Source organism: Pan paniscus, chromosome 6 (assembly GCF_029289425.2).
Source record: "Pan paniscus chromosome 6, NHGRI_mPanPan1-v2.0_pri, whole genome shotgun sequence".
Taxonomy (NCBI): domain Eukaryota; kingdom Metazoa; phylum Chordata; class Mammalia; order Primates; family Hominidae; genus Pan; species Pan paniscus.
In genome coordinates, this window is record NC_073255.2 from 28,818,241 (window position 1) to 29,351,706 (window position 533,466).

Genomic DNA, 533,466 nt, shown 5'->3' on the forward strand with positions numbered 1-533,466 from the left:
ATACAAAAATTAATTCAAGATGTATTAAAGACTTAAACGTTAGACCTAAAACCATAAAAACCCTAGAAGAAAACCTAGGCATTACCATTCAGGATATAGGCATGGGCAAGGACTTCATGACTAAAACACCAAAAGCAATGGCAACAAAAGCCAAAATTGACAAATGGGATCTAATTAAACGAAAGAGCTTCTGCACAGCAAAAGAAACTACCATCAGAGTGAACAGGCACCCTACAACATGGGAGAAAATTTTCACAAGCTACTCATCTGACAAAGGGCTAATATCCAGAATCTACAATGAAATCAAACAAATTTACAAGAAAAAAACAACCCCATCAAAAAGTGGGTGAAGGACATGAACAGACACTTCTCAAAAGAAGACATTTATGCAGCCAAAAAACACATGAAAAAATGCTCACCATCACTGGCCATCAGAGAAATGCGAATCAAAACCACAATGAGATACCATCTCACACCAGTTAGAATGGCGATCATTAAAAAGTCAGGAAACAACAGGTGCTGGGGAGGATGTGGAGAAATAGGAACACTTTGACACTGTTGATGGGACTGTAAACTAGTTCAACCATTGTGGAAGTCGGTGTGGCGATTCCTCAGGGATCTAGAACTAGAAATACCATTTGACCCAGCCATCCCATTACTGGGTATATACCCAAAGGACTATAAATCATGCTGCTATAAAGACACACACACACGTAAGTTTATTGCGGCATTATTCACAATAGCAAAGACTTGGAACCAACCCAAATGTCCAACAATGATAGACTGGATTAAGAAAATGTGGCACATATACACCATGGAATTCTATGCAGCCATAAAAAATGATGAGTTCATGTCCTTTGTAGGGACATGGATGAAATTGGAAATCATCATTCTCAGCAAACTATCGCAAGAACAAAAAACCAAACACCGCATATTCTCACTCATAGGTGGGAATTGAACAATGAGATCACATGGACACAGGAAGGGGAACATCACACTCCGGGGACTGTTTTGGGGTGGGGGAGGGGGGAGGGATAGCATTAGGAGATATAACTAATGCTAAATGACGAGTTAATGGGTGCAGCACACCAGCATGGCACATGTATACATATGTAACTAACCTGCACATTGTGCAGATATACCCTAAAACTTAAAGTATAGTAATAATAAATTTAAAAAAAGAGGGGAGAAGACCCAAATAAACAAAATGAAAAAGGAAACATACCCTTTTTTCTCATACCTGAAAAATACAGAAGATCATCAGAGACTATTATGAACAATTATATGCCGAGAAACTGGAAAACTTAGAGGAAATAGATGAATTCCTAGAAGCATACAACCTACAAAGATGTAATCAGGAACAAATAGATACTTGAACAAACCAATGTTGAGTAGCAAGATTCAATCAGTAACAAAAAGTCTCCAAACGAAGAAAAGCTCAGGACTGGGTGGATTCACAGTTGAATTCTACTAAACACACAAAGAAGAAAAATACCATTCTCTTAAAACGATTCCAAAAAAGTCTAAGAGGAGGGAATTCTCTCCACCTCATCCTATGAGGCTAGTATCACCCTCATACTAAAGCCAGATAAAGACAAAACACAACAACAAAAACACTTCAGGCCAGTATCTCTGATGAATATTAACACAAAAATCATCAAAAAAGTACCAGCAAACCAAATCCAACAATACATTGAAAAGACAGTATACAATGATCAAGTGAGACTTTCCCCAATAATGCAAAAGATGGTTCAATATATGCAAATCAATAAAGGTGATACGTCATCACATCATCAGGATGAAGAACAAAAACCATGTGATTATCTTCATAGACACAGATAAAACATTTGATAAAATTCAACATCTCTTCATGATAAAAATTCTATAACTGGGGATAGAAGGAACATATCTCAAAACAACAAAGGCCGTATGGGACAAACCTACAGGTAACATAATACTGAATAGGGAAAAGTTGAAAGCCTTTTCTCTAAGAACTGGAAAATGACAAAGGTGCCAACTTTCACCACTTCCATTCAACATAGTACTAGAAGTCCTTGCCAGGGCAATTAGGCAAGAGAAAGGGAAAGAAGCATCCAAGTTGGAAAAGAAGAAGTTAAATTGTCCCTCTTTGCTGATGATATGATCTTATATCTACAAAAACCTGAAGAATCCACCAATAAACTCTTATATTTGATAAATTAATTTGGTCAAGTTGCAGGATACAAAATCTATGTACAAAAATTAGTAGCATTTCTATACACCAATAATGATGTAGCTGAGAAAGAAATCAAGAAGGCAACACCACTTACTATACCTACAAAAAAAAAACAAAACAAAACACACCTAGGAAATTATCCTAGGAAGTGAGAGATATCTACAAGGAAAACTATAAAACAGTGATAAAAGAAATTGATGATGACACAAATAAATGCAAATACATCAGCGTTCATGGTTTTGAAGAATGAATATAATTAAAATGACCATATTGCCCCAGTCTATAGATTCAATGGAATTCCTATGAAAATACCAATGTAATTCTTGGCAGAATTAGAAAAAACAATCCTAAAATTCGTATGGAGCCAAAAGAAAGCCCAAATAGCAAAAGCAGTTCTGAGGAAGAACAACAAAGCTGGAGGCATTACATTACCTGACTTCAAAATGTATTGCAAGCCTATAGTAACCCAAACAGCATGATATTGGTATAAAAATAGACATGTAGACCAGTGGAACAGAATAAGAGAAACTACTAATAATGCCACTTATTTACAGCCAGTTGATTTTCAACAAAGCCAACAAGAACTCACATTGGGAAAAGGATACCCTCTTCAACTAACGGTGCTGGGAAAATTGGATAGCCACATGCAGGAGAATGAATCTGGATACTTGTCTCTCATCATATTTAAATATAAACTCTAAATGGATTAAAGACTTAGACATAAGACCCCAAACTATAAAAATACTGAAACAAAACCTAGGGAAAACTCTTCTAGACCTTGGTCTAGGCAAATAATTTATGACTGAGACCTCAAAAGTATAGGCAACCAAAACAAAAATAGATAAATGGGACTATATTGTATTAAAAAGCTCCTGCACAGCAAAGGAAACAATCAACAAAGTGAAGTGACAGCCTGTTGAATGAGAGAAAATATTTGCAAACTATTCATCTGACAGGATGAAGCTGGCCACATGACTAATATAGAAACTATACAAGGAACTCAAACAACTTAACAGGAAAAGAAAACCTCAAATAATGCCATTGAAAAGTTAGCAAAGGACATGGATAGTCATTTCTCAAAGGAAGACATACAAATGGCCAACAGGTATATGAAAAAATGCTGAAAACCACTAATCATCAGAGAAATGAAAATTTAAACCACAATGAGATATCATCTTACCCCAGTTGGAATTGACTAGTATTAAAAAGACAAAAAATTACAGATGTTGATGAGGATGTGGAGATAAAGGAACTGTTATACCCATTGGTGGGAATGTAGACGAGTGCAGCCACTGTGTACATGGTGGTGGTGGAAAGCCTCACTGAGGTGACATCTCAGTAAAGACTTGACTAAAGTGAAGCAGAAACCATGTGGCTATCTGTGGAAAGAGCATTTCATACAAAGGGAATGGCATGTGCAAAGGCCCTGAGGCAGGAGTGTGCCAGAATGTCAGTGGAACAGCAAGGATGGTGGAACGTCTAGAGTAAAGTGAATGGCAGGCATTGGGGGAAAGAAACAATAGGAGATAAACTCAGAGAGGTACCAGGGCCACCTTATGGAAAGAATTTGGATTGTCTCCTGACTGTATGGAAGGCTGCTGGAGGGTTTAAGCACTGACTGACAAGGTCTGATTTATAGTCATTTGGGGAAGATGGCTGATGAGAAAGCAAGTCAGAGAGAGAGTTAAAAGCTGAAACATGAAACATAAATCTCCATTTTGGAACCTTTTTTTTTTTTTTTTTTTTTTTGGAGTTGGAGTCTCACTCTGTTACCCAGGCTAGAGTGCAGTGGCACGATCCCGGCTCACTGCAACCTCCACCTTCTGGGTTCAAGCAATTCTCCTGCCTCAGCCTCCTGAGTAGCTGGGATTACAGGCATGTGCCACCATACCCAGCTAATTTGGTATATTTAGTAGAGGCAGGGTTTCACCATGTTAGCCAGGCTGATCTCGAACTCTCGACCTCAGGTGATCTGCTCTCTTCTGTCTCCCAAAGTGCTGGGATTACAGCATGAGCCACTGTGCCTGGTTGGAACAATTTAATTGATCATTTGAATCTGGAAAAATTACAAAGCTTCCTGTCTGGAACTGGCCCTTAGGGGAATTTCATTTGCCTTGTGTTGATGGCCTTCTCTCCCCAGCCCTTAATAGACAAAACCTCATGTTACATAAATTGACAGAGAAAAATTGTCTCAATAAAATGATGGATTCTGAACATCTTACTGGACAAATACTGTGTCCCCTTTCAAATGCATGTCATCAGAATCCTTTACAAACGGCCCTTTTACAGGTTGCTGAGGTATAACCATAAGGCACCCCCTTTCCTCCCTGAGTTTTACAAGTTGCCCTCCACTTGCTGGAGTGGCTAAGCCTCCTTCCCTGCTGACCACAAAGTAATTCTTCAGTAGATATTAGGTTGGTACTAATAGGCAAGAGGAACTTTGCACAGCATGCAAACAAACAAACAAAACTTTTGCTGCGTAAATAAACTGGGTGCAGTGGTTGTCCAGCCTCTGGCTGTGGGTTCCTAATCTTTCTGCCTTCCTGCCAGCTATTTTTAGAAAACGGACAAAGTTTGTTTACAATGCTGAGTCCACTGTCTTACATTCCACAGCACCCAGGCCAGGGGTTTCTCTCTGAGTCCACCCAGAACAGAATCCAGCTCAAAGCTGGCTAGGCTTGATTGCAGCTTCAGGGGGCAAACGTTACTTTGGACTGAAGCTCACGACCTTTGCATTGTGTGTCCTGTTAATCAGGGAATCTTGTAAGACCCCATGGAGGGGACTAGAGCGTTGCTATAGTGACAGAGATGGAATTTCCTTGCAGTTCCTGGTGGGTGAATGTTCAGAGCAGTTTTTTATTTGATTTAGAAAGCTGTAGAAATGTGACATTTTAAAACTCTTAAGTGTTGTGGAGTTATATCCATGCCCACTGTGCCAGCACGGTCATCTGGGCAGAGCTGTGTGGGTTTCTAGTTAAAAGCCACAAAGTTCAGCAGTCACCTCAGGTGTGTGACCGATTGCTGTGCCCTGCCAGGTTTCTGAGGCTCAGCACACATCATAGAGTTGAAATACTGCCAAAGTCACTCATTTGTTTTGACAGTGATGAGGGTAGTGGAAGGCTCTGGGCCTCTTTGCTTCCCTAAAAATATAAGCTGCACAACCCTACTCTTGGCTTCTGTATAGCCATCGGGGATGAGAGGATCAAGGATGAGAGAATGTAATACAAACTGATAAAAATAATAACTGCTGGGTGTGGTGGCTCACGCCTGTAATCCCAACACTTTGGGAGGCTGAGGGCAGGCAGATCACATGACGTCAGGAGTTCGAAACTAGCCTGGCCAACATGGTGAAACTCCCATCTCTACTAAAAATACAAAAAAATTATCTGGGTGTGGTGGCGGGCACCTGTAATCCCAGCTGCTCAGGAGGCTGAGGCAGGAGAATTGCTTGAACCCAGGAGGCGGTGGTTGCAGTGAGCTGAGATTATGCCGCTGCACTCCAGCCTCTCAACAGAGTGAGACTCCATCTCAAAATATTACTACTACTACGAATAATAATAACTGGCATTTGCACATCCCTTTAGATTCTTCATACACTGTTTCAGTTGGTCCTCACACTACGAAGTGAGAGGGGAAGATTTATTATTATCATCCAGCTTTTATTGGTGGGGAAGCTGAAGCTCAGGGAAGTTGAGATGTGTTCCAGATCATACAGCAATGAAGTTCTGCCTTGTGGCAGAATAAAGGCTGACACCTGCTAAACTCAGTGCAACTCATCTCTGTTCCCTGGGGTGGCTTTTCTTCTTGACCCCGCTTTACATTTTAGTGAACTGAGGCCCAGAAAGGTTAATTAATTTGCCCAAGTTCACACCACTCAGATTCCAACCAGACTCTGACTTCAGAGTCCATGTTCTTTTTTTTTAAACTTATTTTTAATTTTTTAACATCATTTTAAAATATTTGTTTTTAATGTTAATTGACAAATAATAATTTTGTATATTTATGGGGCATAATATGATTTTTTTAAACTTTCAATTTTATTTTAGGTATGGGGGTACCTGTGCAGATTTGTTACATGGGAATATTGCTGATGCTGAGGTGTGGAGTTTGGAGTGAGTCACCCAGGTCGTGAGCATACTACCTGATAGGTAACTTTTAAACCTACTCCCCTCCCTCCACCCTTCAGAAGTCCAAGTGTCTATAGTTCCCATATTTATGTCCATGTGTGCTCAATGTTTAGCTCCAATTTATAAGTGAGAACATGCAGTATTTGGTTCTTTCCTGCATTAATTTGCTTAGGATTATGGCCTCTAGCTCCATCCATGTTGCTTCAAAAGACATGATTTCATTCTTTTTTATGGCTGTGTAGTAGTATTCTCTGGTGTATATATACCATGTTTTCTTTATCCAGTGTACCATTGATGGGCATCTGGGTTGATTCCTTGTCTTTGCTGTTATGAACAGTGCAACAATGAGCCTAAGAGTGCATGTGTCTTTTTGGTGGAATGATTTATTTTCTTTTGGGTATATGTCCATTAATGGGGTTGCTGGGTTGAATGGTAGCGCTATTTTAAGTTCTTTGAGACATCTCCAGACTGCTTTCCACAGTGGCTGGACTAACCTCATTTATATTGAGTCCATGCTCTTAACGAATGTTTGGGCTTCAGAGTGAAGCAACCCTGCTAAGCAAGGCATAATGAAATGTGCTGGATTTTTTTTTTTTTTTGCCTGTGTTTCTATATAGGCAGATAAATGGAGAATGCTATATCTACAGATCCTAAATCTTATTTGAGAGAATCTTGAGGAATCTGAGAAACACAACCCAGGGCTGTGTGCTCCATTCTACAGGGAATCAGCATGCAGTCAGATTTGGTTGTAAATAACTTATGAGCCCCAAAAAGCAAAATTAGAGTGGTGGAGAAGAACTGATGGGAAATAAATGAGTGTAAAAGTCATGCCATAGGTACAAAACTTTTAACAAAACATTATTTTTACATTTCATTCCCCTCTCCAAAGCAAGACATACTCATTGTGTAAAATATAGAAAACATAGGTATGTAAAAGCAGAGAAACAAAATTCACCTGAAATCCTACCACCCAGAGAAAATCACTGATGATTTGGTGCATATCTTTCCTTACCTGTCTTCTATGCATATATAAAGCTTCAGGTGCTGTTAAGGTCCTTCATACATGTTGCCAAGTCTCTTTCCCTAAAGACTTCAGAGTTTGCATTTCAGTCTTCAGTAAATGAGAGAACCCTTAGCACTTTTTTCTCACCAATGTCAATGGGTAGTATCATACAATGTTGTCAGTTTGGTAAGCAAACAATATCTCTTTAATCAATATTTTTTTGCCACACCTCTTAACATTTTTAGAAGGAAGAAAAATAAAAGCTCTTGGATATGAACTTTTTCTTCTTGACGAGCTTAGCTCCTGCTCCACCCCTTATTTTCCCCTTCCACCTGGGAGCCCCTTGACTGAGGACATTCTCTTTCAGTTTATGGAGGCCAATCTTAAACTTAATCAAGGAATTTGAAAGGCTCCTTGTGTTTCTCATCCATGGCTGCACATTGGAACCACTGGGGAGCTTTAAGACATCTTCCAGGCTCTGGCTGCGTCCTGGACCAATTAAATTAGAATCTCTGGTGGAGGAGATGATTTTCTCAGTATTTCTCAGTATTTTCTAAAGCTCTCCAGCTGATCCGAGGAAAGCTCTGGATCAGCACAGTGTGATTCAAGTCAGCCTGTACTTTCTGTTAAGACTCCTTTTTGCGGGATATGAACTTTTCTGGCTTCCACTGGAAACAAGGTCTCTACATTGACCCCTTCCCACACCCCATAGAACTGAGCATGGATCCCTGAGCTGTTTCTCAGGTACTACAGGATTCTCTCAAACCAGCAGATTAGTGGGTGCAAGAATGCACTTTAAAAAAATAGCCTGTGTATCTGCAGGCAGAGAAATGCAGAGAACCCATTTATCTGCCTGCAGATACACAAGCTATTAAGAAAAGCACACTTACTTCATGTATAGAGTTTCAGCTATTTCTTATCTGTGAGAACTTATGCAATTACACCCCAATTGAGGGATAACAATACATCATAGGGTTGTTGAAATGATTAAGGTGATATATGTCAAGTGCTTTTCACAGCACCTGGTATAATCACCCACCTACTCCAAGCTCTGGTTGCCTGAGGCCTCCCACTTCTCCAGGAGCCGCCTGCCTTTCTCTGGGGTGCTGTGGGGGCTCCCAGGCCAGTGTGGAGGTGTCTGCCTGCATCCATTTTCATTGTGGCATCTGTCTGCCACACTCATGTTCATAAACACTCGTGAAGCTCGGCCTGGGCATCTCTCCCTGGATAATGCTGCTGCACCCTGATGATATTTTTCTTTTGGGCTTCTTGCTATGGATAACAAGCAGAGGTAACAACCCACTTTTCATCAGCATATTCTTTTTTCCAGAACACTATGCAATTACTGAGTGTCAGCTTCATCGTCCAGTTACCATTCAGTCATGCCTCCCGTGGGTCACCTTGAGTGGATGTTGTGTTGGGTGTTTGAACAGTCTCTAAACTTGTATCCATAGTTTGTTGATCTAATCACTTAAATATCCCTGTTCTCCCCAGTCATGGTATTTAAGCTAGAGATTAAGAATGCAGCTTTGGTACCACTGCCAGGACTTGAATTCTGGCTTCACTGCCCCAGAAAAGTGAATTATGTTTTTTGAGCCCTCAGTTACTTCATACAAAATAATCAGAATAGTACTTCTTCCACTGGCATTTTATGGCAGAGCTCAAGTGAGATAAATCTGACCATTTACTTAAGTTGTCACAACTGGGAAATGACTAGGAAAAGCAAAGTAAAGATTTTATATATCTCAAATAAATAAGGTAGCTTATCTTACTAACATGGTAAAGTCTAAGAAATTTTTAAAAATTATATGTATGTTTAGTTAAACTGACTAGGTATATAATGGACAATGCAGCTTTGGCTGGAGTAGGAAGATGGATCATTGAAGATCAAGGGACAGATAATTTTAGAAACTCAGGACAAATCGATTAAGAAAAGCCATCCAAATCAGAAGGATTTGTCAGGATCCTTGCAAAGCAAGACAAGAGTAAATCAGATCAAGTGCATGGTGAGATACGGCTGTATGACAGTTTGCGGAGATATTTTTCTTTTCCCTTCCAGACCCCATTTGAGTAATGATAAAACTGTAAAGTAGTAGGAAATCAAGGTATTACTCTGTATTAGACCATTCTCACATTGCCATAAAGAAATACCTGAGACTGGGTAATTTATAAAGCAAGGAGGTTTAATTGGCTCATGATTCTGCAGGCAGTGCAGGAAGCATGATGCTGGCATCTGCTCGGCTTCTGGGGAGGTCTCAGGAAACTTACAATCATGGCAGGAGATGAAGGGGGCATAGGCACCACATGGCCAGAGCAGAAGCAGGAGAGAGAATGGTGGGGTGGGGAAGATGCCACACACTTTTGAATAAGCAGATCTTGTGAGAATTCACTCACTATCATGAGAACAACACCAAGGGGATGGTGCTAAACCATTCACGAGAAATCCACCCTCATGACCCAATCATCTCCCACCAGGCCCCACCTCCAGTACTGGAGATTACATTTCAACATGAGATTTGAGTGGGTACACACATCCAAACCATATCATATCCCATGGCATCAAACAAGCAAACAAAAGGAGCATGAATCAAAAAGAAATTATAAACCAGTAAAAATGTTTTTCAAAGAATTTAGGTGCCCCCTCCAAAATTAAGTGTTCTCAGAAAAACCGATTTCAGAGAAGGCTAAAGAAGGAAGCACTTTTCCTCCTAGAAAAGAATACAAAGAAGTTCCTACTTTAAGGAAATCGTGTATACAGAAAAGCCATCTTTCAAAGCCTGCAAAATGGGGCAAATATATTTCTGTGTATGTAAAGAAGTTTCCACTTTAAGGAAATCTTGTATACAGAAAAGCCATCTTTCAAAGCCTGCAAAATGGGGCAAATATACTTCTATGTATGTGTGAATAGGTACAGCACAAAATGACCTTGCAAGGGGATCTACAAGGAACCTTTAAACAGGAACTCTTTGATGTATACAAAGATTCCTTGTCCCCTCATCTATGGGGTAGACAATAATGTGGAGTCCAGAAACTGAAAACTACAGTTTAGAAGTGATGACAAATTGAATATTGACCAAAAGAATGTGCTATTTAAAGCTAGAATGGGAGTCCAATGAAAAATGAAGAGAGAAATTATAGAACAAAGTGAGGCCAGCTTATATTTTAATGTAATTTAATATGAAATACTCTAAAGTAGAAGTTGTTAAATTGGAGTTGTTTATGAAATTGTTTACATTGAAAAGAATTGATAGAGTAAGTAGACTATATGAGAGATCTACATGGAGCCATTAATGGCAGTGCTTTGATCTGAATATTGTGTCCCCTCAGAATTAATGTGTTGAGATTCTAACCCCCCAAGGGGATGATATTAGAAGACAGGGACATATGGGAGGTGATTCAGTTATGAGGGCAAAGCCCTCGTGAATGGGATTAGTGCCCTTATACAAGAGGCCCAAGGAGCTTGTTAGCATCTCTGCCATGTGAAGACAGAACAAGAAAGCACCGTCTATGAACCAGAAAGCCGGTCCCACCAGATACTGAATCTTCCAGTGCCTTGATCTTGAACTTCTCAGACTCCAGAACTGTGAGAAATACATTTCTGTGGTTTATAAGCTCCCAGTTTATGATATTTTGTTATAGCATCCTGAACAGACTAAGCCAGGCAGGACTCTGGCCCAGCTGTGAACCTGGTGAATTCTAGGTCTTGTGACGTGTGGCACCAATGAACATCACTCTGGAAAGCCAGGGAGATTTTGTGCAAATCTGATGAGGCAATACATTGGGAAATTAAACATGGTAATGACTCTCTGGTGAACTGATATACGACTCTCCTTTTACCTACCCTCTGTCAACCTCTCCTCATTTCCACTTGGACACTGGGGCAAAGGTTACTTACATTTGTCTGGAAAATATTTTCTGGTTGGTAAATGCAGGTAAATTTGAGTCAGATGGCACCTCTTATCACTCATGGCATTGCCTTACAAGAAAATAAAGTTTTGTAAAGAAACTTTTAGTGTTGCAGACATGACTTAGGGTCCAAGGTGAGGGATGCCTCTGGAGGCAGGATCTGGATGGGCTTGTGTGTGGCAGGTCCCTGAGAGATTCCTCCCTTGGGCCCTGGTCATCTTGCGTGTGTGCTAGGGTCAGTCCTTGGCAATGCTGCGCGGCAGCTGCTCTCATCTGAAGCTGTTCTTGAGTCCGAGGGATGACAACAGACTATTCGGAAGGTACTTTGTCTCAGAGTTCTCTGAAATGATTAGCTATGTCTTACTTTTACCCGCTACTGAAGTGAAGATTGTAGGACACCTTCTCAGGCCCCCACTAGCCCAAATGGAGCAAATGTCCCTGTCTGTGGAATAGCTGTCACTTTTGTGATTGAATTTGGATTTTTCAAGGTCTGGCAAACACCCAAGAACACTTTCCAAGGCTGGCGGAGGTTCCCTCCTGTCTTTATGAACAGCTGTGTCTCAAGAGGTCACTGAGGGAGCACCGGCTCTTCTCACAGCCAGCTCTCTCTTGAAGCTTCTTAGCGTAGATGTGAAAGCTGGCTGCTGTTTGCAAAGTACACAATGGCCTGGTGGAGAGCACTCACTCTGCCATCCTCAACAACAAAAACATCAGTATTTTCAGATTTGCATTTCAATATAATATTCAATTACATCAATATAGGGGCCCCTGGATTAGTTTGCTAGAGCTGCCCCAATAAAATATCTCAAACCCCGGGGGCTTAGACAACAGAAATGTATTTTCTCATAATTCTAGAGGCTGAAAGCCCAAGATCAAGGGGTCAGCAAGTTGAGTTTCTCCTGAGGTGTCTCTCCTTGGCTTGCAGATGGTCAACTTCCTCCTGGGTCCTCACGTGGTCTTTTCTCCTGTGTGCATATCCTTAGTGTCTCTTTTGTGTGTCTGAATTTCCTCCTCTTATAAGGACACCAATCAGATTGGATTAGGGCTCACTCTAATGGCCTCATTTAAATGTAATCTCTTTAAAGGTCCCATCTCCAAATACAGCCACATTCTGAGGTACTGGTGGCTAGAGCTTCCACACGTGAATTTTAGGGGCACACAGTTCAGCACATCGCAGTCACCTGGTTTTGCTTTCACTCAGTGTGAGCAATCAGACCCACGTTTTGGAGTGGAAAAGAAACCAGGCCCATTTTCAGCCAGTCTGAGGAGGAAAGAGGTCCCTGAAGAGGCCTGGGGTTTGACTGCTGGGACCTAGTGGGGCAAGTGGCATGGATTAGCTGAAGTTGCTCAGTGTTGGGAAGATCCTTTTATCCCTGTCTTTTAAAGGGGAGACTGCAATATAAATCAAATGCCCGTTTTTGTGTGTCTTGAAACCGTTTAACACCCTCCTTTGTAGTCTGCCTAGGTCTCAGGTGTAGCTGCACAGCCTCACGTTGCCTGGGGCGCCATCTAACACTGAGCATCCGCCTCTGGCAATTTATTCTTTGTTGGCAGCTGAGCTGTCTGTCAGCAACTCCCAAAGCCCAGAAAAGTACATATATCTTAATTACATTGGAGAACAAACGGAGGGGCATGGACGCTGGGGCAGTGGATCCCAAAGGACATATCTTTGGGGGAAAATGTCTGTGTCTGTTTTGCTGACCTTGAATACTTCTTCTTGGAAAAAGAAAACAGAATAATGGCACGTTTTTCTTTTTTGATTTATTGTCTGGCCCTCATCAGCCCCTGCCTCTCATAGCATTTTGTTTGACAACTGAAAGCCAGGGGGTTGCATTAAAATTCTTGCACTTTCCATATAATCGCTGGCTCTGGTGTGATTTCAGTAAAAGGGGCATGGTGATTGTCCTGGATGTTAGTGTGGTGTCATTAACATTACTTCCAGGGTCTAAGTCTATCGAGTGGCAGGGGAGAGTGATACTTAATTGGATTTTTGCAATCTTAAAGGCGACAATTGCTCTTTTTTTTAGAAGCCATATATTGAGTTCAGAGTTGAACCTGCTCAATTCCAGCATTGCATCTACCTATTAACTTCACAGGCAGTTAAACAGAGGAGCATAAAACCGCATGACTAACTGTGCTTATAGCCGCTGAAAACCAGATAAGGGAATCTTGAAATCCTTTATTCCAGCACACTGTGAGTACTACATAAATTTTCAGTGACAAATAATAATGCAAAATTTCCCTTTGTCCACACTCCTTTCACTGCTCCCCACTCCCTGTGAAAAAGCTCAAATTTATTAATTGGAATGAAATTTGAGAAGGTGATTTTGGAAGGCCTTAATAGAAGGAATTGCTAAAAAGCACTTGAGAGGACAGGCCCCAGGAGAGACACAGAAGAGAGAGTAAGCAGCAATCCTGACCATTCATGGTAGCAATGGGCCAAGATTGCTTGCAGACCAGTGGTTCTGAACCCTGGCTAACCATGAGAACCACTGGGAGGCTTTAACTGACTCTGATGCCTGGGCCCCACCCCAGACCTACCAAATCAGAATCTCTTGGTAACTGGATATTTGCATATGTTAAAAGCTCCCAGGTGATTCTCATGTGCAGCCTGGGTTTGTGAACTTTTGCTACAGGGCGATGACAATGGTCATGCCCAAGGGTTTAGGATATCTGCTAAGTGTACAGGTCTTGGAACTATGATTGTTGGGGATCTTGCCAAGGTGTGCATTCAAGAACCCTTAGAATCCCATTGTATGGGCTCTCACCCAACTGTGTTGGAACTCTGTGCACTGAGGTGCAGCTCATGCCTTACCCCCTTACCTCCTTGATTCCTCAAACTGCACATTTGATTTTCTTTTTTACTGAATCAGTATTAGCAAAAAAGAGTTACAAATTTGGTGGCCAATGGGCTATGAATTTGTGTCATTGATGGGGCTGTATGAAGGTTGACACTTATTCCTGACCCCTAGTTTTCTCATCTGTAAAATGTAAATAATAATAATAGTAATAATAATCTAAATGTACTTCTTGAAGCAGGTTGTGATTAACCTTCCCATTGACATTTTCCTCACTGGTTACTCTGAGCATAAACAAAGACATGGACTACATTCATTTGGAAGTTGGGCATTATTTTAGGAGGCCCTAAAGGGTTCTAACTATGAGCTTTACATGGAAGATCCCATCTGCTGCTTCTGGGGATCCTGTGGTCACACGGGGATTGTCCAGGATGTGTAATGATGCCATTAAAAGCTAAAAGTCCAACCCAGCCATCAGAGACCTGAGAAAGTCAGGGTTGGGAAGAGACTAAAATGATGGCTTTGGAAATAGTATAACAGAGTATTTAGGAGATTTGTGAAGGTGCCCTATTAAAGACACCAGCATATTACCGCCTTGGAATAATAACACCTCACAAATGGTGAATATAAACCACCCTTGGGAGGTGTGGGGAGCACAATTTTCTAAATATGAACTTGATCATCTCGTAAGACAGAGAATATGACACACAGGGTAACTTGGTTTTGATGGAGAAACAGGAAAAAAAAAAAAGGAAATAAGGGAGTGCCTGGTATGTAGCCTTGCTTTAAAAATGGTGCTGGATGAATGAAGAGCTATATTTGGGTTCCCATATTACTGAGTTACTCTTTTCCATAAATTTGAGCTCAAGAAAGAGCAATTAAAAAGACACAATAGGATGTTCACAAAACACCATGAATAACCAGGAAAAAATGTTGGCAGCTTGTGTTATATCATCTTTCCTCACTGAAAACAGATTGGTTGGGTGTGGTTCAAAATAGTTAGCCTTTATGCTATGTGAAGATGTAGGGGCCACTTGAAATGCTTTTTTTTTTCTTTCTCTTCCTCCCTCCCTTCTTCACTTCTCTATACCTACCTACCTACCTACCTACCTACCTACCTACCTACCTACCTACCGTAGTGGTTAAAAAACAAAACATTACGGTACCATACGGTACCATAGTGGTTAAAAAACAAAACAGGAAATGAGCAAACAAAAATTAAAAAGCAGACATGTAGTAATGTGTAGTAAAGATTTTACTGGTGACAGCTGAGCAAAGACCCTTTTTCAAACGGACTTCTGAGACGGACAGGGGCACACAGGAAAGGTGTGGCCTCAGGGGTCTTCCATTAACAACCGACTTCTTGTCATCCAGATTTCTTTCTTTATTTTAAATGAATTAGGTGTTCAGAAATAGAGTCCCAGGGCTGGGCAATTTTCTCCTTGAAGAGTGGCAGCAAAGGAAAGCTGGAAATGCATTAATCATAAATGAGTAAATTAATTACGCATTCCTTCCCCTGTGGGGTCAGCACTGGCACCAGTAGGCCATCAGTTATTTAAGGAATTAGATACCAAAGATGCCCTTTATACAGCCAATTATGTGGAAATAAATTACTCTTTCAGATGACAATATGCTTTTCTCTCAGAACATGTGGAGAAGGCTGTCTTTTTGTCTTGGAATAGTCTGCATGCCGTTTTCCATGGTAATTAAAGCCCTTAAAGCAAAGGTTTCTTCTGGCTCTGGTTCTTTGGATAGAACAATGCTGCATGCCTAGAAAATGTGGGGGGCTGTTTTGCTGAGTGATGTGTTGACAGTTGAGTAGGTTTCAGAGGTGTGACAGAAACTCCCAGCAGCACCGGGGGAGGCCTCGGTGGCAGGCAAGTGATGTACGTCACTCCCTGAGCCCTTTACTCACCCCGAGAGAGTAGCACGGTGGAAAGCCTAAAAAGTGGGTTTCAGAACTCACACAGCCCTGTTGTAAATACCCATGGCTTGAAATGGCCTCTGCTGTGCAGGATAACAGGCAGTTACGTGAGCTGGTGGCAGCCAGGGCTGGAGGAGCTCAAGGAAGTCCCTGCCCTCCCTGGTAGCCCAAGCTGTTCTTTCTTCATCCCCAGTCCCTTCCTTTCTGGTCCTCAGTGTCCCCCATCCTCAACATCCCCACCCTCTAGACCTGACCAGTGTGTGGGTAAGGGAGTGGGTCAGGAGCTCATTGGAGTGTGGTTTTTACTAGTGTGAAAGGAAAATAAAACTTGGGGCCCCAATTCACTCTGCCAAAGGAAAAAATGAAGCTGAAAGCTGAGTCATGCAAGAAGCTACATTTCCTTTTGTTCCTAAGCAGATAGCTACAGGTAAAAAGTTAAATATCTCCACAGGTAGCCACTCTACGTTCACCTTCTCTTATGGAAAGTGCCGATTTGCGGAATGTGAGATAATACATAATTAACTAACCCCTACCTACTCCTTTTCTCTTGCAACATGTGGATTCAGTAATGTGACCTATCTTTCCTTTCCCCTCCAGCCTGCTTTTCCCCTTTAAATATTGAAGCCCTCAAAATCTTCTTTGGGAAAAGGCACAGACCTGTCTCCCAGGTGGATCCTTAACTTTGACAAAATAAACGTCTAAACTGATTGACACCTGTCTATCTGACCTAGAGACAGATGCTCATATGCCTTTTGGTTTACACTAATAAAGAACTGGAAACATCCAACATCCCTCCACAGGGGAGTGACTAAGGGACCACAGAGAGCCTTCTCAGCCAGAACATCACATAGTTGCTGTAAGGAATTGGATAGAGCTCTGGCTCCTGACACAGAGAATCCTCCAGGCATACTGTTAAAGGAAAAAGAAAGCTGTAGAATCAGAAACAAAGCTATAGAATCAGAAAAGAAAGCTGTGGAATCAGAAAGCTATAGAATCATACTACATTGTATGATGTATTTATGTAAGACAGCCACAAACAAAACTGTACGTTTCCATATGTATACAAATATATTGGGTTGTACCACACGAAATGGCCTTTTTAAAGGTCAAAATTGGTCAGTCATTGGCAGATTCATGCAGTTCAACTCAGGGGTTCTCAGCGATGGACTGTGGCATTTGGGCTGGATAACTCTGTTGTGGAGACAGTCCTGTGTGAGCACTAACTGCTAGTGTCACAACTTGGGTTGTGACAACCAAGAATGTCTCCAGATTTTTCCAAATGTCCCCCTGAGGGGCAAAATTCTCCACCCACCTTTGAGAACTTCTTTAACTTGATATATGTAAATGGAAAAAGATGTGAAGAAATGTACAACATGCCGATTTGTTATCAGTCACTTTTGGGGAGGTGCCCGGAAATGGGGCACTGCAGCTTTAGCTTATCTGTGTTGTTTGAATTATTTTACAGTGAGACTGCATTCATGTGTTATCTGTGTAATGAAAAAAAAAAAAAAGAAACTGAGATTGTGTTTAAACTACTAAAAGAGTGTGGGGGAAGGGCAGGGGGCCCTTGGACCTCATAAAAGTATCAAGAGATGGCTGTCCAGCCCCTGCTTCCTCACGTTGCTTACAGTCCTGTGCTTTGGCACTGGAGTTTTGATAAGGCCATCAATGAGCTCTACATGAATGCCTTCCTCTCTTTGGGTTGAGGGAGGGGTGTTTGGGACCTGTGCTGCATTAGAGAGCTAGACAGGCTGAAGGGAAGAGTTTCCAAGGCCCTAGAGGAAGAAGAAGGGAGTGAGAAAAGCACCAAATACATGTGTCCAAGGCCCAACGAGCCAGAGGGTAGACAGGAGGATAACCCAAAACAACTGGGTCAAGAGTGGGTATCAAAATTGAGGTAGGAAGGGAATATGGGGCCAGAAAGGGGAAAATAAGCAGAACCAAAAGAAGGAGACTGTGTGTGTGTGTGTGGTGGGGATGGTGGTGCGTGACTGGTTACTTAGAACAAATGTTTGCTATCTGGGGCAATGGTTCTCAAATGTGGCTGCACATCTGAATTACCTGGGAGAAAATGAAGAGAAATAGATTTCCAGGCCCCACTTCAGACCGACTGAGTCAGAATCAGTAAGTAAAGCACTGAGAAACCTGTAATTTTCTTTCCTCCTTCTTTTTTTTGTTTTGGAGATAGGGTCTTGCTCTGTCACCCAGGCTGGAATGCAGTGGTGCAATCATAGCTCACTGTAACCTTGAGCTCCTGGGCTTGCAACCCTCTGCTTCAGCCTCATGAGTAGCTAGGACTACAAGTGTGTGCTGCCATGCCTGGCTAATTTAAAAAAACTTTTTTGTAGAGACAAGGCCTTTCTATGTTGCCCAGGCTGGTCTTGAACTCCTGGCCTCATGCTGTCCACTTGGCTCGGGCTCCCAAAGTGCTAGGATTACAGGTATGAGCCATTGCATCTGGCCTGGAGTTTCTAATAGAGATTACACTTTGGGAAACACTGCTTTGGGGCTGGTTTGTGGATATTTAGTATGGTTCATACTAAAATTTCCACTATTGTCCCCAGATGAAATCTATAAAGGAGCCTATAGCTCCCCCACCCCTTTTTGAACAGGGTTACATGTTAACTTTACATATGGCATTTGGTTGTTATGTCTCAATAGTTTTTCAAAACCTTGATTCTTTGAAGAGCCCAGGCTGGTTGTCTTATAGATTCTAGATTTGCCTGTTTCCTCATGGAACATTTAACCTCTTGTCCCTGCTATTTCCTGCAAACTGAAAGTTAACTCTAGAGCTTGACTGATAGATTCAGATTAAAAATTTTTGGTAAGAATATGTAATAGATGATATTTTTTTTTATTGTATCATCAGTTTTTCTAAGCTTTTTTTTTTTTTTTTTTTTTAGTTTTGAGGGAAAGTGGGGATGTGTTCAGTGCCTGAGCTAAAAAAATATTTTGTGGTATCAGGCTGATTTTAGTAGAAAATTACCAAGTGGAAGGCCAGTGTCTCTTGTTACATTCTTTCAGGTTTAGAAAGCACGATGGTGGTTGATGAAGCACCACTGGACTGAGCATTTTATTACCTGTGTGTCTATTTATCCCCAGGCTAATTGCGGAAAATGTAACTGGAACCAGGCCACAGAAAGATGGAGACATTTCAAAGTGGGCTGGAAATCAACAGAACATAAAAGTGAATAGGGAAGCTCTCCTCGAGCCCTGTAGTCAGGGAGTGGGAAGAAAGGACCAGAAGAAATTAGGAAAAGTAATTTTTCTTAGCTGTTAAAGAAGACTGCTTGTGGGGATTTGATAATTAAGCAAACCCTCTTCTATTCTGGGTTTTGATCCACTTGAAAGACATAATTGTCACAAGAAGATAAAAGTGAAGTGCCAGCCACATTACCTAGTTTGGCATTCTATAAGAAAGCTGGATTAGAGAAGGTGGTTTGCACTGGAGGTGGGAATGGGACTCTCTACACAATAACCACTGCCCCTAACTGAAATTACTTAACTTCTGCGATTGCTAATTTTATTTGTCAACTTGACTGGGCCATGGGATGCCCAGCTATTTGGTCAAGCATTATTTTAGGAATGTCTGTGAGGGTGTTTTTGGATGCAATTTGATTTGGTAGACTGAGTGAAACAGATTTCTAATGTGAGTGCCCTCACAATCAGTTGAAAGCTGAAATGGAACAAAAAGCTGACATTCCCATGAGTTAGAGGAGATTCCTGCTATCTGACTCTTTTGAGCCGGGGCAATGGACTTTTCCTGCCTTCAGACTCAACCTGGAACATCAGCTCTTCTTGAGTCTCAAGTCTACTGGCTTTCAGACTAAAACTACACCATTGGCTCTCCTGGGTCTCATCTTGCCTCCTGCACACCTCAGCCTTCATAATCATATGAGCCAATTCCTTATAATAACTCCCTCCACCTTTTCTCTTTCTATTGGAGAACTCTAATACATAGCTCCTGAATTAGTAACCCTGTTCATTCTTTTTCTCTGAAGAACGCTTCCTAATACAGGCCCCCACCTGGGGCAGCTGAAGAGTTTTGCCCAGTCTACTTCTGCATAGTAGAAAAAAACTGCAACATGAATAGTGACATTTGTTCCTCTTCCACATATCAGATAAGTCATCCTTGACCTGTAGGGATCAGTGAGTGAGAGGCAACCACAGACAATGGTAAAAGTTCTCTCACCAGCATCTGGAAAAATTGAGCATAGCAGCCAGCATAAGGGCTCAGAGGGAACCTGAAGAAAGGAACTGCATGTATCAATTGGGTGTACTGAGAATCAGAACACACATAGTACAATATCTTAAATATTACCTGAAAAGAGAAACTGACCTGAGCTAACTTTAATAAGAAAAGCTAATTGTAGATAGATTCAGCCTAAACCAAGAAAGGTAAACTTAAAATATACTAATAAACACCAAAAATTATTTTCAGCTGTTTGTCCTGCATGGACCAGTGAAGAACACATGTCCAACTCTGTAGTACAAATGAATAAGCTCTTAAACATTACAGAAACATTAGCAACAAAGAAAATAGCTTTTGATTTCAATAAAGTTGATTCTATATACATGGAAAAAGCCTTTCTTATTGGGCAGATTGAATCTATTAGAAAATTTTGGATTATTGCTAAGTTTTTAAAAATTTGATTTTGTACATTGATAGATAAAATTGTACATCTTTACCATGCATAACATAATGTTTTGAAGTATGTATAGATTGTGGAATGACTATATCTAGCAAATTAACATATGCATTACCTCACATATTATCACTTTTATGATGAGGACATTTTATATCACTCCCTTAGCATTTATTAAGAATACCATATTATTAATATTATTAACTATAGTCACCATGTTGTTCAATAGATTTCTTGAACTTATTCCTCCTGCCCAACTGAAATTTTGTATCCTTTGACCAACATCTCTCCAACTCTCCCCCCAACTAACCAACCCAACCCTGGTAATTATCATTCTATTCTATATTTTATGAGATCAACTTTTTTAGATTCTACACATGATAAGTGAGATTATGTGATATTTGTCTTTCTCTGTCTGGCTTATTTCACTTAACATAATATCCTCCAAGTTTATCCATGTTGTCAAAAATGACAAGATTTCCTCATTTTTAAAAAGCTGAATAGTGTTCCATTGTGTACATATGCCACATTTTCTTTATCCATTCATCCACTGATGGCCACTTAGGTTGATTCCATATCTTGGTTACTGTGAACAGTGCTGCAATAAATATGAAAGTGCAGATATCTCTTTAACATACTGATTTCATTTTCTTCGTATATATACCCAGTTGTAAAATTGCTGAATCATATGATAATTCTATTTTTGAGGAACCTTCATACTGTTTTCCATAATGGTTGTACTAATTTACATTCCCACAGTGTGCGAGAGTTCCCTTTTTCCACATCCTACTAAATGCTTGTTATTTTTTCCTATTTTTGATAGTAGCCATTGTAACAGGTTTGAAGTGATATCTCATTGTGGTTTTATTTGCATTTTCCTGTTGATTAGTGAGGCTGAACATTTTTAAACATACCTCCTGGCCATTTGTATGTCTTCTTTTGAAAAATCCCGTTTAGATTCTTTACCCATTTTTAAATAGGATTATTTGTTTTCTTGCTATTGAGTTTTTTGAGTTCCTTATAAATTGTGTATATTAACTCCTTATCAGATGTATAGTTTGCAATACTTTCTCCCATTCTGTAGGTTGTCTCTTCAATTTATTCATTCTTTCCCTTTTTGTCTGCATAAGGTTTTTAATTTGATGTAGTCCCATTTGTCTATTTTTGCTTTTGTTGCTTGTACTTTTGGGGTCATGTTCACAAAGCCATTGCCCAGACCAATGCTGTGGATCCTTTCCCTTATGTTTTCTTATAGTAATTTTACAATTTTGCATCTTACTTTTGAGTCTTTAATCCATTTTGAGTTGATTTTTGTATATGGTGTGAGACGAGTCTAATTTCATTTCTTCCTTATGTAGATATCCAGTTTTCCCAACACTATTTATTGAAGAGACAATCCTTTCTTTGTTGTGTGTTCTTGGCTCCTTTATAGAAAATCAGTTGGTTGTAAACATGTGGATTTATTTCTAGGCTCTCTATTTTGTTCTGTTGGCTTATGCATCTGTTTTTATGCCAGTACAATGCTGTTTTGTTTACTGTAGCTTTATAGTATATTTTGAAGTCAGGTAGTGGGATGCCAGCAACTTTGTTCTTCTTATTCAAAATTGCTTTGGCTATTTGGGGTCTTCTGTGGTTTCAAGTATGTTTTAGGGTTTTTTTTTTTATTTCTGTGATGAATGTCATTGGTATTGTAATAGGAATTGCTTTGAATCTGTAGATCACTTTAATTAGTAAAGACATTTCAACAATATTAATTCTTTCAATTCATGAACCTGGGATATCTTCCCATTTATTTATGTCTTCCTCAATTTCTTTCATCAGGAGTTTATAGTTTCCAGTGTAGAGATCTTTCCATTTTGGGCTAAATTTATTCCTAAGTAATTAATTTACTTATTTTGGTAACTATTGTAAATGGGATTGTTTTCTTGATTTCTTTTCCAGATCATTCACTGTTAGTATATAGAAACACTACTGATTTTTGTGTTTTGATTTTGTGTCCTGCAACTTTACTGAATTTGTCTATCAGGTCTAACAGTTTTTTGGTGCAGTCTTTATGGTTTTCTAGACATATGATATATAATTTGTTGAGCATTTTTATCATGAAATGATGTTGAATTTTGTCAAATGCTTTTTCTGGAGTAACTGAAATTATCATAGCATTTTTGTCCTTTATTATGTTAATATGATGTATCACATTTATTGATTTGTATATGTTGAGCCATCTTTGCATCTTTGAAATGAATCCCAGTTGATCATGGTGAATGATCTTTTTAATGTACTGTTGAATTCTATTTTTTAATAGTTTGTTGAGGATTTTTTTTGCATCTACGTTCATCAGAAATATAGGCCTGTAGTTTTCTTTCTTTCTTTTTTTTGGAGTATCTTTGTCTGGTTTTCATATCAGAGTGAAGCTGCCCTTGAAAAATGAGTTTGGAAGTATTACTTCCAGTTTAATTTTCTAGAAGAGTTTGAGAAAAATTGTTATTAGTTCTTTAAATGTTTGATAGAATTGAGCAGTGAAGCTTTCAGATCCTGGTCTCTTCTTTGATGGAAAATTTTTTATTACTGACTTGGTCTGTTCAGATTTTCTACCTCTTCATAATTCAGTCTTGGTAGGTTGTATGTATCAAGGAATTTATCCACTTCTAGGTTATCCAATTTGTTGCTGTATAATTACTCATCATAATTTCTTGGCCAGGTGCGGTGGCTCAGGTCTGTAATCCCAGCATTTTGGGAGCCCAAGGTGGGTGGATCATGAGGTCAGGAGATTAAGACCATCCTGGCCAACATGGTGAAACCCCGTCTCTACTAAAAATACAACAATTAGCTGGGTATGGTGGCACACGCCTGAAGTCCCAGCTACTCGGGAGGCTGAGGCAGGAGAATCACTTGAACCAGGGAGTTGGAGGCTGCAGTGAGCCAAGATCGCACCGCTGCACTCCAGCCTGGTGACAGAGCAAGACCCCATCTCAAAAAAAAAAAAAAAAAAGGAAAAGAAAAAAAAAGAAAAAAAAATTCTTATAATCCTTTATGTTTCTGTTGTATCAGTTGTAATATCTCCTTTTTCTGATTTTATTCATTTTAGTCTTCTCTCTCTTTTTTCTTAGTCTAGCTAAAGGTTTATTAATTTTGTTTATCTTTTAGACAACTGACTTTTAGGTTTTTTTCTATTGTTTTTCTCTATTATTTTCTGTTGTTATCTTTATTATTTCCTTTCTTCTACTAACTTTGGGCTTTGTTCTTGTTTTCCTAGTTTCTTGAGGTGAAACATTAGGTAGTTAGTTTGAGATGTGTCTGTCTCTTTTTTTAGATGTAGGTGTTTATTGCTATAAACTTCCTTCTGACAACTGCTTTTGATATATCCCATAAGTTTTGCTATGCTGTGTTTCCATTTTCATTTGTTGGAAGAAAATTTTAAATTTCTCTTTCAATTTCTTGATTGACCCTTTGGTTGTTCAGGAACATGTTGCTTAATTTTCATGTGTTTGTGGATTTTCCAAAGTTCTTCCTGTTACTAATTTCTAGTTTTTTAACCATCGTGGTCAGAAAATATACTTGGTATGATTTTCATCTTTTAAAATTGGTTCGGACTTGTTTTGTGGCCTAACATCAGATCTCTTCTGGAGAATATTTTATTTGTATTTGAGGATGTGAATTCTTCAGCTGTTGGATGGAATGTTCTGCATATGTCTGTTAGGTCCATTTGATCTAGAGTGTAGTTTATGTCTAATGTTTTTGTTACTGATTTTACATCTAGATAATCTTTCCATTACTGAATGTGGGCTATTGAAGTCCCTGGCTATTATTATAGTGCAATCAATCTCTCCCTTCAGATCTATTAATATTTGCTTTATGCATTTGTGTGCTCTGATGTTGGGTGCATATATATTTACAGTTGTTATATCCTCTTGCTGAATTGACACTTTATCATTATATAATAACCTTCTTTGTCTCTTTTTATAGTTTGTGACTAAAAGTCTATTTTGTCTGATATAAATATAGCTACTCTTGCTTCTTTTGATTTCCATTTGTACAGAATATCTTTTTCTGTCCCTTCACCTTCAGTCTGTGTGTATCTATCTTTACAGGTGAAGTGAGTCTGTTGTAGGGAGCATATAGTTGGGTCTTTTTTTTTTGTAATCCATTCAGCCTCTCTATGCCTTTGGTTGGATAATTTAATCTATTTATATTCAAGGTAATTATTAATAGGTAAGGACTTACTACTGCCATTTTGCCAATTGTTTTCTATTTAGTTGTTTATAGATCCTTTATGTTCTTTTCTTTCTTTCTGGCTGTCTTCCTTTGTAGCTAAGTGATTTTCTAGTGATGTTTTGATTCCCTGCTTTTTATTTTTTGTATGTCTATTGTTAAAAGAAAAACTTCAGCCAAATTAAATTTAAAGGAGTTTAATTGAGCAATGAATGATTTGCAAATAAAGCATCCCCCAGAATCACAGCAGATTCAGAGAGACACAGTGCAGCCTCATGGTGGAAGAAGAATTATAGACAAGAAAAGGGAAGTGATGTACAGAAGTCAGAAGTGAGGTACAGAAATAACTAGACTGGTTACAGCTAAGCGTTTGCCTTATTTGAACACAGTTTGAACACTTGATAGTGTATGAGTAGTTGGTGTATGGCTGCTGGGATTGGCCAAGACCCAGCCACTGTTACAGGCACATACTCCCAAGTCAGGTTCTCAATCTTGTCTACCTATTAAGTTAGGCTGCAGTTCGTCCACAAGGATTCAAATATAGAAGCACCGAGTCCTGGCCAGGCACGGTGGCTCATGCCTGTAATCCTAGCACTTTGGGAGGCCAAGGTTGGTAGATCACAATGTCAGGAGTTCGAGACCAGCCTGGCCAACATGGTGAAACCCTGTCTCTACTAAAAGTACAAAAATTAGCTGGGCGTGGTGGCGGGTGCCTGTAATCCCAGCTACTTGGGAGGCTGAGGCAGGAGAATGGTTTGAACCTGGAAGGCAGAGGTTGCAGTGAGCCAAGATCGAGCCATTGCACTCCAGCCTGGGTGACAGGGCGAGACTCCATCTCAAAAAAAAAAAAAAAAAAAAAGTACAGAATCCTTCTCAGGCCATATTTAGTTCCTTTTAACACTACTATAGGTTTTTGCTTTGCAACTATTGGGATGTTTACAAAAAATTATATAGTCATAACAGGCAATTTTAAGCTGATTACAACTTAACTTTGACTGTAAAAACAAAAGAAAATAAAAACCCAACTCTACACTTTTGCTTCATCCCCATATTTTATTTTTTATTTTTATTTTTTTTTTTTGAGACAGGGTCTCACTCTGTCACCCGGTGGGACTGCGGTGGTGTGATTTTGGCTCACTGCAACCTCCGCTTCCTAGGCTCAGGTGATTCTCCCACCTCAGCCTGCCAAGTATCTGGGACTACAGGCATGCACCACCATGCCTGGCTAATTTTTGTAGCTTTTGTAGAGACAGGGTTTTGCCATATTGCCCAGGCTGGTCTCGAAATCCTGGACTCAAGTGATCCACCTGCCTTGGCCTCTCAAAGTGCTGGGAAGCATGAGCCACTGCGCCCCATCCTGTTTTTGAATTTTTGATGTCACAATTCACATCATTTTATATTACATATTCCTTAACAAATTACTGCAGCTATTACTATTTTTAATAGTTTTATCTTTCAACCTTTGTAATCAAGATATAAATAATTTACACACCACCATTATAGTATTAGATAATTCTGAATTTGTGCACTTACTTTTAAAAGTGAATTTTATACTTTTTTGGTATTTTTTTGTGCTATTCATCTGGATCCTTTTCTTTCAGTTTAAAGGACTTCCTTTAACATTTCTTGTAACATAGGTCTGGTGGTGATGAATTTCCTCAGATTTTATTTGTCTGGAAAAGTCTTTATCTCTCTTATTTCTGAGAGACATATTTCCTGGTTACTGTATTCTTGGCTGAATACAGTAGCCTTTTAAAATTGCCCTTTGAATATAATATCCACTCTGTCCTAGCCTGTAAGGTTTATTTTTTCTTTTTCTTTTTTTCATTAAGTTCCAGGATACAAGTGCAGAATGTGTAAGTTTGTTACATAGGTATACATGTGCCATGGTGGTTTGCTGCACCTATGAACCCATCATCTAGGGTTTTGTTTTTTTTTTTATCGTTATTTATTTATTTTTGGAGATTGAGTCTTGCTCTGTCGCCAAGGCTGGAGTGCAATGGTGAGATCTCAGCTCACTACAACCTCCACCTCCCGGGTTCAAGCAATTCTCCTATAGCTGGGACTACAGGCGCATGCAACCACATCCAGCTAATTTTTGTATTTTTAGTAGAGATGGGGTTTCACCATATTGGTCAGGCTGGTCTTGAACTCCTGACCTTAGGTGATCCACCCGCCTTGGCCTCCCAAAGTGCTGGGATTACAGGCATGAGCCACTGTGCCTGGTCCGTCATCTAGGTTTTAAGCCCTGCATGCATTAGCCATTTGTCCTAATGCTCTCCCTCCCCTTGATCCCCACCCCACCACTGGCCCTCTTGTGTGCTGTTCCCCTCCTGTAAGGTTTTGTTGAGAAGTTTGCTGCTAGCTGTATTAGAACTTCTTTATATGTTATCTTATTTTCTCTTGCTGCTTTTAGAATCTTCTTTCTGCCTTTGATCTTTGACAGTTTGATTACAACATGTCTTGATTATGATATGTAGTCATATTTGGATTAAATCTGGCTGGAGAACTTTGACTTTCCTGTACCTGGATATTTAAATCTTTCTCCAGGTTTAAAAATGTTCTGCTACTTTTTCTTTAAAATAGCTTTCTACTTCTTTATGTTTCTCTTTTCTCTCTTAAACTCCAGTGATTTGAAGTTTGCTCTTTTGATGCTGTCCTATAAATCCTGTAAGCTTTCTTTATTCTCTTTTATTCAGTTTTCTTTTTTCTCCTCTGACTATATATTTTCAAATAAGTTATCATTGAGACACAGATTCCTTCTTCTGCCTGATTAATTCTGCTGTTGATGCTTTCTATTGCATTTTTCATTTTGTTTATTGTATCTTTAGCTCTAGGGTTTCTGTTTGATTTTTTAAAAATTACTTTCAACTACTCTAATACATCTTTCATTCTGGTCCCTTATTGTTTTCCTTATTTCATTGATTTTTTTCCTCTGTATTTTCCTGAAGTTTGCTGAGCTTTCTTAAAATAGTTATTTTAAAATCTTTATCATGCAGTTCATACATCTTCATCTTTTTAGGGTTGGTCACTTGCACTTTATTTTGTCCATGGGTATTGTCATGTTTCCTTGATTGCTCTGTATCCTTGTGATTGTACATTAATGTCTGTGCATTTGAAGAAGTGGATACTTATTCCAATCTTCACAGATTAACTTTGTCTGGAAAAGCCCTCCAGCAGGTGCAACACTGGGATGTGCCAGAAGCTGGGGGCATTTGTGGCCAGTGTGTCACTGGGGTATGCCAGAAATCTGGGTTAGCCGCAGCTAGCATGGCACTGTCAGAAGCTGGGGGCTTACCATGCAGGCATGGTGCTGTGGTGCACCAGAAGCCTAATGCAGTTGTAGCTGATATAGTGCTGCCGGAAGACCAGGGCTAACTACAGCAGGCACAGTGCTGGTGTAGGCCAAAAACTTGGAGTGGCTGAGGCCTGTCTGCTGCAGAGGGCTATTTGGAGCATGGGCTGTTGATATCAGCCCAGTAATGGTGCAGGCCAAAGATCAAGTTTGTCACACAAGTCTGAGGTCTGAAACTGTGAAACCCTGCCTGGTCCTGGGGCAGACTGGATTATGGGGCCATGGGGGTCTGTCCAGAACTAGGTTTTGCTGTGGTGGGCTCACAGCCCACCACAGTTTTAAATGTGGTGTGTTTTAAATGACCTCGTATTTGAAAGCAGTTTCTCTATGTCTCTTTGCCTATCCTTATACTACACTTCTACTTAAAATGTAGCTTTAAAAAATATTGTTGCTATGTGACTCATCCTGACTGGACTTTCCCCAATCACCCATTAAAAACCTATGAAAACACATGGTTACTATAATTATTTAATTCAATGAACATCTGTACTCCTATGAAGTGCGAAGCCCCATGTCAGTTTTTAGAGATGCAGATGTCGAACACAGTCCCTTCCCTTAAGTGGCTCATGATTTAATCTGCAATTGCTCTCAAAATTAAGGATGAGAATTGACTACATTCCATTACCCAGAAGGAATTTCTGCTGTTTCCTTTGGTGGGCTGGATTAAGAAACTCTAGCCATACTGTTTCTGGTATGGCTGCTCCTATACAATGCAACATCTCCAGGTATAATTTGAAGGTGACCCCTTAGTTCACTACCACTGCATCTTCCCAGTGAAAGTTCTAGAAACCAGAGTGTCAGGCAATCACCTCTCTCTGAACAAAAATTGTTTCTGGAGATGGCTGGAAAATGTCTCAGAACCAGTCCTTTCAGTTTAACACTACTGATTAGGCACCCTGCTAGGCATTTTTTTTTTTGATAGCCTCAAGGGATAGTCTAGTAGAGAAGACAGAAGTTTAAACAAGTAAATTGAATAGAAGTATGTGCATGGAGAAAAGTAGTAGAGATTAATCCTGTGTGCATGAGAGATTAGCCAGAAAAGTCTTAATGGAGGAAGGAATCACTAAACAGAAGTTTGAAAAATAATCTAGAATTTTATAGATGAGTCATATAGGATAGGGTGGTACAGCTGGCATTTTAAGTATGTGCAAAAACGTACAGTTACAAAACAGAAAGATATGATGTCTAGATGATAAGCATCAACTCTCCTTTTAAGGCTGCAGTTTTCAGATGTAATGTGGCTGGAGATGGAGAAGAATGAAAAGCACTTGTTGAGAACCCTCAGGAGTAAAGATGTTAAAAAGATATAACTCTCCTTACATCACTTTCCTCATTAAAGAGGACTGGTTCAAAGATGGACTCAGTTTCCCTGGGAAATGAATTTTCTTCTTTATGACTAGGGAATGATGGAGGTGGTCCAGTGTTGGGTGAAATTACTTAGTTGACCTAACTACTGAGAACGGAGCTCAAAGCTCTGCACATCAGCTTGCTCTTGGCTTCATATCTGATGGATGATTCTTCCAGTTCTAGAGGGGAAATTATAGAATACACACTTGTACAGTCTGTTCTCCAATATAGGGCCTGGACGGGTCCTCCTGCTTAATGATAAGTAAATAAACAGTTGAAAGAACAGCCTGTACAGCACCAAAGTAGGGAGACAAGACACAGAATAAAACTATAAAATATAAATTAGCTTTGCTATGAGAACCAGAAGAAAATTTTAGAAGATATTTGCTTGATGATTTTTATTAATATACAAAAGGAAATCACCTCTATGAACAGGAAGAAACTTTAGGAAGGGAGTTACTGAAATGAAAACCATAGTAGGCAAATTCAAATCCATATTGAAGTCAGAAAAGAACAAATTATTCCACAGAGAAAATGGAATAAGTAATATATGACAGCAGTTTTGAAATGTTTTAAAAAGCTATGGATCCTCTTCTTTAAAGAAAGCACACATAGACCCTTACCATGTAAAAGTGATGAATGAGATTGTGGTTGAAGTGCAGATGGGGTCCCAGTGCCCCATTGACTACACTTTCTTCCTTCACCCAAACAGTGGGTCCCAAAGGGGTTCTCTGGAGCTTCCACTGAAGTTTCTTTAGAACACTGAGAACCACTGAGGTAGAGGCTAAAATTGAGAGGGCACTCCCAGAATAAACAATAGAAAGTTGAAAATGATGAGAGAAGATAACAGATATGAAAGAGTGATCACAAAGATCTAGCCCAGGAATAATAAATATTGCTGGAGAAGGACACATGATTAATTAAGGTTGAATTAATTTATAATGCAATTTGTATTAGAAGAAAACTCCTTATCAAAACAACCAAGCAAATCTGAATCTAAAGATTGAGAAAGGACTTGTATTCCAGGCAGGATTAAGAGATCCATGATTTTTATCTCCAAGATGGTAGATTGGAGGCATTATTAGCATACCTCTTGCACTTACAAAGACAAAATAGTGTGTAGAGAGTCACACTGTGAACTTTTTCTGAGAAGCAACATGGAGCTGAGCAGGAAAACTGAAAGAAATCACAGACCCTTTGAAAGAAGTGATGGACTGCAGCCTACTTGAGCCAGGTAGAAAACTGTAAGTCCTCAGAGTATGAGAGGGGGAGAAACTGTCTCTGGGATATATACTCCCACTAGGCAACCTGGCAATCCAGGCCACAGGGGAAGATTTTTAACTCTACCCAGTGCTGGAGCTGATTTAATGATCAGTGGGGAGTAAATGAGAAGGAGTGGCATCAGGATGCACTTTCTGTGCACTCTCAGACTCCAGCAGGAATAGGGGGAAGCCACTCATGATCCTGCCTCACGGGACCTCATGGAAGTCAGCCAGATAACTCAGGAAGTGGTCACAGGTTGACAGAAGCTCCAGGAAACAACAGATGCTGGAGAGGATGTGGAGAAATAGGAACGCTTTTACACTGCTGGTGGGAGTGTAAATTAGTTCAACCATTGTGGAAGACGGTGTGGCGATTCCTCAAGGATCTAGAACTAGAAATACCGTTTGACCCAGCAATCCCATTACTGGGTAGATATCCAAAGGATTATAAATGATTTTATTATAAAGACACATGCACATGTATGTTTATTGCATCACTGTTCACAATAGCAAAGACTTGGAACCAATCCAAATGCCCATCAATGATAGACTGGATAAAGCAAATGTGGCACATATATACCATGGAATACTATGCAGCCATAAAAAGGGATGAGTTCATGTCCTTTGCAGAAACGTGGATGAAGCTGGAAACCATCATTCTCAGCAAACTAACACAAGAACAGAAAACCAAACATCACATGTTCTCACTCATAAGTGGGAGTTGAACAATGAGAACACATGGACATGGGGGGTGGGGGGGTGGGGAAGGGAGAGCATTAGGAGAAATACCTAATGTAGATGATGGGTTGATGGGAGCAGCAAACCACCATGGCACGTGTATACCTATGTAACAAACCTGCACGTTCTGCACATGTACCCCAGAACTTAAAGCATAATAATAAAAACAAAGATTCACAGTATAATCTTGAGTGGGGACAAACCCCTTTGGCCAGAACCAAGAGGCAAGTGGGAAGTGTGCTATAGCCATGGGCAGAGAGCTGGATGTCCCTGCTTTGTGGGTGGACAGAGAGAGGCATGGCATGGAAGCCATGGTTTCTGTGTTATGGGGAAGGTTTATGGCCTGGGGCAGTTTTGAGTTCTGAGCACAGACTGTCTGGAACCCAGCTAGCTGCTGATAGCAGAACATCGTGGGTGTGAGAACTGCCTTGCCAAGTGCTTGGGAGCTTGGTGGGGTTTACTGCCACCTGCTACTCCCCACTCCCCATGCAGACTCTTTTGTGTAACAGAGATGGCTGCACTCCTCCCTGAAACATTACCCCAGTGCCCAAAGAACTGCCTTCTATCCCCACTGGGGCTGCTGCTTGTGCCCACACATGGGGAGCCCGAGCACAGACTTGCCTGAAACAGCCACCACCTGCCTTTGCCTCTCTGTCTGCCCTAGTAGCTTAACACAAAGGGCAGGAACTTTTGGGAGCTCTATAGCCCCACCTATTACCTGAGACACTAGAGTACCTCCCCTGGGTAACATAAGGCAGGCACAAGTCCCACCGCTACAAATACAGCTGGTGTTCTTTTGCAAGTGCTACCTCCTGGTTGGAAGTCAACTGACACAGTCCATTACAACATCTGCCAGCAAAATGACACAGCACTCAGGAAGGAGAAAACTTGTGCGTGATCTCAACTATCACTGTTGCCTGCATCACCCTGGCTAACTAGGAGGTCCCGATTGTGTCCATGTGACCAGTTCATCACTATTACAACTAGCAGTTGAGAAAGCCAACATACTAAGGCTATTTATAACCAAGAAAGTCTCACAGAACCTACATCACTCCCTTGCCATCCCCATCAGAGATGGTGCGAGTACATGCTGCTGGGAGACTCGACAGCTTACATCACTGGATTCTTTGTAGACATTCCTCAGCACCAGCTTGGAGTGTGGCAGCCCCACTGGCACCTAGACCCAGAGGAGCAGCAGGCTTCCCAGTAGTCTAGCTCTTAGGGACTGCTACTCCCAGGAGAAGAGGGAGTATACCTCATCAAGGGAGCACCCCGTGGGATGAAAGCATCCTAATGGCAGGCTTTCAGTCTCAGAACTCTCCATTTGTGGGAAGTTTCTTTTAGCAGAGGCACTGGTGCAGTGCTGGGCTCAGTGGGGAACATCTGTAGCTCTACTGCAGCAGTCAGGTAGCCCTGGTGCTAGTGAAGGGTCTTGGAAAAGAGGTCTTCTCCCACTCATCTACCATTGCAGACACAGATGGGGCTTCTCCCATGGGAGCTCGGCATGGGTGCACCTGTAGACAGCCTTTCTGGAACACTTCAGTGTGGCTGCATCCCTACAAGAGGAGTGCCCTCCAGGTTCAGGCTTGTATGATAGGTAGAATCATAATCCCTCTCTATATGGAACATCAGCATTCCTACAGATAAAAAGAGGTGCCTGTCTGATCTGAATAGCTGCAACAGTGGGTCAGGAGTGTGACTTGGAGGTGGATCACCTTCCTACTGGCCAGGCAGGGGAGCAGAGATGGCTCCCACCCTTCTCCCTGAAAAGACCTCAGTGCATTTCCCTGAGAGCTCCCTCAGCCACCTCTGTCAAGGCAGGGACCTCTGCCCACCAATGGGTATTGCATTTGCTCATCTGCTTTAGGCACAACCAGTTTTTAACCCATGGACACCTCCTACTAGCCTAAAACCTGAACTGTTCAACCCAGTGAATAAAATACTGGGGAAAAGAGTAAATAAATAAATAAATAAATAAATAAATAAGTGCACACCACTGGAGAATGAGATAAGCTTCAAGAGACCGCTTCCATTCCAACCCCACAGGAGACAGTGAACCTACATACACACCGAGCACATTGCTACTACAACCAGCATCTGAGAAAGCCATCATACAAAGACTCTTTATAATGAAAGAATTCGTACTGAGTCTTCACCCCTGAAAGCACCCAGAATCCAATTAGGTTATAATAAACTATGAACAGTGAAGTCACATCCTCAAGGGGAAAATAAAAAAATTTTTAAAATCAGTCAAAATAGGCCAGGCGCGGTGGCTCACGCCTGTAATCCCAGAATTTTGGAGGGTTGAGGTGGGCAGATCACGAGGTCAGGAGATCAAGACCATCCTGGCTAACATGGTGAAACCCCATCTCTACTAAAAATACAAAAAATTAGCCAGCCATGGTGACGCGTGCCTGTAGTCCCAGCTACTTGGGAGGCTGAGGCAGGAGAATGGCATGAACCCGGGAGGTGGAGCTTGCAGTGAGATCACGCCACTGCACTCCAGCCTGGGCGACAGAGTGAGACTCCATCTCAAAAAAAAAACAACAAAAAAAATGAATTCAGAAATACTTAGAATAATTAGTCTACCCAAATGAGAAGGAACCAGAGAAATAATTCCAGCAATACGACAAAACAGGGCTCTATAACACCCCCAAAAGATCACATTAGCTCGCTGGCAATGGCTCCAAACCAAGATAAAATATTTGAAATACCTGATAAATAATTCAAAAAGTTGATTATGAAGTTACTCAAGGATATACAAGAGAAAGGTGAAGGCCAACATAAAGAATTTAAGAAAAATTTAGGATATGAATGAAAAATTTTCTAAAGAGATAGACATTTTAAAGAAAAACCAATCAGAACTTCTGGAAATGAAAGACACATTTAAGGAATTAGGAAATGCAGTGGAAAGCTGTAACAATAGACTAACCAAGAAGAAGAAAGAAAGACACATTTAAGGAATTACAAAGTGCAGTGGAAAGTTTAACAATAGACTAGACCAAGTAGAATAAATAATTTTAGAGCACAAAGACAAGGCTTTTGAATTAACCCAGTCAGATGAAAATAAAGAAAAAAGAATTAAATGAACAAAGTCTTCAAGAAATATGGAATTAGGTAAAATGGCTAAACCTAAGAATCATTGGTGTTCCTGAGGGAGAAAAAAAGCAAAAAAATTGGAAAACTTACTTAAGGGAATAATTGAGGAACACTTCCCTGACTTTGTTAGAACTTTAGACATGCAAATACAGGAGGCTCAAAGAACTCCTGGGAGATTTGCTGCAAAAAGGACATAACCAAGGTTCTGTTACATAAAGTTAACATGAAGGAAAGAATTCTAAGAGCAGTGAGGCAGAAGCATCAGGCAAGCTATAAAGGAAAACCTATCAGACTAACAGCGTACTTCTCAGCAGAAACCTTACATGCCAGAAGGGATTGAGTTCCTATCTTTAGTCTCCTTAAACAGAGAAACTCTCAGCCAAGAATTTTGTATCGAAAAAAAAAAACAAACTAAATGTCATAAATGAAGGAGAAACATATTCCTTTTTGACAAGCAAATGCTGAGAGAAGTTGTCACTATAAGACCAGCCCTACAAGAAATACAAAAAGAGTTCTAAATCTTACGACAAAATGTCAGTATCCCCGAGTGTAGAGCCTCTTGACAGCATAAAACTCACAGCACCTATAAAACAATAATACAATAAAGAAAACAAAGTAACTAGGTAACAATCAACATGAGGAGTGGAACAGTATATCACATCTCAATATTAAAAGTTGAATGTCAGTGGTCTAAATGTTCCACTTAAAAGGTGCAGATTGGCAGAATGGATAAAAAAAATCACAAACCAAATGGACATACCTAACACACAAGGATTCTTGTAGACTCAAGGTAAAGGAGTGGGAAAAGATATTCCATGCAAATGAAAACCAAAAGCAGGCAGGAGTGGCTATTGTTATATCAGATAAAACAGTCTTTAATGCAACAACAGTAAAAAAAGAAAAAAGACAAAGAAGGTTATTATATAATGATAAAAGGATCAACCCAATAAGAAGATATTACATTCCTACATATATATTGGTAACTGGAGCTCTCAGATTCGTAAAACAATATCAGACCAAAGGAAAGAGATAAACAGTAACACAATAATAGTGGGGGACTTCAACACTACTGATAGCACTAGACAGATCATCAAGGCAGAAAGTCAACAAAGAAACACTGGACTTAAACTGCATTCTAGAACAAATGAACCTAACAGATATTTACAGAACATTCTACCCAACAATGGCAGAATATACTTTCTTCTCATCAGCACATGGAATATTCTTCAAGACAGACCATATGATACACCACAAAAGAAGTCTCAATAAATTTAAAAAATTTGAAATCATGTCAAGTATCATCTCAGACTACAGTGGAATAAAACTAGAAAACAATTCTAAGAGGAACCCTCAAAACTATATAAATACATTAAAATTAAACAATCTGCTCCTGAATGATTTTGGGGTTTACAATGAAATAAGGATGGAAATTTAAAAAATTCTTCAAAATTAATGATAACAATGACATAAGTTATCAAAACCTCTGGGATACAGCAAAAGCAGTGCTAAAGGGAAAGCTTATAGTGCTAAATGCCTACATCGAAAAGTCTGAAAGATCACAAATTGACATCCTAATGTCATACCTCAAGGCACAAGAGAAACAAGAACAAATGAAACCCAAAGCTAGCAGAAGAAAAGCAATAACAAAAATCAGAGTAGAATGAAATAAAATGAAACAAAAAATACAAAAGATCAATGAAATGAAAAGTTGTTTCTTTGAAAAGATAAAATCGTTAGACCAATAGCTAGATTAACTAAGAAGAGAGAAGATTCAAGTAAGCTCAATTAGAAATGAAAATGGAGACATTACAGTTGACACCCTAGATATCTGAAAGGTCATTTGAGACTACTGTGACTACCTCTATGCACATAAACTAGAAAATCTAGAAGAAATGGATACATTTCTAGAAATATACAACCCTCCTAGCTTGAATCAGGAAGAAATAGAAATCCTGAACAGACCTATAACAAAGAGTGAGATTGAATCAGTAATAAAAAAATTTGCCAACAACAGTGAAAAAAGTCCAGGGCCATATGAGTTCATAGCCAAATTCTACTAGACATTCGAATAATTGGTACCAATCCTACTGAAATTATTCTAAAAGATTGAGAAAGAGGGATCCTTCCTTACTTACTCTATAAAGCCAGTATCACCCTGATACCAAAGCCAGGAAAGAACATAACAAAAAAAAAAAAAAAAAAAAAGAAAACTACAAACTAATATCCCTGGTGAACACAGATGCAAAAATCCTCAACAAAATACTAGCAAACTGAATCCAACAGCACATAAAAAAGATAATTCACCATGATCAAGTGGATTTCATCCAAGGGATGCAGGGATGGTTCAACATATGCAATTCAATAAATATGATTCATCACATAAACAGAACCAAAAACAAAAACCATATGATCACCTCAATAGATGCAGAAAAGGCATTCAATAAAATCCAGTATCACTTTATGATAAAAACCCTCAACAAGCTAGGCATAGAAAGAAAATACCAAAAAATAATAAATGCCGTATATAGCAAACCCACAACCAACATCACACTGAATGGGGAAAAGCTGAAAGCATTCTCCCTAAGAACTGGAATGAGACAAGGACGCCCACTTTCACCACTTCCATTCAATACTGGGAGTCCTAGCCAGAGCAATCAGGCAAGAGAAAGAAATAAAGGGCATCCAAATTGGAGAAGATGAAGTCAAACTATCTCTGCTTGCTGATGATATAATTATATACTTAGAAAACCCTAAATACTCCTCCAAGATACTCCTAGATTTGATAAATGAATTCAGTAAATGTACACCAATCAGTAGCACTACTATACACCAACAACAGCCAAGTTGAGAATCAAATCAAGAACGCAATCCCTTTTACAACAGCTGCAAAAAACAACAACAACAACAAAAAAACAGACAGAGAGACAGACTTGGGAATATACTTAACCAAGGAGGTGAAAGATCTCTACAAGGAAAACTATAAAAACACTGCTGAAAGAAACTATAGATGACACAAACAAATGGATATACATCCCATGCTCATGGAAGTATCAATATCATGAAAATGACCATACTACGTGAAGCAATCTATAGACTCAATGCAATTCCTATCAAAATACCAGTATGATTTTTCACAGAATTAGAAAAAACAATCCTATAATTCATATGGAATAAAAAAGAGCCCAAACAGCCAAAGCAATCCTGAGCAAAAAGATCAAATCTGGAGACATCACGTTACCCAACTTCAAATTATACTACAAGGCTGTAGTAACCAAAACAGTATGGAACTGGTTTAAAAGTAGATACATAGACCAATGGAACGGAATAGAGAACCCAAACCCAGAAATAAAGCCTGATACTTATAACCAACTGATCTTTGACAAAGCATACAAAAATATAAATTGGGGAAAGGATATCCTATTCAAAAAGTGGTGCTGGGAAAACTGAACAGCCACACGTAGAAGTGCGAAACTGGATCCTTATCTCTCATCACATACAAACATCAATTCAACATAGAATAACGACAAATCTAAGACCTGAAACCATAAAAATTCTAGAAGAAAACCTAGGAAAAAAACTCTTCTGGACATTGGCCTAGGCAAAGAATTAATGACTAAGAACCCCAAAGCAAAATGTAACAAAAACAAAAATAAATAAATGGGACCTAATTAAACTAAAAAGCTTCTGCACAGCAAAAGAAATAATAATCAGACAACATGCAGAATGAATAGACAACCTTCAAAATGGTATTAAATATTTGCAAACTATGCATCTGACAAGGGACTAATATCCAGACTCTACAGCAAGAAACAAACAAACAAATGATCTCATCAAAAAGTGGGCAATGACATGCACAGATATTTCTCAAAAGATTATGTACATCTGGCTAACATATGAAAAAATGCTCAGCATCACTAATCATCAGGGAAATGCAAATTAAAAGCACAATGAAATACCACTTACCTTGTCCAGAATGGCCATTATTAAAATGTCAAAAAACAATAGATGTGGATGGTGGATGTGGTGAAAAGGGACCAGCCTACACACTGCTGGTCAGAATGCAAATTAGTACAACCTCTGTGGAAAACAGTATGGAGATGTCTCAAAGAACAAAAAGTAGATCTATCATTCGATCCAGCAGTCCCACTACTGGGTGTCTATTCATGGGAAAAGAAGTCATTATATCAAAAAGGCACCTGCCTGTGTATGTTTATCACAGCACAATTCACAATTGCAAAGACACGGAACCAATCTAAGTGCCTACCAACTGATGAGCAGATAAAGAAAATGTGGCATATATACACCATGGAATACTACTCAGCCGTAAAAAGCAACAAAATAATGTATTGTGCAGCAACTCGGATGGAGCTGGAGACCATTATTCTAAGTGAAGTAACTTAGGAATGGAAAACCAAATAACCTATGTTCTCACTTATAAGTGGGAGCTAAGCTCTGGGTATGCAAAGGCAGACAGAGTGGTATAATGGGTGTGGGAGACTTGGAAGGGAGAGGGCAGGAGGGGAATGACGGATAAAAAATTACATATTGGGTACAGTGTACACTACTCAGATGATGGTGCCCTAAAATCTCAGACTTCACTGCTATACAGTTCATCCTTGTAACCAGAAATCACTTGTACCCCTAAAGCTATTGAAATAAAAAAAAATTGGCTGGGCGCAGTGGCTCACACCTGTAATCCTAGCACTTTGGGAGGCCGAGGTGGGCAGATCAGGAGGTCAGGAGTTCAAGATCAGCCTGGCCAACATGGTGAAACCCCATCTCTACTAAAAATACAAAAATTAGCTGGGCATGGTGGCATGTGCCTGTAAGCCTAGCTACTCAGGAGGCTGAGGCAAGAGAATCGCTTCAACTTGTAAGGCGGAGGTTGCAGTGATCTGAGATTGTGCCACTGCACTCCAGCCTGGGACAGAGTGAGACTCTGTCTCAAAACAAAACAAAACAAATCCACGATTGTATGTATCCTGCTGAAATTTATAAATTTTAAGGGTAAGCAAAAAAAAATTATTGATCATTCATCATGTGCTGAACACTAAACATTATCATCTTTCGCAAAGATGATATAAGACATAAATATACATTTATAAGCAATGAGATGAGGAAGCTGGGGCTCTGAGAAGTTACATAACCTCATCCACACCTCAGCAGCAGTACTAGGTGATAGACTTTGGATTTAAACATGGGCATACAAGAAGATGAACAAATTACCTAAAAAGGAAACAATTCACATTATTAAAACATTTTTGCAATCCAGAATACCACAGAAACTGGAGAAATGACAATTGCAGTGTTTCTGAACACTGTCGTCTCATCACAGTCACTTTTGGGGCTTTATAAACGTCACAGTTGAGTGAGCCCCATCTTAGACTGATCAAACCTGGAAATAGGATCACATTGCCAGTTTTAAGATCTGCTGTTCTACAAAATTTGTCAGAGAAAAAGATTATGGTATAAAAATTCTAAGCCTTCCTAAATTTGTGTGTGAAAGCAATAAATTGACATTCCCATACTTTAAGATTTTTATAAAATGTACCACCTAGGTATTCTTCCTGAAAAATGTATTTGTACCTGTCCTTCTGTTCAATAAGAGCTGAACTCATATTAAATTGTGAGGAGTGTTAAGAGAAAAAAAGTCATACTGTGACACTAAATAAATACACAGAAATAAGTGTGATAGTGTGACCATAGTTGCAATGTGGAGTGTAACAACTTAAAAATCATAAAGAGAATGTTACAGAGAACAACGATGGAATTTAAAACCTCAAATTAAATTAACGAAGACCGGGAAGTTGCAAAGAACACAGAGAAAGTGAAAGGACTTAATTACTTGGCTGTCATTGTAGGAAACAAAGTTGCTTGATTAATGATCTTTATAGCTAGATAAAGGTTTAGGAATGTTTTTGAAAAGTGTAAAATAAATCACTGGTAGAATTTAAATCATGATAAATTGATGTCAGTGCAGAAAACCAAACGTGAAGTTTTTGAGGGCTGAGAAGCGAATGGGATGAAAGGAAGTAAAGACAAGTATGACACCATTTGCAAGGATGTCTACTGTGAAAATTAGCAGAAACCCAGGGCAGGGACTAGAGGAGGATGTGGAGTCAAAAGAGAGTATTCCTTTTGTTGTTAAAAATGGATGCCAATAAGCATATTTGTATGCCATCAGAAAAGATGCAGTAGGAAAGGAGAAACTGAAGATGTGAAAGAGAAATAAGGCAATGGCTTGGAGTGAAGTCTTTGAGCAAGTGAAAAGCAATAGGACCAAAGAAAATGGGTGGAGGGGTCACCCTTAGATGGTAGTATACACAGTTTAGCCATTGTTACAGGATGAAAGGTAGAATGTGTGGCCATAACAATTATTAACTTTGTGCCCTATTGGTCAACTTTTAAAAAAATTTTAATTGTATTGTAGTAATATGTCTTAACTTGAGATCTTCCCTCTTAATATATTTTAAGTATACAATACAATATTGTTAACCATAGCCACAATGTAATTCAGAATATCTCTAGAACATATTCATTTTGCATTACAGAAACTTACACATTGAACAGCAACTCCCCATTTCTCCGTTCCTCCCCTCACTGGCAACCACCATTCTGCTCTCTGCTTCTATGAGTTTGACTATTTTAGATACCTCATATACGTGGAATTATGCCATCTTTGTCCTTCTGTGACTGATTTATTTCATTTTGCATAATGTCCTCCAGGTTCATCCATGTTGTATATGCATACTGCAGGATTTCCTGTTTTATTAAGGCTGAATAATATTCCATTGTATGCCACATTTTCTTTATCCACTGATGGACATTTAGGTTGTTTCAGCTTGTTGGCTATTGTGAATCAATGCTGCAATGAACATGTGAGTACTAATATCTCTTCAAGAGCCTGATTTCAATTCCTTTGGATAAATATCCAATAAATGGAATTACTAGATTATATGATAGCTCTATTTTTATTTTTTTCAGGAAACTCCATACTGTTTTCCTTGAGGGTTGCATCATTTTTCTTTCCCACCAACAGTGTACAAAGATTCTAATTTCTCTACATTCTTGCCAAACTTGTCTGTTTTTTTTTAATAGCAGTCATCCTAACAGGTGTGAGATATCTCAGTGTCATGAGCGATTTCTCTACTTTTTTGCCCCTAAATTTCAGTTCTATAAAATGGAGAAAATGATACCCACCTCATGGTTGTGAGGATTAAATGAGTTCATGCATATAAATTCCTAGGAAAAAATGCTCCGCAAATAGTAGGTAGTCAATAAAAGCAGCTATTATTATTTTCTTTAAAAAAATAAGTGCAGAAGAAAAAGTTTTGGAGAAGGATAGTAGTGAGGTTGCACAAAAAAAGAATGCACTTAATGCTACTGAACTGCACACTTAAAATGGTTAAATGGCACATTTTATGTTATGCATATTTTACTAAAATAAAAAAATGAAGGTTAGTTGATGGTGTTTGGAGTGGCCAGATGAGGGAGATTTGTTCTGTTGCATCTATTTTTTCTATAAAATGATGTCATTAAGGATGAGATGGGTAGGGATTTTGAAGATTTGAGGAAAGAGACTAAATCTGAAGTAATCATGTCAGAGAATATGATTTTACTAGGAAAGTGTAATAGGGTTATCTATGGCAGTACACGGTGCCTCCTTGAAATCTGTGGTTATAAATTGGAAATAAGTTGGGTCAAGAGGAGCTGCTTTGGCACAGGGGTAGACTAAATGGGTTGTTGCATTAACCAGGGTTGGTATTTTTCCTAGGTGAGTTCAATAAAGGGAAAAAGGGGCAAAGCAGCGAGGGTGTTTGCAAGGGAGTTGTCAGGATGCTGAACTGTGGAGTTTGACACCATACAATAAAATAAAATGGTGATAAAATAGTCTCAGGAAGACCTGGTTAGGAAGAAGCACAAATAAAGAAATGAAAAATAGTAAATGAAATAGACATTGAGGGCAATATTATCATTTAACAAGATGGAAATAGCTATACAACATTTAGATAATTGTTCAAGAATTCAACTTTCCTGAGTCCAATGTATTTTAGTGTTTAGCTCAGAAACTAGACTTATGAAAGAATTTTTAAAAACACTTTCTTTTGTAGTTGCCAAGTCTTTGTTGAGCTATTTTGTTTCCCCTTTGCTGTCATTTTAGATTCTGAGACCAATTTACCAGGAGTGTCTCGTTAATCTTCACTCTGTCCTTCAGAGATGGGCTACTTTCCATACAATTCCAGTTTGCAGAAGAGTAGGTTTAGAGGTGACACCTTCCCGTCATGCTTCACCTCAAATGTCAGCACCAGGACAGCTATAATGAAATACTAGAATATGGCTAGAACAGTGGCTCTGGGAATGGGTCTTCTAGGTGTCTGTCAATTGAATGTGGGATGATTTGTTCTTGTTTCTTCCCAGAAATTGAAGTTAAGCTGGATTTGTTTGCAATTTGCAGACATAGCACAATTCAACTTCATTGACTTGGTTATACTGACAAGCAACTGGTAACCATAAGTTTTCCAAAGAAGGTGGCTGCTTACAACGTGGGTAGAAGAAATTCTACCAGAATAAAGACCACATAGAGGACTAAAGAAGTCACTAGAGTCAAGAAACCACTCAGTGTTCAGGGGTCATGTGGCTCATTATCAGCAAATCTATCATGTGTCATAGGAGGGATGAGGAAGAGCTGCAGAAAAATTAGGCCCTGTGGAATCTGACTCATGGACAAGGCTCAGGACAAAAATCACCCTTTTCAGCTATATTTCTATACACATTTTTATAGCTAGCAAGACTCCTTTCTATCCAACCTCACAAAGTATACTTGTACCTATGGCTTCTAAGGTCCTTGGATGAAAAAAAAAAAAAAGAAAATGGAAGGCTGAAGTTGCTTGGCAGACTCAAAACTATTTTTATCGGCTACATAGTCAACCCCAAACCACAGGAGTCAAACAGTGTCCTGGGCCACACCTGCCTCAGACATGAATCTTTTTACACAATCTCATGTCTTTGAGCTATGAAACAACTTATCAGCCCCCTTCCTGTATGTTCCACCCCTTCTCCAACATATCATCATGATCACTCATGTTCACACTAAAGACAGGAGGAGGGGGAAAGGTAAGAGTCTCCATCATGTTGCCACCTTTAATTTGCCTTCTGCTCAGGAGATCACAAATGTGAAGTACCATACGTGTTTAAATAGCATAGATTTCTAGGTGATGACCCTGCTAAGAAGTTACTGATTCTCAGCTCAGCGGATCAGACTACATCTGATTATAAAGTGAGATTGTATTAGCTTATATGGCTCTTAAAAAATGATATGTTCATCAAAGAGAGAGCCAGAAGAGGGAAGACTGGGCTATGATTGGGAGGCAAATCATGAAATGGGTGATACTCCAAGATTTGGAGTCCAAGTGACCTGGATTTGAGTCCCAGCTCTTCCATTTTCTATCTGTGTGCTTTTTAGCAACTATTTAGCCTCTCTGAAATGTGGTTTTTGTATTTGTAAAATGAAGGCTCATGATGCCTGCTTCATAGGATTCTTATGAGAATTAAATGTATGTGAATGTATGTAAAGTACTTAGTACAGTACCTGTCATTTAGACATATGATGAGGGTTCAATATTTAGCATTTTTATCCAGTTATACAGTAAATATTATTTGCCTCTAGGGTTATGTACATTTTCTCCCAAATTAGAGTTGAGTGTACTACACCCACTGCCCCTTAGCTCTTAGCCAGTCAGTACCAGCTGCCCTCTCAGCCCCGAGGTAAAGTGAGCAGCTCAGACAGAACTGAGAGACATTAGCTTTGCCTGAACAGCAGCCTGGAGAAAGTCCAGCCATAAGGCTCCTGCAACTTTAGGGAATAGTAGTAGAAAGAAGGCCAACCTCCATGCTGAGAGTGGGTCAAATTCTAAATGTTTTTATTATAAAATAAATGATCTAGGACCAGGTGTAGTTTTTGAGCACTTGGTACAAGTGGAATAAGTCATTGTTTGGTCCTCAAGAAATTTAAGATCTAGCTGGAAGGGATAAGACCAGCACACAGGAAAAAGAAACTTGATATGTCAGAATGTAAAATGTGCCAAGTAAGTAGTACAGCTGATGGGTGAAGGAGAGTGAGAACCCCGTGATTCAGTGTGGCTCAGGGTTTGGCTGGGCCTTGGATTCAGGACTGGATTCAGATGGAGGAAGAGAGGTGGGGGCATTGTAGGTAGGGACAGAGAGAGGGAATAGGAAAGCCTAAAGGAGTCTGAGTAGCCTGGTTCAATTATAGTAATAGGAGCTAGTGCAAAATATGGATTCAAAGATAGGTTGTGATATGGTTTGGATCTGTGTCCCCACCAAATCTCCTGTTGAATTGTAATCCTCAGTGTTGGAGGTAGGTCCTGGGGGGAGGTGATTGGATCATGGGGGTGGGTTTCTCATGAATGATTTAACACCATCCCCCTTGGTACTGTTGTCGTGATAGTGAGTTTTCATGAGATCTGGTTGTGTAAAAGTGTGCAGCACCTTCCCCCTTTCTCCTTGCTCCTGCTCCTGCCATTTAAGACACCTGCTCCCGCTTTGCCTTCCACCGTGAGTAAAAGCTCCCTGAGGCCTCCCCGGAAGCAGATGCCCCCATGCTTCTTGTAGAGCCTGCAGAACCTTGAGCCAATTAAATCTCTGTTCTTTATAAGTTACCCAGTCTCAGGTATTTCTTTATAGCAATGTGAGAATGTACTAATAGATCGCAATCTGATTTTGAAGAATATTGAAGTACTAGGGTAAGGAGCTTGGAATTTATCCAGTGGCTAAAGGGAAGTCATTGAAGGCTTTTGAAACAGAGGAGTAATTGCAAAAGAGATATTATTGAAAGATATATAAGATAGCTTAGAGGAGGTAAATAACTTAGCAAGTGACTGCAGTTATCTAGGTATGATGTAATGGGGGGTGAAATATGCATGTGTGTGTGTGGCACACACACACACACAGACACACATGCACAGAAGGCATGATTTTAGCAGCCTACAAGTATGGATCTGGAAGAGCTTTCAATATTGTTATTTACAATCAGTGCTAGATTTGGGGACTCATTGGCAAGGTTTAAATCTAGTAATGGGAACAGCAATACTCTATAGATTATTCTTAGAAAGATGGAGCCACAGCTTCTGAATGCTTTCTACAACAGTTAAATGAGACTAGAATAAGATAGATAGAATTACTTAAACAAAGTCGTGTGAGGAAATTACAGTCTCCCTAGTTAGGGACAACATAGAAACAAGGACAAATGAGGATGGGGATGTGGGGTAGATCCACCTGTCCAGATACTAACCGCACGTCAAGGTGATTCATAGTTAGATGTGAAGTAAACAGTAGAAAGGATTATCCACCCAAATTCCATTAAGGAAAATGATCCCTCAAGAATTACTGAAAGAGTATCTAATTTTAAAGTCTGTAAAAGGATTTACGAGATGAAGAGTTTGCTATTTATAGAAATAAATCCTATTAAAAAAACCTTTTTGTATCTTAATAAATCTTTGTAACACACTTAATAAATACACTCTTTGTCGCACACTTGATCTTTATAATTTGAGGAGTCCAGGTTGTTCAGCTCCCGTGTTTTGTTTAAGGAAACACAGTTCAATAGGTATTAAAAAATAACTAAAATATTTTACTTGCATTTCTCATCGAACAGCAAAAGTGTGTGTGATCACTGCTGGTTTCCCAACCCCCTCCAATTTTCTGCCAACACACAGATTAGTAACACTCCCCTTTTTCCTCACTCTTCCCACCCTCTTATTATGTACAATGACTCAGTGGCTCATGAACTTGAGCCCTCTTTCTTGAGATGAGGAGGGGGCCACTGGGTGAGAAGAAGATGATGGTGATGTGGGTAGGGGAGGTGTGAATATTAGTGTTAAATTTTACCCTAATAACCTTGGAGTGTGATCTATAATCACACCATTCAGGATTAAGGTTTCTTTGGTATTCTTTTAGAGTCTGTATTTTGGCCATACTGGGCTACTTTTAGATTTCCCAAAGTATCACACCATCTCTCATCTTTAGGCCTTCATTTTGCCTGTTTTTTTCCCTCTGGTTTGCTGTGTTGTCTACTGGAACACTTTCTTTCTTTACCTTTACCTTTCTTTAGCTGACTCTTTCCCTTTAGATTTTAAATGAAACATCACTTTCCCCTGAATGCCTCCCCTGGTCCCAGCACTGGTTAGACAACCCTTCTATGTACTCTCATGAATCCTCTGACTCACCTTTCAAAGCACTTCTGTCACTGCATTGTAATCACCTGTTTAGGTGTCTGTATTCGGAGTTTCTCCCCTGGCCAAGAGTTGCATTTTAAAAACATGCCCTGAGGCATAGCAGATATTCAGTAAATATTTCTTGAAGATATAAATAAGTTACCTTTATATTCTGTACTGTGGTTGAAATTATGGTGTACATACATTTTTAACTTAATAGTCTAAATATCTGGTCATGTCATTAAAATTTCTGTAATAAGCATAATTTTAAATTGCTGCATTATATTTTATTATATAGATATATCATACTTTAAGCAAGGCGTTGGCAAACTTTTTACAAAGGTTCTGATAGCAAATGTTTTTGGCTTTTGAACCGTATGGTTTCTTTTGGTACTACTGAACTCTGCCTACTTAGTATGAAAACAGCCACAGATAGTATGTAAACAAATAGGCATGCCTATGCGCTAATAAAATAGCCAGTGGGTTGGAATTGATTCATAGGCTGCTGTCTACAGCCTACCCCTGAGTTAAATAATAATTATTCTATTTGTGAATTTTGATTTCCCCATTTTTTATTATTATAAATGATATTCCAATGAATATATTGACTATATTTTTCCCCTTAAGGATAGGATCCCCCAAATATAATTACTGAGCTAAAGGGTATTAGCACTTCAGAGGCTCTCCATAAGTATTTCAAAATTGTTTTCCAATATACATTCCCATCAGTACAATAGGAGTCTATTTTGTAGCATTCTTGTAAGTAATATAATAAGTATTTTTATTTTGAAAGTTAAAAAATATTTCAAACATATAGGAAAATATAGAAAATTACATAAAGAATACCCACGTGCCAAAATACCCACCATCAAAGCAGTGGCCTTTGGTATGTAAAGCTAGCAAAAAGAAATGGCCCAAGTTTTATTTAGGCTCCAAAACTGATTACCTCACCTATTGTATTCGTGCTCACCTGGCACATATACCCAAGAATTTGCCCACTTCATCAAGCCTAATGGCCAACTTCAGGCTCTCTAAGATTTATCACCCTTGTGACTTTTTAAGACAAAAAGATTTTTTACAATATTTAATGTGTTTAGTTTGCAGATGGCCACATACAATTTTTGTTCTGCCGTCACCTCTCTACCTTAAGTGTATTTCTTTTTTCTCATATCCAGTTAATTCAATGTGTATGTGTGTCTACGTGTGTGTTGCATGCCTACTCTGTCAAATTAACTGGTGGAGGATGAGCACAATATAGATAAAATTGGTGTTAGTTGGCAGTCCATTGGTGGGGGTCACTCAGTCTCGCAGTCATTATAGCTTTTTTTTAGTTTCCAAGCTTCTGCAGTCTAGCCATGAGAATAGTTCAATGCCAGCGGGCTCCGGAAGGATAGTTGTGTTTTCTGTTACAGTTTTTTTTCCTTATTGAACCAATGATTATACATGCAGTGTTTTACAATACTTGTTCAAGAAGTCAGGACTCCCTTTTTGTTTCTTTGTTTAAACTCTTAAAAAAATTTATGGTATTCTTTCATTGTGGCCTGAAAAGGTGGCTTGTGTATTTTTTGCTTTTCAGCATTTATAGAGCTCTCCTATAGTACTCAATATTTGATACATTTTAATAAATCTTTTATTTATTCTTGACTATATGGTTTATTCTCTGCTGGGCTGAAAGTTTAATATGTATCTAATGGGTGATTCTAATTAGTCAGATTCCTGCGCATTTTTAACTTTTTATTTGGTTTGTGGAAGATGAGAATAGTGTGTTAAAATTTCTCATTACAATTATATTTGTTTTGTTCCCCCTGCCTGTCCACTAGGGGGGCTGAACTTGCCCTTTTACAATGGCATTAATCTCACCCATGAGGGCAGAGACCTCCTGGCCTAATCACCTGTTTGGCAGTAGTTTCTTAATTTAATTTTTTTATTCAGGTAAAATATACATATAAAATTTACCATATTTACCATTTTTAAGTTCACAGTTCTGTGGCAATAATTACATATATAATCTTCCCCCTACTTCATCCCTCTCTCACTCTACACTTCCTGGCCTTTGGTAACCACTAATCTATTCTCTGTCTTAATTTTCATGAGATCCACTTTTTTTTTTTTTTTAGCTCCCACATATAAGTGAGAACATACAATATTTGTCTTTCTGTGTTTGGCTTATTTCACTTAACATAGTAGCCTCCAGAATGACAGGATGTCATTCTTTTTATGGCTGAATAATTGTCCACTGTGTATATGTACTACATTTTCTTTATTCATTCATCCACTGATGGGCCCTGAGGTCGATTCCATATTTTGGCTATTGTGAATAGTACTGCAATAAATGTGGGAGTGCAGATATCTCTTTCATATATTGATTTCCTTTCTTTGGGATATAACCCAGTAACAGAATTGCTGGGTCATATGTTAGTTCTATTTTTAATTTTTTGAGGAACCTCCATACTGTTTTCCACAGTGGCTATACTAACTTACATTCCCACCAGCAGTGGATGAGGATTCCCCTTTCTGCATATCCTTGGAAGTATCTGTTATTTCCTGCCTTTTTGATACAAACCTCAAACCTTAACTAGGGTGAGATGATATTGCATTGTAGTTTTTATTTGCATTTCTTTGATGGTTAGTGATGTTGAGCATTTTTTCATATACCTGTTGGACATTTGAATGTTTTCTTTTGAGAAGTGTCTGTTTAGATCCTTTGCCCATTTTTAAACTGGATTATTTGTTTCTTTGCTACTGAGTTATCTGAGCTTCTTATATATATTCTGGATATTAAGTTCTTCCTGGGTAGGTCACTTGCAAATATTTTCTCCCATTCTGTAGGTTGTTTCTTTACATTGTTGCTTGTTTCCTTTGCTGTGCAGAGCTTTTCAGCTTGAATTAACCCCATTTGTCTATTTTTGCTTTGGTTCCTGTGCTTTAGAGGCTTTTATAAAGCCTCTAAAGGCTTTACAAAAGGTCTTTGCCCAGACCAATGGAGTATTTCCCCAATGTTTACTTCTAGTAATTTTTATAGTTTCAGGTCTTAGATTTAAGTCTTTAATCCATTTTGAGTTGATTTTTGTGTATGGTTAGAGACAGAGGTCTAGTTTCATTCTTCTACATATAGTTATCCAGTTTTCCTAGGGCCATTTTTTTGTATGTTCTTGTATGTTAGAACTATTGTATGTTCTTGGTGCCTTTGTCAAAGATGAGTTGGCTGTAAATGTGTGGATTTCTAGCTGGGTTTTCTGTTTTATTCCATTTGTCTATGTGTCTGTTTTCATGCCAGTGTCATGCATCTTGGTTATGATAACTTTGTAGAATATTTTGCTTTGTTCTTTTTGCTCAGAATTGCTTTGGTTATTCTGAGTCTTTTGTGGTTCCATATAAATTTTAGAATTTTTTTCTATTTCTATGAAGAATGTTATTGTTCTTTTAATAGGGGTTGCATTAAATCTGTAAATTTCTTTGGGTGGTATTGTCATTTTAACAACATTAATTCTTTCAATCCGTGCATGTGGTATATCTTTCTATTTTGGGGTGTCTTTGATTTCTTTCATCAGAGTTCTGTAGTTTTTCTTGTATAGATATTTTACTTTGGTTAGATTGAGTCCTAGGTATTATATATTTTTTGAATCAATTGTAAGTGAGATTGCTTTCATGATTTCTCTTTCAGTTTTTTTGCTGTTGGTGTGTATAAATGCTACTGATTTTTGTATGTTAATTTTGTATCCTACAACTTTACCAAATTTGTTTATCAGTTCTAACAGATTTTTTTTTTTTTTGGTGGAGTCTATGTTTGTCTAGGTCATGTCATCTGTGAACAAGGCTAATTTGACTTTTTCCTTTCCAATTTGGGTGCCCTTTATTTCTTTCTCTTGCCTAATTGCTCTGGCCAGGACTTCCAGTGTTATGCTGAGTAACAGTGGTGGAAGTGGGTATCCTTGTCTTGTTCCAGCCCTTAGAGGAAAGGCCTTCAATTCTCCCTCATTCAGTATGTTAGCCGTGGGTTTGTCACATATGGTCATTGTTATTTCGAGGTATATTCCTTCAATACCCATTTTTGGGGGGTTTTCATCATAAAGGATGTTGAATTTTATAAAATGCTTTTCAGCATCTATTGAAATTATCTATGGTTTTTGTTCTTGATACTGTTAATGTGATGTATCATGTTTATTGATTTGTGTATGTTGAACTGTGCTGGCATCCCTGGGATGAATCCCACTTGAACATGGTGAATGATCTTTTTAATATGTTGTTGAATTTGGTTTGCTAGTATTTTGTTGAAGATTTTTGAATCTGTTTTAATCAGGGCTGTTGGCCTGTGGTTGTATTTTTTTGCTGAGACCTCATCTGGTTTTGGCATCAGGGTAATGCTGGCCTCATAGAATGAATTTGGAAGTATTTCTTCTTCTTCAGTTTATTTGAAGAGTTTGAGTAGGACTGATACTGTCTTTTAAATGTTTGGTAGAATTCAGCAGTGAAGCCATCAGTCTTGGGCTTTTCTTTGATAGGAGACATTTTATTGTGGCTTTGAGTTTATTACACATTGGTTTATTGAGGTTTTCTATTTCTTCATGGTTCAATCTTGACAGATTGTGTGTGTCTAGGAATTTATCCATTGCTTCTAGGCTTTCCAATTTGTTGGCAAGTAGTTGTTCATAATAGTCTCTAATGATTCTTTGTATTTCTCTTGTATAACAAACCTGTATAGTTTGTTGAGAAGCCTGTTGCCAGACAAATTGGAGCTCCTTTATATGTTGTTTGCTTCTTTTCTCTTGCCTCTTTTAGGACCCTCTCTTTGTCCTTGACATTTGAGAGTTTGCTTATCATATGCCTTGGGGTAGTCTTATTTGAATGGAATATGTTTGGTGTTCTCAGACCTTCTTGTACCTGAATATTTATATTTTCTCAAGTTTTGGAAAGTTTTCTGTCATTATTTCTTTGAATAAGTTTTTTTACCATTTGCTTTTGCTTAATTCTCTCTTGAACAAACATATCTAATCAAATATCCTATAGCACATTCAAGCAAACATATCCAATAAAAACAAACATCCTATAGCATGTTTGGTCTTTTAAGGCAATTTTCTTTTTTTTTATATTATACTTTAAGTTCTAGGGTACATGTGCAGAATGTGCAGTTTTGTTACATAGGTATACATGTGCCATGGTGATTTGCTGCACCCGTCAACCCGTCACCTACATTAGGTATTTCTCCTAATGCTATCCCCCCCACCCCCCATCCCCTGACAGGCTCTGGTCTGTGATATTCCCCTCCCTGTGTGCATGTATTCTTATTGTTCAACACCCACTTATGGGTGAGAACATGCAATGTTTGGTTTTCTGTTCTTGTGTTAGTTTGCTGAGAATGATGGTTTCCAGCTTCATCCATGTCCCTGCAAAGGACATGAACTCCTCCTTTTTTATGGCTGCATAGTATTCCATGGTGTATATGTGCCACATTTGCTTTATCCAGTCTATCATTGGTGGGGATTTGGGTTGGTTCCAAGTCTTTGCTATTGTGAACAGTGCCACAATAAACATACATGTGCATGTGTCTTTATAGTAGAATGATTTATAATCCTTTGGGTATATACCCAGTAATAGGATTGCTGGGTCAAATGGTATTTCTAGTTCTAGATCCTTGAGGAATTGCCACACTGTCTTCCACAATGGTTGAACTAATTTACATTCCCACCAACAGTGTAAAAGTGTTCCTGTTTCTCCACATCTTCTCCAGCATCTGTTATTTTCTGACTTTTTAATGATCACCATTCTAACTGGTGTGAGATGGTATCTCATTATGGTTTTGATTTGCATTTCTCTGATGACCAGTGATGATGAGCTTTTCTTTATGTGTTTGTTGGCCACATAAATGTCTTCTTTTGAGAAGTTTCTGTTCATGTCCTTCACCCACTTTTTGATGGGGTTGTTTTTTTCTTGTAAATTTGTTTAAGTTCTTTGTAGATTCTGGATATTAGCCCTTTGTCAGATGGACAGATTGCAAAAATTTTCTCCCATTCTGTAGGTTGCCTGTTTACTCTGATGATAGTTTCTTTTGCTGTGCGGAAGCTCTTTAGTTTAATTAGATCCCATTTGTCAATTTTGGCTTTTGTTGCCATTGCTTTTGGTGTTTTAGTCATGAAGTCTTTGCCCATGCCAGTGTACTGAATGGTATAGCCTAAGTTTTCTTCTAGGATTTTTATGATTTTAGGTCTTACGTTTAAGTCTTTAATTCTGTATCTTGTAAGCAGTCATTGTTCATTTTCCTTGTTTTTCCTTCTCTGACTGTGTATTTTAAAATAGTAGTCTTCAAGCTCACTTAATTTTTTTCTCTGCTTGGTCCATTCTGCTCTTGAGAACCTCTAAGGAGTTATTTAGTTCAGGAAATGTATTTCTTGGTTTCAACATTTCTGTTTCATTTTTAAATTATTTGAGTCCTTTAAGAAAATATCTCTGATAAATTTCTGAGTTGCTTTTCTGTGTTATCTTGGAGATCACTGAGTTTCCTTAAAACTACTATTTTGAAATTTTAGAGAGATCACAAATCACTGTCTCATTAGAGTCTTCAATGGATTTTTGCTTTGCCCTTTTGGGGAGGTCATGATTTGCTGTTTGCTGTTGTTTCTTGTGGGTATACATCTGTGTCTTTGCATGAAAAGATTAGTTACTTATTTCAGTCTTCTTTGTTTGGCTTGTTTTTGTTTTTATTGGATATGTTTGCTTAGCAAATCTTTACCACTAGTTTGCTGCTTCCTTTTTGGCTCGAGGGTTGACTTAAGCCCAGATTTACCTTAGTGTTAAGCTAATAAATGATTAAAGTGCTACCTTTCACAAATGCAGGAGGTCCCAAAGGCATTATTCTTGTATGGGAATGCTGTCGAAGAGTTCATACTTAAGTGACCTGTGAAATGTACCTCCTACAGTGTGGTGCTGCTGAACAGCCACTTTGATTTGCCATCACCTTTGGCCATGTTACAGAGCAGTTTCTGGTGCTGGAGATGATATTACTGCCTCCCTGTCTTCGTCTTTGCCTATTCTCAGGGATATTTCTTCCTTCAGGCACTCACAATGCTTCTTGTAGGTTAAAGCAAGAACAGGTCTCCAGGGAACCCAAATAATGAGAAAGGAATTGATCACCTCAATCTCATTTTTTTCCACTGTGGAAACTGTGGGTTGGGTGGACACTTTTTATGCACTTGCTGCTGTCTGCTTGGAATTTTTTCACTTCTTTTTGGCCTCAGGATCTGTCTCACCCTCATAGGTGAGTTCTGGGTTGTTGCTGGTGAAAATCTCAGTACTGTATATTTGTTTTAGGTTTTCTGTGGGGTGAGTGAAGCCAGCTTCTACATTGCCATTTTAAAACTGGAAGTGCCTAATCACCTCTTAAAGTTCCCACCTGTTAAAACTGTTACAATGCCACTTAAATTTAAACATTAGTGTTGGAGGGGACAAACATTCAAACATAGCAGGTGGCTATTGTAAGGAGTAAAAAGAAGAAAGAACAAAAAAAGGTGAAGACAGCTTAAGGGACCTCTGGGAGTCTATCAGGTGAACTAATATACATATTATAGGAGTTTCAGAAGGAAATGAGAGAGAAAAAGGGGCATAAAGCTTATTTAAAGAAAAAATGGCTGAAAGTGTTTCAAATCTGTGAGGGAAATGAACATCTAGATTTACAAAGCCCAGAGATCCAAATATGATAAACCCAAAGAAGTCTACGCCAAGACACATTACAATTGAATTGTCCAAAGTCAAAGACAAAGAGAAAATTTTGAAAGTAGCAAGAGAAAGTGACTCATTATATACAAGAAAGCACATATAAGACTAACAGCTGATTTCCCAGCAGAAAGTTTGCAGGCCAGGATAGAGTGGGTGGATATATTCAAATTGCTAAAAGAAAAACACTGTGGAGAAAGAAAATTATACCTGAAAAAACTGTCCTTTAAAACAAAATATAGGAGAGATGTAGAGAATTTTCCCGAAAGCAAAAGCTGAGGTTGTTCATCACCACCAGACCTGCCTTACAAGAAATGCTAAAGGGAGTTCTTTAAGTTGAAATGAAAAGATACTAAAGAGCAACATAAAAGCATATGAAAACCCACTGGTGAAGGTAAATGTGTAGACAAATACAGAATACTGTAATATTGTAATGAAGTGTGTAAATCACTTTTACCACTTGTATGAAAGTTAAAGGACAAAAGTATTAAGAATAACTATAATTATAAAGTTTGTTAATAAATATACAATAAAGATGTAAATTGTGATATCGATAGTATAAAATGTGAGGTAGGAGAGAAATAAAAGTAGAGTTTTTGTGTGCACTTAAAGTTAAGATGTTATCAGATTAAAATAAACTAATATAATTATAGGATGTTTTATGTAAGCCTTATGGAAACCACTAAGAAATACCTTGAATAGATATACACACAAAAAGAGAAAGGAATCAAAACCTGCTCACTTAAAAAAATAATAAGTCACAAAGGAAAACAGGTGAGGAAGAGAAGACAAAAGAATTACAAAGCAGACAGAAAACAATTAATTTAATGGCAATAGTAAGTTCTTACCTAGCAATAATTCCTTGAAATGCAAGTGGATTAAACTTCCAATAAAAAGACATAGAGTGGATGAATGGATTTAAAAACCCACCAAGATCCAACTAGATGCTATCTATAAAACACTTTAGCTTTAAGGACATGCATAGGCTGAAAATGAAGGGATGGGAAAAGATATTCTATGCAAATGGTAATCAAAAGAGGGCAGGGTGGCTTAATGATATCAGACAAAATAAAGCTTAAGTCAAAAACTCTGACAATAGACAAAGAAGATTATTATATAATAATTAAAAAGTGAATTTATGTGGAAGATATAATAATTATAAACATATATATGCACCCAATACCAGAACATCGGAATGTAGACATTGATAGATCAGAAAGGAAAAACAGACAGCAATACAATGATACTAGGAGACTTTAACATTCCACTTTCAATAATGGTTAGAATATTCAGGCAGAAAATCAATAAGGAAATAAGAAATTGAACAACACTATAGATCAAATAGACTTAAGAGGCACGCACAAAACATTCTACACAACAGCACCAGAATATACATTCTTTTCAAGTAACATGAAGCTGTCTCCAGGATAGATCATATGCTATTTACAAAAAAGTTTTAACAAATTTAAGAAGACTGAAATCATACCAAATATCTTTTCCAAATGCAGTGGAATGAAACTAGAAATCAGTAACAGAAGAAAAACTGGAAAATTCACAAATGTGTGAAAATAACACATTCTTAACAGACACTGAATCAAAGAAGAAATCAAAAGAGAAATTAGAACATATCTTGAGACAAACTAAAATGAAAACATATCAAAACTTACGGGATGCAGGAAAAGCAGTACTAAGAGGGAAGTTTATAGCAATAAATGTCCACAGTAAAAAAGAAGAAGGCCATCAAATAAACTACCTAGTTTTATACCCCTAGAAATTAGAAACAGAATAGATTAAGCCCAATGCTAGCAGAAGAAAGAAAATAGTAAAGCTTGGAGCAGATGTAAATTAAATAGAGGGGAGAAAAAAATCAAAATTAAGAGTGGATGTTTTGAAATGAAAATGATTTGATTTTTTTGAAATTTTTTTCTAAGAAAAAAAGAAGACTCAAATAAATAAAATCAGAAATGAAAAAGATCTTACAACTGATGCCAGAGAATTGAAAAGGATCAGAAGGTATTACTATGGACAATTAGATTGCCAACAAATTGGATAACTGAGAAGAAATGGGTGAATTCTTAAAATCATGAAATCTACAAAGGTTGAATCATGAAGAAATAGAAAACTTGAACAGACTACTAACAAACAAGGAGATTGCATCAGTAATCAAAAACCTCCTAATCAAGAAAAACCTAGGACCAGGTGACTTCACTGGTAAATTCCATCCAACATTTAAAAAAGAATTAATACAAATCCTTTTAAAACTCTTCCAAAAAAAATGGAAGAGGGAATATTTGCAAACTTATTTTATAATGCCAGCATTACCTTGAGACCGAAGTCATAAAAAGACACTACATGGAAAGAAAACCACAGTCCAATATCTCTGATGAACATAGATGCAAAATCCTCAACAAAATACTAGCAAACTGCATTCAATAGCTCATTAAAAGAATCATACCCTACTGGGGGCGGTGGCTCACACCTGTAATCCCAGCACTTCGGGAGGCTGGGGCCGGTGGATCACCTGAGATCAGGAGTTCAAGACCAGCCTGGCCAACATGGGGAAACACTGTCTCTACTAAAAATACAAAAGTAAGTTGGGCCTGGTGACACATGCCTGTAATCCCAGCTACTCGGAAGGCTGAGGCAGGAGAATTGCTCGAACCTGGGAGGTGGAGGTTGCAGTGAGCTGAGATCGCGCCACTGCACACCAGCCTGGGCAACAGAGCGAGACTCCGTCTCAAAGAAAAAACAAAGAATCATACCCTATGACCAAGTGATATTTATCCCTAGGATGCAAGCATGATCAAACACATGCAAATCAATAAATGTGATAAACCATACTAACAGAAGAATAAAATCACATATTATGAAGGATGAAAATCACATTTTTATCTCAATAGATGCAGAAAAAGCATTTAACAAAATTCAATATCTTTTCGTGATAAAAAGTCTTATCAAGTTGGAAGGAATTTATCTCAACATAATAAGTGCTATATATGAAAAGACCAAAAACATGATACTTAATGGTAAAAAAACTGAAAGCTTTTCCTCTAAAGTTAGGAACAAGACAAGGATGCCTATTCTTGCCACTTCTATTCAACATAGTACTAGAAGTCCTAGTCAGGGCAATTAGTCAAGAAAAAGAAATAAAAGACATCCAAGTCAGAAAGAGAGAAGTAAAATTATCTTTTCAGATGACATAATCTTATATGTAGTAAACGGTAAAGGCTTCACCAAAAATTGTTAGAACTAATAAGTGAAATCAGGAGAATTACAGGATGCAAGATCAACATATGAAATCAGTTACATTTCTATAAATTAACAGTGATTGTCTTAAAAAATTTAGAAAACAACCCCATTAACAATAAGAATAAAATACTTAAGAATAAACTTAGCCAAGGAGGTAAAAGATTGTACATTGAAAACTATAAAATATTGATGAAAATATTAAAGAAGTCACAAATAAATGAAAAGATGTCCTATGTTCATGGATTAGAATTAACATTATTAAAATGGCCATATTACCCAAAGCCGATCTACAGATTCAGTGTAATCCCTATCAAAATCCCAATGACAATTTTTTAAAAATAAAAAACAATCCAAAAAAATCATATATAGAACCACAAAATCATATATCATATATAGACCTCAAATCACATATAGACCTCAAATAGCCAAAGCAATCTTGAGAAAGAAGAACAAAGCTGGAGACAACATCATTCCTGATTCTAAAATATATTACAAAACTACAGTAATTAAAACAGTGTAATACTAGTATAAATGCAGACGTAAGTTCAATGGAGCAGAATAGAGAGCCCAGAAATAAACCCACATGTATGGCATCAACTTATCTTTGATAAGGGTGCCAAGAATGTGCAAGGGGAAAAGGATAGTTTCTTCAACAAATGGTGTTGGGGAAATGGATATCCACATGTAAAATAATAAATTTGGACCCTTATCTTATACTGTACCCCAAAATAAACTCAAAATGAATTAAATATTTAAATGTAAGACCTGAAACTGTAAAACTCCTAGAAGAAAACATACGGAAAAAGTTTTCTGATGTTGGTCTTGGCAATGATTTTTTAGCTATGACTCCAAAAACACAAACAATGAAAGCAAAAATAGGCAAGTGGGACTATATCAAACCTAAAAGCTTCTGCACAGCAAAGGAAACAACAGACTGGAAAGGCAATCTATGGATGGGAGAAAATATTTGCAAACCACATATCTGATAAGGATTAATATTCAAAATCCATAAGGAACTCCTATAACTTAATGGCAAAAAACCCCAAACAAACCAAAACCCAAAACCAAATAACTAGATTAAAAATTGGACAAAAGAATTAAATAGACATATTTCCACAGAAGACATATAAATGGCTAACAGGTATGTGAAAGGATGCTCACTATTACTAATTATCTGGGACTATAGATCAAAACCACAATCAAATATCACTTTATACCTGTTAGGATAGCTGTTACATAAAAAACACACAAAAAATAACAAGTGTTGGCAACAATGTGGAGACAAGGGAACTCTTGTACGTTTTTGGTGGGAATGTAAATTGGTGCAGCCGCTATAGAAAGTAGTATGGAAGTTCCACAAAAAAATTAAAATAGGACTACCATATGACCAAAAAATTCCATATCTTGGATAAGAATTTGAATTAGCCATTATCAGATTGGTGGTTTCCAAAAGAGAAGCTAATTAATTCTTATCCAAAATAACTAAAATCAGTCTCTCAAAGAGACAACTGCACTCTCATGTTCATTGAAGCATTATTCATAATAATCAAAATATGGAAGTAACCTAAATGTCCATTGAGAGATGAACAGATAAATAAAATGTGGTATATACATACATGAAATACTATTCGGTCTTTAAAATGAACATCCTGTAATATGTGACAAGTGGATGAGCCTGGAAGACCTTATTCTAAGTGAGATAAGCCAGGAACATAAGGACAAATACTGCATTATTCAACTTATATGAAATATCTAAAATATTCAAAACCATCGAAATAGAGAATGGAGTAGTAGGTTGCCAGGAGCTAGGAGAAGGGAGGAATGGGGGATTGCTGTTCAAGGAGTATGCAGTTTCAGTAACAGAAGACAAGTAAGTTCTACAGATCTGCCATACAACATTGTGCTTACAGTTAACAATGTTATATTGTGCACTTAAACATTTATTAACAGGGCAGATCTAAAGTTAAGTGTTCTTACTACAATAAAAAGACTAATGCATTAAAAAGAATTGTTAGTTTATGTTTTTGTATGGATTATGCGTAAAGATGTAATTCTGTGACATCAACAACTGAAAGAGGTGAGGACTGAGCTGTAAAGGAGCAGAGTTTTTGTATGTTATTGAAGTTAAGCTGTATAAATTCAAATTAGAGTATTATAACTTTAGAATGTTAAATGTAATCTCCATGGTAACCACAGAGAAAGTAGCTATAGAATATACACAAAAGGAAATGAGAAAGAAATGTAAATGCTTCACTATAAAAAAAACAAATACATACGAAGAAAGTAATGCAGGAAATGAAGGACAAAAAGAAGCTATAAGGTATGTAGAAAACAAATAGCAAAATGACAGCAGTAAATATATATACAGTGGAATATTATTCTGCCTTAAAAAGGAAAGGAAGGCAAATCTGACATACTACAGCATAAATGAACGTGGAAGACATCATGCTGAGTGAACTAAGCCAGTCACAGTAAGACAAATACTGCATGATTCTACTTACATAAAATATTTAGAGCAATCAAAATTGCAGAGACAGGGAGCTGAGGCAGGAGGATCACTTGAAGGCTGGGAGTTTGAGACCAGCCTGGGCAACATAGCATGACCCATCTCTTAAAAATTAGCTTGGTGTGGTAGTGTGTGCCTGTAGTCCCAGCTACTTGCAAGGCTGAGGTGAGAGGATTGCTTGAACCTAGGAGTTCAAGGCTAATGCGCCATTGTATTCCAGCCTGGGTGATAGAGCAAGACCCTTTCAAAAAAAATTGTAGAGACACAAAGTAGAATGGTGGTTGCCAGGGACTGGGAGGAGGGAGGAATAAGGAGTTATTGTTTAATGGGTACAGAGTTTCAGTTCTGCAAATGAAAAGAGTTCTAGAGATGGACAGTGGTGATGGTTGTGCAATATTATGAATGTATGTAACACTACTGAATTAGAGATGTAAAAATAGTCAAGTCAGTATATTTTATATGTATATTTACCACAAGAAAAAAAAATTGTGAAAAAATTGCAAATCAGAGAATGTTGCTCTTTACTGAAACTCTTCAACAGCTTTCCACTGTTCTTAGGATGTAAGCTTAATTGGCTACCATGACCCCTGGAGCCCTTCAGAATCTGGCTCTGCTTCTTCTGCAACCTTATCTCCTCCTCGCTGACCCTCACTCTCTGGACTTCTTTGCTATTTTTTAACACAACAGGCTCATTTCCACCCCAGGGCATTGGTACTTGCTGTTTCCACTACTGGAATGCTCTGTATGTAGGTTTTCACTTGATTTGCTCATTCTAGTCATTTGGATCTTATTTCAGACTTGATCATCTTGTCAAGTAGGCCCTTTTTCATAGCAGTTACTTGAAATTATCTCAGGCATTTATTTATTTTCCTATTTACATCTGTTTCCCTCTTAAAAGACATAAGCTCTACAAAAGAAACTGGCTTGTCTGCTTATTCACAGTTTCCCTGCCCCTAAAGCATTATTGATATTTAATATTTGTTGAATGAATAAACATTTTCATATAATTGCATTTTTAAGAATGTCTTTCTTTTGGTTTCAAAACTGAATAACAACTGGACTAGGTCTGTCTTTCCATTTAAAATGGGCTCTGAAGCTCTACGAGGTTCTAAACATGGATATGAGCTTCAGGAGGATCTGTGAACCTTTTGTAATTGTTATGCCAGAGTATTGCACAATTGTGTGTTCATTTTTGTTGTAGTTTATAGCTTTCATCATCTACTTGATGGAGCTCATGTCTAAGAGCTTAAAAACCACCAGTTATTTTTCTGTCATTTTCTAGCATTTGTATTTGCAGAAGAGATGGTTTACTTCCTCTGTGGGTAACCAGGTTATCAGATTTGGTGTTTTCCAAAGAAAAGGTAAGAGCGGTCTGCTTTCATTGTCTGCTTGGTGCTAGTACAATCTCCCTCCCAGTTCTATACCTGCAGCCTAGTTGATGTCTCAGTAACTAAAACACTTCCCACTGTCTGGCAGACACTCATCTAGTGCAATGATTTTAAATTGCTTATTTTTTTTTTCAAGAAGCCTATTTCATATATGAAAAATTATGCATAAGCTTGTTATTGCAAATAGGAAAAAGCGGACTCGCCCTGACTGAATTTCGGAGATGTGCTGAGCCCATTCTTTGACCTGTCCTTTCTCCCTGTAGTGGGAGATATTTTTGGGGAATCTCAGGGCACATAGCATGTTTTAAAAACACTGATTCTGGCCCAGCAGGGTGGCTTATGCCTGTAATCCCAGCACTTTGGGAGGCCAAGGCAGGTGGATCACTTGAGTTCAGGAGTTCAAGACCAGCCTGGGCAATATAGCAAAATTCTGTTTCTACAAAAAATGCAAAAATTAGCTGGGCATTTTGGCGTGTGCCTGTAGTCCCAGCTACTTGGGAGGTTCAGGTAGTAGGATGGCTTGAGTACAGGAGGCGGATGTTACAAGTGAGCCTAGATTGCACCACTGCACTCCAGCCTGGGCAACAGAGACAGACTCTGTCGAAAAAAAAAAAAAAAAAAAAAGGAAAAACACTGATTCTGCAGGGATGACATTGGTTCTTCTCTCTTACCACTTGCTCCCCACCCCCAACCTGATCATGATCTTTTCATGCGATACAGGGGAAAAGAGTCTATGCTGCTCCCAGCACCCTACCATCCCTGTTTCTACCTAGACCCTGTCATGTGTAGGGACCCTACCTCTTGGAATGCAAGGGGTTTCTATGCTCCCCTTCCTCTTTCTCTTCTATTTACTTCTGAGTAACGCAGTCTTGGTTTCTAAATGGATATAGGTTAAAAGGTGCCATTGAGGGTGTAAAGGCAAGATCCAAACCCTACCTGCCTCAAAGCATCCTGCAGAGCCTGGGGGTGGTTGTTGTTTTCTGACACTCTGCTTCTCTGGGTCAGGGAAGACAGAGGGAGAAGGAAGGCACAGTCTTTTCTCAGCCTCCCTATGCAGAAAAGAGTTAGCAGAGTAGAACTAAACTGCTGTCCTTGAAAAGGCCTGCTTCAAAGGGTGGCCCTTGGCTGTCATCTGGGAGCTTAGATTCCCACTATGAACTGATAAGAGTGGCTCACTGTGCCCATTTAACTGTTTTTACACACAGTGTGGTTTACGCCGAACACCTCCTTTCCTTCTGAGAGTTTACAGTTTGGGTATGTGCCAGGCAGGGGGTTGCATCTGGGGACATCCCCCAATAAAAGCCTTGGTCATTGAGTCTAACAAGCTTTCCTGGTTGGCTGCATTTCATCCATGTTGTGATGACTTGTTGCTGGGGAAATTAAACATGCCCAGTGTATTTCCACTGGGTGAGAAATCTTGGAAGCGTGTGCCTGCTTTCCCTCTTTCTTCACCCCAGGGGCCTTTTGACTTTGCTGAATGTGCTTGGTACCATTTTGTTGTTATAGATCATACCTCTGACTACAACTATATGCTGAGTCTTTTGAGTCTTCCTAGTGAATTGTCAAATCTAGGGGAGGTTTTAGGACCTCCTGACATATTGCCAATTTCAGACTAGCATGGCTGTTGGTTTCAAAGGGCAGAGTATTTGTAAACCACCAGCCAATTTTCTCAAGCAAGCTCCATAGGCCTTGAAGCTGGTGGGCATGCTCCCAGATTCTGGCAAAAAGTTGCTAACTTGTTTTTTGCCTCTGTGGTTATGTAATTTAGTTTTTAATTTTTATGTTTTTCTGATGTCTCCATATGTATTTTAGCAGAAAGGAAAGATTGTATCAGAGACTCATAGCATTAACACTGTTGAAATCACAATTTTGGGCATCTCACACTTTAAAATTTTGAGAGATGAGAGAATTTGGCTTATTCTGGTTTCTATTTTATTTTTATTTCTCATAGTGGGTTGAATAGTCCAAGTTCTAACCTCCAGTACCTGGGACTGTGATCTTATTTGAAAGCAGTGTCTTTGAAGATAGTATTAAGTTAAGGCTCTTGGGATTAAATCAACCTGGATTTAGGGTGAGCTCTAAATTCAATGACAGAGGGTTATTTAGAGACATAGAAAGGGAAAGTCTGGATGAAAGTAGAGGCAGAGATAGAAGTGATATGTTTACAAGCCAAGGAATACTAAGATTTGCCAGTAGCCACCAAAAGCTAGGAGAGAAGTGTGAAAGAATTCTCCTTCAGAGCATCCAGGGGGATCCACACCTGCCAGCACCTTGATTTTGGACTTCTGACCTCCAGAACTATGACAGAATATATTTCTATTGTTTTAAGCCACCTAGTTTATGGTATTTTGTTATGGCAGCCTTAGGAAACAAATACTATTCTTGATGTTTGGAATAATCCCTGGGAGAGGCGAGTGAGGAGGGAAGCCCTGACTTGCAGGAAAGGAGATCTGAGCCAAGTTTGAGAAGGTGTAAGCCACTTTAGAAAAATGTACAAATGAGCCCCATGTGGTGATTAAACCCCTCAAGATGTAGTTTTCATCTTATTCTAAACTGCTTGATCTTGAATGCCAGATGTTCTGGGTACTCCAGGCCTCTCCTCCATCATTGCATTTTGTTTGGGCTCAGAGACCCTGCAACTCTGGTCTACCTGGGGCATCTGACTTTGATTTCAACTCAGACTCTAAGAACATTAGAGAACTCCAAGAAAGGGCATAGCTGCTTGAGCAGCAGGAAGAGCTTATTCCAACCCCCTATTACGTGGCCCCACCTCCCACTACAGACAGGCTCCTCAGGTATGCATTTTTGACATCCAAGCTCTTAAGGCAGAAGTCCATCTGTTGGAGTGTGATAGCGGCCAGGAGATAGGGAAGACCCTCTTTACCCCATGACTCATGGGCTTTTACTTCTCAGTGAATGCTCTGCAGGCCTGAGGGTCACCCAGTATAGAAAACAATGGGTGCAATGACAGGTGCCTGTTTCAGACCCATTCTAGATGCCTGGCCTTTACGTAGTCTCTAAAAGTGGCCTTCTTAGAGAAGGCATGGAACTGCAGGGTCAGGCCTGCTTGACATCTCCCAGATGCTTGAGAAATGCCTGACTTGGCATGGAGACTTCATTGTTTTATGACTCTGTTTCTTGATGTTGTGGATGTTGGTTAAGAATCAGCAATTAGTTCTTTTCTTAGCTGTCACAAAGGCAAGGTGACCATTAGCAATTGATCAGTGACTCCTTCCTACCCTATTGGAAATCCTCTGACCCTCGAACTCTGAAATTCTTTTGTCCTTCCTCATATTGGCCCAAAGACTTCCCTTGCCTTGTTTTGATGTTTGCTCTACAAGAATATCTGGCTATTCTGGCCCCTGTCTCCATATTCATTTTCCTGAATGGGATTCTTTAAACCTGTGGCAGGGACTTTTTGTTCTCTCCCCAATATCCATTCTCCTTCCATTCTTTACCAGAATTCCTGTAGGGCATTTGTTTTTGGAAGGCAGCCAAATCCTTAGCTGAAACAACTATATTTCCCAGTATTCTTTGCTGGGAAAGGAGTGGCCAATGAAATATAAACAGAAGGCATTGGTTGGAACTTCTGAGGAAGCCTTGCTAACAACACTGGTGCCATTTCAGCCGTGCCTACCACTATTCTTCAGGCTTGGAGCACAGCATTGTACGTGCAGCCATCTTGGGCCATGATGCCATCCTTGAGGATGCAAACCACGCACTAAGGATGATGGCACGGAGAGTTGAAGAAGGCTGGTCCCCAAAGACCCTGGGGCTTCCTTTCCAGTCCTGGATCATCAACCTCTGAATTTCTTTTTCTTCAGTGAAAAATATCTTCTTTATGCACCATTATTTAAGGTTTCTAATATATGCCGCAAACCTTAGTCCTGATTGGCTAACCCTCCTCTTTCTCTAGGTTGGAATATTTTGATTATATTTGTCTTTTCTCCATTTATATTTGCCTAACACAGAGAAATTCATTTAATAATCATACAATAGGTAATTAACATTTCACCAATATTATCAAGTATATGATTGCATCTAATGTATTCCACAATTCTAGTTAATAATTATGTACCAAAATAGGTCACAAATAGCCTGATTGGCTAACCCTCCTCTTTCTCTAGGTTGGAATATTTTGATTATATTTGTCTTTTCTCCATTTATATTTGCCTAACACAGAGAAATTCATTTAATAATCATACAATAGGTAATTAACATTTCACCAATATTATCAAGTATATGATTGCATCTAATGTATTCCACAATTCTAGTTAATAATTATGTACCAAAATAGGTCAAAGTAAAATAAAATAAAATAAACAGCAAGGCACATTGCATGTGTGTGATTCCTAAGATAATTGTATCCCATTATATTTAGTTTTTAAGTTTCTTATTTGAAAATTTAATTTAATGAAGAAGATGTATGATGTTGGAATGCTACCTATGTCACCATCTGGCTCCCCATAGCTGCCTGTCAGTACTACAAGCTCAAAGTGGAGCCATATGGGCCATTTCTAAAATAAGTTTTTGCCTTTTAGACAGAACGGTGGCTCAACTTTGAGGCTCAATTTTTGTGGCTCATAGGATAAAGGATCAATTACCACCTTTAAGCTTTTCTGCACAATTTATATAAATAAAAGATTATTACTGCCAAATGTATCTGGTCTTTATGACTTACAAATGGAAACAGAAAGAATTGGGGACCATAACTTGAAAGATGGCTTCACAGATTCACAGAATAAAAATTATGTATGCTTTTTTTTTTTTTTTGAGATGGAGTTTCACTCTTGCTGCCCAGGCTGGAGTGTAGTGGCGCAATCTTGGCTCATCACAACCTCCACCTCCTGGGTTCAAGTGATTCTCCTGCCTCAGCCTCCCAAGTAGCTGGGATTACAGGCACCCACCACCAGCCACCACGCCCAACTAAGTTTTGCATTTTTAATAGAGACAGGGTTTCACCATGTTGGCCAGGCTGGTCTTGAACTCTCGACCTCAGGTGATCCGCCCTCCTTTGCCTCCTAAAGTCCTAAAGTACTGGGATTACAGGCATGAGCCACAGCGCCCAGCCTTTTTTTTTTTTTCTTTTTGAGATGGAGTCTCACTCTGTCGCCAGATTGGAGTGCAGTGGTGTGATGTCTGCTCACTGCAACTTCTGCATCCCGGGTTCAAGCGGTTCTCCTGCTTCAGCCTCCCGAGTAGCTAGGACTACAGGCGTGCGCCACCACACCCAACTAATTTTTGTATTTTTAGTGGAGACGGGGTTTCACCATGTTGGCCAGGATGGTCTTGATCTCTTGACCTCATGATCCGCCCACCTTGGCTTCCCAAAGTGCTGGGATTACAGGCGTGAGCCACCGCGCCTGGCCTGTGCTTCTTTTTATTAACCTTTGTTTTAAAAGAACTCTTGTGTCAGTTAACTGGAAATTAAAAACTGAAAGTAGGGATTTATTTCTTTTTCATTTTGCGTATCTCCATTCTCTAACTGATTATTCATCTTTAGTGAGACATAGCATCCAAAAGCCGCCATCCGTAATTTATGGTACTTTTTGCAGAGTGATTTCTGTCACATCAGTAGAAATTTGTCAACAGTTGCTTCTCCACAAGAGGAATTTTTAAAAGTTGTTTGTTCATTTGCTGAAGCATTAAAAGATAAATGAAATCTCAAAGAAAATTACACACACAAAAAATACAGGGGAAAAAAATCTTTAATTTCCCTAATTTGGAAAGTTTCTAAAATAAATCACCTCTCACTAATTATAATTCAGTAAAAATTAAACTGCTAATATGCCCCCAAACATAAAGAAAACATGAAGGGAACATGTTTACAATGAATCCGTTTCAAGGTAGTATCAGTTTTAGATTTTCCCCTTGAACAGAGATGGCAGCTGTTACAAAGAGTGCGTTTGTGTGGCTAGTTCCCTGAAGAGCCCATCAACTTACTAAGCACTCACACATTCCCACACTTCTCTTTTTGTTTGGCACAAGAAATCCATGCAGATGGTAAGTGGAAATTAGCTACGAAGGGGAGATAAAAGGTCCATAGTTTGAGATGCAATTCCCCTGAAAATAATGGGCAATCACCCATCATATATTTCTTTGCTTCTCTTGAATGGGACAAACTTCAAAGTGACACGGACAACTTTTCAAGAATGCAGTGCCTCTGAGGCTGACATAAAAGGCTTCTTTTTCAGGAAGCCGTGATGTTTGTGTGTCTCTGCCCTTCCATGACTCCGTGTTCCATCTGTTCAGCCTGGGTGCCTTCAAACCCTCCAGCAGTCACTGTGTTCTGGGTGTTCATCTTGTTGCTGGTGTATCGTCAGATTTAGGGCCTTAACAATTCTCTGTGTCTCCTCCAGCTGGGCAGATTGCATTAGCGGGTGGAGCCCCAGGCATGATCTGTCTGTCTCTGCAGTGCCCCAGTTACACATATTGTGTTCCTCTAGAGTGAGTTTCAGCAAAGACGAGTGTGTCTCTTTTTGTTTGTGTCATGGACAAATGGCTTCTTTCAGGGGGGTATTCTTCAGTAATCTGTTTCCTCAGTCTGTGCCTGAACTCTATAGCCAGGTGCTAAACCTAGCCTTGAAAACTGAGGAATATCTGCTCTTAATCCTGACCTGTGAGGATCACTGGTGGTAGCATAAAGGCCTTGGTGCCCTATGAAGCAACTAAACTTTCCTTTGTATTTCAAAGATGACTCATTTGATACAGTTGTTGGGTTAAGTTTCAAATGACATGTGATGTTTAAAATGCTTTCCTCCCGGGATGAGCATGCTGGTCCCTGAATAGTTTTGCTTTTGTACTCAGAGACTGAAGGAAATTGTTTCTGTTTTGAGCGTGTTCTTTAGTCTCCCCAGTCCAGCCTCTGCACCTAGGTGGGAGTTGGGAGGATTAGGAGAGGGAACTGAAGAAGCCCACAGGAATGGAATGTGTTAGAAATCTCTAGCACGATTTCTGGAGATGCAAAATAGACACATGTGAAATGATTTGGAAGGAAGCAATAAATTCCAAAATGTAAGCATTAAGTGCAGAAAAATCAACTTTCAACCGTAGTGTTTACTGTGGTAGCAGGGAAAAATGTAGAGGAAGTGGAGCTTGAAAAGCAAGAGAAGATGCGGGATGGTATTTCTGGAGTGGAGACTAGCATAAGCAAAGTTCAGAGGCAAGGGAGTGTCAGCATTGGGTTGACATCAGACAGCATTGCCATGGATTGTGGTGGGAGATGGCACAGAGATGTTCCATAACAGGGAGAGGGAGGCCAGATGCCTTTGGGAAGAGGGTACTTCTTTAGGTAGCAAGCGAAATGTCCTAAGAGAGAGAAGAGAAGAAGAGAACAGTACAAAGGGGAAAAGATGGTTATTGCAAGGAGTTCAGGCCATGTGACCTGAGGGTTTCACGGTAAGAGGCAGGGTACACATAGCTGACTGAAGGGGGTAGCATTTTAAGTAAGGCATGACCCAGGCCATCCAAAAGCACCTCGTCAGATTACAGCAAAGGAAGTGCTTTACAGCACTGAGGAGCCCATTGGAGATAATCTTCTCCCACCTCCAACACCCCAGGCATCATAATAAGTGGCATCAAAAATGCCATCAGCTTCCTGAGCCAGCTATTGAATTAATGTTGCATTAGGTTATTTCAACTTATTACTATAAATTTCTATAAGAGTTCACATTCAATATTTCATGTATTCTCAGAAATCTAGGTAGGGAGAAGTTATTACTAAACAATGCTCTGAGGAAATTAAATCACTGTGGTCACTCAACTAATAAATGAGGGGTTAAATCTGGAGCCTGATCTTTGTGACTCTAAACCAGTGACCCAGGAGGCCAGGTAGACAGGATAGTTTTGAGGCAGGAGGCTTTTTCAAGTGTAGGCTCTCTGCAAGTGTATATATTCATTCTGTTTGCTAAATATTTCCATTTCTCCTTCCTGTCAGGCACATGGCATGATTCCACTTCTTGGCTCCCATGTGAGTACTTCTGGCCAATGAGTTGTGAGCAGATGTGTGTCACCCCTAGGTGAAAGTGACTGCCTGCCAGCATGAGAGCCTCCTGAGCTCTCTTGCTTTCTGCCCCAGTGACTGTCAGGCTCCAGATACTGTCTGCCTGATCAGCTTTAGGTCCCAGAGTATGTAGACAAGGAGCAGAACTCCCAATCAACCCATAATGAGCATGTATCATGAGGGAGAAACGAACCTTTGCTGTTCTATGCCACTGGGAGTTTAAATTGCTTAGCGCAGGAGAACATAGCCTGCCCTGGCTGAGATACCAAGTGTGAGGTATTGACAGCCTAGGCAAATAATGGAGGCAGAGGAAATGGGAAGCAAGAGATAAAGACTAAGGAGGAACATGTAGAACTTCATAAATGATGGAATATGATTATGTAGGAGAAGCAGGCTTTGAAGACAATGCCAAAGTTTCCAGTCCAGATACAGGAAGAATGGAGGTGACTTTGGTTTGACAATAATAAACTTAGCATTTCTTTACTTAAAAAAAATGAAAATAGCTCCTGACCAGATTTTAAAAGCAAAATATACTAATCATAAAGATTCAAGAAATACCAAAAATTATAAAGAAAAAATTAAAAATTGACATGATTTAACACACCTCAATAATGATTGTTTGCATTTTGGCTCACATACACAGACATGCTTGTTTATGTATGCTTATAAACATATTTGGAAAAATTATAAACTATTTGACATGTACATGAAATGGATGTACATATGAGGCATTCATTAAAAAAAAATTCCTGACTACCTACCACTAAACAGGCAGTAGATTAGGTGCTGGAGTGTAAATGTTAGTGAATGAGTTACCATTTATTTCCTCAGGGAGCTTATGGACTAGTAAGGAAAATTCTCATCTATAAGGGAGCAATTGGAAATATGGAATTGGAGTTCACTGTGGTGCAGATTTGGGAATTTCAGGCCACAAACAGCAGTTATGGCTCAGGAATGACTGATTTTCCAGAGGGAAAAGAAGACAAGTAAAGAGATGAAGACTTCTTCCAGGAACCTGAGGTACTTCATTGTCTGCAGAGATGCCTCATCCTACACCCCTCAGTCACTCATATCTGGATACATTGGACCTTGTCAACATCAATAATGGACATACCTCTGATATTTGAACTCTGAATCTCACTCTGTGACCACAACTTTGTATCTTTCTAAGTCTTTAATCTTCAACCTCACAGAACTCTTCATACCCTAAAATATAGTATTTTCACCTGGTCTGTCATCCCCTTTTGTGCCTTCATTTTTTTTCCTTACCAAGACTGGTTCCCATGGTGATCCCATGAATGACTTTATCACCAGTAACCACAACTCACATATATTTCCCCTTTCTAACATGCTTGTCCAGCAACTACTTCAATCCATTCTACAGTCCACCTTCACTGTCTCCCTAGACTGAGGAGAAAGCATGAGAGTGTAAATTTAAGGTTTCCAGTTTGAGCCGGGGGCTGAGAACCTCATTGGCTTGCTCATTTAATAAGAACATATTGAGTGTCGACTGTGTCAGGCACTGAGCTAGACACTATGATATGTTGGTGAACAAACCACATAAGAACTCCTGCCTGTGTGGAGTTGATATTCTACAGCAGACAGATATACAATAAACAAACAAGTAAAATATACGGTATATAAGATGGTGAACATGGCATGGGGAAAAGTGGGGTGGGAAAGGGTACAGGGAGGGCTGGAGAATCAATAGAAATTTCAAAGGATGGTTCACTGAGGAGGAGTTGAGTGAAGACTTGAAAAGGGGAATACACTATGCAGGTAATCTGGAGGAAGAGAACAGGCAAGGGGAACATTAAATACAATGGTCTTGAGGCAGGGGAATGCCTGAAATATTTGAAGAGTAGCAACTTTGGAATGGAGTGAGGGAGGTGGCTAAGAGCAGGAGATGAGGTCAGAGAGGTAACGAAAGTCATTTTGTTTTGGACCTTGTCAGCCATTATAAGGAACTGTGGTTCTACTCTGAGATGCAAAGTCATTTGGAGGATTTTGAGCAGAAGTGTGATATGATCCAACTTATTTTTTAAAAGGATTGTTTGGGTTGCTATGTTGAAAATAGTATTGGGAGGAATGGGCAGAGGTTTGAAACAGAGAGACCAATTACAGGGTCATTGCAATAATCCAGGACAATGCTTTTGAGTGGTAAAGCAGGGGTGAATGTAGTGACAATTTTTTTTAACTGTGTATATGTTTTAGAAGTTGAGTCAAGAAGATTTTCTTGCATGGGTGTGTGAAAGAAAGAGAAATCTCAGAAGTCAAAGATTTTGGCCTGAGCAGTAAAAAGGATAGGGTTACTATGAACTGAAATGGGAAAGACTGAGGAGGAGCAGGATTTGGTGGTGACTTCAGTAGTGGGTTTTAGATTTGTAGCGAGAATTTTTTTAACTGTGTATATGTTTTAGAAGTTGAGTCAAGAAGATTTTCTTGCATGGATATGTGAAAGAAAGAGAAACCTCAGAAGTCAAAGATTTTGGCCTGAGCAGTAAGAAGGATAGGGTTACTATGAACTGAAATGGGAAAGACTGAGGGGGAGCAGGATATGGTGGTGACTTCAGTAGTGGGTTTTAGATTTGCAGAGTCTAATGACTTTAGACATTCAAATGGACACCTTGAGAAAGTTCCATCTCTGGAGTTGAGGGAGAGATTCTTGTGAGAAATAGAAGTTTGGGGATTGTCAGAATGCAGATGTAATTTAAAATCGCAAGAGTGGATGTGATCCCTAAGAGAATAAGGGTGGATAGAGAAGAGAACAGATCCAAGGATCAAGCCCACAGGTACTTGAACATTTAGAGATCAGGGACTCAATGGGGACCCCATGAAGAACGATAAAGAGAAATGACCAGTGAAATAGAAGGAAAATCAAAAGAATGTGGGGTCCTGGAAACAAAGCAAAGAAAGTGTTTCAAGGAGGAGAATCACCTGTGTCAAATATTGCTGACAGGTTAAATAAGATGAGGATTGAGACTTAGTCACTAGATTTTGCAACAAGAAGGTGACTGACTGTATGATTGCATTTATATGTAATGATCAGACTAGGCAAATCCATACAGACAGAAAGTAGGTTAGGGCTTGCCAGAGTCTGGGGGAAGGAGGAAATAAGAAGTAACTGCTGATGGGTATGAGGTTTCTTTTTGGGACAATTAAAATGTTCTGGAATTAATGTGATGGTTGTACAATCTTGTGAATATACTAAAACTGCATAATTGCACACTTTAAAATTATGAATTTTATAGTATTATGTCAATGAAAAAGATAATGGGAGAAGAGGAGTTGGACACAATGCATATAGACAGCTTTTCCTGTTTGGCTGCAAATGGGAGTAGAGAAGCAGAATGGTGGATTGAAGTGGATATGAAATCAAATTGGAGGACGTTAAAATAGGTGTCCTTTTGGAATGACTCAGTGGAGAGGGAAAATTTGGTGATACAGTAGAAGAGGGGAATAGCTTCTTTGGCAATGTCCTTAAGTAGGCAACAGTGGGTAGGATTCAGAGAATAAGTGGAGGATTTGGCCTTAGATAGGAGTGGGGGCATTTCCTTTAGGAACACAATGAAACATATAATATGTGGTACAGCTACAGGTAGATGAGTACATGTGGTGGAGAGAGGATGTGGAAGTTCTCTTTAGCTGACTCTAGTGAAACAGGAACAAAGTTAGCTGAGAGTGATGATGGAAAGAAATATTAGAGATTTGAGGAGAGAAGAGAAGGTATAAAATTTTCATCTAGAAGATCGGAAGATTGAATAGACCCAGTAAATGTCATAGAAGTGTTATGCAACTCTAAGGGTCTACTTAAGGTTTGTAGTCACCAATTTAATAGACGAGTCAGCATGATCATGTGGTTTTCTCCAACAAGGCTTGGTTTGCTTGGATGCAGGTATAGAATAAGTAGAAACTCAGATCTAAACAAGTTAGGAGTTTTTCCATGTGAGTTCAAGAAAGCCAAAAGTGAAGTGATTATAACAATGGACTAAGAAAGGTAAGCTAGGAAAGGATGCAAGTGAGAACATGAAGACATGGAGAATAAGATCAATGCCTGAAGGGCCAGTGGGGTTGAAAAATTGTTAGAGGAGAGTTGCCTAGTGAGCAAGAAAGGTAGTGGGTGATGGTCAGAGAGGGAGATTGTTGAAACTGAGGTTATGAAGAGGTTTCTGTTATTGGTAATGACAAGGCTGAGGCAATGACCACGGAAATGGGTTGCTGAGATGGGGGAGAACAAGGTCATTAAAGAGGTTAGACATGAAAGCACTTGGTGTTAGGGCATCATCCACATTGCTAGGGTCTGAAACTGTCCCTCAAAATTCATGCATTGAAACTTAATTACCAATGTGATTAAGAGGTGGGCATTTAGGGGGTGAGTAGGTCATGCGGGCTCTGCCCTCATGGGTAGGGTTTATGCCTTATACAAGAGGCTTCAGAGATCTGCCTCCCACTTCCTTCCGTACTTGCCTATATGAGGACACCTAGACAGCACCATCTATGAGGAATAGGTCCTCGCCAGATACTGAACCTGCTGGTACCTCATCTGGGACTTCCATCCTCCAGAACTGTAAGAAATAAATTTATAAATTTCCCAGTCTGTGGTATTTTGTTGTAGCAGCAAGGATGAACTAAGACACACAAGGATAATAACAATGGAAAAAAGTAACAAGATTGTGTTGGTGAGAGTGACAGTGAGCTGGTAACTACAATCTTAAAACACTAAGAACGAATGACCTGGAAGGTGTAGCTAATTGCAATAAGGAGGGGAAAGTTGGGGATCACCTGTTGATGTGAGTGCAAAAGCTGTTTATTGTTTTTTTTAAGAGCAGAGAAGGGAGGGACGAGCATGATCTTGAAACAGCAAAAAACAAAAAACAAAAAAACAAAAATGACTCTACCCTATCTCCATGCCCAGTGTGGACAGCTGGGGAGCTAGGAAATAGCCACCACTTGAGAGGGCCATGGAGGAAGCAGATCTTGGGCAGAGCATGTTTTAGTAAAATAAGCAGTGAAGGAAATATTCCAAGAAGGGATTTTGATAATGATTGAACATGAATAAAGTGTCAGTGAAGCCATAGTGAAGTGTTTCAGGAGTCAGGGACAAGCAGGAGATGAGGTCAGTGTGAGCTGTTGAGAGCTGTATAAGGCATGAGATTAGTTGGGTGTCCTGGCTGGGCTTGGTGGTACTGGATGCAATCAGGCATAAAGGGCACAACTGACAATCAGCAGTGTGTGCTTGTGGGGGTGGTCTTCTCTGGAGCTCCATGGTTCTGGACAACTCTCTTTCTGCTCATCTGCTTTCTCTTACTAATACAAGTGTCATACCCTTCTTCACTTGGCCAGCTCCTGTGCATTCTTCAGCTACAAGGAACCTTTACCAACTCCCTTCAGTGCTCCCTTAACATCTTGTAAGTAACATCACTGAACATCTTACCACTCTAATTGCTATTACCTATTTGTATATATATCTCCATAAACAGATTTTACATTTCCTGAGGCAGGGTTGGTCTTGCTTGTGTCCTCTGTGCTAAGCACAATGTATAGGATAGAGTACATGAAATATACCTGTTTGTTGCAGCAGCTATGGAAAATAGTATGGGGTTTTAAAAATATTTAAAATAGTACTAACATATGATCTAGCAATTCTACTTCTGGGTATATGTCCAAGAGAATTAAAATCAGATCATGAAGCGATATTTGCACTCCCATGTTCATTGCAGCATTATTCACAGTGGCCAAGATATGAAAACAACCCAAGTGTCCATTCATGCATGAGTGGATAAGCAAAATGCAGTATAGAGGCCAAGGATAAACTTTGCCTTCTCCATCTGAAGGTTCACTCAAAAATCACCTAACAAAAGGCAGATTAATAGGAGAAGGCATACAAATTTATTGACATGCATGAGAGTCTTACAAAATGTAAGACCTGAAAGAAATGGCCAGATGGTTGGTGACAGTGTCCAGGACACTGTTTTCCATGCACTGGAGTCATAATTACATGAGAATGCCACGTGAATGTGTTTGAATCAAAACTGTGAGTAATTTGGTTGGTGCTAAAATTCTGTGTTTGCATGGAATGTAGTTTTGATAGTTACTTCATCTGTCAAATGAGGGGATTGTAAGGTTATTGTATGACCTTGGGCATACCAGGAAATCTGTTTCCTGAATAATTAGGTGAATTCCTCACCTTGAGGCCCCAAGACAATTTAGGGCTCCTGAGCCTGTCAGAAAGTGACATTCTGTACTTACTACAGGTTAGGAATGCTGCACAGGGACTGTGTAGACAAAGTATGAGGTAGCTTTCCTAAGGGTCTTATATTTGCTCTATAAATCAACTCTGATTCTTTAAAATTAAAAAAATTAAATGTTTTTTATTTATATATCTTTTTAAACTTTTACTTTAGGTTCAGGGGTATGTTTGTTATTTAGGTAAACTCATGTCACAGGTGCTTGTACAGATTATTTCATCACCCAGGTACTAAGCCTAGTACCCAATAGTTATTTTTTCTGATCCTCTCCCTTCTCCCAACCTCCACCCTCAAGTAGGCCCCAGTGTCTGTTGTTCTCCTCTTTGTGTCCATGTTTCATCCTTTAGCTCCTACTTGTAAGTCGGAACATGTGCTGTTTGGTTTTCTGTTCCTGCATTAGTTTGCTAAGGATAATACTCCCCAGCTCCATCTATGTTCCTACAAAGGACACAATCTCATTTTTAATGGCTGTATAGTATTCCATAATGTATACCACATTTTCTTTATCCACTGTGCCATTGATGGGCATTTAGGTTGATTCCATGACTTTGCTATTGTGAATAGTTCTACAGTGAGCATATGTGTGCATGTAGAATAATTATAATTTCTATTTGTATTCCTTTGGGTATATATCCAGTAATGGGATTGCTGGGTTGAATGGTAGTCTTTGAGGAATTGCCACACTGCTTTCCCCAATGGTTGAACTAATTTACACTCCCACCGACAGTATATAAGTGTTCCCTTTTCTCTGTAACCTCACCAACAGGTATTTGCAGGCACAGATAAATCTGTGGCTTGGCTAAAAGCTTTGAAAAGTCTAACTAAGATTCCTTATGGAATAAAGTTCCAACAAAACCAACTAAAAAAAAGAGCCTATATGGCAAATAATTATGCTTGTTGATTTTATGCAAATACTCAGGCCAAGTATAATAAGACTAACACTTATTTTTATAAATAAATCTGTCCTATAATTTGTCTTTAGTAAAAATGGGAACTGGAGAGAGAAAAATTATGTTTGAAAATAAACTATAGTATACCTGTTTTTTTGAAAAAGGAAATCTCTTTCCTTATCTGTAGAATACAAAAGAAGGACTCTATGATCTTTATGTTGCTTCTGATTCCTGAACCCCTTCATTGTTTCTTTTGAGGCAGTTACCATAACTTGTGATCATTTTGTTTGCTTATTTTATTTAATTTTTGGATTATAACACTAACTTGAATGTAAGTTCCATGGAAGTAGAGACCATAACTATTTTGTCCACTGATTTATTTGGCTAATGCTTAGCATATATTAGATGCTCAACAATAATTTCATAAGTAGTGATATGGTTATTTGGTCCAAACAAAGAGGAACTATAATTTTTTTGGAGGCAGATAGATTTATGACTCTATTTTATACACATGGTCTTGATATTTTTTGGTACACATGGTACTGCTTAGCAGTGATGTTAACTTGATATTAAAAAAAAACCACCCAGCCCTACATTAGTTAAGATACACTGTAATTCTGTAGTATATTTGTACAAGGTCCATTTTAAGGTTAAGGAAATTGAAGTGTACATATTTTGTATATGAATGAGCCTGGGCCCATTTCACTGAGCACATACAAGTACCTAGCTTCTGCTCCTCCCCTCAGCTACTAGTTAACTAGCATGTTACTTACATGCTGTTTTTATATCTGGTATTTGATATATGTGTGAGCACTTGAGCTTGCACTGTTGTTTGGTCTGTAAAAGGGAAAATGAAACATAAATACATTGACGTTGACCTTGAGATAATCAATTAAGCCCAAACAGGTTTACAAAAGAAGCTTTTAGTTTCTTAAAGATATTAAGATTACACAGAGCACTAAAAGAGCAGAGGCCCAGACCAATTACATCTCATTTTATGAGTCCTGGAGAGGATGTATATTTGATTCTTGTTGTTTTTCCTCACGGAGTCCTTCTTTTTTTCATAAATCAAGACCAATCAGTCATAGGAACATGAAATTCCATTTATATTCTAAAATGACTAATGGCTTGGCTTTTGGTCCTTTAGTTCAAATTGGGATGAAACAGAATAGTAGCTATGTGTAATTCACAAATGGACCCTGTCAGGTCTGGCCATGTGCATGTCCACAGGGGTTGAACCTGAGTGCAGGTGTCTTAATCCATTTTGTGCTTTTATACCAGAACACCTGCGACTGGGTAATCTGTACAGAACAGAAACTTATTTATCACATTTCCTGAGGCTGGGAAGTTCAATATCAAGGTGCTGGCACCCTGTGAGGGCCTTCTTGCTGCATCATCCCGTGGCAGAAGGGCAAAAGATCACATGCGCATGAGAGAGGGAAGGGAACCAAATTTGTCCTTTTGTAAGGAACCCACTCCCAAGATAACAAACTCACTCCCATAATATTGGCATTAACCCAGTCATGAGGGCAGAGGTCTTGTGGCTTAATCACCTCTTAAAGGTCCCATCTCTCAACACTACTGCATTGGGATTAAGTTTTCAACACATGAACTTTGGGGGACACATTCAAACCATAGCACTCAGTCTCCTCCTTATTTTTTAAAGGAGTTAATAATAAGCATGGCTATGACTGGGATGAGACTGAAAGGCCACCCCTGCTTTCCTGAGATCCACCTCCAAACCAGCAGGGTAAGAGTCTCTGATTCAAATAAACTGCTGTGGCTACAGATTGTAGGATATGCTTTTTCCAGGGGAGGAAAAATGTCTCTATTGAGTGATCTGTCTGTTGTCTTGAAATGTATATCCTTCTTTCCAATAACCCCTTATTCTAATGTCAACATTTACGTAATGAATTTCTTAATGTAATTGTGTAGGTTGATTTCAAACCTGGAATATTCCAGATATATCTTTTCATTAAGGAGTAGAAAAACAGGAAATACGTAGTAAGACATGTGGAGTGGAGGGCTGTGTAAGGTTAACATCAGAAAATAATCTTCCAGGAGCAACCCTGTACTTTTTTTGTTGCTGAATATTCAAGGCAGTAGCATTTGCATTTTTGGTTAGCACAGTCAGTAATAACAGCCTTCTATACTGTCACAGTCTAGGAACCTCCAATCCCAGCTCTATTTCTTCTGCTCTTCCTCAGCAGGAAACTTCCTTTAGGATTGGAACATAAAGCCCCTGGCTCACAGGGTAATCAGAGCCATGCCAGTGACAGGTGATGGGAGAAGAGATTTAAAACATTCCTTCCTGGGCGTTAAAACCCAGCACCTACAACCCCTTAGATTCACCTTAGGATCATAACTCTAGATACGCTCTTTCCACTTGTTTGTGAGAGGTAGGCCAAGTTACGTCATCAAATCTGTTGAATGCCCTCTAGATACAAAGCAATATGTGAAGATGAAGATGGGACAAGGAGCCAGCACTGAAAATGATCAGTGTTGCTCAGCAAAACCGACATGTAAGCCTGTTAGCAATGAATGACCAGTGAGGGTTTTCCAGCAGGAGAGTGCCTGATTAGATCCACATTTCAGAAGGGTCATCCTGGAATATAGGTGACCTCAGAAACATGATGATTATGTTAGACCCAAGAACTGATGTTATTTGGATTAACACAGCACCAGAAGCGATGGATGGGTGGAGGAGACTGTTGAGACATTTTGGGGATAAACTGAACATATTGAGTGAATCACTGAAAGTGAAAGTAAAAGAGAGGGGGAGTTGGTTGAGCTTTCTAGCCATGGTGTCATACTCCAAGATGATGAGCACAGACGGTACTGCCCGTTTAGGAAGGGAATTTTGATTTTGATGTGACTACAGGATATCTAGGTAATAAACAGATGGAAATAATAATTCCAGTAAACAGATGGAAATAATAACTTAGAGCATAGCAGAAAGTTGAGGGTGAGATAGAAAGATTTAGGAGTCATCAGTATAAGAGTAGATCAATGAAACATGCAAGTTTGAAACTGTTGTTACTAGAGTGTCTTCCCAAGATGGTGGCTGTGCTGGTACATCTTTTTGCTCCTGCCAACAGCTACCTCTTTCCACAGAGATCTTGAAAAAGAGGAAACAAACCAAAACAACCAACAGCAGAAGCTGGGGGTATGATTATTCACATGTCCATGATGATAACAGAACTAATGGTTCAGCCAACATAATTCCTGGCCTATGTTGAGGACATTGTAAATTACATATTACACCTGAACCTGCTCTGATCAAGGCCACCTCTGTGGAACAATTGTCTTGTGAAAACACTGCTGCTTTCGCAAGGGTCTTTCATTCTTTTCTGTGGCTAGGCCTTTGAGAGCTCAACTGGTGAGAGCTACTTCTCTCCTTCTGTTTTGTCTTTCTTATGTGTACAGATGCGTGCTGAGATTCAAGTGAATGTGCTCATGAACATGTGGATGTTGGGTGTTAAAGCATTTCTACATGCATTGACTTTCTGGAGATGACAGTGGCATCATATTTTAAGCAACCCACAAAGCTGGACATCAGTTGAAAGTGAAAATCATCTCCTAAATACCAGTGACAAACACCTTAATTCTCTCTCCATCTTAGAATTGTAGTGCACGCAGTGTTTTTTTTAAAAAAATAAATAATTGCTTTGGGGTCTATTAAGAGTTGGAGGTCAGCAAACCTGCTTTCTGTGATTCATATGCTTTGAGGTTATCTTAAAGCAGACTTGACACAAGCATCCTGCAAGTCTGACAATACACAGTGCCTGGATACTTGCCATGTAAAGATCCCTCATTGCTATTGCTCCATTTGAGAAAGGTCTTAGATGAGTGATTAGGATATGTGCCATGCATCCATCAAGGTCACAAGCAATGTTTGGGATTTAAATTGCTGCATTAATAGTTCATTGATGCCATTTAGGATACTATCTAAAATTCATGTAGTCCTCTAGCAATACCAAATGAGACATTTTAGATGGCCTTCCAAATGATACTACTCAACAAAACAGCAAATCTATGTATTGTGGAAATTCAAAGACACTTCTAATACAAAAGCTGTCCACAGTGTGCAGGTAAAAGACAGAGAACACAGGAAACAGTGCTGCAGATCAGATTCCGTGGAGCATTCTTGGAGGTTACTGATCTTCTCTGAAGGCTCTGGATGAAACTGACTTTCTTCTATGGAAGTGAGTCTGAGCTGCAAAATTCAGGGTTGTTTCTTCAAGGGACCCAGTCAAGGCTGTCTCAAGGGTGGCCTATTTGAGGCCACATATTGAAGAGAACTTGTGTGACTGCTAGCACCTAGAAACTACAGAGCTCTCTTAAAATGTTAAGGAGGTTGGGAGGCCGAGGTGGGCGGATCACGAGGTCAGGAGATTGAGACCATCCTGGCTAACACAGTGAAACCTCGTCTCTACTAAAAATACAAAAGAAATTAGCCGAGCGTGGTGGTGGGAGCCTGTAGTCCCAGCTACTCAGGAGGCTGAGGCAGGAGAATGGCATGAACCTGGGAGGCGGAGCTTGCAGTGAGCTGAGATTGCACCACTGCACTCCAGCCTGGGTGAGAGAACGAGACTCCATCTCAAAAAAAAAAAAAAAAAAAAAGAAAGAAAAAAAGTGTTAAGGAGGAAACAGGAGACCTGGATCAATCTTTACAGACTAGAGTGTCCAATTTGGAAGGGACATCACAGATCACCTTGTCCTAACCTTTTCATTAACCAGAGAGATTAAGCGACTTGCTTGACACAGTCTAGACAGTGGCAGAGCTGGGCCTGGAAATGTAGATGCTCCTTTGTAAGCCTGAGGCTGTCCTTCTTTTCTGAACTTGATTATGGCAGGAAGGCACAGAGGAACAAGGATGGCATTAAAATCAGGAGACTTGCGTCTAGGTTCTCTAACTCAGTCACTACTGGCAAGACCTTTGATATGATGATGGGCCCTATTTGACTTTCTGAATCGGTACCTCATAGATTCACCAAATGAGGATAAGGAGCTTATTTCAGGGGTGTCATTCTCTGAATCTCCCTCAAATCACTTCTTATCCTTGGCATTATAACAAACTGTTACAAATAGCATTAAATTGTGGCGGTCAAACTGTTTGCTGCCAAGGACCACTGAAATACACACATCAAAGCAGCTTCCTAGAGGGTGGTGTTGGAGCAGGAATGAGGTGATAGGGTCTGTCTGGAGGTAGGGCTGACTGAGTCTTCTGGTGGATGTGGGCTGCCCTCACTGGCAGAACAAAACAGCCAAAAAACTATTCTCATTCAGTCATATACAACTTTTAGTAATTAACCCTAGGAAAAGCTCACAAAGATTTAGGAGAGAAAAATAAGTGTTTTCTTCTTTCACACCAAGTTTATTTGAAATAGTTGGAGACAGGGCATAATTATAAATATCGGCATTTTAACAGACTGATATTTGGTTTAGTTCAGGGTCCTTTGAGGACCCATCAGAATACCTTTGAAAATTAAACCAATTATTTCATGTTTCCCACGACTCTAAATGATCTGCTTTTACTCTTCAAGCTGGTTTCATGTTTAGCTGTCGTTTGTGGCAAGGGCTAAATGATATTTTACCCTCTTACCTTATCTGGCTGATCACTGCTACGCTTGCATGAAAACACCTGTGCCAAATTCAAATGTACTACTTACTAACCTACTTACAAAAGCCCATCAATTATCTTCACAGAAGCAGAATCCTCTAAAAGCCTGGAGTTTTGTGCTCCATTTGTCACAAGACAGCTGTTCAGATTTGTGCTGCTTATGATGGGAACACTCACGATTGTGAGTCACTTGTACCATTCCACAGGGTGAGGGAGGCTGACTGCCAGGACACAAAGACCTTGGGCCGAATTGTACCTGGATTTTTATGAATACATGTTATTAGAACTGATACGTAACTCTACCTATCTTTTAAAAGTCATGTTTCCTTCTGGCCTAACCTTAACAAGTCTTCAATTGCCCTTAGTTTTTTGCTTTAGGTTTTAAGATGTTTTATGGTTATCTTTATTTCAGACTCACTTAGAATTTATAGCAGCAAAGAAGGACAATAACCAATAATCATTATATATCTACCATTTGCTAGTCAGTTGGTATATGCAGGGTATACTTTCCACCGCTCTCTTTTCTTTGCTCTTGGCCACCATTGCTAATCAATCATGGGCACTCTTTTCACTGAACCCCGATAAGGCCTCACGATTCTCAGCACAGCACTCCAGGAAACCACTATCAATTGGTCTGAATTAAGATGAAATCCCTTTTTAACTGTAGTAGTAGATATTTAGTATTTTCTTTATTTCATTTTATCCTTGTAACAAAGATTCAAGCAGGCCATATTGTTTCTTACAGTCATGCATATTAGAGCTAAGTTTATTTAAATAGGTTGCCCAACCACATTCAGTAGTCTAAATCCACATTTACGTTTTTGGACATAAATTCCATGCTGTTTATACTACATTATAAAGATTCCCATCTAAAGACAGGGCTTTGTGTGGCTTCTGGATCAAAACATTATAAAATACAGACTGCCCCTAATTTGGGGGGAGATTTTATTCCAAAAGTTCAGATAAAATAGTAGTAATGATAATCAATGTTTGCACAGCACTTGGTATCTGTTCTCCTTGGGAATTTGGGAATAGGCAAACGTAGAAAAAGTCAACACAACAGAGTCTCTGGCTCCTTAGCTTGTCCATTCATTCATTCCACAAATATTTACTGAGTGTTTAGCACCGTGACAAACATTAGGTAGACAGTAGTGAAGTAAACAGACACGATCCATATGCTCATGGAACTTATCAGCTAGTGGGGCAGACGGGCATTAAACAAATAAACCTAAACAAAAAAGAACAGAGCCTTTTGATAGGAAATAACAAAAAGAAGCTTAAATTTCACTGAATGGTGAAGGCATCTCTTAGGCAAAGGTATGCAAGCTGATCACCAAAGGACCCACAGGAATTAGCAAGGAGAAAAGTTGGGGACTAGCATTTAGGAAGAGGGAATGGCATGTGGGAAGACCCCAAGTTGGCAAAGAGTTTAGCTTGGTTAAGAGAGATTTGATTGTTTCTCTAAGAATCTTCTCTTGCATTTTGTAGTCCTTGGAAAAGGGGAAAGTAATAAATCTATTCAGGACTATTTATAGAGATGTTGGCAAATAGCAGCTAAGATGGTCATGTTTAGAAAACACATATACCTTTATAAAACATAACACTCTTAGTCCTCAGGGATATGGTATTACCTTTTAGTAATATGGTCAGTTGGCCCCAAAGTAGGGAAGACATCTTGAGCGAGACCACATTATACCCCCTTGCCCATGACATAATAAGAAATATATATTTGGTCTCTGTCCCTCATTCCTGACACAGAGCTCCTAAAACTTTTGAAATTTCCTGAGTGATGGATGTGATAAGAGCATCTTACACAAAGCTCCTACATGTTTTGGAGTTTCCTGGGTGATAGGAACATCTTTTGTTCTCGAGATGACTCTGGGTAGGCTCCTGGATAGCTTCAGAATGGGGCTGGTCACCAGAAACACCAAACCATGGTTAGAAGCTTGGAACTTTCAGTCCTACCACCCATCCTTTGGGGGAGGAGAGAGGAACTGGAGATTGAATTAATAACCAGTCATGTTTTTGTGAGGAAGCCTCCAAAAAAATCCCTAAACTATGGGATTCAGAGAGCTTATGGAGAACTAAGGAAATAATTTAAGAAAGCAGTACCACTAATAGAATTTAAAATGGCAGCAGAAGCAATAACAAAAAGCAAAATTGACCTTATAGAAAACTAAATCATGATACAATACCAGCATGATAAACTTAGATGGGTAATCCATCTAACCAAGTTTATGTCCAAGAATATATTTATCCCCTGGATATTTCCAGTTAAGGTATGGTAGTTGGGAAAGTACCAGGTATTTGGAGTAAATGAGAGATAATCTTCTCTAATGACAGAAACATTCAGAGACTTAGAAACAGATGTTCAGAAAGTGAAGGTTGATTCTGTCTGTGTCTATTAGCAAGCTCCACACAATGAATGCCGTGCAAATAATCATGTAGGCAATGTGGACTGTAGTTGAAATTTTTATTTAGATAATTCATGTGCGGTTGAAAGGAATAATATGGAGAAACCTCATGTGCCCTTTACCCAGTTTTCCCCAGTTGTAACAATGTGTAAAACTGTAGTACAATATGGTAACCGGGATATTGACATTGATACAATCCACTGATCTTATTCAGATTTCCTAAATTTTACCTGTGATAATGTTGATTTAAAGGCACTGGAACCAACACTTGAAAACAAGGTCCACTTACTTGTACTGTTTCCGAATCTAACTACCTCCACTAAGTTGATCACCAAACATCCTGTCAATATATCGATCCATGATTGTAAAAGTGCTTAGGGCAGTGGGAACTTAGAGAAGGCACTTCATGAATTTCGGCTTAATCTCAATCTGAAATTCATTTTGGGGAAGCATAATAAATGTGCTTGCTAACAGTGGTCAACAAGGACGCTGTGCCTCAAAATTGTACATATTGTCCAAAACACTGTGAAATCAGTGTTCTATTCAGGATTCAAAACATAACGTGGAGTGGAAACAGAAACAGCATAATTATTTCTTTTGTCAGAGAAGTAACTAGGTGTTTACCATGGCCCAAAGTAGGGTATAAATTCTAATCTAAGAATAATTACCCTCACTTTTCGAGGGTAATTATTGTAATCAAAGGGCACAACAAGAACAGAGCAGTCAGCTGCCTAGTTACATAGTATAAATACGGTAAGTGGCAACTTGAGAAACAATGTGCAGGTATCAGGAGACAAGCTCTTTACAATATTCTGTTATGGTCAGCCAAGAAGAGAAATGGAAATTTAATGTTTGCAAATGGCTTTTATTCAGGTACCCAGTACGACTCGTTCTGAACATTGAAAGAAAGGGAACATTGAAAATAAATTTCCATCACAGGAAATCACAAATATGCTGAGGGATGCATGGATTCTGGATATGAGGGGGCATTGTTAGTAATGAAGCCCTTGGTGCTGGCCGCCATGAGTTGAGTCACGAGTTTTTTTCAAGGTGGATCATCTCTATTTAGTTTGAGGCACTTCTCTTGAATCCTCATATTAAATATGTGCTCTTTTTTAGTTCCGGATCTGTGGTTGGTCAAAATCCTAACTCAATTAAACAGAAAACATTTAAAGAATAGTTTATTTTCTCTCTTTCGAGCAGTGTTTCTCAGCCTGTTAAATGCATGTTCCTCTGTAATTATCCTAAAAACCTCACTTCTTCCTACTTATACTTGATATAGACCACTTTCAACCTTTTCACTTTTCCCCACCAGTCAAGAAGATTCTGTTGTTTGTTTTATAAAAGAGTAGATATTTTTCACCTTTTAGACCTAAAATTATGTTATAATACTGCATATCCTTCTTGAGCCAGTTCCAAAGATGATGATTTAGGGCTGTCGACTGTTGGGTTTCATTGCCGCCTCTGTGAACAGGAGCACTGACAGACTGCTCCAATTAAAACTTAAATAAGATGCTTCCACTTCGCTTGTTTAGCTGAGCTAAAAGGTAATATTTCAACTCACATAATCTCAGTGCTTTTCCCAGGAGTTGCTATCTGACCAATGGGCAGCACCCTGACAGTAAAGTTGAATATAAAATCTCACTGTGGCCATTATCCTGATGTCAAGGAAAACATGACAAACACACAACCTACCACTGTTGTTATTCATCTCCATAAATACTCTCTTTCTGGGTAGCACTAAAACAAAGCAAAAATTGCAATGCCAGCTCAAGTTCTATACAGTCTGTGTGAATAGACTCAAAGACGACTAGAGCTGAAATAGCCTTAGAAATTGTTTAGTTGAGTTTCTTCATGTGAGTGATGAGGAAACCAAGGCAAAAATAAAATTGGAATCCACATTTTCCTGATTGTCAATCCTCTAACAATATTTTCAATATAACAAGGACTTCCATGTATATTTTTATGTTTCATTTTGCTTATTAATAAGCAGTCAAGATTTAAATAGATATATACATTTACAAAACATGTCCATAAAAAGTGCTTTCACAAAAACTATATGAGGTAGATACTGTCATTATCCTCATTTTAAAGATGAGAAGATGAAGCTTAGATGGTTTATATGACTTGTCTAAAATTTAGTTCTCCAGCAAGAGGCAGAATCAAGAAGCAGATGAATTTAACTCTTTTGATTCTAAAAACCGTAGTATCCCCACTGTACTACTGCATTGTTATAGGAAAATCAAGAAGATTGTTTCAGGCATCTTTGAACACAGTGTGTGTTTTCATTTGCAAATCAGCTGCATTTGTGAAAGAAGTAAGCAACTCTTCGACATGACTCTATGCAGTCTTATCTTATATTGTCACAACAAAGCATAAATTTGAAATAGACCCAGTACTGTTCAGTGGTTTAAACCCCCAGCACTGCCACATACTAGCTCTGTGATTTTGGGTAAGTTCTTTAACCTCTCCAAACTCTTTACTCGTTTGAAAAAGTGGGACAAAGATGTCTACTACAGGGAGTCGTTATGAGGATAAATGAGGTAACAAGTTTAAAGGCCTAGCACAGTGCCTGCCACATAGTAAGCTCAACAAGTGGGACTTATTCCTGGTGCCTAGAAAAGGAAGGGAAGGGGGAGAGGGGCAGCTCCTGACCGGCGTTGCTTCTGGAGAGTATAGGCTGCTGGGGTGCTTATGGGTAAACTTTTTCTTCAGGCTGTGAATTCTTAGTCAAATGGTAAAAGAACCCAAAGGCAATCACTATAAGAATATAAATAGAATTTGTAATCATTAAATCGGCAAGAGAAAATTTGATCCATCCACTAAAAAGCAAGCAAATATAGTAAATGAAAAATATGAATAAAGTATAGTAAAGAAAGCACAGTGAATGAGAATCATGAGATGAGGTGAGATGGTAGAAAGAAGTCATAATATCATGGTAATGACAATTCGTTCATATGGATTATACTCACTGTGGTAAGCTGAAAAATGCCTCCCTCCCCACAGATTTTTACACCCTAATCCCTGGATCCTGTCAGTGTTATATGGCAAAACAAACAAACCAAACCAAAACAAAACAAAAAAAGACTTTGCAGATGTGATTAAATTAAGAATCTTGAGATGAGAAGACTATCCTGGATCATTTGGGATAATCATAAGTGTCCTCATAAGAAAGAGGTAGAGGGAGATTTAATAAGACAGAAGGAGAGAAGGTGACGTGACCACAGAGGCAAAGACTGGAGTGCTGTGGCCATAAACCAAGGAATGCCAGCAGCCACTGGGAGCTGAAAGAGGCAAAAAACAGACTCTCCGTGAGAGCTACTGGAGGGAGTGTGGTGCTGCTGGCACCATGATTTTGACTCATGAAAATGATTTTGAACTTCTGCCCTCCAAATTGTGAGATAATAAGTTTTTGTAGTTTTAAGCCACCAAATTTGCGGTAATTTGTTAAAGCAACTGCAGAAAATGGATACACTTACCAATTAGAAGAAATAATCTCCCAGACAAAAATAGAAGATCCAATAGTACATTTTGCATGAGTGACGTAGCAGTAATATACATCTGAATAATATAAATAATGAGACCAAGATTATATATATATGAACTGGATACCCACAAAACAGAGAAAATGCATCCTTTTTGAATTTGGAAAAAACGTTTTCAAATATTGAATATGTATTAGGCCACAGAGAATCATAAATCCAAGGAATTAATATTATGCAGTCTAGGTTGATTATAATGCAAGAAGAATAGAAACCAGCAAAAAAAATCTGACTAGAAATATTTCCTATAACTGGAAACTAACACACTGCCAAATAGCTCTTTGGTTCAAATGAAATTATAAGAAAAATTACAGAATAGTTAGAACTGAATCACAATGAAAATACTACATTTCAACATTTGTAGAATGTGGCTGAAGTGATATTTACAGAGAAATTTATAGTTCTAAATATTTTTATCAGGAAGAAAAACATTAATCTAAGTAATAATTCAATCCAAGAATTTTCTTTTTTTCTTTCTTTTTTGAGAGAGTCTCGTTCTGTTGCCCAGGCTAGAGTGCAGTGGCGTGATCTTGGCTCACTGCAACCTCTGCCTCCTGGGTTCACGCGATTCTCCTGCCTCAACCTCCCAAGTAGCTGGGATTACAGGCACACACCAACACGCCTGGCTTATTTTTTGTGTATTTTTAGTAGAGGTGGGGTTTTACTATGTTAGCCAGACTGGTCTTGAACTCTTGACCTCGTGATCTGCCTGCCTTGGCCTCCCAAAGTTTTGGGATTACAGGCGTGAGCCACCGCGCCCGGCTAAGAATTTTCTTAAAAAGAGCAAAATTCCCAAACCAAGAAAGAAACAATAAAAATAAATAACAATGAACAACAACAACAACAACAACAACAACAATAAAAATTGAGAAGATTAACAAAATCAAAAATTGTTACATTGAACGAATTAATAAGTAAATGGATATGGTACGTTTTATCAAAGAAAATAGAAAGCAGATAAATTTGAAATGCAGAATATATAAGGAGAAATAACTACAGAAAGAACAGAATAGAAAATAGTAACAGAATTAGGGGCAACAAAATCAACAGAGAAGTGTAGATTGTTTAATAAATCATGTTAGGAAACTTGATTTATTATATGGGAAAAATAAAATGGGATCCCAATTTACACAATACATTTGGACTCTGGATTTCTCTAACTTCATGTAAAGGGCAAAGCTATAAAAATAATAAAGGTTATATCATTATGACCTACAGTTGGAGAAGGAATTCTTAACCCCCCATAAGGGTATCTATAAGGTGAAAAATGCATAGATTCAATTATATTAAAAAATAAAAATTTCTGTTCTAAGGTGGAAATCATGAACAATGATAACAAATGACTGATATGCAGAAGATGCTTCCAATGTCTAAAACCAACAAGAAACTAATGTCTGAATAAAAGAATTTTGTAAATTAACAAGTAAAAATAAAATGTTATTATTTTTCAATGGAAAAATGGACAAAGGTTATGAACAACATGCAATTCCTAGATGAACCCCAAATGACTGAAATACTTATGAGGAGATGCGGAAACTCATTAGTATTTAGGAAAATGCAAATGAAACACAATTATGCTAGAAAGCCCAGATATTTGGTCAAATATTATTCTGGATGTTCCTGTGATGGTTTTTTTGTTGTTGTTGTTTGTTTGTTTTGGGTAGGATTAGCATTAAAATCAATGGATTTTGAGTAATATATTTATATTTACTATATATATATTTACACACACATCCTATTGGTCTTTGGTCTGTTCCTTTGCAGTTGCAGTTACAGCAACAGCAGAAAACAAATACACTTACCAATTAGAAAAGAAATAATCCCCCAGACAAAAATATTCAGAGCTCAGAGCTAAGAGATCAGAATATATATATATATATATATATATATATATGTAAAGAGAGAGAGATTTCTTTTTTAGGAATTGGCTCATGCAATTGTGGAGGCCTGGTAAATCCAAAATCTGAACAGCAGGTAGGCAGGCTGGAGACTCAGGGAAGAGTTGCAGTTTGCATCCAAAGGGCATGTGCTGGCAGAATTCACTCTCCCTCAGATATATCCAAAGATATATCTCTTTGGTCTGTTCCTTTGCAAGTCTGTGATTAATACAGACCCCAAACAAGACGTGCCCAGCTGAGCCCAGTCAATCCTCAGAGCCATGAAAATAAAATAATAAATTATTTTAAGCCACCTGGTTGGGGAGAGTTTGTTATGCAGCGATAAATAACTGGTGCACCTTCCACAGTCACTTTATTTAAACATACACTTTATGTAAATGTGCCTAGCAGAGTGTATGCTTTGGAAAAATAATTTTTGTTAAATCATTGAAAATGTTAGTTGGTCAAAATAGTTCTGAAACTTATCTGCTCTGAATTCTGACCCGTATCTACAACGTATTCCGTCTCAGACACAAAGGGACCACCAGCTACATTTATTTTTTAAACCAAGTGTTTTCCACAATGTGATCACATTTAATGCAGCTTTGTTTCAAGAAACCACCAGTTCCACCAACAATTTGTCACTGCCCACTTTATCCCCACCATACCTCTTCCAAACTTCCATCCATCGTTCTTTTGTTGCCAGGAGTTGAGGACTGGCTTCCATTGTTTTAAGTTTCAGTGGATCCCATTCATTATCTCTGATTGCAGGTTATGTACGGTAGTAGTTAGAGCCAGTGAATGCATGCCACCTAGGCTACAGGCATTTAAATGAGCGGATTTTCAGGAGGAGTTGGTAATAACAGTTATGCCTCACAATTTTGGTAGATAACTCGATAACTCCTGTATTAGAAGTGTATTTTGGTTGAGTGAAATCCCTTACATTGACGGGAACAAATGGAAATTTGTTGTTTTTTATCATTTGGTGATAAGCAATTTTCTCAAACAGCTGAAAGGGACAGCTATTTAGAAGGCTAAAAATTCCTTTAGTTTAGGCATGACACACGGTGCCTCACTGAGTTTTCACCCCTCTGTCACGAACTATGCCTGTTGGTACACATGACTTTTATCAGCTAATAGCTGACGAAACCTTGAGGATCAGCTAGCCCAGTCATCATAGCAGGTGCTCTATAAATATTTGTAGATTTGGAAGGCATGCTTCTAACTTTTCATCTTTTGATTCCCTTCATAACTATGAGCTGGGATAAAAGGAGTGGTTTTTGTTTGTTTGTTTTGTTTTGCTTTTTAATAAAAATTTTGAAGAGAGTGAATTCTGGAGACATCTGTGGTATGTAAGAGAAGCTGATGGGAGAGGAAAGGGGATTTCACGAAGTATTCCTGAGGGCTATGCATTCCCTTCAATTAAAAAACAAGCTTAGGTTATTTCGAAATTATTCTTTTTTATAGCATCTTTTCTCTTAACTGCTCTGAGGTGAGTTAAGTTATAGTTTGTAAATGTTACACAAATTTTGTTAGAGTGGTGTGTGAAACGACTGAATTGGCTTTGAGGGGAATTTGTAGGGGCTGTCTTATGAACGAATTTTCAGTTCACTGGTGTTTTGATACCCATAAAAGCTGTTAAAGAAAACTTACGTCCCACTTCTTAGTATTCTAGATAGGTTACTGCATAAAGACATATAGAAAAATTGCCCATCAATGATAGACTGGATAAAGAAAATGTGGTGCGTATACACCATGGAATACTATGCAGCCATAAAAAAGAATAAGATCATGTCCTTTGCAGGGTCATGGATGGAGCTGCAGGCCATTATCCTTTGCTAACTCACACAAGAACAGAAAACCAAATACCATATATTCTCACTTATAAGTGGGAGCTAAACAGTGAGAACACATGGACACAAAGAGGGGAACAATACTTACTGGAGCCTTTCAGAGGATAGAGGGTGGGAGAAGGGAGAGGATCAGGAAAAATAACTGATGGGTACTAGGCTTAATACCCGTGTGATGAAATAACCCGTACAACAAACCCCCCAACACAAGTTTACCTATGTAACAAACCTGAACTTGTACCTTGTACCCCTGAACTTAAAAGTTAAAAAAAAAAACTTATAGAAAAATTATTGTACTATAATTTTTCATTGTTCCTGCAAGAAACTTCCATTCTAGATAGGTATTATTTTGGTATGGAACAACTGCTACTGCTGTCAGTGAGTGACAGGAGCTGTGCTGCTGTTGCTAGTAGGGGGAAAGTTCCTTCTTTCCTCCTTGCAATTGGCACAGTCACAGTTACCTCATGGGAGGTAAGAGCTGAGTTTTACTCTTGTAACATAATGCACTTGTTATGTTTAAGGAGTCACTGTTTTTGCCCCTTGGTGGTTTCCTTATTTGTAGAAAGGATGGATGATGCGGGAACCCTATGCTTGTCGTCAGAGGAGCACATGATGTTGGTGTATTCATCTCTCTTACAGCATAAAAATACCTGCCCTGGCTTTGCACAGGCCTGACATTGCTTCTTGACTGGTTTGCCACATACCCTGACTATTACCTCCTACAGGGAGGAGACAGAAGTTTCTTCAGGGTTATATCTGTGCTTAATATCACACCTGGATAACAATAGGTGCTTGATAATTATTTGATGAATGAAGGCAAGATTTGAGAACATGATGTGATAATGTATAAGAAAACTGCCTTGAAATGTCAGGTATTTTAATTACTATCCTTGTTACACTTCTGTGAATTCTAAATTTTGCTTTTGGATGTTATAACTAAACCTTCCCAGCTTTGCTGGAATAATCAATGTCCTTTAGAACAAGGCTATGTGTAAATTTCACGTTCTGAAAAGTTTGAACTTTTACCAGGCGCCTGAGCTCTGACAATTGAGATCAAAGCATAGGATCTTATTTAACAGGTGATTGGCCCTCAGGACAGAGCCTTATTAATCAGTAAACTTAAAGTCCTGCATTATGCTACATGTTGAAAATACAATAACAAAAAAGATGCATTCTTGACGTCAAAGTGCGTAAGGGCTGATGTTATAGGTTGGCTTATGTCCTCCCAAATTCATATGTTGAAGTCTTTGTCTCTAGTACCTCAGAATGTGACCTTTCAAAATAAGGTCTTTACAGAGGTAGTTAAGATAAAGTTATTAGGGTGAGAGATGGGATCAGGCCTAGATTTTCTGAAAAGGGACGTTTGACCTGAGACTGGAATAGTGAAAAGGAGACACTGTTTGAAGCTCTGCGGGGATAATGTTCCATGCAGAGGAACAGTGGGTGCAAAGGCCCTGTGCAGAGTGAGGTTGGCATGTTGGAGAAACAGAGGGAAGCCCATTGTGGCCAGAGCACATGGACCAGTGAGAAGGGAGCTGTAGGGAGCTGTAAGGTGAAGTTGGAGAGATAGGACAGTCATAGTAAGGCTCTTTCTAATCAGTAAATGTCCAATATCCAATATATTCCTTTTTTTTTTTTTTTTTTTTTTTGAGATGGAGTCTCACTCTGTCACTCAGGCTGTAGTGCAGTGCTGTGATTTTGGCTCACTGCAACCTCCACCTCCTGGCTTCAAGCAATTCTCCTGTCTCAGCCTACTGAGTAGCTGGGACTACAGGCGCACCCCACCATGCCTGGCTATTTTTGTGTTTTTAGTGGAGAGGGGGTTTCACCATATTGGTCTGGCTGGTCTCGAACTTCTGACTTCAGGTGATCCACCCACCTCAGCCTCCCAAACTGCTGGGATTACAGGTGTGAGCCACTGTGCCCGGCAAATGTCCAGTATATTCTGGCATATTTGTGGCACCTGAATGCATTTTATATGTGTGTGAGAAAGTGTTACCTCTCTTGTTTCTTTCTTTTGTTGTTTTTCATAGCTATTTTTCCTTCCTTATTATTATTATTGGGTGATTTAAGCCTACAGCCATGTTGAGGCATGGTGGCTCAGCAGAGCTGTCTGGGAAAAAATGCACGTGATTGCCAACTTTTGCAGAGTTAAGTGATTGGAAAGATAGTCCTCGCCAGCTGATGCACTTGGAGGAAGCCGAGTGTGCCGTGATACCATTCAGTCTGCATCATTGACTCTGCAGTCTCTGCTGCCCTTATAACTTAATGTTCTGGGCAGCCCAGGTTCCCATTTATCAGCAAGCACGATAAATTGCTAATGACTGCTGGCCTATCCCTATTCTTAAGTTATCTGCTAACACAAAGAGACAGATTCATTCAATTTGGAAAATGTTAATAAGATGCCAAAAACGTGTTCAGGGAGATTAAAGAAAAAGCTTTTTCAAATGGCTTGTATCATTGTTTCCAAAATTGAATTCCAACTGTCCCTGTTTGCGCAGGTGAATTAAAAGACTATCAAAACCTTAAATGTTTCTATTAACCTAATTAAACAGTGTCTGAGTAGAGACGTGGTAAAGATGAAAGGTGTTCATGGTTCATGCTCTATCGAATGAACTTCCATGACAAAAGATAATGAACACTTGCTCCCCCGACCTAGAAAATCAGTTCTAACACTTTGATTCCATTATTTGGATAATATTGATTTTCTAGGATTAGGAAGTTCCTTTAAGTATGTTAGGCTCATTTTTTTTTGAACTTTACAGGCATGAATTTTAGTTTTGCAATACCTGGATTCCGGGCATCATTGCCGTTGCTTGGTGTTGTTGCTTTCACCACCTTGCCCGCAAGTTTGTGAGACACGTCACTACTTACTGGGATCCCTCTGTGAAAAGGTACAGAAAACTGGCGGGAGAACTGAAATCAGTGATTTTTGAAATCAGTGAGCAATTCATATTGTTGCTAAAGGAATACTTGGTATAATTGCCAAAATTGAAGTTTGGGAGTTATAAATATTTCAATTATTTGTTTTATGCCTGGACAGTAGTAAGTATTCTGATAGACAAAATCTCTTCTTAGTTATGGATCCAATAAGAAAGATGCTGAAGATACTATGTTGTTTTATGCCCTCTATATGAAGACTATGAGGTCATATCTTTTAGAATTTTATACAAAAAAATGTTCTCCCCTCCTGAGGAACTTATATTATTTCTGTAAAGATTTATACTTGTATTTATTTAATCTTTTTTTAATATTAGGAGATAAGTAACTTGTAAGCCATCTTATTCTCTTTTTGCCTTTGCTGCCAGTACCATATGTAATGTTCAAAAGAGTTGTTTAACAATACCTTATATATTTAGTATATTAATTTTTCTCCTTTTCTACACAATAGTTTTTGGGGGTATATATGATTCCTATTATAAGCTTCTTGACACAGTTTTTGGAAGTAGATCATAAATAAGTAAAGTAAATAAATATGTGTATTGTGTTCAGATCCCTGTCCTCTAGAAGGATTTTTCTACTGGATTTGTATTTGTTTCTAATATGTTTTACTTTAGTAGCAATTTGGTATGTTTGTTTTATTTGCTTTTTCTGAGTTCTCTTATCTGTAGTGTGATTCCTTCTGAATGGTGGGACAAACATTTGTGACTATATTTCCAAACAGGTTATTTGATGAGTTATAAGGACTTCAAAAATATTCTCATTCCTTTTGACTTAGGACTTTAAATTACAGCAAATGATATTAAGGGCATTTTAGTGGGCATTCCAGGCATGATGCAAGGTTTTGGCAGGTGAAGCAACTGGGCCATAATAAAGCACACTTGTCCTGACAGCCATGTAAATAACATTTGGGTTACATGATGTACTATCTTTCTATTACAAATGACATAAAGAATTGCTTTTCCGTACATTGATTTTTTTTAAAATGAGGGTGTCTTGTATTGTCAGATGGGGAATGTAGTTCTGATAGCTCAAGTGTTGTTGAATCAAGTAAAAATCCCTCCCTGTGAAACTACAGGAAGTGAGTTGAAGACTGGAGCCGAATGCGGCAGCTGCCTAAACCACTGATGACTCATTGGCTAAATTGCGATTTAGTAATTTTGATGTTGATAATTGGTAAGATAAGATGACAAACCAACCAGTCAGCTGCCTCAAGGGTTTTAGTGAGTATAGCAGAGAATTCCAATTACTTTCTAAGAGATCAGACTTCTCACTGGATGGCTTTTTCCCCTCTTGTTCTGATAAAGTATGTTCTCTACATGGCAAGACAAGTGATGATTTTGTCACGTCTTCCTGGCTGGAGGTTAAGTTATATAGATTTTTATGGTTTCTCTCTCTGGGTTTTTGTACTTTACTCCTGTAAACCAAAAGCACCTGCTTCTGACACTCCTACCATACTCTTATCCAGGTCTGCTTTGAGGTTTTAGTTTCTCTCTTTCCTCTCTCCCTCTGTATTTGTGCCAACCTCAATGAATGATAAATATTTTAGTAAAGATTTGGAAGGATATGGGGGTTGGGGGTGCAAGGGACTCTTATATGGCATATCATGCAACAAAATCTCTAAATATTCCCTTTACCCATCTCTTTCTTCAGTGTTTCTCTCCCTACAGCAGATGTTCAATTTCTGTCACTTTCCATCTTATCTTCCTGCTTCCTCTCCCACACCTTCTCCACATCTTCCTGTATTCCTCCAGGTAACTCATTCTAAGTCTTCCTCTCCAGATGTTTCTATCGCACTATCTTTTCTTGTGTAAAAGCAGCTTAACACTCACTCCCTGGGCATCTGCAATATGCATCCCTATATGTGCTGAGCCTCCACACCCCCTCAAAAGAGTCTTAGAGAGGTGGTACAATTTCCACCTTCTTCAGAAGGTAAGGAGGGAGGATTGTAAATAATTTGTGATTTTATTTAATTCTTTTCTTCTGAACATCTTTCCTTGACATTTTTTGAACATTATGAAAGGTCCTTAACTTCTCACTCTGTCTCTAAGACAAATCTTCTAAAACCATCTTTCTATAATCAAAGAGTTATATATTATTCACAAAAAGCCCAGAGAAAAATATAACATCCTGTGTTCATTCTTTTCCTTCTTCTCTCTCCCCTCCACCCACCTCTCCCTGACCCCAGTCTTTCAGTGTATGTGTTCATTTGTTGCATTCTCCCCCTCCTCTATTTCATCTTTCTTTCTTTTTAAATGATGGAAATTGCAAGCTTTCCTTTCTTGACAGTTATGATTAAAGGACTGTGCACCTGCTCAGGTAGAATAAATGGGTGAAATGCTGAAGCAAGTATTTATGCTAACTAATTGAGTCTCCTTTCTTGCTTTCAAAAACAAGCCCGCAATTCAGATAAGCTGCTCCTCAAATAAGCATGCTGAAAACCTTTCCATTCAAGCTCTCTGATGTCAAAAGAAGTCCTCAAGTCTCAACTCCGTGAGGTTCAGTGGGGCACAGGTGCTGTTTCTGCAGCGATGAATGAGTGCTTAGTCACAGAAAAGGGGATAAATTGTCTCCTTTCTCTGTAAGAAGGAAGGAAGAAGGAAAGCAGAGGAAAGGGCAAAGACAAGAAGGTTTTAATAATAAAGGGTTTAGACACCCCTTCTCCTTTTCCCTCCCAACTTTTATAAGCTCCAGGGGTTCTAGAATCGAGTTTGACATACTTAAAAACAGAATACCAAATGCTCTTTAAGTTTACGTTCTCATTTTCAAAGCTGTCTCCCACTCCACTGAGGCTTCTCATCTATTTTTTCCCCTCTCTAATGGGAAGAAAGTCTTGCTAGGCATCTAATTAACTAGTAGGTAAACCTCATTGAATAAACAGCCTTTTCTTTAAAAGACAAGCTTTTTGAAAACAGGACACAGATCTTGTCTCTCTCCCTCTGTTCTGCTCACCTCTCCTTTTCTTCCAAATTCCTCTCACCCCTCACCTTTATGGATGGTTCAAAAGGTTCATTGCAATCGGTTAATATATCTCTTAAGCCTATTGATTTTCCTCTCCATTTCCTTTTACTTTCTTGCAGTTATTATTATTTTTAGTAGAAGAAATCGATTGGTTTGCTCTACACAGCTCTCACAGTTTGGATTTTGCTGATAATCCTGGAGGAAGGTTTTACATTGTTTCTACATTTTCTGTAAATTGGTAGTTAGGTCTAGATGTTTGATTCAGATTCAGCACTGAATTCTGGGGCACCAGACTACCTCACAGGTGGTGCTGTGTGCTTCTAGTAAGAGATATGTCATGATGTTCAGTTGTCCCTTTGCTTCAAGGTTTGAAGTCAATAATTATTGCCCAGATTCAATAATTATTTGGTAGTTGCAAATGATGATATTTTAATTCTACCATTTTCCTTTACTGTTAGGTGGAGAACTTCTATGAAGGATTTTTTTTTCTTGTCAAATATTTGGTAAGACAAATATTGTAGATGAGGCAGGATAAGTACTTGTTTCTTTTTCCCTGTTTATAGCTTTTAAAAGTAACAAGTTGGTTTCCTAGCAGCCTCTGAAGGTGACTACCTTAGGTAGGATTCTGGCAAAATCAGACTTGGAAACAGGGATCTGAAGGTGAAGGAAACACCAACAAGGGGAGTGGAGAAGTAAGACCAGGAAGGGAAGGCAGCCCAACCAGAACACGTTACTGAGCCAGCTAGCACAAAGGGTGATAGTGTTAAAGCTGCCTGGGACACTCTAAGGGCGAATGTAGAATGCTTCCATGTTATTCCTTTTGAGGGACCTAGGCTGATGGATGTGCAAAACCCTACCTCTTCTGTCCTGATATGGGCCCTGGAGGCCAGAGAAAGCTCCCGGGCAAAGAAGCACATGTGCTGGCAGAGGGAAGTTGGGCCACTGACCCCTGACATAGTAAGAGGGGATGTGGGTGAGGCACTGACAAAGACTGCTATAGCCCACCCTTTTCCCTGCTAAATGCCCCACAGTAAGTTTACTTTATTCCATCATTGACACTTCAAGGTGGCAGTTAGCGACAATTAAAAAAAATAGACTTGCCACATGAATAGTCATAGGACAATCTACATCCCTCCCCTTTGCCATAGCAGTCCAGAGACTGCAACTATGCTTATCATCTCACTCCTCTTTTGTCCATTCTGCATTCTCTATCACCTTGGCTAGCTTGTCTAGGGTATATGACCAGTGGGATAACCCAGACCTTCATCTCTGAGGGATCAGAACCTCTGGTCGTTTTGCCCTTGTTGGACTGTGGTTGCTGTAGTTGCCTACTTACTGGAATCACTAGCAAGCTTCAAGGGGTAACCCACTGTAGCAAAGGAGGCCATAACTTCCAGCCCCTATTGTGCAGCAGCAATCTCAACTCTTCAGATAATCAGGGTCAATTGCTCAAGCTGACATATTAATCTTGCTTGTTGAACTACTGGAATGGAAGTCCTAAATAACCAAGTGGCTGCTGTATGTTTAGTAGAATCCTATGTCCCCTAGTGGAAGGATCCCACTCCTTGGAACCACAACGTCTAGTCTAGCAGAATCTAAAGTGGCAGCACAAATTTCCCAATGGATCATTTGGAATGGTGGTGAGAGGGGCTGCTCTTACTTCTTCTACTTAGTTTTTAGATCCAATTATTTTGCCTTTCAGCTACCAAGAACCGTAGATATGCTCTTAGTTCAAAATATGTACCACATTTTGAAGGATAGAACTTCTAACCTTAGGTGTCACTTCTAAGCTGGTGCCATAGCTGTATCTGTAAGAGACCATTCCAACATACTATTAGACTTGCTGCTTCTGAGTGATTCAATACATGGTAGGATCCTATGATCATGGACCCATTTTCACACCTCCTTTGCCACAATGTGAGTCCCTTGGTTTGATGTGATGTTAGGTAGTATTGTATGTCAGTAAATTAGATCCTGGATACGTTCTTAGATGATGGTGTTGGCAAGAAAATGAATACCATGAAGGCATATCATCCCAGGAAGGACATACAACTTTCCCTCCAGGATGAGAGGGCTTCAGTGTAATCACCTAGCCCCAGGTTGCTAGTGGGTCTCTTTGAGGGATGATGCCATATGGAGAGCTCAGTTGGTCTTTGTTGCTGACAGGTAGGACATTCAGTGGCAGCATTAGCTAGATCACCCTGGCAAGGAGTACCTGGTCTGTTGGACTCATGCATAGCCTTCGTCCCTGCCTCCATGGCTACTCCGTTTATGAGCTTATTGTATAAGCACTGGGGGACTGAAGTCAGAACCTGGCTGACCTTCACTGGAAAAGCCACTCTGTTCACCTGGTTGTTCAGAGCCTCCTTAATTGTGAGTGCTTGCTGGTAGGCATTGACAGGAGATACAAAGATATACACTTTGTTGGGCTGACTCCCATATGTCTACCCACATGCTTCTTCTTAGAACTCTGTCTTGGATCTTTTTCCCTCCAGGTCCATGACCAATCAGCAATGCCATTTGCCACCGCTAGGAGTTCACATCTATTTTAACCTTATGCCTCTTCACACTAAGTTAAAGACTAGTTGTACTGTTAACATTTTCCCCATCTGTCTTTCAGGGTCACCTGAAAGGCAGGGCTGTAGTGTGAGAGCAACACTAACAATGGAACCATCCCATTTGTGAACCACATCTAGATTTTTTTTCATCTTCCATCAGCTGGTTATGGAGAATCCCCATGTGGCCAAAGGTGCGAGCCCAAAGTATAAACTTCCTTTATCCAGCCTTATATTTGGAACTGCCTCCAGCCCTTGTCCATCATCCCCAGGCATGCTCTCCAGGCCTCTGAGGGTGTAAGTTAGCCAGGTGTTACAGCTCTTTTACATTCCTCCTCCGGCCTTGATGATCTTTGACTCCAGCTACTAGCCTAGGAGCATGAGGGAAGACAGTCTTGAGGAGGGCAAGTATCTTACAAGGTATCTGCCTCAGGTATAGCCTCTGCACATTCTTTTGGCAAGGGGAAACTGCTATCCTCCAGCAAGGGATTGCACACCACCTTTGCAGCCCAGAGGGTTCAGGAGCATCTGTGGCCAAGGTTCTCATTTATGTCCATCCAGATGTACCTATTCCCTATCAGAGTTTCTAGAACGGACCTCCATCTCTATAGGATGATGAAGGTAGCAGCAATATTTGCTACCAACCACTGATTTGCACTACAAAAGGGAATGAGCTCTGGGAAGTTGTCAACATTATTGATGGTGGAGCAGAAAAATTAAAATAATAATAGAGGTCTTTGATGGCACTGCTGAATCAACAGCCCCTGAAGTCTGCCTAAAATCTGGACTACTAGATACATGACTCAATACATTATTCATTGTTTATACCATGTTTGAGTTGTTTTTTTTTTTGTAAATTACAGCCAAAAGCATGCTGTCTATCAAAGTATTCTGTTAAATGGTGTTAATAAATGGTATTACTAACACCATTTAACAGAAGAAGAAACTGGATCCCGAAGGGGTTAAAGGAATCTGCTGAAGGTTGGCATGGATAGTAAATGACTAAAACTGGCACTTAAGACCAAATGTGTCTGACTCTAGAGCCCTAATTACTTAATCACCATGTTCTTTGTAGCAAGGTGTGAATCTCAGAGAAAGATAAAGCCTTCCTGAAAGGAGTTTACTCAGTTTTCCCTTTAATTTATACAAGGGCTTCAAAGGCCCTTGAACATAAACAAAACCACTGGAGAAGGGAGTCTACCTACAAAGCCAAGTTCTTGTCATGTGAAGGAAGCCATCAGTCCCCAGCCTAGAGTCCTGAAATCACCTTTATTGATGGGCCAGGAGGTACCCCGGGGGGTCCTGGGTAAGACTCGCATGGAGAATTCAGACTGGGGCAAAATTGTGGTTCTTTATGCTCTGCCTTCCCCAGGGGTCTGCACTGGGGGCCTGAGAAATGGAGAGAGCTGACTCTGTAGAATAGAGTCCAGCAGGAGCCTCGTAAACCCACACACCAGGCATAGCATGAGGAAGATGGAGGGAGAGTGGCTGAACCTTCTTTTGAGGCAAAGTAATGCCAACTCTCATTATGTGGGACAGGACCTAACATATGGTGCTTCTCACCAATCCTTAGCCATTCTTTTCTCAGCGAAAGGAGAGAGAAGGAGGTTGAAGCCCTCTCCCAAGCACTTCTCAAAGAGAGAGGCAGTGCTGGTGGGCTGAGGTAGAGGTGTGGAGAGAAGGAAAATGTTTTGTCAGGTCAGCAATTTTTCTGTAAAAGGCCAGATAATAAATATTTTAGGCTTTGGGGGTCACTTGCGGTTTCTAGTATGTATTCTTTGTTTTTTCGCTAACTCTTAAAATGTAAGAACTGAAATACCAGGGGGAGGGGCCAAGATGGCTGACTAGAAACAGCTGTGGTCAGAGGCTTCTGCCAAGAGAATGAAAATGGCGATTGAGTCCTGCACCAGCAACTGAGGTATCCAGGTTCTCTCATTGGGACTTACTAGGTGGTTGATGTGACCTATGGAGAGTGAGGAAAAGCAAGGTGGTGCAACAGCCCACCCGGGAGCCACATGGGGCAAGGGGAGCTCCCACCACCAGCCAAAGGAGGCAGTGAGTGATTGTGCTACCCCGCCTAGGAAACCATGCTTTTTCCACCAATCTGTGCAACCCGTAGATCAGGAGATCTCCCTCATGAGCCCACACCACCAGGGTCTTGGGTCCTGAGCACAGAGCTGTGCAGATTCTCTGTGCCACTCAGCTGGAGACAGCCTAAGACTACTGAGTTCCCAGGGGGAGGGGCGGCTGCCATCACCGCAGCTCCGCCATTTTTCCCCTGACAGAGTTGGGGAGGCTGGGCAGTATGGACCAGGGAGGTATTCCCCACAGCACAGCACAGCTGCTGTGGCAGATCGTGGCCAGACTGCCTCTTTAGGCTGGACCCTAACCCATCCCTCCTCACTGGCAGGGCCTCCCTGTGGGAATTTCAGCAACTCCAGCCAGAGGCTTAGGGACAGAACTCTGATCTCCCTGAGACCGAGCCCCTGCGGGGAGGGGTGGCGGCGGCCTCCGCAGATCGGCAGACTTAGTCTTTCCCCCTGCTGGCTCTGAGGAATCCGGGCAGTCTGGCCAAGCGGGATTCCCCTCAGCACAGCACATCGCTTCTGCCAAGGGGCGGATAGAGTGCTTTGTTAAGCAGGTCCTTGATCTCATGCCTCCTAACTGGGTGAGTGAGACACCCCCAACAGAGGTTGCCAGACATCTTATATAGGAGCATTTCCCCTGGCATCAGGTTGGTGCCCCTCTGGGATGGAGCTCCCAGAGGAAGAAGCAGGCAGCCATCTTTGCTGTTCTGCAGCCTCCACTGGTGATACCTCCAGGTGCAGGAGGGACCCAGGCAAATAGGGCCTAGAGTGGACCCTCAGCAAACTGCAGCAGCCCTATGAAAGAGAGCCTGACTGTTAAAAGCAAACAAACAGAAAGCAGCAACAACAGCATCAACAAAAAAGTCCCCACAAAAACCCCATCCAAAGGTCAGCAGCCTCAAAGTTCAAAGCTAGATAAACCTGCAAAGATGAGAAAGAATCAACACAAAAATGCTGAAAACTCAAAAAGCCAGAGTGCCTTGTCTCCTCCAAATGATCACAGCACCTCTCCAGCAAGGGCTCAGAACTTGGCAGAAGCTGAGATAGATGAATTGACAGTAGTAGGCTTCAGAAGGTAGGTGATAACAAACTCCACTGAGCTAAAGGAGCATGTTCTAACTCAATGCAAAGAAGCTAAGAACCATGATAAAACATTACAGGAGCTGTTAACCAAAATAATCAGTTTAGAGAGGAATAGAAATGACCTGATGGAGCTGAAAAACACAACCCGAGAACTTCACAATGCAACCACAAGTTGAGGAAAGAATTTCAGGGTGTGAAGACTATCTTGTCTGGCTGAAATAAGACAGTCAGACAAGATTAGAGAAAAAAGAATGAAAAGGAATGAATAAAACCTCTGAGAAGTATGGGATTATGTAAAAAGAGCAAACCTATGACTGATTGGGGTATCTGAAAGAGACAGGGAGAATGGAACCAAGTTGGAAAACATACCTCAGGATATCATCCAGGAGAACTTCCCCAACCTAGAAAGACAGGCCAACGTTAAATTCCAGAAATCCAGAGAACCCCAGTAAGATACTCCGTGAGAAGATCAGCCCCAAGACACATAATAATCAGATTCTCCAAAGTCAAAATGAAGGAAAAAATGTTAAGGGCAGCCAGAGAGAAAGGCCAGGTCACCTAAAAAGGAAAGCCCATCAGACTAACAGCAGACCTCTCAGCCAAAATTCTATAAGCCAGAAGAGATTTGGGGCCAATATTCAACATTCTTAAAGAAAATAATTTCCAACCCAGAATTTCATATCCGATCAAACTAAGCTTCATAAGTGAAGGAGAAGTAAAATCCTATTGTCTCAGCCCAAAAGCTTCTTTTTTTTATTTTGAGACAGAGTCTTACTCTGTCCCCCAGGCTAGAGTGCAGTGGTGCGATCTTGGCTCACTGCAAGCTCTGCCTTCCAGGTTGATGCCATTCTCCTGCCTCAGCCTCCAGAGTAGCTGGGACCACAGGTGCCTGCCACCATGCCTGGCTAATTTTTTGTATTTTTAGTAGAGATGGGGTTTTCACCATGTTAGCCAGAATGGTCTCTATCTCCTGACCTCGTGATCCACCCGCCTCGGCCTCCCAAAGTGCTGGGATTACAGGCGTGAGCCACCACGCCCGGCCAGCCCAAAAGCTTCTTAGGCTGATAAGCAACTTCAACAAAGTCTCAGGCTACAAAATAAATGTGCAGAAATCACAAGCATTCCTATACATCAACAGTAGACAAGCAGAGAGCCAAATCATGAATGAGTTCCCATTGACAATTGTTACAAAGAGAATAGAATACCTAAGAATACAGCTAACAAGGGAAATGAAGGACCTCTTCAAGGAGAACTACAAACCTCTGTTCAAGGAAATCAGAGCGGACACAAACAAATGGAAAAACATTCCATGTTCATGGATAAGAAGAATCAATATTGTGAAAATGGCCATACTGCCCAAAATAATTTATAGATTCAATGCTATTCCCATTAAACTACCATTGATTCTCTTCACAGAATTAGAGATAACTGCTTTAGAATTCATATGGAACCAAAAAAGAGTTGGTATAGCCAAGACAATCCTAAGTAAAAAGCACAAAGCTGGAGGCATCATGCTACCTGACATCAAACTATACTACAAGGTTACAGTAACCAAAACAGCATGATACTGGTACCAAAACAGACACATAGACCAGTGGAACAGAATAGAGATCTCAGAAATAAGACCACACATCTACAACCATCTGATCTTCAACAAACCTGACAAAAACAAGCGATAGGGAAATGTTTCCCTATTTAATAAATGGTGATGGGAGAACTGGCTAGCCATATGCAGAAAACTGAAACTGGACCTTTTCCTTATACCTTATAGAAAAATTAACTCAGCTGGGTGCGGTGGCTCACACCTGTAATCCCAGCACTTTGGGAGGCCGAGGTGGGTGGATCACGAGGTCAGGAGATTGAGACCATCCTGGCTAACACGGTGAAGCTCCATCTCTACTAAAAATACAAAAAATTAGCCGGGCCTGGTGGCGGGTGCCTGTAGTCCCAGCTACTCGGGAGGCTGAGGCAGGAGAATGGCGTGAACCTGGGAGGCAGAGCTTGCAGTGAGCCGAGATTGCGCCACTGCACTCCAGCCTGGGCGACAGAGCAAGACTCCATCTCAAAAAAAAAAAAAAAAAAAAAAGAAAAAGAAAAATTAACTCAGGTGGATTAAAGACTTAAGTGTAAAACCCAGAATTATAAAAACCCTGGAAGAAAATCTAGGCAATACCATTCAGGACATAGGCATGGGCAAAGATTTCATGATGAAAATGTCAAAAGCAATTGCAACAAAAGCAAAAATTGACAAATGGGACCTAATTCAACGAAAGAGCTTCTGCACAGCAAAAGAAACTATCATCAGAGTGAACAGACAACCTAGAGACTAGGAGAAGATTTTTGCAATCTATCCATCTGAAAAAGGCCTAATATCCAGAATCTATAAGAAACATAAATTTACAAGAATAAAACAAAAAACCCCATTAAAAAGTGGGCAAAGGACAAGAACAGACACTTCTCAAAAGAAGGACATTTATGTGCCCAACAAACATATGAGAAAAAGCTGAACATCACTGATAATTAGAGAAATGCAAATCAAAACTACATTGAGGTACCATCTCACACCAGTCAGAATGGTGATTATTAAAAAGTCAAGAAACAGATGCTGGAGAGGCTGTGGAGAAATAGGAACACTTTTACACTGTTGGTTGCAATGTAAATTAGTACAACCATTGTGGAAAATAGTGTGGTGATTCCTCAAAGACCTAGAACCAGAAATATCATTTGACCCAGCAATCCCATTACTGGGTATATACCCAAAGGAATATAAATCATTCTGTTATAAAGATACAGGCACGTGTATCATTGCAGCACTATTCACAATAGGAAAGACATGGAATCAACCCAAATGCCCATCAATGATAGACTGGATAAAGAAAATGTGGTACATATACACCATGGAACACTATGCAGCCATAAAAAGGAATGAGATCATTTCCTTTGCAGGGACATGGATGGAGCTCAAAGCCATTATCTTCAGCAAACTAACACAGGAACAGAAAACCAAACACCGCATGTTCTCGCTTATAAGTGGGAGCTGAACAATGAGAACACATAGACACAGGGAGGGGAAAAACATACTGGGGCCGTTGGGTGGGAGTTGGGGGAGGGAGAGCATCAGGATAAATAGTTAATGCATGCAGGGCTTAATACCTAGGTGATGGGTTGATAGGTGCAGCAAACCACTATGGCACGCGTTTACCTATGGAACAAACCTGCACGTCCTGCACATGTATTCTGGCATTTTCCTGCCAGCCAGCATTTGTCCTGTCATCTTCCCCTCCCCCACGCCTCATCCCATGTTTTTCTCAGGCCCATTTTCTCACTGTGTAGGCTGTGCCTGCCTCCAGATGTTGAAATTCACTTACTAATTCCTGAAGTATTTCATGCTAGCTTTTGGGACCTGTCCCTTTTAAGTCAGTGCAACTGTCCCATGTATCTCCTGTAAGTGTCCCTGCCATTCAAGGGGTGGTTTCCCCATTGCTTTTATTTTTTTATTTTTTATTTTTGAGACGGAGTCTCACTTTTGTCGCCCTGGCTGGAATGCAGTGGCGCTATGTCAGCTCACTGCAGCCTCCGCCTCCCGCAAGAGATTCTCTTGCCTCAGCTTCCTGAGTAGCTGGGATTACAGGCATCTGCTACCATGCCCAGCTAATTTTTGTACTTTTAGTAGAGATGGGGTTTCACCATGTTGGCCAGGCTGGTCTCAAACTCCTGACCTCAGGTGATCCGCCCACCTCGGCCTCCCAAAGTGCTGGCATTGCAGGCCTGAGCCATTGCGCCCCACTCCATGGCTATTTGCCACCTGCTGCTTGGAGAGACTGGCTATTGATGGTTCCTGATGTTTTTTCGGTGGTGTCCCCAAGCCATCGTTCCCTCAGCTCTCTGTGGTCTCCCCTGCCTTCCTCTGTTGGATCACATTGGCTCCATCACCCGCTCTGATCTGGTAATAATTAAAACGTCTGGCGCATCCCTCATCGCAGCTCAGTGAGCAGTTAGTTTGGAGTACAGCTTCTTTTCCTTTCACATCTGTTTAGCTTGGCCTTTGAGATCTCCTACTTTTCTCCTAAGGCAAGTTTTTCCTCCCTGGAGTTCAATCGTATGTCTTTTATTTTTACTTTTTATCTTCTTTTCTCACAGCCAGTGTTCTGACTGAAAGACTAAAACTTGTTTCTTAAGCTGATCTGATTCTCCCTTGAGTCACCAAGTAAACCTTATTTGTAGATATAGCATGTTCTTGCTGAAGTCTTTTTAATTCCCTTCTAAGACTCTGGGCTTGAAATAAATTCCATGGGGTTTTTTTTTTTTTTTTTTTTTTTTTTCCTGCTTTTCATTCTAAGAAGACTACTTATTTCCTCTGTGGTAAGCAACCCCACCTTTCTTTTGCTAGCCACTCAGTTCCTCTGTGCTTGCCCACTGATAAAAGCTGCTGCTTCTTGTGGTGGAATCTACAATTGAGGGCCCTAAAGTCCATCCTCATGGCGGCTTCACGTGGGTGACTTTTGGAACAGGTGGAGGTGACTGGTTTCTCAGAAGTTCATCCCTCTGCATTTCATATCTAGGTCTTGAGGATCTAAAATATAGGAACATAATTTGGGGCCGCTGGTCTAGTGCCTCATATTGATGCCCAGCACCAAGGGTTGAAAGATTGGATTCATGTGTTAATGTTCCATGGTGCATGGGGAACTTAGATGCTCTTTGCAGTTTATAATCCTTGCCAGCAGTCCTGGCTAAGACACATTTAAAAGAAAGAAAACAGGCCCTCATTGCAAAAATTATTCCCTACACCTGTAGCTAAAAGGCCCACCTATTGAAGCTTCTCCTGTTCTGGGGGTAGCATTCTCTGGCATGAAGAGACTCCCTTTCCAGGGATGCAATATCTGCTTGGCTAAGCTCAAACTACCCAGAGCCACATTGAGCTGCTGTCCTGACACTGGCCCAAGGCCTATATGCACGCCAGCCGGCTGCTGTGGTCCTAGCATGGTGTTTGGTACCTCCAATGCTGGTCCTTGTGTTTGCTTCAAGGTTTCCTTTATACATGGGGTGCTGGAGCTGCCCATTGCAGACTTTCTCCCCTTTGAGTTTTGACCAATTGAGATCAGACAAAAGAGGCCAAATCAGGGACAACCTGCAGCACCAGCGTTAGGCCTATGGTGGCAGATCCCGTCAAGTTCATAACTGATGTGCCATTTCCTGCTTGACAGCGTGCAGATCCAGACCATTCCCGCTTCGCAGCTGACAAGTGAGAAAAAGAAAAGCAGCCCCTGGCATCTGGGAGCTGGCCTGGGTCTACTAGTTAGGCCTGTGTTCTCCCATTGAACATGAACAATGTTGCAGAACATCAAGAACTAAAAATAGAACTACTCTTTGACCCAGCAATCCTGCTACTGAGTATCTACCCAAAGAAAAAGAAATATTTATATCAAAAAGATACCTGCACTGGTATGTTTATTTCAGCACTATTCACAATAACCAAGATATAGAATCAACCTAAGTGTCCATCAGTGGATGACTGGATAAAGAAAACATGGTATATATACACATTGGAATACTATTCAGCCATAGAAAATGAAATCATGTCTTTTGCAGCAATATGAATGGAACTGCAGGCCATTATCTTAAGTGAAGATAATGTGAAGAGACACAGAAAGACACGTACAACATATTCTCACTTATAAGTGGGAGCTAAACAATGTGTACACATGGACATAGAGTGTAAAATAATAGACTGTGGAGATTCAGGAAGTGGGAGATTGTGAGGGGGGTGCATGATGAGCAATTACTTAACTGGTACAATGTACATTATTCTGATGATGGTTATATAAAAGCCCTTGACTTTACAACAGTGCAATTTATGCATATGCATGTAACAAAATTACACTTGTACCCCATACATTTATACACAAAAATCTACACAAAGACAAAACAGGACTATGCCTGAGGCTACACAAAACATGAATATTGTCCAAACCACAAAATATCAAACATCCCTTTTTTGGCTAATGCGAGTGACTGCTATTGTTTACCAAGTATAGCTTTAGCCTTGGTCCAGTCATTCCACCTTCTAGATAAGATTTATTAAGATACCCAGGCCAGATGCGGTGGCTCACGCCTGTAATCCTAGTAGTTTGGGAGGCCGAGGCGGGCAGATCACGAGGTCAAGACTTCAAGACCAGAATGGCCAGCATGGTGAAACCCCATCTCTACTAAAAATACAAAAATTAGCCAGGCATGGTGGTGCATGCCTGTAATCCCAGCTACTCAGGAGGCTGAGGCAGGAGAATTGCTTGAACCCGGGAAGCAGAGGTTACAGTGAGCCGAGATCAGGCCACTGCACTACAGCCTGGGCAACACAGCGAGACTCCATCTCAAAAAAAAAAAAAAAAAAAAAAACCTAAGTGTAGAATTACCCCATCCTCATTTCCTGCAGCATCCAGTTCAGAGGAATATCCCACTACCTTAAACCCTCCCCCAAATAGCTGAACACGGGCCAAAATCCTGTACGTTCTTTCCAGTCTCTGAGATGCACCACAGCCTCACTGTGTGCCTTCTCCTTCACTGAACAAGCAATAAACTCAACTTGTTCAACTGCAGGTGTGTCCATGGTGGCCTTGGGTTGGAGGGCAACTGGCGTTAGGAATAGTTTATAAGAGAGACAAAGACACTTCATTCTTTAGCTTTTAAGTTAAAACAAAATCACCTTTCTTTGGTGTGGGAGAATATGGATTCACTCACCAGTGTGGACAGACAGGGCAGGAGATTTGGTGGTAGATGTGCTCTGAAGAGCAGAGGAATGCAGCAGGAGACTCAGAAGTGGAAGAGAAGGAAGAATTAGGTGCGGTGCTCTGATTTTTCTCCCCTGATTATCCCATCCTTTGGGGGCTGAAAGGGAGCAAGGGCCTGGGCTCAGGGGAACCTCTTCCTTGGCATTTGGGGCATCTGAGAGTGAGTGACCACTGGTGCCCTGCTTCCCACAGGACCCTCCAAGACTGGCAGCTCCATTTGTGCCATGAAACATGGGTGACGGCCAAATAAGTGGAGGGCATTTAGACATGTGAGGGATCCTAGACCCTACCACATCTTAAAGACAGATCCAATCATTTCCTCTGTCTCCTCATGGGCATGGAGATGAGTCAAGGGAAAGAATAAACATGTTTGTTTGGAGAGACATTGGTCAGGAATAGGGTCTCTGGTGGTGCCAAGGGTGACTCAGGGGCCACTTTGAGGATCAACTACAATAGATTACTGAGGTGAAAGCAAAATCTCACCAATGAGGCCAAGAAGAGCCCAGCAGCTAAGGCCGTCTATGTGTGCCGACCAAGGTTGAGAGGGTGTCCACTGGGCTGCAGCAACATAGGTTCATCAAAGCATTTGAGTCAACCCAGGAGGTGCGGAGACAGGAGTGGCAGAGAAGAGCCAGTCTCTGGCAGAAGCAAGTGGATGAATTGACCCCAAAGATCACTGCTAGAGAAGGGGAAAAGACACAGAATTGGCAAAATGACCCCAAAGATCATTGCTGCAGAAGGTGAAAAGACACAGAATTCTGTGCACCCGTATACTGCATTATGTATATTGGGTGCACAGAATTTGAATTCAGTTCTAGAAATTTAATATATACACACATGTGTGTGTCTACATACATACATGTGCATTTGCTTATAAAGTGAAAATTCAGGCCCTCATACTGGAACAGTACAGTGGAGGAATGGCCAAGGCTCCTGCCTTCCACATGGTTTGAAGGGACAGGCCCAGTACTGGATAAACAAGCCGAAGTTGCGCTTGTTTTGGTAGATGAACCCCACAGGTACAGGAATCAGAGGAGGAGCAGAATGTGCTGTCCTGGGGCCTTGCAGTTCTGTGTGTGTGTGTATTGCTGAAATTTCCTTTCCATATATAATCTACAGCAAAACACAGAAGAAATAGGAGAATAGCTTCTCCTTTAAAAACTAGTATTTGTCGCCTGCACACACACAGCTTTTGGGGAGGCCATTGGGCAACCCCTGCCTGAGCTCTCAGCTCTAAGGTCAGGATTGGGTTAAGGGGAAGAAAAGGGGCTGGGTGCGGTGGCTCATGCCTGCAATCCCAGGACTTTGGGAGGCTGAGGTGAGAGGATCACTTGAGGCCAGCCTGGGTAATAAAGTGAGATCCCCGTCTCTACAAAAAATAGAAAAATTAGCCAGGTGTGGTGGCATGTGCCTGAAGTCTCAGCTACTCAGGAGGCTGATGGCACCACTGCACTGAATCCTGGGTGACAGAGTGAGACCCTGTCTCTCTCTCTCTCTCTCTCTCTCTCTCTCTCTCTCTCTCTCTCTCTCTCACACACACACACACACACACACACACACGAAGGAAGGAAAAGCATGATTTGGGTCCCACTTGGGTTGGAGAAGGTCATAGAATCATGGAGAAAGTCTGGAGCTGAGGATAGGATGTAGGCATCCCCCCACTTCCCTTTAAGAAGTCTATTATTTAAAAATGCACAGATATATTCTTCACTTATAAGTGTATTCTTCTCATAAAAATTCAAACACCGTTAAAATTTTTAAGTCCCCGTTTGCCATCAGCTACAGGCTAGTCTCTTGCCTAGTGGTAAGCTCTATTATTCACTTATTATTCATTCATTATTCAAACTTTATTCTATAAATAAAATTTATAGTCCTAGGTATTAACAAACAGTATGTACTTTCTGTGTCATGCCATTATTCTCTGCACATGTACTCACCCCATCCAAACTCCCCAAATTGGGATTTTACTGCACAGATTGTTTAACAACCTGATTTTTTCCTGAAAAATACTTAATGAACATTTTCCTTAGTCCTTAGATCATAAAAATTTTTTTGAATTTTAATCTAAGCAAGACATACATATTAAGATTTAAAGTAGTAATATAAGGCTTAAAATGAAGACCATCTATCCTCCCTGTGTATCTCTTTCTCCTAAACATTTAGCTGTTGCTTTTGGTAATTACTTTTAAGTGGTATGCTTATACTTATATTATTTAATTCACCACTTTTTGATATGTCTAATGAACTTTTATTATAAAAGAGACTTCCTACCCCTATTGCTTCTACTGTTTCTCCTTCCATTCTACAAATAGAAGCATAATTATGGGTTAAATAAATGGAATGAATGTATTTATTCAGTCTTTCTTATATCTGTTATTATGAAAATGTGAGTATTGTTCACTGATGAACCAAGGCGCATGTTATGATCATATTTCCTTCCTTGTACAACATTTTTTCCTTTGCTTAGCTTTCCATCACATTATCCAATGAATACACCTGGTCAAACATATCAGTCATCCCAATCAGTTGTAGATCCATCTCCCCTGGAGGCCTCCCTCTAGACTGGTGCCCTCTTGACTTCCTGTACAGCTTTCCAAGTAGGACTTCCCACTGGCTCCCCGCTATATTAGCTCATCTGTGTCTCAATTCTCCTGTCTTTTTTTTTTTTTTTTCTTGGCTTGCCCGCTCTCTTTGGTGGGGGCTGTCTTTCATTACACTCCTAGTTGCCTAACCAATATTTACTATTCTATTCCTACTGCTTAGTGGAATCCTTATTTTAACATTATGGGTTCAGCAATGCATTCATCTAATAAAGCTATGTTCTGTAGGCATCCTTGTGGGTAGATGTGATCAATGAGATATAAGTGCGTGGGATTTCTGAGACAACTCTTTTTCCTGTGTGCTTTCTTTTTTCTTCCCCTTTCTCCTGCCTGGCACATGGATGCGATGGCTGATCCTCTCATAGCTATATTGATTTTGAGGATGAAAGTACTTACAGTAGAAATCAGAAGGTAGAATGAAATATGTCCCTGATGATTTTTTGGAGTCACAAACTGGCTGGAATTCTTACCTCTAGACTTCTTTTACTAGAGAGACTACAATTGGCTCTTTACACAGTTCCTAAGTGATAAAATTGCTTCTTGAGAAAGAGTGCATGGAGATAATTTTTTTTTTTTGAGACAGAGTTTTGCTCTTGTCACTCAGACTGGAGTGCATTGGCACAATCTTGACTCACTGCAACCTCCGCCTCCCGGGTTCAAGTGATTCTCCTGCCTAAGCCTCCTGAGTAGCCGGGATTACAGGCGCACATCATCATGCCCGGCTCATTTTTTTGTATTTTTAGTAGAGACAGGGTTTCATCATGTTGGCTAGGCTGGTCTCAAACTCCTGACCTCAGGTGATCCACCCGCCTCGGGCACCCAAAGTGCTGGGATTACAGGCATGAGCCACTGCGCCCAGCCGAAGATTTTTCTTTTATAGCTGGTGTTCTGAAATTTCATAGTGATATGTACTAAAGGAGGTATCTTTTTCATTAATTGCACTGGACATTCAATGGGCCCTTTCACACTGGGAATGAACGTTCTTTAGTTCCTTTCTTATTTACTTATTTACTTATCATTTCTTTGTTTTCTTGATTTTCCTTTTTCAGGAGCTATTAATCAGATTTAGTCATGAAATAATCTAACTTTCTTACTTTTTTTCTGATTTTCCCTTTTGTTGTCTTTTGGGTGGGTCTGAGAGATTTCCTCATCTTCTTTTAAATTTTGAAAATTTCAGGGGATTTTTAATTAGTTTGTTTTTCCAGAGCTCTTTCTTGTTCTTGGATTTTCTCCTTTCCTCTCTTTACCCTCCCCTCTCCTCCCTTTCCTCACCTCCTTTCTTTTTCCCTTCCTTCCATACACTGATCTTGTCTTAGGGATTCAATATCTTCTGCTTCTAAAGATACTAACTGTAGTCTGTGTTGTTCTGTAATTTATTTTTAGTTTTCTGCCAATGTCTATAGTATCTCTGTTTCTTTTGAGTTTCTTCTCTTTGTATGTTTGATTCTTGGTCTTTCATGTTAGGCTCTCCTCAAACATCTGAGGATGCTTTGAGATGTTTTCATGTTTACATGCTAAAAAGTTAACTTAAAGCTCTGTGCACGTGTGTGTGTGTGTGTGTGAATTTGTCATTTGGTAGAGCTCATGGAAAATGATTGGCTATTTCTTTGGGAGACTCAACTACTCTGCACTTATGGATAATTTTTGTGCATCATGTTGGGCATCCCAAGATGTGCCATTTTGGAATAAGGATTATTTGGAGTTGAAGGCAATTGGGAAGAAGCAAGCTCAAGAAAAGTTCTCTGCTCTTCTGCTAGCTGCCTAACAGCAGGACATAAATTTGGGAAGATTTCTCCCTGTCTCTTAACCAGGAAGAGCAGAATTCTTAATCACCAGGAGACAACTCTAGACTCTTATCAGCCCAGAGGTGTCAAGCACTAAGAAAAATGTACATAACAAATCTTGCTAAATAATCCTTATCTTCCATTGGCTTCTCCCATATATTTTACCTTTTTCCAAATATTTGCCTTCCTGCCCCTAAAAGCCTCAGCCCATTTTCCTTTGTCTTGTCACTTCTCCTCAAATTTACTCTGCTTTGTTAAGAAGCCATGAAAAACTCAAGTTCTCAACACCCCTTTGAGTTACACATCATCGAGTTCTTCCACATGTATGTATGACGCAAGTGTTAATTAATAAGTTCTGTTTTTCTCTTGTTAATCTGTCTGCTGTCAGTTTAACTTCATAGGCCCAGTCACTGAACCTAAGAGGGTAGAGGAATTTTTTCTCCCCTTATAGTCATTTTTTTTCTGGGACCATTGCATTTTTCCAGAGAAGAATCCACTTATGTCCTCCTGCCCTCTGTTTAGCTGGGTGTTCTTCAAGTTGAGTCGGGTGACAGTGGTTTCCTGGTTCAGTAGAAGTCATCCATTTATCTTCATTTTTCAGTAGATGTCTTTGCCCCACCTAGTGCTCTGGGACCTGGAGCCACTCTGGTTCAATTTTTTCCCCTAGAATAAACCTCCAATGTCCTGCCATGGTAGGGGAAGGGGGGTAGTCTGGCAGATGGCCTGGGGGAAGGAGGCTGGGGTTTAATCTTATGGCAAATTCTAATGCTCCTCACCCCTTTTTGGCCTCCTCGGTGATTACCATCTTGCCACTTCACTGTCAGACATTCCTTAATTTCCTGGAATAAGCCAGCCCCCTTACCCTCTATGGCTCTTACAGTATCCAGTCCATGAGTCCTTCTAAGGCTCTGCAGTGTGAAACAGCTCTGTTCTCACTTTCATCTCTTTCTGATGCCACCTGGTATTTACTTTCCAAATCTCTTCTAATTCTTCAGTCCATATTCCAGCTTCTAAGTTTGGTGAACATCTCCTGTCTGCTCTTCCCTAATTTCCTTGTCTCTTCTCTCACATACTTATTATAATGTGGTTTCAGAGTAAATAGAATAAATTTGTATTTTAAACTATAAGTTAAATGGAAGACCTCTAACTTGCAGTTGAATGGAAGACTTCTAACATTATAAACAAACTGTGGCCAAAATGTGATGTGGCTCTACTCAAGGGTACTCAGTTACTGGCAGAACTGGAATAGAACTCTGAAAGTTTTGAGTTAGCTTCTGAGATGAGATTTATTATAAGTAGGTTCAACCAAGCACCTTTCATTGTTGAGATTAAGGGCCTGAATCCTCCTCTTCACCCTTCTTTTTATTTTATTTTATTTATTTATTTATTGAGGCAGAGTTTCGCTCTTGTTGTCCAGGCTGGAGTGCAATGGCGCAATCTCGGCTCACCGCAACCTCTGCCTCCCAGGTTCCAGTGATTCTCCTGCCTTAGCCTCCCAAATAGCTGGGATTCCAGGCATGCGCCACCACGCCTGGCTATTTTTGTAGTTTTAGTAGAGACAGGGTTTCTCCACATTGGTCAGGCTGGTCTTGAACTCCTAACCTCAGGTGATCTCTGCCTGCCTTGGCCTCCCAAAGTGCTGGGATTACAGGTGTGAGCCACCATGCCTGGCCCATTTTATTTTAAAAACTAAAGTCTGCTTTGGGGTTTCCCAGTTTCACGTAAACTTCGTTAGCCCATATGTTCATGAGAGAATCCCACTAGGACAGTCAGAGACTCATGGCAGCACCAGTAGAAAAGCCTCATCTGTTAAGATTGCTACCAGGGTAGTGTGCTTGAACCTAAGGCAAAAGGCATCCCTACCCGTCAACTCCCCCATCCCCTGCAGAGATAATGCAGCTTGAGACGTCATGGGCTGCAGTTTTAGCAAAAGTGCTTTGGAGGGAGGGAAGAGGAGAGGAAGGGGGCTGGCGTACTCCAGGAAATTAAAGAATGTCTGAACAGTGAAGCGACAAGATGGTAATCACTGCCAGGCTGGCTAATTGAGACTTGGCTTACAAGGCTGACAGCAGAGGAAGAACAGTAGTCTGGTTTCAGAACCAAGATTAACAGGAGAGAAAAAAGATCTAATTGCAAGCTGCATTAACTTTTTGAAGAGGCAGATAACCGCTGAGAGGCAGGGCAACTCTATTCATAGGGACAGGCTCATCGTGGAAAGGAAATAGAAGATTAATCCACTATGGATTCTCTACGCTTGGACTGATTTAATTTCCAAAGACCTCCTTCAAGTCTGCCTTCTCTTTGCTCCCTCTCAGGGTCATTTCTAGACATGGAAAGGTGGCATTTGTGTTTCTCTTCCATGGAATGAACCTTGTGGGACTGAAAAGGGGTGACAACCTGGTGGTGCCAGAGAGATGACTGCGAGTTACTGCCAGATGCAAACCGTGGAGGCTCAGGGCTGTTCCAGGTCTCTTGGGACCTCGGGACAGACATGCACAGGGGCTGTAAAAGAATGATTGCCTCCTAGCTGCACCCCGGCCTGAGCCAGGGTCAGGGTAGCTGGTTTACAAGGAATTTGTCAAAGCTTTGCAGGGACTACATGTTGAAACGTTGGGGTTGTAAACATGGTAGGAAGGCATGGAGACAGCATTTAGGAAAAAAAAATGAGTTACTTGCAAAGAGGTTTTGCAAGGGTGTCCAGGCTTTTAAAGATTAATCTCCAAGTAAAATATATTAGTTACTGAAAGAAAAGAAATCAAGATGACCAAGACTGCTTTGTATGTAGTATGTTCCCAGTATGCAAATAGCAGTTTTCTCACTTGATTAACATATACTCAAAGGTAATCATGGGAGGCCGAGGCGGGTCGATCATGAGGTCAGGAGATCGAGACCATCCTGGCTAACACAGTGAAACCCTGTCTCTACTAAAAATACAAACCCTGTCTCTACTAAAAATACAAAAAATTAGCCAGGCGTGGCGGGAGGCTGAGGCAGGAGAATGGCGTGAACCCAGGAGGTGGAGCTTGCGGTGAGCCGAGATCGTGCCACTGCACACCAGCCTGGGTGACAGAGCAAGACTCCATCTAAAAAAAAAGAAAAAAAAAAAAGGGTGATCTTGTGTCTGGAGACATCAAGACTTCAGAAGTCAGGAATAAAGTTTTCTGTTGATATTTTTTAGGGAGTCCATGACCTAATGGCTCAAGTTCTCATTTATTTTGAGAACCAGAGTAATCCTGACAGGGTAATCCTGGTTTTGTTTCTTGTTTTGTTGATATTGTTGATCTCGGTATAAAGTGCCTTCTGGCCGTGGGGCATGGTTTGCAGTTGCTCATAAAGGAGGCACAGCAAGGTTTCAGTTTTGCTTTCACAGACACACCTAGTCCTTAATCCCCTGCAAAGGTGTTGACTTGATCATATAAGTTTGCTTAGCAATTTTATGATTCATATCATTAATTGGCTGCTTTCTTTTATTTGGCTGGTTTTACTAACCTAGGTATAAAAAGGGATGTTGATTAATGTATAAATACCTTACTGTGATGTGGTTAATAAAACTAGAGTCAAAGGATACTAAGGCTTGGGAGCTAGTTTCTATCTGAAAGCTTTATAAAGCCTTTAGGGTTGAATTTTTATTCATTTTATGTGCTAGAAGTATTTTTATTGCTCTTATTAACTTGTCTACTGAGACCAGGAACCAAGACCTGTCCAATTCTCCTCTCCCAGGTTTCACTGCCAGTAGCTATAACTGTCGGGGCTTCCTATAGCTTCCCACGCTTCTGGCCAGGCAGAATATGGCATTTTTTTTTTACCATCTATAAGGCTAGGATTTCATAAGCTACAAAGCATGTGCCAGGCCAGATTTTTCTGTGGAAAATTTATAGGCATCATTTTCTCATATGATGTACAGTTCCTGTTCCTTAGTCATAGGCTTATCATATCCAATTAAATGAGATTTGTTTTTCCATGTGACATTTATGGCATGACTGTGGTTATAAATTTGATTTTTCCAATTATATTCCAGTAGAAAGCAGGACATACTCTTTTTTTTTTTTCCCCCACATTTCTCCTTTTATTTCATTCTTAGTTAAGTGAAATACTCTGCCAGGAGAAAACTTAAATGACTATCCAATGGGTATTTTGTTTTGTTTTGTTTTTTTAAATAATCTAGTAAATTCAGACACTTTTTCTTTTTACGCAAAGTCACAAATGACATTATATGTCGTTAAGTGTTTTTTATTACTCTTAAGTAATGGTTAACTTAAACTTAAGCCAAAGTTAAGTTTATGATTTTCTGATTTTTTTTACTTATCCTTCCTCTCTTCCCTACTTCCTCCCCTTAAGAACTCTATTCTTATTTTCTCATTTATATTCCAAATGACGCTGTCAGGAATTGAAACCTTTTGTAAGATATGTAAACTTTTTGGGGGCTGATGTTTTTCATTCAAATAGTCCAATATCAATGGATATGAACTCTGCATTTTTTACTTCTAAATCTTATGCATCATTTAAATGTTAACTTTCAAAATATTAATCTTGAATTTTCACATTTTTGTGTAAGTTGGAATTATTATCCAATTAAATGAACATAAATTATACTGCCTACATAGATTGGAAAAATATCTTGGTGGGCTGTGTGTGTTTGTGCACACATGCATTTATATAAAACCAAATATCAACTTACAAAACCAGTTCAGTCTTTTTTAAAAAATTTATTTGCATAGCTTATTGGGGAACAGGTGGTGTTTGGTTATATGAGTAAGTTCCTTAGTGATGATTTGTGAGATTTTGGTGTACCCATCACCCAAGGAGTATACACTGCACCCTATTTGTAGTCTTTTATCCCTCACCCCCTTTCCCCTTGTATCTCCAAAGTCTGCTGTGTCATTCATATGCCTTTGCATCCTCATAGTTTAGCTCCCACATATCAATGAGAACATACAATGTTTGGTTTTCCATTCCTGAGTTACTTCACTTAGAATTTAATAGTCTCCAATCTCATCCAGGTAGGTGCAAATGCCATTAATTCATTCCTTTTATGGCTGAATAGTGTTCCATCATATATATATATATAATAGTATGTATATACTATGATATATAATAGCATATATATACTATTATATATAATAGTATGTATATGCTATTATATATAATAGTATGTATATACTATATATATAATAGTATATATAGTATATATATACTATATACTATATATAATAGTATATTATATATACTATATATTATATACTATATATAATAGTATATATAGTATATATATTATATACTATATATAATAGTATATATAGTATATATTATATATACTATATATATAATAGTATATATATATACTATTATATATAATAGTATATATATATAATGCCTTCTGGCTGTGGGGCATATACATATATATATATATATATATATATATATACACCAGAATTTCTTTATCCACTCATTGATTGATGGGCATTTGTGCTGGTTCCACATTTTTGGAATTGTGAATTGTGCTGCTCTAAACATGCGTGTGCAAGTATCTTTTTCGTATAATGACTTCTTTTCCTCTGGGTAGATACTCAGTAGTGGGATTGCTGGATCAAATGGTGGTTCTACTTTTAGCTCCTTAAGGAATCTCCACACTGTTTTCCATAGTGGCTGTACTAGTTTACATTCCCACCAGCAGTGTAGAAGTCTTCCCTGTTCACTGCATCCATGCCAACATCTACTATTTTTTTATTATGGCCACTTTTGCAGGAGTAAGGTGGTATCACATTGTGGTTTTCATTTGCATTTCCCTGATCGTTAGTGATGTTGAATGTTTTTTCATATGTTTGTTGGCTATTTGTATATCTTCTTTTGAGAATTGTCTATTCATGTCCTTAGCCTACTTTTTGATGGAATTGCTTGTTTTTTTTTTCTTGCTGATTTGTTTGAATTTATTGTAGATTCTGGATATTAGTCCTTTGTCAGATGTATAGATTGTGAAGATTTTCTCCCACTCTGTGGGTTGTCTTTTTACTCTGCTGACTGTTCCTTTTGCCTTGCAAAAGCTCTTTAGTTTAATTATGTTGCAGCTATTTATCTTTGTTTTTATTGCATTTGCTTTTGGGTTCTTTGTCATGAAATCCTTGCCTCAGCCAATGTCTAGAAGGATTTTTCCAATGTTATCTTCTAGAGTTTTTATAGTTTCAGGTCTTAGATTTAAGATCTTAATCCATCTTGAGTTGATTTTTGTATAGGTGAGAGACGAGGATCCAGTTTCATTCTCCTACATGTGGCTAGTCAATTATCCCAGCACTATTTGTTGAAAAGGGTGAAACAGGACATATTCTTATTAAATCTATGTAAATAACATGATCATGGAAAGTAAAAATTTTAGTAAAGGACTTTTCATAATACTTAACCATTATTATTTCTATTTGAGTTGTTTTATAGAGAAGGCCACTCAATTTGTCAGTTTTACAGAATCATTCTTCTTAGATTTTTTCTGATCATTTATTAGCATAATATTATTAAGATCTTTCATAGAATGTTTTATCTGAATTCTGAGAGATTAGTTTGAAGATATCAGTTGGAGAGTGTTTCATTCTAGTTTAATATATGTATAGCCTATTAAATTGCAGTTTAAAGACAGATCAAGAAGAAATAAAAAGGGCTTTCTCATATGTCCATCAACATACATCATTACTCATACCTGAGTTAATTTCATTTGCTCCTAGGTAATTAATTCTTATTTTTGTTAGATTAGTTAGCAGTCTACTTTAAAAAATTTATCTGTTTTTGAACTAAGAGAGTCTTGGAATTACTGACCTGGGTCCCTGGTACAGATTGACAGACATTTGTTTGTGATGACAGTGTCAGCTTACCCTGGCAAACCTGCACCCCTTAGTCTATTGCTTTAATACCCCTAATTAAGAGAACATGAGACTTAGCGAGGGTCTTCTGATATTTTTTCCAGAAGATTCCATGTCCGATCTGCATTTTGTGGAAGGAGCCTATAGGTAAGTTTGAAGAAAAAGCAGAAAATACCTGTCAATAATAATGTTTCTGGAATTGGCTCCTTCTGGTGGGTTCTTGGTCGTGCTGACTTCAAGAATGAAGCTGCAGACCCTTGCGGTGAGTGTTGTAGTTCTTAAAGATGGTGTGTCCGGAGTTTGTTCCTTCAGATGTTCAGATGTGTCCGGAGTTTCTTCCTTCCAGTGGGTTGGTGGTCTTGCTGACTTCAGGAGTGAAGCCACAGACCTTCACAGTGAGTGTCACAGCTCTTAAAGGTGGTGCATCCGGAGTTGTTTGTTCCTCCCGGTGGGTTCGTGGTCTCGCTGACTTCAGGAATGAAGCTGCAGACCCTCGAGGTGGGCAGCTCATAAAGGTAGTGTGGACCCAAACAGTGAGCAGCAGTAAGATTTATTGTGAAGAGTGAAAGAACAAAGCTTCCACAGCGTGGAAGGGGACCCTAGTGGGTTGCTGCTGCTGGCTCAGGTGGCCAGCTTTTATTCCCTTATTTGGCCCTGCCCACATTCTGCTGATTGGTCTGTCTTACAGAGTGCTGATTGGTGCATTTACAAACCTTTAGCTAGACACAGCGCTGATTGGTGTGTTTTTACAGAGTGCTGATTGGTGCATTTACAAACCTTTAGCTAGACACAGAGCACTGATTTGTGCGTTTATAACCCTCTAGCTAGACAGAAAAGTTCTCCAAGTCCCCACCCGACCCAGAAGCCCAGCTGGCTTCACCTCTCAATAAGATTCAATGGCTTGGGTTAGTTTATTACAACAAATAATATCAGAAAGAGGGATGGTGGATTCCTCTGTTGATATATAATACATTATGAAATTTACAAGGAGTTAATCAATAATTACCATAGAGGAAAAATATATTGTGGATGGGGTAGATATTGATATATTTCCAGAGCCTTTTAATATAGTCTTGAGTATTTGTCCCCACCCAAATCTTTTTATTTTGAGACAGAGTTTGGCTGTCACCCAGGCTGGAGTGCAGTGGCTTGATCTCAGCTCTGTGCAACCTCTGCCTCCTGGTTTCAAGCAATTCTCCTGCCTCAGCCTCCTGGGTAGCTGGGCTTATAGGTGCCCGCCACCACACCTGGCTAATTTTTGCATTTTTCATAGAGGTGGGCTTTCCCCATGTTGGCCAGTCTGGTCTCGAACTCCTGATCTCAAGTGATCCGCCTGCCTTGGCCTCCCAAAGTACTGGGATTACAGGCATGAGCTGTCCCTGCGCAAATCTCATGTTGAATTGGAATGCACAATGTTAGAGGTGGAGCCTAGTGGGAACTGTTGGGTTATGGGGGTGGATCCCTCATGGTTTGATGCTGTTCTTGCAATAGTGAGTGTGTACCTGTGAGACCTGGTTGTTTTATGTGTGTGGCACCGCTCGCCCTGGCTCTCTCTTGCTTCCAATCTGTCATGTGAGATGCCTGCTTCTGCTTTGCTTTCTGTCATGAATGAAAGCTCCCTGTAGCCTTTGCAGAAGCTGAGCATATGCTGGTGCCGTACTTCTTGTACAGCCTGCAGAACCATAAGCCAATTAAACCTCTTTTCTTTATAAATTACCCAGTCTTATGTATTTCTTTATAGGAATGCAAGAATGGCCTAACATACCTTTTAATTCAAACAATAATGTGTTATAACTGTTCTTAATTAGCAAGAATATTTAAACCTAGAAACAAAATTTTAATTAAAAAATCCATTTGTTGGAAGTTATGCCAGTCTTACAGGACCATTAGTGTATTCTTTCCAATCTGAGAGATACTAAATTATAAAACATATTCAGATTAATAACATTTTACTTGTATGTCATTAATTTAGGGAGGTTTTGTTTCCCTTCTGATATACTAGCTCTTTTATTCTTGCAGGCTTTGATAAATAGTGTGAAGGTAAGTAAAAATGTGGAGACTTTCAAATATATTCAACTATATCTAGTAATTCTTCTTTTTCAAAATGTGGGAGTGGGGAACAAATCTTTGAAATTATTCAATCTGGAAAATCCTAAAGATCAGTTTAGGTTATAAAGGGTAAATTATTTTGAATGGGGGCCTAAATTGGGCAAGGTGATATCCAAAATATTTTTCAAAGGAAACAAGCTATGAGCTGAAGTCATAGGTGTGTAAAGACAAGAAATGAATGACTTCTGACAAGAAAGAACATAACCACAGAAGCATATAACTAATTATTTGAAATCCTAGCTTCTTCAGAGTGGACTTTTGTTAAAATTGTTTCAAGAATGAATAAAGAAAACACAAAGAGTTAAGAGGCTGCTGAGTAAAGAGAAGGCATAGAATGGTTTGTACTGTTTCTTACTAACAAACTGTTACACAAAGACCAATTTGTCATTTCACAGGAAGAAAACTAAAATCTAGTTTTACTCTTTTTGTATTCTATACATTTAACATTTTCCTTTAAAGGATTCACAAATTTTGTATTGGTTTCTGGGGTCCAAAATTAGTCTCCTCTTTTCTATGTAAACCAGCAAGCAATTTCCATTATTTTATAAATGCATTTGCACTTCTTTGTAAATGCTTGTACCTAGTGTAGTCTTAATCTCTTATATTGGCTTCAACTTTAAACCAAAGTAACTTACTTCCCCCAGCAGGTATGGAGGCATCTGGGAAGCAGGTTGCCGAAAATAGTCTATCAACACAAAGGCTTAAGTAGAGCAGGAGAGCTCCCTTGTGGGCTGCTGTGCCTCATGTGCACACATATTATACATCTACCCATGGTCACCTACCTCCACTTCACCCTTCTTGAGGCAGAAAAAGTAAACAAGTACACTCACATTCCCCAGATAGATCTTCACATCCTTCTCCTGAAGCTGTTAGCTTTTCTCTAATGTATAGAAAGAGGTAAGGGAACGTATACATATATGTATTTGTGTGTGTGTCTGTGTGTTGTGTGTGTGTATATATATGTGTATATATATATGAATAGATGTGCATGTTGAATGTATATATGTGGATGGATGTGTGTATGTACCTAGGTAATATACATAAACTGGGCTGTGTATTTTGCATTCTCTTTATTTCTATGAAGTTTAATATTTAAAAGATTGTTTTTTCTTAATATTAGTCATAACTCTCAGAGTTAACTGAGAGGATTTCAGAAAATTATGTTCCTTAGAAAATTTCTAAGGATTTCAGAAACTGTGTTCAGGCTCACGCAAAACAGGTAAGCACAATTCCTGTTCGTACTATGAGTTTACTAGACAGAAGAAATTTAAATTTTACGTAGATTCATAACTGTTAATCTTTTTAAATAAAGACATTGCTTATCCTAATTTAATTTAGAATTTACAATTTTTATTTTTGATAACCTTAAATATTTTGTGGAATTGATGATTTATTTGACTCATATGATTAGTTTAGGAAATTTAGATAGCTTAAAACAGTTAAGACTTTTCACGGGTAACTAACACCAAGTTTTGTATAAAGTAGAATGTTATGTTAACATTTTTCATGCAGTGATAAAACTGGGAATCGTTTATTTTGTTGAGAGTTTACCTTGATTAGAAATATTATCTGATCTTCATTATACATATATATATTACATATGTATATTACGTGTGTACACATTTACATATACACATATATCCATATATATCTTTAAAACTCTTTAACTTTTGTTTAAAAGTACTAAAGTCCTCTTAGGATAATTTTTCCCCCCTACAACTTGCCTTCCTTTGCTTTTTATCTTGGAACTTAGCAACTGTATTAGGCCATTCTTGCATTGCTATAAAGAAATACCAGAGACTGTATAATTTATAAAGAAAGAGGTTTAATTGGTTCACAGTTCTGCAGGCTGTACAGGAAGCATAGTGCCAACATCTCCCAAGGCCTTGGGCAGCTCTGCCCCGTGGCTTTGCAGGGTTCAGCCCTCATGGCTGTTCTCATGGGTAATTGAGTTCCTGTGGCTTTTTCATGTACAAAGTGCAAGCTACCAGTGGATTTACCATTCTGTGGTCTAGAGGACAGTGGCCCCCTCCTTACAGGTCCACTAGGCAGTGCCTCAGTGGGGACTCTGTGTGGGGGCTTCAACCCCATATTTCCCTGAAGCACTGCCCTAGTAGAGGTTCTCTGTGGGGTCTCCACTCATGCAGTAGGCTTATACCTGGGCACCCAGGTTTTCTCACACAGCCTCTGAAATCTAGGTGGAGGCTGCCAAGCATTTTCACTCTGGCACTCTGCATGCCTGCAGGCTTAACACAACGTGAAAGCCACCAAAGCTTATGACTTGCATCCTTCAAAGTGGCTGCCTGAGCTGTACTTGGGCCCCTTTGAGGACTGATGGAGTTGGAGCAGCCTGGATGCATGGAGCAGTGTCTTGAGGCTGCACAGGGGAGCAGGCTGGACCATGAAACCATTATTTCCTCCTAGGCCTCTGGGCTTGTGATGGGAAGAGCTCTTGTGAAGGTCTCTGAAATGCCTTTGAGGCCTTTTCCCCATTGTCTTGGATATTAGCACTTGGCTCCCTTTTAGTTATGCAAATATCTCTAGTGAGTGATTACTCCACAGCCTGTTTGAATTTCTCTCCTGAAAAAGTGTACTTTTTCTCTTCCACATGGCTAGGCTGCAAAATCTCCAGAGTTTATGCTCTGCTTCCTATTTATATATAAATTACATTTTTAAGTCATTTCTTTGCTCCTGCATCTGAACGTAGGCTGTTAGAAGCAGCCAGGCGACAGCTTGAATGCTTTGCTGCTTAGAAATTTCTCCCACCAGATTCCTTAAAAAACTAAAAGTAGAACTACCATTTGATCCAGCAATCACCCTACTGGGTATCTTAGGAAAATAAGTCATTTTCGAGGAAAAGAAGTCATTTCGAGGAAAAGAAGTCATTTTCGAGGAAAAGAAGTCATTATTCGAAAAAGATACTTGCACATACATGTTTATAGCCCCACAATTCATAATTGCAAAATCATGGAATCAACCCAAATGCCCATCGATCAATGAGTGGATAAAGAAACTGTGATCTCTATCTATTTATAGATAGATAGATATCACAGAGTAGGAGGGGAGTGAGGGATAAATACAAGTGACATTATAACATAAGATTCTCCCCAGGAACTGGAAAAGATTTGCCTTGACTTAAGAGTCCTGTGTGTGGTGCACCTATCTGCCTGTGGTAGTTCAGTTGGCTCTCATGAATAACACCCCAGGTCATCTCAGTGAAACCTCCAAATCATTTGTACATGCTTTTATCTTTTTCAATATATATATATGATGAAATACTACTCAGCCATAAAAAGGGATGAATTAACAGCACTTGCAATGACCTGATTGAGATTGGAGGCTATTACTCTAAGTGAAGTAACTCAGGAATGTAAAACCAAACATCATATGTTCTCACTGATATGTGGGAGCTAAGCTATGATGACACAAAGGCATATGAATGATACAATGGACTTTAGGGACTTAGGGGGAAGAGTAGGAGGGGAGCGAGGGATAAAAGACAACATATATGGTGCAGTGTATACTGCTTGGGTGATGGGTACACCAGGATCTCACAAGTCACCACTAAAGAACTTACTCATGTAACCAAATACCACCTGTACCCCAATAACTTACAGAAAAATAAAATAAAATAAGAAATTTCTTCCACCAGATACTATAAGTCATCACTCTCAAGTTCTAACTTCCACAGATCCCTAGGGCAGGGGCAAAATGCAGCCAAGTGTTTTGCTAAGGCATAATATGTATGACCTTGGTTCCAGTTTCCCAATAATTTCCTCATTTCCATGTGAAACCTCAGCAGCTTGGATTTCATTGTCCATATCACTGTCAGCATTTTGGTACCAACCATTTAACCAGTCTCTAAGAAGCTCCAAATTCCCTCCTCTTACTGTCTTATTCTAAGCCCTCCAAACTCTTCCAATTTCTGCCCATTACTCAGTTCCAAAGCCACTTCCACATTTTCAGGTATGTTTATATTAATACTCCACTCCTCAGTACCAATTTTCTGTATTAGGCCATTTTTACATTGATATAAAGAAATACCTGAGACTGGGTAATTTATGAGAAAAGAGTTTAATTGGCTCGTGGTTCTGCAGGCTGTACAGGAAGCATAGTGCCAGCATCTGCTTCTGGGGAGGCCTCAGGAAGCTTTTGCTCTATGGCAAAAGTTGAAATGGGAGCAGACACATTACATAGCCAGAGCAGAAACAAGAGAGAGTGTGTAGGGGAGGTGCCACACACTTTTAAATGACCAGATCTCTGGTGACCTCAGAGCAAGAGCTCACTTATCACCAAGAGGATGGCGCAAGCCATTCATGAGGAATCTGCCCATAATCCAAACATCTCCCACCAGGCCCCACCTCCAGCACTGGAGATTATAATTCAACATGAGATTTGGGTTGGACGAACATTCAAACTATATCAGCAACCAATTTAAAACTAAACTCTTCCCCTTCCCCCACCCTATTCCCTGAGATATTGCTTCAGTAAGTATCTGAAGCTTTCTCAAAGGGCTAGCAATTTAAAGCAGTAGAAGTCAAATGGTTCTTTATTTTTCTGAAAATTCTGGATTTCTTTGAAATATATGCTTATTAGTCTTTATAAGACAAAACAAAGTGCTATTAAAATTTAGAGAATTTATAATCTAATTTATTACTTTCCACTGGAAGTAGACAAGATATACCAGTACGTTTGCTCTGAAAATATTTCACACTCACACAGTTGAAGAATCTATCAATTCCTGGGCAAGCTGGAGTTTTTAGCTGAATTTCTCCTTATTTTATTGTATGCTGTTTTCTGTGGTGATTGTTCAGATTGTGAATGACACCAAAGGCTCAACTTAAGGTTCATTTTTCTTTATATCTTGACTTGGCTCATTTGAAATCTGTGTAATTATCTGTTTCTTTAAATAGAGGAGAGAAAAGACAGAACGCTTGCATTTTCTTTGGAGGTCACAAAGCAGCAGACAAACCAGCAGTCATCCTACCCTGCCCATTCCAACTCAGGTTCTGGCTCATCCACATGGTTCTTATAAAGATTGTTCAAAGTACACAAAGCTCTTACAGATGTCGCAGATCTCTGTCTTCAAAGCCATACAAATCAGTTTCATTAATTTAAGCTTTTTGTGCATTTTCTCCCTTACATGGGTAGATCTCTGTACTTGGATTATATATCCTATAATGTGCACAAATTATAGATTTTTATGACCAACTACTTTTAAATTTTTGAGAGACAGAGCAGGAGAGAGAGAAAGCAAGAGAGTGACAGTGAGCACTATTAATGAACATAGATATAGAAAGAAGGGCAGTTATTCATAAACAACTTCAAAGGGCTAGTTACCCTCCTTTTGTGGAGCAAGGCAAAGGCCTTTTTATTTATTTATTATTTTACTTTAAGTTCTGGGATGCATGTGCAGAATGTGTAGGTTTGTTACATAGGTATATGTGTGGCATGGTGGTTTGCTGCACCTATCAACCTGTCATCTAGGTTTTAAACCCCACATGCATTAGGTATTTGTCCTAATGTTCTTCCTCCCCTTGCCCCCCACCCACCGACAGACCCCAATATGTAATGTCCTCCTCTCTGTGTCCATGTGTTCTCATTGTTTAACTCCCACTTACAAGTGAGAACATGCAGTGTTTGGTTTTCTGTTCCTGTGTTAGTTTGCTAAGGATGATGGTTTCCAGCTTCATCCATGTCCCTGCAAAGGACATGAACTAATTCCTTTTTTATGGCTGCATAGTATTCCATGGTGTATATGTGCCACATTTTTTTATCCAGTCCATCATTGATGGGCATTTGGGTTGGTTCCAAGTCTTTGCTATTGTAAACAGTGCTGCAATAAACATACATGTACATGTGTCTTTATAGTAGAATGATTTATAATCCTTTGGGTATATACCCAGTAATGGGATTGCTGGGTCAAATGGAATTTCTGGTTCTAGATCCTTAAGGAATCACAACACTGTCTTCCACAATGGTTGAACTAAAGGCAAGAGTCTTTTTATTTACACAAACGATATAAAGAGAACCAGCAGCCTCCATTTCCCAACTGCAACACAAGTTAGCAAAATTCACTGGTTGGTTGCAGCTGGGTAACAGGAAGACCAGGGATACACAACAAGTCAAAGACACACTAGTTATCTGTTTCTTGAGTTACAATCTACTCTCCATTCTAGCGGGACCAACTTTTTTTTTTCTTCTTAATTGACTTTTTTCATAGTGGTGCACAAACAGATAAACCACAGGGAGGTAGCCAGAAGATGTCATAATCCTCAAACAAACAAACACAAAGAGACAACCCAGTTTCTCGTCATCTTCCATTGAACAGATACCAGATTGTCTGTCATCTGCCACCCACGAGAGACCAGATTGTTGGACTATATAACCAAAGCCAGGTTTCCAATGAAAATCATAAAAAATGGTGGCCAATGCAAACTGACTCAGAAACAAAACATTAAAAAAAATAAAAAACAGAAACACAGAAACAGAGTGAGTGAGTCTGAAAGTGGTATTGTAACATAAGATTCTCCCCAGGAACTGGAAAAGATTTGCCTTCACTTAAGAGTCCTGTGTGTGGTGCACCTATCTGCCTGTGGTAGTTCAGTTGGCTCTCATGAATAACACCCCAGGTCATCTCAGTGAAACCTCCAAATCACTTGTACATGCTTTTATCTTTTTATGATGTTTTTAATTTTCCTTGCATTATCCATCATCATACCAATCACTAAAATCCCAAACTAAGTTGCTGTTGTAACAGGGAATCGTATTCAACTCACTCCTTCAGGAACATTCCTCAGAGCAGTGGTTTCCAACTTGGATATGGGGTAAAACATCATTGTAAGACACCTGTCAGCACATATATACACCACATATTGGCTGTGAACTAAGTAAATATGCATGCATGAATTAACCAGCATTTTATGAGTATTTTGTGCTGCTGTGGTAAATAAAATACAAATTAACTTAGAAATATATGGAATTTATAATCCCTTTTTTGGTCATTGTGTATTTTTTTTCCATGAGTTATTGGGGTACAGGTGGTATTTGGTTACATGAGTAAGTTCTTTTGTGGTGATTTGTGAGATTTTGGTGCACCTATCACCCAAGGAGTATACACTGCACCCTATTTGTAGTCTTTTATCCCTCATCCCCTTCCCACCCTTTCCCTTGGAATCGCCAAAGTCCATTGTGTTATTCTTACGGCTTTGCATCCTCATGGCTTAGCTCCCCCTAATGAGTGAGAACATATGATGTTTGGTTTTCCATTCCTGAGTTACTTCACTTAGAATAATAGTCTCCAATCTCATCCAGGTAGCTGCAAATGCCATTAATTCATTCCTTTTTATGGCTGAATAGTATTCCATCATATACACATACACATATATATACACACACACATATACATATATATGTACCCCCACACACACATATATATACACACACACATATATATACACATATACACATACCAAGTTTCTTTATCCACTTGTTGATTGATGGGCATTGGGTTGGTTCCACAATTTTGTAGTTGTGAATTGTGCTGCTATAAACATGTGTGTGCAAGTATCTTTTTTGTATAATGACTTCTTTTCCTCTGGGTAGATACTCATTAGTGGGATTGCTGTATCAAATGGTAGTTCTACTTTTAGCTCCTTAAGGAATCTCCACACTGTTTTCCATAGTGGCTGTACTAGTTTACATTCCCACCAGCAGTGTAGAAATGTTCCCTGATCACCACATTCACACCAACATCTACTGTTTTTTGATTTTTTGATCATGGCCATTCTTGCAGAAGTAAGGTGGTATTGCATTGTGGTTTTGATTTGCATTTCCCTGATCATTAGTGATGTTGAGCATTTTTTCATATGTTTGTTGGCCATTTGTATAGCTTCTTTTGAGAATTGTCTATTCATGTCCTTATCCCACTTTTTGATGGGATTGTTTGGTTTTTTTCTTACTGATTTTTTGAGTTCGTTGTAGATTCTGGATATTAGTCCTTTGTCAAATGTATAGATTGTGAAGATTTTCTCCCACTCTGTGGGTTGTCTTTTTACTCTGCTGACTGTTCCTTTTGCCTTGCAAAAACTCTTTAGTTTAATTAAGTCCCGGCTATTTATCTTTGTTTTTATTGCATTTGCTTTTGGGTTCTTGGTCATGAAATCCTTGCCTAAGCCAATGTCTAGAAGGGTTTTTCTAATGTTATCTTCTAGAATTTTTATAGTTTCAGGTCTTAGATTTAAGATCTTAATCCATCTTGAGTTGATTTTTGTATAAGGTGAGAGACGAGGATCCAGTTTCATTCTCCTACATATGGCTAGCCAATTATCCCAGCACTATTTGTTGAAAAGGGTGTCTTTTCCTCCATTTTACATTTTTGTTTGCTTTGTCAAAGATCAGTTGGCTTTAAGTATTTGGGTTTATTTCTGGGTTCTCTATTCTGTTCCATTGGTCTATGGCCTATTTTTATACCAGTACCATGGTGTTTTGGTGACTATGGCCTTATAGTATAGTTTGAATTCACATAGTGTGATGCCTCCAGATTTTTTTTCCTTAGTCTTGTTCTGGCTATGTGGGCTCTTTTTTGGTTCCATATCAATTTTAGAATTTTTTTTTTTCTAATTTTGTGAAGAATGATGGTGGTATTTTCATGGGGATTGCATTGAATTTGTAGATTGCTTTTGGCAGTATGGTCATTTTCACAATATTGATTTTACCCATCCATGAGCATTGGATGTGTTTCCATTTGTTTATGTCGTCTATGACTTCTTTCAGCAGTGTTTTATAGTTTTCCTTGTAGAGGTCTTTGACTCCTTGATTAGGTATATTCCTAAGTATTTTTTTTTTGCAGCTATTGTAAAAGGGGTTGACTTCTTGATTTGATTCTCCATTTCATCGCTGTTGGTGTATAGAAGAGCTACTGATTTATGTACATTAATCTTGTATCCAGAAACTTTGCTGAATTCTTTTGTCAGTTCTAGGAGCTTTTTGGAGGAGTCTTCAGGGTATAGAAGAGCTACTGATTTATGTACATTAATCTTGTATCCAGAAACTGCTGAATTCTTTTGTCAGTTCTAGGAGCTTTTTGGAGGAGTCTTCAGGGTTTTCAAGGTAAACGATCATGTGGTCAGCAAACAGTGACAGTTTGGCTTCCTCTTTACCAATTTGGATGCCCTTTATTTCCTTCTCTTATCTGATTGCTCTGGCTAGGACTTCCAGCACTGTGTTGAAGAAGAGTGGTGAGAGTGGGCATCCTTGTCTTGTTCCAGTTCTCAGAGGGAATACTTTCAACTTTTCCCACTCCAGTATTATGTTGGCTGTAGGTTTGTCATGGGTGGCATTTATTACATTGAGGTATGTCCCTCGTAGGCCAATGGTCATTGTGTATTTTGATGCTCAGTGGATACTAAAGTTGTGTGACATGCATAAGGAGGCAAATAGTGCTATGAATATTTTTTACATGAAAGTCTTCACACAAGCTTTGAGGGAACTTTACTGGGGGTTGGGGGGGCTGTCATAAATTAATCTCTATTTCTTTCATTGTTACAGTAAAGGTAGGAACAGAAACTTACCTAGCATTTACCAAGAGTGACTACCCTGAGAAGACAGGAGCAGGGGGAGGAGCCTTAATTTTCTTGAAAGAAATTTAATGGAAAGAAAGGTAATTTCCTGGGGAAGAAAGGTGGCTGTGTTCTTCACCTTTGTGGTGAAGATTTGGAAGTGAGTTCCAGTTCCATGTTCCTGGGGCCTGCTCTGTCTTGGGAGGAGCTGTAACATGAAATTATGGTCTCTGAAGCTTTAGTCATCTGGACTGAAACGAGATGGGGTACAAAGACCCTGTTATTAGGTTTGTGTTGAGAATTGCCTTTCTTTAAAAACCTGTGAAAGAGTTTTCTCTCCACTCAGGGAATATAATGGTGGTGGTTTAAAACCCTTAGTTTAAGGAAAAGGAATCAAAACCAAAGAAGAATATGAAAACTTAATCAGGAAATGACAGCTTGAGAAGATGGAATGACATTAATTGTGCTGAATATATAATGAGAACACAGACTCCTAATTTATGAAGATCTATGCTAATGTTTATGTGAGGGAAATTAAAATACCAAGGGGATATTTACAAATAGTAATGCTTCCAAATAGTCTTGTTTTTATAATTCATTTTCATAGCCCTTTTAGAGAATTCTATATTTATGCTTATAATTCACTCTTGGAGCCTAAACATCTTCATATCTATCGCATCATCCTTAGTTACTTTGCAGCTCAGACTTTTTTCCTATCCTTCTCACTAGCTCTCTTCTCAGAGTTAAGTACCCACTTTTGAAGAGTTCCCTGTGATCTTGGCATGTTTGTCCTAAGGAGAACATTTTTCTGACATCTTAGCTAATTCACTGTGTGTATTATTGGGGGAAAATGGTCTTTCCATTTGTAGAGTTTTTGAATTCAGAGAAAGTATATTTGAATTGTAGACAACTGGTTTAAATTAAACTAGGAAATGATATGCACATATTTAAATGTATGCAATATCAGAACTAATGAAGCAGTTGATTGCCATGCAATATTTTTTTTTAACTATTAGAAACTTTAATTTCTCTAACAGTTTTTTGTTGTGCTTGGTTTACTTTGAGTGTGTAAATTATAGGCAGTTTAATTTGGGCCACATGATTTTATAGACCTAATTTATTTCTGCCATGGTTATATTAATAGACTGTTTTCACTTAATATATAATTTAATCTAAATAGAAGCCTATGAGAAAGAAAAAAAGGCCTGTTTTGTTTGATATTTAAAATTTAAACTGAAGAAGTTACCTTCAATTTCTTTTCTGTGAGAGGGAAGGATGGGGGACACAGATGAGGTTGAGGAGGGAGACTGATTTTCTTTTTTTTTTTCTTAACTTTTATTTTTAAATAATTATAGATTTACAAGAAGGTTAGAAGAAATGGATAGTTCCTCATCCATGCTCCTCTAGTGTCAACATTTAATATAATTATTGTATAATATCAATATCAAGAAATTGACATTGGCAGAATCTATAGAGCTTATTCTGATTTCACTAGTTATACAAGTATTCATTTGTGGGTGTGAGTATCTGTGCAATTTTATTACACATGTAGTTCCATGTAACTAGAAAAGATACATTTTCACTTATTTGTTAATTTTATTTTTATATTCTCTATTATTAAAAAAATTTTTTTTTGAGATGGAGTCTTGCTCTGTCACCCAAGCTGGGGTGCAGTGGTGTGATCTCAACTCACTGCAACCTCCACCTCCTGGGTTCAAGTGATTCTCGTGCCTCAGCCTCCCGAGGAGCAGGGATTACAGGCGTGTGCCACCATGCCCTGCTAAATTTTGCATTTTTAGTAGAGACAGTGTTTCACCATGTTGGCCAGGCTGGTCTCAAACTCCTGACCTCAAGTGATCTGCCCACCTTGGCCTCCCAAAGTGCTTGGATTACAGGCATGAGCCACCGCAGCTGGCCTATTTAATATTTTTAAATCAATACATTGTAATTGTACATATTTATGGGGCACAATTTGATGTTTTGATACATATATATTGTATAATGATCAAATCATGGCTGAATAATATTCCATTATATATATATCACATTTTATTTTCCATTCATCCAGTTTTGAACACTTTGGTTGATTCCATATTTTGGCTATTGTAAATAGTGTTGCAATAAACATGGGAGTGAAAATATCTCTTTGACATACTGACTTCATTTCCTTTATATCCAGTAGTGAGATTGCTGAATACTATGAAAGTTCTGTTTTTAATTTTTTGAGGAAATTCTATAGAGTTTCCACAGTGGCTGTACTAGTTTGCAATCCCATCCACTGTGTGTAAGTGTTCCCCTTTCTCCACATCTTTGCCAACACTTGTTTTCTTTTGTCTTTTTAATAATGGCCACTCTAGAGATAGGTAGTATCTCATTGTGGTTTTTATTTGCATTACCCTGATAAATAGTGATGTTGAGCATTTTTTCCATGTACCTCTTGGCCATTTGAATTTCTTCTTTTGGGAAATGTCTATTAACATATTTTGCCAATGTTTAAATTGAGTTTTTTTTGTTGTTGTTGTTTTTGTTTTTTGCTGTTGAGTTATTTCAGTTTCTGTGTTCTTGGTATTAAGCCCTTGTCAGATGTATGGTTTGCAAATCCCATTGTGTAAGTTGTCTCTTAACTCTGCTAATTGTTTCCTTTGCTGTACAAAGTCTTTTTAGTTTGATGTAGTCTCATTTGTCTATTTTTTGGTTTTGTTGTCTGTGCTTTTAAGATCTTACTTTAAAAATCCTTGCCCAGCTCAATGTTATAAAGCATTTCCCTCATGTTTTCTTCTAGTAATTTCATAGTTTTGGGTTTTACATTGAAGCCTTTAATCAATTTTGAGGGTTTTTTTTGTGATGGTGAGAGGTAGGGGTCTAGTCTCATTCTTCTGCATGTGGATACCCAATTTACCATGTACCATTTATTGAAGAGACTATTTTTGTTCCCCAATGTTTGTTCTTGACACCTTTGATGAAAATCAGTTGGCTGTGGGTGCATGAATTTATTTCCGGGCTCTCTATAATATTCCATTGGTCTATGTGTCTGTTTTTATGCTAGTATCATGCTGTTTTGGTTACTATAGCTTTGTAGCATATTTTGAAGTCAGAAAGTGTGATGCCTCCAGCTTTGTTGTTTTGCTCTGGCTATTCAGGGTTGTCTGTGGTTCCATGTGAGTTTTGGAATTGTTCTTTCTATTTCTGTGAATAATGTCATTGGTTTTTTTTGTTTTTGTTTTTTTTTTTTTTTTTAGACAGAGTCTCTGTCGCCCAGGCTGGAGTGCAGTAGCATGATCTCATCTCACTGCAAGTTCCACCTCCTGGGTTCACGCCATTCTCCTGCCTCAGCCTCCCAAGTAGTTTGGTCTATAGGCGCCCACCACCAGGCCTGGCTAAACTTTTTTGTATTTTTAGTAGAGACGGGGTTTCACTGTATTAGCCAGGATGATCTCGATCTCCTAACCTTGTGATCTGCCACCTCAGCCTCACAATGTGCTGGGATTACAGGCGTGAGCCACCATGCCCAGCCGTCATTGGTATTTTGATACAGATTGCATTAAATCTGATGATCACTTTGGGTAATATAGCCATTTTAGCAACATAAGTTCTTCTAATTCAGGAATACATGATATCCTTTCATTTATTTGTGTCATACTCAGTTTTTTTTTTCATTAAAGTTTTATAGTTTTCAGTGTAGAGATCTTTCACCTTCTTGGTTAAGTTTATACCTAAGTATCTTATTTTTTTGTGTGAAATTATTTTCTTGATCTCTTTTTCAAATGGTTTGCTATTAGTATACACAAATGCTACTGAGTTTTGTATGTTGATTTTATATCCTTCAGCTTTACTGAATTCATTTATAGTTCTGTTTTTTGGTGGCATTTTTAGGGTTTTCTTTTTTTAACTTTTTATTTTAAGTTCAAGGGTACATGTGTGGGTTTATTACATAGGTAAACTTGTGTCATGGGGGTTTGTTGTACAGATTATTTCATCACACAGGTATTAAGCCCAGTACCAATTAGTTATTTTTCCTGATTCTTCTCTCCTTTCTCCCATTCTCCACCCTTTGATAGGCCCCAGTGTGTGTTGTTCCCCTTTTTGTGTCAATGTGTTCTCATCATTTAGCTCCCACTTGTAAGTGAGAACATGTGGTATTTGGTTTTCTGTTCCTGCATTAGTTTGCTGAGGATAATGGCCTCTAACTCCATCCATGTCCCTGCAAAGGACATGATCTCATTCTTTTTTTTGGCTACATAGTATTCCATGGTAGATATGTACCATATTTTCTTTATCCAGTCTGTCACTGATGGGCATTTAGGTTGACACTGTGTCTTTGCTATTGTGAATAGTGCTGCAATGAACATATGTGTGCATGTGTCTTTATAGTAGAATGGTTTATATTCCTTTGGGTATATGCCCAGTAATGGGATTGCTGGATCAAATGGTAGTTCTGTTTTTAGGTCTTTGAGGAATTGCCACATTGTCTTCCACATTGGTTGAACTAATTTACACTTCCACTAACAGTGTATAAGCATTCCTTTTTCTCCACAACTTTGCCAGCATCTGTTATTTTTTGACTTTTTAATAATACCCATTCTGAATAGTGAGAAATGGCATCTCATTGTGGTTTTGATTTGCATTTCTCAAATGATTAGTGATATTCAGCTTTTTTTCATATGATTGTTGGTCATATGTATGTCTTCTTTTGAAAAGTGTCTATTTATGTCCTTGGCCAACTTTTTAATGGGATTGTTTTTTGCTTATAAATTTGTTTAAGTTGCTTATAGATGCTGGATATTAAACGTTTGTCAGATGCATAGTTTGCAAATATTTTCTCCCATTCTCTAGGTTGTCTTCTCACTCTGTTGACAGTTTCTTTTGCTGTATGCAGAAAGCTCTTTAATTAGATTCCATTTGTCAATTTTTGCTTTTGTTGCAATTGCTTTTGGTGTCTTTGTCATGAAATCTTTGCCCATGCCTAGATCCTGAATGGTATTGCCTAGGTTGTCTTCCAGGGTTTTTATAGCTTTGAGTTTCACATTTAAGTCTTTAATCCATCTTGAGTTAATTTTTGTATATGGTATAAAGAAGGGGTCAAGTTTTAATCTTCTGCATGTGGATAGCCAGTTATCCCAGCACCATTTGTTGAATAGGGAATCCTTTCCCCATTGCTCGTTTTTGTCAGGTTTATGGAAGATCAGATGGTTGTAGGTGTGTGGCCTTATTTCTGTTGCATTGGTCTCTGTGTCTGTTTTTGTAACAGTACCATGCTGTTTTGGTTACTGTAGCCCTATAGCATAGTTTGAAGTCAGGTAGCACGATGCTTCCAGCTTTGTTTTATCTTAGGATTGCCTTCACTATTCAGGACCTTTTTTGGTTCTATATGAATTTTAAAATAGTTTTTTTCTAGTTCTGTGAAGAATCTCAATGGTAGTTTGATAGAAATAGCATTGAATCTATAACTTGCTTTGGGCAGTATGGCCATTTTTACAACATTGATTCTTCCTATCCATGAGCATAGAATGTTTTTCCATTTGTTTGTGTCATCTCTGATTTCTTTGAGTAGTATTTTGTAGTTCTCCTTGTAGAGACCTTTCACCTCCCTAGTTAGCTGTATTCCCAGGTATTTTATTCTTTTCGTAACAATTGTGAATGGGATTGCCTTTCTGATTTGGCTCTTGGTTTGACTGTTGTTGGTGTATAGGAATGCTAATGATTTCTGTACAATGATTTTGCATCCTGAGACTTTGCTGAAGTTGTTTATCAGCTTAAGAAGCTTTTGGGCCAAGACTATGGGGTTTTCTAGATGTAAGATCATGTCATCTGCAAACAGGGATAGTTTGACTTCCTCTGTTCCTATTTGGATGCCCTTTATTTCTTTCTCTTGCCCGACTGCCCTGGCCAAAACTTCCAACACTATGTTGAATAGGAGTGGTGAGAGAAGGCATCCTTGTCTTCTGCCGGTTTTCAAGTGGAGTGCTTCCAGCTTTTGCTCATTCAGTATGATGTTGGCTGTGTGTTTGTATTAACGGCTCTTATTATTTTGAAGTATGTTTCTTTAATACCTACTTTATTGATTTTTTTTTAACATGAAGGGGTGTTGAATTTTATTGAAGGCCTTTTCTGCATCTATTGAGATAATCATGTAGTTTTTGTCTTTAATTCTGTTTATATGATGAATCACATTTATTGATTTGCTTATGTTGAACCAATCTTGCATTCCAGGGATAAAGCCCACTTGATTGTGGTGGATATGCTTTTTGATGGCTGCTGGATTCAGTTTGCCAAGTATTATGTCAAAGATTTTTGGATCAATGCTGATCAAGGATATTGGCTTAAAGTTTTCTCTTTTTTTGTTGTATCTTTGACAGGTTTGGGATCAGGATGATGCTGGCCTCATAGAATGAGTTAGAGAGGAGTCCCACCTCCTCAATTTCTTGGAATACTTTCAGCAGGAATGGTACCAGCTCTTCTTTGTACATATGATAGAATTTAGCTGTGAATCCATCTGGTCCTGGGCTTTTTTTTTGGTTGGTAGGCTATTTATTACTGACTCAATTTCAGAGATCATTATTGGTCTGTTCAAGGATTCAATTTCTTCCAGTTTCAGTCTTGGGAGGGTGTATGTGTCCAGAAATTTATCCATTTCTTCTAGATTTTCTAGTTTATGTGCATATAGATGTTCATAATCTCTGATGGTTGTTTGTATTTCTGTGGGGTCAGTGGTAATATCCCCCGTGTCATTTCTTATTGTGTTATCTGGATCTTCCCTCTTTTCTTCTTCATTACTCTAGCCAGTGGTCTATTTTATTAATTTTTTCAAAAAACCAATTCTTGGATTTGTTGATCTTTTGAATAGTTTTTCATGTCTCAGTCTCCTTCAGGTCAGCTCTGATTTTGGTTATTTTGTGTCCTCTCCTAGCTTTGGGATTTGTTTGCACTTGATTCTTTAGTTCTTTTAGTTGTAAAGTTAGATTGTTAACTTGAGATCTTTCTAACTTTTTGATGTGGGCATTTAGTGCTGTAAATTTCCCTCTTAACACTGCCTTAGCTGTGTCCCAGAGATTTTGATATGTTATATCTTTGTTCGTATTAGTTTCAAAGAACTTCTTGATTTCTGCTTTAATTTCATTATTTACCCAAAAGTCATTCAGGAGCAGGTTATTCAATTTCTATGTAATCGTACAGTTTTCAGTGAATTTCTTAGTTTTGATTTCTAATTTGACTGTACTGTGGTCCAAGAGATTGTTTGTTATAGTTTCTGTTCTTTTTCATTTGCTGAAGAGTGTTTTAATTTTGATTCTGTCTAGCTAAATGTTGGGTATTTTTTTTTGTTTTTGTTTTTAAAAACTCTTCATTTTGTTATCTTTTGAATTTTTTAAAATCTCTATTTCATTTATTTCTGCTCTGAGTTTTATTATTTCTTTCCTTCTACCAGTTTTATGTTTAGTTTGTTCTTTTAGGTTCTTGGTTGAGTTGTTTATTAGAAATCTTTCTTCTTTTTTGGTGTAGTCATTTGTTGCTATGAACTTCCCTCTCAGAATTTTTGTTGTTGTGTCTCGTAGATTTTGGTATGATATATTCCTTGTTTGTCTCAAGAAATTTTTATATTTCTCTTTTAATTTCTTCATGATCTGTTAGTTATTTAGGAACATATTATTTAATTTCCATGTATTTTTAAATTTTCTGAAGTTTTTCTTTTTATTGATTTCTGGTTTTACACCATTGTAATCCAAAAAGATTCTTGATATGACTTCTAGCTTTTTACACTTGGTAAGACTTGCTTTTTGGCCTAACATATGATCTGTCTTGGAGAATGTTTCATGTGCAGTTGAAAATAATGTGTATTCTGCAGCTATGAAATGAAATATTCTGAAAATGTCAGGTCCATTTGCAGTATGGTGTAGTTGAAGTCTGATGTTTCTTTGTTGATTTTCTGTCTAGATAATATGTCTACTGTTGAGAGTGGGGTGTTGAAGCTCTCTATTGTTCTTCCATTGCAGTCTATCTTTCTCTTTGGATCTAATAATATTTCTTTTATGTATTTGGGTGTTTCAAAATGTTGAGTGTATATGTATGTACAATTGTTATGTCTTTTTGTCAAGTTGATATCTTTAATATCTTTATCTTTACATAATGACCTTCTTTGTCTCTTTTTATAGATTTGACTTATTGTCTATTTTATCTGATATAAATATGGCTATTCCTGTCACTTTGGTTTCTGCTTGCATGGGATATCTTTTCCTGTCCCTTCACTTTCAATCTATGTTTGTCTTTAACAGTGGTGCAGCTCAAGCAGACAGCATATAGTTGGGCCTTGTTTTCCTTTTAGCCATTCAGCCACTCTATATCTTTTCATTGGAGAATGGAATCCATTGACATTGAAGGTTATTATTGATAAATAAAGACTTACTCCTACCATTTTGTTTATTGTTTTCTGGTTGTTTTATAGGTTATTCTTTGTTACTTTCTTCCTCTCTTTTTGTTTACCACTGTGCTTTCATGGTTTTCTGTGTTGCTAAGCTTTGTTACCTTTCTCTTTTCATTTGTGTATCTGGTTTAATTTTTTTCTTTGTGGTTACCATTGGGCTAACAGAGTTTTATAGGTATATTTTAAGCTGATAGTAGCTTAGCTTTGTTCATATAGAAATACTCTAGGCTTCCCCCTCACCCTCACAATTTATATTTTTGTCACCTTAAGTTACTTATTTATTTGTTAAATGTTCCTTAGCCACTAATTATGGCCAAGTTTTTTTTTTTTTGCCATTTTGACTTTAAACTTGTATACTAGAGGGTTGAGATATTCACATTGGCACCATTACATCAGTGGAGCATTCTGAATTTGATTTATAAAATTTACCTCTATTAGTATGTTTTATACTTTCATGTCTTTTCATGATAATAATTATTATTCTTTCATTTCCAGCTGTAGCACTCTCTTAAGCATCTCTTGTAAGGCCAGTTTAGTGGTGATAAATTCCCTCAGCTTTTGCTTATCTCAGAAGTTCTTTATTTTCTGCTTCATTTCTGAAGGATACATTTGCTAATTATAATATTCTTGGTTGACAGTTTTTTTGTTTCCTTTTACCACTTCAAGTATATCATCCCCTTCTCTCCTGGTCTGCAATGTTTCTGCTGAGAAATCTGGCAATAGTCTCATGAGAATTTCTTTATATTAAGGGCACTTTTCTCTTGCAGCTTTAAAAATTCTCTTTTTTCTTTGACTTTTGACAGTTTGATTATAATATGCCTCAGAGAGGATCTTTTTGGGTGGAATCTAATGGAGACCTTTGAACTTCCTGAATCTGGATGTTCATACCTCTCCTAATACTTGGGAAGTTGTCAGTTATAATTTTATTAAATAGGTTTTCTATGCTTTGCACTATCTCTACTTCCTCTGACACTTCTATAAGTGAAATTTATTCACTTAATAACATCCTATAAGTCCTGTAGGCTTTCTTCATCCTTTAAAATTTTTATTTCTTTTTTTCCCTTATGACTGAGATATTTCAACAGTCCTGAAGTTTAGATATTCTTCTTCTTGATGTAGTCTTTCGTTGAAGCTCTCAATTATATTTTTTATTTCATTCATTGAATTCTTCAAATGCAAGATTTCTGTCTGGTTCTTTTTAAAGGTATCTATGTCTTTATTGAATTTCTTAGTGAGATCAGAATGGTTTTTGTGATTTTATTGAATTGTTTCTGTTCTTTTGTATCTCACTAAGTTCCCCTAAGATTGTTATTTTGAATTCCTTTTCAGAGATTACAGGCATTTCCCTTTTATTTTTTTTTTAATTTTTTATTGTACTTTAAGTTTTAGGGTACATGTGCACAATGTGCAGGTTAGTTACATACGTACACATGTGCCATGTTGGTGTGCTCCACCCAGTAACTCACCATTTAACATTAGGTATAACTCCAAATGCTATCCCTCCCCACTCCCCCCACCCCACAACAGGCCCCGGTGTGTGATGTTCTCCTTCCTGTGTCCATGTGTTCTCATTGTTCAATTCCCACCTATGAGTGAGAACATGCGGTGTTTGGTATTTTGTCCTTGCGATAGCTTGCTGAGAATGATGGTTTCCAGCTTCGTCCATGTCGCTACAAAAGACATGAACTCATCCTTTTTTATGGCTGCATAGTATTCCATGGTGTATATGTGCCACATTTTCTTTTTTATTTATTTATTATTATTATACTTTAAGTTTTAGGGTACATGTGCACAATGTGCAGGTTAGTTACATATGTATACATGTGCCATGCTGTTGCACTGCACCCACTAACTCGTCATCTAGCATTAGGTTTATCTCCCAATGCTATCCCTCCCCCGTCCCCCCACCCCACAACAGTCCCCAGAGTGTGATGTTCCCCTTCCTGTGTCCATGTGTTCTCATTGTTCAATTCCCACCTATGAGTGAGAATATGCGGTGTTTGGTTTTTTGTTCTTGCGATAGTTTACTGAGAATGATGATTTCCAATTTCATCCATGTCCCTACAAAGGACATGAACTCATCATTTTTTATGGCTGCATAGAATTCCATGGTGTATATGTGCCACATTTTCTTAATCCAGTCTATCATCGTTGGACATTTGGGTTGGTTCCAAGTCTTTGCTATTGTGAATAATGCCGCAATAAACATACATGTGCATGTGTCTTTATAGCAGCATGATTTATAGTCCTTTGGGTATATACCCAGTAATGGGATGGCTGGGTCAAATGGTATTTCTAGTTCTAGATTCCTGAGGAATCGCCACACCGACTTCCACAATGGTTGGACTAGTTTACAGTCCCATCAACAGTGTAAAAGTGTTCCTATTTCTCCACATCCTCTCCAGCACCTGTTGTTTCCTGACTTTTTAATGATTGCCATTCTAACTGGTGTGAGATGGTATCTCATTGTGGTTTTGATTTGCATTTATCTGATGGCCAGTGATGGTGAGCATTTTTTCATGTGTTTTTTGGCTGCATAAATGTCTTCTTTTGAGAAGTGTCTGTTCATGTCCTTCGCCCACTTTTTGATGGGGTTGTTTGTTTTTTTCTTGTAAATTTGTTTGAGTTCATTGTAGATTCTGGATATTAGCCCTTTGTCAGATGAGTGGGTTGTGAAAATTTTCTCCCATTTTGTAGGTTGCCTGTTCACTCTGATGGTAGTTTCTTTTGCTGTGCAGAAGCTCTTTAGTTTAATTAGATCCCATTTGTCAATTTTGTCTTTTGTTGCCATTGCTTTTGGTGTTTTAGACATGAAGTCCTTGCCCATGCCTATGTCCTGAATGGTAATGCCTAGGTTTTCTTCTAGGGCTTTTATGGTTTTAGGTCTAACGTTTAAGTCTTTAATTCATCTCAAATTGATTTTTGTATAAGGTGTAAGGAAGGGATCCAGTTTCAGCTTTCTACATATGGCTAGCCAGTTTTCCTAGCACCATTTATTAAATAGGGAATCCTTTCCCCATTGCTTGTTTTTCTCAGGTTTGTCAAAGATCAGATAGTTGTAGATATGCGGCGTTATTTCTGAGGGCTCTATTCTGTTCCATTGATCTATATCTCAGTTTTGGTACCAGTACCATGCTGTTTTGGTTACTGTAGCCTTGTAGTATAGTTTGAAGTTAGGTAGTGTGATGCCTCCAGCTTTGGTCTTTTGGCTTAGGATTGACTTAGCGATGTAGGCTCTTTTTTGGTTCCATATGAACTTTAAAGTATTTTTTTCCAATTCTGTGAAGAAAGTCATTGGTAGCTTGATGGGGATGGCATTGAATCTGTAAATTATCTTGGGCAGTATGGCCATTTTCATGATATTGATTCTTCCTACCCATGAGCATGGAATGTTCTTCCATTTGTTTGTATCCTCTTTTATTTCCTTGAGCAGTGGTTTGTAGTTCTCCTTGAAGAGGTCCTTCACATCCCTTGTAAGTTGGATTCCTAGGTATTTTATTCTCTTTGAAGCAATTGTGAATGGGAGTTCACTCATGATTTGGCTCTCTGTTTGTGTGTTATTGGTGTATAAGAATGCTTGTGATTTTGGTACATTGATTTTGTATCCTGAGACTTTGCTGAAGTTGCTTATCAGCTTAAGGAGATTTTGGGCTGAGACAATGGGGTTTTCTAGATATACAATCATGTCATCTGCAAACAGGGACAATTTGACTTCCTCTTTTCCTAATTGAATACCCTTTATTTCCTTCTCCTGCCTAATTGCCCTGGCCAGAACTTCCAACACTATGTTGAATAGGAGTGGTGAGAGAGGGCATCCCTGTCTTGTGCCAGTTTTCAAAGGGAATGCTTCCAGTTTTTGCCCATTCAGTATGATATTGGCTGTGGGTTTGTCATAGATAGCTCTTATTATTTTGAGATACGTCCCATCAATACCTAATTTATTGAGAGTTTTTAGCATGAAGGGTTGTTGAATTTTGTCAAAGTTTTTTTTTAAGAAATCTGTTACTAGAGACTTAGTGTTCCTTTGTGGGTATCATGTTTCTTTGCTTTTTTATGGTTTTGTGTGTGTTTGTGTGTGTGTGTGAGGGTGTGTGTTTCCTTATGTTGCTATATGTGCATCTAGTATAATAGTTGCCGTTTCCAATTTTATGGGGTAGCTTCCCTAGGGAGAGGCTTTTCCCTTTAGGTAGGTCCTAGGGAGTCAGTTGGGTGTGAAACATTGACTTTGTTCCTGGGTAAACTCAGTGGTCTGGTCTTTATGTAGTTTCTTCAGCTGTAATCCTTGTCAATGCTGTGTTGATTACCTCAGTGGTCTAGGCTTTGGGTGTTTTTAATGGCAGTGGTGTGTTTTTGCTGGGAGTGGGGGTGCCTCCACTCCCAACAGGTTGGATGTTGGACTAATCAAGTGCAGCCATAGAGGGCTGACAAGGTGTCTGGCAGGCTTTGCAGGAAATTTCTGCCAGGCTAGCTTTCAGAGGCTGGGTACATTTGCTAGTGGGTATGGTGAAGCTGGGCAGCTCTGTAGAGGCCAGTCTAAGGAGACAAGGTTGCCACAGGACTTGCTGTCAGTCTGTGCATGGGCTTTCATGGGTGCAATGGCCTTGGGTGACTCCATGGAGGTACAACTGGGGACACTGCAGGACTGGCTGTCAGGCTACACACAGGTGCATGTAGGCATGGTAGGGCTAGGCAGGCAGCAGCCTATCCTAAGGGTAGGGACACAGCAGGACCAGCTGTCAGGCCAAGTGTAAGTGCTTGCAGGCTCAGGAGACAGGCATGGCAGCCAACAGGATGTTTGGTAGCTTCCCTGCTGTGCAGGTCTGCTCCCCATACCAAGGGGATAGTTGTTGTGTGGATTCAAATATTAAGTTCTCAGTCATTCTGTCTGGTCTAGGCTCCAAGCAGTTGGGGTTGTAGTGCTGCAGGCACTTGTGTGAGAGTGGTGGAATAATGGCAAGGGTTCAGAGATGGAGAGAGTCAGTTGCTACTGGCCCCCAGGGCAAGATGCATTCTAGTAGTAGGTCCAGTTTCAAGATGGCACTGAGCAGTAGCAGCTTTGGCCATGGGGGTGGGCCAAGGTGGGCTGTTGCTATGAGGCAGTGTAGCTGCATGGACTCCTAGCTACTCTCCATACTAAATTGAGGATCTGTGAAGACTGAGGTGATCTCTTATAGCAAGGATTGCTGGCATTTGTGGTAGCAGTGGGGACTGCTGGGGTTCTCTAACTTACCTTTTCCTCGTAGGAAGAAGTTCCCCCTGGATCCAAGCTGATCCTGAAGGAAAAGAGAGTGTGGCAGAGGGAGGATGCCTCACTCCCCTCTCTATGGTGCTATCCTGGGTTTCAGTGCTCCACAGAGTTTTTGCCATTCCGCTGGTGCTCTTTACTTCTTCAGTCACTCTTAGTCGAAATATAGGTCCCTTTTTGTGGGAGGGACAAGCACTAGGTAATCTAGTTGGCCATCTTCCTGACCACACACTCAAGATTATTGACTGTCCCATCACTTGTGGCTGGGTGCAGTGGCTCACAGCCACTTTGGGAGGCTGAGGAGGGCAGATCATGAGGTCAGGAGACGGAGACCACCCTGGCTTACTTGGTGAAACCCCATCTTTACTAAAAATACAAAAAAATTAGCTGGGCATGGTGGCGGGCGCCTGTAGTCCCAGCTGCTCAGGAGGCTGAGGCAGGAGAATGGCGTGAACCCGGGATGCGGAGCTTGCGGTGAGCCAAGATCGCACCACTGCACTCCAGCCTGGGTGACAGAGCGAGACTGCATCTCAAAAAAAAAAAAAAAAAAAAAAAAGACTCAGTTGTGATCTCCTTGTGTAGCTACCTTCACACCCTCCCTCCTGAAACGCTAATCCCGGTAACCACTCACCTGTACTCCCTCACTATAATTATGTTATTTCATGAGTGTTATATAAATGTAATCATGCACTTTGTATCCTTTTGAGATGGACTTTTTTCACTCATAATTTTCTTGACTTTTCTTTCAAATTGCTGCATGTTGTCAGTAGTTTGTTCCTTTTTATTGTTGAATTGTTTTACATGGTATGTATGTACCACAGTGTACTTAATCAAACTCATGCATTGAAAGACATTGAACAGTTTCCATGTTTTGGATATTATGAATAAAGCTCCTGTGAAGGTTCATGTGTGAGTTTCTGTGTGAAAAATAAGTTTTGATTTTGCTGGGAGATATACTAAAGAGTATAATTTCTGATTTGCATGGTAAGTCTGTTTTTAGTTTTGAAAGGAAATTGCCAAACTGTTTTCCAGCCTGGCTTTACTATTTTACGTTTCCACCAGCAATGTATGAGTAATACAGTTTTTCCACATCTTGCTAGTATTTGGTGTTATCGCTACTTTTTATTTTAGTTATCCTATAGGTGTGTAGTGATATGTCATTGTAGTTTTAATTTGCATTTCTCTAATAGCTAATGATGTTGACTATCTTTTCATGTGCTTATTTGCCATATGTATATCCTCTTTGATGAATTTTTTCTGCATACCTTTTGCCCATTTTCTATTTGGATTCTTTACTGAATTTTGATAGTTTTTTACATATGGTAGATATTAATCCTTTGTCGGATACGTGGTTTGCAAATATTATCTCCCAGTCTGTATCTCTTAGCAGGATCTTTTGTGGAGACAAAGATTTTAACTTTGTTGAAGTCCAGTTTATCCATTTTTCATGTTATGGGACATCGGTTTTCTTTTCACCAAAATGATTATAGAGCTTGAAAGGACTTTACAAAGATTCTATAGAACAGTGTTTTGTAAATTTTTGTTATTATTTTAAGCTTTTATTTTGAAATAATTATAGATTCACAAGAAGTTATAAGGCTAGAACAAGGTTCCCCTGGTCGACCTGGTTTCCCCCAATGGTTACTTCTTTTATAACTTTAGTACAATATCATAACCAGAAAATTGATATTGGTATGATGTGTGCGTAAAATTCTGTGTCAATTTATCACACGTATAGATTTACGTAACCACCTTATTCAAGGTACAGTACTATTTCATCACCACAAAGCTCTTCCTGTTGCTACCCCTTTATTGCCACACCCACCTCCTTAAATGCCCCCACACCCCCAATCCATAACCACTGGCTACCACTAATTTGTTCTCTGTCTCTACCATTTTGTCATCTCAAGAATGTGCTGTATACCCAGACTTCACCACTGTGCAATATATGCACGTAAGAAATCTCCACTTGCACTCCCTAAACATATAACAGTAATTTTCTTTAAAGGAATGCACTAGAATTGGTATTATATAGTATATAAAGTTTTTTACATTTAAAAATTATAAAATAGTGGTGCATTTTTGGCCGGGCGCAGTGGCTCACGCCTGTAATCCCAGCACTTTGGGAGGCCAAGGTAGGTGAATCACGAGGCCAGAAGATCGAGACCATCCTGGCTAACACACTGAAACCCCATCTCTACTAAAAATACAAAAAATTTGCCGGGCATGGTGGCGGGCGCCTGTAGTCCCAGCTACTTGGGAGGCTGAGGCAGGAGAATGGTGTGAACCCAGGAGGCGGAGCTTGCAGTGAGCTGAGATTGTGCCACTGCACTCCAGCCTGGGTGATAGAGCAAGGCTCCATCTCGAAAAAAAAAAAAAAGTGGTGCATTTTTGGGGTGCATATGATGTTTTGATACTTGCATACAATGTATAACAATCACATCAAGGTAATTGGGATATTCAGTGTATGACCTTTTGAAACTGCTTCTTTTCTTTCACTCAGTATAATGCCATTAAGATTCATGCAAATTGTTGTGTGTATCAATAATTCATTCCTCTTTATTGTTCAGTAGTACTTCGTGGTATGTATATACTACAGTTTGTTTAACTGTTCATCCCTTATACGACATTTTGGCTGTTTCCAATTTATGGTTATTACAAATAAAGCTGCTGTGAACAATCATGTATGGGTCTGTGTATGGGCTTATGTTTTCATTCTTTGGTATAAATGCTTAGGTGGGTGATTGTCGGATAGCGTAATAAGAGTGTGTGTATTTTTCAAAGAAACTACCCATTTTTTTTTCAGGGTAGCTGTAGCGTTTTACATTCCCATCAGCGATATAGGAGAGACCCAGTTTCTGTGTATCCTTGCAAGTATTTGCTATTGTCATTTAAAAAAAAATAACAGCTTTATTGAAATACAATTTATGCAGTGTAAAATTCACCCTATTAAAGTGTACAATTCAGTGGTTTTTAGTACATTCACAGAGTCGTGCAAGCATTACTGCTATTTAATATTAGAAGTTTCATCACTTCCAAAAAAATAAAAATGACCTTTACCCATTAGCAGTCATTTTCCATCCCTTATACCCCTCCCAGCCCAGGGCAACCGCTAATCTTTCTGTTCCTATGGATATTTCTAGTCTGAATATTTTCTATAAACGGAATTATACAATACAGCCTTTTTGTCTGGCTTCTTTCACTTAGCATGATATTTTCGAGGTTCATCCATAGACTGTGTCAGTACTTCATTCCTCTTTAAATCTGAATAACACTCTATTGTGTGTTTATACCACATTTTATTTATCAGTTCATCTGATGATGGATACTTGGGTTGTTTCCACTTTTGGTAATTATGAATAATGCCAAAAACATTTGTGTGCAAGTTTTAAGAACATGTGTGCACAAATTTTTGTGTGGATGTGTTTTCATGACTCTTTGGTATATACCTAGGAGTGGAATTGATGGGTCATATGGCACCTCTATGGTTAGCATTTTGAGGGACTTTTAAACTCTTCCAAAGTCCTGTATCATTTCTACATTTCTCCCAGCAATGCATGAAGGTTTCAGTTTCTCTGCACTCTTGCCGACATTTGTTGTTGTCTGTTTTTAAAAAATTACAGCTATCCTAGTGGGTGTGAAGTGATATCTCATTGTGGTTTTATTTGACTACCCTAATGACTAATGATGTTGAACAGTTTTTCATGTGCTTTTTGCTCATTTGCTCATTTGTCTATCTTCTTGGAGAAATGTCAATTTACATCTTTGGCACATTTAAAAATTGGGTTATGTGTCTTTCTATTGTTGATTTATAAGTGTTATTTATATATTCGGAATACAAGTTCCTTATCAGACATATTATTAGTAAATATCGTCTCCCATTCTATCAGCTCTTTTTTCATTGTATTGATAGTGTACTTGGAAGCACTAAAGTTTTTAATTTTCATAAATTCAGATTTACTGATTTTTTCTTCTTTTGCCAGTGCTTTTGGTACTGTCTAAGAAACCATTGCTTAATCCTACGTCATAAAGATTTATTCCTATGTTTTCTTATAAGGTTTCAAAAGTTTTGCTGTTACATTTTGAGTTAATTTTTAATGTATGGTGTGATGTAGGGGCCCAATTTCATTTTTTTTTAAATGTGGCTATCTAGTTGTTCCAGCACCATTTGTTGCAAAGACTATTCTTTCCTCATTGAATTTTCTTGGCAATCTTGTAAAAAATCAATTGATCATAGGTACAGTGAGTTTGGTTTTTGTTCTCAATTCTATTTAATTAGCTATATCTCTATCCTAATGCTAGTACCACACTGTCTTGATTACTATAGCCTTGTAGGAAGTTTTGAAATCAGGAATTACAGATATTCCAATTTTTTTCATTTTTTTCTAAGATTATTTTGGTTATTCTGGGTCCCTTGCAGTTCCATGTGAATATTAGGATCAACTTGTCAGTGTTTGCAAAACAATAAAGCAACTGGGATTTTGATACAATTGTCTTAAATCTTTAGATCAACTAACAATATAAAGTCTTCCAATCCATAAATATTGGCTAGCTTTCCATTTATTTCAGCATTTTGTCATTTTTTTCAATGACGTTTCATAGTTTTCGTGTACAGATCTTGCATTTCTTTTGTTAAACTTATTCTTAAATATGTTACTGGTTTTGATGTTATTGTACATGAGATTTTTTTAAAATTTAGTTTTTAATGTTGCATTGCTAGTGTATAGAAATACAAAGAATATAGGTCTTGTACCCTGAACTTGTTTGATAGTTTTTGAATAGATTCCTCAGGATTTTCTATACAAGATTATGTCAGGGAAGGCCTCACTGATAAGGTGGCATCTGAACAGAACATTTTAAGTGGGGGCAAGAAGGGAGTGACAGCAGAAACCTTGAGATGGGGCATGTTTGGTGGGTCTTCAAGGCACAGTGAGGAGGCTGGTGTGGGTAGTGGTGAAGGCTTTGGATTTTATCATGGGGGAGATGGGAAGCTGTGAGGTGGTTGAGAGCAGAGTAGGGGTATGGAATAATCCTCTTAGCCTTGGCCCTACCTCTTTTTCCAGCCACAATTGCTGCAACCATTTCCACCTTGAATTTCACAAGTGCTTCACTGCAGGCTTGTGCCACTGGCCTAGTCTCTTGTCCTGGAAGCTCCTCTGAACTTGTATGTAGTAAGAGACATCTCCTTAGACTCACACAGGTACAACAGGCTCTTGAAGCAATCCTTGATCACTGGGGTATAGAAGCTAATGCTCCCCTTCTCTTCCCTCAGGTGCATGTCTCTGAGACTTATTAATAATGTTCATCAAGAGGTCCCTTGGGGACAAAGCATCACTTGCTTAAGTTACACTTTCTTGTATTGGCCCCACCTCTTTCCTGTTTCAAAGCCTGCCCCTCATTCCTGCTCCCTGCGACCACAATGTCAAATAAAATGTGCATACAGAAGCCTTTGTCTCATGGGCCCAAGGCAGACATGAGGACTTTGCCCTCAGGGACCCCAGGCAGACATGCACAGGCTTTAAGAGAATCTCTATGGCTGCTGGACAGATAATAGACTGGGGATGGGGGCAAAGAGCGAGAAGGAAGCAGAAAGAACAGTTAGCCCTGATTCAGTTCACCAGGGAGAGCTGATAGCCACTCAGCCTAGAGAAGGCTGTGAGACTGCAGGATATGGTTGGATTGGAGGCATTTTGGAGGTACAGCCAACAGAATTTACTAATGGATTGGATGTAAAATATAAGAGAGCCTAGTCAAAGGTGACTCCAAGTGACTGGCTAAGCCACAAGGGAATGGAATTGCTATTGACATTGGTAGGAGCTGGATTGGGGAACTTGGTTCCAGACAATTAAGCTTGAGAATCCCATTAGGCATTCAAATGGACATTCCTTATGTTACCAACACAGAATCAGAAACCAAAAAGGGTGAAAAATCACCTATTCAAGATCATATCAGTAAGAAACAAAAATAAAAGCAAGAAGTAAGAAAAGGCAAAGCAAAAACCCATATCTATGTATCTACATTAGCATATATCAATATATATTCTAAATGTCTCACTTCCTCTTTTACCTGACCTCAGTGTATTCCCAGAAATTTTTCTGGGAGAAAAGTCTTCTAGAGCAAGCTGTGCTCTGGATGTGAAGTGGCCTTAGGACCAGGATGGCAGGGGAAAAGCAGGGCTGAAAAGTTCAAACGGGTGGTGATCTCAGCTGTCATTTCATGTCCTTCTGAACATTCTTTGTTGATATTACTTACTCCTCAAAACAGCTGAGAGGTGGTGGTTCAGAATCCTCATTTCTACTTGAGGGTAAAGAAGGGAGGCTCAGAAAGGCTGAGTGATGTGATTGAAGCTGTGTAATTAATAAAGTTGAAACCTAAGTAAGACTTTATACCCTGGTCTCCCCAGTTCTGGTCATGCCACAGCCCCTCCCACTTGCATGAATGTTCTGGGGAGCCATAGCTACTTCCAGGGGGAGCTCTTCCCAGCCTGGCCCAGGAACTTTGGATCCTGTCACTCTGGCTCCTCTGCATGCTCTCTGAGAAGAGCACGTGAGAGCCATTACAGAGCCCCAGGACTCGGAGCTGTGTTCCTGAGAGGGGCACTGTCCACAGACATTTCTCAACTGGGATCCTTGTCTAATGTCTAATGTCTTGACAAAAACTTGCAACTGATATGGCAAAAGATTTCTTCATTGCTATGGCATTAACTGAACAAGTGAGTTGTTCACTGGCCCATGGCTAAGTTTAGCTGTCAGGTGCATGAAAGCTGTGAAGAGAAGATAATGCATTTTCCTCTCCAGGGAGAAGAGAAAACATGTTCTCCTCTTTCATCTGTATTAAAGTTATCAACCTGTTGTCTGAGCTTAGAAAACTGAACTTAAACGTCAGTAAACATTTATTCTCTTTTATATTTTTGATAAAATGATGTATTTTTGTTTTTTTCTTTAAAGTGTTAGGAGTCTTCGTTCTGTACCTTGCATATTTGAATTTTCTGTCCCATGTGCATTACAAAATGTTCATATTATATGAATGAAAAGTTACAATCATACTTAGGTTTAATTCTAACAGTAATGTACACATAGTGTTGGCAAATGGTCAACAGCAGGTGTAAGGATGAATTGTTTTATTAGCCAATAAGAACTGAGGCACTGGGACCATCCTGGAAAATATTTGAGAATGAGAGTTGGCTTCACAGGTCTGGTAAAATCTTAAGGACAGGCAATAGAGGAAACCATATGAAATAAAAAATGGAGGAGAAAAGTTGTTTTAAACATTTCCCTATTCAAAGCATTAGGAACTAATTAGCACCTGATACCTCCACCCAACAAGGGGATAAATGCCAGGCTTTTTTCAATTTATCTTTTTATGTTCAGTGAAGATGTATAAGTTGGTACAGAAAGCCTTGAGGGTTTCATAAACAGCAAAACAGCTCATCACCAAGCGGAGCTATGTGACTAGGTTCCAACACCAGTATCTTTCCGTGATGTAGGGGTTGGCTTTTTGCCTCGTTAGTAAAATAAGATAATCAGTAGTTATTGCTGACAGAACTCATGGAGAGGTAGAAAGACACATGGATACTTTTGTAAATGTCTTAGAACAATACAAGTTCTGGTATGAATATCAACATTGTCCATTGCCAAGAGTGAGGTGAAAGCCATGCTAGTCTGGTAAGCAATACTTGGTCGGGGCTTACATTGGTCAACCAGACCATTTCCTTCTTTCTCATCCACATCCCTCATCGTCCATGTTATCCTTTTATTTAGAGGTCTTGCTGAGCATTTTCTCATAACAGGTTAGATACATATTATAACTAGGTATTGCTAACTTTGATCAATGTTTATAGTTTTCTATTTTGCAGTCCGTCACCCTTCCCACCTCAGCACCATGTCATACAAAGGGAGAAGTATCGCTTACATGGAGGACTTAACATGTGTTGACTTAGCACCTCTGTGGCTGATCTTCCTCTGCCTACTCTTTATACGTTGGTTCTAAGACTCCATCATTGACTGACTTCTCTTCTTACATTACTCTCTTGTAAAAGTCTTGATGACTTCCAAATTTGCAACCATTGAACACACACTTATTAAAAATCTAAGAGGCTAGATGCTGAGATCTCAAAGGTGAGTAAGACAGCATCTCTCTAGCTGCCAGTGTGCCCACTAGACATCATCCCTCCTTGGGTGTTCAGTGGGTGTACCAGAGTCAGCTTGTCCAAAACAAGCTCATCATCCTCTGAAAGTCTTTCCCTCTACTACCCACCAGTTAACCATCTAGAAGAAATCCTTCATTTCTCCCCCTAAAGCCGCATAACCAATTTGATTTTTTTTTTCTAAAAATCTCTTGGAAGCACACAGCAATGATTATGACTTTAGAGTGAGAATTGCCTGAGTTTGAATCTTGGCTCTACAAGTTTACTATCCATGTGATTCTGTGTCAGTTTCCTTATCTGAAGATGGGAATAATAATGGTGCCTGCCACAAAGTGACTATTGTGAAGTTTAGAAGACTTAACCCATATAGAGTCTTAGAACAGTGCCCAGTACACAGAAAACAATAACAATTATAAACATGATTATACTTACATATTTTTTGTAAATTATAATAATTTTGCAATAATGCATACAATTATAAATGTATATGTTTATAATATATAGATATATTATAAATTTATAATATACATTGGGTATATATATGGAATCTTGACATTCATACCATAATTTTGTTTATAATATATGGAATTATAAACACTATCATAACAATTATTTTTATGCCTACTCCCTTGTCACCACCACTGCTTTAGTTTGGGCCATCCTCGTCTCTCACCTGGATTATTGCAGTCGCCTCCTGAATGTCTTCCCTATCACCAGGCTTCCTGCTTCCTATCCATTTCTCATACTACCATCAGAATTATTTTTTTAATCAAAATTTAACCATTTTACTTGTCTTCTTACATTTTTAGGAGATTCAGAATAAAGCCTAAAGTTTTTATTGTGATCTAAGAGACTCTTAGGCCCTGCCTTTTACTCATTTTTCCATTTTCACTTTCTGCTTCCAGTGCTCAGCTGTAACTGTTTCACATCTTCCCTGCTCTCCTCCCTTACCCCCAGCCCACCTGGTAACCTTCAGCTCCTTCTTCCAGACTCTTCTCGGGTGTTACATTTTCTGAGGTCTTTCTATGACCCTCTGGGTTGGGGTTAGAAATGTTTCTGTCATGTCTGTGCTTGGGGCTCACCTCTGTCAAAGGCCTCATCATATAATATGGAGAGTTTGTCCCAGAATCCATTTTAATGGTAAGTGGGAATATGTTTAATACTGTGTCCTGTCAATCATATTGCCCTTGACTTTAATTTAAAAGCCGAAGTTATTTTTTTTTAATTGGGGATTTGTCATAGGTCTGTTTCTCCATGAGATGTTAATGCCTCAAGAGGACAGACCACTGTCCTTGTGTCCCTAGCATCTAATGCAATGACTGGCATGTAGTGGGCACTCAATACCAGCTTGCCAAATGGCCCGTCACCCAGTATGCCATTGGAAGACCACAGTGTGGGGGTCATGGTTCCTTAGATTGCACCACGGTAACCATATTGCCTACTTTGTCCCTTTCACAAATAACCTGCCTGTGTTTTCAGATCCTCAGGGGCAGAAAGTGGCCAGGAGAGCTCCAGAAGAGCCAGGGAGTTTGGGACATATGTAGTAGATAATCTTAACAATAATGAAGGCACAGATTCCCCTACTGAGCCCTTCCCAAGTTCCAGGCATGGAGCTTTATGTACATTCTCATGTATGCTGGCAGTAACCCTATGATGTGAGTGCTATTGTTATGTCCATTTTATATTTGAGGGAATAGAGGACTAAAATCACACTTTTCCTGGTTGGCAGAGTTGGAGTTTGGATGCAGGGCTTGCTTGCAGAAAAGCTTATGCTCTTGATCCAAACTCCGTGCAAGACCCGCCCGCTCCCCCCTGCCCCGACGCCGTCTGTCCTCCATGGGCACCTTCAGCCTGTCTAAGAGAGGACTGTGTAGGAGGCTTAGAGAGGCCCCCACAGGGATGTCTGGGGCCCAGCAGAGTGCCAGTTGAGAATGCAGTGCATGTTGGAAATGCCATGCAACTTAGTAAACAGTGCTTCTGTCTTGTTAAGTGGCCTGTGCAAAGACCATGTATGCACCCATTGCTAAAGCTGTGGAATGGTGGAGGCAAGGTCGGGAGGTTGAGACTGGCTAAAATGTGGATGGAAGTGAGCAGGGTAGACCGGGCCCAAATGAGCTGTGGAGGGTCTGACCAGCAGTGCTCTGATGCTTTGAGTGAGTGATCTGTGTCCTTGCTGCCCTCTCTGCCCCTGCCTCTTTTCTTCCTCCATTCAAGCAGGGGCCTGGCCCTGTGCTCATTAACTCAGTAGGGGCATGTGGCAAGGCAGAAAGCAGAAATCCTGGCTTCTGTTTTCAAAGACTAAGCCATGAACTGGGGAGAGGTTCAGGGCATGGATCATGTATCTTGGTCAGAAACATGGAGGGAGAAGGATTTCTTCCCTCCAGAAGACAATCCTACCTGCCTGGAGCGGATGAGAGCAGAGGGGTCTGAATCCTTTAGGAGGAAGGCCCTGTGCCTCTCTTCCTGGCAATGTGCTGAGAAAGGAATGCCTGTATGGTTGATCAGGTAGACCTAGCAAAAGATTCCAGGTCTCAGGAGCAGCCCAGCCTGACCTTAGCTGCACAGGGACACAGTCACTACCAGAACTATGACACCAAAGTGGGTAGAAAAGGAGGAAGAGATACCCCAATTTCTCTTTCCACCCTCCATCTCTTGCTAATAGGTCCCACTGAACAAACTCAACTAGAAGCCAGGCTGCAGGGAGGATACTGGGTGAAATAGTACATAGAACCCAGCCTCTCCAAACTTGGAACAGAGGAGAGAATGGATTTGTAGGTAGGAGCAAATGGAGAATAGTTATAACTCCAGATCTCCTCCTGCATCAAAGGGAAGCAGACATTGAGCCCTCCCTTTTAGGAGCAGAGATTTTCTAGCCTTCCTTCCTGGCATGGGGATTCTTTTCCACTCACCAATGGATGCATCCTTTGTTAATGGCCAAGGTTTTAAAATCCATACATTTAAATTTCATTTCTTTGACTACTCTAAATTTTCTTTGGAGGCCAAAGGCTATTAGTATCCTTCTCAGTTTTTTTTTTTCTTCATCTCACATGTGTAGTCAAAGAAGAATTACTTAGAGATTCCTTGGGGGTATCTAGATTAAGATTTGAACTTCCCTATTTGATAGAAACTTAAGAATTGTATGGGACAGAGCCTCCTAGGCTCTGGTCTCTCCTTCTTATGGAATTTTGCTTCCAATTCCTGAACTTCATACTGGTGTGAGTTGTAAAAAGCACAGAAGCTGGAGGGAAAATGGTATTGAGGGAAATGTACTTATTTTTAAAATTTATTTTTGAAAAAATACCTGTTTTTATTGAAAAGATAATGCATGTAATTTACACAAATAGCATCATACTTACATATTGTTCAAGAACTTGATTTTTAAAATTTAATTTTTTTTTGAGATTTATTCTTGTTGATTGATAAATGCAGATCAATTTATTCATTTTAACTGCTATAGAGTATTCTAGGGAATGAATTAAACAGTCTATATTAACATGACCTTTGTAATAGATAAATTAAGTTTTGTTAGCTTTTCACAACAATAAGCAGTGCTGCAGTGAACCTCCTTATACCTGGCTCCCTGGGTAGGTATGGGAAGTTCAGTGGATGATGGGTTAGAATGAGCAGCTAGGAACATTTTACAGTATAGTGGGCAGCTAGAAATGTAAACTTCTGTTTGCAAACTTGGTAACACTGTTAAACACTTGCTATGTATGGGGCACTATCCTAGGAAGAGGGAAAAACTGAGGTTAGTAAAGGAAACATAGGCCTTGCCCTTAATGAGTGGACACTGTTGAGGGGAATACTAACACAAAATCAATGGGACCCAGCATAAGTTTTGATCCTATCTACTATAAGTATGACTGTGGGAACAAGGAGGAAAATGTGACTAACTGCTGGGGAAAATCTGGGAAAACCCCAGAAGAAGTAACCACCAGGCCTGGGACATGGAAGCTTATGGTAAGGAGGTAGGTATAGCAGAGGTTCTGCAGGCAGTGACAACATCATGGGTAATCATGGGTATATGAAAATGCAAGACATGTCCAGGGAGGTAAATCCAGGGAATATAAATCAAATAAAAAGAATCTTAGGAATGCTGTGATTTTGTAGCCAATCAGTCTTTCCTGTGGTCTAGGAACCACAGGAACCAACTAAACCACAGCCACCAACTAAAACTCACTATCAAAGTTGTGCCAGTTCATTCTTAGACCCATCTTTTCGGTGAAAGTGGCGAAGTGGCTCCCAAATGCCGAAGGAGCTGAGAAACAAAGGATGAGGCAGAGCAATCCAGTTTGTCACTAAAGGGTCATTTATTTGGGGAACTTATGGATGGAAGTTCATGAGCAGCAAGACAAGTAGACCCTGGTGCTGTTACTCCCCAGATCCAGGGCTTATATGCTGCAGGGAATGGGGGATGTGCTCTCCTAGGGACAATTAAAGGTGACCCTTCAGAATTCAGGCAAGAATGCTGTGTGCATCATAGACTATGATTCGTGCCATAACATCAAGGTTGACATGTTCTTATACTAAGGACAGTAAATAAAGTAGGAATCAGGAGGCATGCATGGGACTGCGGCTAATGAGAAGCCAACATAATGAATCAGCATCCAAGATGGAGTCACTTTTGTCTCCATATCATTATACCATGCCGTCGTTTTAAAAAATTTCTTATTGAGGTCTAATTTGTTGCCTTCTGTGGTTTATGTATATCCATTAGGTTTGTATTATAAGATGGGTTAAAAACAGCAACAATAAGTGCTTAAATAATAAAGAATAAGATTTCTGCCCTTTCCATTTGCCTCGAATTGTACCCTTTTTTGTGCAGTTATTGTCACAGTGTGTTATGTACTAGTAATAAGTGTAATTGATTGCTTTTATTACACCTATCAAATGAGGCTCTTAAGGCTCATTACCATCCAGCCTTCCTTACATTATTCTTGCCTTTCCTGGTGCTCAGGTGAATTTGTGAGTAGTTCTCTTCATTCACATGGAGTTAAAATTAACTGCCAAAGATCAAAAGCTGATTGATTCAGAATTGATTTATCAATAAATGCATTTTTAAGACTGGAGATAGACTTAGGTTTTCCAACTTGGTTCCATTCTCCCCGTCACTTTCAGGTACACCAATCAAATGTAGATTTGGTCTTTTCACATAGTCCCATATTTCTTGGAGGCTTTGTTCGTTTCTTTTCACTCTTTTTTCTCTAATCTTGTCTTCTCACTTTATTTCATTGAGTTGATCTTCAATCTCCGATATCCTTTCTTCTGCTTGATCGATTTGACTATTGATACTTGTTTATGCTTCACGAAGTTCTTGTGCTGTGTTTTTCAGCTCCGTGAGGTCATTTATGTTCTTCTCTAAACTGGTTATTCTAGTAAGCAATTCGTCTAACCATTATTAGCTTCCTTGCATTGGGTTAGAACATGCTCCTTTAGCTTGGAGGAGTTTGTTATTACCCACCTTCTGAAGCCTACTTCTGTCAGTTCATCAAACTCATTCTCTATCCAGTTTTGTTCCCTTGCTGGCAAGGAGTTGTGATCCTTTGGAGAAGAAGAGGCATTTTGTTTTTTGGAGTTTTCAGCCTTTGTGTGCTGTTTTCTCCCCATCTTCATGGATTTATCTACCTTTGGTCTTTGATGTTGCTGACCTTTGGATGGGGTCTCTGAGTGGACGTCCTTTTTGTTGATGTTTCTACTATTCCTTTCTGTTTGTTAGTTTTCCCTCTGACAGTCAGGCCCCTCTTCTGCAGGTCTGCTGGAGTTTGCTGGAGGTCCACTCCAGACCCTGTTTGCCTGGGTATCACCAGCAGAGGGTGCAGAACAGCAAAGATTGCTGCCTGTTCCTTTCTCTGGAAGCTTTGTCCCAGAAGGGCACCCAACAGATGCCAGCTAGAGCTCTTCTGTATGAGGTGTCTGTCGGCCCCTACTGGGAGATATTTCCTAGTCAGGATACATGGGGGTCAGGGACCCACTTAAGGAGGTGGCCTGTCCCTAATCAGAGCTTGAACACTGTGCTGGGAGATCCGTTGCTGTCTTGAGAGCTGTCAGGCAAGGATATTTAAGTCTGCTGAAGCTGCGCCCACAGCTGCCCCTTTGCCCAGGTGCTCTGTCCCAGGGAGATGGGGGTTATATCTATAATTCCCTGACAGGGGCTGCTGCCTTTTTTTCAGAGGTACCCTGCCTAGACAGGCAGTCTGGCCGCAGCAGCCTGGCTGAGCTACAGTGGGCTCTGCCCAGTTAGAACTTCCTGGTGGCTTTGTTTGCACTGTGAGGGTAAAACCACCTACTCCTCCCACCAAGACTGAGCATCCCAGGTTGACTTCAGACTGCTGTGCTAGCAGTGAGAATTTCAAGCCAGTGGATCTTAGCTTGCTGGGCTCCATGGGGGTGAGACCCACCGAGCCAGGCACTGGACAGAATTTCCTGGTCTGCTAGTTGCAAAGACCATGAGAAAAGTGCAGTATCTGGGCCAGAGTGCACTGTTCTTCCTGGTATAGTCTCTCATGGCTTCCCTTGGCTAGGAATGGGAAATCCCCTGACCCCTTGCACTTCCCGGGTGAGGCGACACCCCACCCTGCTTCAGCTTGTCTTCCATGGGCTGCACCCACTGTCCAACCAGTCCCAATGAGATGAACCGGGTACCTCAGCTGGAAATGCAGAAATCACCTGCCTTCTCTGTCGATCTCACTGGGAGCTGCAGACCGGAGCTGCTCCTATTCAGCCATCTTGCCAGCAAGTCCCAGGGATTCACTTGGCTTTTACTCAAAAACTTAGGACAGCAGAAATTGTTGCTACCCCTCAGTATCTATTATTCCTTTCTGTCTGTTAGTATTACAACTCCCTCCATGGGTTTTAGTAGTATTCCACTGCAGCCTGTGTAATTAGGTGGAAGTGTTGTGTACAACTTCTGGGACATGCCTTTCTCCTGCCTTTGGCAGCTGGAACAAACCCTGATACAGGTGGAAGCCTGTGTGGAGGATGGTTGAGCTGTACCTTTGATACCTGAGAGTACTCATGGAGTAGAGCTGCCTACAGCCCTGGACTGTCCACCTACTTCTAGTCTGTTATAAAAATAAATGTCTGTCATATTTGAGCCACTGAATTTTAAAGTCTTTTCATTTGTAGCTTAACCTAGAATCTAACTAAAATTCCTAGCTAAAAACATATCACATATATTTTTAAAGGATATAGATGAAGATGGCAGGATGGCAGTTCAGCAGACTTTATTTTGTAGGAACTTCTAGCACCGTTTTTTCTCTAATCTGAATACCTTTTGGTGAGATTTACTCTCATTTCCCCACAATCCATACTAAGTCTTATTTTCTTAGATCTACCGAATTCACACATTTATCTTATCCTTCTGGCTTCTGTGGACATTTCAGCTTGTTTCTGGGAACAATACAAACCAATTTTTTGCAAGTTGGAGACTCTCATTTATTATCCCCATATGATAATCAGAATAATTTCTTAGCATCCTGTAGCCCAGACATGATGACTTAGATCAGATCATACCACTTATGACATTGACTGGGCCCTGAGAATAAATGCCTGAGAATGGAGTGCTGCTGGGACCATCTTGATACCGGTTGACCATGCCAGATGTAGCTTGCTTATGTTCCTGGGGAAAGCAGATAAGAAAACAAATTTAGTGCGGTTCATGGGGGGGACGAAGATAAAAAGTGTCACAGCCCAGGAAGCAAAAGAGCCTTGGGATTTTTCCCTGGACATGACAGGGACACTGCTTAATGAAGCCTGAGAACTCAGATATTTCAGTTCCTTAAACCAGCATCCAGTGAAATTTAAAAAGCCAATTTTATAACTGAAAAAGAAGTGGATTTTTCTTCGAAGTTTCCGTTCATCTTGACTTTTGTCACAGTGTTTCAGAAAGAACTGTGGATGTGAGAAGTTTAGGTCGGGGCCTTTGGAAACCTTGGGCAGAGTGGCTGGCAGGGCCCAGGACGTCTAATGGGTTATGATAGGAAATTACATGTGGAGGGGAGCGGGGGCAGAGTGGGGAGTCTCAGCTATATCTGGACCTGGTAATAGAAACCATGAAGTTTGGAAACTAAAAGTCAAAGCGAGTATGAGTTGATGCAGGATGCAAAGTTACCTAAAGCAGAGTTCAGCAAAATTGAAGCCTCTAGTAAGCTGCTGTGGAAATCTGACTAAGAAAGTGGCAACAGGCATCAAAACATCAGCACGACAAAGAGAAGCTGTGAGGGACGTCTGCCTGGCTTAACGGAGGCTCACATCCCCCAGAGTGGCCCACCCAGGCCGGAGTGGATGAGAAATGGGCTGTGGGTTTAAAATGGTCTAGAATGGCACGTCTCAAAATTTCTTCCAGAATCACCAGGGATGTTTGTTCAACATACAGGTTTTGGGGCCCTCACTTAAAATGGATTAATTGCAATATCCTGGGGCCAAAGCCAGGAACTGCATTTTTAATAAGTTCCCTAGGTAATTTGAGAGTCAATAATACTCGAGATGAGTTTGACCAGAGAGCACCAATCTGCTCTGAAGCTCTAGGATGTTGTGAACATTTGTGAGTCTTCTACTATGTATTGGGAATGCAATGATGAGTATGATATTACAGTGGGGGACCAGAAAAATAAATGAAGAATTTCAATACAATAGTAGAGATAGGTAGAAGATGCTATGGGGCCTTGGCTAAGGATGATGGGGAAAGCTTCGCAGAGCAGGTCATGTTTGACCAGGGTATTAAAGATAAAGGGGAATTTTCCAAAGAAAGAAGAACCATTCCCAGCATGTACTGGGTGGAGATGGAAGTGCATGGAAACTGAAAGGCAGCACCTGGGGCAGTGAGCCCAGGGAAGCCAGATCTTGAAGATGGTTTCAAGAGTGATGTGTGGAAGAATGGATGCATTCTTACTGTCTTGGGAAACGTGAAGAGGAAGCACCTGGGTCAGTCTTTGGAGGCTTGCAGGGTGTCTGATAGAGGAGGTCGTCTGTGCTCATGCTAGTTTCTGCCCTGTGAGAAGGTATGATAGCGAGCAAGTTGTCAGTCTGCTGGGGGAGACAGAACGGAAACAAATATACAGAATTTTTCAAAAGTGGTTAGTGCCCTGAGGAGAATAAAGCAGTGATTTCTCTTTTTGGGAATACAGTCAGCTAGATTATTTGGACAAGCCCTCCTGCTGAAAACAAAAGCTTCTTGAAAGTATGGAAGGGCTGACAAGATCATGAAACCAAGGGGAAACAGGAACTGGGAGAGGCAAATGGAGCAGTGGAACTTCTCATCTTGCAAACCTGAACTTCGGGAGGCAAGCCAAGGTTGAAGCTCAAGCCTACCCAGGTGGAGATGCTGAGAGGAGGCCCTCAGGATGGGATGGACCCAGCCTGCCTGTGGCTGAGATTCCCAGAGCTGCCTGCTGCCTGTCCTTCCCGAGGCTCTCTTTTTATTCAGGTCTTCCTTCTGGCTATCCAATCTCCTGCTAGTAAAAATACTTCTGTATTTTTTAAGTTGCTCACTATCAGTTTCCTTGCCTTCAACCAAAGATCCCCAATCAGCACATTCTTTTTCATATTTTCTCTTTTAATTTTGAAGTCATTTCAAATATACAGAAATCTTGCAAGAAGCATATGGAGAACATTTCCCCCTTGAATCATTTTTAAGTTGCAGACCTGATACCATGACTTTGGAATATTTTAGCATATATTTGCTACATACTAGAACATTCTTCCACATAGACATAATACAACCATCAAAATCAAGAAATTAATATTGATTCATTAATATCATCGAAACTTCAGACCTGTGGAAGTTTCACCAGTTATCCTAATAGCATCCTTCATAGCAAATAATGCAGCCCAAGATCATGTTTTTTGTTAACTGTCATGTCTCTTTCATCTCCTTCAGTCCAGGACCATTTCTAGTCTTCCTTGGCTATCATGACCTTGACACTCTGGAAGATTATAGGACAATTTTAAAATTATGTAAAAATCTTGTTTCTCATCAAATTTGTATTCATCAGTTTCAGCAACAATATGTTTCTTGGCTCAATTGTTACTATGATAATTATCACATAATGATTTTCTAATCCTATTAGTATTTCTACAGTTATCAGTTGGCATTATATTGTTGTAAGAAATAGCTTTTTCATTCATTCATTCATTCATTAATCTGATTCCTATTGTATTCAATGAATTGTAATCTACTGATATTACTTATTTTGGTGCTCCACATGGTTCTAGATTTGGCCAGTGGGAGCTCTTTCAGTCTGGCTCCTGTATCCCTTTGACACATACCCATTGTTCTTTGAGTTCTTCCTTACTTTCTGACATAATTTAATTTTCCAGACCCATGCTGTACTTTCCCTGTTCCAGCCCCAGAATCAGACATCTCTTCAAGTAGCACTGGTTCCTTTTAATGGGAATGGTATTTGGAAACCAAGATCTGCACACTGGGCTTGCCCATTGCTACACACACACACACACACACGCACACACACAGATCTATATTTGTTCCTATATCTCTCCATACTGAGACCCATCCATTTATACTAATACTTCCAATTCCAATCCAACACCACATTTGTAACCACCTTATTTAACAACAAGAAATTTGGCTCCAGTTATCCATAATATATTTCGCTGTTGGATCAACCAACTTGGTATGTACTCTGTCTCCTGTAGGCATCACTTTCTCCCACCCTTGCCCCATGCAGATGTGGTCCTGACCTTTCTCCTGCTCTAAACCCCAACTCTGGGCTGCCACTGTCCCCCCTTTACCACGTGGGCCCCCACCTTACTCAGCTCAGGCTCCAGTGCTCCTCATCAAACCACCTCAGGACCCCCAACCTGTTCATGTTCCTCCTCAATGGAGGAGCCCAGTTCATCCCATTTAGGCTCCAACACCTGCTGTTGGCCACGGCCACACCCTGCCCTCCACACAGATGCTTCAGATGCCTGCCTTGCTTGGCCCATATAATGGCTTTTGGATTGGAGTGTCTGGAAAGGCAGAAAGTCAGGAAAAGCAGGAAGGTAGAAAGGCAAGCAGGAAGCTGATATGTTCTTATTGGGGATAATTAGAAAAAGAGTAAACTGAGGAATATAAAAAGTTGGTAAAAGAGACAGCAGAGAAGGGGTGGAAGTTAATTTAGTGAAGCCTCGGAATAAGTCAAGGAAAATGGAAACAGACCTTGGAATTGCACAGGCGGCATCGAGGAGAGAGAGGGGTGAGCTGTGTGTAAGAGGAAGGGAGATGGGGCAGTAGATGCTTTGATATGAGGTTATGATGGATGGAGTTAATCTGCATTGTTGAAGAGGGAATTTAGAGATATCCAACAAGTAGGCTGAATAGAGGTTATTTAAAACTTTTTTTTCTTATAAAATAGCCAAGTTATTCTGGGCCCTTGGGAACATGGCAATTTCCCAGAGGCAGGATTTAGGAACTCTGAGTCATAAGGCCCATTATTGTGCAAATTTCTACAACAAAGCAAAATGAATTTATAAACATCCTATTGAAGCTCTAGGAAAAGTAAGCAAGAAAGTTTTTAGCAAGTGAGGAATAGTACATGGAAATTAGTAATGCAGACTCACTGTTATTAATTGAAGTTATGTAAAATGTCATTGATTTCTTTTTTTTTTTTTTTTACCTTTATGTCTCAAGTGGGAGTCCCTAAGTTTCAAGCTATTTCTTTAAGGTGTCACTCCCTAATAGTTCTAAGAAATGTAATCTATGCAAAATGGCTGGCTCCAGAAATTCCTATAATGCAGCAAGAGCCTATGAGAACATCTAATAGAAATATGACTGGTGAATAATTTGATCTTCTTTCACAGAAGTTAACATTTTAAAAGAATTAATTTCATCACTTACATTTTAATGTTTGTTTCTATTTAAATATTTGACATTAAATTTATATATAATGAGATTTCTAACAGCTTAATTTTATGCCATTTTCCTGTCATAAAAGGAGAGAAATGCTATTAAAACAAAAAAGAAAAGAAAAGAAACATTTTAGCTGCTTAACTATGCCCAGAAATTGGTTATGAATCAAGATGGTATATTCCTAATTAGCAGCTGTTTTATCTCCATTATTTTTCTAGTAAAAGAAAATGTAGAAATATTTTAGCTTTTACAAAGTAACTTTTTTTAGCCAAAATTATGAGTATTTTGTATGTTTGACATAAGTATTAAAAGAACTCTCTATTGTCACAAGGTGCTTCAGAATCTCTAAATCTAAAATTATTCTAAAAATAAAACTTATTTTAAAAAATGGTTCAGAGGACTCTAAAAGAAGAAAACACGATGGCCAAAAATAATGGCATATCAACAGATTCACCTCATGAATTGCAAAAAGGATAAAAAGGTAGGACCAAAGTTTAGAGAAATGATGTTTCCTTGACCATGAGTCAAGCAAGTGGCAGACCACACTTCCCCCATTCTCTAAGAAGGATAACATTTAAGGAAAAGACCTGAGAAGTCATGTAGTCCAACCCAACATTATGAAACCTGAGGAAACTAAAGTCCAGAGAAACTGAGGAGCTTGTCTGAGGTGAGGAACCCTTAGGACTGAGCTGGTTCTGGAGGTGAACCAGCCTCTGGGGCAGCCACTTTCCTTGTACCCCTTTGCTTCCTTAGTGAGTCTGTGCAGTTCTCCCTCTTACTCCGAATTATTCTTGGCTTTGCCTTTTTAGACTTTTAAAGTATCTTTAAAGATATCAAGGCATAATCCATACCAATTTGAACTAATCTTGCATAATTATAAAAGAGCAGCAGAAATGAAGAGCAAGAGGAGGTTGCAGGAGAAGGGCACCCCCTAGGATGTGTGTGTGCAGTGTGGCTGGGAGAGAATTTTCTGGTACACGGAAAGCTGAAATGTGTGTTTTTGCAGCCACTGTGTGCCCTTTCTTTTAATTAGTTGGCTTTTACTTAATAAAACAGTTTTGGCCTTGGTGCATTAAATAATAACGATTGTAATCATAATAGCCTGTGATAAACTGTATGTACATTGCATACCAATTAAAATGCTTGTATAGTCAGATTTTTTTTAACTTTCTTTATAAAAGGGGGAAGAAAGGGGAAGAAATTTTATTCACAAAGGAATCAGAGAAGATTAAAAGCTGAGCAGAATGTAATATCTCTGAATTACCTTCTGACCTTTTTGAGGCTGCAACCAGTATGTACATGTTTTGGATTTTGTCTTTTTCTTTTTTCCTTACTTCATATCAGGCTTCCACAGCTGGACACAGTCCCTAAGCTTATCAGATTAATGCGACCCTGATAGATCCCCATTACATTTATATCCCCTAATTTTATCAATTGGCATTTGGATTGTTTCCAGTTTTCAGAATCTATAAACAGCCCTGCTAGGAACTTCTTTGTACAACTTACCTTTAGCTGTCGTTTAGGTTAACTCCTCATGATGTACCTCCCAAAGTGAAATTGTAAAGTGTTGCATGTAAACATCTCCTGGTTCTCTTTTTCATATTGCGGGATTGCTCTCCAGATTGAAGCAACTTACAATGTCAACAGTAATCGTTGTATTTTCCCACAGCATTGCGAACAGTGGGGCTTATTATTTTTATTTATTTTAGCAGGAATTTAATGTCACCTCCAAGATTTTAAAATCTGCATTCTTGAATTGTTACTGAGGCAGTGCATTTTTTATAGTTTGCCATTTTTTGCATGTATTTCTCTTTTCTGATTATAGAATAAGACCTTACATATATGTACCAATTATGTATACAGAATGCAAAACTTTAGTTACATTTATCACATTTCCCCCATTCTGTTGCGTTTCTACTTATTTAAATAGATTTTACCATATTTTGTTTTCATTTTTATATTTATACAAATATCCATCTTTTCTCTGATGACTTCAATATTTTCAGTATGTGGAAAAGTTTCTCCTCTCTACAGAGATTCCATATACTTTCTCCAATTTTATCTTCATTCTTAATTGCTGAAGTCTTTAAACTCAGCAGGAATTTACTTCAGTATATTGTAATACTGGATTCATATCACTTTTTTTTCAACCCAGATTTACTGTGTCCCTCCTCTGCACCCAGCTCTGTGCTAGGCATTGGTGATATTAAGAAAGGCGACATCTTCAGGGCAGTTCCAGCCCTCAGGGATCTTTCAGTCTACTGTGCTATGCAGGTGAGGATGCAGAACTGCAGAGCTGTGTTAGGATGTTAATAAGTAGAGGAACACCAAGCAGTTTCCTAACTCAGCTGTGAGGAGTCAAGGAAAGACTCCCCCAGGAAAGGAATGTCTAATCTGAAAACTGAAAATCAAGTAGGAGTTGGCCAGGTAACAAGGAAACAGGGAGAAAGACTGTTTTAGGCAGGGGAATAGCAAATGCAAAGCCTGCAAGAAGAGCATGGTGCTTTCACAGGGAAGTAAAGAAAGAGATCAAGGGCTGAGCAGGATTGTTGTACTAAAGGTACTTTGGAAAGGTAAAAGCAAGGTCACTTTGTACTCACCTATAATTGCTGACTGCCAAAATGAATGGTTCCTAGCTTGCCACATTTTGCTACACTAAATCAATGAAGCCCTGGGATCCTCATACAAGTAACCAGCCCTAGGCAAAAATAGAGCCCTGGAGAAGTGAGGCTCACTTCTGATGCAGCAAAATCAAAGAGAGCAGGAAAAAGAGTGGATGTTTGGTTTGTCTTGACATTTTAGCTTTCTCCAAATAAGCTCTTGAAGTTAGGGGATCCTGTCATGACCCAGGAAGTGTCCCTACCACCATTTCTATGCCAGCAAGAAAGCCTGGACCCAAGAGAGGAAGTATAATGGACAGATGAGTGGCACCAATACTTTCCAAGAAACTCTGAGAAACAGGCCTCTTTCTTAGGAACCTGGTGCTACAAATACTTAATTCAGCTGGCTTAAGTGAATGGGTCAGGAAGGAATTGAGATATATTTGGAATGGAGTTTTTGTCAAATTGCGAATAATTGAGCACAGATTGTAAGGCCAGGAAAGGGTAACAGAATTACTTAATTTTCTAGGATTTGCTTTTTTCACTCCAGGTGTGTTCCTAAGATTCATCCATATTGTTGCTTACTGCTACAGTTTATTCGTGTTGGCAGATATATAATATTCCATTATGTAAATATTTTATACTTTACGTATCTACTCTCCTGTTGATGGACCTTTAGATTGCTTATGTATAGTCTGTAATTGGTATTTTCACTTTCATTAAGGTATATATTGCTAAATGAGTATTTCTAATTTTAAGATAATCATATTTATCAGTAGATTTCTTCATAGTACTTTTGTGTGTGTTCTTTCCTATTTTGAGGCCATATCTTATCTACTTACCTATTTACCTTATCTACTAAGTTTAAAACTTTGCTTTTAACGTTAAGCACTGAATCTACATGAACTGATTTTTTGGTATGGTGTGAAGAAAGGGTTCTATTTCATTTGTTTTTCCATGTGGATGACCACTCCTCCCAGATCCACTTATTAAACAGTCATTTCCTACACTTCCCACTGATCTGCAAAGCCACCTCTATTATCCATCAAATTTCTGTATATGCAAGAATCTCATTTTTGGGTGCTGTGTTCTATGTTATTGATCAATTTGTCTATCCCTGTATCAATGCTATGCTGATGAACTATTGCACCTTCTTAACAAATTCTGTCTGGTAGAGCACATTTCCTTTGTTTTTCTTCTTTGAAAATGCCTTAACTATTCTTGGCTCTTTATTTTTTCTTATACATTTTATGCCTGTCCTCTCTTCAGCAGGGCTTTGAGTATACCTTGATTTCACCCCAGTAGACATCTGTACTCCTTCTGCCTTGAGGCTGTGAGTTTTGTAGCATGGTGGAGGACAGAACAGGACAGGAGCAGCTCCTCCCTCCTTCACCTTCTCACAGATAAGAAGTACGCCCTCGCCTCAGGCTCCAGCACGTCCCATTCAAACCAGCTTAAAATAGTCTTTAGCCTCCTCTGTCCCATTTCTAGGTTTATTTCTTTTCATTATTCCTTATATTACAAGTTTTCTTTGCAAAAGTTGGGGAACCAGCTAATCATCATCTTTGCAGGAACTGGAAATATATTTGAATTTGTTATATTTTTGAAGAACTAAGTACAGGTTCTGTTGATACATTTTATTGTCTCTATTTCTCCATTTTGTTGATTTTTAATTTCATTATTCTTTCCTTGTTTATTCTGGCTTGCTTTTTCATCCCCATTTAACAATTTTAAAATTGAACATCATTTCCCCTTAAAAAAAAGATTGTAGACATTTAGAGCAATAAATTCTCTATTGGCATCACAGTGTTCCACAAATATTAATGTAGTTTATTTGTATTTTTTGTGTTAAAACATTTTGTGCCAGGTGTTGTGTATTTCTTCCAAGACTCGATACTGTTTAAGAACTTTCCTTCCTCTTTTTTTAATGTTCATGGAATAAGGCACATTTTAATTCTTAAAAATTTTCAATTTTATCGCACTAGGAACTGAGAATGTGGCAAGCTGAATTTTTGACTTTTTGTTTTTATTAAATACACATTATATGCCAGAATATGGTCCCTTTCATGAAAGTTTCTTGAGTATACTTGCAAATACCTTTAGTTATTAGTAAAGTCTTCTCATTTGTCTATTACAACATTATTTATTGTATTGTTAACCCCCATAATCTCTTTACTCACTTTTTAAATTGCCTTCATTTGCTTCATATTATTAATTTTGACCTTGGTCTATACTCTGGTACATTTCTCCTCTTTGAATGGCTGTGATACCAAGAATCACTCTGTGTATATGTATGTTTACGTATGTACGTATATGTATGTATGTAATTGGTTCTGTTTCTCTGGATAGCCTTTCTTCTGTTTTCAATTTTCCATTGCTTCTTATAGCCATCTTTGTAGAGTAAGAACTTGTCAAATTATTTCAGTCACTAGGTCTTGGAATATGCTCCTTTCAGAAGGAGAGCCGGCAGCTGGCGAGCACTGTGATCGCACCTACTTTCTGGTTTGTGCACATTCTCCTCAAGCCTCCTCCGCACCTCACTCAAGGCAAAGTTTGATCTTCTTCTTCTCTTTATTTTAAACATTATCCCTTTTGTATTCTTTGTGATTTGGAGGAGTATTAATTTGTCTTTAAAGCTTGGAAAGTCATTTTGTCTGAGTGGAGACTTCCTTTGAGGATTACTCTCAAGCGCAACCCCATGCCTGTCCCTGCTTTAATACTAAGGCTTCGCCTGTCACTCAAGTGAACAGAATCGTTGTCCTTTCTCTGGCTGTGTGGTCTTTACATTTCTGGGCTTTTTGAGTCTATCGGGTTCAGTTATTCACCGAGGGGATCTCCTCTCTCTTTTAGGTCCATGGGTTTATCTTGGACTGTGACCTTTGGCCTGAGAATTTACTTTGGTTTGGGTTTGCCATGCAAGGACATCTTCAGGATTGCTCCTTCTTAGCTGGGTTTTTCCCAGCTATTGCCCTAGGGAGTGGTTGAAGTTACGGAGGTTTAGGGAATCTGTAAGAAAAAGAGGTTAGAGAGAGAATAGCAAAGGGCAAATAAGTGCACCCTGGCCTGTGTCTTAGAAGGTATCTGGGATGGGACTATGAGGAAGAATAGACAGTGAAAGGGTAGAAGGATGAGTAAAGGGGAAGGAGAAGGAGGGCCAGAGTTGAACATTATAACTGGGTGCCCCTACAATTTGGAATAACTAATATGCCCTGTTTTTCCCTAGAGTACAAATATCGGAGATCCTCTCCACATCTCTGTCTTTTCAAAATAGAGTTCCCAAAGTTCTGACCATCTCCTTTCAAGTATTTAACTTGTTAATGTTCAGGGTTCCCTAGTACTTATGAGTTTTAGGGCTGGGGAAGGCTCAGTCTGGCTCAGTCTTGTCTCATTTTTCTGACTGTGAATAAGTAGAAAGTCATCTTGGAGAGTTGTGTCCAAATAGCAGAACCTGGGTGACATCCCAGTGATTCAAGTCCTTCAGATCCTGATGACTCAGAAAAGGCAGGCTGTGGAGGTTTGAGCCACTGTGGATGAGCACCCCAGCTGGTTCAGAAACATTGCGGGCAAGGTGTATTAGGTTTCTTCTGTGGCTGAAGCTCGGGGGTGGAGTGAAATTCTCAGCTATACAGAGGGGAGCACCCATGATGCTGGGAAAGCCGTCCTGTACCCAGGGCTCAGACCACACTGCTGGAGGCTGGTCCTCGTCTCCTGGAGGCTGGTCCTGGTCTTTGTGTAAATGCTCTCTCAGCCATTGTTTCAGAAGTGAGTTTCCAGAATCACATTCATTCACAGGATGCTCAAGTCCCAGAAAGCTGGATCCTGCATGCTCTCCCACTAGTGAGGAGATCCCCCAGGTTACATATCAAGCCACTGGCAGGGCCAAAGCAGGAGTCAGAGGCCCAGGTCAGAGTACAGTCCCAGTACAAGACTCCTTCTTGCCTCCCTGATCTCTCCCTGATCCACACCTCTCCCACTGTGGACGCTCTTTCCCCCAGCCCCTCTAAGGGAGGCCCCCTTTAGGAACAGCCAGGTGATTTCTTTCTCTCACCTGGCATGTAGTTGGCAACTTTTCTAACAAACACAGATTTTATCCATTCAGAGTGCCCTTCTGGTGGGACCTCCACCATCTATCACTGAATCCAAAGGAAGAAACCATTCATCAAGAAAGGGCACAAAAAGGAGGGTGGCCAGCTAGAGAGAGAACTGAGAAATTCAGTCAATATTGTTCCACTGATGACCTGGAAGAGCACAATTTCAGTAAGTTAGATCAACAGAAGCTGTACTGGAGGGAGTTTTGAAGGAAATGAGAAAATAGAGACAGCAGGTGTATTCTTAGATTATAGGAATTTAGTAGTAAAGAGAAATATATGTCAGCTATGGACACTGGGTGATTGTTTGATTTATCTTATCTCTGGTTATAGCCTTTCTAGTGTAAACCCCATGGTACTGCATACACTACAAGAATTGCCTTTTCTGCTTGGAAATATGCTGACTGGCCCAGCTGCTACATATATTGCAGCAGGAGTCTCAGTATATGGCTCAGCAGGTTGTAGATTGCACAATGCATGCAAATGGTGTGAATGATGTTCCTGAGAATTGTACAGTGTACAGCCTGAGCAACCATACACAGCAACCCTGATTTTAGCACTCTGTTTTGAAGCAGAGAAGTAAGTATGTGCTACATTGTTTGTTTGACTCTGAATATATTCCTTTTTGTCTGGCAAGGATGGGGAAATGATGCATCTGTCTTCTCTCATGTATGGCCAGAGTATAAATATCATTAAAAAGTAAATAATGACAAAAATAAATCTTATAAGCGTATCTCTGACAGTAATAGTAGCTGTCTTGAGGAGAACATATGGTCATCGGCTGAGTATGGGATAATAAACACATAGAGAGAAATTCAATAGAAACTCAAGGTCATAAATGTAATGATTCTCCACTGGAGAGCAGTACACAGTTATTATTTTCAAGTAATATTCCTTGCTTCACAGGAGTAAACAAGGCTGGATACATAAAACATCTTGCAAAATCATTACCTGGTAGAAGCATTAAGCAGGCTTGAATTTAATAGCATTAAAGCTACAGGGAAAAATGTAAAAATTGTTCTTAGAAAATTGATCTTAATATATATTAACATTCTGATATATGTCAAGTATTAAAGTTGAACACATGAGTGTATATGGAAAATCAGAAAATGAAAAATAACTTAATCTAAACTTCTCATTTTACAGAAGAAGAAACCGGACATAACAAGTAATTTGTCTAAAGTCACACAACTAGTTTGTATCAAAATTGGAACTAGAAAAGGACATTTAGATCCTTAATGCAGCCACCAGCAGATATTTACAAAATCATATTCTAATACATAAAAAATCTTCTAAATAAGGGAGTTTAGATGAATTGTTTTGCAAATTAAATCCATATGTATCCTACTTCAAGCAAATCTGAAATGTAAAATTACAGATTTACAAAATATATAAATTAGAAGATAACTTTAAGGTGATTATATGTATTACATATATAGATGTATATATAATAATAACTGGAATCATATATATATATATGATCCCCTTAAATAGCAAACGCTTCCTTTTCTGGATTCTTTTACTTAAAATGCAACCTGACCACAAAAGTTCAGTCAGCTTACACATTTAAAAAAGAATCTACTGTACAAAGCAAAATTTATCTGTAAGTGGTCATCCAATTTGTAACTTTTAAAACTCCCATTTTCATATGTTCTACAGAGAAGCATAGCACTAAAAAGGATTTATTAGTTTTCTTGAATATCTGTACCATCTTAAAGATTAGCACTTCAGAGCTGGCAAGCACAAGACTTCTAATTATAGCTCTAGCTGTAGTAGGATTCTGAATACATTTTCCCACATCTATTTCCTGAACCTTCTGCATGTGAGTTTTTTCCTTAGTGATGAATGAATGTGTAGACTATGGATGTTTTTTGCATGTGATCTTGACCTAAGTATTATGGATGCAAATGGTATTAGATAAGTTTCCTTGTTCCAAGTTTCATGTCAGAATTCAGCTCCTATTGAACAGAGCCCTGTTTGGCTGAATAGAGAGAAATTTTCTAAGATTGGTAGAAATGGCCTCAAAAGATTTTGAATTCCATTGGTGTTCAGCATGTTGCAATAATGAAATTTTGCTGAAATTTCCTTTAATATTCAGGAATCGGTTGAGCAGAGAGGGATTTTATCAGAAATTTAATTCCCACTGACCCCACAGGGTGGCTGGGAGAATCCAGTAAGATGATGGGAGCAAAAGTGCCTTGTAAATGGTAAAGCACCACATAAAAATGCCATGTAACCAGATTTAAGCTTTAGGTTGGCCAGACATGTGGGGAGTAAGGACATTACTACAGGAGCATTAGTAAGGGGATATTATCACAGCCATGCTGCCCCGAACATGCCCCATCTCCTCTAATCTCAGAAACTAAGCAGGGCAGGGCCTGGCTAGTACTTGGATGGGAGAAAGGGAACATCAGAGGACTTGCAGAGTCATGGTATTGAGATGATTTTAACCCCTTCTGCTTTGGGAAGGGCAGGAAGGTACTATTTACGGTTTGCAGTCCAGCGCAAGAGCCCCAGATAGGAGGTGTTGTGGTCTAGAGTTGGCTAGTCTAGGGTCAGCAAGGCCCCAGATGTCAAAACATCAAAAATACAGAAAATAAAAAGGACATGCTTACTACAAGAGAACACGTTAAATGAAGATTTCTACTGCTTAGGCTGATGGCCTGTCAACACAACCTCCCAGTGTATACTAAAGAGACTGTGAAGTCCCCTCAAATGACCCCATCTTGGGATGGCTTAGAGGCCTAGAAGGAGGTGGGGCAAGTACCCAGGGGAGGAGGCAGGGGGCAAATGCCACACAGGGGCCTAAGAAGCTGTGGAAAGTCTGAAAAGGACTTCCTTAGGAGGACTCTTCATGTGGTGATTAACTGACATAATAACCTTTTTCCTACCAGTTTTGGAGATTGCTGAGAAACACTTTCTCTACCTGGTCAGATTTAAAGGAGCACTGTGATATGGGTTTTTAATTTGATGCAGTACTCAGCAGGTATAACAACAATTGTGTTTTTCTTACTAGAAAGACCTTTCTCTTGTGCCTTTTAAGGTTTCATAGAGAAAAGGTGGATCACTCTGTGTTCTTTTCTCCTTTAGGCTATTTCTAAAGAAAAAAAAATCAGGTCTTCTGTGCTCACAATGCCTTAGCTATATATGTAGGTATATAGGATCAACAACTCATGCAAGAGAACTCAGTCATGCCAGGAAGACCAGCAAAAGCCTGGTTCCTGCAACTGTTCTGGGACCAAGCCTCCCTTCTTCCTGCCAGTGGTGGGCCATGGCCAGGGAAACGTAAATTTGCCATTTAAAGATCCTAGCCTTCTTTGGTTTGAACATCTCCATTGAGTAAATGATCTACATCAGCCTTATGGGCTTCTCTACCCTGGCATCTCTCAGTCAAAATGGTGTCTGGATGAGGGCAGGAGCTTTAGGGGAAGGAAGTTGGTCTGTGTGGGTTTCTGTGTGGTCGCCGGGTTTCTCTTCCTCTGTGAGGATGCCATTAGTCTCCTTGGTCACTGGGTATCCTGCTGGTGTCTGCTGTCAAAGTCCACCCTGGGGTAAGCTTCTGGTCTTTCTAGTGGACACATCAGGGACAGGCTATTTCCTATCCCATCTCCTGCGGGCTCTCCTCTGAACTGCTCTTTTTCCAACAGCAGGGCTTTCCCCGTCCTTCCTGTCTGGTGGGCTACCCCCTACTCCCTTCCCAGCAGAGCCTCACTTTTCTTCCCTGTGCGATGAACTTCCCCTGATTTGGGCAGCTCACATCCCCATCTTCCTTGGCACACTAAACCTTACAGCTGAGTCTCAATAGCTGCTGGGACCATGGAGAAAACCCAGCTTCCTTATGAGGAAACATATGTTTTTACATGTTGTCACAAATGCACAAGTGTTTATAATGAGTGGAATTACTGGGAAGAAAGGCCACCTTAAACTAAGAAAAGGTTGTCACTATTGAAGCTTTTCATTTTCAAATGCAGCTATCCCATCCTTTCATACCTGAGAGTGGGATTGCCAGAATTAATTACCTGGAGGCTCTTGTGTGGTGGTTCTCATGCCTGGCTGCTGAGGGGATTCTAGAATATTGGTGTCCATGCTCAAGTCCCACTCACAACCAATTAAATCAGAATCTTTGGGCCTGGGGCCTGGGCTTTAGTATTATTTTAAAAGCTCCCTGTTGATTATAATATGCAAGAAGGGTTGAGAATAACTGCCTGATACCTCAGACCAGCAGCATCGACCTCACCTGGGTACTTTGTCAGACATGCAGAATCTCAATCCCAAGCCCAGACCCGCAGACCCAGAATCAGCATTTCAGCAAGATCCGCAAGGGAGTCCTATGAGAAGTGCTGATAGTTTCTGGGTCCTTCCCTGGAGTAGTCAGGACTCAGCGTGAACTCAAGGACCTGCAAGGCTCTGTATTGGACAGACCAAACCCTGCCTTGTGTTTCTCTGCCTCATACCTCAATATTGCTTTGTGAGTGAAATTAAGTTATAATGTCCATCAAGTGCAGCTTCAGTGATGACAACAGCCAGTCCAAGGTATGCACAGAGAGAGAGACAGACAGAGACAGAGAAACAGAGAGAGAGAGACAGAGAGAGAGAGAGCGGCCCATGTGCTTGGCATTGGTGGCTTGGTCACCAGTGAGATAAACATGCTCCCAAGCCCCTTTGAGTTAAGGTGTGGTTGGCCTTTTGCTTATTTGAGCCCCAGGGCTACCTCCCTCTGGACTTCCTCTCTCTCACTTTTCTGGATTGCAGAAATAAGTGTTGTTCAAACCAGAGAGGTGGGAAGTGTGGAGTGTGGAACAATGCATGGCCTTGGAGGCAGACAGACCTGAATCCAAATTCCAGTTTCCCGTGGAACTTTGTGCAATCCCATATCTCACCAACTCACTATTATTAATTGGTGCTCAGGGAGTGACACTGTTTCTCTTATGGGTATCAAAGAAAAACTCAGTCTGAGGCAATAATTAGCCAAGGCTGATTTTTCATAAACTTGTGGCAGGGGCACCCATTTCCTGTTCTTTCATTTCAGCAGGGGTTCAAGGGTGTTTGAAGGAAAGTGAGGTTTTTAGGGTAAAAAGGAGGAAACACCGAGGCCGTGTCTGATTGGCGACTGTTCTATTAGGGTGGGATTTTTGAAGGCAGGGAACACTCTTCATTTGGCCTTCGGGTACATTTGACAGTCAAGTGTGGCTATAAGGGGACAAGCTAGCAGGCTGGGGACATTTCAAAAGAGGAAAGAAGGTTTTCTGTGGCTTGGCCATTTCCCAGAACCAATGGGGATTGATGATGAGGTGCTTTTTCAGGGTCACTGCCACAGTAGGTTTTTTTTCTCACAAAATTGCAGAGAGGATATTATTTGCATCTGAGGCCTGGACATGGCAGGCAACAATAGAAAAGTCCATCTTCCCGGGCTCCATCTCCTAGGGAAGCTGGAGTCTACTTTGTTGTTTTAATTCACAAATCTACCTTCATTCCGCTTGCTAGGAGCACAGAGGCTTATTCACTCTGAGTTTCAAGGTCAGATGTTTCACCTTGGGGGTTTTATTCCCTGCCTACAGCTGGAAAAGTGATAGTTTACAATTATGTCTTTCAAACAGATTTCTCTTCAAATAAAAACAAAGAAGTATGAGGTGAAACTCACCTAATGACAGCAACGCAGCACTGAAAAAAAAAAAAAGCTGGGGCATTAAATCACCATCCTTTTGGGTGACCTGTGTTAAATTAAATGTCATCCAAGTCATATAAATTATTCCCAGAGATGGATGAGCCACTTCTGCCTTTTTAACTACCGGTAGCCATCCCCACTGTTATGAAAGCAGTGAATTGCCTTTTGATGGAAATTGTGTGGTTTTGGCTGTCTTCAAGTTATCCATTTAATCGACATTGCCGGCTAAGAATTGGAAGAGAGTTTAATGCTCTAATATAGGCCCTTTGGAGCATGTGGAATGCCACATCCTTGCATGTTTTCCAATCCTCTATACTTCTTGTGCCTTCTAGGAAAACTAGGCTTTTACAGAGTGACACGTGCCCTTGCTAATCCCAACTTTAAGACAAAGCAAGCCTTTGGAATGTTCTTATTTAAGTATACTGATGTCGGCACTGGGGAAACCTTACCGAGTCATCCAGCCACCTCCCCTCCCCACTGAGGGCTTCAGTATTCCTCACCTACTTTTTACCATCTCCCCTTCTCCTGGCTACCACCTTGAAGCTGGTTACTAGTATGGGAAATTGGGATCAGTTTGGAGGAAAAGAGTTTCTGAAAGTGGAAAGAAGGGAAGCCAGTCCTCTCAAATAATAAGGATTTTTGCAAAATTCTAGTGTGCCTGGGGCAAGAATAAGTGATTCAAGTTTGTATTTTTGGGGAGGAGAATATGGATCAGTAGATGAGGACTTGTAGAGGTCAAGGACAGGAAAGGAACATGTAGGAACCCAGCCTGGGGAGAAGGCCTCCTTAGAGTGAGTAACTGTCCCCAAAATACAAGTGAGTCCATCTGTGATGAATTTTGACACTGGATCATATTCAGAGACACATAGTGAAGACATCATAAAGTCACGATCCATAATTCAAATCTTTACCCAGTCTCTGAGGGAAATATGTCCCTAATGCAGCAAACTATCTTAAAATCCTCTCTCTCTCTAACCCCTTCTCAATTGATTCTATGCAGAATGCAGCTAATTCCTGAATCTCTCCTTTCCATTCCCTTGACTGTTAAGCCCAAACTTCCAAAATCCTGCATGACTCTTCTTTTCTCTGTCCATGTTACCCAGGATTTCTAGATGTTTTTACTTTTTCTTCTTTTATTTCAACATTTTTGCTTTTCTTTTCCTTTTCAAAATATATCTTCTTCCACTATGCATGACCTCAATGTGTGCGATGCAGTGTGAGCTGGGGGATGGACAGAGGGGAGAATGCCCTCTGAATTTTCAGACATTCCTAATTTTTGTCCGTGTCTCATCATGTTAAGGGGAAGATGTGTGAATTGATCTTGGAGGAACCAAGGGGTCCCAAAGGGTACAGAAGAAGGAGGAAGAGCAAAGGGATAACAGCAGAGGAGACATGCTGTCTCTTTCTCCTGGGTTGATTGCCTGGGAACAGGTACCTCATGGGGTGCTTCTGAATGAAGGCCGGTGAGTTCGGTCGTTGTGGGGAGGGCTGCTTCTCCTTCACAAGCATACACTTGAGTGCTGGAGAGCAAAGGCATTGGTTTTCTACTGAACAAGGGCTCTTAGAGAAAGAGCTCTGGCCATGACACAGAAATGGGAGAGGGCAGGAAAGACAGATGAGCCTGAAGTTTAGGGCTGGGGAAGTACTGCCTAACCTGGGATAAAGCAGAAAGGATTTGGAAGAGACTTAAAGAGGCATCAGACCATGCCGTGCTAATTGGGGCAGGAGAGACTATGAACCCATAACTTACTCTTCTGTAACTGGGTTATGCTCAAAGATGCTTCTTCCTTCCCCAGCTCATCAGAGGACCATGTATAGCCATTTTTCCCAGGGCAGTGCCTGGCCCCTTCTCATGGGGGGTCAGATTAGGATCTAGGGGCTTGAGAAGATGAGAAGGGTGAGAGGGCATGTGTTATTTGAGATCTGAGTTTGCAACAGTGCTTGAGAATCTTTCCTTCCTTCCTTAACTCAGCAATCATTAGTTCAGTGTATCTGATATGCCAAGCACTGTGCTGGTCATGTCACAGATGGAAAGCTGAGCTTCTGATGCCCAGCAACTGACCTGAGGTCACCAGTCAGACATGAGCACAGTGGGTCTCCAACCCTCAGGACCTTCGCTATCACATCCCAAGGCCTTCTTCTCCCTTAATCAATCAAGCCACTCTGTGAATTCTAGTCATTTGCATATTTTCTCCTCTGTGAAAGCAAAGGATCTCAGCCTAGAGTGGAATGACTTATCCTTGATAGCCCAGTAACTTTCTATTCCTAAACCCAGTGGACCTTCCCAAGATGTGAGCTATTGAAAATCTCTTCTTTAATTAAAAAGTTTTCCTTAGATTGAGCATAGCCCTGTGGGCATTTCTCATACCATTAGTCACTGGACACATTCAAGAAATGCATCTATGTTTCTGGTAAGTTGCATACAGCTTGTTTTCTGTACACAACGCCAGTCAGGGCTGAGCTCTGGACTATCTGTGCATGTTAGCAGCTGCAAATTCTAAACTGGGCAAAATGCCACTTGTTTGAAACACTGATAGGGTGCATCTAGGGGGTAATGGGATTCTTTGATATAGAGGCAGGAAATAGTTCAGTCAAACTGTAGGAAAACTACAGTGATAATTTCATGTTTAGACATTCCAAGGCACCTTTTGTTACAGCATGTCAGGGAAGCATTTGAATGTACAGTAATACCTCTTAGTTATTCAAAACATATGTCCATGAAATATTTGAGCTTTTCAATAACATGTTATTATAAAGGGCTTATATGTTATTTCTTCTTTTTGAAGGAAAAACAAAATAAGACCAGGACAAAAGAGAGAAAGTATAGAAAAGAGGGAAAAACATTGTTTTGATTTTAAATGCAACTCATGTAAAAAAATGAATCCTCCCTGTAATCCCAGCACTTTGGGAGACCGAAGTGGGCAGATCACGAGGTCAGGAGATCGAGACCATTCTGGCTAACACAGTGAAACCCCATGTCTACTAAAAATAGAAAAAAATAGCTGGGCGTGGTGGCGGGCGCCTGTAGTCCCCGCTACTTGGGAGGCTGAGGCAGGAGAATGGCGTGAACCCGGGAGGCGGAGCTTGCAGTGAGCCGAGATCGCGCCACTGCACTCCAGCCTGGGCGACAGAGGGAGATTCCATCTCAGAAAAAAAAAAAAAAAAGAATCCTCAGAAGTCAGTCAAAATTCTTTCAAATCTGACTTTTCTGGATGGATGAAGCATAGGCAGGATGCGAGGAGGAGACTGAGTTCCTCTTCCGGTCTGGGGAAGAGTGTGTCACTGTGGGGCAATGAACCGAGAACCTGAAGCCTTCTTTTCTCTGTAACTCACAGATGTGAAACCCTGAGGCTCAGCTGCATACTGGACCCTTGTAATGATTCTGCCCCGTACATGCAGGGCATTGGACAGAGGGAATAAAATCTTGAGGATTCAGTGTTTCAAGGCTGGGAGACTCGGGAGCTGTAGAAAAGGCATCTGGGAGTCTTTCTCCCCATTGTGGTCCACTGGCAGTGAATTTCTCCAACAGTACCAGGCAGTTGAGGGAAACCTTCATTCATTCATTCACTCATTCATTCCTCCACCAACAGATGCTTATTACGACTTCAATGTCTCAGGAGGGGTTTGTAAGTTTAAAGTCCCTAACTTAATTAGCCAATGTTACAAACGTATTTTTTCCAGAAGGAAGACAGCCATGCAGTGGGGAGCAGAAGCAGCAGGTCTCAGTAGGCATCCTCTGGCCCCAGAGTCAGTAATGGAACACTCTGTTTGCCACGGTCTGAACTGATCTAGAGACCTTTTTCCTTGCCATGTCTCTGCCCTTGTAGCCTCACTGCAAATAACTCACACTAGCAGTCTATTTGCTTTCATTTCAGTGACTATTACAAATGTTACTCTTTCTGATTCTTGTGTAAACTCAGCGTCGGCAAGGATCCTTCCTCCTCTGAGAGGATAAAGCAGAATCAGTGCCCAGAAGTTCGAACCAGACAGTACCTCTGCCTTGCAAGACCCTACTACAAGTCAAGAACTGACTTCTCTGGGGACTCAGTGAGAGCCAGACACTCTGGGTCTATGCCCTGGAGGAGCTTGCAGTCAAAAAGGAAAATCAGGAAATGTACCTCTGCCCAGAAGGCACAGCGGCCAGTGCAAAGTGCTGCAGAGGGGAGGTCTCATACACAGTGCAGCCCTCGTGACTCTGAGCCATGCTGCCAGGCTTCAGTATCACTCTGCTGCTTACTAGCATGTGAGCTTAGGCAAGTTATTGAGGTGGTCTGGGCCTCAGTTTCCTCAGCTGTAAAATGGGCTTAATAATAAGCACCTACCTCTTAGAGTGGTCCGGAGGAGTAAATATCAATATATGAAAAGTGTGTAAACAGTGCCTGGTGAGCAGTCCATGTTGCCTTTTGGTATTATTATCTACATCTGCTTGTTATAAAGGTCAATTCCCATTACTATGGAACTCATGTTCATTGCTAAAAGCAATAGTGTGTGACATTCCCTTGTCTTTTTATTCTTTGGAGCTTGTTTCATAAAGAGAGTGTTATCTCTCTGCAATGCAGCAGACCTTTGGAGATAGCACCAAGTTGGTGTCTGCACACACAAGCCATACCATACTTCCTTGGGCTGTCCAGAAACTCGTTGGCAGGTGGCCCTTGCACCCACATGGCTCAATGGGGTGGCCCCATGGTTGTGCCACATTGCCCAGGGACTTAACAAGCACCATTCCTAGCTCTTCTGGACCCCACAGTAACTCTTCAGGTGAGTGCTTCCTTTCCTGGATCAATTTTTTTTTTTTTTTGAGACAGCATTTCACTCTTCTTGCCCAGGCTGGAGTGCAATGGCACAATCTCAGCTCACTGCAGCCTCTGCATCCCGGGTTCAAGCAATTCTCCTGCCTCAGCCTCCCAATTAGCTGGGATTAAAGGTGTTCTCCACCATGCCCAGCTATTTTTTTTTTTTTTTTTTGTATTTTTCGTAGAGACGGGGTTTCACCATGTTGGCCAGGCTGGTCTCGAACTCCTAACCTCAAGTGATCCACCTGCTTCGGCCTACCAAAGTGCTGGCATTACAGGTGTGAGCCACCACACCTGGATCCTGGATCACTTTTAAATGATGTTTAAATGTGTTATTCACACTTCCTAGATTTCTTCTAATGAGAAGAAAAGGGCTAATGAAACTGGAAGCCTTCTGGAAGCTTAGTGTCCTGCTCTGTGTGATGGCATCTATACATCCCTCTCCATGCCTATCTTTGAGTCTCTCCTCTGCAACGATGTGGCTTTTCTCTATTTCCAGGCTTCCCAGGGTCTCTTAGAGTCTCTTACTATCTGTTTTCCCAAGTTGTTGTCAGACACAGCACCACCCTTTTGTAGCATGCGTTTCTGGTGTTTAAATCCTGGTGGCTTCATGAGATGTAAATGGGGACTCTTAGAGGACGTAAAACTGTCCATGTTTGAGGATGGAATGGATAAGACAGCCAGCTATTTAAATGTTGGTAGATTGAAATCAGCCATGGTAGGAGTCACAGAACATCATGGAACTTGGCAGATTCAGAGTGCCCCTTGCAATCTTGTCTTCTGGCATTTCTGGCATGGATTAAAAATAAGAAAGAAGTTGGAGCTGGAAGCAAATCAGAGGTATGCTTTCTCAGCTGTCTTCTTGAAAGTTTGGCTCACTACCTTAGAATCCAAGCTTTTCTACTTCCTAAAACAACAATAACAACAACAAAAAAGACCATTAGTTCACAAGATTTAAACAAAACAAAACATATTTTTCTGCAACAAATACTTACCTTTTTGCCCTACTAAACTAGCTTCCCAGGGAACTCCAGCCAGATAAATGAGAAGAACAGAGGAGTGAATTCTCCTAGGAGCCATGAAGGAGGAGATATTCATTAACTAACCCAGTGTGGGGTTGCTAAATGTCACCATAATTAAGCAGGTCTACCTAGAGACGTTTAACTGGCCCCAGCACATTGTTGGTGATGACTCCTTTCCAGAAGGCCCCCAGGCAGTTGGCAGGACTCCTGCTCCCAAGCCAGAGATCTGAGCTTCTCTATCTCTCTGCCCAAGCAGTGTATGCACGGCTTTCCATTTCCCTTTTCACGGTGTCTCCTGAAGAGGATGAGCTGGGGGCTGCTTCATTTAGCAGTTAGCTTCTCGCTGATCCATAAATTTCTCGGCAGGCAGGGGGCATGGTGCAGAATAGCCAAGTGGATGTCAGATCCAGTGTGGGGGCACTGGGGAACTGAGCGGAACGTTGGTCCTGACTCCAAGGCAGCTGCTGGCTCGAGCTGTGCCAGCCTGCACACCAGGCAGAAGAGATGCTGGCCCGTCAGCCATCGCGGAGTCCCAGACCCATGGGGAAGGTTGACGTCAGCCACACATTAGAATCATCTGCGGCAGTTTTTAACCTTTCAGTGGTTAAAATCTAAAGACATAGCTTAGACCAATCACATGAGACTTTCTGGTGATGGTGCCCAGGGATAAGGGGTTTTGAGATAGGTGATTCCATTGTGCACTCTAGTTTGAAAACCACTGCCCTGAAGAGTGAGGGCAAATTCCCAACACGGATCCAGCTGGTGGTTCTCATTCTGGGGTAACACAGCCTCTCCAGGGGGACATTGGAGAACCTAAGAAGGTTTGACAGCAACTGGGGCTACTACTGGCATTTAGGGAGTGTGGACCACAGGTATTCAAAGCCTCTGTATTTTGTAGGACAGTTCTTCACAATGATAAATGCCGAATCTCTAAGGTAGGGGTGTGTGTGTGTGTGTGTGTGTGTGTGTGTGTGTGTGTGTGTGTGTACTGAATGTGAGAGACACTGGATACATGTGGTCTCATCCGCTGTGGAGGAGGGGAGGCAGCCTGGTCAGCTTCAGTTGGAGATATTGGTAATGCAGACACAAGATGTAGAGTCTTTTCCTAGAAAATCAATAACCTGCTTGAAGAGGCCTCTCCACAGAGATTTGTCTAGAGAGAGCACACTGGCTTTGTATGTGTGTGTGTGTGTTTAAAGTAAGCTGCAAAATTCTATGCTATTTTTCCCATTTCTGTGGGAAGAATTGCTATTTTTCCCACTTCTGTGGAAGATTCACAGAATCTTCCTGAATCTGAATGCGAATCATGGCTGAGAGGCCAGGTCGGCGAGGTTGGGGTAGAGGCATTTGTGCAAATGGCACTGGCCAGGGTTCCCCAAGAAGGCAGTGACTTCCCACCTTTTTAATTTGGCAGATTCCACATGATCCATTTGGTGCCCAAAACAAAGCAGATGAAATGTCTGGCCATCCCCATGCCGATTATGAAACACCTATGAGATCTGCTATTACAGGCAAGGAGTCAGCTATGAACTATGAAGGTGTGTTGTCTAAATTTAATCAGCCACCTGCCCTGCCTGCATGGATGTGTTGTGTTTCTGTGGTATTTCCAGTATCTCACCTTAGTGTACAACCTTGCCTTGCCCATCACGACAGACATGTCTTATCATGGCTTGCATACCATGGCAGACACTCTTCATCATGGCTTGCACACTACATCAGGTGCATCTTATGGTTTGCACATCATAGCAGACACACTTCATCATGGCTTGCTACAGGTTTTCACCACGGCTGGCACAGTGGGGAGACTGCAGCAAAAGGAATGGAGCACTGAGCTGGACCAAGAACTGAAGGTTCTCACTGGGCATGTTTCCAGGCTCCACAGGGTGACCTGCGGTCACAGTCCTGGAGAGTCAGAGTTCTCTTTCGAAGAATCTGATCTTGCTGAAATCACCATCAGCTAGTTTTTTTAAAGTGTTTGTGAGCCACTCTGCCTGAGGTCACAAAATGCAAGGGCACTAGGGTGTGGGAGTCTGGTGACTTGAGAGCAAAGGACCTGATGAGGGGTTCCCAATGCCAGCCACTTTAGAATCAGCCGAGAGAGCTTTTTAGAAAACACCATCTACGTTCCTACCATAGGCCATTTGAATCAGAATTTCTTCCAGGGGTCCAGGTATTACTAAACTCTCCAGGTGTGGAGGACACACTCTAGGGTGACCCCTGATGATGAGTCACACCCTGTGGAATCCCCTCCCATTGAGTGTGTATAGAACCTGTGACCTGCTTCTAACCAATAGAATATGGCAAAGGTTATGGGATATCATTCCCATTACATTATATGGCAAAAATCAAGGTATTTTGCAGCTATAACTAAGGTCCCTAATCGGTTGCCTTTGGGCTAATTAAAAAAGGAGATTATCCTGGGTAGGTGTGATGGGTGTAACCTTTACAAGAAGATTTAGACCTTCCAGGAAGTCAGAGACTTAAGACAGCAGAAACTCTCTCTTCATTGCTGGCTTCGAGGAAACAAGGTGCCACAAATTCAACCATCACAAGAAAATGAATCATTCCAGCCATCTGAGGGAGCTTGATGCCTCTTGATCAAGCCTCTGTGTGCCAGTGTTCTGGCCAACATCTTGATTTCAGCCTTCTGAGATCCTGAGTAGAGAACCCCTGCAGGCCATGCCTAGGCTTCTGACCTACAGACCTGTGAGATAATCAATGGGTATTGTTGACTAAGTTTCTGTTAATTTGTTGTAGAGCATAGAAACTAACATTAAGCGATTCTAACATTCACCCAGTGTCAAATATCCCTGGACTATGTGATTGCTAAGGGTCTGTCCAGCTTGGGAGTGCTCTGATGAATAATGAGGTTAGGAATGATTATCCAGAATTCAGAAATAAGGAAAAAGATGACTTGCATGTCATTGCTAACAGGCTCATTCAAGGTTTAATTATCTACGGGAATGAACTGGTGTTTGCTTAACTATTTGATTATATCCCAGATACTGTGTTAACTTGCATATTTTTTGTCCAGTGGAAATACCAATGATACTACCTGCTAGAAAAGATAATCCCAAAGGTTATGACTTATTGCACTGTGGTATCTTTACCAGTTTTGTAACTAACCCAGCAATTTTATTCTGACATTTATTTATTAAATTATATATAAATACTCTGCTCCCCAAGTGTCCTTTGGATCAGACTTACTAATAACGATTCCTTCATTAATTAATGAATTAAATAAAATCTCTGACACACATCCATTTTATATTTGTGTGATTCATTTTGAATTTTCTGAAAATTAAACTGATGACTTTTACAAGGTGATTTCAGGTAACAATATTTTTATATACACTCTTATTTGATGCTGCAGTGGCACAGATAGGAAATAAAGGTGTATATTCATTTTGCAGATGAAGACACCAAGTCTAAGAGAATGTAAATAATTTGATCAAGACCACAAAGCTAATAAGTGCTCCTGCCTCAGCCGTAACTCAGATTCTTTGCCAAGTCGTGTGTTCTTTCCCAACACCAAACTGTCCTTCTGCCTTACACAAACAGCACTTTATAAAGAGGGTAAAAGCATTGTTTCCCATTTAATCCTTCTAACAGTCTTTTGACATAGGCACTATATACTCCATTTTAAAATTAGGAAACTGAGCATAAACAGTTTTATATAACTTGACCCAAATCTCACAATGGCAGTCAGAATTCAAACAGGCAGCCTGGCTTCTGCATCCAGTCTCTTACTCCTCGTGCAGTGGCTCTGAAGAGGACTCTTGGTGAAGCAATTGTTTACTGGCCCAGGGTGCCCACTCCCATCTGAAACATCTGGTAAGTGGCTCTAAGAGGTTGGAACTGCTCTGCTCTGAGATCAGATTGAATAGCACACCAGCCCAGGACCTGAGAGAGACTGTCAGCTCCTTCTGTGCATTTCTCATGGTTCCCTTTGTCTTCCACAATAGATAACTTAGAGGTTTGCAAGTGATTACAAGTGGGCGACTGCAGTCATCTACGAATGTGGTTAATAGGCAATACCTAGCCAGAACCCAGCTGTCTACTTTGAACCACTGATTATGAGTGAAAGAAAAAACATTCTTTTCACTATGGGAAAGACATTTACACTCATTTACAGGGGGCAGTGTGAGCTCACTCAACCAAACAGAGCTATAGCTAAATTGCAAGATTTTTAGAGACAAGAGAGAATATTTGGGTTATCAAATAGTGGGAAATGTCTCAGTCACACATAATGTCTGTATCTTAAACTTCTTTAGTTTTTCTGGATCATCCACAATTTCATTTCATCTAGATCCAAATTCTCTTTCCTGCTAGAACCAGCTCTTGATATACCTGCTTTGTGATTAGGATAATGCTTTTTTTAAACTTGTTGAAAAAGATCTCTCTGAGGCATCAAGGAACATGGCTTGATTCTACTGTTGAAGGGCCAGAACTGATCTGTGGCCATCCCTCACCCACTCATATGATTGTATTCATTATGTTATTCACTCAGTTTTCTTCTTTCCAAACTGGATTTCCATTTCTGTAGTGGCAACAGGGCTAACATGTATAACTGTGTCATGCCAAAGGGCCCCCAGCTGAGTTGGGGGGCCTGAATCTGAAAGCTCAGTCCCCTCTCTGCAGGCCAACTGGGGTATCCCAGGGTCAACTATGTTTGCCTGAAGTAAAGGGCTTCTCTTTCTAATTCACACACAGGAGCTATATGGGCAAATAGAGTATCTGCTGTAACCTGTCCTCACATGGAAGCTGAAATGGAGAATTCCTCTTTAAAATGGCCACTTCACTTTCACAAGTGAATAAATGTTTAAAACTTTATGCATTTAAATAGTGTTCAGTTTTTAAGGGAATTCTCTAAGTATTTCTCTATATCAGCAGTCCCCAATCTTTTTAGCTCCAGGGACTGGTTTCTTGAAAGACAATTTTTCCATGGACTGGGGTGTGGGGCGTGAGGATGGTCTGGGGATGATTCAAGTGCATTGCATTTATTATGCACTTTATTTCTATTATTATTACATTATAATATATAATGAAATAATTATACAACTCATCATAATATAGAATCAGTGGGAGCCCTGAGTTTGTTTTCCTGCAACTAGACGGTCCTATCTAGGGGTGGTGGGAGACAGTGGCAGATGATCAGGTATTAGATTCTCATAAGGAGCGTGTAACCTAGATCTCACATGTGCAGTTCACAGTAGGGTTTGCACTCCTATGAGAATCTGATGCCACCACTGATCTGACAGGAGATGGAGCTCAGACGGTAATGGGGAGGGGCTGTAAATTACAGATGAAGCTTTACTGGCTCGCCCACCGCTCCTCCTGCTGTGCAGCCTGGTCCCTAACAGGTTGTCTGTGACCCAGGGGTTGGGGACCTCTGCTCTATATGACAGAAATACAGTACAGGAAGTCAGCTAATATAATTTCCCATGGAAACTTAATATTTCCTAATTGATGTTTTCCTCATGAAAACGATCATCTTTGCTTTGTTATGGCCATGTATACTTGAGTGAATTTTAATCTCAATCATATAATTTCCTGAGAAAAGCTGTACTATTAGTTACAAATTGTGTCCAAGAAATTATATAGAATCCAAATAAATTATAAATGTTTGAGGTGATGAATGTGCTACATACCACGGTTTGATCATTACATAAAGTAGACATGTGTCAAAACATCACACTGTAATATGTGTAATTATCATGCATCATAAATATGTATAATTATTATGTGTCAATGAAAAACCAAAAACAAAAATAACAAGTCAGTTTTTAAAAATGATTGCTATTATAGAGGGTGGCTTGCTTATTTCTAAAGTAGCACATCCTTCAAAATAGTGTAAGGAAAGGTAACATTCAGTGGTTGTTGTGGAGATGTTGCCTTGAAAAGCATGGTCGCCTGCATTCTCTTTCAAGGAAAGAAAAGAAATTTATGAATTGGCCTCCAGTGCTTAAACTGCAACCCCTCCCCCCCACAAAAAAATCCTCTCCTCTTGTCTCCTATCAGATATGCAAGTCAAAGACGCTATTACTCTAAATCTCAATTCATGGCATTAAAAATTCAGGTTTATTGAGGTCTTAACTTCGTGCAGTAAAATAAATCTTGTTAGAGTACACTGCAATGAGTTTGACAAAGGCTTATAGTCATGTAATGACTACCACAATCAAGATATAGAACAGTTCTATTACTCCAAAAATTTCTCCTGTTCAACTTTTTTTGTAGACCACCTCTAACTCTATCTCTAACCCCTGGCATTCACTAATCTGATTTTTTTGTACCTATAGTTTCGCTTTTTTTAAAATGTCATATAGTTTTTTAATAAAACTTCTAGAATAAATAATAGGTAAAAATATGTAGTACTTTGAGTTTAGTGAGCTCCTACCATTGAGGAAGGAAAAGGATGTCACACAGCATGTAGCTTTTTGAACCTGGCTTCTTTTATGTAGCAGAATGCAGTTGAGATTAACCCACGCTATTGTGGGTATCCATAGTACATTCCTTTCTGTTGCTGAATACTGTGGATGTACAACAGTTTGTTCATCTACTCATCAGTTAAAAGATATTTGAGATGTTTCTAGTTTCTGGTGATTATCAATAAAACTGCTGTAAACATTCATGTATATGTTATTATGTGGACGTAAGTTCCACTTCTCTTGGGCAAATACCTAGGAATGGGAGACTCGGTGAATATGTTTATCTTTACAAGAAACTGCCAAACTATTTTTCTTCCCAGGTAGCCGTATGATTTTGCATTCCCACCAGCAATGAACAAGAGTTCCAGTGGCCACTTCACTAAAACTTGATATTGTCATTTAAAAAATTTATTGTAGCCCTTCTAATAAGTATGTGGTAGTATGTGAGCACTTTTTCATATGCTTATTTGCTATTTTTATACCTTCTATAGTTACGTAATTATTGCCACCCCCTTGTAAAATTGGGTTGTTTTTCTAGCGTTTTGAGACTTCTTTGTTTTGAGAATTCTTTATATATTCTGGATACAAGTTCTTTATCAGAGATGTGATTTTCAAATATTTTCCTCCAAGTCTATGGCTTGTCTTTTCATTCTTTTAAGTGTCTCATCCACACTGTTTAATTTTGAGAAATCCCAAATAATTACTTTTTTAAATCGATCATGCTTTTTATGTCATATTGAAAAAGTCATCACCAAACTCGAAGTACTACATATTTTTACCTATTATTTCTTCTAGAAGTTTTACAGTTTTAAGTTTTACATTTAGTTCTTTGATTCATTTTGAGTTAATTTTAGTATAAGGTGTCAGGTGGTTTGAGTTGTTGAGATTCTACTTTTTTTTTTTTTTTTTTTTGCCTATGGGTGTCCAACTAATCCAGTACCATTTATTGAAAAGTCTATTCTGGCCAGGTGTGGTGTCTCACACCTGTAATCCTAGCACTTTGGGAGACCAAGGCAGGGGGATCACGAAGTCAGGAGTTCGAGACCAGCCTGGCCAATATGGTGAAACCCCATCTCTACTAAAAATACAAAAATTAGCCAGGTTTGGTGGCACGTGCCTGTAGTACCAGCTACTCAGGAGGCTGAGGTAGGAGAATCACTTGAACCCAGGAGGCGAAGGTTGCAGAGAGCCAAGGTTGCACCACTGTACTCCAGCTTGGGTGACAGAGAGAGACTCCATCTAAAAAAAAAAAAATTAAATTCTATTCTTTCTCCATTGAGTGGCCTTTTAAACTTTGTCAAAAATAAGTTGATTGTGTTTGTTTGGTCCAACTTCTGGTCTTTCTACTTAATGTGTCTATTCTTTTGTCAAGTCTACAGTGTCTTGATTACTGTAGCTTTTATAGTAAATTTTGAAATTGAGTAGTGTGAGTCCTTGAACTTTGTTCTTCATTTTAGTAATTGCTTTTCCTAGTCTAGTTACTTTGTCTTTCCATGTAAATTTTAGGATTGGCTTGTTGATATCTAAGCAAGAGCTTTTTGACTGAGATTGCCTTGAATCAATTAGAGAGAACTGACTTTTTAACAATATTCAATCTTCCGATCCATGAACATGGTGGATCTTTCCATTTATTTAGATCTTCTTTGATGTATTTCATCAGAGGTCTTTCATCAGTATACAGATCCTATGTATATTTTGTTTAATTCATACCTAAGTGCTTCATTTTTTGTGCTATTGTAAATGGTATTTTTAAAAAAAAATTCTAAATTCCAATTGTTCACTGCCTGTATAGGGAATATGATTGACTGTTTTCTATTGGCTTTGTATTTCTACTAATTTTACTCATTAGTTCTATGAGCTTTTTGTGTACGTTAGTTAGTCAGTTCCAGAAGCTTCTTTTTGTAGATTGTTTGGGATTTTCTACAAAAACATGTTGTCTGTTAATAGAGATTGTTTTATTTCTTCTTTCCCATTCTATTTGTCTTTTATTTATTTTTCTTCTCTTATTGCATGGGCTAGAATATAGACAATATTAAATAAAAGTAATGAGTGGATATGTCTTTCTTGTCCCATTTTGGGGGAAAAACATTCAGTCTTTCAACTGTTAAATATGATGATACCTGTAGATTTTTTGTAGATGCCTTTTTTAGGGGTGAGGTTCTATTCTTAGTTTGCTGAGAGTTTTTGTCATGAAAAGATGTTGAATTCTGTCAAATGATTTTTCTGCACCTATTGATCTGATCATTTGGTTCTTCTTCTCTAGTCAGGTGATATCATGCATTATATTTGATTTTTGAATATTGAACCAGCCTTGTATTTCTAGGATGATGCCAACTGTTTCATGATTTTTTTTATTATTGCTGAATTTTATTTGCTATCATTTTCTATGCATCTACATTAATGCATCAACATTAACGAAGGATACTGGCCTGTAGTTTTCTTACTTTGCAACGTTTTTGTCTAATTTTGGTTTTAGGGTAATGTTTTTCTTCCTTTCCTTGTGTGTGTATCTCTTAATTTTGGATTGACTGTGAATACTTTGTGAGATGGTAGAGACTGAAGTAAATATATTTATGCCTAGAAATGAACATGGCTCTTCTGATTGGCCACTAGAGTGTGTTTGGTGGAGGGTAATTGGGAGTGAAGATGAATTGATCTGGAATTGAGCTGGATTTGGGCTTTTTGGTTGCTGTGGTTGCTGTCAGTTCACCCCGTCTTCTACTCTAATAGTGTTACATTATGCTTAGGGTGAGGACTGGGTTGCTGGAGGGCTTTTCTCAATGTTTCTCTCTGCCTACTCCAGAAGGTAGTCTCTCTCTGTACTCTTGCTCTTCACACAGCATTAATTTACTGTTTCTTGTCACTCTGTGTTTGCTAGCCTCGGGGCGGGAGGTGGCCCTGTCTCAGAATCAGGCAGCCCTGTGCCTGTGGGTTTCACAGGCAGGGCTTTTCAGTCATCCTTCTCCTTCCTCGATGGTAGGAGCTCTCTAACATTCTGTGCTGATAGTTTCCCAATCCTTCCCCAGGATAGAGGTTTTCCTTTCTTTCTCCTTCCTTCAGACACTGTGGATCTTTCTCTGTGCCCTGGAGGCTACAGGTTTACTCCCCTTACTCCAGGAAGGTGAAGTCATTTGTTTCACAGGGGAGAAGGGCTTTGGAAGGGGTGATATTCACTACCAGAGGAGGCTCTCTCACATCTCCCATCCTGCCCTTCTGTGTGCTTGAAGAACCTGCAAAGTCCCTTTGTGTCTGCAGTTCCCAGGGTTTCTCTTCTTTGATGCTAGCATTAGCCTGTAGCAGTTCATTAAAAATTTCACCTGAGTTCTTCTTACTTGTATGGTGCTTGGCTTTCCTGCCTTCCATGTTCTGCCACAGGTGAGTTTGTGCCCACATTTCATCTCTTCTTGGAGATACCTGTCTTTCCTTAGACTTGGTTGCCTGTGGCTTCAGCTCTCTGATGAGTTTTACAAACTCTAATTTTCTGTTATCTGGATTTTTCTTGTTGTTGGTATGTTATCAAAGCTCTTTCCAGCTTTCAACATCCTAAGCAGGAATCAGAACTCCCATCCATTGCATCTTGATGGATACAAAATGCAAATGCTAAGTACAGTCTCATCCACATTCAATGCTACTACCTTTCCTCCTTGGTTTAAGATAATTTTATATATCCTTGATTTTTCTCTGCATTCCTAAAAAACTATTATGGATCAGTGATTTTCTTCCTAAATGTTCTTCTTACTCAATGCCACTTTTCTGGAATGTTTTCCTTCATAAGTCCCATCCCTTCTCCTTCTCCCCAGCCTGGAGCAGTGCTCAAGAGCCAGATTGGAAAGCATGAACCAGGGCTATGCAATGACGTGCCTGGGGCAGAGTTCCTGTGAGAGGTGGGACCTCCTGAGGTCAAGTAGAATGGGGGCTGGGTCTAGTGTCATTTGGGCATTAAAAGAAAATAGGACCCCTTGAGTCCTGAAAAGTTTGAAATATCAGAATTTTAAACACTCTAGGAGGCAGATTGTTTTGACTGGTGGGGATATCTGGAAGATATAGGAAGAAAGTAATTAGGAAAAGAAAAACTCTTAAAAACCCCTCTCTTGATGCTCTCTTCACCTCTAAGCACTGTGTAGTAGACAATAAACTGCTCACTAAATATTTCCAGTTCTCCAGTTGGCACATGGTAGAGTTGCCTTTCCCTCCCCCTTGAGTTAAGTGTAGGCATGTGACTCACTTCTGGTAAGAAAATGTGAGCAGAAGTGATGTGTGCCACTTCGAGGTGGAGGTTTTCAGAGCCAATGCATCATTTGCCAAGTTTTCGTTTTACTTCTTTCACAGCAATGGGCAGTGTTCCACATAGGGACTGCCAGGTTGGGTCCTAAAGAGAGGACACAGAGCACAGTCCCCAGTTGTCCTCAATGAACTTGTAACATAAGTGGAAATAAAATTGGAGCCTTGTTTGTTTTTGCAGCGTAAGCTAACTCACCAGGACTAATACACATGAGAAAGGAACAATTGATACTTATTAAAGTTTGGATCCTAAGATTTGAGGGTCCTAACGTTCCTTTCTCTCAGCTTGTTACAATGCTCCTATTTGGCTTATGGAGACAGACAAGGGGTGTGCAGGGACCTTCCTGGGGCCATGCCCTGGACTGGCTTCTCTGGCTGAAAGCAGAGTAATTTGCACTCACCCAAAATTGTCCTTTGTTGCAAGAACATTTTTTGTTTATAGTTTACCTTTTACTGTGAAATCCATCTGTTCTTTTACTGCTTGGGCGTGTCTCAGTCAGCTTGGGTTTCTATAACAACATACCTTAGACTGGGTGGCTTCAACAGCAGAAATTTATTTTCTTACAGTCTGGAGGTTGGAAGTATAATATCAAGGTACTGGGTGATTTGGTTCATGGTGAGGACTCTCTGGCTCGTAGACAGCTGCTTTCTCACTGTGTCCTCACATGGGAGAGAGCGAAAGACAGAGTAAGGGAGAGAGAGCAAGAGAGCAAGCAGACAAATGCAAACTCTTTGGTCTCTTCTTACAAGGGCACCAACAGTCCATCTTGAGGGCTCCACCCTCAAGAGTTAAAGTGAGCAGTTTATTTAAAGTGAACTAAATATAGCCTGAGAAGGACTCCGTACTTCTATATTTGAGTTCTTGTGGACAAACTGCAACCTAGCTTAATAGATAGACAAGATTGAAAACCTAATTTAGGAGTATGAGCCTGTAACAATAGCTGAGTCTTGGGCAATGCCAGTGGCCATTCATATACTGCTGAGTGTTCAAACTGTGTTCAAATAAGGCAAACGCCGAGCTGTAACCAATCCAGCCATTCTGTACCTCACTTCCCATTTCTGTATGTCATTTCCCTTTTTTTTTTTTTTTTTTTGGTCTATAAATCTTCTTCCATCACATGGCTGCGCTGGAGTCTCTGTGAATCTGCTGTGATTCTGGGGACTGCCCAACTCACAAGTTGTTCATTGCTCAATTAAATTTAAATTTATTTGACTGAAGTTTTTCATTTATCAATCCTCATGACCCAAAGACCCCATCTCAAAATACCATCACATAAGGCTTCAACATATACATTTTTGGGATAACAATTCAGTCGTTAGTGGGAGAAATTAAGGGTTTTAACTTTTCTTTCTGAATGTGCGGCATCTGATGAGAAAAAACGTTCTATCCCCTTCCCATGCTTTGTACTGCACATTGTGGGATACAGTGGCACACCTAAAACAGCAGGATCAAGTCTAAAGACTGTGGGATTAAAAAAGAAAGTTGATTTCTGACCCTAGAAAACTAAGAGAAGGTAAGATAAGGTAGGGAAGGACGAAAACCTAGAGACCCTGGAAACCTTCCCTGTTTTGAAGCAAAGGTGATTGTCTTTTTCCTGCACTAGTTTATGCATTTAAATATAATCCTCAGAAGTGAAGTTTTCATTTAGCCTGATGTTTGTAGAGACTTTTTTTCCTGAGTGAGTGGCATGGATAAAAATCTTTTTCATATATTTTTAAAGGAAACTAGTTACCACTCCTTAGCTAGCCCACAGACTTGGAGAATGATTCACATGTTGGTGGTAGGTATTATTGAGGAAAAATAATTCTAATGGTCATCCCTTAGTGGAATGGCCCTGTATGTATGATTAACAAAGATGTCTATGTTCATGCTTTTATTTTATAACAATCCTGTAAGTTAATTAAAAGCATTATTTTAATTCCCATTTTATAGCTAAAAAATTGAGATATTTAATGTCTGAACTATGTCAAAGATAGTGAACAGTGACTATGTCTGCCCTCATCATTGCCACTATGCTGGACCATGCTAAAGTGGAAATTTTGATGCCTCTACAGACAGCTCTCGATTATTTGCTATAATGGGAAACAGGCCCAATGCAATTGATTGGAAGTCCACTCTCCATCACCAGCTCTCAGTTTAGCTTCCTCTGCAGGCCCAATCACTACCTTGATTTAAGGCTACATTGACTTAACACACCTTTCTCGTTCCATTCCTTTATCTTGTTTTTTAAATCCTCTGTAGTAATGCTAACATGCATTTAAAAACATGCAATTCAGGGATGAGAATCAAGGAGACCACAAAAAGCTACAAACTGGCAAATGAATAATGGAAAACTTAGTGAGTGTTTAGTGTTGTGTTAAGTGAAGCCAAGTCCTGTGCTGAACATGTGGGGGATAGGGGCTGCCATCTCCATATTTGCATGGTAGGTCACACACTGTATAGCTTTTTCCAATCCAGCATCCTTTTCCTTTTTTCTATTGTGGCTGCCACCTTAATACAGTGTCACAGTAGTTGGGAAGAAAGTTGGAGGACTCTGGAGATTGACTATTATTGTTATGCTATTACCTGTCACGCTTTGAAAGGTCACAGATTTTTCTGTGTGAGGCACTAGCTCTGTTGGTTCTGCTAATATGAAGGGAGTGCGGTGCTGACCCAGGTCAGGAGAGGGCCTCTGGGAGAGGGAAAAAGGGGGAAACAAGGTCAGCCTAAGCTGGAGAGGGCTACAAAACCACAAGGAATCTGCCTGCTCCTTAGAACTGCACAAGCGGGTAGAATGATGTTGCACATTTTTTCAGACATTCATTCATTTATTCAAGAAATTGTGGTAGGCATGTATTATGGGCAGGACATGAGGGGTAGAGCGTTCTCATCTAATACAGTCTTGGGAGGAGAGTCATATATTTGGAAAACAAACAAAAAACTCTTACATCACCAAGCAGAGTGACAGCTGAGGGGGTTGCATTTAGAGCACCCAAGCTTTTTTCAGATGGGACACAGGGGTTTAGGAGCTTCATGGAGGAGCCAGTGACTTAATGGCTTTCTCATTATCATTGCAACCTGATCTAACTCAGTCTAGTCACATTCCAAACCTAAAGTTCTTTTGGGGATGATAAAAACAGATGCCAAAGAAGCCGTGAGGTGGGTGGGGCCTAAGGCTTTTCCATAAGCTGACGATTGTGCGATGTGGAAGTGAGACCAAATCCTGCCACGTGGACAGTTATTTATGGAACAGAACATACATCAGCAAGCACTCATCAGTTAACATCCTGTTCTGTGAAGTCTGTAAAGTCCTGGACCACTCAGAAAACCAGAATCTTCCCAATCAGGGCCTGGACACAGGACCATTTAGGGATGAGAACTAAAGCACCATTCCTAAGGGTGCAGGTGACAGCATAACTGGGCTCTTATACCCTAGGCAAGAAATAAAGAGATATGTCTCTAAGGATTTCAGCTAATCCATATATTTTAAATACCTGTAATTTTTATCGATGAAAGCCCATTTTTAGCATTTATCATCGCTAGTTATCAAGTCATTATTTTCATAATAAAATCCCGTTTCTGACATTCACTTTGCTAATTAACAAGGTCTTGGGCACTGATTGCTAGATGGAGTGCTGAAGCACGTGCAGTCGTCTCCTCTAAAGGGTGGTGTTTCTGATGTATTGCCAGCTGGCCACCTTTAAAATGTGGGACTTCTCTTAGGACTGTTGAATGCTTAGAGTTGATGTTTACACTAGTTGTCAATTTCATATGTCACACTGTCTATGCTGGGAACTATTTTAAAGTGACACCATGAGTAATATTGGCACCTTTTATTGAATATTTTCCTATTGAGTTGTCTGTTGGTACTAGTCTCTGCCTCTTCTGTCACTTTTCTGGAAATTACTCCACCCCTCCCGTCCCATGATAATTAATATCTATGACCCTGCCCTCCCTGGTCAGCAATGAACATAACACAAATGTGGCCGATTAGCCTCTTGTCCTGTAAAATAGGAATTGGGGCTCAGAGGGAGACCCAGTTACTTTTTGACAGCTGGACCCACCACCACAACAGTTCCAAAGCTCCCCAGTGGGCTACTCCCCAACAATAACCTTGCACAGCAGGATGAGTTACAGGTCCATTCCTGCAAGATACAGGACTCCTCAACCCAGAAACTTTGGTTCTAAGGTGTCTTGTGGGCCTGCCTGGGATGTTCTCCAGCTGAGCTGCAGTCCAAGGTTCTTTCTTGCCCAACCCTGCTTCCTTCCCCCTCTTCTCCACAGGAGTCAGAGCTGCGCCACAATCTGCAGGCTCTTTTTGTCTTCCCCAGCTCCTTCCCCTACTCCCTTTATGGGTAGTTCCTCCAATTAAACTGTTCTACAGCTAATCCCATCTTGGCATCTGCATCAGGAGGACTCGAACTAACACAGTGGCTCTAGTCTCTTCCTGAGGCCTGATGATAATCCTCCTCTTGGGCTTTATGAGCTGTGTAGCCTAATTTTACATTTCCATTTTTAATGCTTAACCCACATGAGCAATTTACTGTTATTTGCAACCAAAAGAACAAATAGAGTTACCAGGTACCAAGGGTTTTGCTAAGCTTCACAGATTTATTTCCTCACTTAATTCTTGGATTACCCCTGAGAAGTATGTATTTTTATCACCATTTCCCAGAAGAGGAATGAGTTTTAGAGACTGAGTAGTTTTCCCAGGATTACACCGTGGATCACACACAGCCTTAAGAGTGGAGAGGCTAGGATTTGAACTCAGAACTCTCAGACTCCCTGAGACTCAGACTCCAGAGCTTATGCTCTAAGCTATTCTTTTCTGCTGGGGGCTACATGATGATACAATTGATACTTGACCTCTGCCTCTTAAACCAAACTTCCCAGTAACTCCGTATTTCTTGGGCTATCTTCCTGGACACAGGTAGCTCATTGCCCTTTCCTTCTTGCCTCTAAATCAATGTTGAAATATTCCTCAGACCTTTCATCCTCTGAGCTTGAAACATGTGCCATCTGTGGGCTGGAAGACAATCGGCTTCATTCCTATAGTAAATAAGGAAAGGTAAAGATTGCATGGCTGCCATCTCTCTACCATCTCCATAAATAGGCCTCATTTACATTGGTGTCAGAACTAGAGGAGACAGAACAAATGATACTTTGTGAGGGGACAGACATAATTCAAAATGCGAAAGGAATTACAAAGAGACTTTCATGTGTTGTGCAATGCTGCAAGTCAGGAGAGACTTGGTGGCTCTCCCTACAATTTTAAAAATAGATTTTTTAAAAAACACCCCAAATATAACCCAAGTAAATAGTTTGACAGATTACTGAGAATTGCTATATTCTTGAGCCACTGAAGCAAGATTTTCACTCTCTTTAGAAAACAGCGCAAACTGGGCAATCGAAAGTATGAAATCCCATCTGGGAACAAAGTACAAGATGAATACAACTATGAAAATGGGAAGCAGTCAAGCCAGAGCCATCCCTTTCCTAGCACACACAGGCTGCCTACCTGGGGGGGTTATGCCCCTCCCCATGTACTACCCCTTAGGGTACAGCCAACAACTGACTGACATGGAGGACAAAAGGCTGGTCCCCTTTCCCCACAGAGGGATGGGCTCTGTGGTACATTCTTGTTCCAGAGCTCTCATGAGACCAGGCTATAGTCAGGGTCCTGCTGAGATGGCACACTTGCTTAGCCCCTTTCTCTGCCTCATCCTGCTTGTCTCATTTCTCTTTTGAGAACCCTCCTTCTTTGATAAGTTACATCTACAAGAATCCTTGTCTCAGGCTCTGCTTCTAGGGAATCCAATCTAAAATAGTGGCTTACAGGAGTTTTATTTGGGAAGAACTGGAATGCAGGCTATCATCCTGGGTACTTTCTTGGACCCTGGGGAATGTTGGAGAACAAGTTTTGGGGTGGTAGAAAATCTTTAGAAAAAGGGGAGAGAGAACAAGAACAATGCTGAAAAGTGAGAGAAGCTAGTGAACAAATGAAGCAAGAAACTCCTGACTGAGGAAAACTTTTCTCTGTAGGAGATCAGATTCCTAAGAACACATGAGCATATCTGTCACCTTTCCAGGGTGTCCTTAATCTGGAAGATGGGGTATTTTGAGGATGTTGTTACAAATGCTCTTGTTGGATTTTGACTCCACCCTTCCATGCTTTCTGATTTGAACTTATTTATTTATTTATTTATTTTTTGAGACGGAGTTTCGCTCTTGTTGCCCAGGCTGAAGTGCAATGGCATGATCTCGGCGCACCACAACCTCTGCCTCCTGGGTTCAAGCGATTCTCCTGCCTCAGCCTTCCGAGTAGCTGGGATTACAGGCATGCGCCACCACGCCTGGCTAATTTTGTGTTTTTAGTAGAGACGGGGTTTCTCCATGTTGATCAGCCTGGTCTTGAACTCCCGACCTCAGGTGATCTGCCTGCCTCGGCCTCCCAAAGTGCTAGGATTACAGGCATGAGCCACTGTACGCGGCCTAAACTTATTTTTAACATTAAAAAGATTTCCTTGAACTCACTTCCAGTCAGTCTCAGCAGGGGCTCTCGGTTACTCAGTGGAGATTTTGCATTCCTCTAGCCGGCAGCTGGCATTGATTATCCTTCCACAGGATAATTAGAGTGCTGGCGCCTCTGCAGAGTACAGCATCTGTACAATGATTTGCTGTAATAGCTAAAGGAGATTCAAGAATTAGTCACTTCTTTTGTTCAGAACAGTCTGCAAGCTACCATTTAAGAAGGATGTGTTCGGGACTCAGGGAGGCATGAAGTTCTTTAGATAGCAGTAAAGTGGAATGGTTCAAAGCTTGGGCTCTGTGGTCAGCTTCCCTATATAGGGTTTGCAATGGTTAAATGAGACGATACTTTTAGAGCGTGTAGCACAAGGTGACATGAAGTAAGTACACACTAAATGTCACCTATCATGATGATGGATCCTGAGCCCCTCCAGCATTGATTCCATGAGTCCTCTCATGTTACCTCTTCCCTTTGTTCTGTCTAGTTGTTGGTGCTTTGGGGTCTCAAAGAGCAGATGCTGTTTTTGAGGATGACCCAGACCCTCCTTGTTGACTCCCAAACTGTTTAATCTTAGTTCACAGATGATTAGCTCCATAGGACCCCATGCCAGCTTCTGATCCTATCCCTTAGCTATGCCCCCATCCCATCATCCCCTAGTCTCTGCTTTTGGCAACTTATGCCTGGCCCTCCCAGTCAGCAATTCTTGCCTTTCAGATTTTTTTGTTTTGTTTTGATTTTTTCGAGACAAAGTCTCACTATGTTGCTCAGGCGAGAGTGCAGTGGCTATTCACAGGTGCAATCATAGTGCAGTACAGCCTTGAACTCCTGGCCTCAACCGAACATCCTGCCTCAGTCTCCTGAGTAGCCGGAACTACCGACTGCATCTCGTTGCCGTTCAGATTTGGACACTTACTGTGATCTTGGGTGAGAAAATATTTCATCCCATTATGTAGCTAGGGAGTTACCTGGAAACCTATCAGCTACACTTGCCTTCCCACCTCCTGAGTGGAAGGGAGTGCACCCCTCTCTTGCTTTGAGGCATGGAAAAGCAAAGACTTGGGAAGAAAGAACATACTCCAGTTTTTTGTTTTTTTTTTTTTTTAACCCCACCTTCAGCCTTGGATACCAAGACAGGATCTGTATTACCAATCAATATGCACATTAAAAACATGTTTTGTGTTAACTTAGTTGGACTTAATTGCTATTTTTACTTCCATTTGACTGGGGAATTATATGCTTTGTTACTATTTTACTAGCATCTCCTCACTATCTAGCCGTGGCTCAATGCTCTCCATTCCTTTGGTGGCCAACTGCATTACTGATGAAGACATGAGTAGAACATTTATGCAAGACAAATTTATTGTACTTTGTGATTTTCAGAGGTATGACCTGTCATGACAACATTTCAGTGCTTTGTGGCCTCAAGAGATTTGTGTTTGGGGAATGGAACACAGTGGGAGTGGGTGTCTCTATTCAACCTTTATGCCTGAAACCCTGTACTCCACATTCCTGATCTTTGAATTTCTCCAACTTTCCTACCTTAAGGTTCACACCAAGGCCTCTCCCAAAACCCAGTTCCCCATGATCCTATTTTGTGTAGGATGCGGGGATCCTGGCCAAGGCAGCTTTTTCTTGAACATTTACCTGAGAGTAGGGTTAAATGCTCAAGAAACATGGAGCCTAAGACAAATAGGAACTTGAAAAAATAATCTAGCAGCTTATTTGTTTATGCATTTTTTTAAGTGAAAAACAATCCAGCAGTGCTAGGGATGGTTTTTGTTGTTTGCTCTTGCTAGTCATTTTGCTGAAAGACAAAGTGCTGGATGCTAGCCCAGCCCAGGCTTCTCCATTTAGCAGCTGTGACTTTGGACACAGGACTTCACCTGGTTAAGACTTGGGTTCCGCTTCCTTAGAATGGGGATAATACCTACTCCGTGGAGTTGTTAGGAGAATGAGTGCACCTGGCACACAGGAATCATGTAATACATGAGGAACATTATGATTATAAACTGCAAAGATTAGTCATAAAATATCACAGCTGGAAGGGGACCTCTATTATTGAGAAGGTTGAGGTTTTCAAGAAAGAAAACAAAGGTACCAGATGCTGCATTCCCTTTCTCATAACTTTCCATAAAAGTATTGAGTGTGATATGAAACCAGTTCACAGGCAGAGGAATAAAGACTGGTGATTTAATGTCTAATGAGGTGTTATTCATGTTTACTAAGGTTGCAGTAGATACACCTATATTGCTCACTCTTATTTCTTATGATTCCAGAATTTATTTTTAAGTATCCTTTTGAGATAGAGATTGAGAAAGGAGAGACATCGTGGTTGAAGGTAGGAATAAAGCTTGTTCAACTCTAGGTATGTTTGTTTAATTCATTTTGTGAACTATTAGTACAATAAATGCTGATTTCATTCACAACTAAGTGGGGCTATTTATGTTTGAATGAAAAGCACGTGCACTTGCTCACACAAAGCTCTATTGTGAACTAAAAAAATCAATTTTTATTGTTCAAACAACTATGCATTAGTCAAAGGCCTCAAATGAGGGTTCTGAGAATTGTGGGCATAAACTAGGAATATTAATGTGTTAGAATTTTTATGTGGTTTCATAGGATGGATGGGGATGTAATAGAGGTGAGCACGCTCAAGAATATTTTCCAGTGGCCTTGATGCTGCCCACTTAAGCTTTATTATGTTGCATTGGTGATTCTATAGCACACAGCAAGACAAGTCTTTGATTTATTCACAGCTTCATAGTGAATGAGAGATCAGCAATGTCTAAAGAAGCAGCAGCTGTGTTTGTGAGGACTACTTCACTTAGGGGTTCGAGAAACAAACAAGGAGTGCCACATGCATAGAGCCCACAAGTGCCTTTAGAATTGACAGAGATTGAAGCTCTGGAGGTCTAGAGAGAGGCCACAACACATTCTGCATTCCCATTGGCTTAGAGCTATGTCCACAAGGTCAGTTTTCAGAGAATGGCCATTCCCTTTATGCATTTTATACTCATATATATGACCTCCACAGGCAAAAAGCACCTTTAAATAACTATTTTCTCTGGTTTCTATGAAGAATATTTGTAAATTGGGAAAATTCAATAAAATAGAATGAATAAAATAAACATCTTCTCAAATCTTCCCTAAAGATAACCTCTGTATCATCATGGTGTGAATAAATAGTACATATAATATACTCAGTACAGTGTCTGGAAGGTAGTAAATTCATAATAAATAACTAAAAATGTTTTGTATGTAATTTTTCTTTCTGTTGTTTTCCCTACTTATATACATGCATTTGTTGAATAAGTGAATATCCAACAAATATTCACTGAGCACCAGGCACTTTGAAATGGGCTAAGGAGAAGGGAATAACACAGTGGCGTGAACAAGACATAGTCTTTTGCCCATAAGTTGCTCACAATTTTAGTAGAAGTTACAAACAGTTAAATGGACCGTTGCAATGTAATGGGAGAGGTGATGTAGAATGTGCTACGTTGAGACTATCAGACTGCTATGGTTTGGTTCTGCGTCCCCACCCAAATCTTAGCTTAAATTGTAATCCCCACTCGTTGAGGGAGGGACATGGCTGAAGGTGATTGGATCATAAGGGCAGTTTCCCCCATGCTATTCTCATGATAATGAAGGAGTTCTCACGAGATCCTGGTGTTAATAAGTGTCTGGCATTTCCCTTGCGTTGTCCCTCTCTCTCTCCTGCCATCTTTTGAAGACAGTGCTTGTTTCTCCTTTGCCTTCTACCAGGATTGTAAGTTTCCTTAGCCATGCGGAACTGTGAGTCAATTAAACCGCCTTCCTTTATAAATTACCCATTCTCAGATAGTATCTTTATAGCAGTGTGAGAATGGACTAACACAGAGAATTGGTAACAGGAGTTGTGTACTGCTATAAAGGTAATATGAAAATGTGGAAGTGACTTTGGAACTGGATAACAGACAGAGCTTGGAACAGTTTGGAGGGCTCAAAAGAAGATAGGAAAATATGGAAAAGTTTGGAACTTCCTAGAGATTTGTTGAATGGTTTTGACCAAAATCCTGATAGTGATATGGACAATGAAGTCCAGACTGAGGTGGTCTCTGATGGAGATGAGGAACATATTAGGAAGTAGAGCAAAGGTCACTCTTCCTATGCTTTAGCAAAGAGACTGGCAGCATTTTGCCCCTGCCCTAAAGATATGTGGAATTTTGAACTTGAGAGAGATGATTTAGGGTATCTTGTGGAAGAAATTTCTAAGCAGCAAAACATTCAAGATGTGACCTGGCTTATTCTAAAAGCGTTCAGTTATATGTGTTCACAAAGAGATGGTTTGAAATTGGAACTTATGTCTAAAAGGGAAGCAGAGAATAAAGGTTTGGAAAATTTGCAGCCTGATCCTGTGATAAAAAAGGAAAACCCATTTTCTGGGGAGGAATTCAAGCCAGCTGCAGAAATTTGCATAAGTAACAAGGAGCTGAAAGTTAATAGCCAAGACAATGGAGAAAATGTCTCCAGGGCATGTCAGAGACCTTCACAGCAGCCCCTCCCATTAAAGGCCCAGAGGCCTAGAAGGGAAAATTGGTGGGCCAGGCCCAGGGTCCTGTTGCTCTGTGCAGCCCTGGGATATGGCACCCTGCATTCCAGCTGCTCCAGCTTCATCCACTGCTAAAAGGGGCCAATGTACAGCTCAGGCCATTGCTTCAGAGAGCTGAAGCTCCAGACCTTGGTGACTTCCATGTGGTGTTGGGCCTGTGGGTGCACAGAAGACAAGAGTTGAGTTTCGGGAGACTCAACCTAGATTTCAGAGGATGTATGGTAACTCCTGAATGTCCAGGCAGAAGTGTAATGCAAGGATGGAGGCCTCATGGAGAACCTCTACTAAGGCAATGCAGAGGGGAAATGTGGGATTGGAGCTCCAACACAGAGTCCCTACTGGGGCTCTGCCTAGGGATCTGTGAGAATAGGGCCATCACCCTCCAGACCCCAGAAAGAAAGATCCACCAACAGTTTTGACCATATGCCTGGAAAAGCCACAGGCACCCAGCGCCAGCCTGTGAAAGCAGCTGCAGGTGCTGTACCCTGCAGAGCCACAGGGGCAGAGCTGCCCAAGGCCTTGGGAGCCTACCTCTTGCATCAATATGTCCTGGATGTGAGACATGAAGTCAAAGGAAATCATTTTGGAGATTTAAGATTTAATGACTGCCCTGTTGGATTTTAGACTTGCATGGGGCCTGTGGCCCCTTCATTTTGGCCAATTTCTCCCATTTGGAACAGGAACATTTACCCAATGCCTATACCCCCACTGTATCTTGTAAGTAACTAACTAGCTTTTGATTTTATGGGCTCATAGGCTGAAGAGACTTGCCTTGTCCCAGATGAGACTTTGGACTTGGACTTTGGAGTAAATGCTGGAATGAGTTAAAACTTTGAGGGGGTGTTTGGAAGTTATGATTGGGTTTGAAATGTGAAAAGAACATGAGATTTGGAAGAGTCCAGATGTGAAATGATATGGTTTGGCTGTGTATCCCCACCAAAATCTTATCTCAGATTGTAATCCCCACGTGTCAAGGGAGTGTCACAGGATCCTTTAGGTGTTGCCTCACCAGCCAGCAACCTCTGTGGCTGGTTCTACTTACTTGGCCCAGCAGGCTATGCCTGGCTCATGCTACTGGCCCAGATTCCACACCCGCCAAGGGTAGCCAGGCATGCAATGGTAAGGGGTGTATGAGCAAGCAAGTGTGGGGTCCAGCCACTATGCACAGACAGGCATGTTGGCTGCTGTGGCGGGGTGGGCAGCTCTAGGAACTGGCACTGGGGGCTGTGGCTGGACCAGGCATACCGCAAGTGGCTTCTGCTGCAGGCACCCACTTCTGGACAGTGGATGCAATGGCACCCGAAAACTCAGAGATGCCAGCAACTGTGGAGTCCCAAGGGGTGGAAGGCAGTGTGCTATAGCTCTCATTCCTGCTGTGCACCGCTGGGCAAATGGTGGGGGAATGTTTTCAGTTTGTTCAGACCCACCACCTTGCTCTGGCCTGTGGCTCCTGGGCTGGCCCAGCCCCACTGCCCCTTCCTGTCACATGAGGTGGCCACCCAGTAGCAACAGAGGGTGGGAGGGCTATAGTGTTACAGCTGTGGCTAGGGGATTCCTGAGGTCTGGGCCCCCAGAAAGGTCACTGCTCTTCACATCCACACTCTGGGAAACAGGAGTGTGTCACCACCCACATCTTGGTGAACCAACCAGAAACATGTTACAGCCCTTTTTGCTCCCACTTGCAGCTCGGTGAGCTAGCCAGAAAAGTGTTACAGCCCTTTTTGTACCCACCATTCAGCAGGTCCCGAGTTCTTGTCCTGCATCCAGTAAGAATGAGGTTAGGTGGAAAACTGGAAGGTGAGCAAGGCAGAGAAGAGTTTTATTGAGTGACAATGGAGAGAAGACCCTAAGTGGGTAGCTTCTATTAGCAGGCACGTAGTCCTTATGTGTGGCTGAGTCTGGGGGTTTTTATGGGCTTAGAATGGAGCGAATGCATGCTGATTGGTCCATGGGTGGCAGGAAGTGTGTGCTAATTGGTCCATGGGTGAGCTTGGAGAAAACACCATTTGATTGGCTGAAAGGCATCAAGGAAGTTCTCACTCCAGGTTGTGGATTCTACCCGGAACTGAAAGCCTGGTTTTCAGGCTTCAGGTTGTCTTTGGCTTGAAGGTTGGCTTTCATGGGGGACCTTCCCCTATCTGCCTAGGAATTTGCCTCCTGCTGCTATCAGGAAGGACCTGGTGGAAGGTAATTGGATTATAGAGGTGGTTCCCTAATGCTGTTCTTGTGATAGTGAGGGAGTTCTCATGAGATCTGGTTGTTTGGTAGGTGTCTGGCATTTCCCCCGTACTTTCACTCTCTCCTGCCACCTTGTAAAGAAGGTGCTTGCTTCTCCTTTGCCTTCCAGCATGACTGTAAGTTTCCTGATCCATGCAGAACTGTGAATCAGGTAAACCTTTTTCCTTTATAAATTACCTAGCCTCAGGTAGTATCTTTACAGCAGTGTGAGAACAGAGTAATACACAGAGGCTCCTTAACCTTGGCAGGGGGCTTTCTGGAGAAACTGACACGCATTTTCAGACCTGAAGCATAAGCAGGAACCATTCAATTAATGGAGTAGAAATGAGAAAAATGTTTTCCACCAAGAAAGCAAACAAGCTACATTCCTGAAGCAAGAGAGAACATCACAGCCTGTTTATGAAATAACACAGAATTCTATGTAGCTGAAGTGTACACAATTGTGATTCAATGAGATAAATGGTGGGAGGGTTGGAGGGTGGAGTTGAATGGGTGGGACTGGGAGGAGTCAGCAGGAATAATAAACAAGGATACTGAGATGTGAGTGAGGCTGAGAGAGTGAAGGGCTGTGAAGATGCCCTGTGAGAGAATTTAAATTTTATCCTGAGGGTAGTGAGGAGCCACCGAAGCATGAGAGAAGCAGGATCAGATTTGTGCTTTAAAAAGAATACTTCTTAGGCCAGGTGCAGTGGCTCACACCTGTAATCCCAGCACTTTGGGAGGCCGAGGTGGGAGGATCACGAGGTCAAGAGATCAAGACCATCTTGTCCAACATGGTGAAACCCCATGTTTCTACTACTAAAAATACAAAAATTAGCTTGGCATGGTGGCACGCGTCTGTCGTCCCAGCTACTCAGGAGGCTGAGGCAGGAGAGTCACTTGAACCCGGGAGGTGGAGGTTGCAGTGAGCTGAGATCGTGCCATTGTACTCTAGCCTGGGCAAGAGAGCAAGACTCAGTCAAAAAAAAAAAAAAAAGAAGAAGAAGAATACTTAAAATCAATACAAAATAGGTTGCCAAATAATCAATAAAACAATTTGAGAAGAGTGGTCAGAAATAGTCTATCTTGAAACCTTTAAACATCTTTTATATTTTGGATATAGCATAAATTTAATAATTATAACATTTAAAAAATAAACAACACTGACATCACTACATATTAAAAGCTGTGGTGTGTGGGAAAAATGGCATCCCATGCGAAATTTACAGGCATGAAAGTATTTATCAGAAACTAATAAAAACTGAAAGTAAGTGACCTAAGTCTTCAGCTTAAAGATAAAAATAAATAAAACAGAACATAAAAAGTGTATTTGAACAATAGAAGCAAAATCTGATACTTCGAAATGATCAGATAAAACAGCTTGATTAAGATAAGATGGATGACCCTAGTAAATAGCATTAAAAATGAATATGAACACCAATAAGACGTTTTAAAAATGACAAAACTATGTGCAAGTTTATACCACTATGTTTAAATAAGATATACATGATTTTCTATGAAAATACAGATAATTAAAATAGATTCAAAGAAATAGAAAAACTACAGACTAATAACCATAGAAAAAACTGAAAATATAAGCCCTATTCCTAAAGAAGACAAGAAGTCATTTTTAAAGTAAATTCTACTGAAACACAAGTTGAGAATAATTATTATTTATATAAATTCTTTAAAAGAATATGAAACATTTACGAACAAGGACACAAAAGATAATAAATCATATTTTTAAGTTGAAACTAGCAATAAAATGAAATGATAATACATTATGACAAAGCATGCATTATCCTTGAAATGCAAGGATATTTTAATATCAGGGATCTGATATTATAATTCATTACATTGCTATATTAAAATATAGAAGTCATATGATCATTTCCATAGATACTGAAAGAGCACTTGATAAAATTTTAACACCTGCTACCAACAACAGTTCTTGACAAACTAGGAATAGAATAAAGCTTCCTTAATTTAGAAAATGTTAATAGAAACCTATAGCAAACATCATACTTAATAGAAAAAAGAAACATTCCTATTAAGTCAGGAACAAAACAAGGCTTTCAGCTATCACTTCTGCTGTTCAACATTGTACTAAAAGCCATAGATAATGCAGTAAAACAAGAAGAGAGATAAGAAATGGCAATATTGGAAAATTAAAAGCAACTTATTAATTGCAATACTAAGTTTTAGGAGAATCAACTGAAAAAAAAAACCCAAAATTTTAAGTTATATGAGAAAGTTGAACAGGTAGAAGATCAACATTTTTCAAAATGAATAGCTTTCCTATATTCCTATTAGAAATTGATAGGGAAAAAGAGCCCACAATTACATCAATATTAGGAATAAGCCTAACCAGCAAAGTGAAAGATTGATATGCATGCATTTCAACCAATCTTAAAACTTTACTTAAGGCCATAAAGAAAAATTCAGCAAACAAAGAGATATTCTATGTTTTTTACTGTAAAGACTCAATATTGTAATGAAGTTAATTCTCCCTGAATTAATTGCTAAATTAAATATAGCCCAATATGATTTTTTAATGAGTCTCAGCAAAATAATGCTAAAGTTCATTCAGAAAATAATATGAACAAGGATGAAAATTTTTTAAAAAGATAATGAGATTTTCCATGCCCGATATAAAAATAAATGCATAGATAATAATAATTAAAACAATGTTATATTGGTCAGAAGTTAGGGAAATGGATCAATGGAATAGAATTTTAAAAATCCATAAACAGACCTGTGGAAACAGACTCATGTATAGACTGTCCATTTAGTATATGATAAAGGTGGCATTTAATTTTTCTGGAAACTGAGAATTTGATTTAATATAATGGCTTTATATTGACATGGTTCAAAAAATGAAACAATATAAAAGCTGAAAGAATATATTCAGTCTCTGTAACAACTTACCACAAACTTGGAGGTTTAAATAACCCAAATTTATTATTTTATAGTTCTGTAGGTTAGAGGGTCAACCTTGATCTCAAAAGACTGAAATTGATTACTCAGCAGGGTGCATATCTTTTTGGAGTCTCTAAAGGAGAGTCTGTTTTCTTGCCCCCTTCAGCTGCTGGAGGCTGCCTGTATTCCTTAGCTCTTGGCCCCTCCTCCATCTTCAAAGCCAGCAACCTTGCAGCTTTCAGAGCTTGCTTTTCTTCCATAGTCAGCTCTTCCTCTGACCCTCGCCTTTTGTCTCTCTCCCTCTTCTATCTCAAGGCCACTATGCTTACATTGGGTCCACCTGGATAATCCAGCATACTTTCCCCATCTTATGGTCATTTGGTTAGAAACCTTAATTACATCTGCAGATTCCTCAAAGAGGAAACTACCAAAAAGCAGAACTACCATTTGACTCAGCAATCCCATTACTGGGTATATCCCCAGAGGAATGTAAATCATTTTACCATAAAGACACATGCACGCAAATGTTCACTGCAGCCCTATTCACGATAGCAAAGACATGGAATTAACCTAAATGTCCATCATGGACACTTTGGATAAAGAACATGTGGTACATATACACCATGGAATACCATGCAGCCATATAAAAGAATAAGATCATGTCTTTTGTGGGAACATGGATAGAGCTGGAGGCCATTATCCTTAGCAAACTAATGCAGGAACAGAAAACCAAATACCGCATGTGCTCATTTATAAGTGGGAGCTAAGTGATGAGAACTTATGAACACAAAGAAGGAAACAGCAGACATTGGTCTACTTGACGGCAGAGGGTGAGAGGATAGGGAGGAACAGAAAAGATAACTATTGGGTACTGGGCTTAGTACCTGCATGAAATAATCTGTATAACAAACCCTCATAACAGGAGTTTACCTGTGTAACAAACCTTCACATGTACCCCCTAACCTAAAACAAAAGTTAAAAAAATCCATCTTTGTCACACTGCCTAACATATTCACAGGTTCTGGGTATAAGGAAATAGTCATACCAGGGCCTGGAGTAATTTTTCTGCCTGCCACAAAGAAGTATTATTCCCATTTCTGTCCCATCCACTCCATTCTGTCACTTCATATCTCCTTCAGATAATCACTTAAGTTATGATTTTATTATTTATTTCTTTATGCAAATATAAGCAAAAACAAATACGTATTTTCTCCCTTTCTTACATGAATAGTATATGCAGTCTTTCCATACCTTACTCTTTTTTCCACTTAATAATATATCCTTGCTGGGCACGGTGGCTCACGCCTGTAATCCCAGCACTTTGGGAGGTCGAGGCAGGCGGATCACGAGGTCAGGAGATCAAGACCATCGTGGCTAACATGGTGAAACCCCATCTCTACTAAAAATACAAAAAATTAGCTTGGCGTGGTGGCGGGTGCCTATAGCCCCATCTACTCGGGAGGCTGAGGCAGGAGAATGGCGTGAACCCAGGAGGCGGAGCTTGCAGTGAGCCTAGATCGTGCCACTGCACTCCAGCCTGGGCAACAGAGCAAGACTCTGTCTCAATAATAATAATAATAATAATAATAATAATAATAATATATCCTAGTAAGCTTTCATATTGACATTGGAGAGGTTCCTCATTCTGCATAACATACATTGTATCAATTAACAATTGTTTGTTTTTTGAATGGCACTTCAAATCCCTGAGCAGAAGGTAAACTATATAATAAATGGCATTGGGATTACAGAGAATGTAACACATACATACATATATATCTTAAACGCTTAGTAAAATATCCGTAAGGATAAACAGACTTTATTAGAGGTTACTTTTAGAGAAAGTGGGGTGAGGAAAATGAGAGTAAAAAGCAACTTTCATATTTTATGTAATATTTCCATGTTACATAAATTTTTTTACAATGACATATATTCATGTATTGTATAATTATATAAACATAATAGTTTTTATAAGCATTTTCATATTGCTTATATAATGTATAATATGGAAACTACATCCCTGTGGATATTTATGATTACTATTTACATTTCCAGAAGTGAAATTTTGAGATCCAAGGTAATTTACAATGCTCCCTAAAAAAGAGCTCTCTACAATTAACTTACACACCCATTGTTGAACGTATACAAGAGTGTTCATCTTCTCCAGGACTTAGTCAGTAGGACTTTTTTTTCTGTCCACATTTTGCTCATCAAACATATGCTAAGAATAGTTTTTCCCATTGAAATTAAACTGGTAGCTGTTTATATAGCAAGTAAATATTTTGAATAAAAATTTATTGTTTATAAGTGGTACTAAAAATATTGAGTTTATCTTTTCTAAAAGTGACATGTGCTCTTTATGAACCTTCACATTCATTTCTTATGTTTGGGTTGTGAGTAAAGAGAGGAAAGGGTGTGAGGTTTGGTTCATTTTCAGGGGATGAAAGAAGGAAAAGAAAATTTATCAAATAACTACTATGTCCTAGGTGACTTCATCTACAGTATCTTACCTGTGAGATTTTCCATTATTTCATAGAAAGTAAGGGTCAGAGAGTTTAAGCCGCCATTAAGATTATGAACGTCAACCACAAAGAAAATTCCTAGCCCCCTAAGTAATTGAATGGGCCTCCTTCTCAGACAACGGGATTCCAAAGAAACCTAAAAAACTAGTCCAGGCTATATGGCAAGTAGGGGTCAGACGTGCTTCATTCTACTCGCTCCCTTTTGGAGTTTAGATGCCACAAACCAGCATTAACATTCAAACAGAGATCTTAAAACTGACAAAACAGACTCTTTGTAGCAATACAGTAACAATTTCAACCTGAGTCAGGTATAACATCAGATGACAGATAGCAGGCCCTGAAGGAAATGGAAATATTTTACCCCAAATATATCTTACTGACATATTTTGAAATGGCCCTGCAAAGCTGTCTCTTGTGGGAAGGGGGTGTGGGAATTTACATTCTTTCAAGGTCCTTTTCTGATCCTGAAGAGATTAGCTGAGAGTCTAGCATTTTTTTTTTTTTTTTGAGACAGAGTTTCGCTCTTGTTGCCCAGGCTGGAGTGCAATGGCATGATCTTGGCTCACTGCAACCTCTGCCTAGTTGGGATTACAGGCATGCGCCACCACACCCGGCTAATTTTGTATTTTTAGTAGAGAAGGGGTTTCTCTATGTTGGTCAGGCTGGTCTTGAACGCCCAACCTCAGGTGATCCGCCCACCTCGGTCTCCCAAAGTGCAGGGATTACAGGCGTGAGCCACCGCGCCTGGCTGAGTCTAGGACCTTTGAAAGGTCTGAATAGGAAACATTTGCCATCTATTGCTTCTAAGGGCAGCCTTCTGTGAGACTTATCTACATAATAAGAACTTTGATCTCCACAACCCCTTATCTTAACCCAGACACTCCTTTCTATTGATTCCAGGCTTTTAGATAGTAACTTAACTCTTTTCAGCCACTTGCCAATCAGAAAACCTTTGAATTCACCTATGACCTGTAAGCCCATGCTTCAAGTTGTCCCACTTTTCCAGACCAATCCAATGTATACCTCGCACATATTGATTGATGTCTTATATCTCCCTAAAAATACAAAACCAAGCTGTAACCCAACCACTTTGGGCACATGTTCTCAGGCCCTCCTAAGGCCGTGGGTCATGATCCTTAACCTTGCAAAATAAATTGATTGAGGCCTGTCTCAGATACATTTTTGGCTTACACATAGCCAGGGCATGGCAAGTTGGCATCTGAATCAAGCCTGGGTCCATTGCCCCTCCCTGCATGTCCCACCATGTGTCACGCTAGCGTCCTTTCCATTTTCCCTTCTCTTGGCCTCTTAGCAACCCCCAAATGAATTTTCTCCCCAGATGCTCCATTCAGAACCATGAAAATCTTAGAGGAAATAGCTTTTCCTGAATCTCTAATCCCTACATCTTTTTTCTACTTTGGTCGATAATCTTGGGCATTTAACACCTGGGTCTGTTTAGACCTAGAGTCCTGAATCCTATACTTTAACCCAGAGTCCTTGTCTCCTGGACAGCATGAGCGAGCACCATTCAAGGATAAACTGCACCTAGTGTGAAGAAAATCAGAGATTTTAGACAGACCTAGCCATTTCCCTAGAGCTGCTTTTACTTCCTGACAGCTAATTTATCCCGATGATTGGCCCTGGACCCATAAACCCTCTAGCTCAGCCTGGCCATTTGTGAAGGCACGGGCAGTCGGCTGGCTCTCACCTCTGATAGCTGTGGGAACCAATTACTCTGCAGCAGGGCTTGGTGTGTGGCTGGAGCATCTGTGTGGACCACATGGGCCCTTTCAGCTTGTAGGATGTGTGGTGACTTGGAGCTGTTTGTTTTAAAGGTTCCTTTTGCATTATCAGCAAAGAATATGGAAAACAGCTCAATTTCAGCTGATTACCCACTAAAGTGCCTGGGAGCCACTCTGTAATTTTCATCGCTGCTTGCTGGGCTCTTCAGGAAAAGTTTGCAGGCGAATTTAATGGAACGTATTCAGTCCTCTTGAATGGCAGACGGACAAGACGCCAACTTCCTGTTCCTTTTGTTTGGAAGTATCTGTTATCACAACATAGTAAACATTTTTTTAAAACCATTCTGAGAACAGTTATTTGTGAGATGCCTCTCCAGTATAGCCTTACACCCAGACTTCAGTTTTCCTACAACCTCAGCCCAGCAGGAATTGTCTCTATCACCCAAGGCCAATGAGATTGACTGTAACAAGGTTTCCTAGTAAATGGCTCCTGGCCATCTAGATGGATAAATTCTCCTAACACTAGTTAGAATCAAATGACTAAACTCTAGCCTCATGGCCCAATCATACAGTGGTGTAATTGTCAAGAATTAAAAATGATGTTGCAGATCTGGGCTTTTCATACCTTACTGTGCAAATCGGTCACTTGGGGATCTTGTTAAAATGAAGATTCCAGTTCAGTAGGTCTGGGTGGGCCTCAGGTCCTGCACTTTTAACAAATTACCAGGTGATGCTGATGCTGTTGGACCTTAGAATTTAGTGGAATATTCCACTAAATGTGTACTCATTGACACAAACTTGTATAGGATCTCTGCACATTCTTACATGTGGATTTATCTTAAAGTGGAGGATATCAAATTATATGAATATGTCATAATTTTTTAAATGTACAGGATATCTAGATTTAGAAATAGATGTGCTGTAAGAAAAGCAAGCGTCAGACAGTACTGTTTAAAATATACTGTTGGCTGGGCATGGTGGCCCATGCCTGCAATCCCAGCACTTCAGGAGGCCAAGGCAAGAGGATTGCTAGAGGCCAGGAGTTCAAGACCAGCCTGGCAACATAACGAGAGCCCGTCTCTACAAAAAAAGAAAAACTATCCAGCCATGGTGGCACACACATATAGTCCTAGCTACCCGGAAGGCTGAGATGGGAGGATCACTTAAGCCCAGGAGTTTGAGGTTGTGGTGAACTATGATAGCACCACTGCAGTCCAGCCTAGGCAACAGAATGAGACTGTGTTTCTAAAAGATTTTTTAAAATTCTGTTATAAAATTATATGTGTGTGTAGGTATAGATATATACAATTAAAATACAATTTTTTGTCCCCACCATCACTGCCTCTGTATAAAAATGATATCAGGACTCTGGTTTCTTTGCTCATTTTAGGTAACTGGTAACAACTACGTTAAGTTGCAAACAGTTTTCATTCAGTACAAAAATAGAACATCAATCCTTTGTGATGGGCAAACTTCCCACCTGATTTAGCCTTAAATGTTCGCACCTCCTGGAACTCAGATCTGGTGCTGTGAAGGGAAAGTGGGGTGTGGTCTCTCTGCTCTCTATTGGGAGGCCCAGGATGCAAGACTTTCTAAATCTGGAAAATCACAGGCAAACTAGGGCCAGTAGGACATCCCGAGCTGCTGTCTTTCCAGCACTTGCACTTGGGGCAATCTGATGTTTCTGAGCCCACTGGGCAGAAGTAGCAGAAGTGCTGAAGGGCACGGGTGCAGGAGAGTTCTCACCTTGATTGGGAGCTTCATGAGCTGATGCTGATGCCTGGCTCTGCTCCCAACAGTGGGAATAGCTGGCTTCCAGGCAGGCCCAGCAGGGAGTAAAGCTGAGTATTTCTGGTGCTTAGTTGATTCCTCAGATTATGTATATGTATGTATACACATAGATGTATATATTTATGTGTGCATATATATGGATGTATATACATATATACTTATATATGTGCATGTGTGTATATATACATATGTGCATAATACATAAATAACTTGCAATGAACAAGTGTTACTTTTATAAATTAAAAAAACAAGACACAGGCCGGGCATGGTGGCTCATGCCTATAATCCCGGCACTTTGGGAGGTTGAGAAAAGAGGATTGTTTGAGGCCAGGAGTTCAAGGTTGGCGTGGGCAACATAATGAGACTCCATCTCTACAAAAAATTTAAAAAATAGCCAGGCGTAGGGGCATGTGCCTGTAGTCCCAGCTACTTGGGAGGATTGCTTAAGTGCAGGAGTTTGAGACTATAGTGAGCTACGATCAAGCTACCATACTCCAGCCTGGGAGACAGGGCAAGACCCTGTCCCTTAAAAAAATAAAATAAATAAAAATAAAAATAAATTTTAAAAAGACAGAGATGTGATTGTGTCAGAAAACCCTCAGTCTAAACTCAGTAACTTTCTAATTGTATTTAAACTACATAACAACTAGCCATAATTAAAATGAGATTGTTTTGTGTCACACAGATAATTAGTGGATAACTTTATTATTTCTACAAAAATATTCAAATTTAAATAAAATTATAAGGAAAAAGTTCACTTCAAAAAGTTTTCCTCTGGGTTCTGTCTCCTGGAGCTATTTCATGGAGACAAAAGAGATTCTTCAAAGCCAGTGGCTATGGGGAGTGAACTATTTTAGGTTTTCAATTTGCATGGGCGCTAGAGTAGATGGAATGCTGCAGCGGGGGCTTCAGCGTGTGGGGCTGCGAGGCTGGCTCTGCTCTGTTTCTGCAGCTGTGTTGATGAGCTGGCCCTCTATTAATGGCCTTTGGGACTGAACTGTCATGTCTCAGAGATGTGCTTCTTTCTAGGTGTCTCGTCATTGCCTCATAAACGCCAGGACCCACACTTGAAAGACAACCTGTCAACAGTGAAATCCGCCTTCATACCTTTTCCTTCAACTTTCTCTCATGTGAGAAACTGGTGGAAACTCAGGCCTCTGGGTGGCCCCCAGTAGTCTGTGGGTGGATGGGAATACGTTGAAACAGATGAATCTGAATTAATGGCTGGAGGTGCCCCAAGTTTCTGCGCCAACCTTTAATGCATGGGCAGGTTATGCCTGTGACCCCTGAGAATGGTCCCAGGGAAGTCCAGCCCTCAGCTGGATTGTGGAGGGGACAAAATGCCCATGGATGGGACCAGTGGGCCCAAAGCCTTCCATGAGAACTTCAGTAAAATCCTGCATCTTCCAAATACTTGTCTTATATCTCAGAGGAGTGCAAACTCTAAGAACATAAGCATGTAGAATTGGAAATATTATAGAAGACTGGAAAATTCCAAATTCAAACATGTGTCCTAGTTTACAGAAATTAAGAAATTCAGCTACAAAAGCATTATGAATGTTATGCATGTGTGTGCATTATATATGTGTATATATATGCTTTTATATATTATCTTAAAAATAATATTTAGCTTAAAAGTTTAGCTCAAAATCTATATTTAGCTTTTATCTTAAAAATCTATATTTTATCTTAAAATGCTTTTATCTTAAAATCAGTGTTCCTCACACCAAGATTTGTAAGGCCTGACCCAGCTTCTGTCTCTGCATCCCTGCTCCCCCAACCTGCAGCTTCAATTCCTACTACATGCTCCAGCCCTTGCAAACTTCTCTTATAAGCTCTGCCCCTGCCTGGAGCATTCTTACCCTCAATCTCCTCCCCGGACCACCCTCTAGGCAACCTTTCTGTCTCCCCTTGCTTACCACTTTCTTTTGGAAGCCTTCCAGGCCTCCAGGTGCTCTCTCTGGACTCCATGCAGCTGCCATTGCTTTGCACAGTCTGGGCACCTTGCATCCCTGCAGGTTTGTACATGTTAGGGCAGTGAGGCCACCAGCTCTGCTCTGGGCTGTGTCCACAACATCTGGCACAGCCTCAACTTGGCAGATAAGTGCTCAAAATTATTTGTCAGGGCATCAAAGAGAAAAGAACATGGGAAATCATATATTAGAAAACTTGGTATTGGAAAGATGTCAATTCTCTCCAAATTGATGTATAGATTCATTGAACTCCAAACAAAATAATAGTAGTTGTTTGTTGCAATTCACAAGCTGATTCTAGAAATGACATCAAATCTAAATAACAAAATAGATTTGGGAACTGAAGAAGAAGGAAAAGGAGGAGAAAGAAGAGGAAGAAAAGAAATAATCACAGTAAAGCTTAAGACCCTAAGGTCAAGAATTATTATAAGGATATAATAATTTTTTTTGGATTTTTAATAGAGACGGGGTTTCACTGTGTTAGCCAGGATGGTCTCGATTTCCTGAACTCGTGATCCACCCGCCTCGGCCTCCCAAAGTGCTGGGATTACAGGCGTGAGCCACCGTGCCCGGCCAGATATAATAATTTAAAACAGCTTGCTATTCTCACAAGAAATGAGAAATTGTCCAGTGGAATCTGTTGGCAAGTCCAGAAACAAACCCAACACTTACACAGTCACTTAATTTATGATAAAGTTTACAGTGCAGTGGGGAAAGGGCGATGTTTCCATAAATAGTACTGGATCAAAACAAACAAAAAAAGAAAAGAACATGGGAAATACAAATACTTTTCTTAATAGTAAGACAGGAGGGTTTTAGGTTTTTCCACTTTTCTATATTATAAAAGAAATGTGAAAAACGTAATTTAAAAACAATAATCATACCACATTAACAAAATGACCTTTATTTTTCTTACTCTAAGATTTTGTCCATACATACCTGTTTTAATAGTTGTGCATTGTTATGCATTTTTATCTGTTTTGAAGTAATCATTATTATTTAGGATGATAGTGTGTAAACACACTCCATTTTTCTGCATAGTGCTTAATAATTATATTTTTACATGTTGTGTAATGGATTGAGTTGATACGCTACACTTTCCTTTTAATTTTGTGATTATCTCTGGTATAGTGAATTTCCTAAACTCAGTGAAGTACAGGCATAAGCAATCTATTTTCTTCCAACTACCACCTCCCTTGCCTGTCCTTCAGTGACATCTTGGGCTGATCCCATAGCTTTAAAGTCATATCTCATTATTAAAAGTTCTATCTGGTCCAGTTGAAAATCTAATCTCATTTTCTCTTTTCCCTTCTCTCTCTGGCTGTATCATGGTCTTTGAAACCTGTAGTTGGGAGGGAATATGTTTTGGCTTTTACTCCTCTATCACCAGAGGGTTGGGTGGGGAGGAGGAGAAATTGGAGTAAAAAGGGAAGCTGCTGGGTACGGTGGTTCATGCCTGTAATCCCAAGGCTTTAGGAAGCCAAGGCAGAAGGACTGCTTGAGAGCAGAAATTATAGACCAGCCTGGGCAACATAGTGAGACCCCTATCTCTAAAAAATAAAAAAATAAAAATTAGCCAGATATGGTGGCACACACCTGTAGTCCCAGCCACTTAGAAGGCCGAGGTGGAAGGATCACTTGAGCCCAGGAGTTTGAGGCTGCAGTGGACTATGATCACACCACTGTGCTCCAGCCTGGGCAAGACTCTGTGTCTTAAAATAAAAAAATAAAGGAATGGGGAAGGTTGAGCTACCTACTGTCACCTGTCAGTGGTGGGCAGTGGCCCTGAGCTTTCTACTGGTCACTCTGGTTGGCTGTTGGTGTGTTCTGCTGACATTGTCTTTGTCTCATGTGATTTTCTGGGCATGTGTTTCTGGTCCCTTTGTCACTGAGGACCCTCTCAGAAAGTAACAGCAGCATCCCTTTTAAGCCATGCCGTTGACGCACACCCTCAACCCCCTATCTCAGTAGGACATTACTTCCCTTGGCCAGGGCACTGTAGTTTCTGCCTCCCTCTTTACTCCTCAGCTCCCTCATGTGAGCCAGGAAACTACTGGTTTCTCCTCCATACCCTGCAAGGGCCACAGGGGGCTAGAGGGTGCAGTGCCATCTTTTACTCAAGAACAGCTACACCATGATCCCTTCTTGCTGCTGGTGTGAGCTGCCCTAGCAAGTTCCCACCCTCAGAAATCTTCAGCCAGGTAGCCATCTTCAAAGTGGGCCTGCAGAGACTGAAGCCTGGTACCTACCCAGTCAGCTGGTGGCTGCTGGGCTCCTCTTGCCTAAAGTCATCTTTAGTCTCTATTTTTTGGAGTCCCAGTTTCTTGAACACCATAAGAAAGAGGGGAGGGCAAACCTCCTCAGCAGGAACACTGTACTCCCAATGATTCCAATTCCTGTCCCTGGGTGGTCTGCTGGTGCCTGGGAGTGGGTGTGGGTGATGGCTGGGGTAGCCTCATTTAGCAAGTATCTGGCCCTAACTGTTTTCTGCTCAATTAAAAATGTTGGAGGATGATTATGTTCATTTGATTGTGGTGACGGTTTCTTGGATGTACACATAGGTCAAAACTTAACAAATTACACACTTTATGTGCACCTTATTGCCCATCAATTATGCTTTAATAAAGCTGTTAAAACTGTTGGGGGAAACTTACTGCCTGTTTGTCCTCTTCAACATTTAGTTACACTTTTGTAAATAATGCTGTGTGAACACTTTTTCCTTTTGATGTTTTCTTAAGATAAATTCCTAGGAGTTTGGATTACTGGCTAAAAGGTAGATAAAAACCATTTTTATGGCTCCCAATACATATTGCTATGTTATTTTTCCAAACAATTGTGCCAGTTTCCAATGTAGCAGTAAGTATGAATATACTAGTTTAATAGCAACCTTATACTTGAGTATTATTTTAAAAAATTCTTCCTAGATATAAAATGTTTCATTAATTTTTATTTATTTGATTACAATAAAGGATAACACGTGTGTACGTTAGATCACTTTTTATTTCCTCTTATGAGAACCATCTGTTCTTATTCTTCATCTATTTACCCACTGGGTAAATAAATGAGTTTTGATGTTCTTTTATTTTGATTTCTGTAAATGTTGTCAGGAAGATGTTTGTGAAATACAAGGAATGTTTTCACCGAAAGTAGTGTTTATTCCCATGGTTAGAATTTGAGAACAAATTGACCAGAGTAAGTGTTGACTGTGTGGGCCCATCAGCTGCCTCTCCTGGTTTCTGGAACAAGGGTCCCTCTGTGCGGGCAGGTCAGGTTGTTTTCTCCAGGCATCCCTGTCTTCCCCTAGTCACACAGGTTCCCTGATTGTTAGCTCTCCTACTCTCTGAGTTTTCTCAAGCTGATCTGATTAGAGCAGCACATTTCCTCTTAGGACAGTGATTTTGAACCTGGGAAAGTAGGATACCTAGGAATTGGGAAGAGTAGGGGTGGGGGTAGCATGTGCAATTTTTTAAAAGTCTGTGGAAAGAATTTAACCTCCCTGTCAAGGCAGTCATAATTTCATTTATAGTATTTTGAAATTTCAAATAGCATAAAAGGATTTATGTACAAAAATGAGATACCTAAGACTTTTATAAATGTCAAAACAGAATGAAGCCACTTTAATTGAGAGACTCTTCTCTTTGCTTCTTTTCAAGATGGTAATATGAGTTCAAGTTTTAAATTGCTCCAAATACAGCACACATGCATGCGCACACACACATGCACATACTCCAAAGATAGCCATGCTCAAAAACAAACATCTATGTAGACAAAGGTCAAAATAGAAGCTTCTAGCCATAAGTGCAGGCTGAGGCCACCAACCCACTGGATTTTGAATCTAGAAATGCTCAGAGTTGGCCAGAACTTGGATTTCTGTGGGGTAGAAAGGACCTACAGCACCTTGAGCCCTACTGGATAGTAAGAGTGACAGCAGCAAAGAGGTGGGGTTTCTTACCATGAAAAGAAACTGAAAAGAAGACATGACTGGGCTATAGCTTGTATATATCTAATTTAATACTGGCAATTAAAAGAAAGCTTTTTGTTTGTTTGTTTAAAAGAGTTAATGCAAGAAAAGCTAAGTAGGTGTGTAGCCAATGTGGCCAGAAGGAGCAGAGAAGGCCATGGAGACAGAACCTATGTCAGGGCACCTGCTGATTCAATAGCTAAATTTGTGAAATTGCCCCAAGAATGGAAGCCCTTGGCTATTGACATAAGGCCTGTTCTATCATCGGAGTACCAAGAGTTGGGTGGAGGTGCTGCAAAACCACGAGAAAACAGTGCATGATGAGAGAGGGGAAATAATAAAGCACATAAAGAAAAACCACTTTAAGAAAGCAAGTCAATAAAGTGTGGAGAATTAATTCTTGAAAAAATAAAAATTGAACATTCTCAAAATGAATTTAAAATAAGTATGTGTAACTTATTCAGAAATAAAAGAAAAAATAATAACCGTAAAATGTTTTGTGAAATTTAAAAGTGGGTAGAAATCAAAGATAAATGGATATAAAGAACCAATTTTAAAACCTGAAACTAGGCCGGGCACCGTGGTTCATGCCTGTAATCCCAGCACTTTGGGAGGCCAAGGCAGGCAGATCATGAGTTCAGGAGATCGAGACCACCCTGGTTAACACGGCAAAACCCCGTCTCTACTAAAAAAAAACGTGAAACTAAAAAATGTGTATAATAATCGAGATGAAAACTCAATAAATGGGATAAAATCTGACTGGAAAAATCAAAGAGAATTACTGAATTCGAAAATAGTATTGAAGAATTTACCAAGAAAGAAGCACAAAGAAAGAGGGAAAAATATTAAGAAGGTGTTAAGTGAAATAACAGTTGGATTGAGAGATTCAATATTGTTCCTCCCACTTCCAAAATTCAACCCACCCACAAACTTCTATTGGAAGCACTACTAAAGAACTCAGAACGTTCTTTAGTAGTTCTTTCAAAAAAAAGAAAACCTGGAATGATATGGGATGTAAGAAGCATTAATGAACAAAGTAATAGATAAAAAAAGTTGTTAAATTAATTACTGACAATTCAAGATTAACATTTTTGTTTGCTTAAAAGAGTTGGGAATAAAATGTAGACAGTAAATACAAGGAGGATAGAAGAGGTGGAATTCAATGGGCCAATGTCAACTAAGATCATCACTTTGTTTAGAAAGATGAGGATATTAAATTTCTTTAGACTTTGTCAGGAAATATAACATTTTATATGTATGTTGAAAGTAATCACCAAGATAATAGAAATGCAGTCTATAGCTTCCAAACCATTAGAAGAGAAATAAAAAGAATAAAGATAATTTCATCAATCCTAGAGAAAGAATATAAGGGAGAAAAAAAGAAGCAAAAAGAAAGTTGGGGGAGGTGGTGACAGGAAGATTATACAATGAAAACACAGCAAAAAAGTGTATAAATTAACCCAACTATATCAATTATCACAATAATTGTATATGGGTCAACCTCAGGCTATCTAAAGAAGAAGATGATCATATTTGATTAAAACAAACAAACAAATGCTGTTTATCAAAGACATACCAAAAGCAAAAATACCTGGAGCAACTGAAAAAGATATAACAGGCAACTACTAACAAATAGAGAATTTGGTGCAGCAATATTAAGATCATATAAAGTAGAATTAAAAGCAAAATCATCACTAGTGATAAAGAAGCACACTGCATTATGAGAGGAGTTTTTCCTAGAAGATATAACAATTGTGAATTTATATGCATTAACAACATGGCTTTAATACATATAAAGAAAAACTAACAGAATTATAAAAAGATACAGACAAATTCACAATCATAGTGGATAACTTAATATACCTGTATCAAAAATAAAGCCATCAGACTGGGCGCGGTGGCTCATGCCTATAATCCCAGCACTTTGGGAGGCCAAGGCAGGTGAATTGCTTGAGTCCATGAGTTCGAAACCAGCCTGGGCAACATGGTAAACGTGGTGAGACCCTGTCCCTGCAAAAAAAAAAAAAAAAAAAAAATTACCTGGGTGTACATGCCTGTAGTCCCAGCTACACGAGGGGATGAGGTGGGAGAATCAATTGAGCAATTGAGCCTGGGAGGCAAAGGTTGCAGTGGGTAAAGATAGTGCTACTGCACTCTAGCCTGGGTGACAGAGTAACACCCTGTCTCAAAAAAAAAAAAAAAAAAAAAAAAAAGGAAAGAAAAGAAAAGAAATAAAGCCATCAGACAAAAAATATTTAGTAAAAATATAGAAGATTTTAACAGCACAATTAAAAAGCTTCCCCAATAAATATTTAAAACATCAAGTTAACATTCCTCTCAATCATATAATAAAGCGTCTACAAGTTTATTAAAAACAAGTCTCAATACATTTAAAAGGATTTAAATCACAGAAAGCATCTTTTCTGAACCACAATGGAATTAAATCAGAAATCAATAATAGAAAAAAACGATAAAATTTGCAAATATTTAGAAACTAAGTAGCATGCTTCTAGATAACCTGTAGATTTAAAAAAAATCTAAAAGAAAATTAGAAACTATTTTAAGCTGAATAAAAGTGAAAAAACATACATAAAAGTTGTGGGATAACACTGAAGCCATAGCAGAAAGAAAATTTATAGCACTAAACATCTTTATTAGAAAAGAAGAAAGATCTTAAAATCAATGACTTCAACTGCAACCTTAAGAAATTAGAAAAGAAGAGAAAATTCAGCCTAGAGTAAGTAAGAAAAAGAAAATAAGAGTAAGGAAGAAACCAATAAGATAGAAAACAGAAAATCCAAGAAACCAAAAATGAACAAGATTAATAAAATTAATAAACCTCTAGCTCTGCTAATCAGGAAGAACAGAGAAGACACAAATTACTAATATAGGGCATAAAAGAGGTGACATGATTCCAGATTCTATAGATACTAAAAGGATAATATGGGAACATTATGAACAATTTTATGCTAGCAAATTTAATAATTTAGATGAAATGGATAAATATCCTGAAAGACTCATATTACTAGAGACTTCTTAAGAAAAAATAGATAAACTGATTAGCTTGTATCCATTACAATTGAATTTGTAGTTAAAAATATTCTCACAAAGAAAACTCCAGGCCCAGATGGCTTTACTGGTGAATTCTGCTACATATTTAAGGGAGAAAAAAAAATAATTCTGTATGAATTCTTCCAGAAAATGAAAGAATAAGATATACTTCCAAAATAATTGTGGAGGTCTGGCTTTATGCTGACAGCAAATACAGACAAATTACAATAATGTAATGTAGTAAACATAGGAGTGAAAATGATAAGCAAATTTAACAAAGTGAATCCAACAATCTAAGAAAGGCATAATATACATCATGATTAAGGGAGGTTTATCTCAGGAATGCCATGCTCATTCAACATTTGAAAATCAACTGGTTTACCATATTAACCAAATAAAAAATAAAACACACATGAATATCTCAAGAGATACAAAGAAAGCACTTAACAAAATCCAACATATATTACTTATAAAATCTCTTAGCCAACTTGGTATAGAGGGAACTCCCTCAACCTAATAAAGGGCATCTACAAGCAACATACAGCAGCATTATACCTAATGGTGGAAGACTGAATACTTTCCCTTGAAGATCAAGACTAATACGAATATATCTGTCTATTCTTACCACTTCTATTCAACATTATATTGAAGGTTCTTTCCAGCACAACAAAGAAAAAGGAAAGTCATCTATTATGGAAAGAAACAAGTAAGCCTGTTGTTATTCACAGACAGTGTAATTGTTAATATAGAAATGCAATGGAATCTGTAAAAACACTTCTAGAACTGATACAGAACCAATAAGTTAGTCAAGTTGCAAGATACAAGGTCAATATACAAAAATCAATTCTACATCTATATACTAGCAACAAACAACTTGAAATTCAAATAAAAAATACCATTTACAGTATCATCAAAATTATCAAATACTTAGGGATATATTTTTTTAAAGATGCGAAAGATCTATAAAAGGAGAACTACAAGATATCACTGAGTTAAAGTAGAACCAACTAAAAGGAGAAATAATGTGTTCATAGGTCACAAGACTCAATATTGTTAAGCTGTCAGTTACCCCTAAGTAAATCCATAGATTCAATGCAATCCTAACCCAAATCTAACAGGCTTAAAAAAAACTTGTAGAAAGAAAATACAAACAATACCAAAGAAAAGATGGCAAACTATATTACGAAGTATGTGTGTCAGTATGATGCTGGCCCCATAGAATGAATTAGGGAGGAGTTCCTCCTCCTCAGTTTTTTGGAATAGCTTCAGTAGAAATGGTACCAGCTCTTCTTTATATATCTGTTATAATTCAGCTGTGAATTCATCTAATTCTGGGCTTTGTCTGGTTGGTAGGCTTTTTATTACTGATTTGATTTTGGAACTCATTGTTGGTCTGTTTAGGGATTCAATTTCTTCCTGGTTCAATCTTGGGAGGTTGCGTGTTTCCAGGAATTTATCCATTTCTTCTAGGTTTTCTGGCTTGTGTGCATAAAGGTGTTTGTAGTAGTCTTTGAGGGGTTTTTTGGTTTTTTTTGTATTTCTGTGTGGTTGATGCTAATGTCTCCTTTGTCATTTCTGACTGTGTTTATTTGAATCTTCTTTCTTTTTTAATTAATCTAGCTAGCAGTCTCTCTACTTTATACTTTCAAATAACCAACTTCAGGATTTGTTGATCATTTGTATGGTTTTTTTGTATCTCAATTTCCTTCAGTTCAGCTCTGATTTTGGTTATTTCTTGTCTTCCTTTACCTGTGAAACCCTCTATGTTCTATCCTTCATCCATTTCTCACTTCCCACCCCTGAATATAATCACTATCCTGATATTTGTAGGAAGATTTCAAACTATTGGTTTAATTACTTTAATAGGTATCAGATTATTTAGATTTTCTCTTCTTGGGTCAAATTTAGCAATACACTTTCTAGGAACTTGTTTATTTCATATGTTTTCAATTTTATTGGCATAAAGCTGTTTATAATTCTCTCTAATAAATTGTAAGTATCTATAATATCCTTTCATTTCTTCTTTTGCTTCTGTCATTTTTTTTCTTAATCTATATTGGCAGGGGGTCTGCTAATTTAATTAGCCTTTTAGAAAGTACTAACTTTTGACTTTATTAATTCTCTATGTTATCTTTCTTTTCCAGTTGAGTACTTCTGTCCTTATTTCCCTCTTCTTGCTTCTTTAGTACTTCTTCTCTTTTCAACATGTTTAAGTTGGATACTTAGTTCTTTAATTTCTAGCCTTTAATCTTTTCTAATGTAAATGTTTAATACCATAATTTATCTTCTAACTGATGCTTTAGTTGTATCCCGTAAGTTTTGACATTATTATAATTTCCACTTTTATTTCTTCTTTGATCCAAGATTTGCTTAGAAATACACTTTCAAATTTCCAAGTGCATGGGTTTTTAAAAATATATTTTGATTATTGATTTCCAACTTAAAATGACCCCAGTGATATCAACACTTTGAAATTGAGACTTGCTTTATGGATTACTATGAGGTCAATTTTTATAAATGTGTCAGTGTTTAAAAAGAGTGTGAATTCTCCTATTGTTAAGTGTCATGTTTGAAATATGTCCCACAAAACAAATGTTAATTGTGTAGGTCAAATATAGGATATACTTATTTTTGTCAGCATAATCTGTCAATTATTGTCAGAGATATGCTAGAATTCTTCAGTATATTTGTTGATTTATTGATTTTATTTATAAATATGGAAATTTTTATTTCTGTAAGTTGAAGCTGTATTTTCTAAATTAATGGACCTTATTTTTAAGAGAAGTTTTAGGTTTACTGAAAGTTGAGCAGATAACACAGACAGTTGTCATATGGCCTCTGTCTCCCATGCTCACAATTTTTCCTATTACTAACATTTTGCATTTGTTACAATTGATGAACTAATACTGATACTTTATATTGACTGAAGTCTGTAGATTACATTAGGATTCACTCTTTGCCTTGTAATGCTCTATGGGTTTTTGACAAATGTGTAATGTCATATATCCACCATTACAGTATCATACACAATAATTTCACTGTCCTAAAAATTCCCTGTGCTCCACTACTCATCTTTTCTTCCTCCAGATCCCTAGCTAGCAACTGCTTTTTTTTTTTTTTTTTTGGCAAAATCTATTGTTTTGCTTTTAACAGAATGTTATATAGTTGGAATCATAGAGCATGTAGCCTTTTAGACTGGCTCCTTCTTCTAGGAAGAACACATTAAGATTTCTTCATGTCTTTTTTTGTGGCTTGATGCTCATTTCTTTTTATCACTGAATAATATTCCATTTTATGGATGTATCACATCTTCTTTATTCATTTACCTACAAAGACAGCTTGGTTGCTTCCAGTTTTGGTAATTATGAACAAAGTTGCAAAATATTTGTGTGCAGGTTTCGTGTGGGCATAACCTTTCAACTCATTTGGGTAAACACCTAGGAGTATAATTACTGGATCATATTGTAACACTATGTTTAGTATTATAAGAAACTGTCTTTCAAAGTGATTCTATTATTTTATATTCCCACAGCAATAACAAGAATTTCTGTTGCTCCGCATTCTTGACAGCATATGGCATGTCAGTATGTTTTGAATTTTATCCGTTCTAATAAGTGTGTAATGGTATCTTGTCGCTTACATTTGCAATTCCTAATGACATATGATCTTGAGCATCTTTTCATATGCTAATTGTCATGTGTATACTTCTTTGATAAGGTATCTGTATAGATCTTTTGCCCTTTTAAAAATTGGGTTGTTCATTTTCTTATTGTTGAGTTTTAAGCGTTCTGTGTATGTTTCGGATACAAGTCCTTTATCAGACAGGTATTTGGTAAATATTTTTTCCAACCCTGCAGTGTATCTTTTCATTTTCTTAACAGTGTCTTTTGCAGAGCAGTTTTAATTTTAATGGAGTCTAACTTAACAATTTTTTCTTTCATGGATTTTGCTTTTGGCATTGTATCTAAAAACTTACCACCAAACCAGATTTTTTCTGTGTTATTTTTTAGAAGTTTTTAAATTTTGCATTTTAAATTCAGGTCTGTGGTCCGTTTTGAATTAACTTTTGTGAAAGATGGAAGGTCAGTGTCTAGAGTAATTTTTTTAGCATATGAGTATCCAGTTATTCTGGCACCGTTTGTTGAAAAGACTTTCTCCATTGAATTGCCTTTACTCCTTGGTTAAAGATCAGTTTCATGTATTTGTGTGGTTCTATTTCTGAACTCCCACTTCCGTTCCATTGATCTATTTGTCTATTCTTTCACCAATACCACACTCTTTTAATTGTTGTAGCTTTATGGTAAGTCTTGAAATTGGTGGTGTCAGTTCTCCAGTCAGAGAAACTTTGTTCTTCTCCTTCAGTATTGTATTGACTATTCTGGGTCTTTTGCCTTTCCATATAATCTTTAGAATCAGTTTGTCAATATTCACAAAATAACTTGTTAGGATTTTGACTTAAATTACACTGCATATTAGATTAAGTTGGAAATAACTGAATCTTAATTATTGAATCTTCCCATCTATGAATATGAAATATCTCTCCATCTTTGTATATCTTAGAGTTTTAAAACTATCCTCATACAGAAATTATATATATTTTGTTAGATTTATTCCTAAGTATTTTATTTTTTGGTATTGATGTAAATGGTATTATGTTTCTATATTTTCTTTTTGGTTGCATGAAGTTTAAAACTGTGTTATCTTTTTGGTGAACTAAAAATCATTTCATTATGTAGTGAATTTATTTATCCCACTAATAATGTTTGTGTCAAAGTATCTATTATTTTTGTAAGCAGCCATAAGATCTTCTTTTTAACCTCATGTATACTTTCAGTTTTTTGATTTTCAGCTTTTCTGAGCCTTTATGTTTTAGGTTTGTCACTTGCAAACAGTATATAGTCATATGTGTGTGTGTGTGCATGCAACATGTATCAAATATGACAATACTTATGTTTTAATTGGAAAGAGTAATTGATTTGTATTTGTTGTTATTAAGTTACAATTTAACTTTATTTGGTCAGAGAACATACTGCATATAAATTTAATCCTTTTAAATTTATTGAGAGTTGTTTTATAGTATATCTTGATAATGTGCATTGTACAATGGAAAAGAATGTGTGTTTTGTTGTTTTGGGGTGGAACATCCTATACATGTCAATTAAGTATTGAAATTTATTTAGCTTTAACTGTGGATTTTTCTGTTACTCATTGTATTTCCATCAGTTTACTCCATGCATTTTGAAGGTCCATTATTAGGTACATAGATGTTAAGAATTGTTATGTTCTTTTGATGAATTAGCCTCTTTATGATGATGAAATGACCTACCTTGTCTCTGGTAATATGCTTTGCTCTGAAGTCTACCTTGTCTAATATATTAATATTAGACATTTCACATTTCTTTTGTCACTTCACATTTCTTTTGACTAGTATAGCACATTTTCCCAACCTTGTGTTCTTTAACCTATTTTGTATCTTCATATTTGAAGTGCATTTCTTGTAGGCAGCATATAGTTGTCTTGCTTTGTTATCTAGTTCAACAATCTGTGTATTTTATTTGGAGTATTTTGATAATTTATATTTAATGTAGATATTGATATAGTTAGACTTAAATCTATCACTTTGCTATTTGTTTTCTATTTGTCCCATTTGTCCTTTGTTTTCTTTATCCTCTTTATGACTTCCTTTGGATTGAGTACCTTTTATTAATTATTTTTTTGTCTGCTTTGTTAGCTTATTAGTTATAACTCTTAGGTCGCTTTAGGGTTTATGCTGTTCATCATTAGCTTATCATAGTCAATCTTCAAATTATTACACTACTTCATATAGGTGTAAGAATGCTATAATAGTATACTTCTGTAATTAGGTTTTACCCTTTCTAGTTTTTCCTCTTTTCTTTTCTGTGTGTGTCTGTGTGTGTTTTTTTTTTTAGATGGAGTTTCACTCTTGTTGCCCAGGCTGGAGTGCAATGGCACAATCTTGGCTCACTGCAACCTCCACTTCCTGAGTTCAAGCAATTCTCCTGCCTCAGCCTCCGGAGTAGCTGGGATTACAGGCGTGCACCATCATGCCTGGTTGATTTTGTATTTTTAGTAGAGACGGGGTTTCTCCATGTTGGTCAGGCTGGTCTTGAACTCCTGACCTCAGGTGATCCACCCACCTCGGACTCCCAAAGTGCTGGGATTACAGGCGTGAGCCACTGTGCCCGGCCACGCTTTCTAGTTTTTGTGCAGTTACTATATACTTTATTTTGCACATGACATAAACTCCACAACATATTGTAATTATTTTTATTTGAATAATAAATAATCTTTTAAATAATTTTAAATAATAAAAGATACATACTTACCCATGTATTAACCATTTTTAATGCTCTTTATTCCTTTGCATAGATCCATCTTGTATCATTTTCTTTCTGCTTACAGGACTTTCTTTAACATTTCTTGTAGTGCAGGGCTGCTGGAGATTAATTCTTTCAGACTTTGTATGTCTGAAAAAGTCGTATTTGCCTTCATTTAAAAAAGACATTCCTGCTAAGTACAGACATGTTGGGAGTTTGTTTTGTTTGTTTTGTACTGTCAGTAGTCTCAAGATGTTGCTACAATAACTTCTCATTTATATTGTTTCCGAAGAGAAATGTGCTATCATCTTCATTTTTGTTTCTCTGTTCTTAATGTGTCTTTTTTCCTCTGGCTAATTGTAAAACTTCTCTTTATCTCTGGTTTTGAGCAATTTTGTTATGATGTTCCTTGAAATTTTCTTTGTTTCTTATGCCTGGGGTTCGTTGGTAGCCTTGAATCTAAGGCTTTATAGTTTTTATGAACTTGAAAAAATTCCACTTTCATTTCTTTAAACATATATTTTTTATTCCCCTCCTTGCTCTTCTCCATTGGGGAATCTAATTGCACTTATATTTGGCTTCTTGAAATTGTCCCTTAGATCACTGGTGCTCTTCTTGTTTCTTAAAAAATGAACAAACAAATTAAAAACTCATCTTTTTTCTCTGTTTTATTTGGAATAATTTCTGTTGCTATGTCTTAAAGTTCATGAATCTTTCTTTTGAAATGTTTAATCTAATGTTAAGCTAATCCAGCACATTTAAAAATATCAGATATTGTAGTTTTCATCACTAGAAATTCTTTTTGGGGTTTTCTTGTATTTTCCATGTCTCTACGAAACACTTTGAACATATTGAATACAGTTATAATAAATGTTTTTTTGCTAATTCATTGCTAATTCTAATATCTTTGTCAGTTATGGGTCTATTTTGATAGATTTTTTCTTCTTACTATAAATCATATTTTTCTGCCTCTTCACACATCTGAACATTTTTGATTGGATGCCAGATATTGTGAATTTTACTTTGTTGGATTCTGGTATATTTTTGCATTCATATAAATATTCTTGAACTTTGTTTTTGTACGCAGTTCAGTTACTTGAAAACAGCTTGATCCTTTTTGGTCTTGCTTTAAAAATTTTTAGATGAGGGAGCATTTAATTCAGGACTGATTTTTCTCATGACTGAGACATGGTCCTGGCCCTTCGGCGTACTACATTCAGTGCCCTGTTAGTTATGAGCTTTTCCAATTGGCTGGTAGAAACAGACACTATTCCTGGACTAGTGTGAGCCATAGGTAATGTTCTCTGTAATCCTTTAGGGTAATTTTATCTCCCTAGCTTTGAGTCATTTCCTTATATGTACATACTGATCAGTGTTCTCCCGAATATTCAAGAAGGACCCTGTGTAGATCCCTGGAATTCTCATTTTGGGCAGCTCACTTATCTCTAGTACTCTGTCCTGCAAACTCTAGCTGCCTGTATTTCCCCTGACTCCCACTTGTTCTCCTAAATTCAAAGAATCTATCAGGCTCTGCTTGGCTGAAGGTGGTAAACTGAGGTAATCTTAGGGCTCTCTTCATTTGTTTCCCATCTCCTGGGGATTACTTTCATTACCAGTATCCAGTGTCTTAAAAAACATTGTTTCTTTTATTTTGTCAAGTTTTTTGGTTGTTTCAGATGGGTTGGTAAATCTGGTCCCCGTTGGTCCCTGCTATTCCATCTTAGCTGCAATTGAAACTCATTTCCTTGTTGATTAATGATGGATTTAGAAATTTTTCTGCCATTTTATTTTGTACTTTCTATTTATCTTTATTTTTTAAACCAGATCTTATTCTATATATTTCCTCTCTTTCTATGACCATAATCAGACATTTATCAAGTGCTTATGACATGCCAGGCCCTAGACTACGTGGTTTGCATAGTTTCCTCATTGAATACTTGCAATGACCCAAGGAGGTAGCTGTTATGAACGTGCTTTATTTACATAAGAGGGAACTGAGTCATAGAACTTTTAATTACCCCCTTCCCTTACCCAAGGTTACATATTGGGGCTGACGTCCAAGTCTTTCTCTAAAGCCTGTGCTTTGTGTATACAATACTGTCCCACATCCAGATGAATGATTTCAAACCACCAGCTTACAGCTAATATGCTCTACTCTAGGTATGTTAATTCATGTATTTGTTAAGCTAATAGGACATTTCCTCCTTTGGATTGAAGGATCAGTGATTTGGTTGGCTCACTGGCCTCTACATTCATTTTCTGTGGAGCTAATCCAGAGTAAACTCTGGCTTATGTTGTCAAATAATTTAATATTAGCAGAGTAAGCTATGATATTAGTAAATATGAAAATGCTGTGAATAGTTTAATGACAAAGTACCTGGAGAAATGAGCCTATTGGTTTGGGAGAGAGTGGATTATAATAATAACTTATTTAAAGATATTATTTTATCTCTCTTGGTGTAGAAAGCAAACCCTGGGTGTCAGTAGGAATCACCCTCTGAATTTTAATAATCTGTTCATTACTTGAAGACTTATCCTGATTGTCTATCTTAACTTGCTCTAGAGCTTAGCACAGGCCTCGTGATACTGAAGAGGAAACAAACATGTTGTAAGAAGGCTCCACTCTTACAATGCTGAGCATTTACAGTCTGCACCTGGTGCCCGACCTCTGCTAGGGGTGAAGGGCACCAGGAGCCTGCACTCTCGGAAGTTCTCTTGGCTGCTCCCTGCACAATCTGTATGACTGTCATGACCATAGGGTACTTTACCCTGTTAGGAGTCATCCTCTGTTGTCCTCCCGCTTTGCCAGTGGAGCTGCACAAGGTTGTAGCAGGAATTTCTAATTTCATGTCATCAAACATTGATTTGGTGATCCTTAAATGTGCCTACCTGAGGCTGGTAATGTGACACAAGAATTATCCATGAAGCTTAAAGGCAGAAATCCCTTTTGAAACAGGTTGTACAATGGCATGGTATGTCATGTACCTCATTACTGAATTCTGAGTGTGTTCAAATCTTTGAATTTTATGATTTAATTAACCAAATGCACCTTTCAGAGCAAGGGAAAAATGGAAGACTCTGAAAGCCCTCAAATTTCTTAAGTCCCTGCTATGAACTACATTGAGCAGGTATCGCCTTGCAGACAAAGATGGAAACTTATACAAGCCCGAAGGCACAAGGCTGCTTCCTACTGCAGCTGTCATGAGAACGAATGGCAGAAACAGGAAGTCTGTACCACATGGTGGAATTTATGCCAGAAAATCAAAGGGATATAATCCATTTGTTCCAGCTTCACAAACGGCGTGTTAGACATTTGCAGTAGGGAATGGCCTTGGGATTTTAAACATCTCTTTCCAAAGAATTGAAAGTTTTTGAGAAAGATTATTATTAAAAACTTGAACACACCACACTTTCCACTGTAAGGAGAAGACAAGCAAGAAGATTTGTAGATTCTGTATTCTTCCAGCAAGCCAGGGATGTGAGTGAAGAAAAAAATGTACTTCTGCATTCAGAAAGAATTTATAACAGGTCTAGGCTGTGTCAGAAATTGTGCTAGATGCTCAGGATGAAAGCCAGATTAAGAAAAATACAAAAATGACCTTCAGATTTGAGGAGAGATACATAAACATGCATAGGTGACAAGCAAGTAGCAGACGAAGTGGGGGTGCAGAGAGCAGGCAATATTGCTTGGGAGAATAAGAAGGTGTTGCAGAGGAGGCGAGGTTTGAACCGAGCCTAAAAGGATGTTTAAATGTCTGTAGGGAGAGAAGGGCAATATGGGAAGAGGCCACAGCGTGTACAAATGCATGGAGCCCTGAAAATAACCCACACCTGTGCGGGAGACAGTCGGTCATCCAGTCATTTATTGTGTCCTTTCATTTGTGTTACTATAATGGAACACCTGAGGCTGAGTAATTTATATAGAAAAGACGTTTGTTTGGCTCATGGTTCTGCAGGCTGTACAAGAAGCATGGCAGCAGCATCTGCTTTTGGTAAGGGCCTCAGGAAGCTTTTGCCAAAGGTAACTGATGGGTCACATAGTGAGAGAAGGAGCAAGAGGGAGGAGGAGGGGTGCCACCCTCTTTTAAAAAACCAGCTCTTGAATGAATGGAGTGAGAACTCACTACAGGGGAGGGCACAAAGCTATTCATGAGGGATCCACCCCCATGATCCAAACATCTCCTACCGGGTCCCACCTCCAACCTTGGGGATCACATTTCAACGTGAGATTTGGAGGGGACAAATATTCAAACTCTATCATCACCTGTGTTGTGTTTAAGAATGATTGGAGATAACAAGAAAAAATGTCCAGGTGTGGTTGGAGGCCACATTATTCTGTGGATTTACAGTAGGGGCATAACTGGATCATATTTGTATTGGGGAAGTTAATTCTGAAAGTAGCATGGAAATGAAAGAAGGCCTAAGAGTACATAGACACTAAGAAAGCATTGCAGTGCTCTGGGTGAAGATGATGTGTGCTAGACCATGGCTGAGGCTGTGTTTAGGTCTTTGTTGTTATTCGATAATGAGGTTTGCCAAAAGACATGGCCTTCATTATCACCTGCCTGGTTCTATGACTGAAGGGTTGTTCTGGCTCTCTCCCACTTTTGTGTTTTGTTCTGAACTAGGCAAAACTGTGCTCTGCTTAAATGTCAGACAGGCCTGTGGTGGAATCCCATCTCCACCTTCTTTCAACTGTGAGACTTGAGGCCTTTCTGGCCTAACTTGACTCATCTGTAAAATGAAACAGTGGTGCCCAGTGCAGTGCCTTTAATAAATTTTGGCTGCTTGTGACTCTTTGAAGGGGCAACTAAGTCTTATACATTTTCATAGACTGGACTCAATGCATGGATGTTAATTAATTTGTCTTGATTCAAACAATAAGTTCAAGCAAGGGACAATCTCCTGGACATCTCAACTCTTCTGTGTAGTGTGCTGTCTGTCATCCTTCCACTTTAGTGTAGTATGAGAAATTGCTTACGTTAACTTTACTGAGCATTGCTAGATGACATGATTCAATTTTGGAGCCAGATGTGCCTGTAGATATCATCTGTTAAATTTTCTTCTTCATGCATCCATTCATTCAGCAAACAATAACTAAATATCTAAATGTGCCGGGTGTTAGGCTAAGCAGAGGCAAAAATGAATTAAGCCAAATCTCTGCCTTCTGGATGCCCAGAGACTTTGGGGGTTGTAAGCACATAGTTTGTAATACAAAGTACTGTGGAATTTTGGGGAGGAGAAGAGAAAATAGGGCTTGAATGAGCAAGAAAAGGACACAGAGGGTTCATGAAAGAGTTGACACTTGAGCCAAATTTTGAAAGATATATCCAGGTTTACTAGGTTGGCATTGGAGGTGAAGGTGGGTCAAAATTCCAGTATTTTTGTGTAACAAACTACCTTAAAACTCAGGAGGCTACAACATCAGTTTTTAATTTCTCATGATTGTATGGGTTGGTTGGGCTCCCTGGGGTAGTTCTGTTCCACATGGTGTTGACTGAGGTCAGTAAAATTGGGGGTTCTGATAGGTTAGAAGGTGGCTTCTTTCACATGCTGGTGCTTCAGCTAGGAATGGCTGGAATGACTAAGGTCTAGCTGAATCCACTCTCCCTCTTCTCTCTGTCTGTCTCTCTCTCACATTTAGTTGTCAACCCAAACTTCTCTATGTGGTAGGCTGGATCCCAAGAGGGAAAAAGGAAAGGGGCAACATCTCTTAAAGTCTAGGCCCAGAAGCCTCAGAGCATCACTTCTGCCATTTCCTGTTCATTGAAGCAAGTCATGAGCCAGCTTGGATTCAAGGGCAAGGAAGCAGTCTCCATCTTCTGACGGGAGGAGCAGCCTGCATGCAGACCGGTGGGAGGAATGGTTGGTGGCCATCTTTGGAGACAATTTAGCCCAGTCAGTCCAGGCAGAGGCCAGAGTATTTGTAAGAGGTGCCTCTACTCTCAGTAAAGGAAAAGACAAGGTCAGCTGCTGAGAGCACAGAGGAAAGGGGAGGGCCAGGGACCTGAGGAGAATAAAGGAATAGATGAAAATATCTGGTAGGGATCCTGAGGGTTACAGAGCCATGTTGCAAACCATACCACAGTGGTAACTACAAAATAGATGTTAGTTCCTGACCTCTCCCCCCTCTCTTTGTTGTGAGATCATCTCCAGTGGCACTCCTCAGGGGGCAGCAGTGGAAATGACCTGTGAGGAATCAGACCCAGAGAGAAAAGAAGTTATCTCAGGTCACCCAGCAAGATAGTGGCAGAACCACGAGTCTCCCATACAAGACAGTGCTGGGCTTTCTGTGCACTATAAGAAGTTGTTTTGATACTACAAATTGCTACTCGCATCACTTCTGCTTCACTTTTGGTGATCTAGGATTGGAGAGAAGGTGGACACACAATGGGAAAGGATAAAAATAGTACTTACGTATCTTTCTGGGGCACTGGATCCAAGAGATCAACTCATTCTAACAGACGTTTATTGAGAACCTACAATGAACCAGGAACTAAACTGCAGACACAAAAATGAGTAAGACATGGATCTTGCTCAGAGAGGCTTATAGTCGAGGGGAAGACAGACATTCCAAGAATTAATTTCAGTACAATATGATCAGATAGTGATTGACCAATACACAGAGAGGGGGAGCGGTCAGGAACTAACATTGATTTTGTACTTACTATTGTTGGAGACTGAGGCAGGAACTTTAACCTCAGAGGGACACTCAAAGCAGGAAGACAAGTTAGGAGATCAGTGTTCCTAGGCATTTGAGAGCATCTTACTCCAAAGAACTTAGACTTCTTTGCTTCTTCCTGAAGAAAAATCAGTAGGGAAATATTTAAGAATCGAAGACTGCAGATTGTCTCTGTGAATACTTGTTTTTAGTTGTTTCTTTAAAAAAAATTACTGTTAAGGCAGCTGGAAAGATGAATTGGATCAGGAAAACACTCACTCAAGCAGGAGTGCAGTTGGGAGACCAGTGTCCAAGATGAAAGGGTTCAAGTGCTTCTTAGCCCAACCAGTGGGTTTAAACTTTTTTACCATCACCCCCCACATTAAGGGGTAGGCACAACACCTTGTCAACGGTGGTTCACCCCACCCGTGATTTTCCTGAGTGGATTAAAATCGAGTAGTGTTTAAAGGATTACTGCTTCGACATAGCAATGCACAGAGTAAAATCTTCGCCCCTCCTTCCAGTGCCCCTTCTCATTCTAGCCTCTCCCCAACCCTCCTCGTTTCCATTTATCCTGTGTTCTATTTCACCAGATATTTTTGGCGTGTCCATTGTGTGCCAGATACTGCCAAGCACTAGGGAAATGACAGTGAACAAGATATAGTTTTAGACAGAGTGGTTTACTAGTAAGAAGGTTATGGGAGGGCACTTTCATATGGGGGGAACCTATCTATCTATTATCCTCCAAATCATATGGAAGCGTACTCTTACCCTGCCTTGAAGAACTGGATCTGCAGAATAAAACAATCCCCACGTTTCGCCCAGGACAAATTGATAAAAATTATTCAACATGGAGGCGTGATGGTATTAAGTTATTACAGTCAAGGATAAAGGAAAAATTCTTTAGATATCAGGCCTAAGGAAAATAATAAATTACCCATAGGGGGAAAATGGTGCTGGCCTCAGACTTCCCCACAGTCCCAATATCTGGAGACGATGTAGGAATGTCTACAAAATTCTGAGGGAAAAAAAATGACCCAAGAATAATAAATCCAGGCAAGTGTTTGTATAGACATAAGAGCATCAAGCAGATATTCCCAAGCACAGAAGAATTTAGAGTTTCAGCATTTCTGAGTCCTCCTTGAAAAATCCACTTGATAGACTCCAGTCAACTAAGACATGAGTCAGAATGAAAGTATTCAGGAATGAAGAAGCTATGTGATAAAAAGACAAGTGAGCAATAAATCCATTTAAACTGAGAACCCAACCTACAAATCCTGGAGTTATAAAGTTACTTCCAAATCCTGAGAATTATGAGTATAGCATAGAATGTAAATGTTAAAAATCTTATTATTATCAAGTAAAAAAAAAGTAATATAACTAATGAAAATCAGAAGGTGTCAGAACGTGGGAATTAGGGCTACTTTCCTCACCTTTCATAGCAGAGAATTAGTAAATGGTGTCTGAAATTGAAATATGAAGTATATAGGCCAGACACAGTGGTTCACACCTGTAATCCCAGCACTTTGGGAGGCCGAGGTGGCTGGATTGCTTGAGCCCAGAAGTTCAAGACCAGCCTGGGCAATGTGGCTAAACCCTGTCTCCACTAAAATACAAAAAAAAAAAAAAAAAATTAGCTGGGCTTGGTGGCATGTGCCTGTAGTCCCAGCTACTCGGGAGGCTGAGATGGGGAGATCACTTGAGCCAGGGAGGTTGAGGCTGTAATGAGTCTTGATTGTGCCACTGTACTCCAGCCTAGGTGAGAGAGTGAGACCTTGTCCATCTCTAACTGTTTTTGATAAACTTATTTTCTTAACCCTAAAGAGCTTTTTTAGAAAATAATATCTCCTGCAGAGACTCATTTCTTCAGTTTCCTCTTTTTCATTCTTAGAACCAAGTAAAATATAATTTTACACACTTTATTTCTAGAAATAATTGCCCATTTTGTCTGTGTGTCTAGCCAGCTCCAGCTGGGTGTACATGTGTATAGCAAGGTATCTGGAATAATGCTTACCTAATATTAGTAAGTTTTTCCTGGATGGTGATGATGTAGATTAGTTTTGTTTTGTTATTCATGCTGTTATGTATTTATTGATTTTTTAAGCAATTAGCAAATAGTATTTCCATAAAAACAATAATTTTAATACTAAAGAAAAAAGGCAGAGAAAGAAAGAAGGAAGGGAAAAAGTAACACCTAAGACCTGTTATAGGGAGGCACATGGCAGGCATATGTCTGGGCATGAGATGCAGAGCTTGACTTTTCTCTCTCTAGGCCTCGGTGTCCTCACCTGTGAATGGGATGAATAATTGTATCTGCTTCTGAGGGCTGCTGGGAGGAGCAAATGAGAGAATGCCTGGGAGGCACATGGTACATTACAGTATCTGGCCCATCAGTAGTTCAATACACGTTGACTTAAAAGGTTAAAATCATGCAATATAAGAACAGAAGAAACTTTAGTGATTCACCTTTTTATTTAATAATTTTACCCACGAGAAAACTGAAGCCCACAGATGGTTGCCCAAGATCACATGGCTAGGTATGGCAGGACTTCCGTCCTCAAAGCCAGCTCCTTGTGCATCCCATCCAGCAGGCATAGGAATGAGAACAGAGGCATATATAATACACAGTCATCAAGTACTTGGGCTAATACTAAAATTACTCTTTAGTATTCTCAGAGCACACACCAATAGATACATAATAGGAGAGGATATCTACGTACCCTTAACTAAGGAGAAACACTTGCATTTAAAATTTTACCCCAGAAAACTCCACAGCATGGATTACACATTTGTGGTTAAGAGGTGACTGAAGTTGGTCCTTTTATCCCCATCCAGCTAGAGTTAATCCTGTCTTTATCATCTCTTTCACTTTGAGATAATGAACTGAATAGCTGAACTCCCAATTGTTCAATTAATTAATTTTTTTCTATTGCCACTTTGTGGCAATAAACATGGTGTCTCAATAGACCCTGCCTCTTGAGTTTTTCCTGAGTCATTGGGAAAAGCCTATACATTAATATTCATGGCAGGGTGGGCATCAAAGTAGACCTCCTGGCAGAGATTTCACATGCTGTTTGTGCAATTAATGAAGATTAGTGATTCTCGGAATGGATAGGGTTTTGCAAATGGTGGAAAGGACAGAAGGAAAAAGTAGAAGATCATTTCATAAGCAATTTTAAATTTAAAAGTATGACATCAAGAAGCAACCTCCCAGGGAGAGATGTGATTATCATTGTGAAATTTGTCAAAGAAAAAAAAAAAAAGTCAAGTTGACAGCTTCAAAGCCAGAGCAGTGATGTTATCACTTCCTGTGGTATTATCTGTACCATGGAGCAATTAGACTAGTACAAAGTGGGCTGGGTTAACATAGTATTCTAAGTAATAGGCCCAGACCATCCAGCTGCCTAAATTGATTAATGATATGCAAATGGAATTTACAGACTACAGTCATCTGTTTTCTTCCTCTAGGCTGTCTGTCTTTTCCTAACCCCATTCTTTGCTTTCACTAAAATGAAGAGAAAGTACTGTGAATATCAGGCAGCAAATTACTTTCTTTTTTTCAATTTTACCTTTCTGAGCTATGATTCAAGCCATCAAAAGTCTATCTCCAGCCTATAGGGAACTGACATATTCATTGTTGTATGTCACTTCTCCAACTCTGCTGCCGTCATTTCAACTAACCTTAAATTGAATACTGTCGGCATCAGCTAGAATCCCTAACAAACGGCGCGCCTCATCACCATACTAATTGAATGAAAAATGTTCCATGATTTAAATACCTATTGCTTCATCATTTCCCCAGTCTTTGGCTTCCATTTTGTCAGGCATGAAGTTGGTGATTAAACCCAAGGCATAATTATTAGCAACAGAGAAACCGTTGTCCCATCTTGCAGTTTCCTGACCAGGTGCAGACTCCCGGCTCCACACTGAGCATGTCTGTCAGTCTTATGAACAATCCCCACAGAATAAGTGACTGATTTTCTCTTTATAATCACGGAGGCGCTTTACAGCAAATTGTCCCACTAGACCTCTACTTCTGAATGGCATAATGAACATTTCAGTGTGGCGAGAAGTTTATATATTGAAAGGGGGTGTCAGAGTTGGAACTAGGACGCTGGCATCTTTTATCAATACACCTACCGTGGCTGCCTCCCACCACTCTGGCCTCTGTTGCTTTTGACAGTTGTGTAAAATGAGGAAAGCCTTACGAAGCAGGGTGGGAGAAACCTGTTTACAAAGTTCTGGATTTGAGTGCAAGTAAAAAGGAAGCTTGTCTGAGCCTAAAGGGCTGCTGTGTACAGGAGGGGTGTTGTCATAGAAAGCAATTTACACAGGAGAATGAGGACAGTTTTGTGTTCAGGAGTTACAGAAAGGACACTTTTTAAAAGCTCGTTTCAGAGACTAACAAAACAAGGCTGATTGACTTTAGATTTGAGTTACTCGAATTTGGTGCATCCAATTCAGTGAACCTGTCTGCCAAGCTATCAAATGGAGAAGATAACCTGTGTGAGTGTGATGAAAGACACTCAGAGTGCTACTCTTCCTCCGCCTACCACTAGAATGCAAAAGTGCAGCTGGTTTTTCTCACTTGTCCAGTAATAGAAGCTCTGGGGTTTGAAAGTCTAATGCTTTGTAGCTCAACCCAGATATCTGTGGACTTCATATGGGTTCTGCTTACACATTCTAAATTCTGGGCATTTTCCCATTGCAGGGATGATGTACCCCTTGAAGCGAAGTTACCATAGCATCTTCTTCTTTAAAAAGCTTTCACATTACTAATATTCATTTATGTACACATGAAATTAAAAGGTAGAAATCTTCTAAAACTCAAATTTGTATCTGCCAGAGACTTTTCCTCTATGTTAATGCTCTTTTTCTTGCACCCAGATGCATATCCGTGGACTTTGAGGCTACATTCATGAGCCATTTCCAAGAGGTGTTATTTTCTTTCTTCTCAACTGCAAGGTTTACAGATTATTAGATTATTTGCAGATATGGAAATGTCTATCATATATTTACAAACTACAAACCACATAAAAAGAACATTGTCTTTCTAATTTACATTTTTGAAATTTAAATACTTGATAACTTTATGTGAATAAGTAGCTTGAACTTCTGGTGATTAGTTTTTGATTATTTTAACTTTTGGGAATAATTTATAGAACATAGAGAAATGTAGAATGCCCATAAAGTAATAGACCATTGCTGGGTGGTTTTGAATAAAATCTCTTCCTAATGAGAATTCAAATACATTAGGTTCTGGAGTTCCCCCACTTAAAGTTTAAGGTAATGTTTTTAATGTCACATTTTTATCCATCCAGACTTTGAAAAAGTGTTTCTTCTACATCAAATCCAAAGGCAATGTGGTGTAAAACACCAGAAAATTGGGTGTAAAGGTGAAAGAGTCCTAATCTAACCACTCATTGGCTGGTGACCTTGAACGAGTCACTCTACCTGGCTGTCAATCGTCTGTAGAATGAGAGGTCATGACTCTAAGGTTCCTTGCAACTTGAAAAATTTTGTGAATTCAATCTCAGTGCTTAGCATAAAGCGGAATATAAGATGCCTGCTCTGGATATGTTTAGAATCTATTTGCTAGTCACATATTGAAAAATATCACAAGGATTAGGAATTCCATCGGCACGCAAATATTAATTTTGACTTGGAAATAACAAGACAAATGGCCGACTAATCACCCTTGATACAGAGAAAGTCAGGTTCAACTTCAGGATAATGTATTATTCTTGTGCGACAATGTGTGAATTGTATAACAGAATAAGGAATCTACTTGTATGTTAAGTGAATACACTTCTTGTTATGGAAAAAGCAATGTTTTCAAAGATGATCTTAAAGTCTGGGATGTGTTAGAACTCACTGTAGAAAGTATTGATGATAGTAATAAGTAAATATTGAATGAATGAATGAAGCATATAATTATAACAGTGGCTTTCTGAGTGAGTGTTTTAATAGGATATACTGTGAATATTTGTGCCTTGAAAAGTGCTAGGGTGACTTGTATCACAAATACATGACTTTGAAGGTTTTCAGGTCAACTCTAATGTGACAACAAATCTCATGAGCCTTGCTGATCTCTGCCTGCATTTGTTGTAATGCCATAAAAGTCATTCTGTGACACATTACACCATGACAAATACTTTGACCACTGCTCACACATCGATGAGAAGTAAGTTTTCCGGCCAGTTTCTGGTGGGGGAGGGAGAAACCACCTCCCATAATCTATCTATTAACCATCAACAGTATGAAACAGAAATTTAGGAAACTTTTCACCTGCTCATTTGATTTGAGTCAGTTCTAACTGGCAACTCATGGCAGCATCATTTTCCAGGAGGTTTACGCAAAAGAAGCTAGAGGAAGTGGCCCTAGTTCCCCACATCAGTCAGTTTCTTCTTCCTTTTCTGGCTGTTTGAACCTCAGTCTTCCTGCAGGGGTTTGGGCTTTGCCCACTCTTGCTGACCTAAGTGGAGGGGACCATGCCATGTTCTGGCCTTTTTCTCCTCTCAGGGTAGGTGACAGTCAGACATAGTCCCCAGAGATCTCTCCCTACCTGATCACCTCCAAAGGTCTCACAATGTTGACTTGCCACATTTCAGTGGGCTGCCTATTCTTCCTTAACCTTTCCCAGAATCACAGCATGGCTTTGTATATATTAGAAGATTCAAAAATTCAGGTTATATAGCACATAGGACATGGAACATAGACTGCACAATAGCCAAGACACAAGGCAGCAACAAAAGCTCAACCATGAAAGGAGAGGATATGTCCATTGCTTACAATCGATCATGCTCTGGCTGTTTTTACTGATGGGTGAATGAAAGGTGCTTTGAAAGAGAAAGGATTCATTACCTTGTTTCTGTGACATATATTAAATCTCTGTAAAAGGGACAAGCCTCAAAAGAGAGAGCAGAGGAAAGCCAAGCTCTTGGGCACAAGGAGGTATCTGGCATCTTTTGGATGGATCTTATGGAACAGACTCTTTGCCCTATCTCTGATTAGATAGAGATCCTTTTGCTGACATTCTGGTTGGATAGGGACCCTTTTGCTGTTTGGATAGGGATCCTTTTGGTGAATTGAGGATGACTAGCACTTACTTAGAGAGCAACTTTTGTCTCCAACCCTGGTTTTCAGATGATGTAACTGAGACTCTGAGAGACTGATGGACATCCTCAGGATTACCCAGAGACAAAGGGGGAATAAAATAAGATTCCAGACTTTCAGATCTTACTATTTCCTTGTGAACATCAGGAAAAATGAGTTTTAAACATGGACAAACTGGTAGTAATGGGAATCCACTAATTCATTTAACAATTATTTCTCCTACTCTGTGCCAAGGCCTACTTCTAGGGGGTCTGGAAATACAGTAATGAAATAAATACTGTCATTGCTTATATTCTATATGCAACTAGGCAAATAAACATCAATTATAATGTTATGTTCTTATTAGTGCTAGGAACAAAAATAAAGCAAGCAAGGAGAGAAAAGTGATATGGGTGCTGTTTTAGATGACAGGGAAGCCCTCTCTGAGGAGGTGGTATTTGATCAGAGACCAGGACATAGTGATGGAGCAAGTCATGTGACAATGTGGGGACAAGACATGCCCAAGCAGAGCCCCCCAGGCGGGATGGTTTGTGTGTTTAAAAAACACTCTAAAGGCCAGTGTGGCTGGATAAGAGTGAAACAAGGAGGGAGAGGCAGGAAGAAGACTGGAGAACCATCAGAATTGAGATCCTGGAAAGCTTTGGATTTTACTCTAAGTGTGATGTGAGCAGCTGGAGGATTCTGAGCAAAAAGTGACAAAATGTGATTTGTTTTTGAGAACCATCAGCCTGGTTTTGGTGTGATTAATAGACTGTGAAGGGCAGGCATGTAAGCAGGGAGACAAGTTAGGTTGTCCAGGAGAGAAATAACAATGGGTTCATATGCACACACTGTGCCATGGCTTACCCAGCACCAATTCTCCATTTCCTCTCCCTTTCCTTCATCTACTAGACAAGCTGAAAAGCCAGATGTTTGGTCTCCTGATTCCCCTTGCAGCTCTAGGTGGCCATGTAACATGGCTCCTGCCAGTGAGATATAACAGATAATCTGCTGAGAAAGCTTTAGGGAGATCTCTGCTTTTTTGATAAGAAGGGTGACAGATATGGTTGACACTATTTTTTTTCCTCCTTTTTCTCCTTAGCTTATCCCCTTCTTCTTATATGGAATTTGAACATGATACCTGGAGGTGCAGTAGTCAGTTTGTGACTGTAAGGCAATAAGCCAAGAATGACAGAATAGAAAACTAGAAAGATCTTTTGTCCTTCATGATATCATTTGGCCCCTGCACCAATCTTTGATCACAGGCCTCTGGATGTCCTTACATGAGCCTAGTAATGACCCCCTAAAGTCAGGGGTCAGGATAATTTTTCTGTAAATGCCCAGGTAGCAAATATTTTAGGCTTGATGGGCCAGATAGTCTCTATCACAATGACAACTTTGCCGTTGTAGCACAAAATCAGCCATAGACCATACAGAAAAGAATGAGAATGGCTGTGTTTCAATAAAACTTTATTTACCAAACTAGATGGCAGGCCAGATTTGGTCTGGTGACCCTACTTTGCTGATCCTTGGTTTAAGCTTAAGTTTTCTCCAACTCTAGCCATTCTTAAGTGATTCATGTAAACCAGAGTGGGACTCATGGAGGTGGCAAACGTGATTAAATTCAGAATGTATTTGGTATCAAGGATGACAATAAAGTTTGGGGCTTGAATTGAAAAACTAGTTGAATGATGCCATTTACGGAGATGAGGAACACTAGGAAGGATTAGATTGAGGAAGAAGATGGAAGGCAGTAATCTTGTCTTGGACATTTTAAGTTTGAGGCATTTACTTGGCATCCAAATGGAGATATCAATGAGGAAGTTGAAAGAAATGCTGGGGCTAGTGATATAAATGTGGATGCTATCATTGAGTAGCTGGAATTGAAGCCATGGGATGGGAGGAGATCACCTAAGGGACAGTGTAGATAGAGAAGTTCAAGGATTGAGCTCTAGGAGATTTGAACATTTTGAGATTAGGGTGAGGAGAATGATTCAGCAAAGGGGACTCAGAAGACATGGCCAGGTATTTAGGAAGAAAATCATGAGAGTGGGATTTCCTTGAATCCTAGTGAAAAAAGTGCGTGAAGTGCTTTTGAGAGGTTGAGTAAGATGAGGACCAAGAATGGGCCATTTGGTTTGGCATCATGGAAGTCATTAGAGACTTGACCAGGGAGATTTTGCAGAGTGTTTTTGATGGAGCGGTTTTGGTGGAGGATTGGGGATAAAACCATAACTCCCAAAGATGAATGGGCGGTAAGAAATTGGAGGTATCAATATTACAGAGTTATAATAGCACAATTTGGTGCCAATGAAAGGATAAACAAATAGACTAATTAGGACAGAATGAAAAGCCCATGAATCAGGCCCATGCATATACGGACACTTGATTTCTCAAAAAAGTGTTGCCAAGATCAGTGGAAACGGATGGCCTTTTCAGGGAATAGTGCTGGGATAGTTAAATATCGGTGTGGGAAAAAATAATTTCAGATTGTACACAAGAAACAATTACAAGTATACTGCAGACATATTTATGTATAAAAGATGAAGCAATAAAACAACTATAAAGTAACATAGAAGAACAGCTTCATGATATTGGAGAGACAAATATTTCTTAATCAGAACCAAAAGAGCAGTACTAATTATAAGGAATAGATTAATAATTTTGATTACACTGAAATTAAGAACTTCTTTTCATTAAGATACAGTATGTGATTAAGAGAGTGAAAAATCAAGCCAGTGAAAGCTGTGACTTTTGTAACATCTGTAACCAACAAATGGTTTATATCCAGAATAGGTAAAGAACATTAAAGCTCAATAAGAAAAAGACAAACAGCTTAGTGAAAATATACACAAGAGATATGAACAGATACTTCTCTAAAGAAGATATCCAAATGGTCAGTAAAGACGTGAAAAAGTCTCAACCCCATTAGCAATAAGGTAAATCAAATTAGACCACACATGCCTCTACATATCCATCGTAAAGATTAAAATTAGAGCCCCCAAAACCAAGTATTGGCAGGAATATGAAGCGACGATCCTATACTTTAATAGACAGTAAATTGGTACACACAACTGCTTTTAAAAACCGTTGACAGAATTCTACAACTGCACCTATGCCAACTCTTCGATCCAGCAATTCCGCTCTTAGATATATACCACACAAAAATGCACGCAAGTGTGTGTTGGAGAAATGTACTGGAATCTTCATAGCAACATTGTTTATCATAGCCCCCGAACTGTAAACAGCCCAAACGCCCATCAATAGTATAATGTAGAAATAGCTTGTGGTAAATTTCTACAATATTATAACACAATAAAATAAATAAAATTCAAGTATTATGCAATAAATCATGAGACCTCACAAACATAGTGTTGAGTGAAAAAGGCAGACACCAAAAAATACACATGGTGTATGACTCTATTTATGTAAAGTCTTCTTGGGGAAGGGACCAGGCACGTGTTATAATAAACGGCATTTAAGGATGCATGTGATTTTCAGTGGCAAAGTCATTTTTAAAAAGCAAAGGAGTGATTACTTTAAAAATTAACTCTCTTATGCTGGGTTAGACTGGAAATGGATTCAGATGGAGTTTTGCATGCAGCAGATTTATTGACAAGTGCTTTCATGAACAACACATGTAAAGAGGAAAGAGAAGCAGTACTGGACAGAAGAGGAAGTTAAACTGCAATGCAATCACAAGGCCTAAGCTGATCCACAAAAAACTCTAGAGGTGGGATGTTCTTTAGAGTTATTCCCCCATTGAAGCAAGGTGGTTAGGCCTTTGTGCCCCATACAAATCAATTATTAGACACAGGCTTCCCCTAAGGAGGGGACCTATTTGGAGTGAAGCAATACCCAAATGTGATTTCCAGAGAAGGAATATTTCTGGTAGCTGAGGAAATGAATGCCTTTGTCCTGAAGAAGGGATCTGTGGTACATCACAGTGTCTACTACCTCAGGATAGTGGTTACCTTTAGTGGGCAGGTTGGGTGAACTCAGCATCTCAATGGTGTAATAAAGGATTCCATTTCTTTTCTTCCTTCTGCTCTGCTACCTCAGTGTGTTGGCTTTCCTCCATCGGCCGGCAGCTCTCATGGCTCCAAGATGGATGCTCCCATTGATGTAGACATCAATGTCCAAAAAAGACAAGGATGGGTTTTGTGAACTTTTTAAAAGCAAGGGGAATATTTTTAGGCACTCCCCACAGACTTCATCTCATATTTCACTGACCAGAATTGTGCCACATGCCCATACTTAAACCAACCAAAGTGAAGGAGACTGGAACTACCCGTGATGGGCTTAGACCTGTCAAGAATCTTCCTCTGGGTGAGAGGAGGAGGGATGGTGGGTGAAATCCAGGTGTCTCTGAGACACATGGTCAACTGACACCTAAACAACATCACAGTTTGCTTAGCAAGATAGAATGGCTATTGGGTGGAAAACCGCCTGAATTTGCCAAGGGATACACTGAAGGCCTTTGACTCATGTCAGTTGGGTGCAAGATGGAAAAAAGAGCAAAAAAGTAGGGGTGGCAGTGCATAGACCCATTCAAATTTAGATGAGCTACCAAGGCAGTCGTGGATGATAGGCAAGTCTATGGGCTGGATTTCCCAAACCCATTGAGCCAGACTCTACACTGTCTTCAGCTTAACATCCTTTCCTGTGCTGTTCGTTCCAGGCAATTTTGTATCAGATTTTGCCAGATCAATCTACATTTTAATGCAGAATAAAAATCCAATCTAGATATCAAGTCTGATCAAAGACCGGTGAAATATGTCCACAGTGTGCTATTCAGGTGCCATTCTGTCATATTTGAAAGCATCCTGCTGGAGAAAATAATCTATAAACCATGTTTCCCTGCTTTTTAATTTATTATATTGGTAAAACTCCATTGGCTATTATTTTCCTCCGTCTGTTTCAAAACACTGTTTACTGATATGGAACTGGACTAATCAGTGACCTTTTAAGTACATCCTACATGCCCCTGAAACAGGAAAGCAACCGGAGGATACGCTTATGGTCATTATGCACAGATCCCTTTTTCTCCTTCAGCCTCTTTCAAAACACATGCCCTGTTATATCAAACACACTGGCAAGGAAACTCTAAATAGGTTTGAAAATAGGTTTAAAACATATCACTCTAATGTCACTTAATGCATGTGCAATAGTACAGCCATGCCATTTTGATCATTCTGAGCAAATGTAACTGAAATTGATCACTAAGTATTTACTGAGAGCTTCCACTGTTACTGAGGGGCTGTTTAGAACACAGAATTAAGCAGCGTTCCTTACCAACAGAGTGCAATTCTCAGGGAGAGTCCAAGTGTTTAAAAACAGGATAAATCTTTCAGTCTTATAGGGTTTTCTGAGAGATATTGTTTCAAGGGAAATCAGAACAGAAGTGTAAAAGAAAAAGAAATAAAACACTACCAAATTATTAGGGAGATCATTTTAGAGCTCAATAAATCCTGATCTATCCCCTACTAAGCAGTCTTCTAAGAATTGCTTAGCAGGATTTTTTGGGGACTTCCAGGGTTTCATTTTTAAATAGATCAAAGGACTTCTGATTTAGAGGACTGGTTCATTAGGCTGGCATAATGAGCCATTTTAGGATGATGGGGTCCTTTGGAAGCAGCTGTTGCTGGAAGCCACTAACAAATGTATGAATGATCAGTTCAAGAATGATGTAAAGAAAACTTAAGATATAATCTCATCAACTTTCTCTGGACTGGCAGGAAAAGCCAAGTCTTGGGAACTTCTTTGGTAATTTCAGGGAGAGTCCACACACTATCATAAGGAGACCACTGTATGGCCCACTTTTTCATGACCAATGTCTCTGTGGCCAACCTGTTATCTGGATTTATAGACAAAGTCATGGCTAGGAAGATATATGTCTCACTCAACACTATTTCCCCTTCCACATCCTTGGAAGATTCTACCAATTACTAATCAGTAAAATATCACCCTACTCTCCTCCCAAGCTCAGATGACACCTCGGTATCCTTCTTTGCAATGGGCTCCAGTGGACTGGAGATCGACTCAAAGCCTTCACCTTATGATTATGATTTTTGTCACCTTTATTGCTAGCAGTATTGCAATAATAATAATAAGCAAGCTATTTATTAATAGCATTGCCTATTAGTAATAATAGGCAAGCTGTTTGGCTTTACTTTTTATGTTTTCTTTCCCACCCACTGGTTTGTTATGTAATCGTTGCCAGAAACCCTTTATAAAATCCTTACATTGTATTTTTGAATTTGCTATTGATTTTACTTGAGATTTTACTTTAAGTAATTAAGCTTGCCCAACTAAAAAAAAAATCTGAGTTTACTTCTCCTCACTGGCATCTCTTTATTCTGTTCACAGATGTCCATGCCATCTTACTATAACCTTTCCATCTCCCTGCAAAGAAACAAGTCCAATTCATCAACTACTGCTCTTGTGGCAAAAGCTCTATTTCTGTCCCTTAGGGCCTCCTTTCTGGCCCTGAGGTTCTCCTTGTCCCCAAAGACTGAAATCTGGCTCAGGGAAATCAGTGTGGCCTGGGAATCACCTGGAAGACTCCAATAAAGAGCCAAATTTGGGTAGAAAGTGGCTGGATAGAGCTTTGCTGGGTAGTTAAGGGAGGCTAGAGGCAGAGACATCACAGCAAAGGGAAAGGGTATCTGTGACTGACCCTGCCATTGGCCTATGCAATATCCATGACTCTGTTTTCCTACTAGCGAGCTCAGTTTGATTTTGGTAATGTGCCCAGTTGAAATGTGCATCTTCTAAGAGTTTTTCTGGGGCTCCTGGGCCTTTGATGACATCACTGACTGCAACATAAGCTCTGGCCTGGCAACCACTATACTTCTTATAATTAAGTGTGTCTTATATTAAGTGTGTCTTAATAATTAAGACACACTTCTTAATTATTTAAGTTACTGCAGCAGTAGGATTTTTCTGTTGCTCAGGATTGGATGCAGTCCTAAAGGAGCAGGGTTTCCTGATGACCTCAGCACTGTTGTTGACATTTTGGACTGGATATTCTTTGTCATGAGTGGGGGTGTTGTGGTGTATTGAACAATGTAGGATGTTTTGCAGCATCGCCTGACCTCCACCCCACTCAATGCCAGTAGCCACCCCCAGATGGTGACAACCAAAAATGTCTCTAGACATTGCCAGATGTCCCCAGAAAAACTGCACTGCTTGAGAGACTGCAGCAGAACCTCCAAAGGCGTGGATGCAGTTATTGGTTTGAGTGGACAGAGATTCTGTTCAGATCTGTCACTGCATCTCTACAGTGCAGCTTCGAGTTTGCTTTCTATAACACTCTGCCTTGAATGTTTTGGGTTTTTCTTTGGCATTTACAAGGTAAGCACTGTTTTTCAGTATCACCATGTATTTTCCCTTGTCATTACTGTTGCCTCTTTTTAAAATTTTAGATTCTATTTTTTATTTAAAAAAAGCCAAAAGATTCTGCTTTATCCTTACCCCAAGATACCACTCTATTAATTGTTTATATTTAATTTGTGAGAGGTTTGAAGTTCAATTTTTAAACCATGAGGAATTATTTGCATTTTTATAAACATTTAATATTTACTTATGACTATCTGAAAATCAACTACACAAATTAAAACTGAATAGTATTTTCTATAAGAAACTCCATCACTTGGCTCATTCCTGGAGACAATCCCTGTTCCTGATTCCTTTTTCTTGTTAGTAACAACAGACACATTTACCATGTGAGGTAAGCAGGAAAGAGGAGAGGGTACACCTTAGGTTACCCAGGCTCTACCTGGGTGGCCAAGCCTACAGGTGCATGCCTTGGTGGCATATGTCACCTTTGGATGGGTTCAGCCTGCAGAGGACAGGCTGTGAGATGACTCAACCTCACTCAGCCTCAGCCAGGTACCCCAAGGCCCTGAGAGCCCAACACAATCACATGTAGTGGCTCTGCTTAGACAGAATGAACTATGATTTGTTGAAACTGAGGTTCTACAAGGCCATTCTGGCTTTATTAACTGAGAAAGAGTTTCTAGAACAAAGCTCCAGTCTGCTCCCCACCAAAAATGGCCTCTCTTTTAGGATTAGCATATATTTGCTGCTTATCTAGACTTTAGAAAATAGCTCATCAACTGCTTCCCCATTTAATATTTTTTAAAATTACAGGCACAGCCTCTAGATAAGAGGGTAGTCTGCTGTTTCCACATCTTCTTGGTTTTAGAAAGCAAAACAGCCAAAAGATTCTCCTAACAGCTCCTCAGAATTATTCTTATCCTCCCCATGGTCTTCACAATTGAAAACGGAAATCTCTTCTCCATGCTGAGTCCCCCTAGTTGTGTTATACTAAGTGGATGCACATATGTGTTGCTAGTGAAATTAACAAGGGACTTCAATCTTGGGGCTCAATTCTAATACTCAAAACCCATGCTAAGTAGAATGGTTGATACAATAATATTTATTTTTTTGGAGTGTTATCTGAAAGCAAAATAATAATACTTTTGGAAAAATTGTAGAAATCAAACAGTAGCCTGTTAGCCTGTGGTTACATGTTTCTTATTAAGTGGAAAAGCCAATCACTTCAAACTGTCTCACATCCACTTTAGACAAACAGGGTGAAAAAGCATATTGAAGAAATATTACTGCCATTGAAATGTAGAAAAAAATACCTAAAAGGATTACAGAAATGATGGCCTGTTACATCTTTATTTCCGAGGCAAAAGATAGTAGAAAGAAGTCTTCAATAAACTCTTTTACTGGAGAGTGGAAAAAACATTGGGGAAGTGGATCTTCTTTTATGCCTAGTAATGGTTCTTTTATAAGGCAAGATGGGACCTTTAAGGGCCCTGGATTACCCAGAAGGACCATTAGAAAGTGGTGTTTACGTTTTTAGTTTCTTGTTTCATAAAGTTAGAACCATGCATTTGGTCCACCCAGATCCAAAACAAATTCAGTGGAGTTCACATAGAGAAGATTTGGGGGGCTATTGGGGATCCAGTGGACAAGAGTGACCTGTGACACAGGGCTTCAGCATCGCTGGCCTACAGAGTTTGGCCAGCTGAGTAACCTTAAATAGGTAACTTAACCTCTCCAAACCTCGATTTCCTGAGCTTCCTAGCTGGTGTCAGTGATAGCTGCCTCACAGGGTTGAGGAGAAACAAAAATGGATCATGTATGCAAAGCACTTAGCGCTGGGTTGGGTACACACTAAAGAAATAATAGATGCATTGAGAAGCTCATTCTTTGACATTGTAGAAATAGCTGCTGCCTCAGAATCACCAAGGAGAGGGTTCAGGAAGCTGCATTTCTAACAGGCCCACCTGATGAGACTAATGCATCTGGGTTTTGAGAGCCACTGGTTAACCAGATCCATTTCCACTTACAGCTGGCTCAGAACCCACTTCTGGAATCTACTCTAAAGAGCAATTGACCAACAACTGCTGCCAAGTTTCCGAGTGCACTCAAATGATTCTGGAAGTGGCAGTTTCAAGCAGCTGTGATGAGGTGGTGAGCAGTGAGTTGCTCCTCACTCATGCAGTGAGCCCTGGAATGAAGAGGAGGAAAGCAGACTTGGTAGGCAACCTGTCCTGCCCTAGCCCTGGCTCAATAGGAAAAATGGGTTGGAAGAGCACAGATTTTCTCAAAGATGCTCTAATGATGGGTCTGTGTCTGAGAGGGACACAGACAACATGGCTTCTTTGACAAGGGACATCCAAGGGAAGTCCTGGGGCCGTTCTAGTGCCCAGCCCATCCACTCCTAGGCTATTAGGCTCCAGGTCTGGGCAGAGGTGGGAGCCTGGGTTCACTTGATTTAAGACAAGACACAGTGAAGGAAGAAGTACTTTCCTGCCAGAACGCTGCGGATTCTCCTTCCTCACTGCTTCCTCCTTCCTGCCCTCTCCAGAAAGTCTTGTATTAACTATAACATAGCTATGTTACTCCTAAAAATCCTATTATGAATGTGCCTCTTTTTATTTCGGGCAATTCTATATGCTAGGCACTGCACTAAGAACTTTACAAACCTTTGCTCTTTTGGCCCTAACCACCACCCTATCAGATGAATATTATTGTTTTCATTTAATATGGCTGAGGTTCAGACATGTTTGGTGGGAATTTGTTTCTAGATGATGGAGTCAAGATTCCAACCGAGGCTCCCAGGACTCCAACCCACATCTATTTTGTTCCAAAGCCTGCACTTTTTCTTTTTTTAATTTGACAATGCATCTAATTATACTTATTTATTGACCTGCTTATTATTTGCCTCTATCGGCAGTGAAATCACACACCCCTTTAAAATATGCCAGATTTGCCTCTGCACCATTTAATTTTAACTGTAAACTCTATCTGTGCTTACTCAGATGCTCAATGTGGTTATATTTTTTGAACTTAAACTTCAGGATATATTCATCAACAAAGGAGTTTTTTTTAATCTTTCTTATTTTAAATGCATTTGTCTGAAGAGACAAGAGCAGGCCAAAATATTTGCAATTGAGACTGTCCCAGAAAATCTGGGACAAATAAATGATTGCTGTAAACTGTCAATGTAAAAAATATTGAAAGGACTCTTGCCAGTTACCATTGCTGCTTGTTTAAAAACTGCACAAAACACAATTTCTCTCTTCCACTTTGCCATTTCTCTTTTTTTTCCCTAAAGTAAAGTATACATGTATTATTTTCTTTCTTGGAAATAAAAGTAAGGAGAAAAGGGACAATTAACTATCAAAAGGAATGTGTCAGGGCCGATAAAGACACAGAGAAGCCAAGGACACGAATGGTCATTTCTCCCACAATCATCATAAAAAGGACAATGTATCTGTGATGACATCAGGATAACTAGGGTGATGAATGGCAGACACTGGACTGGGAGAACTGCAGACACAGAAATCAAATTGTTTCCTCATAAAGCAAAACTCCGAGGAAATGAATGTCTCACTAAAAACAAAGCAGCAATCTGGTGGCTGCTCTCAGGAAAGCTCCCTCCCCACAGTCACAGGCAAAGAAAAAAAAAAATCTAATAGAAAATTTTTATCATTTAATGGCAGGAAGGGGCCATTAGCATCCAATATGCCAAGAGGCACACCTTACAGAAATATTTCTTGGATTTGTAATTAACTCTTCAAAGTGCTAAATCTGCTTAAAGAAAAAAAAAAGCCCCCTGACAGTTTAAAGGTGGAAGCAGTTCTTTTTTAATGTACAACTTATCAAGATTTACCAGGCACGGGGAAACTCACCGGCCAATTAACATCCTTGGAAACTGCTTTACTGAAGAAAGGCAAAATGGGCAGTTTAATTACATAGGCATATGTGCCCTTATTTCTCTAATTTCTCAATTAATGGGTCTACAAATCGCTTGGAGGAGAATAATTCAGTAGCCTAACATCCCAGCAGGAGACATTAGCTCCGTTAGCGCTGATAATTTTTTTCTTTAAAAATAAATGTAAGTTGTGTCTATTGCTTTCCAACTAGAAAATTATTCCCCTGTACAAATGGGCCCTTGATAAGAAACTACTGGAGCAGTAGGTCTCTATAGGAGACTGTTTTTGGAAGTACCTGCAACACACAGGGAAATGTGTGGTCCCGGGAGAACAAGGATGTGCAATGGACGCACAGGATGAGGGGACAGGGGCGATTTACTAATGAATCAGACAAGATCAATTACTGACTTCACTGTGCAGTATGAAGACGAGAAATATCGATGCACTAATTCTTGGCTTCTCTGGGGCTAGAGGCTGGGCCAACACTAACTTGGTGATCAGAGTGGCCGTAAGTGGGAGCCCTGTTAAAGAAGATTTTTTTTTTTTTGAGACGGAGTCTTGCTCTGTCACCCAGGCTGGAGTACAGTGGCACCATCTCGGCTCACTGCAAGCTCCACCTCCTGGGTTCACGCCATTCTCCTGCCTCAGCCTCCCCGATAGCTGGGACTACAGGCGCATGCCACCACGCCCAGCTAATTTTTTTGTATTTTTAGTAGAGACGGGGTTTCAGCGTGTTAGCCAGGATGGTCTCGATCTCCTGACCTTGTGATCCGCCCACCTCGGACTCCCAAAGTGCTGGGATTACAGGCGTGAGCCACCACGCCCGGCCTGTTGAAGAAGATTTTAATATTGTTTCTATTTTTCCTTGTACCCCTACAAGGAAAATTTCAAGACCCTGTGTATTTCTTGAAGAAATATATCTGATGATTCCATACTTTCATTGCATTGGAAAATGAGAGATAGTTTCCTGTGATAATATGCCAGGAACAATTGTTTTCTTCTTACAAGAGCTGTGCCACTTTTGCATGAATGGGTAAACTTGTCAGTGAGAGTCAGAGTTGCCTTCAGGTTAGGTCCAATAACCGCTATGTTTAACTGAGCAAGTACTTGCAAGTTCCTATCATGGGATTTATTCCACACTTTAACCTTCCCCCAAGTCAGTCATTTTGCTGCTTCTGGGTGAACCTGGTTGAAGTGCAGTTTCCTTTGGATTTAGTAATAAGAAGTCTACCCTCTTTAGCCCCTAATCAGAACATGAACGCTCAGAATTCTGATGGGATTTGTAGTTTGTTCCAGAATGGGCTTTGAAAAGTGAAATTTCATTAGGGCAGGGCGACAAGATGGAACATCTACCTTTTCAGTTTCCCCTGCAGCCCCAGGCCACAGGGTCCGTCAGTGGACTAGAAAGCACAGGGGCTGTGGAGACAGAAGACAGCTCTGAGACCTTGGCTGTGCACAGCACTTAGCAGAGTGCAGGTGGCTTGTCTGATCTCAGGATTGCCTCCCTTGTCCTGGATTCCAGCTGGCCAAGGTGCTTGAGCAAGTAGTAAATTGCAATCTAAGGCTAGGAGCCTCAGAAGCATTACACAGGCCACCTCCAGCTTACAAGGTCCTTGGGGTTTTTAAGCTCACTTGTTAGTCACTAGTTAAAAACTTGGAATACATACTACATTCCCAGGCCAAACCACAAAAGCTTATTTAAGCTGTAATATAACTGAAATAAAATATGATAAAATCAAGTTTTTCATGTATGTTAAAACCTTATTCTTGAGGGAAATCTGGCATACCTAGAAAGGCAGAGAAGGACTTGGGGGATTCTAAAAAAGGCCTCCTTATCACTTTGAAGGACTTCCATGGCTCTGGTTCCTCATTCTGTCTAAGCAAATGTCGAAACATCCAGCTTTCTTTTCCTTCATGTGTCTCTAGCAGATCTTTATCATTCTGTTTAAGACTTGAGAGTTTTTCCCCTTCACTCATAAATGGAACAAAAAGAGAGGAGGAGAAATGGAAGTAATACAAAAGAAGATAAAATAGTAAGGTGCCTTGTGGTGAAATTAGTTAAAGGGATGATAGAAAAAAAAAAGAAAAGGGAAATAACTTGCAAACCCCTTCTGTCTGTAATAAGGAGGGCAGGAAGGCACGTGGTTTCAGAATGGTGGGAAGAAGAGAAGGTAGAGTTTTGGGCGATATGAAGGACTTGTTGATGATATTATAGAAAGATGTCAACAGCGTGGCCGATTCTAGCCTCCAGAGGTAGTTGTGAAAATCTCTCCCATCCCACATGCTCCTGGAAGGGAAGAGGTTCAGGTCTCCTCCCCCTTGAATCTGAGTGAGCTTGCGACTCACACGTAACCAGTAGAACGCAGCCTGAGTAATGCTGTGTGACATCTGAGACCTGTCACAAGAAGAGACGCAGCTTCCTCCCTTTCTGCTGTGACACTGACTTTTGGAACCCAATTACCCTGAAGATCCCACTAGGTGAGGAAGCCCAGGCCACATGGAGAACCCATCTGTAGGCACTCCTGCCAAGCCCCTGCCCAGGCCCCAGACATGTGCATAAAGCAGCCTCCAGATGATTCCAGCCCCCAGCCTTGGAGTCACCCCCAGACCACCAAGTCTTCAGCCGAGGCCCCAGACATCATGGAACAGGAGCAAACCATCTCTGTCATGCCTTTCCTGAATTCCTGACCCACAGAATTCATGGTTTCCATTTTATACTAAATTGGGGGCTGTTTGCAGCAAAAAAACAACTGGAATACATAGCAATCATCATTCTTATTGAAAATAATTGTTCCATTTGCTATTTCTGATACTATTTTCAAACTAGGCTTATAATACTCTTACAACAGAGAAATGACCCAAAACCTTCTAACCCTTGGGAAGTTGGACTCACTGTCATCTAATGGCAACACCCTTTAAATAGTTAGATTTCCTGACTCTGCAATGAACTCTTATCTATTTAAAGAAACTTTTTTTTTTTTTTTTTTTTGAGAGGGAGTCTCGCTCTGTCGCCCAGGCTGGAGTGCAGTAGCCCAATCTCAGCTCACTGCAAGCTCCGCCTCCCAGGTTCACGCCATTCTCCTGCCTCAGCCTCCCAAGTAGCTGCGACTACAGACGCCCACCACCACACCGGGCTAATTTTTTGTAATTTTAGTAGAGACAGGGTTTCACTGTGTTAGCCAGGATGGTCTCGATCTCCTGACCTCGTGATCTACCTGCCTTGGCCTCCTAAAGTGCTGGGATTACAGGCGTGAGCCACCGCACCTGGCTTTAAAGAAACTATTTATGAGGAAGGTGAAAGGCCTGGACGACTTTCAAATGAGAAGGAGCATGAGTCAGAGTTGGAGTTAGCAAAGCCTTAGAGTCACCTCAGCCCACCAGCCAATTCTCAATTCCAAGTGCATTGAGTTTGAATCCACCAACGTGCAACTCACTGACCCCAAGACAGCCTGTTTCATCTTTGGACATTTCAGACTGGTGAAACAGTGTTCCTTGCATTGATCCCAAACTGTCTACTTAAAGTTTTCACACTTTGGACTTAATTTTACTCTAAAGCCCAAGTCTAATCTCTTTTTTCAAAAGTTTACTGGAGCATGAATGGAGAACATCAGAATTAACATTATTTTTGCAGACAGCATTTAAGTGCCGTGTACTGGACTTCCCCACCACCCCACCACCATTTTAACTATTATAAAGTGTATAATCCACTGGCCATTAGTGCATTTACAGTGCTGTACAATTGCTACCTCTACCTAGTTCCAATACATTAACTCTTAAACTCACCCTTCTCTCAAGTCTTCTTCATTAAGGTTCTCATCTTTAAGAGTTTCTTCTTTTTGTCAAGAAATAACAGATGTTGGCAAGGTTGCAGAGAGACAGGAATGCTTTTACACTGTTGGTGGTAATGTAAATTAGTTCAACCATTGTGGAAGACAGGGTGGTGATTCCTCAAAGATCTAGAACCAGAAATACCATTTGACCCAGCAATCCCATTACTGGATATATACTCAAAGGAATATAAATCATTCTGTTACAAAGATACATGCACATGTATGTTCACTGTAGCTCTATTCACAATAGGAAAGTCATGGAATCAACCCAAATGCCCATCAATGATAGACTGGATAAAGAAAATGTGGTACATGTACACCATGGAATACTCTGCAGTCATAAAAAGGAACGAGATCATGTCCTTTGCAGGGACATGGATGGAGCTCAAAGCCGTTATCCTCAGCAAACTAACACAGGAACAGAAAACCAAACATCGCATGTACTCACTTCTAAGTGGGAGCTGAACAATGATAATGCATGGATAGAGGGAGGGGAACATCACACACAGGGGCCTGTCAAGGGGTAGGGTGTGGGGAGGGAGAGCATTAGGAAAAATAGCTGATGCATGCGGGGCTGAATACTTAGGTGATGAGTTGATAGATGCAACAAACCACTATGGCACATGTTTACTTATATAACCAACCTGCACTTCCTGCACATGTACCTTGGAACCTAAAATAAAAATTAAAAAAACAAACCACCACAAAAAAACAACAAAAAAGAATTTCTTCTTTTCTCCTCACAGAACAAGGTGTTGAGCTCCCACTTCAGGACTCCTCATCCTTCCAGCCTTGAGTTGAGATGGAATCAGACTGGTTGGAAGTACCTACACTAGGGGACTCGGATTAGGCCTTCTAGTTGGTCATTTCTCTTCTCCATTGAAAGGGTCAAAGTGGGCCAATAAGATGGGTAGAGATTTGCTCATAACATATCTGCAGGTGCTCGGAAGTTGATAGTGCTTCAAGTCTCTGACCTCCTGGAGGTCACTCTAGAAAACTCTAGGGAAACTTCTCTGAGGGCCAGTCCAAGAAGAACCCTGGTGGTACCACGGAATGTTTTAATGACAGCGAAAATTCATGCACCCTGAAATATTAGAGGAAGAACTCAGATCATCTGACCCAATCTACTCATTTTACAGATGGGAGAAACTGAGACCTAGACAAGCAAATTCTACTATTAATAGAATGAAAGAGAAAAATCATATGATCATTTCAACAAATGCCTCGAAAGTATTTTATAATACTCAACATTCGCTCAAAATAAAAACTTCAAACTAAGATGAAATGGAAACTTCCTTAGTATAGTACAAAAATCCTACAGCCAATATACTAAATGTTGAAATACTGAAGATTTTCACTATGAGATCATAACAGAACAAGGATGTCCATTATCATCATTTCTATTTAACATTGTATTAGTGGTATTATGCAGTATAATAAGGCATGAAAAAATAAAGGATATAAAAATTGAAAATAATAAATGTCTGTCAGTATTTGCACACAACCTGATTATGTTCAGATAATCTATTAGGAGTAATACACATATTTAGCCAAAATGGTTTAAAGGTAAATATTTAAAAATTAACTGCATTTCTATATACTAGCAGCAAGCAATTATAAAATAAAAATGGAAATATGATAGCATTTACATTAGCATAAAAAATAAAACATAGAAACAAATCTAACAAAGGATCTCTTAAACAGAAAACTACCAAATGGTTACTGAGAGAAGTTTAAGAAGTCCTAAAATAGTTGTGGTCATGTACAAAGTTCATGGATTAGAAGACTTAAAATTATAGAGATACCAATTGCCATCCAAATTGATCCATAAATTCAATGCAATCCAAATAAAACTTCGGGTAGCATTTTGGGGCAGCTCACAATCTGATTTTAAAATTTCCACAGAAATGCAATAGGTTGAGAATAGCACTGATAATATTTATTTATTTATTTATTTATTTATTGGTCAAACTTGTTTCTCTTGCTAAGCACTGCTAAAATTGAAAAACAGAGTTGAATAACTCACAATGCTATCAAGAATTACTATAAAGTTACACATATTACAACAGTAAAGCATTGGCACAAGGATATACAAATAGACAATGGAACCAAGTAGAGTCCAGAAACTGACTTATACACACAGAGTCACCTGCTCTACAACACAGATGACACTGACGTGCAGGGGTTGGGAGTGGTGACAGTCTTTTCAATAACTGGAGCTGGACCAATTCCATAGCAATATCAGTGAAAAAATCTTAATTCTTACCTCATGTTATACTCAAATATCAACTCCAGAGGAAGTTGGAATAGTGGTTACTTTTTGGGAGTGTGATTTCTAGGAGGGTCATGAAAGAGCCTTCTGTAATGCTGGTAATGTTTCACATCTTCATTTCTATTGTGGTTTATTAGGTGTGTTTGCTTTGTGAATACGCATCAAGCTTACTCTTAAGATTTGTGCACTCTTCCATATGTGTGGTATCATTTTAATTAAAAATTACTGAAATCTGTATATTAGGCATATGTTTTATTATTAGGTTGGTGCAAAAGCAACTGTGGTTTTTGCCATTACTTTTAATAGCAAAAATACTTCACATTTTCCTTTATGCTTGGAAACCTTTATAAGAATAATAATCCATATATGCTAGGCAATGTAAGGAACACCAATATAGACATGTGATAGTCTGCTGTGATGCTATAAATTGGCTGGGTAATGAGCACATCTGTCCTCTGCAGCCTCAGGACAGAAAAATCACTCTTTCTTTCCAAATTCAACATCTGGTTATGTCACCTCTCATTTGCAGGCTTTCCATTGCTTACAGGAGTAAGCTCAAAAACTCCTGAGCAAGATATATATAAAAATCACTGTTTCCAGTGCAGTCTTACTCCCAGATGTATATGCCTCCCTCAGTGTCACACTCCTCTGCCCCAATCCATTCCTCTCCACTGAATGGGCCAGTTATGTGGAAATGCCCAAAGTGTGGTTGCATCTCTGTATCTTTGCTGCTGCCCTAGTTTGTAATAATGCCGCTCTCTTCCACCTCAGCCTGTCAGACTCCTACTAGCCTTTTAAAATCCCAATTCATAGACTTCTTTTTCTCTGAAGTCTTCCTTAACACTCCCAAGTAGAGCAGAGCTTTCCCTTCTTTATACTACTGCTTTGCCTTATATTTGCAATGATTTGTGGTTTTTACTAGTTTTAAATGCAAAATGCATAAGCGACACAGACTATCTTCTTTAAAAATGAAAATATTCATAAGGTTGCAGGACACAAAATCAACACAAATGTAATTTTTGTAAGCAGTTACATTTATATACACTAACAATGAACTATCCAGAAAAGATTAAGCAAACAATCTCATTTATAGTAGCATCAAAAAGAAAAAAAAAATACCTAGAGTAAACTTAACCAAGGACGTGAAGGATCTGTACACTGAAACCTATAAAACATTGATGAGAGAAATTGAAGGAGACCAAATAAATGGAAAGATATCCTGTATTTATGGATTGCCAGAATTAATATTTTTAAAATGTCAAACTACCTGCCTTAGTCTGCTTGAATTCCTATAAATAAATACCTGAAGCTGGATAATTTATAAACAAAAGAGATTTATTTGGCTCATGGTTCTGCAGGCTGTACTAGAAGCATGGCACCAACATCTGCTTCTGGTGAGGACCTCAAGAAGCTTCCAATCATAGCAGAAGGGGAAGGGGAGTCAGCATATGACGTGACAAGAGAGGGAGTGAGAGAGAAGGAAGTGCCAGTGTCTTTTTAACAACAAGATCTCACAGGAACTAACGGAGTGAGAAGTCACTCATTACCCCAAGGACAGCACCAGGCTAGTCATGAGAGATCCACCCCCCATGACCAAAACACCTCTCACCAGGCCCCACCTCCAACATTAGAGATCCAATTTCAGCATGAAATTTGAAATTTGGAGGGGACATATATCCAAACTATATCACTACCCAAAGCAATCTACAGTTTCAATGTAAATCCTATCAAAATTCGAATGGGATTTTTCATAGAAATAGAAAAAGTAATCCTAAAATTCATATGAAACCATAAAAGTCCCCAAATAGCCAAATAATCTTGAGCAAGAAGAACAAAGCTAGAGGCATCACACTTCCTGATTTCAAAATATATTGCAAAGCTACAGTAATCAAAACAGTATGGTACTGGCATAAAAACAGACATATGGACCAGTGGAACAGAATAAACAGACCAGAAATAAATCCACACATTTACAGCCAACTGAACGTCAACAGGGTGCCAAGAACACACAATGGAGAAAGGATGGCTCTTCAATAAATGATATTGGGGGAAAAAAGGTTAACCTCTTTTTTGACCACAATTCTTCATTCATGTTCCCTCTCCTCCCACGTGTCTAGGGGTAACTACTGCTATGAGTTTGGTGTGTATCTCTAGGGTCCTTCTCTCCAAGACTCTGTGTCCTAGAGACCTGTCTGTATTTTTACCTATGGAAGTAGATCCTTTCTATTAACAGCTATATAAAATTGCGTAGTGTGCATATACCACATTTTATTTAGCAATTATTATATTGATGAATATTTGGGTTGTTTCCATTTTTTTTAGCCCAGTCATACTACAGTAAACATTTGTAGCTGCATCTTTCCACATATGTGTGGACATTTCTTTAGCTAGCCCCTGAAAAATGCAATTGCTAAATCATAAGTTATGTGGCAGCTTTTTCTTCTTTTCCTTTTTGTTGTTGTTGTTGTTGTTGTTGTTGTTCACCCAGGCTAGAGTGCAATGATGTGAACTCGGCTCACTGCAACCTCCACCTCCCAGATTCAAGCTATTCTCCTGCCTCAGCCTCCTGAGTAGCTGGGATTACAGGTGGCTGCCACCACGCCCAGCTAATTTTTTGTATTTTGGGTAGAGATGGGGTTTCACAATGTTGGCCAGGCTGGTCTCGAATTCTTGACCTCAGGTGATCCGCCCACCTCAGCCTCCCAAAGTGCTGGGATTACAGGCCACCACTCCCAGTCAGCAGTGTTAAAAGTAATTCTATCTCAGCTAGCTAGATGGTGAGCTGCTGTCTTTGTTTTTGTAATTGTAAGCTTACACAGAACCTGATGTGTGTATACTATAGGACCCAGCAATCCTACTTAGTGTAGTAAAGGGCTCAATGAATAGGGAATGAATTAATGAGTGAAAAGATGGATGATTTTTCAAGGTAATAGATTTGGCTCAGTTCTTACTAATATGATATTTCCTGCCAGAACTTTGAAAATTAATAAGGATCAATTAGAGAAAAAACCAAACCCTCCAATATGATGCCATAAGTGAAGTGGGCATTAAAGTATATGTCGATAAGATGATTTTAAGGAGTTGAAATGGTGAGACTACAGCTTTTAGGGGCAAGACCCATACCACAGTATCTAACAGGATAATGATGACAGACCTGGTTTTGGCAAGCACAATGTACAGAGCAACATGCAGTGGCCAGCGAGGTAGGTGCTTCCTGTCCCTCATTATATACTGGTACTTGGAACGCCAACCTTGCTCTTTGTGGCTGTAATGCTGGTCATGATTTCCAAGAACAAATGGACATGGACGGATATTTTCTCAATTATTCTCTAATTTTTTACCTTCCAGTTACTTGGTAAACATTTTAAAAATATATTACCCAAAAGGACACTGATGAAAGCAGCTTGTTCTTGGTGTAGAAGCCACGTCCAGGGCCGGAAGACAGCACACAGGGAGAGTGCCTGATGTGCTCCATGAGCACAGCCAGGGCATCGGGGCCTTCTTTTGGTTTTACCCAAATAAGGGAGTCAGAGTAACAGAAAGGCTCAGGTGCTCTGGCCTGGCCTTTAGGAGTTCCACTTACAGAATCAAACCAAAATTGGTGCTGTTGACATTTTGGCTAGATAATTCTTTGTCGTGGGGGACTGTCCTGTGCCTGGTAGGACATTTAGCAGCATCCCTGATCTCTATTCACTGAATGCCAGTAGCATCCCTCAGTTGTGACAACAACAAAAATATCTCCACACGTGGCCAAATGTCCCCTGAAGACAAAATTGCCCCCAGTTGAGAATCACTGCATTAATTCCATTTTCCTGATTCACTTAAGAGATTCCTTTAAAATCCTTTAAAGACACGTTTAAAACTTTGTGGCTTTTTTTTCTTTTTCAACTTTTATTTTAGGATTAGAGGGTACATGTGCAGGTTTGTTACGAAGGTATATTGCGTGATGCTAAGGTTTGGGGTATGATTGAGCCCATAATCAACATAGTGAGCATGGTACCCAATAGGTAGTTTTTCAGTCTTTGCCCCACCTTTCTATAGTAGTCCCCCTTGTCTATTGTTCCCATCATTATGTACATGTGTACCCAATGTTTAGCTCTCACTTATAAGTGAGAACACATGGTATTTGGTTTTCTGTTTGTGTATTAGTTTACTTAGGAAAATGGCCTCCAGCTGCATCCATATTGTGGCGTAAGATGTGATTTCATTCTTCTTTATGGCTACATAGTATTCCATGGTATATATGTACCACATTTTAAATACCAAGGCCACTGTTGATGGGCACCTGGGTTGATTCCATGTTTTTGCTATTGTGAGTAGCATTGCAATGAACATACGGGTTCATGTGTCCTTTTGGTAGAATGATTCATTTTCCTGAGAGTGTATATCCAATAATTGGATTGCTGGGCCGAATGGTAGTTCAACTCTTAGTTTTTTGGTTATTTTGATTATCTTGTTCTTTTAGATTATTTTGTACATGTGTACTTATTTGTACATGAATTTACACTGGAAGTGTGCAGTGCAGAGGCAGCACAACAGGTCTTAAGTTGGATCCTCCAATTTCTAGCTTTGTGACTTCAGGTAAGTCATCTAACTTCTCTGAGCCTTAGTTAACCTCTGCAAAATGGAGATACTACAGTGCTTGCCTCAGAGGGTTTTTGTGAGGGTCAGATGAAATGATATGCGTGTAAAGTTCCATAACTGCAGTTTCTTCTAAAAGTCATAATAATTTTATAACCCCATGTATGCATGTATTGTTATTCATTAATTTAAAAAATACATGACTAAAGATTATTGTATAATCAGTCATACTTTTAAAAGAATTTGTATTTGAAATATTATAGTACATATAAGTGCCAGGCATTACATTTATTCAATATATAGGACAATGCTTAGGGTCTGTGTGAATTCTCAGACCTCATTCAATAATCCAATGCCCTCAGGGCTTTGGGGGCTGCAGACTAAAGGTAACTAAACTGCCTTGAACACCTCTGAATTGTTTACTTGCATTGCTCTTTGTAAGAGAAAGACCTTCACTTCCCATCTTCTGGCCAGGACACATCAATGAGAAATTTCTCCTAGGTGGAGTTTACCCTCCCACTGCTTCAGGGAAGTCTAGAGGTGAAGCTTCTGCTGCTCTTGCTCACCCTAAGTCCACCTGCCACCTGCACATAGAGAGTGCTGCCTCACACCCTCTGGCCTCATTCCCCTGGGAGCTCTTGCTCTTCCTTGCCTTCTTTTGGGGTTAGCTTTCTCAGTCCCGATCTCCATGACCCCAAGAGCAGCCTATAGCTCTGAGATAAGCTGCCTTTCATTTCAGTCTCAAGGCCAAGCTACACTGTACATGAGAACACAGCCACTGGGCTCCCAACTCACTCCTGCCTGCAGGCCTAGCAGCAGATGCTATGAACCAGTCATCCATATCATGTGGCACTCACCTCTATACACCAAAGACTGCTAACCATGAACACTTGTGACTCTCTGCCCAGGGACATTTCAGCCTGTAAAAAGGAGTTTGTGGCCTCAGAGCAGATGAGCTCCAGCATGGCCTGACTGCACAAAACATGCTTCATTTTCTTCCTGTCCCTTCCCTGTCTCACTTCCCTATATCTACCGGTGTTTCCAGGGATCATCTCACAAGAAAAGTGCTTATATTCAATCCTTATCTCCAGCTTGGGTTCTGGGGGAGGCCAAACCCAGACAAAGGCCCCCTCAAAACTGTATTATTATTTTTTCAAAACAATTACCTTTGGATTTAAAAAAATGTTTTTCAGATTTAACCATTAACTTGAGGACAGAGCAAAGCTAGTGAAAGGAAGTTGAGGTTAAAAGTGTAGGCACCAGCTGATGAACAGTATGCGGTAGATATGAATGATAAAACCAGACACTTCAGAGTAGGGAAAAATCTGTTCTGTGATTTAATCTAACTTCCTCATTTTACAGAAATGGAGATGGGGCTCAGAGTCCCACAGCCTTCCACTGGCAGGCCCGAGTATCATCTGAAGCCACCCAGCTCTGTGCCTGCCTGCAGCCCCAGACCTCCAGCTTTCTACTAACGTCAGCATTGCCTGCCCTGGGGCAACCCCTGTTTCTCCATGTGTCTCCTCTGGGTCTGGTCATGATGCCTGGGGAGCCAATGCTGCTTTGCTGCGTTGTATCATTTGGGATCAACTTGCCTGACTCTTACAAAGGACTTGAAACCTTGGGGTATGGCCCTGTTGGGGGAGGTCACTGGCAGGACCACAGTAATATCCAAAGGGCAGGGGCCTATGTCAGCTCCAGCTACTCCACCACCCCGAATCCAGAAAATCCTCCTCCTGTTCTCACCATGGCTCTCCGGCTATCTCCCCAACCTGCAGCTCTAACTCCCCAGGCCCTGACCTCTATCCTAACCCCTCCCTACTCACCCCAATCCAAAAGCTTTCAGGAGAAGCTTGCATTTCTTGTTTGCAGCAGGACTCTCCTTAAAGAAGCTTATCTTTTTACCCCCACCCCCAAAGCTTTGATGAGCTATTTAACAGTAATTATTTAATCTTTCCTTGTGGACAGTTCTCTGTGCATTCACCCAGCCTGGAGTGTGTGCTTTTTGCCCTTTTGTGACTTGATCAGAACCCCAAGATTTTTCCTCCCAGCATGTTTCCTCCTCTCATGCATACGATGCCTGAAAAGAAATACATATTCTTAAATGATGCTGTCACCTCTCACTCAGAGGAGGAATAAATGTGCCAGAAAGCATTCACAGCTAATTCTGTGGAACAACTGGGACATTTAATAGCTAGCATTTTGTTGGCTCCATAGGGAAGTTAATGATTTGATTTGATTTATTGAGGAGTTTTGTTTGTTATGCTTTGCTGTGTTTCGCCTCCATGCAGAGAAGGAGAAAATGACAAAAGAAGTCTAAGGCCCAGGTAGAGCTCTCTTTTAAGGCAGCATTTCTCAACCTCAGCGCTATTCATAGTTGGAGTGAATAATTCTTTTTTGCAGGGGCCTGTGCTGTGCATCAGAGGATGTTGAGCAGTGTCCCTGGCCTCTACCCAGCAGATGCCAATAGCACCCTCCTTTCCAACTGTGACAATCAAAAATGTCTCCAGACATTGCCAAATGCCTCCTTGGAGCCAAAACCACCCCTGGTTGAAACCACTGTCTTAGGGTCATCTCATTTTGATTATTCAGATAGCACATCATCAAATAACCTTCTGCTCCATCTCAGCCTTTCTCCAATAAGTCTAAACCTTAGTTTAGGGATTGCCACTTACTGGTTATCAGATGTGGCTTTTTAGCTACATCTGAATCTGCCTATAAATTAATAATGCATAGATAATCTAGTTTATAAATCTATTGTTAGTTTAGCTTAAGTGAGTCCCTCTTCCAGACATGAATATACACTGAAGTAAAAAAAAAATTAAGTTTCTGAATCAATAAAACTGACCATCAAAACCTGTGCCAAGGAATTTTGGCTGAAAGACCTGTAACAGCCGCACAGGCTGGATCTTACATCCCAAGCAGGAAGAGGGTGCTTAGGAAAAGATACAAGGAATAACTACACACATCTACATAGAAAATTACATACGGCCTGTCTTGACTCAACCTGTGTTTCCATAAACTAATTAGCCTATCTGTGATTGGTAAATTTTTGGTTACCAATCACATGTAACTTAATGACGTGGAAGCTGTCTTGGTTCATGTGTGTTTTTTTCCCAAGGTGAAGGGAGCCAGAGAGGAGAGAGTCAGTAGAATTAGAACCTCCAACGGGAAGAGAAGAACCTTTGGCTTGCCCATGGGACTAGTAGGAGCCCGGTCAGATCTAGTATATCATGCTGTAACAGAAAAACCTATGGTCACAGGAAAAGAAAAGGCTGGAAAACATCTAAGCAGGGAATGCTGTGGCCGATGAAAAGGCATGGTGGGGTCCCCTCACCAGGATTCCGGTGAATATGAGGTACTAGTAATTACAGACTTCTCTACTTCCTTCTATGATTTAGGAGATAAATAAAATTCAAGATACCTCAGGCTCTCAGCAAGTCACAAGAAAACAAGAAAACATGATGCTGTCTGAGCAATTGGTACAGGAAGCCTGGACTCATTGCTGAGGAAATCAGAACTTCTTTGCAAAAGGCAAGTTCACGTCTCTTCCCAGTACGTAGATATTATGATGCTGACAGCTCCTGATATCACCTTCATCTCAGTTTTACTAAGCATCATGTTTTTCCTGTATTATGATCCAGATGGTGACAATCTGTGGCCAAGATGCTGCCGGGAGATGACTACAGGCACAGGAGAGGAGTTTCAGGCAGGTCAGTGAGTTCATGTGTATTTCAGATGAAGGGGTTGTCATCCACGTCAATATTTAAATAAATTCTTCCTGGTGCCTAAGTGAACTCTTGAATAGCTGACATTCTGTTAACCAGAATTCTCTACTAACTGTCACTTCTGCACATCTGTTGCCCAAATATGATTGGCGGTTGTAGTGAAGATGCTCTAGGATTTCACGGGATTCTCATAAATCATCCAAGAAAATTTGGATGAGGTTGAGAATCATTTTAGGGCTTAATTCATTTTTTCTGGGTTCAAATTTTTTTCTGGGTTAAATTTTTTAAAAATTGATATTCTAGGTATAAAACACATATGGTGATCCTCTATAAGCTGCTCAGTGGCAGAAAATAGCTGTCCAGTTGCTAGGTTTATTTTAATTTGCTTATCCAAATGTTCAGAAAGCAGCCTCAAAGCTCAACTCTTATTATTACAACCAAAGATCAAATTATGGAGTTGCAATAATGATGGGAAAATGTCTTGATTTCTGCTTTTGAAGGGGGTTCTTGTAGTCTGTCTTCACTAATGGAAAGACTCAGCCTATACCATTGTGACAAAATGTGGGATTTCAGGGGCTGATGTATATAAGGTGGGGCCTCACACATTCATCTGAGTGATTGTGCACTGTTTATAAAATTTTTTTTTGAGACAGGGTCTCATTCTGTTGCCCAGGCTGGAGTGCAGTGGCGTGATCGCAGCTTATTGCAGCTTCTATCTCCTTGGCTCAAGAGATCCTCCCACCTCAGCCTCCCGAGTAACTGGGACCACAGGCATAAGCCACCATGCCCAGCTAATTTTTATATTTTTAGTAGAGACAGGGTTTTACCATGTTGCCCAGGCTGGTCTCAAACTCCTGAGCTCAAGTGATCCACCTGCCTCTACCTCCCAAAGTTCTGGGATTACAAGCATGAGCCACTGCACCAGCCTATATTGATTTCTATATGAATTAACAAAGAAAATCTTGACCATGACTACACAGATAGATTAGCAGTAGAAATGATGCTTTCCTAGCCAATGCAAATACTAAATATTAAAACATATGTGGCTGGGGTGGAGACAGAGTGATTACAAGGTATCCTTGTATCATTGACGAAGGAGAATAAAGAGCAATAACCAGTGGCCTCGGGATTCCAAAGCATAATCCTGGCTCATTCCCTGACTTTTTTCCTTTACAAACACTGGAAGACAAATAGTGCAGTGAGATTCCCTATCTCAATTCATTGGAACTAACTTGCTACTTCTAGGTCAAGCCAAATGGATTAAAGAACAAACTAGGTAGGCCATAGGAATGTCTACGGGGGATCAATTTTTTTTCTCCTGTGCCATTTGAACTGGGGGCTTGACTGAGCCTTTAGACACTCCATCCAAAAGATGTCTCTTGTGAGGGCATTGGCTTTCTTCTCTAAAGAGAGGTTAACAGTATATCCTCTATAACAGAAGTTTGGAGGAATAATTAATAATAATAATAATAAATTGTTCAAAAGCTAAGCACCAATCATGAAAAAAAGTTTATCTTGGTAGCCATTAGCTTTAAGCATGCACTTCTGGCAAACCACCAGAAAAATGCCATACTTTTATCTTGCTGGTGTGTGTGCTTGGAAATAGAGGAATTTTCTTTGGCAGAAAATTCCTAGAAAAATTTTATTTTCAAAGACTAGACAGTTCTGGGTCAGACAGAGGAAGCATACCACACCTTGTGTCTCCTGCTGAATGAAGTTACAAATCTTGGAAAGAAGGCAGTGAGGAGTAATTTGAGGGCTCCGGGAAATAAGTGCTTTGCAGAAAATGTAAGCCATTAAATGCTTATATTAGAAAAGAAAAAAGTCTCAAATCAACAATGGAAATTTCTCCTTAAGAAAGTAGAAAATAAGAGCAAAATAAAACTAAGCAAACAGAAGAAAAAAAATAAATGGCAGAAGTAAATGAAGTTGAAAACAGAAAAGCAAAACTAGTGAGACAAAAGCTTGGTTTTTTTTGGAAAGAGCAATAAAAATGGTAAGTTTTTAGCAAGACTGTTAGAAAAAGGAGAGAAGGAGAAAAGAGACAAAAAAGAAACAAATTACCATGATCATAAATGAAAGAGAGGAAATCATTACAAGCCCCACAGACATTAAAAGGATAGCAAGCAATACAACAGGCAACTCTACACATATAAATATGGCAACTTAGATTTAACGAGGTAATTCCTCAAACTATCAAAGCTCATCTTTGATGAAGTAGATAACCTGAATAGTACTATATCTGTACTTTTATCAAAAAATAAATAAGATAAATAATTTATCTACAAATAAATTTTTAGATTAAGACCTCCTGAAAAAGTAATCTCCAGGCCCAGATGGTTTGGTGGGCAAATTCTATCAAACATTTAAAGACGAAATAACATTAATTCTACACATTCTCTTCCAGAAAACAAAAGAAGAGGGAACATTTCACAACTCATTTTATGAAGCCAGCATTACCTTGGTACCAAAACTGGGCAAAGACAGTACAATAAAATTTCAGACCAGTATCCTTCATGAACATAGACACAAACACAATCAACAAAATATTTCAGCAACATTCATCAACAAATTCAAATCCAACAATACATTAAAAGGAACAATACACCATGGCAAGGGCAATTTATCCTAAGAATGTAAGGTTTGTTCATCAAAAATGAATCAATGGAATCTGTCAAACTATCAGTATGAAGAAGAAGAAAACACATGATCATATCAATTTAAGCAGAAAAAGCATTTGGCAAACTAGAACACGTATTCATGGTAAAAACTTTCAGCAAACTAAGAATAAAAGAGAACTTCCTCAACTCTGTAAAGGGTGTCTACAAAAACCCTACAGCTAACATCCTACTCCATGCTGAAAGACTGAACGCCCCTTAATTCGGAATAAGACAAAGATATTCTCTTCCACCATCCAAATGTTCTTCAACTAATGGATGAATAAATAGGCCGTGGTCGATACATACAATGAAATTGTACTCAGCAGTAAAAAGGAACAAGCTATTGATACACATGACAGCCTGGATAACACTATGCTTAGTAAAAGGAAGCTAGTCTCAAAAATTTACAGATTGTATTATTCTATTTATTTGATGGTCTCAAACAAAGCACTGGAAGACAGGTCAGAGGTTGCCAGGGATTATAGGTGGGGAAGGTGATGACCACAAAATACAGCATGAGGTGCTTTATTGAGGTGGTGGAGCTGTTCTTTATCCTGATTATGGCAGTGTTCACATGAATCTATACACGTGTTAAAATTCATAGAAATGTACACCAAAAAAGAAAAAAAGCATCCCTGAGAAATCCTTTAGGCCACCTGCATTTGTTCAAACAGGAGGATATGGAAGCCATTTCAGCCAGAATATATTGCTGGGGAGACAAATTCCATGACCTCTCCTGGCGCTAGTCCTAGAACCATCCAGCCTCCTGCCAACCACCACCTTCCTTTTCAGCGTCTCTTTCTCTACCTCTTTCCTGCCATCTGCATCTCTGTGTGTTCACCTCCAAATCTGCTCCCAGAAAATATTCTTGTGTCAACCACTGGATATGAGTCAGTGAGTTACCTTGTTCCAAGTTGTCTGCATATTAAGTCTTCATTTTAAATACCTAATCAGAGTCTCTCCTTTAAGGGAATTCCAGGCACCTAAGAGCAGAAAGGAGTTGTTTTGGGAAATCCTTCTAGTGCCCATGAAATCACTTATGTAGGCAGCTGCCTATGGATAATGTTGGCCCCACTGCTGACTTTTTGGAACTTTCCATTGTTCTCAGCATTGCCTTTAAATTCGGGTTTTTTTGTTTGTTTTTTCCCACATGTCATAAAATGGCAGCCAGCAGAAATCAAGGCTCTGTGCCTCCTTACTCATATTTTGCAGGAGAAAGGCAGCATTAAAGTATCTTTCAACCATGGAATATAGCTGAGTTTTTTCCCAGGAGATCCATGGTCACCTCTAAGCCAATAACAATTGCCAAGAGAAGGAATGGGCTGTGTGTTGGACTAATTAACAGAGGGAAAATGTCTTTTACAGGGTCTTCATCAGTAGACACAGTAATGATGTTGGAACCTCTCAGACCCAGGTTCTAATCCTGGCTTTCTCTTAGTTATTTCAAGCTGATGATTTTCTGCTTAAAATAAAATTTTAGAAGTTATGCATGAAGCATTTGGTAGCTAGGAGGCACTCGATAAACACTACTAAAATAATTATAACAACCCCAGAACCAGCTCATTTAGCTGCCAATATCTGAAAGCATCATAGTGATGGAAACAAATGTGAAGAGGAAGTCATGATGTGACAGGTACGGTGGAACTAAATGAGGAGAATAAAATATTTCTAATTCATTACTCTCTTAGGTGAAACTTAAGCCAAATAAGATATTTTTTAGTCCATTAGTCTGTGAAGTTTTTAGCAACCCCTAGTGTACAAAACAGCTTAGAAAAATTGTTTTTTTATTCACCCTCTGTATAGAAATACACTAGTGGGGGATCTGGAAAGTATAGTAATTCACAGAAATCTGCATAAATAGGGAGACTAGAATTTTATTTCTTAGGCCTTAAGGGGGAAATAAAAACCTTCTACAGAAGTGGTTCCCATCCTTGGCTGCCCATTAGAATGACCTGGGGAGCTTTTAAAAGCCTTAAATGCCAGGCCATTAGACTCAGACCAATACCAGTAGAGTCTCAGAATGGGAGCCAGGTGGTTACAATGTAGAGTCAAGGTTGGGAGCTAGCATGCTACAGGTATATGGTGCTTTTTGCTGATCTAGTGGAGCTTTACGAGAATGGACCACCTTATTAAAGAGCTTCCACTGAAGTCATTGAGATGATATATTCTGTTGAGTGCAAAAGCCTCTTAAAACGACACCCTACTGGGATCCTTAGCGAACATACAGCCACAAGTAGTTTTTAGGTAATCTCGACAGAGCTGAATTAATAATGTATTTCTGGTTTGGGTGAATAATTTCATACTTCAGCCCAGTAGGAGTTCCATCATTTCTTCTACAACTCTTCTCTATTTGCCACCCATGAATGAATTTTACATTCCCAGAGTTAAAGGCAGGGAAAGAACATCCTGAGAGATGAAGAGATTATGCAGAATAAAACACAAAGCCCTATTATTCAAATAAGTATTTGTGAAACAAAGAAACATTCACTCTAGCAACTTTGAGGAAATAGAATGTGGAAAGCAATTAGTCATCAACATTTAATTTCAAATTGAGAGCTTTGGCTAGCTGTTTTGCTGGAGGCACATGTATCTTCACTTAAAAGTGCACCTCAATTTAAATATGTCAAGTTTTCTCACTTTCACCTCTTCCCTGGAAGCCCATTTTGAGATTTATCAAATTGATGCCTTCTTATGTATTTACTGGCAGTGCATTTTAATCAACGAGTCTTCAAACAGTTTTGCTGAATTACAGGACTAGCTTAACTGCATTAAAATTATCTGCTATAATTCTACACATAAAGAGAGGAATAGAGAGTTTAAAATTTTTCTAACAAATTCTCACAAGTAGACACTTGATGAATAAAAATTTAAAAATTCAATTTCAATAGAACTTCCCAAACCATTGCAAAATGTGTTATATAAAGAAAAGAAGGGTATTGTCAGTTTACTTTGAAAAAACATTGTGAGATGCAAGGAAAAACTTAAAAGAAGAAGAAAAAAATCATCAATGAGTGGTAATTTGATGACATACTGGATATGTATGTAGTCTCAAAATAACTTCCCACAAATCACTTATTAATTCTAAGGGAAAAAGCCACAACTTTCCTGTAGAAAAACCTGGCAGACAATACCTAAAGGAGGTATCGCAACCCTCAGCTCTTGGGGAGGTTTTAGCTACCATGAAATCATATTATGGGAACTTACCTCCTCCCTTGAAACAGCCTTAGCAAAAACTGGTGCAAGTCTATCGGTGCTGGAAAAGTCTTTGGACTCACTAGCAGGAATGGCTTTTGATAATAGATGAGCCCTGGAATACCTCCTAGCTGAACAAGGAGGAGTCTGTGCTGTCGTCAGCAAAACCTGTTGCACCTACATTAATGTGTCTGGAAAAGTGGAAACTAAAGTGGCATCATTTGTCTGGGGTAATACCCAAGGTTTGTTGACTCATGCCAAGGAAATCAAGGATGTGAACACACGAAGAGTAAAGTTAAGAGTGGAGGTTTAATAAGTGAAAGAAAGAGACAAGTTATCTCCTGCAGAGGGAAGGGTCCTGGAGAAGTGGGTTGCCACTTCCATGGTGAAATGCAGAAAGTTTTACAGATGAGCTTGAGGAGGTGGTGTCTGATTTACGTAGGGCAAAAGATTGGTTGGACCGGGCATGCCATTTGCATAGCATTCAAGAATCTGGCCACCCCCACCCCAATTTTTTATTATGCAGATGAATTCTCTACCTGGCCGGTGCAATGTTGCCTGCTGCTTTACTGTACATGTGGTGACAAAGAAAAGGGAAAATGGAGCCCCCGTGTTGAACATGCCTGGCTCTCAGGTAGCCTTTTCTATTGGCACAGCTGCCAGCATTCACCCGTGCAAGCTTCCAGCTTGCTTATCTATGCCTACAGCTCGATTTTTCAGGTTGCTCTTTGTTAGAACAGAAATTATTTTTGGGGCTGCTTTTTGTTAAAAGAGAAATTCTGCTGAGGACTCTGTTGCTCTCACTATCTGCCTAAATAATTTCTTTCTAGCTCCTGTATCACTAATTTGAACATTAATGTTCAAATAAGCCAAATGGCTACACACACTTTCCCAAAGTAACCAAAACGTGCCAAAACCTTTACTGACTGGTTTCCAGAAATCACTTGGCTTCTCCCATTCCTTGGACCTTTATTCCTCGTTATTCTTCTTTTAATATTTGATCCTGCCTCTTTAAAACTCTCATTAAGTTTATATCTTCCAGATTACAAGGATTCCACCTACAGATGACTAGGCAATCCCAATATCGGCCTGCAACAGCAACTTCCATTTACATGGGGCCTCTTGCTGGAATCCAGTCTTTCCCCACGAACAAGTTTTTCATGATCTTTCATTCCCTTCATGACACAGAACAAGAAAGGGAAAAATGCAACTTATCCCCTCTATGCCCCCTTTCAGCAGGAAGTAGCCAGACAGACCCAATGCCCCTCTTCACTGTGCCATTTTCCCTTTCTTGAGACCACAATAGGCAGCAGGTAGACGTGAGCATGGAGGAATATAAAGCGGAAAAGATTCAACCAAGATATTTGTCAGGGGGAAAATGAAGAGAGCAAAGATCACCTGGTGGCCATCCAGCAGAACACCCAGAGGCAAAAATCTTTATCAGAAGTAACTGGACTTCCCTATTATCTAAAGCAAGCATCTGGTTCCAGGTTTCTTTCCCAAAAATTTATAAGTAACTAGAATTTCTATACATCTCTGGAATGCAAGCATATAGAAACTCCTCGTGCATTCCTTGCTGACTTAGGCACCAATGTCTACAAATGTCATCATTTATTATGATTTATTATGATCATCATTATTATGACCTATGTGGCTTACATGGTCCAAATTACCCTTAAGCCCCCCTTTAGGGTTCATAAATACCCCTAAGGAAAATACCCCTGAGACAGGCACGCTCAGTCCTGTCTCGCTGAAGGGCCTCACTGCACTCTTCTGCAGCGTTCTTCCTTTCCTTTCTAATAAAACTTTTCTTTTTCAAACCTATACTGTTGTCTGTAAATTCTTCTCACCAACCTGCGAGTGGACCACTTTCTGATGCCAGGGCTCTGACACCTCACCCAGCAAGAGGTGATTAAAGTTAACATCAGTAATGGGGCAAAGACACTTCATGTACCTCCTGCTTGGATGCACTGAGAACACAATATTGTTACCGTGGCTTTCCTACCCAAAATGCACAGTCTAAATCTAACCACAAGGAAACACCAGACACACTCAAATTAAGAGACATTCCACAAAAGAACTGACCGGTGCACATCAAAAACATTCAGTTCATGAAGGATTAAAGCAGTCTAAAGAGACATGACATCAAAGCAATGTCTGATCTTGAACTGGATTTTTCCCCCTTTTTCTATAAGGGACATTAGTGGGGAAAAAATGGCTAAATTTAAGTAAGTATTGTATGTGAAAGAATAATGTAGAATCAATGATAATTTCCTAATGCTGATAATTTATACTGTGATTGTATAAAAGAATGTTCTTGTCTTTAGAAAAATATACTTTGAAGTATTTACAAGTAAAGGGAAAGCATGTCTGTCACTTAGTTTCAAATGTTTATTAAAAATGTATGTATATATAATATACATATATGTGCATATAAATACAATTATATGTATAGAGAGAGAGAGAGGGAAACAAAAGCAAATTTGAAAATTGTCAACACTCGGAGAATCTGTGTTGATGAATCAATTTCAAGAATCATTGAAAATTGTAAAACTATTACAAAGGATTGCAGCATTCTTCGCAATATTTTTGCAATTTTCAGTGACAAATTATCTCAAATAAAAACTAAAAAATAAAGGAAGCAGAAATCTCCATGTTTTAAGGACAGATAGATGGGAAGGGCAATCCATATAATCCTACTATTTGGCACATCTGGGAAGTGCAGGAAGGTCTGACTAAATTGGGAAGGATATTAAGAGGAAAGTTCAACCTATGCTCAGTGGAAGTTCATGACTTTCTTTTTATGATTTAGGAATCAAGACTCCGAGAATTTGTGCAACTCCTGAAGCATTTTGAAAATTTGAACTTGAGGCCCAGCGCAGTGGCTCACGCCTGTAATCCCACCACTTTGGGAGGCCCAGGCGGGCGGATCATGAGGTCAGGAGATCGAGACCATCCTGGCTAACACGGTGAAACCCCCTCTCTACTAAAAATACAAAAAAAAAAAAAAAAATTAGCCGGGCGTGGTGGTGGGCGCCTGTAGTCCCAGCTAATCGGAAGGGTGAGGCAGGAGAATGGCGTGAACCCGGGAGGCGGAGGTTGCAGTGAGCCGAGATAGCGCCACTGCACTCCAGCCTGGGCGACAGAGCGAGACTCCATCTCAAAAAAAAACAAAGAAAAGAAAAGAAAATTTGAACTTGAATACTGCAGCAATTTTCATTTTTAGTTAAAAGAAAACATCTGGATTTTGTTCTAACTTATCTTGTTCATATTGTGTCAAATATGATATTCACACTGAATTATGTAACATGCTTGGACCTTTACAAATAATGTTACTTGCTGATCCTGTGATTATCTGCAAGCATATAGGTAAGTACAAATAATGTTACTTGCTGATCCTGTTATTATTTGCAAGCATATGTGTAAATGCAAATAATGTTATTTGCTGTTCCTGTTACTATTTGCAAGCACATATGTAACTAATTACAAGATTTAATCAGTAAAAATACTTTATCAGCCAGTCATGATCTGTAGAACTATTCTCACAATAAAACAAATGAAATTACTGATCTTTTCTATATGAACAGAATATATTTTTAGCCACTCCTAGAGGTGAACAGTTATTGCCTGATTATTTTCTGGATACTCAGATAAGTTCATGTGATAGAATCGATCCTAAAATCTATTGGGAGATATTATCTTTTTTTTTTTTTTTTTTTTTTTTTTAATTTGAGATGGAGTTTCGCTCTGTCGCCCAGGCTGGAGTGCAGTGGCGCGATCTCGGCTCACTGCAAGCTCCGCCTCCTGGGTTCACGCCATTCTCCTGCTTCAGCCTCCCCAGTAGCTGGGACTACAGGCACCCGCCACCACGCCCGGCTAATTTTTTGTATTTTTAGTAAAGACGGGGTTTCACCATGTTAGTCAGGATGGTCTCGATCTCCTGACCTCTTGATCCACCCGTCTCGGCCTCCCAAAGTGCTGGGATTACGGGCGTGAGCCACCGTGCCCGGCGGGAGATATTAAATGCACATTTCTTTCTATTGCCTTTAGTTGGAAACTGTAAGGACCAATTTCTGCATAGAATAGATCTCTATCCCATAGGAAAGTGATTCAGGTGCTGATAAGTTGCCCACTGATGGTAGCATTGACATGTTCCTTCGACTCCCTGTAAATCTGTATCACACTATCACATCTTTATTCACAGCTGGCAACATCACCCCAAGCTTTGAACGTATGAGACAAATTCATGATTAAGAATATTTCATTTAACAAATATTAATTATCTACTAAATGCTTGACATTGTGCTAGTCTGTGAGGTTTTTCATGTGAAGTGTGGTTGTATTAAAAATCATTTTAAATGGAAAAGAAGTTTTTTTTTTTTTTAACCTAGAATGGTAAGTCTCATTTGGTAGGTTCAATAGAAAATGTAGTGTGAAGTGATGACCGGGTATATGCCAAGACATAGAGGTTTCCATCCAATGAATGGAAGCAGGAGAGGGAGGTTTACATTAAGCAGAGAAGGGAACTGGAGTACATAGACCACTGATATCATCAACCCTTCCTAGAGAAAAAATGGGTAACAAGAGAAGGGAGAGCAGTCTGCCCTCCCTAAATATTAAAGAAAGAGAAATAACCTCTTTTTTTTTTTTTTTTTTTTTTTTTTTTTGCTAGAAGAGAAAACTCCTTTGACTTGAGGATGCTCTCAAACAGTCAAAATTTAGGTTAACGTAAGGGAAGGCAAATAGCACAACCAACCCCATAGTCACTAAAAGAAGAAATTATACTTCTGCTCTCAGCTAAAACTTAAAACTTGGGTATTTTTGCTTGGGAAGAAGATTCAGTATTCACCGTCTCTCCCATCACCCGCAGGTATCTAAATTATTCAGGGCATTTAAGCAGGAGCTAGTGACAAATTGGTGCCCAAAGCAGCAGACCTTAAAACCGAGTCGTGTGATTACACAGGGGAGGGTCGCCTCTTCTGGGCTCTTTTGAAACCCCAGTAAGATAAATGAGAAATGTGTTCAAAGAAAGAGAAGAATTATTAGGCTTCCTGTTCCTATAACATTAGACTTGCAGACAATGGGTACTTTCTAAATAATATCACATGCCTTAAAAACAACAAACAAAAAAATTGCTTGGGGCTATTGTGCCATCAGAAAATTATACTTAAACCATGTACTATGTGATTACTGAAAGCTCTCATCGTCATGAGCAGAATCAGGGTTTGTTTATAGCATTGTTAGTCGCAATGTTTTATTATGTTTGTCACAATTTACTCTCATATGGAAATGCATTTTTGATAAGGGTAAACATACTATTTTGGCCACAAGAAGGCTTTATCAGTGGAGTTGGAATTGCTGAGTGGAGCTCTAAAATTACTCATACATAGAACTATTGCATTAGTGTAGCTAGAATGCAAACCCACTCACCCGGAAAACGGAAATTACTTCGGCAGAAAGTCCTTCTGCGGTGGTAGGGATGAACCTTTTTCTCATTTCAGCTTTATCTTCCATTTGGCTTTAGTGCCCATATCTTTGAAAAGCTCTGTTAATTTATTTTTAAATCACCAAAATATAATGACTTCAGGTACTTTTCCCAGAGTTGTTTTGTCCCCAGTCTCATAAAATTTCCATATGTATGTATATGCCAAATGCAAACTTTAGTTACAGGGCAGTCTATGATGCTTCAAGGTGAACTTTCTCTCCCCATCAATTAAGTAGTTGAGTGCTTTTCTCTTTGTAACAGTAGATAAAGAAGTATAAGGAGCTGCATCCAAATTGCCACTTCTGTTCTTAATATATAGGACCTGGGACTCAATATGTCAGACAGGATATTTTACAAGTGGGGCTTGGATGGCATTCTCCTCGGAGAAATCTAGGCACTTGTAAAGAAACTGTCAGGTACAAGCACTGGCTAACTCTCTCCCTAAAATGTCTATCTTTTGTCTTATGGATTGCCTATGAATTAAAAACTGTTTAAATCAAATTCCATTTTTTAGTTGGGTTGTTGCTTACTTATTTTTCCTTTTTTTTTCTTTTGAGACAGAGTCTCGCTGTGTTGCCCAGGCTGGAGTGCAGTGGCGCGATCTCAGCTCACTGCAACCTCCGCCTCCCAGGTTCAAGCAATTCTCCTGCCTCAGCCTCCCGAGTAGCTGGGACTACAGGCACATGCCACCACACCTGGCTAATTTTCTGTATTTTTAGTAGAGACGGGTTTTTACCATGTTAGCCAGGATGGTCTTGATCTCCTGACCTCGTGATCCACTCTCCTCGGCCTCCAAAAGTGCTGGATTACAGGGGTGAGCCACCGTGCCCAGCCCTTCCTTATGATTTAATGAAAAAAAATACACTTTACACTAAAATCAAATATGGATTGTATTCATTTCTACTCCTTTTAGTTAACAGGGTGTTAAAATTCTTCCTTCATGATTAAATAAAATATAAGTATAGGATTTATCCTCCAAATTAGACCATGCTATATATCATGTTTATCAGTATTTCACAGCTATTTTCCAGCTATAGTTCTAATTCATTCTTATAAAAGAGTGCATAATATTTGACACCCTGGATATTCTATAACTTAGTCCCTCATTTGCCTTTGGTGGATATTTAGTTTCTACTCTTTCGTCAACATAATCAATGTTGCAGTTAGCATCCTTATGGACACATTACTATATTTTCCATTTTCCCATTTGTATTTCTTCCTGTTAGATTTCCCCCCAAAATGGAACTGCTGAGTCAATAAGTATGAATACTTTTAAATATTTAAAAATACCTTTAAATTATTTTCCCAAAACATTGAACTACAAAAATTCAACTTCAACCAACAAGCTATGAAGTATTTTGACTTTCCACATCTGAAATCATTGGCTTTTTAAAATTTTGTCCAGGTCTGGGGCAAGGAATGCCTAAGATGAGCCTGGGACATCTTTGCATGCCAAAACCCAAGGATGCTTTCAGAGACTAATGGTGCTGGGCCAAGGAGTCACATAAGCAAGTTCGAAGGGGGTCTCCCACAGATAAACTTGGGAGAATTTAAGCACCAATAATAATAGTTATTATTATAATGGATTTGAGCATACACACACACGGATCTTCATTTGTATCGTATATGTGAAGGTATGTATACCATATATCATAATATAAAATTCTTATTTCTTTTCAGCAAAAGACCACCAGAAACAGCTGTACTTGAACAAGTTAGATGACTTTCTCTCATTTATTGCAGCAAAGGAGAATGCATGTCACAGGGAACTGGGGCTGATGGCACGGAGATTGGAGGAGGGGAGAAGGAAACATCTCAGTAAGAAGGTGTTAGAAAGAACCTGGGCATTTGGGCTTTGGCTGGGTAGTTTTGCGGGGGGTGGGGGGGTGGCCAAGGAAGGTTTGTTCTAAATTGGGTGTTGTCAGAAAGCAGAAGCAATTCTATGATTGAATATCTCAATAAATCTTATCTACAGGCAGGGCAGATTAGATTGAGGATAAAGCCATAATTGGTAAGGAGCAGTCACTCATATTAGCCAAGAGAGGCGAAGGTTGGTATTTTGTGGGCTGCACCATGACTGTCTGCAGTGGATGTTCTGTGAGATTGTTCATGTCCAACAGGATAGCAACATGACTTACCTGTGTTAGATCAGTCAGTAAGAACATTGAGACTTACCTGGGAGTGTCAGATCAGCTCAGAGACCTGTTTTTCCTATATAGGTAATGATAGGTAGGTAGATAGATGGAGCCAAACAGAGAAAGCCACATTGAAAAAAAAAATGCAAGAAAGAAAAAAGAAGCTTCATGGGTCACCACTGGAGGTGGTTATTAAACCTATTTCATTTCAAAATTGGTTATTAAGCAGAAAGAATTAAGTATTTATCCTGCTTTTCCAGAAAAAGTCTACATTAGGATAACCGAGTAGCCCCAGTTGATAAGGGATAGTTCTTCATAGAGAAGAATGGCTGCCAATAAATGTGGGAAAATGATAAAATCAGAAAATTGCCATTTTGCAACCCATTTAAAAAGAAGACTCAGGCTAAGATCATCTGAGGATGCTAAAGCAAATAGGGGAAAGATGAATGGAGAATTGGATATTTACATGTTGCCAGAATATCATGTAACAAATTACATACTGGTCACAACTGGAAAAACACAACTTTATAATGCAGGATCAGATTGTTGACACTTTGGATGAGAAATGCTAGACCCACTAATAGCGGACAGCAGACATTTTCTCTACATTATCTATGCACTAAGCAGTGCACTGCCTCAATATGATGTTTACTGCATCTTTTTGGTAAATAATCTTCATCAATTTTAAGTACTATAGTTTTCTTCTTATTTTACTGTTTTTTTAAAAACCAAGAATGGCTCCTGAAATTAATTAATTGTCTTTTTGGTGTCTAATCATGTCGGATTTTTTCTGTTTAATTTGCTAGTTAATAAATTATTGATTGATTTAATAATATAGTACTATCCTTATATTGTTTAATCTGAGAACCCGGAGGATTATATTTTGAGATTACCCAGGTTTTCTTCTCTGCATTTGTGTGTGTGTGTTGTACTCATTTCCCTTAGGATATTCAGAAAGGCAGAAAATCTTTTGTTTGACAGGGCTTATGGAGCTCCTGTGTATAAGCGCTGATTTAGGTGTTAAAGATAGAACAGTAAAAACACAGGAAAGGCTTCTGCTCTCATGAAGCTGATATTCTAGTGGAGGTAAATAGATAGATAGATAGATAGATAGATAGATAGATAGATAGATAGATGATAGTGTAGGTAAATAGATGGAGGTAAATAGATGGTAGATAGCTCTAGTGGAGGTAAATAGATGATAGATAATAGATAGATAGATCAGGTTATATAGATAGCTGACTCATAGAGTAACTGGATGAACAAGAAAAATATCAAATAATGATCAATCTTAGGCAAATAAGGAAAATATTGTGATAGACAGTGTTCTATTTATCTATTGCTATATAACAAACTACCAAAACTTAATGGATTAAAACAACAATCATTTTATTCTCTCACAATTCTGTGCATGAGGAATTTGGGGAGGGCTCAGCCAGGCAATTCTTCCATTCCACGTGGTGTTAATCTGGGTGGTATTTGGCTGATGGCTGGCCTTGTCTGGGTGTCTGGTGCCTGGGTGGATGGCTGGGGTTGTTGACTGGAGTGACCACCCACAGTCTCTCCAGCACAGCACTGTCAGGGTAATCAGACTTCTTAGATGGCAGCTCAGGACTCCCAGTAGGAGTGTTCCAAGAAGCTCAAGCAGAAGTTGCAAGGAACCTAGCTTCAGAAATCTCAGAATGTCACTTCCACTGCATCCTATTGGTCAAGCAAGGCACTAAGGCCAGCTCAAATTCAAGAAGAAGGGAATGAGACTCTTCACAAGTCAAACAAGACTTGGGTGTTTCAGAAGGTTGTCCAAGGATGTAATATTAAAGATGAGAGCTAAGTAATATGAAGAATTGGGCTTTGAAGATATGAGGACTGTGGAGAGCAAAGGCTTGGTATGCTTAAGAAACTGAAAGTGACCACAGTGAAAGGGCAAGGGGAGGAGAGGAATGAGATGAAGTCAGCAAAGCCATCAGGCACAAATTATGTAAGATTTTGTAATCAGAGGCTGAAATTTTTGGGTTTTATTCTAAATACTTATTCCAATAATTCACTAACAGGGTTTTAGCAGAGGCCAATCAAATTGGACAGATGTGGGGAATTGTTTATCAGGGGAGAGGCAAGAGGAGAAGCAGGGAGGCTAGCTAAGGGGCATTGAAATGGTGTATGGAGCAGTGTGCTTGTGAGGAAGGTGATGACAACTGAACAGGTCCAGGATGTGTTTTGAGGTAGAGTCTAGTATACTTACTGATGGATGAATGGAATATAGAAAAAGCAAAGAATCAAATAACCAAGATTAACCCCACTCCAAGGTAGATTTTAAGAATCTGAGAGCATAAAGTCTCACAGAATTGCCTTCTTGGTTTCTCTGGTTCTTTATTCCATGTGCTGTGTACAGTCCATCAGAAAGCTCTGCTCATTCTACCTTCAAAACACATCCCAAATCCCATGCTTCTTACTGCCTTCTCTTTCACTAATCCAAGCCACTAGCAACTTTCACCTGGATTATTGTAATAAACTTCTAAGTGGTCTCTGCATCTACGCTCATTCCACCATCATCAGGTGTCCACGAAGTGGCCAGAGTGAGCCTTTAAAATTGTAAATCAGATCATGCCATGCCCCTTTTCAAAACCCATCCATTTCTATCTCATTTGAAATAGAATGCAATGTCCTCTCCATGGCCCTTAAAGCCCATCAGCATTCCACCCCTGTTGCCTCCTCAACCTCACTTTCACTTCCACCTTACTCTACACTGGTTGCAGTGGTATGCTGTTCTGATCTCAGGCTGAATGTAGCTGCCTCGGGGTCTTTGCACTTCCTGACTTCTCTGCCTGGAATACTTTTCTCAGAGATATTCACATGGTTTACTCACCCACTTCATTTGGATTTCCACTCAAATATTGCATCCTCAGAGACACCCAGAGGGTGTCTTGCTATCTTGCCCCTTAATCCTGTTTCATGTATTTTCATTGCACAAATTATCCACCTGAAGTTATATTTCACATGTTTGTTTATCATGTGCCTCCTCCATTGTAATATAAATTCCATGAGGGAAATAGTCTTGCCTGTTATGTTCATTGCAATACACCCAGAGCCCATAACTGTGCCTGACACAAAGAAGGCACTTAAGTAATATTTGTGGAAAAGAATGAATGAATTAGCTATTATTTTTTTAAATATTATGAGCAGTTGCCATATCTTCTTGATTTTTCCTTCTAAATGCCTCTTCATCCATTTCATCTTTTTGTGGCCTGGCCACCACCTGAATCCTCTTTCACTCCACACCTGGATGACTGCTGTCACCCTCTTCCTGGGCTCCATAAATCTAATCTGTTTCCTTTCACATACTCTGTCGTGTGACTGGTCAATCTTTCTGAAACATTGCTTAATCATTTCATATCTCCTTTCTAGCAGTATAAAGTCTAATCACTGCGGACTGATAGCCATTTCCCTCACAGCTGGTCTCCTTTTCCAGCTTAATTTCTCATTACTTCCTGTATGAACCCTTGCCCCAACCAAATTTCTATACTTGCTCAAAACTGGTACTTTTCCGCTCTTGTGATTTGACCCACACTATTCGCCCCACCCATCCCAAACTTCTTTACTGTTCAAAGCCGAGTTTAAATCTCCCATTCCTGGTGACTGCCTCAGAAACAAGAACACACACACACTCTGTCTCACTCAGTAGTCTTACATATGTTTTCTTCACTATCCATTTGGACCTTGTATTGACTTAATAATTTTATATTGAGTACACCACTCTATATATGTATAAATGGGTGTGTATACATAGTCCTATTTTCACAAATTATAACCAGAAGGTCCAATCGGTCACTTCTGCTTAAGGCTCTCAGATTGACCTCTTGCCCTATCCCTTACTATGTGAATTTGGACAACTTCTAGAGTCTCTGTTTCCTTTTCAGTAAAATAGGGAGTAATAATGTCTACCTCATAGTGCTATTATTAGAATTAGATGAGTTCAAGTACAATGCTTAATTCGCAGTGGGCCTCAAGTAATTGTTATTATTCCTTTATGTATTGCCCACAATGCTAATCAATGTGTGGATGGTGGGACTGTAAACAGGCAGAGAAATATCTGCAACAGGTATTATACCACCAGCTGGATTACTGCTTTAAGAAAATGTTTATTCTGGATACCTCTTTCTTCCTACTGTGCTTTAAACATTACCGTTTTTTCCTAAATGGCCCTACTCCTACGGAAGCACCAATCACAATGTCTTTCCCACAGTGGGGATATCAATAATAAATGAGAATGAGAATGATCACTTTTGCAATTAGATTCCTGGAAGGTAAATGATTCAAGCAATGTGGCTACCAGAGAAGAGATTATCTGAGCAGCATGACCATTTGCTGGGATTGACTCAGGTACACATATTTTAATGCTCAAGCAGAAAAGATCTCTTCTCCAAAGTCTTAGGTTCCAATAAAGTTGTCCCCATAATACTGAGCAGGTTGCCTCCTGTCCTAATGCTGCCTTTTTTGGTAATGGTATAGTTTATATTTTTGCTTCTTTCTACTTTCCTCTTTGTGATCCCAGGAGTTGAGTTGTTGCTTATAGGCCTTGTTCTGTTCTTTCTATGGTGAAAAATCAACACAGAGTGGGAGACAATGATAAAGAAAGCCCTGCATATTTGTCATTGGGTTTCACAGCAAAGAGTCAGCCTCTGCATGGGGATCCACAGTACATGCTCAGAGATAGCTGGACAGGGGGACAGAGGAATACACAGAACTGTTGGGACAGTATGCTTTGGTTTTGCTTCTCTCCTAATCAACAGGGACAAAACGGAGAATTTATAATTTGAGACTGAGTGATACAGCCAGGTAAATCATTCAAGATCTCAGCAACACCTAGCACACTCAAATGGGGAACTGAGGAGAGCTCAATAAAGGAACTGTTTACATAGGTGCATGCAGAGGTATGTGAAAGAAGGGCTGTTTCAATACTCCAGGCCAGCAACAGTGAGAGCTTGTGTCCTCTAGGCTGAAGGGGTAAGAGAAAGGAAGGATTACCAGAAGCCAGAGAAAGTACCCATAGATCTAAGAGACAGCACCCATAGATCTAAGAGACAGCCACCTAGCAGATGCTGTGTCTTCAGTAACGATGTTTCTAAGCTCATGGTGACCTGGCAGGGAGCAAGCTAGAGGAATTAAAGACCCTGACTTAGGCCGGGTGTGGTGGCTCATGCCTGTAATCCTAGCACTTTGGGAGGCCAAGGTGGGCGGATCGCCTGAGGTCGGGAGTTCAAGACCAGCCTGACCAACATGGGGAAACTCCGTTTCTACTAAAAATACAAAATTAGCCAGGTGTGGTGCCATATGCCTATAATCCCAGCTACTTGGGAGTCTGAGGCAGGAGAATCGCTTGAACCCAGGAGGTGGAGGTTGCGGTGAGCCAAGATCATGCCATTGCACTCCAGCCTGGGCAACCAGAGTGAAACTCTGTCTCAAAAAAAAAAAAAAAAGAAAGAAAGAAAGAAAGAAAGAAAAAGAAAAGACCCTGACTTCTCTTTCCTCTCACTGTGTATCTCCTCACAGTACCTCCCATTGGCTGAACCCAACTGGGAGGCAGAGGACAAGGGTGCCTGTTCATGCCTTCCATAAATTTCAGCCTCTCTTGTCACAGAGCAGAGTAGAGAAGTGTAGAACTTGGTCTGGAGGGGCAAAGGAGAAATGTGTTCAACATATTGGGGTTCATAGTTTAGGTCTAAGTGGTTTGGATAAATCAGGAGGGCAGGCTTACCAAGAATCAAGTTAAATGAGATGATTTGACATTCAGGGCTCAAAAAGAGGAAGTGGGTTTTGGAAAGAGGGAGATCGTAAAGGGAATAGCATGATGTATACTTTGTGATTTCCTGAGCTCATCCCAGGGACTCAGATTTGAACCTTTAAGAATAGAGGGGCTAGGCCGGGCGCGATGGCTTATGCCTGTAATCCCAGCACTTTGGGAGGCCAAGGCGGGTGGATCACGAGGTCAGAAGATCGAGACCATCCTGGCTAACATGGTGAAACCTCGTCCCTACTAAAAATATAAAAAATTAGCTGGGCGTGGTGGTGGGCGCCTGTAGTCCCAGCTACTCTGGAGGCTGAGGCAGGAGAATGGCATGAACCCAGGAGGTGGAGCTTGCAGTGAGCCAAGATCACGCCACTGCACTCCAGCCTGGGCAATAGAGCGAGACTCCGTCTCAAAAAAAAAAAAAAAAAAAAGAAAGGAAGGAAAAGAATAGAGGGACTATCCGAAGGAGCTAAAGTGACTTTTCTTTTCAAAAGAGAAATAACCCACTGCCATCTTCTTTCCCCTCATTTGACTCAACTTTCCCCTTTCAATAAGCCCAAACCCAACATTGACTCTTTTAGCCAAAGAAGCCAAAGCTTCTGGGGCTTTGGTGAAGAGTGAGAAGGGGAATAAGTTCCTTACTTCACTGAAATAAGGTGGAGAGTTTTAGGGTATGTGGCATTTTTCTGGCCAAATGGGGCTTTGTAACTTAGGAACTATAGAAGATAAACTTTGATTCTCAAAGAATGCACCTTGGGGCATAGATATTATAAGAGTGGCTAAAAGAGGAAGATCATGAGCTCATTTAAGATATCTTCAGGGATGACGTCTGCAAGATGGTGGAATAGGAAGTCGAAGGCTCCACTTCTCCCCACAGAAAATTCAACTAGCAACTATCCAAAGACCAGAACAACTTTTTGAAAACCCCAATGCAAGGAACAAGCCTGAGACACCAATGTGGTCCACAGAACTGAATGGAATTAAATTAGAAGGGTAAGGAGAACAGCCTCATTACAGCTGTGCTACCTCTCCCTCAGTTCAGCCCAGTGCTAGACAGAGAGGATTTCCATGGGCCCACAGTTTCTACTGGGAGAGAAGATACTCAGAGACAGTTATCCAGCTTTCCTAGCATTCCAGGAAGCCCACTCCAATCTCGCCTCACCTCACAGGGAACACTGGGGATAATGGCATGGTTAGACCACCTTGGGTCACATAGAAACAAAGAAAGGAGGCAGAGGTTGTAGTGACCAGCATGCAGATCTTGGTGGTACTTCTATGTTCTGCCAGCTGTAGCACCCTATTAGAAATATCAGCCAACTTCACAGCCCACCTGCAAAGCTGAGCTGGTTGCTTTCAGAAGCATGGTGGGAGTTCAACCTAACTTGAGTCCCTAGATAGCTAGTCTCCATGCCAACCTCACAGCCCACACTACCAACCTATACCAAGTAGGGAGATGCTGGCCTTTGCCTATTTTGGACAAAGCATAGGGGTTAGACTTGCTTGACATGGGAAGACAAGCAGCAGTTCCACTCAGCCGAAAGCCCACTCCTTGGTTCCACCCTGACAGGGAGGCAATCCTCAATTGTGCATTTCTAAGGAGCATAGACTCTGGTCCTGCTCATCTCAACCAGTGACTCCACCTAACCTCAGAGCCCAGTCAGCATCCCTGCCCAACTAGAAATCCCAAATAGTTGAATTACCCAGTAGGGACTACATCTTGTGACCTGATTAGAAGCCATTGCCATCACCCACCCAATAGCTCCACCTCATAGCAGAGCCCACCCAGTGGTTTTGCCAGATAGTAGAGCCCATCCAAAAGCTCCATTCCACATCAGAGCAAAGGCAGTGACCCAGCCAACTCCTATGACAAGCTCTACCTGCTTAGGGTCATCACTAGTTGGTCCTTCAAAAACCACAGACTGAATAGTGAAGGTCTATCTCTACTAAAGAACATCTGCAAAGGCCAGAACAGGGGACTGTCTTCTTAAATGCAAAAATGCAGGTACACAAGATCATGAGGAGCCAGGGAATTGTGACACCTCCAGAATAAACTAATAACATTCCACTAATAGGCCCTAAAGAAATGGAGATCTATGAATTAACTGACAAGGAATTCAGAATAATCCTCTTAAAGATGTTCAGTGAACTACAAAAACATATGGATAGAAAATTAAATACAATTTGGAAAACAATACATAAACAAAGTGAGAAGTGTAACAAAGAAATAGAAACAATAAAAAATAAATAGAAATCTAGAGATAAAGACTATAATGACTGAACTGAAAAATTTGATAGAAAGCTTCACAAGCCGACTTGATCAAGCAGAAAAAAGAATTAGTGAACTGGAAGACAAAACATTTGAAATTATCCAGTCAGAGGAGCAGTAAGACAAAAGAATGGAAAAAAAAAATAAAGAAATCTTGTGGGAATTATGGGACACCATCAAGAGACCAAACCTTTGCATAATGTAGTTCCAAAAGGAGAAGAAAGAGGAAAGGGGCCAGGAAGCATATTTAAAGAAATAATTGTTGAAAACTTTCCTTATTTAGGGATAGATGCCAACATTTAGGTTCAGGAAGCTTAGAAGTCTACAGTCAAATTCAACCAAAAGAGGAGTTCACCGAAACACATATTAATAATAATCAAACTATCATGATTCAAAGACAAAAATTCTAAGAGCATCAAGAGATAAGAAATACACCACATAAAAAGTAGTGCCAATATGATCATCAGCAGATTTCTCAGCAGAAATTCTGCAGGCCACAAGAGAAATAATACAATTGACCCTTGAATAGCATGGGTTTAAACTGAGCAGGTCCACTTATACAAGAATTTTTTCAATAAAAGTTACCCAGTTTGCCTGCCTCTCCTGCTCCACTTTCACTTCCACCTCTGCCACTCCTGAGACAGCAAGACCCACCTTCTCTCTTCCTCCTACTCTTCATACTACTCAACAGGAAGACAAAAAGGATGAAGACCTTTATGGTGATCCACTTCCACTTAATAAATAGTAAATACATTTTTTCCTCTTTATGATTTTCTTAATGACATTTTCTTTTCTCTACCTTACTTTTTTGTAAGAATACAGTATATAATACACATAACATATTAAATATGTGTTAAGTGACTATGTTATTGTTAAGTTGATAGCAAGCTGACATCAAAAACAAAATGTGAGATGGAGGAGTAAAAGTATAGAGTTGTTGTATGTAATCAAACTTAAGCTGTCATCAGCTTGAAATAGGCTAAGTATAAGGTGATCTATGTAAGCTTCATGGTAATCACAAAGCAAAAATCTTAGTATTTTTATTTTTATTTTTATTTTTTAGACAGAGTCTTGCTCTGTCACCCAGGCTGGAGTGCAGTGGCATGATCTTGGCTCACTGCAACCTCCACCTCCTGGGTTCAAGCAATCCTCCTGTCTCAGCCTCCTGAGTAGCTGGGATTACAGGTGACCACCATAATGCCTGACTAATTTTTGTATTTTTAGTAGAGATGGGGTTTCGCCATGTTGGCCAAGCTGGTCTTGAACTCCTGACCTCAGGTGATCCACCTGCCTCGTTATCCCAAAGTGCTGGAATTACAGGCAGGAGCCACAGTGCCTGGCCTGCAAAAATCTTTAGAAGTACGAAACAAAAATAGAAAGGATTTAAAGCATACCGCTACAGAAAACCATCAAACCGCAAAGAGAGCAAGAAAGGAAGAAACAAAAACACTTTCAGAAATTCCCACAAAAAAAACTTTGAGTAAAAGTAGGAGATAACTGGAGTAGGTGGTAGATACAAGGGAAATGTGGCTTTCACCATTAACATTGCCCCATTTGTACCCAGACGCTAATCAAGTTAGGAGAAATATACATTAGATTGAAATAACTTTTGCAGATGGGCTCATATTTAGTTCTTTCGTACTGTGGTTAGCAGGATAATCTGTTTACATTTTAAAGTATGTTTTCCCTCCATCTCCGTCCTTTGTGTATTCTATAAATTTGCATCCCTATGGTGGGTGTCCTGAAAACTTTTTGTGCCATGACCCCCTTTGGTAATCTGCTAAAATCCCTCCTCAAAAAATTTTAAAATGCATAACAAAAATCAAAGAAAGACAGTAATATTAAAATGCTTTTAATATTATCAAAATATTTTAAATGTGCCATTATAAAATATATACTCCTTCATTAATGCTTTAAATAAAATCTAGTGGTGGGGGCCACTAATCACCACATTTTTAAAGTTGTTGTGGATATAATGCTATTTTCTAGTTTCTGCAATAACTTTAACATGACATAAACTTACTATGATTCCTATTGGTATCAAAATCACAGGTATTGCTAACACTGCTGTGGTTTTTGCCCACTTTCATGATTAAATATTAAATTTTAGTTAAAGAATAGTGAAAATAAAGATGTATTTTTACAATTCAAGTTTATAGACATCCCGAATTCTATCCACAGACTCCTTAAGAACCCCTGCTAGGATCTCATCCTTTCTCCATCCGAAGCAGAAATAAAGGCAGCATGAGACTAAAATTCTCAGATGTATAGTTTCAGAGACATCTGGTCTACCTCATCCTAACTTCTCCCTTTATGCCCCAGAAGATTCTAGATGAAGAATAATGTTCCCAGGAGGAAGAGGTAGAACTACCCCATTTTGAGGAGATTGGAAGAACATTCAAGGTGATTCCAAGAGACCCAGAGAGCTGACTCAGCTCCAGCCTTGCCCCAGAGACATGGCTGTGGAGGACACCCCACTCCCTGGCTGCAGCATCCATGGTCAGCTTGTTGCCCACTGAACATACAGTTTGGAGACATACTCTCTGGTCAATCCCCCAACAATCTCCCTTGCACCCCTTCCCCCTTCTCCCATGGAGAACCCACTAGAAGAGAGAGTTCAAACATTTTCTAGGATAATCATGACATGAAGAGAGAGTCCAAAGCTTTGACTAAAATTGCACTAAACACAATGTACATATCTAACTACTTTATACCCGTGATAAGGTAAACCAGTTGCCAAGCAAAAGATGCCTGAGTTGAAAAGAAGTTGAGAGAATAAACTAATGACAATAGTTGTAGAAAATATCTGAAAATTAATCACAAATCCTAGCCCCCAAATGTGTTCTAAGTTATTTAGAGGATTTACAGTAGCTGCATACATTTGCATATTCAGATACTTCCTTCCATCTTCAGCAATATTCCAGGATTCTAGACAGTTAAGCAAGTTTTGGAAGTATTTCACAGACTCAGTAGGTGCTAAGGTTATAGGCACAGGCCTGAAGAAAACTTGCTATATCAACAAGATAGAAGACTGGTTCTAAGGCAGCTCCCTGGGCCATATTAGGCCAAGCAGTGAATAAATGGTAGATGACACCATTTCAATGGCTTGATCTCTAGGTCACTCCTGTGATTCCAGAGAAGCCACCACTACCTGAAGGGGGAACTGTGGTTCTACCAACAAAGTTGAAAATAGTTCATATTTTAAAGCCAAAAGTCAATAAGGACAATGAAAAATATAGTTTTAAATTCATATTAGTCCCCTTAGTTATCTCTGTCCAACTTCTGGGAGGTTCTAAGAGACAACTGGAAGATAGAGGAAGATGAGCATGATGGGCAGCAGGGTGGGGCCTCTTCTCTGGGCCTGGCCTCTTTGAGTCCCTGTGGTAACAAGGGACTGTTATAATAATAGACATTTGAGATCCTAGGCAAGAGGGAAGGACAGAAGATTCTGGCCCAACTCTTCCATTTTATGAAAACGATGACTCAGAGACTTTAAATGATTTGCTCAAAACATGACAGTTTTAGATAAATAATCTAAGACTAAAATGCAGATTTTCTGACATCCGGCCATTGTGCTCTCCCAACATTAAAGAAAAATATTCTAAGTAAATGACAAACTATTTATATCTTGGCTTTCATTGCCCTGTCTTTGCAGCAGAAGGGGAAGTGGTTGGCATGGTTTCTCAATGATGAATCTTGAAGATGAAACCTGGAATGAGTAGGACAAGATGCCAAAAGAACCCAAACCTACTAGGTAGACACTGAAAACGGGATCATTTAAAATCCACTCACATCCCATTCCATGCTTTCTTCTGTTATAGGCACTAGAAAGCTAAAACTTACCTTCCCAGAGTTTTTTGCAGCTAGCAGAGACAATGGTAGATCTGATGAATGAAACAATCTCAAGTTGGCTGGGCTTCTGCTGCTGCTTCTTTCTTCTTGACTAGAATTTGAGCTTGATGCTGGAGGTACATCAGTCATCCTCAGGGCAGTAGAGCAGGAAGAAAAAATGCTCAGTTCCCAGATAGCATCCTTGAGCTACTGTTCCAGCCCTAATCTACTTCAACCCAGACTTCTTCTCACATGAGGCAGATAAATCTCTTCCTTGAGTAAGTCCATGTTCATCAGATTGTAAGGTTCTTGTATTGAACATAGCCTTACCTTATATTTCAGTCTGAATCAAAAGTGGAATCAAGAATGGCAAAGTGAGGCCAAACTGAATTTCAGCCAGGTAAAGTTCACAGGCTAATCTGAGCTCAAAGCTGACATGAGTCAGCAAAGAGGTCCAGTTGAAGAAGATAAGAAAACTGTCTAAACGAAATACTGAGTTTGTATGCAGTGCTTTTAAAGGCCCAGAATGTGATCTGTGGATGTGCCTTAGTTATCTCATTGACATTAGCCAGGACAGCATGATTCAAGGAAGTTACTACTGTACTTCAGGCCACCTATCTTAGTTCCCCTCTTAAAAATAAAATAAAATGGCCATCAGAGGGTGTGAGAAATGGAATACTAAAACATGCCAGCAAACCAGACTGCTTTAAGAATATTGGCACAGTGGAGCCTGGAGGCAGCTTGGGGTCTGCTGGAAGAAGCGAGGATGAGAGGCAGGCATCAGAAGCAAACTTAGAAGAGGCTGGAGAGCTTTGGTTTCTTGGCCTTATTTCATCTCGCTGGAGACAATTATCTTACGAGATAGTATTGCTGTAGCATTGAAATTTAAAGAATAATATTCTCATGAGTAGGCTGCAGTGTGTTTCCCAGTCAGAGAGGATGCTCTCAAGATTTGGTTAAAATAGCCAAAGGTGCACACAGTATGTGCTTGATTTAATTATTCCTGAAGGCCATCTCATGTAGGTTGTTTTAAATTATCTCCCCCAGGACCTAATGAGAGAGGGAGAAAAAAAAAAAAAAGAATTTGAATTGAAAAAGAGTATTTGGGCCACGCGCGGTGGCTCATGCCTGTAATCCCAGCACTTTGGGAGGCTGAAGCAGATGGATCCCCTGAGGTCAGGAGTTCAAGACCAGCCTGGCCAACATTGCAAAACCCCATCTTACTAAAAGTACAAAAATTAGCCAGGCATGGTGGTGGGTGCCTGGAATCCCAGCTACTCAGGAGGCTGAGGGAGAATAGCTTGAACCCAGGAGGTGGAGGTTGCAGTGAGCCAAGATTATGCCACTGCACTCCAGCCTGGGTGACAAGAGCGAGACTCCATCTAAAAAAAAAAAAAAAGAAAAAGAAAAAGAGTCTTTGAACAATGAAATAAATGCTTCCAAATGCAAAATCGGATACTACCTTAATTTATCAAATAAGAATAAGGGTAATAAAATAAGGAGTTATCAATATTATGCTTTGACATTCCCGGAAAGCTAACAAATTGACCCATCCTTAAGATGCCCAAATACATTTATAAAAACCTAAGTCATTACTTCCCAATAGTACAAAACCATTAGACATGTAAGAGGAAATTTTGTATTTCAAAATTTGAACTTTGAAGTTGTTTCAAAATGAAAATAACTTTCTTGAACTAACACTGAAACAATTAGAGCCATGGGTATTTGGAAAAGAACTTCTGGTGAGCTCATCAGCATTTTAAAAGTCTATAAAAAGAGGCTTCCCGTAACCCCTATAGTTTAATAGAAACAGTGGGCATTCTCCATCCTCATTATGAGTCCATTTATTAACTTGGTCTTCCTTGTGGCTCAGTTAGTTTTTACTTCCCTTGGGTTCTAGTCCTATTATGGAGCAAAGATATTTTGAGCACAGACATGGATTTTTCACTTTGGAAAGGGGATCCCTTCCATCTTGTCCTGAGGCCAGATGGGGGGACCAAGAATTTAAGCAGACACATTCATCTTCCTATCTTCAGGTATCTCTGAAGAAACTCCTGTACCTCTTCTATAAAAGCACACACCCTCTTTGGGGAAACACACTTTCTCACACATTATTGATACATCTCTTGGGAGGAAAATTTGGTAAGAGCTATCAACATTTCAAATGCATGCTTTCTTTGACCAAGAAACTACTTTTCCAGGAATTCAACAGCCACATGCACACATCAGCAAAGACAGATGTCCAAACTTACTTCTTGCTACAATTTTTGTAACAGGTGGAGACTAGGGAAAAAATTAAATGTCCATCAAAAAAATGACAGAGTAAATACATTTTAGAAGAATTTTCACTCCTGGCTATGATAGAGTAGCTTCTAACAGACCGTCCCTCCCGTCAAAACAACCAGAAAAGCTGGACAATACACATAAAACATTGTTGAAGGCATTTGAATAGCTGCTAAGGCAAGCAAGGGAAAGGGGACAGCCCAAGTAGGCAGATATCCTGGAAGTTGCTTTCCCTTCTGGGGCACTTGCTGATTCTTGGTGCTGGCAAGAGAGTGAAAGTCAAGGCGGAGGGCAGCTGTTAAGGAACAGAGAAACCTGCAGAACTTTGGGGGCTCTCAGAGAACTGAGGAGACAAAAGTTGGAGTTGGGGAACCTGTGCAATGGCTCACACCTGTAATCCCAGCACTTTGGAAGGCCGTAGAGGACAGATCATCTGAGGTCAGAAGTTTGAGTCCAGCCTGGTCAACATGGTGAAACTCCATCTCTACTAAAAGTATAAAAATTAGCCAGACATGGTGGCCACGCGTGGTGGCTGAGTAGCCCAGCTACTTAGGAGGCTGAGGCACAAGAATTGCTTGAACCTGGGAGGCAGAAGTTGCAGTGAGCTGAGATCCCACCACTGCACTCCAGCCTGGGTGACAGAGCAAGACCTTGTCTCAAAAATAAATAAATAAATAAATAAATAAATAAATAAATAAATAAATAAATAAAATAAACAATAAAAAATAATAAAAAAAATTGGAGCTGGGGGTTGCGAAGGATTTCAGTGGTTAAGATCATGGTAAAAGAGGAGATGTAGGGAAATAGCCCAAAAACAACTGGTTTCTCTCAGAATGAATTGGAAAATTTTTTGCTGCAGAGGGCAAGAGATGAAGAAGCTAAGTGGAAAGCCAATGAGAAGCAGAGCAGAGGGTTTTTGGAAGACTGACTGACAGTCCTTAGAAAATAAAAATTGGAGTCCAGGACCCGCCAAAGATGTCCATTTGCCGACCTAGTAAATGCTCCAGATCTCAATTCTGAGGTCCATGTGTTATCCAGAAGGAGATGGTAAAAGTATAATTTGTATTTGACTGTATTTAGTATAGAATCTCTAGAGTAAAAACCAAAACAATAGGAAAATAATATAGTAACAGCAAAAGAAGAGAATAACATAATTTTAAAATTGAATTATCCAAAGGCAAGAAATTTTAAAAAATGAACATAAAACATGATGATAAATAAAAAAAAATGGAACATGATAATTATAAAACCAAATTCGTTAGTAATTACATTAAATGTAAATGAACTAATTGGCTAAATTTAAAGACAAAGATGGCCACTCTGGGTGGGGGTGAAATAGTTGTAGGCTGCTTATGAGAGATACATTTTTAACATAAGGACACAAAAAAGGTTCAAAGTGAAAGAACGGGGAAATAGATTCCATGAGTAGAAGACACTGTGAGTGCCCTGCTTCATCTCTTGGCATTCGTCATGACTTTCCAGATGTCTTTCAGTGGCATGTAGCACTGGGTCTTGCCTGAGGGCATTCTTTAACCCTGGAAGCAGGCTGGTGGGGAATGCAAGCTGGTGGGAAATGGGACAGAGTAGAAATTCTGAGGAGCTGATGCCCTCAGGAGCAACCCTTGTCTAGGGAGGATGTGAGCTGGCAGTAAATACTCCAGCTTGCTCACCTTCAGGTGGAGAAATTCCAAGGTGTTTCCATGCAGTCTCCCAGCAAAGCCACTGAGGAGCCAAGAGGAGACTTCCAAGAGGGGAAGTGAGCCCTAGCTGTAAACAGCCAACAACTCACTAGTGCATCCATTGTCAGCTTCCTTCCCTTCCGTGTCTACTCAGGCAACCTTACCAGTATTCCTAGGTTTACTTCTCACCTTCTGTACTCAAAGTCTGCTTCTCAGGGACACTGGCTTAATACACCATGCACACATTAGCCCCCCCAAAGCTAGTATAATTACATCAATATACAAAGTAGAATCTAAGGCAAGAAGCATCACTAGAGAGTAAGAGGGGTGTTTCTTATATATAAAACGGCCAATCCACCAACAAGATACAATAACTTAAAAATACATGCACTTGATATTATGGCTTTAAAATATATAAAGTGAAAATTGACAGAAACCAAAAAAAAGGAAATAAATCTATTACCAAAATCAAATCTGTTACCAAAAAACAAATCTATTACCAAAATGCAAGTTGATAAGACAGTTCTCTGAATAACTAATAGAATAGGTAGGTGGAAAAAAAGGAAATAGGTATGTAGATTTGAACAACAAAATTAACAATTGAATACGCATTCTTCCTAAGTGCACGCGGACCATTTACTAACACTGATATTATGTTGGGCCATAAAGCAAATTTCAGAAAATCTCAAAGGATTGAAATCATACACAGTATGTTTTATGACCATAGTACAATTAAACTTAAAAAACACTATTTGGAAATTATACAATAATAATGGCAGTACATGGGTTAAATGAGAAATTCCAATAAAAACTAGAAAATATTTTCGCTTGAATAATAATGAAAATTCAATATATTAAAACTCATGAGATGTAGCTAAATTTGCATTTGGGGGTGATTTATGCAATAAATGCATATTTTAGAAAAAAGAAATGTTGAAATGGCAATTGGCTAAGTATAATCAAGAAGTTAGAACAACAGCAAATTAAACCCAAAGTAGATGAAAGTCAATTTAAAAAATGAGAAGAAGTTAATAAATAGAAAATGAGCATGAAATAGGGAAAAATAAAAAGCTAAAAGTTTATCATTTGAAAAGATTCGTAAGATTAATGGACAGCTACAAGGACAGATAAAAACAGAGACAAGTCACAAATTATCAATGTCAGAATGAAAAGGTGTACATCACTACAGACAACAGAGATATTAAAAAATAAGAGTGAGGCTGGGTGCAGTGGCTTACACCTGTAATCCCAGCAGTTCGGGAGGCTGACTCAGGAGGATTGCTTGAGCTCAGGAGTTTGAGACCAGCCTAGGCAACATGGTGAAACCTTGTCTCTACTAAGAAAAAAAAAAAAAAAACTTAGCTGTATGTAGTGGTGTGTGTCTGTGGTCCTAGCTACTCAGGAGGCTGAAGTGGGAGGATCCCTTGAGCCTAGCAGGTGGAGGTTACAGTGAGCTAAAATCACACCATTGCACTCCAGCCTAGGCAACAGAGCCAGACCCCATCTCAAAAAAAAAAAAAAACAGATATGAGGAACTACTTTATGCCAATAAATTTGGAAATGTAGGGAAAATGAGAAAATTCCTATAAAAATAGACCTCACCAAAACTGACAAACAGAAATACAAAACTTAAATAGTTCTATATCTAGTAAAGTAATTGAACGTATAAGTTAACACTTTTCCACAAAAAATTTCCTCAGCCCAGATGACTTCACTAGTGGATTCTTCCTAAAATTCTTGAAGATAAAAGAAAAAGAAGAAACACGTCCCAACATATTTTATGATGCCAGCAAAACTTTGATATTAAATTCTGAAAAGAACATTACTCAAAAGGAAATTACTTGCCAAGCTCTCTCATGAAATATATATAAGAATTTTTGTAAAAACAGTAAATTAAATCCTGTGATATATAAAATGGTTACTACATCGTGACTAAGTGACTTTTAGTCCAGGAATGCGAGAGTGTTAAAATTTGAGAACGAATCAACATAATCAGACACATTAACAAAGTGAAATAGAAAAACCACATGATTATGTCAATAGATGCAAAAAAGTATTTGATGAGAGTCAAAATCTATTTTTTTTCTTGTCAGATGGGTAATGTGCTGATGGTGTAACAAACTTTAAGGAAGGCATATCTCACACATGAGTGTGAAAAAACCCAATCATCACACTTACAAACTACAAAAGGATCTCAAAATCTATTTGTGATAAAATGTCTTAGCAAATTAGAAATAGAAAAGAATTTTATTAATCTGGAAAAAAGTATATACAAAAAGTATAAAATATGGTTAAAATAAAATTTAAAAGTTCTAAGCAAATGGAGAAAAATACTACCTACACCTTCTATATAGATATCCAATTGAATCAGTACCATTTATTTTAAAAGACCATTCTTCCCCCCTCTATACAGAAACTAAGTCATAATTGAGTCATTAGATATGAATGGATATGTTTTTATATTTCCTAGTATCAACTCTACACTGTCTTAATGACTGGAACTTTATAATAAGCCACAATGTCCTATATGTAGAGTCTCCAGTTTTTTTCTTCTTAAGGTTATCTTGGATATTATGCCCTTTGCATTTTCACACAAATGTGAGAAACCAATTGTTGACTTCTTAGAAAAACTTTGCTGGGTCTTAACTGGGATTGTATTGAATCTGTAATCAATTTGAGTAGAATCTTTTCAATGTCAGTACTTTCAATCCATAAATATGTTATTTCCCTTCCTTTGTTTAGAATCTTAAAATTTTCTCTTTCATTTGCTTAGAATTTTAAATTTTTCTCTTAATGATATTTCATAATTTTTGTGTAAGTTATGGCATAAGGATGGGTAGAGAGTCTTTTTTTTTTTTTTACTGTAAGACTTTTGTACTGGTTACTTTGTTTCTATTGAGCATGCTGCTTTTTCACTAAAAAAAAAAAAGGAAAAAATATTAAGTTTAAAACACAAAACGAAACCCACACAAACTACACCCTGGGAAGTGACCCTGTTGGTTGCCTAACAGCCATCCTCCCATTCTTCTTTGCTGTCACAGCAAATTTTTTTATTTGGGTTTACTCTCAGGGAAAAGCGAATCCATCTTGCAATCCAGGGTAAATTCTGACTGATTGAATTCAACTCCTGAGCTCCCATTCCCATTGCTAGAGAACGGGTTAGGCAGAAGCTCAAAACCAGGAAGGCAGGAGGAAGTGGACGCTAAGAGCATCCACACAAAGTTCTAGCATTTGTTAAAAAAAAAAAAAAAGAAAAGAAAAAAATCACACAGAAAAATGCACATTTTGGTACAAAAATACAGTTAGAAGGAGTTAGGTCTAGTATTCAATAGTAGGGAGGGAAACTATAGTTAATAATTTATTGTATACATCAAAATGGCTAGAGGAGAAGCTTTGTAATGTTTCCAACACAGGGAAAAGATACATATTTGAGGTGATGGATATCTGAAGTACTCAGATTTTACCACTGTTCATCATATACAGGTATCAGAATATCACACATACCCCCTAAGTATGTAATATTGTATTATTGTATTATATATCAATAAAAAATGCAAACCTTTCTTCAAATGGATGTTGGTGTATATGAATGAAACCAAAGCTGGGGACAAACATTTAACAACCCCTCAGGGAGCTAATCTCCAAGTCAAAGCCATCATGTCTTGATGACAGAGCAGAACGGTGGAGAGAACCTCTGCCTTGATGACATAATTGAACAGCTGAATTAACTTATAACAGAGATGCCCTATCTTTGGGCTTCTTATTTGGGGAGAGAGTTTTCCATTACTTGCCGCCAAGCCATCCTAACTGTCGTGACACTCTTGCTGTGAAGTGAGCAGCCTTGGAGAAGGAAGATTCAGTGGGAGTTCTTGGACTCTGCACGCTCCTTCATGCTTCCAGATGCCAGCTGTCCTTCCAACAGCACACATCTCTGAGAATCATGCCCTAGATCTCCATAGGACCATTTTCCTCGCTCCAGCAGTTAAAATGGGCCCCTGAAAGCAGTTGGATGAGGCGTAATGCCTTACAGAGGCCTGTGTTTTCCATCTCTGAGACTCAAGAGAACCAATCTAACAGTGTTTCTCCCATGGTCCTGCTGTTGCTCGGAGATCTTAGTTTCAGGCCTCGGAATCTATTCTAGTTACTTGAAGCAGAAAGAGACTTATTAAAGGGTAGAGTCTGTAGGGGTGGGTGGCAAAGACGCAGGCTCTAGGTTGAGCTTCCAGAAACAACTCCGGAAACCTCATCGCAGAACCAGGCTGCCAAGAACACTGCCGCTCCTGCCGCAGTCAGGAAGTTGCAGAATCTGGAACCTTCCACCAGGGCCACCTGCTCCAGGCCACACTGCCTCTGCCTCAGTTTGGGCTAGGAAGAGGATGCCCACAGCCTGTTTCTCTCCTTATATAACTTATGCCCTTCGTAACTCAGAGTTGTTAAAAACTTTTTAAAAATGCTTAATAGTATAAATGGAGAAAATGGGACATTTCATTAGTGTTATAATTCAATTTTGAATCAAAGTCCCAAGCAACTGGATCTGATCTAAATCATATCTGAATTCTATCAGCAAGTGAGGTTGGGAAAGTGGTTGTGTCTGGAGTCCTAGGAGTCTAGAAGTGCCTTTCAGTGGGTCTTGAAGGACATCCAGTCCACACTCTCCACACTAGTCTTTAAGATTGAAACGATACATCCTCATATCAGAGCCTGAAACTTCTTCAAATCCAACTTACCAGAAGAGAAGCCTACAGGCTCATCAGTGCTGTCACCTGAGGTGCAGGTTGCTTTCCGCAGCATTTGTGTCATCTACACAACAGGAAGTCAATATCTTCCTAGAAAGTCTGCCTTCAATGTGGCAAAATGAACTTGTCATTCCCACAGTCACCTTTAATGTTTTATTCTCAGTAAAATAAGGATTCTTCTATTGTACGGGTTGGTAAAACTAGAAGTATGGGACACGTGCTAATAATAATAGAAGACAAACTGTAACTGGTCAGAATAACACAAAGCCAGTCTCATCTCAGCACGATGGGTGCTATTTCAGAATCTTCAGTTTGTGCCTGCACATGCAAAGTGGAGGAGAGAATTGCAGCTATTATCAGAATATATTCAAATCTAAAAAATATATTTTTTCCTGCAATTATATGGATGTTTCAGGTAGATTTTGAGGTAATTTTGGTCCAAATAATCTTTGTAATTGCCACAGTTCTCTTGTACATGTACTTCTAGATACTGCTAAAAATACATAGCAATAGAAGCAGTGTTATCAATAAACTCTTTCAATTTCACAGATTCTCTGTGAAAGAAAATGCAGGATCAAGAAATTTCCCTGCTTCCAAATCTAACAAAATGCATAAAATAAGTAAGAATAGCCAAAGGGGGAAAGATGTTAGGAGCTTTCAAATTAAGGAAGAAGTACCACCATACTATAAGGGTTTAAAAATATCTACAGACAGCAGATTCTGGAAATTGACCGTAGCTTATGCTGGACTCCTCCGGAAGCAGTACAGTGGACAAAAATCTGAAGAAACAATGACTGAAAAAGCTCACTGATACCCTTTAATTTGGAAGGAAGCAGGCTAATTGAGAAATGGTAGTTGGAGAAGAAGCTCAAAAGAAAAGATTCAGAATCCCTTTAAGTGATTGCCTCTCTATACCAAGAGAGAAAAGTAGATATTCATTTATCAGAGATAGGAAGAACTACTAAGAATTGGGATTGGTTTGTTTCACTAGCTGGGAAAATAAAACACAATATGCAAGCAGAAAAGGGACAACAGGGACGAACTCTTTATTCATCCATTTTTTTTTCATAACCTTCCTACCTAAATCCCAGAAAGGAGCAGGAGAAGCAAGCAGGGAGAGGAGAGGGGAAAAGAATCACTGAAGGCAGCTTGTCTTTGAGAGAAGAAAAGGCTCTGAGTTCACCCAGGACCTGATGAACAACCTGAAAGCCACAGGCTTTTATCACAGAATCAGAAATAGCTCCAACTCTGCAGAGTAAACCTCAGTACAGGATTTTTAACTAACTTATAGAAAAAGCAGTGTCGAACTCCCCCAACTGTGATACCCATAGCCCTGGTTCCACACTTTCTCCCAGACTTCACTCAGTCTCATCCTTGCCACCATCTCAGACAACAGAAAAGCAAATGTAACACAACTCTTGAATACAGAAGGCCTAAGTTAGCCCTTATCTTTGAGATAAGGAGTCAAGGAGAGCCCAGATAGCATGGGAAGAAAACAAAGGAAAATCTACTATAAATAGAAAGGTAAAAGTAAGGCCCAAGTAGAGATTTCTTTTATTAAAAAATAAATAACTTGAAAATAAAAAAATAACAAAAGTAATAGAGGAAAAAAGTCAAGAATGAGAAGTAGCTTGTTAATTAGGAATGCTTTTGGCTGCAAGTAGCAGAAAACCCAGCTACCAGTGGCTTAAACCATATGGTCATTTATTACTTAATGAGACATCTAAAGGCTGTAAGTCCCAAGACTGGCTTGGCATCTCACTGATTTTGTCAGGCACCTAGGCCCTTTTGGTCTTTGCATTCTGCCAGCCACAGTGTACTTTCAATATTGCTCTCATGACCATAGGATGGCTACCACAACTCTCAGCATCACCTCCAAAGTATCATCTCCAAAGCAGGAAGAGAGGGAATCATGGCAAAGGACATGCCTCTTCCTTGACAGAAAGAAAACCCTTTTTTAGAATCCCCCAGCTGACTTATCCTAATATTTCATTGGCCAGAAACAGGTCAGAAATTCAACCGTAAACCAATCATTAGCAAAGGTGAGAGAGTTACCATAATTCAGCCCCTTGGCTGGAAATACAGATATCAGGGACCTATTAACAAAGAAGAAGGCAGGGGCCGGGAGCAGTGGCCCACGCCTCTAATCCCAGCGCTTTGGGAGGCTGAGGTGAGTGGATTACTTGAGGTCAGGAGTTCAAGACCAGCCTGGCCAACATGGCGAAACCCCATCTCTACTTAAAATACAAAAATTAGCTTGGCTTGGTGGTGGGTGCCTGTAATCCCAGCTACTCAGGAGGCTGAGGTTGCAGTGGGCCAAGCCAAGCACTCCAGTCTGGGTGACACAGCGAGACTCCATCACAAAAAAAAAAAAAAAGAAGGCAGGAGAAGCGACTAGGTGGGCAGACAAAATAACAACCACTGTTCAGTTCAAATTACTCAAATTTGTTAAGAGAAACACTAGCGGAAATAAAACAGATTATATACTTTCCAATTGCCAAAATAAGAAATAAAAAAAAGATCATAGATCTTAAAGGATAGAAAACAAAGGAAACACAAGACTACTAAAATAAACCAAAAAAGTAACATAAAGGAAGGTGATGAAATATTAAAAGTATATTCAGCCTAATGAAAAATTACTAGAAAATCAAAAACACTGAAAAAAGAAAGAAAGAAAGAAAGAGACCAATGATGGCAAATGTGGAACAAGCCTTAACTACGTATTAACCCATATTACTAAAGCAGTGTGGTTCTTATACCTGTATAGGCAGAAAGACCAACGGAATAAAACAGAAAATCCAGAAATCAACACACATAGGAATTTATTACTGTATATGCTAAAGGCGGCATCCCAAAGCTGGCGGTCGTGGGTGAGGGGGCGGGGGAATTATAGACTTCTCAGTAAACAGCATTGAGAAAACTAATTGTCAATATAGAGGAAAAAACCTTGAAATTTTAATTTATTCACTATATCAGGACAAAAGCTAAGTTTTTATGTAAAAAAAGAGAAAGCAAAAGGAAAGAAAAAATAAATTAATCATAAAATAAAAGCACAAGAAAAAATATGAACAAATTTACTTTTTACCATAGAGCAAGGATTGGCAAATCTTTTTCATAAAGTGTCAAATGTTGTAAATATTTTAGATTTGTGAGCTACCACCCTCTCCAAACATCTTTCCTCACAACATAAACTGCTCTAGAATATATAGTATTAAATAAGAAATGTTGTCTACTATTCTATTTAGTGGTTATACATAGTTCCACCCAAAATATAGTATTTTCTCATCATTCACTGTTATACTGAAAACTTTATGTAGTGTGTATTTACCACAATTTTAAAGTCACAACTACTCAATTATGCCATTGTAGTGCAAAAGCAACCATAACAAATGAGTGTGGCTGTGTTCCAATAAAACTTTATTTGCAAAAACAGGTGAGAGACTAGATTTGGTCCTTAGCCCTATTTCACAGACCTCTGCTGTAGCGTGTGGAAGGCCTTTTAAATAAACTAAGAGCTAAAATTCAGAAGCACACAAGAAAAGATTGATACATTCAACTTTAAATTTAAAACTTCTGTAAGGCAAAAACAACACATTAAACAAAGTCAAAAGATGAGTGACAAACCACAAATTAATTTTTGCAACTCATTTCACAAAAGAAGAAACTCTCAAATATATAAAATCTTCTAGAAACTCTCTCCTTCAGTGCCACTTTTTCTTTCTTCCTGATCATTCCATCCAGCAGACCAACATGCTCCCTTTTTCCCCATCTTAAAAAACATTTCTCTTGATGTCATTTCCCTCACCAGTTACTGCCCCTTTTACTACTTTCCTTTGCAGTGAAACTCCCTGAATTGTCTCCAATATCTTCTTTTTCTCTCTTAAATCCTATCTAGTGTCTTTCCTTCTGCCACTCTACTGAAACTGCTTTTTGTCAAGACTCCCACATTGCTCAAGCTGGTGGTCAATTTTAGCCAGTGGTCAATTTGACTTTACTTTTCAGCAGTTGATGCAGGAGTCCATTTCCTCTTTCCTGAAAAAACATTTGCACATGACATCTAGAATACCAAATTTCAAACTCTTTTGGTTTTCCTCTACCTCTCTGGTCCCTCATTCTCAGGCTACTTTGCTCTTCCTTTCTCACCTTCTGGCCTCTCAATGTCAGCTCACTGCAGGACTTGATGTGGACACCTTCTTGCCTCTTTCTCCACTCAATTCCTTGGTCATCTTATCTACTGTCATATCTTTAAATGTCATCAAAAGGCAAACAACTCCTGAATTTATTTATCAAGGCCTGATCTCGCTCCTTAACTCCAGATTCGGACATACAACTGACATCTCAGGGTCTAATAGACATCCAAATCTTGACATATCTTCAACTGAGCTCCCAATGCCAACCCCAAACCTACTCCCTGTTACTGCTGGGGGCAACCCCATACTTTCAGTTACTCTGGCCAAAAAATCTGCAGTCATCCTTGGCTATCTTCCTTCTTTCTCACAGATTATTTGCTCTATTTTTAACATATATCTGGAATACAACCATTTTTCACCCCTTCCCTGCTACCACTCTGCTCATGCCCTCCTTAGGGTCATCATGTCAGGTTTTATGTGGTCTCGGATGCTCTGCCCCCGTGATTTGCATGGCTCACTCCTTCACCTTCTTCAAGTCTTTGTGACTTTCTGCATAGCACTCATCACTGTCTCACAAACCAAGTCATTTACTTGTAAAATTGTGTCTATTATTCATTTTCTGTTTAAACTGTAAGCCTTGTATGTATTTTGTTTTTAAATATATCCCAAATGCTTGGAACAGTTCCTGGCCACAGTAAGCTCTCAAAATATTTATTAAAAGAATGAATAAAATTGATTTTAAAAAGATCAACAACCCAGAAAAAAGGTCAAAGAATATTTTAGATATTCTTATATAATATCTAATATTATACATAATAGAAAATTTTTAAGGAAATGTAAAAAATGGCTTGTAAATACATGAAAAGATGCTTAATCTCATTTATAATAAAATAAATGTAATCTAAGATACTTCAAAATACCTCTTCCCCTTCCCCCTTTTTTAATTGTCACATTATCAGAATCCAAAATGTGACTATACTGTGGTTCAGGCTGTGGGAAAATGACATCTTTTAGATTGTTAGTGAGAGTGGGACTTTTTAAATCCCCTATGTACAGCAATTTGGCAACTATGTATAAGATTTACAAATGTCTGTTGAACCCACAATCCCACTTTGTTTTTTTTCTTTCCCACTCACCTGGCCTGGAGTGAAAAGGAGTGAAGATGGCTCATTGCAAGCTCAACCTCTCAGACTGAAGCGATCCTCCCACTTCAGCCCCAGAGCTAGCTAAGCCTACAGGCTCGTGCCACCACACCTAGCTAGCTTTTTTGTATTTTTAGTAGAGGCAGGGTTTTGCCATGTTCGCTAGCTCAGATTGGTCTTGAACTCATGAGCTCAAGTGATCTGCCTGCCTCAGCCTCTCAAAGTGCCTGGGATTACAGGTGTGAGCCATAGTGTCCAGCCTCACAATCCCACGTTTGAGAAACTTTCCTACAAATATACATATAAAAAATGACAAATTTATAAAGTTATTAGTTTCGTTACGTTTTAATAACAAAAGACTGGAAACAAAGTGCACATTATAGAGGACTGGTAAAAAAAATTACAATACATCTATACAATGAAATTTTTTCTGTCAAAAATTGTTTTTAATAAAGATTGAAGATGGCTTTTAGTTCTAAAACGGAAAGATGTCCAAGAGAGAATATTAAATAATAAAATCAAGATGCCAAGCAGTGTGTATAGCATGTTGCATTTGTTTATAAGAAGAGGAGAAATATAAGAACATATATTAATTTTTGCTTTTATTTGCATAAAGAAAGTTGGGAAACATATGCAAAAACTTAATAAAAATGATTACCCCAGTGGGAGGTAGGAAAATGAGATAAATGTTGACAGGGATAGGAGCAAGACTTTCAAGTTGCATCTTTAAAAAAAAATTACGGCCGGGTGCGGTGGCTCACGCCTGTAATCCCATCACTTTGGGAGGCTGAGGCAGGCGGATCACGAGGTCAGTAGATCGAGACCATCCTGGCTAACATGGTGAAACCCCACCTCTACTAAAAATACAAAAAATTAGCCGGGCATGGTGGCAGGCGCCTGTAGTCCCAGCTACTCGGGAGGCTGAGGCAGGAGAATGGTGTGAACCCAGGAGGCGGAGCTTGCAGTGAGCCGAGATCGCGCCACGGTGCCACTGCACTCCAGCCTGGGCGACAGAGCTAGAATCTGTCTCAAAAAAAAAAAAAAAAAATTCAAATGATAATTCAAAAAATTAATCAAAAGAAATTATGTATATGCATTAACAAATTTTAAAATAATTTTTAAAACCACATAATATAAATGTACATAGCATAAATTCTCTAAGAGAAAATAATCCTCAGATTATTTCTTAAAATTAAACTATTAGATTATCATCCTTTCTCATTCTTAAATTTAGTTTAATTTTTATATAATGGATAACGTGGTCTTCTAGGTTACTAGAAAATATAAATATTGTGTCCTTATCATCCCTTGCTTCTCTAACATCTAAACTAATTGTGCCATTTCTCTGTCCTATTTTCATAATTTCAGTTCCACTAAGAAAGTTCCCATCTCAAGAGGATGCTGTTTGATTTCTTGTTATTCGCCATCCGTGTGATCCATGGGGGGAAGAAAAGGTATTAAAGAAGAGAAGCATATTAATGTTATTACTCCTTTCTAACTTTACAGAGTGGCTACTCTTTTAAATTCTTTTGAGACAAACACCTGAAAGAAAATGTTGATATGTGAGATAAGCAATAAGCAGTGTTTGAATACATGCATATGTTAAAGGACACCATTAAAATTAAAAATAACTCTAGAAAGGAAACACAGCATGCAAAATTGCCTTATGTAGCTTGCTAGAAGTAAAATAAATGTTGAAAAACTAGAGTTTGTTTCTTAAAAAGCAAGCAGAGCTAAAGGTACATCTTGCAATCTATAGTTTACTAGTGACAAACCTCGTATATTGATCTCTATGTCTGACTTCTGACTATTGATCAGTTTCCATGGTGCCATGGTGGCGGCAGGAGTGGTGGGTAGTTGTTATTTGTTGGACCCCTAAAATCCTAACAAACTTCAGCTACAAGTTATATATATAATCACACGCCAAGTCTCATGATCATTTAACTCATTTTTATTGAGCACCTACCAAGAGCCAAGTATCTTCCAAGTATACAAGTATGTTATTCTAAGTATGGGGATTTTAATGGTGAGCAAAACGAAACACGTATCCTTGCTCTCAGGTAGCTTACAATTATGAAATGTTAGACACATCAAACTAAAAATAACACTTTGACTATATACCTAAATAGACAGTTAGAGCTATCTTTAAAGATAAAGTTCTTTAAAGGATCTTTAAAGGTAAATTATAAGATATTGTGGGATCATACAATGAGGTGAGTTGGAGAGGAACCTAATATAGATTGAGGGATCATGGAGAAATGACATATAGAGTAAATGTGAAGGATAAGTGGGAGTTCGCTGAAAGAGAAAATAGAATGATGAAGAGCCCCGGGCAGGAAGTAGTTTGGCATGCTCAGGAGAAAATAGAATGAGGAAGAGCCCCGGGCAGGAAGTAGTTTGGCACGCTCAGGACCCTCAAATTGTCTATTATGTTTACTTACCTATAGTTTACGTAAAATATTTAAATTCTAAATCAACGTTCTGCATACTTTCTATAAAGAGCCAGAAAGTAAATACTTTAGACATTGTGAACCATACAGTGTCTGTTGTAACTTCTCAACTTTGTCATTGCAGCAAGAAAGCAGCCATAAGCAATATGTAAATGAATAGGTGTGGCTGCATTCTCACAAAACGTTATTTACAAAAACAGGTGGTAGGGAGGTGGCCCATAGGTTACAGTTTGCCAATCCCTGTTCTATCAGGCCCTTCTAAAACTCAGTTATAAACTTCAGTTGCATAAAGATATTTATTTTGATCAATACATATTTATTGGAAATCTATTGTCTTAATTCATTTGTGTTGCTATAAAAGAATACAGGGTAATTTATAAAGAAAAGAGGTTTGTTTGGCTTATGGTTCTGCAGGCTGTGCAAGAAGCATGGCACTAGCACCTGCTTCTGATGAGAGCCTCAGGCTGCTTCTACTCATGGCAGAAGGTGAAGGGGAGCTGGTGTGTGCAGAAATCGTGTGCCGAGAGAGCAAGCAAGAGAGAGAGGAGGGAGGTAGTAGGCTCTTTTAAACAACCAGCTCTCACAGGAACTAATAAAGCAAGAACTCATCCATTACTACAAGGACAACATAAAGCCATTCATAAGGGTGCTACCCCTATGACCCAAACACTTCCCATTAGGCCTCACCTCCAACATTGGGGATCAAATTTCAACATGACATTGGAGGGGTCAAAGAAACCAAACTATAGTATCTATTGAGTGCTGGGAATCATAATAGAGATGCATCATCCCTTCTATTAAGTTAACATAACAAAATTTATAGATATTAAACAAATACTAATACAATAACTAAAGAATACATGTAAGATTGAACTGTAGGTATATGTAACTAATGAGAAATTTAGGTCCTGTTAGAGCATATAATAGGGAACTAATCCAGGCTGGAAGACCAAGAAAATCCTCCACAGAGAAGTGATATTTCTTTTTTTTTTATATATTATACTTTAAGTTCTAGGGTACATGTGTACAACATGCAGGTTTGTTACATATATATACATGTGCCATGTTGGTTTGCTGCACCCATTAACTCATCATTTACACTAGGTATTTCTCCTAATGCTATCCCTTCCCCAACCCCCACCCCACGACAGGCCCCAGTGTGTAATGTTCTCCACCCCATATCCAAGTGTTCTCATTGTTCAATTCCCACCTATGAGTGAGAACATGCAGTGTTTGGTTTTCTGTCCTTGCAATAGTTTGCTCAGAATGATGGTTTCCAGCTTCATCCAAGTCCCTACAAAGGACGTGAACTCATCATTTTTATGGCTGTATAGTATTCCATGGTGTATATGTGCCAAATTTTCTTTATCCAGTCTATCATTGATGGACATTTGGGTTGGTTCCAATTCTGCTATTGTGAATAGTGCCACAATAAACATATGTGTGTATGTGTCTTTATAGTAGCATGATTTATAATCCTTTGGGTATATACCCAGTAATGGGATGGCTGGGTCAAATGGTATTTCTAGTTCCAGATCCTTGAGGAATTGCCACACTGTCTTCCACAATGGTTGAACTAGTTTACAGTCCCACCAACAGTGTAAAAGTGTTTCTATTTCTCCACATCCTCTCCAGCACCTGTTGTTTCCTGACTTTTTAATGATTGCCATTCTAACTGGTGTGAGATGGTATCTCATTGTGGTTTTGATTTGCATTTCTCTGATGACCAGTGATGATGAACATTTTTTCATGTGTCTTTTGGCTGCATAAATGTCTTCTTTTGAAAAGTGTCTGTTTATATCCTTTGCCCATTTTTTGATGGGGTTGTTTGATTTTTTTCTTGTAAATTTGTTAAGTTCTTTGTAGATTCTGGATATTAGCCCTTTGTCAGATGAGTAGATTGCAAAAATTTTCTCCCATTCTGTTGTTTGCCTGTTCACTCTGATGGTAGTTTCTTTTGCTGTGAGAAGAGCTCTTTAGTTTAATTAGATCCCATTTGTCAATTTTGGCTTTTGTTGCCATTGCTTTTGGTGTTTTAGTCATGGAGTCTTTGCCCATGCCTATGTCCTGAATGGTATTGCCTAGTTATTCTTCTAGGGTTTTTACGGGTTTTGGTCTAACATTTAAGTCTTTAATCCATCTTGAATTAATTTTTGTATAAGGTGTAAGGAAGGGATCCAGTTTCAGCTTTCTACATATGGCTAGCCAGTTGTCCCAGCATCATTTATTAAATACGGAATCCTTTCCCCATTTCTTGTTTTTGTCAGGTTTGTCAAAGATCAGATGGTTGTAGATGTGTGGTGTTATTCCTGAGGCCTCTGTTCTGTTCCATTGGTCTATCTCTCTGTTTTGGTACCAGTACCATGCTGTTTTGGTTACTGTAGCCTTGTATAGTTTGAAGGCAGGTAGTGTGATGCCTCCAGCTTTGTTCTTTTTGCTTAGGATTGTTTTGGCAATATGGGCTCTTTTTTGGTTCCATATGAACTTTAAAGTGGTTTTTCCCAATTCTGTGAAGAAAGTCATTGGTAGTTTGGTGGGGTTGGCATTGAATCTATAAATTATCTTGGGCAGTATGGCCATTTTCACAATATTGATTATTCCTACCCATGAGCATGGAATGTTCTTCCATTTGGTTGTGTCCTCTTTTATTTCGTTGAGCAGTGGTTTGTAGTTCTCCTTGAAGAGATCCTTCCCATCTCTTGTAAGTTGGATTCCTAGGTATTTTATTCTCTTTGTAGCAATTGTGAATGGGAGTTTACTCATGATTTGGCTTTCTGTTTGTCTGTTATTGGTGTATAAGAATGCTTGTGATTTTTGCACATTGATTTTGTATCCCAAGACTTTGCTGAAGTTGCTTAGCAGCTTAAGGAGATTTTGGGCTGAGACAATGGGTTTTCTAAATATACAATCATGTCATCTGCAAACAGGGACAATTTGACTTCCTCTTTTCCTAATTGAATACCCTTTATTTCTTTCTCTTGCCTGATTGCCCTGGCCAGAACTTCCAACACTATGTTGAATAGAAGAGGTGAGAGAGGGCATCCCTGTCTTGTGCCAGTTTTCAAAGGGAATGCTTCCAGTTTTTACCCATTCAGTATGATACTGGCTGTGGGTTTGTCATAAGTAGCTCTTATTATTCTGAGATACGTTCCATCAATACCTAGTTTATTGAGAGTTTTTAGCATGAAGGGCTGTTGAATTTTGTCAAAGGCCTTTTCTGCATCTATTGAGATAATCATGTGGTTTTTGTCATTGGTTCTGTTTATGTGATGGATAATGTTTATTGATTTGCGTATGTTGAACCAGCCTTGCATCCCAGGGATGAAGCACGCTTGATCATAGTGGATAAGCTTTTTGATGTGCTGCTGGATTTGGTTTGCCAGTATTCTATTGAGGATTTTCTCACTGATGTTCATCAGGGATACTGGTCTAAAATTCTCTTTTTTTTGTTGTGTCTCTGCCAGGCTTTGGTATCAGGATGATGCTGGCCCCATAAAATGAGTTAGGGAGGAGTCCCTCTTTTTCTATTGATTGGAATAGTTTCAGAAGGAATGGTACCAGCTCCTCTTTGTACCTCTGGTAGAATTTGACTGTGGATCCATCTGGTCCTGGGCTTTTTTTTTTGATTGGTAAGCTATTAATTACTACCTCCATTTCAGAACTTGTTATTGGTCTATTCAGGGATTTGATTTCTTCCTGGTGTAGCCTTGGGAGGGTGTATGTGTCCAGGAATTTATCCATTTCTTCTAGATTTTCTAGTTTATTTGCATAGAGGTGTTTATAGTATTCTCTGATGGTAGTTTGTATTTCTGTGGGATCAGTGGTGATATCCCCTTTATCAATTTTTATTGTGTCTATTTGATTCTTCTCTTTTTTCTTCTTTATTAATCTTGCTAGCAGTCTATCAATTTTGCTGATCTTTTCAAAAAACCAACTGCTGGATTCACTGATTTTTTGAAGAGTTTCTTGTATCTTTATCTCCTTCAGTTCTGCTCTGATCTTAGTTATTTCTTGCCTTCTGCTAGCATTTGAATTTGTTTGCTCTTGCTTCTCTAGTTCTTTTAATTGTGATGTTAGGATGTCGATTTTAGATCTTCCCTGCTTTCTCTTGTGGGCATTTAGTGCTATGAATTTCCCTCTACACACTGCTTTAAATGTGTCCCAGAGATTCTGGTACATTTTGTCTTTGTTCTCATTGGTTTCAAAGAACATCTTTATTTCTGCCTTCATTTCATTATTTACCCAGTAGTCATTCAGGAGCAGGTTGTTTAGTTTCCATGTAGTTGTGTGCTTTTGAGTGAGTTTCTTAATCCTGAGTTCAAATTTGATTGCACTGTGGTCTGAGAGACAGTTTGTTGTAATTTCTGTTCTTTTACATTTGCTGAGGAGTGCTTTACTTCCAACTATGTGGTCAATTTTGGAATAAGTGTGATGTGGTGCTGAGAATAATGTATATTCTGTTGATTTGGGGTGGAGAGTTCTGTAGATGTCTATTAGGTCTGCTTGGTGCAGAGCTGAGTTCAAGTCCTGGATATCCTTGTTAACCTTCTGTCTCATTGATCTAATATTGACAGTGGGGTGTTAAAGTCTCCCATTATTATTGTGTGGGAGTTTAAGTCTCTTTGTAGGTCTCTAAGGACTGGCTTTGTGAATCTGGGTTCTTATGTATTGGGTGCATATATATTTAGGATAGTTAGCTCTTCTTGTTGAATTGATCCCTTTACCGTTATGTAATGCCCTTCTTTGCATCTTTTGATCTTTGTTGGTTTAAAGTCTGTTTTATCAGAGACTAGGATTGCAACCCCTGCTTTTTTTTGCTTTCCATTTGCTTGCTCCTTTATTTTGAGCCTATATGTGTCTCTGCATGTGGGATGGGTCTCCTGAATACAGCACACTGATGGGTCTTGACTCTTTTTCCAATTTAGCAGTCTGTGTATTTAATTGGGGCATTTAGCCCATTTACATTTAAGGTTAATATTGTTATGTGTGAATTAGATCCTGTCATTATGATGTTAGCTGGTTATTTTGCCTGTTAGTTGATGCAGTTTCTTCCTAGCATCAATGGTCTTTACAATCTGTCATGTCTTTGCAGTGGTCAGTACCGGTAGTTCCTTTCCATGTTTAGTGCTTCCTTCAGGAGCTCTTGTAAGGCAGGCCTGCTGGTGACAAAATCTCTTAGCATTTGCTTGTCTGTAAAGGATTTTATTTCTCCTTCACTTACGAAGCTTAGTTTGGCTGGATATGAAATTCTGGGTTGAAAATTCTTTTCTTTAAGAATGTTGAATATTGGCCCCCACTCTCTTCTGGCTTGTAGAGTTTCTGCCGAGAGATCCGCTGTTAGTCTGATGGGCTTCCCTTTGTGGGTAACCCAATCTTTCTCTCTGGCTGCCCTTAACATTTTTTCCTTCATTTCAACCTTGGTGAATCTGACAATTATGTGTGTTGGGATTGCTCTTCTCGAGGAATATCTTTGTGGTGTTCTCTGTATTTCCTGAATTTGAATGTTGGCCTGCCTTGCTAGGTTGGGGAAGTTCTCCTGGATAATATCCTGAAGAGTGTTTTCCAGCTTGGTTCCATTCTCCCCATCACTTTCAGGTACACCAATCAAATGTAGATTTGGTCTTTTGACATAGTCCCATATTTCTTAGAGGCTTTGTTCATTTCTTTTTATTCTGTTTTCTCTAAACTTCTCTTCTTGCTTCATTTCATTAATTTGATCTTCAATCACTGATACACTTTCTTCCACTTGATCAAATCAGCTACTGAAGCTTGTACATGCATCACGTAGTTCTCTTGCCATGGTTTTCAGCTTCATCAGGTCATTTAAGGTCTTCCCTGCACTGTTTATTTTAGTTAGCCATTCATCTAATCTGTTTTCAAGGTTTTTAGCTTCCTTGCAATGGGTTCGAACATCCTCCTTTAGCTCAGAGAAGTTTGTTATTACTGACTTTCTGAAGGCTACTTCTGTCACCTTGTCAAAGTCATTCTCTGTCCAGCTTTGTTCCATTGCTGGTGAAGAGCTGAAATACTTTGGAGGAGAAGGGGCGCACTGGTTTTTAGAGTTTTTAGCTTTTCTGCTCTAGTTTCTCCTGATCTTTGTGGTTTTATCTACCTTTGGTCTGTGATGGTGGTGACCTACAGATGGGGTTTTGGTGTGGATGTCCTTTTTGTTGATGTTGATGTTATTCCTTTCTGTTTGTTAGTTTTCCTTCGAACACTCAGGTCTCTCAGCTGCAGGTCTGTTGCAGTTTGCTGGCAGTCCACTCCAGACCCTGTTTGCCTGGGTATCACCAGCAGAGGCTGCAGAACAGCAAATATTGCTGCCTGATCCTTCCTCTGGAAGCTTCGTCTCAGAGGGGGACCCGGCTGTATGAGTTGTCAGTTGGCCCCTACTGGGAGGTATCTCCAAGTTAGGCTACACAGGGGTCAGGGACCCCCTTGAGGAGGCAGTCTGTCCATTCTCAGAGCTCAAAAACCATGCTGGGAGAACCACTGCTCTCTCCTGAGCTATCAGACAGGGACGTTTAAGTCTGCAGAACTTTCTGCTGCCTTTTGTTCAGCTATGCCCTGCCCCCAGAGGTGGAGTCTACAGAGGCAGGCGGGCTTCACTGGGCTGTGGTGGGCTCCGCCCAGTTCGAACTTCCTGGCAGCTTTGTTTACCTACTCAAGCCTCAGCAATGGCAGATGCCCCTCCCCCAGCCAGGCTTGCTGCCTTGCAGTTCGATATCAGACTGCTGTGCTAGCAGTGAGCAAAGCTCTGTGGGCATGGGACCTGCTGAGCCAGGTGTGGGATATAATCTCCTGGTGTGCCGTTTGCTAAAACCGTTGGAACAGCACAGTATTTAGGTGGCAGTGTCCCAATTTTCCCGGTACAGTCAGTCATGGCTTCCCTTGGCTAGGAAAGGGAAATCCCCCGACTCCTTGCACTTCCTGGGTGAGGCGATGCCCACCCCTGCTTTGACTTGCCCTCCGTGGGCTGCACTCTTTGTCCGACCAGTCCCAGTGAGATGAACCAGGTACCTCAGTTGGAAATGCAGAAATCACCCGTCTTCTGCGTCAATCAGCTGGGAGGTGCAGACCAGAGCTGTTCCTATTTGGCCTCTTGGAACGGACCTAAAGAACACTCGGAAAATATTTCAAGGTAAACCCAGAAGGTTGTGTAGGTGTTGGCCAGGTAAAGAGTAGGGAGAGAGAATATCTCAGAGAGCAGACACAGCACAATGAAGGCCCAAATAGGAAAGCTGATTGGCATATTTAAGGAGCAGAAAGGAGGCCAATGGACAGAAATACAGGGAGTGAAGAAAAAAATTATGTTAGATGAGCCTAGGAGGTATGTAGGGTCCAAAATATGTGGGGCCTTATAGTTCAATGGAAGAATTTTGAAAACATTTTACACTTCATATGATATTTAATTAGACATTCATGTTACTGGAAGCTCCACTTTGATAATCTAAATTTGAGGCCCTTGATGGAGTTTTTCTGAGCTAGACATATCGCCCTGGTTTCCAGGTATGAAATCTGAGCTGAAGGGAGAGATTTCAGGATCATAAGCTGTAGGAGTAGATGAGCTTATGTGTGGAGTAGAAAGGTTAAGGCTAAGACTATGGGTACAGAAGGGTGAGTCAGCAAAGGAGATGGTGGTACATTCAGAGAAAAAGGAGGTGAATCAGAGAGACAAGAGAAAGTAATGGTTAAGAGATGTCAAATATCTGATAAAGATCCATGTGGTTTGCAATTAGAAGGTCTTACTGATAGCAGGTTTATAACTTGATTCAGATAGAACCTAGATCACAGTGGTTTCATGACTACACCTATGGTGAAGAACCAGAGACAATGAATAGAAACATATTTTTAAAGAAGCCTTGCTACAAGACTTGCTCTTCTGGCCAAGATGAAGAAACAGGAACTGGATTTACCCTCCCTGCTGAAACAACTAAAACACTAGACAAAAATAGATGAAACAACACTTAAAACATTGGACATCAGTAAAGGACAGTAGTATCTTAGAGATAGAAAACAAATGACAAGAGCCATACAATGGTCCCAGATCACTGCCTGATATGGTTTGGCTGTGTCCTCACCCAAATCCCATCTTGAATTGTAGTTTCCTTAATCCCCACGTGTTGTGGGAGGGACCTGGTGTGAGATAATTGAATCATGGGGGCAGTTACCTACATGCTGCTGTTCTCATGATAGTGAGTGAATTCTCACAAGATCTGATGGTTTTATAAGAGGTTTTTTCCCCTTTGCTCGCCACTTCTCTCTCCAGCTGCAATATGAAGAAGGACGTGTTTGCTTCCCCTTCCACCATAATTGCAAGTTTCCTGAGGGCTCTCCAGCCATACAGAACTGTGAGTCAATTAAACCTCTTTCCTTTATAAATTACCCAGTCTTGGATATTTCTTCATAGCAGCATGAGAATACACTGCCTGAAGGAGTCATCCAGGCTACAGTGCAGAAGGAAGGAATTGAATCATCCTGGCCAAGGAGCTGGGGCTGGAAGTGTAGGGAGCCAGGGCAGCTAGTGTCCACAGGAAGAGTATCACGTAAAAGAAAGAATACTCTGAAACTCTGAAGGGTGTCCCCCTTGAGGATTTAGTTGATTATTGATCAGATTATACACAAGAACAAACCACCTGAGACCAGGAAAAGAACCACACAAAAAGATAAGGGTAAACTGTGTCTGATGCTGACCAAGGGCTGGGAATAGTGTCTATCCGAACAGCCAGAGGGGAGAGCTGTGCAATTTGAGGTGTGCATGTTGGGGGGAAGTCAGTTACCAGTTAAAGTAAAAAGAAGGAATTTTGCCTCAAAGTGTGGAAAGAGTAAACCTAGTCTAAAACCAGCTCCGGTCCCACCTAACAAAACTCACATCCAAGACCTGAATGGATAAAACTGTCTTTAAATTTTTAATTGTCTCAGAACAAGCTCAAGAACAGTCATAGAAATATAAAAAAACAAATAACAAGGTAAAATCCACAATATCTGACATCCTATCAAAAATTATCAGGCATACAAAGAAGAAGAAAAATATAAGCCATAATGTGGAGAAAAATCAATCAACCCAAAGTATACAAAAATCACACAGATGTTAGTAGTACAAAAGTTATTATTAATGTATATTCAAGAAGCTAGAGATAAGAGTGGACACGTTTAGATACGGAAGATATAAAAAAGATTCATTGCTTTATATTGTCCTGTAACTTAAAAAAAAAGATTCAAGTTGAAACTCTAGAGATGAAAGCTACCAGGTATAAGGTGCAAAATACACTGGATAGGATTGGCAGTAATCAGATATTACAGAAGAAAACATTAGTGAACTCACAGACATAGCAATAGAGACTATCCAAAATAAAATATAAAGGAAAAAATGAGCAAAACAGAAGCAAAAACAGATCACCAACAAACTGTGGGCCAATATACACTCACCATCTGACTCAGCCATTGTGGTTTTAAGTATTTTCCAAGAGAATTAAAGGCTTATGTCCATACAAAGACTTGTATATGAATGTCAAGGCAGCTTTATTCGTAAAAGTTTCAAGTGAAAATAACCAAAAATTCATGAGCAGTAGAATTGATTAAAAATTTTGAAGTATATCATATAATGAATACTGCCCAGCGATAAAAAAGAATAAACTATTGCTACATTTAACAATGTGAGTGGATTCAAAAATAATGATGCTAAGTGAAAGAAGTCACACAAAGAGTACCTACTGTGGAACTATATTTATGTGCAATTCTAGAAAATGCAAACAAATCTCTAGTGATAGCAGATCAATGGAGGAGGGGGTGAGGAAGAGGCAAAAGGAAGGAATTACAAAGGTACATGTGGAAATTTGGGGAAGTGATGTATAATCTTCATTTTCTTGGTTTCAGTGATGGCTTCCTGAGCATATAACACATATGCATATGTGTAAGAATATATCCAATTGAATATTTTACACATTTGTAGCTTTGTATATATTCAGCAGTATCTATTCATTGCTTCTGCTTCTTTACCTTAGGTTTAGTCATGAAACCACTGGGTTTCATGTGGTCCAGGTTCTATCTGAATCAAGCTATGAACCTGCTATCAGTAAGACCTCCTAATTGCAAACCACATGGACCTTTACCAGTTATTTGACTTCTCTCCATCATTACCTTCTCTAGTCTCCACTGATTCACCTCCTTTTGAATCTCAACAAGCTCAGTAGTATCTCAATGTTATCTTAACAAAGCTGTTAGAAATAAACAACTTGACTTTGAAACAAAGGAGAGAAATGTCTCAGCAGCTAGGAGAAGATGCAGGGTTGAGTTGCCAACTGTTGGTTTTGTTTGTATTTTGGCCAGGGGATGTGGCTTGGACTGGAGAGAAAGGAGATAAGGATGTAAACACATGTAGGGCATATCACCCCCTATTTTTTATTCTCTGAATCCTTAACCCTCAGAATAAGTTCTTATTCTTGAGAATCAATGACATTATCTTAAGCTAAATTAATCAAGCCTCCTTCTCTCAATAGTGGTGTGGGCCTTCCTAGAAGTAATTTTTCCCAAATTCAGTGATACATTTTAAGTTCAGATTTTAATTGATATGAATCTGTGATACACTCTAAAATAAGATTATTTTATTGAAAAGTGGACTGTAACTTTCCCTTTATCTAGGAAGAGCTCTAAGTTAGAAGATGTTTTGCACTTTTACCGAAGGCTGTGTCTTGTAAGCACCCCTGAGCAACTCTGAAAGCCCTGATTTTTGTGTCCTCAGCATATGTTTGTGTAATACAGAAAGAGAAGCAGTTGCCAAGTGAAAGGGATGTTGGTCTCCAAAATTATAGTTTGATCCCACAAACACATACATGCAAAGGATTGTTTGCTTCACAGTTTTTGATATTTAATTCAATGCTGTTGGAACAGCACAAAAACTAAGTGTCAGTTTAACAGAATCACTCGTCCTTTTAGCATTAAAATAACATGGAACTTAAAGCTTTAATTTCCCAATATGCCTTTTTATTTAGAAAGATTCAGACTTTTATTTCATTTAGAAATAAAATGCCATTTTATTTAGAAAGATACAGGAGCATTCATTCACGGAACTTTCAGATCTCAGTCCACTGCATAAAATCTTGATCCTGTAATAATAGTTTCTGTATCTTGCATATTCATTCAACAGGTTTAATGCGATGAGCAAATTAATGTTCATCGTTTTTAACATGTTTCATCTTAATCAGAACCCACATTCTCAACGTTAATTGAACGTTCATAGGACTATACAAGGGTCAGTAAATAAGACAGAAACTGTTGCTCATTTAACTACCGTCACTTTGGAGCAAAAAAAAAATATGTATTTTTAAAATTGAGCTTAAAAGAGTCTCTAGAAGCTGGAAGCGTGGCTCTTTTTCAGCAAACTGGGGTAATAGGTTTACCGTGTTCCCCCTCTGGGGAATTTTGAGTCGCCACACTCATGTCTCGACCGAGACTGGCTCACTGCGTCTGAGCGAGTACTTGAGGAAGGCTGATCTAGAAAAACCAGCTGAAAGAAGGGGCAGAAGCCCCTGAAACCACGGGCGAGGGTGGGGTGGGGAGCGCAGCTTTGGGACCCTCTAGCCGGAGACTTCCGGCAGCTGCCTCCGACTTGTTCTAAGTACAGGAAAAATCTGTGCGCCCAGTTGCCTCACTCCAACAGCGCGCAGTTGTGCCCGGCGAGGATGCCGCGCTAGTCCTGGAGATGCCCCACCACAAAGAGGATTCAGGTGCTTCCTACTCCGGCACCCAGTGGGTTGGTAGTCCTGTTGGCAGGAGACAAGAATCGTCTGGGCTGCTCCTATCTCTGGCAGGACTAGACGGGGCGTGAAGGAAAGAAGGAAAGCAGGGATCGGGCACTGCCCGAGGGCAGATACTTGGGCTTTGGTGTTGTCCAGCGCGCTCGGAGTGCGCTGCCTCGCTCACGCGGTCCCAGGCCCCGCTTCTTCAGGCAGTGCCTGGGGCGGGAGGGTTGGGGTGTGGGTGGCTCCCTAAGTCGACACTCATGCGGCTGCGGTTCCAGCCCCCTCCCCCCGCCACTCAGGGGCGGGAAGTGGCGGGTGGGAGTCACCCAAGCGTGACTGCCCGAGGCCCCTCCTGCCGCGGCGAGGAAGCTCCATAAAAGCCCTGTCGCGACCCGCTCTCTGCACCCCATCCGCTGGCTCTCACCCCTCGGAGACGCTCGCCCGACAGCATAGTACTTGCCGCCCAGCCACGCCCGCGCGCCAGCCACCGTGAGTGCTACGACCCGTTTGTCTAGGGGTGGGAGCGAACGGGGCGCCCGCGAACTTGCTAGAGACGCAGCCTCCCGCTCTGTGGAGCCCTGGGGCCCTGGGATGATCGCGCTCCACTCCCCAGCGGACTATGCCGGCTCCGCGCCCCGACGCGGACCAGCCCTCTTGGCGGCTAAATTCCACTTGTTCCTCTGCTCCCCTCTGATTGTCCACGGCCCTTCTCCCGGGCCCTTCCCGCTGGGCGGTTCTTCTGAGTTACCTTTTAGCAGATATGGAGGGAGAACCCGGGACCGCTATCCCAAGGCAGCTGGCGGTCTCCCTGCGGGTCGCCGCCTTGAGGCCCAGAAAGCGGTGCGCGGTAGGAAGGTTTCCCCGGCAGCGCCATCGAGTGAGGAATCCCTGGAGCTCTAGAGCCCCGCGCCCTGCCACCTCCCTGGATTCTTGGTCTCCAAATCTCTTTGGAGCAATTCTGGCCCAGGGAGAAAATCTCTTTCCCCTTCCCCACCGCAGTCGTCACCCCGAGGTGATCTCTGCTGTCAGCGTTGATCCCCTGAAGCTAGGCAGACCAAAAGTAACAGAGAAGAAACTTTTCTTCCCAGACAAGAGTTTGGGCAAGAAGGGAGAAAAGTGACCCAGCAGGAAGAACTTCCAATTCGGTTTTGAATGCTAAACTGGCGGGGCCCCCACCTTGCACTCTCGCCGCGCGCTTCTTGGTCCCTGAGACTTGGAACGAAGTTGCGCGAAGTTTTCAGGTGGAGCAGAGGGGCAGGTCCCGGCCAGACGGTGCCCGGAGCCCGCAAGGTGGTGCTAGCCACTCCTGGGTTCTCTCTGCGGGACTGGGACGAGAGGGGATTGGGGGTCGCGGGTGGTAGCAGGAGGAGGAGCGCGGGGGGCAGAGGAGGGAGGTGCTGCGCGTGGGTGCTCTGAATCCCCAAGCCCGTCCGTTGAGCCTTCTGTGCCTGCAGATGCTAGGTAACAAGCGACTGCGGCTGTCCGGACTGACCCTCGCCCTGTCCCTGCTCGTGTGCCTGGGTGCGCTGGCCGAGGCGTACCCCTCCAAGCCGGACAACCCGGGCGAGGACGCACCAGCGGAGGACATGGCCAGATACTACTCGGCGCTGCGACACTACATCAACCTCATCACCAGGCAGAGGTGGGTGGGACCGCGGGACCGATTCCGGGAGCGCCAGTGCCTGCACACCAGGAGATCCTGGGGATGTTAGGGAAAGGGATTGTTTCTTTTCCTTCGCTCTATCCCAGGGCAGGACAGTAACAGGCACTTAGTCAGCTCTAGGTAAATGTTTGTACAGGGCACACTCTACACAAAATGGGTACCTTCTATTTTGTGCAACTACAGTCACAGAGTCGTGATCCCCAGATTCAGGTTCCCCAGGCTGGTAGGCTGGCAATCTCCTCTCACTCACCTCTTATGGTTTGTTGTGGTTCTTACGGCAGTGGGGCCCTGTCCAGAAATCTCGAAAATACCCAGTGAAAGGGGCAAGAATGCGCCAGAGAAATGCTGTAGGGGGAAACGCTAGCAAGGTGTCTAGGAGAAACAGAACGACCACCAAAGAAAACCAAACCAAGGAGTAAACTGCAGGGTTGCCACAGACATTGTCAGACTTTCCAGCCTGCCCAGGGCTAATTGAATGACAGTATTTAGAAAAAGACAAATAGAGCTATTTTTTTTCTTCTGTACTGTGTTTTTTTTTCAGTCTCACTCCCATATTTGAAAATCCTAGTCCCAATAATTAGAGATTTAGCCTGAAAACAGTTTATCTAAAATGCAGAGGTCTCCCTATTTTATAGCTGGTGAATTCTGAAAAGAAAGTGCCCACTTGGTATTTCATTAAGAAGAAACTTACGTTGGTCCAGTAACTTTAGGATGAATTCAGGGATTACATGGAATCTGAGAAATTGTAAACTTTATTCTGAACATTCAGAAAGTCAAAATGAAATGCCATATTTTCACTCTCAACATTGACAATTAAGGGAAAAATCAAATCCAAACTATTTTACAAATTACATAGGATTTAAATTTTGTTTTCAAAATTGGTTGATCTTAGTTCTAAATCATTTAATATCTTATTTTAATTACTGAGATTAAATGATTTTAGTCATTTGACCGTATCTAAAGGATAAGCCCTTTAGAAGCATTAATGTTAGTTAACATGTTTAAATTATATGTTTAAAGTATTGTGGGGTTTATATATTTATTTATTTAGTCCATATTTTTACTGTTTACAAGTCAGGGAGTAGTTGGAAAGGATCCAAAAGGGGGGAAGATTTATACTTTTAAAATAGTTTGCTTTTTCCTGTTTCATCAAAAAGGTATTTAACATCCTAAAAAACTTTTGAAAAAGCCCCAATTTATATAGAATCTGAAAAACATGAAAATGCCAGAATTAAATAGTAGTTGTTTGTGATCCCTTGAAATCTGATCATTTTAATTAGCAAAAAGCAATAATATTTTATATTCCATACTTCCCAGAAAGTTAATTGATTCAAATTCCTGCTATGTTATGCCGTCATGCAGATCAAAGAGAACTTGTACAAACAAAAAGATATTAACTGTTTTTTTCTAGAAAAACCTTTGTTAGTTATTTAGCTATAGCATAATACACAGTAGAACTCATTTTTCCGAAGATGATTGCCATAAAGCTTTACCATTTTACAAAGCTCTAGCATTTTAAAATGTTTTCCTAGGCATTCTCTCATTCAGTCGTTACCTCAAAGCTTTGAAAGGAGTATAATTATCTTCATTTCACAAATCATGAAGCTAATGACATTTCATGGAAGCTATTTTTATAGGAATTATGGAATTGGAGCCCTCCTTTGAGTTTCTTTGGATGTTGTCACCACCATCAACAGGCAGTGTTATCTCCAACATGTTTGATGAGAAAAAAACATAAAGGAAAGGGACTTGGGTTTCATGGCAAGAGATTCAGCTTAGATGGGAATGAGCTGGTCTCTGAGGCAGAGTTTCCTGTCTCATCTTTGTATAAACTCCTTCTTAGAAACCAGCCGAGGCTCTTAATGTACATCCATCTTCTCCTTCCCACCACAGACACCCACTCCTATGTGTGTTTCTGAAAATTACAGGGTCATTTGTGGATGTGCTTTAATTTAGTATAGATATAATCTGATATCATTATCTTTCTTCCCCCCCCATCCCCCGCCACCAGCATTCCCCCTGCACTCAATTTGTGCTTATATTCCTTTTGCTGTATATATACCCCTGGCTCATTGCTTCTGGAAGCTGCATTACTTATTCTAGAGTGTGGGTCTCCTACGATTTATTTATATAGCCCCCTAAATCAGTGGTTCTCAACTGGGGGTGATTTTATGCTCCCCAGGTGTGATTTGGCAGTGTCTGGAGACATTTTTGGTTTTCACAACTGGAGGTGGGCACTGCTGGTACCTAGGTGTATAGATGCCAAGGAGGCTGCTAAATATCCTACCATGCCCAGGACAGCCCCCATTACACAGAATAGCCAGTCCCAGAGAAACTCAGCCTTAGATTAGTGTTTCTCCTTCCTGGCTGCACATTAAAATCATCAGGGGAGCTTTTAAAATACACTGATGCTGGGATCCACCCCTGACCAATTAAATCAGACCCTCTGGGATGGGGCCTGGGCTTTAGAGTGTGTTTTTAACACTCCCCAGGTGATTCTAATGTGCAGCCAGGTTTGAGAATCTTTACTCTAAGGACTCAATCTTTGAAAGTTACAGCATTGTAGAGGGGAAGGATGATCCAGAATTAATTAAAGAAGGAAGAAGAGTGAACAGTGCTGTACTGGATGCAAGATTATGACTGTGCAAATCCTCCTATTTCAGATTTAGGTTCTTTACTGGTAAATTGGATAAAAAGTTGGCAGTTCTTTTACTCACTGGAGCATGATGAAGATAAATGAGTTACGGTTGCCCTAGACTTTTACGATTAGTAAAACCAATGGATGGACAGAATAAATAAGTATAAGCAGGCGCCTGTAGTCTAATATCGCAACTCCAGAAAATCTTTGAGGAAATCTCACACATGATGGGAGTGGGACAGGGAATTGTTTTGTTTTTGCTTCCCTTGAGTCTCAGCAAAAGAACAGTCATAGAAAATATTTCCAAAAAAATTAGATATAATTTTGCTTGGCAATTAGAATATACCCTCTGTCAGCTTTGTTCAGTTGTTGGACCTATTAACCAATCCATACCAGACTAATTTATTTCTAAACAAAGTGGCGAATGGTGTCCAATGCCTTTTCTGAGAAAGGGAAAAATGGCCTCTTCAAAAGATGCAATTTGGTATAGACTTGTCTGGCCCTTTTGTAGTGTTCTGGAGTGGGGAGCATATACTACCCTCACAGGTAAACGAAACCTTACCTGTATGTATTGTCTCACCCATATCCTGCTACAGGAGAAAAAAAAAAAAAAAAAAAAAAGAACATTTCCATGGATCAGTTAGATTCCTTTAGACTTACAGGGAGGCTAAAATCACAGCATTAGGAAAGACTTTAGCATTTGGCACCTTGAATGAATATGGAAAATATAAGACCCAGGGTCTGTTGGTAGCCAGAAGAATGGATGCATTTCAACAGCAGTAATTTGCATGCGTGTATCACTTTGTCACTTTGAAAGCATTGTGACTCACGTTTCACACTGGATGTTCACAAAGACTCTGATTTAAGCAGGGGTTGTTTTACAAACGAGAAAATTGGGATTCAAAGACACAGGTGGGTCTTGGACGGCAATCTGCTGATTTTTTTTTTCTAGGACTGTCTTTGAAATATCATCTGGTCTCCTTGTTAAGATTTAAACTGCTGTGTATCATCAGAACAATAGCCAATTAACTAATTGTGGAAACATTTACAACCATGCTTCCATGTTTTCAAATTTCCTGTCACCTAGTTATAAAAGTATGTATCTCTATACATATTATTTGTGGTTGTTTAAGAAGGCAGGAATTTGACTAGGAATTTTGGTTCAGTTTAAATAACCTCCTAGATTATTTATTATTTGAGCAAAGTTTAAATATATATATAAATAATTTGAAATAATATTTATGATAATGTTTCGATAATATATGCTTCTTACACCTAGCTTGCTTGTTACAGATGAACAACTGACAATAATGTTTAGTTTTCATATCCCAAATAGGAGACTATCTTCCTTTTTCCTAAAGGTTTTTACGCCTATTCCAAACTTGCTTTAAAAGACTTTTTTTTTTTTTCCAGATATGGAAAACGATCTAGCCCAGAGACACTGATTTCAGACCTCTTGATGAGAGAAAGCACAGAAAATGTTCCCAGAACTCGGTATGACAAGGCTTGTGATGGGGACATTGTTGCAGAGCTCAAGGTGCCCAGGGGAGGGAAGTCAGAGACAGGTGCCTGGTGGGAGGCACCACCAGGCTTCTAGACTAGGGGAGATTTCGGCAGAAATGAGGATGAAGAAGCAGGCAGAGGAGACCTCTCTTTTCATGTACTCACTGTCGAATCTCTAAACTTCTGTGGAATAACATTTTTTAGCCCAGGTTATTTGGTGCTCCTTTGACGATTTTAAAAATAATTGACTTTTAACTTAGAAATTATATAGAATTTCTAACATTGTTGGAGTCAGGGGAGCATAGAGTGAGTCCCTGACTCTAAATTGAAATGACCAACTGTCCATCTCTGGCTGGGAAGATCTGTAGATTTTATGTATGTGGAGTGTCCAGATGTCCTAGGAAATGTCCCACGTGGTTTTTACTCCAACTTTCCCAGTTTTACATGAAGCTGTAGGTAAATTAGGTGCTCTGGATTACTTTTTGACATATTTTAGTTCAACTTGTGTCATATAGTGATTTATTACATTCAACGAATGCACGTTGAATGACAGTATTCTTAGGAGTTTATCTGTAGTCTCAGGACTTTCTTGCAGTTTGGGTCTGTCTTGGAAAGAGGTGCCCACCAATGTCTAAGTGTTAAACATTGAGCTAAGGTTTTCTGGTGCCTCCTGGACAAGGAGTGCTGCTGAAGAGAAGCCTGGTCCTCTTCCATCTTCATAACCTCCTGACTCTTCAGTCCTTGCTTCCTGTCTCTAACCACAGTAAGATCATAGTTCACAGGGTCCACCCACGTCTGTGGCAGCTTGGCTGCCTTAAACCCAGAGTTCTACAATGTCAAGAACCAAGTTCCCCAGAAGAGGTCACTAGAACACTTGCTCAGTGAGTGTGACTGATGTGGCTCTCCATCAAGTTCTCCCTAGAGACTCAGCAGGGTGACCCGCTGGGCCACCCACCTTCCCTTCTAACCTCCCTCAGCTCTCTTGTAAAATGGCCAGCCAGCACGAAGGGTGTTAGTATAGAGTTGTGAGATTTGTTTTCTCTAAAGGGAACAACGATTTGAACTGAGATAAAACTCCAGTGCTCCTGTCCCTGGAGGAACCAGCCCAGGCTTAAATAGCAAATGCAAGGGAAACAGGCAGAAAATTTGTAAGGGTTATCTTTTTTTAATTAAAAAATTATTATTATTATTATTATTATTCATATACAAGGTCTCCTTCTGTCACTCAGGCCAGAGTGCAGTGGTGCAATCATAGATCACTGCAGCCTCGAGCTCCCGGCCTCAAGAGATCCTCCCTCCTCAGCCTGCCCAAGTGCTAGGATTACAGTTGTGAGCCATAATGCCTGGCCAGGGTTGTCTTTAATACTAAGCAGTAAATGTCTTTCCATGTTTCACTGACATGCATATGATGTTTGCCACAGTAAAAAGTTTAGGGTAGACTATATCGACTTACTGTTAGAAAAATAACAACACAGACCTACTTAGAACCTTGGTTTTTGTCTTTGTTTTGTGGCCCAAGGTCACACAGTTAGTGCTTGAAGTAAAATTAATTGCACCCTGATTGACAGACTCCATCATGTACAGTTAGAAGGAGACAAAACTTGACAGTCTTGAAGTTGCCTATGAGTGCTATTTTATTAAAAAGGTCTTATTACAGTCTAATAAGTAGCATCTTACTACATAATAAAGCTGGCAGGAAAAGGAAGCATATTTAGAGTTGAGGAACAATAACTTTCCTGTTACAGCTTCATGTGATTTCTGTAATTTTGATTTTCAAAAGATTGTGGTGTTCTTCGGCTCCTTTGATACATACAGAGCCTTTCAAATGCTCCCTCTGATGTTTGCCCAAGACGCCTGTCAACATCGTGGAATGCTGCTCAGCTGGGGCTGTGCATATTGTGCCTCCGCCTCACGATCTGATATTCCACATGGCTTCTTATTTAGAATGCCAACAGGAAACTTTTCAACAGTTCCCGGTCATCTTTCACTTCAGATCTAAATGTCTCACCCTTGCTCATACCTCAGGAAGTTGGGCAGCTTTCCTTACATGCTTTGCTTCTTATGTTTTACAGGCTTGAAGACCCTGCAATGTGGTGATGGGAACTGAGACTTGCTCTCTGGCCTTTTCCTATTTTCAGCCCATATTTCATCGTGTAAAACGAGAATCCACCCATCCTACCAATGCATGCAGCCATTGTGCTGAATTCTGCAATGTTTTCCTTTGTCATCATTGTATATATGTGCGTTTAAATAAAGTATCATGCATTCAAAAGTGTATCCTCCTCAATGAAAAATCTATTACAATAGTGAGGATTATTTTCGTTAAACTTATTATTAACAATTAGTCATTAGTCTCCCTCAACTAGCAGATTCAGGGTTCGTTTCGCTAATATTAAAACAGCGGCTATGAAAGATATGAAGATATGATTATTCATGATAACCAAGATCAGCTGTGTGGGTGTGTGTGTATGTGTGTAAAACTTATAGATGCATTTGAAGATATTGATCAAAGGAATGCTAATTTGGGAAATTTTTCTGAGCTTTCCTTCCATTAACATGGAACCCTTGCCTAACCAGTGCTGTCAGCAGAAGGACTTCCTGACTAACTAGAGCTTTCTGTGGAATGTCCTTTATCCCTCTGTCTAATATGGCAGCCACTAGCCACATGTGGTTTTTGAGCCCCTGAATGTAGTTAGTGCAAATAAAGAGATGAGTTTTAAATTTTATTTAATTTTAATGAATTTTAACTTAAATGGCCATTAAGTCTCTAGTGGCTACCATATCAGACCGTTGAGGTCTATACATCTATTTTGGTCACTACTGTTAGAATTTGAGTGAGAAATACAATGAGTGGGATGATTATCTTTTCATACAACATGGGGCATGTTAATTAATTTAGCTGAAATTTATTAAACTTCCTCCTTCAAGTACCTACTTGCATGGGCTTACTTTAGAATGAATGTTATTATATTTTTACATGTCATTTCTAAATCAAAGAAAATGAGTCTCATTCCATACTGGTACTTCATACCACACTGTAAAAAATATGTATAAATATGTTTGTATGACATCTTAAAACTTTACCAAAAAAATGCATGAATAGCAATATTCATCATGACCTAGGGAATCTTGTAGAATATACAATATTCTCTGCATATAAAAAATTATAACTTTTTTTCAGGCAATGGAGTCAGTGTTGCTGCAAAATGTAATTTCCTTTAATGAAACTAAGATAAAATTGTTCCACAATTTCCCTAAAATTTCCTTTATTTTTATTTCTTTATTCTTGGAACTAAATACCAATATGTAAAGCATTTTTAAAATCTAAAAAGTTAAGTAAGTCATAATTTATTACACATCAAAGTTATTAACCTAGTATATCTGGGAATTTTCTTTATTAAAATTAGTAATACACAAAGAAAGTTGACTGAAAAATCCATCTTTCAGCACAAATAAGCTGAGTACTCATCACCACGCATATAGTCATATACCACTTCACAACATTTTGGTCAATGATGGCCCACACATATAGCAGTGGTCCCATAAGATTATGATACTGAATGTTTACTGTACCTTTTCTATGTTTAGATACACAAATACTTACCATTATGTCACAATTGCCTATAGTATTCAGTACAGTCACTTGCTGTATAGGTTTGTAACCTAGGAGCAATAGGCCATATCATATAGCCTAGCAGTATAGAAAGCCATACCATCCAGGTTTGTGTAAGTACATTCATTCTATGATGTTTGCCCAACAACAAGATCACCTAACAATGCATTTCTAAGAAAGTACCCCTATTGATAATTGATGCATGACTGTAGAACTCTTGATTACATGGAGAAGAGCAAACAGGAATAATGTATATGACCCATTCAGAGAGAATCCAGGAATTCAATTTTAAACAAAAATTTTAATCTCTTACCTCATCAAACCTAAATGCCTAGAAAGCTTAGCATTAAACAACCACATTTTACTTATACTCAACCCAGGCCTTGATCCCTCTGCTTCTTCACCTCATCTTATTAGAAGGAGAACTTAACCTTCACACCGTGTGGGCCCCATGAACCTGACTCAGTGACTTTCAAGCTCTCTGACCTTCAAATTCACTACATGGCTGGGTTCTCATCCATGAGATGGGGATAATTATTCCTGCCTAAATTTCCATGTATACCTTTATGGGAATCAAAATTCAGGTTAAGATAACGTTACAAGTAATAGAAAAGAAGTGGGTAAAAATGAAGTTTTTGATGACTCCTGTGTTGAATTCTAAATCCCTAATGAACCAGAATTAGCTTTCAGAAATAAAAAGATAGCAAACTTTTAAAAAACTGCAAAACTGCATTTCAGGAGATTCTCTATAGTAATATTTCTCAAACATTTTCAGGTTTAGAATGGGAATAGGTTTGAAATACGTTTAAATAGGTTTTAGAATAGGTTTAAAGGCACTGGATCACTCAGCTGTCATTGCAAACAATAATGATAATGCTTACTAGAGTTATAGTAAGAACAATCTAGCCTTCATTAATGAGATCCCTATGAGCAACATAATCATTATCAAGTAAACCCATCAGCACTTATTAAGGTCTCCTCTCACCCTAGCTCTAGTCCATCATCTATGAGGTATAATGTGTGCATAATTTTTTGCAGGTCTCATGTTTTTATTTTGATTCCTGCAATACCCAAGACATACTCAAGCAGATGAATACTCCCTCAATTTTCACAGAAAGGCCTATAGGAAGTAAGTGACTTATCCTACCTCATTCAAGTTAGTGGGACAAGACAGCAGCTCCTCTTTACTTGAAAACTTTGCCCTGCTTGACAATGTCTTCCAGAAGTGAATGCAAGTGGAGATCAGGTTGTGTATGATCTAGTTAAGAGCATAACTCTGGTGTACCACACTGAAAACAAATTAGAGAGTAACGAAGTACTAAACAAATTGTGTGAGAAGTATTGAGAAAAGGAAATTAGTGTGGGCCGACTAGTTGAAAAATGCTTACCAGAGAATGTGGATTGACCTGAGAATAGGAGGTTTTGGGTCTGGGCTAAAAACTGTGTGGATTAGCACAGCTTGTGAAGGGAACCTTCAGAGCTCTACTTGACAGGAACAGAGAGAGAGTAGCAGAGGCTAGATTGATGAACTAGGTCTAAGAATGGCCAAACTCATTCATTCACTTAACATATTTTCATCACCTAATATGTATTGGTACTAAGCACTGAGGATACAATTGTACTAAGCACTGAGGATACAAAGATTAGTTTCTCAGGGAATTTACTATCTAATGAGGGAGGCAAATAATTACAGTACATTGCTGGAAGTGCAGAGATGTGTCAGAGGTTTAAGAAGTAGTTAGGTGCTAGAACCTTCCCACTCATCATGCTTCCCTTTGCAGTTTCCTAACAAGGGAGCTGTACATATAAGAGTCAGTTGCCAACTAGGAAACAGAGCCAGGTGAACAAGCATCCAATGAGGCCCAAATGTAGGGCTGCCTGGTAAGCTGAGTCAGGGTGCCTGGCTGCCGCCCAAGCCTCCAGAGCACCCCGTTTCCAAACCAAATCTCAGCAGCCTAGTGAAGAGTGACAGGAAAAGTAAGGTTTCTGGGGAAGATTCCCAAATTCACTTACACAAATAGCCACATAGATCAGAAGGGCCAGCCTGTCACTTCTAGCAGCAGATGGAAAAAGAGAAACGCCACTTGTGACTGCTCGTTACCTTTCAGTTGTGTCCCTGCCTGTTAAGACAATGTGGCCTAATGAATCAGTCAGAATAGCAACTGTCTCCCATGCAGAGGGAGACAGGAAAAGAGAAAGAACAGAGGCCAGAGGTCTCATGGGTTAAGGCTAAAATGTGGACATCCTATAGACCATTCAAATTCAATATGTTGGCTGGGCACGGTGGCTCACAGCTGTAATCCCAGCACTTTAGGAGGCCAAGGCAGGCGGATCATCTGAGATCAGGAGTTTGAGACCAGCCTGGCCAACATGGTGAAACCCCATCTCCACTAAAAATACAAAAATTACCTGGCTATGGTGGCACGTGCCTGTAGTCCCAGGTACTTGGGAGGCTGAGACAGGAGAATCACTTGAACCCGGGAGGTGAAGGTTGCAGTGAGCCAAGGTCGTGCCATTACACTCCAGCCTGGGCAACAGAGTGAGATCATGTCTCAAAAAAAAAGTTCAGTATGTCCAAAATTGGTATTTCCTATTTCAGGGGTAGCAATATCTCCTTCCTTAACAAGAAGTGGGCCGTGCTTTTACTGGGATAGTGAAGGTCACTCACCCCAGGCTGAGGAGAGTGCAGGAGTAGGACAGACTTCCTAGGGCAGCTGACTGATGCTTGAGCTGAGGTTTGAAGGATAAGCAGCAATTGCCAAATGAAGAATGCCAGATAGGAGGTAGAGAACATGCAGATATGACACAGTAATGCATATTTTGATTACTTTTTAATTATTTGTGATTCCCATACTTTGAATTTGATAGTGGTAGGCCTGGACAACTGGGTTATGTTCTAAGGCGAAAACCTCATTTAGGACAAAATCAAGTCTAGTCTCACAGTCATCTCAAACTCTTTTCTCCCAGGCATTCCTTATTTTTTATTTTTATTTTTAAAAACATCCCATCTGCTCTTCCTACAGACTTGACTCCAGGGCATACTGAGGCCTCTCTACCAATATTTTTCCTTCAGCCAAATTAGGATTAGACTTCTCAGACTGAGATCTCTTAACCATAATCTTACGGACAAATTAACAAATTCAGAGAATAAATGTTGTAGGGGTGGTTCCACACCCAGGGTCAGGAAGGCAAGGATTCGCTATTTCTTTGGAATATTTTATCTTGCATCCTCTTTCCCCTGCCTAGACAAGGGTCAGAACAGAAAAACAGATTTAAAGAGAAGGAAAAAACAGCACCGGCTTGGAGTTTGCACACCATCGTGTGATGCTTCCCATTAGGTGAAGTAAAGATGGTGGATGCGGCCGGGCGTGGTGGCTCCCGCCTGTAATCCCAGCACTTTGGGAGGCCGAGGCAGGCGGATCACGAGGTCAGGAGATCGAGACCATCCTGGCTAACACGGTGAAACTCCCGTCTCTACTAAAAATAAAAAAAATTAGCCGGGCGTGGTGGCGGGCACCCGCGGTCCCAGCTACTAGGGAGACTGAGGCAGGAGAATGGCGTGAACCCAGGAGGTGGAGCTTGCAGTGAGCCAAGATCGCGCCACCGCACTCCAGCCTGGGCGACAGAGCAAGACTATGACTTCAAAAACAAAAACAAAAAAGATGGCGGATGCAAGTGCTCAATATTATTAGATGGGTGCAAAAGTAACTGTGGTTTTTGACATTGAAAGTAATAGAAAAACCAATTTCTTTTCACCAACTTAGCACACCCATGTGCAGGTCCCACATGTGCTACTGATGACAGGAAGGTAAACATGATGGCAGTTAATTATTTCCTCTCTTTCTAATGCACAAACATTATGCTTATATGGTTACATATTAATATGTATACAATAGAAAATTGTTCTTTTCTCCTCCATGCAGAACATTGGAATCATTTACAATGTCATCAGAACTAAACAAATACCTTTTCTATCATCATAAAGGAAAACAACCTTTTGAATGAGGTGTTTCAGTGGGATATTCTTTTATCATGGTTCTGGGTAGGAGGAATGTAATATTGTCACAATAAAATTATTGCCTTTTCTTCTGCCTATTAGAAAAATTAGCACAGTGTGAAATCACACAGGATCTTTTAAAAATCAGAATGGAATAACATATAATTAATCATATGTGTCATCCGGGCTCATTTTTTTTTAATGTGCTAAGTAATAGCTATCAATTTAAACTCATTCTAATGCTGCAGTATTCAAATGCTGTGCAATTATGGGAAGGGTGGTATGGATATGTTGATACTGCCCTTGTTGCCTGACGCACAGGAGATTCTCCACAAGAGCTAGTTCAGTCTGAAGTTGATTGTAAATACTGAGAATGATCCCAGAGGAGCCAGAACAAGTGCAATGTTTGTTGAACAGCCTCACAAAGGTTTTTTGTGGTTCTTTCAGGAGGTACAGGTAGCATTTATGCAGGGTCTTGACAAAAATATGAAAGTTTATTTAACCATAGCTTCGTGGATCTCTGAAAGTTACTGGTTGAATACACAGTTCGTTTCTGTCATCTTGGAAGTTTGATTTACCTGGCATTACCTTTAATACCAAGTTCTTAAAAAATCTTTTTTTTTTTTTTTCCAAAAAGTCTTGAATATTGAAGTACCAAAATTCTGTGAAATGCTTTTTGGGTCACTGGTGATTTTTTCCTGGCTTTGAATTTAGTGAAGATTTTGGAGTTTTCACCAATTGTTACCACTTATATTCCATACTAATGTATTGGCTCTATTTAGGGGGTATATTTTACAACTCTTTATGTCCTTGGGTAAATTATTTTGATATTTAAACATAAAGAATTTGGTTTTTTACAAACTGTTTTATCTATAAGACATGGATTCCTTTGATTCCCAATCTATTCCTAATTTCAGAATTCTTTGCTTTTTCAGAATTTAATTGAATTTTAAACTGATTTGTTCGGTGTATTTATCGAAATTTGACTTCACTCATTAGTTTGGCTGCTTTACTATGGTATTATGAAGCAATTTAAGTTGAAATGAGAATCTTTCTATAGAATATAAAAGTCACATTTTACCCTTTCTTCTCACTAAATAACACCTTACTATTTGGGAATTATCTGTTAGAGAGAATAACATCATTCAAATAAGTTTTCAATTAAAGCTTGCCTAGAATAATTTGAATTGTATTTATTCTAATACCTGTATCTTTTCTATCACTGCCAAGTCTTCTCGAAACAGAACGGCCTACTGAATTAACTGGTCTGTGAAATTTAATGCAAGAATAAGCAATGTTGGCAGAACATATTTAATATAGTCACTCTTTCTAACAGGCTGGATTATTGATCAGGTTAAAATGGAACCAGCTGATCTCTAATGGGTTTCTAGAGTCCCAAGGATGTTATCAATTTCTCAAATATTCATTGAATAGTCTCCCTGTGACTGGTACTCTGCTAGGTTCTAGGGGTGATATAAAATGAGTGAGACAGTTTCCCTGCTCTTAAAGACCTAACAATTTATAAAGGAGATAGACACATGCTTAAGGAACTATAATGCAAGGCAGATCATGATCAATGTTTAAATAGAAGCATAAAGTAAGTGCTATGGGAGAACAGGGGAGGCTGAAATCATTTCCACTAGTGTATGTGAGGAATGGGAAGTGTCATTTGAATTGGACCTTGGTGGATGGCAGTTGTTCAATAGCCTGTGCTTTACTTTTGTGGATGTCAAGGTCATTATTAACAACATCATATTCCTAGAAAAATGGCTCTGCAGTACTTAATCAAGCTCCAACTGGGATTCTGAAATCACTGTCTGGGGAAGTGGTGATGGACCATGCATCTCAGAGTGAGCATCTGTTGTCTGAGTTGATATGTGTGGGTGGTGGGATGAGAGAATAAGGACCGTGGAGGGGATATGACAGCATCTGATCCTCTTTTGCTGCTTATACCTCCACCCTGAACATGGGGGCCTCATTTTGGGCAACAATAAGAGAAGAGCATGTGATCAGAGCTAAAAATATCATGTTTTTGAAAGATGTGTTTTCTAGGCATAGGATAAGGCACACTGGGGTCTAAGGGATAAAACGTAACAGAGAGGAAATGCTTATTTTATCTCCCCACACAGACGCCAGAGCTATTCATCCCTGGGGGCTCAGGTGACTGTCAGAGATGAAGTGTTGTGCCCAGCCGTACAACAGGAGGAACTTCGGCTCCTGGCAGAGCAGGGTTCGGATGAAGCAGCAGTGGCGGAGGCAGGCAGATCAGTTTTGGGGTGTTGGCCTGGCAAGGTGACCAACCATTCTGGTTGTCCCAGGACTGTCCTAGGCTTAGCATTGAAAGTCTTGTATCCTGGGAAATCGCTCTGCTTTAGGCAAACCTGGATAAGTTGGTCACCCATCTTGGGAAACAAACTGCCATTTATGATCTTGTTTTAAGGGAAAACATGCTTGAGTGTCAAGCTGCTTACAAGTGAGCATCTCAACCAGCAGTCAGCATTTACACACCTGAATATAAATTTTCAACTGCATGCTATTTTCCTAAGTAACCTTACAGTACATTATTCCTGTTAGATAATTGTAAAAGGTAATGTAAAAATATTCCCATGATGGAGAAACATTAGCTGTGAAGACATTAAAACATCTTATAATTTCTAGACCAGCCACTTTCATATTGTAACATTATAAATACATTGGTTCTATGAATGCATAAATATTTAATTTCATGGATAATTAACTCTTCATAAGAAAAATGTTTTCTGCTTGAAATCCTAAATAGCTATTTGCCTTCTAAAGTTATAAGTAAGTTTTGCAGGTTTTGTTTGGTGATAAGAAATAGGGCATGAGGGAACTAACATTTATTTAGAAACTAGTATAAATTGGCCCTTTATTTACTTTAATTATTTTAATTATCACTGAAACCATGAGAGGCAGAAACACTGGCCACATTTTACAGACGAGGAAACAGGCTCAGAGAGGTGAAATGAAACAAGACAACAAACATGGTGGTTGGCGAGGCTGGAACTTTAACCAAGGCCAGTCTGACTATATACCAATGTTCCTTGAGTTATACCTTTTTACCCACAGGTAATTTAAATCATTGTGTGACATCATGCACTATGGTCACAAGGGAGAGGCAGCACTGAGAATTGCTAAGATGTCAGAAAGACCTGGGATCTTTATTTTCATGTACCAACCCTCTTTAACCTCAAAAATGCATTTCATCTAGAAGTCTAGTGTGTCTAATACTCATAACAGCTATGCTAGCTTTAAAAAAATTGATATTTACCTATTTCTTTTATCTATTAACCTTCAACCTTTAGTAGCCATTAAGTTCTAGTTGTATCTTTTGTAACACAATATAGCTATTTGAAAAATGTAAACAAAAAGTTCTCTTAACTAGTAAATTTAGACTATTTACATTTACTACGATTACTGAATATATATGGATCTATTTCTACAACTTATTTTGTTCTTTCTCTTTGCCATGCTTTTTTTTTCATTTTTTTTCTTTTTCTTGCCTTCTATTAAATAAGTCAAATTTCCTAATTCCACTTCATATCTCTGCTAGTTTGGATACTATATTTTCTACCTAAACAAAGTAAGGGCATTAAAATCTGTTCAATTACAATAACCCGCTCTAGACATTTTGTTTGTTTGTCCTCCCAAGCTAGAAAGGCATTTTTTAAAAAAAATGTATAGTCAGGTTTATTTATATTTACTCATGTTTACCAATGTTTTGTTGTTCGTTGTTCATTATTACTTCTTTCAATGTATTCCTTCTTTCTGGGTTCAAATTCCTTCTTCCTGGAGTATATCCTTCAGTAGTTCTTCAAGATAGGGTCTTTAAATGCTAAACTATTTTAGTCATTTCTGCAAATATATGTTTTTCACCCTGACTCTTGAATGACACTTTAGCTGCATACAGTGCTCTACATCTCCAATTTTCTGTTAACACTCTGAAGCTAGTATTTCAATGACTCCCAACCTCCACTGTTGATCTTGAGAAGTCTGTAGTCATTCATAACTTATTTTCTATCTTTTTTATCTTTCCACTATGGTTGCTTTTCATCTTTTCCTCTATGGTTGATTGTAAGAATTTATCTTCGTCTTGGTGGCCTGAATTTCAGGATGATGATGTGTTCAGATGTGGGATTTCTTTTTATTATCCTTGTAGAGATTTATTGTGGTTTTAAATAGATGAATTTATGCCTTTTATCTATTCACAGCCACCTCTTTAAATGTTGTCTCTCTCTTACTTTCTATGTTCTTTTGTTCGTCAAATTCTATTGAGTAAACTTTCTTATTCTGTGTTCCAAATCTCTTAATTTATTTCTATTTCCCATCTATTTTTTACAATCTATGCTGCATGCTGAATAATTTATTCAAATCTTTCTTCTAGTTTCTGAATTTCTCTTCAGCGGGTCCTTGAGCTCTTACTACCTCAGTGTAGTAAGTGTGCCCATCTATCTTTTGTGTTCTGCTTCCCTGTGGAAACTCCATATAACTTGGATTGTGGGAATGATCCTTCAGAGCTGCTTTGTGTTTATATTTGCCAAGTATGCCAGGGGAATCACCAACCATCTCATATCAATTTTTTGGCTTGGTGACTTTTGGATTATGGGGGTAATAGAAATCTAACTCCCAAACCACCATGATGTACAACTAGGGTTTCAGTTCCCTTTGAAGACACCCTCCCCACTTTTATAGCACAGGCATGGACAGGCAAGCTAAGCCATGGGCATAGTTTTTTCTAGTCCATCCTTTCATTATTTGTTGTATCTGTAATAAACCGCTATTTGATGGCTATTTTTGTTTATGCTGAAAGATCAGTTCCACCTTCCCAATTCGCTTGGGCTGGAGGCCTAATTTATCACCCTCATGTAAGCATTAAAATCTAAGTTCCTAGGTTACTTGAACTTATTCCTGGTACTATCTTAGAAAGGCTGAAGCATGAGCACAGTTGCTTAGATCTTTGATTTTTTAGTTTTAATTTTAATTTCTGGTACTGTTATTCTTTTTGTGAGCTCTATTTTACATTTTCAACACTGTATATTCTATTCAGCATTTCTAATTTGTTTGTATCATCTTAGTACTTGAATTTTACTCAACTGGATCTTACAGTCACAGATTCTCCACTTGTTACTATGTCCTGTGTGTCCACAAAATGGCAGTCATTCCTTATGTCTCCTGCATGTACACGAGACAGTTACACAACTGTATTCAGGCAAATGTATCAGTAAGGCTACAATCAAAGAGACAGGAAGACGCACATAAATTTATAGCATAAATAGTTAAGGAAACCACAGAATAGTGAGAAAATCAGCTCCTATCAAAGAAGTATGGAATAGAAGAAAGAATAGGCACTTTCTTGTAACAGGAGTTATAATCGTGCTCCATCACTTACTACTTGGATGATCTCAGCCAAGTCACATTCTCTGTCTCCCTTAGTTTCAGCTTCTGAAAACATGATTAATACAACCTTGTACAATTGCTAGAATTAAATGAGGAAATGAATAAGATACTTGACAAAATACCTGGCATATAGTGAGTGCTCACTAAATTCTTGTTCTCTCCCTCCACTAAGACATAGCAAATAGGTGTGTATGTTGTCATACCATTAATTAGGGATGGTTTTACAAAAAGGGATTTCAATAGCTAATTTAGTTACATCATCAACCTGGCCTTTAGAAATCTGAGTCCTTTGGATTCAATAGGGAAAGAAAGGACCAATAAAGATGCAAACCCTGACTTGTCCCTCACTCACGGCACCTACCACATTGATGACCTATAGCCTCTGAGTCCCAGATTGCGGGATCTCTCTAACAAAGTTGGCAATTAATATCTTTGAAAGATCTGAATGGGGTCATTGCTTTAAATTCCTGTTGCACCTGATCTTATCAAGGAGAAATGACTTTGGTATAACTGTTTACCTATGCATAACTGTAGAATGTTTCCCCATTGATGTAGCATTCATTCTCCCACATCTCAGCTACTAAAGTGTGAGGGGAGGCAGTAAGTAAGAAAGACAGCCACATCCCAGGCCACTTCTTCATAATGCCAAAATCGATGTCAGTGTTCCATAAGGATCAAGAGATAGGAGGAACTTTAAAAATAATTAACTTGTTGGAAATTGTCAAACCTTGTTCCTGGTATCAGTCCCTAGCAGCCTTTATTGGTAGTTTTTCATAACAGAATGATGAATAGTAATTACATCCTGAAAGATTACAATGCAGTTGCTCTAGAGGAACAACTTATACTAGAGAACTAAAAATTGTCTTCTACATTGTTAACATGGTATTTTCTAAGATTGGGATTTGCCAGAATGTTAAAGGTGGACTGTTTATTCATTTATAGCACAGACATTTATTTGTGGTTCATACTATATCTCGAAAAATTTTTTTGAAAGTAACTTTCCTTGGGAATAAGTTGTCATGGTCTATAGTACTGCAGGATGACTAGAGTTAACAATAATATATAGTTTCAAATTGATAGAAGGAGGATATTGAATGTTCTTAACACAAAGGAATGATAAATGTTTGAGATGATGGATATGCTAATTACCCTGATTTGATCACTATCTATTATATACATTGAAAAAAGTAACTTTTTTTATTCCAAACTTGTGGAACTGAATTTTCTTGCAAGGTAACTTTCACATTGATGGTGAGAAGAGTTAAACTTACCAATTAAATGTAACTCAATCTCCTCTGACTCATTTTAGGTATGTAATCAATTTAAATTTCAAACTCTATATCTGGATTGTTTCTCTCCTTCAAAAGTTTCCCTTCCTTTTTCCAACATATAATCTAAGTGCAAGGAGAAACTTGGTGTTGGGGGAAGGACTTTTGACCTAAATGTTGCCCTCCAGGGACTTCTTACCCCCAAAGAAGCAGCAATTTATTGCCACTCATGTCTGGGCAGCAGTAGCCTCTGCCCTCACTCATTGTTAAAGTGCTCTTGGCTGTGATCCCTTCTCTCAGGGTGGTTCAAGCACGATGTGTCCTGTCTAACTGGGCCTTCACATTGCCTCTCATTATGCTGTTGATCCACTAATCTCTGGCTGTGAATCACATCCATCTAAGAGGTTGAACACTTACTCTCAATCCTCTGCTAGAGGGACACTGTGCCCTTCAACTGAGCACACGTGGTCTAGCCAGCACTCTGAGCTGCCTCCCCTGCCATACACACAGGAAAGCAGAGGGTATTGTCTTATCCTTTTATCCACCTAAATATTGCATATTGCCATTTTTTTTCTACTCTGGACACCAGTGTTGGAGAAAAGCATCCTACAAACCCCTTCCCTTTTTCTGGGTTTTCTATATTCTTACTTCTCCTCCATTCCCCATACACACTGAGCTAACCCCAAAGAGCAGCAGCATTTGAACCATAGTCTTATCATGTCTATATGTTGTTTTCTGTCTGGCAAAAGGGCCTCTACTTGTCCTTTCCACCTGTTGCCTCTATACCATATCGCCTCTTTCTTCCCACCTTCTTTGTTCTGGGCAGTAATCACCTTCCCCTTTCCTAGAGCCATAAAACAGCATTAATGGTGGAGGGGGCATTAGAAACTAAATTGCTGAGAGGAGATAAGCCTAACGAGGTATTTCAATGACATCATCTCTGTTACATACTCAAGGACAAGCCAAAGTAAAACATGTAAAAACAGCGGTGGTACAGGGAAGACAGGGTGTCAAGTAACAGCTAATGGCAGAGCTCAGCTCAGCCTTGCAGCTCACGTGTTTCAGGAGAGCCTCCTGGGACCCCAGTGGCTGGTGGTGTGAGGCCCATGGGGCAGTGAGATCTTGGTCTCATTCTTGCACCGTCTCCAGTACAAGTTCTCTAGTCCTGGAGCTTTGACAAAATTTCTGTTTTAGGTAATTCTGAGATTTTTGTGTCATTGGTCACTCCAATCACCTTGCAAAGTGAAACATTAATCCAATCTTCACATTTCAGAGGTGAGGAGACTGAGGACAGCAAAGTTAAGTACCTGTCCAAGAGCAGGGACTCAAATTCAATTCTTTTGACTCCATGTCCAGTGCTCTATATGATTAATGCTTCACAGGTAGAGCAATAAAATAACATGAATGAGGTGAGGAGGGGGCAGGTGGGAAGGCCCTCTCCAAAATATCTTTCTAATTAACCTGCTCCATACTTCAACACCATATGGTCCTGTTAAAAAGCAGATAACATATACCTGGGTGGGGGTAGAGGGCAGTTTATACATCATTGTTGAACATTACTAGCTTGGTGTGAATAGTTTATGAGTCCCTTTCCCAGGGACAGCCATCTGAGAGCAGATTTTAATGCATAGACACAGATAAAGCAGGACATGGGTCCTTCCCAAGGAGGGATCTTGGCTGGGGAGTGTGGGTGTTTTGGGTGGAACAACAGATAATGAGCATGAGCGAGGGCAGAGTGGAGCTGGGGAGAAGATTGAGGAAGGGGAGGTAGGAGGACTCCAGAGACAAACCAGACCTGCAGCGGCCATGGGCTATTGCTGGTGCTGGACTGAGGCATGGGTTACCTGGCCTCTGTAAGCCTCAGATCATAATCATTTCTGCCTCTCATAAGACTCAAGCAAGTTGGTGATCTGAAAGTATTCTGTAAGCACTAAAGCACCATACAAATGATAGCCATTATGACTATTGATGTTGTTATTATTACTGAAGACCACAGGAATCATTTTGCAATATATTTTTTGATTTATTGCAAAATGTCCTTGTAATCTGTAAACTTTTTCATTTGCTGTACATTTAAAAAAGTGACAAGAGAACATGCTAGTTCAATGACTATATAAAATTTTCTTTTTAAAAAAAAGTGAATATATTTTCCCCATTTACTTGAATAACATATTTTGAGATTTTGGTAAAAACATAATTCTGCAGCCTTTGTTCCCTGCTATTTGGCTTATGAATCTGGTGATGTGTTTAGGAGAAACAAAATGTTACCTGCATGTGACATGAGAAATTTACACGAAAGGCTAAGTACCAAAGCTAATCAATGCACCCAAAAGTTGTTGAGTTTTCAGCCCACAGGTAAGCTGAGTGGCAGGAGGAAAGGTGAAGAGCTCCCTGTAGTGGATGCTGTGGTGTGCTGCCCAGATTTCCCCTTCAGGTGTGAGGCACTCACTTCCCTAAGTCCTGAGGATGTTGACTCTCAGCTGAGTCTCCCTCTGGGAATTACCCTCAGCTGAAGACAGCTGGTTCACTCAAGGTCGAATCCCCTCTCTAGTGGCAGCCCCCACCCAAGTCTCCTCAGTGCAGAGGTATAAAGACCAAGCCCCCTTGCCCTAATTTGGGACAATTCTCCAGAATGTGAGACAAGACTGTGGGGACCTTTTCTATGACTGTATAGTAGTTCAGTTTTTCTCTCTCCAATCACAAGAGCACTCCCCAGGGAACTTCCTGACCTCGAATCTCCATCCAGAAGCTGTTTATCTGGAATCCAAACAGAGACACTCCCCCTGCTGAGGCTGGTGGAAGCTCAAGAGAGCAGGGAAGCAGGGCTAGTTATTCCAGGTGAGATAGAGAGAAGCTGGGAATGAAGCCACTCTCTGCCGTCCTTCGTGGGGCTTGCTTGTATAAGGAGAGGATTATTTGTACTTGTTCACTCAACATGTAGCTGATTAAAAATTATTTTAGGCAACAGAAATAATGATGGAGCCTTTTGGAGCAGCGATGTTGAGTCAGTATGGAGGATGCTTGCTAAAGATCTTATTTTAGGGATCAATGTCTTTCAATTGACCAGTCCTTAACACTTTTTTGCAGCATAGGAAACTGCAAGGCTGGCAATGTGGTAAAATTCCTGTTTTACATATTTATTAATTGCAGCGTTTCCTCATCTTAACATATAGTAAGAAAAAGCTGAGAAAAAATAAACAATAAGCTAAAAATACCTACTTTATCCATTGTAGATTATTAGATTAAAACACTCTTATTATCTGCCCATTGGCAAAGGTGAAAAAAATAATGTTTAGTGTGGGTGAGGCCATGAGGAAACAGTCACTGTCATAAAATATTGTAAAGATTTCAATTCTCTCTCAAACTAAAGTAAATAAAATACTGATTATAAACCCCACTGAGATCTTTACAAGCAGATTCTAAAATTCATCTGAAAGAGAGAATGAAAAAACACAAAAGGCTTTAAGGACAATATACCAAACATAAACACTTAAACAATAAAACTATTGGAGAAAAAAAAAACTATAAAACTGAAGAAATGACATGCATGGCAGTGACTGACAAAAAGAGCAATTAATCATTGATACAGAATAGAGCCTGAAGCAGAATTTGTTAGATGACTTATTTTATATCAGGAGGAAAAAGAGGAACCTTTCATTGAATGGTTTTATGTCAACCGAGAAGATAAGTTCCTGCCTCACAAAAACAAACAAACAATAAAATAAATTCTAAGCGTTAGTTGGACATCTTCTAGAAGGGGTCAGATGGTAAATATTTTCAGCTTTGGGGGCAATATAATTTCTGGCAAGTATTCACCTCTGCTATTGTAGCACAAAAGCAGTCATCAACAATATGGAAACCAATAGGTATAGCTGTGTTCCAGTAACACTTTATTTACAAAGATAGGCTACTTGGTGGTCCCTGGATAAAAAACTATCAGCGTTAAAAAAGCAAACTATCATACAAAATTTTGGAAAATTTGTTGTAACATTGGCATGAGGAAGTCCTCACAAGACACAAATAAAAGAAATTTACTGGAACTATGTAGTTTGGGCAAGAATGTAAGGAAAGGCTTTAAAATGTAGTCCTTTGAGGCATTAATTTCATTACAAGGAACTTATCCTGTAGAATAGATTGCATCCATACACATTGATATATCTACATCTCCATAAACCTGTGTACAGAAAAAGTTGAAAATAAACCACATGTACATTAACAGAGAATTAATTAAATTATGGTCCATGGGTACCAGGTCTAGCAGTTAAAAAGAAAAAGTTCTACATGTACTGCTATGGAAAGATATCCCTGATACACTGTTTTAAGAAAAGCAATTACCTTATGAAGTGTATAGTAAAATCTCAGTTTTGTTATATATGATGTATATTGTATATATGTGTAGAAACAAATCTAGAAAGATAGACATCAAATTGGTTACCTCTGAGAGCAGGGTGGGGGTGGAGTGAGCACTGGACTTCCTATAGTATATCTTCTTACTGTATATCCTTCTATATGGTTTGAATGCATTATTGTGAGCACGTATTAGCTAAAAATAGGAAAGAAAGACCTTCTAAGAGGCGGCACTCAGAATTCTGAGAAGCGCAGCATGGAATTAGATGACTCTGGCCAATTTTTTAGAGACAGAGATGAGAAGAAGGAGAGGGTGTAGCTGTCTTACGTGTTGTCGTGGAAACATTCACAGTGTATGACATGCATACAACCATGTCATAGACATCTGGGAGTGGGAGGAGGCAGATACCCACATGAGGTATGTTATCTCATGGACAGGAGGTAGTGAGGATGAAATGGGAAGAACACACCTTAGACTATAGGTGTAGTCCTTGTCACTGCTTGGCTTCCTGCCCTGGCACTTGGCCTTCAGGCTACTGAAAAGATTTGTGGCCAGGGTTAATGATATAGCAGATGTGTAACCCAAATATAACTGTCACCCTCCTGGCTCATGCTCAATGCAGCATCTCATTCAAACAAACAGTGATCTCATTAAGAAGTCTTGAGAAACACCAGAGCCCTTTTACTGCAGTTGTCCATAAAGTGGTGGCTTAAGGGTTTTACAAAACAAACAAACAAAAAAGACTTCCCAGAAAGCCTCTTTCATCATCTTCTTTTACTGTTGGCAGCTGCTAAAACCTCTGTCTCATTCATGTAGCCCCTTCACAGACACATGGTTCCCACATTTTCTTTGTCTTTCCCCAAACAATTTAGCTTACACATGACACCTGTGCACAGGTCCTGGAAACATGTGATCTGTCTTCAGCCAAGTCTGCATTTCCTATGAGAATCATATTGCCATGGAATGTGGTGAATAAAAGAAAAAGTTGAAATTTTTAAGTGGTTTCATGACTAGGATCCTCTTTATTCCTCCAGCTTTATCTCTCCTTCCCTCATGCAACTCACAAATTCTCCAAGTTCACCACGCTAGCCTCTCAATTTTGAACACCATTCCTCCTTCATCTGACTAACTTCCATTCAATTGACAGGTCATAGCTTACTTGGTATCTCTTCCAGGAAACCTTTTGGGATACTCCTAGAGCTGGTTAGGTGCCCCTTCTCTATAGTACCTTCCCTGGCACCTCTGTTGACATCATTGGCCCTGCTTTACAGCTGCCTTTTGTGCCTACATGTCACTCCAACAGAAAGCAAGTTCCATGAGGATGAAGATCATGTTTGTCTTGCTCACAATCTCATTCCCAGCAACTGGCACAAAGCCTGCACCTAGAAGACAGTTGACAAGTGTTTGCTGAATGCTTGAAAACAGAGACAGGCTGGGCGTGGTGGCTGATGCCTGTAATCCCAGCACTTTGGGAAGCCAAGGCGGGCACATCACTTGAGGTCAGGAGATCCAGACCAGCCTGGCCAACATGGTGAAACCCTGTCTCTACTAAAAATACAAAAATTAGCCGGGCATGGTGGTGTGTGCCTGTAATCCCAGCTACTTGGGAGGCTTAGGCAGGAGAACTACTGGAACCCAGGAGGCAAAGTTGTAGTGACCCGAGATCGCACCACTGCACTCCAGCCTGGGTGACAGTGTGAGACTCTGTCTCGAAAAAAAAAAAAGAAAAGAAAACAGAGAAGCCTAGCTTGAACAGCTCAGGCAATCTGAGTTATATATCTTTTGAGGCCCTTTTTTATGCACAAAAATACTCTCAAATATCAGCCTTTTTAGTTTTAGTTTTAAATTCAGTCTATGATTCACATTCAAGGCCAAAAAAATTATTTTCACAGTGGGAGCCCTCTAATTTAGCCTCTGTGAAAAACAGAAAACATATTGAATGTCAGTCAATAGAAAAATGATTGGATAAGACATGAAGCATTCGTATTTTGGAATATCCTACAACTTCTAAAGAAAAGAAATTAGAACTGCATGTGCTGACCTGAAGGGATATCCATGATACATTAAGTGAAAAAGACAGGTTGCAAAGCAATCTTGTGTATTAGGATGTGATCTCATTTTTTAAATAACAACAACAACAAAAATGGAAGGAATGAAAAGGAAAAAACACATATAGGAGTATATATATTTGTATATGTGTGAATAAACATAGATTGGTGTGAATGAATTCCTGTCACACTATTAAATTTGCTTCCCTTCAAAGAGTGGGAATGGAGAAGAGAAAATGATGAACTTTACACATCTTTGTAACATCTGATGTGTAAAAATGAATATGTATTTTTAATATCCAGTAATTTAATCCAGTGGCAAATATGGAGATCACCATAGATCCCCCAACTTTCAAAATATTGTATATCTGTGCTTTATAAACCTGAGTATGCGTAAGGATCACCTGGAGGTTTGTTAAAACTCATATTGCTGGGCCAGTCTCTGGACTGAGATTACAGCAATTTTCAAGTGTAGTGCTTGAGTACCGTTAGTGATGGGGAAAATGTACTCATTCTGTTCAGTGGCACTTATCAACTCCTCAGAATCTGCACTGTGACTCTGGGATCAGAAGTCGTCCTACATGTTCAAGGACATTATGAGTGTGGGGCTATAGTTGGTTATCATTATTCTGAGCCTTGCCGTATCTTTCCCACCATATTCTTATGGTAGGCAGTTGCTTCCCTGCTGGCTGCTTGAAATAAGGCTTTGCCGTTATTGAAGATGGAAATACGGTGGACATACTGGAAGGCAGCAGCATGCTGGATCCATCCAGCCACTGGGTGAAGGGTTTAGGACAATCAGAAAAGGAGAGTGGAGTACCTTTGGGCCAGAAGAGCAGGGAGCAGTTACTACTCTTTCACTCCATGGGACAAGGAGAAGGAATGCTTCTTAGACACGCAAGAGGGTAACTGTATAGAAGGATAGCTGTAGCCTTTGGTAGAGGGAAAAGACCTGGAAGGGAGGAAGCTGGGGGAATAAATACCCCACCCTAAGACTTTCTACCCTCTGATCTCCCTCTGTTGCTCCCCACTGGTTGAACCAACCAGAATCCAAAAGGCAAGAAGCCTTTTCATAGAGTCCATGCAGGTCAGCCTCCTGGAGCACATAGCAGGACTGAAAAGCATGGAAGAGGAATTACAGGGTCAAGGAGTGGATACCCACACACTAACCAATTAATTGCTTATATTTTTCTTTTTATGAATACATGAGAGTCATATATGATTCAAAAATCTCTGTAAATACATCTAAAATATCTCATTTATCAGGTATACAATGAAAATTCTAAATGATAGCAAAGTTCTGTTTAAGATGCAAATTGTAAATGATAGAAAGCAAAGCTCTGTTTAACTGTAGGAGCTCTAAAGCCTGGTAAAGCTTCCAAAATCCAACCTCACATCATACTCTCAAATCAATTCCAAGTAGCACATAGAACTAAATGTAAAAGGAGAACTGATACAGCTTTTAGAAGCTAATGTTGGAAAACACTTTCTTGATTTGGAGCAATCAAAGATGTCTTTAACAGGACATAAAGAACAATAACAACAAATGAAAATATTGATAAATGGAACTACATTAAAATTAAGAACTTTGGTTTATCAAAAAGGATATGAAAAGCGAAAAGGAAGCCACATAGTAAGAGGAGTTATATGCAACACAAATAACATATGCAGAACATAAAGAATCCTGCAAAACAACAGACCAGGCCAATCACCCAACAGAAGAAATGGGCAAGAGACTCCAAGAAGTAGCCAATACACATATTAAATGTGTTCAACCTCCTTAATTATCCAGAAAATGCAAATTAAACTCACAACAAAGTACTAGAACAAACCCACTAGAATAGCTAAAATTAAAAATATGGACAAGACCAAGCATTAGCAGGAACATGGCAGTATGGGAATGTTTATATGCTACTGATGAAGTATAAAGAGCTTAACCACTTTGGAAAACTGGTTGGTATCACATTGTTATGTTGAATACAAACATACAATATGATCCTGCAATTTTATTTCTAGATATATATCCAACAGAAAAGTGTGCATATGTAAATCAAGACATGAACAGAATTATTCAAAGCAGAAGGATCATAATGCCCCCAAACTGGAAATAAGTCTAACGCCCATCAATAGGAGCATACTATTCAGCAATTAAATGAATGATCTACAGCCACACATAACCACATGATGCATAAATTTGCATTCAAAATCAGGCAAAATTATTCTGTGGTGTAGAAGTCAGAAGAGTGGTTATTTTTGGGGAGAAATAAAGGGGCCACTGATTGGGAGGAGGTATGAGGAGCTCATGCAGTACCAGTAACGTTCTATGTTTTGACCCGGGTGGTAGCTACATGGGTGTGTTTGCTTTGAGTTAATTAATTGAACTGTACAATTATTATTTGTACTTTTTTTTTCTGTTTGCAGATCCCAAGTTAATAAAAAGTTTAAAAACAAAGAGCTTTATAAAAGCTTGTAAGAATTAGATATAAAAGAACATGAGGTAAGACCTGATTTGGGAAAGAGAAAGTCTGGGATGGATGTAAATGACTGAGATTCTATTTTAACCCCCATAAGCACTGACTATAATAGATCATCATGTGTTGCCTCCCAACCCAAATCTGGAAAATCATGTCCTAAAAAGAAATTGTTATAGACTTTAAATTTCACCCTATCATCCCTGCCCATTTCCAACCAGGCTGAAATTATAGCTCTATTTAAAAGTGAGTTCATTTAATATAACTTAAATTGACTGGCTTATCTGTCGAAGCCAGCACTACATTTCACAGCCCTTCACATACCAGCAAATGCATACATAACACTTTGTTCTTTCCTGTTTCCAAGGTCTAAAGAGCCTGCACATGAACAAAACAAATCCATAATACAAATTATGGGTATGGATAATATAAAAGCAATGGACCAAAATTATGCATTTTAACAATTTCTAAATAATGTTTTATACCTAATAGCATAATTTGAGGAACTCAATAAAGCAATAAAAATCTGTTAACATTTCTATTAGTCCAACACCATCTCCATTTCTTCAGGACACCTAGCACATCTCAGCAGAATTTAACAGTCACTGCAGTGTGAAGGGCAAAGACCCCCAAACTCTAGCTACCAACCTGAGTCATATCAAGATTCAACCCAGTCAGGGGCCTCATGTACTGATAGGAATTTGCTCTTATGTTTCTACTTGGGCGTGACAATTAACCCACCCAGCACACTCGAATCAGTCAGTAAAATAAACGTAGTTGATATTGTCTAAAACTTGGCTGCAATCACACGGAACTAAGCAATGTGCCATTTGAGCCGGTGGTCATTGAATATTGCAGACCATTCTCTGGGTCAACAACCACTTCTGAGTGAGTGCCCATTTGTACCTGGCACCTGTCTGGGTGCTGCAATTACAAAGAAGAATGAGGCCCAGTTCTTGTCTTGAGAGTTCATGATCATCAATTTATTCTAGGGAATTTAGATATTATGTATAAGCAACTTGAATAAAGCTAAAATCCTTTCCATTTTACCACCTAGAGAGAACATCTTGATAAATAAGCTTCCATTTACAAACACTCAAACAGTTTTTTCTTTTTTAAAATCCCAACATGCTTATACTGTACATACCATTGTGTGACCTGCTTTCTTTTTCATTAGTATTTTGGAAACATCTTCCTACTTTCAGAGACGCTGCATGTGGGTGAACCATGTCTATCCTGCTCGTTCCTGAATTGAATCCCTAGCACCTGAAAGGAGTTCCTCCATCAATAGTCATTCCCTCCAGTCTCTCTCTCTTTTTAACAGATACTTCACAAACAAAATGGGAAAGCTTGTATGTTTGACTCCCACTAGAAGTAAAATGAGGGAAACTTTACAGTTTGCACAGAAGATTTTTATTGTTCCAACATCCCTTAATAATGGTCTTTAAATTTACATATAAAAATATATTTTCCTAAATACTTTTTTAAATTTAAAAAAGAGGCTGGATGCAGCAGCTCATGGCTGTAATCCCAGCACTTTGGGAGGCCAAGGTGGGATGATTGTTCGAGGCCAGGAGTTTGAGACCAGCCTGGTCAATAGTGAGACTCTGTCTCTTAAAAAAAAAACAAAAAACTAGCCAGGTGCTGTGTCATGTGCCTGTAGTCCCAGCTGCTCAGGAGGCTGAAGCAAGACGATCACTTGAGCCCATGAATTCCAGGCTACAGTGAACTATGATGGCATCACTGCACTCCAGCTTGGGTGACAAAGTGAGACCCTGTCTCAAACTAACAAACAAAAACAAAAACAAAACAAAACCCAAACAAAATGGGTTTTGGATGGCAGATGAGCAGCCTCATCTGCTCCAAGATGCTTGTGGCTTGGTTAAGACCAGGGGCACTGGAGGCAGAGAGGCTGGACTCCTATTCCAGCTTTACCCTCAGGAGCTCTGGGATCCTCTTTTCTACATCTTAAAAAAAAAAAAAAAAAAGGATTAGGCCAGGTGCGGTGGTTTGGGAGGCCAAGGCAGACAGATCACTTAAGTTCAGGGGTTCGAGACCAGCCTGGCCAACATGGTGAAACCCCATCTCTATTAAAAATACAAAAATTAGCTGGGCGTGGTGGCAGGTGCCTGTAATCTCACCTACTTGGAAGGCTGAAGCAGGAGAATCACTTGAACTTGGGAAGTGGAGGTTGCACCACTGCACTCCAGTCTGGGCAACAGAGCAAGATTCCCTCTCAAAAAAACAAAAACAAGGACTAAAAGTTGGGACTGCTTCATAGGGCTGTGATAACCTTAAGTGAGCTAATACTTACAATAGACCTAACAGTGCCTGATATAGATAACTGCTCAATATCTTCCAGATTTTTTTTTTCTTAGCTCTTGCCACCAGAAGAGACTAAAATTCTCGGCAGCAATGTCTGAGCCAAGGCTGATTTTATACAAAAAAGCTTTACTCTGAATGCATTTCCTTTTGAGTTATCTCTGTATTTCAAAATTATGTCCAGTGAAATGTATAGAATAGTTGCACAGTAGGTGCTTGGTATTCTCTGATTTATCACTTGACATCCAATCAGCCTGGTAGGACTCCCAGGGGCCATGGCAGTCTGTCCTTGTGAATGGGCTCCTCAGACAGCAAGGAGGGTCTGAGGTCTGAGTGGCCGAGTGGAGAGGACACTTAGCTGACCACTAGGCTTCTGCTCCTGAACGTGCTGGATTGCCCTTTCCTCGTCATTACACACAGAGTGATGCCTATGAAATGTTAAAAGTGTTGTTTTTCTGAAAAAAAAAAAAAAGGAAGGAAGGAAAGAAGGAAGGAAGGAAGGAAGGAAGAAAAGAAAAGGTGTGTATCAAGTGTGTATGGAAGAATAAGGTTATATGCTCCTTATTTCACTATTATTAGTAAAATTTCATTTTGCCCATTTCTGTCAATAAAACAGAACCCTACCAGCTAGCTTGTTTTGTTTATACTACTAACTAATGGAATTTCAGAGCCTGACCTTAAAAATGCATGCCTTCATAATTAACAAAAGGAACCTCAGAAAGACATGAAAGAGATGCCGTCTTCTCCCCTTCTACAGAGGGAGACAAATCTTTTTCCCATAAAACTAGTTCCAGTAATCTAATTTGATAAAACACTAAATTGAGAGCAGTCAGACAAGTATCAGTCTTGCTTTTGTGTGTGAATGACTGTTACCAACTTATTTTCTTCCTTTATCAAAAATCTGTCCTTGAAAACTAATATGAACAAAGCAATCTTGTAAAAGCCCTAAAACTAGAAATTGTTGCCATGGCCTGCAAAATAACAGTGCTTGTTATTTTCCATTATTCTTCCCTGCTCCCAAGATCCATTCTCTTCTTTTCTAAGCCTTGTACTGCACAGAACGCATCACCCAGCACCCCACTCCGACCCCGCCCTGCCCTGTGTGCATGGGCCTGGCTGGCTTTGACCAACGGGAGGGCCTCATGAGACTTGGGGGAAGCAAGCAAAATACTCATGCAAAATCTAAGGAGGTCTTCACTCTCAGGTTCCACCCTGAGCAGCATGAGCCTGAGAATGAGCATCTTCCTTCCTCACTCGGGAATTACGGGGCAGGGTATTCATTCCCACTCTCTCTCTATTTTGGGCTACGTTTCTACTTATGGCACCAGCCCCCCTGCCCAGGAAAGGGCTAGAGGTGACAGGGGAAACTTCTTCAGGGATCCACTTCTCCTTGGGCTCCCCTTGCCCCTCCAGCCCTACAGATAGAGATGGTTTCCCACTGCTATTGGTCTCTGGGTACCCCAGCTTCCCTTAACGTTACTCATACCTTTATAAGTAATTCCTTGAACCATCTGAGTTGGAAGTTATTTCTCACAAGAACCAATAATCTTTTAAAAAAGGTAATTCTGAGTATTGATCTTACTTGATAGTTTATCGTTCTGGTAATAATGTGATGGATAGCTCAGTATTCTGTGAAAGGAAAATAAATCTTGGGGCCCCCAAATCACTAAGCTAAAGGGAAAAGTCAAGCCGGGAACTGCTTAGGGCAAACCTGCCTCCCATTCAATTCGAAGTCACCCCTCTGCTCACTGAGATAGATGCATATCTGATTGCCTCCTTTGGAAAGGCTAATCAGAAACTCAAAAGAATGCAACTGTTCCTCTCTCACCTGTCTATAACCTGGAAGCCCCCTCCCCGCTTCCAGTCTTCCTGACTTTGCTTCAAGTTGTCCTGCCTTTCCAGACTGAACCGATGCACTTCTTATATATATTGATTGATGTCTCATGTCTCCCTAAAATGTATAAAACCAAGCTGTGCCCCAACCACCTTGGGCACATGTTATCAGGACTTCCTGAGGCTGCGTCATGGGTGTCCTCAACCTTGGCAAAATAAACTTTTTCAATTAACTGAGACCTGTCTCATATTTTGGGGGTTCACAATTCTTAACTAGTGTAATTAATGAAAATATCACTCTGTCAAACCAGAAAAGAACTGGAAAAGAACTTCAAGTCAATGCATTTGTGTAATTTCTTATATTAACTGAAAAATCAAGAGTTTTGTCCCATTTACATAAACATAGGAGAGTGAAAACTTCAGTGAATGTTGGAAAGCATAGATGGAGGAAGCGTTTAGAAAGCAAGTCTATCACAGCCTACAAAGACATGGTCATAGTGGCAAAATTTTGTTTTGCTTTTTTTTTTAGAGTATCTAGCTCTATCCAGCATGTAATCTATAATAAAGGGACAGAGAGCCATCCTGAGCCCCATAAATTCAGGTGTGTGTCTTCAGCTAATGCTGCACAAAGCATGTATGGGAAGATGGCTTATGTTGCTGCACAAAAACTCCTACGGCTGGCACAGCAATTTCTTTCTTTTTTTTTTTTTTTTTTTTTTTGATGGAGTCTCACTCTGTCACCAAGCTGGAGTGCAGTGGTGCCATCTCGGCTCACTGTAACCTCCACCTTCCCGGTTCAAGCAATTCTCCTGCCTCGGCCTCCAGAGTAGCTGGGACTATGGGCGCGCACCACCACACCCAGCTAATTTTTGTATTTTTAGTAAACACAGGATTTCACCGTGTTGGCTAGGATGGTCCCAATCTCCTGACCTCGTGATCTGCCCGCCTCGGCCTCCCAAAGTACTGGGATTACAGGCGTGAGCCACCGCACCTGGCCAGCAATTTCTTTACCAACACAACTTGTTTCCCTGAGCGTTCGGAGCCGCCCAATTGCTTTGTCCTCAGGGGAGTTGTTCAACAAGTTGTGACTATCTTCCAGCAAAGCACAGCAAAATCCAGCTTGCCCACATTTTGAAAAGGTACAGCTTTAGTTTCCTGGGACTGAAAGAGGGAGGGGGAAGAGGTAAAGAAGTCGCCGCTCAAGTTCTGGGGTTGTCACCTCAGTCCTGCAGGGGATGCTATTGTGTCATCATTCCATCCACTGCTTGCCAACCAAAGGATGGGCCACAATGAAGCTCAAAGTCATTGCTCATCTATCAGAGCATGGTATCGACCTATTCGGACACTGTGTTAGACGAAGAGGCTTTTAGAAGCCACCATTTCCACGCTTCTCAGTTCTGCTTTGATAGCAAAGTAATTGCAATTTTCCAGTGTGAAGTTCTGTAGGCAGCAGAGACACTGATGTCTTGATTTACACATGTACCGAAGTGGACTAGCTATTACTATGAAAATGTTAATTAGTGTTATAACTGCTCTTTAATTTGCATATTCTGTTAATTAACTTTCTCTTAAGAGTGACCACATTTAGAAAATGGGAGTGAGAAAACTATGGAAAATCAGAGGCAGGAAAGATTGTAAAGAACTTTTTCCCCCTTCTGATACTAAATCTTCACCTTGTTCTTACCCAGGGTTCTTTCTACTTTGGCCTGCACACTTCTAGTGATTTCATTGCAGGGGAGAGGAGGGGATGTGTAGCATTATCCAATCATTGCTGGGTATTATGTGCTAGGCACTTCACATTTTCTCCTTTATTCCCCACAATCACCATAGAAGGTAGATATTGTTACATCCAGTTACAAATGTTGAAACTGAGGTTCAGAGAGTTTTTAAGAAACCCGGTTTTAGAAACAAGTATGTAGACTTCTGGTTTCAGTTCCAACACATAAGAACTTGGAAGTCACCACTTTTATCCTAACAACAAGAAAAAGCTGGACAAACTGAAAATCAATGACTTGTACTTGTACAGGACAAATTATCACCCCAAAATCTGGAGAGACAGAGAATATAGCAGAGGTCTGCTTACCTGGAACAGAAGCAACTGGAGCCATAGACTGGCAAGAGCATGCAAGTGGTCACTTTGACAAATTGTTGGAAGTTGCCAGTGGAGTAGCTGGAGAGTGAGAAACTGCTGGGGCCACAGTTTTCGTTGCCACTGGAAACAAGGGTAAGAATTATAGCAGAATTCTTGTCAGAAACCATGCAAAAGTCAAGTGGGGTGAAATCTTTGAATCATTGAAAAAAGATAACTGCCAACTTAGAATTCTAAATCCAGAGAAATTATCCTTCAAAAGTGAAGGAGAAATAGACTTTCTCGGAAAAACAGTCTGAGGGAATTTCTCACTAGCAGACTTGTTCTGCAAGAAATACTAAAAGTTCTTCATGCAGAAGGAAAAGGATATAGGTCAAAAACTTGGATCTACAAAGGAGGAGCATCAGAGAATTGGTTGATCTAAAAGATAACTTTTTGGTTAAAGCAATAGTAGTAATAACGTACTGAGTGATTAGAGCATATTGATAAGCGGAACAAATGTCACAATGGATGGGAGGAAGGAATTGAAAATATTTTAAATAAGATACTTGCACTATATGTGAAAAGGCACAATGGTATTATTTGCAAGTGGACTTACATGAATTAAAAGTTTATATTACAAACCCTAGGGCAACCACTGGAAAAGTTTAAAAAAATGTATATAGTTGAAATGCTAAAAGAAGAGGTAAAATAAAATAAAATATCAAAAAATCTATAAATGAAAACTAAACAAGGCAAAGAAAGAGGGGGAAATCAAGCATGTGTATAGCGCTGTTCTAACCATTAAACTAATGTTAACTCTTTTAATCTTTGTTACAATCTTATGAGGCAAGTAGTATCATTATCTTCATTTTCCTGGGTGAGGAAACTAAGGTATAGAGGGTTAAGTGGCTGGTGCAAAGTCACACACCCAGTAAACAGTGGAGCTGGGATTCAAATCCCAGTCAACCCTTGCTCTTAAGCCTCAAGCTAAATAGTCTTATTAATGTTACAGCCAGAATTTCAAATAAAATCTCTCTGACTCCAATTGCTGTGTCCTTATCCACTATGCTAGGAATAAACTCTGCTATTTCAATTTGTAAATCATTTTATCTTCTAGTCACTTTGGTTTTTATTTTATTTTATTTTATTTTAGAGATGGAGTCTCACAGCCCAGGCTAAAGTGCAGTGGCGCTATCTCGGCTCACTGCAACCTTCACCTCCCGGGTTCAAAGGATTCTCCCACCTTAGCTTCCTGAGTAGCTGGGATTGCAGGCATGCACCACTATGCCCAACTAATTTTTGTATTTTTAGTAGAGATAGGGTTTCGCCATGTTGGTCAGGCTGGTCTTGAACTCCTGACCTCAGGTGATCTGCTTGCCTCAGCCTCCCAAACTGCTGAGATTACATGAGTGAGCCACCACGCCCAGCCTCTTCTGGTCACTTTGAACTTATATTTTTAAAGAATTTTTTCTACGTTATTAAGATAATGTGAGTTCACCACAAAAAAAGAGAAATTAGTACAAAAATATGTAAGGAAAAATGCAAAAATAATTCCATTATCCAGAGTAAATCACTGTTAATATTTCAGTAACTGTGCATTTATACATCTTTCTATATATATATGCAAATGTGTAAATAAAACTATACTAATAGAACATTATACATATGCTTTTATTATAAACACATTTGTTTTCTTCTAGTCTTTACTTTTTATTCTGTGTTCACCCTCAGCCTCTCCCCAGCCCCACCTGCCCCAAATGGGGAAATCAATTTTAACCTAAACTTATAAATATATATTAACATTTATAGAAATTTTGTCATTTGTTTTTAAAAAGTAGATTCCTGGCTGGGTATGGTGGCTGACGCCTGTAATCTCAGCATTTTGGGAGGTCGAGGCGGGCAGATCACGATATCAGGAGACTGAGACCATCCTGGCCAACATGGTGAAACCCCGTCTCTACTAAAAATACAAAAATTAGCTGGGCATGGTGGCATACGCCTGTGGTCCCAGCTACTCAGGAGGCTGAGGCAGGAGAAATGCTTGAACCCAGGAGATGGAGGGTGCAGTGAGCTGAGATCGTACCACTGCACTCGAGCCTGGGCAACAGAGAGACTCTGTCTCAAATAAATAAATAAATAGATAGATAGATAAATAAAGTAGAATCCTATTTTATACATTTATCTGGGCCTTGCTTTCCACCTAACAATATATGATGGAAATCCTTCAAATAAACTGTTATAGATATTACACCTTCATTCTAGCGACTGTCTAGTACTCCAAGGTAGGGGATGAACCACAGTGAATTCCAAAATTTATTTAACTGAAGTGCCTTCTTGTGGTATTTAGTTTTTTGCCTTTCCAAAGTGCTGCAATAAAAACTGTACACAGATCTTCTTCTTAAACAGACAGATTTAACTTCGATTTTCTTGCCAAATTCCACTAAATTACAGTAAATGGATTGTTTTAAAGGCATAAATCCACAAAGAGAATAGAAGAAACAGCAGCGACACAGTGAAATGGCATCTAACTTAGCAGACTTTGGAAAGTTGCAGGAAAGCCAAGATGCAGTCTGGTATACATCGCAGAACCCCAAGAAGCTTAGGAGTTGGTGTTGTCAGGTGCCTCTGGACATGGGAGGAAAAGTGGAACTGAAAAGAACAGAACTGATTTAGTTTCCGTTTGAGAAGCAGTTAGACTCCTGGATCCCCTCTCCAATTTGATGCAGCTAGGTGACTGCCAACCCCAGCCATGAAGTTTCAAAGTTTATTTTCTGGAGTGGGTAAATCAGAGGGTCTCTAGACTGAGAGAAATGAAACAATTGAGGGCAGAGGTATATATTGAAAACAAAAGAATTCAATATCCAAAAAATTTACATACTAAATACCCTGTTTCTCCTCTAGGTCCTGATAATGCTGGAAGCCAAATGTATTCTTATTAGTCAGGCAACTAGAAGTGTCCTCTCTGGGGAATGTAATCAGCCTGAAGACAAGACCTAAAGATACTGATACCAATTGTTTCCCAAATGAAATAGTCCTGCCATACCATCCTACTAAGACGACCACAATGGTAAGGTCGAATGAAGAGAGCTTTGAATTAGCTTCTCAATATCTCAATGTTACATATGAGCTGATAGCCAAAAATCATTAGCTATTTGAGGAAAATCTCTAATATGAGAAAGTGACCAAAAGCAACTGGGATGAAACAGATATTAGAGATTTTAAAAAGTTGAAAACAAATAAAACCTATCCTCAGGTACAGAAAATATATTGCACTCATGAAATAATAACAGAATACTTGAAATAAAAAGATCATTCAGATAACACAAAAAAGAAGCTCCTAGAAAGTAAAATATGAAAAATAAGGTTTGGAATCGCTCCCCAAAATAGAGCAAAAAGTTAAAGAAATGGAAATTAGAGCTGCAATGAAGATTAGAAGAGTTACTGTTTGTTCCATGGTTAGAAGACTTCCTGGTACACAGAAAACAGAAAAAAGTGATAATAATAATTACAGAAAGATAAAATGAGGGGAAAGAAATTGCCAAAAAAAATTCAAGAAAAATGTTCAGAATACAATGAATGAGGCACACCGCTGTGTTTTCAAAACTCTTAGAACAAAGAGAAGAAATTTCCGGAGAGAAAAACAGGTTTTGTACTATCAACCTAAATAAGAAACAGAGAGAAGCCCTCTAAAAGAAAAAGATATTTAGGAGTACAGCACTGCAATGGGAATATGCATGTCATAGTCAACTCTATGTGTATTTAGGGAAGTAAGAGAAGGCAAAGTGTTTTAAAGGAAAATGAGCCTGGCTCTATTTGTCAGGCTTTTTCAGCACCAGTGACTCCATTTTGATTCTGACAACTTTCACGATATGAATGATCAAGGATGCCATTGAGCTTCTCAACAGCAATTATGGAAGCCAGAAAATAATGGCTAGAATAGTTTTAAGATTCTAAAAGATGTTCCCCTTCCTGTGTCCAAATGTTCTCAACGGGGCCCGTTGTGGGGTGGGCGGAGCGGGGAGGGATAGCATTAGGGGATATACCTAATGTAAATGACGAGTTAATGGGTGCAGCACACCAACATGGCACATGTATACTTTGTAACAAACCCACACGTTGTGCACATGTACCGTAGAACTTAGAGTATAGTAAAAAATACATATATATATATAAAAATTCTAAAAGAAAGCATTTCCAACCTAAAATTTTCTACTCAGCCTACTAATCAAACATGAAAGTTGAATAATGATTTTTTAGAAATCAAATGTCTTGAATTTTCCTTCCATTTATTCTCAGGAAGGTACTAGAGGACATATTACACTAGATGATGGAGAAGATCTTTCCTAAAATGAAAGACATTCCTGACCTCTTCCTGCCCACTTTTTCTTTTCACTGCCCCAATCCCCACCATTACCATGGTAATTGTTGTTATTTCTAATTCTATAACCTAAGATCTCACTGGATTTTGGCAGCCATATCAACCCTCAAATCTTCTGCAAAACTGCTTCTGCTAAACCATGTCTCACCATCACTACCACATGCACACCAGTTACCTGCACTTAATTATCCCAGACTTCAAGATTTATATGAATAATTTCCTAAGAATATGCCCTGAGTCCTGGTTTGTTTTACCTAAGTGCAGGATCTTCTTTCTATTGCTGATAAAATCCATCTTGTTAGATTTATCCCATTGCTCCAGCCTGTCAGTCTTTTTGGTCTTAATTCTATCAGCCAATGAATTTGCTATCCTTTCCAGGCTCTTGTCATCCACAAATTAAATCAATGTGCCCTCTAAACTTTCAGCCAAGGCGTGGATATAAATGCCAAACAAGCCAGGGCCGTGTCCATCCGGGAGTACATTGATCAATGCCAACAGCTGTTCAACCAGTTATGAATTTCCTCAACTCTCATGGGAGATGCTCCTGCAGATAAAACCAGATCTGTAGACAAAAAAAAAAACTATAATGTTATTAATATGGAGTATCTGGTTTCTCTGTCTGTAATGCAACTCATGAGAAGTGTGCCATTTGGAGCCCAAGTAAATAAAGAAACCCTTTGAATAAGTTGAGTAGTGAATACATTCAGGCTCAGCTTATGAAAACTAGCTACAGAGAAAAATACGAGAGAGAAGCATCTTGTGCAACAGTTCCATTCTATTTTCTTTTTTTTTTTTTTTTTGAGACAGAGGCTTGCTCTCTCGCACAGGCTAGAGTGCAGTGGTGGTGAGATCTCAGCTCACTGCAACCTCTACCTCCTGGGTTCAAGCAGTTCTCTTGCCTCAGCCACCCGAGTAGCTGGGACTACAGGCGCAGGCCACCACACCTAGCTAATTTTTTGTATTTTAGTAGAGATGGGGTTTCACCATGTTGCCCAGGCTGGTCTTGAACTCCTGAGCTCAGGCAATCCGCCCACCTCAGCCTCCCAAAGTGCTAGGTTTACAGGCGTGCGCCACCACACCCAGCCAATAGTTCCATTCTAAAGACAATATAAAGTGAACATTCTCTCTAGTCATCATTACCCTTAAAAACCCTTTAGCAAAGAGCTGCATTGGAAGCCATCTCAGTCTCTCAGTAAGATCCCCAACGCTAGCTTTTCTTACAGTGGTGGAACAAATTGCAGTCTCTTTAGTAGAGCATCAATGAAGTGGTTGGCTCAATTTTAGTAGCCATGTTAAAGAAAAATATGCATCTTGTAAATACTAGAATCATGCTTAGTGTGGCAAGATGCTCCCACTGTTAGAGAACAAAGCAAAAATATTGAGTGAATAGTAGGTGTTCCTCTCTCCTTCTGACTCCAGGGCTTCCACTCAGTAAGTGGAGGAAATATTAGTCTCTCTCTGTCTCTCTCTGTCTCTCTCTCTTTCTCCAGTTCCTCAGAATAGAATTTGTTTAAACATGGGTATGATGTCTATTTAGTAGTACCACATTTTTTTTTTTTTTACAAAAGAGTCTTGGGAGTTCTAGGCAGGCAGATTACAAGGTCAAGAGTTTGAGATCAGCCTGACCAACATGGTGAAACCCTGTCTTTACTAAAAATACAAAAATTAGCTGGGTATGGCATGCCTGTAATCTCAGCTACTCAGGGGGCTGAGGCAGGAAAATCGCTTGAATCCGGGAGGCTGAGGTTGCAGTGAGCCGAGATCCCGCCACTGTACTCCAGCCTGGGCGACAGAGCAAGACTCCATCCCCCACCCACCCACCCACCCCCAAAAAATGAGTAAAAAATACGCACACTTCTGATACCTGAGATCAGAAAGTTCAAATGTTTAGAGGGGGACAATTATTCAAAAGGAGGTGGATTACAATCTGTTATCTTGGGGGATTCAGAGTAGTCCATTTCAGCATTGGAGTGTCTATTACAATCCAGGCAGGTTGGTTAGTTTAACTACATGTCTACCTTGGGGAATTACTGGGTGCCTGCACCTATTATTTGTAGGTACTATGCATCATTGCATCTGTGCCTGATGAGGTTCTGAAGAGACAAGGTCAACAGGAAGCTGGGATTTTACAGTGCCCTAATATTTTAAAATGCTAAGGAGAAGTCAGTGCTCCTCCATTGCCCCTCCTGAAGAGCAACCCTTAGGTATGAAGAGAACTACCCTTAAGTAAGGAGTTAGTGGGCTTGTCCTCCATTACAGGAAGCTACAAAATTAAAACTAGGGAGGTACTGAGGAATGCCTTCTAGGTGTGCTTGCCTAGTGCCCTCAGTAAAACTTCTTTGAAAGAGATGTGGGCAACCATAGCAGCCACGAGAGTGGAAAGTTGAGAACCTAATGATCTAATTTTGGGGAGGTTAGAAGGCCTGCCATTATCCTTGACCTGAAAGGAAGGTAAAGATGGTTGGTCTCTCAACACACTCATCACCACAAGAAAAGAATAGCATTTTAAATCCAGAAATCTCTTAGTCAGGGCCTAAGCCACATATGGTTGTGTGAAATAGTAACAGTGCTCACACCTCTGCAAAGGCAAGGTGCCTGGAGAGGGATGCGCAATGTTGAAAATCAATGCCTGTCTCTAAATGAAAAACTTAGACGCACGTGGGCTTTGGCTACATAATGAAAGCACTTGGGTTCAGTAATTTACAGAATTAAATGAGTGCTCATATTCAAGAACTTTTAGTAGAAGTGAAACAATTAAATGACCAATGTTTTAGAAAAGCATTTTTAAAACCTTACTCTTAATTCAATTTGACCTTTTTAGAAGAATTATTTAGCAGATAAATTTTATCCCAAAACCAGACAAAAGAATAAAATGAAATCACACTTATGATTTCTCACATGCTGATATTAACTTCTTTCATATATTTTAAACAATGGCAATAGACTTTGTACTGAAATCTAAATCTACGTTGTAAAATATACTCAGGGCCGTGTCACTAGCTTCCAGTTTAGTGGCTTCCAGCACTTATTGATCTCACAATGTCAAAACAATTTTTTTTTTTGCCTCAAGGCACTTAATCTTTGATCAGAGGGGATCAGTTACCAAAATTGACTGTATGAAGTTTAACGGCTGAATTTAAATTGTACCAAGTAAACAATTATGTCATTTATATTTGTTATAGGGCGGTCACCATCTGCTTTATTCTGCTTGTGCTTTAGGGACCCAAAGTTATAGGGCAATTTTTCTAGTGAAAGTTTTTGATCAAATTGTCATCTCCTGTCTAAGCCACCTTGTTGAAACATGACATTTCTGACCCTGGTAGCATCATGAGAATTTGAAATAGAATATAAATTTGTATTACTGGGTTTTCTTATTGGTTGACCAAAAAGAAAAATTAACCTTATATGTATCACAAATTAAAGTATAAAATTTTAAAGGATCTTTGTCCCCAGAAGTGGGAAAGCAAGATGTAAATTAATAAAAGTCTCTTGAAATGATTATGCATCTTATTCATTAACAAAATTCTAGCCACAGGACCACAGCTGACATTTACTAACACTTATTACATATGCTAGGCTCCATGATTGCTGAATTGTATATCACTTAATCCATACATGAACTCTATGTGACATGTTTTATTGTTGCTTTCAAGTTTACAGATGAGGAAACTGAGGCATAGAGCACATCAGTACCTTGCCCAAGGATATGGGCGAAGGATTGGTTTTCAGTCCAGGCAGTATGACTGCAGCACTTGTTTCTACCATACTTCCTCTGAACAACCCACCTGTAGAATAGGAAGATCCTCACCTAACCCTTTCACCCAGTAACTACAAAACACAGAGAATGGACTGGATGAAAATAGTGTACTTTCAAGTCTTCTTACCTCATTTCCCTCTCAAATGCTGTTCCTATTCCTTCTATAAGTTTTGAAGAGCCCTTGGCCAAGCAAACAGACCAGGCTGCTCCTGTTTATGAGATTTTTTTTTTTTCCATGAGTGCTATATGTAGGAAAATAAAAAGGAAGTATAATTTGTAAAAAGCACTTAGGCCACCTTCTCTGCTTTTAACAACTTTCTAAAACAGACCCAGACTCTTATTTGTAATAACAGTTGCTATGAATCACCTTTTGGTTATTTTGGCTTCTGTAATCAGAGGATTCTGGGCCTTTTCATTTGGATTTTCTCTCTTGTCTTTTTCTCCCTGAAAAGGACATGAGGCATTTTGTCTATTCTCTACAAATCTAAACTCTCTAAACATGGCTTGATCAGGCTGTGTTGTGGATATTTCACAATAGGAACGAATCTAGATGGTGTAACAACTACTCACTTTATTTGATGGAAGTCAGAAGTAACGATGAGTGATTTGCTTAGGGAATCATTTTACATTCTATTTGGGAAGCAGCTGACAGTTCAAGTGGTTTAAGCTATTACACTGGGAATGAAATAGCACTTTTTTTTTTTTTTGAGACAAAGTTTCACTCTGTCACGCAGGCTGGAGTGCAGTGGTGCAATCTCGGCTTACTGCAACCTCCACCCTCCAGGTTCAAGTGATTCTTGTGCCTCAGCCTCCTGAGTAGCTGGGATTACAGGCACCCACAATCATGCCCAGCTAATTTTTGTATTTTTAGTAGAGGTGGGGTTTCACCATGTTGGCCAGGCTGGTTTCAAACTCCTCACCTCAGGTGATCCACCCACCTCGGCCTCCCAAAGTGCTGGGATTACTGGTGTGAGCCACTGTGCCTGGCAGGCACAGCACTTTTTACCCAAGGTGGCTTGATGGTGTCTTCACAGGAGGCAAAATCATCTCTAGCCTCCAAGTCAGTAAAATAACTATGTCTTACATGTTGTGCAAAACATAGATACGTGGAGTTTCCTAATCTGCTTAAATTTGCAGTTGGGAGCTGGGACAGAGTATACCTTCAAGGAACTTTATTTTCTGCCTTCTTTCTTTTCCTCAAGTTTTTTAAACATAGAAGGAACTTCAGGGCTCATCTAGCTCAACCCTGGATTTTGCCCAGAGAAAGAAATTATTCTAAGTGAGAGATGTTCATCTTCAGCCCTTTTCTGGGGAGGGGAGGATTGAGCTCTGAGCACCAGCTTGGTCATGAGGAATACACCTTCTACTACATGGAATCTACCAATGTTTCCTCAGCACCTGATATGTGCAAGGAACTGCTTGGCTCTCAGAATGCTAAGTTGGCCAGCTATGGGCGGCTAAATTTCATGGGAGTACAGCCATGCACATTTGTGTATGTATGCCTAGGGCTGCTTTTGAGCTGCAACAGCAGAGTTGAGTAGTTGTGACAGACACTGTATGGCCTGCAAAGCCGAAAATCTTTGTGACCTGGCCCTTGACAGAAAAATTTTGCCCATGCCTGTTTCAGTGCCTCTCCCTTTGGGGTTTCATTGAGAGGAGCATTTAGAAACTGAATGAGTTTGCTCAAGCAAGCATCATGTTTTTAAAAACAGAATCAATGTCTCTAGACGATGCTCAGAGCCCTCCAAGTGCAGCTCACTGTCTTTCTAAACCCAGCATTTCCACATTTAAGCTATTCTGTGGCTTCTGAAGGCATTTGAGTTGGAGAGCCCTGATTTAGAGCAAGGCCACATAAGGTGGAGAGAATGAGGAGCAGGTCGTTTTCACTTAGCTTCAGTGCTGAGCCCTAACATAGGGACATTTCTTCTTTACCATCAGTAACACTCCAGTAAGAAAATCATTAGGTACTGATTGGCTTATAGAATGAAGGTAGTAACGGAGAGTCTAGTCTATTATAACACTCTTTTGACCCCAGGTACAAGTATCTCTTGGCCCTCCAAACCTGGAACAGCTCCTGGCACATAACAGATCCTCTATAAATATTATGGGGAATGAATCAATAATGGAAAAGAAGGGCAGCACAGAGCAAATAATTAATAATGTTTTCTAACTGACCAATGAACATGTTGAAATTGCCTCATTGTTTATTCATGAATTTTTACATACTCCTTTTAATGATGTAAAAGCATCTTTTTTTTAATTAGGAAACTTGCCCAAGAGGATGAAGAAGTTCTTGTGCTTTGAACAATTAATATAACCAGTTTATTACCAATATATAATCTCTCAACAATCATGAAAGAGAAAGCCTAGAAATTGAGTGATGGCAACTCTGGCTGGGTCTTTCATAAGGTGACTCAACTTTATTTTATTTATTTATTTATTTTGAGATGGAGTTTCGCTTTTGTTGCCCAGGCTGGAGTGCAATGGCATGATCTCAGCTCACTGCAATCTCCGCCTCCCAGGTTCATGTGAATCTCCTGCCTCAGCCTCCCAAGTAGCTGGGATTACAGGTGCCTGCCAGCACGCCTGGCTAATTTTTGTATTTTTAGTATAGAGGGGGTTTCACCATGTTGGCCAGGCTGGTCTCGAACTCCTTACCTCAGGTGATTAGCTCGCCTCTGCCTCCCAAAGTGCTGGGATTACAGGCCTGAGCCACTGCACCTGGCCAACTCTATCAACTTTTAACTAAATTTATTTTTAAATTTTAAGCCTTAGCTGGTCCATGGGTTTCTACTTACATAAAGGTCTTGATGACTAGATAGAGGGATTATCACTTTTATCCTATAGGCAATAAAATCAACTTTTTATAATGATTAGAAAATATAACTTCATGTCACAAATAATTAAACCCAAAGAAGCCATGAAAGAGCCCATAGTTATCTCCCTGTTGGCTGGCAATATTCCCACTTGAGCTAGACAACATGAGTTCACTCTACTTAAAATATTGCCTTTTATAAGTGGCTTTAACACCATCATCAGCTATCACTTATTGAATAACAGAAACTGTGCTAATTGTTCTATGTGCAGTATTTAATTAAGTCACATGAAGGAGATTGACTTATTATTTTCATTTTATATATTTTGAAATTGATGCAAACTTAAAGAGGTTAACTAAGTTACCCAAGGTTGTACACACATGTATTGGCCAAGGCAATCCACATTTAATTCCAAAACCACTTAGCCATCGAACCACCAATGCAATAACCTGCCTCAACAGTCCATGTTTATAATAAGGTTTTGCACCTTCTCAGTACTAAAATTCTAGATGGAAATACTGCCTAGGCCATATATTGCAGGGGGATCATTCAAAGCACTTCTTAACCTGGGATCTAGGGACACCTTCCAAGTTTATGAGTGCTTCAAGGACACTGCAAAATCCAGACATTTTATGCAAATGTGTGTGTGTGTGTTTATGTGTGTGTGTGTGATGTGCATGAGGGTATGCATTTTTCTGGGAAGAGTTTTCATCCAAGTCTATGACCCAATAGAATGCTAAGAACAACTTGCTATTTCAATCACTCAATTATTCTTTGATTCACTCATCAACAATTTACTGAATATCAACCATGTGGCAGGCACTATGCAAGGGGGATACTAAGATGAGAGACTGCATTAAAGTTGAAGCCCTTTCTGCCATTTATTTTGTAATTAACCTAGCATAAGGAGGTCCCTGATGTCTTTCCTTATTTAGGACTACAGAATCTAACTCATATCATGCATTAATTTGCTAATTTAAAGCTCAATAAAAATTTAATAGTGCTAAATATGTTGACTGAGTTAATTATAAAAAATTAGACACTATTCTCTACCAAACAATAAAAAGCAGCCTCTGTAACATCTCTTCATAAATTGCATGTGTATTCTGTTTTTATTGTATTACCTCGGTTTCTTAATCAGTCTTTGGAAAAAGTAAAAATAAAAAGATTTTTAGCAATGAAATTTAGTCTTTTCATACCAGAATTTTTTTCCCAGGACTCTTTCAGTTTCAAGTAACAGAAACCCAAGCTTAAATAATAACAGCAATGTACTGAGTTAACACAGATGAAATATCCAGGGAAGATTTAGTTTTAGAAATGTGTGAGTCAAGTCCAAACAATAGTGTTTAAATCCTATTTATCTCTGTCTTTTGAATGGGTTCTTGCTACATGGTGAAAATGACGCCAGCCCCCTCATTCTACCGATTTAGCAACCCCAATGGGAAAATAATGTTTTAAAATCTCTCTCAGAGAGGTCACAAGCAATATTTGGATTCACCTAGGTTGGACATTCTCAATTCAAAGCCAACCACTGTAATAACTATTCAGTGCATTCAAAGGAGACAGAGCATTCAAAGCCAGACTCATGCAGGCCCGTGCTTGGAGCTGGAATTGGGGAGGAAACTGCTTGATGAATTCAAATAACAGGGTCTCTTATGGAATAAAAGTATCCTATCACCATAAGAGAAGTGAATGGGTCCTGATGGACCAGAACCAGAGATGCCCATCATAGTAACTGTATTAGTCTGTTCTCACACTGCTAATAAAGACATACCTGAGACTGAGTAATTTATAAAGTAAAGAGATTTAATGGACTCACAGTTCCACATGGCTGGGGAGGCCTCACAATCATGGTGGAAGGCAAAGGAGAAGCAAAGGCATGTCTTACATGGCAGCAGCAAGAGACCTTCTGCCAGGGAACTCCTATTTATAAAACCATCAGATCTCATGAGACTTATTCACTACCATGGGAACAGTTTGGGGGAAACCACTCCCATGATTCAATTATCTTCACCTGGCCCCACCCTTGACACATGGAGATTATTACAATGCAAGGTGAGATTTGGGTGGGGACACAGCAAAACCATGTCACCAACATATGTATTCTAAGGAAACTGCCTAGCAGGCTGAAAGCCTATCCTTTACTCAATGACAGATGTCCTTTGTAATGTGCTAGGCATCTCCCTAGGCACTAGATACAGGTTTTAAAAAGGCAAGCATCCTGCCTTCATGGAGCTTACCTTCAAAGTAGGGGAGATAGTCAATAAACAAAACAAGCAAGTAAGTTACACAGTAAGTCAGAAGGCGAGAAGCATTATGGAGAGATACAAAGCACAAAGGAGAAGTAGGGTATATCTGAGGAGAAAAGGAGATTCAGTGTTAGAGGTCATGAAGGCTCCACTGGGTGACTTTGAACAAAAACTTGAAGGAAGTGAGAGAGGTCACCATATAGATACCAAGGAGTTGAGCAGTCAGGCAAACAGAAACAGCATGTGCAAAGGCCCTGGGGTGGGAACACATCTGGCATGTTCAAGGATTAGCAAGGAGTCCACCAGTGTTGACACTGGGAGAGCTGCAATGGGGAGAGTAGTAGGAGATGAGGTCAGATAAATAATGGCATATTTTTTCAGGACTTTGGTTTTCACTTTGAGTGAAATAAAAAGCCATTGGAACATTTAGAGCAGAGTTAAACTTTTTTAAACAATATCATTCTGGATGCTGTGCTGAGAATAGGCAGAATAGGGTGCCAGGGCAGACGAAGGGAGAGCATTTTAGAAGGTTTTGCAATAATCCAGGTGAGAAGTGATGACCTCGGCCAGGCTAGTAGCAGGGCACATGTTAAATAATGGTCAGATTTTGTGTATACGGTAAAGACAGAACTGCTCATTTATGCTCTCTGATTTTGATGTAGATGTAAGAGAAAGGAGAAAAGTAAGGCTCAATTCTAAGATCTTTAAGGATGGAGTTGATACTAACGAAGTTGGGGAAGATGGAAGGGGGAGCAGATTGGGGGAGAAGGGAGAGATCACAAAGATTACTGAATTCTACCAAACTATGTTAAAATCTATTTTCAAACCCCCAACATTTTCATTTATGTCCTTCTCAAGAAAGCTCCTTGCACCTACAAGCACTACCTTGTAGCTGGCCTTAAGCTAGATCTTGTGTAGTAAGCTATACACCCACAGTTTGCAGACTGTTTGAGAAGACAAGGTTTGCCCACATGTCTAAATAATGGTAGAAGATTTAAATAGTAGTAGAAGATTTGAATAACCATTGAATTATACAAAATACGTTGCAATAGGACTAATTCTGCAACACAATGTCAGTAAAAATCAGATAAGGGAGGTCTCAACTTTTCTGATCAAGACAAGCAAGGTGTAATTGAGAAGGTAGGATTTTGGTTGGCTACTGATGGAACAAGATTTGGATACATGGAGAGGGTTAGCTGTAAATTTCATTGGTTTTATGTGTGTGTGTCTGTGTGTATCTCTAACTTGGCTGCTTTGATTCATAAATGAGCTGTAGAGCAGGGGTTCTCAACTGTGGCTGCTTGTAGGAATCACCCAGGAAGGCTTCTTTAAAAATTATTCTAATTTAATTGATATGGGATGAGGCCTGTATACCAAGAGTTTTCAAAGCTTCTCAGTGATTCCAATGGCAGCCAGGGTTGAAATCCTATAGCAAAAAGCAGAGCATAGCAAACTACCCACCATGGGCCAAGTCCAGCTGTTACCTACATTTGTAAATAAACTTTTACAAGCACACACCCCTGTCCATTTGTTCACAACATGTCTATGGCTGCTGTCATGCTATAATGGCAGTGTGAGCAGCTGCTGTTTGGCCTTTTACTGAACAAGTTTGCTGATCCAGGGTGTAGAGAAGGAGGAGCATCACACGAACCTGGGTCTGAATCCTATTTCTACTAAATATTAGCTATGTGACTTACAGCAAGGTAGTTAACTGTCTCCTGGTTCCCCTACCTGTAACATAAAGACAACAGGTAGATTATGAGGCTCAAAGATAATCTGTTGAAGAACCCAGCATAGAAGCTGGCACAGAGAAGTAGTCAATGAAGACTGGTTTCCTTTCTTCCATATACAGGGTAGACTCAATCTTCAAGAATCTTCCCCTTGCAAAAAAACAAAATAACAACAGCAATAACAAAAACCCATAATTTAACGTTTTTATGTTCTTGTAACCTTATTATGTAGCCGTTGTGGAATTTGTGCTTCCTCATTGCCCTACAGGTAAAAGTATCTGGCAGGTCCTTTAGGCACTTCGGTAGCTAGATGCTTTTAAGATGCCGAGATGGACCCACATTATATTCTATTTTACTAGATAACAAAGAGTTGTTCATGTATTTGGTGTATTTAATATGTAATAGAATAAAAAAGGACTTATGTGTCATGTCAAGAGGTAGAGCATAAATGATTGTGACAAGGGAAATGGAAGATCAGATGGTATAACCTCAGTTGACAGCAGAATCAGCATGATTAACGCTCCTGGCTAAAATAGCCAGCTTTCAAAAGCATCCTTCCAGCCTTTCCAAGGAACTGGGTACATGAACTGTTTCATAATGAGAAATGACCAAGTTAGTTTCCTGAGTGCCTCAAGAAATAATGGACAATTCTTAAATTTTCAGAAAGATTTTAGAAGAAAGCTACTTGACCAAGGACAGGGATGTGGGAAGGCAGATTTGTAGAAGACCTTCAGTGAATCAAACACACATACACACACACACACACACACACACACACACTACACCATTTAAAAGGACAAGTAGCTTGACACCCAATCCTGACTGCTAGTTCTAAAAACTCCTGTTGCATGCTGTGTCATTAACATCCTTTTTTTTTTTTTTTGAGATGGAGTTTCGCTCTTGTTGCCCAGGCTGGAGTGCAATGGCAGGATCTCAGCTCACTGCAACCTCTGCGTCCTGGGTTTAAGCTATTTTCCTGCCTCAGCCTCCCAAGTAGCTGGGATTACAGGCATATGCCACCACGCCCAGCTAATTTTTTTTTTTATTATTTAGTAGAGACAGGGTTTCACCATGTTGGTCAGGCTGGTCTTGAACTCCTGACCTCAGATGATCCACCTGCCTCGGCCTAACATCTTAAACTGTCATCATCATGTGTGTCATTTGTTGTTCAAATGGATTTACAACTAGAAATGACAGACACAGGGGCTGCACTATGACTTTTGGGGACTCTAGCCACTTTTGCCATCATGGGCCCTTTCTTCCATAAAAAATATTTTAAATGGTATTTCATGACTAACTACACAGGCTTAAAGATGAGTATAATTCAAGCTGGACTGTATTTTTTTTCTTCTGACTTTAAAAGAAATTAAAACCTCTTCATGGACCCCTAATAACATCGTGAGCCTTGGGCACTCTGTGTATTGCACCAAATGGATAAGTCAGCTCTGGACAAACTTGTACCAAGGCAATGTATTTCCTCACTTCAGGAACCAGCAAGAACTAACACTAAGGAGAGGCCACTTCTTCTACATTCTGAAATTCTGATCATTAAAGTCCGATAATGGGTCCCAGTGTGTCGTGGTGGCCAAAGACCATATATGATATCTCCTGTCTGGATGGAGGTTACATTCATCAATGACATAGCAATTGTCCTACCTCTACAGCTGTGTCCTCATCACTCATGTATAGTCATTCAGAAACAGTGTGGAGACCAAGGCAGGCAGATCACTTGAGGTCAAGAGTTCAGGACCAGCCTGGCCAACATGGCGAAACCCTATCTGTACTAAAAATATAAAAATTAGCCAGGTGTGGTGGTGGGTGCCTGTAATCCCAGCTACTTGGCAGGGCTAAGGCGTGAGAATTGCTTGAACCTGGGAGGCAGAGGGTGCAGTGAGCTGAGATTGCACCACTGCACTCCAGCTTGGGCAACAGAGTGAGACTCTGTCTCAAAGAAAAGAAGAAAAAGAAAAAAGAAATAGTGTGGAGAGGAAGGAGTAAGTTGAAGAAAGACAAGGATGACAAACAGGAGAGAGTATGGGGTGTCTCAGCACTGCCAACTGGGAACTGAGCTTTGCACTCCCCGTGACAGATTGGAGCTAATGGCTGAGAAATATGATCCTGAAACTATCCCCTAAATGCCAATTCAAAGACTCCTCCTTCTCACACAATGACTCAGTGGAGGGAGGCGGCAATCTGAACTTGATGATGGAATGACAAGGCAAGTGTCGGTTTGTTTTTCCTATCAGGTGTCCACTTCCCAGAAAGCTCCATCTCAATTGCCATGAGTCAAAACTTGATTGCTGAGAGCAAGAAAGATGGGTACAGCAGGAGTCGTGTACTTAGTCACCCATACATGTTACAAAGTTCATTCAGAGTGTCCTGGGGTCTTCAGCTTCAACAGCAGCACCTCAGAAAATGTCCAAAGGGCAATTTTCCCACAGTGTCTGGGATGACAAGAACCATCCTCAGATTCTGGACCGGCTCTAACTTGGCAAGTTAGACTAGAATCACATGCACAGTCCCTGGTGTGGTCTCTGCTTGACTACTGTCCTAGGAGCCAAATAATTGGTGTAGTCAATGTGCTTTACTAGGGGGAGGAAGGGGTTGATAGTGAAAAGATATGAACAATTAAGAAAAGAGATTAATTTTAAATTAAGCTGAATGTCAAGAAGATTAGCGTAACTCTGACTTCTTTACCAGAAACAGACTTCTAAAATGAGACTTAATCTAAAGACATAAATAAAAAATATCCCTTTAAATGATGTATGGAAATATGAGCGGACATCGAGTGAGGAAGGCAGGCACTTGTGCTGGATCTAAGTAAGTAAGTGTTCTGCAAATCAATCCACTTCACAGAGTCATTTGTGGAGCTATTGTTCAGGATAGTTGTATTTGAATAGAGCTTGTCTCTCTCCTCACCCTGCCTCTCTATCCCAGGAGTCTAGAATGAAGGCACAAACTTCCACCAGGGTGACTGTGGCTGGTTGCCATGGAAATAGCGAGAAGGCACTGGATTCAGCATTTGACTTCACTGTGGATCACAAGCCCGAGCATGAAGACTGAGTCGCGTTTAACTAAGAGACTTGCTAATTAATGGAGCGCCAGGTACAGCTTAAAGAGAAAGTCACACAGTAGATAAAGCTAAGTTTTCAGGGCTCTCAAAAGAAATAATCGCAGCCCCAAGCGGACTGTGGAAGAGAATGCTTTCTCCTCTGAGATCTATCTCCTTTTGAGTTCTGACGGCCACTTTTCCCTGACTCTCTGGAGGGAGGTGGAAATGGAGCCATTTAGGAAACCTTCCAGCCAATTGAATGCAAGAAGTCCATCTACCGACAAATGGATAAAGAAAAAGTGGTATATATGCACAATGGAATACTATTTGACCATAAAAAAGAATGAAATACTGTCATTTGCAGCAACATGGATGGAACTGGTGGTTGTTATGTTAAGAGAAAAAAGCCAGGCACAGAAAGACAAATACTGCAAATTCTCACTATGTGCAAGTTTTAAAAAATGATCGCATGGAGATAGAGAATACAATGATAAATACTAGAGGCTGGGAAGCGTGTGTGAGTCGGTGGGGGGGAAGAATAAAGAGAGGTTGGTTAGTGGGTACGAATGTACAGTTAGATAGAAGAAATAACCCCAATATTTGATAGCAGATAGGATAACTACAGTCTGCAACAATGTAATATATGTTTCCAAGTAGCGAGAAGAGAGGGCTTGAAATGCTCCCAACACATAAAAATGATAAACACTCAAGGTGATGGACACCCCAAATGCTCTGACTTGATCATCACACATTCTATGCATGTAACAAATATTCACATGTACCCCATAAACATATAACATTTTGTATGAGTAAAAAAAAAAAAAAAAGAGAGAGAGAGAGAGAAAGAGAAATGAAATGGCACAACTAAATACTCAAAAGGTGACCGTGATTTTCCCAGCCCTGATCTCACTCTGCCTCTTTGTCTCTGGGGGGCAGGTTCTTGGAAGGAGACATTTTTGGGAAGATGGCTCCACTACCCTGCTATGCGCTGCCTCCCCTCCCTTCTCACTCATAGCTCTTCCCCCAGCAAAATACAAGTTCACCACCGCCTCCCCTTGGTCTTCTTCCTCCCTCGCCTCCTGGCCCATTTGCAAGGCCATCTCTTGACCAGCCAGCAGAAATGCAAGAGCATCTGGTGTAGCAGAGTCCGTTTGAATAAAATGTGAAAGCACAGTTGTACTCCAGTCAGTGCACAAATACCAGCTGGTGGGAGTGGAATAGGAAAATCATTTCCTCACTGGTAGCCCATTTTTAAACACTTCATAACGAATGAAGAAGATTGAATTGGTCATTTAAAAGATAGCGGATTTCATTCCACAAATGCCTTCTGAGTGCCATTTACTGAACTGGGTGCTGGGGAGGTTTCTTAGGTAAAATCAGACAGATTCCTACTGTCAATTACACAATTGTCAAGCAGACAATTCCTGCATCACATGGAAGGAATAAGCCTGAGATGCCTGGTGAGATGGAATCTAAATAGCATGCCAGCCTCCTCTTCTGCGTCTAGAGGTGAAGTCACCCGAAGATATAGTTTAACATTCACAGGGTGCGCCTCCATGATGAACACACATGGTTGAATTTGGCTCATAAAGGTGTATTGTGCTACAGCACTGGATAGAAGTTCTGCTGAGCTTCTGCTGGGGTCTAGGGCCACTGTGGGCAGTGTAGCAGCTATTGCAGTGTGCGGCTACGGTGAGAGGCCACTCCAAGTCCAGCCCGTTGGTAAGGTAGCCAAGCTTTACTAACAAGGGCTTACTAACAAGGGCTGAGCTGATGACATATAAAACCTGTGATCCTTTAGCTCCAGTTTAGGGTCCCACTACGGCCTGGGCAGGGATTTGGACCAGCTGAGGCGTGGCCATAACCACAGAAAAGCATCCACCTGGCTGTGCATGACAAGGGTTCCATAATAATCCCACGTGGGAACAACTAAAGCCACAATGGTAATAGACTGACCAGAGTGACCTCTTTCTCCTGGCACACAGAAGCAAAACTAACCTCTTTTAAATAAAACTTCAAGTGTTAACAATTTGGGGTGGAAAAGAGGGCTCAAAGGTGAGATAATTGACTTTCTGCTAATATAAACACATGAGTGCTCAATTAATTGGATAAATAAAAGAGTAGAAGCCAAAATCCTTTCACTGGTCTACCGGATCTCTTGTATACTGCCCTCTCTCTGATCTCATTTCTGATCTGCTTAACCGTGCTCACTCAGCACCAGGCAAGGCGGCCTCTTTCCTGTTTCTCAAACATGCTCTCACCTCAGGGCCTTTGCACTTGCTGATCCCTGTGCCTGAAATGCTCTTCCTGAGTGCTTCACCTGTTGGGACTCTGCTCAGACATTACCTTATTGATGGTCTTCCCTTGCAACCTCATAGCACTCCCTCCTGCCAGCATTCTCTCTCTTTCCATCCTCTTTTGCTTTTACCCACAGAACGAATCACTATCTCATATTACATATTTACCAGCTTATCACCTCTTACTCCTATTTGAATATAAGTTTCACAAGGGCAGAGGCTTTATTTCTTACTGTTTCACTAGCACTCAAAATTGTGTTTGGCCCATAATAGGTGCTTAATAAACATTAGTTGTTGAAGGAGATGTGAATCTATTTGTACCCCAATTGTGGGGGTTGCATTCATACATGTAACAAATAAATACTAACATAAGATAGAGTCATAAGAGTGAGCCAGATAAAATGTTCTCAGAATCTAGAAGAAGGAGAGAGAATTCCAACAGAAAGAAATCAAGGAACAGTTCATGGAGAAGGGACCATTTGATCCTTAAAAGATGGATTGGATTTGAACATTTGGGGATGGGAGGGAAGTTTCAGTGAAGGACATTAACATGAGCAAATGTATAGAGGTATTAAGAACAGCTTCTTCTAGCTAGAACAGAGGAGTACAGAAAAGATGGTCTAAAAGGTAATGAACTTAGATTTTGAAGGGCCTTGCTCTCTATTCTCTGAAAATTAATTAATTATAATTCTGTAAAGTCTGTAATTATACACCAGAGACTGATGTGTAAAACAGGTACAAATTCACAGTCAGCTAGGTAGGGCAAGGGGGATACAGGCCTCCTGGACCGCACACCCACTCTCCTTTCTATGAACCCCTAGGGCACTGCTGTTCAGAGTCTAAAAACTACTGTTCTATAAATAGAGAGCTATCAGAGCTGTTTGGGCTGGGGAGAAACTGGATTAGAGCTATGTTTCAAAAAGATTAATCCAGCAACCAAAAGACAAATTGGAGAGGGAAGGCACTAGATGCGGGAAAACCAATTATGGTACTCTTGCCACTGTCTGGATGAGAGGTAATGAAAGGCACAACTTAGGCAGGTGAATCACAAATTCATGAATTAGGACTCTGGCAACATGGGAAAATGACTATGAGGGAGAACACCTGGATTGGGTGGTAGGGTTGGGGAAGCTGACTCAGGTGGTAGGTGTCCAATGGGCACCAGAAGCTCAGGTTGACTCATGCCTGTGCCAGTATCTCTGAGTTAGGAAGACACGAGCATCCAGGAGTGTTACAGATCTCGCAGATGTTCACGTCATTCTTCCAGGTCAACTATATTCACTGCAGGATCAAGTCATCACTTTGGAATATGGGAAATCAAGAAAACAAATCCAAAATCCAGGCAAAATCTTGGAGCTCAAAAAAGCTAAAGTCCCCAGTTCATCTCCCAAAGTCAGACTGCTGAGCCTGGTCGGAGAAAATCACACAGCTCTGCATACAGGTGCTACTAAAGTGTAGTCTTTAGGTTGTTTGAAGACATGAAGTCTTCCTATGTGTCCTTCATCAATTTATTCTTCTACCCACTTGACAAAATATTAGTACTCTCCTCGAGCCCCTACTCTACTACTTTGCCTCTGATTTTCAGCAGACAGCCATGTTCCTTCTCTCTGGGATTGATGAATTCCAGCCCAATATTTTAAATGCTGTCTCAGGGGTGAAGCTTCCACAATCTGTAACTCTTCCCATGATCTCTTCTCTGTGTCCAAAATTACTTATCTATCTATTGAATATTCCACAGACACCTCAAACACAGCCTGGCCTAAACAGACTTGATTTCTACCCTTAAATCTATTCCTCCTCATCTCTTTTTCTATCATAGTAAATGGCAACACTGTTTACCCAGAGGCACCAGCTTCACAGCTAGAAACTATCTTATTCCCTTTAGTGTTGCTACAAAGGGATATCTGAGGCTGGGTAATTTATAAAGAAAAAAAGATTCATTTGGCTCACGATTCTGATGTCTGGAAAAGTTCAAGATTGGGCTCTGCATCTGGGGATGCTCTCAGGCTGGTTCCAGTCATGGCAGGAAAATGGGAACTGGTATGTGTGGAGATCACATGGTGAGTGCTGAAGCAAGAGTTGGGGAGGTGCCAGGCTCTTTCTAAACCAGCTCTCATAGGAACTAATGGAGTGAGGACTCATTAGCATGAGAAAGGCACCAAGTCATTCATAAGGGATTCACCCCCATGATCCAAACACTCCAACTCCAGAATTTGGATCAAATTTAAACATGAGCTTCAGAAGAACAAACATTCAAACTATGGCACCATAGCACTATCCTTGATTCCAATCCATCAGCAAGTTTGGCCTACCATATATATATACATATATAGTAAAAAAAATTTTACATATATACACACACACATGCTTTCCTCTCCATGACAACAATAACCCCTTAACCAAGCCACCATCACTCCATGCCTGGACCACACCCACAGTCTCTTAGCTGGTCTCTTTGTTAGCTCTCTGCCATTCTCCCTCCATTTCCCACACATCCAGACACCTCCATGTATTCAACCTCATCTCAGTTCACCTCTTAGCAGCGTTTAACACTATTAGCCATTTCCTCCTTTTTGAATTTTTTGTCCCTTGGCTTCCAGACATATCAGTCTTCCGGGTTTCCTCCAACCGTGTGGGCCTTCTGTTTTTTAGGTTTGTCCTTGTTGTCTAGCTGTTGAATATTAAAGATCCTCCAAGCTCTATCCTAGACTCTCCTCCTCTTACTCTATATTCTCCATGATCTCATTAGTGCCCACAACATCAATTATGCTAATGACTATGCTGATGACTAACATATTTGGATGCCTAGCTTGCATCTCTTCTTTGAGCTCCAGACCTATATATTCAGCTGCCTCCTTGACATCTCTTGAATATCTCAAAGTATCTTAAATTCATCATGGTAAAAACTAAGCTAAAATCGAATTCCTTCCCCAAACCTGGCCCTCTTCTAAGGCTTCTTAGCCCAGCACAAGGCCCTAGAGTCCATGCAGTTGGCATAAACCAGAACCAAGAGTCCCCCTTAACACCTGCCTCTCCCTCATCCCTCAGGCCCATGTCCTTATATCTAATTTGATGGCAAATGGGGTAGCCACTTCCCAGCCTGGGTAAATGTCTTAAAGTCTCTCGCCTTGGTTTTCACACCTGTGAAATTGGTCTTATAAAAGCACCTATCTCATAAGGCTACTATAAACAGTAAATGAGATAATATACGTAAGGTATTTAGAATGGTACCTAGCACATTATTTTAAAAAAGGCATTCAGCAACTGTTAAATATGATTATTATCCAATGCATAATGAAATCCTGCCAATAGTGCTTTTAAATAAATTTTAATCAGTTCATCTTTTTCCTTGGGCACCTTTGCCACCCTAGCCTAATCTATCATCACCACTTACTTGGACTACTGCAATGCAGTAGACTCTTAACCGGCCCACTCTGTCCCTTTGCCCCCATCTCTGCCACAAAATATCTCCTCCACAATGCAGGCAGAATGGCCTCTTCAAAATGCAAACCTCATCACCTTACCTCCTACCTCTTCTCCCCCAAGTCCTCACATTTTTCAGTGACTCCTCGCTGGCTTTGGGACAAATATGAAACTCCTCCTCATGGCCCTGCCTGCCTCAGGCCCTGTCCACCTCTCCAGCTCACTCTCACCCTCTGCTCCTGACACATTAAGCTCCCTTAGACCCTTGTCTGGCTTTTCCCCTCCCACCCAGGGCATTTGCATGGCTCATTCGTTCTGCCTGGAAAGCTCTTCCCTCCCCTCTTCTACTAATGAAGGCTCCACGTCATCCAGCAAATCCCTGCTCAGGCATTGTGCCTTCAGGGAAGTCTGTGCAGACCCCCGAATCAGAGCCCCTCCTGGACTGGGGCCCTCTCCCTGTAGCACATCACACAGCTGCCAAGTTCCAACTATTGGTGTGGGTGTTAGAGGTCTGTCTTCCCCATTGAACTCTGTATCTTCCCAGGAGGACAGAGAGCATATGGGCTTCTGCTCACCCTTTGTCCCCTGCTGGTAGCATATTGCCCAGCAGAAGGTAGGCACTGCAAAACTATGTGTCTTTTTCTTTTACAGTACCACTTGCAGAAATGCCACTGTTAAAGAATTTCAACAATTTTTGAGGAGCCCCAGTGAGGTGATACAGAAAAAGAATCCATCTGAGAGAATCAGTAGCCAAAAAGGGCATATTGATTGTCACAAAGACAGCCCATGCCCAGCAAATAGAGCTGAAGAAGGAGGGCGAGAACAATGCGAAGAAAAGTAACAATGAGAGTGTCAAGGAAGATTAAAGTGCAGCTCTTTGTGGAGCTAATAGATAAGGATTTCCCAACAGAGTAGAGTAGATGCATTAAATGTGAAAGCAGTCAGTTTTGGGATGGAAACTAACATCCAGACACTCATGAAAGGAATATTTCAATGTATGGAGCTCAAGAGATGGCAGAATTCTTCTCTCATTCCCTTACTCTTCTTAAGACTTTTATCATAGAAAGGACAACCAAAATTTATTTTCTCACAGTCTGAAAGCTAGAAGTTCAAGATTCAGGTGTCAGCAGGTTTGTTTCTTCTCAGGCCTCACTCCTTGGCCTGCAGGTGGCTGTTTTTCCGCTGTGCACTCACATGGTTGCACCTTGGTCTGTGTGTTGTCTGTGTCCTCTCTCCTTTTATGAGGTCATCAATCGTCTGGGCACAGTGGCTCATGCCACGGTGGCTCCAGCACTTTGGGAGGCTGAGGTGGGTGGATCACCTGAGGTCAGGAGTTAGAGACCAGCCTGGTCAATATGGTGAAACCCCATCTCTACTAAAAATACAAAAATTAGCCAGGCATGGTGGCAGGCGCCTATAATCCTAGCTACTTGGGAGGCTGAGGCAAGAGAATTGCTTGAGCCCGGTAGGTGGAGGTTGCAGTGAGCCAAGATTGCACCACTGCACTCCAGCCTGGGTGAAAGAGTGACAGAGCGATACTCTGTCTCAAAAAAAAAAAAAAAAAAAAAAAAGGACAGTAATCATATGGGCTCAGGGCTAACACAGATGAACTCATTTCACCTTAATCACCTCTTTAAAGGCCCTGTCTCCAAATATAGTCACATTCTGAGGTATTGGAGGTTAAAACTTCCTATAAAGTTCTGGGAAACACGATTCAGTCCATAACACTTTTCTATCTATTTATGTTATGTCTATGACAGCTGTCCAGATACACATGGCATACTTTTTTTTAATGCTATGTAATATTTTTTATATGACTGAACCAAAATTTCTTTATTAATTCATTTGTTAAGCGCCTGAGTTGTTTCCAGCTTTTTGTTTTCAAGAATGCTGCTTTGAGCATTCTTGTACATACTCCTGGCGTATATACTGAATTATATATGTGAGAGTAGAATTTCTGGATGTTAGGATGAATATGTCTTCAGTTTTACTAAATAATGTCAAATGGAAAACAAATTTCTGATAGATACTCTATGTAATAGTCCTAGTTAATAAAGTTTTGTTTTTTAAAAAATTATGAACTGTTTTTATTGAATATTTGTTCTGGGTCTATTAATTTTACTTAACAAATACATACAGCAGATGCTATGAGTGACACTCTGTACTTAACAGTTACCAACTATCTATTGGAATAATCACTTTTTTTTTATTTCATTAATATGATGAAGAGCAGTAATAGTCTTTATAATGTAAAATTACCCTTGCATTTTCAGAATAAACTTCACTTGATCATGATGGATTATTTTTTCATCCATGGCTGAGTTTGCTTTGCTAATATTTTTCTAAAGATTGTTGCATCTATGTTCAGGAGAGAGATTGGCCTATAATTTCCCTTTCTCACTTTGTCCTTGTCTAGTTTTCATTAGCAAAGTTGTGCTAGTCTGTTAGAATGAGCTGGTGGGGGAGAGTCCCTCTTTTTCTTTTATCATAAAGCATGTGTATAAGATTTTTCAATCTTATATGATCTGTTCATGTACATTTTTGTAATCTAGTTTTAATCTATAAACCTAGTTAGACCTGGTGTTTTCTTAATTGTTCAATAGCTTCTATTTATGTGGGTTTTATTTTTAATTTTTTTATATTCCCTATGTTTTCAAACGTATTAAACATGTTTGTTGTATAGTTTAGTTTTCCTCATTTTTTACTTTAACTTTAAATAGACTATCAACTGCGTATGTTCCATAACTTGTTCTTTTTATTTTATGCTGTATCTGTGAGAGTTATCCAGGTAAATTTCCAGCAATTCCAATATATTTATTGTCTAGGTTTGATTCCATTATGGTTGCTTCTGCTGACTTGGCTCACAGAGCCTTGTTTGCTTGTATTTCTACTGTAAATTTATCTTCATTGGAATTTAATTTGGGGGAATTCTCTGAGGACTTGTTGAGGATGCATTTCTCCTGAAAGTGTTTCTGTTTGCTTTTGTCAAACGCCTGGTGCTATGAGTCTGCTTGAAGTTTTTACTGTGCAGTTTTTTCAACTGTGCCAAGAGTGTACATTTGAAGCAGGAGACTACTTGCTGGTCAGCCTCGAGTCCCTGGTTCTCAAAGGAGCTTTGTATTCCTCCTCTACCCAGCGCCAATGCTGAGACAGATTTTTTTTCTCTCCTCTCTGCCTTTGAGCTGTGGAATTTTTCCAGTTTACCCTTTCACTGGGCTTCTGTGGTCAGGATTTTATGAGGGATCTCTGCTCACATCCTGCGTCTTGCTCAGGCCTAGGGGCTTGGTCTCCTGTCTCCCCTGCACGTGGGGAGACAAGAAGCTCTAGGCCTTTAGGGTTTGACAGAAGCCCTCAGAGTAGCTGATGGTTCCAGGGTCCACTTAGTTCTGGCTTTATGAACTCATTTCATTCCAGCCATTGAAGGAGCTCCCGTACTTTGTTGCAACTTAGGCCATATTTAAAAGGGTGTTTTAAAGATTTTATCCACTATTTCCAGGTGTTTTATAATAAGATTTCAAGAGATCTAAGCTACCATATTATGTGAAACAGAAGTCAGACTTCTTTTTTTAATCCACATTTAATCTAATTGACAGTTTCTGTGGCTAACCACTGTTTCCCTCCTTTTCATCATCCTCTATCCTAAGGTTTCTTCTTACTCATTTGTTTTAGGCTAAAAACCTTTCTTATTTTTATTAGGTGAGTATGTGGATGATACATCTAAATTCTACTCCCTTTAGAATAGCTTTCTTTAACTCTGAAAGAACAATTTCTGAGTTTTAGTCTTTTTTTTTTTTTTTGAGACGGAGTCTTGCTTTGTCACGCAGGCTGAAGTGCAATGGCGCGATCTCAGCTCACTGCAACCTCCACCTCCCGGGTTCAAGCAATTCTCCTGCCTCAGCCTCCTGAGTAGCTGGGATTACAGGCGCTCACCACCATACCCGGCTAATTTTTGTATTTTTAGTAGAGATGGGGGTTTCACCATGATGATCAGGCTGGTCTCAAACTCCTGACCTCAGGTGATTCACCCGCCTCGGCCTCCCAAAGTGCTGGGATTACAAGCGTGAGCCGTCTTGCCCTGCCTAGTCCTTTTGACTTTACATAATGTTGATATTATTTAATCATCTTCTAGCTTCTTGTGTTGCAAATGCCCGTCTGATTATTTTTCCTTTCTTTTGTTATTTATTTATTACTTTTGCTTAGGAGCTTGTTAGCTTTTGTCCTAATCATATAGTCTAGGAACTTTATAAAACTATACCTACATCAGTGGCATTTTTCTCTGACCTTGCTTGGAACTTGGTAAGTGCTTTCAATCTGCAGATTTTTCTTCAGCCAAGGGATGCTTCTTTTATTATGGTACAAACCCATGAAAATGCAGATCCATATTGCCGCTGTCATCTGTCCAGCTCCCATCACAAACAGGAGTGGTCTAAAATGCTTATGCTCTATGTGGTGGAAAGGAGGAGAGGCATGGAACAGATGATGACATGGCAGCCAGGTGGTGAAACTGCAGGCAACCTTGCCTTGGGAAGTGGGATCATTTTTCCTCTGGTCCAATCTCCCATCAGATTGATGAAATGAGCACCAACCAACTGGGTGATTTCTCAGATTGCTTCTGTTGATCTAGAGGTCCCAGCCAACCATAGCATCCAGATATGTCCCTATTGATATTTAAGCTGGAGCAGAGAGCTGTCAGCAGGTAGTACAACCCACAGCTGGCCCAGCAAGACTTTGGAGCGCACAGCTGGACATCCAGAAATTCCAGGCTGGCAATCCACACAGGTCCACCCAGGACACTGCTTGACCTCACAGTAATGCACACCTCATAGTTTTTACAATTGACTTTTTGGAGCCCACTTAAGCTATAGTAGCAGAATTCAACTGTATTTATTTGTTACATTTTCCTATCTATTTATCTCCTTTTGTTACCAAGACACTAGATTTTCTGGGTCAGTTCTCTAACTTTCTTTTTCCCAAAGCATTCCCACCTCTTTATATTTTTGCTCTGTAACGTGAAATATTTCTTCTATGTGACCTTAGACATTAGTTTCTATCCCAAGATTGATTGCTCTCTCATTTAAGGCATCTGCTCCACTGTTTATTGGGGAAAACATTATCTATTAGCTCCACAAAGTGCTGTACTTTAATCTTCCTTGACACTTTCATTGTTACTTTTCTTCACATTGTCCTGTCTGCCTTCTTCAGCTCTATTTGCTGGGCATGGGCTCTCTTTGTGCTTATCAATATGTTCTTTTTGGCTACTGGGTCTCTCAGATGAATTCTTTTTCTCTATCAGCTCACTGGGGCTCACTGAAGTTGTTGAAATTCTCCAATGGTGGCATTTCTGCAAGTGGTACAGTAAAAGAAGTGTTCTCGTCTCTGTGGGTCATGGTGCAGCCCACAGAGGGCTCCAAGGCCCCTGATGAGGCATGATGTGGAAGGCACTCTGGCTGAAGGGCCCCCCTCACTCCCAGGCCCAGAACAGGTAGCATTCTGCCGCCCTTTCAGCTCCTGCTCTACCTATTGGTGGCCAGCCAGTCCAGGCACACCCACACAGAGCCTGTGACGCATGGAATTCTGTGTATCAAGCTCTTTCCAGAAACCACCTATTCTTGATCCTGATTCCGATCTTGGGGCTCTCCAGTGCTACTCTCCAGGCTCTTGACTAACTCATGAAAGAGGAAGCCCTGCACTGGTTCTCCTCCTCAGGACCCCCAGAGTCAGAGGCTCAAGTACACCCACCTGTTGAGCATCCCTGCAGCTGCCTGGTTTAGGAAAGGCAGGTAAGTTGGTGTGGGAGGGAAGCCCCGGCTAGCTATGGATATGTGGTTATTGTTCCAGGATTCTCAGCCATCCCATGTGTGTTATTAAAAGTTCACTGCGACCGCTAATCATTCATGTACCTGCTCAACACATAGTTTTGGAATACCTACCCTCAACTGGGCAATATGCTACCAGCAGGGGACAAAGGGTGAGCAGAAGTCCATATGCTCCCTGTCCTCCTGGGAGGATGCAGAGTCCAGTGGGGAAGACAGACCTCTAACACTCATACCAAAATTGGAACTTGGCAGCTGTGTGATGTGCTACAGGGAGAGGGCCCCAGGCCAGGAGGGGCTCTGATTCGGGGGTCTGCACAGACTTCCCTGAAGGCACAATGCCTGAGCAGGGATTTGCTGGATGAGGTGGAGCCTTCATTAGTAGAAGAGGGGAGGGAAGAGCTTTCCAGGCAGAACGAATGAGCCATGCAAATGCCCTGGGTGGGAGGGGACAGGGCCAGACAAGGGTCTAAGGGAGCTTAATGTGTCAGGAGCAGAGGGTGAGAGTGAGCTGGGGAGGCGGACAGGGCCTGAGGCAGGCAGGGCCAAGAGGAGGAGTTTCGTATTTGTTCTAAAACCAGTGAGGACTTAGGGGAGAGGAGGTGGGAGGTAAGATGTTATCAGGTTTGCATTTTGAAGTGGCCATTCTGTCTGCATTGTGGAGGAGATATTTTGTGGCAGAGGTGGGGGCCGAAAGGACAAGAGTGGGCCGGTTAAGAGGCTGCTGCATTGCAGTAGTCCAAGTAAGTGGTGACGATAGATCAGGCTAGGGTGGCAAAGGTGCGGATGGAGAGAGGTGAACAGATTCAAATTTCATTTAGGAGACACAATGATGAGATTTGATTACAAAGTGGATAAAATTATAGGCAACAAATATTTAGCAATTTATAAGCAATGGTTGAAAATAAAGTCTCAGGTGTAGAGATGCTAGGCAGAAGCAAAGAGAAAGCAGAGTTAAAATCGCACAATGTGTAACTTAAGATTTAAAATACTAAATGGGATAAAAAGGACTAGGTAATGAAAAAAGTCAGTATTTAAGGAAAACTTATATGATCTAGCACAGCCACGTACTGACAAGTGGTTAAAGCAAGCACGGACTAACAGAGACTACCGACACTTGGGTAATGCAATCAAGGTTACTGAAAGGTGGCTCATGCCTATAAATCCAACACTTTGGGAGGCCAAGGTGGGAGAATCACCTGAGCCCAGGAGTTGGACACCAGCCTGTGCAATATAGGGAAAACCGTCTGATATGGTTTGGCTCTGTGTACCCACCCAAATCTCATCTTGAATCATAGCTTCCATAATTCTCACATGTTGTAGTAGGGACCCAGTGGGAGATAATTGCATCGTGGGGGTGGTTTCCACCATCCCCCATACTGTTCTCGTGGTAGTGAATAAGTCTCATGAGATCTGACAGTTTTATAAGGGGTTGCCACTTTCACTTCCTTTTCATTTCTCTCTTATCTGCCGCCATGTAAGACATGTCTTTTGCCTTCCATTATGATTGTGAGGCCTCCCTAGCCACTTGAAACTGTGAGTCCATTAAATCTCTTTTCCTTTATAAATTACTCAATCTCAGGTATGTCTTTATCAGCAGCATGAAAACAGACTAATAACACTGTCTCTACCAAAAATAATTCTTTTAAAAACTAGCCAGGCATGGTGACACGTGCCTGTATTTCCAGCTACTCAGGAGGCTGAGACAGGAGGATTGGTTGAGCCTGGGAGGTTAAAGCTGCAGTGAGCTGTCATGATGCCACTGCACTCCAGCCTGGGTGACATAGTGAGGCTCTAGGATCTGCAGCAGCAGCAGTGACATCCTGCAATGGAGGCACCAGGTTCCTCACCCGCAAACCCTCACCAGCCAGTGTGCAGCTGCAAAGGAAGGATCAGAAGGGGTGAAGACATCTAAGACTCTTAGGAAGCGGAACCATCCCCTTGCAGGCCCAGCCTTACAAGCACAAGTTGAGTGCTCAGCCTGTAACTGGGACTGCACAGATTGGGGAACCAGCAGACCTGGGCCAGGAGCACACCAGTCATCTTGGGGTTTTATACTTCTCAAAATAATTGCTAGAGGACAGTACACAGTGTAATCAGGACCAAACAAACTTCATACCCATTATTCTCTCACCTCCACAGGCTAACACAGCTTGCTCTAAACACATTCCTAAGCAACTTTAAGAAAAGTTTAGCAGAGTTCATAGTATCATTTGTTAAGGTGCCTAATAATATAAATGTTCCAAAATTGTCTCAATCATAGCAATAAGCTCCTGGAAATGGAAATGAGAAAGAGAATAATTTCACCAGGATGACAAAAACTATTAAATATTTTAAAATAAATTAAACAAAAGGTCCAGGACTTAGATGATTAAAACTATAAAAGCTTATTGAAGAATACAAAATAAGATCTAAATAAAAGGGAAAATATGCCATGTTCTAAGATAAGAAAATTGATGTCTTTAAAAATGCCATTTTTTTCCCAAATCAATTTATAAATCTAATATTTCAATTAGAATACAAACAGGTTCTTTTTGTTTGTTTTGAGGGCTATTTGTGGGCTTTTTTAGTTTGGTTGGATTTTGTCCTTTATTTGATGGGAGGTGGGCTGGGAGTAGAGAAGAAGGAGGTTTTAATGTTTGAATGGAAGGAAAAATGCCCAAGAATAGTTATGACGAGTATGAATAACAACAGTTTCAAGGGTGCACTTGCCTCAGTAGATATGTGAACATGCTTTAAAACAGAACAAGATATTTTAGAATGTAGAGGCAAAATCAAATCAATATACAAATAGATCAATGCAACATGATGGAAAAAAATGAACATAACACAGTAAGGAATCCAGAAATGGATGTCAGTATATTTGGAAATGTAGCATATGACAAAGATGATGTATCCAGTAAGAGGGAAAGGGGTATTATTTAATAACTAATTATTGGCACAACTAATTATTGATCAGGAAAAAACGTATTAAAAATAGCAAAAAAAAAAAAAAAAAAAGCCAGACGTGGTGGCGCAGTCCTGTAATCCCAGCTACTCAGGAGACTGTGGCAGGAGGATCATTGGCATCCAGGAGTTTGAGGCTGTAGTGCATTGTGACGATCAATAGCCACTACACTGTACCCTGGAGAACATAGTGAGACTGCATCTCTTAAAAAAAATTTACAAGTGATTTAATAACCTAAATGCTTTAAAATAATAATAATAGTCTTTCAAAGTAAATAAAAATACTTCATGTAAAATTTATGGATTGAGAGAGGACTTCTTAACCAAGACTAAAATCTAGAAGCTAGAAACAACTGTGTTTGACTATATAAAAATAATATTTTGCAGTAGTGAAAGATATTATCATATCATCAAAACCAAAAACTTGGAAAATCTTTATTTACAAGGTAGAAATCAGCTAATACCTTATCATGTAGACAGATCTTTCAAAATGACAAGGAGGCAAGTAATCTGTTAATAAAATGAAGGAAGAAACAATTCATAGAAGAGAAAGACCAAAGAGTAAGCAAATCAATGAAAAAGCTAACTCACTCTCTGAGCAGGGCATCTCTGAAAGAAAGGCAGCAGCCCCAGACAGGGGCTTATAGATAAAACTCCCATCTCCCTGGGACAGAGCACCTGGGGGAAGGGGCGGTTGTGGGCAAAGCTTCAGCATACTTAAACATTCCTGCCTGCTGGCTCTGAAGAGAACAGCAGATCTCCAAGCACAGTGCTCGAGCTCTGCTAAGGGACAGACAGCCTCCTCAAGTGGGTTGCTGACCCCCATGCCTCCAGACTGGGAGACACCTCCCAGCAGAGGTCGACAGACACCTCATACAAGAGAACTCTGGCTGGCATCTGGCGGGTGCCCCTCTGGGACAAAGCTTCCAGAGGAATGAACAGGCAGCAATCTTTGCTGTTCTGCAGCCTCTGCTGGTGATACCCAGGCAGAGAGGGTCTGGAGTGGACCTCCAGCAAACTCCAGCAGACCAGCAGCTGAGAGGCCTGACTGTTAGAAGGAAAACTAACAAACAGAAAGGAATAGCATCAACATCAACAAAAAGGACATCCACACAAAAACCCCATCCGAAGGTCACCAACATCAAAGACCAAAGCTAGATAAATCCACTAAGATGAGGAAAAGCCAGCGCAAAAAGGCTGAAAATTTCAAAAACCAGAATGCCTCTTTTCCTCCAAAGTATCACAACTCCTTGCCAGCAAGGGAACAAAACTGGACAGAGAATCAGTTTGACGAATTGACAGAAGCAGGCTTCAGAAGGTGGGTAATAACAAACTTCTCCGAGCTAAAAGAGCCTGTTCTAATCCAATGCAAGTAAAATAAGAACCTTGCTAAAGGGTTACAGGAATTGCTAACTAGAATAACCTGTTTAGAGAAGAACACAAATGGCCTGATGGGGCTGAAAAACACAGCACGAGAACTTCGTGAAGCACACACAAGTATCAATAGCCAAATCGATCGAGTGGAAGAAAGGATATCAGAGATTGAAGATCAACTCAATGAAATAAAGCATGAAGACAAGATAAGAGAAAAAAGAATGAAAAGGAACAAACAAAGCCTCCAAGAAATATGGATGATGTGAAAAGACCAAACCCATGTTTCATTGGTGTACCTGAAAGTGACGGGGAGAAAGGAACGAAGTTGGAAAACACTCTTCAGGATATTATCCAGGAGAATTTCCCCAACCTAGCAAGACAGGCCAACATTCAAATTCAGGAAATACAGAGAACACCACAAAAATACTCCTTGAGAAGAGCAACCCCAAGACATAATCGTCAGATTCACTAAGGTTGAAATGAAGGAAAAAACGTTAAGGGCAGCCAGAGAGAAAGGACGAGTTACCCACAAAGGGAAGCCCATCACACTAGCAGTGGATCTCTCTGCAGAAACCCTACAAGCCAGAAGAGAGTAGGGGCCGATATTCAACATTCCTAAAGAAAAGAATTTTCAACCCAGAGTTTCATAGCCAGCCAAACTAAGCTTCATAAGTGAAGGAGAAATAAAATCCTTTACAGACAAGCAACTGCTGAGAGATTTTGTCACCACCAGGACTGCCTTACAAGAGTTCCTGAAGGAAGCACTAAATGTGGAAAGGAAAAACCAGTACCAGCCACTGCAAAAACATACCAAAATGTAAAGACCATCGACACTATGAAGAAACTGCATCAACTAATGGGCAAAATAACCAGCTAGCATCATAATGACAGGATCAAATTCACTTATAACAATATTAACCTTAAATGTAAATATTATGTATTTGTAAATTGCATAAATATTATGTAAATGTAAATTGGCTAAATGCCCCAATTAAAAGACACAGACTGGCAAATTGGATGTTACCTGCATGGACCTTGGGGGATTGAACAAAGGGGGGCGAATGTGGGAATAAAGACAAAGACAAAAGAGTGTATTTGGAAGAAGGGGCACCTTGCCTCTAGTGGACAAGGGCCCAGACTTTCCACAGCCCTTCGAATTTATTGGTAAAAGAGATAGCGAGAAGGGGGGTGGAAGAAAAGGTCAGCTGCTCAGGCCAGAGTAGGCTTGCAAGACTGCATTCCTCGAACAATAGGCTCTAGATATCCCAGTAGATAACCTCAAGGAGCCCAGCGCCAGGCAGTGACCACCCTCAGCAAACCTTCTGGCGGCAGGCACAGTGTGAGTTTGCCCACATCCTGCATTCATGATAAACAGTTTGCTGTTTGATCATATAGCCTCCAGTGGAAAGCTGAGCTGGTCACAATCCCTTTGGCCTTTTTGGCTCCCAACAGATAGAGTCAAGACCCATCAGTGTGCTATATTCAGGAGACCCATCTCACATGCAAAGACACAATAGGCTCAAAATATAGGGATGAAGGAATATTTACCAAGCAAATGGAAAGCAAAAAAAAAAGCAGGGGTTGCAATCCTAGTCTCTGATAAAACAGACTTTAAATCAACAAAGATCAAAAAAGACAAAGAAGGGCATTACACAATGGTAAAGGGATCAATGCAACAAGAAGAGCTAACTATCCTAAATATATATATACCAAATACAGGAGCACCCAGATTCATAAAGCAAGTCCTTAGAGACCTAAAAAGAGACTTAGACTCCCACACAATATTGTGGGAGCCTTTAGCACCCCACTGTCAATATTAGACAGATCAACAAGACAGAAAATTAGCAAGGATATTCAGGACTTGAACTCAGCTCTGGACCAAGTGGACCTAATAGACATATACAGAACTCTCCACCCCAAATCAACAGAATATACATTCTCAGCACCATGTCACACTTATTCTAAAATCGACCACATAATTGGAAGTAAAACACCCCTCAGCAAATGCAAAAGAACAGAAGTCATAACAAACAGTCTCTCAGACCACAGTGCAATCAAATTAGAACTCAGGATTAAGAAAGTCATTCAAAACTGCACAACTACATGGAAACTAAACAACCTGCTCCTGAATGACTACTGGGTAAATAACAAAATTAAGGCAGAAATAAATAAGTTCTTTGAAACCAATGAGAACAAAGACACAACATACCAGAACCTCTGGGACACAGCTAAAGCAGTGTTTAGAGGGAAATTTATAGCACTAAATGCCCACAGGAGAAAGCAGGAAAGATGTAAAATTGACACCCTAACAGCACAATTAAAAGAACTAGAGAAGCAAGAACAAACAAATTCAAAAGCTAGCAGAAGACAAGAAATAACTAAGATCAGTGCAGAACTGAAGGAGATAGAGAAATGAAAAACCTTCAATATATATATAACTATATATATAACTATATATAACTATATATATAACTATATATAACTATATATATAACTCTATATATATAGTTGTGTCACTGTAACATGATATCAGAGTTCTTTATTGCACAACACAGTTCACGAGAACGTTCTGCAATGATGGACATCATCTGTGATGCCTAATATGGTGACCACTAAGTGTATGTGTCCACTGAACACTTGAAATGAAGCTAGTGTAACTGAGGAATTGAATTTTTAATTTTACTTAATTTCAATTAAAATTAAGATTTAAACAGCCGTATGTGACTATGGTTACTGTATTGGATAGCACATGTCTAGCAGGTACTTTTACTGTCATCAATTCTTTATTGACATTATGAGGCAACTATTCATTCAAGTTTCTATCCACTTTTTAGGTGTTGAAACTAAATATTATTTAAGAGACACTCCCTAAATAGCAGCAAAATCCTTTAGACTCACCTCCGACCCAACCTCATATTACTACTGTCTGTGGATCTGCTGTTTTGACTAGTTAAAAAAAAAAAAGCTAACTCACTATAAAGTACTAAATTTTATATATACACACATATGTATGTATATATGCCTATGTAAATACGTATACTTGCATTCATCACAAAGAAAAAAGATAAAGCAACATAGAGGGATATGGGGGAAGGATACTCACATATATTTTTGTACAAATCTTAACAAATAAGAACTTTGAAAAAGAATCTGGAAACATCTTAATGTAAAAAATACATACATACTTTGATCAAGCAATTCTGCTCCTGAGAACATATCCTCTAGAAATATCAGCATGAATATGTAAGTATATACATACAGGATTGTCTGTTCCAGCATGGTTTTTAGAAGCCAAAACTAGAAGCAACAATCACAACATAAGGGGAATACCCGATATATGGAAGTCGTAAACAAAAAGATTGAGTGTGCTAGCTTCAGCAGCACATATACTAAAAATGAAAGAATATACTAAAAATGAAAGAATGATAACCTATGCTAATTGACATAGAGACGTTTCCATGAGATACTATTGAATGAAAAAAATCAAAATGCAGCAAATATATACACACATGTGTGTACATGTGTGTATATATGTGTGTGTATGTATAGGAAAGCTTATATACTAGATTAATAACTACAGTTATCAAAGATAGAGTAGAATGAGGGCAGTAAGGAAATGATGCAGTTTGGGGAAGGACAGTCATATCAAATCACTTTTCTGCTTAAGAAAACCTTTAATGATTATTCATTTAACTTGCACACAAACAGAAACCTCTTACCATGGCCTACAAAGTCTGGCATAATTTTCTCTCCAGGTAGCTCTTTAACCTCGCCCCGCCCATTCTTTTTTCTCACTTACTGTACCCTAAGCACCCCGATCTTCTGAAAGGTCCTAGAAGTGCAAAGTTCTTTCCCAGCTCAGGCTTTTGTACCTGCCCTTCCTTATTCCTGGGAAGTTCTTCCAGGATCCCTGGCTTCTTGAGTTCTAGGTCTCACCATCCAGAGATACTAACCTTAACTACCCTGTTTAAAGAGGTACTCTCACCCTGTTCTTTATTACATACAGTACACTGTATATTTCCTTCATGGCATGTTATCACAATTGATGATTTAAAAATTTTGTTTTATTTTTTTTGCTTATGCAGGGTAAGTTTCCCTCTTTGGAATATAAGCTTCATGAAAGCAAAGAATATGCTTCTTTTGTCACCACTCTGTTCCTAGCACTTAATGCAGTTATTAAATAATGAATGATCCATCCTCTTCTTTACAGACAAGCTGGAATCCATCATGCAAAACCCGATAACTTTCTGTTCACTGCTGAGCAACAAGTATTAAGAATATTGACACTCATCCTTTCTCTTCTAACAAAGGCATCTTTGCTTTTTTTTTTTTTTTTCTTTTTGAGATGATGTTTCCCTCTTGTCACCCAGGCTGGAGAGCAATGGCCCAATCTCGGCTCACTGCCACCTCCGCCTCCCGGATTCAAGTGATTCTCCTGCCTCAGCCTCTCGAGTAGCTGGGATTACAGGCGCCCACCACCATGCCTGGCTAATTTTTGCATTTTTAGTAGAGACAGAGTTTCACCATATTGGCCAGGCTGGTCTCAAACTCCTGACCTCAGGTGATCCACCCGCCTCGGCCTCCCGGAAATGCTGGGATTACAGGCGTGAGCCACCGCGCCCAGCTGGCATCTTTGCTTCCAACCTGAGCTCTGGGCCCTATATTTTGCCTCTTCCTCAAGAACCTCATTTCATCAATTATTAACTTCTTTTCTATATCTTCAACATCTCTGATCCTTTCTCCAGCATATATGCACATATGCTCAGTCCTTTCCACTCTAGAAAGAAGAGGAAGAAAGAAGGAATAAAAAACTCTCCACTTCTCTATAATAAAATGCACTTTTGGTTGAAGAATCCCCAGGAACAAAGATATCTTTAAAAAGCAGCCACCGTACGAGGAGGAAGGGGCAGGACAGGTCACCTATAAAGAAGCAACAATTGGGCCGGGCGTGGTGGCTCACGCCTGTAATCTCAGCACTTTGGGAGGCCGAGGCGGGCGGATCATGAGGTCAGGAGATGGAGACCATCCTGGCTAACACAGTGAAACCCCGTCTCTACTAAAAATACAAAAAATTAGCCGGGCGTGGTAGCGGGCGCCTGTAGTCCCAGCTACTCGGGAGGCTGAGGCAGGAGAATGGCGTGAACCTGGGAGGTGTAGCTTGCAGTGAGCCGAGATCGCGCCACTGCACTCCAGCCTGGGTGACAGAGCGAGACTCCGTCTCAAAAAAAAAAAAAAAAGCAACAATTAGACTCACTGCTTCTTCTTTTTTTTTTTTCAATAGCAACAGTGGAAACCAAAATACATTGGAATGATGTCCTAAGAGAAAATAATTGCCATCTTAGAATTTCATATCTGGGGAAAATATCTTGTAAAAATGGGGATAAACACGTTTTTAGACAAACAAAAGCTAACATTGTTTTCCATCAACGGAAATTATAAAAAATTTACTTCAGGCAGAAAGATAGGGACAGATGATAGGTCTGAGATGCAAGAGGAATGAAGAACACAAAAGTGTGACTTAAATACGAACATCATGCACGACAAATTGAAAAGAATCAGCAAAGAAAAGATGATCTCTTCAATAAATGGACCTGGGAAAATTGGGTTATGAAGAAAAATGAAATTGGACCTCTGCCAAATAACATACAGGAAAATTGATTCTACGTAGATTAAAATCCTAAATGTGAAAGGCAAAACAATAAGCTTTTAGAATATATTATAGGAATATAGTTTCATGACTTCAGGGTTAGAAAGTATTTTTAAACAATAACCCATAAAAGACAATGGCTAAATTTGAGTACATTACAATTAAGATGTTCTGTTCATCACAGATACCATAAAGAGGGTGAAAAGAGAATCACAGCTTGGGAGATGTTTGCAACACATGTAATAAACAAAAGACTAAAATCCACAAATATAAAGAACACTTACACGGTAAGTAAAAAGAGACATAATACATCTTAAAAATGGGTAAGTGACTTAAATAAACGTTTTATTCATACATTGGAGTCTGTGGTCAAAAATCGATGGGAAAAGTACTGCTTCATAGCAATTTCCCAAGGAATGAGTATTTTAATGAATAAGATTAGAAAATGGTGCATGAGCACTCGCAGGCTCTGTCTCCAAGCTTAGGAAGTGGTTTCTGCATTTCAAGGCTGGATCTTTCACCTCCAAAATGTGCTTGGGGTATTATGTTTGGAAAATGAGCTTCAGAGAGGGCCCTTATTCAATACAGAGAACTATTATGAGATTTTGCAAGAAGGTTGCAGTTCAGCATTTCTAAAATTTCTTAGCAGATTAATGTCATTTTGTACTTAGTGAAAATGTGTATTTAACTTTATTCTAAATTAAATTTGCAGGTGCCAAGCGCAAGAACTCATTAATAATAAACATTTCTTTTAATGAACGTAAATATTTTTGACTTAACAATTTCACGAAGGCATTATTTCCCTGTCTTCTGCCCCTTTACCTCTTTCTCTGTCTCTCCCATCTCCCTGTCTTAGCTCCTGTTCATCCAAACCACTCCCATCTCCCACCAAGCCTGATCTTTCTACATCTCTACATTTTACAACATTTCTCACAATTTTCCAATGGAATTTTCTTCAATACGTAATTAATTACTGGAAGGAAAAATCAACACAAAATAAAACTGACAGTAGTTAAAACCACATATTGTAAAATTTATGACTAAATAGTGCTAAAAATCTTACTTTTGTCAAAGTTTATATCTTGTCCAATTTAAGCCAGGTGGATTGGCCAATAAATAACGGCCTCAAAAGGAAATGCATGGCAATAATTATGAAGAGTAAAACTTGATAGGAACATAAACTCAATCAATGAATCACATTTGTGCTCTGAAAGTTTCTCTTTAGAAAGGAACTGATCACATTGAAAATGTGTTTAGGAAAAAAAAAGAGGGAAAAATGTAAATTGTATATCTCTTTTATATAGAAAAACTGATAAAAAATAATTAGCTCAATGTAGTTGACTCTGGAAGATACTACATCATTCTGATTAAAACACTTTTTCCAAATTATTCTAGAGGTTAAGAAGTTTAGTAAAATATATTTTCCATGAAATCCTGCAATTCATTTTTGTCTATAAATATAATTTGTATGTTATATAAATTAGAAAAATGGTAAATGTTTACCAATAACCTGGTATCAATTACTAATACTGATTGATATGCCACACAGTTTTGCAACGAACATTTGTTGAGTGGCAGCCGTGTGCCTTCACTGTCTAGGTACTGGGAAAACAGAGATGCATTAGACAGATTTCTGCCCTCAAGGAATTTACATATGCACTAAAATTGCAAACACGAGCCTGAAATTGATTCATTTTGCTTTACCATATTTGATTATATTAATAAATCTGTGAATTTTAAACATGTGCATGGTTGAAAGGCCACTTATAAATTATTTATTCATCACTCTGCTGTGATGTTGTCTCTTCAAGACAGTGTCCTCTCCTGAATTTTCATTTATTTAAACATATCTGCAAGGTTTAGAAATCAATATCAAAAGCCTCTAAAGCATTACATTCAAAATATGAAGTTGGCATTTTACATTCTGTTACAGCCTTGTGTTAATTTAGCCTGTCAGAGTCAGTTTATCCTGTCAGTCCTCCATAAAGTCAAACCATTAATTTCCTCAACTGTCAGTGTACATATCACTTTTAGGATAAATCTATCGAATAAAATCTGACATCTCCCAGGTTTTGCCATCATTAGATGGTGATTAATGTTAAAAACTTCCATTCATCTTTAACACCCCCATTTCTAATTCAGTAATTGGATCAAAGAAAGAGATGCTGTGTTAACGGGCAGTACAGCCTATTTTCCAGGTGGCTCCTTCAGCTCCTGAGATACAAGTTCTGGGCCTTCCCTAAACCATTCCTAGCTTGAAGCTTCAATGACAGCCCACCCCTGGACTTCAGTTGCAGCAACTGTAACCCCAGGACTTCAGTGTTCTGGTGATTCTTCATGAATCTTAAAGCCCAGGATGAATGCATTTCAAACTCTGTCCTGCAACAATAAATTAAGCTCCCAGAAATCGGTCTTTGAGACTTTCTTGCACTGTGTTACTTAAAGCATAAAGCCTTAGATTGAATTCCCATTGCTCCACTGCTCATAGGAAAAAATCCCTTAATAATCTGGCCCCTACCCAGTTCTGCAGCCTCTTTAACCTTTCTCTGTCTCTCTGTTTCTTCTCTCTAGCTTCGTGGGCTTCCTTGCAATCCTTCAAATGCCCTGCTCCTTTTCCCTCTGTGGGTCTTTGCCTTTTCTCTGTTTGGATTGCTCTTCCCCCCATCCTCATCCAGTTTCTCTTCTCTAACTTCTGATTAGAGGTCACTTCCTCAAGGACTCTTCCCCCAAATACCCACAGTAGTGTTATATGTTGTCAGGTACCTTTCCCTCATCACACATAGCACAATTCTCATCACTTATTCACCTGATGATCTGCTTAATGTCTGTCTCCTCTCATTCAACAGTAGACATGAGAACAGGGAAATTTTCTGGCTTTTCACCATTTCATCACCATAGCATAGTACACACAACAGCCCAGCTTACAGAAAAATGTTTTTAAAATATCTGTTAAATTACAGTAGGGTTGTATTCAGGTCCCAGTCTGGGAGGGCTCCATTTTTTTCTTGTGTAAACAGGAATGGAGTTTAGGCACAGTGGAGTCCTTTGTGAGCACCTGCTAATGACCAGGACTAGCAAGGACCTCTACCCAACAAACACATCTACAGCTGTCCACACTGGTGGGTCCATTTCCCACTCACTTGCCTTCCTGAAAGCACGATGAAGACAAAATGGGCAGCTGGATTCAGCACAAATAATTAAGGGAAGGGTACCCACTGAAATGTTCTGCCGCAAATATATACGCCAATAGCCGGACAAGCAAGAGTTCAAATGTTCTCGAAAGCACCAAGCTTAAAAATATAATCTTGACTCTGTGTTCATATTCAATAAATTCTTTCCTATGAGGGTTTGACAATCTTATCATCAGCAAATGTATCCACTCCACTCCTGATCTGCCTCAAACTGGATTGCTTTTTACTTACTATCCTAGGGTAAATAGGAATATGTTAGACTTTGGGTTTGCAGAGTAACTATAGTTTGTTTGTTGGTTGGTTGGTTGGTTGGTTGGTTGGTTTGTTCTTGGAGGCAAGGTCTTGCTCTGTCACCCAGGCTGGAGTATCATGGAACAATCATGCCTCACTGCAGCCTCGAACACCTGGACTCAAGTGATTCTCCTGCCTCAGCCTCAAGTAGCTGGGACTACCCACCCCCACACCTGGCTAATACAGCTAGTTGTTTATTCCAGTTTTACTTACTGCATGAGAAGTAGAGTCAAAGATTGAGCAAATATATGCCTAGAAGGCTCTTATACTTGGCTGGTTGTGGATATCTCAACAGGGGATATTCAAATCTGTCCATTTTCCCCAGAGCCATCACTGCCACCTTAGTTCAGGCCAGTAACATTCTTGCTTGGTCTACTGTATTAACCTCTTAACTTTTTCCTGGTTTTCTGTACAATCCATTTTCCACTTTGAAGACAGAGCGGTCTTTATAAATCAAATAAGATTGTGCTTGCCTTGGCCCAAAACCTGCCAATGGCTTCTCATCATACATATCTACTTGTTCTATCAATTACTAGAAAGGGATCTTAAAAATCTTCTGTTATGATTGTAGATTTATTTCTCCCTTTATTTCTGTCAGTGTTTGCTTCATGTATTTTGAAACTCTGTTATTAGTTGCATACATGTTTAGGATTATTATGTCTTCTTAATGGGTTGATTCTTTTATCATTATGAGATATCTCCTTTATCCCTAATGATACTTTTTGCTTTAAAGTCTCTTTGTCTGATATTAATATAGCTATTTCTGCTTCCTTACAACTAGTTTTATGTTTCTTAAGTTCTTATATGTTTAACTTACTTGTGTCTTTTTATTTAAAGCATACGTGTTGTAAATAGCCTATGTCTGGCTCTTGCCCTTTCATCTAGTCTGAAGATATCTGCCTTCATGTAATTAGTAATACAATTGAATTAAGACTACCTTCTTTTATTTTTTCTCCATTTATGATATCTGGGTTGTGTCCCTTTTATCCCTTTTTACTGCCTTTTTGTGTGTTATTTTTATTGTTTTACTTTATTTCCTCTATTAACATTTTAGTTGTGCTTCATTTAAAGTTTTTTTTATTGGGTCCTCTGAGATTACAGTAAGCTCTATTAACTTAATGCAGTCTACCTTGAAAAAATATTAGACTACTTCATGTATAAGAAATCTACAACAGTATGCTTTCACTTGCCCTCTTCTGTCCCTGGTACAGTTACTGACATACATTTTACTCCTACATTGTACAAACTCCATGATACATTTTTATCATTTTGCTTTAAACAAGTATTTCTTAAAGAGATTAAGAAGTGAGGGAGAGAAGTCTTTTCTTTTCCCTTTTTCGAGAAAGGATCTGGCTCTGTCACCCACGCTGGGGTACAGTAGTGCAATCTCAGCTCACTGAAACCTCCACCTCCCAGGTTCAAGCCATCCTTCCACCCAGCCTCCAGAATAACAGGGACTACAGGTGCATGCCGCCACACCCAGCTAATTTTTGTAGAGATAGGGTTTTGCCAGGTTGCCCAGGCTGGTCTCGAACTCCTGAGCCCAAGCAATCCACCCACCCGGCCTCCCCAAGTGTTGGGATTACAGGCATGAGCCACTGCACCTGGCCAGAGAGAAGTCTTTTATATTTATTCACATATTAACAATTAAAAGTACTCTTCATTTCTCTGTATAGGTATGAGTGTCCATCTGGTATCATTTTCCTTTGTTTTCCTGAAGGACATTTTGATTTAGCAATCTAATGAAGGCATTACAGATGAAGGCATTACAAGTCAAACAATTTACAATGGTTCGACTTATACTTTTTTTGACTTAATGCTGGTGCAAAAGCAATATGTTGAACAGAAGCCATATTCAAATTTTGAATTTTGAACTTTTCCTGGGATAGCAATATGCAGTAGAATATTCTCTCTGGTTGCTGGGCAGTGGCAGTGAGCTGCAGCTCCCAGTCAGCCACGCAGTCACAAAGCTCAACAACCAATATTTCACAGTGCGCTGTGTTGCAGATGATGTTGCCCAATTGTAGGTTAATGTTATTTTCTGAGCATGTTTAAGATAGATTAGGCTAAGCTATCATGTTCAGCAGGTTAGGTGTATTAAATGCATTTAGTTTTTCAATATTTCCAACTTAGGATGGGTTTATTAGGATGCAACCCCATGGTAAGTTTCAGACCATCTACATTGTGATTCCCTTTTCTTCCTCCTATCTCCTGTCTCACCTCATATCCATTGAGCTCCCTCCCACCTCCTCCAGTCCTCCATCTTTCCAAGTTCTTTAATATTTCTCATAGTACAATTCCCACAGTGACAAATTCTCTCAGCTTTTATTTATCAGAAAATAGCTTTATTTTTGCCTTAATTTTTTGGTGGATACATTTGCTGGATCTAAAACTTAGGTTGACTTTTTTTTTTTTTTGGCAGTATTTCAAAGATGTTGTTCCATCTTCTAATTTGCCTTGTTTCTTATAAGAAGACATGTTAATCTTATCATTGTTCCTTCAAATGCAATGTGTCTTTTTTTGGTGCTTTTACTATTCTCTCTTTTTTATTTATGGCAATTTGACTGTAATATGCTTAGGTATGATTTTCTTTGTATTTATCTTGCTTGCGGTTTGTTTGAGCTGTTTGAATGTAAATTAATATTTTTCTTTAAATTTGGAAAGTTTTAGAGCATCATTTATTCAAATATCTCTCTTCTCCTTCTGGATTCCAATTACACATGTGAGACTGCTTGACAATGTCCTACAAGTCAGTAAGTTTCTCTTCCATTTTTTCAGGGTTATCTCTCTCTGTGTGTTTTAGTTTAGCCAGTTTCTATCGTTTTTCTCTTGTGCAGTGTTCAATCTGTCCTTAAGAGCACTGTTTGACCTTTGAAATCTCTGTTCAGCTTACAGCTCCCCAGAAGCTACTCTCAGCCCAGCCATCAGCCTTACCCTTTGCATGTGTACCTTAATATTTGGCCGAAGACTGAAGAGAACTCCTATGCAGATTTTTGGAGTTTCTTCTGTGTATAATTCCTTCCTTTCTGGCATTCTGCCCTGTGAAATTGCAGCTGCTTTAGCACCCCCAAACATGGATCTCTGCCTACTCATCTCAGTGAGACTGCTATGCTGTGCCTGTGCCCTATTTCCCTACACTGTGTTCCAGAAAGTGCATCCACACAGAAGCCAAGGTGCTTCTCTTCTTTCAAGGATCACAGTTTTGCTCTGCCTTTTATCCAATGTCTGAAAGCCATTGTTTCATACATTTTTGCAGTTATACAGTTGTTTACTGTAAGAGAACTAATCCAGTACCAACGACTCTGGTTGCCCCAGAATACATTCCAAACTCCTTGCCCTTGTTTATAAGGCCCTATACAATCTGGCCTGCCTACTTCTCTGAGTTCACCCTGGCCTCCTTTCCCCTCCCTAGACAACCAAAATACTTCCCACTTTAGAGCTTTTGCACTCCTGTGCCTTGTGTCGGGCATGCTGTGTCTCTGACCTTCACATGACGGTCTCTTGCTTACCATTCGAGACCAACCGAATTAAAGTATCCACTCAGTCATTGTCCCAGAAATCTGTTTTAATTATTTGCAGAATGCATATCACATTCTAATATTTTTGGTTTTGTTTGTATATTTATTTTTTCTTGGCTTATTTTCTGTCTTCCTTCATTAGAACAAAGTGTCCATGAGGGATCTCTTCTGTTTGGTTTACTGTGGTATCTTTAATGCTGGGACTATGTCCAGCACATGGGAGCACTTGATAAATATTTCTTGGGTAAATGGATAGATGAATAAAACCTATTTTGCTTTTATGTTGCTTCGTATCTTTCCTTTAAAATACCACACTTCAGTGGGCATGTTCAACTTTACATAACATACAGATAATGGTGAAGAAGAAGATAACAATAATTCCTAATATTTATTGAGCTCTTTTACCATGTGTTAGTCACTGAACTAGAAGATTTCCTTCTATTATCTCAATTAATCCTCATTACAACGCTATGAGGTACCTGCTAGGATTTTCAGCATTGCAGATAAGAGAACTAGGGCACAGACATTCAGTGACTTTCTGAGTTTCTCACATCTAAAGTAATGGTTTTACCCACACCCCAGAGCTGATTTTTCAGCCAGATTTTCCAGAGTTGCTTTTGTCCAGGCTCTGCTGTTCATTCCCACATGACAGGAGATGGGTATATCCTGCCTTTGAGACATGCTCAGGTCATGCTGGTCTCTAGCTCGGAAACATCATGTACCACATCTGTCACCCATTACTCTTCCTTGCCAAAATAGTCCATATTGTGCTGTTGTATCCAACCCCCATGTTTCTACTGTAGCAAAAATATGCTTAACCAGCTGCTGCTAACACTTCATAATGCTCGTGACAACTCCACTGAGAAGCCCCTCTTCATGGAGCAGATGGCGTGAAATCAAGCAGGCAAGCGGAAATGTAGCGGAAGAGCCTGGGGAGGAGGTTCTGGTCAGGGGAGGCACTGCCTCTTTTGTTTTGGTTTTTTTTTAGACTTGAATCTGAAGTAGGTCCTATTCACATCCCTATGAACATGTCCCAAAGTCAGTGTGAGAGCTGGGATACGGTGTTAAAGGAAAGACATTTGGAGAGCGGGAAAATAGAAACATTGTACAGAAGTGACTGATGAAACCACAGGAATGAATATGTTTCTCCAAAAAGTAAATGTAGGTGGAGCACAACAGAAGGCACTGAGCAGAGTTAGGGATTCGGGGGAAAACCCGAAGGGAGGATAATTGTCCCAGAAGAGTAAATGGCATATGTTAATAATCACACTATTAAGAGATGTCATTTTGAATAATGTAAAGAGAAAAACTTCAGAGTCAAACACACGGGGATTCAACCCCAGATCCACTGCTTGCAAGCTGTGAGGCCCCAGGCAAGTTCCTTACCCTCTCTGGGTTTAAATTATTATCCTTTGGATAATAAATCCTACCGTCAGATTTATAAGAGGGAGGTTTGGGATACAGGCTGGTTGCCTAGGGGGACAACATGTACAACAAAGCCAGTGAAAAGTCCTCCCACAAACCCCAAACTATGAGTGGGTAAAGACCAACCTCCAACACTCACAAACCCTGCAGTGTGTTGGAGGTGGTGCAGAGGCCATGGGGAGGAGGGAAAGAAGGAAATATCAGTGTGTCTGACAGACTTCAGAATAGGAGACACCCCAAAGAAGCAAAAAGTATTCCACTGGAAGGCACAGCAGACCAACTGGAGAAGAGCTGCTACAATTGCTACAGTTGGGAGTGACTGCAGTAAGGGTGAGTGCAAGGGGTCCAGGGTAAGAAGTTCTGCAGGATTCGAGCAAGGGATGCCCTCTTTTTCTCCTTGGTTGGCAGGACATTTAGAGTCTCAGGGAATCTAATATGCTAAGGGTTATATGAAATGCATGTTGCAAGAAACATTCCAAATTTCTCAGTTAAATTCATAAAAAAATTTGGATGTTTACGAAATCAGGGTGTAAAAATATTGATTTAATTTCCTTTGAGACCAAGTATCAAGTCTCCTGGCTACAAAACTATCCAGACTGAAAATGTCCGGGATTCCATGAATGTGGAATGAGTTTGCAAAGCCATCTACATTGCCCTTGACCAAGAGTTGTAATCTCTTGCAACACTGGCCACTGCCAACTCATGGTCACTCATTCTGGCAGTTTCGAGCTTGCTTACTCCAGAAGGAAGAAAAATTATGACGTTAAAAAATTTATCTGATCCAAGTGCCTACTTGCCTCTGGTAGTTTGTAGACAAACTAGGTTGGTGCTATTTGGGAATAATTTACATTATTAATGACACTTGAAAGCAAGATATCTTAGGCACAAACTTTCTTTGCCTCACTTTTGCCACAAGCTCCATAAAAAAATGGGAAGAGATGCAACTTTATTTAGGGTGTTTTGGGAAAGCTTCACTGAAAGGGGACATTTGGGAAGACACAGGAAGGAGGTGAAGGAGTGAGCCATGAGAAAGAAACATTCCAGACAGGAGAATTCCTGATGCGTTCAAGGAACAGCCAGGTGATCAATGTGACTGGAGCAGAGTGATCAAAGGTCACAGAGACCACAGGGAGCTGGGCAGTGGGGCCTTATAAGGATTCAGGCTCTTACTTTAAGTGGCTGTGACACCATTTGGAGGGTTTTGAGAAAAATGACATAATCTGACTAATGTTTTAAATAAATCACTCTTGCTACTGTATTTGTGAGAGTTACTGATTAGACTGTGGGTGGCAAGATTAGAAGCAAGGAAATCAGGCCAAATTTTTGTATTTTTCTGTAGAGACAGGGTTTCACCATGTTGCCCAGGCTGTTCTTGAATTCCTGGGCTCCAGGGACCCTCCTGCCTCAGCCTCCCAAAGTGCCGGGATTATAGGCATAAGCCACTGCACCCAGCATCCCCTTATTCCTATGGAAGCAAAGAAATCAGTAGAAAACTGCTGCAGCTATGAAGAAGAGAGACAAGGGCTGCCCATGGCCAACACTCCACTTGTGCCCTCCTTCCCAATCCGTCTCTTCTATTCAAGCACATCACCTCAGCAATTCTTTCTTCTTTTACTTGCATTGTGACTTTCCTTTTCTATTCTAGATTATTTCCCTTCACATATAGGATTGTTGCTCCATGGCATTAGGCTCTTCTTGTATTGCTATAAAGAAATACCTGACACTGGTTATAAGAAAAAGAGGATTAGTTGGCTCAGAGTTCTGCAAGCTTTATAGGAAGTATGGTGCTGGCATCTGCTTGGCTTCTAGGGAGGCCTCAGGAAGCTTATGATCATGGCAGAAGTAAAGGGGGAGCAGGGATGTCATATGGCAGAAGCAGGAATGAGAGAGAGAGAGTGGGGTGGGGAAGTGACACACACTTTTAAATGACCAGATCTCATGAGAACTGATTATCACAAGGACAGCACCACACCATGAAGGATCCACACCCGTGACCCAAACACCTCCCACCAGGCCCACATCCAACATCAGGGATTGCAATTCAACATGAGATTTGGGCGAAGAAAACTATCCAAACTATATCACTCATATTAAACATATGTACACACATACACGCATACATACACATTCCCACTCAACCCACTTATGCCTCCAGCTACTGCTCAATTTCTTTGCTTTTTGTTTGCTTGATTTTTTTTTTTTTTTTTTTTTTTTTGAGATAATGTCTCACTCTGTTGCCTATGCTTAGTGTAGTGGTGTGACTGTGGCTCACTACAGCTTCAGCCTCCCAGGCTCAAGCAATCCTCTCACCTCAGCCTCCTGAGTAGCTGGTACCACAGGCACAGACAACCATGCCTGGCTAATTCCTTTGTAGTTTTTGTAGAAAGTGTTTCTGGATGAGATTAACATTTGAATCCATAGACTGAGAAAGGCAGATTACCCTCCCTAATGTGGTGGGCCTCATCCAATCAACCGAAGGCCTGAATAGAACAAAAACTCTTAGTAAGAATGGAATTCCACCTGCCTGACTTTTGAGCTGAGACATTGGTGTTCTGCTCTCCGCCTGGAACTTATGCAGTCAGCTCTCCTGGGTCTTCAGCTTCCCAACAGCAGATCTTGGAACTTCTCAGCTTCCATAATTGTGTGAGCCAGTCCTTATAATAAATCTCTCCTTTCTCTCTCTCCCTCTCTGCCTCTCTCAATAAATAAATAAATATATATATACATATATAATTATATATATATAATTTTGTATATATATTAATTTTTTTGTTAGGCAGGTAGATGTGGTTCTGGGAACGTTTACAAGTTCTTTCAGAATGCTTCCATTTTCTCAGTGGAATAGGAAGCAATGTCATTCACTAGCTGAGAGAGAGAAGTAGGGATATATACATATATTTAGAGAGAGAGAGATCTTTATATATATATACACACACACACAGATCTATACACACACACACACACACACATACTGATACACACACACATACAGGAGTATGTATTATATATCACCTATGGGTTCTGTTTCTCTGGAGAACCCTGACTCATACAGAGAACCCTCACATGGCTCATCGTGTCTCTGCTGCCTCGCAGGGGATACCCTGTGGGTGGACTCCTAAAGGGCAGGAAACAGAAGAACTCAGAACACTCTCCACCCCCTAACAGAGTGTGCTCCTCTGTGCTGCCGCCTTTAGTGGGGAATTAATGAGCTGGAGGAGGTGGGTGCTGCTTTCCTTCATGGATTATGCGCCCCTATAGGATGTGTCATCTCACCTCCCTCACCCTGAAGACCACAGGTGGACCCTTCCCCAGTCATACCATGGGCAGTCCTCCTGATTTTGTGTGTCCTTGAACTAAGAATGCCTTGTATATTTTTAAACAATTGGGAAAAAATGAAAAGACATAAAATATATTGTGACATGGGAAAATTGTATGCAATTCGAAACTGTGTCCACAGAGTTTTATTGGAACACAGCCACAGCTATTTGCTTAGGTAGTCTCTGTTGCTGCTTTCATGGGCAGAATGGAGTAGTTGCAACAGGGACCATCTAAAATAGTTACTAGCTGGCTCTTCACAGAAAAATTTTTCTAACATTTACCCTCTGTCATGGGGCTCCATCTCAGCCCAGAAGTATTGTCAGGAACCAAAGTCTCTGGGCCCAGTTGGGTCAGGCCTGGAAGCTATAGCCGCTTTGACTCCTGTCCAAAGGCCAAATCAGAGCCCACTGTCTGGGACACTTCACTGAGTGGGTTTTGGAGGAGGGTTATTGGGTAGGGCAAAACAAATGTGGGTGCTTCATACACTGAGTTCAATACAACATCTATAAAGTTATTGAGAGTTAGCTCCAGAAAGGACTTTAAAGATCTCATAGTTCATTTTACTTATGAGGAAAACCAAGGTCGATAGAGAAAAAAATCATTCTAAAAAGTCATTTCCCAAGGCCACACAGCTGACACTGGATTAGAACCCACATTTTTCTTACTTCCTGTTAATACTCCCATGCTCTTCCCACAGCCCCTGCTCCATCATCTTTCTGATACTTCTGGAATCAGAGCCTATTCCTTCAAACCATTCAGTGAGCAATGTCCCTTCTTGCAAAGTTCGCTATCAGTTGTGATATGGGAATCCAGGGCCTATGAAGCACATGTGTCTCTAAATTGGGAATTTCTCGTATCTGACATTAGGATGTTGTCTCATCAGTAAGACCAGGAAATGTCTAAAGGCACCATCCTGCAATTGTCTGGAACTCCTTGCTAGGCATAAGGGCATAGAGTAGCTTTTGCCGTTCAGAAGTTGTTCTCTGCCTTCAGATTCCAAGACCATTCCAGCGACAGCCTTTCAAACATGACCATGTATCTAATTAATAATATGGATTTTCTGTTGTAAGTTAAAGCCCAAATATAGCTTCAAAATTTGCTTGGCCAGGCACATTTAATAATACCTAAATGCCCCCATGTGTTAAATATTCATCCATTTTTTTCCATATCTGCTTACAATAAATATTGATGATCGTCTAACTTTGAAAATGGCTATGTACATGGAAGAATATTCATGTGTGTCTCATTGATTTTCCTGACAGCGCCAAATGGAGCAGGTAAGCCAATTTAACACAACCAATTTCCAATTTTGCGCAGACCAAACCGGAGAAGTTCTGTGGAAATGAATAATCAATCTCATACCATTATTAATAATAATATTTAGCTTACATACAGCTCTTTCCGTCTTCTAAGCACTTCGGCAACATTAAAAAATTTATTGTTAATACTCAAGGGAGGCCTTTTTGTAATGGGAATGAGAAACCAAAAGGGATGTAAATGGCCACTTAGGGCTGAGGGACAAGTGCAAAGCAGGAGAAACTGGTGAGTCTCTGTTCCCATGGGATTCCCTAAGCTCTTCAATATTGCGGAAGTGTTGCAAGCCTAGGAGGCAAGTCCAATTTTTAAATCTTAGTTTTAAAAGGTGTGTGCTCACCATAATAGAACTACATTTATTACTATTTTTTGAACACCCACTTTAGGCCAAACACTGCTAAGTGTTGGGAACATTAAAAGAAAACAGCTTCTATCCTGAAGAAACTTACAGAATAGTGAGGGAGAGGGAGACCTGAATCCCCCAACAGCCTGCAGTGGGATGAAGGCCCATCTGAGAGACACACAGAGAGGCACAGCTGCACCGAGGAGCACCCAGCACCCCATGAACACCTTCCCTGAGAAGGTGTTGCTCCAGCCGAGCCCTACAAGGCAGCTGAATTAGGAAGGGGGATTTGAGCAGGAGAGACATTCTAGAGAAAAGGAAAAACATGAAGCAAAGGCAGTATGGAAGAGAATTGTATCTTCTGGGAACTATAAACACTTTAGCTGGACTGGAGTGAAGAATAAGACAATGAGATGCAGCCATTACAGCTGAGCAAAATCCTAAAGATGTCTCCAGTAATATCTCCCATCCCACATGCTCTTCCACAATGGGAGCTTGCCACCCTCCCCCATCTAGAGGCGGGGTTACATCCCCTCCACTTGAATCTGAGCAGGTTTATGACTGCTTTACAAATGCAGCAGAAGGAAGCGATGCTACGTGACTGCTGAAGCTAGGTCAAACGAGGCACTTTTCTGACTCTTGGAACACTGAACCGCCAGCTGAGAAGTCCAGCTGGCCTGAGGCCACCGTGCTGGTACTCAGGCCACCAGGCTACAAGGAGAGGTCGCAGGTGGGTGCTCAGGTCAACAGCCCCAGCTGAGATCCCAGCCGACAGCCAGCATCAACTCCAGATGTGAGTGATGACACTTCCAGATCATTCCAGCTCCCAGCTATTAAGCCGCCCCCAGCTTGGGAGTTTCCAGCAGAGACTCCAGACTCTGTGGAGCACAGGCAAGCCGTCCTCATTGTGTGCTGTCTGCATCCCGACTCACGGAATCCATGAGCATGATAAAATGGCTGACATTTGGGAGTGGTTTGTTACCTAGTAATAGTAACCACAACGCCAACACCGCAGATTTTTTTACTTTATTTTCAGTTAGTAGAGAAGCATTGAAGGATTTTCAGGCGGAGTGTGGTGTCATCAGGTTTTGTGTTCAGACGGAGGGGTAGGAACAGGGGAGTCCTGTGTGAAATGAGAAGACCATCTGGCCAGTGGTTTCTGTATCTCAGGCCTATGGATCCTCTCAGATGAATCCAGGGCATCACCTTCCTGTCCCTGCTGGCCAGTTTCCCTGTAGCTCAGTGATTTGTATTTCCGGTTCCACGGTAGGATCACTCCGGAGCATCAAAAATATCCCATTTCTTGGGTCCCACCCTAGATCAATCAAGTATGAATGTCCGAGGAGGGGGATCTGGCGTTGGATTTTTTTTTTTTTTTTCAGAGTCTTGCTCCATCACCCAGGCCTGTAGTGCAGTGGCGCGATCTCAGCTCGGCTCACTGCAACTTCTGCCTCCCAGATTCAAGCAATTCTCCTGCCTCAGCCTCCTGAGCAGCTGGGACTACAGGCGCCTGCCACCACACCCGGCTAATTTTTGTATTTTTAGTAGAGACAGGGTTTCACCTTGTCTGTCAGGCTGGTCTCAAACTCCTGACCTCAGGTGATCCACCTGTCACGGCCTCCCAAAGTGCTGGGATTGCAGGCATGAGCCAGCGCGCCCGGCCTGGCATTGGATTTTTAAAGGGTCCCTAGATAATTCTAATGTGCATCCGAGGTCGAGGATCACTGAGAAAGTTGCTCGCTGACCATACAACTCAAACCGGAGAAAGTTGTTCATACTGCAGATCTGAAACTCTGTTGAAAACTAAACTTACAAACTGCAAAAATCAATATACCCTCCTACCTTCGTAGAAAAAGAAATGTCTAGACACTGGGGGCTGGTTACTGTAACAGAACCAAAGGAAATATATCAGACCTGAGGCCATATTATGAAAAAGATGTAAGGTCTTGAGGGTAAATTGATCAAAAAGGGAACACTGAGACTCTCTCATCAGAAGGATTGTCTGTTTATGAATAGAATAGAGAGCTCCTTTCTTTCAAGCAGAGCTTGGTTTGATGCAGACCTCTTCCAATAAACCACTTTCTTTTGCTCTGACGCTGCCCCAAACCAAAATGGGCCAATTACATAATCACTGCTCACGTCTAGGAAACTGGGTAAAAAAGAGAAATGCTCCCCCGTGTGCCTGTAATTGGAGGGATGTGGGAGAGACAGGACCAGGGTCATAACATTGGAAAGTAGTGGGCAAATCAGGATGGTGTAGAAAGGGACTGGACAGAGGAGAAAGAAGTCATGATGCTTGGTGACCTTGGGCAGGCCACATGGCCTCTCTGAGCTCCAATTTCCTCATTCATATAAGAAGGTAGGATGATTTGGAGGTCTCTTCTTTAGCTTGAAACTATGATTCTGTGGTTAGGTTCCAGAAACCTGTATATTTTGCTTTCTAAGTACAGTTCTGCCCCAGACTAGCCCTGAGTCCTAATGCACAGCACCTCATTCCTCTGTTTATTAACAATGTGTTTCTGATGCTTTGACACCTGGGGCCTTGCTGACCCTGGAGAAACTGCCCTTCCCGGAGACAGCCAATTTCTAGAGATAATAAAGAACTTATCTGCAAGCACACTTTTGATATGCAAACAAAACATTCCAGAGCTCACACCCCAACGACCTGCTTTATCAGGCTCTCGCCTTCTGGGCCATCATCCACCTGCTCTCATCACCCAGGGTCAGGTACCAGATGGCTGGGGACAACCTGTGTGACCCAGAGCCTGCTGAAATGCTGAAATGGTCAATCCTCAGCCTGCTTACCCTGCCTCACCCATTCCTTTTCCAGGGAAATCATGATAAAGCCTGTTGCCCAAGTCTTCCCCTAACCCCCTCTGCCTCCTGATCCACCCTGGTGCTTCCCCATGGGACCCTGTGTGGTGCAGCGTGCCTCCTCCTTTTGGGAACTGTGAGTAACAATTATCTTCTCAATAGTGGTTGTCTTCTGATCTGTTGGCCGTAACATACCCGAAAAATTAAACCTATATTTAAAACACTGTGAACACAGCATTCTCACTTGTAAATCAAAGATGGGAATAGCAACCTCCCTTCCAGTGATTATGAGAGCAATCAGTGATCATGGTAACATAAATACAGTCCACTAAAGCACATGTGCTTGGAAATCACAGAGACATTTCAGATCAATACATAAAAGCACCTTTAGACGTCCACATATTGTGATGGGTTGATCCAGGCCCCCTTTCCCTTGACCTTAGAGCTCTGCAGATCACAAAAGAAATTGTCTGCAGTGTCACAGCTGATTGGGATAGAAATTGGGAAAGCAAATACAAAGTCCTCTGGCATGACCCAGCAATCATGGCAGTGTTGAATTAAAGAAATTGACATTAACCCCTCCAAACAAACACTCCATGCCCAATACTACATATTCCCATCAACACAACAGTCCATTTTCCCTGAATTTGTATCATTATGGTGCACTGATATTATATAAAAGGGACCTACAGTCTCATTTCAGTCTCCCCATTTTCGTAACTTGCACAGCAGGTTTAATTTCACAGCTTTTAGTTTCATGACATTCAAATACTAACAATTGACTGGGGGGAAGGGAAAGACCCATGTTTATTGGAAATATCAGTCACTGTAAAAAATCCTGAAGGAAAACTTGCCACATTGTAAAAGGTCACCAGATAAATAATTGCCTTCTGAATTGGGATGATTCCTGTTGTCATTAAGCCCCAGCAGCGATCTAATACACTTTAATACTTCCACTAAATTCTGGGAGACAACTTTGCAATCACAGTCACATAGACAATTAAAGCTAAGCAATTGGTGCCTGATTCAGAAGGCTTTTCCTTTTTTCCCCCCATTTTTGACGCATAAGATGAAACGATATCCACTTCTCAACTCTTATCCTTCCTTTTTGCAATGATAATCATTTTACCCCTGTGAACACAATTGATTTAGGGCTTAGTTTCTCAAGCCTAACACAAGACTGGCTGGCATTAGCTTTATAGCAGATGTTTCCCATTCCAGCTCTCACATCTCCCCACCTCCACCAACAGGGAGAACCATTGTATTCACCAAAGAGTGGGATCTTCCTAAACCATCCTTCTGGTAAGTGGCTGCTGTGGACTAAATTGTGTCCCCCAAAACCCTTATGTTGAAGCCCTAACCCCTGATGTGACTGTATTTGGAGACAGTGCCTATAAGGAGGTAATTAAGATGAAACGAGGTCGTAAGAGTGGGGCTGTGATTTAATAGGATGAGTGTTCTTATAAGGAGAGGCACCAGAAAACTCCTCTCTCTCTGCCATGTGTCTGCCATGCCATAGAAAGAAGGCAGCCCCTGCAAACCCAAAAGAGGGCCTTCACCAGAAACTGAACCCTACCAGACCTCAGTCCTGGACTTTCCAGCCTCCACCACGGGGAGAAAATAACTTTCTGGTGTTTAAGCCAAGCAATCTGAGATATTTTGTTGTGGCAGCCTGAGTAAGCTAATACAGTGGCCTTCTAGAGATAGCAAGAAAGAGATCTCCTCACTTCTTCACCGAGTGGGTCCTCGCAGCCACAACAGACTGTGGACACATTTTGGCCAGCAGAGATGCAGGACATTTCCTGCTACAGAGAGGGAGGCAGTCATGTTAGCCTGCAGCCACATGGGCAAAGGGAATGGATGAGGAGAGTCAAGGGCATCAGACCTCACCTAAGGACAGGGTTATGCACAAAAGCTCTTATAATTAGGCATCCTGTGCCCATGTGTAAATGCCTGTCTTTTTGCAAGAGGTCTTTACATTAGAATGAGGAAGAGGGCATGTCAGCATGGTGTACGTCTAGGTTATAACAGGGGCTAACTGAAGTGGTGACAGTATTCACTTTCCCCTTGAAAGCTGGTCCTAGAATTATCTGAAAAAATGGTCAGTCAAGCTCACTGACCCATGACCCCCATGGCTGCTGCAGGTTGTTTTTCTGCTCTGCTAAGTAAAGTCAATATAGCCCAGGACTCCCTGGTAAATCCTTCCTTAAGCCATGGTGCTCAAGAAGCTCCTGAGCTAATCTGAGCCTGTAACCAAGTAGTGTACATTTACATGTTCCAGAACTGAAACCTCAGCATCACAGACATGTCTCCTGGACTTGGAGTTGAATGTTTACAAATCACAAGTGAGTTCATCGAGAAGGTTTAACTTTGTTTAGGAGAAACTCCTGGTTCTACCACACAAAGCAAAATAACTCAGGCTGTGTGTGTGTGTGTGTGTGTGTGTGTGTCCTCTTAATTGATCTCTTCCCCAGGAAAGATCCAAGATGTAGAAACCATCTTGTAGTGACCCAGCATTTCCTGAGCACCCAATCTGAGCTAGGTGTTTTATGTAATAGTTGCCAGTGTTTATTGATTATTTTGTTAAGGTAGTGAACACATTATTTAAGCCTAGCAAGAAATATATTATTATTATCCCCCATTTATAGACAAAGAAACTGGCCTTGGGGGTTTGGCAACTTATCCAGCCATAGAAAGTTAGCCAGATTAGCCTTCAACCTAGGTTTCTTTTGCTCCAAAGTCTACTTGTGGCTCTATATCTCACAGTAACCCTATGCAGTAGGGATTATAAATCTACTTCACCAACTAAATAAAGTTATTTGTTCAACATCACACAATTACTAGTAACAGAACCAAGCCTTACTCAGACCTGGACAAGCCCATGAGCACTCCATTACCCAAGGGGTTATCACATCCTGGCACACACAGAAAAGGTCTGGAACAGTGCTTCTCAAGTCTTAGTGTGCAGTACCATTTGACCCAGTGAGTCTACTCTCATCTACCCAAGTGAAATAAAAACATATGCCACAAAAAGACTTGTACACAAATGTTCTTTTAGGTATTACTCATAATGGTCCTAAAATTGGGGAAAAAAAAACCCCACAAATGTCCATCAACTAATGAACACATAAACAGAATTGATAGGGACAGAAGGCAGGGAAATTCTGGGCAGAGGAGGGCAGTCCCCGGCTAGAGTGCCATCCTCTAACCTGGAGCCACAGCCCAAAGTGGGAGCATACGTTCCCACTTCTTTCCCCACTCGAGTGTTGCCTTTTCCAAAACCATCCATGGCCCAACCTGCTCCCCAACCTGTGCCCATAAAAACCCCAGGCTCCACTGGCAGAGGAAAAGAAGAGAAGAGGAGAAGCAGCAGAACATCAGAGACTACGGTTGGATGTCAAAGAGCAGCAGCTTGATTTAGAGGGACAGCTTGATGGCGTTGCTTAGGAGTCTGGGGACAGCCGGACTCCAGGGGAAGATTATCTTCTCACTCCATCCCTTTTTCAGCTCCCCTTCCATCTGAGAGCCACTTTGGTCAGCAATAAAATCCCTGGCATTTACCATCTCCAATTTGTTCATGCAACTTCATTCCTCCTGGATGCCAGAAAAGAACTGGGGTGCAGGTGCAAAAGGCTGCCAGACTAACCCTCCACTGAGCTGTTAACACTTAAGCCATCCGTGGACAGCAAAGCTAAAAGAGCACTGACTGTAACACTCTTTCTGGGGCTTCAGGGTTGTGGGCACCCCCCTAGGTGTTACTGGGGTGGGGAGGGCTGCACAGAGTTTTGTTCCTGCTGGTGCCCAGAAGTGCTCACCCTGGCTCCTGCACCCACTCACCTGCATTCCCCTTCCTGCGAGGAGTAGAACACAGCAGGACCAAGCTAGTGGAGTCCGCCCCTGTTGGCACCTAAGCAGCGGCTAGTTCTAGCACCTGTGCACTCCAGTTCCCACCACAAAGGAGTCAGGGAGATTTCCTGCTTCGGAATGCGATATAATCATAACAATGGAATGTTATTTGGCAATAGAAAGAAATGAAGTACTGGTATCTGTACAGCATGGACAAACCACAAAAAGCATAACATTAAATGAAAGAGGCAAGACACAAGGGATCACATATTGTATAGCTCCATTTATCTGATAAATTTATAAGAGACAGTGGATCAGGGGTTGCCTGGGAAAGAGATGGGAAGGAACCAGATTGACAGTAAAGGGAATGAGGGATCTTATTGGGGTAATATTATAGAAGTGTTTTAAAACTGATTTATAGTGATGGTTGTACAACTTGGTAATTTCACTAAAAATTATTGAATTGTACACTTGAAATGGGTAAGTTACATATGTAAAATATGCCCAAATAAAGTTGTAAAACAATTTTTAAGGTGCAATTGAATCATCTTAGCGTCTTGTTAAAATGCAAACTGAGTAGTAGGTACTATGGTTTGAATATGGGATTTTTTGGCCCCACCAGGTCTCATGTTGAAATTCTATCCCCATTGCTGGAGCCTTATGGCAGATCCTTTATGAATGGCTTGGTGCCATTCATAAAGGGATTGAGTTTTCACCTTTGGTTCCTGACAGAATTGGTGTTGAAAAGAGCCTGGCACCTCCTCCTCTTTTCTTGGTCTACTCTCCATGTGCTGTCTGCACGCAGCCCCCCTTCGCCTTCTGCCATGAGTGGAAGCAGCCCGAGGCCCCACCAGAAGCCAAGCAGGTGCCAGTGCCATGCTTCTTATACAGACTGCAAAACTGTGAGCCAAATACACCTCTTTTCTTTACAAATTGCCCAGCATCAGGTATTCTTTTCTAACAACGCAAATGGACTAAGACAGTAGGTTTGGGGCAAGGCCTAAGATTTGCATTTCTAGTAAACTCAAAGGTGAAGCTGATGCTGTTGATCCAGAGACTACATTTTGAGTAGCAAGGAGACAGATGTCCCAAATTCCTACTTCTCCAATTCAACTAACCCCAGACAAGTTACTCCCTCACTTGGGCTTCATTTATGAAGATGTAGCATCCTCAATCATCTCATTCTGAATTCTTCATTGGCCTTGAACCATGTCATGAATGCAGCAAATCCTAAATGAAAAATTTTTATTTCTCCCCTCCTTTTCTTTGTTCGCCTAAGCCAGCATGTGAAACTTTAGCACGTCAAGCTCACCCAAGAAGCTGTTTAATATGCAGATTCCCTGACCCCCTGCCGCCCCCCACCCCCAAGACATTCTGAATCTGTAAGCCATCACTAGGAAAACTGTCTTTTTAACAAGCACTTCAGGTAACTCTTATGCAGGTGATTTAAAAATTGTCTTTTGTGCACTGTTATTCTAAATGAGCACAGATCAATAGAAATATGATGGAAGCTCATATGTTATTTTAAATATTTCAGTAGCCACATTTTAAAAAGTAAAAAGAAACAGGTGAAATGAACTTTCATAATATATCTTATTTAACCCATTAAATCCGATATGTTATCATTTTAACATGTAATCAATATAAAAATATTGAGATAATTTATGTATTTTTTAGGTAGTAAGACTTTGAAATCTGGTGTGTATTTCAAATTTATCACACATCTCAATTCAGACTAACCATATTTCAAGCACTCAGTTTTGGTCACCGACCCAAGACCTGTTGGATCATAAACTCTGGGTATGGCCCAGTAAGCTGTGGTCTAGTAAGCTCTCCAGGTGATTCTCGTATTCACTTGAGCTTGAGAACCACTGATCTATGCTATTGTTTCTTGAACTTGACTGCACGTTGGAATCACCTGGGAAACTTAAAAAAAAATGCTTATGCATGAGTCCGAGTCCCAGAAATCAAGATTTCTTTAAAAAGGCCTTCCAGATGATTCTAACATGCATCAAAGTTCAAAAACTGCTGCTCACTGTCTCTTAAAAATGGCTACCTCATTATCTTCAGCTCCGAGAAGTTACTGGGCTCCTTTCATCATTTTCTGTGACATATCATGCTCTGCTCACCAGTCCCCCCAAGTCCACATTTCTTGTTTATTCCACTTTGAGTTTTTAGAAAAAAAGTAATCATCTAAACCACTACTGCAATTCCCTTCCTAAAAGGGAAATCTCTGAAAAATCTGCATCCTTCAGCTTCTCCCCGATGATTGCTAGTCCCCACCTGCTTGACCCACTCAGCAACTCTCACCCCTTACTCCATCTCCCCATAGCCCCCACGGACCCTGATTCATCTTCCGGGAGCATCAACCCAATAACAGCTCCATCCCACTGCCTATGTGGCTCCCAAATTTTGGACACTTATCGGTGACTTTTAATTGAGCTGTGGCCCTCTCCTGTATTTCAAAGGAATCCCTGAAGGCCCAAATCATCCCTAAAAGTCTCCTCCAGAGAAAAAGAGCAAAAACAGAAACTCAACCCATGAGCCTCCTTTCCTACCACTGCTAAGAGTTTCCATTCAGTAGATCTCCATTTCCCACTACCTTGGGTTCCGGCAGCTCACTGGGAGAGGAGGGATCTTTGGGAAGGTCATCTGATCATGTGTGGAAGGAGTTGAGGGAATTAAAAATCAGATTGCACGCCCATGTCATAGATTGTTCAGGAAAAAGCAGCTGCTTGGCATGTGTGTGTGCAGCCCACACAAACAACATAGGTCATGTTTACGTCTATGTAAATATGTATAGTTGAAGCACCCTCTAGTGGAACACCTAGAGAAGGTCACACTCTCTGGAGAAACTCACCCTTGGAGAAAAAAAAAAACAAAAAACAAAAAAACAAGGTATTTGGAAATCTTATCTGCCCAGAGCATCCATGATGAGATATAAGAACACAAGTCTATAGTGTATTCACGTACAGGGACACAGGCCAGCCCGGTGTCCACCTGGTCTGCTGGGTGAGGAAGGGGCTTGAGCGGAACTGGCCTTTCTTGAGGCCTCACATGGAGGCTTTGATTCCCCTGTTGCCTGAGGTGTAAGAAAGCAGTGTTGGGATGTATTTTACAGATTACCATGGGTTCCTTTCAGGGTAAGAAGCTGTCCATCTCCATTTCAAATCAAGGAGTGGGGAGAGAAGATAGATTATTCACTATTGGGACAACTGGATTGCTATCGGGAAGAGGATAACTTTGAAGCATGAATCAACTTTCATACACTAAATAAATTCCAAACTGAAACATAAAGAATGAAGTAGGAAATACCTTGCCAAATGTAACCCCAAATCGTAAGTCATTTTAAAAACCATCGAGAAAGTTTAACACATAAAAACAAAACATTTCTACATGGCCAAAAACAATGGCATGAACAAGGTCAAAAGACAAATAAATAGCACACAAGGGGAAAAATGCAACGGATAGTACAAAGGGATAAAGTCCTTAATCTAGATGGTGTTCCTATAATTAATAAGCCACACACTCGGAGTTCAATAGAAAAAAAAATGAACAAGGGATATGAACAGACAGGTCACAGAAAAGGAAAGAAAAAATTATGCTCTTAAACATATAGAACAATGTTCATTCTCATTCATAAGAGTTGTTTTTCAACATCACAGAGTAGGATCATATGCTAAGCAGGGCAAGTACAAGGAAGCAGGCACAGTCACATGTGGGAGTGTGGAATAGAAACTGGCACACTGTTCATGAAGGGCAATTTTTCAATAGCCGTCAAAATAAACATTAGCCATACACATTGACCCAGCAAGTCCACTTGTAGGAATTTACCTTACAAATATGCTTACAGATGTGTGAAATGATGCATGCATGAGGAAATTCATGGAAGCATGGTTTGCAAGAGCAAAATCCTAGAAACACTGTAAATGCCCATCAAGAAGGGACTGGGGAAATAAATTATGGTACATCCATACAATGGAATACTATGCAGCCATGGGCTCCGTGTTTCCAACATAAGTCATCTCTATCTGTGGAGATGTGGATTAATTTTCTACATACATAAAGTGAAAATAAGATGAGGTGAGGATGTGAAGATTTTCATTAAAAAAATGAGGCTCCCTGGGGAAAAAAAAATGTTTCTCAGGTTGTAGAATCAGCTGGTGCTATTTTTATGATTTTGGTATAAATGTTGCTTGTTTTATTTTTAATTCAATAGTTTCAAATTATCACAGAGGGAATACATAAATGTAAGAAAAGAATGGTTAGTTTTTATGTTATGGGCACGACAGTCACATAACTGCTTGTATTTTCCTCTGCATTTGCTGCTAGAAAGCTCAGAGCCACATTAGTAGCCCACCTCTTGTTGTACAGTGTTTTAGGGCATGTGTATTTTGTACTACACTCTCTGCTGACTTAGTTTTATTTTTTTACAACTCTTTACTTTCCTAAACAATTATTTTACATAGATTATAATAAACTGCTTCAAATGCATCTTGTAATGAGACAGTGCTGTATACCGACTGTTTGTGTCACCCCCACCCCAAGAAAATTCATGTGTTGAAATCCTAACCCGCAGTGTGGTGGTATTAGGAGGTCGGGCCTTTGGGAGGTGATTAGGCCATGATGGTGGAGCCCTTATGAATGGGATTAATGCCTTTATAAAACAGGCTCCAGAGAGTTCCCTCACCCCTTCCACCTTGTGAGGACACAGCAAAAAGATGGCTGTCTACGAATCAGGAAGCAGGCCCTCACCAGACACTGAATCTGCTAGTGCCTTTATCTTGACTTCTCAAAATATAAGAACTATTTTTTTGTTGTTTATAAGCCACCCAGTCTATGGTATTCTGTTATAGCAGCCCAAATGGACTAAGACCGATAAGCATATCTTTTTTAAAAACACTAGAAAAAGAAAGCAAAGTGAAGAAAGTAGTATATGCTCCTGTTTGCATTAAAAAGAATACATGCATATGCACATTTGCATAAGAGTATCTCTGGAAGGTTAGTAACTCTAGTTTCCTGCAAGGGCTAGGGAACAGAAGACAATGGGAATCTTATTAATTACTAATAACCAGTTAATAATAAAATACAAAATAATTTTTAAAAGTTCTTTTATGCCATATACATCTTTAATAAATATTTTTTAAAGTTATCCTTCCCTTTGCTCTAAAGAGCCACTTGATTGCTTTGAGCACCACTCTCCTGGTTGCTACTGTTCCGCCAACAGGAAGCAGTGTAATAGAGGAGAAATTGACTTACTGTCACCCAATGACTTTCTGTTGTAATGTGGACTCACTGGTTCTGTGTATTGTGCCAGAGCTGCTGAAATATCTATAAATATTTTTACCGTATTATGAAAAATGAAAACTTGGCCCATCTCCCACAGTTAGCATTTTTCAAAAAAAAAAACGCAATTGGAGATAAATATGATTTTTAAAAATGTATTGAAAGTGAGGTCCTTAGTAGGAGAAAGACAAGGGCATGATGAGTTTTCTAAAGAGTGAGGCTTTCACTTTCATACTCTACTAAGGCTCACATCTATGTAAGTCCCCAACAATGATGCACTGTATATTTTTTAAAGTCAGGTTTATTGAGGTATAACTTATACACTGTTTTATATATATACAATTGACCCTTAAACAACATGGGTTTGAACAGCATGGGTCTGTTTATATGCAGAGTCTCATCTGCTCTTGACACTCCTGAGATAACAAGACCAACCCCACCTCTTCCTCCTCCTCTTCAGCCTACCCATCGTGAAGATGAATGAAGACCTTTATGATGATCCACTTCCACTTAATAAATAGTAAATACATTGACTCTTATGATTTTAATGACATTTTCTTTTTCTAGCTCACTTTCATTATATCAATACACTGTGTAATATATAAAATATGTATATACGTATAACATACAAAACATGTATAAATTGACTATGTTATCAGTAAAGCTTCCAGTCAACAGTAGGCTATTAGTAGCTACATTTTGGAGGAGTCAAAAGTTATATGCAGATTTTCAACTGCAGGGGTGTTGGAACCCTTAAGCCCTGCATTGTTCGAGGGTCAACTGTATGTATAACTGTTATATATAAAAAATTCACCCTTTTTAGGATATAGTTCAGTGAGTTATATATATATATATATATGTGACAAACATATATAGATCATATATAGAACATTTCCATCACCTCAAAAATTTCCTTCCTTCCCCTTTATCATCAAACCTTCCCTTACCCCCAGTTCCTTAACATTTTATTTTTTTTTTTTGAGACAGTGCCTCACTCTGTTGACCAGGCTAGACTCGACCTCCTGGCCTCAAGCGATTCTCTGGCCTTAGCCTCTCAAGTAGCTGAAACTATCAGCAAGTTTTAACTTTTTATTTGGGAGCAATTTACAGTTACAGAAAATTTGTAAAGATAGTTCACAGTTCTCATATATCCTTCATCCAACTCTCCCTAATGTTATTATAACATCTTACATAACAGTGGTTATATGCATCAAAACTAAGAAATTAACACTGGTAAATTACTATGAAGTAAGCTTTTATTTTATTCAGATGTAACCAGTTTTTCTATTAATGTCATTTTTTGGTTTCAGATCCTATCCTGGATCCCACCTTGTGTTTAGTCATCATGTCTCCTGAATCTCTTGTGACCTGTGACAGCTTCTCAATCTTCCTTTGTTTTTCATGACCCTTTCTAACTTGTTTATGCCTAGTGTTCCATTATTGGAATGCTAAGTGTGTGGGAGTTATTTATATCCTACTGCTCAAGGTCATTGTCAAGGTCTGATTTTTCACTCATGCAAAAATTCAAAAAATTGTTAAGAATACTGGTCAGATAGTATGTAGTACGTCTCTCAGTTTGGGTTTGTCTTCTGTTTTCTCACAACTAGACTGGGCTTATGGATTTGGGGTAAAAATGCCAGAGAGATGAGGTGTCCTTCTCAAGGCATCATGGCAGGGTACATACCATGGTTATATAAGATGTTAACTTTAGGGAGAGTTGGATGAAGGATAAACGAGAACTCTGAACTACCTTTGCAAATTTTGTGTAAAGTGTAAAATTGCTCCCAAATAAAAAGCCATAACTGACCTATAATTCCAGCTATTTGGGAGGCTGAGGTGGAAGAATCACTTGAGGCCATGAGTTCCACTTGATTTATCATTGGTGACGGTGACCTGGATCACCTAACAGTTTTCTCCACAATAAAGTTACTTTTTCACTTTCCAAACTCCATTCATCAGAAGCACTAAGTCTGGCTCACTCTTGAGGAGAAGGCAACTAAACTCCACCTCCTAGAGGGGAGCTCTCTCCACATATTATGTGGCCACTCCCCTCCTCCAGGCTGTCTTCTCCCTGTGCCATCTTTCTCAGGGAGCACCTGCAAAGGCCTGTGGAGAAGAATCTGCATGTGTCCCTGTGACTTCCCCTTGTGACTGCAGCTCCTCACAACTCTCTACTCTCACCCTGGTCCACCCTTGCCATTTACCACCATCTACAGTTTTAGCTGAATCCTTCATATTCACTTCTTAATCCTTGTGTAGCCTGGGCATCTCTCCTATGCTCTGTTCTGCTGAGCTGGTGGTTCTCTCCCATCTCTCCTTGGAAGGCCCTGTCTTTTCTTGGATTTCAGGCTATTTGGTGGCCTAAACCTCATCTTTCTAATGGTTTCAAGGAGAACTGTCACTATTGTTTATCAAGCTTTTTTACTTGTTAAGGTGAGAGTGACACTATCTTCAGCTTCCTACATGCTGGGTGGAAGCGGAACTTGTACTGAACTTGAAATCCACTCTCCTCTGAGGGGAAAGTGAGAGCCAAGGGATGCACAACTGTGAGAACATCAGAGAACATCCTCAATTCCATGACTCCCAATTAGGCCCACTACTGGCTGCTATACCCTGGCATACCAGGTCCTATGACTATCCTGAGAATGGTTGGAGCCATTCTGAGAAAGAATGATCAGACTAACTCTAAGCAAAAGCTGCTGCAGTTTCTCCCTCCGATCATAACCCTCACTCACTCCTCACTTGCCTAAGGCACCCCTCCAGGTAGCCCATGTCTTAGGTCTGCCATAGCACCCACCAACTGGGGTCATCTACTCTCGTCACAGCACTTGGTGCTCCCCCAAGCCCTCCTGAACCAGTGAGTGATGTGAGCACGTGCCAGTGTTTGATGGTGGCTGCAGTGACAGCTCAGCTAACCCCACACACTTATGTCTCTGACAATTTCATTCCATCACACACTCTTTCATTCCTTTATTCATTCACTCAACGAGTAGCAAATATGGCAGGAATTATGCTGTGGAAATTATGCTGGGCTTTGGATATCCATCTAGTGAACCCCATAAAAACAACTTAACATTTTTTTCTACAAGGAGAGGCCAAACAACAATGATCTTTGAGTGTGTTTCGAGTATACACAATTGTCTTCATAATAAGCTTCGTATCTGAGTAGCCATTATAAAGTTCCATTGGAGCCTCACAACAGCTCTGTGAGGTAGATGAAAGATTGAAAGTGAGAGATATTAGGTGCTTGCCCTATGATTGCACTGTTCATGTCTGAGCCAGGTCTTGAGGCCTTCTGACTTCAAATATAGTGTTCTCACTGCTCCAATGCTTGCATCTGTGAGAAGTAGTAAAATAATCAAAACTAAATGTGCCCTATGTAAACAAAGGACCACTCTCACCAAAATATAAAAGAATAGGTGTCCAAGGTGATTGGGTTTCCGTGACTAGGATTCAGGCCTAAATTTATACATTATTTCATCCCTGGTCCTTTTACCAGCTCTATCCCAATCACAGCACTCCAACTGAGGTCCAGAGAATGACCCTGGAACCCAGTAACCCAAACTATCTGCTATAGTGATGGGCACTGGCAACTAAACCTCATTATTACCAGCTTATTAGCAATAGAGAAAAGCCACATGCAGATTTACAAAAAGAATGTTTTGAACCTTCTCAGGGAGCCCTAATCAAAAAACAGCAGTGCACAACAGGTCCAGACCTCTGTACAGGCACTCATAAATTGTCTGTGACCTTCCTGGGTGCCACTCTGCACAGCCAGCCCTGTAGACCTCAGATGCTATCTGCATGGAAATCTCTGGACCAGGTGCTGCTCTGGGCATGTTTGAACTTCAGAGGAAAACTGGGTGAACCAATGTGATTATTCCCAAGCAAATTTACCCAAATGCCAGATAAGCAAAGCCTTTTTTTTTTTTTTTTTTTATTCACTACATTGGTCACTGGAGCAAGAAAGCTATTGCTTGCTCATTTCATCTGGTGGGACACTTTGGAATTTGTTTTTAAAAGAAGAGGCAAGATCACCTTCTCAGAGGAAGATAAATACAGACAAGAACAATTTCTTGACCTTCACATAGAAGAGTAACCATAAAACTAAGCTTTTCTCTATGATTTAAAACAAAGAAAAACAAATTCTCAGTGGTCAGGCTTCATCTTTGGGGATGAATAGTGCATAATCTAAGAGGCTTTTTAGCAAAATGGATTTGCCAGCTTTTGGTGTTTGTCCTGAAGGAAACATTCACTGAGTCAAAACATTTACATTGTATAGTAAGGAGAATGTGTCAGCCTACCCTGAGGTAATGTCACAACATCTTGATGAAACATATGCCACAATAAAATTATATCAGTGCAAAAAAAATCAATGGTTATATTCGCCTATGTGTTATACACCTCCGCCTAAACTTGTTCGTTTACTGGAATAAAAACTTAGCAAATAAAATAGGAGAAATAAATTGTTCCCAATAAAAGTGGAATTCCCGAGAAGTTTATTTTAAATAGACCCCAATCCGTTATTTTGTGGATTTAGATGGGTTTCGACTCAAACTCTACGCCCTTATAATTGTCCTGCATAATGAAACCCCATACAGTAAACTGATTGTAAGGAACATGTTTGGAATTCTCTTTGAATCCTAACTTCATAAGCAAGGAAAGGTCTGTGAGAGTTGGATGTGTCCTATGTGTATTGCACACAACAAGTGAAAAGCCCAAATTTAAACAATTAAATATAGAGCTTCTTGGGTTGTGTGGGACATAGAGCAGAGAACATAGAACCCCTTCACTTCCTTCTCTTTTTCCTCTAGACAACTCCCTTCCACACTCCCTCCCGCCATTCCCTTCCCCCTTCTCCCAACACAATTGGCAGTCTCTCAAGCACCTCTTGGAAATATTGAGTACTGTTTGCTATATGGAGCAGTTGCTTGAATGCAGCTGCACTAACTGATATCTATGAAAGAGATCTTGTATTTATCTGCCAGCAAAGATAGATGACCTCCCCATACTGTCTAGGAAGCAGTTAGGTGGGCTGCGGTTCTATGTCCAGATTTGTGGTTCTATGTCATATTTGATATACTGTTGCCTTTAAAGACTGTAATAAAATTGTCACAATCATCTACACACCTTCAGGTCACTCCTCCTTATCCCGAGAGGATTTTAGCACCTGATTCACTCCCTTCCCCTCAACACTATCCCTGATATAGTTCTTGGTGATTTCAGAATCCACATAGATGATTCTTCCCAAACTCTGACTTCTCGTTCTTGACCTCTGCTCATCCGATGACCTTCCACACTCCCATCCCCACCCCTGCCAGCCACAAATCCACTCCCATGACCATGCCCTACATTGAGTCATTGTCAAAAAGTACACCCTCCCCATAATCTCAATTTCAATCCTCCCACTCTCTGACCCCATCTCTTATTTTTCTGTCTCTCTCCCAGTACACTAATTTCAACAGGTCCTCAACCCCACTGAACCACTAATCCACTGGCCCTACTACTTTTTACTGTTCCTCTAACCCCTATGGCTTCAATTTCCTCTTTTCCCAACTTAGACCCTTGGTCCATCTTTGTACTTGCTCTCCCACCCTCAGCAAAACACAGCCCTGGTTAAATCCAGTCCTCTGCTCACTTCTCTCCAGCTCCAAGACAGCTGACTGTGACTGAAGGAGAACACACAACTGTGCTGATTGACCTTGCTGTAAGTACAAAATCACAAAACTCTAATGTTATTGAGAGGTCTTGTTGTCCACCTATAATGACCTACTTAACTCACAGTTCCAGTCTCTTGGGTGACTCTTACATAGCTCTCTTCTCAAACATCCAACAGCTTCTTCCCCACTTTCTCTCTACTATTAGAGGCAAATTTCCACCCATCCCCCCTGCCAGAACCAGCGGCCTGCCTCTCTGACCCGCCTAATGGGTCCCACTCTTTCTGAATCTGCTTCAACAAGGCTGTTGTTCCCCTCACTCCATAAAACTGCTTTTGATGAGGTTGCCAATGACTTCCATCTTGCCAAGTCCAGTGGTAGTTTCTCACTAACCATTTAATTTAACGTATCAGCATTATTTGATGGTAGATCACACCCTCCTCCTTTCTTAACTTAGCCTCCAGGAAAACATTCTCTCTTGGTTCTCTTCCTACCTTATCAGCCACTCCTTCTGAGGCCTTTTTTGCTAGTTCTTTCTGTCTTTCCCATCTAAACACTGAAGTGTCCCAGGCTGAGTCCTCAGACCTCTTTTCTTCTCTATCTTCACTCTTTCTCTAGGTGATCACATGATCTCATGGTTTTAAATTCCATCTACATACAGATACATGCAAAATACATATCTCCAGTCCAACTCCAGACTTGTATATGCAACTGGCAATTGGGCATCTCTGCTAGGATATGTAATAGGCATCTCAAATTCGACATGTTCCAAAACAAATATGTATTTTTCCTTACTGCTTCTACCATTTTCCACACCTTAGTTGTTGAAAATTCCAAGCTTCTAGTTGCTCAGACCCAAATCTTGGAGCCATCAGGTTTCTTCTTTCTCTTACATAGCATATCTAGACCACAGGCAAAACCTGCCAGCTCTCCTTTTGAAATGTCTGTTGAATCTGATCACCTTTCACCCTCTGTCCTGGTCCATGCCACCATAATCTCTTCATCTCTTATCTCTCACTTGAGTTATTGGACTGACTAGCTACCTTTTTCCACTTTTACTTTATTTATTTATTTATTTTATGAGACAGAGTATTGCTCTGTCACCCAGGCTGGAGTGCAGTGGCACCATCTCAGCTCACTGCAACCTCTGCCTCCCGGGTTCAAGCAATTCTCCTGTCTCAGCCATCTGAATAGCTGGGACTACAGGCATGCACCACCACACCCGGCTAATTTTTGTATTTTTAGTAGAGACGGGATTTTGCCATGCTGGCCAGGCTGGTCTTGAACTCCTGACCTAAGATGATCCACCCACCTCGGCCTCCCAAAGTGCTGGGATTACAGGCATGAGCCACCACGCCCGGACTCTACTTTGACTTTAGACTGCGGCCAGAATTGTAGCACCATCACACCTCCACCTCCACCCCCACTGCCAAACCCAGCTACATCCCACTTCTACCTCTAGTCTTGGCTTTGTCCGCGGCAGGGAATGTAACCTTTGACAATGTCCCACCCCCTCAATGGGTCTGTCTCCTCATTTGTAAATATGGTAGTTGTATTAGGTTACTTAGGTTTCTTGCAGCTTGAATATTTTAGGGTCATCTGTTTAAAACACCCCCCTTCTCCAGAAGTCTGATGTAATACTCCCACCTGGCTGACTGGCCCTTCCCTGGGGCTCTCAGAGTCTTAGTGTGTGTCTTAGTGCTTTTCACATGGTCCCATAATCCTTGATTCACTTGAGTCTCCCTCATCTTGAGACTACAAAGCCCTTTAATGCAAGGAGCTACGTGTTAGTTGCCTTTGTGTCCCCAGCACCTAGCATAGTTCCTGGTACATAGTAGTGCTCAGTAAATGTGTGTGATATGAATGAAGATAAAGCAGGTCACCTTCATGCCGGGAAAGAGATTGAAAAGAGAAAATCACAGAGACAGACCCTGAGAAGTTGGAGGCAAGATGAGGATGCTGAGGCAAAAAGACCAAGTCTAGAGTGATGGGTTTGAAGGAAAAAAGGGGAGAGGGGGAGCCGGGCGCAGTGGCTCACACATGTAATCCCAGCACTTCAGGAGGCTGAGGTGGGTGGATCACGAGGTCAGGAGTTCAAGACCAGCCTGGCCAACATGGTGAAACCCCATTTCTACTAAAAATACAAAGGTTAGCCAAGCGTGATGGCGGGCTCCTGTAATCCCAGCTACTCGGGAGGCTGAGGCAGGAGAATCACTTGAACTCAGGAGGTGGAGATCACACCACTGCTTTCCAGCTTGGGCGAAAGAACAAGATTCTGTCTCAAAAAAAAAAAAAAAGAAAAAAAAAAGAAAAAAAAAGGAAAGAAAGGAAGAAAGAAAGAAAGGAGAAGAGAAGAGAAAAAAAAAAAAAAGAAAAGAGAAACGAAAGGGGAGGGGCACCTTAGGGACACTGGAGACACTGGGGCCTGCCCAGGTATCAGCTTACATTTACATTCACAGAGGGCCCCCTGAGCTCAGCCCCAAGGAAAGGCTTATAAGAAAGGTAACACAGACTTCTAGGAAGAGTAACTCTCTGCCTTCAAGAAGCTAACTAGCCTGCTGGGCAGAAAATCCATGGATGGACTAGAAGCCACTTTAAATTGTACCAGACAGTGCATAGGCAGGAACCAAGTGCTAAGTACTGTGGTGCAGATTACTAAAACCATAGGCAGGGAAAGGTCAGCGTGAGCTGGAACCTGTCCCTGCTCAGCTGAAGGCAAATCTGTGCCTCCTTCCTAGTTTTTTCCAGTTTTAAAAAACCTGCCTATAATTTCTTTGTTTATGCCCCCATATACGGCTTTCACTCAAGAATCATAACAGCAAGACCTTGGTGGACCTAGTTCCAAAGATTCTCGGTTTCCCTTCAAATAAATGTGTCAGGTCTAGGAGTTAAAAGGTTTCAACCACATGATCAAAGACCACAAGTGCTTACTTCCATAATAGAGTCTTTGAATGGGAGTCTCCATTCCATCACACCTGACTTGGCTATGCACTCCATGAAAACAGAGACTGTGTCTGTCTGCTCAGTGCTGGCTGCCGTTCGCTTGGTATTTGCATGGGAGACTGTAGAGGACCAGTGAATATTTCTTGAAAGAATGAATAAGCCTCAGGAGTGTATGTTAGAGGTGGGAAGATTTACAACTAATTGGCTTATATCTAAAATGTGTTAAGTATTCAGGGAGACATTTTATTTAATTGTAAGAAAATAAGTTATTGATAGTTGAGAATTGTTCAGGACTACCTCGTTTCTAGAAGTGTGATTTCATCTTGTAGCTTTGGTAGGTGAATGGATAAACAAACTTTGGTATATCTACACAATGCATATGGTTCAGGTCTAAAAAGAAATGAGCTATCAAGCTATGAGAAGGCATGGAGGAAACTTAAATGCATATTATTAAGTGAAAGAAGCCAATCTAAAAAGGCTACAAACTGTATGATTTCAACAGCATTTCATTCTGGAAAAGGCAAAACTTGGAGAAAGTGAAAGATCAGTGGCTGCCAGGGATTAGGAGACGGGGAGGAGTAAATAGGCAGAGAACAGAGGATTTTTAGGGCAATGGAACTATTTACCATTGTTACTCCAAAACATAGTGGAGCTTATTATTTATTTTAAGCCCCTGTGCTTTGGAGTAACAATGGTGAATTGTGAATTTGTCAACCCATAAAATGGGTTAGGTACAGTGGCTCATGCCTGTAATCCGAGACCAAGGCTGGAGCATCACTTGATCCCAGGAGTTCAAAACCAGCCTGGGCAACATGGCAAAACCCTGTCTATACAAAAAAATTAAAAAGTAGCCAGGCATGGTGGTGTGTGCCTGTGGTCCCAGCTACTTGGGAAGCTGAGTTGGGAGGATCACCTGAGCCCAGAAAGTCAAGGCTGCAGCGAGCTGTAATTGCACCACTGCACTCCGGCCTGGGTGGCAGAGTGAGACCCTGTCTCAAAAAAAAAAAAAAAAAAAAAAAAAAAAAAAAAGCCCATAAAAGGTACAATACCAAAAGTGAACCCTAATGTAAACGATGGCCTCTGGGTGATGTTCCAACACATGTTCATCAGTTGTAAGAAATGTACCGATGTGGTGCAAGATGCCAATAGTAGGGGAGGTTATACGTGTGTGGAACAGGGGCTATATGGGAACTATCTGAACACTCAGTTTTGTCATACTTAAAATTGCTCCTAAAAATGAAGTTTATTAATTTAGAAAAAAAAAAAGGTAGAGCTTATTCTCCTCCTCTTGAATATGAGCGGAACTCAGTGATTTGCTTCTAATGAATAGAATGTTGTAGAAATGATGCTATGATAACATCTGAAGCTGGATCATAGTGACAGTAGCTTCCACCTGGCTCTTACTTTCTTGGGTGGATCACTAACTTTAGGGGTCATGGGAATTGACTATGGGAAGCCATGTAGATGTCACATCCTAAGGGCCTTCAAACAGCATATGGAGAGGCTCATGAGGGAAGCAACTGAGGCCTCCCACCAACATCCAGCACCAACTTGCCAGTCATATCTGTGAGCCATCTTGGAAGCAGATCCTCAAGCCCCAGTCAAGCCTTCAGATGCCTGCAGCCCTAGCTAACATCTTGACTGCAACCACCAAGCCAAGCTGCTCCCAAATCCCGGACTCACAGAAACTCTGAGAGCTAATAAATGTTTACTATTATTTTAAGTCACTATGTTTTGGGGTAACTTGTTCTGCAATAATACATAAATACAATCCTCATTAACTATTGTATATTGTGTTTTTTGTGTGAATTGGCATGGAAGTGGATGTAAAACTGGGTTATATGTTATTGGGTTTTCAATGTAAGAAGGTTGTTTAATTAACTATGACAAGAGTTGTAAGGTTGGAGATAATTTTGTCAACAAGTAACACAAATCCCAAATAAAACTGACAAACAATACTGTACATATTGGTTCCCATGCCTAAAGGCCCAGCAGCAGGTTGGGTTTCCAATCAATTTGTCTAGGGGCTTCTGCTGCATCGCCCTGTGACTTTCTTGCCTCAAACCTCCCACACAGTGTCAGCCTTATCCTCACATTGGGTAACACGATGGCTGCAGCAGTTCCAGGCCTCACATCAGTACCTGTCAGTATCTAAAAGAAAAGTGTCACTTCTGGAACTTTGCCCAGAAGACTGAGAACTTTCTTTGATGCTTCTCATTGGCCAGAATTGGGTCACAAGCCTATTATTGAGCCTTCACTGGGAAGGAGGATGGGATTACCCACAGGTCACCCAGGGCCACCCCTGCAGCTGGGAGTGGTGTCGGCTTTCCTTCAGGCCTGTGGGTTGGGTAGGAAAGCAAAAGGAACCCAAACAACAAGAGAGTTGTGTTAGGGAAGAGAGTTTATGTGATATGCTTTACACAGACACACAACAGCCATGTTAACTTCTATTTCCGAGAAAAAGCAAAAAAATAGTTAATAAACTTTGCAAAAACTTGACAATAACACATTTCATGATGTTCCCACGGGCTTTATGCTTTCTAGCTGCAGTTTTCTTTTATCTCAGGTGGGGTGTTTTTGTTTATATGCAGTGTTCTTTTTTTGGTTGTTGTTACAGAATTTAATAAATACTTAAGATTACTAAAGGAATTTAAAGCTTTAATAAAGCTCTAAGTTAATTTATAGGTCACTTTGAGGAGGGGGTAAAAAGCTTGGAAGAGGTCTCTTTGTCAGGCCTCTGAGCCCAAGCCAAGCCATCGCATCCCCTGTGACTTGCACGTATACGCCCAGATGGCCTGAAGTAACTGAAGAATCACAAAAGAAGTGAATATGCCCTGCCCCACCTTAACTGATGACATTCCACCACAAAAGAAGTGTAAATGGCCGGTCCTTGCCTTAAGTGATGACATTACCTTGTGAAAGTCCTTTTCCTCACTCATCTTGGCTCAAAAAGCACCCCCACTGAGCACCTTGTGACCCCCCCACTCCTGCCCGCCAGAGAACAAACCCCCTTTGACTGTAATTTTCCTTTACTTACCCAAATCCTATAAAACGGCCCCACCCTTATCTGCCTTCCCTGACTCAGCCCACCTGCACCCAGGTGAAATAAACAGCCATGTTGCTCACACAAAGCCTGTTTGGTGGTCTGTTCACACGGACGTGCATGAAATTTGGTGCCGTGACTCAGATCGGGGGACCTCCCTTGGGAGATCAATCCTGTCCTCCTGCTCTTTGCTCTGTGAGAAAGATCCACCTATGACCTCAGGTCCTCAGACTGACCAGCCCAAGAAACATCTCACCAATTTCAAATCCGGTAAGCGGCCTCTTTTTACTCTCTTCTCCAACTTCTCTCACTATCCCTCAACCTCTTTCTCCTTTCAATCTTGGCGCTACACTTCAATCTCTCCCTTCTCTTAATTTCAATTCCTTTCATTTTCTGGTAGAGACAAAGGAGACACGTTTTATCCGTGGACCCAAAACTCCGGCGCGGGTCACGGACTGGGAAGGCAGCCTTCCCTCGGTGTTTAATCATTGCAGGGACACTGTCTGATTATACACCCACGTTTCAAGGGTGTCAGACCACGCAGGGACGCCTGCCTTGATCCTTCACCATTAGCGGCAAGTCCCGCTTTTCTGGGGAAGGGCCAAGTACCCCAACCCCTTCTCTCCTTGTCTCTACCCCTTCCCTGCTTTTCTGGGGACAGGGCAAGTACTCCAACCCCTTCTCTCCTTGTCTCTACCCCTTCTCTGCTTTTCTGGGAGAGGGGCAAGTACCCCTCAACCCCTTCTCCTTCACCCTTAGCGGCAAGTCCCGCTTTTCTACGGGGCAAGAACCCCCAATCCCTTATTTCCACACCCCAACCTCTTATCTCTGCACCCCAATCCCTTATTTCCGAGCCCCAACCTCGTATCTCTGCGCCCCAATCCCTTATTTCCACGCCCCAACCTCTTATTTCTGTGCCCCATCCCTTATTTCCACGCCCCGACCTCTTATCTCTGTGCCCCAACCCCTTTTCCCACTTTTCTGGAAGGTAAGAACCCCCGAACCCCTTTCCTCCGTTTCTCTACTCTCTCTTTTCTCTAGGCTTGCTTCCTTCACTATGGGCAAACTTCCACCCTCCATTCCTCCTTCTACTCCCTTGGCCTGTGTTCTCAAAAACTTAAAACCTCTTCAACTCACACCTGACCTAAAACCTAAATGCCTTATTTTCTTCTGCATTGCCGCTTGACGCCAATACAAACTCGACAGTAGTTCCAAATAGCCAGAAAATGGCACTTTGAATTTTTCCATCCTGCAAGATCTAAATAACTCTTGTTGTAAAATAGGCAAACGGTCTGAGGTGCCTGACGTCCAGGCATTCTTTTACATATCAGTCCCTTCCTAGTCTCTGTGCCCAGTGCAACTCATCCCAAATCTTCCTTCCTTCCCTCCCGCCTGTCCCCTTAGTACCAACCCCAAGCGTCACTGAGTCTTTCTAATCTTCCTTTTCTACAGACCCATCTGACCTCTCCCTTCCTCCCCAGGCTGCTCCTCGCCAGGCTGAGCTAGGTCCCAATTCTTCCTCAGCCTCTGCTCCTCCACCCTATAATCTTTTTATCACCTCCCCTCCTCACACCTGGTCCGGTTTACAGTTTTGTTCTGTGACTAGCCCTCCCCACCTGCCCAGCAATTTACTCTTAAAAAGGTTGCTGGAGCTAAAGGCATAGTCAAGGTTAATGCTCCTTTTTCTTTATCCCAAATCAGATAGCGTTTAGGCTCTTTTTCATCAAATATAAAAATCCAGCCCAGTTCATGATTTGTTTGGCAGCAACCCTGAGACACTTTACAGCCCTAGACCCTAAAATGTCAAAAGGCCGTGTTATTCTCAAAATACATTTTATTACCCAATCTGCTCCCGACATTAAATAAAACTCCAAAAATTGGAATCTGGCCCTCAAGCCCCACAACAGGACTTAATTAACCTCACCTTTAAGGTGTACAATAATAGAAAAAAGTTGCAATTCCTTGCCTCCACTGTGAGACAAACCCCAGCCACATCTCCAGCACACAAGAACTTCCAAACGCCTGAACCACAGCAGCCAGGCCTTCCTCCAGAACCTCCTCCCCCAGGAGCTTGCTACAAGTGCCAGAAATCTGACCACCAGGCCAAGGAATGCCTGCAGCCCAGGATTCCTCCTAAGCCGTGTCCCATCTGTGCGGGACCCCACTGGAAATCGGACTGTTCAACTCACCTGGCAGCCACTCCCAGAGCCCCTGGAACGCTGGCCCAAGGCTCTCTGACTGACTCCTTCTCGGCTTAGCGGCTGAAGACTGACACTGCCCAATTGTCTCGGAAGCCCCGTAGACCATCACAGATGCCGAGCTTCGAGTAACTCTCACAGTGGAGGGTAACTCCATCCCCTTCTTAATCAATACGGAGGCACCCACTCCACATTACCTTCTTTTCAAGGGCCTGTTTCCCTTGCCTCCATAACTGTTGTAGGTATTGACGGCCAGGCTTCTAAACCTCTTAAAACTCCCCAACTCTGGTGCCAACTTAGACAATACTCTTTTAAGCACTCCTTTTTAATTATCCCCACCTGCCCAGTTCCCTTATTAGGCTGAGACACTTTAACTAAATTATCTGCTTCCCTGACTATTCCTGGATTACAGCTGTATCTCATTGCCGCCCTTCTTCCCAATCCAAAGCCTCCTTTGCTTCCTCCTCTTGTATCCCTCCACCTTGACCCACAAGTATAAGATACCTCTACTCCCTCCTTGGCGACCGATCATGCACCCCTTACCATCTCATTAAAACCTAATCACCCTTACCCCACTTAACGCCAATATCCCATCCCGCAGCACGCTTTAAAAAGATTAAAGCCTGTTATCACTCACCTGTTACAGCATGGCCTTTTAAAGCCTATAAACTCTCCTTACAATTCCCTCATTTTACCTGTCCTAAAACCAGACAAGCCTTACAAGTTAGTTCAGGATCTGCGCCTTATCAATCAACCAACTTGTTTTGCCTATCCACCTGTGGTGCCAAACCCATATACTCTCCTATCCTCAATACCTGCCTCTACAACCCATTATCCTGTTCTAGATCTCAAATATGCTTTCTTTACTATTCCTTTGCACCCTTCATCCCAGCCTCTCTTCGCTTTCACTTGGACTGACTCTGACACCCATCAAGCTCAGCAAATTACCTAGGCTGTACTGCCGCAAGGCTTCACAGACAGCCCCCATTACTTCAGTCAAGCCCAAATTTCTTCCTCATCTGTTACCTATCTCTGCATAATTCTCACAAAAACACACGTGCTCTCCCTGCCAATCGTGTCCGACTGATCTCTCAAACCCTAGCACCTTCTACAAAACAACTCCTTTCCTTCCTAGGCATGGTTAGCGCGGTCAGAATTCTTACACAAGAGCCAGGACCACACCCTGTAGCCTTTCTGTCCAAACAACTTGACCTTACTGTTTTAGCCTAGCCCTCATGTCTGCGTGCAGTGGCTGCCGCTGCTTTAATATTTTTAGAGGCCCTCAAAATCACAAACTATGCTCAACTTACTCTCTACAGTTCTCATAACTTCCAAAATCTATTTTCTTCCTCATACCTGACGCATATACTTTCTGCTCCCCAGCTCCTTCAGCTGTACTCACTCTTTAAGTCCCACAATTACCATTGTTTCTGTCCCAGACTTCAATCCGGCCTCCCACATTATTCCTGATACCACACCTGACCCCCATGACTGTATCTCTCTGATCCACCTGACATTCACCCCATTTCCCCACATTTCCTTCTTTCCTGTTCCTCACCCTGATCACTCTTGATTTATTGATGGCAGTTCCACCAGGCCTAATCACCACACACCAGCAAAGGTAGGTTATGCTATAGTACAAGCCACTAGCCCGCCTCTTAGAACCTCTCATTTCCTTTCCATCGTGGAAATCTATCCTCAAGGAAATAACTTCTCAGTGTTCCATCTGCTATTCTACTACTCCTCAGGGATTATTCAGGCCCCCTCCCTTCCCTACACATCAAGCTGGAGGATTTGCCCCACCCAGGACTGGCAAATTAGTTTTACTCAACATGCCCTGAGTCAGATAACTAAAATACCTCTTAGTCTAGGTAGATACTTTCACTGGATAGGTAGAGGCCTTTCCTACAGGGTCTGAGAAGGCCACCGCAGTCATTTCTTCCCTTCTGTCAGACATAATTCCTACAGTCTGATAACAGACGAGCCTTTATTAGTCAAATCAGCCAAGCAGTTTTTCAGGCTCTTAGTAGGTTTCAGTGAAACCTTTATATCCCTTACGGTCCTCCGTCTTCAAGAAAAGTAGAATGGACTAAAGGTCTTTTAAAAACACACCTCACCAAGCTCAGCCACCAACTTAAAAAGGACTGGACAATACTTTTACCACTTTCCCTTCTCAGAATTCAGGCCTGTCCTCGGAATGCTACAGGGTACAGCCCATTTAAGCTCCTGTATAGACGCTCATTTTTATTAGGCCCCAGTCTCATTCCAGACACCAGACCAACTTGGACTGTGCCCCAAAAAAACTTGTCATCCCTACTATCTTCTGTCTAGTCATACTCCTATTCACCCACCATTCTCAACTACTCATACATGCCCTGCTCTTGTTTACACTGCCGGTTTACACTGTTTTTCCAAGCCATCACAGCTGATATCTCCTGGTGCTATCCCCAAACTGCCACTCTTAACTCTTGAAGTAAAGAAATAATCTTTGCTGGCAGGACTATGCTGAATCTCCTTAGGCATTCTCTAATCAGATATCCTGAGTCGTCCCAATTCTTAGACCTTTTACACCTGTTTTTCTCCTTTTGTTATTCCATTTAGTTTCTCAATTCATCCAAAACCGTATCCAGGCCATCACCAATCATTCTATACAACAAATGTTTCTTCTAACATCCCCACAATATCACCCCTTACCACAAGATCTGCCTTCAGCTTAATCTCTCCCACTCTAGGTTCCCACGCCGCCCCTAATCCCGCTTTAAGCAGCCCTGAGAAACATCGCCCATTCTCTCTCCATACCACCCCCCAAAAATTTTCGCCGCCCCAACACTTCAACACTATTTTGTTTTATTTTGCTTATTAATATAAGAAAGCAGGAATGTCAGGCCTCTGAGCCCAAGCCAAGTCATCGCATCCCCTGTGACTTGCACGTATACGCCCAGATGGCCTGAAGTAACTGAAGAATCACAAAAGAAGTGAATATGCCCTGCCCCACCTTAACTGATGACAGTCCACCACAAAAGAAGTATAAATGGCCAGTCCTTGCCTTAAGTGATGACATTACCTTGTGAAAGTCCTTTTCCTGGCTCATCCTGGCTCAAAAAGCACCCCCACTGAGCACCTTGTGACCCCCACTCCTGCCCACCAGAGAACAAACCCCCTTTGACTGTAATTTTCCTTTACTTACCCAAATCCTATAAAAGGGCCCACCCTTATCTGCCTTCCCTGACTCTCTTTTCGGACTCAGCCCGCCTGCACCCAGGTGAAATAAACAGCCATGTTGCTCACACAAAGCCTGTTTGGTGGTTTCACACGGACGCGCATGAAACTCTTCATAACACAGGTTAAAATATGCGTTCTTTTCTTAGCCAGGGTGACTTCATGCAGGGCTGTTCTTCATGTTATTAGGTGGCCTTTAATATCTTTGAAATATGGCACAATTAGAAGCCTGAACCTTACTCTAATGTTTATAGCAGCACTTTATCAAACTTGGTTTCGGATCATATACAAATTCTGACACTAGAGGGAGTGCATAATGTATTACAGAAAGAGAAAGCATACACCTAATAAATTCAAGGTAAAAATGCAGAGTAGCAAGACAAGACTTTCATTATGTTCCGTTCACTAAGCCCCATGCCTTTCCCCCACAACCCCGAAATTACTAGAGGCCTCTTTCCCCCTTAGAACTGTAGTTTGAATTGGTAGGAGGTTGGTACGTTGCTTGAAGAACTGTGAAAAGAGTGTTTTATTTTAGAGCCTGTCTAGTGTTTTGTTTTCATTTTTAAAAAATTGAGACATAGTATTTCCTACCTCTCATACATTAGATGGCAAAATTAAAATTACTCCTGGCCGTTTTGTTCTGTTTCTGACTTGGTTAAGATGCTTAACTATATAGTAATGTCACCTATAGAATGAAAAGACTCGGGCTTTATCCTTTGCTTAAAAAATGTAGTTTAGTCTTATGAAAGGGTAAGCATCGTTTTTAGCATTCAGCTTCATCCTTTATTCCCTTACTATAGGTGCTGCTCTGATAATTTAACAGCCAATGTCAAACAATTAACAAATAATATTTAAGGCATTTTTATTTCCTAATGTCAAAAATTTCTCATGCTCTAACCAAATGGAATGCCTAATGCCTGAAAACATGTAAATGACTGCAAATATGACTGAGCTATTAACACAGCAACAAGAGATTCGACTGGCTGAAAAAGTGAATGATCATTGCCACCAGTAAGACTCAACAACTGTTCTCGAAAAATGTGATCACTGCTGTGTGCTTTCCTAAAACCTTTTTGTGTATTCATTATACATTCCACAATTATCGTAAATCCATCTTGTACTCACACAAATCTTTGAACTACCGGTAAACTGTCTCTTTAATGGAAATGAAAATTAGAAAAATTAAAAAGCAGGCTCATTATGAAAAATCCTGTACTTTATCCAGATGAATGAAATGACGCACACAAATGAAACATCGAGACTCACATTACCTTTTCCTAAAATACCAAAACCATGTCTCTGACTACGGCATATTTGTATAGACTTACCTGACAGAGAGCCTTTCGGTTAATGATAATTCACCATAATGACTTCTGGAAAGTTAAACCAGATTCCAGGCAATAGACTATGCAGGGTGTATGTGTGTGTGTGTGTGTCCATCTGCATATATGTGTCTATGTGTGTGTCTATGTGTGTACTGTGTCTATGTCCATCTGTGTCTGTCTGTGTGTATGTGTCTGTATGTATGTCTGCATGTATATGTGTATGTGTGTATGTGTCTGTATATGTATATATGTGTCTCTGTGTGTATGTTTCTGTCTGTGTGTGTCATGATTTTTTATTCAAAAGCACACAAGTAAACACATCATGAGAAGTACTATTTCAACATTACAGTTCCAGTTAAAACACATATGAATCAATTTACACAATATCACAGTTTCTAGATAGCAAATATCATATGGAACAAGTTTGAATCCTGCCCCATGTTTGGATGAATGCCAGATATTTTACTCTTGCACACACCAACTAATGGGGGTGAGGATGCAGCAGATTCTACGGCTCTTCAGTCTGGTGCCCATGCACGATTTCTACCTGTTTTCAAAGGTTCTCACCTTTGTGTTGCCCTAATGTTTGCCTGTGCTTTAATCTTATTAAGTGCAGTTTGAGTGTGCTGATGAGCCCAGACACTCTGCCTAAATTGGTCACTTGATTTTTCCCCACCTCTTACACCTGACACTCTCTCTATCCACCACCACCTGTGATCAAGCTTCTCTTCCTCCCTTGGTGAGTATCATAAACCTTTCTCACTTTTCATCCACACATTACATTTACTTATTTTCAAACTGTTGTACATTGCTCATATATATTTATCTTTATCATTCAATTGAAATGTTTTCTTTTCACCTGTAAAAATTGGTTAGATATATTGGATTGGGATGAAATTAATCATAATTTTCCCCATTAAAAATAATTTTTCATGTAACAGCTTTCACTTAGTGGCAGAATTTTCAGGAATTAATTCAAAATGGTAAGAAAGGGATACACAAATATTGAAACACAGAGCACCCCACCGGACAAGTCTGGTAAGTCCACTCACATTCTCCAGGGGAACAAAGGGCAAGCCTGGGAGAGAAGAGATGAAGTACCCTCTGCATTAGTGTTTATGTTATTTTATTTTTTTTCTTTGAGATGGAGTCTCCCTCCAGCGCCCAGGCTGGAGTGCAGTGGCATGATCTCGGGTCACTGCAGCCCCTGCCTCCCAGGTTCAAGTGATTCTCTTGCCTCAGCCTCCTCGTAGCTGGGATTACAGGTGTGCGCCACCACACCTGGCTAAAGCGCCACGTTGGCCAGGCTGGTCTCGAACTCCTGACCTCAAGTGATCTGTCTGCCTCGGCCTCCTAAAGTCCTGGGATTACAGGTGTGAGCCACAAGTGTTTAGTATTAGTGATAGTGCCTCAGTGTTGCAGATGGTTTCCAGAGTTCCCAGAATTTTTGTTTTGGGGATGGGGTGGGGAGTTGCATGGGAGAAAGAAAAGTGTCTCAACTCAGAATCTTGGGGAGATTCAGGAGATAATTGGATAACCAGACAATCCCCACAGATATCTTTAGTGATTTTTTAAAAATTACTTTATTTTCTTAATTTTTTTATTCTTTACAACTTTGTTGGTATTCTGTTTCTAGGTTACGATTTAGGTTAAACACAAAGTTTATTTAGTATTTGTTTACCCAATTATATCATTTTTACACATAAAATAATTTTATAAAAACATTAAAATTACTACCATTTGTAACCTGAGTATCATGATTTTATCTATCCTATGTACAGGATTCAAAACATAAAAAGTTTCCCAAAAAAACTTTCTGTCAAAGAGTAGGCTGGTTAGCATCAATACTACCATAGAAATCCAGTCTGGCCTGATCTTTTATCCTCAGATCTCTAGTTGTATCTGAAATGGAATAGATACCCCAAAAGTAGAAAATATTCCTTATTAGATGCATTGTGTGAGAAATGATTGTTTGAGATGTTAAGGAAAACAACACTATTTCTGCAGCAAATCTAAATTCTAAACATGCATAAGAGGATGCCCTATGTAGGCCTGCAAAGAAACAGGTTGAAAGAAGCACCACACTATTGTTCTGTCCATTAAAACTTAATCAACAGTGGTGAAGAAATGCTTTTATTGACATAGAAAGATGTTTACAATACACTGCTGAGTGGGAAAAAAGTAAGTTACAAAACAGAATCTGTGTTTTTCTTAGAGAAAAAATGTATATGTAGCAAAATGTAAAAAGGAGCTCTCTATAGTATAATTAAAGATATTTTTATCACTTTCTTCTGCTTATATGTATTTTTCTAAGTTTTTTAATATAATGAGCATGAATTACATGTTTGATGCTTTATGTATGAAGTTTGAAAACTCTAATAACTAGTAATAGCTTGATACTGACTTTGAGTAAGGTTTAGACCAGTGATCTTCATCCCTGGCTGCACACAGAATCACTTGGGAAGAGGGGGTTAATTATGACCCCATGTTGTAGAAAAGGGTGGGAACAGTAACCAATTAAGTCAGAATCTTGCTGGAGGGGGCAGGGAAGGAGCACTGTTTTTATTTATTTCTTGTTAAGTTCCTTAGACAATTCTAATATGTAGTCAAGGATAAGAATAATTAGTTTCAACAGTATCGGTCACAGTTTATGATCAGATTCACCAGCGAATGTTATCTGAACATTCCCATTTTACTTCTCCCTGAATACTGCCTAACTTAGAATCACTGGCTTTTCTAACTTGAAGACAACTTAGTTCAATTCTGATGATCAAATGTGTTGATTTCCTATTGTGTGCCATTACTTGCTAGGTTCTGGCAGTTGAAGGTGAATAGCATCCAGACCCTCCCCTTACTGAGTTTGCATTCCCCTTATGGAGCTTGCATTCCAGTAAGGGAAACACACTGGGGGGAAAAACTGCTGCAATACAATGCCGTTGGTTGTATGATAGAAGCATGCACATGGAGAACTGGGGGGATATGGTGAGAGGTACCCACTTAGGGGGGTTTGGGGAGATCTCCTGGAGGAGAGGATCATGTGTTCCCCTTGGAAGGTACATGACTGGTTCAAGATCACACAGACAAGTGTGAGGGGCCAAATCAGGAACAGAACCTTACTATTCAACACCTACTCCTGTGCCATTTGATGACTTCGACAAGCTGAGACAAAAGGCCTGACTCAAGGGTACAGAGAACACCCTCCCTTCTAGAATATCCCCTTCCTGTACACGCCCACACATGTGAAATAAACCACAGAAGTATCAGCTGTAAGATGTTATTAATGAAGGCAGGCCTCTCAGGCATTCTGACCTGGCACAAAAGTTGTCAGATTAATGGTATTAGAAAATTTACAAATCAAATGGCTCATTATGTATGATACTGTACTTGCAAATAGGATTAGGTTGATTATGCACTATAAATAGCATTTTTAAAAGACTCCCTCAAGGCCGATAGGTCTGATATCTTGCTAGTCAGATTTTTTTTGAATAAATAATATTTGTACATATTTATGGGGAACATGTGATATTTTGATACATGCATAAGATGTGTAATAATTTAATCAGGCTCTCAAAGTAAAGGGTTACTGAACTGCTAAACAGATGACACCTTGTAGTCAGAGCTTAGCTGCCCAGTGTAGTGCTGGAGAGCTAGGGTTTGGTTCGTGATTGCCTTTAGAGACATCTTTTCACTAAGCCTCTGGTGACAGAGCCTTAATCGTTTTACCACCTGGACAAAGTGATCACAGGGGGCTTCTGTCATGCACAATAGAGCCAGTGCTGCAGCCTGAGACAGCCTTGGCCACAGGAGGCCACTGCCCAGGCCAGGAGAGCAACTGCATTCCTAGAGGAATGAGGGCAAGGTAAGGGTGAGCTTTGAAAAGCAACTGAAGGTTCTGACAGCAAATGTCACTTCCGTCAGCTTCACTATGCATCCTCCTGCATAAACCTGTTTTATTGCATACTCTTCTGCCCTCCTGTCTCAGGAAACCTAGCCAGTTTTTAAGAGACTACATAGACATCGTCCCTTTTCCAGAATGTGGAGACCATGTGGTAAATACTCAAGGAAGATGGTATTCACTCACATAAATCAAAATTGGCTCTACATAAAAATTTCCCAGCTTACTGCATGTGTTTGCTCATTCTATTCTTCCTGAAGGTCAGCTGGGAAACTATTCTCTATTAACGAGATTATATTTCCCAAAGTGTTTTTTTACCCCACTGTCCCCAAGTATTTCTTTCTGTAGCAGCAGCATAGTAAAGCCTGAGGAAATGAAGCAATTGGAAAAGGCTACATTGAATTAGAATCTGAATTAGAATATTTTATTACTTTCAAGCATAGAATTATTATGTGCATCATTAACAATGTTTCCTCATGTAAAGTTCCCGGCAAAATTGCTTCAAGAAATAAAGAAGGATCATTTGAGATTTGCATGTAAAATGTGAAGAGCCAGGGCTGCTTATTTGCTTAAGCAGGTTAAACATGTTCTCTAAAATTCTCTACGTCCTATTAATGTGCTTCAAAATGACTCCCCCCTTTTTTAATATAAGTAATCAAATGTAAATGTAATCCCCTGTCCAAATTCTCATTAATTCTGAGTCGATACAATTCTATTTCACTGCAAGTTTTTCTCTATTTCATAAATATGCTTACCTCCAAATCCACCTAACAGAGATGGAAAAATGTATACTACTGCTAATAAATGTTTACATCATCTTAGATTCCTTTTTCTCAATTGTCACCATCTCCTTGGGAACTCATTTGGTAGAAAGATAGACTTTTGATACAGACAAAACTTCACGTGCCTTCCACTTACTAAATGTGTGTTGAGCAGCTTCCTTAAGAATGCCAGATATTATACTAAGGTGTGGCTATCAAGTTAAGTTAAATCTCATACCTGCAGTTTCTAAGGCCACCTGTGTGACAAAGACAATTAACTGAAGACAAGTTAATTAAAGACACCTAAGGAGTCTACACTCAACTGAAAGTGTGTTTGTTTCACTTGAACTTGAGAAGGCTGACACTCTTCATCTCTTCAGTGGACAGTTACGAGACAGTAACCAGCTCTTCTCCCATGCTGCTGAAAACAAGGCTAAGAAAGTAAACTGCCATGTGAGGAATTGCAGGTAATTATATGGGAGAATGTCTCATGAGAAAAACTTAGTGGAATGGTCTAACCAAGGAAAAATTGGGATCTTCATTACTAGAAAGCGTTCTAAAATATCACCAAAACCTATTCATCAAGACAGTTCAGTTGTAAACCAATCTGGCAACAGGAAGAACAAGAAGGACTTCGAGTTTTCTCCACTTCCTTTTAGAGAATTATAATTAAGGTATGTTTGTGTTACTATATACGCTTCAAGAACTTGCACTGAATAAATATCCTGTGTACAAAAACAGGAATGAACCATCCTTATTTGCAGAACTCTGAACCTAACCCATATACTATTTTTTCTTCACTAAACCAAAAGCTTTAACGAAAACATCCGAAACAAACTGATCTAGAACTATGCTCATTTCAAATGTTTGAACTAGAGTAGCTACGTCTTCTGAGTTAAACCTAAAGTGAACTAATATTATATTTAAGTACGTTTGAAGCTCTCCCATAGGCCCTATATAGATTATTTGTATTATGTATGATGTCTTTAGCTGGATATTGTCTCAAGAAACTATATACCCACAATGACTGCAGATAAAATCTGTTTTATAAACACAAAAGACTATCATAAACACATCATAGTCCATGTTAAACTACGCATCATGATCTAATGAGCCAGGAAGTCTGAAGATTACAGGTTAGCTGGTATACAGAAATAAGGGTTACCCCAAAACTCAGCATATACCTTCTTCACTGTGGCTTAAGTTACCATGTTAGAAATGCTAACCGCTCCAAAAACATTTTCATCTAAGAGAACCTGTCTCGCACCTCCAACCTCAGCAGTGGGATTTGCACCTTGTACATTCATCTTGAACCACAGCTGATTAGATCAGACCTGAGCACACCCTCTGCCCCTCAATGCACAGAGAAGCATTCCATAGGCCAGACCGAACCAAATTCTCTGTCTGACTCCATTTGATCTAAGAGACACAGCAGCAGAGTCAGGTGACAGCTAAAGCTCATGGATGATGCAGCACTGGTGTCAGTGTCTGTAAATCACTGCCGCTGAGGGCTCAGGGGCAGCCCTGCTCCCTGAGTTCTGGGACCACAGCTTTTCTTTTGGGTTCCAAAAATATTTTAGTTTTCTTGTAACATATTTTTACCTGAGATACTTCAAAAACATTTCTCTTCCTCACCTTTCTGACATTCTCTCAACTCCCTTGCTTTCTCACCTCTACCCATGCTCATCTCGGTGGTAAACCCAGGGGAAGAATTACCATCCTGTTAATGGAGGGAAGAATAGGCCAAAACCATCAGAACAGTGCCAGATGCTAGATATCAGCAGTGAAGCCATATAAAGAAAGACAACCCATGGGGTCAGAAATCAAGGGGATGTGGACAGGCTTCAGAGCCAAGCCTGTGAACATATGGCGACCTCGGAGGCCTGTTATTCAGCTATGCCATCTGCTTGGTACAGGGCAGACCTGGTGGGTCAAAGCAGGGCTTTTCCCACTTTAATGTGCACATGAATCACCCGAGATGCTAGTGGAATGCAAGTTCTGATGCACTAGGTCAGGGGAGGGACCTGAACATCCATTTCTAACAAGCTCCCAAGTGATGCCAAAAATGTGGCTTTGGACCACACTTGGGTAGCAAAGGTGTAAAAAGCTTTGCAGGATTGAATTGTGCAGCAACAATAAAATACATGATGGATAACAATAAGCAATAAAATAACAATAACATAAATAATTAACATATAAATAAAATAATTAACAATAAACAACAATAAAAGAACCTCCATCTTCAGGTGGTGATGGAAAATTATGAAATCTCCAGGTGATGGAATTACTGGACCCCAAGTCTCTCTAAGTGCTGTACACAGCATCAGTGATTTATGTTATAGTTGATCGCTCCTTCAAGCTGAGAGTAGAGACACTAGAAGCTTGTGGTGAGGCAGATATTGATGGAAACTGGAGCCTCCATATTCCGTCAAATAGGTAGGCAAAGCTTAGAATGCCATACTTGGCACTGTGACCAGCCCCCAAATATTAGCCTTTCTGAATACATAACTGCTATATGACAATTAAACTTGGGTCAGACCAAGTCTATGCCATATATTTCAGGAACAAATTGCAAAGTATCTTTTACTGTCTTTTCTTGCTGACTAATATAACCTGCGTATACGGGTTGAACATCTCAAAATCCAAAAATCCAAAATCTGAAATGCTCCAAAATCCAAAACATTTGAGTGCCAACATCACATCCAAAGGAAATGCTCATTGGAGCATGTTGGATCTCAGATTTTTAGTTTTGACGAGTGGATAAAGAAACTGTGGTATGTATATATGATGGAATACTATTCAGCCATAATAAGGAATGAATTAATGGCGTTCACAGCAACCTGGATGAGATTGGAGACTATTATTCTAAGTGAAGTAACTCAGGAATGGAAAACCAAACATCGTGTGTTCTCACTCATAAGTGCGAGCTAAGCTATAAGGATGCAAAGGCATAAGAATGATACAGTGGGCTTCAGAGACTCGGGGGAAAGGGTGGGACAGGGGTGAGGGATAAAAGACTACAAATTGGGTTCTGTGTATACTCCTCAGGTGATGAGTGCAACAAAATCTCACAAATCACCACTAAAGAACTTACTCATGTAACCAAATACCACCTCTTCCCCAAATGGAAATAAAAATTTAAAAAAAAAAAAAGATTTTTAGGTTTGGGATACTCAACAAATATAATGCAAATATTCCAAAATAGAAACACTTCTGGTCCCAAGCACTTCAGCTAGGGAAAACTCAGCCTGCATACCTAACTTACTGCAACAGAGATCCTTCTTTCTTTGATTAGACCACCTGGCTACATTCTTAAACGAGAAGAGAGAACTCACTGGTGCTGGTAGGTGGAGCTCCAAGCTGGAAATTCATGCCTAAAGAGTTTGGTTTGGGCTACTGAAAGCCTTTTTGCTGTGTGTAACTGAGGAGGAAGTAGAGATTAATTTGGCTCATTTTCAGCCCAACTTATTTCCAGACCGTGGAATCTATCAGTGTAAATTTTAAGTCTGGGAAGGCTGCTTTTTATTTAAAAGACAACACTGGAGGTGACGGTGCTTTTAACTATGCAAATATAATGAAGCTCCCAACTTAGTTATGGTTCACTTAACCTAAAGTAAACTGAAAAGCCAGGCAGTGAGCCCTGTGCTTTATCGACTGAAGGCCATATAATGAATTTCCTTTTAAAAAGTGCATTTCATGTTGCCTTTATTTACTGATTTCTCACGAATAATCAACTTTAACCATTTTTAACTACTATTTTAACCATTTTAAACATAGTTGCAGAAACTTCTGATTCAAGGTGATAGACTGACTTCATATTTTCATATCCTCTCTCTCCATAGGCCTCCAGGGGAAGGTAAATCAGGTCATTCATTTATTCAGTGCTACAGCACCAGGCACAGTTCTGGGTAAAAGTATCATGGTAATAGGCAAGACAGATAAAGACTATTCTCACAACACTTGAACATCCTAGATGAGTAGAGGTAGATGATAAACAGAATATGAACCTGAAATTACTGAGAGTGAGATAGGTATTATAACCAAAGTGAAACAGGATGATTTTATAGAAAGTAAATTGGCAGCCACATCATCAGGGACATTTAAGCTAAGACCTCAATGACAAGAAAGAATTAGCCCTGTAAAAATAGGAGGCAACAGCTATGGTAAAATCATTAAAATGAGAATGTGCTTGACCTTTTTAAGAAATCAAAAGTAGGCCCGTGTGATTGAGCATACTGAGAGAGGGGAAGAATAAATGGAGTTGAGGAGAAAGATCAGGGCAGATCATATGTGGCCTGTAGGAAGCCTGGAGTAAGAAGTAGGAGCACATTGTATAGGACCATGGCCCATGGAGACCACAGAAAGTGGGGACCAGATGGCATAGGCCCATGGCCCAGGGTAAAGTGTTTGGATTTTATGTTAAGAAAGCAGAGAAGTCCTTAGAGCATTTTAATCAAGGCTCAAAATACCCTTATTTGTGCTTTTAAAAGGGCATTCTGTGCAGAAGAATTCCAAGTTATTTATGTGGATACTTTGCCCTCAACGTAGTGGAACACAACTCCCTACTCCTTAAGTGTGTACTGGACATAATTACTTTCTTCTTAAGACTACTATATGGAAAGGATGGGAAAAGTAACTTTACAGTGGAGAAACCTGAAAACACTACCTTAGCCAGATGGTCAAAGTCAACATCAGTGGTGATAAGTCATGTTGATAGTATATACCTTCGATATGATGTAATAAGAATGATACTTTACCTCGTCGTCTCCCACTCCAAAATTCATAACTTCAGTCTAAACATGAAAAAAAATCGGACAAATCCCAGTGATGGACATTCTACAAAATACCTGACCAGTACTCCTCGAAGTCATCAAAATAAGAAAAGTCTGAGAAAAAAATCCAGCCAAGAGGAGCCTAAGGAGAATGATGACTAAATCTAATGTGGGATCTTGGGACAGAAAAAGGACGTTAGGTAAACACTAAGGGAGTCTGAGCAAAGTATAAGTATGAGCTTTAGTTAATAATAATGTACCAGTATTTATTCATTAATTATGACAAATACACCATACTACTATGTTAGTAACAGAGGAAATTGGGGGTAGGATATATGGGAACTTTCTGTACTATCTTCACAATTTTTCTGTAAATCTAAAACTGTTCTACAATTAAAAGTTTATTTTAAAAAAGTCTATTCTAGCTGCCATGTGCAAACTGAACTCTGGAGCACAAAAACAGCACTTTCTCATTCTAGTATCCCCTGGGTCCCTGAAAACCAGATTCTTTGTATTTTAAAAAGGAATTACAGATATAAGATAGAAGAGTTCATACTAATACTTGCCATTTAAATTCAAGACTACAGAGCTTTTACATAATCTGCTCTACCTCAGGCTAATTGGAGGATTGTTCTCTACAGAAATAAATGATTACAGGGCAAAGGTTTCTGAATTCAAGCATTTTTGGAACTCTCAGAATAAGAGCCAGTTTCATGCCTGATGACCCTAAAAAGAAGCCTGCCAATCACTAACCTGCCTCATATCAGGTTCTTAGTAAGTTTCAAGGCCTTACCCTTAAAAATGTGTGGATAGCCAAGAAAGATGAGACATCCAAGGAAAGCCTTGGACACGGAAGAAAGAACCAAGAAAAATACAGGGAAAAAGCATAACACCAGAAGGAACATATAATTCAAGAAACAAAAGAAAATTTAAAGGAAAATAAATTAATGATTATCTTCAGGGATATTTGAGAAGATATTGCATGATGAAAACATAACAGAATGCTACGAAAAAAATGGAGGAAATAAAGAACCCTTAGATATAAAAGATATATTTAATAATAACTGAAATAAAGAGTTAAGTTCAAATAGTAAGGAGTTAAGTTCAAAAACAAATTTAGAATTATCTTTGAGAAAGAAGTATCCCAAAAAAGAGATGGAAAATATAACAAAAATAATTAAAGATTATGGATTATCATTCTAGAATATCTGACATCAGACTAATAAGAGACCGAAAAGAAAAGAAAACAAGGAAAAAAATGATCAAATGAAAAATATGAGAGAATTTCCAAGATCTAAAGTACAGGGGTGCTTATACTTAGAAAATCCAGCAAGTGCCCAGCCTAGTAAAATAAAAACATTCACAGCAGGTTGTGAAATGTCAGAATATTAATTTTTAAAAAAATATCTGAAAATTTTCCCACCAGAGAAGCTTCCCTGGGTCCTGTACAAGAAACAAAATACCACACTAGCCTCGAGGTTTCTCATGAAGTTAGAAGACACTGAAGAAGGGACTCAACATTTCTGACAGAAAACCATTTTCACTTATCATTCTATACCTAGCCAAACTGTCAATCAAGTGGGAAACTAGAATAAATACATGTTTAAAACTACACAGGCTTGGAAATTCATAGCCCACACCAGTTACCATAGGAGATGACTTGATGTGCCCCAGAACAAAAAGTAAAGGAAATCAAAGAAAGAGGAGGCTGCCCTGAAGCCTCAAGTACTCAATGGTGCAGTTAAGAAACAAAATACAAGAGTTGGGATTTGTAATTATAGAGTAGCGAGATATTTGGATCCTAGAACTCAACATCAAGGCCAGATGGCATGGCTTGGAACACCCTGGTTCCCTCCTTTGAAAGGGGAAAAAGGCAGAAAGCCTGCCGTTCTAGGGTTCCCTGACCAGGCAGGTCACTTACCCTCCTGGCTGCTGGGACCCCTAGATTTTTATGAGAAACAAGGGAAGCTGTGAGGTGGGAGATGGAGGAGGTGAAGCTCACTGATACCATTATATATCATTAATCTCATGGGCAGCCTTTGAAATAACACTAAACTGAAGTCAATGTAATCGTGCCCAATTCTAGGTTGTCCTCTTTCCTTGCCTTGCCTGGACTGGCCTTTGTGGTCTGTCCTAGCTCACATGGGATCCAGACAACAGTAGATCCAACCCAGAGGCGTAATGAAGGAGGATCCTAATGAGGTAACTGTGTGGCAGGCCTAAGAACAAGCAGTCCAATTTGCTTCAGGAGGATAAAGAACTCCAGGAGGGAGGGAATTCAGGGGCAATTAGTATCCAAGGGATTTAATAGTATTCCTGAGAATGTCGAATTATTTAAGAAGATGATAAAGAAGACATCCTGAAAAACAAGGAGGAGTGGGAGGAAGAAAAGTGAAAAAAAAAAAAATGCATTCATAATAGGTAACATTTATGTAGCACAAACTACAGACAAGGAGCCACTCTAAGCACTTGATGTTTATTAGCTCCCTAATCCTCATAACAATTCAGAGACAGGCACTATTATTATACCCATTTTATAGATAATGGAACTGGGGCACAGAGAGGATTAGGAAGAACTTGCCAAAGGCCTAAACTTAGTGAGTGGCAGAGCCAGGATCAAATCCTGGCAGTCTGGCTCCAGCACCTGAGTGCCACGAAACACTACCTGAGACCGGAAGCACAATACCCTACCTCGCTGTGCTGTGGACAATATTTGAACACAACAATGAGTCCAGGCGTGGTGGCTCATGCCTGTAATCCCAACGCTTTGGGAGGCCGAGGTGGATGGATGACTTGAGGCCAGGAGTTCCAGACCAGGCTGGCCAGCATGGTGAAACCCTGTCTCTACTATAAATACAAAAATTAGCCAGGAAAGGTGGTGCATGCCTGTAGTCCCAGCTACTTGGGAGGCTGAGGCAGGAGAATCACTTGTACCAGGAGGCAGAGGCTGCAGTGAGCTGAGATCACACCACTGCACTACAGCCTGGGCAACAGAGTGAGACTCTGTCTTGAAAAAACAAAAACAAAACACAAACAAAAAAACACAACAATGAAAGCATTGTTTATTGATTTTCATCTTTTTTTTTTTTTTTTTTTTTTTTTTTGAGACGGAGTCTCGCTCTGTCGCCCAGGCTGGAGTGCAGTGGCGCCATCTCGGCTCACTGCAAGCTCCGCCTCCCGGGTTCACGCCATTCTCCCGCCTCAGCCTCCCGAGTAGCTGGGACTATAGGCGCCCGCCACCACGCCCGGCTAATTTTTTTTGTATTTTTAGTAGAGACGGGGTTTCACCGTGTTAGCCAGGATGGTCTCGATCTCCTGACCTCGTGATCCGCCCGCCTCGGCCTCCCAAAGTGCTGGGATTACAGGCGTGAGCCACCGCGCCCGGCCGATTTTCATCTTTTACAATAAACATAACCCCCAAATCATTGTGTTTTCAAAACACAATGTTCTGGCAATGTAAAATTAAAGGACAAGTGGCAAAGTTGGGAACAGGAAAAATAGAAAAAGTGAGGAAAAAGGTAAGGGTGCTGGCATCTTAATCGTACAAAATAAGGAATTGAGAGATACTGTCTCTAATCTGTTTGCACACTTATTTCCTGTCTCCCTACAACCCTGATGTCAGCCCCACAGAAGCAGAGACCTTGTTCATCTTGTTTGCTGTTATATTTCCAGCCCCTTACAGGAATACAAGGCATGTACCTGAAGGCACTCAATAGATATTTGTGGAATGATGAATGAATGAATGAATGAATGAATGAATGGAATAATAAGATTCTGAGAATAGCATCTAAATTTATAAAAGTAACAAAGAGGAAATAAAAATACTGAAAGAATTTTATGAAGAAGGAGCTATGGGAGGTGTGAACAATGGAAGTCACCTAAATCCTCACCTATCATAGCAGAAAGTCAAACAGAATCTATATTTGATAAATTAGGAAATGGATATAGGCATATCATCATCCCTCAGGATCCTTCAGGGACTGGTTCCAGGACCACTGTGGCTACCAAAATCCTTGGATGTTCAAGCCCCTTATGTAAAATGTATATAAAGTATAAAAAAAGTATATAAAATATTGTATAAAGTGTACTTCCATATAACCTACACACATCTTCCTGTATACTTTAAATCATCTTTAGATTGCTTATAATAACCAATATAATATAAATGCTCTGTAAATAGTTGTGATTCTGTATTTTTATTTGTATTATTTTTATTGCTATATGGGTTTTTTAAAAAAATTGGATTCTTTTCTGAATACTTTTGATCCACAGTTAGTTGAATCTATAGATGCAAAACTGCAGATAAGTAGGGGGACTATATTCTTCAGGAAAAAACACAGATAAATAAAAAAGAATTAAAAAGAAGAACATTAAAATTCTTAATAGTGACCGTGTTTGGATGTGGGATAGGGATGGAGACAGGTGGGGCAAGAACTGCTTGCTTTTATTATAAGCTCATCGAGATTCTTTTTTCTCTATGTGCATGTATTACTCTGATTTAAAATACAACTTAAAAACAAATATAACCACAACATTCAGGACTTCTCCAGCACTTTTCCACGTTAACTTGACTTTAATCAATCAATTCTATAAAACCTGCCAGGTAATTTAAAATAGATGCAGCCTTCTTTCTGTCCAAAATCAATCCTATAACCCTCTAGTCAGAAATATCTCCATCAGTTAACTGCTCTGTCTCATCTTCAACCAATTATTTTCTAGTGACTCTCCTCAGCTTATAAAACATGCTCAAAACTCTACTAGAAACAAAATGGGAAACCCTTCTGCCTGCACCCCTTTCCATCTACCTACTGCCCTGTGGCTCTCTTTCCCTTCAGAGCTGAGCTTGAAAACTAGTTGCCCTCCTTGTCTCGATGTCCTCACCTCCCACGATGCTCTCATCAACACTTTGCTTTCTACGTCGGGCCCATTTTCCCCTGATCTGCTCCCACAGAAATGGCTGGACCTTTATTGCCAAATCCAGAGGGCAGTTCTGAGTCCCCCTCCTGGTTTTTTTTAACCTCTCTGGAACATTTGCTACTGTGAGCCTCAGGCTGCTCAATGGGACCGTTTTCCTCCAGTCACTGCAGTTCCGCAGGTCACGTGTTCTTTATGTTCTTCCTCTGAGCAGTGTCGTCTTCTCTTATGGGGTCCATGGTCCTGCCTATCTAGTGGTGGCAGCCAACTCTGTCTAGCTCCCTGGCCTGTTCCCATAAACAGGTTAACATAGTTTTTTATTTACTCACACATCTAAATTTCTTTCTCACATTTTAGTTTTAGAAGATAGGTTTTGAGGTGATTGTGTCCTTAAAGCTCTCTTTCTTTGGAAGTACTCCCACTCCCAGCCTCCACCGGTAGGTTCCGTCTGGGAAGTCATGTTGGATCAGGTGACCCAGCCCTGTGGCCACAGCTGATAGGACCAAGGACAGACGTCAGACGGAATATGGGCTAATCAAATTCCTCGCCTGAGATTGGTGCCATAATAAGGCGAAGCCTGTGGCTGGGACAAGTTTAAATTATGAGTACATTGTGAAGTGACATCCAGAAGCTGTTTAAGAGTTAAGAGCTGCAATTCTAAAAACAAACTGCCAAGGTTCTCATGTCAACTTTACACACTGTGTGACCTTGGGAGAGTTACATCAACTCTCTCTTACTTTATTTGAGCTAACTTAGTTGTCTTTCTCTTCCAGCCTCTTAACAAATACTTATTGATAATGAGGTTTATAGTTAGTATTTTAGGGGGTACAGTAAAGTTCTCCTTGGTGATTCAAAGACACTTTTTAAGATAGAACCTGGGGAAAAAAAATCAACTTCCATAAATTATTAATTTATGGAAATCATAAGCCATGGATCTTCTAAGAAGTTAATGTGGGTTTTCATAGTCATTTTCTTCATCTATTGAATGGGTATATTACCACCCCTGGCTGCTTTCAGACAACTCTGGAAATGGCAAAATGTTAAAAATAATAACAGCAACAACAATAACAAAAGCGATCACAACAAGCACTTCTTTTACGCATATTATGTGCCAGGTGCTGTCCTGGGTGCCTTACATATATTACTTTAAGTTATTCCCACCACAACTAGAAGGTAGGCACTATTATTATCCCCCTTTTACAGACGGTGAAACTGAAGCACAGGGAAGTAACTTTTCCTCAGCCACAAAGTTAGTAAGAGCTGGACCTGAGATAAGAACACACGCAGTTTGGTTCTGGAATCTTTGCCCTTAACTCTTAGATACCCCCAAGTCACTTGACAATTTGTGATGCATTCCCTCAAGGATTGCACCACATAGCCAAGGGGTGCTGTTTGGGAGATACAGGTCTTACTCTTAATCTGAAACAGTCTTTATGAAAAACAGAAAGTGATAAAAATTTGTTAAAAGCTTAAATGTGTTGATGACCATGAGGAAGATCTCACAAAAATGTCAATAAACCCATTCTTATATCAGCAGTATATATAATACGCTATGTTATGTACACGCTATATATCAATCTCTACATCTGGGATAATATGTATCCATCCCTACATTGAAATAATACAGCATATCAATACATACTATATGTGTGTGTGTATCCACAAACACATACATACATACACACACTGTTAATAATCAGTGGTATTTTTAATTCTAAGATCAGGTAGTGTATTAGAGCACTGGCTAAGCTGATATAACAAGGAAACCTCAAAATATACTTATTTAGGAGAGAACTTCCCTCTCACATAAAGATCCAGATATATGTGGTGCAGATCTGGTAGAAATGCTCTGGTTGTCTGGGATCTGCTCTGCCTGCCACCTTCCCAATATGTGGCTTCCATTGCTGGGTGGAAGTGGATGTTACTCCCACCTTTGCCCTCTCCCAGGTGGCAGGAATTAGGAAAGGAAATGGGAATGCATGGCCAGCTCTTTAAAGGCCAAGATTCACCCATTAGTGGTGTACTTCAATTCTGTTCATAGCCTATTGGTCCAAATAGTCACATGGCCACACCTAGTGGCAAAGGGGGCTGGGAAATGTAGCTTTTAGCTAGATGGATGGTCACATGCCAAACTAAAAAGATTTGAGCAAACACTCAGGAATCCACTACAGCACAATTATTGCAATTATTTTATTTTCTCATCTCCTAACGATAATAGCAAAACTCATTTCCCTTATTTAATTCCTTTAAGAATAAATTCAGATGAGGGAAGAAAACACTGATTTTAAAGGAGTTCAGAGACATGAAAATGGGATAGTGAGGTATAAGGCTTAGAGTTTTTATCCTTATCGGAGGACCTCTAAATGAAGATTATGTTTGGCCACATCTCTGCAATTCAGTGATTTGTGTCTTTCCCTGGCTGCTGTCCCTCTCTGCTTCTAGAATTCCTGGCCCTTCTCTTCTCCAGGGCTATCCAGCCACATCTGGTTGGAGAGAAAACAGCAGACACCCCCAAGAGAAAACTACAGAACTTTCCATAAGGTTTTGATTAGATTGGAAAGTATCCATTCCTTCTCTTCATTTCTTCACAGCAGAACTCTTTTTTCCCATTATGCTAATCAACTTAGTTTTATTTTCATCTTTAGAGCTGTCTATTTTTTCTCTGCCTCCACTTTCATGATTTCAATCACTCAGCCTTCTTTTTTTTTTCATTTTCTCATTCCCTCATCCATTCTTTCTGCTCACTTATTCATTCATTATCCATTTTTCCACAGCTTTGGTTGCCATGATTAATTTTATTAATATTCATTTCCATTTTCTCATTTCCTTGCCCATAAAATGAACATCTCTAATTTACTGTGTAATCTTTTCTCTCATTCACTACTTTATTCCTGATCTCATTTGTTAGATTTCCTCATGCCTGGTCCATTCTTCAACTTATTTTACCCATTACCTCATTCATTCTATGTCACCTTTCTTCTACTTTCTTATCCCTGCAATTGATCCTCATGTGCTTTTTGCTATTTTCTCATTTTATGCATTCTTTCCCCATAATCCTGAGGTTACATTTCTTTTACATCTACATTTGGCATTCTATTATCTACTGTCTTAGCTTTTTTTCATTTACCCTATCTCAAGTATAACCATAAAGCATAAGTTACTCTTTTTTAAAAAACTGGGTCAAAATTTATTTATCTTTATCCAAAGTAGTAAGACAGACGGCTTAAAAGCTAAGGCTAAGCCCTCTTTCACAAAGATTGCCCAAAATATTTGGAGACCCTCATAAGGAAACATTGTCAGAGATCTTTACAAGCCACCTTCACAACCAGTTTCAAACCTTTATGGTCCTATCTCATTTTTGTTTCCAAATAATATTCATCAGCTTGATAATCCGCCCATATACCAAAATATATTCTTTAAATTACTATTGAATGTTTATAAAAATTTATGTCTATACTCAAACATTGACAATGGGCTACCAGAAAAGAATATAAAGATGATACATATGAAGGAAAGCCTGAAAGTGAACTACCAAGAAGTATTTGAGCACTGGCGACATGATTGGAATAAAACTACAGCATCTTGAGATGACTGCTCTGAAGAAACCGGCACTCTTTGGTTGGCATATAAAACAACACAATAGATGCCTAATACATGTTCCTTTCTTTTTTCTTTCTAGTGATTGTTACAAAAATCAATCAGTCTCACTGCTTTTACTCAAAACTTAAATTGGGCGAAGCACAGTGACTCACACCTGTAATCTAAGCACTTTGGGAGGCTGAGGCCAGTGGGTCACTTGAGGTCAAGAGTTCAAGACCAGCCTGGCCAACATGGTGAAACCCCGTCTCTACTCAAAAAATACAAAAATTAGCAGGGCATGGTTGGGCGTGCCTGTAGTCCTAACTACTCGGGAGGTTGAGGTGGGAGAACCACTTGAACCTGGGAGGCAGAGGTTGCAGTGAGTAGAGATCACACCACTATACTCCAGCCTGGGCAACAGAGTGAGGCCCTTTCTCAAAAAACAAAAAAAAAAACAAAACCAAAAAACCCTTAAATTTGCTTTTCCTATTTTTTTATTGCTTTTGGTTTTCAATGCAGATTCATTGGTGTTTTTTTTCTTTTTTTTCTTAAGGGAATGGGAGAAATCCAAGAATTTTAAAACACATGATAAAATGAAGAAATAAGACAATGAAAAAAGACATCAATTTCTTTTTTTTCTTTCTATTAATTCTACAGTTTCATGAGCCAGGTATTTAATTTTTTTCTTGATCACTTAATTTTCATTTGTTAATCTCATGGTTTTTAAATCTGTACCTTCAGCCCAGATGTATCCCTTGAACTCCTGACCTATACAAGTTGACCCTGATATTCTCACATCATGCTTCCCAAAGACTTTCACAAATTGCCAAGTGTGTAGAATGTTACTGCAGGGCCTTATTTTCCCTTCCCACAGTAAGTATAGAGCTACAAAGCAAGTTGAAGTATAGGTTCCAGGAAGTAGACCACAAACTTGATCACTGGTAAAGTGGCCCATTCTTATATTAATATATTGGCCTAATTACATAAGATAAATTCTTCCCATGTCAATTATGAAGAATGAAAATCCCTTGCAGCTTTTTCTCACAATGGGAACTAAATTCTGGGTTGTTATCATACAGAAAAAAGAGAAGAGGTGTATTCTAGGGTCAAAGAAGCTTAGAGAATTAAATATTTTTCTGGAGGACTTTTTAGAGCTTTTAATACGCAAATATACATTGCAACTATTCAAGAGGGCTATAATATTTGTTCTTTCTATTATAACGAATATATATCACATAGACATGAATTCTCCATCTCATTTTCCATTTGCAATGCCTTTTATAAATCTCCTCTTTTGTCCAATTATGTATCTCCTCATCTATTCTAAACCTATGTGTTTCATTTTCTGCCTGTTTCTCACCCCTCACTTTATTTTATTGCTATTATATCACTCTTATTTGTTACCTCGTCTTCATTTTCTGTCTATGCGTGGCTTTGTTTCTCAGTTTCCTGATTTCTTTCTTTCTATTTTGAATCAATTCTCCCTGCTATTGTCTGGGCTCTGCAATGTCCCTCTGCTCCCATGCAGAATTTGAGAACAGAGAGGCAGCCTCTGGGGTGACCCACCCTGTCAGGGCACCCTGCCTCAGTCAGATCTCATTTTCTCTCTCCTCCCAGCTCTGCACCTGCAGCAGTCCAGGAAAACATAAAGCCAGTTATGAGCCAGAGGCCCAAGGACAGCTGTTGATCCTGAAAATTGTTTTAATTTGTCTCTGTCTCATTAGCTTAATGCTGATGCTGGTGGCCCCCAGGCTGCTGACCAAGCTCAGTGACTTTCTTTTCAACTTGGCCTGCAGCTTATTATCAGGGCCACAGATGAAGCTGACAGCTCAGACAACCTTCCCTTTGTGACCCTGGCCCTGTGTGTCTACTCCCCAAGGACTTTCATTCATTTCTGGGCCCACAGTAATTAAAAGCTGGAGGGGAGACCGTCCTCACTGGCATGACAGGCAAAATCACACAAATAAATGCTTACAGTGCAGAAACCACCTTGTAAATGTAGGGCTCGCTTTGATGACCACCTGGGAGAAATATCCACCTGACACATGCTGCAGTGAATAGGAGTCCAGAGGCTGAATCGTCATAAATTGCTTTCAAAATTGACCCCAGAAGACCATCCATAACTAAGAAAGACACAAAGCTTGAAGAAATGTTTTTCTTTTCAGTAAATGATTTAAGTTGCCACATTTGAAAAACAGAGGGTTAGGTTTGAAATTGATCCAGTTAAGAATCTATTCAGGCAGAGTGCAGCAGGTAAATCTCTAAGACAAATAACAGTGCTGTCTCCTGGCCTGAATCTCAATTTCTTGATAATTTTACCATGCAACATGAACTTCACCTCATTTGTATTTATTACGATTAATGCCCTCTGTGTCTTGAGATGGTGAGTGGCAGTGACCTAGGAGAACTTGCTGAGTTGGGAGATACATGAGTTGTTTTGCCTGGACCCCATACGCATGCTATTCTACACTCAATGTCTGATCACTTCTGAGCTGATATGTTCGTCTGGGTTTCATGAAGGGATCCAGTTCCTGGGCAGAGGTTGATGAGGGTAACAAACCCATTCCAGCCCATGTGATAGTTAATTTTAGGTATCAACTTGACTGGATTAAGGAATACCTAGAAACCTCATAAAGCATCACTTTGGGTGTGTCTGTGTTTACAGCGAGGGTGTTTACAGAGAACATTGTCATGTGAGTCGGAGTGGACTAGGTGGGGAAAATCGGCCTTTAATGTGTGTAGGCAACATCCAATCCACTGGGGTGCACAGAAAACAAAAACAGAAAAAAGGCAAATGTGGGCGTGGCATGGTGGCTCATGCCTGTAATCCCAGCACTTTGGAAGGCCGAGGCAGGTGGATCACCAGAGGTCAGGAGTTTGAGAGCAGCCTGGCCAACATGGTGAAACCCCGTTCCTACTAAAAGTACAAAAAATTATCTGGGCATGGTGGCGGGCACCTGTAATCCCAGCTACTCAGGAGGCTGAGGCAGGAGAATCACTTGAACCCGGGAGGCAGAGGTTGCAGTGAGCTGAGGTCATGCCATTGCACTCCAGCCTGGGCAACAAGAGCGAAACTCCGTCTCAAAAAAAAAGGCAAATGTGTCCATGTGTCTATTAGAGCTGGGATAAGCCCTTCCTCGCCTGTCCTTGGACAACAACTCCAGACTTTCTCGCCTCTGGACTCCAGGACTTATACTAGCATGCCCCACAATGGGCCCCTGCCCTGCCCAGTTCTCAGACCATTGGCTTTCCTGTTTCTGAGGCCTTTAGACTTAGACCAAGCCATGCTGCCAGCATTCTGGAGTCTCCAGTCTGCAGAGGGCCTCTTGCAGGATGTCTTAGCCTCCATAATCGCATAAGCCAATTCCCCTAATAAATCCTCTCTCATGTATCTCTATATGCATCCTATTGATTCTGCCTCTCTGGAGAGCCCTAACCAATACAACCTAATTAAGATGAAACAAGCCTAGAACTTCACCTTCCCCTCCCTGTTCCAGAGCCTCTAGTGGTCACTTTCCTTTACCAGGATCCCTTCTCCTGCCCCTGCTGCCCCCAGGCTGCCCACCCTGGAAAGCATCTCATCCATTCATTCACTCAAACAGTATTCGGTAGGTGCAGGCTGTGTCAAGAACTAGGCTACGAGGCCTAGAGATGTATAAGTAAGGGCTTCCACCTTACAGGAACTCATGGGTCAGAAGAGAAGGACCTGAGAAACATGTGGTGATCATGGAAGAGGAGGGAGCCATAGTGTTTGGGAGCCCAGAGGACAGTGTTACCAGGGCAAGGGAAGACACGGGTGGGAGGTCCAAGGAAGCTCTTGGAGTCTTCCCCTTCTACAGCAATCTGTCTGCCTTAAGTTGCCCTGCCCCCAGACAAGCTGTCAACATCCTGAAAGCAGAGCTAGGTGTACCCTGCCCATGGGGCATCCCCAGGGCCTGGCAGGGGCCTGGCAGGTACCTGGCATAATACCACACTTGCAGTGGGTTTTCAGGCTTATTGATGAATTAATCTATGTAGGACTTATGTGGTCCTTCAAAGACAAAACACACTGAATTCAGGAGATGTAAAAAGGGAATGGGCTATTATTATTTTGCCTTATTTAAATCATTTATGTATTTGAGTAGCTAATATAGTCACAGAGTTCAAAAATCAAAACAATATAACAAGAAATACATTAAGAGGTCTTACCTCTACCCTGATTCCCACCTATTCCTTTTCCCACCCCATCATACTCACCTCAGCCTCCTATGAGTTATAATTTCAGTTTTTGGTATATTACTCCAGCGTACCCTTATGCAAATAAAATCACACACATAGTTTTTCTTATTTTTACTCCTTTCCTCACAAATGGTGGTAACTGAATAAATTTGCTTTTTTCTTTTACTCAACAATATATCCAGGAGCTCTTTCCCTAATAGTACATTGAGAATGACTCATTCTTTTTTACAGTTGCATAGCACTCCATGGTACCTTATCTGAAACTCATTTTAAGCACCTGTATTTGACTAGCCCTTTTCTCCTCCCCCATCACACCAAAACTTGCCCTCAAGACACTAATCTTCTTTACGTGTCTAATTTAATAAAACAATCATGCCAGTGCATTCAAAAAATGGCAGGGTGTGTTTATATGTATACTTTGTAAAACAGGCCATGAGGGCAAATGTCTCATTTCAGAGGAGTCAACTCCAAAGGAAGCAAGTGGAGAAGCATCTTGGTGCAGGGACTGTGTCTCCAGGCTATTCATATTCTTAAAAGGATCCCCCCATGCTTAAGACACTGAGGGGCTGAGCTCATTCTGGTTGAGGAAAATCGATCCTGTGGTGATTGTTGCAGGTTCTGCAGGCTGCTGATAAAGGAACTATTCGAAGTAGGTGCCCTGCACACTTTCTCAGCAATCTGGCACTCTGTCAACAGATGCAATCCTGGCTGGTGGTGACCCAGGATTTTTCTTGGCCACTTTGCTAACCTGGGACCTCCATGGCTGTGGGAGGTGCCCTGCCCACTCGGCCTGCTGGGCCGTGCCTGGCTTGTGCATCAGCTCAGCCCACAGCTAGGCCAGGCGTGCCTCAGCTCACCTGTGTTACAGCTTGTACCTATGTTTGGCGGTTCCCAAATTCTTGTCCCGCAACCAAGAAGAATGAGGTTATACTGATAATTGAAGGGTGAGGAGGGCAGAGAAGAATTTTATTCAGTGGCAGAACAGCTCTCAGCAGAGAGGGGATGCAAGGGTGGTCCCCCACCTGAAGCTGGGTGGTCTCTCTGTGTGCCTGGGTCTGGGGCTTTTATGTGCTCAGAATGGGAAGTATGTGCTGACTGCTTTGCAAAAAAAGGGTAAGACAAAGGCACCACTCTAAGGTGGGCACAACAGTGTAAAAAACCAATTAGAGAAGGGTACATATATGTAAAATAGATGAAGAGTGGGGATCAATCAGAGGAAAGCATGCCAAATAGGAAGACAGATTTCTCAACCTTGTCTGTGGATTTAGACAGGACTTGTAGCTAGGCTTTACAAGCTGTCTTTGGTTTGAAGGTGGGGTTTCACCAGGGACCCGCCCCTGTCTGCCTAGGATCTGTCTGCCTCTTGCCACTATCAGTAGGAGGGTAGGGGATGGGTGCTTTCTGGTCCAGTCTACCCTCACTGTTCCAGAATGTAATAAGATTGTACCAATACTCCCTTAACCTTGTTTTCTCCCTTAACTAAAAACTTTCTTAAAATTAAACCAGATGAGATTATAGGTAATAGCATATTTGATTTTGCCTAATTCCTTCCAGCCAAACTGCAAGTGTGCAGCATATAATATCTGAAACCTGAGCTGAGAATAAAGCCAACATTTTTATGTTAGTAATTATTGCTGACTTGTTTTTTAGCTTTTAGTATTCTAGGCAGCTCTGCTGCTTTGTGTGGCTGCTATTTTTAGTCATCTTTTATCTACGATTTCTCCCATCTTAACATGTCGGTTTTTCACTTCCACAGTTGAGGAGCTCAGGTATGTCATTCTTCCTGTAGAAGGACATGGGCTGTATTTGTATGTGTGAAAAGACCAGCGATGCCACCTGCCCTCTTGTTTTGGTTGCCTTAATGATGATTGTGGATTGTTATAGAACTGATGGGTCTGCAGACTCTGGATCAATAAGAGAGATGGTCAGAACGACCAAACTGGCCAGGTTGTCTTGCTGCTCATTCACCCTATTCCAAAATGGCCAAAAACTCGATGATGGCTGGGGCAAGAGGACACTTTGAAGGTTGTAAACTGTAAAAATTCCCTGCCCCAAATCAGGATGGGTCTTGGGCCATTCATTCTCACTGGAGGATTGAAGTACTTGAGAAAAACAATTGTGATTTCAAATGCTGAGGCTAGAAACCCTCCTAAAGAGGGCCTTTGTTGTTGTTGATCACCCAATTAGACATGAAAAACCAGGCTGCAGGGCAGAACACTTCGAAGAAGAAAGCAGAACAAAGAAAAGGCTACATTGCTCTGCACAGAGAAAAGAAAAGGAAGATTCGGCCACCCAGAGGAGTCTGAGCTTACTGGCAGGAGGCTGGAGGAAGGAGAGAAAGCAATGGCTGGCCAGGTGTTCCTGGGGGCAGGAATATTTGGGAAATATCTAATGTTCAATTGTAGGTTGTTTTCTGGGCTGCAACTCTTTTCTGTTGCCCCTCGCAAATCTTCAATAAAATCTGCTATGAACATTTCCTGTGTCAATGATACTATGGGGAGAGGTGGGAAACGGAGTGGCCTGTGACACAAGGTGATGGGGTAGGAAGTAGAAGCCTCCTCCCACAGCCGTGGAAAAACAGACCTTAGGCTGAGGGTGCAGTGGAAGGAGAAGGTCTGAGCCATTGTGCAACTGATATACATAAGCCCTTTGAGGATTCCCAGAGGTGTCTGCCAGGACCCTGGATTTCTCCCTTTATATGGGCTGGTGGCTCAAGCCATTGTAGTTCAGTATTATAGAAAAAGGTAGCACCATAAATATGAAAGAATGCCAAAGCCCAGGTTGCCAACTTCTCACTCAGTAATAAGTATAATTGAGGTTAATTTATACAAATTTTTAAAGAAAAGAATAGCAAGATGTTCTAAGTCCAAGTAATAACATTTTTTCCTTAGTATAGGTCAACAGGAAAAATGTAGCAGAATCAGGGTGCCACAATCTTGGGAGGGCAAGGAATACACACTCACACACACACACACACACACATATATTTTTATATATGTATGTACAAAAATACAGCTAAACTTAATTTGTTTCCATTTAGAGTTCCCATTCATCTTAGTCAATCAGTGTATACAAGGTTGCATCTGAGCTGGGAGACAGAGGGTGAGAAGGGAAAGGACAGATATGCCAACCAGGTCGCACTGTGGCCACCCTACATTCTGCCCTGGGAGAGACACTGGGTTTCCCTCGAATCTTTGACCATTCATTGGTCCATGTGATTGGCAGCTTCCTTCATGCTCAGGCACAAGGCCCTTGCAGGTGCAGCTTTTCCTGAGCTCCTCTGTGTCCTCACAGGCTCTCAAGAACCTTTGCTGTTTGGGGGCCACATTCCCAGGGAGGGTGGGGAACACCATGGATCTGCCTAAGACCCTTCATCACCTCTGGACCCCTCTTTGGTGTATGCAAAACATTCCATTATTTCCTTGTCATGTGGAGGCACAGGGGCTCAGATCCAACTCTTTGGGTAGTTGCACGTGGGAATGAGGCTGCAGATCTGCCCTGCCAGCAGCTCCTTCAGACCATCTGGTGGTTTTGGTTTATTTCCCCCACCCCAGTGGGGATAGAAGCAGGCCCTGAGTTTCCTATCTCAGATACCCCCTACTTGTAAGCATTCCTCTCTTCCCCTTCAATGGTGCAACTCTGTGCACTGGGGGCTCTTCAGGCTTCCTTGCAGGAAGCCACATTCTCATGTTGTCAGATATTCTCCCAGATCTGCAGAAATAAAACGTCTGAAACTCAAAAAAGCTGCTGTTGCCCTGCAAGGCACCTCTTCCCTAAGACAAAGGTCAAAGAGACTGTCACTGTTTTGCCATCAGTGCCTATCATTGGGAGTTAACTGACAGTCATCAGGTGGAGGACTTCTCAGATCACCTCCATTCAAGGTCAAAAAGCTCGGTGCTCCAGGACGCCATGAACCCAAGGGTTTATCAAATGGTGGAATGAAGAGAAAGCACTTGCAATTCTCTGCTACTGAGAATGAGGATGATTTCTTTTTTATTCTTGAACTAGAAAGAATCTAGCTCCTTCTAAACTGTTTCCTTTCTTTATTATTATTATTATTATTATTATACTTTAAGTTTTAGGGTACATGTGCACAATGTGCAGGTTTGTTACATATGTATACATGTGCCATGTTGGTGTGCTGCACCCATAAACTTGTCATTTAGCATTAGGTATATGTTTCCTTTCTTAAGACTGTTTTTTTTTTTTTAGTATTCAAGTGCCTTCTACCTTAAGAACTTTTATTCATATCAGACATTCTGAACCTGAAATTTGTGAGCTCCCAGAAATAATGGAAAATTGTCTAGATGACTTTCTCTGAGATAAGCGGCCATGATTTTTTATCTGCTTGTTTGTTTCATTCTTAAAAATCAGTTTCTTCAAAGAATTTGTGATCCAGATAAGGGTAAGAACTATTCCTCCAAGCCAAGGTCATAAACCTATTTTCTCTTGACTTTTGTGCTTCCCCTTGACCATGCTTTGAAGCTCAGAAAATAATTAAGATCTGTTTAAATGAAAATTGTCATTCTGTGCACTGAATTAAAGCCTTAAAATATGCAAACTTTAGCCTGTTATCCCTTCCCACAGGTTCAACTTATGACAGCACCTTATGGTTTTGAGGGAAAGCTGGATGTGACATCTGTCACCTCTTGATCACAAGGTCTTGGCACAGGTCTGCATCTCCTGACTGTTCTAGATGATTGCTTCCCGAGACTGGACATTTCATCTTCAATCACAGGGTGCAAGGAGCTCAGCTCCTCCCCTGTTCAAACCTCCAGAAACTTACCTTCACATAGCTATTTGCACAGGATAAGCCTCTTTTGCATGCATTTTATCATTTGATCCTCACCATAACTCCAGGCAGATATTCCTGACCCCATTTTATAGATGCAGAACTGAAGCTTAGAGAAGATAATGACCACTCCACGGTCCTGCCAGAGCTCATGCACAGCAGGGGGCTGCCTACAACTCTTTCCAAGATTGTTTTTAATTAAAAGTAATATAAGGCCGGGCGCACTGGCTCACACCTGTAATCCCAGCACTTTGGGAGGCCGAGGTGGGCAGATCACGAGGTCAGGAGATCGAGACCATCCTGGCTAACACAGTGAAACCCCGTCTCTACTAAAAATACAAAAAATTAGCTGGGCGTGGTGGCGGGCGCCTGTAGTCCCAGCTGCTTGGGAGGCTGAGGCAGGAGAATGGCGTGAACCTGGGAGGCGGAGCTTGCAGTGAGCTGAGATCGTGCCACTGCACTCCAGCCTGGGTGACAGAGCGAGACTCTGTCTCAAAAAAAGAAACAAAAAGAAAAAGAAATTAAAGTCTCCGAATAGGCCGGGCATGGTGGCTCATGCCTGTAATTCCAACACTTTGGGAGACTGGGGCAGAAGGATGGCTTTTGGCCAGGAGTTCAAGGCTGCAGTGAGCTATAATAGTGCCGTAACACACCAGCCTGGGCAACAGAATGAGACCCTGTCTCTTAAAATATATATATATATAATTATATAAATATTTATAAATATTAAATATTTATATATTTAATATATATTATATATGTATAAATATTTATATATTAATATATAAATATATAAATGTATATATATAAATATATATATATTTATATATATATGGCTGGGCACCATGGCTCATGCCTGTAATACCAACACTCTGGGAGGCTGAGGCAGTTGGATCACCCGAGGTCAGGAGTTCCAGACCAGCCTGGCCAACATGGTGAAACTCCATTTCTACTAAAAATACAAAAAATTAGCTGGGCATGCTGTCAGACACCTGTAATCCCCAGCTACTCAGGAGGCTGAGGCAGGAGAATCATTTGAACCAGGGAAGCAGAGGTTGCAGTGAGCTGACATCGTGCCACTGCACTCCAGCCTGGGCGACAGAGCGAGACTCCATGTCAACAACAACAACAACAAAAAGTAATATAAGGCATTCATTTTTGTTTCATTGCTCTAGCATGAGTTGAATTGCGTCCCCTCAAATAATCCATATGTTGAAGTCCTAACCCTCAGTACCACAGAATGTGGCCCTATTTGGAAACAGGACTGTTGCAGATATAATTGGTGATAATGAGGTCAGGCTAGAGTAGGGTTGACCCCTAATAAAATATGACTGGTTTCCTCATAAGAAGGGAAACTTTAGACACAGACACATACAGGGAGAATGCCATGTGAAGAGACAGGCAGAAATCAGAGTGACGCTTCTATAAGCCAAATACTGTGCTGGACCCATATTAACCTCAACAGGGATGGCACCAGGTTCAAGAAGCTGAAGAAGAGACCCAGAGCCAGCAAACGAGACCCCGTGAGACACAGGGTTTTATCAGCTGGAAACTTACATACAGAGCGGTTCCATGGTGGTGAGCTGGGCGGGAGAACTGCCACTGCTTGTAAGAAGCATGCAGTTTACATAGCATTTTACCTTAGCACCCTCCCCCTAACTACCTGTACCTGGCAACCTTCATTTAACTCAAAACAAAGAGCCTCAATCCCCTGCATAGCCTACATTTCATGGGACAGGCTTGGGGGACAGTCCAATGTTCCTCACAGATAAGGAATAAGTCTCTGGTTTGGCCGCTCCTTAGATTCCTTAGATTTTGTAACTCCAAACACACATTCAGGCGCATCTGCCATGTAGGCTCATTCTCAATGTAAGCTTAAGTCAAGTTATCATTGTCAGGTGCATCTACTATACTCTAAGGAATGCCAAAATTGCTAGCAAATCATCAGAAGGCTAGACAAGAGGCTTGAAACAGATTCTCAAAGCCCTCACAAGGAACCAAGCCTGGACACTTCTAGCCTCTAGAACTGTAAGACACTACATATCTGTTGTTTAAGCCACCCAGTTTGTGGCACTTTGCTATGGCAACCCTAGAAATTAATACATTCCCTCTTTCACAATTTTTAAAAAGTAAAGAAATAGATGCATCTTTGCTTTGGCATGAAATATTAGAACAACACAAAAATATGTAGAATAAAAAGTGAAATGCCCCCTTCACCATCCTAATACCATTCCTCTCCAACATAACCACAATTATACTGGGTAGCTACTCCTCCAGAACTTTTTCTGTGCATTTACACACAGATTTGTAGATATGCTCATATATGTTTATGAACCCAGTTTTTCTGACTCTGGGTTTTCCCTTACATGTTATTATTCACTCGGATACCTAAGATAATGTTTACTCGTCTATTGATTGTTAATTCAAAGTGTTTCTTCTTTTTAACAACCCATTGAAGTTGTGTGCACGTGTATGTGTGTGTGTGAGTGTATTTTCATAATCATTTCAGGAAGAAAGAAAAATTCAAACAAAGAGACCTCTCTGAGGTAAAATGTGCACATGGAAAAGCTTTTAGATATTGCAGACATAGATATACTTGCTTTGCATTCATCCTACAGCTGGAGACCAGGTGAAAAGTGTGAAATACAAGTTTTGTGATATGTTTTCCCTCAAACTCAGAGGGTAATCCATGCTTCCACGTAAATACAGGTGGTAGTTATCTACCCGCAGATGTGACTGCCCCCCTCCAAGTTTTACCTGTTAAAAATGCATCTTTTCCCACTGCCTGGACAAGGTGCTACTCTCTCCTATCAACTCAGAAATTTCTGCTTTTTAAAAACAAAGCCAAATAAAAAAACAACACTGTCTCCATATGGCCACTGTTGCAGAGCGCATATGGTGCCTGGAAGGAAAGAGAAAGCCTTGCACTCCTGTGGTCCTCTCCAGTTGATACATAGACTAAAGTTCAAGAATGCTCAATCTGCATATGAATGGAGGGAAGCGTGGGGTCTGAAAGGGGAAGTCAGCAGGTACCTCCTGCAGCCCTGGGTGGCCTGTTTCCAAGTCCGGTGTCCTTCCTGCCTCACTCACCACCGTTCTTAGAGTACTTCATTCCCTGGGTGCCACACAAATGAGGCATCCCACCAGCCAAGATGGAAAATATTTCATTAACTGTGCTGCCCATGGAAAATAAAAGTAGAAGGGAGAGCCCAGAACAGATGCTGAGGCAGAAAAGAGAATGGTGGAGGTGAAAGCCTGAAGCCCAAAAGGAAAAAAAGAAGCAAAATGAAGATGTGGAGTGGCAGCCATGGGAGGAGAGGGGTGATCACAACGGGGTGGACAGAAAAGGCCTTGGCCTAATATAGCAGTTTGGCCCCTGTCATGGTTAATTTTGTGTCAATATTTGGCTAAACATTTTTCTGGATGTTTCTGTGAGGGTGTTTTCTGCGAATGAGATTAACATTTAAATTGCTGGACTTTTAGTAGCATGCCCCTTCATAACACAGCTGTGACTTATCCAATCCATTGAAGGCCTTAATAGAAAAAGACTGACCTCCCCAAGAAAGAAGAAAATCTGCCAGAAGATTGCCTGCAGGCTTGAACTGCAACTCTTCCCTGGGTTTGCAGCCTGCTGCTCTATTCTGCAAATTTTGGACGTCGCCTCCCCACAATTGTGTAAGCCAATTACTTAAATACAATGCTCTCTCTCTTCTTCCCATATTGGTTTTGTTTCTCTGGAGCACTGGAAACTTATCCTATTGGTTCTGTTTCTCTGGAAAAATTACTAATATAGCCCACAACAATCTCGCCCCTCCCTGTATGCCCATGCCACTCCTCATGTCAAAAGATAGGGCTTATTTCTGCTCCCCTTGAAGCAGAAATAAGGGGATCGCTTTGACCAACAACATGTGGAAGGTGTGAAATTCTAAGACTTCTAAGTGCAGGCTATAAGAGAACTGGGAACTTCTACTTCCTTCCTCTTGCAACCCAGCTGCCATGCTTTGAGAGACCCTAGCTACATGGAGAGACTGTGTTGAAGAGAATCTAGGTGCTCTGATCAACAACCCCCATGGAGACTTCAGCACCATCAGCATTTTCCAAAACCAGATGATCCTCAGATGACTGTGGCTTCAGATGATATCACATGGGGCAGAAGAACCACCCAGCTGAGCTCCATCAGCTATGGCCTCATGAGAGATAATAAAATTGGTGTTGTTTTAAGCCACTAAGTTTGGGACTGGTTTATTACACAACGATAAATAACCTGCCTTGAAATTTGGCTCAAGGTAGACCCTTTGTCCATTAAGACCTCTGTCTTCCTGGATGGCTTTTCCTATGCCTAGCAAGAACCCATTTGACTCCCTAGAGAAGGGTTGCCCTTATTTTCAAATCCAGGATACCCCTTCCCTAGGTCTTTAAGCAGTTCCTGCCAACCATGCCAGAGACAAATCACACTGCTACAGCTATGTTTGAAGTCACCAGCTAAAAACTACTCCTCCAACAGTGTTTCCCAACCGCCAGAATTAGTTCATTTGCAAATAAGTGCCCTGAACCCTTTATCATGTTAAGCAAAGTGATAGTGGTGTTTGGTGGAGGCAGACACTTTGCTAGGGAGTCATTTGAATTAACTCCACTGTTATTTGCTTGGTAGGAAACTGGCCTTAATGGCTTCTTTCAACATTATATTACACTGCATTGCCCAAGGTCATTATCAATCCAAACCCCAGTGGAACTAGGCCAAGCTGCTCATAAACTTCTCTTTGCGATCTACCACAGGAATGTCCTCCATCTCTCAAAAAGGGAGTTCATTCTGTACCAATGATGTTAAGACCTTTACAATGTAGATTTAACTTGAAAGAATATAGAATATAGGAAACTCATATAATCTTATGGTAACAGGGTCTAAAATTTATATTCATCACTCAGGTATGTAAAACAAACATAGTTTATCTATTCCCTATAAATAATCTGACATTCTTCAGGCCTACCTTATTGACTAGTTGGGAGAAGGTATTCAGATACAAAATTTGAATTTGCCACAATTTATGGCAATGCAGTCTCTTTCAGTGTAAGCTGTCGTTCTTAGATGACTCAACTTTCTCCTCCACATGCTCTTCTTGGTGAGGGTAGGCAAGTGTAATGGAGTGTGTGCAAGGGCCTGTATCCCTTCGGGGAGCTTCAGACTCTTATTGTTCTGTTGGTGAGTGAGACCTCTGGTCTAGTCTCTGAACTGATGACCACAGGGGTCTGTCTGGTTGCAGACATTTGCCCCAGTCATAAACTTTCCAAGCTTGCTCCCAAGGACTGTTCACCTCTGTGCTGTTTGCCAAAGTTTGTGGGGCCTTCTGACCCCCACATAAGAACTGCTGCCCCAGCTCACCTGTTGCAGTATTGTGCCCTGCCACATTGGCAGTGCCTGAGCACAGGACTTCTCCTAAAAGCTCCTTCACCATCTCCAGGACAGCCAGAAGAGCATGCCACTAGCCCTGTACCTTTAGTGACCTCAGATTCCTGAACAGCTGAATTTTTTCACTATGGACCCCCTGGAGGACCCTGCTCGTACAAGGCACAAGCAAGTACACATGTCTGAGCTTCTCCTCTCTCTGCTTGCAGTTTACCAAGGCTGGAAAGGGTGTGTAAGGGTGTGTTTTCTTTTCTTTTCTTTTTTTTTTTTGAGACAGAGTCTCACTCTGTTGCCCAGGGTGGAGTACAGTGGCATGATCTCGGCTCACTGTAACCTCCGTCTCCCCAGTTCAAGCAATTCTCCCTGCCTTAGCCTCCTGAGTAGCTGAGATTACAGGCACCCCACACCATGGCTGGCTAATTTTCGTATCTTTTAGTAGAGATGGGGTTTTGCCATGTTGGCCAGGCTGGTCTTGAACTCCTGACCTCAGGTGATCCGCCTACCTCAGCCTCCAAAAGTGCTGGGATTACAGGCTTGAGCCACCACTCCTAGCCAGAAAGGGTATGTTTTCTACTGTCTTTGTCATAACCTGGGTTCTCTGTGTGCTGTAGAACAGGGTTTGGCAAACTTTTTTTATGAGGGGCCAGATAGTAAATATTTCAGTCTTTGTGGTCCACATGGTCTCTGTAGCAGCTACTCAACTCTGCTGTTGCAGTGTGAAAACAGCCATAGACAATACATGAATGAATAAGTGTAACAGGGTTCCAATAAAGCTTTGTTTGCAAAAACAGGTGGAAGGCTAGATTTGTGCTGTGGGCCAGTTTGCCAGCCCCTGCTATGGAAGAAACCACATGAGCTTAGTCTTCCAGGTGTAGATCTTGATAAGGCAGTATAGTGGATAAGAGATAACCACAATTTCTTTTTTACACTCTTGACTTCAAATGGTAGCTCTCTGCATCTTTACCTTAAACCTGGTTGAGTTAATGGCTGCTTTAACCAATAGAATATACTAGAAATAACAATGTGCCCATTTCTGGTTCAGAGAATGGCAGATTTTTTTTTTTTTTTTTTTTTTTTTTTTGGTCCTTTGGAACATTCACTCTTAAAACCCTGAACCCTGCCACGTAAGAGGTCCAATTACCCTGGAAAGACTATATGGAAAGGCCCTGAAATTATGTGGAGACAAGCAGGGTGCGGTGGAGCTCAGCCTTCCAGCCATCCCCACCACAGCACAAGACCTGTGAGCGAAATTGTCATAGATCTTCTAAGGAAGCCCAGAAGCCAGTGGAATTCCACTGACATCCCCCAGACCAAGCTATGCATGGCAGAAGAATCACTCAGCTAAGCCCTGTCCAAATTTGTGACCCACAGGAATCATGGTTCTTTGAAGTCACTAAATTTAGGTGGATTGCCAGAACAGGTTATGGCTGAAAACTCCCTGGATTACTTCAAAAATATTATTCTCATTCCAATTAAAATCTAGCAAAGTCACTGAATCTCACTGTTTCCACCTCTTGGTAAGCACAAGGTGAAGCTTCAACCAACTGACTACCTGTCTTACATTTTGGAGCATAAGATTAACTTTTCCTGCCAAAAAATTTCAGCAAAAATGTTCTTGAAAGAAGCATGTGCAAATCAAATGGAAGAATACGTGGTTTGGGAAATGAGAAGACTTTAGCATTGTGTTTGATGAGCATTACATTTTTACGGCCTGTAGGGGCTTGTAGCTTCCTTGACCTGATTATGCAATCCCACAGCATGGCACACAGGAAAAGATGTGCCTAGTGCCTGTTGAAGCAGAGCAAGGATAAGAAGGATGAATGAATATGAAGTCTTTCTATCTTCTTTCTGCCTTTCAGGAAGGGTTTTTGCTTTGTGGCTGTCAGAACCTGAACTTTCGTTTTTGGTGCAGAATCTGGGAAATGGACAAATTTTTTCCCAAGAAAAATAATTGGAGTAAGAGGCCAGACTATACTTTCCAAAGTTTTTTGTAGGGAGCACAAATGGAGGCTCTAGAGTGGGAGTGAGGGTGAAGGGGAAATAGAGGAGACATGTGGAAGTAAAGGAAAGGCAGGAATGGGAGAGGAAGAATCAGATTGTCAGGCACTGTTGAGTGGAAGACATTGTGCTGGGTGCATGTGGGGGGAATATTCTATAGTGGGGAACTGGGAATGGGGAATTGATTTACAAAGTAGCAACTCCTGCCTGTGTGGAAAATAGTGGAAGATTAGAGAAGATGATTAAGATATTTTGTTAGACATCAAGAACAGCAACCCCACTTCCATGCCTTTGGTCTTTTCTAAAACACTGAATACCATTGAAATAGTTGATTATCATATGTGCCTATTGTAAACTGCAATTTTTTTTTCAAAAGTATCCTTTAAAAGAGAGGAATCATAATCAAATCCCTCCAAAGTTTCTCATATTATAGGCTTTCTATCATAGACTGTACTTTATTTTGAACAGCTGGTGCTGTTGGGAAAGGGACATTGGCCTGAACTGATCTCAATCAATGCCAGTTTTGGGTGATTCTGGAATCAGCTGATGGGGTCAGTTAGAAAAGAGCAAAACTATTTAATACAGATTTACTTGTCTGTTTGTGGGATATCATCTCACAATTGTAATTGGTGATATTATCGATAGAATTATTTTAAAGATCTTTCAAAAGCAAAACAGTACATGCTTCTGTTGTAGAGATCAAGCGTAAACACAAACAAGATAAACAAAAATAAAAACAAGTGATCTAATATTTCACAAATGGGTACTTAATCCTTGGGATGACATTCCCAGTGATGACATAACACATGCTGTCAATGCTATTTCTCTACAAAGAAAGATGATATGCTCTGCAACACTGTGGAGAATGATTCAAAAAGTGACTAGTCATGTTTTCAGTGATTTTTCTGATTAGAGAAAATAGGAAATTTATTGATACATATAGTTGTTTGCATGAAATCATATAGACAAATATTCATTTCTGCTTTTCTGCTGTTTCTTTCCATTGACATGGCACAAAAGTGAAGCCACATTGAGTCCCAGCTACATTCAGGTCTCACAATATATTATTTAGAGCCCACATGGGTAATACAAGAAAAAGTAACCCTTTGGTCTAAATTTTATATATGTTTCAAGAGAGAGTATGGGGTTTAGAATCTTTGTTATCCCCAAATACTAGTTTTGCATTTCTTAATACATGTAGACAATTCCAGAAAACACTCAAGGTGAAATCTCAGAGGTGATAATCACATATACACGTGCTTCTTGAGATTGGCACATAATTTTGTAATATTATTTTAACTTTCTAAAGGAGAGGGTACAAAATAAATTAGAAGAAAAATTAATTTCATCCTTGTGCTAATTTGGTACAAGAGGAGTTATGATTAAAGGCATGTAGTTTTCTATTGATCTAACGTTGATCTATCATAAAGGCCATGAATTGACTCAGTCAGGTCAGATCTGACTCAGAGACTTGCTTTTTTTGGATTGCACAGTGTTTTTGTTTAAGTTTTCATCAGTTCCTTTTAAATGAGGATTCTATAATTCCCCCAATCACCTCTACCCACTTACACCTTGCCTTCTTAGCCAAGTATATTATCTCGCTTGTTCCTGTAGACATTTTTTACCGTCCCTGATGAAAGTTTATAGAAATTAGTTTTGTAAGTTGGCCATAAAACCTATAAAACAATTCAATTATGAGTCAGTTGCCATATCATTTCCAGATTTACTATAAGTGAGCTCAGAAGAGGAGAGGAAGCATTTGGTTGGCCCTGCCCTTGGCTTTCTACATGTTACACTTTAAATTTATTCATAACTTTTCACCTAAGAATAATATTGTGGCACTGAAATTAGCACTGATGGTGTTGGATAATTCCCTCTGAACAAAGGATGTTAGTGTTATGGAAGTCTGACATGGAGATTCTCATAATTATGAATGTCCAAACTGTACTCCCTGAGGGAAAAGTCTATGTGAATGAAGCCTGGCTCTGACAATCCACACATTTCTTGAGGGCCTATTAGGAATCTCTAGCATTTTCCACATTTCATTCAGCATTTTGTGTTTCTTTTTCCCACTTTATAGACTAAACGAATAGATTATAAAGACGAGTTTATTCTGAAAAGACCACGTCAATCTCATTAGCACCTACTTGAAATGGTATCCCTGTGTGTTAGAATTCCTTAGTAAGTCTCCTTCCATTTTTCTAGAAAAAATCTGCGTAGCAATAATATGTGCTTAAAAATAAAAGCCAGCTGCTCCTCACACATTCACAGCTTCTCCGCCCGCCCTTCTTTGCAGGGCATACAGGAAGTCAAATTTTCAGTTTTGTTTTGCTTTTTAAAAATCATCAACTACAAGACTATTTTCTATTTAGATGGATCTGGTGCCTGGAAGTGGGTATTTTTGTGCCCTGCCTCCCTAAATAAAAAAGGTATTTATCCATTTAACATGTTGTCCATTTCAGCCCTTTTTAGACCAGAGGGACTAGACAACATATACATTTTGGAAGACTCATGTGCTATTGCACTAATTAATAAAACCACATTTTAAGCAAACATGCTGTTCTCTTACCTATTTTTAGGGGAAAAATACCTAAGGTGTTAGATGCAGTAGGTTGATTACTGAAATGACCCCATTTTCTACCCCTCCTTGTATCCAAACCCATTGCAAAGTGACCTTTCAGCTCCTCCCATCAAGATGTGGATTCTATTTCCCCACTCTTGAGTCTGGGCTGGTCTTATGACTGTCTTTGGCCAATGTGGCAAAAGTTGTGGTGTGCCAGTTCTATGCCTAGTCCTCAAGAGGCTTAGTGTGTGCCCACTCTCTTGAAACTTTGCCACTGCCATGAGAAAAAGCCGGGCTAGCCTGCTGGAGGATGAGAGACCACATGGAGAAGAGCCAGGCCACCCCAGCTGAGGCCATCCCGGACCGGGCAGCCCCCCGCCAACCTGTTAGCTGATTGTAGGGGTGTGAGAGATACTTGCCAAAATCAACTAAACCCAGCCCACATCAGCAGAATTGTTCAGCCATCCCACAGACTTGTGAAAAATAATGAAGAGCTGTTTTTAAGTTGCTATATTTAGCAGCAGTTTGTTATGCAACAATAGCTACTTGATACACTCTGTCACAAAATATAAATTTAAAAATGTATTCACATATATAATAGAGAGTATGAATATAGATGTGACTGCACTGTGGCTTGGGATCTAGTGTCAGATTCACCACGTTCAAATCCAGCTTTTTCACTCACAAAAATGATAACAAGTTAATCTCTTTAAACTTTAGTTTCTTCATGGAAACTAAGGAAAATTAGTACATTGTAGCACTGTTGTAAAAATTAGAGAATATATGTATATTCTCTAATATTGAGCACAGTTAGTGCTTAATCAATGAAAGACACTAGCATGTCTATGGATATGGTTATGTTTGCTCTTATGTGACTTGTAACTAATAAATTCACCTTTCCATGGCCCAGAGATTACAGCCAATAAGTAGTTACCTATGAGAGTTGTCTGTGTGTCTGGCCCTCACAAGGAGACCTGCCTAATCCCCAGGCCCTCTAACGACTTCCTTTTCCTAGAAACATCTCAAGGTACTTCTCCATGGAGGCCTATGGGCTCAGACCTTCACTCCAAAGCACAGCCTTCACTTCTGCTGGCCTTCTGCTATGCTTCAGTGTGACTGCCCTCACCTTGATCTGTCTCCTTGATTTACTGCTATTGTTTGATTGCTTCTCCCTTGGTCTTCATGATTGCTGCCACATTGACATTATCACTCCAGCTCGGCTTCTCCAGCCATTAGCCCAACCTTTTTACTCTCCTCACTGGTACATTTATCAGGTTCTCACCATGTCATGACACCATGGTAGAAACTCACCAAATTCCTTTTTTCTATCTCAGTACATAGCTAGACTACATTTTCCAGCCCCCTCATATCTAGTTCTCAATAATGGAACTCTCACGCTGGAGTGATGTATAACTTCTAAGGAGAAACATATAAAAGTGGGTATGCCTTCTCCACATTTTCTTTTCACTTCCTGGTTGGCTGTTTGGAAAGCATAGAGTGGAGGACAATTGTGGCACAGGGGATGACAAAGGTACTAGTTGGAAACAACCTGGATCCCTGTGTCACCACCTGGAAGAGAACAACCCGAGAGGACATGACCAGAAACATCTACATTGAACTTTCCACGAGTTAGAAACGAATTTTTATTATGTTAAGTCTCTAATATTTTAGTGGTTTTTTGTTACCACAGTATTGCTTAATGTATCCTGACTAGCACAACTCCCAAATTCTGTAGCCCTACTTTCTGTTTCTTAACATGCTTCTAGCATAACAGCTATAATTTGCTTCTCACAGATCCTTTGCATCTTTAAAGTTGGGCAAGTTACCTAGAAGTTTGGTAAAAAGAAAATATAAACTAACTCAAAAAATATTTTTGAATGCCTATTAGTTGCTCGGTAGTGGGCTAGGCACTGAGATTATGTAGATGAAACACAAAAGTGATAACATAGTGCTTCACTCAATATTACACCTCTGGGGGCTGAGTTATCTCTGCTCCCAAGATATCTTCACTCTGCTCCCAAGAATAAATTCCCTGTCCATACTGGATCTTGTAGGAAGGGTAAAAGATAGTCTTTTTCCCTGTGCTTCTTATTGACAAGTCTCAGTCCTAAGGCTACAAGGCAGCTCCCATATATCTTGTTTTTTTTTCCTTCTGAAGATCCACTGGAGCCTCTTATGAAGATCCCTCACTGCCTGCCCTAACATGCCAGGACTTCAGAGGTGACTAGGAAAATAGGTAACCCCCCACAACACCCTCCCTGTAGTCATACAATTTTAATGTCACAGAATGTTTTTATTTGTTGTTGGTTGTTTATTTTTTCTCCCTAGATGCCCAGAAGGGTGGATCACAAGATTGTGAATCTGACTTTCACTCTAGCACTCTGTACAAGAAAAACTGTATCTGGTAGAGACATGAAGTTATTTTAAATGGGAAAATAAATGATTAGTAAAATGATAGTCATTTCAATTTTCACTAGAAAAGATAAGACACTTAAATAAAGAGGGAGACTTTCCGTCTTTTTGGTAGAGCAAATATGAGGTTGATTTAAAATTTTTTTTAAAAGCCCCAGCCATGAAACTTACTCTAAACATAACAAATTTGCATTTCCATTTCCAATTTAGCCTTATAGTCCTGAAAACATTTCTCCTTCCAAAGATTTTTGGTATTTCATCTGCTACTAAACAACATGCTGCCGGATAATTAAAGAGCCACATTTGGGATGTTTTCAAGAATCTCCGTGTGTTCCTGGGATGGTTCCACAGAACTTCAGATTACATCGTCTGTTATACATTGTTAAAGGGAATTGTTGAAATCAGAGACGTCCATTGAGCCCAGAAAGAACCAGAGAAGCAACAATAATAGCTGGATGCTATAAATGCCTCAGTATTTGAACTCATCTTTCAATCATTGCACTCACCGTAGGTAGAATATTCAGCAAAAGGATGTTTGCCACAGAACCATCATCTGTTTCTCACTCTGCAGTGTCTGACAGTGAGTGAGATCAGCTCACTTTGATACTGAATGTGTTGGTTGGAGATAATTAATTCCCAGCCTGTGTGAGATAATCATTGTTTCCCCACTTTTCTCAGCTTTAATCAGACTCCCATGAGCCTTCCACTGAGCATGCTCACAAGAGCATTCACGTGCCCCTTGTTATTGCTGTCAAATCTCATATGTGAAAGGAATCTGCTTTACAGAACAACAGCACAGCATTCTTCACTTAACAGCAACTAGATTCTACTATTCAATTTATGGACTAAAGTTGACAGATATAGCCAATTGGCCATTGATAATAGTACAACATACAATAAAATTATATTTTAAGACAGTGCCAACTTGAGTACCTTCCTTCCATATAAACAATTCACAAGGTCCCTCATGGAGGAGGAACACTGTTTTCTGATTATCCTGTAATTGGTACAAAATATTTCACTAGGCCAGGTGCGGTGGCTCACACCTGCAGTCCCAGCACTTTGGGAGGCCAAGGCAGGTGGATCACTTGAGGTCAGGAGTTCGAGACCAGCCTGCCCATCATGGCAAAACTCCCTCTCTACTAAAAATACAAAAAAAAAATCAGCTGGGTGTGGTGGCACGTGCCTGTAATCCTGGCTACTCAGGAGGCTGAGGCAGGAGAATCGGCTTGAAACTGGGAGGTGGAGGTTACAGTGAGCTAAGATTGTGCTACTGCACTCCAGCCTGGGTGACAGAGTGAGACTCTGTCTCAAAAACAAAACAGCAAAAAAAAAAAAAAAAAAAAATTCACTACTGAATTGGAAGTATTGCATTTTCTTTTCTCTCTGTATTCATTTTTTGGTTGTTGTTGTTTGAGACGGAGTCTCGCTCTGTCACCCAGGCTGGAGTGCAGTGGCACAATCTCAGCTCACTGCAACCTCTGCCTCCTGAGTTCCAGCGATTCTCCTGCCTCAACCTCCCAAGTAGCTGGGATTACAGGTGTGCACCACCATGCCCAGCTAATTTTGTATTTTAGTAGAGACGGGGTTTTGCCATGTTGGCCAGGCTGATCTCGATCTCTTGACCTCAGGTGATCCACCCGCCTCAGCCTCCCGAAGTGCTGGGATTACAGGTATGAGCCACCGCACCTGGCCTAAAATATTAAAAAAAAAAAAAAAAAAAGAAGCGTAAGTATTTCTGACTCTTCAATACTAGAACTTAGCAGCTAACCCAGGGAAGGCTACTCAACAAACAGCTATTGAAATAAATCTTTCCACGTTTGTTCAATTGAAATGGTTGTTTTATCTTTACCCTGACTTTCATCTGCTTGGAATATCCCTCTGGCAATAATGCTGTATTCTGACACACAGTTCTTTTTAAGTACTAAATTACATTGCTGTTGGAGTTTTAGACTTTGAATATTCCCCATGTGGGCATTTCAAATGATAGATGGAACACCTATGCCACTAAAAATTTTTAACTACGTGAAAGAAAAATTTGTTTCTCTACTTGTTTCTCTTCAACCATAATATTTTTAATCAGTACTGAGATGATAAACTAAATAGATTGCTCAGTTGATCTTTTGTGTGTTACTGCCGACTTTATTTTTCTTACGATCATTCTGACATTCTTCTTTGGTTAAAAAGAAAGAAAACTCAAAAAGATGTACCCTTTGAATTAAAATTTTGATAAAGATATAGAAAGAAAGAAAAAGAGAAACGGGGAAATGAAGAGAAGGGAAGGAATTCAAAGATGCTTTGATATAGATATGAAAGATCTTGGCTTGAGCCTTCTGTTCTCTGTAGGATCCAGACCCTTCCGGGCACATTCATTGATCTAGGGGGATAGGGAAGCCTCACAGGCCTGTTGATGTGGCTGCTAAGGAGCCTCCGGAGAACACACTAGTTCTGTTTATTGCTGGCATGCAGAAACATCTGGCACTTCTCAAGGCCAGGTGAAGGGGATAATGGGATCCTGGGGTAAGGAGAGGTGTGAAGAGCCTATTTAGAGAAAACTCAACCTAGGAAAGAAGACACTAGGTACTTTGACCTTTAAGTAGCCACTGAAGTGGGGTGGGGACTCCTAATAACAAGACAATAACTATACCAGATCTACCCAGCCTCACCTTCAGACCCATGTCTGCATCTGCAGAGAAGAAAGCTGTGAGTAGAAACAAAAAGAGCTGCTTCTCTAAACTGTCAGGGGCATTAGGCACAGATGCCCCATTGTCAGGGGGTCCCCCACATTCCTGAAGGTCGCTGTGTGACCTTGGCACTTGGCCACTGTCAGAGTGGACACTTGTGTTCAGCAAAGCAATCCAAAGCAATGGCACATTCACTGTGGCTGGTGGGACACTGTGGAGTGACCAGCCAAGTATAGTGGCAACAGGCAGAGAGGACGGCCATGCCTGGGGGATGGGAAGAAGAGTAGTGAGGTCCAGCAGCATCACATGGTCACCAGCGCAATAGCACACATGAGGAACACCTTCTGGGAACACCCAGTTGTTGTCAGGGGGACTGGAGATGCTGTGAGAGCAAGCAGAGGCACTGGGCCAGCAAAAGGTCGGTCTGAGTGTGTACTAGTCTGTCCCATTTATCCTCCAGGGGTGACTGAGGCCTGGAGACACTTGGGATAGACAGAGAAAAATGAATCCTGAGGAGATGTCCTTATCAAATGAAGTAGGTAAAGAAATTTTTGTTTAAAACATCAGGAAAACTGGCCAGGTGCACTGGCTCATGCCTGTAATCCCAGCCCTTTGGGAAACCAAGAGGAGCAGATTGCCTGAGCTCAAGAGTTTGAGACCAGTCTGAGAAACATGGAGAAAGCCCGTTTCAACCAAAAAATACAAAACTTAGCCAGGTTTGGTGGTGCATGCCTGTGATCTGAGCTACATAGGAGGCTGAGGTGCAAGGATTACCTGAGCGGGAAAAGTCAGGGCTGTAGTGAGCTGTGATTGTACCACTGCACTCCAGTCTGGGAGACTAAGTGAGGCCTTGTCTTAAAAAAAAAAAAAAAAAAAAAAAAAGAAGAAGTCAGGAAAATCAGTGTAAAGCATTGAAAATCACACATGTATGAGGCACCCACGTGTGCTAGTCTCTCTGCTGGGTGCCTTCCGGGCCTGCCTTATGTGCTCTCAGCCAGCTTTGTGAAAGGGCATCACGTGATTAAACAAAAGCTCAAGGTGTTTGAAAATAACATTTCTAAAATCACAAAACCAGTGATAGTGGATATTCAATTCATGTCTTTCTGACTCAATGCCTTTATCCTTTCCATGGTTTCTGAACAGAAAACCATGCAAAATAATAACAGTTGATAAATCTTTGTGAAGGGTAGGCAGGAGTCCAATGTGCTATTCTTACAACTCTTAAGTAAATATGATTTTTTTTTTCTGAAATAAAAAAGAAGAGGCCGGGTGTGGTGGCTCACATCTGTAATCCCAGCACTTTGGGAGGCTGAGGCAGGTGGATCACCTGAGGTAAGGAGTTTGAGACCAGCCTGGCCAACATGGTGAAACCCCGTCTTTACTAAAAATACCAAAAAAAAATTAGCCCAGCATGGTGGGGCATGCCTGTATTCCCAAGTACTTGGGACACTGAGGGTCAATAATCGCTTGAATCCACAAGGCGGAGGTTGCAGTGAGCGGAGATCATGCCACTGCACTCTAGCCTGGGCAACAGAGCGAGACTGTCTCAAGAAAAAAAGAAAAGAAGAAGAGGAAGAGGAAGAAAAATTAAAATCATGCAAACCAAAATTTGAAAAGTGGTAGGGATCTACCGTATGATCTGTCGAGATCACCAAGAGATTGTCTGCCCTGGGCCTCCCTTTCAGAGGAATCGCTGCTTCCGTGCCCCTTGGCTTCATTCTCATAAATCACCTGGATTGGGTGGAATTCTAGGTGGGCCCTGTTTTCCTGTCCTAGGGCTGCTGTAACAACATATCACAAACTGAGTGGCTTCAACAACAGAAATTTCTTCTCTCACAGTTCTGGAGGCTAGAAATCTGAAATCAAGACATCAGTGGGGCTGTGCTCCCTTCAGATGCTCTAAGGGGAATCCCACCTTGCTTCTTTTAGTTTCCAGGGGTTGCCAGCATTCTTGGCGTTCCATGGCTCATGGCAGCAGCCCATCTCTGCCTCCATCTTCGCACGGCCTTCTTCCCTGCGTCTCTCTCTGCCCAAATTTCCCCTTCTTGGAAAGACACCCCCAATCTAGTATGACCTCATCTTAACTCAATTACATCCACAAAAATCCTATTCCCAAACAAAGTCACTTTCACAGGTCCCACGTGAACATGAATTTAGGGGTGACACTATTCAACTCAGTACTGTCCTCCAAGATCCCCACCTTCTGGTGTACATGACCCAAATAATCCCCTCTCCTCAAGTGTAAGCAGCACCTGCAAATATGACGGGTTAGTCACTTCTTTTTTCTTCTTTCTCTCCTTTTTTTTTTCCTTTTGAGAGGGAGTCTTGCTCTGTCACCCAGGCTGGAGTGCAGTTGGCGCCACCTGGCTCCACCTCCCAGGTTCAAGCGATTCTCGTGCCTCAGCCTCATGAGTGACTGGGATTACAGGCACACCACCAAACCCAGTTAATTTTTTTTGTATTTTTAGTAGAGATGGGGTTTCACCATGTTGGCCAGGCTGGTCTCAAACTCCTGACCTTAAGTGATCCGCCTGCCTTGGCCTCCCAAAGAGGGTTAGTCACTTCTGGGATTCCATGATATTACAGAAGACTCCATCGCAGCAGGCTGGAGAGACCTTTAAGTGATGGCTTTGAGGAAGGGCCTGATTAAGAGCTTCTTCCTGATGGCTTTGAGGAAGCACATGGCCATGCTGTGGGAGAGCCACATGGTTAGGACCTGAGAGTGGTCTCAAGGAGCTCAGAGCAACCCCCAGCTAACAGTCAGCAAGAAAATAGAACCTCAGTCCTATAACCACAAGGAGTTGAATGACCTCTGCTGACAACCAGAGTTCTGAATGGGCTTGAAAATGGATTGAGCACCTCCAGACAAGAAGTCAGCCTGCTGAGACCTGAGCGGGGAACCCAGTGAAGCCACACCCAGATTCCCCACCCATAGGATGAGCTGATAATAAATGTGTATCTTTTCACTGCTAAATTTGTGGTAATTTGTCATGTAGCAATAGAAAACTAATGCGTCATCCAGTGTCTTTTTCCCTTTAGATTGGTCTGCAGATGGCTCAAACAAATTATAAAGATGTGAAATTTGGAGGAGAGACAATAGGGCTAGAAAACTTTGCATCTGATTTAGATTTGTCTTCCCATTTGGAGCGGCTCTGAATGGTTCCTGGCTTTATCATGACTTGGTAGTTATTGTGTCCCATATATCTTCCCCAACCATTTGCCCCACCCCACTTAAGGAAATCAAAACTGGTTTCTGTTGTTTGCAATCAAAAGCACCTAATTAATTCAAAACTATAGAGTGTAAATGTTGTGGAAGTGTATATTAAGTTACCTATATGATAGTGTGAGACTAAAAAAAATGAAAATCATAATCTTTAAAGAAAGATTTCAGCTAAGAAAATTAGTACTATTATGTGGAGGTGATAAATGAGTATTATATTATATTATATGATAGTTACCAGGCTGTGTACTTTACATATATAAGCTCATTTAATCCTTACAAAGACCTCATCAGATAGGCAGTTGCTACCTTTAATCTCATTTCTCATTTACAGATTTAACAAGTGGCCAAGCTGGGATTTTAACCTAGGTCTGTCTGACTCTAGGGCCTGCCTTTTAAATCACTAAGCAATATTGCTTCCAGCAAAATAATTAGTGCCGTATATTGTCCTCAAGCCGTAACCTTGGGTTTAAGAGTCTCTTAGTCTACCAAATGAAAGAAGAATAAAAATCGTCTTGTAAATAATGAAATAAAATCCAGGTAAAATTAAAAAAATATATTTTCTAACGATGTCAAAAAAAAATGAAAGCCATTTGTTTTGGAATAGGATTTATCAGACTCTGCCTGGTTTCCAGGTACCCCTCAGTGTCCCTCCCCACCACGAGTGACACTACTGACCCCTCCACCTGTGTTTCAGTTCGGCTCCGGTTTCTAGGGCCAAGGCTCTCAGCCTGGGCTGTACATTAGACCCACCTGGGGGCTTTTAAAATCCTGGAAGCCACCCAGTTTGTGATACTTACATCAGAATCCCCAGGTGTGGGGCTCAGGCTTTGGTATGTTCTTCTGGTTCTCCGGGCGTTCCCATTTTGCTGTCACAGCTTTGAGAACACTGCTCCAGGATTTACGCAGACCTCGGGCAGAAAGACAGAAAGGCTTCTAACCTAGCCTTTGCTTCTAGTCATATATGCTGTCTGCAATGCAGCTTGACTGGGGACCCCAGGGCACAAGGCTGGACTTCCACTTTTACCTCCAGACTCAGGCTCCGTCTTGTGCATCAGTTCTAGTTACAGAGACCTCCTTCTCATTGAGTCTGAGTTCCCATTTTAATAACCTGTGCCTCACTCCACTTCCTACAAGTTTGGGGGTTCATCTGTCTTGCTTTGTCTTTTTCTCCCTGAACCAGAGTTCTACCTACAACCTACTAAATGGCCTAGACCCTGCCATTCATGGACAGCTGTTCCTGAAACCACCACACATTCCTGCATCACCCTTTGCTGGGCTTTGCACACTGAGCACACCTGACCGTTGGTGGTCATTAGCTGCCTGACTAGATCATCGTCCTCCTTGTTCTGGACTTTTCCTAGTCCCCTCCCTGGGCTTGCCCCGGCTCCCATCCTGTCCCCCACTGTCAGTTTCTCTGCACCTGTCACCACATTGCACTTTGTGGAATCCTCTCACAATCAAGGTGGAGCACTTGCTAAAAGTAAGCAGTCACTCGCTTGTAGAAATTAATACATTTCATCCCAAAACAATTTAGTAGTGTTTGAAAATGCATTTAAGAATATGTGTCATTTACACTGCCTATTACACAACAGATCAATAAGAGAATACCTGTATTTTATATAATTAAATATATGTTCATTCATTCACCTGAAAACAGATTATAAGGAGCAGGAGTGAATGCAAGAAGAACTGTTAGAAGGAAAACTGTATCAGTCCAGATGCATTTGGCATGGACTAATGGGGTTACAGCACAGACAAAAAGAAGTGGGTGGATTCAGAACAAATTCGAGAAGCATAGCTGATACGAGGAAGGGTCAGAGGTATAAGAAAGCTGTTATGGACTGAATGTTTGTATCTCCTCAAAATCTGTATATTGAAATCCTAACCCCCAATGTGATGGTATTAGAAGGTGGAGCCTTTGAGAGGTAATTGGGTCAGGAGAGTAGAGACCTCAGGAATGGAATTAGTGCCCTCATAAAAGGGACCCCAGAAATTCCAGTTCTCTTCCCACCACATAAGGATACAAGAAGAAGACTCTCACTGGAAGTGACCACACTGACACCGTGATCTTGGACTTCCAGCTTCCAAAACTGTGAGAAATAAATTTTTGTTGTTTCTTAGCCACTCAGCCTATTGTATTTAGTTATAGTCTAAAACAGAAGTGAAGATGCAAGAACCACTTTATAGATGGGAAGTTAAGCGAATGGTTAAAGGTAACGCCTTCTACTGAGTTAGTGAAGATGGGGGAAGGACAGATTCAGCAGAAGATACCAGGTGATCTGTGGATACGTTTAAAATGCCTATTAGGCACCCAATCACTAAATAACCTGTTACACATTCAATATCCTGGGCAATTTACGTGGCAAATCAAAAAGACATAGCATCCCCACACGTTCTCCCCATGTCTGTGTGGGTTTTCTCCATGTGCTCCAGTTTTCTACTATATGTGCGTGTTAGGTTCATTGACATGTATACATGGTACCAACATGAGAGAGTAAGCGTGTGAGTGGCCCTGCTATGGGTTGGTATCTAGTCCAGGATTGGTTCCCACCGTCAGCTACCCAGATAAGCTCTGGCATCCCGCAATCCTGAACTGGAATAAGCAGGTTGGAAAAGGAATGAGTGAATGAATATAAACTATGGTCAAATAAAAATTAATAAAGGAGATGACAATCATACAGATGCCCAACAATAAATGATGTGTACAAAAGTGCTCAGAAAGGACAACCGATTGGTGATTTTTTTTGAACTTTGTGGTGGCAGGAGGTACTCTTACGATGTTTGCTTTGCAAATATTTATTTCCTGATATAACTCACCACCACTATGACCACCATCACTTACTAATTCAACAAAAATGGGCAAATAATTTTTACCTTTAAAAACTAATCTTTCTTAAATGTATGTATAGCTCACATGGATTATGTTGGAAGTGTTGGCGTCTTTAGAAGTTTGGTGATGTTTTTAATTCTTGTTTCTATCAATTAACCTACGGTAAAACTGGTTTTGCTATATGCCGTTTCATTTGAAGTCCCAGTTTGTAAGAACCTATGTTGTGCAGAACCCCTATCAGCTCCCATGGGGATGGCACCAGGTTCAAGAGGCCAAAGAAGAGACCCAGAGCCAGCAAACAAGACATGGGGTTTCACTGAGGCTTACATACAGAAGACAGAGCCCATTGGCAGCAGGATGGACAGACGTGCCCTATATACAGTCCAGTGGTGAAGGGCTGAGCAGGAGAACTGCAACCACTTGCAAAAGGCATGCAGTTTATGGAACATTTTCACTCAATATCCTCCCCCTGACAACCTCCCTCTGGCAACCTTCATTCAACCCGAAACTCGGAGGCTCGATTCCCTATATGGCCTATGTTCCATGGGACAGGAAAGGGGCTCAGATGTTCCTCATAAACAAGGAACAAATCTCCAGTTGGCCATTCCCAGTTTCCCTAGCTCAGAACACACATTCAGGTGCATCTGTCATACAGGGTCATCCTCAGGGTACGCTAAAGTTATTGCTATCAGGTGCCTTTACCATACAATCTATAGACAATGTTAAGTGAAAACTTACTGTACTCTGGCTGTGAAACGGTGTTGTCAATACTATTCTATTGTTACTACTTTCAACGACTTGGCAAAAAAACCTTTGATAGTTATTTGGTATTGAACACACACATCTAACTTGTTTTCCGTGTAATTGCAGAGTCTGTCAGTGGTAACGTGAACAGGAGCTGGGGAGGCATATTTGTGAGAAGCCAAATCTGAGTGCTGTCACATTTCATCCTGTCTGCTGACTAATATCCACGTTTGGGAGGGAATTTCTCCAAATGTCTTGCTTCTTTTTTCATCCTCAACCGTGACTGTGTGACCCCGCTCTGACCGTGGCATAGCATCCTGACATGAGAGTACTTCCAGCTCTTCAGGATATTCATATTGCAGAAGTTTTGAGTTTAAACAACTGTGGAAAGTATATTATTGCTAATTTTTGTTGAATTATTATTTTATTTTTAGAGACAGGTTCTTGCTCTGTCAGCCAGGCTGGAGTGCAGTGGCACAATCATAGCTCACTGTTAACTTGAACTCCTGGGCCCAAGTGATCCTCCCACCTCAGCCTCTTGAGTAACTAGGACTATGGGTACGCACCACCATGCCCACCTAATTTTGTTTGTTTGTGGAGATGGGGTTTCACTACCCTGTCCAGACTGATCTCAAACTCCTGGCCTCAAGGGACCCTCCTGCCTCGACCTACCAAAGTGCTGGGTTAACAGGCATGATCCACCATGACTGGCCTTGAATGATTATTGTAGAAAATTGGGAAATAATTATAATAAAGGAAAAAAAGCATCATTTGTGATACCATCAGGCCAGAGGTAGACACCCTTGATGCTTTGATGCATTTTCCTCAACTCTTTTGCATGTGTGCATATATATTTTTTGCTTTTATAAAATTGGGGGTTTCCTGCTTTTTTCACTTAAAGGTGTATCATATGCATTTTCCTGTATCATTACTTTTCTAAAACATGATTGTTATTGACTGCAATTATATGCATATCTCATAATTGTTTCGCTATTGTAGATTATAAGCCTCAAGACAAATTTTAAAAAATAATTTTCTGTTTTTGTTTTGAGATGGAGTCTCGCTCTGTCACCCAGGCAGGAGTGCAGTGGCATGATCTTGGCTCACTGCAACCTCTGCTTCCCAGGTTCAAGTGATTCTTCTGCCTCAGCCTCCTGGGTAGCTGGGACTACAGGCGCACACCACCACGCCTGGCTAATTTTTTGTATTTTTAGTAGAGACAGGGTTTCATCGTATTGTCCAGGCTGGTCTTGAACTCCTGACCTCGTGATCTGCCCACCTCAGACTCCCAAAGTGCTGGGATTACAGGCGTGAGCCACTGCGCCCAGCCAAAATAATGTATTTATAATGATTGTTTATGGGATGGGGTTTACTGCTTTGGAATTAGAGGGACTGGGGTTTAAGTCTCCCTCTTATGAGATATTTGACCTAGGCAGAGGACCAATCCTCCCAGCCTCACCTGTAAAATGGAGCTAATTTAAATAACTAGGTTGTTGTAAGAATTACATGATATAATCTTTGCACCCAGAAAAAGTACATAGAAAGCTATTACAATTGATTTGTTTTCAGAAAGCTTGGAGCTAGAAACTCGCATACCTATACATAATATAAAAAAAGAATTTTGGAGAGGTCCTACAGTGAAAAACCAAGGATATTTGTTGTGAACCTAGAAAAATGTCCTGGCACAGGGGCATAAAAAGGTTAACTTTTTGCATTTTAGAATGTCCACAGTGCAGTGATGTTTGGCCCTTTCACAAGTTAAAAGGATTGAGCTAAAGGGAGCAATGATCTCTAGAAATAGGGTTTGGTGGAGTCTCTAAAGGGGTGTGTGTGTGTGTGTGTTCTGTTTTTAAAAACTGGAAACTTCTCTGCTAAATGTTCTGTAAACAAGCTCTGCTGGATTAGCAGAACTTGCAAAAAATATGGTGACTGAAACCAGAACCATTGGTATGCTCTAGCATGCTGTGGTTTTCAACCCTTTCTAAAAGCCTCTTATGCAAAGCAGATTTCAGCAAAGCTGCTCTGGTGGAAGAGGGAGACATGCCCCATGCCCACTCTGCTTTTCCTCAAAATGCCATCCTCTCCCCTCCACGCGGTGACAGGGAACTGAGAGACCTAAGCTCCCAACCCAACGATCCCACTAACTGGCTGCGTGTGATTTTGAATAAGTACTGACCTCCATATTTTCATTTCCCTTGCCCATGAATGAGATGACTAGGCACTAAGGTCCCTTCCACTCTAATAGCCGTGATTTTCTGAGTCTTCATATTCGCTTTTCCTGGAGTCCCTCCAGCCTCCCTGAGCTATGAGAACTCCACATTTGGCCTCCAACATTGGCAGAGATTATGCCTTTTCCCTTATCCAACAGGAGTCAGAATTTTCGTGGTAACTAAATGATACTGTATCTGGTGTTGTAAAAGAGATTATAGGCTGTGACTGTCCAGATTTGCAATGTGGTTTGAGGGAAACTTTAGGAGAAATAAACATTGGGAGCTACAGATAAGGAACTAGTGCTAAGAAGGGAAGGGGCAGGATTTCTGTGAATAATCACAATGTCAATGACATTAAACAAACAACACGCATATATAGTTAACAATCAGAATTAATTATATTTAAATCTATGTCTCACACACTTTTTGCAGTAGCATGAGAACAGTGATCCTCCCTCAATTCTGAGTCAGGATTTAAAATTCCAGAAATCCTTCCACCCCCACCCCACATACACACAGAAATTTCAAATTCAATTGATGTGGGTAGAGCCTAGCTTCCAGTATTCTGGGGATTCTGAAGTCAGCCAAGGTTGAGAATGGATGTATTTAGAGAACTAATGTGCCTGTCTGTTTCTTCATGGAGGCAGACATTTCCACGTGCCCACCAAAAGCAAATAACAAAACTGAAATCCTTTTATTGTTTACCTGACTAAATCTCACTTTCAGAGGCTGTCATTACTGTTGCAGTATTACCTAACTCAGGCTTGGCACACAAGAGACAAAGTTAATATTTATACTGTTTACAAAACCGTTCAATAAGTACTGGGACCGTGGCACACAGAGAAGAATTTGCTGCATCATGATCTCATTTCAATTCCCTAATGGCAGTTCAGCCATCTGTGTGACAAAGTTCAGGGACTTTGGACTATCAAAGCTTCAGACTTTGTGAGTCCCAGATCATAGCCCCTTATCTTCAAGAATGTAACTGTTAAAAAAGAGTTTGGAGGAGCAGGATAATAATGCTCCAGCTGAACTTATTCCCTGGCACCTGGTGACCTTGTTTACTCCAGAAGGATTGGCATCCCCCATTAAACCACTGCGCTTCCAGCAGCTGTCCTTAAATGATTAATGTAAGCAGGCAGATAAACCTTAGGTCATTCCTAAACCAGAGAAGTATCTGCAAATTAATACACAAGCTTAACCTCGTTTGACTGGGGTTGAAGATTTTCTTGAACTGATGTCCATCTGACATCACTGCGGGGCTAAGACTGTACTTACTCTAAATCATACCTCTGCCAGGGCAGATTCAATCACTCGTTTGCTTAACTCAGTTAACAAGCCCTTATTCCCACAATAGCCCACTTGCCACACAAGTAATACTCCTCAAAAGACTCTTTAAAGTTGACTTGGGAAGCAACCTTCTGCTTTCTTCCATGCCACTAAGACCAAAACAAAACCAAGTGTCACAAATAAAGAATTTCAATGAAGAGACCTAGTAATTGGATTCTGTCTGTCCTGAGTTTTCAATCATACTCCAAAATCTGACTTTTCTAAAATACATAATACCTTCCAATTTTGAAAGAGAGCTCAATAAATAATTTCTTAAAAATATTATCTTTGCCTCAATAATTCCATTCCCGGCGCTTTATAATCTGCCTTCTTTCCTCTCTTCCATAAGGGAAGAAGGAAAGAAGGAAGGAAGGAAGGAAGGAAGGAAGGAAGGAAGGAAGGAAGGAAAGAAGGAAACGTGTTACACATATAGATGGGCTTCAAACAATAAAGAGATTGGTTAAGTCAAGTGTACTATACCAACCTGATGAACAGTTATAAAATAATTGTGAACACTATAGAATGACATGAAAATGCTAATGCTTACCAAAAAAGCAAAATACAACACTACATAACAATACATCTTTCTTTCTTTTTTTTTGAGACAGTCTTGCTCTGTTTCCCAGGCTGGAGTGCAGTGGTGTAATCTCGGCTCACTGCAACCTTCACTTCCTGGGTTCAAACAATTCTCCTTCCTCAACCTCCTGAGTAGCTAGGACTACAGGCGCGCACCACCATGCCCAGCTAATTTTTTTTTTTTTTTGTATTTTTAGTAGAGACGGAGTTTTACTATGTTGGCCAGGCTGGTCTTGAACTCCTGACCTCGTGATCCACCCGCCTCAGCCTCCCAAAGTGCTGTGATTACAGGCATGAGCCACCATGCTCGGCCCCAACAATACATCTATACTATGCATTGTGGATGTATTTATGTATATGAACTAGCAAGAAATAGGAAGAATAAAAAGTCGATATTTGGTAGCTGTGGAATTCTGAGAGCTCACTTCCATTTTCAAAATTTCTATTAATGCTGTTACAATAGAGTTAGTGCAATTTTTAAAATCATCTCTTTTTCTGCAACAGTTTAAATGTTTTCATATAAGTATAATCTAACACTAAAGTGTCCTCTAAAGGGTAAAAACTCATTCTATTCTGTGAAGGCTTGAAGATTTTTGAAGATTTAATATATATGTATTTAACATTTAATATTTATAACAAGGGTGGAATGTATATATCATTATCCCTTGTTTGATAAATGAAGTCTCAGAGGTGTTGCGACATGAATGGTTTGACCAAGGTTGTATCATTTATCAATGACAAGCAGGAGTGGAAGGAAGAACACCATAAATCCAAGTCTTGAAACTAAATCCAACTCACAATCTCTACTTTGTATTTTTCAAAGAGCCCAGTAAAGTACAACATACTCAGTGAGAACTTGGTGAACACTGATTTTCTTAAGTGCCAGGATTAGTACAATTATAGAGACTGTTAGCCAGTCTTCTTGACTCCAGCCTCACCTTTTGTCTTGTTCATCATCTACATACAACTGTGAGGTGAATCTTGAAATAGAGCTTTCATCCTCTCACACTCCCATACTCAAGAACCAATAATGGCTGCAAGTTCCTTTTTCAGACTCTAGATCCTGGCTTTCAGGGCCATCTATAATACAACTCTATTCCACTTCAGACAAACTTTTTGGTTAGACCTACCTAGAGTGTACCACCCTCCCTTCCAGTAGAGCCTAGCTCTCTAATACCTCCTGTGTGATGAATAACCTCCTACAAGAATGTTTAAGTTTTACATTTCATTTTCGCATTAATCTAAAAAGAAATAAATGTTTTTTTTAAAACCTGGGCTCTTTGGATAACCAGTTAATATTGGGTGTTGACTCTCAATATCAGTGCCTGGATTTATGTCTGTACAGAGGATCACATTGGCATCAGGAAGATACCTTTAGTTGCTACGGGCTGATGTGAAAAGAAAACAGGCAGGAACAGAACACAGTGATGATATGCTAGTGCTATATGAAGGCCAGATGCCACTGTGCAATGTCTAAGCAATGGTTTCATGGTAGTTGAAATGGAGCAGGGTGGTGGGAGAATTGAGTCATCACACAGCGCTCGCATATCAATCTGCCAAAAGCTTGTGCTGTAGCATTCACCTTTTAATGACATAAACATCAATCTGGTGACTGAAAAACATCATTTGTCAACATAAATTAACCTATTTCAACTGAATATTACTGGTTTTGTAGTTTTACGATTTAATTTGTAAATTTGCTTTGGTTTATAAATTGTGTTGGGCTGTTTTTGTGTCACATAAAGAAATATCTGAGGCTGGGTAATTTATTTAAAAAGAGATTTAATTTAATTTTATACAGCCTGCACAGTTCCGCAGGCTGTATAAAAAGCATGGACTGACATCTCCTCAGCTTCTGGTGAGGGCCCCAGGAAGCTTACAGTCACGGCTGAAGGTGAAGAGGAATGAGCATGTCACATGGAGAGAGCCAGAGCAAGAGAGGTGCGGGAGGGGAGAGGTCCCAGACTTTTAAACTTGAAGTTTCAACTTGAAGATCTCACATGAACTTAGTGAGAACTTACTTATCACCAAGGGGATGGTACTAAACCATTCGGGAGGGATCTGCCCCCATGATCCAATCCCCTCCTACCAGATCCCACTTCCAACACTGGGAATCACATTTCAACCTGAGATTTTGAGGTGACACACTTTCAAACCACATCATAAATGTTTGAATGTCTTTGGTTGTTGTTATTATGGCTGAATAACAAATTTCTCCCAAATTTAGTGGCTTAAAACAACATTTTATTATTATCTCTCAGGGTTCTAGTGGTTAACTGGACTCAGCTCGGCAGTTCTCACCCAGCGTCTCTCCCACAATTACTGTGGCTGGGAGAGGAGGCTTTCTCACATATCTGATGCCTGATCTGGGAAGACTCAAACAGTCAGGACTGGAGCAGCTGTGGCTCCTTGGGCATGTAGTCTTCCCACATGGTTCCGTGGTGGCTTTAGGGTAGCCTAAATTCATACAAAGTGGCTCAGGTCTCTAAAGTCAGAGAGAAAGAGGGAGAGAGATCTGGGTAGGTAGGTAGATTAATTGATTAAATCAATCAATAGACTTACGTAGGTGGATGGATGGATGGATGGATGGATGGATGACAAAGTGACAGACACACTGTATCACATCTTCTAATATAGTATCAGAAGTCACCCAGTCTCACTTCCACCATATTCTACTCATTAGAAGAAAGGTACCAAGGACAGCTTACAGTCAAACAGAGGGAAAGTAGACTCTACTTTTATGGAAATGTGTCAAAGAATTTGCAAAAGTGTAAAACCACCACAATTATACAGTTCCTTCCCCTTCTTGTTTGCTAATCTAAATCTTGTCATCTTTTGCAGCTGGCTTAAGTGTCCCCAGCCCCCAGAAGACACCCCAGGTTTCTCCAGACCTCAGTCTCCTTTGATAAAACGAGTCTCCTTTGATAAAACGAGTCTCCTTTGATAAAAGTCCACAGCCTATAGTCTGTAATATAGAGGTAAACCTTTCATTGTATTCTGCCTCATATTGCTTTGTTTCTGATGATGGTAACAAAAGTTATGACCGATATTATGTATCTACATAATCTAATTACATTAAAATCCTTATTTTATATGTATGATCTAATTAAATTAAAATCCTTGCAACAATTCTGTCTTCTTAGCCCAATTTTACAGAAGAGATTCAGAGAAGTTGAGAGAATTGCCCAAGATCACTTCTACTGAGCTAAAGTCTGTTTGACTCCAAAGCCTCTTCTTAAGCACTATGCTATATACTGTTTCCTATAATTTAAGTCATATATGTGGAGTATGATTGAGAAGCATAAAGGGTGGAAAATAGAAGAGGAAAAGGCAGAAGGAACAAGAGATACATGAGGACAGTGATGTCAGAGCCTGACCATATTGGCTGCTTCAAGGAAGCCCAGCACCCTGGTTACCGACCCTCCCCCTGCCACCATTATCTTCTCCAACACGCTCCATCTTCTTCCTGCATTCCCCGTCTGGAATTGTTGGGTGAGTCATTAATTCAACTCTCTGTAGCCCTGTCAGTCTCTCCATCTTTGAGGCAGCAATCATAAAATGCGCCTGCATCCACAGTGACATCTGCAGGACAAAGGTACTTTGCACATATAAGTGCCAAATATGCACGATCACCACTCAGAGATGAAAGGTGATCAGGGAAACTGAACTCTTCAGCTGAAGTTCCTAACACTGATTTATCATTAAGTTTAGGCACACCATAAACTCAACTCCCATTTGAGTGCAAACACAATATGCCCTATCACTCACTGCATTTAGTACAATCAATTTAATGTCCTCATTTAAATATCTCTCTGAAAGATGATCTCTGGAAATGGGGTGGATTTTCGGTGTTATCCTCAGCAAGTGAATTTTCATAATATGAAAGGCCATTTCTGAGGGTTTGCAACTACTTAAATAAGAAGTGATAAATAAGGGTCATACAAATTTATTGCTGCTAGAATGCTTTACATTAGTAGGGGTACTGCAAATTTGCTTTTCATTAACCTAACAAGCAGAATTTAATAGTTGAACAGGACTTGGAAAGTGCCTGCCCATCAGGCGAGGCACCACAACTTTTCCACTTGGAACAAGAGGCCAATCCATTAGTGAGATTGCACAATGATGAAAACGTATCTAAGTATTCAGTTATGTCTTCAGTTATATTTATGCCCTGCAAATGGGGTTGCCCTGCCAGAAATTTGAGCACTGGCCAGTTCATGACTGCCAGGGGGTTAAATTTAAAAGCTATTTTTTAACCAAAATTATTAGGAAGACAGAAAGGGTAAAGTAAAATGAATCTGAGCACTGAAGGGGATACAGTATGCTGGATAAGAGGGCAGTGTTGGGGCATTTTTCTCTGCCATGGACTAGGCACATAACTTGGAACAGGTTACAGTATTTATCTTTAAACTTGAATCTCCTCATTTGTGAATTGAAGATCATAATAGAGTTGATTCAAAAATTATAAGAATATCAATAGAAGTGTTCAAAACAGTGAAAAGCATAAAATAAAAGTTCAATACATTATTGTTATTACTATCATTGGGGAATACATAAAAATGTCATTTCTTCTGTCTTCTCTCTCTCTGTTATAATGGATTTATTTAATCTTTTGTGATTTATAAACCCCTTTAAGAATCTGATGCAAAACTATAATCTGTTTCTCCAGAAAAGTGCACATATGCACACACTCAATATTTTGCAATTTCAGAGTTTCGAGGACTCCCTGGATACTTGAAAGCTCTGCTCTCACTTATCTTTCTATTCTCCCTTACTGTCACTTTGAAGTTCTGTGGCTATCTATATTTTACAACTACTTAATTAGTCTTAATCGTAGCTTCCGAAAATAAAAAAGCCAACTCTGTAAAACTATCAGCATTTATATTTCAGATTTGATAAAATTTAAGATCAAGGTAATCAGTCAATCAAAACATTACAGTCTGTTTTAAGCTTATTAGCCCCTTTCCAAAAGAGTGATTCTAAGTTGATAGTAGGGTTCTCAGAACACATTAGCTCTTAGTAACTGTATTAAAAATGACAGCTCCATTATCAGGACACTGTTCAGAACATAGTTAGCCCATGAGGTTAATTAGCCCACTGAACTAATTATCTTCTCCAACAAACTCAATCTTCTTCCTGCATTCTCCATTTTGAATTATTGAGTCAATCATTAATTCATTTACCCATTCAGCAACTATACTAAGTGCTGGCAAGGTATAACAGAAGAAATCAGGCCCTACCTTTCAGGAGGAGAAATGTAGGTAAGGAAATCAAGGATTCTGGGGACTAGAATGAAATATGAGCCGGGTGTTGGGCAGTGGAGTACATTGTATGATTTTTTCCCCAGGTATTCATTCTGCCCTTCTCTAGAGGTAAACCTCCCAACCTCACTGATGTCGGGCTTGGCCATGGGACTTGCTGTGGCCAATGAAATATGAGCAGGCAAGTTGTACATCACAAGTGAACAGAAGCTTTAAATATAACCATGTGTTTTGACTAGGCCTTTTACTTGCACTTCTGATATCTGCCACAAGAAAGAGCATATCCCAGGGAACAGCTGTTCCTTCAGCCTGGGTCCTGGGATGGAGAGGCAGGTGGAGCAAATCTGTAGCCAATCTGCAGCCCAGAGCAGAGCTGCACCCCTCAGCCTTCATATAATGAGCATGAGATAAGTGTCTGTTATTCTAATCTGGAGTTGTTAGTGCAGCAAAACCTAACCAATACAGATGAGCTTAAAGAAGACCATATTCATTTCTACCTGAGGAGACAGTGCAGCCAAAAAGATTTTGAAAAGCTAATGATGCTGGTAGGGTTGGTATGGAGGTTGTATGGGTATCGTAGTAACCTGAAGCTGCAATAACAAAATACCATTGACTAGGGTGGCTTAAACCACAGAAATTTACTTCTCTCGCAGTTCTGGAGGCTGGGAAGTGATTTGGGTGCCAGGTGATTCAGTTCCTAGTGAGAGCTCTCTTTCTGGGTTGCAGACAGCCGCCTTCTTGTGTTCTTACATGGCAGAGAGAGAGAAGGCTCTCTCCTATTTCTTCTTATAAAGGTATTAATCGCATTCATGAGGGCTCCATCCTCATGACCTAATTACCTCCCAAAGGCTCCATCACCAAGTACCATCATACTGGGGGCTGGGATGTCAACTTATGAATGCTGGGGGGAAACCCAACTCTGTCCATAGCAGCAGGTTTTGAAGTAAGGTACAGAGATTGAGGCATCTGAATTGATCATTGTTTTAGCCTACTTTGTGCTGCTATAACAGAATACCACAGACTAGGTAATTTATAGCGAATACAAATTCATTTGACTGAAAGTTCTGGGAAGTCCAAGATTGAGGGGCCACATCTGGTGAAGGCCTTCTTGCTCTGTCATAACATAGAGAAAGGCATCACATGGGTGAGAGAGCAAGGCAGGGCAAGACAGTGTTGAATTTGCTTTTATAACAAACCCACTCCTGCCATAACAACTCAAATCCATTTATGAGGGCAGAGCTCTTATGACCTAAACAGCTCCCAATAGGCCCCACATGACATTGTTGTATTGAGAATTAACTTTCCAAGACATGATCTTTGGGGAACACATTCAATCCATAGAAGTTATGAAGGGCCTAGTACAGCAAACTAAGGAATTTTATCATATCTTTAACAGGTGACCTTTAACATCATTTTAAGCAATGGAGCAAAAGGGGCCTAATTTGCATTTCAAAAAGTTATTTAATCATAGTGTGGTTGTGTGGAGGATTCACACAGATATAAGGCCAGTACCAAAGATATTAGATGATTACTATAGTCCAGGTGAGATCCTTGAAGCTTTGCAGCCAGGCTGGCCACATGACGTGATTCAGCAGCCCTGATTAGCACCAGAGGGGGTAAGGGGGTGATGTGAGGCATGATAAGGAGTACAATTTCAAGGACTAGAATGCTGATAAGATACAGGAAGTGAGATAAAGAGAGGAACAAAGAATCACTCCTAGATTTCTGCCTTAGATAACAGGATCGATGGCAGTGCCACTAACAAATATAAGAGAATAACAGGAAGGGGCAAAGGAAAATAAGTCATTTAGTCTTGAATATTCTGTGCTGAGGTTCCTTTGGGACACTGAGGTCCATGTGCCAACAAAGAGGTTCGAATTGGAAATTCTGCTGTGGAGTGAAGGGGATCATCCTAGGAATGTGCAGGTAAAGGGAACTAACAGGCCCTGAGAGCAACTAATAGCTGAAGCAATGAGAAGCTGAGGAAGAGAAGCCCACAGAGGAGACAGAGATGAGATGATCAGGGAAGTAGGAGAAAAGTGAAGAGATGGTAGTGTCACGGGAAAGAGTGTGAGTACTTATGTACTGAATCTTCTCTCCACTGAAACCCAAGGTGAAAAAGGGATGCCTCCAAACTGAGATGTAAAGTAGCCCCCAAAGAGAAGGGAACCCTTCACCAGCCATAGCTACTAAAAGCCACAGAGAGAAGGTGACCCATTGCCATGACAGGAAAACGCTCCCTTGACAATCACAAGTAAAGTAATGAAGTGGACAACACAATGCAATAGGAAGAGCAAGCGCCCACTGCCATGACCAAAGAACCTCTGGCTCTGTTGTGGCCATATCTGTATTTAAAATGCAGTTTGGAAGTGGGGGTTTCTACATGCTAGTGACTTCCGTTTTGCACAGCACTATATGGGAAACTTGGGACTGCTGAGTAATGACTAGGAGTTGGGGTGTCATTGATTCTCAGTGTGTCAGAGGGAGCAAGCCAGCCTGGAGTCAACATCCATCAGTTCAGTTATTTAAAAAATGGATTGTAACCAAAGGGAGATTCAGTTGATTGCCACTTGCAAAACCGAATAACAAGGATGAATTGTGATAGAAAGTCAGTGACTTTATTTTTCCATAGCTAGCAGTGGAGAAACTGTCCAGGCTCCTGTCTTAACGAAACCATATCAAATTTTCAAGCAAAATGCAAAGGAGTTAAAAAGAGGAGTTTGGGGTGAAGGGCATGCAAGACGGGCAAGGCTGTGCAGGTCTACATGACTTGTTCTGATGACTTAAGTTACTGCTCCATCTGGTGAATAGGCTGGTGCCATCTTGGGCTCAACCAGGTTATAAATTAACTGTGTCCTTGAAGCAATCTCCTGGTAGGGGAGAATTCCATAGGCACCTGGATTGTCTCAAGATTCAGTCTTTAGAACTTCTAAGCAAACATAGAATTAGATAAGCTACCAGTGCAAGGGACGGCCTGGTGGAAAGGAGAGTAAAAGTTATTATTTCATTACTAAGAAATTAACACAAAGGGCAACAGAAAGAAAGCTTAAAAACAGGGTACCTGGTTACAATATGACCTTGGCCAAGTTTGTTCATCATGTGTCTATTTGTTAATAGTTTATCAGTGCTTACTTTGCACTGATGCTATGCCAACAGTTGGAGATACAGTAGTGAACAAGATTGACAAGTCTGCCCTCGTGGAATACTGATTTCTGGAAGGAGATGCAGGCATTAATCATGTAAATAAATAAAAAGATAATATCTTACCTGTGATAGTAACATTAAGGAAGTAAACAGGCAGATGAGATAAACTGGTGGCCCTCAAACTCAAGCGGCACGTATTGGAGTCATAGCTGTAGGGCTCCTTGAAACAGACTGCTGGACTCCATCCTCAGTTTCCGTGGGTCTGGGGTATGGCCTGAAAGTGTGCATATTTCACAAATTCTCAGGTAATGGGGATACTGCTGGTCCAGGGATCAAACCTTGAGAACCAAAGAGAGAGTAACTACAGGAGGTTTTTAAAATAATAATAAATAACTCTTATGTAGGCTTTATGGCATTTCAGGTGCTAGTTTAAATGACTATGTTAACCCATTTAATCCTTTTTTTTTTTTTTTTTTTTGAGGCGGAGTTTCACTCTTGTTGCCCAGGCTGGAGTGCAATGGCGTGACCTCGGCTCACGGCAACCTCTGCCTCCCGGTTTCAAGTGATTTTACTGCCTTAGCCTCCTGAGTAGCTAGGATTACAGGCATGCACCACCAGGCCCAGCTAATTTGTGTATTTCTAGTAGAGACGGGGTTTCTCCATGTTGGTCAGACTGATCTCGAACTCCCAAACTCAGGTGATCCACCCACCTCAGCCTCCCAAAGTGCTGGGATTACAGGCATGAGCCACCACGCCTGGCCCCCCTTTAATTCTTACAGCAATTTTGTGAAGGAGAAACTAACAGGGTGCCCATTTTAGAGATGGGAACACAGACACAGAGCTGGTGTTAAGTCTGATGGCCTAGGCCTTTAGGCTATTGGATGGAGGTATTGCAATTCAGCCCCCAGGCAGTGGGCTGCAGGGCTTAACTGCTTTCCTTTACTGTGATTTGCAAGTAAAGGCTGGCTTCTCTGAGCAGGCGGTGTTTGAGTTGAGACCTGCAGGCTCTGAATGAGAAACCATATAAAGAGCTGGGGAGAGAGCATTCCCAAGCAGAGGAAACAGCAAATGCAAAGAACCAGGAGTAGAAGAGAGCTCAATGTCATTAAAGTAAAGCGACAATGTGGCTGGAGTTAGAAACGTGGTACAATAAGAGGTTGCTGTGTTAGGCAGAGGATAGGATCAGTGGACACCTGTGGGCCACATTTTGTTTGCATTTTATTTTAAAAGCAACTGGAAGTAAAAAAAATAATATTTTAAATTAAATGTTTCATTTTAAGAGATAAATGTAAATTCACATGTGGTTGTCAGAAATAATACAGAGAGAATGGGTGTTCTCTTTACCCAGTTTCCCCCCAGTGGCTGCATCTTGTAAATCCATAGTGATATCACAAAGAAGATATTATCATTGATAGAGTCAAGATTCAGAACATTTCCATCACCACAAGGACTCCCCATCTTATCCTTTGATAGCCACTTTCACTTTCCAGTCACCTTCTTCCCTTCCTCCATCCTTAACTTCTGTTAACCACACATCTGTAATAGACTTTTATAATTTTGTCATTTCAAGAATGTTATGTAAATTGAATTGTATAGTATAACCTTTTGGGATTTACTTTTTTCACTAAGTAATTCACTGGAGAGTCCATTGTCCACTTTGTTGTATATGTCAGTAGTTCATTCCTTTTTACTGATGAGTAATATTCCATGGTGGGATGGACTACAGTTTAACCATTCACCTGTCAAAGGACAACTGGGTTATTTCCAATTTAGGGCTATTACAAACAAAGCTTCTATAAACATTCATGTATAGGTTTTTGCATGTCTTCATTTCTCTGGAATAAATGCACAGGAGTTCAATTGATGGGTCATAAGGTAGTTGCATGTTTAGTTTTTCAAGAAACTGCCAAACTGTTTTCCAGAGTGGCTATGCCATTTTACATTCCCACCAGCAATGTATGAGTGATTCCATTTCTCTGCATCCTCACCAAAATGTGGTGTTGCTACTATTTTTGATTTTACCCATTCTGACCCGTATGTGGTAATATCTCGTTATAGTTTTAATTTACATTTCCCAATGGCTAATGATGGTGAACATCTTTTCATGTGCTTATTAGCCATCTGTTTATGTTCTTCAGAGAAATGTCTCTTCATGTCTTTTGCCCATGTTCTAATTGGATTGTTCAATTTTTTATTCTTGAGTTTTGAAAGTATTTTGTAAATGCTACATTCTAATCCTTTGTCAGATATGTGGTTTAGGAATATGACCCCCCACTCTGTAGCTCATCTTTTCAACTCTTCACAGGGTTTTTCGCAAAGCAAAACTTTTTAATCTTGATAAAATACGGTTTATCAATTTTTCCTTTCATGAATTGTACATTTGGTGTCAAGTCTAAGACTCTTAGTCCAGCTCAAGGTCCTAAAGATTTTCTCCCATTTTAAAAAACATGATAAGTTTATGTTTTACATTTAAGTCTGTGATTAATTTTGAGTTAATGTTTATATAATGGGTGAGGTTTATGGTGAGGCTTCATTTTTTTGTTTGTGAATGTCCAATTGCTTCAGCATCATTTCTTGGAAAACTTATCGTTCCTCTGATGAACTGTTTTGCACGTTTGTCGAAAATCAGTTGGGCATATTTGTATGAGTCTATTGCTGGGTTTTCTGTTGTGTTCTATTGATCTATATGTCTATCCCTTCACCAGTACCTCATAGTCTTGATTACATAATAGGTCAAAATTGGGTAGATTGTTTCCTCTTCCTTAACTTTTTTGAAATATTTTAGCTATACTACTTCCTTATTTTATATAAATTTTATAACAATCTTGACTATATCCACAAAAAAATCCTATTGGAATTTTAGTAGAAATTGTGTTAAACCTATATATCAATTTGGGGAGCATTGACATCTGTAATATGTTGAGTCTTCCAATCCATGAACACTGTATATCTCTTCATTTTTTAAAATTTCTTTCATCAGTGTTTTGTAGTTTTCATCATACCAGTACTATTCATGTTTTTATAGATTTACATCTAAGTATTTCGTTTTTGTTTTTGAATAATTATAAATAATGTTAGTATTTTTATTTCAGTCTTCAGGGTTTCATTGATAATATATGAAATACAATCAATTTTTGGATGTTTATCTTGTATTTTGCTGAACTTACTCATTAGCCCTAAGAATTTTTTTTTTTTTTTTTTTTTTTTTGGTGAATTCTTGGGGATTTTCTAAGTGGGTTATTATGTCATCTTCAAATAGGGATAGTTTTATTTGTTTCTTTCCAAACTGTATGTCTTTTATTTCTTTTTCTTGCCTTATTGTACCAGTTAGGACATCCAGCACTATGCTGAATAAGACTAGTAAGAGTAAACAGTCTTGCTTAACTCCTGATAAAACGGAGAAAACATTCAGTCTTTCACTATTGAATTTAACATTGGCTATAGATTTTTTTGTAGGTGCTCTTTACAATGTTGACAAAGTTCTCCCTATTCCATTTTCTAAGAGTTTTTTTATCATGAATTATTGAATTTTGTCAAATGTTTTTTCTACCATGATTGATATGATCATGAAATTTTACTTCTTTAGCCTGATAATATGGTGGCTTCCATTGGCTTATTATCAAATATTAAATCAACTTTGTTTCCTGTAATAAGCCTCACATTGTCATGGTATATAATTTATTTTATACGTTGCTGAATTCTATTTGCTAATAGTTTATTTAAGGATTCTTGTGTCTATACTCATAAGGAATATTGGTCTGTAATTTTCCTTTTTTGTGCTGTTTTTGTCTAGTTTTGATATCAGGGCAATACTAGCTTTTAAAAAAATGAATAGGGAAGTTTTTCTTTCTTTCTATTTTCTGAAAGAGATTGTGTAGAACTGGTTGTTAACTCTTCTTTAAACATATGGTAGAATTCTCTGATGAAACCATCTGGGCCTGAAGATGTTCTGGGGAATTTTTAAATTACAAATTTGATTTCCTTAGTAGTTATAAAACTATTCAAACAATCTACTTCATGTTGGGTAAGTTGTGGTCGTTTTTGGTTTTCCAGGAATTGGTTTATTTTGTCTACATTTTCAGGTATATGTGTGTAGAGTTACTCATAGTATTCCTTTATTATCCTTTTGACATGTTCAGGGTCAATAACCTGTTTCCTTCCTAATGTTGGTAATTTGTGTCTTTTCTCTTTTTGTCTTTGTCAGTTTTGCAAGATGTTTCTCAATTTTGTTGATCTTTTCAAAGAGCCAGTTCTCTGTTTCACTGATTTTTTACTATTTTCTGTTTTCAATTTTATTTATTTGTATTCTAATCTTCTCATTTTATTCCTTCTGCTTGTTTTCGGCTTATTTTGCAATTTTTTTTAGGTTCTTGAGATAGGAGCTTAGATTATGGATTTAAGAGTTTTCCCTTTTTTAATGTACACATTTAGTGTTACAAATTTCCCTCTCAGTGCTGCATTAGCTGTGTCCCACAGATTTTGATACATTGTAATTTGACTTGCATTTAGTTAGTTTTCTTTATTTCCTTTGAGACTTCCTGTTTGACCCATAGATTATTTAGAAGTGTATTGTTAATTTCTATGTGTTTAGAGATTTTCCTCCTATCTTTTTTATAGATTTCTATTTTTATTTCAATGTAGTTGAAAAACACACTGTATCCTTTTCATTCTTTTAAATTCATTAAGGTTTGTTTTACAGCCCAAGATACAGTCTATTTCACATATATTCTATGGACACTGCTATTATTGGGTGAAGCGTTCCATAAATGTTGATTCAATCCTGGTGCTCAGCAGTGTTGAGTTTTCCATGTCCTTGCTGATTTCTGTCTGGGTATTCTGCTAATGGTTGAGAAAGGAGTATCAAAGTTTTCAACCATGACTGTGGGTTTGTCTGTTCCTCCTTTCAGTCCTATCAATTTTTGCTTCACATATTTTGCAGTTTTTGCTTCACATATTTTGCAGCTCCACCTATTGAAGGAAATAGTGTCAAAGTATTATGGGCAAGTTTTTTTTTTTTAACTTTTATTTTAGGCTTGTGGGTGGACATGTGTTAAAACCACATGATATAAAGCAAATCTCTTCACTTATACCAAAGGACATCACTCTAACAAGTGTCCCCTTTCTCCTACATCATCCATTTTTACATCTCTACTTGATCATTCTCATCATTTAACAAACTTGTCATTTTCCCAGCTTTTAAAAGAAACTCCCCCAGATACACTCAAATATTTTTCTCGCCTTTGCAGTAAAACTCTTCAAAGGAACTGCCATTAGTGTCTTCCCACTCTCTCTTAAACCCATTCCAATCAGGCTTTCATTACAATTCACGAAAACTCTTCTTGTCAGGTCACCAATGACCCAATGCTGCTAAACCCAATGATCAGTTCTGAGTCCTCATATTATTTGAGAGTCAGTAGCAGTGATCACTCTCTCTTCCTTAAAACACTTTCTTCATTTGGCTTCTAGTTCACCTCAGTCTCTTGGTTTTCCTCCTATTTCAGTGGTTGCTTCTTTTCAGTCTCCTCCACTGGGTTCTCTTCTCTGCAACTTATTAATGTTATAATGCATCAGTTCTGGGACACTGGTTCTTTGTTTATCTCAAACTACACTCACTGTCTTAGTAATTTCATACAATCTCATGGCTTTAAATATCATATAGGCCATGACTCACAACTTTATACCTGCAGTGCAGTCCTGTTAGCTGAACTCTTGACTCACACATTCAACTGCTTATTCAACATCATCTCTCCTCAAATGTTTGGTAGATGTCTAAAAATCAACATGCCTAAAACTGAGATGTCTATGTCATACCACAAATTTGCTATGCACTTAGCGTTCCTCGCCTCAGCAATGGCAACTCCATCTTTCCAATTGTGCAAACTAAAATCTGGAAGTTATGTTTGACTTGTCTCTATGTCTTATAGCACACATCTAATCCATCAGTAAATCCTTTTGATTCTTCTTTTCAAAACGTATCTGGAATACAACCTCTTTTTACTGTCTCCATGATCACCTAGGCCTTTCATGTCTTTTCTCGGATGTCACCTTCTCATTGAAGCCTATCCTGACCACATTGTTTAAAATTGCATCCCTCACTTCTGCCCAACTTTACACTGCTTTATTTTTCTTTTTCCCCACATATAGCACATAACATCTTCTAACATACTATGTAATTTGTTTATTTATCATATTGATTCTCTCCACAAAGGTGAGGGTCTTTGTTTTGCTCACTGGAGGGGTCCCAATTTTGTTTGCTTCACTGGTGTGACTATAATGTACACCTATAGAGGCATTCATAGCACATAGTATTTGCTCAGTAAATATTTTGTTCTGAACAAACCTTGCTTATGTTTTTTAAAAAAATACGCCTATGGCTGCTGTGTGGATATAGATTGATGGGAGTGGAGGGAAAATATATATCCCTTAGAAATGTTTTCACCTGCTAGTAATAGACAAAAATCAGACCACTTTGGATGAAACAAGAGTTATTTTTCCCTTAGAATATTGTGTGAGAGATGTAACTTTTGGACTTAGTATATCAGGGCTAATGTCTCTGTGACTATAGTCCCTTTTTTCTCATTCTCACAACTGGTTACAGCAGCTCCAGCCATCAAATTTACATTCTAGATGAGGAGATGGAGGAAGGTAAATAGGGAGTTTCCAAGAGTCAGGGACATTTTGCATTAGCTTACACAAAGGTGGAGATGAAGAAATGCAAAGAGATTTTGCAATATATGTTTGTTATAAACTGGGGGAATAGTAATGAGAAAGGTGACTCCTAGGTTATTTATATGAGTGATTGGGTAAATGGTGGAGTCATTTATTTAAGTGGTGCAAATGCAAGGAGAAAGAGATATGAAGAGAAAAACTCAAGATCTCCAAACTGGGCATACTAAATCAGAGATGCTCACTCATTATCCAAATGTAAATTTCAAGTACGCAATTGGATATACAAGTCTGATGGTAATGGCAGAGGTTTGAGCTGGAGAGACACACTGGAGAGTCATGAGCACATGGGTGGTATTTAAAGCCATTGTACCAGGTGAGATCACCAGCAAATGTAGATAGTATTCAAAATTGAGTCACAGTTAAAGGGGAGGAGGAGAAAAAGCTAAAAGACTGAGAAGGAGAAGAAAGGGGAAAATCAGGAAAATGTCGTGTCACTGAAATCAGAGAGCAGAACGTTTTAAGAACAGAATTACTTAGCCTTTTGGAATCCCAGTTTTCTCCTCTGTGAAATGAGGTGAGAATAGCTATCTCTTAGGGTGTTTATGAAGACAAAATGCTATCATGTGTGTAAATGTCGGGATAGTGGCTCACCATGATAGGCACGCAATCAATGTCTGCTCCCCTCCCTTTGGGAGTAGCCTCCTAGGCTATGTTCCCAGACCCATGGAGGAAAAAACACTTTCCAGATAACCTTTTTACATTCCAGCAGGCTATGTTGATTCAATATGGTAAATAGCCATTTGTCTGGAAAACTATTTATGCAGGATGACTAGAACAAATATTGATTTTGTTTTATCCTGATATCCATATAACTCAAGGACAAGGGAAATTCAGTACACGAATTTTAGAAACAGTAAATGTGTTGCTCATATTTTCAAGTCTGTATTAGTAATGAATAAATTAACACTTGTTTGATGAATAAACAAATGAATGAATCAAGTGAAAGGGAATGAGGTAATGTCTATTCTAGGGCAGCATTAAGCTGTTTGTAAGTGTATGTGTTAATTATCTTAAGGTGGTTGGCTTAGTTGGTTCCAAAATGGTGTTATCAAGTTAATATTGCAGGACTACTCCTTGCTCCAATACCACATATTGAACTATTGACTACCCAACAATGGACCAGTGACAAGCCCATTGCTACTGTAGGAAACAGTAAAAACTCAACGCAAAGAAGATAAACTCTACCTTAGGTCATGAATTTAGAAGACGTACTCTACTTTCTAGGGAGTGAATGTAGAATTTGCATCCTCTTTATATATTAAGGCCAGATTTAGCTTCTGGGGACCACTTCATGCAGTTTCTGCAAGTATATTTGTGGATATGTCTACATGTCTGCAGGCAAGGTAAATTCATGTCTTCGGACAAAGGAGTACCAGCCTACACTGATCCCGGAAAGATTTACTCACTTACAGTCAAGTGAATGAAAATTAGAGTGGAAAAATCAAGGGATGCAATTTGAAGTGAGAACAGCATTGGAGTTTGTTTTATTTATACTGATAGTGAGTTCTTGGAGCCAAACATTTTTTTCTCCTCGGTTGGTGGCTCTTTGTTGCTTTTCGTTTTTTTTTTTTTTTTTTTTTGCAGCTTGCTTTGAAGCCACCCTGAACAAACCCATAGCAATAATCAAATGGAGGATTTAAATATGACCCACATGGAACTGTTCTGACAGTTGGGGTACCTGAGAACTGTTCAGCAAAACTTAATTTACCAACTTCCTTTTCCCCTCACTAGTGAGGGACGTATGTACAGACTTCAGGGGACACGGTTGAATAATGGTTATAGGATCTAATTTAAACTTGTTTTTAAATAGCAATAAAATGTATACTGGGTTGAAGAATCTATCTCACAGCTGCCTACAGCCGTTTTTTAAAATCACTCTTTTATGCAGCATCCCTGGAAAGTCATCCATTAACCCAAGAGAGGGAGCATGGACTCCCACAAAGGAAGCATTTTGTTGCCCGCTGAACACATATTGAAAGCACTTTTCTGTAGTTTGAAAATCTTCAATCTGCTGCACCCTTTAAATCTTGGCTGGCGAAGACAGGACCTAACAGATCACATTCCCAGAGTTTTGCTGGCAGTACTGATAAAATGAAGAAGCCAGTAAAATAAAGGCCACATTGCTAGTGTGTGAAGTTCAAGGAAGCCTGGTCAAAAATTTAATGTTTGTTAAATGGAAAGGGAAACAGCCTATCCTCCAGCACCTGCTAAAAATGTAATGATTTTCCTGGCATGCTTTAAGGGAAGGGCAAATCATAGTTCTGAGTTCAATATCATGTGGCCCCTTGAGAAAGGAAACTGAAAGCAGCAAAGAAAAACTCTAATCAGGAGCAAGATATTTGCTGCCGGTTTTCCCTCACAACCCATGCCAACCAGTGGAACAACAGCTAATATTAATGGTTTTTTTCCTGAGTGCCTTTGGGAGGCACTGTGAGCCCAGGTGAGTCTAAGCTAAGCCCTGGCCAGGTGCAGAGAAAAGAGACTGGCAGGAGCTAGGGTCCGTAACGTCAGGCAGCCCACGTCGGAGCTTAGATTAGGAGAGAGTAGGTGACGGGCCTGTGGACCAGGGATAGCTTTGGAAGGGGGTGGGGAGGGGACTGTGGTTATAATAATACAATAAGAGCTAATTCTGATTAGGCACTAGCTGTATACCAGGCACTGTACCAGGTATATTATACAGATTATCTTTTTATTTCATAGAAGTTAGTTACTATTATTACTCCTGGGTTCACGGATGAAGAAACAGGCTCCGGTAGATTAAGGGTGTTGCCCAGGGTTCCCCCTGCAGTGAGTAGGGGAGCCAGGGCTTACAACCAAAAGCTATGACTCCAGGATTTAGCCTTTTAACACACGGTGCTAGATCAGACCTCAGGGACTCAGTGGCTGAGTCTCTGTGTTGGGGCATGACTGTGACATCCTCTTCTGTTTTCTTCCTTCTGCCGCTCTTCTGCAGACCTGGCCATCACCCAGGCTCAAACACAGATAATGGGAGAACAGAGACAAGTGAGACAGCCAAGGAGAGGAGGTAGGCAGTGCAGGACCCAGGGACAGGAAGAACTAGGCCACTGGGAACTCGACAGCTGATGGGAAGGACCAAAACACAGCTCATGTTGGCGCTTCAGAAATCCGCTGGCGTTAACTTCCAGAGAACTTCTTGACAGTTGTCCCCAATTACTTCATCAAGGAGTCAAAACAATAAAACCGGGATAGGATAATGGCCAAATAGTGGATTAAAACCCACACTACGAAGTAGTGTGTCCAAGAGTTTCATTTTCATTGGTATTTTTGGCCATAGTAAGGAAATAGTTTAGTATGTTGCAAATTGTTTACTACTGCCTTCAAATCTTCAAAGAGCTTCAGTGAGGGAGGGAGCTGATTGGTTCTATGTGGCTTCCAGAGAAGCATTAATTCCTATTAGTTCTATTAGGAAGGACTGTCTATCAGTGTACAACCAACCCCACAAAGCAGGACTTCACCACAGAGCACAGCCGAGCAGAAGCGAAGTCACTGGTCAGGACTTTGGTGCTCATTATAATCCCCTGGGAAGTTTTAAGAAAGTCTGATGCCTTGGTCTCACCCCCAGAAATTCTTACTTAGATGATCTGAGGTGGAGCCCTAGCGTTAAGATCTTTAAAACCTCCCGTACATGATTCCAATATTCAGCAAAGTTTGAGAACCACGGAGTTAGAGATCTCATCAGGGAGGCTGCAGCACAAATTGAGTAGGAGGTTGGTCTAGGTTATTTCTAAAGTCCCTTTCAGTTCTAAGATCCTAAACTGCTAACCAAGTACATTCACTGTGAGTTTACTGTTTGTGATGTCTATGGATAATTTTATGATTAATTGTTAGTGACAGTGGACTACAATTTTTACATGTAGAAAAGTGACACGCTGTAAGCAACAAAAGACCACATCCACTATTTTGGATTTCTGTCTCTTCGAAATTATGTTTAAGGAAAAGAAGCTAAGAAAACGTACGATAAATTTAGAATGCTATTAATCCGAAACCACCCTTCCTCCCTGGCTCTGTATCCTGGCATACTGGAACATGGAGAGTTTCTGGAGATTAATAATAACAGTGCACATGGATCTACTTGCATCTTGGATATCCAATCTCATTGTTTCAAGGGAAAAATTATATTGGACTTAGACAAATTTTCCAGAGGGAAAAAAGACTGTGCAGTATGACTGCCAGTTGGAAAGCACAGGCACAGAGCAGACCTATTTCAGTCTCCACTTTATATCCCTGCCATCTTGCATCGTTTTTCTCACTCCTAGATCTAAGTATTGTATTTGGCAGAAACTGTCAGAATCCCTTCAAACTGCAGTCTGAACTTCATACAAGGGCCTGAACTAATTCCACACAGGGACTTAGAATCACAGTTGCCAGTGGACTAGTTAAAGACAGAAGTGCAGGACTTCTATCAACATAACTGCTTCCAGTAGATGCGGCAGGGTTCAAGGAGTCCTGCCTAGTGGAAACAAGTTCTTGGTCTGATTTTAACCTGCCATGATCCCTGCAGCATGACTTTGGACCAACTATGTCCCCCTCAGTGCTTCAGTAACCTTAGAAGTTAAGCAAACACAGAAATGCTGACTCACTTCAGAGGGGGGCATTGTGAAGCCCAGAAAGAGGCCCTGCATTAGTTACACAAAAGGAAGCGAAACTGTGTTTTCATGATCCCAGACTACAGTCTCCAGAACTTTTAACTTGATATAGCTTTATGGTTCCCACTGTGGGGCGGGCTGTGACTGACAGTGGAGCTAAAGTAGTTATTCAGCACTTGTCCACAGGAATATCCTAAAGCTTGATGTTCTGAATATTACCACCTCTAAAAAATATATTGTGGAAAACTGCACTGTTGCTCTGTGAGTTAAGAGTTTAATACGTTATATTGATGACAAATCAATTTCAAGCTGTTCATGTTGAACTTATCAAGCAGCTTTGGCAAAACAGAATGGGTTGGCAAACAAATAACTTCCTCGAGTGTGGGGGCAGAATGATTTAGAAACCTCGGAACTCAGGGAGGTGAAGGATGCTGGGAAAAGAGCAACAAAATCTGGGGTCTGAAATGTCCACTCATCTAGGGAAGGAAATTTCTATGACTATTGAAATCAGCTACTTGGGCAGGTAAATGATTGGCAAGAACAGAAGGCAGTTAATGAACCATCCAACAGCTTTGGAAGGCAGCAAATGATGGAGAAACCAGAGGGAGACTGAGACAGAGAGGAAGGCAAGCAATAGCCCGCCTTATCAAAGAAGAATCTTCCCAAATCCTACTGCAAGGAAGGGAAAGGAAATCAATACCACAGTAGGAGATGATGGCACATGAAACCAATTGGCTGAAGATTATGCCCAAAGAGAAACTGAACTTTACGAGTATATTTTTCTAAGGGACATTTTGGCACCTGACTCATAATCTCTACCTACTCTAACTCTCCTGCTGTCCCAAGCAAGGAAGCATTTTTGTGGAATACCCATCTCTCACTCTTGCTTGAAAGTTTCTTAATCCACTCTGCTCCATTCACCTTCATCTAGGCCCCACTTGAGCAATCCACTCTTCTGGCCACACTGGGATCTTGTTTATGACCCCAAACCAACTCCATCTTTGAGACCTTGAACTCTGATCGGCCACACCCCAATCTTATCCCCTTATGTGGTTAACACCCTGTCTCTATTTGCTCTCATTGCACTTGCCTGTGGAGCCCATGAGACCTCATAAGATCAGTCTTCTTTTTTTTTTTTTTTTTGAGACAGAGTCTTGCTCTGCCACCAGGCTGGAGTGCAGTGGCGCGATCTCGGCTCACTGCAACCTCCACCTCCCAGGTTCATGCTATTTTCCTGCCTTAGCCTCCCGAGTAGCTGGGACTACAGGCACCCGCCACCACGCCCAGCTAATTTTTTGTATTTTTAGTAAAGACAGGGTTTCACCATGTTGGCCAGGATGGTCTCGATCTCTTGACCTCGTGATCCGCCCACCTCAGCCTCCCAAAGTGCTGGGATTACAGGCATGAGCCACCGTGCCTGGCCTTTTTTTTTTTCGAGACAGAATCTCACTCTGCTACCCAGGCTAGAGAGCAGTGGTGTGATCTCAGCTCACTGCAACTTCCGCCTCCTGGGTTCAGGTGATCCTCCCGCCTCAGCCTCCCGAGTAGTTGGGACTACAGGCACACACCACGCCCGGCTAATTTTTGTATTTTTTGTACAGACAGGATTTCACCATGTTGCCCAGGCTGGCCTTGAACTCCTGGACTCAAGAGATCTGCCCATCTTGGCCTCCCAAAGTGCTGGGATTACAGGTGTGAACCACTGAGCCCAGCGGTTCATCTCTGTCTCATGTATCCTGAACCCATCCATCACTCCCAGGCCAATCAGTTCTCTGGTGGGGGGGTTCCACTGCCTCTCCTACATACCCAGAATCATACCATGATGGCTTGTCTATTTAACCATTCCCTCTCAGTAACCCTAACTCTCACTACACCCACCACCTCAAGAGAGCCTTCCCCAAATTCGCCCTTCTAATCTCCTGCATCCATGCTGCCGAACACTGCTTGGAAAAAAATAATACAAACATCTAAATTACAGTCCCCACAGTTTGTGGTTTCCAGCTTCTGCTGAGCTTGCAGTGCTGCTTGGCAAATCTTGCCTTGCTCTGGTCACCTCTCGGCAGCCAACCCACATCCCCAGTGCTCCCGGGAAGCTGCCCTATTCCACCCTCAACCCAACCCATCTATTCTCCACCTTGCCTCCCATCCCACAGAAAAGATGAAGTCAAGACATGTTAAATCTTTCTCTTCTCAGCCTCACCATCAAACTTATCTAGAACTGCATCCAGGCCTGCCTATTTCCCCCTGCTCTGGAAGAAGGAACCTCGCTGGGCGTTTGAAATCATTGCCTCCTTCCCTCTCTGTGCCCCCTAGCCTGGTCCCTCCCTTTACCCTGGCTTCTCTCCCTCAACTTCACACTTGCTCAAGACTCTCTACTCCTCCAAAACAAACACAAAGGACAACCGTGTCTCCCTTCTATTCTGCAACTCCCTCTAACCGTCCCACCTCTCCTCTTTCCTTTCCAGCTAACCTTCTTTAAAATTACTTCCATATTCATTGCTGGCAGCTCCTTACCTCCCATTTGTTCTTTGACCCACAGAAATCTGACTTCTGTCCTTTCCAGCAGAACTGCTCTTGCTCTCACCAATGAGCAACTTCCAGATCCCAGGGATAGTGTTGAGTTTTTATCTCACTGAACTTATTTCAGTTTCTTGAAGCCACTTTCTCCCTGGACTCTCTTCAGTTCTTCTTCTGCCTCCTAAACTGCTCTTGTCCCTTAAACTTAGCTGCTTGCCAGGATTCTCTCCTCTTCACTGCTCCCCAGCTCCTGCCCTTGCCTCTGCTGGCACCTGCTTTTGGTCCTTCCTCCGTAAAACCACCACTATGGACTTTCTTTTCCAAAATGCAAATCTGATCATGTCGCCACTCTACCTAGTGCCTCCCCAGCACCCACTGAATGGAGACCCTTCTCCTCGTTGCTGAACACAGGCTTTTTCTCAACCTGGCTGCCAGCAATGTGTCCAGCCTCATCTCTTTTTCCTGCTGAAAAGCATTCTGTGCTGCAGCCATTCAGAAAAACTTGCACAAGCCCTGTTAAGCATGGACAACCTATGATAAATACTAATGAAGTAATATTAAATAAAAGGACATTCTAATAGGAATTACTTACAGAGGGTTCAACTAATGTCTCCTCATCTTAATATTATTTAATATTTAAATGATTTTTTTCCTCCGGAAAGGTTTTTTCATACTTCTTTGTCTTTGCACAGCTGTTTCCTCTGTTTAGAATGGTCCTTCCCACTTAGTAAATTACTCAACCTTCAAAATCCAGCCTAAATGAATATCCCAATCTCTACAAAGCCACCCTTTGCTTGCCTCTTTCTGGCCTTGCTCTTCTGGTCCAGGAGAATAGCTGGCTTCCTTTTCTATCCACAGCATCTTGTGGCCCCTCGACTGTGGCCCTTGTCCAACTGCACTGCAGTGTTTTCCTCAAGTGCCTGTTTCCCTCACTGGTCTGCGAGCTCCCTGAAGGCAGGTATCATGTCTTAATCATCTTCAAATCCCCAAACCAGCCCATCCCTGTCACATAGCAGGCTCGATGAATGATGAATTTTATTAGGTTAGACCATTTGAAATTGCCGTTTTTATAGGTCACAAATAATCAAATACCAGCAATTTCATATGATTTGACCTATTACTGTAAGTATTTTTGGTGTCTTACTCTATGAAGCTCAAAGTACCTTACAAGCATTGTGTAATTAATCCTAGGGAAATTCCTGCAGGATACCATGAGAAATCATGATAATCACTTTAAGGGTGGTTCAGTAGGTCAGTGACAGGAGTGGAGCTGGAACTAGACGTTCTTCTGGTCATATCCCTCATCTTAGGGTCCGCAGTACTAGACTCATGGAATTCTAGAGTGAGAAATAAATTCAGAGGGTCACCTGCCTGGCAGCTCCAGGCAGTGGGACACATAAATCATCCTTAAATGGTTCTCTGTCTTTCCTGTCATTTGTGCAAAGTTGAAGATTATATGATCTCTTGCAATAATAATTTAATATTTCCTTCTCACACCCTCACCAGGCAGTCCATTTCTAACCCATCTTTCTCTTGCTGCAATATATCAATTTCTGACTTTATAGAGATAAAAGCAGCTGCAATGTGCCCAGCTTATAATAACCCTCCTACTACTTATTACAGCCACTTGTCCTCCCCTCAGGTTTATTTTACTCCTGAAAAAAGTCCCTTCTCTTCTAAACTCTATTCATAGGATCTTCACATCATTTTAATCAAAAGATTTCAGGATCTTCTAAAACAATATTTCCCAGTTTCATTAGACCATGTTAAAAATGGAATATCCATTAACATCCTCCTGACCTAATGTTCAATGGAGTGAAATTTGGGAAACAGGGCTCTGTGATGTTCACACATTCCTTTTTAAATGTTAAGATTAAAAATTAGATGTGACTTCCTAGTAAAGGCGTCAGTTGTATCACCTACAGTACAAAGATGATTTCCCAGCCTTTGCGAAGTCATAATTCTGTTTACATACTTATTATTGCAATAGTCTTTTAAACTGCAGGCTCATAATATCACCTCATACTTAGAACAGACTTGTGCTTTTATAGTCTTGAATAATAATTGAGCTTTCATTCCCTGTCTTGCATAATGACTAAGTTTGGATTTTATTTATTGCATATGCTATCTTGATTGGGTTCTATCATCTATTTCTTTCTCTAAATTGTTCTCATCATTTAAAAATTCCATCTGTCTGAAGTCTTAGCAACCACCCCTGTCTTGTCACCTGCACTCCCCCAACCCTCAGAATTGAAATGTTTGTACCTTTTTGTCTTTGCACAGCTGTTTCCTCTGTCTAAAGTGGTCCTTTTCACCGTGCAAATTGTATTAGGTTGCTTTCAAATATACCACCTTTGAAATTTTTTATTTTATTTAAATATATTAGATAGCTTGGGAGGGAAGTTTCCTGATAAATTTCAGCAGGCATTTAATTGTACTTGCTACCTGTTTAACCCTGTGCTAGGTACTGTGACAGCTTTCAAAGCTCATGGTTATCTCATCTTGGTGAAGTGGTAGTTCATACTTATAAGTAGTTCACTAACACTGGAAGGTATTATACAATCAAACACCTAGAGGAATAATAAAAAAGCAAGTGTCATGCAGGTCATAAGAAGAAACCTATCAGGTTTAGACTTGATCTATGATGTGAAAGGTTAGGAGGATTTAGGCGTTCAAAAAGAATGAAGAGGTGATGAGATGAAGTGCAGAAGTAACAGCAGGTGCAAATATGATCTATCTCTATTGTCCATATGGATGGGTAAACAATTAGCACATAGGTCAGTTACAGCCCCTATTACTCTATACTAGTACTAGCTGTATGTAAGTCTGCCATCCTCACTGCTTTGTGACTACAATGATGGCAGAGACCATAATGTCCTTATCTACCTAGTGATTTCAAGTGTGCCTGGCCTATAGTACATGCTCAGTAAACATATGTTTAAATTTTTAAAGGAAAATTGGTTTGAATGAAAAAGCAAGTTAATATGTGGAACAGTGAGTGAATTCAGATTATTGAGGCCTCTGAAAGGCACCTGGGCAATTCCAGCTTCCTTGGATGGGAGCTGCTGGAGTCCTGCATGGGAGTGACAAGATAATGGGATATTTGGGGAATTTATCTGGCCATAGTGTTCAGAATGAATTAAAAGAGGAGAAAGGGAGAAATGAAGGAATAAAGGCATTGTCTAATCCTCCACCTATCTCTCTATCTCTCACCCTCCCATCTCATGCTTCTAGAAAGATCTTTGGCATTTTGTTATCTTCATATCCCATTCACTCCTCAGCTCCTTCAAACTTCTCTTCTGTTCCCACTTCACAGCATTTAACTACTCAATCTCTCTGCAGTATTTAACATCATTAACATTTATCCTTTAAAAATAGCTCTTTTTTATTACATAATTATTGTAACAAATTTAAACAATACTTAAAATGCAAAGAAGCAAGTAAAACGTACCCAAATCTCCTCTTCCAAAGATAATCACCATTAACACTTTGGTGAACATTCTTCCAAACATCTTTCTAGTCTATGCATACATGCACAAGCAGATGGCTCTGTGCATAGAGATTTACATAAATTGCATCATATAATACTCATTTCTTGCAGTGACTTGCATTGCTTTTCCTAAACAATAAATATAAATGCCAATAAGCATAAGCATAAGCCTGTGTAACTTTTGATAGGGGCGTTGTCCTCTAATGAGTCCATAGCATTATTTATATTACAAGTTCTCCAAAGGATGAATGTTAAAAGTTTGTTTCCAGTTTTTACTATTCTAAACAATATTTCAGTAAACACTTTTATGCATTTATCCTTTTGCCATCTGTATTGTATTATTATTATTATTATTATTTTTGAGACAGAGTCTTGCTCTGTGGCCCAAGCTAGAATGCAATGGCACGATCTTGGCTCACTGAGACCTCCAACTCCTGGGTTCAAGTGATTCTCCTGCCTCAGCCTCCTGAGTAGCTGGGATTACAGGCGTGCACCACCATGCCTGGCTAATTTTTGAATTTTTAGTAAAGGCAGGGTTTCACCGTGTTGGCCAGGCTGGTCTCGAACTCCTGACCTTGTGACCCACCCGCCTCAACCTCCCAAAGTGCTGGGATTACAGGCATGAGCCACTGCGCTCGGCTGTATTGTATTATTTTTAATAAACCCACTTCTTCTTTAAATTCTATTATACATTACACATTCTTATAACCTGTCTCTGTTTTGTTCATTGGCTCTAATTTTTCCTGGTCCTCCCACCTCTCTGAGGTTTCTTCACAGATTTCTTCATGGGTTCATTCCCTGGCCCTGGCTTACCCTTTAAATATTCATATATAATTGATTATCCTTTGCACATTCTTGCCCTTGTTCTATGTCCTTTTTCCAACCAATCTCATTTATTCTCATAGTTTAACAACCGCATCTAGATGGATAACTACAATTTCCATTTCAAGAAAGATGTCAGGATCTTCATTGCTGACAGCTTTCCTGAAATTCAGATAGGTATCTGCTAGCTGCTGCACCCAGATATCCCAGGCAAATCAGTGTATTTGGTAGATTTACTCTTCTCTCAAACCTACTCCAATTCCTGTGCACTTAGCCATTTAGATGTCTCATACAAAAGCTTGGGGTTCATTTCTTATTCCTTCTTCTCTCATTGCTCTATGTCCAATCAATCATCAAGTCTGTGAATTCTCTGTCCTAAAAATATTATGAAATGCCTTAAGATGTTCTCAGGAAGCTACTGGAAGATGTGCTATACCAAAACAAGGGGGTAAACCAAAGAAAGGAAGACATGGTAACCCGGATACAGGGACACCCAAGACAGGAAGCAGAAGAAAGAAATACCCAAGATAATGGGGAAGAAAGTTCCAAGGCAACAGGTGTTCAGCCAGCCCAGGCAGGAACCTGTCTAAGTGGAGCAGGATGATAGAGGACTCTTGGAGGGATGTTGTCAAAAAGAAAGGGAAACTGCTAGAAGGTGTAAGGTGTTTGAATGTACCAGGAGATGTTATAACAGTTTGGTAAAATTTTGGGGGTTAATTAAGTGGCTGCTTTACAGAAAAAAAAATACATATATATACATGGCTCAACTCTGACTAATAATTCCATAATCATAATTATGATACTGTCAACATGGAATATTGACTTAATTGAAAACATGGATATAACTATACTGGAATGATGGAATTTTTAAAAAGTGTTTTGTGTATGTGGGGGTAGGGGGGAGAAAAGGTATCTAAGGGAGGCTAATTCTCATCTTCTATTTTAGGATATGACCTTTTGTATGTTTCATTTTCTAAAAATGAAAAATAAAGAAACGGGACTTAAAGAAAATAATCAAAAGAGTAGGCAGGCGTTGCATCAAAGAAGAGGGTAACAGGGGTGAGAAGAAATGGGAGGGGCAACTCCTGTTTCTCATCGTAAGCCCAGTAGTACTATTTTATTTGCCTTCTTAAAGTATATACAGTTGGCCCTCCATATCAGCAGGTTCCACATTCGTGAATTCAACCAACTGCAGACCGCAAATATTTGGGAAAAAGATTATACTGAACATACACAGACTTTTTCCTTTTCATTGTTTTCTAAACAATATAGCATAACAAGTATTTACATAGCATTTCCATTATATTGGGTATTATAAGTAATCTAGAGATGATTTAAAATATATGGGGGGATGTGCATAGGTTATATGCAAATACTATGCCATTTATATCAGGGACTTGAGCATCTGTAAATTTTCATATTTAAGTGAGTTCCTGGAACCACTTCTCCACAGATACCTAGGGACAACTGTATATACATTACTTTGATTTAACAAAATAAAAAGAAAGAAAAGTTCAGGCCGGGCATAGTGGCTCACACCTGTAATCCCAGCACTTTGGGAGGCCAGGGCGGGTGGATCACTTGAGGTCAGGAATTCGAGACCAGCCTGACCAACATGGTGAAACCCCATCTCTACTAAAAATACAAATATTAGCCAGGCGTAGTGGCACGCACCTGTAATCCCAGCTACTTAGGAGGCTGAGGCAGGAGAATCCCTTGAATCTGGGAGGTGGAGGTTGCAGTGAGCTGAGATCACACCATTGCACTCCAGCCTGGGCCACAAGAGCGAAATTCCATCTCAAAAAAGAGAAAAGAAAAGAAAAGTTGAGAATATCCAGCAATAGACAAATAGACAAAAAATATGTCCTTCAAATAATGGAATATAGGTCACTGTTGAAAAAACAAGGTAGATATATGGAAAAAAAATAAAATTGTCCAAAACATATTAAAAAATTAAAAAAAACACAAAGTTCCAAAAGGTAATAATGTTACTTTCAGAATGAATCAAATTAGAATAGTAACAAAACCATTAATGATTTATGCAGTGAAATTTCACGTTTCATGTTACATAGTTTAGTAATGTTTGAATTTTGTATAAAGAAAAGGTTTTTTTTTTCTGGTTACAAAATTATAATAAACAGATATTTCTCATATGTACCATGTCCCCTTCATTCCTAATACTTCTGCATTTTTTAAAGCCCTTACTTAAGTGGCTTATTGACAGCCCCAGAATAAAGTCCAAGCGCATTAGGATGGTATTTAAGACTTTCCAGGAAGGGCTCCTTACTGTCGTGTCTGGTCTGGGCCTTGGCCACTTTCTACCTCACCCTCAGGAGCTTCTTGCACATTCACTGCGTGTCACTCTTGTGCTCTCCCTACCCTGCCCAGGTGACCCATTTCTGCACCATGGTCCCTCCACAGACTCCTCCCTCCACCCTCAGCCTCCACCAGAGTCTAAGTATCAGCTGGAGGAAGTCTAGGCATCCTCTGCTTCAGGAAGCCTCCCCTTCCCCCTGAGCTGGGTTGGAGTCCCACCTCCAAACTCCCCAGAGCAGTTTGTGAATGACCTATCATAGGACTTACTACATTGTTCAGATGTGATTATTGTTTGCACTAGCCTCCTATCACTAAACTATTAACTCCAAAAGCATGGAGGCTGTGATTTACTCATTGCTACATCATCAGAGCCTAGCATAGAGTCTAGCACTAATGAACATTCAATATACGCTTAAGTTAATTGAATGATTCAGGCACAAGTTGATGAGAATTTGTTCTATACCCACTAGGGCTAAACATTACTATCAACCTCTACTTTAAGGGACATGACACTTTGAAAAATGTCAGTGCACTGGCCATCTCTAATCTAGGATATGGAAGAATGGAAAAAGAGCAGGTACCACTGTCTTCCTGCCCACCTTCGTGTGAATGTAGCAGCAATCACGCACAAAATGGTGGAGAGTGTGTGAGCAGACCACTTGTGACAGCAAGAGACAATGCTCCCTGCTCATTGCCTGTCACTTTCCTGAGTCTGAGACCCTCTCCTCATGTCATCTTTGCCACACAGGCATGCTTCAGAAGGCTGACTTTACCTGTCTGTCGAGCTGATCTTTTAACCAGTTCTGAATCAACTCCATGGCATTCAGATTCAGCACTGATAGACTTAACATGCGGTAGAGCCAACATCCTTGCTGAAGTCCAAGCAGATTCCATCTGTAATCATAGTTCTTCAAACCCCACAAGTTTGTGGATTCATATGGGGTTTCATTAATAGTAATGATCCCAGTTTTACTAGGCAAAATCTGAGTTCCTCTTATGATCTGCCCCCACCAACCTCATCTCATACAGGTCTCTCCCTTTCTCACTCTTCTGCATCCATATCAGCCTCTCTCCTTGTTTCACATCGATTGCTAGAACCACATCTTAGAGCTTAGCAATGCCAAAGGTATAAATATCAAATATCCTACATTTGAGAATATTTCTCATGTTGTAGCTTCTTGATAGAAATTGAATGTAGTCAATCAGTAAAATAAATAAGCACTAGGTTTAAAGTAAACCATTAATAAAAATGAATACCTGTAAGTCACTCCAAAATAATGTGGATAGAAGTTAGACTTTAAAAAATAGACCCTGCTTTGTTGATTTGATTTTTGGACTATGTAAATATTTTAGGTAATTACAAAACAAATTTTAAAAACCCAATTCCCATAAATAAAAGTAAACCACACAGAGAGGAAATTTTCCAAGTAGTTTTAAACACAGTAACTTTAATTGTATACATCCTTAGCGAAATATACCCTACTGACAAAAATAATTGCAAAAATAAAATATGAAACTGTTTCCAGTATTCTTATTATTGGCGCTAGTGTTAGTATTCCTATTCTGAAATTGTTATATGTGTATTGTGGAGTGTTTTTTTTTTAAGAGTAATTATACTAGTATAATTGAGAACAAGAAATTTTTTTTCTGGTAAAGGAAATACAGATATAAGATTCATGAGGTGGCTCACACCTGTAATCCCAGCACTTTGGGAGGCCGAGGCAGGCAGATCATTGAGGTCAGGAGTTCGAGACCAGCCTGGCTAACATAGTGAAACCACTTCTCTACTAAAAATACAAAAATTAGCCAGGTGTAGTGGTGGGCGCCTGTAATCCCAGCTAATTGGGAGGCTGAGGCAGGAGAATCACTTGAACCTGGGAGGTGGAGGTGGCAGTGAGCCGGGATTGCACCACTGCACTCTAGCCTGAGTGACAGAGTGAGACTCCATCTCAAAAAAAAAAAAAAAAAAAAAAAAGATTCATGAGGTTAAGTGAAAACACTATAGCTCTACATTGAATTCCAAGTACCAATACAAATTCATGATATATTTTATCTTTAAAATGAAAAACACGTTTCCTAGCCCTGTCACACTAAAAAGACCTAGAAACTACAGTAATCCAGTGGCAATGAGCTCCCTGAGTAATCAGACTGTGATCTTTAAATGCCATCTCCCAATAAGGGAATCAAGGTTTTTTGCAGATATGACTGTAACCAAGCCTGGGATTGAAAAGTACAGGATGAGTCTAAAGTATTTTGTCAGAACAGATAGCTCAGAATCTATCAATGGCTATCAGGGTCATGTCAAAGCAGCCAACCTCAATAAAAAAATAAGTGCAATGAATTCAAATACATCACGTACATTTTAAATCACTGAGTTCATATTATACTGAAAGAAGAAAAATCTTATTGTTCACTTTTGGAGGATGCTCAGGAGCCAATTCATTGCTTTGAAAACTGGTAGGTAAATGAAAATAATTAAGCATTGCTCCTACTTTTCTATAAGAACTATACCTCAGGAAAATTAAATAATTGAGAAGGCATTATTGTTATGGAACTATTTTAGCTAATAATGAAGAAGAAGAAATGTTAGAATTAGAATATTCCCATTTTGCAACATCTAGTGAATTGATCTAGTTTATAATAATCATAAAAAAGAAGCAACCAGATATTATATATCATCCTATGGAAAAACACAACATAAGTTAGTCCTGCCAAAAAAACAAAACAAAAAAAAGAATCTAAATCTGATCAAGTATCTAAATTTACCTACCAATTGATAAGAATTTAGGGAGCAGAGGTCAATGTTAAATAAACCACAGGGAAACAATAAGCAAAATCCAAAGTTTGGGAAACTCTACAAAAAATTATTTTACATCTTATTTAAGGAAATTTCCAGGAAAAGGAAAAGGAGTTAGAGGAGAAACCTATAGATTAAAGAAGACCCAAGAGACATATAAACTAATCTGTACACTTATAATAACAACGCATGGATTTTATTTAGATTCTGATCCAAACAAATTAACTATTTAAAAATTCTTAAGACAATTGGGATACTCTGAAACTATGTAGGTATTGATAATGAGGAACTATTGTTAAATTTTTAAATGTAGAAATAGTATTATCCTTTATCTTTTAAAATTATTATCCTTTATCTCTTTTAGAGATACATTGTAAAATATTAGCAGATGAAATTATATGATGTGTGGAGCTTGCTTCAAAATAACCCAGAGTAGACATTATGGTTAGGGATGTAGGTGCAATATGACCATAAGCTCCAAGTTGATAATTGTTGAAGCTGAGTGACAGGTATTCTGAAGTTCATTATCCTATTCTCTCTACTTTTTCACACATTTGAAATTTTCCATGACGAAAGCTTTTTTAAAAATAGATAAGTATGTGTCATCAAAAAGAATGAGTCTGGTCTGGAAAAGAGATTTTACACCCATGTTCAGAACAGCATTTTCTTCACAACAGCCAAAGAATGGAAGCAACCCAAATGTCCATCAACAGATGAATAGGTAAACAAAATATGATATATCCATACAGTGAAATATTAGTCTTAAAAGGAAGGAAGTTCTGCCACATGCCTAAACATGGATGAAGCCACAGGACGTTATGCTAAGTGAAATAAGCCACACACGGAAGGACAAATATTGTATGATTCCACTCATATGAGGTATCTAAAAGAGTCAAACTTATAGAAACAGAAAGTAGAATGTTGGTTGTCAGAAACCAGGAGGAGGAGTGGGCTGGGAGTTGTTGTTTAATGGGTGTAGGATTTTGGTTTTGCAAGATAAAAACAGTTCTGGAGATTGGTTGCACAGCAGTGTGAATGTACTTAATACTACTGAACTGTATACTTCAAAGTGGTTAGAATGCTAAATATTATGTTATGTGTATTTTACAATTTAAAATCTCTAATTTTTTAAGTACGTCTGGATCAGCAAGATTCTGGGAGAACAGGCATGATCAAAGGAAGACATTATACAAATAAGACAGTCTTGGTATAAAACAGAGAAATAAGCTTAGATGGAGTTGGATGTTAAAGGAGAGGATAAACATTGGAAACCCATGGAAATGCAGTTAAGGGGGAAAAAAGGATGATAAGGAGCTACTGGTCTTCAGAAGGGCAGGATCGTATAGACGCCTGTGCTGATGTGGATGAATACCAGAGTACATGAGCCATTCATATCCCAGGCTCCACACTGCCTCCCTATATTGATAGTGTAATGCCTGGACAGAGCTCATTCTCCTAAGGACCTTTGTAGGTTGATGTGAACTTGTGGTCACTGAGGCAGCATGATACCTTGATTCTTCTCCCAGTCTCTCACTCTCATTCCCAATTGTCCAGACTCCCCACAAATAGTAGACTAGGAAAGATAAGACATTAAAAATTGCCTTTAAAGCTGATGGGTTAATTTTGACATCTTCACTTCGAGAGGTACATGAACTTTAAGACTGAAATTTACCCCAGAAACTGATAAATAAACCTTTATACATAAATATTTAAGTACCTTTTCAAAACATCAAGCATTCTGCTAAAATATAATAAAGTATTAAGGCCAAGAAAGGGGTACTTTATATAATTGGAAAAAGCAGACTATTATGAAACACCCATTAACATTTTTAAGACTAATGCATAGTAAATTTTTATACAATGTAATTAAACAGAAAAAATAATGCAGATTAAGCATTAGTACTAAAAAGGATGTCAGTACTTTTTGCAAAAACATTATGGTGTACTCTCTGTTCAGAACAAGTGTTTAAAACTAATGAACAAATAAGCATTCAAAAAGATTTGGTAGCAAAGAAAATTAAAAATGGATTCTGAATTATTTCTATTCTAGATCTTCTGTTCCAGCACCCTAATGAAGTTAAATAGTGCAACTAAAATTGTAATTCTAGTTAGATCACTGAATTTTTTTTTTAAGTATACCTATGCTGCCATAGTAGTTAATTGGGCTGAAAAAGAAGGGGTTGACTATGGAAAGTTAAGAAATGAACAGAATTATAAAAAATAATAGATACTATCTTACATAGCCTTTTTCAGGCTATGTCTGCATATTCTTAATATGTTTTTAACGAAATATCTTTATTATCATTAGGTCATCTTTAGCCCAAATCTCTACATCTAAGGTATTTTATTGTCAGTTCCAGGACTATGAGAGGCTACAGAATGGTAAAGACCATTCAAGGGGCTGGCTAGAGGTGGGGCAGGGGGCACAGGATGGGCCCAGGATAGGGACAGATTCTACTATCAAAGCAGAGTCAAGGGTATGAATATATTCTATCAATGCAAGTGAGAGCAGAGGATCAGGAACCACTGTCAGTGTCCCTCCTTTGTATTCCCCTGGCATCTTTGACAAACCTCAAACATTGCCCTAGTAGATGCTTTATCACAATTATTAATTTATTTCTCTATTGTCTCCCAAATGCTTCTTTAAAATTGCCCCCCCTTGACTTATTTGACTTTGTGATTCAAGCCCCGGATGGTGTCTGATATGAAGTAGGTATTTAATAATAGCTCTTGGGTATCTAGTTAAAAGATGGAATGAATAGTATGTAGTTATCTTCCAAGTCTATTGTCTTAGTCCTGATTCTTATCGTGAGCTCAAGATCCATATTTCCAGTTGGGTGTTGGACAGCCCTGCCTGCATGCCCCAAAGACATTTTAAACAGATCCAAAGTCACTCACCAACCTCTCTCCCCACCCCCAACACTTGGCAAACCTGTTCTTTCTCCCATTCTTCGTATTCCTTTCCTCAACTAAGTCTTAAATATTTAAGCGAGGCAGAGAAGTTTACAGCAGATAGCAAATGCTCATGAAAGAAATGTATTTTTCTAGCCTTCAATCTGAACACTTTTAATACTGAAGTGATGGAGACCTCAACAATAATCTCAAACATTGCTCAGTATGTGAGATGGGTATGTGTGGATTTGCTCCCTTGGCATTCCTTTCCATAGGGACCTGCCCTATCCAAGCCCTCTGAGGTTCTACAGGGGCTGCCAATTACAGGTCTTCACTCCTCTTGATCACACTGCCCAATCAGAGTCTCGCTTCATGGAACCAGCACACTGAGCAGAGACAGTAGGCAGTTGGAGCCAAGTCACTCAATAACCAAGTATTTCTTTAAAATTCCAAGAGCTGGTCTGAGTACTGCTCTTCTCAAGGTCGGGGGTATCCTTCCTCCTTAAATCTGTGAACCCTCAGGGATTCTTTCAGTCAACATTTTTTTTATTGTGTCAGAGTCTGTTTCTATAACCTAAAATCAGAGAACCCTGATACAAAGGAAAACATACTCAAATATGCGCACTGATATTTTAAATTGTTTTCCAAATGGCTAAAGAAAAGATAGATGTGGAAGTTTTATAATGAAACCCAGGATTTGAGACTCTAAAAGGAAATAACAGGTCTCAGAAAGAGAGGGGGATTTGAGGGAGTAAAATCCTGCCTTCATTCTCATTCTCTCTCTCTTTCTCTCTCTCTCTCAGGCACACATGCACACACTCTAGATGAGAAAGAAAGGGGGAAATATCTATGGAAACCACTGTGGATATCCAAGAGTTTGGAAGTAGTCCTTATTTTTAAAAGACATGCAAAAACTAGAAGAAGGGGCTCAGAATCAAGGCTAAACACAAAAGATCCTGTGTGAATAGAATTTCAGAGCTCAGATCAAGGTGAAGCTTGTGAAAAATGCTGATATTTGTAGTTGTACATGGAAGATGGGAACAAAAGAA

The 533,466-nt window shown here is 40.1% G+C and overlaps 1 protein-coding gene, 2 long non-coding RNA genes and 1 other non-coding gene across 7 annotated transcripts; 2 read left to right on the forward strand and 2 right to left on the reverse strand.

Annotated features, from left to right (window-relative positions):
* Nucleotides 1-213,226: 213,226 nt before the first annotated feature.
* On the reverse strand, nt 213,227-484,939 carry LOC129398405 (uncharacterized). 4 transcript variants are annotated; one of them, XR_008626159.2, is made up of 6 exons: nt 484,753-484,939; nt 361,738-361,866; nt 240,282-240,413; nt 226,088-226,234; nt 220,210-220,302; nt 213,227-216,804 (listed from the first exon to the last, which is right to left on the reverse strand). It is a non-coding gene; the product is annotated as an uncharacterized LOC129398405 (long non-coding RNA). The 4 variants fall into 4 exon arrangements; XR_008626157.2 differs by adding an exon at nt 298,387-299,424 and having other exon boundaries at nt 220,210-226,234; XR_008626158.2 differs by having other exon boundaries at nt 220,210-226,234.
* On the forward strand, nt 272,935-283,539 carry LOC129398406 (uncharacterized). The gene is made up of 2 exons (XR_008626161.1): nt 272,935-273,005; nt 281,685-283,539. It is a non-coding gene; the product is annotated as an uncharacterized LOC129398406 (long non-coding RNA).
* LOC112440597 (small nucleolar RNA U13) lies at nt 304,424-304,529 on the reverse strand. Its single transcript, XR_003028623.1, has one exon. It is a non-coding gene; the product is annotated as a small nucleolar RNA U13 (small nucleolar RNA).
* On the forward strand, nt 326,866-334,614 carry NPY (neuropeptide Y). Its single transcript, XM_003807930.4, has 4 exons — nt 326,866-327,024; nt 327,990-328,177; nt 332,250-332,330; nt 334,412-334,614. Exons 2-4 carry the CDS (start codon nt 327,990-327,992, stop codon nt 334,434-334,436), a joined length of 294 nt encoding a protein of 97 aa, XP_003807978.1. The 5' UTR covers nt 326,866-327,024; the 3' UTR covers nt 334,437-334,614.
* Nucleotides 484,940-533,466: the final 48,527 nt, after the last annotated feature.

Bases quoted from the DNA above. Each gene is read 5' to 3' on its own strand.
- NPY (XM_003807930.4), top strand. From the start codon at position 327,990: ATGCTAGGTAACAAGCGACTGCGGCTGTCCGGACTGACCCTCGCCCTG. The intron at 328,178-332,249 runs GTGGGTGGGACC...TTTTTTTTCCAG, and splicing joins AACCTCATCACCAGGCAGAG to ATATGGAAAACGATCTAGCC. The intron at 332,331-334,411 runs GTATGACAAGGC...TATGTTTTACAG, and splicing joins GAAAATGTTCCCAGAACTCG to GCTTGAAGACCCTGCAATGT.